The sequence below is a fragment of the Rissa tridactyla genome, chromosome 7 (assembly GCF_028500815.1).
Source record: "Rissa tridactyla isolate bRisTri1 chromosome 7, bRisTri1.patW.cur.20221130, whole genome shotgun sequence".
NCBI classification, from domain to species: domain Eukaryota; kingdom Metazoa; phylum Chordata; class Aves; order Charadriiformes; family Laridae; genus Rissa; species Rissa tridactyla.
The window spans coordinates 33,443,358-34,020,073 of record NC_071472.1 but is presented as its reverse complement, the minus strand read 5'-3'; the positions used below and the strand labels follow the sequence as shown (position 1 = coordinate 34,020,073).

The following is a 576,716-nucleotide window of genomic DNA, read 5'->3' as shown; positions in this document are numbered from 1 at the left end:
AACAGCTTATCAGTTAAACTAAGGAAACAACACTGGACAAGCACAAAACAGGTAGACAATAACCAAGTTAAAACATAATTCACTGTAACCATAGGCTTCAAAATACTTGCTCCTACCACTGCAAAACTACTTCAAACAATTTTACACTGATCTGTTTAAAAATGAATGCGAAACACCCTGCCGTTAGCTTCCAGATGTTCAATTTAAAAAAAAAATCCTTCTGGTCTAACATTAAGAATGGCTCCATCTAAAAAGTAGCTTGTACAGCACTTACTTGCATCCAGTCAGCTTGGTATTATGATCAATTTACAGAAAACTGTGCAGAAAAGACTGCTGAAGTATTGCAAGATGTGTAATGCTGAAACTTAACTAAGAGCTACACTGCTAATTTGAGTGGAAGCAGCACAATCTAGAAAATTACAAAGCCCTGTAAGCAAAAAGCACTATAAATCTATTTTCTCATAACTGTAAAAAAGAAAAAATATATAAGCCATATATTATTTAGTGACTGACATTACTGTACAAAGAGCAGCAATACTAAATTACATGGAATGACAAAGAGCCAAACAGATGTAGAAGAAGAAAGCACTAAACAGATACAAAAGTTTAGGATATTATCTTAAAGAGAATCCCATGGGCAACTGAAACTAAAACTGAAAACAAATGCAGATTTTTTAAAAAATGGAATTACATAAATGCACCTGACAATTCATCTTACCTTTCTCATGGGAGGTGTGCCATTCTTTATTTTCAAAAGTAATTTCATTATTTTTCTCTCCTTCTGTTCTTCAGGACTCAAAGTTGATTCATCAACATCAACCTACAAATAATTACAGACAAATAAAAAAGCATTGCTACATATTCAAAAGAAATCAGGAAACTTTAATCAGAATGAATGAAATCTCACTTACCAGCAGTTTATCAAAGTATTGGATATCATCTGGTTTTAAGAATGGAAGATTGCCAGAGGGCTGGTCATTAACACTCTTCATAGTCCGGTCTTCTGTCTGCATGTGGAATCCAGTCATACCACCCAAAGGTGTCGGAGTTGCTGTAAGCTTACGAGCTGGAGTGCGAATAGGTACATAACCAGCTGGTGGGGGAAGAACCTACAGAAGAACAAACAAAATGTAACTTATCACAACAGATACAAAGAGAGGAAGGCATCAGATACAAAACATTATGAAACTTCTGTTTTACTTGTTTGGGGATTTGTGCGAGTGTTATCGCATACTTTAGATCCCATGTTCACAGCAATACAAGTTAATTGACGATGACAGTCTGTATTCATGCTTATCCTGTACCGATGTTATTTCCTAAGAAAGCTCACTTCCATTGCTGAGAGCTTGGATAATAAACTTTGAAGTCTCTTTACAAAGTATTAAAGAAGCACTTCAATATCTGTATCAACACAGCATACTTGCTGACTTAGAATTTTTGACCTTCTTCTATGGTTTTCCACATCAGGACACAGTATTTTTATCAGTCCATTCAGAGCTCATTTCTGGCCTTGACAGGCATTCCCAACATTGAGAAGCAGAGGAGCACCTGGCCTTTGATATCGCCTTCAGCTCTCCCTTTCTAATGGATTTACAATAAATCAGCAACGAAATCAAACAAATGTCTACAATCAATAATCAATACTTAATGTGAAACATTTTACTTCTGGGAAAACTTGGGTTAAAAAAACCCATAAAATTCAGTGTCCCCTGGCAGAAAAAAAACCCATCATGGTCTCCTGTATTTTAATCCATATAAATTACCTTATATCCTTCTGGAAACATAGCATCCAACTCTTCATCAGAAAGTGGTCTGTTTCTCTCATCAATTTCCCTTTCCCAACGCCAAGCCTGCAGCTGTTCTGGAGTCATGCTCATGATATGACCTATACTCAAATTAATAAAAAAAGTTTTTAAAGGATTTTAAAAAATTATCTTCTGCATGCAGGAGATGACTTGTTTACTTAACCATTAAATGCTCTCCTGAGCCAAAGTTTCCATAGTACTTGAAATCTGTAGCCATTAAGATATCAAACTTTTAGAGAGCCTTTTATCATTTTTCACCAACTAAATTGAACAGGAACTGACATATAACCTTAGTCTAGATTCCCCCTACAGAACTGAGCTGCCGCAGGCATTAAAAATGGTAAACTGAGCATATACTGACTGTTTTCATACAGGCAGGAGAATGTGTTAGGCAGAAGTCTATTTCAAAATGCAATATAAAGGTAAATGCTTCCATTTCCACAGAAGAAAGTGAAGCCTTAGAGAATGGACTGGGCCTACCTGGTGTAGGAGTTGCCATGTTCATAGCTGGTGTACCAATGGGCGTTTTGCCAGGTGTCAGAACAGGAGTGCTGCCGCCCATCTGGCTAGCAGGTGTTTCATCCCATCGTGACTTTCTTTTACTTGCTCCTGGGGTTGGTGTCTCACCAATGGAGTCACCACCTCGATCTGTACGAGGTGTCTCAGCCCATCCACTGCCATGTCCCGGCGTATCTACAGAAAAACAAGACAATTTTTGCAGAAAGCTGAACAGCATATACTCCAACCACAGTATCAATATCCAAACCCATTTTCAATATCTCGACTTCATTTCTACACAAACGAACAAGTATCAAACAAACAAATACACTAGGCAAGAAGTAAAGACTACTTTCATGAACACTGAAAAAACACAGACATTACACTAAAAACATCCATAGAACTTCATTTTATGAAAACAAGTACATCATCTTCTATCTGAATCTTGGCATAAATAGAAAAAATTCTAAAAAATACAAGAGATACTCTAGAAATTGGACAAAGTACTCCACGTACTCCCTTGGTAAAAACATTAAAGAACAATGGTGTTTCATTGTTCTCTGACACATACGCCTAATTCAAATTAGGCAGGTGCGCAAATGCTTCCCAAATTTGTTTTAATGCTCATCACTTCAAAAAAATTTAACAGCTCAAAACCACCACACAAACATATCACAAAAGGCAATTCAACATGACCTCCTTTACTATGTACTTTACCCATTAAAATCCCAACCTGCAGCAGTCACTAAATATACCACAAAAATTTGATTCAATTTTTGAGCCAAGCTGCTTTCACAGATTGAATTCAGCTAACAGCCAGAACTCAATGTTACTCAGACAAAAACATCACTTCACATCAACCACTAGATGTCAGAATACAATTACTTCTTGCCCGACTTCTGAGTCTACTGTTTACTTAAGGTGAAAAAATCCTGTACAATTAACCAACCAAAACTTATTATGCGCTTTACAGTTCGCCATAAATACCTCTTTCTGTTTTAGGTGTTTCATCCCATCGGTTTTTACGTGCACTGGAAGTGGCACCTCCATGACCTGGTGTTGCATGACCAGGCGTATCCCGTCCAGGTGTTGCGGCTCCTGCTGGTGTATGGCTGGGAGTCGGATCCCATATTTTTGAGCCTGGGGTGGCACCAGGAGTTTCGCTACCCTTTGCACGGCCTGGAGTTTCATCCCATCGCAGAGATGGTGTGTGTCCAGGAGTCTATACAAGACAAAACCAAAAGTATGAATACCTCTTTTAATATATAGTAAAAGATTGCTAGTTACTTTTTTTTAGTAGAGTAAGAAACTTCTGAAATTTAGAGTAAGAAACTTTAGTAGAGTAAGAAACTTCTGAAATTTAAGAGGATTAGCATCAATAATATCTTCTGTAGATAAACTGATGAACACAGGGATTACTACCTCTGCTTGATCCCAACTGGATAATTTTTTAGGTGTAGCACCAGGAGTCTGATCAGCTGTCTGATCCCAACGCCGTTTGCGTTTTGAAGGTGGCTGAGATGCAGCTCCATTGACGACTTTAAGCTCTCCAGCTTTAGCTTTTTCAGCTAGTTGTTGCCTAATCTCCCTCTATTCAAGGGCACAAAAAGACAAACATAAGAAACAGATTTTTCTCAGAAGGCCTCTTCAGATGACACCTTTAAAAGAGATTTTAGAGCTGTATCGTATCTTTTTATGCTATATTTTGAGGTTTTGTTCAAATAACATGCAATTAGTTACTGTTTTAATTTCAAGCTCATTCTCTTTTCAAATTCTTTTATACTGACCGAGCAGCTACGTGTTTGGGGAAGCTCTTTTTAAATTCATTTCCTGTAAAAGCCATTATTACAACAAATACAAACACATAGAGAATTTTGAGTGCGATCAGTTTCTGTCACTTATACGTATGCCTTAAAATCATTCCATATCCATTTCAAACAAGTTCCACTTTAGTAAAATAAAGGTGGATCAGTTAGAAAATGCATTCATGTGAGTTTTACCCCATGACATGAAAAAGCACTGAATTTCTTATTTAAAATTCTGAGATTGCATTATTAAAACAGCACGCTAACCCACACTGTTTTGCACTTAAAAGACATCCATAAACAGTGCAGTAAGATTGTCAAAATTATGAACTAATTCCTCAATTAAGGTAAGTCAAGTAGGGTAAATCGATGTAAATCTACTGGAACTACAAGATCTCGCTCCAATTAACAAGATGGCATTGTAGGAACATAAGAAATTTGATGATATTACCAATATCTTCTTACCTATTAAAATGAGTCATGAATTTAATAACCATGAATAAAGCATGTACTTTTACTTTTTTTTTTAATTTGAAACCAAATGTCAACCTTACACGAGTTCTTAGTGGTACAACATCTGTTGTAAGTGCTTCAACAAAAGCCTTTTAAAACCTCCCTGGATCCCCTTTACACAGAGCTCACAAAAACAAACATCTCTTGACACCGAATACCCATCAGTGACTGTCAGTTTTTGTCTCTCATCCTCTGAAAGAAAATTAATAACAGAAAGTCCAAGAGCTATAAAAAAAAAATCCAGATTAAAATACATTGAGACTATTTCTCCCCCCGTTCTTTAGGTATTGTATAAAACGGATGTTTCTGAAAAAGTTAATCTTCAAATTCTACTGATGTTCAAAACATGAAGAACAAGATTTTGCAAAGAAAAGGACTTTCAAGTCAAGACAAAAAGTCAAGAGAATTTACATTCCCACTTTCTTAACGTGCTTTCAAAGGCTGTAAAATGAAACTAAATTCAAGTGGAAAAGCCTCCCCTCCACACACCTCTTCTTTTGTTAAATGTTGTTCACGCATAACATCCATGTATGTTCTGGCATTCATTTTAGGATCTGGTGTCTTCCCTCCTGCGGAAGAGAACAGCAACAGGAATGGAGCACAATGAGTACAGGATAAGCAGAAACTATTGACTTCTTCTATTGTCCTGCTCTAATATTATATTATTCCATGATCATTTAATTTTACTTTTTGATTGAAAATTTTTAAAATTACATGTATCTTACGTTTATTCAGTTTGCTGATCAATTTAACCTGTTTGAACACAAACATAACTACTGCAGTTTCAAACAAATATTTTAAAGCCGATATAAATGATAAAATGACAACACAGTTAAGAGTCTTCAGAAGTGATGGGTTCCTGGGTTGCTAATCCGGAATACGTACACTTTCGTGCCTTTGTCTCCATCAGCAGTTCTGACTTCAAGCAGCAGAATAGAAGCCTAGAAAATTATCTCTTTACCATTAGTAACACTTTGGAAAGATATTTATATTCAAAACATTACCTTGTGTAAGCTGTTAAATCCTAGTTGTTATCTGACTATAAATAACTATTGCATACCTAAGTAATGTTTAAAATGTTTTACCATAAAGACCCATTTATAAGTTTGACAAATTTGGACATGTCTCCCAGATCTTCTACTGTCATATTGTAAAAGGGCTTCATTTAAAAAAAAATAAGAACCAAAACAAAAAACCCCCAAAAAATCTTTCATGACACTTTCCCCCTCTTTTCTTCTCAAGGTACAATTGTGATTGGGAGCTGAATGCAATACAGTACATATACCACCACAATGATACTCACAGGTAATGGGTTTTGTATACCATATGTTGTTTTATGCTGTGTATCTTGCGTTAATTAAATTTTTAAACACTTTACAAGAAGCCCAACTTTATGAAAACGAGACTTGTCAAGAAAAACACTTTTCTTTAAGAAAAATGTGCAGATTCGCTATACAAGTGTTATAGCATTATAATTTAGGGAAAAAAATAAACTTCTTAAACATTTCTATGCTGAAGATCATTGCCCAATTGGCTGTGTCATTCTGACACTAGCTTTGATAGGACTTTCCTTTGGAATACTTTTTCACCATAATCTACACAGGATGTGTTGAACTGCACCCTTAAGAATGCAGACAGGACTGGCATATAGCAGTACTGCTGTAGGAAAGAAATTAAGGACAGTTAGTATGGGCCTGTGAATTCTGACAATACATGTTTATATCAATTACAATTAAGCAAGTAAAATAATTAATATGCCTATTAATTCATGCAGGCTGAAATTCTAATTTGTAAAACCTGCAAAATAGCTACTAATTTTAAGCCAACAGGCACCTTATTGCCACATGTGAAACTCACTCACCTCAAGAAACTGTCAGACCCACTAATACCCCTTTTTCCTGACTTGCATTCTAAAATTATCAGAACAGACTTGAACTATAAATAGTATCAAAGTCTTATATATGCTTTTGTTTCCTTTAGCTATACCACCTAAGTTTACATAGGATGGTAAGAATTAGGTGCTCTATTTTGAGAATAGCATTTCAAAAGCAGTAACCCTGTAAATCTATGACTTGGAATGAAAACTTTCAAGGTACTGAAAGAATTTGAGCACTCAATACACAAAGCATAATGCACAACCCAAAACAAAATGAAAAGAGAAACCTTTAACCCTTTGTGTTTCTATGGCAATGGCTCATTATTTTCTTGTCCTTCTACCTGGAAAGAAAACTTGTATTATAAAGATGAAGAATATGGCATCTAGGTTTTCAACCAAATCTCTATGAAAAGGGGATGTTTAAAACAAAACTAAGTTTATAAGCATGCCAACAGAAATCAAAGGGCTAAAGACAATTAAAGACAAATTTCATAAAGGGTATAGGAAAGTCAAAATAAATTACCATCTGCAAAAGGATCAAGACGCTCAGGGGAAATTATCATCATCCGCCTGTGCTTTTTGTACTCATCTTCCCGATCTGCAATCTTTTGAGGACGGTGTTCTGCAAAAGGATCATACTAAAAACCGAAAAAAGCTTGTTAGTCACCTATGCATGAAGAACAGTATGAAAAGTGTCTGGTGACCATAAGACTGTATTAATTTTCAGTATTACTAAAAAGGCCTACTTTATTTTTAATCTCAAGTATGCAGGAACGTCAAAACACTATGCTAATATAAATTTTACTTCTGTTAACCGGATTATTTTTTTTAAACATGGAATTTCATATGAAATAAAGTAGCAAATTCTCGTCAGAAGTTTGTTCACTTGTTAGCAAAGTGCTTCATGCTGTCAAACTTTTCCCTTCATTTTGTGGGAGGACTTAATGCTACTTCCTATGCCTTTGAATTTCACAGAAAAATGCTCCAAGAATATAAAACCTAAGTCATTATATTTTCTTTACAAAAATAGAAGTAAAAAGGACATTAAGTTTCACAGTTATTTTCATTTTTGAAGTATCTGACCTACCAAAAAAAATTTTTTAATAGTTTTGCATACATGCCCACCTTACTTTTACATGCAGAAGTGCCGATTTTTAATCACCCTGTGGAATTCTAAACTAAAGCAGTAACAAAGCTTACAGCAAAATTAAAATACCATAGCTCTTTACATATATCTTGTATTTCCAGAAGACAAGACCTGATCTCGAAAAACTTCAACACTTTTTTTCCCCAATACCTACAACAGTATTTATTGTGCCTTCAATTAAGATGTACCTGTTCGGTAGATTGTGGTATGTCATTAAGCAATGCCACTGGAGCATGGTACCCTGGCTTCTTCTGGCCAAGCAAACTTGTAGAAGGGTAGTCATCATCATCCTGTCAGTAAAAAGACATGGCAAATATGTCATGTTGCTATTACATTTAGATAAAATAATGTCAAATTCACACACTGTGGTCATTGAAAAGACGAAAATGGACAACTAGAATAGTTAATTACAAATTTTAGGAAGTTTTTTCATATAGTTAATTACTCCTAAACTGATGAATCAGATAAACCTACCCACATCACCAAAAAGATATCTTTTTCTTCACAAGACAAGTATTCTGCAATATGCTACATTCAATCAAGTATGCTGTCTACACTAGTTATACAAAAAGTCCGTATTTCATATTAGCACTATTGATACAGCTCCTTAGTTGGCAGCAAAAACTGGTGCACAGAAATTCAAACCATTTTTTCTTAAAAGCCAACCAGACATAGAACAAAGCTTCAATAAATAACACTATAAAAAAGCTTCAGAAACAATTCTCAAAAATTCAGGAATATATTAATGTTAATTTAGTTATAACTTCTCAATCACAATGGCAATAACAAGTATTCAGAATGTGCAAGATGCTTTTGCCATTTCCTCATATCAGCGGTCACTTTCTGTGCAATAATTTATAGCAACCCAAGAGAAAAACTGCTCTTAAAACTATGAACTAATTTCAGTGACACCCTGTAGTGGAAATTTTTAATTAAAGAATTCTTAGAAGTCTGAGAATGACACATAGTACATCACTAAAAAAAAAAATAAAAATCAACTAGTACTAAACTGAACACAACAATCTTCCTCTTAAAAATACAATTCACTCAGTGTAATATGTAGTTGCCTATGTATTTATGGTCAGAACTGCAGTTTCTGACTGCTCCTGCAACAGAAAATATGGTCAAATATTTAATATTAGAAATTAACGCAAAGAAATCCTACAAATATTTAATATTAGAAATTAACACAAAGAAATCCTACAAGCAGAAGACGTAAGGAGAATACAATATAGTGGAAAAGCCAATTCTCAAAAATTGCTCCGAAATTTGAAATGAAGTAGAAATAGGAACCTTAAAATAGTTACTTGAGTTTGTTGGCCCAAGTCTTATTAATTTTTTTTTTCACAATAATTTTTCTTCTTGGCAGCAACAACAGAACAAAGTTAATTATTCTAGTCAAGGCTAACACTGACTAAGTGCCAGGCCACAACTTCTTGCCTCCTGCTTGGGCCTACATGACTTTAAAAGCACAATTCATGAAGTACAAGCCAGACTTAGAACTCAGGAGCTTCCCAGATAGCCATATTTGGCCCAGTATGGCTTTAAAGACAGTAACTGCTTTTACTTCAGCAACTGCTGTTAAAAATTACTCAAAATTAATTCCAAAATACTTAGAATACATGCCCTAAACAAACAATTAATAAAATCACTTACATCTTCCAATTCAGTTGCTGCAATAGAAGTGACGTATCCAGCAAACCTGCTGTCACTGCCACCATAAATTTCTTGATCATAATATCCTGTGGAATCAAGGCCTACTCCTTGTGCTTCATCAAGAGCAGGCTTCTTCCCTTGAATTTCTCGAATTTGTGCTTCAATATCTACGGTAGAGACACAAAAAAAAAATCAGGCCTTTTTTTACACATACACACAAAACGTAATATTCATGTTACTATCAAAATGTAATACTTGTGTTACTACATACAGCCAACGGAGATTTTCACCGAATTTAAAAGATTATCTCTAAAGAAATAAACAAATATGACACATAAAACTATAAAACCCACACTCATAAGTAACTTTTCCTTAAGTTGTAACATTATCCAGCACATACTACTTCAATTGTATGGCCTAAAGCAAACCCGAATATATCTCATCTTCCAACAGAGATAACAGAGAAGGTAATTTACACCACAGTAACATTTCTCAACACTACACTAACCAACACTTTCCCAACGAATGTAATCCTCTCATTAAAAAAGCCTTTCAAAATGTTATCACCAATTAACAAACCAATTTTGATAATTTAAACAAATCTGTTCAAAAGAGCTACTGCATGAGTTGTCAAAACTGAGAACATTTAACAAAACCACACTGTATTGCGTTATCAAACAAATTGCAAAGCTCTATTATCTTTGAACAAAAAAAAAGAGAAACAACTCTAATATGACACTGGATACCAAGTTAGCAAAAAAAAAAAAAGTTAGAAACTCTGGCAACTCAAATGTTATTCACTTATGACTATTCCTGCCTGCATCACCATCTTTGAGGAGTCTACTATTCTTCTGGATAATAAAAGCTTACCCTTCAAACAGGACGAATGGGAGCTTTGTCATTCTTTTAACGTATTAGGGTCTAACTTTAATTAACTCTGGTGGCCATGTTTGACCTTAGGAATTTGGTATTTTTGGAAAGAACATGAACTTGTTAGCCCAGAAAACAAGGAACCAAATTGAACCATGCTTTCCTCCTACCTGTTGTAATGCAACAAGAAAGCAAGTTACAGTAATCCAGCTGTCTTCAACAAATATAGTTGTGATGTAGGTATATTAAGGTACAGCTAACTCCACAAAAAATTTTACTGTTTCCATCTGAATTTTATTTTATTTGATTCAATAGATATGCAACGACAATTATCCATACAATGTGAATTTCAGTAGATCAAACAATTGGTTTTCATGGCCAAAAAAATACCCAAGAGCTGCATTTCATGGCTGGAGGAATACCAAGGATCATGCTTGAGCAGGAGTGTTGGACTACATGGTCTCAAAAGTTCCTTCCAACCTCAACAATTCTGTGATTCATCCTCTCCCATCTAAGCTGGTATTGCCTGCTACATTAACTTGAGGGAAATCTGCCAATTTACAAAAGCTACAGGAAATTCTATTCACAAATACTCGTAAATCTTGACTAGTCACTAGTTTTTTACTATTGTTGCTCGTTTCTCTTTTTCAGGCTTAATAGATTTCACAAGGTTTTCCCACCGAGATACCTTGCAAAAGACACTATACTACAACATCTGCTAACAAACCTGGCAAAAATTAAAATTAGAATACTTTTTTTTTTTAATGGTAAGATTATTGATAATACAAATTATTGGACCTAAGACATAAAGGGGGGTGGGCGGGTTGCTGATTTTTGGTTGGTGTACTGTACAAAGGCATGTTTTCTACAGAGGTAACTGAACACATAGTTTTACCTGACAAATCTTTGCTACACAGCTATGAGTGAGAATAGCAGGATAAAGTGTTCATATACAACCTGCAGGACTGGCAGAAACACTGACTTCACTTTAAGCACAGTAAACCTGACCGCAAATCTGCAGTGGTTTAGTGGGGAAAGAAAGAAACAGCAGAAGTATGTGTCTAAACTCATCAACAGTCTAATGCATAGAAGATACATCATGGTAGCTGATAAGGACAATCTTGCTCCAGCCACTAAAGGGCTTCCATCAAACTTTTGCAGATATGTAGAAAAGGGTGACTTGGACAGTCACCTCTGCCTTAGAGAAACTCATGGTGTCTGCCTTGAACTCATGAGAAGCCGAAACCTGACAAAGGCCTTACACTGCTGGCCATGATCACCTGCTGAATCCTGCCCCCAGGTAGATTTAGCTCCCTCTAAAATCCTGCACAGCACAGGGGACTCCAATGAGTCCAGAACTGAAGACCCGTTGCTCCTCAATACGTTACTTCCTAGAGAAGCAGTCGAAAGAAACTACTGCTGAATGAGGGATCCCTGTCTCACCCACAGAGGTCTCTGATCATCTTCAGAGGCATACCACATGTATCTTGTTTACCAATGTCATCCTAAGGTATTCCATTTCTGTGAAGTCGCCCCATGGCATGGTTATGGAACTGATACAACTCAAATACTTTTCTCACTTTTTTTTTTTTTAGTTATTTCTGTTTCTTCCAAAGAACAGATCCAAGTTCCTGACTCCTCTTGCAGCCTGGTGCAATGCAGCACTTGAGTGAAAGCGAATACCTGAAGCTTCCACTGCTATCAAGGACAACACTAGTAACACCAAGCGCTTTTATGACAATGACAGTGTTTCGAATTTCCTAAGAACAGTTACTAGAACAACACACTGCCTCTTTAGTAAGTCCTGATTGTGCATCCATAGCTGTAAGCAACTTCACCACAAAAAAAGCCTACAGATCTTGCCTACAATGCAAAAGCCTTTCCATCATCTGTCCACCGAATCAACCTGACCATACAGCTCAGACAACCCACCGGTAAGTACCCTGCCATGCAGGATGGGCCACAGAGATTTGCTTGTGCGTAGGCTTCCACCACTACCACCATCAACAGAATCTATTAAACAACTGTGGGATTTCTGCAGCAAAAGCATTAATTAAAAAATATTTTCCTATCAATAATTCTTACCAACACTTTACATACTAAGGCCTTGTTCTCTCATTTTATTTTAAAAATAGCTATACTTACTGAAGAGGTTACAGATCTCATCTATTATTGGCCCTCTCCTTTAAATTACAACTGTTTGCAGACTAAGAAGCATTCTCATTTTCTTACAGAAAAACCTACTGTGTTAACCATACCATAAAAGAAAGTCTGCATAGAGTCTACAGGGTTAACAAACCCCCACTTGCGGCCACCAAAATTTTCAACTAATGTCATGCAGTCTCTAAGTCCTAGTTTAAATTAAGCACTCTGAAGAGAACATGCGTTTGACATGCCATAAAACCGTTTTAACCAGGTCTATAAGGTTTGAATCCAGAGGTAGCCTGATTGCCAGTTTAGGAAAGCATCACATATTTAGCTGGAAAAGACTATTTTGACATTAAAGATGTGTTTACCTTCCTTGATCAAGCTCACACCCTATATAACAAAGCACTTAAATACAAATCAAATTAAGAAAGAGTAATCACAGAGCTTAAAAATACATTGTGTAAAGCAAAGTACGTGTTTGATGATTTAATCAACCAGGACATAAACAGACTTCAGTCAGAGAAACAATAAAGGGAGTGGAATTAAAAAAAAAAAAAGGGGGGGGGCGGGGCAGAGGGGGATAGTATCCTAGTGATTATTCCTTTTTCTGTACTTTACATGATTTAATATATTTTGGTATTTTAAAAGAAGTAACTTTAACTTGCACAGTTGATTTGTAACATACCATAGATGTTGAATATTATTAAAGTCAACATATTTGAATTTGAAGTTACTGAAAATCCAGCTCATAGCCAGATCATGATAGCCTTTCTCTAAATATACACTCCATTACCATACATGTAGCTCCACTTGAAACGTTTGCACTGTAAGAAATTATTCAGCATGAAAAAAGAAGAATCAGACTCTGTACTGAAGCACTATTTTAAAGCATAAATAGCTCCTGTGTTTTCATGCCTTATCACATTTTTGCACATTTAGCTTGCCCTGTGCAGCTCTATTTCTAGTTACTTTAGCACTCTCATACATGTTATGTCTCTCTATTCTGTTTGGAGATCTCCGTTCTTTTCTGAGCCAGAAAAGAACTGCTGCAAATTTAAAACTACCTTCGATAGCATTCAACACTCAAGCTTTTATTGAGGCTTTATAAGCCGCCATTTAAAACTCTACTTTTCTTCAGCCTAAAACAAAGAGTTCCCCCTTAAGCTATGTAACTGAAACAATCTCAAACTGTTTTGAGATCTCCTTCAAGTTGTGTCTTGAACACATCAATCAACAAGTACTTAACAAACAGTACAAAGATGTGAAAAATCTTCTAAGACAATTTAGTAACAAACAACTCAATTTGGAAAATCAGTCAGCAACTGAAAAAAGTAAGAAAGAACTCAGACGAAAAATAATCAAGCTGTTCATCTAATACCTCCATGTTGGGAAAGATCATACCCAGTTATACATAATTTTTTATTTAACTACCTACACCCTCCCCTTAAAAACCTGTTCTTATACAACACTAATCAAAACACATGCAACTGGAAGCACGTCAATGTCTTCATTAAATTCAATGGACCATCATTTGCTTCGATACATAAGCAATTTAATTAAAAAAAAAAAAAAAACAGAAATTCTATTATTTTATTATTTAAAGCTTTTTAGGTAATATGAGAGGCAAAGCACTGTGATGCGTAACACTCACTTGGGTAGTATCTCACACAAGCCTTACGCGTGTCACAGCATATAAACACAAGACAAGACAATTTCTGTGATTCTACAAAAGCGTTCTAAAATGCTAAAAAATCAAATTTAATTAAAAAAAAAAAGGTGAAATTAAGTTTTTCTTAATCCATAAACTCAAATTCCATCTGCAGTGTTAAAGATTACCTTAACCTCACTTCCACGGTAGATAATACCTCTCCATTTGAAATTTTTTTCCAGTGCAAAACTTACCACCCCCAGAAGCACTGAATACCTGGGCTTCCTGCCTACCTCACAGTGTACAACCACTGTCCAGAGGTAGTTTTTGATTAGTGAATTACAGCTGTAAATTCTGTGTGTAAATGTGTACAGCTGTAAATGCTGTGTAAAACACAACAGATCACCCATCATATACAGAAACATGGGTAAAAACACAAAAGCAAAAAACACTGAAGCAGTACAATTCAGAAAATTATTCTGCCTTGCCTGAAGATATTTAAGAGCAGGGCAAGCCACAGACATCGTCCAAGAAGAAAGCTTTGATTCATACTGTAAAGAGCTGGAAGCACTAGCGAACACAGTGCACCTCCGAGAATAACAACATACTGCCCATGAAAGCCCTCGCTCATTAAACCGCTCAGAGACCAGTTTTCCGACGTAAACACACAGCCGGCAGGAAGTCTTCGTGCTAAAATGGCAGTTGAAATGCTTGAGACCTCACAACCGCTTTTTCCCCTCCTTCGGGGCACTTTTCTCAGTACGCACCACACGGCGACACGATGCTTAGTAACAGCTCGGGCCACCCTGGCTTCCAGCGGGCAACACCCTCCCTCTCTGGCCTCCTGTTTACTGCGGACCCAGGCCAAGAAACGCGTGTTATCGACGTTAACGATGTGAAACCGAGGAGGCGGACACGCGATTTTTACTGAACGCCTGTCGAGGGCTCGACGCGAGCGCCAGAGGCGGGGGGGACCAAGGCCGCGGGGGCGAGGAGCGGCCCACGGGCGGCCTTCCGTGGAAGCGCTGCCTGGCCTCGGCTCCGTACCGGCAGGCGGGATCCCGGCAGGGAGCCGTGCCCCAGCGGCGCCGCCAGCCCCGTCAGCAAAACCGGAGCTAACCGACGCCGTCCCCCCTCATCCCCCACCCGGGTCTGGCTACCGCCACCCGTTCCCCCCACGCGTGGACAGCGAGAGCCCCCCCTCCAGTCAGGTTCGCCCCCGCAGCCCCGCCCCCGCAGCCCCCGAGCGGGAGGCGGCGGCCCGGGCATGGCGGTGACACAAGCGAAGACGCCATTACAAACAGGCCCGGCCCGCCCGCCGCGGGGCGAACCCGCCCGGCCCCCGCCTGCGGAGCCGGGCCTGACGCTGCCCGGAGTCGGAGAGAAACGCAGCCGAAAGACAACGGCCGAGGGCACGGATGCAGAGGGGACGCCACTACAGGTGTTTTTCGGTTTTTTTACCTTCGTGGGTCTTGGCGATCTTCGCCATTTTGTCCAGAGCGAACAACGCCGAGGCGGAACTGGCGCGGCCCCGCCACTTCCGCTACAAGGGGGGGCGGTGAGAACTCAGCGCGCAGGCGCGGCTGAGGGCCGCGGGCGACTGGCGCAAGCGCAGTGCGCGCGCCGAACAGACGTCACTCAGCCGCTTGGGTAGTCCTTCGGGCCGGGGGATAAGCCCCGCCCACCTCGTGATGGACGGCGCGGCCAGCGAATGGCAGGGCGGCTGAGCGGCACGGAGGCGGGCGCTGGGCGGTGGGTGCTGGCGGCGGGTGCTGAGGTGACCGGTAACGGTCAGTCCTGCACAGGCTGAGAGGGCAACGGGCACAGCCCGGGATGCGCTGTGGGCTGAGGCGGGGAGGCTCGGCGCGGGCCTGGAGCGGCCGGCTGACAGCGGGGAGGGTGCCAGGGCATCCCCCGCTGCCGCAGGAGAGAAGGTGCTGGCCTCGGGAGAAGCGGCCGCCAGGCGCCGGGAGAACAGGACAGGCCTCGGAAGTGGCTGAGCCATTTGTGGTGCCGGGGCTGATGATCTGGATGGGGTGCAGCCAGCTCCGCTCCCTCACCCCCCCGGATCACAGTCCCCGTGCTGATGCACGTCTTTTCACACCGTCTGGGTTTATCTGTGTAAATGTAGTGGTTCCCTCCTGCCATTTCATAAGAAACAATGTCTTCTAGTGGCTTCAGACAAGAGTAAGAAGCTATTGAGTATATGAAGGTACAAGCACTTCAGCGCTTCTCTTACCTTCAGGCTAGAGAAGAGAATTAATGGCCCTCTTCCACTATCTGGCCACAAGCTGTCTTCTTCCCATTTGAGACACCCAGAGACAACGACACTTCCAGTATACTGCGTGGACAGTCAAAATGCAATCATCAGGCACGTTACTGTTTCCTCAAAACTTGCTTCTCACAGATTCTACTCTCTTCCTGAGCGTTGATCCCACTGGGATTCAGATGCTTTGCTATGTTTGCCAAATTGCATGACCTTTGTTCCATCTTATCAGGCTAACTGGCCCAGTACCAACAGGTGAATTGCTAGACATCGGATTAAAGCATATATCTGTATACTTGCCACAAGATGGGGGCACAACTGGATGACGGCACTTCAGGCAGATCAAGTCTATTCAATATTTTAGCAAAGGCTTGAAAGAGGGAATGGAATCGAAGCTATGTTTCTAAAATTGGCAGATGATACCAAACAGGCCAAAGCCACCAGCAGGTAGAAGAAGGAATTCAGAATCATTTTATATTGATCCATACAAGAAATAATCTAAGATCAAGGAGGTGAACTTTAGTAACAAAAATAAAAAAATATGACCTATTGTTATTTGAAATCAAATATATTAATTCAAAATAGTCAAAATTATCAAAGTGATCACATGTAGATAGCAAATCAAAGCTAAATGTCTATCTGTAGCAACACGCTGCTGCAGAGGATATAAATCTAATTCTAGGCCATTAATAGTGGCATTGCATATAAAACCTGTAAAGCAGTCATTTCATTTCACTTGACTTGGCACAGTCAAAGCCACTGATGGAGTATATGATGATGGAGTTCATTTTGGGACTGCAGTTCACAAAGACATGGACAAACTGGACATAGGCTAGAAGAGAGTAGGGGGAATGATCAGAAGTTTATGGAACATGACCCTGGTGGGAATGTAAACAGAATTTTTTTAGCTGTTCTGCAATAACTGTCCTTACACAGCTTCCACATTTCATTTGGAAACTATGAACTTTTTTCCCAGTTCTGTTGATGTAATAGGTACACACTTCAGCATCACTGTCTACAATATACATCAGAACTGAATGGGATTGATTCTGTCCACATGCAAAGCCCTGGAAACTCCTCCTTATAATCAAGTGTCGTGAATGAGCTAATTTTTTATTCTCTCAACTTTTAATTTAGCACAAACCTAAGCAAAACACCTAAGCTGGTCACACAATCTAAGTTCAAAGTCCATAATTTCTTAATCATACAGCACATTAATGATATTTCATAACAGTGTGATATGTAATCATATAGTTTATTTACCATCGTGCAGTTTTATTGTACAACTGCTAAGTTTCTAATCTCCTCAGAAGCCTTTGCAACACGCAAAGTTGAGTCAGCTTGAGAACTTCTGATAAGGTAAAATGTATAAATTATTTGCAAAAAAGGAGGTAAGTGCACGATGGCAAAACTCATATTCATTACCCAGTAACCATTCCCCTTACGAAAGTTGGTAGTTCACATTACAGCTTTTTGATGATTGCCTTGAAAGAAAATAAAGCCAAGGTTGTGTGTTTTCTGTGAATATGTACGTTTGACCAATCAATTGATCTATACATCTGTCTGTCTGCTTTGTATTGCTTAGTTTGCAGAAGTTTGCTGAACAGTTCTGCTTGTAATATTTTACATAATTCAAATCTTCCTAAGAGAAACTGTCATCTGAAGGTGCAGAGGGTCTTCTGTTTCTTCTCACAGTGTTATTAAACTTACGTTTTGCATTTCTAGAAAGATGCAGTTGCACATACTCATAGGCCACAGAAGGAGATACTTACTGAGCTGCCCAGGGACATGTGAGGGTAAGGTCAAGGCAGACGGTAATTCCCTACTGCAAGAATTTAACGCACGTAACTATTTTAAGTAAATGTCACATGCTTGGGTTCACTATGAAGATCAATTTGCAGTAACTTTCTCTTGTTTCTTCAGCCTGACTTCCAACTTATGTTAGGCAGAACAGTTGCAATATTCCATTTCCTCTGTTATTAAACAGAACTGATCTCAGGAGGTTGCAATCCCACGGAACACCTTAAAATAGTAGTTTTGGAATATGCCATTTCCCACATAAAAAGGAGTTCCGTGTTGTGAGAGCAAACAGGAATTGTGCTGTGATAAAGCAATGAGAAAACTGTTTTCCGCTTGTGCCTCTTCCCCCTCCACCCCACTAGATTCCGTATGCTGACCCAGGTTCTTTGTGTCTACCTGTCAAAGCCCTGGATCCCAATATATATACATTTTTGCCTCCTAAGCAATATCTCTATTGCATAGCTTTCACAGGATACAGACAGGGTAGCAACTTAGTGGTCTACCAGTCCTGTTTCACCTGCCCAAGTTCCCATCCCTTTCACCCACATACACGTGTGCATACACTTCACAGAGATTCTTGTATGGATTGGAAACAGATTTGATTTAAGAGCCCATAAGCTTTGCAGACTTGGAATCGTACCTAAGTTACAGACCTGTGAGGTCCCGCTTTACGTAATAGATTCAGGTCCAATTTCATGGCCAGCTTAAACTATCACTAGCTGGCACTGCTGCCAAAAGAACCATCCAGCCGCTTTGTCTGTCCTTGGTTGACCCCATCTATTGTGCCAGTAGAAGTTTCTGGCACTGGTTCACTCCAAGCCATGCTTTTGACTAAACCCTCTCGCTGATTCTTCCAAAAATAACTTTTTATTTGTATTCATTTTTTTCCCCACAGCCAGCTCTATGAAGAGTTGCACAATGAGCAGACATTATGCAAAAAGCCACAAACCTGGTCTAAACACCCAGTCCTTCAATTACCCCAGGTCTGTGCTAAGCTTCATGTTCCAGGGACAGTTTACTGACATTTATGTGTCTATTAAAGATAAGGGCAAAATTTCTTAAAGAGAGGACATGTTTAACAACAGCAACAAAGCTTTGTCTGTCACTGCCAGTAAGGACAGGCTGATGAACATAAATGAAAGAGGGTCTGGGGCAGTCACCCGTGCTCCTACAGTACTGTGGGCTCCCCTGGTGGAGCCTGAGGATCCTTTTGTAGATTTTATCTCAAGAGGAACCAGGCTTCAGGCCCACAGGAGGCCTGTGTCACAGCTGGCACAGCACTCCACGGTCAGGTAAAGACTGCCCCAGCCCCGTGGAGAAGCAAAAGACACAGCCTTCCTCAAGCAGCCATCCTCCCCCAGCCCACCAGAAGCTGAAGGTGGTCTCCTGGTGGTTTAGTGCTGATCATCGCGTTCTTCCTTAGCAGTTAAATCAATATGTCCTGTATTGTTTGAGAAGTGGGACAGGGTACGAACAGAGCGGCTGGGTTTCAAAACTGGCTATGAGTGAGTATGCACTGAAGTTTAAACCTTTTTTGGATTTACAGGCCCACCAAAATCATATGAACATGTAAAAAGTCTAAGCCTTTGCCCAACACGTTTACGGCCAAATACTTTGTCTTGCTATGCCAGAAACACATGGTTCACTGGTGCTATATGAAATAGAAGAAAATTATTTTATATCGTAGCTCCTGATTAATTCACTGAAGTGTGAAATAGCAAATCTGCCCTTAATTCCTAGCGGATCATGTAACTAGCAATTTAATCATCACCCATGCTTGTAGATCATCCTTCCCAGCTTAAATGTGTGATTGTGAGAGTTTTTGAGATATTTCAATGGCAAGTATTATTTGAAACTCATTTATAAATAGGAATACAATGGTTTTATTTTTGCTTTGCGTATCTTTGGCTGCCAAAGGAACATACTAAACTAGCTGCCCTGTTCAGTCATCTATAGGAACACAGCTGAATGTATTGTATAAAAAATAGCCTACTTTTAAACATGGACATGCTTGCCACATCTAAGATTGACTCTGTCTCTCTGCCCACTTAAAAGGGTCCTTACAATTCTTAAACGTTTTTAAAATAGTATAAACCTCATAATTACATTTAAGGTGAACCTTTTCTCATGATGGTAGTATTACAAAAATAGCACTTATTAAAAAAAATATTTTTGGTCATACAGCATGATTCCTTCTGGTGTATCAGAAATGTCTTGTATTTCTCTGGTGTTAAGTATTAATTTGGGACACTCTTCCTGTCAAAGTTACTAAATGCAAATCTTTTTTCCAACAGCAGGTATCAGGCAAGGTGCAAGGACTCTTATTTCTGTATTTCTGAGCCTACCAAGGAAAAAAACTAATGCAAAAAACCTCAGAGTTCCCTCAGACATCCATTATCTTGTGCTTCTCAAGACTTGATTCTTCAGTTATTCTGAATCCCAAAACACATCAAACTCTCTAAGACATAACTCCTGATCCACAGGAGCAAGCCAGAACAACAGACACAGAACACACTCCCATGGCAAACACAGAATCCAGCAAATAAGAGTGTCTCTGATGGAAGTGGTAAAACAGATGAAGTTAGTAGCAAGGATTGGAGGCGGGGGGTTGGGGCAGCGGGCAGGTCAGGATTGGGGCTTTTTTTTGTATTTCTGGCTTTGCTGTTTGTTTTTCACCTGCATTGGAGAACATGGGTTTTTACATGTTTCTGTTTTTCACGAAGTTCAGTATGAAGAACATGCTACAGGACAGCCTCTTTGGAAAACACCATATCCTGATGTGATAAAGGAAGAACCACTCCAATTAGTTTCAATTATCCAAAGTGGTGGTGATCTTGTTTAATAGGGAGCATTTTTGCTAATGGTAAGGACAGAGTTAATCATAAGGAAGACATTTCTGAAGAGGATGTATATGTGGACTTACATAGTTGAACTGTTATTTTGTTCAGAAATCTCAATTTCCATGCATTCAGTTTAATTTACATTAGATGTAAAATTCTAGTTGCATTTGAGTGGGAATGGGTTCACCACATAGTTGAAGAGACTTTGTTGACAATATAAGCTGTCTAAGCTGTTTACCTTCCAGTGTGATACAGCCCAGACAGGTTCCAGTTAAGGACATGTAAATACTATGAAGTGTAAGTATTATGTCTCAGTTCAAGAGTTAAATAGCCCAACAGGCACTAAATTTAAAAAAGTACTATTTTATGGAAATAGATTTTGCAGACTTACTTTTAAATAACTTCTGTGCACACACGATGTTACATCATATGAAATGCATGAGGAGACAAACCATATTTAAACAATAGTTCTTCACTTGCAGGATAGTTGTCAATTGCGCTTTTGTTGAGGGAGGCTGTATTTGAAAGGTGAATTATGAGAAAGCATAAGTGATGACAAGAGTTTGTTGTTTCGATTTGTGGTAAAACGATGCTCTGTGATTACACTCAGGTCTATGGAGATACTGCTGAGTTTTAACGACGTTGATCATTCGAAACTTTAACCTTCATCGAGCAGAAGCAGGCTGCGCAACCGATGGCTCCGCACCTGCGCGAGCAGCCCCTTGCCGAGAGAAGGCGAGGCGACGGGGGAGATGATAAGCGAGTGGCCCGCAAGGAGCGGCAAGGCCACACCGCTCGCCTGGTTGTGCGCCAGGGCGCCCTTCTGGGCCGCCCCCACCGCGGGGGGCTCTCACCCGCCTGCTCCTCGAGCTCCTTCCGCCGCGGAGGCCCGCCACCTCAGAGGCGGCCGGTCGGTGCGTCGATCTGTCTGTGTCCCCCCCCCGACTCACGCGCCCTGCGTGGAGGCGGGGAAGAGGCGGAGCTCCCGCCGCCTCCACCGCCCCCTGGGGCTCCGTGGGGGGCACCCCGCGCGCACAAGCCCAATTATAGCCGTGCGCGGGGCTCGCGCGCCGCCGGGCCAATCAGGCGAAGGGCCTCTCTCCCCGGCGCGAGCCTGAGCTGTCCCGTGACTGCGCGCGCCGCCTTTCCCCCCCGCACCGCCCGCAGCGCGTGACGCCGGCCCCCGCGCGGCGATAGGCGGTTGGGGCGCGCGGCGGGGGCGCGGCTCTCCGGCCGGCGGCCGTTAGGCAGCGCGCGGGGGCGGGCGGGGCAGCCGGCGAGGAGCGGGGCCCGAGATGGCGCGGAGCGGCCGGGCGCTGGGCAGGGCGCTGGCCGGCGGGCTCGCCGCCGCCCCGCCGCCGCGCACGGCCGCTGTCAGGTACGCGGGGCGTAGGCGGAGTGACTGCGGGGGTGACAGCCCCACCGCTGCCGCGGGTGGCGTGTCGACCCGGGGCACCGCCGCCCCACTGCCCCTCGGCGCGTCCGGCCGCCCCGGCTCCCCTCAGCTCGCCGGGCAGCCCCGCTGTGTCCCCGCGGGCGGGGTGGGGCCGCCTGAGGCGCGCTGTCCCTCGGTGCGCTCCGCAGTGAAGGGTGCCGGGCGCCCTGCAGCCCGCGGGGCGGTGCTGGGAGAGCCCCTGCCCGGCTCGCCCCGCCCGGGGGAACGCGGTGCCGCCCCGGGGAGAAGGTGGTGGCTTTGGGGAAGGGGAGAGGGAAGGTGCTCCCGGGGCCCCCCCCGACGCTGCCGTTCCGCGGGGGGCCGAGGTGCCTCAGCTTCGGTGGCCATTGGCTCTGTGTCGGTGGAAGAACAGACGATTATCAGGCTATAAACTTTCCTCTTCTTTGCTTGAGTCAGTTGCAAAACTTTGAGCAATCCATAAAAGAAATTAAAAACTGAGTAGAACGCCCAGATGTTTTCCAGTGCAGATAACGCAACAAGTTCTTTATCCCCTGATCCCATGAAAGGCTGGCTGGAACAACATGAGAAACAAAATACGCTTTGGGAGAAGAGTTGGTCTTATAATTGGAAGAAAAAGAATAAGCAGATGTGAGAAAGCGTAATTTGAAAATCTTAAAAGAGGGGGGAAAAGGTTCACCCGTTACTACTGTTACGGCAGTGCTGCTGTATTTCTTTGTTAAATTCAAAGTCTTGCTGTCATCCTCATAAAAACAGTGAAAAAGTAGAATAGAGATTGGTTCATGATGTCAAATTTCAAGCAGTCATTTGGCATAATTATTACTGTGCAATGATAGAATCTATTATCTTACTTGGACCACATTTCTTACTGTATATCCTTTGTGTTTTAATCTTTAGGCTGTGTTTGCAATATTAAAGTAGTTCAATTCTGGTAAACAAAATTGCTGGGTTTTGAATTAATATATTAGAGTCCTGAATTGAGGGCATAATCAATTATTGAAAAGGATGTGCAGTAAAAGGAAACTCATTAAGTAACTGGTTGCAACCCAAGTTTGAAAATGTTTCTAATGTAAGCTCTAAGAATCTTGGCAGCTGGCTTTAAGCAAGTGCAAGCTGAATCCAAAACGGTGCTGTATTATTTGTAGCCTCAAAGCTGGGTATGCTTTCACGTCTTGCAGTTGTCATTGGTGTACATTCTGTACCTGTTGTCAACCCGGCAGCCCCTTTACTGTGCTGAGTAGCAGACTTCAAGGACTCAGGTGGTAAATTAGTCTCTTGTGCTTATTCAGACCGAGATGCTAATGAGGGCACTTGTTGGCAACGCTCATTTTTTGGGATGTGAACAGCTGTCGACAAAGAATCTGAATGAGATCAACTCATGTCTCACGGACCATCAAATGGCCACCAGATACCACTAACCTTATGGAGTAACAGTTGGGATAACAGCAAACACAATTGCCCTGGTGGCATGCTTTTATGGCTAATTTCAGTCTTTATAGTCATGAGTTGGAGATCCCTTTTTTTCAAAAATTTGTTGATCTTTAGGCTTTGAAAAATTTGTAGCTATTAAAAATAGCCACTGGATATAGATCACTGACATATGTATACCATACACCAGTAAATGCTTCCTTTTCAGGTCATGGAGGTCAGGTGATACTGTGATCAGTGCACAAATGTTTAGAGAGAAAGCAGCGAGTGTCAGGAATTGAATGATGCCAGTGAGAGCAGTGTGAGTGGATATGGCTGTATTTAGCGTCAGAGGATAAATACAGAGTTGGTAGGTGTGTCTGAATTCTGGTATGGACTTTGCTTTTCTTCTGTGGCCTTGGTCAGGTTCACAAAAACATGTGTGACAGTCCATTGAAATCCTTGCTTTTGTGATTTCTTGATGAAGTATGCTTTCCTGAACTGGTACTGAACCCAGCATGTTCTTGGAGCATTTGTTTTTCTTCAGATAAAATCCGGAGAGGAATGAATTCTCACCATGTTTGTTAGCATTATAACCTCTCTTAACCTTGTGTTCCTTCGATGGCAATATAATTATGAAAAGGACATTGTCTTACAGCAGCTAAAAGATTGTTTTTCAGCCTTGTAGCTGAAACAAGTCTAGATAAAACTATATGAAACAATATACTGCTGTAGCATTACAGTAAAAAACAAACCAAGAGAAGAAACCTGGCAACTCATTTGGACTGCGTACTATATGTAGCCCCAGATGGAGAAAGTGATTTAAATTGTGTCTGCAGAATGAAGTCTGGTCCAAACATTTGAACACTTTCTATGAATCTGGTTGAGGCAGCTACAATGTTACTGGCACCCTTCCAGCATTTCTGCCAAAGCAACACTTTCCTTAACGGTCTTGTCCAGTCTGTGTGGAAAAAAACAGAGTATGTCCGCATCCCTTGAGATACAGTTGCAAATATTTGCAGACCTTGTTGTCTAAAAACTTTTAAAGTCGACCGATTCTTTTTTAACTTTGACACCATACTTCTGTCCCATCTTTAGTAATTCCTTTTCAACTGCAGTGATTACAATCTGTGTTGTCAGTCATCTTGCTTTGTATCACAGTTGCTTCTTTCTTTTTTAAAAAGTCTGTGCAGATTGTTTCTAATCAGCTGATGGTGATCATTATTTTTCTCTATGCTCAGTACCAATTTATTATTTGCCTGTCTTCTAGTACCGTGACCATATAAGCTAATCTGGTCAGTCTCAGGTTATTACCGTGTTTCTTTAGAATTCAAGTTATGTTGATTTTTAAAGAACACGTTAATTGTAATTGTTTAAAATTTGTAAGTGTAATTTGCTAGACTACTTTGGTGGTTAGTAAAAAATTCATCTCTCTGTTCATTGTATTTAAAAACAAACAAACAAACAAAACCTAACAAAACAACCAAACAAAACACCGAACAAACCTAATGCTAAGTGGGGAAGCTTGGTTCTATTTTTGACTGTGTGAATCCAGAACTACAGTCCTGATTGTTTAACTAGAGAAAGGACAGAAAAAGACCTAGATTGCACTTTAGTTTACACTTGTAGAAACACTGAGAGCAAATAGTGGCATTTTTAACTTCCTGTTGCCAAAAACCAGTGCTTTGAAGGTGACGTTTTCCTTCTTAATTGACTTGATCTGGGGAAAATCAATAATTTAGCAGAACAGACCGATTAATCACAATGAATATTTGTTAGACTTTAGTGTAGATTTTCACAAACAGAGAATACTGAGGTGCAATCTTAGAATTACTAGCATATTTAAAGGTAATTTGTTAAGTTTTATTTATGAAAAGACTGTCCAAAGTTTTGCATGATATTTTCTGAAGGAAACTTTGAAAGCTGGGTAGGCAATATACTTTCTGAAAAGACTTTCAAAAGGAAACTGCCCTTTTAAGAGAAGGAAGGCAGCAGAGGGATTATGGTGGAGTTCAACTTTGTATCTCCAAGTGGAACTTTCTCTTGTTCGTGTATTCCGAAAGGGTGAAGTATTTCAGACTATGCCTTGATTTTGCTATTAAGAAAGCCTGTTCTGCAAGTTAGGTGCATATGAGGCTTGTACATGAACTCAGGCTGCCATGAAGCCTATGTTTAACGGGAGCCTTTGTATTTCACTCTGCCAGTTACTGTTCTCGTGACTGGGGGCTATTTTTAGTTTCTCCTAAGGGAAAAAAAAATATCCCCCTTGTGTTTTTAACAGTTTGTATACTGTTACGAGCCTTTGGTTTTCCATCTGAATATGACATTTTCTGGAATGTTATACAACTGATTGTTTGTCTCCCCTGAATGTGTTGTTATTTGTTTTGCTCTTATGAAACACATCTAAAAGCATTTTCACTGTTGCAGGCACTTGGCTTCTTGCGGTATTCTGATGACCAGAGTTTCTCCTTTGCAAGTACCTGTAATGAGCCATACCTTTTCAAGAACTTTCTTCAACATTGCTGCTCCACTAGTAAATAAAAGAAAAGAATATTCTGAAAGAAGAATTATAGGGTTTGTATAGAAGTGTGGCAAGAGACTTCATATGCTTATCGATTTTGTGTTTGCTGTGATTAGTCTGAAAGGCTAGGAGCTCAAAGACTGAGCATCCCTGAAGACACATGCCCCTATGACTGTATCCAAATGGAGACTAGGAAGGAGTTCTGACTTTCAGAATTTGTAGAGATTAAATTTTTCCAGTCTGAAATTGAGTATAAAAAAAAAAGTAAGAACCCAAAACCCTTGCCCCATAGAAAGAAACAGCAGAAATAACCTCTCTATTCCATGACAAAACAAACAAAAAAAAACAACTGAAAGGGAAGCATACACTATTAATTTCATCTGGTGAAATGGGAATAGACCAACAGTTGTGAAAACTCAGTTTGTTGCCTTCTGTCTCAAATACCTCTAAATGTTTGCACTTACGTTATGTTGTACTTCTCACTTCTTGAGATTTTCTTTTTTCTTTAAAAGAAGGAAAAAGTTAATAGTGTGATGAAGAAATTTAGTGACATAGAAAAAGATTTTGAAATCCTGTTTGCCTTAAAGCTAGTGGGAAAATTCTAGTTCATTTAATGAGATTGGGATCTACACCCAGTCTCTGGTCCACAATAGTATGAACAATTTGTTTATTAGCGTAATTTTTTTGACTATGCTTAACACTCAGTTATGTGATAGTTCTTGAACTGCAACAGACTTTGCATAGTCACTTAGAGAGAACCTTTGTCTAATAGTACTCACTTTTGAGTACTGTTGAACATACGCTTCATTTTAAACACAGATGGAATTAAGCATGTGCTTCAACTCTTTTCTGAGTCAGAACTAAAAAATAAAAAACATAGATATGTAATACTTTGCCATGTTACAGTAGAACGAACTAAAATGTTGCCATCATATTGTTTCATGCAGTTGCAATATCCTGCTTGAGCAGGGGGGTCGGACAAGATGACCTCCAGGGGTCCCTTCCAACCTCAGCAATTCTGTGATGCTCTGAGGTTTCTCCATTGCATGTATTTTTTAATTAAGTTTTTTTATTTGGACTAAAATAAGGAAAGTAGTGTTCCTCTATTTAATCCTCATGAAATATAGTACTTTCATTTTGATACACCTTTTCTTGGTAGCCGTGAAGCGTGGATTCCTATATCTAAGATCTACCTAAATGAAGATATGGCTGTGCTGGAAAAACTATTTTTCCATTCAAAATGTACGCATATTTACCTGATATTGCAGAAAGTATCAGACAACAGGTTCACTGTTCACTAACTTTACTGCTGGATGTTGTGTGGTGTTTTGCATCTTTATGCAAAGACTTTTATCAGTTCATTACCTTTTTTTTTTTCTCTTTTTAATTTCCAAAAACAGTGGTAGTGTTTTCAGGTAACTTTGCTTTCCAAACTGCCATTTATATCCTCTTTAAAACTTTTTGATACTGAATTTGAAGTTAAAATACCTTGTACATAATGTTTTGTGTTTCTTTTTCAGGTATTCTATGCAGGAAATGTATGAAGTTGTGGCTCTTGTGGAGAACTACAAACTATTTGTTCCTTGGTGTAAGAAGTCAGATATATTATCAAAGCGCTCTGGATACTGCAAAGCACAGCTAGAAATAGGATTCCCTCCTGTAGTGGAGAGGTATACATCAGTTGTAACCCTAGTGAGACCACATTTAGTTAAGGTAACTCTTTTTTCTTTTTTTTTTTTCCTTTTATTTCTTCTTAGCTCTAACTTTCCGTAACTTTTGTTTGTTGAAATTAAAATAATTCACTGGTGCTTCAAAACAAAACTGATGTTGGAAGTGCTTTGTGTGGCTCAACGCTTGTGTTGCTTTTGCTTTTGTTTAAAGAAAGGTTAACTGGAGAGAATTTGAATGTGCTTTTAAAACATAAGCTGCCAAATGAGGGGGGGGGAATTGCTTTTTAATTTCCTTTTGCTGGAGAAACTTGCAGCCATTAATGAAGATATACCATTTTTGGGTTTTTTTGTTAAAATTTTGTCCTAGCCTTTCTACTGACTTAAAAGTTATCTTTGACAACTGTAGCTTCTTATGCCTTAGCAAAATTTATATCTGTCATTACTTTTCCTCTGTCAATTTTAACTAGCTAAAACAAGAAGTCTTAAACTGAAGTATAGGATCTGCTTAAGAACTTGTTGTTCTGTGTAAGATAGCAGAGTTAATTTAAAGCTCATTTTTTAGATTTAATTTGTTCATAAGAGAAGCAGTTGTATTTCTCCCCCTTTCATCTTTTCAAGAGCAATAGTTAAAAATGCCAAAGGAGAAATTGTAGTTGACGTCTGGATCTTCTGACTAGTTTGCCTTGCAAGTTCAAATCTGTTTTGGTCAGGAACAGCTCGGATTGTAGCAAAACTTCCTCTCCATTCATGTGGCAGATATTGACTATTTTTTGGGATAACTAGTGGAATTACACAGAAACTTTGTTTCTTAAGTACAGGGGAGACATGAATTGGAAAGGGAATATGCAAAGGGCTTTTATTCAAGGCACTTATTCTGGAAAGAAAAATATATCTTTTCCCCTTTATTAAGAAAGTTGAACAGCTACAATGGAAAATCTGCATTTTACATGCTGACTGCTTTCCCTTTCTACTCTTCCCTGACAAGACTGGCTTTTTTCTTTCACATAGCTATCAGATTGGCTTACTAACTCTTTTTCCCTCTAATTCACTCAAAAGGGGATTTCATGTCTCAGGAAAGATCATGGAAGTGGTGAGGAGAACTGTTTCTTTAGATTTCTTCCTCCTAGATTTGTTAGTATTCTCTCTGCTGGGATTATTTTTCCTAGAAGTGTACGTTATGTTCATGTAACTGTAGGAACATTTCTTGAGAAGTGACTGTGTGTCTGGACTACTTCACTGTCCTCAGAAACAACTCTGGGCAAAGGCGGCTTGCATGGTGTCTGGCATAGCAGGCTACTGGTGGCGACAAAATGAGCATGAATTTGTTGCTTACAGCAGCAGTGCTTGAGCAATGGAAAAATCAGACTGGTAGCCACAGCTCTTGCCACAGTGGAAAGCACGGAGTGAGTTTGCTACTTATAAGGTTGGGAGCAAGGAGGACACGCTGGCAATTTTCCCATTCTTCCTGCCCTTTTGGCGGCAGCAGGAAAAGCAAGCCCAGATCTTCATGTTCGATCTTCCCTCTACTCCTCCCCTTTCTTTTGTAGAAGTAGCAAGGCTCTGCATCTCATTCCTGGGCAGAAAAATGTATCTATTTTTGTGCTGTTGGTTAGTCTTTGAGATGGCTTACCTTATCACTACTTTCAAACCAGGAGCAACACCTATTCATCATGGTAGTCTCCTTGGAGCAGAACTGCTTGTGGTAACAGTAAGACCTGTAAAAAAAGAGTTAAAAAACAGTTACAGATATTCTCTCTAGAAATTCCAAGACAACTGAGGTGATGTATTTGGATGATTTTGAAGTATGTGTCTTTCACTCTTTTTCTGTTTTAAATATAGCCACACAAAATTCGCTATATGTGCTAAAAGCAAAATGAGTGAAAATAAGGACCTTATTGTCATGAAAACTAGGAAGCCAACTACTGCAAATACTTCATTGTTTTAAAGTAGATTGTATGCAAGCACTCCTGAAATGCTAATTAAGTATGGCTTGCTGGTAGCTAAAAGCCAACATCTATAACCTGATTATGGACTTGAGTATGTAGTCTTACTGACTTCATGGTAGCTCCTGACAATAGTACTTTGTGACAGAAGAATTTTGGAGCTTGTCTTCAATCAGGTTTGTTTTGATGCTAGGCATTCGTATAGCCCAAGACTACCAGTCTATGTATCAGTATATGAAACATTCTATACATATAATGAAAAAAAGCCCACCCAAACCCCAGTAAATATCTATATGCTTTACTTAAAACAGAGTTGCTCAAAATTCTGGTATATAGCATTAGCATTATTTTGGTGTTCTATGCGTCATACTAGAGATCTGTTTTATGACTGTCAACACAAAAAGTTTTCCTCTCCCTTAAAAGGGATTCAGTTACTTTGCTGTGGATGACACTGTGCAAATAGGATCTTATGCTGGCCGCACTATGAGAAAAATTTTAACTACGCCGTGACCTTCACTATCTAACACAACGCAAGTGCAAACTTCAGTAATACCAATTTGTCACACCTGTAAAAGCCTAATTACAGCTTGACTTCTTAAACTTTCTTTAAGGCATCCTGCACAGATGGAAAGCTATTTAATCACTTGGAAACAGTGTGGCGTTTCAGCCCAGGTATCCCTGGTTATCCAAGGACATGTACATTGGATTTTTCAGTAAGTATTGTAATTAAGACTACCACGTGCTTGGAGCAGGGCCTAGAAACAGTATCTTCAACTGTGGGTTTTTTTGTTTTGTTTTGCTTTGTTTTTTAATGGCTGGTACTAATTTTTTTAAAACAGTCATACAGAAAACAAGTTAATTTTAGTCACTCCTATAAAAAAAAATTTTCCAAACCTTACTACATGGAAACCAGTAGTGTCCTTTAGAATCATCAGCCTTTCATGAGGTGCCCGCCTGTCATGAAATAGTCTAGGAATTGGATCTCTCACCGTATCCCTCATCATACAATTCTAGACATGCTGAAGTTTTTAGACAGTCAAATACAGAGGAGAAATACTAAACATACTTGCTATTTCCTTTAATTACTCTACAACCTAAGGGCTCTTGGTACCAGAAAGTAGGTATTCTCCCATCTGTCCTGTCTGGAGTGCAGTTTGGCCAATTTAATTTCCTGGCTTCCAATTTTACTCTTTCCTGTATTTTAAGTCTTACTCCTTCCTTCTATAATAAAGGCGTAATAGATTTTTGCTGTCTTTCTACTCTATGACGGGATATCAGTGCAGCTCAAGACTATTACTCTTTAAATCTAGTATCTGATTTAGCCTGTTACTCCTAGAGTAGTTGTTTTCCACTCAAGTTGTTGCTTTTCCATTTTGTCTATTTAGTTTGTCATCACATTTTTTTCTTATATTTTATAGTGTTAAAAGTAGGTGTTGCATTGAGTCACAACAGACTACAAAAGTACACAGAAATGAGTTGATCCTGCTGCCATCTACTGGGATACCCTACTTTAAAAATTACCTTCTGTAAATAGGAGAAAGAGCTTTTGGAGTATTTGTAAACTAGCACATTAATCTCCTTTGGTTAATAACTTTCAGCTTATTTCTGTATTGTGCTTCATACAGTTCAACAGTAAAAAGGAATCTATAGGCACTTGAAAAAATACATTTCTCATGTTATTTGCTTGTGGTATTTGAATTTCTCCTAGAAATTCTCCTGAATTTTTCTAGGCAAAAAAGTGCTAGTTCCTGCTACTGACCAGTACATAAGCTAACTCTTAACCCAAGCTATAAATCAGTTGAGAAAACTCAAATGCAGCAAGTGTTTACACCCTATAATCTAAATACTGAGTTTGTGAGGAAAACTTTTCTCCCCTCCCCCTAAAGCCACCTTTTGACTTTTCAGGACCAGAACTTCAGTTAAAGGGAGTCAAAACTGGACTTAAAATGGACGTTTTCACTTTCTTGGGGAAACCCTATGGATACTTGCTACTACTTACCCCATTTTGACGTAGCAGAGGCAAATGTAGGCAGCTGAGCAAGGGGCTGCCTCACAAAGGCAAGTCCTTAGGGCTCTAACCCCTGCTGGCTACAGACTGCTGTGGTACTTGCCTCTGTGCAGATAGGGCTGACGAGCATTTCACAACAAACTTCTCAAAACGTACTGTGCAATTATAGATACTTAGGAGAGAAAACTTTGATTCCAAGAATACTCATTTGCTTTAGAAAATGTAATTTGAGTTTTGGGTTATGCTGGTTCCCACAAGCTACTGCATCACTGTTTTGCCAGCCTGATGCCAGGAGACGCATACCTACAGCAGAGAACTTCTCTAGTTTGGTTTTGGCTCTTAAATGATTTGGTGTATAGATTGAAGCACACCACCATTTTCACCATCTGCAAACTTTGTAAATGTATCCCACACCTCAAGTCTTACACAGTTACTGAACATGATGCCAAACTCATTATCCCTGCTCTGCAGAACTCTAGGTGCTCTACACAACAACTCTCAGGCTTCCGAAAGGCACATTAATTTTACTGATGCTTGAGGTCAAGCAAATGTAAATGAAGCTATATCTGGCCTACAGTCCAAGGAGTTTAATTACTTCTGTGCTACTGTTTTGCAGTTAATGTGCACTACACATAAGCAACTTGAGAGAAGCTGTATTTGCTCCATTTGGCATTTAATCTGCTGACTTCTCAGGAAGGACAAAAATACTTAAATCTCAATCCAAAAGACATGCTATAGCAGGAGTGATAAAATCACAGAAGAGCAACCTTTTCCTGAAAATTCTGTAAGCATTTTGGGAAGCCATGTATCACACAACAATGTGATTCTGTAGCCTTAGGGGAATGTTAGTTAACTAGACCAAAGGCCAGCACAGCACAAAAGCATAATTGAAGGCTACTTAACATAAAAGCAACCAGTTTCTTTTGAGAGTGGAGAAAGTGCGCCCCTGCAGTAACTGTTACCTACTGCAGTAGCTTCAGTTTAACTGCAAGATTCAGTAGCTAAAAGAAAAAGTTAAGTTCTGAGCACTGCAATGTGTCTGTACTCTGGCATGGACTGCCCGCGTCAGGACAGCGAAGGTCGAGAGCGGGAGGGTTCAGGTAGGAGATACATCACACACAAGAAATTTGTAGCTTTAGTCAGTAAATTGCCCTTGTTTGAACGTACTATAACTACAGCTACCAAGATGGAAAAACTGATTTTAAATGTTGGTATTTAATAGGTTACTATTTCGAGCCTCTTTTAAATGCCTCTTGGGTTTGCTCCAGCTTACCTCTAAGTCTGCTGGATTTTCTTCAGACAACTTTTGTCTCCAGGAGAATTCTGTGCACAAAGTAACTAAGTTATTGTTTATCAGTAGCTTTTCATTATCCCAAATCTTTTACTTAGGTTTTGCAATGCATCATTTATGAAGTAAACTGCAGTTATCAAGGAATGGGGCCTTTCTTCACAAACACACTCACCCATGGTTCAGTTTTAGCTGTTCTGCCTCCCACAGCTTATTGCAGACTAACTGGAGATCCCGTAATGAAGTTGGGTATCTGTAAGAGCATTTTACAGCAATATTAGATACAGGAAAAACAATTATTTTCTATTTTCTTAAACAGGTTTCTTTTGAATTTCGTTCACTTCTACACTCAAAACTTGCTACGCTATTTTTTGATGAAGTGGTAAAGCAGATGGTGGCTGCCTTTGAAAGAAGAGCATCCAAACTCCATGGCCCAGAAACAACCATACCTCGGGAGCTAATGCTTCATGAAGTTCATCAGACGTAAAAGGGAAAACTGTAATGACCTCCATTATAAACTTGTTTGTACACTTCATTTGTACAAGAGGTGCCAGGCTCCTCCTTTGGGGCATCTATTTAATGTCTGAGCTTTGTGTGCGATGTTATACTGTACAAAACACACCTGTTCAGCCAGATGTATATAGAATGTTCAAACTGCGATCAAGTGCAACTTTAAGTGTTATCAGTAACAGTCAGTCATCAGCTACTGTAACACAGGATGTCTCAGGCTGCCGATTATTAACTTGCCAAGCAGTTTGTGTAATCAGTGTAAGTTCTGCCTTATCTGAGTTTATGGTTTTTTTTTCCCCGCATTGTAACGTATTAACTCAAGTTTAAGTTATTAGTAGTGTGAATGTAACCTAACAGCATCAACTCGGCCACCTCTGGCCAAGTGGAGGAAACTGACTTTCTGACTTTGGGGAGCATGGAACAGTTTGTCAAGCATCAAGCAGCAGGTGCTCTTAATCCAGATGAATGACAAGGGTAAGTCAGGAGTCTCCAGCTGCTGTGGAATTCTGACCAGCAACTGCAATAGGAAAAACAACGCAGTCTGAACACTCTTGACTTTTCAGAAGTTAAAGGTAAGGGTCACACGCCATGGAAGGAGTACTGTCATTTGAGTGCAGCAGTTTCAGCTACAGCCAAGTGGTTCTTAGTTCTGGCCACTTACAAATTTGTAGTCGTCTGGGAGGCTCTTTTTGCTGCTACACATTAGATACATCTCTCTAATGCCAACTGGTCGCGGTTCCACCACAACTTTAAACCAAGTCAATAAATGTTACCTCTTTGAGAAGTAGGGCACAGAAGCACAGCGTTCCATGCCACAGCGCTGCCCTCCCTGGAAGGAGGGAACAAACTGTCCTCTGCTTGCTGTGAACTAAGCCCACCAAAAGCCAGTTGTCATTAGAAAACATACAATAGAGAGCTACGCTTTAGCTCTTAGGTTTTATTTCAGTACCACTTAATTAGTCCACTATGATGGAACAGCTGTCAATTAAATCTGTTTTCAACAGTTCTATTCTTTACATTAATATTCTCTTTCCAGTCTCTGAAGAAACAGAAGTAAGTTTGAACAGTTTACGTGCTCTCTATATGCTGCCTTGCATTACCAGATTTCTTTACTGGAATTAGGTGAAGCTTCGGGCCAGGTGCTGAAGCTGGTCCTTTCTCCAAAGTGTCCATAATCCACATGGTTACTACAGAATAGAGCACGAAACGGAGGAAGGGATGTTTCAGACCATTTAAATACTTTTCCAGAAATAGCAACTGAACTGTCCTTCACACATCCTGGCTGAAGGATAGTTCTTATTAAAGGTAGGAAGCTGGGGAAAGTGACAGCTGGATTAAGAGGTCAGTTTTAAAGCACTGGGAAGTTGTAAAGCAATTTTGTTTGTTGAGAGAGAGATAAATATATACAAGCTTGGGGACACCATTGTTTTGAAGTTTGAAAAGCAGAGTTGTTAAAGCAGGCAGGAAAGACTTTAAGCATCAATAGTATTAGCTATGTCAGGTCAAAAAACACAGCAGGTGGCAAATAAAGCCATAATTTTTAAGGGCAAAGCAGCATCTAGTGCAAAACAATTCAAATTAAATCCTGGTGCCCATTACCAGGAAGCTGTAAGACAAGACTGGAGGTAACCACATGCTATACCTGAGCAAGAGAAGTATTTAAAAACCCCACAACCCTTTCTCAACAAAGATGACTTACCCGTTTTGTACCCTCGGGGCACGTTTCCTCCCACAGTACTGTGAAAGGGCCTGTTCTGACACGTGAAACAAGCAGTGTACCCAGGGCAAAATAAAGTCAATGCACGTGCCTTATTTTCATAGCATTGTTTAATATTTCAAAGAACTGTACTGTCAGTTCAGCTTATATATTTCTTACTAAAATTAAAGTCATTTGTATTTCCGAAACATTCTAGACAAAGGAATGTTTCCTGGAGGGACGCGTCCTGTCGTTTCCAAGCAAAAGTGTCAGATTTGCAGTAAATCTTAGAAGTAGGAGGGTGTCAGGGTTCTCCCATGACTATGGCTTTGTGTGCACATGAATAAGGTGATACATTTCAGATCTTTTGAGCAGTTTGTTTTATTACATAAAGGTCACATAACTGTATATTTGCCTACTTTGTACACAATTGTCTAGTCTTACGCACAGTGGCTCCCAAGTTCTTCCTAGTACTGGCAAGCACCAGTAAATTCTGCAACAGAATATCAAGTGCCTTAAGTTTAAATTGGGACCTTGGTAGATGGATCTTGCACCCAGTTATCAGGAATGTACAAATGTCTTTATTCAAAAAATACAAAATAAATTATCTGTAGGCATGGACAATGACTGTAAACAATTACACGTGTTAAATGAAATCCAGTAACTGATGGTTACAGTGATTCTTTTAAACACCAGCCTCACTTCAGTCACTATCCACCCTCCTGCACTGACAGCTCAAGTTTTTAAAGTCAGAACTGTCAGTCTTAAACAGCACAGCTCATGATGCTTCCCTAGCCCAGGAATTAGAACATGCCACCTCCCATTCCTCCGCCCATCCCACCCATCCCTCCCATTGCTGCCTCCTTCTCTTCTTTAGGAATTTCGGTCACCACTGCTTCTGCTGTTGATAAGAGAGAGGCAACACCTGCAGCGTCCATCAGAGCAGTTCTCACAACCTAAAAATAGGAAAGAACTTAATACCTGCCGACCATCACATGAGCTGGGAGGTAGGAAAGCTGAGAATTAAAGAGTATTTTAGGTTACCTTCGTCGGGTCTATGATTCCTTTTTCTACCATATTTACAAAGTCCCCAAGCATTGCATCATAGCCAACTTCTGATGGACTCTGCAGGATTTTTTCAACTATTAACGATCCTTCAACACCTGCATTCTTTGCAATAGTCATTGCTGGGATTTTCAGAGTTCTCTTTATTATTTCAATGCCTGTAAGAAAACGGATGTTTAGAATTACAGATTACATACGCTGCTCCTATTGCCAAGGCACTCACTCATGTGCTGGAGATCAATACAAAAAGAGAGAACCCTCTGAGATATTTTTATCAGTTCCAGAGGAAAAGAGTTCTCTGCTACTCGACATCTGTCAACAAATTAAATCATTGCAGGATATTCACACACATTTTAGTTTTACTTCTGCAGAAGGTAGTAAGGAGATTACTGTAACATGGCACAAAGCTTTTTTCCTTCTGATTTGACACACAATCTCTTAAGCATTCTTGGATTTCATGTCTGTCAGCAATGGCTCTAACAGTCAACTCAATTCTCCTTTAATGGTTTGCAATTCTTCGTGGGGAGTACTGCTGCTTTATTGTTACTGGTTCTTTCGCATCCAAGTCAGGATCGCAGTAAGAGCTCCTCACTGTAAAGCGAAGACCGCTAGCTATACCACAGGGATATGAAGTTCTAAAGATCAAGTAACTAAAAACTCTGAAAGCCATCTGTAGTTAATCTTACAAAGCCTCAGGAGGGAAGAAAGTCTATTCTTAACACCTTCACATTCAAGTAATTTACTTACCAATTTTCTGGTCTTCATTGGCTGGAGCTAAGGCATCTAAAGCTGGAATGCAGCGAAGCAATGCACAGCCACCGCCTGGAACGATGCCTTCCTCTACAGCAGCACGGGTGGCGTTCAGGGCGTCAGTAACTCTGTCCTTCTTCTCATTCACTTCAACATCACTTGTGCCACCGACCTACAAGAAGCAAGTCACACGTCAAGGTCCACAAGGCGCCTGGGTGGGAGAGCACTGCTGGCTATGGAACTGCTGCTGCAAAATTCAACAGCCAACTTGAAGCGCCAGAAAGGAAAGCCACGCTCTCCCACACTGGCAGCGTTCTTTTGTACCTTAGCACGCAAGAAGCCTAAATACACAGTTTTAGTTGATTACTTCGAGTTCTTAATACCAAGGTGTAGCACTGCAAGAAGCCAAATTCCTTAACCCAAATCAACTGCTGAGATGATGAGACAACCACATAGTCGTGACTCAGATTATCAATGACAGACTTTTCCTAAGAAGTTTTATCTTCTCACCTTCAATACTGCTACTCCATCAGAGAGTTTGGCCAGTCGCTCATTCAGTTTCTCTTTTTCATAGTCACTTGTGGTAACTTCTAGCTGTTCAATGATTTCTTGAATGCGTTTTTCAATCTGAGCCTTTTCACCCTTCCCCTTTAGAAGCATGGTGTCATCTTTTGTCACAATGACCTCTCCAACTTTACCGAAGTCATGGGGCTGAATATCTTCCACATTTAGGCTCAAACCTTCTTCTCCAAACACCTGAAACAAATTATGTGAAACATTAGAATTCACAGTTTCTCCATATGTGAAGCTTTTATTTATAGACGCACAAACAGGCTAACAGTGCAACATATCACACTACTGTAGCTAAGCTGAACCAACTCTTCCCTTCTCCTAACCAAGTCCAGGCACGCAGGTACCTCACGGAAGAGGGAGCTGCCACCTTCTCGCTCATGACTGACTCATGTAACTCACTGACTCAAAGTAGAAAATAGAGTTGTGTTACAGAGTTCTCCTTGTATTTTGAGAAGTAGTATCGGCACTAAACTCACCTTACAATAGAGTTTGCTGGTTTGTAACTTTGTGCTCCAGTTAACCTGAAGTTTTATTTCAATAACCACCTTTGGATCCCAGTATCATGCTGTGATTTTAAGTGTGTATTAAAAAAAAGCAGTGTAAAGGGACACTAATTGGCACACCAACTATTTGAGAAGTTGAGTGCAAAAGAAAATTACCCAGTCTGTTCAAAACATTTTAAAGAATTTTGTGTGCCATACTCAAGTCTGGGCAATTGTTAGACAATCAGTTTTGTAAGGTCACAAGAAAGCTTTGCTATTTCTGAGAAATTTCCTTGACGTTCCTCCTCCTTCCCCTTAAGAACATAAATGCTACAAGGAAGTTGTGTGTAACTGCAGTCAGTTAAAAGGACATATTACTCATGGTCGGTCAGGGCTGTATTACACAGCAATATCCACATTTTAAAAAAAAAAAAAGTATGATGATTCAAACATTAGCATAACTGTTACATTTTTGAAATAACAGGACACAGCCTGCAACAAAGCAAGTATAAGCCATGACCTAAAAATATACATTCTCTTCCTCCTTAAATACTATTAGCAGTTCTTAGAGCAAAAAGCCAATCAAAACATCATTACTTACAGCACCACCAGTAGCAATTGCCATATCCTTAAGCTGGTTTTTCCTGTTGTCACCAAAACCTGGTGCTTTTACAGCAACAACCTGAAGGCCAACTTTCAGTCTGAAGAAAAGAATACAGAAAGCAACATCGCACGTGTGTTCAGAGAACGAGTCTACTAAACCCAGTTATTTCACTACAGCTCTAACTATCAAGCAAACAAGGAGACCTCCGTGAACTGAGCTGGTCTCGCTCACAAAGGTAGTTAGGAAACAACTGGAATTCTGTCCAAACTGATGCACAGTTCGGGTGTACTGCTCCGTACAAAAGGTGCTGTTTCTTCGGTACTGATAAGAGAACAGACAACAGTACTACACCACAGCAAATTCAAACACATGCTTTTGTATGTATTCCTTTACGGGCATGAAAACACACACAAAAAAGCACTATTTGTCTAGAAGTATGGATTTCAAGCCTCACCTGTTCAAGACTAGAGTGCTGAGCGCTTCTCCATCAACATCTTCAGCAATAATGACCAAAGGTTTGCGGTGAGAATTGGCAATTTCAAGTGCTGGAACTATGGACTGTACACTAGAAATTTTCTTTTCACTGATTAAGACATAAGCGTCCTGGAATTCACATTTCTGCCCTGCAGAAACAACATGCGTTATCTGAACAATCCCATTATAAAAACGTATCAAGCATTCTCTCTTAAACTTAAGGAGCTACTTTGGAGCAACTGTTGCACTTTTCAATGGCATTGAAGAGAGACACAAGTTGTTTTCTCCAAGACTCCACTTTGAATTCTACGTTGCCCCAGAGCATTGCAGGGCCAACCTGGTGGCCGCATGGATGCTGTCCACACTTAGCAGAGAAGGGGAGAAAAAAAAAAAAAAAAACAAACAACTAACAAAGAAACCACCACAGACTCCAAGTTTTTACCAGGAGTTAAAAGTTTCTGATGGGGAAGGACCCCCCCTGTGCTATTGCCATGGTAGGTAGCGTAACAGATTGTAAAGACTTTGTAACAGGTACCATTATTTCTAACTTACAAAAGCCATTGGAAGGGATTTGACATGTGTTACTGTTAACTCACCTTTGGTTGTATTAATAAAATACGGAGAGATGTAGCCTCTGTCAAATTTCATACCCTCAATGATTTCCAATTCATCGTTTAGAGTTTTTCCATCCTGTTTAGACACAAGAAAGTCCACATTAAAGACCCCTTATTTACTACCAAAAGCACAAGTATATTTTGAGCATACCATACACAACAGAATGAAAGGCTGTGTTTTGTGTGCCTCCCCCTTCAAAATAGAAGTATTGTAAGAGGGAACAGCAACCAAGCCCCAGTCTAAAGGAGCTGGGGAGGGAGGAGTTATGGTGAGATACCGTAACGTGGGCAGCAGCAGCTACATCACACGCCACAAAAGCCAGCCCTAACTGGAGCAGAGACAGTCGCTTTGCCCTTAGTCCCTATGTTGGTCAGTTCTTACCTTGACAGTGATTACACCCTTTCGTCCAACTTTTTTCATTGCATCAGAGATTATGTTGCCAATTTCTTGATCTCCATTTGCTGATATTGTGGCAACCTGAAAGAGTAAGCCATTTAATCTCATTTCACAATATAAGTCATTTGTTTCCTCACTATAAAGAAAATCAGGACAACCATTTTCAATTGTCACATTTCCTGACAAGACAGGGCAGAGCTGACCGTAGCACACCCACACCAGGGCCCCAGAACTCCGTTAGAAGGGCTAACAGCCCTTGGGCAGCTCAAGCCCAGGGAAGATCCCGTGCGCTGGGCTGAGGCAGCACTCACAGGCCACCTCCATCTGCGGCCGTGGGGAGAAATGCACCATGAAGGCCAGCCAACACAGCTGGTGCCCGAGACCCAGCTGGGCACCCACCTCCACCTCAACCTCCCACAGCAGATCTGCCACACCCCCAGAAGTCCACTATCACCTCCCACCCACAAACACTTCTTTGCTCTTGTCAATTCTTCCCAAGTACACAAATTTATGTTTTCACACCACGTTTTGGAACGAAACTTAATGATGAAAAAAACCTACCTGCTTCTCAGCTAACTTCTAGCAGTGTAATTGAAGGCAGAATATTGTGAATTTTAAATAACTCAAGACAATGAAAACGTTATCATGAAGATCATTCAATTAAACATATTCTGGTGACTAATATACACAGAAAAATACTCAGGTGTCCTACATACACAACCTGACTCCATTAAACCTGACTTCACAGAACTTTTTCTGAACGCTAGCTATGTAAACTTGGTTTAAATTTCATTTATTTTCACCTGTGCAATTTCTTCTGGAGTTGTAACAGGTTTGGACAGCTTCTTCAGCTCAGCTATGATAGCATCAACTGCAAGCATCACCCCTAAAGATGAACAGAATACTTGTGAGTGAACAAAACAAGGTATGCAGCACAGAACCCACCCCCTCAAACAGGTTAAGTTTCAAACCAAAGTCCACATTGCAACAACGCAGCAAGTCTGCGTGTTCAAAATCAAGCGACTGGCAGTTCTAGCGCCATACTGTCCTTTGTATACCTAGCGATCATTTTTTGGAATTGGTGTGACATACCTTCCATCATGATCAAAGTTTATGGCAAATTTATTTACACGGCACTGGTAAATTCATATACTTATTAGAAATTAATTAGATGTCAAAATGGTTTTAAATGGAGCTTACCTATGACAGATTAAACAAATTAACTGCATATAAAATAGTAAAATGATTAGAAAAAAGAAGAATTGTTCAGAGTAAGTAATGTAACAAGAACAAGTAGGCTCTCTACACATTGCTCTTCTTATATGAAGCTTCATGTGGCTCTAAGAAAAAGGCAACTTATTCAGGAAGTCAGTGAAATTTGAAATATGAAAAGTAAAGAGACACTGATTAAACATTAAAAACAAGGGGAAAAGACATTACCCCTCCTGATTTCTACTGGATTAGCTCCTTTGCTGATCTTCTCAAAGCCTTCCTTGGCAATAGCACGTGCAAGTACTGTTGCAGTAGTGGTACCATCTCCTGCTTCTTCATTTGTGTTGTTGGCAACATCTTGAACTAACCTGGCTCCAATATTTTTGTATTTGTCTCTTAGGTCAATTGCCTTTGCTACTGTCACACCGTCTTTTGTCACTTTGGGACTTCCCCAGCTTTGTTCAATAATAACTGTTCTTCCCTAGGGTGACAAAGAAGAAATATTGAATCAAAGGCACATAATCCACAGCATGTTACTCTCAGAATTCAACAGAAAAGTAAAATCCTTTTGAGCAGCCACAGCTGAACAGAAACATCCCCTCGCACAGAGCTTTTCAAGCACACACATCACCAAGGTTCTGCGAAACTGGAAAAATGGCTCAAGTCTTATACTTTCACAGAATGGGGCTTCATTCCCCAGCCATAATGCTTAATATCACAGACTCAGAAGCCTGCAACTAAAATATAACTGGTTTTACACAGAAAACTTATCAAAAAGATTCCCTCTAACACTGGTATTTTCCCCTAAAATTAAAATACGGCAACATCATGAATTAAATTTGCAAAATTTCCACCAAATCACAATAAAAAGTCTATGTGATTGAAGAACAGTAATACAAAGCTCAATTTGTTGATGACGGGGGGGAAGCAGAGACTTGCAAACCTTGTCAGTGATTATCAAAGAGAACTGCGAATACTTAACAAATTTGTGTTAACGTATTGCAATAATTGCTCAAACACTGCAAGTTAACAAGCTGTTCTTCTCTTATCCTGTACTTGCATTCAACTAAAAAGCTGGACTATCCTGCGCAACATATACACACACAGTTAATATGGAGACTATGGACCATACAGGGAACACAGGGCAGATGCACCTGCACAAGAGGAATTGCTTGTTCCCAGATGAAGTCAGTAGCCTGAATCGCTGCCCCCATCAATCACGTCCCAGTTTGAGCTGGAGGCAGCAGAAATGCAAGGAGCCACCTCTGGTTCACTGCTGCCCTGAAACTTTACTATCCTGACAGCAGGAGCTGTTGAAAGAGGGGAAGGGAGAGCAGCTGCCCCACCTCACCACTGCCAGCCCAGCCTGGCTGACCCCGCACAAGTCCCCTCACCTGGCCTGCCAGGTCCAGCTCAGGGCTGACCGTGCTGGCTCCTGCCTAGACACTGCCGTAGCTGATCACACGCCACTGCAGCTTCAGCTCCAACCAGAGCTTGGATCCCGTGCCAAGAAAGCTAGCTAAGGACTCCCATACAGCACGCCAGCGCCATGCTGCACTCCCTTCCTCGCCTGCACAGAGCCCACTCACTTCTGCCTCAATGGCTTAACTAACTGGGGATTCCTGCTGTGCACGAGACTCTGCTGATCCTGAAGTACAACTAGCCTCAGAAGCTGTAAAAGAAACGTTAGGCTTCAGTTACTAACGTTGAACTTGCAGAAGAGTTTACGTAATTCTAACTGTGCTATAAAACAATTATCACACAACAATGCATAATCTGGCTTCTTACTGCTACTTCATTTGACCTGCAGTTCTCCTACATCTAAAAGTAGTGCAAGAGTACGAAAACTGTCTCTGTAGGATCCTGCTACTGTGAAGTTCTTCATGTAGTCTCTTCTTGCTTTGCTTAATTTTATTCTCTATTTTGGCATGGTCTTAGCGTTTGTTTGGTAGTTACGAGAGGAGTTGCACATCAAAGTCTACTTATAGCTGATCATATTAAAAGACTTACACTTGACAAGCACTTTTTAGCTGTGTTTCTGAAAAAAGGAACACCACCAGTAAATACACATGCATTCTGAATGGTCCTGCATATCAAGAATACAAGCATTTGCATAAACTAGTTCTGACAAACTAACCAACATGCTGTAGCAATAGATTGCAAGAGACTGCAAATCACATTTCTTTAAACATAGAACAGTGCTGAAGGGAAGTTTCCTCACCAAGGGGTATTTCTTTAAAACGCTGGAAGCAGAATCAGGCATTACAGTAGAATCCCTAAACCTCTACAAATACATGGGGAATGGCAGATAAATGAGAACACTGGAAGAAAAACCCCACAAGGTTATAGTAAGTTGCATCAGGCACTGCCCTTTAACCAGTGCATTAGAACTATGCTTAAGTACTCACAAAGTAGCCTGATCCAAAAAAACAAGAGTTAAATTAACTGACTACACTTAAACTTTGTTCCTTTACAAAAAACAGCCCCAGCTTGCTGACATCACTGTTCCTTAACCTTCACATGCTCAGCTTATGACATTTTTGCCTTTGAATAAAGCCAATAGTGCACCAAAAACGTGCAAGAAGTACATGAATGAATTTTACAGAGGCCAAGCAGCCTTGAGAAGAACTACCATACGTATGCTGTTACCATATGAAACAGGCATTCCTATGACCCCAAAGAAAATCAGGGTCTCTTCCTTAAAAAGGAGTCTCATTTCAAGCCTTACTGAACATTGCATGACTATGCAGAATACAGTACCTACTTTTCCAAAAGACCTAGAACTTGCAGGGAACCGTATGCCATATTCTGTCCTATAAGCAGCACAAATGAATGCCACTGCCATGGAATTTCACTTAAGCTGGTAACATTTACCAGCCAGCTGAAAACCCAGTGTTACACTTTGAATATCTCTTTCACCTTGTTAATACCAAAAGGTAAAGTCATACAAAACCATAATTTGAAAGAAAAAGAGACCCAAAACACCCCTCTAAAACAAAAAAGCACCCACATGCTAATTAACCCATCTCATGATAAGATAATTAAGTTATCTACCACATTGTTGCAAACTACCAACTGAGACATGATAACCTACTATGCACATCCCCTTAACCTTCAAACTGTTCAAACAAATCTACTGCAGTGAGGCAATTCATTTTGTTCCTACGAAAAACACATGCACTATTGTCATAGTTCATGTAACAAAAACGGCTGCTTGCAGTAGTCTGTCCATATCCCTACACCTTCGTTTTACATATCTGCAGATGATAATCATGCAGCTCCACCGAGGGAAAAAAATAACAGCTGTTTTTTCATACTGTATTGTTTTTAAGCCGACCAAAGTGTTAGCATAAAAAAAAAAATGCTAAACCTTCCATTACCTTTGGCCCCATGGTGACAGCTACAGCATCTGCTAAAAGATCTACTCCTTGAAGCATAAGAGCTCTAGCATCTGCTCCAAACTTCACATCTTTTGCATACGCTCGTGTTAGATGTGGGGCGAGTGCTCTGGACACTGGCCTTATCTGACGGAGTACTGTAGACAAACGGAGCATGTCTAGAAGGTTAAAACAAATGCAGAGCAAAATATAAGCGTTATGTTTTTACCCGGTTACTTCTAGAACAAAAGGGAAGAAAAAGGATTCAGGAAGAAAAGCAGATAACCATGAACTTTTAGTGTTTCGCCTGGTTGAAACGGAGACACACAGGCACCTACAAACAGCAAGCCTAGGGGTCCCAGATCCTGAAGGCGAGATCTGGGCTGCAGCAGCAGCTGCTCCCTGAGCGGCCTCCAGTAACCCCCAGCTTCTCCCGCCGGGCCTTCCCCGGCAGCATGGCGGCGGACCCCGGGGGCACCATCAGCGGCGGTGCGGGGGCCGCGCACGCCGGCGGCGCTCCCGCTCCGACGGGCCCCGGGGCGAGGCTCCAGCGCCCGCCCGCCTCTGGCCAGGGCCGCCCTCCCCGCGCGGGGAGGGGAAGGCGCACGGCTGCGGAACAGGGGCCCGCCGAGGCCCCGGGCCCCTCATGCGGGACGCGGCCTCCAGCCACATGTCCGCTTCCCCCAGGACGCGCGCAGCAAGGTCAACAGCCGCCCGCCCGCGCCCCCACGCGGGCAGGAGCCGCGCGCCTCGCCCCAACGGCCGGGCTGGCGGCCGTTAGCGCCGCGCGCTCCGAACAGGCCCGGCCGTTAACGGACATTAACCCCTCCCTCCCCCCCCACCAACGGGAACCACCGCAGGGGGAACGGGCGGGAGTGGGACGGGGGGGGCGGCGGCAGCCCTGGCCCGGCTCTGCCTGGGGAGGGGATGTCGGCAGGCCGGAGCCGCCGCCACGCTCACCTGCAGGCAGTGCGGGGGGAAGCAGCAGGCGCCTCCGCAGTCCGTACCGAGCAGTGAGCGGGCAGATCTGCACGCAGCAGCGGGAAGGCGCTTTAGGCACTGACCGCCTCCGCCCCGCCCCCCCGGCCAGGCAGCGGCCCATGTGGGGCTCCGCACCGCCCGGCCCGGGAACCAGCATAGCCGCCGCCGCCCCGCCCCTGGCAGCAGGAGGGCGGCCACCACCGCCGACAGCGTCCTGTGGGGCTGGCGGCGCCGCCCGCGCCGGGCGCATGCGCGGCCGTCTCCGGCATGAACCACTCAGGTTCCGGGGCCCGCCAATTCCAGAACCTTCTGGAACGCTCATGCTCGCCGAAGGTCAAAGTTGAGCTGACTTCACTTCCGGGCGGGCTGCCGACCCCGGGAGCCGGCGGGCGCTGGGTAGGGCGGTCTGGGGCGCTGCGGGGGTGTCGGCCGCCCCCGGGAGCGGGACCTGCCCACGGGGGAGCGAAAAACACGCGGGGGGATTCCCTCTGAAGGGGGCCGGGGCGGGGGGGCGGGCTCCGCCGCGGGGCGGGGCACCGGGCGCGCATGCGCAGGCGGTGACCTTTCCTCACGTGTGCCTGCGGCGGCCCGGTCACTCGGCGGCGAGGAGCACAGCGGCCGGGATGGTGAGTGTCTGCCAGCCGCGCCCCACCGCCGGCCTCGGCCTCGCTGGCGTGTGTTAGCGGTGCGATGCGGGAGGGGAGGTCCCCGTAGGGCCTGGCGGTGGGCCCGCCTGCCCGCCGCGGGCGGGTCGCTGCTGGGGACATCTTAGCGACCATGCCGCCGTGCGTGGGTGTCACCTCGGCCTACTGGATGCCAGCGGCGGCGGTCCCCGTCGTGCTGGTGGTGCTGGGCTCAGCCGCGGGAGGAGGGGAAAAAGGGAGGGAAGGAAGGAGGTGGCAGGCCCTCGCCTGCGGCCGCGGCGGCTCCACTGGGCGTTAGCCGCGAGCGGGGGTGTCCCGGCGGTCCGGGAGCGCTGCAAGGTCATGCGTCCTAGGGGTAGGGCCGGTTAGACCGGGATGCGTGGGGGCTGCGGGACAGGAGGCGGCGGGATGTCTGCAGAGGCTTCCTAGGCGCTTCAGCCAGGCGTTCCCCACCGGCGGTAACGGGAGCGTCCCGTTAGCGGCCAGCGCGCGGGGTAGTCTGCGCCGGAGCGGCGGGGCCTGCGGGCGAAACCGGCACGTTTTATGCTGTATCGCTCATTATTTCTGTTTTATAAACTTTGTAATAGAGATTTTAACTAGAAGGAGAATTGGATGAGGGCAGAGCTGCCCCTGTTCTTGCAGGCATACTTCATTCTTAACCGTCCTGCTAATGTGAGGAATTAGCATTTCTTAAACTCAGTGTAAAATGCCCACGATCATAAGTCTGGCTGCTTATTTCTGTTAAACACAGAACGTCTCTTAAAAAAAACAAAGGAGGATGAAAACTGTTAACTTTTATAGAATGAAAATGCTCACAGTTGGCAGTCTTTTCCTCTGTTTTCCATCACTGTGGTAGTGATGTTGGTTGGAGGGACACACGTCTTTCACGTGCTGTCTGTTCATGCTCTGCCTGTAACTTTGTTTTCTCCCGATTTTAAAGCGTGTGCGCGTATTGATGAGCGTCAGTAAAGGGCGCGTGGGAGCCAGGCCCTTCTTTCTAGCTGTTTCTATGAGCGTGGTCTCTGGGTACCTGTCTGGTGGAGCACTATCTCCATGTGACTTGGCAAGTCGCCATATCTTCCCTTCTGAACCCAAGCAAGTTCCTTCTTCCTGACCCCTGCTTGTTGGGATTTGGCGCTTGCATTTATCCAGTACATGGGGGTTAAACTGGTGTTTCTGAAATGCAGCTAGTAACAGTAAGTAGTTGCAGAAAAACCCACATCCAACCAACCAAACAAAAAAACACCCACCAAAAATCCACCTGAACCCTAACTCTGCTTAAGCAGAGGCAGATATGGAAGCAGTCAAGGTAAAAGTATGCCTGCCTTCCTATTTTTAGGGGCTTGAACCTAAAGTTTCCTGTGAAGTTGTAGTCTATTTGTAGAAGTCGATACAAGTAACAGCACTCTCGCTTCAGACTTATAACTTTGGAGGCCGTATATCACTATGTGAAAGGGTAAGGACTGCAAGAACTTGAAAAAGACTGATAATGGGGTAGCTGGGAAGGCTTTTGCTTCTTTACCATAAAACACTCCATGAATAGAAATGCAGCTGTCCCAAGAGGTCGTTAATCATCATTAAATCTGGTTGTGAACTTGAGTGAATGTATTGCATATAATCAATACTTATGCTCGCCAAACTGCAGCAAGGGTTTGGGATTAAAAGCCTACAGAGCTTTCCAGCCAGAGGCGGTGGCTGCTCCATCCCCGGGTGGTTTATTCCCCAGCTGGAGTTCACCTTCCTACAGCTGAACTGCCAGGATTGCCCAGCATCTGGTTGTGTCTTTAGCAATTTCTGATGCAATCAAAGCGGTGTATGTTTGCTACTATTAATAAGAAACGCTCAGCAGTTTTCTTTAACGATTAATTTGTCTCAAAAGGGAAATAATTTTAATTTTTTTTTTTACTTTTAAATTGCAATTTTGTTGTAATGTTTCTCTTGTTACAATGTACAATTATTTCTAACAGGCAGGAAAAGCATTTAGGAAATTTCTTCCCCTCTTTGATCGTGTTCTGGTTGAACGATGTGCGGCTGAGACAGTAACCAAAGGAGGCATCATGATTCCAGAAAAAGCTCAAGGGAAAGTGCTCCAAGCAACAGTAGTAGCAGTTGGATCTGGAGCCAGAGGAAAGGTAAATATCCTGGATGATTACATTTGGGTAGAGTTAGCGATGGTGTGGTGGTAGCTGGAGTATTACCATAAGAAAGGGATGGTTGCAGTGTAAATTTAGTGATAGCTCACAAAAATGGATGACAGCAACAACTGAAGTTGGAAGTACAGATTTAAAGAGGAGGTAGAAATGTCAAGTTCTCCTGACTGGCTCTGACCTCAAATTCCAGTATTCCTTTCATCATTTGTAAAATGGAAAATATTTGCCTTTTAAAAATTAATATTATTTATTGATATTTGTAAGCAGCTTTGAACAGTAGTGATGTGGGTTTGGTTGTTTTTGTTTGGTTGGTTGTTTTTTAATTTTAAATACATAAACGGTGTTTTGGGGGAATATCTTGTTTCATCACTTCTCAGCCAAAACCTTGAAGGACCAGCAGCCTTCTTTGTTAAAATGGTTATATGCCTGAATTTCTGTGAGTTGTGCGCAGGGTGGAATCCCAGAATGTGGCATTCGTTGTCTTGTGCTGTGCAAAATATCATTTGCCATAAGAATTAGGCTTACTGGACAAAAGAAAATCAAGAATCGGAATTATTATTTGTTGATTTTGCATGTTGAATACGCATCTGGGATCATAAAAAAAGACAGTCTTCATGTCACAAAAATGACAGTGGCTATGGGCTTCAGCATCAAAGGGTTTTTTTCCCACCAAAGTACTGTTCAGTTAGTAGCAATTGTGGAAAACAGGTTAAATTTCAACTGGGCCATGTTGACTCAGACTTTTTCTTTACCATGAGTCCCTCTATACATACCATGCTGGTTTGTGCAGTATCTGATTTTCAAAGTTTTATATTGTGAAATGGTGCTAATACTTGACTAATATGCTAATATTTAATTTTAAATACAAAATTTAATTAAACCTTATCCAGTGTTTCTTATCAACTTAGCAGATCTTAGCCAGCAACAGTGACAAGCTGATCAAAGTAACAAAGAGGGGAATGTACTTTTAACTGGCACTTGGAGAAATTAGCCTTGGCCATAGAATACAAAAGTGTACTTTCTCCCGCCATTTTAGAAGGGGGCTTCATGGTCTGTCACTTAATTTCTCAGGTTTCTTAATTTTATTTTTTTTCCTTTAAGTGAAGTCCTATTCAGTATGTCAAGTGAAGACCTCACAGTTGTATTTATACTTGAAACTAAATGAAAATTAATTCTGTTCAGAAAATCACTGAAGTTGGACTGCCTAAATATTGCAGGACTCCAATGCTTGAGAATGGACTGGTATGCTTTTCTTTCTAGGAAACTTGTATATTCTAGTTTTACTGTAAATTAAAACACAGAGTCATTGTGATTTCCTGAATGTTTTATATGTGGATGGATCATTGTATTTTGGAGGAATTCTACTACATCTGTCTATATTGTGGAAAATTAAGGATTTCCTTTTTTCTTTCAGAATGGTGAGATTCAGCCAGTGAGCGTAAAAGTTGGTGAAAAGGTTTTGCTACCAGAATATGGTGGTACTAAGATTGTACTAGAAGATAAGGTAGGTTTCCCAACTTTGTGAATGCCAATTAAGTTGGTTCCTAAAAATGTCATACTGCTAGTGAGAAATGCTGTAGTTACTTCATAGAGTTAGCGGCATTTGGGAAAGGCAGTCGTTGGTATTCTAGTGGCAGCAACTGGATCCAGCCAGCTTCTGGTACCTATAGTACTTGCTACTTCCACCCCCGGCTTAAAAGAAAGCGACGAAAGAAACCTCTGTCTTGACCGTTGCTGAGTGAACAAGTGGCTCCACAGGCCATGCATGTATTGGAGGGAAACCTAAAAGGCTTCGAAATTACCAGGAGTATCCTTGCTTTTGTCAGGGAGAATTTGCAGAGTTGTCTTCTGATGGTTCTTGCGCTTCCTACTACTAAAACCAGTAACTTAGTAGCTTTCCCAAAGAGTATCTTATGAACAAAAACATCTTTTCAGGAAGTCAACATGCAGAGCTAGTCTTGCTTAGCTCACTTTTGATTTCATGCTTCATGACTGTGGTAGCCCTGACTTCAGAACAAGACAGTATTTGCAAAGCAACTGATAATGACAAGTAGTAATATTTTTTTTTCTTTGCAGGACTACTACTTGTTTAGAGATGGTGACATTCTTGGGAAATACGTGGACTAAACTTGTTGCAGTATCAGTCATCCATTCCACTAAAATGCTGAAATTTTTCTTTCATCATGTAAATAACGTCCTTTATTTTATAATAAGCAGGCATTGAGTCTCTGAAATAACTTGTGATCTCACTGTAATGATGGAACACAAATAAAAATATGTACAGTCAGAAATCAGTTGCTCTTGTGTGAGTTCCATTGAACAGTGATGTTCAGATGACCACCAACCAGCCTTAATAATTCCAGACAACATAATTGTATATCTTTATCTCTGTACTGAGATTGTAAAGGTCTTTACAATAAATACCTAAAACTATTCTGCTTCTGTCTCAGTTTCTACTATTGCTCAGTTAAACTGAGTTTCAGTTGTGTAGTGAATTAATCTCTCCAAAACACTAAATTGTAGGAGTACATTATTTTCCCTAAACTTTTATGAAGTTGGGAGATGAGTTTAAAATGGTTATCACACAGACAGTGCATGTGATGCAGTGAAGAAGAGGACTTTTCAGCTAGCTCCCTTGTACGTTGAACTTTATGTTAAGATAACAGATGTTTTTTAACTTCTGTCTTAGCAATAGCTAAGACGCTGGTATAATGCACACAAACCACCCTGCCACAAACAGCCTGTGCCACAGCAGTCTGAAGGGAGCTTGGTGCTAGTCATCCCTGTGCTAGAACAAAGTCATCCAGTTCATAGATGAAGGAGATAAGAATTATAGTGTTTTTTCTTACATACCTCTCCATGAATTTTGCCAATAGAAAACAAGTAACTTCCCTCCAGAAGTTAATCAGGCAGAATTGGGGCTGATGCTGATCTTAAAGCAACTTTCTTTACTGATTACTACATTGTCTCAGGCCAGATCGCCAGCTTTCCCATAATGTAGTAGAGAGCCGATATGATAAACCGTATTTCCTTTATCCTCAATGCAACATTCTTAAGTAGCAAGACATTTACTAAATATTGCTGAAGCAACAAATTTGCATATTTTAACCACCCTGTCTTGCCTTGGGAAAGGATTCAAGGTTATTCACACAGGAGTACACAAATCTGCAGTTGATAACAGTGTGTTCCTAATGATGCCTTCAGAGTAGTATGCATATGGTGGGCCCGTGCAGTCTGAGAACATACACTGCCTTAAAATCTTTTTTGATGTAGTCTTAATGTGAAATAAATTTATACTGACTATTGCTACTGAAGCTTTAATAGCAGTAGTTAAATGGTTCTTTCTCATTATGTTCAAGCTGTTAAAAAACAATATTGCTAGATACGCTACAAGCCTTATTTTGTTCTGGAGACAACAGGAAAGGACTAATGAAAAATATTTTTCAGAACTCCAGTAGCTGCACGGGGGACTTCAGCTTTGCCATGCTCTGAAACTGTATTTTCTGCCAGGGCAGTTTCGTATCATAGAATCGCCTAGGTTGGAAGGGACCTTTTAAGATCATCAACCTAACTCTGACAAAAACCATCACTAAACCATATCACTAAGCTTCACGTCTACCCGTCTTTTAAATACGTCCAAGGATGGCGATTCAACCACTTCCCTGGGCAGCCTGTTCCAATGCCTAATAACCTTTCAGTGTAAAAATTTTTTCTAATATCCAGTCTAAACCACCCCTGGTGCAACTTGAGGCCCTTTTCTCTTGTCCTAAGGCCTGTTACTTGGGAGGAGAAGAGACTGACCCCCACCTCTCTACAACCTCCCTTCCCTGCAGCTAAACTTCAGCACATAGATGGCAGTTATCACCCAGCTCTTCCATTAGGAGCTACATTTGACAATCTTGGCTGCAATGTCTCTTGCTCCCCACAGCTGGGTGTTGTGCTGCTTGTTGGCTGGTTACCACCTACCTGCTTTGGAGCTGTAGGCAACCAGGCAAAAGTTACACCGTTCAGGTGGTTAAACTCCCACTGACCCGAAAGTGTACCAACAGTGAAGATGCTAAACTAAAAAACTGTTTTGGTATAAAAGGCCCACTTCTTGAAATCTGCCCTATGGCAGGGTTACTTTAGTAGTTACAGCAGCGCATGTTAAAGCTGAAACTGAATCTTATTACACTACAAGAATCTTAAAAGACAATTGTGTAATGGAACTCGTTGAGAAGTATTGTCTTCCACCAAAGCAAGCATGCCTTTATCTTCCATGATAAGGTAGGTATTCTGGTGTAGTCACATACCAAAGAGGGGAAGGTATATAGCATATTTACAAACTACTTACCTTAAAGAAACTAGACCACATCTCAATGAGAAAAAGACACAATAGGAATTGTCTCCCAACAGAGAAATGTCTAGGCCTGACATTGCAGCATTGCTTTCAATAATGTCTTGTACAGACACACTTTACAGAGGTTCCCCACTCACAGCAAATAATTTTGCGACGTTTATGTTTGAGGAGCCACTACAACCTGCGGGGGTGCGATCTGAGGCCGGGTGACCCACAGGTAGCACATAGCCCCTCACTACTTGCATGACGTCCCTTTGCCCCCCAGCACCGTACTCCTCAGCCAGGGCAACACCCCTGCACCAGCCTGTGCCCCAGCAGGGTTATGCTGACCTCCCACGGCAGAGCGTGCTCCACGCATGTCTCCCTCCGTCCCCCAAAACCTACTGCCAGCCCATGTGCTCAGCCCCAGCAGATTGTCATCAGCTTGATATCATGCTTATTTAATAAAATATTTAGAGTGGCTGCATCTACTAGTGTTTACATAAAACAAAAGTCACAGTTTCATGAAAACTTCCATGGGAATAAGTAAGTAATTTATGGGTGTGGAGGGAAAAAAAAAGCGCATTCCTAGGCCTAATCAAATGGAGGACACGCTTGAGCCTCTGCTGGATCGACAGACACAGAACATTTTATTCTTGCACCACAAGGCTATCACTGCAAGCAAGGACAAGGTAACTACTACATAGCGAAGGCAATCCATCTGCTGTTGCTGCTTTTTAGTCCACAAGTGCACACCAAATGCTGTAACCCCCAGGTGCTATGGGGAGGACAGAATCAATCACAAATGCTCTTTATTTGCCGTGTTGTTTCTGTAGGAATTTAGACTTTATTCCACTAGACTATTTCAAAGCTCCAATTTTAGCAAAAAATGTTACATATCACCCTACCTGCTTTTTGGAGGGATACAGCTCTTCCCAGCCTTTCCTCAGGCTGCCTGAATCATAAACAAACAAGGTAGATTCCACCTACTTTTGCTACTTTCCTAACATTTTGGAACTGCTTCCGTTAGCAGCAGCTATAGTGTTTTCAGAAAACCTTCATTGTCCTGGTTAGTTATCCTGCCACAGTAAGGAAAGGATGAAACTTTTACACACTACTACAGAAGAAAGGAAGGTCAGGTCCCTAACAGCACAGGAATAGTCAATAAGATTTTGGGCAAATATTCCATTTTTCACTCTGGAAGGTCACAAGACAATGAGGACCAGGTGAAAACCAAAAAGTGAAATTACTGTTGATCAGATTTTGTTTAAAATCAACTTGAAATCCAATAAAACAAAAATAAAAACAAAGCAAACAAAAAGCTTCCAGGAATATGGGGTTAATTATCAAGGGGCAACACAAGACACCTACAGACTTTAACATCATCATTAAGAAACACTGCAGATTTCTTTCCTTTTTCTGTACACCCATGAGCCAGTTGCAGATTGACCTAACAGATACGTACTTCTCTGAGAGGTATTTCTTCACAGCCAGATCTATTTGCATTTTAGAAGCAAGATGTCCATGAAATAAAAGTCAGGGACAAAAGGAAATGTCAAATACCGAACTCTTACGTGCTTTAGATAGCAGTTAAACCTTGAACATGATGATAGAAAAAACCGAACCAAAACAAAACACCAAAACAAAAATCAAACAAGCTGCTGAACTTAAGGGATTTAAACAGCTAGAATTGCTTTTATTTTGGGACTGGCTATTATTAATCTTGTAAAAAACGAATGTTCGATGACAGCTGAGCTAATGAGTATAGGACATTTGTACTCTTCATTCTAATACACTAATTTCTCCCAGTGTTATTAACCTTTCCATGGTTTCTTACACAAACTGCTAGGAAGTGCTGAGTTTCACCACATACCCCAAATAGCTAACACCGCTGGGTCAGGAATGCTGACCAGGAGTAAGAGAGTAACTAATGCAAACTGAACTCAGGTGCCTAAAGTCCGGAATGCCACCTCTGCGTTACAGTGTAACAGGAACGGAGCTGTCAATATCAACTGCTGGTGAGCTGGGTGCCTGCACCCAGACAGGAGATGACCCCGTTACCCACTTCTCAGTGTTTGCACATCGCCCAGCTTTCAGCTCTAACCTGGCCTCCCGAACCAGGCAGGATCCTGGTCACGGTGTTGCCCAAGCAAAATAGGTATTCAAAATGCACTTTGCTTTCTGACGGGAAAACCTAATTAGAGATTTTTCAATGTTTTCAGTCCAGAAATGTTTCACATACTCTTAACTCTCATTGGATAGAAGGAAGATGTTTTAACATGGGGAAGCACGTGTTATTTAGAGCAAATGACTTGAGCGAGCCGAGGAAAGCACACCTAGCATTCACTCTGTAATGCAGTGGAACTAGAGGCAGCATCAGGTTCTCCACTCTTCAGGAAACAACACACAACTGCAACCATTTATTTATTTATTGTATAAGGGGAGGTATCTCATCTCTATCTTGTTGCTCCATCATTCTTGCTCACAGACAGAAGGAATTAATCCTTACTTATCTATTCTGTACTCCTTTTCTTCCATCTATTCTCTATGAACAGAGCGGCTTCCAAATAATGTTATCCTTGCTTATCCTACAGAAATACTGTGAGCCACTCTAGTATTCTAAAATGTCTACTTGCTTGTAACAGGGAGCTATTTATCAGCCAACTATAAGCTAACAGTGCCTTTTTTATGTTTTCTTCCTAAATACAGCCAATGCTTTTAACACCCAATTTAGTAGATCTTGAAACCCAAGCTAACTTTGTTTTCCATAAGCACAGCAGTCTGCGACCTTTGCACACTAAACTCACAAATCCTGCCTTTGAAGGCCTAGAAAGGCTTTGTACTCACTTCATTTGAAGTATTTTGCCCCAAATCACTGTCGTTGGGGTGGTGTTTCTTCATTATTCTTAGAGTTAACAACTTGAAGTATTTGTTCAAAAATTCACACCCTTATGGTTTACATTGTACAAAATTTCATACACTCAGTTGTGTTTGACTTGTGTAGAGACTCAGACACTTGTATAGAGCAAGTGAGACTGACCTCGCAGGAGAGCATGCACAGTCAGCTGCTGACAGAGGAATACTGATGAAACAGGATGAAATCTGAAAAATGCATTTTCTCAACAACCAGTCAGCTCGTTAATCTCTGGAGACTTCACCTCACAAACCCAACAATTCTGCTCACTGCTGCAGCCCTGTCATCCCGAAACCCGCCTCACCACGCAGCTCACGCTTCCTCGGGCGGTCAACGAGCCACCTGGACAGAAAGTGGCTGGGGCCACCACTAAAACCGCCCTCATCTCCCGTGTGTGTGTGTGGTGTTGTCCCTCACAGAACTCCCACAGCTTTCGGCGAGGCAACCGGCGGAGCGCCCACACGCCGCTACCCCACAGAGAGCCCCCAGCAGGCGGGAAAGCGGTAGCGGCTCCCCCGGGCCCACAGCCCCGCCTGGGGAACGGCTCTTCCGCGCACCCCCGCGGCCGAGAGAAAGCAGCACCTACCGCGGGGTGGTGAAGGAGAGGGTGGGGCCGGCGCACTCACCGCCCCTCAGGGCCGCCTCCCGCCTCCTCTCGCGAGACCCGCCCGGCCCCGCCCCGCCGCGGCGCGAGGCTGTTCTCCCTCTCCGCCGCGCGGCCGTCGTTGCTCGCCGGCGGCTGTTCCGCCCATTGTTCCTCCCTCCCTCCGCCGGCGGCGGACGCAGCGCCCGTTCCTCCCCCTCGCCCGCCGCCCCGCCCGGCGCTGCCGCATCCGGGTCCTGGCGCCGCTGTCACTATGGTCATGGCGGAGGGGACGGCAGTGCTGAGGCGGAACAGGCCGGGCACCAAGGCCCAGGTGAGGCGCCGCCGCTGTGCGGACCGCGGTCGGCTCCCGCGCGGGGACGGGCAGCGCCGCCGCCGAGGCGCCGGGCCTGGCCGGTCGTCGGGGGCGCCGCCGCGGGCCTCGCCGGGCCTACCGGGGCCCAGTGCTGCCCGCTGGGCCGCCGGGGCTGGCGAGCTGGAGGCGATGGGCCCCGCTCCGGGGCATCGCTTTGTTTCCCGCAGCCGGGCCGCGGCCTTGGCGAGACCCGGCGGCGGGGGAGGACCGGGTGGCGGCGGCGGCTGCCTTCCCCGCCGGGGCCGGGGAAAAAGGTGGCTCCGTACCGGCTTCCCTGCGGCTGCTTCCCTGGCGTTTACAGGCGCCGGTTTGGGAGCGCCAGTCGTGTGATGGGGTCCAGGTCGGCGGTGGGGTGGAGCGGGGCCCGCAGCGCGGGGTCTGTCACCGGCGTTGCGCTGCCCCGCCGGGCGTACCCATCGCCTTGGAGAGGGAAACGGCCGGGTCTGGGCTGAGGCAAAGCGCTGCTGCCCAGGCCGTAGGCTTTCTTCAGGCACTGGGCTGTGTTTGGGAGGCTGTAAGTGTATGACTATTAAAATACGTTGCTATTAAAATACTAAATACGTAACCAGCCGGTCACTGCGCGGTCGCGGTTCGGGTGGGAGCCGCGCGTCGCCAGAGGGGCGACACCCGGCCTGTGCCCCTGGAGAGAAGTCACCCTGCCCTTACGTAACCGCGCGCCTCTCGCGCGGAGCCCGCGCCCGTGTCACATCGCTTGTCTCGGTCGAAAGGAAATGGAGTGATTTCTGGGCTTTCAAGGTCATCTTGAAAAGGTACATCTCAAACACATAAGCTGCATCCTTTAGATTACATCTCAAACACCTAAGCTACGTTTTTTTAAATTACTTCAGAGATGTAATCTTCCACAAGGCCTTTATGCAAGACTTTTTCACTCTGCTTTGTTGAGGAGAGCTCATGGTCGGAAACAGAGCAGTATATGACACAATGCTGTAGGAAAATGCATCTCTCCTCCTCTTACTCCTTGTCAGAATGTACAGAGGTAGAAGTATTACGCAACCCTGTGGATCAGTTAATTCTGTACGTGTTTAATCTATGAAGGAAATGAAATATTGTGTGCCTATGGTTTGATAAACTTTGTGTATTCTGAAAAACAGTAAGATGGACGTAGAACTAGATCTGGTTGAATTATAAAGTACGTTATATTTAGTTGGATTATAAAGCTCATGTAGGTTGAAGAATTTTGTGTATATTGATGCAACCATACAATTTTTTGTGTGGCTGTGTTTGAGTTTTAATTTTGGATAATATAGCTATTTAGTATGTAAATACAGTTATTTAATGATATTTCAACCCTGGATATTGACTCCTTTCTCTAGAGATGACTATACTCTCAAGAACAGATTGCTAAGCTTTACAGTTGGAACATTTCATTGAGTCATTGTGTCTATGAGGATGGCTATGGGAGACTGATGTGCAATATCTCTGGTTAATAAGAAGGAGTAGCACTAAATTTTAGATGCTAAAAGAAAACGCATCTGTCTGGGAGGATCATAGTTGCACCAGATGTGAATTGCTGCAGAACACTGTAGTACAGCTGGATCTGAGGTGAAACTTCAGGAGGGTTTTATCATTAACAGTACTGACAGCCTGGGTTAGCAGAGCTGATAACCATCCAGTTCTGCAGCATACTGACCATACCAAGAGAATGCAGTACCAAGCCAGGCTGGCACTGCGTTATATTATCTCAGTTTAGAGATGTTCTCAGTGGTGTGTTATTACTAGAATATACTGGGATTTTTAGTTTCATAATAATTGTGTAATGCCACTCTCTACAGACCTCTTTTCTTCTCCATTCTTGCATGGCCTAACATGTAAAATGGGCACTGTATGCAAATACTTCATTTAAAAAATACAGGCTATATAGGTGTTACAGCAAGATGTGGGGGAGGGACGATGTTTATGGTACGCTGAGTCATGCAGAACTTTCATTTCAAGATGTTCTACTGTTTTGACATTAGGAGCTTAAGTCCCATTTCACCTTGTTCTTGCCAAGATTGTGTGCTGCTTCTGTTAAGATGCAGCTTCCTGGAATTGTATAAACTACCTCTACATCTATTTCCCTGCATGTTCAAGCTTATTGTAGGTTGTGTACTTTTCTCCCCCCCCCCTTTTGTTAAATTGGTTTAAACTTTTTTAAACAGGATTTCTACAATTGGCCTGATGAATCCTTTGAAGAAATGGATAGTACGTTAGCTGTTCAGCAGGTATTCTTTCTTATGTGAAATATTGTTAATAAGTTCAGTTTCCCAAGTTCAGTATTTTGGCAAAAAAAACAGGGAACAGGGTATGCTATTTATCTGCTTAGAATGTTGCTGCACAGGAGTGAACTTCATGAACACCCTACATATATTAAAAAAATTGTAATTATTAATTGTGTATGCAAAAATAACTAGAATTCCCATGTCTGGTTTAAACAAATCAGATTTAAGAAAATGGTGGGGTTTCCTGCGGGGTTCTTTTGTTTTGAGAAGGATGTTGTAAAAAAAAAAAAAGCTGTAAAATTTACCCATTCTTTTACATTTTGTAACTGAGAAAAGGTCTTTCTCAGATCTCATATTTTTTACACCAGTTACCTTACCCTGCCCATCTACTCTTTAACTTCTTAGTCTATTAATCACTTCTTAAGTAAAGAAAAGGTGTAATGTCCTAAATATACTGTCCTGCTATAATTACAACAAGATCTAGGTTTATTTCTTTCCTCCCCTCCTAGTATATTCAGCAAAACATAAGGGCAGACTGTTCCAACATTGATAAAATCCTTGAACCTCCTGAAGGCCAGGATGAAGGTGTGTGGAAGTATGAACATTTAAGGTAAGAATCCACCTTTTGTTAACATTGTGTCCTGATTCTCAAGTTTTGTTCATTGATAGTGGTAGTGAGTCTTTTTGAATAGGACAGATGAAAAGTAACTTAAATGAAACTTTCTACTATTAAATATTTTTATACTTGGGTATTATTTTCTGAATTCCTTGTTCTTTCTAAAAATTTATGGTGCACTCTGATGTAGTGTTTTTGATGTTTTTTAAGAAAATGTTTGTACCTCACTTCAAAAGTTGTACTTTTGAATGTGGAAATATAGTTACGAATTTCCATAGCACTTTCTCCTAGTATCATCAGTTCTTCATCTCCGCTAACTGGGAACGTGATTTCCAGATGCTCCCAGTGTTTTTTCTGGAACTTGCAGGAAAATAGGCTTTAGCTGGGCAAGTAAGAGTACCTGTGTCTTACAGTTCTTTTTCTAGTTATAAGGAAACTCAAAACTCTTTGTCCTTCTCTCAGTCTGTTTTATGCCATATAATACATTCAGACTAGGTGGTTTGTGCCTGAAAGTATTTTTCAGTTGTAGTGTAGGTTTACACCCTCTTAATACATATATAGCAATCATTTTATCCTGGTGCTACTTCAGTATCCTTGTATTCTGATTTTTTTTTCTTGTAAGTGTGTCTTCTAACTTTATCAAATATACTTTCAGGAATAAGAACAGTTCTAGACTACTCCTAGATTTATATATCCTGACTTTTTGCCTCCTCTTTTATTTTTCTCTCCTCTGGTCTACAATAGTCCCAATAGATGCGGGGAACCCTCAAAAAAGGGAAAAGTGTATACATACAATTGCAAAAGACGCGTTTCCTCTGTTCTTTCACATACACCGCAAATCATTGTAGATTCATAGAAGTGACTTGTCACTAAATACTTGGCACTTTTGGAAAAATTATTCAGATTTTTCTTGTAGGATGGAGGTGTGAATTCTCCCCTGTGCACTGGGAGTGCACTTAAGAATGCACTTTCAGTGAAAGCGATAGCAGTATTTCTAGAAGTCCCACTCTGTTCATGATCTGTGGTGGGACTTTAGACACTTAGTTGATCTGCAGGAAGTATATCTTAGAGGGATGGAATGATCCAGCTATATGAAGTTAAAACTTACACTCTTAAAAAATTAATTTTCTTGAATTGTTTTTTTATTATAAGTTGTATTTGTGAAATAGCACTTTGTTCCATAACAAAGTTGGTATCTTAAACACTTCCACTAAATTATTTGTTAAGCTCAGCCTCTACTGTCAGGTAAGAATTAAAGTATAATTGTTTTGCTGAATAAAAAAAATATGCTGGTGTGAATTCTGTTTCTCTCAACCTGTAGTCCTTTTATAGTGTGTTAATTCCTAGCCTACTGCTTCTTAGGTGTGACATCAGCTGAAATTATTTGGTGGTATTATTTAAATACGATTTTTTTCATGTTCTGATGTATTTTTTCCCGCTTTACGAGAATAATTTCCAAAAACGTTAGAGAGATCTGTGAAAATCAGAATGTGTAACTTTGTTTCATGGTAGGTGTTTCCAGTGGGAAGACCAATTGTTGATTTTGATGCTGCTGTGTTTAAATTTTTTTTAGACAATTCTGCCTGGAGCTCAATGGACTAGCTGTCAAGCTTCAGGTAATTCTTTTCTTGATATTTTTATATTATATCAGGGAGGGGACTTTTTTTTTGTATTGTAAGATGCAGAGTTTCCAGAGCTTTCTTCTTGTAAATCTATACGCGTAGACTTAAGCAGTGGTTTGAGGTTAAGAGCTTTTTAGGGTTTTAAAGACTTATGGCAAATAACCCTTCTTGGTGGGGGACGGGGCAACAAAGTGATTTGAAAAGATCAGCTCCTTTTTTCTGTTGGGTGGTTTTCATAACTGAACAATTGTTTTAACAGAGTGAATGTCACCCAGACACATGTACTCAGATGACAGCAACTGAACAATGGATTTTCCTTTGTGCAGCTCATAAAACTCCCAAAGAGGTACGGATGTATTTTGGAAAACTGGCCCCATTGATGTAGGGTTTCCTTTCACTGTTTATATGTTCACAGGGAGACTGTTACAGCCGGCTTCTTAGTCAAACTGAGAGCTTCTGTGGGTTAACAACATCACTTGTGCTTTCCTTCTTTCCCATTCTGTAGTGATTTACAAAAGAACAGGATGAGGTAGGAAGGAGCTGCTTTTTACCACAGTATTAGAGACTTTGCATGTTCCCCTCTCTTCTCTCTTAATTCATGTTGAGACACCCTGAAACTCAATGGAAAAAGGTCTTTGTCTAATTGAAAGAAGGTACATGCTGAGAATAGGCTGTCCTCTTCAAACTTTGGCCTCGATCCATAGCACTAGGCATATAAGCCTGACACTCGGAAAGTGACGGCACGTGCACATTCTCAGGGAAGTTACTCCTAAGAGGTAGTGGAGTCATAGAAATACTTACTGTCGAGTGGGTTATCAGCATGGCAGTAGCTTGTCTACCTGAGCGTCCAATTACATTAAACTTTGTTCATATCTCCTATCGAAGCACTTGATATAACTTTTTTCTTTTTTTTTTTTTTTTTTTGCCTTCAGAAGGTCTTTGTTGCTATTGGTTGTGGTAATAGTGCAGTCTGTCAGATTTATCTTTGTATTTCACCTTCCTTCCAGAGTAAGTTATTGGTTCTTCTTAACCTTATCCTTTTTGTGCTGTAAGCTTTGGTTTGGTTTGGTGGTTTTTTATAATTTCCTGAGATGCCTTGATTTATCTCTGAAGGCCAAATTCTTTCGCACTCCCTCCTTTAACCATCACCACTCAGTATACTGGCATGCAGTAAGTCAGTTTTATTCAGGTAGACCGGAGAACTTCAGGCTGCTTTTCATCTCTGAACCCACATCATACATCTACTGTTTTCCATGTCGGTAATAGCTATCAACTAATGGTTAGATTGTGGGTGATGCAGCCCTGAACTGCTGACAAAAATGTGAGCTGAGAAGTCTTCTTCCTGAAATTGGGGAATGGCAAAATGGACAGACATTCCTGCTCTCAGCCCATCTGAGTTCATCTTTACTTTTCTTCCTTCTCCTCTACGTGTACTTGATTGCAGAGCCAGGGATTGGCTTGTTATACACTTAGATACACTAAGGATTTTGTTTTTCTTTGCCAAAGTAAAAAGCATTGATATATTTAGGTGCAGGTTTGGTTGGTTTTTTGTTGGTTGGGTTTTTTTGATAAGGTGTTAATTTAGGCTGTAAAAGAAAGAGTCTGGCAACTTGACTATGTGGGAAACACATGAACTGTGAGGTAACGATAGTCTCTCTGTACTTGCAGTATATATTCTTACTATACAGCTTACTTAAGGAGATGCATAAAATTCACTACTCATGCACATAACTACATTTCCATAGTAACTTTTTTCTTGAAATAATTTACATGGGTTGTGAAACACAGAAAGGAAATGGCTCACTTAAGGAGGAAACGTAGTTAGGCCTTCAGAGAAGCTATGTGAAGCTTCTGGGAATAAAAATGACCAGTGAGGTTAAAAGCATCAGAAAACATAATTAAAATGTTTTTCTTTAAACAAGTTATATGTTGGTGTCATGCATACACTCATACATGTGCTCATTCACTGTCTGTTTTTATAGTGTCCTGCTATAGACTACACCAGACACACGCTTGATGGAGCTGCGTGTCTTCTGAATAGCAATAAATATTTCCCCAGCAGGTAAAAATGCTTTCTTTTGGGAGGAGGTGCAAAGCACATGGGAACGCATAACGCATGTTTCATGGACTGCTACTGGAAATACCAGAAGTCCTGTAGCAGGTGTCACTCGTTGATAGAGCTATTGTCACTTTTAAGCCAAGGAAGAATTCCTACCTATTCAAATAATTTGCCATTTACTGGAGCTACTGGGTGCTTTTTAGGTGGAAACTGGTTTACTAATATCTGTTGGTGTTATGGGGCTTCCATTGGAATAGAGCTAACCTAAATAAGAGAATGGCCTTTAGAGAGATGCAGTGACTCAAAGGACTTAAGCACTACATCACTGAAAGCCTCCAGAAGCCAACACCAATCTACTGTGGGACATCAGTGACCACAGAAGACAGAGACCAAGTGTATCGAATGGGCAGCCCACATGTTGGATCATGGAAACCTAACCTGAGAAGTCAAAACTGTGCTTCTCTAGGAGTCCAGTATTGGCAAGGAGGTACAACTGGAAGTTGTCTTCCCTTTGCTCATCAATGCTAGAAACCAGAAATTCAGGCCTTAACAGAGTAACTGATGATATTTAACTACAGGCAAAACTTTTCTTGTAGTCAGAGTACAACTTTTAAATGTGGAATGTGCACCAGCACTTTTATTTTCCTTGCAAAAATAAGCAATCGCAGACACAGATATCTGCAACACTTAAGTCTATTGATTTTCATATGCAATTATATAGTAGAGTATTAACAATCGGAATTCATGTCAATGTGTGTCTCGGTAGTCATTTCAGTAGACCTGCTTTGTAACCTTTCTCCTGGTGCTTTCAGGGTTAGCATAAAGGAATCCTCTGTAGCCAAATTAGGATCAGTGTGCCGAAGGATTTACAGAATATTTTCACATGCTTATTTTCATCACCGGCAAATATTTGATGAATATGAAGTAAGTAGTTTCAAATTACATCTTGTAAGAAGGGCATTTACTGAAGTTATAGCTGTGATGTAATTGTATGACACTTTTTCTTTTAATCCTGCCAGAAGAGCTGCACTCAAGTGAAGTACTGAATACAGTAGATTACAGTTGTATAAGAACTGAAATTCTGTGTTATACATACATATATAAAAATGAAAATTAATTTATGTAATTAGCTTACCCAGTTACGGTTTCCCTCATTTGGATAAAAGGTCATAATTTGAGAATCTTTGTACAAGCAACTCAAATTCATCTTGTTTTAAAGATTCCTGAATGTATTCAAGCACTTGGTATAGTTAGTACTGCTTACGTACATATGTTTTCTGTTTGTATACGTTACACAACAGTTAAGGAATTATAATTGTAAAACTGCAAAGAAACAGAATAACTGGTGGCAGCTTGTGCACCTCCAGTAACTTCCAACCTTTTTTTTTCTTTAAATGGAAAAGTAGAAATTCATAAATAGAAAGGACATAAGATCCAGATCGCTGGATGTAAAAGGAAACCTTTGCCAAATGCCACTTACGGTTGCTGGAACAGCTATGGAATGGTTGTGCCCTCTTCTGTTGGGGATGGCATATGTAGGAGTTTTACAATACCTTAAAATTCTCTTCTGGAGAGCGAATCGGGACTATGTTGATATTTGAATATATTCTCCTCTAAGTGCTGTTGAATTGAGTAGGGTTTTTTGTCAATTGCAGTAACAAATTTACCATTTAAGCATTACTGCTTCTAAGGCTTGTAAATCTAATGAGGCAATTACACATAAGCAGGGGTTTTTTTTTGTATGTTTTTCTCAATTGTTTAAATTGTTTAAATATCCTTCTGTATATATTGTTTTTTCCCCCTTTTTCATCTCCAGAACGAAACTTTCTTGTGTCACCGGTTCACTAAATTTGTGATGAAGTATAACCTGATGTCCAAGGATAACCTGATTGTACCAATTTTGGAAGAAGAAGTGCAAAATTCAGTGTCAGGGGAGAGTGAGGCATGATGGGAATGGCAGTACAGAAGCCTGTACTGAATATAAACAAAACATTATGTACTGTATATATCATTTTAGACACTTCAATCATGTATCCTCATAGCTTTGTTTAGTATACTTTTTGTATGCTGTGTGCATTGCCTTTTAATATGGGAAATACTTTTAAGTTATTCATGAGCTGTATATTCATCAATGTGGCACTCATGGTTTTTAAATAAAAGTAGTAGTATCTGTTTATAATGCCTGTTAATAAAAGAATTTACAGTTCTCTAAAATTGCTGCTAAACAATCATTGAATCACAATCCCGAAGATGTGTCTGATTGGGTGGGAGAAAAGTGAGATTAAGATTCCACAGCAAGCCATTTTTGAATGCAGTAGTTCTATTAAGTCTTAGTTCAAAGATTATCACCTTAAACATATAGTTCTGCAGGAAGCTTCTTGCAATGTAGCTTATTCCTAATTTAGCTTTTATTTTTCTAAGATGGCTTTGGATATTTACTTTTGGATGTGCATATTCCTGTACGTGTATATCCAAATACTAATAGGATCTATAGTATTAATAATACCAAAAGGACAAATTCACTATGCTATTGAACATATATATTCTTGATATACATCTAACATCCTTTCTGGACTTGTTGTTTTGTTAACAGTGGAGGTTTGCGTACAGCAGGGGACAGGTTCTGTCCTGTTAAGGCAGACTTCTGCTGTTCTCCAGTCCACAACTTCTCTAAAGAGTAACTGTGGCAGAAAACTCAATGGTTTATTCCTGTGCATATTTATGGCAACTGCTTACAGATTATACCTCACGTAAATATTCGTGTTACACTACATAACACTGTAGCATGGTCTTTGCTTGTATTCCTAGTAAAAACATTCAAAGTACCTGAAATATCGAACCTGATTCTTTGCAAGACTTAATCATGTTTTTAACATACCTTAATGTGTTTTTCTTCATTCACCTGAATTATATTCTTTGACAGAAAAATTTGGATTCATGCTTCTGTTCCCCTATCAGATGTTTATTTCAAGTCCTGTTTGCAGATTTGCAATAACTGACAATTTCCATGAGTGCTGCTTAATTGTGTTATGTCTAGAATGATAGAATTAAATGTTTAGAGATGAATATAGCGGACATACTGCTAAGTGTACAGGAATGCAGGGTGTAAAAGCACTAGCAGTGTTCTTACGGTAATGAATTTTGCTTGGCTGTTTAAGAAGTTATCTGGTTGTTTCTCTGAGGTTGCCAGGCGCCCTCTTTTTATTTCTTTAAGCAGGTCAGAATGGGCTGACTCAGCTATCTGTAATCTACACTTTGTTTTCTATGTTATACTTACTTGGAAACAATGGAGTCCACCTATTTTTAATAAGTCTTTTTTCATAATACACTAAACATGCCTTAAACTCTATTTTTCATTATGTGAATAAAGCACACCTCAAGCAACTGTACCACCTGGATGTAAAGGGAACTTCAACAATGAGAAAACAGACTAAGCTTAAGTACTTCAACAGCTGTATTCTTCGGCAGCTCTTTGTCTCATGTTTATCATTGTATTTAATTGTCAGCAGGGTAATTGCAGGAGATGTTGTCCGAGTGAAAGTAGCTATAAAAAGTAGCTATAAACTTGCCTTGTATAGACCAGGTAACTCGATTTTGGTAGATACCTTGAAGCGTGTACTGCAGGTAGGAGGACCATAGTCTGGAGGTAGTAAAATGTATTTAGTCTTGTTACAGGCTGCTGTTGGACCATCCACGGTGTGGTTCTTGTGTAGTCACCCTGCATGCTTATATTGGCTATGGTGGCTGAGACAGGCAAAAACATGTAACGGGTGTTGCTCATTACATTTTCTCTACAAAATTGAAAAAAAAAAAATTATGTGGGGCTCAGGACTGCATTAAAATTTTAAACCTCTTTTCTTGCTCTTGTGCTTTAAGAGTTTCACTTCAAAACAAAACTCGGGAAGTTTTAATCCTGTTTATTCGCATTCAGATTTGCACTGTAAAGTTGACTTGTTATAACTAAGCTGATTTTATATAAGGCTTAAGTGAAACACTGCTTGTATTTTCCCTTGCTATTGTTTACATGAGTACTGTGTACACACATGTGCCTCAATGGTACCATATAAAACTTCAGTTAGCTTAAGCAAACCATTGATTTGTCTAATAAATATTAACAGGTTTAATTTAGGGTCTACATAATAGGGAAACTGAGACTGTCTTTGAATTATATTGTAAAAAAAAAAAAAAGGATAAAATTAAACTGTTTCTTTATCCATACTGCTATATTTTGGTAAGTGATTCTCATTTTTCATGTCGTCCAAGAACGCAGGCTTGGAAGCTAAGAGTGCTTCCAAGAGAAAGTTCGGTGCTCTCCCATCTCTGCTACAAGATGTGCTGAAGTGAAGTTGTATTTCTTCTTTCAAAAGTAGAGAAATACAATACTCATTAGCATCTTGAAGTCAGACTTGACATTTATCCAGCTCTCAAATCAGAAAATGCTGGTTCTACAGTTAAAGAGGAAGGGAGATCTGAGAAGAGAACCTTTCAGATAGCAAAGTAAGCACACTTGGACAGCACGTCACAGATGCAAGGGCATATTGTAAGCAAAGGATAACTTTCACATGACTTTTTTGTTAGTCGCTGAGGATTTTCCTGATGCTTGGCTTCGCCTATCTTGCAACAAGTCAGCCACAGTGATTTTGCTACTTTCCTTTTAAGATTCTAATTCTCTCAGATGTTGTCAAAGTTTATCTGCTTAAACAGATCAGAACATGTCACCAGACCCGTTCCTCTAAAACACTTTGCCTCTTTCAAGATATGCTTACCTGAAGTCAGGAATGTTTGCTTCTTTAATTTATACCAGCTGTCTAGGTTCTGATACAGGAATTTGGCTTTGAAAAAAACCTGAGTCCCAGCTACCACTGTTCTCTAAATTAAGCCCTAGGGAATTGGCAAGACATCAACCTGCTTTTTACCTTCACAAGATTAAAAGATTAATATACTAAGAACAAGGAAAACCTGATCAGCTTTTAATAGATGGCTGTAAGTCTAACACGCTTTGCCTTGTGAGCTGTATGGATGTGCAGACATGACTGCAAAGAAGTAATTCATCCACCTCGTTTAACCTCAGTGCGAGACAACCATAATAAAGAAAGGGGTAGCTGATTTGTAAGTGCTTTTAATGATGAGAAGCCTCCTGTCAGAAACAGAGAAAAGATCTTGGCTTTACAAAAAGAGAACAATATTTTACAGACCAGAAACAGAAATTAAGCAGCAGTTTATTGCAGCTGACCAGGTATGTAAATAAACTGTTGTGACAATCATGAGCAGGGCACAAAATTCTTTTACAGTGGATTGTTTCGCCATGCTTGTAAACACTAGAAGAAGTATTTCCTCTCCAAGCAACTTAAGAATCAGAAAGTGTGAACAGCTTTTGCAGAAGTTCATGAACAGCATCGGTTGCCTTCTCTCTCTCCTTTCTAATAGCTGCAGGGCATTTCAGTTGTCTCATACAGGTAAGGGACTTCCCTACTGCATTTCACACAGGCTCCTAATTGAAGCCCTGTTAGTGAATAAATAACTCTACTTACTTTTTTTTTTTTGTCAGAATGCACCCATACTTTAAGTTGATTTGAAATTCTTTCAAAAAAAAAAAAAAGTATGTAACATAGAGCCTGGTAAAATGAAAACTGAACAGTATGTATCTCTCAAAAAATAGGAACATACTAAAAGAAAAAATAATCTTGCTAGAGTTACTCTGAGAGCTCTTCTGATTTACAAACTTTAATTAATGGACAGTGCTGGTAACAACACTAATAAAGGCATACCTTAATGCTCTAGTTTGTGTAAGACCAGGTGATGGAACAAGTAGGTTAAAACAGAACCCCCTATACCCAAAATGCACCCTTCTTTTCTCACTTTTGCAAGTAAGATATAGTTGGCTTTCAGAATTTTTAACTACAAAGAAACAGAAGATTTTCCATCATTTGTTTTAGAAGCATTTTCAGTTATTTCTGTTTCAGCACACATGCCTGAGGAAGACGGATGGTTTATTCTGGGTTCTTCAACTAGTGCCCGGAGTCAGGTAATTCTTGTGCTGTCTGCACGCAGGCTGAGCAAGCAACTTACTCGCCCTGATTTTTCAAAGCAAGCCTTGCAGCAGCAGAAGGCTCTCAGCTCTGTGCCCACCAGGGATGAAGCGCTGGTGCTTACAATAATCTAAACAACGGGATAAGCAGCCAGTCAGTCAGACCAGCTTTCACAGTCTCCAACAGTGTCTGATTCAGTGACTTTCAGAGAGAACAGGGCAATGTTCTTTTCAGGAATTTTTCAGTCACCTGTTGAATCCAGGTAGTTTTATACACAGCGTCCTGCAGCAAGGGCTTCTACAGTTAGCTGATATCTTGGTTTGTTTCAAACCTGCTACTTACCACCTACACCATTCCCTTGATTTCTTCTATCAAAAGAAGAATGCTGAAGAATTTATTCCTTGGCTGTCCTCTCCATGCCACTCACTCTACTGACCTCCCTATTTTTGGCTCCTGTCAAGTTGACTCTTTTTTTCCCCAGGTGAAGAACTGTATTTTGTGGGTTTTTTTTTTGTTTGTTGTTCTTTGTGTTTTTTTTTTTTTTTGTTTTTTTTTTTTTTTGTTTTTTTTTTAATTTGTTCATCTGTTCCCCCCCTCCCCCCCAGTACAGAGCCTAAATATAGCCCTGTGAGGTGAAAGACAAGAGAGCCAGGAAAACAACCTAGACTGTTTCTACAGCAGGGACAACTTCACATACAGTGAGACAAATAGCATTAAAACTGAAGCTGTCCTTCACTGTATAGGAACTGGTGAGTGGGTTCAGAGGAAGCACTTCAGTATATTTACACTGCATAAAGAGACTAGAAAGAAATTCACAGAGGTAAAGCACCGCTAAAGCCGTGGGCTACTGAAACGGAATATGGCTTTACTTCGTTTTAAGAAAAGCCTTTCCTGCTAAAAGTGGGGATATTCTAGAGTGCGCCTGCAGACATCCAGAGCACGCTCAATTTCTACCCTTGTTCCCAAACAATCTCCTTCGTGCACGCCCCATTAATTGTAAGGGGAAAAGTTATTTTAAGAAGATAGTGATTTAGTTGAAGTTTTTGCGTTCTCAACAGCTCATATGAAGAGATCTCAGTTAAGTTAAATGATTCTTTTTAACCAATAAATGTATTCTAGAGAGTTACCTGCATTCAATCTAGTACTTTATGCATTGTAACTTGTTATATAAATACTTGTAGTTCAAGTTTGGTTTAGGATTCACGACTGTTAACCATCTTAAGCAGGGATACTACGTTATAAAAGGTCAGTAATTTCTTTGATATACTTTAAAAGCTTTAACCTAGAATATTCAGAATTCCTGGGTTTTTTAACCCATTTTTGCTGGTTTTACAGGTTTGACTATAGAATTACACACACCAGAGTTTCGGGTAACTTGTGAAAAATACTTTTAGAAGTAGAGCAACGTATTTCCACGTTGCACAAGACCAGCTGTTACCCCATTTTTAATACGCCAGTTGCTTGGCTTTCTGCCAGAGGCAGACATAACATGTATTTTTGTAATTTTATTTTTCCACGGAGGAGATCCCTGCTACTGCGTGATGACCACGACCTGCTGCTCACAGAGGCACGTGCTGCATGAGACGGCAGTGGCCGGGTCGGGCTCTGTAGGGAACACCCAGCCCAGCGCTCTGCCCATTGGCGGGGGGACCCTCCTCCACGTGGTGCCCCCAAACAGGGAACGAACACGAGGGCTCGCACCCCACATCTGTGACCTTGAGCTGCTGGTGGGAAAGCAGGGAGAGAAGCCTTGGCAAAAATGGATTCCTTACTGTGCCGACTACCACAGGTACTCCTGCGCTCCCATCGCTGCCCGCGGTGTGCACCACCCTCCTGGCATATATTTGGCTCTTAAAACAGTCACAATTCAGAACTATTTTGCCAGGCTGCCAGCATTTTTCTTAAGAAATTCAAGTGAGAAAATAGAAGCTGCCCTTTTCAACAATGTGCTATGGGAAAAAAGTTGAAGGAACGTTTCCAGCTCGAGGGCTGGAATTCCTCAACCTCCAACAAATTCCAAACCTGCTACAAACAGTTGTTGTAGTTGCTCTTCCAAAGTGAAAAATAAACAACAAGCCTGCCTACAACAATTTCATAATGAAATTGGGAAGCAGCTCCAAAGCAATAATTATTTCACGTTCCCACAATGACAATCGTGCAAGTGGAACGGGCTTCCCCTGTCCCCTCCCCTTGTAAAGATAAATTGGAATAGCACTACAGCTTTTTACTACATTGGCTTATCATAGCAAGCGTAACTTGTTTCTTTCATGAGTTACTTTTTGCTTATTGAAATAAGCAGCTTCTTTCCGCACAGCTCCCCACCACAGAGACTACAGTCTGACTCCCGCCATCCCGGTCATCTCCCCGGGTGCTCGTTTGGTGTCAGTTACCGACACATTTCTGTCACTGCATTGATTTGCCCACCGTGTTTAGTGCCAGCATCTGCCCCTGTGGACAGGGAGACTCCCCTGGCGGCTGGCGGGATACCACACCAGGGGAGTGGGGTGCTGCAGTTCAATGTATTCACATTTCTCTCAACATTTGCGGTACTTGTCTGCGTGTGTTGCACTGCAGACGTCGACAGAAATGTTGTGAATACGTGTTCTCAGTTCTGTTCTGATTTCTCATTTTGACCAAGTTATTTTCCATTAGCTTTTGCTTCTAAAACTAACTAAAAAATGCATTTTTATTTAGAATCACATTTATCTTTTGAAGATGTGTTTTTATTCAGCTTCTCCTCTGTAAAACATAATTTCAAGACAGCAGCACAAAAATAATTCCTGTTCGCAGGAGCCCTGCCCGTGTTAGCCTCCCTTAACGCAGGCAACTCCTCCCCACGGTGGGGATGGAAGCACAGCAGCTTCATCCTTTCCTCTGAACATTCCTTCTGGTATTTGATGCAGTTGAATACACTTCACGCAGTGTGAGATACATTTAGCTGAGAAATTTTTTATATATACATCAGCATATTTGTATACAGCCTATCATCTATTGCCTATTAAGTTTAACCTACTACTTCCTCCTATGTATTATCAACATCATTGTGCACCTCGCTGTCAATGCTTCTTAGCGAGTTTCTCAAACTACTTTTTCATAGACTGCAAGTTATCTTGCAAAGGGTGAGTGATTCTTAGTTGCCACTCACGAGTAGATTATGAATAGATCATTATACAAGCTATACGCTTGGACAGCTTTTGCCTTACATGTACAAGGAACCCTGGTAAAACCTGCATAGGTGAAATAACATTACAGGTGCAAGTGTCTGCCTAGAGCCTCCAAAGGTTTTCTGTACATACCAAGTCTGAACACAGCTTAAATTATTAATATTCTAGTGTAAGACACATTTCTCTAGGCTTTTGAATTTATGCAAGGCAAGTGAAGTAAAAATTACATTAAAACTTAACAACAACTAGATAGTTAATTTTTCTTTTTTCCCCCACCAATATTTACAACACCCTTAAAAAAAAAACAAAACAAAACCAAAACACACACACACGAAACCAAACACTCCTCCAGTTTGTGGAAAATACTAAACATCTTCATTCCTTTCTCTCTTACACAATTCAAACTGCCACTGTTCGCAGCATTTACTTCCTTCCTTGTCAAAAGCATTAACAAGTTATCAGAGCACCCAGTCACGTAGTTATTCTATTAAAGAGACGGAAAACCAAATTATTTTACAGTAGTATTATTACAACAGTAGGATTAACACAAAGAAACAGACAAAAATACAAAACAAGTCTGGGAAGAGTCATATGATTATACCAATGCATTTAAAGTAGTATGATTTAAAACAAACACATTTGTGTGAGTTATGTACATGTCCATCTGATGCAGTTACTTACTTTATCACATACATGTGACCTGAGTGACTCCATCTTCCTGGTCAAACTGTCCATCATCCAGTTCCCTTAATACTCCATCACTGCTACTGAATCCTGGAAAGCCTCCATACTGGGAGGATCCCTCCTTGATCCAACATTGTTTAGAAGGAGACAGATGAAACTCATCAGGTGGTTGTCCAATTTCTATAGGGCGAGAAGTAGCTGTGTCTAATCCAACGCTTCTGCTGGAGACTTTGCCTTTTTCCTCCCCAATAACTTGTCTTAAGGATTTCTTCTGAAATACAAGAGGATGTTTAAATGTTAGCATAATTTAGGAAAAAAAAAAGCCAAACACTTTGCAATGAGTCACGCATGGATTTAATATGAGCTGCATTTTAACATAAGGCAGCATTTAACGCTCCAGTTTAAACTATGAACTCCTCTGAAGAAAACACCTCCATCAGATAAAAATTTATTTGTGGAGAACCAAAAAAATGTAAGAGAGACAAAGAAGGTACAAGACAGTCAACATCCAACACAGCACAAATGAATGCTCAGATGAAGTACTCCAACAGGGCTTGATTCTTACGTAGTGCTTGGCAGCTCTGGAATGATTTACAAGTCTTAAACCATGCTAAAATCAGCTGTTTGAGAAAAGTGTTATTTTTGTGCCTAATGTACACGTCTAACATACCCTGACTGTGATACGTTCTGCCATACGGCACACACACATGCTGCCCTTTCCGGTGCTCTGCAGGGATGAATGCTGGAGGGTGGCACTGCTCCTGCCAACAGCTTCCTCTCAGCCCAGAGGGGTGGGAGGGCCGGGCAGTGGTGGACACGCAGCTGACACAGCTGCCCCATCGCCAGCTACCCCTGTAGGCAGACGCTCACTCGCCTGTCTACCTGCCACCATGTACAACATCTGCATAGCGCCCTCATCTGCAAGCTGCTCTGAAAGTCAGTGCATGTTGATCACTTCCCCAACACAGCACTGTCCTGGAGCTTCAACAAGAGTGCAGGATTTGATAAAGACGTGAATTAAACTCCATTGACATTTAAGCTCATTAAGAATGTGATCTGACCACATCAGAGGACTGAAGATTTCCCACTGATCCATCTCATGGTGACACCGCAATGCTTTCCCATCTTTCCAGTTCTGCCCGTAAAGGCCTTCAGAGGCCTCCTCAGATAACAGAGAGTTCCCCGAGAATTGTGTTCAATCCACACAGTGGATCTACACAGACGGAAGTCAGCAGCTGTCCTGTACAGTAGTCTGAGGGGAGTCTAATAGAGACCTTGCACAGGAAGAACTCGGTATGAATACAATCTGACATTGGTACTGGGATCTCCCAACATGCTTCTTGTTGAAGTGATGGCTGCCAGTGTCAAAAAGAAAAATAAGCAGATTGTGATTTATGCGAACAACAGACCCGTCAGACTATGCTAAGGGTCAGACTATTTGTGAGGCATCACAAATAAATAAAAGGTTTATTTTATGTTAGCATCAGGAGCTAGCCAAGGCACTTGAGTGTGTGATGATGCAGCACCTCCCGAGGCTGTGTCAGTGCCTCGGGTCACAGCAGAGGAGCACCGTCGGGCAGGCAGAAGTGCCCTGGCTCTCTGCCTAGCGCCTTGCTGTCAGCACAAGCACTGCTAAACCAGGAGATGCTCTGCCAGGGGACACAGCCCTGTCCACAGAAGGAGGACGTCTAGCTAAGAAGGAATCCAGCCTCAGCACAGAGCTGCGTATGAGCGGGTAAGAGACACAAGCACTCTTGCAGCAGGATTTGCAAATGCAAACATTTTAAAAACAACACCACCCCACAACTGGTTTTGCCATGCTCTTGCAAGTTCTGTGCCCCCGTCCTATACATCACGAAGTTTTTTTTCTCAAACCCTTCTGAAACTATGAAAACAATGACCCTTGTGGCTAAAGGAAATGTATTTAGGGAAGCTGCTACAGGAGACACTGGGAAATTAGACTAAGGGGAAATAGTGTTGTCTCAGGAGAAACAGAAGGAAATAAGCTTCGCCTGGATGCCACAGTAAGAGGAAGGAGAAGTCCGCCTAAGGGAAATAAAGAAAAAAACCAACAGAAAACTCTCAAGCACTGTGTGGTTCAATCTTGGATCTCCTCTCTGAACCATTTCCTTAGAAAAACAAATGGTATGTGATAAAGAACCCACTAAGAGAGTATACCCCTTCTAATTCAAGAGGCCTTTGAACCATTATATAAATTGTAAGCCAGGTCATAACGCACTATCCCATGAATATACAAGAAAGCAGAGAGATGAGCTGTGAGGACGTAAAATACACCCTCAGAAAAGAGACCCTGTGGGAATAAGAGATCAGGTAACAGGTTTTTCCCCCTAAACTCTTACTAAAGCAGAACTTCTTAGAAATGGCAATGCTAACTTCGACCCAACAGTTAAAAAAAAGAAGTCCTGAGTACACAAAGCAGCCCGTACCCAGTCGTGTCATTCTCCAGAATGCAAGTGACACAGGTCCCAACAGCTGGACCTGCTTCTGGGGCAAAGCTCCTGCCATGGCCAGAGCCCGCTCCAGAGAGCTGGGGAGCGATGGGATCAGGGCTCCAGGGAGCTGGTAGTTAAGTGTTTGAGAAGGCCTGTGTGAGGCTGCTTTCTTATTAAGATTCAGTTAACCAGAGAGTCTTGTGGATTTCCCATTTTGACTGTCTCACAGGTAGCATTCTTCTCAAGGTATCCAAGCTGCAAACACGCTAAGGGTACGCTTAAATGAACATAAATTGTGATGCAATTTTTTTTTGGTGAACTTAAAACATTTTAGAGGTCATGAGTATTTCTGTGTTTCAAAAACATCATAAATTGCGGACATGACATTTTTTTAAACCACTTTAATATACTTTGAACATCAATGAAAAGATATGCAATACAAACAAAAATGTCACGCCCAACAATATAACATCACAGGCATTTAATGTTTTTCCTGAAATGTGTTCAAGTGTTTGATAAAACTGTTCAGCTCTATAATCACTGTCCAGGGGACATTTTAAATAAACTTATTAAAATTTCTAGAGCAAAAGGTAGTGCTTTCAGATTCCAGGAGCTTGTTTTGCACCTGAAATCTAGCTACTCAATGCAAAGCTAGCATGACTTTCTATACCAGTTAGGTATTATTTAAAAAGCTATGAATTTCAACTGTCATGAAGATAATATGCTGTTTGCCAATTCAAACATTTTGGTAAAAAAAGCACTGAAGTAAAAAGATTGAAATTTAGGGGAAAAATAACATAATTGGAAAAACAGAAGGAAAATGTTACTCTGCTAAACGTTTCAGCTTCAGCCTGCACTACCTATTTATCCCATGCTAAAATGACCTCAGCATACTGAAATTTCCTGGTGGAGAAGTAAAATATTCACTGGTACTTAATGAGCATGTTTAGATACTAAGTTTGTTCAGATTCTAAACACTGTAATCCTGATCTAAGTGGCTACAAATCAACTATTTCTTGTTTGCTTGCAGTATGTTGATGCTTAAGTCAAAGGTTTCCTGTTACAACAAAGTAAAACAATGGCTGCAAAACACACAACCTGTTCTATTTGTATAAATCAGAGATTGTAAAGGTCATTCAGCTGCTGATCAGCTCCTAATTTGCTGACAGAATTTAAACTGCAAGCATAATGCTTCCCATTTTTAATTTAAACTACATCTCAAAGATTCATCAGTTCCTCAGACTGGATGTTTTTACAGAACTGGTTTGTATTATGTCTCTTGACAGAACCCAGTTTTAACCGTTCTACCTTGTGTCCTGTAGTTATGCTGCCTTTTAAGAGATGCTTATAGCTAGAAACAACATGCCTTAGCAAGGAAAGTGTATTCACATCAGGAGTCCATGCCCTTATTATATAGTATTAAAAAAGTAGGGAAGCATCAGGAAATTGTCACAGTAGGCAAAGGCAGGAGAATGAGGAACTGCCCACTGTAGGAGAAGACCAGGCTCAAGACCATCTGGGGAACCTGAAAGTGCACAAGTCCATAGGGACCTGATGAGATTCATCTGTGAGTCCTGAGAGAACTAGCAGGTGAAGTTGCTAAGCCACTATCCATCATATTTGAGAAGCTGTGGCAGTCCGGTGAAGTTCTGACTGACTGGAAAAGGGGAAAACATAACACGCATTTTTAAAAAGGGAAAGAGGAAGACCTAGGGAACCACAGGCCAGTCAGTCTCACCTCTGTGCCCGGCAAGATCATGGAGCAGATCCTCCTGGAAGCTATGCTAAGGCACATGGAAAATAGGCAGGTGATTGTGACAGCCAATATGGCTTCACTAAGGGCAAATCATGCCTGACAAATCTGATGGCCTTCTATGATGGCATTACAGCAATGGTGTATAAAGGAGAGCAACAGATGTCACCTACCTGGACTTGCGCAAAGCATTGGACACTGTCCCACACAACATCCTGGTCTCTAAATTGGAGAGTTTGATGGATGGACTCAGTGGATAAGGAATCGGCTGGATGGCTGCACTCAAAGAGTTGCGATCAATGGTTCAATGCCCAAGTGGAGACCAGTGACAACTGGTGTTCCTCAGGGGCCAGTATTGGGACTGGTGCTATTTAACATCTTTGTTGGTAACATGGACAGTAGGATTGAGTGCACCCTCAGCAAGTTTGCTGACGACAGCAAGCTGTGTGGAGTGGTCAATGCACTGGAGGGAAGAGATGCCATCCTGAGGGACCTGGACAGGCTTGAGAAGTGGGCCTACGCCAACCTCATGAAGTTCAACAAGGCCAAGGGGAAGGTCCTGCATGTGGGTCAGGGCAATCACAAGCACAAACACAGACTGGGCAGAGAATGAATTGAGAGCAGCCCTGAGGAGAAGGACTTGGGGCTGTTGGTTGATGAGAAGTTCAACATGACCTGGCAATGCGTGCTCACAGTCCAGAAAGCCAACTGTATCCTGGGCTGCATCAAAAGAAGCGTGGCCAGCAGGTCGAGGGAGGTGATTCTCCCCCTCTACTTTGCTCTGGTGAGACCCCACCTGGAGGACTGTGTCCAGCTCTGGGCCCCCAACATAAGAAGGACATGGACCTGTTGGAGTGAGTCCAGAGGAGGGCCACAAAGATGATCAAAGGGCTGGAGCCCCTCTGCTATGAGGACAGGCTGAGAGAGTTGGGGTTGTTCAGCCTGGAGAAGAGAAGGCTCTGGGGAGACCTTATAGCAGCCTTCTGGTACCTGAAGGGGGCCTACAGAAGAGTTGAGGAAGGACTCTTTATGAGGGAGAATACTGATAGGACAAAGGGTAACAGTTTCGAACTGAAAGAGGGTAGATTTAGATTAGGTATTAGGAAGAAATTCTTCACTGTGAGGGTGGTGAGACACTGAAACAGGTTGCCCAAAGAAGCTGTCAATGCCCCATCCCTGGAAGTGTTCAAGGCCAGGCTGGATGGGGCTTTGAGCAGCCTGGTCTAGTGGGAGGTGTCCCTGCCCTTGGCAAGGCGGGTGGAATTGGATGATCTCCAAGGTCCTTTCCAACTCTTAGCCATTCTATGGTTCTATGAAGTTACGACTTTGATAATTACTGACATAAGGTTTTATATATTTACAATACTGATATAAAAATTATGTTCCAAAACATACTTTCAGAAACGTATTAGGAAAGAACGTAAAGACTACGAAGTCAGGCATGAGAGCAGGGATCAGAAGCTTTGAAAGATAAAAGCCGAAGATGCTTGGAACGCGGGGAAATTAAAGGAAAAAACGTATGATGAACTGGCAGAATTTAGAAGAGGAGATTAAGACATTGGGAAGGGAGACTACACAGAACATTTAATAGAAAAAAGCAGAAGCTCAAATTTTGTAAATGAAGAAATAAATTATAGATAGTATACAAGAACTAGCTGGGAACTGAGATGGTGATAGAGATGAAAAATAAAACAGGATTTTAATTGTGCATGTTGAATGCAGTTCTTCCAGGCATGGAAGTCATTATCAGAGGACACAGTGAGAAGGAAGTTAGGCTGGAGACAAGCAAAAGCCTGGAGAAGAACAAGATGGAGAGCATATTTTAGGAACATTGAGTGGAGGAAAATACAGATGATAGTAACAGTCTGGATGGGAGGTAAAAAGGGCAGAGAAAGATCAAATATGAACGCAAGACGTTTAGAGACTCACAGAACTATTTATACAGATGGAGAAATAAGAGACTAGGTGTCACTGCTTTATGGTAGTATATAATACCATGAATGACTGGGTTCCTAAAGTTACTACTCTGGTGCTGGACATTAGTGAAAGTGTTGATAGTTTTCATAGCTGCTTAAGACCATCACATGAAAGCCATGTTGATTAAGAAAAGGTTGAATGGCCATTGAAAAACAGAAATAACAAAAATTAAAGATCCATCATGGGATGTTGAAAGACTTGGCAAAGAAGAGCCCACCAGTTCATCCCTTCTCTGACAATGGCAGGATTTACTCTAGCCCTATGTGGGTGCAATAACTCTTGTGAGCTTGACTCTGAGCAGGATGTGGTGACTGACAGTTACTTAATCCTCAGACTTTTATATGACTATTACAGGAGCCTCACTCAAAAGGGACAAGGAGTTGTTGAAGTCCAAGTGCAGGAATTTTAAATCCTTGATCTGTCACACGTTTTCAAGCAGCAACAGCTAACAGCCGTTCACCCTGTTAACCTCTGGATTACAGTACCCTTTGCACAGTTTGACACTTACATTCTTCTATAAGTGTGAAAGTAGATGTTTTGGAGGTCAAAATAAAATGTTTTCTTTTTCATGGGCAACAGATTCAGGATTTGAATCCGAACATTTAAGACTTCCTGAAGACTTCTAAAGAAATACTTAGAGCATAGACAACCACATCCACCTGACACACAGTAATTTCTTAGCACAAAACAGGTTTTTAGCATGCTTATGCTTTTCTCTATGGCTTAATTTAAGAGGTACATGGCTAAGAAAAAAAAAAAACCACATGAGTTCAGATGCAAAAGCCCTCTACAAACTTGAACTCTTTTCAAGTGAAAACCTCTTCTACCACTTTTTTCCCCCCATTAATTTTGAAGTCTAGTTTGTATCTGTACCTAATCATTATGTGAAGTACCAATTTGCTTGATTAATACCATAAACATGTTACTCACCTCTGGTGTCTGGACAGCAGAATTCCACATAACAGGTCTCTGTAGAAAAACAACTTGCTTTGTGGCCAGATTTCCCTCACTAAAAATTTAAAGAAAATTCTTTCAATATTTTAAAGGCAATAATAGTCCCTGTAACACGTTCATACCTTTCAGAGTCAACTGTAAATTGTGTGTACGTAAGTCCATGAGTGAGAAGAGGACAGACTACCAAGCGTTAACTTGTTTAACTCCTAAGCAATTCTGTAATCACAATTAAAAAAAAAAGAAGCATAGAGCTGGATTAAGGTATTGCACAAGAAAGTAGGTATAGAACAAATATTTGTGATGCTATGATTACAGTTATTTAACATGCCTGCTCTTAAAAGTTTAAGTACCAGAGTTCCGACTTTCAATTAAAGTCTGCACCTTTATGTCTGAAGTAAACCTCAAGAAGTCATTCTTTGATCTATTAGATCAAATCTATCTCTCTTCACTATCAAATACACAACAACATGTTACTACCTTCAATGCCACAACAAATAGGCCCAATCTCAATAGATCCACAGCTTCAACAAATACCTGAATACTTCATGGTATGAAGCTTAGGAAGTAACATTCTTTACTGCTAACTAAAAGACGGTTTCCAGTTGTAACATGCCATTTAACTGACACAGCAGGACAAGCTTGCTGTCTCACCACTTACGGATAAAAGGACTCAGCTCAGTTTTTAAAAGCTCTACATCCACAATGAGATAAACGACACTGGCTGTTCTGTACATGGGAGGTACATGCATGGGAAGGACAAGAGAATGAAGTAGTAAGATAAATAAAGGATTAAAAAAAAAAGAGGAACTTCAGTTTTTAGTCCTGGAACTTTTACAAATGTTGATGCTGTTGTGGTAGATACAATTTAAAGCAGCACTGTTTCAAAAGGAAATACTTTTAGAAAAATAGATGTGAAAAGGAGAAGTTGTTCCTCAAGACCAAATAAAATGTTACTGATAGGATGTTTCAAAAGTGTAACACTCTTAGTAATGGTGATATGGCCTCTTGAACTTTTTATGTACCTATTTTCATCACCTTTCCATCAAAAAGACAGGTCAGCATATTGATTGCATGTGTACGACAAAGCCCAACTCTGTGGCACTGAAAGAGTGCAAGAATTGCAAGACCAGAGCTCTAGGATGGGAAGGTTTAAAAAAAATCCCTGTGCTCTTCTAAATGTCAGATACTACATTTTGATAAACGCTTCTTTTCCCCCCAACTCCTACTTCTGGGTGGTATTCAACAAGATCTTTATGCATATAAAGGAAAGATATTGAAATACTTTGGCAGAAAAATGACTACAGATTTAAGAGCGCACTAAAGAAAAGTAGCAAAATAGAAACACAAGAGGCATGTAGTGAGTTCATTTGAGGTATTTATAATTCCATCTATTCTATCAATCGTAAAACAGTATTATTATGCATACCATTATGGAAAGAATTACTAAAATAATGTAATCTTGTATTCAGTATGGATATGTCATAATCCTAATAACCACAAACAAAGTTGAGATAACGGATTCATGTGTTACGCCAGGGCTAGGACTGATAGAATTAGTTTATATTTAACATTTGGGATTGCTCCAAGGAAAATCCTACGAGATCAGGAAGAGCATGTTATAACAGTGTGCCCCAGCAGAGCTCCTGGAAGTAAGCTCTGAGAAAATACCCCAAACAGCACTATTCCCAGCATACTCAGCTACATCTAAGCAATAGTCAGTGATGATGGCTTTGTGATGGTGTTTGGCCCCTCACAATCTTCCTTTCAGTCCAGCTGAACTCAGGTCATGGCATATCTTTGCATGTCTTCCCTTGGATGAGAAGAGAGAACTATCTTAAACTCCAGCTTGTGGGGGAAACGAGGCAGGAGAAAGGACTCATTAGTTTCCTTAAGTTCGCAAGGTTTCCCGCTCTGAGAGTCCCTACCTCACTATTTGCATTCATTAAAAAAAACATGTTAGACCGTTATGTCATGACAAGGAAATTGGCAATCCTGTAACCTTGTTCCACATGGCCAGGTATCTCTCCCTGCCTCAGTTATGTCTGTTTTGATAATATCAATTAGGAAACCTCTCTCGGGCAAGAAGGCTGAGCAGAGTCCCTGGCATCAGGAAGAGCCTACGACTTATTTTGTAACAGTGTCTGCATTCCTCCAGAGAAATGAAAAAGCCCAAACATTAAGACACAGCTTGTACAAATTCTACTAGAACAGAGAAAGGACATGATGGTGAGTGGACAATAAGTAAATTAACAATTTTCTAAGTCTGACCTTATTAAAATGCCACACACGACAAAGCAGCTATGAGCTTAATTCACAAAGAACTCAATGACACTGGGATTTCCACAGAATTTAAATGAGAAAAAAGTGCTTAGAACAAGCCACTCCACAGCTTCCCTCACGTTTCCACATTCCATCTTTGCCTCATAAGTCGGGGCATTTTGAAAACTTAGGTTAAGTAGTTTGTCGTGATAAATTAATACCCACAAAGTCAGTGTTTTTGCACTGCATTTGCCTGCCTGCTCTGCAGCGCTCGAGGACAGTCTGCCTTGCCCATTTTCAGGGACTACAGTAATCAGTGAGGGGAAATACAGGTCACCGCAGAGTAAGGCCACTGAAGCCTTCTTCCTGTCTCTTCTTTTAAGAGGGATGAAGAGCAACAGAGACTCTATTGTTAAAACACCAGTGATTTGTTTGTCTGCTCATGCTGTATGGGCAAGGAATTTGTTCTCTTATTATCTGTATATATTTAATAAGTCCCCCAAAACTACCATCAAGCTAGAAGTTAACTATTACTGCCAGCGGCTCTGATTTTTACAGGTCTATTTTTTGTGTGTGACCATTTTATAGACAAAGCACTTCAAATTAAGCTTAGACAAAGTTTTGTGAGAAATGAACAAAAGGAGCAAGACAAATTCTTTTAAGCCTTTTTTTTTTTTTCTTTTTGCATTTCCCAAAATAAAGTTTTGCACCCCTTTGGAGTTGCCCAGGATCTGGGCTTTCAATCGCAAGACACACACCAGCTTGGGATAAACCAAAGACTTAAAGGATCTGTTTAATGAAAAAGTTAAAAAAACCCTAGAAATAATTCTAATTTTAGACCACAAACATGTATGAAACTCTACAAGCTCATGATCATATCATATTAGTAACTGCAGTAGCACTAAGTTACCAGCAAAGTATTTTCTAACTTTCCCCCACAGTCACTAGATTAAACTCTTAAAAGGACTATTAATTTTATCCTTGCTATATGGCTTCTGAACTTGGCTTAATTATCGTGAAATTCTTGTCTTGAAAACATTTACCTATAAATAAGAGTTGTATATAATGCTGGAGGCTCTTTTGGTCACTAATATTATTTGTGGCTCGCTCTTATATTCTTTTTTGTCAAAAAAATTCTTTAGTGACTGCTGACAAAATTGAAATAATGAAGATATGGATGGATACAGCAAACATTGCATCATATGCCCATTTTTTCATAACCCTGGAAAAAGCATCACTGACAGAAAAAGGGAACTTCTGTGCCATTTATAGTGTGCTGACCAAAAAAAAAACAACCCAAAAAACCAAACCAAAACTAAAACCCCAAACCTCACAGTGCTTATTTTTCAAAACAACATTGCACAAAAAAAAGCGCAACTCTGCATGTTTCAAGAATATGACATCTATCATTGCTCTATTTGTAACTGCAAAGATAACATTTCTCAAGGAAATGTTTCCTGCATCCAAGATGACTTAGCTCTTGAGGTAGGAGTTAAAAGACTAAATAACCCTACGGAGTGCTGCCCCTGCCTGAAATGGGACAGTGACCCATGACATTCAGCTATCACGCGGCATGACACTCCGTGCAATAGGATATTTTATGGAGAAGAATATCTGTAAAAAAGGAAAAATTCAACCAACTACAAAACCATGCAGGAACAGGCATTACAGCCTGGCATTGTTTGGGTTTTTTTGTGTGTTTTTTTTTTTTTTTTTAAAAACTGTTTCAAATCCTAACCATGTAAAAACCCAGAAAGGAACACATCAGTGCATGACAACCCTCACACACCCCAGAACCTGTTAGACTGTTGGTCAGGCACGACAGAAGTTTCGCAACAGATAGAAGAGGAAAACAGACTAGAGCAAAATATAAAGGTGAATAAAAACGGGGAGCAGGCTGCCCTGTTAACTTTTTATTGTTAAATAGGATTTTCTTTACTTTGTCAAATTTTTTTTTTAAAAAAATATGAAAACATTAATTTGCCAGATTGTCCCAAAATGTTGCTCATTTTGTTTGTTCACTGTTTCTGAAGCCTGTTAATATTCAGGATGGGTTTTGAGGTCAGAGTTCCAAGTCTGGGAAAAGAACAGCTGTTCAGCAGCATACAGTGTCTGTCTTTACTAAAACATTTAACTTGCATTCCTGGGATAATCCACCACCACAGTAATGGTATCCTTCATATCAGACACATAGTAACCACCCAGGAATTTCTTCTCCTTTTTAAATGCTAACATCAACACCTAAAAATAGTATTTATCAATCAGTAATTAGCCTATTAGGATAGAAACACATTCTTTTTTGGTCTCTTAAGAATTCTTAATTAGGAATTCTCGTTCATGGGCTTTTTATTTTTTTTAAAGAAAAGCTGTGTATTAGACACATGACAGGCACACAAAACATGATTCATCTTATTTCTGAAAATATCTCACAAGCCACATTAGGACAAGAAGAATTAGACAATTCATGCAGACACCTACCCAACCCTTTAGGCCAGAAAAATGCTTTTTATTAGTCTAGTGTTAATACAAAACGAATCCAACTTCAGATTTGGCCATGTTACAATCCCCTTTTACATGATCACAGCTACTAATGGACTGGTTGTTTCACATCTAGGAAGCAATGTGGCTTCAGACATCTAGTGCAATGCAAGTATCTCGCTGGTATATTACCTTCTTACCAGTTCAAGGAACCGGTCCAGTCTAATGAATCTGTTCACACTTCCTACAGCACTTTTTCCTATTCATTTTTTTTATTAGTTACAGCACTTAGCTTCTTTTAAATGGCCATGCCTTTGCTGTGCAATCTGCAAGGTACAAGATAGCATCATTTTGCCTGCTGTAAGCATAGATACTCTGAGTGGTTGACCAGCAGCTGCTCAAGACAATGTTGTCCCTGCTGTCCAAACCCTACAGGGGCGGCGTACAGTTACACTGACTCTGGGACAAGAGAAGTTTGAGGTTAACACACCTCTCTCATCCTATAACCCGCAGTGCACCATGACTATCAAAAATCTTTCTCTCCCATTGTTCACTCACATCCTTCAAGAAGTAGATCCAGATCCTGAAGGCTTACTCTCCAGCTCTCAGATCTGGCCAAAAATTTCAGCCGTTTATAAAACCCAGGCTCAGCGGTTCACGTACCCTTAGAAGACATCATGTTCAAAGCTAACACACTTAAGACTACAAAGTTTTGTTGGAAGAAATTAAAGGATAAGCATTTTGTTTCATATTCTGAAAACTGCTTCTCACTGGAGCAGAAGCTTTACAAGTTCAGAATTTCCTAAGTTTCGTTAAGTAAACGAAACATACAGAGACCCTTAAAAACAGCAGAATGACATATTCTTTTACCACAATTTCTTCTGTCTTTGCATTTAACCAGTTGGTTAAAATAAACTATTAAAAAAAAAAAACAGCCAACACACCCCAACATCTATTTCCTGACTAGAAAAACCTCCTTCTCACATGGGTGAGTTGATTCAATTATGCCAAATCACTTGAACAAAATTCCACTTTCTTGGAGCAGTTCTCTTAGAACCTTTCACTCGCATCCTTTTTCACACTGTCTTGATTTAATACAGTGAGGTCTGGATCCCCAGATTACTCAAGTCACCCACTCTTTCCATTGTCCTTAATGGGCCCTAAGCCATGCCTGAGTAACATCTGTTTGTTTTCAAACCTTGGCAATCTTAATTTAATGGGAGGATAATTAAAAAAAAAAGAGAAAGAAAAAAGGCTTATGCTTATGTTTCACTTGTCATTTTTAAGCTTGATACCAGGAAAAAAGCACAGTACTTTTTTTGGTTAAAAAAAGACCAAAAAACCAAAACCTGAAGCCTTGTAGGGGATCCAGGTCTGCTATTTAGCTCTTATGTATATAAAACTCCCTCAGTCGACAAAAGAAATACTACAAAAAGGGAACTGAAATCCAGTAGTTTGGTACTATATTTGCAATTATGTCTCTATTAAAGAGGAGAAACAGCCCAGTAACTTGCTGGATTAGCACATTCTCTTCCCTAACTTGCAATAAATACTGCACGACTCTTGTGACAACATGACTTCTTACCTAGTCTAAACCAGTCACTCACTAAGGTCCTAGATTAGTCAAACATTTCAATGCTTGTTCAAATCTGAAGCATATGAGTAGCCCCATTGCTACCCGCGGACTGGGTATGTGATTAAAAAGTTTCTTAAATAAAATCTTCAATGTTTAGATATAAACAATGTATTTTAAGTTGAGGATTATTGGTCTAGTTTGAAATTCACTTAAGTCAATCGTCCTAAAACTGTGGAAAAAGAAGATTCCACCATAATGCTACTCAACTCATGTTGTATGCAGTTAACATTATTAGCATTTTTCTTCCTTTTACATTTAAGTATGCAAGTAATGACTTAATAATTTTGAGATGTATACACCAAAACCACTGTAAGCTATTGTTTGGGTACCTGTCATGTCGTACAATAGGTGTAGGCAGGACACAGGTCAGGAGCCATCCAAACTCAGCCAGCGTGTGCAACAAAGGTCCATAATCTGTTTTAATTTCACACCCCTACATTAATAATTATAAAAAGTAGTAAAGAGACTCTGTACAGATTTTATTTGCATTTCTACACAAACTAAAACAACTCCCCTCTAATTTATAACAAGACAACATCAAACTGTGTTGTTTAGCACAGATTCACTATTTCAAACTGAAAGCAATGTGAGAAGTTCAAGACTACAGAAGACTAGGAAGACAGACAGAACGTATTAACTTCAGGTATGAGCCCTGATTCAGCAAGACATTCAAAAGCACATCTCACTTGTTAAACTTGTCATGTTGCTACGGTAATGCCTAAAACTTTAAACACCATAATAGGTGCCTCAGTTGATAGATTTAGGTTTTTACTTCTCATTTGAATAACAAGCATCTCCCCTAATTATACACTTAAGTTTTTCGGGTTTGGTGGATGGTTTTGGTTTGTTTGATCTTGTTTTTATATATATGTCTTAGTTTTATGCTGTTTCTTTTCACATCGGTCAATGTATTTACTACCGAATATTTCAAGAGTAAGCCCTTAGTATCATCCAACAACAATTACTTTCAGGTGTCACTAATTCATACCAAAAATCTTAATATTAAAAAATTGAACAGTTTTATTGCTGGACCATGCTACAGCAGTACATGCAAGTTTATTAGGAAAAATGAAGTCTTTCATATTTAGCAGTAAAATTTTACTATGAATACACATATGAAAGCCATGCTCAATCAATTCACTATCAATTTTTTCTTGTCTGTTTCTAGTTTTCACTATTTTCTTCCACTTTTTATTTAAAAATACTTCAGCACATTGTCAGTGGAGCTGCACTTGCTGAAATCATGTCTAAATTGGTCTTTGGTCGTTGTATTTGTTGGTATGAGCATTTGTGTCAGGCCAGAATCCCTGAGACATATTTCTTTTATGCACATTAACCAATGGCCACAGGCCTGATGTCATTTTTATGATTCAAGGCTTTAGTTTAGCTTATTGCAGGTGGCTTCACATAAACCATCCTGCACGTTTATCAGACACTGGTAAGCAGTCCAATGAAAAAACAAAGAAAACTATAAGTAGGAAATTGCATTGCTAAATAATCACCAATTTACCTCAATGACTGTCCATTGTTCAACAACTATTGCATCATTTCCTTTCCTGTTAGAACCTGGAACCCCAGCACCCTCTTCTTCGTAGATAAATAATCCTTCTAAAGATTTGGGCAAATAGTCTCCTGTGAACATAAAGACAAATATAAACTGAAATATAAAGTTTCAGGTTGGTATCTTACTGAGATGTACACATGGGCTTGTTTTCTCTCATTGAACAGTCCTCTAAAATAAAATGAACTAAGACAGCAAATAACTCAAATTTGTGGTTATTTCTACATCTAGTTAAACCTGATGAAGTATGCAAGTCAATTTATTATTCATATCCCTTTTTTCTATACAAATTGAACTACGAACCATCTCATTTTCTCAAAAGCATTAGCTACTTCCACGCTCAAATCTGAATTCCAATTTCTGTATTCAACATATCCCTCGCAGCCGATAGGCACAAACCCTCAGCTTCAGTTTTGTATGCCCGACAATAAATGTGGCTTTTGGCATGGTGGGAGAGTGCATCAGGACAAATGAAGCATGAAGCGCTAAGCCTAGCTACTGTTACTTAAATAAATACGTAAATGGCCACAGGAAGAGCCTGAAACAGAAGCAATTGTAGGAAGATTCCTGATGGGAAGGAAGTTTCAGAGCACAACTCCCTGACTCACTTGTTGAAGCCTGACAGCATCCGGCTGGCCCAAACTAAAACTGTGCATCAAATATTCATTCATTTTCTGGTTTTGCTTCTCCTAAGAGCCACTGGGAAACCTTTTGTGCAGAAGTAACCTGAGAACTGACTATCTTTAATTTTGAACAGTAAAATTATGTATAGAATTTGATATCAGAATATCAGATTTAAATCATCTCCAATATTGCACAAAGAGATATAAAGAGGCAATTGTTTTTGCCAGTCAGGGAAGGCATGTAAACTTAAACTAAAAAACTCAAACACCTAGCAAACAAAGAAAACTTATGGAACACAACTGGTCTGACTTTAAAAATTGAGCAGATTGGCATAGAAATTGTGCTATGTAAACCAGGAACTCCTGTTTTTGGAGCATGCTTGTTCATGTACCATAAAATACCAGCTATTCATACCATTTTTTACTACATTGCATGTAGCAGATTTACGTAGTTCGAGTTACAATTATTTAGATACTTGCGTGCATATATATCTCCCGCACACATTTATGGAGATATTGGACATGTTATTTTATCTTTAGACTACACATAAATATAATGTGATTGTACATGGAACTGAATATACGGCTTCATAAACATATGAATGTATGCACAGTTCCTAACAATTCATAGATATTCAATCTTCTAAATTCATGGGCTTTGACCTTTCTTCAGTGTTCAGGAAGATACTTAAAACGGACAGTCCACCTGCAACATTAGAATATTTGTTTTTCTACCATTTTTCAGTCATGATAGAATAACTCTGAATTTCAAACAGTTACTGACACAAGACACCTCCAGTCAGTGGTATTTTAAGACAAATTGATAATTCATAAAGCGTACCATGTCAAAAATTACCTCTATTGAAAAAGTTACATGTATGGCTAGCTGGTTTATCTGCCCATTCTGTCACTTACAATAGTTTATCTTTGTTAATATCAGTACTCAAAAAAAAGTGCTACATGATAGATAACGCAAACCAGAACAAGTAAAGATATTGCTGCAGCATTTCTACTGATCTTAGATACTTCTATGATCATGAGAGCCCCCAAGGCAAATGGAGGAAACACTACAATGATCCAAACGGCTGCTAAAAGAGAACTTACTTTTATTATTTTTATGACTGCATCCTCTTTTGGCAGCAGAACACAGAACCTGGCAATTACTAAGAATTGACACTGATTTTTTTTGTTTGTTTTTAATTCTTTTTATGTTAAAACTTCCTACTGCCTTCAATTGGATATTGCATTTTGACTCTGGTAGCAACAGGATTCTGCTGACTGCAGAACATTCGTAGAGTCCAAACCAGAGGAGAATTTCTGCAGCTGCCTGACTTGTACATGGTGGTGGTGGTTCTTTTTACTAAAACAATAGCTAAAATTTGCTCATTTCACTAAAGCTGTATAAAAGGACAACTACTGCTAAAGACACCTCACAGTCAAAAAGTAAAAAAGCAAAAGTGAGGTGAAGATGACAATTAGATGTACATGCAGACATACAAAAAATAATTCTAGTAATGACTACAACTACTCAAAAACATTTTCTCCCCAAAAATGCATTTTTGGTTTCCTTCTGTTGGATGCTAAACCTTTATCTGGTTGTCAGACTCTTCAATGTTCACCTCAAGAACAAACATCTTAGCTTATGAACTCAGTAGCTAAATTAATTTCTTACTGTGGTTACAGCCACTTAATCAGCTGCAGAATTCTATCCGCATAGCAAGCCATGCCTTTGAATATACCCAGTTTAATTCAGTAGCGTCTCACCCATGAGTCTAACAAACAGATACCAAGTGGGGCTGAAGCAGAAGCGCCAACTGCTGCAGAGAGGCAGCATGAAATCCCTGGATAAGTCATAACCTGGGCATTAAAGATGGGATAGTTACCCACATAAAGAAGAGCAGACAGCTACAGGGGAATGGGAAGACTGCAAAGCTGTTGCTGGACAACAGCTGCAAAGATTAACTTCAACAGCTGCCAAAAACACCCCTCAGTGAATTCTAACATATCTCTAGAGAGTTATTTTCCAGCTCTAAAAAAATCTGTACTGAAAACTAGGAGTCTGATTTCTCACCTCTCCTCCTCCAAAGGAAACTTTGTTCTTCCACTGACTTCAACAGATAGGAATTATAATTTAAGAGCAAAAGATGGCCAATATAAACTATGCCATTAGACTGTTTATGTGCACAAAATATGCAGTTTGAGAGGGACTAGCTGCCAAATTCAATCTGAGGTAAATATAGTGACATTGATGTGCTTGTGTTCTTCTGACAATCGCTAGATTTACTTTATTGCAGAGCTACAGAAATGCAGTGATTCACACTCAAAACTAAACTACTGAGAACTGCAAAAACCAAAGAGCTCTTATTTTCAGGGTTTGATTTTTGAAGAACACACATCATCTAACTTCCAAAGACTTGGTATGTTTTAAACTCTTTAAGCTTTTTTTTTTTTTTTTAAATTTAAGCCCTTCACTAATCCAGACCTCTGAAGGGGATGCTGAATGCATATTATTGTAAATCAGAACATCAGAGGAAAAAAAAGCATTAAATAAAGCATATAGTAAATATTAAAAACTACTCTAACCCCAGTTAAGTCTACCCTCCCTGTATAATTTGTGTAAGAAGCAAATGTAAACTGACTTAAGAAAACTACTTACTTAGGTCAACTACTGCACTTGATAACCAGCCCAAGTATTGCAAAACTCATTTAAGGTCTCTGAAACCTTTTCAAACAGTTTTCTCCACTGCAGCCCAGTGTTTTGTTTGCTTACACTGAACTGCCATAAGCAATTCTAAAGGATCAGCAACAACTTAGAACTTAGTCTAACAAGACATGAACAGATCCAACCAAAGGCAAAGTATCACATTAGTGAAGTATAAATCTTAAGTTTGCAATCAAACAACATTTATTACAATAATAAATTCTGAAACAGTTAACTACATCAGACTCTTTTGGTCAGTTCCCCTAGAGTACTAACATTTTCTTCACATTGTTTTCAAGTAATTGCACAACACTAGCTACAGACTATTTTTTGCGGTACTTCTAATTTCTGGCTTTCAGACAAATTCAGTTCAAATGGAAGTGAATCTCTTAATTACACATTTTACCAACAACAGAGTTTTAAGAGTTCAAAAATACTTCAGCCAGTAAACAGCCTCCCCAGTTGTCAGTGGTGGTACAGCACTGTCCCACAGCTCTGTCAAAGGGCAGGATTTGGGGCTCAGGTGGGTGTACAGTGATGCGCCTGGGCCGGCAGTGGCACTGCTGGCATTGGGCTTGTGTCTGTTTGTCAGAAGGATGAAGGCCAGGAACTTTGAAAGAGCTAGTAGGGTCTCTCCAAAATAAAAACTGAGATCGAACTGAAACTGGCAGAATGAAGAAGAAAATTTGAAAATCCTGTGGGCCTGAAGCTCTATCACTGTAAGAATTCGAGTATTAGCTGAGCTGGTAGATTCCTGCAGAAGAGTGCAAGAAGCAGGAGGGCCCAGGGAAGACTCCCTCTCCCAGCTACATGGAAAGGTCCTGGAGCATCTGCCAACAGTTGAGGGCAAGGACAAAACCAGAGTTCTTTACTCTCTGCATATGCCCACATCTGATGAGAAAAACCTGCAGAAACATCCTGAAACTTCAGGATCAACAGTCAAATTTTAATGCAATTTAGAGTTTTGGAAACAATTTTTAAGCCCAGAAAAGGGCTGGAAAAAGCAGGAAGCACAGAAAGTCTGACTTAGGTTTAATGGTACAGTAAGCACAATGAGAACGCAAGGTGCTCTTTTGCCTCATTAGAAATAGAATTAGAGACATTCAACAGAATTCAGCACAGTATTTACAGTGAGCAGCAGAACACAAATATCAGGGAAGCATGTATCTAATGATTTTTTTCCCCCCATTATCTTTTCCTTTGAAAAAAACAAAGAAAAAGGAACTAGCACAGGTGGTTTATTTTATCATAATGCTATACTACTTTCCTACTTTGGAAATCCTCAATTTGAAAACAAAGCAGAAGTTTCAATTATTCCGAGCTATAACTGCACAGAAAACAAGTTATTCCCCTTTTTGAGGTATCAGATTCCTAGAAATTTACAGTGACTAACTGAACACATTTACATACTGCCCCTCACACCAAGAAGCAAAACATAATCTACTTAAAAATTACGTAGTTCTACACAAACAAGTAAAAGCTTCATGATATTCTGGAACACTACTCACCTTTAGAAGTTTCCCAGTGTACAAAAGAATCAATTAAGGATAATCCTTGTTTATAATAAAACGTGGTTAGTTCTAGCCAGTCTGCTTCCAGTGTACTAATAACTGGCCCCTTTCTCGTTACTTTCATAGACAAAACACCTTCATGATAGGTCCAGCAGGTAGAATCATCATCAAAAACATTGAAGACTGTATAGAGCTTTTCTAAGAAAAGAAAAAGGAAAAAGAATGAGTGAGTAATAGAAATATTCTTATTAATAATAAACATTATTAATGTCTTATTTTATTGTGGGTTTCTAATTCTAAGCCACACCTTTAAGAATTGTTTCCTGATGTGACTGTACTCAGCTTGAGCCCGAAACACACTCAGGACAAGGTGCGTGTGTGGGAGGGTACACTGTGAGGTATGAGAAGAATTTGAACGTATCACAGTTAGGTTGTTACTGGACCTTTTAGGTAGGTGGGGTTTGCATAGAGAAAATATACCACAGCCAAGAAAAAAAAAGTGGAAACAGGCTTCATTTCTGCTACTCATGGAACTTCTGAGTAAAATATTTGAAGTTATTATAACTGAAGATTAAAGACAATTTTCTAAGCTTTTAAATATTAGGAATGCCTTGTGCAGTATTGATTTTTACACATTATTTTCTGAAGATTAATTAAATACTGGTATAATTAGTTGCCTACTGGTGTTTCCCACACAGTAACTGATAAGCATGTGAGTTAAGCACAAAAACTTCGTATCCTCAAATGGTTTTTATATCTAGGAATTAATACACTGCTGTTACAAAAACAGAGTCATAAACAAGCATTCATCAAAAATTAAAATTCACAAGTCTATAGTACTTTAGAAAATCACTAGTATTCAAGACCAGGCTGGATGAGGCTTTGAGCATCCTGGTCTAGCATGACGTGACCCTGCCCACGGCAGGGGGGTTGGAACTAGATGATCTTTAAGGTCCCTTCCAGCCCAAACCATTCTATGATTCCATGAAGTCCTAGCTATATAAATGCATTCTACAAATACACCCACATGTAAGTCACTGCTGTGGAGAAATAAAACAAAACAGTTGCCAGAAAGTGCTCTCAGATTGCCTAATACTTCAACATCTGAGCAGCCTAAATCAACACAAAACTTCTAGAAAACAGAAGTATTCACATTGCCAAAACAAAGGAACTTGGTTTAGATGACCCCATTTGAGATGCTAGTCTCTCTAGGCAATCTCTCTAGGGAGATTGCCAAAGTAGGATCTGGACTGTAAGTAACCTGGATCAGCCTCTGGGAGAACCCTGCTCTGTTTTGAGAAGTGTTACTGCACTCACCACAAGTAACATCAGCTGCCTGGAATACGTAAATTCAGGACAAAATTTTGAACTCTATCAGTAAGAGATAACTCTCCCATCTATACAGTTTTATCACCTCCACAGGTGGCCATACTGGCATAAGTGTGTTTATGCTGACTTAAGGTTTCTTTCCCATATACTAAAGTGAGATCACCTTTATATTTGTTCTTCAGAAAAAAATAATCAAGTTTCCCAATACAACTATCTCCAATTGCTCACGTGTATCAGAAATTTGCCTCTGCAAGGGGTGTGTTTATAGTCAAAATCCATACGTTATGATCCCCAAATCCAGAACTCGGAGTTTTGCATCTTTTGAGCAGATGTAAATAGAAGTATCATACTGAAGTGGCAGCACATTCCTACATTTCTTTGAAAATTCACATCAGTATTTTTTTAAATGACTGTTACATAAAACATTTACAAAGAAAGGTGGTTAAGCTTTCGTAAGTTTTGTCTTAGGAACTCCAATAACTTTGCTGAGTATTTAACTAGTAGTAGAGAAGCCTGGCATACTCTTGCCAAAGCTTTCTGAAGAACTTCCTGAGAACACTGCAGGCAGGGGATGCACTGGTTGCTGATCGACCTGGCCACACCAGTCTGCACAACAGACAGAACCAAGAGCTTTAGGCTTTTTTACTTACAGCCTTTCTATTCTGCTACATGTAGCAAACCCACTATTGCAAGGAAAGAGTTAAGCTTTAACAGATCATGCTATAAAGGCTCAGCGTGTTGTACAAGAACTGCTTTAATTCAAGTGTTAAAAATAAGGCTGACATCGATTATCTCAGTGCTTAGAGTCATTATCCTGACAGTCTACAAACGGGAGAGGGTGCTTAACTCTTAAGGGGAAAGTGAAAAAGTTGCTTTTGACAGCAATTAAAACGTGTCTGGCCCATCAGGGAAGAACCTATTATGTCAAAATGCAATCTGACGTGAAGGTTTCATGCTGCTTGCTTTCTACACAATACTATGTTGCATTAGTTCTCACGCTTTAGATTACTTCTTTTCACCTTTTCTTCCTAGCAAACCAGGAGGCCTTAGTGCTTCAGTAGCAAAAGTCACCGTTTCGGGCAATCTCTCCCACAGACTACATCAAGTATCTCAGATTCTTCCACAACTAAGTTTACTACCACAGCACTGACATCCTTTAGTGATACTTTTCTGTCCAATAGAACTTTTTAATGCTTACTTTTCTATAGTGTAAATTCATTTGTAACATTTATCCTCTTTGATTTCATGGTCAATGCATTAATTTAAGTGATTTCTTTCAGGATGCTTCTTGAAGGCATGTTAACCAGAAAGAATCCATTATGAACAGATTTGTTTGCTGTACATTATATGCAAGTTGACTAGAAGCCCGTAAAATTACAGCTCTAGCTGGAAGGAGATCTCTGCTGTCAATTTTGAAAGAGGCAGGAGAATGGGAATCAAAACATTCTTGGAAATCCATTACACATTTATGATTTTAATATTAAGAGTAAGTGAAAACTATATGTATTTAGGAAAAGGTTTAAAAACAATTGCATCTTCTAAAAGACAGTGTTTTTACTTCCACATATTTGTTATACACACATCAAGCAAAAATGTATTTGTAGCACATTTAAAATCAGAATTACACTGTGGGTGATTTTTCTGGGGTTTGGTTTTTTTTCCTCCCTTTTTCTTTAAGTTATAAACTAGAATTTTGACAGTACATTTGTAGTATTCTGTATGAAAACTGAATTATCATTTTAATAAATTACCACAGTTCACACAAACATAACACAGAAGGTAAATATTTCTTTCCTCATCTGACCGCTTTCTTAGAAATATGTACGCATTTAAGGAAGGTGCATCTTCCAAAAACAGTATTTGATATAATAGAACATTCTGTTCTCTTATTTTTTCCCCAATACCTTTTTAAAACAACAGCACAATGAAATACCTTATTTCTGCAAAAAACAAGCAGCATTTCTTACCATCTCCTTTTCGTGGTTTAACAGGACTGACTTCTTTTCCAAACTGCAAATCTGCATCCTGTAACAGACTGCTTTCTCCTTGCATTTCCTCCTCTATCCCACTCTCAGATGAGTGACCACTCAATGTCCCTTCATTCCAGTTTTTATAGTTTTCATCAGAATTTTTTCTTCTGTGTTCCCTATTTCTTTTGCCCAGCGTTGATTCCAGCTCTGCGCTTCCATCCGTACTTGTTCCATTACAGGCTTTAGGTTGAGCAAAGTGTTGCGTTACAAATCCCACAAACTTCTTTCCTCTTTTAGCAGCTTCATTAACCTGTATTTGCATAAGAAATTTATCTGCAAAGTGATTTTAGAATTACACGTAACTTTTTTTAAGAAAAACCAACAACTTCCATATACATGTTCTGTTTAATTACACTGCTGATTTTCAAGGACATAAAGACACAACGCTGTACTATAGAAGGTGGCTTGTCTTTGTACACTGCCCACATTTCAAAGTAAATGGAAGTCTTCTAGAGTGTCTTTGGACCCAGGCCAAGAAAGGTGGACAACACTGGTACTGACTTTAGTGTATATAAAATCCTTCATTTAGAACAAATCCAAAGTGTTTTGCTTCCTGTGTCACAACGATAAGCAGTATACTGGTGCAATAAAGAGTATTGTCTCTCTAAACACTTGAAACCAGTCGTACTAAAATTACTGACCACTACTACTACAGAGATATCTATTGTCATGTGTCATGATTCATTACCCTCTGGTTCACTTAAAGGCTACTGAGCTTTACTATTGCTGAGAATGGTGAAGGAGCAGAGAAAGGAGGGAACTAAAAGTAAATTAAAACCCTCTTAACTCTGCTTTTAGCCAGTGGTGGGTCTTCTCTGCACTGAAGTCTCAAAATACAACTGTAGAATACGTGCCACCTGTGCAATGTATCTGTTCTCGGAGGGAGGGTTTATTTCTGGGATAAGGAGTGCTGCCATTTAGGAAGGTGATCCCACTGGCTTCTTGTGCTACAAGCTCCCCTGTGCAACGAAGTCTTTCCAGGAAAATACTGAAACCCCAGCATAGAAAGAAGAAATCGCCTGGGAAGTACTGGATTAGTGAGGGCAGAGGGAAGGATCTCTACCCAGTTAACTCACATTAACTATTAAACAGAGTGAATAACACTCAAATAGCTGATGGTACTACAATCCCTCTTTAGTCCCACGATAGACTGAAGTGTTACTATCTACCACCATTACCTATGTACAGCAATGATATTATATGCCAATCCCTGTGATTATACAGAGCTGCTATTTCTAAGACAACCAAATAATTTTAAATGTGACAATCAACACACAGAAAAAGAGTAGTATGACCACTTTTTTCCTGAAGTGCCACAAAGTCTTACGGGTTCAGATCTTTAAAAAAGTAATTTTATACTGGATTACTGGCTCGGTATTTTTAAAGCACTGGGAGCACTTTAAAAATAAAATTATTTTCACATACTACTACTGTTTCAGATTTACTTGCAAGACAATCACTACTAATTTCAAGTGTTTGTCTGGTATGCAATACAACCAACCTGGCAATACACATATAGTACAAACGTGTCATGTAAATTTTAAATTTGAAACACTTGAAAATTTCAAAACAAGCCATTTCAAATTTTAAACAACTCTGCGATAATTTCAAAGAACGTTGAATATCCCCAACATGCTTTTTCCTCTACCTCTTTCCTTGGCAACTCATGTAAAAGATACTCTTGTAATAACAAGTTTCCTGTTTCGGTAAGTCTTTAACTTTGCAGAGGAAGTTAAACACAAAAAGAGCTAGAAGTATAGCTTGCATTCCACTGCAAGTTTTGTTTTCTTTGACTATACAATATTTTCAAAAGCTGTGCCAACTAAATATTTAATACAGTTACTGAACATTTTGTACTTCTGTTAAAGAAAAAAATCTTTCTTAGTAATGGAATATATTCATGTTCGGTGGGAATACTTAACCCAGAACAAACTTCATATTTTATTTTTCTTAAAAATATTAATTTCAGAAAGAGCTATCTACAAGCATTTTATAAAGACTGACTGAGAATTTGGGTCTGATTCTGCTTTCAGTGGTTAAGTGGCCAGTTTCCCAAAGCTTTACAGGGCTCAGTATCAAGTCCTAAATTAGGACAAGGAACTAACGAAGAAAAATAACTCCTTTTGCACCAAGAAAAGACTCTGTTGCTTCTATAAAACAAGCCAAGGTTAAAACTCAAAACTAAAAAACTATTAACCATTGCAACTTACATGTACGGTAGAAATAAAAATCTGAAGAGAAGTTTGAAAAAACCCAGAATGCTCCATTACCTTTTCTAACAGTTCTTTCACTACCTCATTTGTCAGTGTTTCATACATTAAAGGACATTCCTCAATCACCAGCCTGGGGTGCCTTTGTCCTCTGGGTGCTGCATGCTTCTGGCTAGAACACAGAAAGAAAGCAGTCTTTGTCAGTAGTTTGCTGCTAACTTGGGCAAGTGCTTGCATATAGAATTCTTTTCTTTTGGAATAGTTATGAATGAAATCCTGGCAATACTTCTTCATACTTTTATTTAGAACTCAGTTGGTTTTGGTGTTTTGTTCTGTTTCTTACACAAAGTCACAGCTACTGTGTATTACAATGTCAGGGTAAAAATATTAATATTTAACAGGAATTTCATATGAAGATTGTTAACAGGCATCTTTTGGAAACTGAGCTTTGTTGACAAACAGCCCTTTAATAAGTAAACCCCAAAATCTCTGATAATGCCAAAAATACAGATTTAAGCTATAAATATAGCAAGCACAAATTAGAGAATCAGTTTTTTAGAAAACACACTGAATAGAAGTGGGAATTTTACACTGTTAACGTGCTGATGTTTAACTTCTGTAGCTAGAGCTGAGTTGCAGCTATCACACGAAATATAGTGCAGGCAAATACTAGAAATACAAAATTCAGTAACAATCACTTTGGGTTAGGTAATGTTTAAATTACTCAGATTTGAGACTCCAACAAGCTTTAATTTAAAGTTAAAGAATAGCATTCATCATGTTTCACCTAAAGACAGTTAGGTTATTATTCAGACAACAATATTTGGTGTATATCAATAATATAATGGGATTTTATTTGATGTTTCCTTCACACAAGCTTTTGCTTTAGAATGAACCATCAATGAAACACACTTGTACAAAAGGTTACTTTCAAGATAGAAGCTGGAGAAGGTGCATTTGCCTATAGGAAAACCAACATAGGTACATTTGGTATAGGAAATTGGGAACCCACGCTCAGTTTCACATGCAGGCTGCTGGTTCCTGTTCTTCATCTAGTCAAGGGCCTAAAGATGAGTTGTGGGAGCTGCATGCTGGCAGGGTCAGCTCTTTGAAGCCTCAGCTCCAGAGAGCAAATATTCTGCTTTTCTTTCTCAAGCCTTTGCCCACATGGACAACCTTCACCTTGTTTGCAGATGAGCTGATGAAGGTAAGTTTTATGAGCAGTAAACACCATGGACAATGCTTATTTCAGCAAAGCTTCTGAGAAGCTCCCTCAAATGAACCATGTTTTACAGAAGCATTACTGGAGTGGCAGAGGGCACCTTCCAACTCATGCCCTTCCAGTCTTCCAAAGGAAAATGAAAGAACCTTTGTGCACTGCACCAGGACTCAGGATACAACAGGGAAGCATGACAGCTCTTAATGCAATAAGAAATCCACTTTTCTAGTTACTCAAATTAAAAAAAAAGGTTATCTTCTTTTGCGTTCAAGGGAACTAATGGTAAAATTTCTTTGTCCATTTTTTTATGATCAAGTTTTCTTTATGATCACATGGTGGTTACAACACAGTGAAAACAGGAGTAATAAACAACACTACAGAGCTGGAACCTAAACACAAATTCTGGGCTTCCCCTCAGTGTCAAAACCAAGCTTTTGCATGCTCCTCTATCACAGAATGTTTATTGCCTTCTTATTAATAAGGAAAAATAAACTAATTATCTCTGATAAACTAAGTAATTCACACTTTACAGGTCACTTTCCCTGAATAATGCTCCCATGGAAAAAGTGAAAACAAAAGTTTTGGAAGTGAAGAGGCATGAGAGAATTTAAAGCAGCTTATTATTCTCCTAGTGTTTTGTTTAATCTTGTATTTGCTTCAGATTCTAAGGCAGATGATACTTCATTATAAAAATGTATTTAAAATAAAAGGGTAAACTGTAACAATTTATCTTTCCACAAATTATGATAAGCAACTTTGTATTTTTCTTTGGACATTTACTAAGGCAAAGCAAACATTAGCCTATTGTATGCTTAGCATTAATTAAAAAAAAATTACGAAGTTGCTCGCTTTCCTAGACAAGGAACAGTTATTTCATTCTTGGAGGTCCTCATTTCAAGTTGATAATAAGTTACGCACGTTGAGCAATCCACTTACAAATGTGTTGAGTAACGGACCAGTGCATTCAAATTATTTCACTGTTACCTTAATTTTAATCGTGAAAGTACCACACGATACATGTGACTTGCAGGGAAATTCCTTCTGCGTCCAATTGGCAGTATAATAGGATGAACAGCTCCTACAACATATCCTCTGTTGTAATATTCTTCCACCTTAGATACTATATCCAACACAGAACTGATCTTGATAACTTCTGGATTTGAGGAAGCTAAAAGTATTGAAAGCAGAAGAGAAGCACTTTATACTATGTGTGTCCATATATTTTTAAGTTCTTTTTATATAAACCACATAAAATCTATTCTAAGGCATTTAATAAAAAGCTACAGTTCTATCTATACAAGAAAAAGCAGATTCACAGCTGATTCAACTAGTTGAAGTACATATTTTTAAAGTTAATGCAATCCATTTTTAATCTATTTGGCAACACTTTGTTAGATCTAGCTTTGCCAAGCTAATTTAAGAGTTGCATCGATATCTAAACACACAATAGGTCTGAAAATAACAAAGCAACTATTTTGCATAGCCAAAGCCTTAAACATACCAAAAGCAGTATCCTTCAACCCTAGTTGCAAAGGTGAATTCCTATACAATGAATTTAAGCCTAGAACAATTGGTTTGGTTTTCTTCAATGTTTTTTGGATGCCTTAAAGTGATCTGTGGATTGTAGCTTGAATTTTTATCATACTCGCAACTCCTTTTTCCAGCAAACCTAAGTAATGTCGTTTAAATGAGCTACATGGTGTCACTAATTTCTAAGGAAGATCTGTCTGAATGTGTGCAAGCATTTCTGATCAGCATGTAACAGATAAGCACTACACAGCCATTGTCAGAAACTAAGGAAAACATTTTGGAGAACCTGTTTTGAATGGTCTGATCCACAGCTTTTGCACAGAGAAAAGGAAGATTCCTCACTGGTAATATATTCTGATATATTCTGCCAGTCAGTCTGATGGTCAGTACTTCCTGTTCCCCTCGACCCCAACTGAAAAACAGAAGCTCTCAGAGCTTCCACAAAGCAGGAAACCAATACCATATACAGGCAGTAAGCAAAGAGTGATTTTGCCAGCATATATTTGCTGCCAGATTTTTCATCCTCTGCACATATGAGCTATCATGACAAGACAGCTTGGCTTGGAATTTATCAGCAACCCTTGCTGCAAGTGATACACTTCTTTCCTGCATTCTGACAGGTCCCTCTCCCTCTCTTTGCAAAACTTTCAGTGCATTAAGACCAGTGTTAAGTGTATGAAAGGATGCCTCAACTGGCATTAAGTGACCTTGTAACACACTTTTTTTTTTTGATATGTGAACATTTTGACACACTGCTTTAAACATTCTCTTTCAAACCATACAATAAGCCCTGAAAAATTAAATACACTAATTTTCCGTTGGTTCTATAATTAAAAAAAGATAAAAGAAAAAAAAGAACAGATGAATACAGTGACATAAATATCACTTGCCACTCTATTCCTTCACCTTCTCACATTTTCTTACCTACGAGCCCTATGTTGTAGATGGGCAACAGCAAGGAATTTATGGACTTTGATAAAAGTCACGGTGAGTCACGAACTCTACCTGTCCTACTGGTTTAAAGTATCGAAAGTCAGATATGTGAATCTTTGGTTTGCCAAAATCTTTTATTCCAATAAACTGAAATAGACTTCTGCTGGTTCATGAGTGATGTGTTCTGTAAAACTTCAATCTCTAGACTATTTTGCCCACCATAAAATGGGGATAATACATGTACATCATGGAGGGCTTTTTTTTTTTTGGTGAAGAGCTGCTCTACAGCCCACAAACCAAAACAAAGCAGGAATACATACAATGTGATCATCACTTCGCTGATTTTGAAAATGCCTTAACCATTTTGCATTAAGAAAACGTTCTGCCTGATCCGATGTCAACAGTAACAGAGCCACAGCTATCTTGCTAGTTGTAAAGTAAACTTCAGGTACACAGCACTGAAGATGACAACAAAACAGCTACTTCATACATATTCATACTGTTATTCAGAGTGACAAGAACTTCACAGCATGTTATCTTGTGGGCTGATGTGAAATACCCTTGCATCAATATTTCTTCTTTTCCCTAATAGGAGAGATGTGGAAAAGGCATAAGCATTCTGCTTCAGTAGGAGTATTTAAACTATCCCTGCTTTATGGTTAAACTCAAAAAATAACAGCTGTTTTTGTAACTGAGATATGCCTCATGATTGAAACTGTAAATTTACAATCCTTGACAGGCCTTTAAAATTACACTTCAGAGTCCACTGCTCCATTTCCTTTGTACTATTCAACCCCACCAAAATAAAAGACCGGCTGCAATTTTCTTGTTTGGGATTCTCCTGATGCACAACCACCTCCATGGAACTCAGAGCTGATTTTTACAGTAGGGACGGGAGTATTTTGGGAACCTGGAAGGGAGAAGCCAAGGTACAATACATTGCTGATAACTAATGAAGATGCACAGGGACTCCAGCCAATGAATTTAGACTACAGAATGGTTGACCTAATCTGCGTCATGGCTTGGAAGAACATGAGGGACTCCTGAAAGTCTCCCCAGCAGCGCCAATTCAACTTCACATAGCATAAATCTGATTACACAGACAATAAGGCATATTGAACTTAAATAATGCATTTATGCTTGCTGTACTTTTATCTTAATGCAGGACACAGCTTACTGAAGGATCTTATAAAGGATACTAAGTACAGATTTTCTGGTTTACTTGGTGACAGATCCAGAGGTAACTACCAACTCAGGCAAACAGAAGTCTCAGATGTTGGGGAAGATCTTCCTCTAGAAATCAGCAGACACAGAATGCCATGAAGACATAACACAAAAACTGAGAGCAGAGTGAAAGCTGCCTTTGGTCTAAAGTGATAAAAGGCTCCCGCTTAGGTTTCATTTAGCCAAAGGATATTCAAGTAGCAACAAGTACATGAGCGAGCTGATTCGGGTAGCAGAAAAAAAAAAAAGCCAAACATATTCCCTACAGTACTTCAGCCAATCCCCATGTTTCATAAACAAACAACATTCAGAAATGCCTCCAAGATAGCATATACACCATTTTTTTTTCATGTATTCGTGATCTTATCTTTAAAGATTAGAGAACCCAAACAAAAAAAATATCTGAAGGTCAAATACACACACAGCTAGAAGGATCCAACAGAAAGATACCCGTGTTTACATACAGTTAGAAACAAACAAAAAAGTTAAGCAACTATCTAAAACTGATGTCACTCTTATTTAGCATTCATAATTCCACAGTAAGTTACTGAAGCTAAGCACTTCTGTATATCAGACTAAACAGCTGAAAATGAATCCTTACTGCTGTAGTGATAGGTTATTAAAGTAATAGAGATATACCTTTATTTAGACTTGTTGCATGAGCTTTTTCTTCAAAGTCACAACCACCTTTACAACACATCCTTGACATAACACCTCCAGAAACTTGTTACTTTAAAACAAAGCTACTCATAACACAGACAATTAAAGAACACTAAATGCTCTTCAGTCTCAAAAAAAAATCTTAGTATCCTTTCCATTATCAGTATACCAATAGGTAATTCATGTATACATTGAGCAGCCTAGCTTTATTTCCAATATTTTACCACTACTACTTAAAGTTCTGTTTCTTCAAAAAGAACAAACCAGTGAGAAACTATGTGTGTAAACAAACAGAACAACAAAAACAGTTGTATGTCAAGTACTGTAACTTAAGAGAATGTGGCTTTTATTAGTATTTTTCAGATTATCAATAGACATCTATTTTAAGTAAAATTATTACCATGGTTCTTTAATTTGGAATTAAAACTAAGCAGAGGCCAAGTTTTGACACATTTTCAGCAACTCTTTCATATGCAAGACACGCACTTACACGTACTCCTTTTATCAAACCCTTCTAGCTGTTGCATTTACTTCAAATCCTTGTTATTAAGAATTTCCAGTAGATTTGGTTGCTATAAAATGCAAGTGACTATGAAGTGACAGCAAAACTGAGCTGTCTGTTCTCAGAGGGCAGCCATCTGGGCTTGTTTATGTTTTCAACTTTGTGGAACAGGGAGTTGCTCTGTTAGAGACGGGACACCCTCGGGAAGGAAGTATCCCACAGAGCACTGTCTGCCTCTAGCTACGCATACAAATTTTGTTTCATTTCGGTCACAATTTCAAAAGACTATTCAATAACTACAAGTTGAGCATTTGGAAAAAATAGTAAGATGAAACTGTAAGACTCTTACTAAAATATCTGCCAAGAGACTGGGGTGGGCATAAGAGGGGAAGCTACTCATGGTATACAACTAAAAAACAGACTTACTTCTGCATAAAGTAACGAGGACAATGACAGCCTGTTTTCAGAAGTTGAGGGCATTTTAAGAAAATTGTTATTCAATTAATGCTCAGGCACACTGTATTTTCTGAACCGTCACACTGAATTCAGACGACCATTATTCAAAGTGAGCACGGATGGCAGTATCTGACTCACAGGAAACTAGGAAAATCTAACAGTTTTCAGCCAGCTTCCTTAACAAGGACAGTTGTGTAATTTGGAGGGTTTGGTTGTTAAAAATACTTCAGTAGTTTCCACTGTAATTTTATCTAAGTGAGGACCTTCGTCATGATTTGTGTTTCAAAATAAAAGTCTTACGTTTTGGCTAGCTTTAATAAAAGTATTTAAGATTTACTTTAAGTCAAACAAGACAGAACTAAGTTAAATTTTATTCCTCGCCTTCTCAGAATAGTAAGGATATAACATAAAGAGATACCTTCTAAAGTAAAATCCAGCAATACATATTCATAAGCAGAATCCGTCTTTGTTTCAACTTGTGGTCTCTTCAATGTAGAAAAGATTTTTCCAGGGCTGCTATCATCTGGGTCTTCCAGCTTTCTCAGTCCGCACCCCATGGCAAGATCTGCAAATGATTAAATCGCAGGAAAAGGTTGGGGGAGCAGCAAGATCTGTCGCTCTCACTACAGGGAAAAAAACGTAACCAAATAATTCCCTTTGATTTTGTTTTGTATCAGCCGTAAATCCAAATACAGAAAGAGTCTAGTTCCCAAAGCAAAAAGCGAAGGTACTTTCCATTCATTTTTTATATAGAAACAGTATGCCCGTGGTGTTTTCAAGCTACAAACTTGGTCAGAGTAGGCTTGATTTCGCAGCAATGTTAGAGCTGCTACAAACTAGCAGAGATTTTTTCCATGCCACGTCAATTTACAGCCAGCCCCCTATCAGTGCTCTCTTGCAGAGGACACCAATAGTGCTTTGTTTGTCCTTCTAGACTGACTGGGTGAGGGGGGCGGTGGGGTGTGTGTGGCGGGGGCGGGGGGGGATGTGGGGGGAAAGAAGAACTGAAAAATAAAGTTAAGAGAGGAACTTCTCTGTAATTACTTACCTCCAGAAGTTCTACTCAACTGCAGGAGCAAGTCAGAGGGGAAAAAAGCAAGTTAGTCAGAATGAAAGAATGAGAAAAGAGCCTCAACATGGTTGGAGACGAAAATCATTTCCAGAAAGGAAGTCAGCTTCAAGAGGAAATTGCTTCTGGCATCTCAAAGGGTAGAAAAGTAAATGAAAAGCAGTTTAGTCCTTATTTTAGATTTCAAAGTTTAGTTCTTATTTCCTTTGAACGGGAACTTTCTTCCAGAGGAAAAAAACAAAACAAATCATGAACTTAGTGTAGTATATTTTAATAATGTAAAAATATTTAGTAAAGAAATTTGTCAAGAAAATTATATGATTACAATAAGCATCTACATTGCTAAAATCAAGTTCTATAATTGGTTTTGATTAACACTGAAAAGTGACACTTAAGTATTCCTCATTTCAAACGAGAAAGACTTTCAATGTTATATATGAATATAGTTACAAGACTTTGTTCCCCATTTTTTCCATGGGTATTGAACAACTGAAATCATGTCCTCTGACAGGCTGCCCTCAGTTGATACAGCCACAGATTTGCAACACTGTTTCCTAAGTATATTTTTCTTTAGGTCCTGAAAATTTAGTATAAATTTAAGGGCTCTCATTACTCTTACATTAACTCCTGCAAGTCATTGTAACTGTATTACACCTGAAGCAGACCACAATAATGTATGGTGAAAAAAAGGAACACTGATCGATTTTCTAAAGCTGTGTTATTGCCTGTACGGGCAGTTGGAAAATTGACCTTTTTATTTTTAGGCTGCATCTAGAGAATGCCATTTTGTATGAAAGGAACTATATAGCTGAATTTAAAAAACTTATTACTTTTTCCCACTGAAAAATATTAATCTCAAAAAAAAATACCCACATTGTTTACAATCAATCATTGCAACTTAGGCATTAACATTTGTGGTTTTCTTCCTGTTCTACTGCAAGCGAAGTGATCTAACTTTTATTAAGTAGCTTACCAGGAATGGTAAGTCTGCAGACTATATCCCCTTTGAAATCCATATTATAGTTTAAAGTAACTTAACTTTGTAAGACTTTAAAAATCACTAACTGCAGAGCCCATGCAATAATTAAGACTTCAATCCTATAGTTTTTAAAACAAGCTCCCAGGTGCTGAAACCAAGAGGAAATACCACAGTGGTATCTTCTTGATTAAAATCTATAAAAACATACCAAATAAGCAGAATTCTTCAGCTTCCTGCATGTCTGCTTACACAGAAATTGCTCCCAAACACTATTTTTTTTTTTTAGTAAAGGTCATCCCTGAATTGTTGCTATACCAGACATACATGTAAACTGTCCACTCAACTTCGAGAATCCTGCTGCTTCATTCCACACAGTCCTTAAGATCCACTGTAACCACTTGCATAAAGCCATGACATGACTTAAGATACCTGCAAGTAAAACAACTTCTTGCAGCACTAGACCAGTTGCCAGCTGGTTGCCTTTTTTTTTTTTTAAGTTTAACTAAAGCTAGCTACATTTTTAACTAGGCCAGAATATTGTACTTTGAACTCTTCATGACAAGGTTTAAAATGTATTTCAACCCTCTCACCAATATAAGTGTTTACACTACAAAAAGTCTTACAACACCAAGACAGAAACACTGTTATGGATAAAACCAATGGTCCTCATTTTGGATAACCCCAGATTAGTTAAATCGTTACAAGCTTACAAGTCAGAAGTCAGCCAACAGCTGCCACTGCAGACTCGCCTCAAAAGTCAGTAGACTGCACCAGTGAAACCAAAGATCCCACAGGTCAGAACAAAGAAAACAAACCCAAACCAGTCAAGAACAAGCAGTATCTCTCATGGGAGTTTAGAACTGCATCAAAGCACCTGAATGACTCAGGAGAGGATCACAAGATTCCTGGATTTAAGAGCTGCTTAAGGAACTGCCTGAATAGCTATAGTATCCTGTCGCAAAATGGATATAAACTACAAAACAGCTCATTTCCAGTGACCAAAAAGGCAAAGGCTCTGGGAACTGGTATCAAAGAAGAACAGATCCCTAAAACCATACTGTGATTCACTGAGGTGTGGCAGTCACAGCAACCAACACTGAAAGAGCATGTGACTCATTCACTGAAGATTGATATAGGTTTTAGACTTTTTAAAAAAGGCAAAAAAAGACAGCCAAACAATGGACCAACTAATCCAAAGAACTATGTTTCTGTCGAAGGCTTCCGGGATTCCCCTATGGTTTTTATTCTAATGAGATGGAAAAATAATATAAAGATGGCAGAAGAGTAGTACACCAACCGGAGCAGGGGTCCAGTGCTGGACTTCCATTGGCTGTCTTCTAGCAGTGCAGGATGAGAGGCAGCACCAGTTCTGACCAGAAAGAGACACACCTAAGCGTTGTTCCTGTCCCTTGCTCATGACATACTTCATTCCCTATAGTCAGTGTCATGGGAGGTTTGAAAACATTTGTGTGGGAGGCATTTTTGTCTTTCTTGTTACACTACTAAACTTACTGAACGTAAGGATATCATCTGATGCTTGAAACTGGTGTTTTGAAATAGGTGTCCCTCCGGTTCCTGACTCCATGCTGAGCTGCTCGCTATTAACATTCCTGATGTCCAAGGCAGGCTCTCTGTCTGCAGCACTGCTGCCAAATAGAAGTGGTGTTGGCACCCTTTTTTGATGAAATTTCTCTTGCTAGAATTAGGAAGACAACACTTTTTGGAACATCTGTGATAAACCAACTTGAATACAAAGCCAATTTACAAGAATGCCTTCTTTTCTCCAAAACCAGATGTTACCCACATAAAGCATTCAATAAAATAATACTGTTTAAACTGCCTCCTCCACTATCTTAAAAGATCAAGAATGGGAGACAGTACTTGACAGTAGTATATTCCTTTTTCAAGTCATCTGAGCTTCCTGTTGATCAAAATCATAAGGAAAATTATGAAAACAGTGCAGGTACACAGATTTTTTTTGTTTTGTTTTGTCTGTGTATGAAATTGTCAAAATAAAAGCTAAAAAAAATTCAGGGAAATTGACTTATAAACATTTAATTTTTAATGGATACCGAAACTCAAGGAGATCATAAACTATTGAATCTGCAATCCAGAGAGTCAGCTATACCAGGACCCACAGCAAATGTTTCCTCGAAGACATCTCTCTTTCTGATTAGGGTATGGACTAGGACGTTAAAAGCAAAAGCAATCATACTTCTTTAAGTTAACTTCAAAAAGCTTCAAAAGAAGTAGTATTTTATTTTAAGTTTTAAAATTTATATCAAGGACTTCATAAGAACTATAAAATTTTTAAGCAGTATCGCAATCATGAGAAGTGACTCCTGCTCAATCACATGATTTAGAGCTGGCTGAAGATTCTGAGATGAGAACATTTCACACTTTCCAGCCTGTTAGGCTACCGCTGGGACAAAAACCGTCACTGGCAGTATATCTGTGAGCTGGTTATCCACTCAAAACATTTTAACTGATGAGCTTACCTGAAATGAATTCACTATTACAAGCTGTACAGCCTTTAAAGATCCATTCCTATTCTTGAAGTTAGAGAGTAGTGAGCATCAGAAATCCAAATACCTTAAAACTGTACCAATCACCCAAAAAATAAGTTATTGCCATTTATGAAGATTTCAGTAGGAACAAAACGGACTCAACTAACAAGAAACAGAAGGGATAACTCTTAGTTCCTCTAACACAAAATCAAAATGTAAAATAATATTTGGATCAAGTGTTTCCTGCTGGGGGTCACAACCACCTGTGTTTGCAGCTTACAAAGGCATATAAGAGCACCACTTAAAAAAATACCAAAAATCAGCCTTATTAGCAGCTGTAAATCAGTCATCACTGTCACAGAACATTTTTAATAGAGGACAGACATATTAGTAAGTCACAAGGGGGCAAGTTACAAACACAAGCTAAATGAGTCAGATTTCTCCAGAACCTGAGGCTGTCTAAACAACTATAGAATTCAAAAACAATGCATTAAAAACTCCCTAAATATTAATCATCTCAAATTGCAACACTTTTGAACTTCACAGTTCCTCTCTGAACTTTTTTAGGCTTACTTCCTTTGTTTTATGAGTCAAGGCAAATGTAAAGTTTTTGCTTGTGACAGGATGACAGAAAAAGCAAAAGCAAAAAAATCTCCATCACAAAAAATTCTGCAATTCAATTGTCAAATATTTTTCACATCCCCAAGAGCTATTACTTCAACTAAAAAGAAAACCCATGACATTTAGTTTTTTCCTTTGAAGGAATAATTTTGTGAATTTAACGGGAACACAGTCCTGTTAAACATGTTAGCCTTCAGCAGAAACGCCAGCTTTTCTGCAATAATATTTAACTTAATGTTCTGAAAATAATTAACAGAGATGACAACAATAGCTTGCTTTAATGACTGCAAAAGCATAGTTTAATGATAAAAATTCATCAATTCTATTTTTCATATTTTTCTTAACCCATATTTAAACTACTCATCAATACTACAATTAAATAAAAAGAAGTCACTATCCGAACAGTATATAGGTACCAATTTGAATTAAACTTTAAGTTACCAACCCAGAACTCTACTACAAGTTACAAACTACAGAAACTTGCTTATTACTGCTGCATGACAAGTAGTTGTTTCAACAAACAGCTTTTGATTTATAAAATTGCTAACAGTTCTCTAAAATGAGATCTACAAATCTATTAAACTTTTAGCTATACATACCCACAGTATCTCACTTATCAAGGAACTATATATCATGTGTATCTGCAATACAGTGTCAAACAACACAGCCATGCAATCAACTAAAATCATACATTCTGGAATGAAACTGGATGTTCTAGTTTATCTGATTAATACCAGCTGGAAGTATTATGAACAGTATTCTGTTTAACTTTACCATACACACTTATCTAGACTGCAGCTCCACTGACAGAGGTACAAAATTACCATGCAAGGCCCTCAAAATTACAGTTTCCACATTTCTTTAAATTATTTGTGACTCAAAGTCTAAGAAGGCCTTACAAGACCTACACTTTCCCATTACATCTTAGCTACATTATTAAACATTGTTAAAACAAGAGGTACATACTACTGTTCTGCTTTCTATATTTCGATTTGGATTTTCTGCATAACAGGATTTGCATACAGGATTGCACACATATATCAAGACACTGGCATTGTATTTTGGATCCTTAAAAATACTGATTTAAACTGTGTATTTTTTTACTTAAATAGGAAACAAACTTTTATACCAGGTGAACTGAAACTACCATACTACTTAAACATTACAAAGCCAAACCAATTTACTGTAATTTTTACTGTAAAAAAAAAAACCCCTATTTTACAACCATACAACTTCTCACATTTTAGAACTGTGTTAAACAGAAAAACACTTCGAGAGCCATGTGTTCTGCTAGTTTTTGCTCAGTTACTGTTGGAACGCAGTTTTCTCACTGACTTAATATTAGCTATTCTGAAAAATGGATTTCAGAATACAAAGAATTACCAATTTAATAGGAAAAATATAAACAGTTTTTCAGGGATGATGAATAGACTTCTGATACTTAGAATGAGAAGTAGCAGGAAGCAGAAGTGTTAGTGAAATGGTGAATTCCACTTACCACAAGAAAGTAGTCCTTGATCAAAAATACAGGAGAGAGATAATTTTTGATAACTTCTCTGCCCATCTACAGATTTTTATGCAGTGCTATCTAATAGAGAATGTTAAAACTAACATTTTGCCATATAAATATAACATTAAATAGACAACAGTTGCTAGAAATACTGTAACAGTCAGCTCAGTAGATAACAAAGATACCAGCAGGGTCTCTAAATTCTAGGGGCTGGAAGCCAGAAAGTTAATTTAGTTTGCTAATACACAAATGGGACAAGCAGTGCATAAAGACAAAGATGATTATTTGATGTTAGCTACTGAATGTCCACAGTGCACAGTCCTAACCTGATGTGTTCCCTCCTAGCACATGTGTAAAGCCTTACAGCTATCAATGGGAATCTGCAGAAGGCCAAAAAGAATGCTACCCTTCTCCAATCCCCCCAAATCAATGAGGGATCAGGATGTTAACAACTGCAGTTAACTAGATGACTTCCGTATAAAAGCACAGGAATACCCGTACTATGGAAATTTTAAGTCGCAGGAGAATAACGCTGTGTAGTACAAGAGATTAAGAAAAAAGTCATGAATGCTAGAATGTCAAGATAACACAATTTTAGGCACTACCTGAGGAAGTGATTTATTTCTTTCTCACTGCATATCATTTGTGTATTCCTGTAATGTAATTACAGAAGTCAGTTATTGTGCCTCAATTGTGCCTATAGAAGGATTCAACTACTGGAAGCTTAAAGGTTCAGTTACTAGTGATTGACATCATGCCATCATTCTTGGCAAGCATTTCGAAGAAAGATGAGCTATAACCTCAATGGAGAGCCTCTGGTATTTCAACAGTGAGCTGTGGTTCTTGGAGGAAAGCCAACATTCAGAGCTTCGTCTTGGTCTCTTCCAGGTCTCACAAATTAAACTGAAGCATTGTTAAGACCTGGTGATACAATCCTAACCAAGAGTACCTCCAGACTGATGTTAGAGGCCTCACAGTAGAATGCTCACTGCGTGTATCCTTCTGTGCATAACACTGAATATCCTTCCAAATGATCAAGTTGACATGGAACTACAACTTTTATAAGTATCTGGACTGGAGCCACAATCTGATGACACGTAAATGACTGCACCAGTATTTGTATACTTTCAAGCAATTAGTTCAAAAGACTTCCCTGTAAGCACATGGTTTGTGTTTGTTTTTTTTAAATATAGTACTCACTGTAAAGTTTGCTTCTTGGATCTCTAAAGCCTTTTAAAAACTGGGAAGTCATGTTTGGTTAACAAATGATGCATTCAAAAAATAAGGACTTGGGACTAAATATTCTGAATCCTGGGTCAAATGCATATTTGTGTCATGATACAAGAAATAAGGATCTAAGAACACACAACCTTTTCTTTGGCACCTTCAGAAACAGCACTTAATTAAAAAAAAAGATATTTACTATGTAAAAATTCTTCCACAGAAATGAATTATTGTTAGGATGTGCCAAGACTTCTGTAATATATTTATATTGATGAATTCTAAAATCTAAAAATCAAACAGAACCGCACAGATGTTTTTAGCAGTACAGACTGGCTCAGAAACATGACAGTCTACAGCAATGAGTATTTCTCCCCTCAAAACCAGGCTGAGATCCCCATGCATCCAACAAATAGTATATCTTTTTTGATATTTACTGGTAAAACAATCCCCTACTGCTGCTATAATAGCAAGTTTTTAAAAACAGACTATTAAATTATACTTGTGTAAATTTTTCTACCTAGCAAGAGGCAGAAAGTCACTTGAGGAAACTTGCAACCAAGACAGAGCACATGGCTCTCCTTTCACAACAACTTCAAAACATCCTAAGAACAGAAACAGACTCCTCCTCTCTTCCTGCACAGTATCAAAGAATGATATTGACTGCTAGAATAATTTTTAAAATATATCTACATAGTACACATGGATTATTTACTGACTATAATGCCCACTCTAAGATCTCTGAATGATTAAAAAAAAACAAACACAAAAGGAAAACCCCCAAATTACTACAGAGCTGAAAAAACTGAAAAGCTCACAGACATTTTACATACATGAAATAAAGACCTCAGTGCTACACAAGCAATAAGCCATAGCTTACCGGAGTGTAAGCTATGACAACTGATTTTTAACCTCTGAGGAATCCAACTTTTACAAAACATAGAAGGAATCCCGCGGGGGGGGCTGGGGGAGGTGGCAAGAGGCGGGGACAGGGAGGTGAGAGAAAAAAGGAAAAAGAAAATTATTTTCCTGCAGTTGATGAGTTGATGGGAAAGCAGTATTCCATCTGAACTCATGATACTGCCAAGAGACTGCATTGGTCTTGTAATGGTAAGAAGTCAATTGTTGCCTTTTTCTATAGCTAAAAACATACCATAAAACCAAATGTATTGCTTACCATATGCAAGAAAAATGTCAGCCTTATATAAGTAATTATTAAGCTAGTGGTACAAATTTTATTTTAAAAAGTTATTATTCCAAGCACTAAAATGATACATAAGTGAAACACTTTATAAAAGAGAATACCAATGGCAAAAAAAAGTTATAGGTCAAAAACTCTATTGGAATTGAAACAAAATGCATGTAATTTAAATAACCAGATTTTAACCCACAGCACATAAATGCTTTTAATATGTGGTAAGATGGCTTTTACTTTGTAACTAATGGATCTTTTAGGTTTATGTAATCCAGAAATTAAATGTTAAATTTCCCATTTAATAGAAGTATGCTGTTTTTCAATCTATGTTAGTACCAAAGTTTATACAGTAGGCTGTGTATCAAATGTCACCATTTTGTCCTGTAGCAGTATTTTTATTAAGAAAGGAAATGCAGGATAAAATCATGGTTTCATGTATTTTTACCTGTCCAAACTACAAAATTTCATTCTATTTCTTTACAAAAAGGAGTGGTATTTTAACTTAGGTGTTTTCAGGCAAATGCTAGAAGTTAGGAAGAATACATCCTCCACGTGATAGGTATGTTAGCAAAGTAGATGGCTAAAAATCTGTTTTACAGAATCTGTAGAAGGTGGGATAAGAGTTTTATCTTCCATTCTGTAATCTTTTCTAGGATGAAAATGGGGACTTCATGTATATCGAGGTCTCACACTCAGACGAATGATGTGAAAAATTTCTTCTCATAGAACACGACCTCAATTCCTAAAGAGAGGGGAAAAAGCGCTGTGTTGTTTCCTCTATTTCAAAGTGTGTCCCATTTACTACATTATTAATGCTTCAATTAAAAGTTACAGTCCATTTTGATATTACATCAGCTCGATAGCCTTAGTTCAAAAAAGGAAAATCAGATTTTCAGCTTTTAGAATACTTGTACTACTCTGTTTATTCTTCCTAAGATCAAATTCTCTTCCAGTCTCTCTTTGTACCTCAGCTGCTCTGCATCCAATTTCTGAAACTCCCATTTATTTTATTCTCTTTACTTAACTAATCTGAGTCTTTTCTTCCCATTCCCACTACGCCATATGACTCAAACTGTCTTTGTTTTCTAACCTTATCTTCTCAGCTCAGGCCTTTTCAGCGCTCTAACTTTTTTGTTTTGTTAAATGTAATCATCTTTTTATCCTCCCTTCTAGCTCTGACAGTTTCTAATACAATCAGCTGTAGTTCCCACATCCCTATCAGGATACTCAACCCACTTCAATACCAAGATTTCAGTTTCTTTCCATCATTTGCCAGCTCCACATCATGTTGTGCGTTGCCTTCTTCCTACCTCTCTAGGTTCCGTGGCCATCTAGTGCCAGTTCCCCTGCCCACCTTACCTTTCGTTACATCAACCTTACAGGACTTCAGTCCCAATCTATTTCTCTTACTCTTTCTTTAGTTTTGACTCCTATTAGAATATGGAAGGCACACATACGTTTTCTCCTCTCTACTGGCTGGTCCTGACAGAAGAGAACTGTGCTCAGTTTCACACTGTCAAATTTCTAATATTTTTTTTAAAAGCCACATCCGTATTCTACCCTAGCTTCATTTTATTAAAATAATAATTTTTAAAAGAAGTGTAAGCAACTAAAAGCAGCACCTTTTTCACAATAAAAAGCGTGGTTAAGCACCTGTCAGAGTATAACTCCATGAATACAAATCATTGTAAATCACACAAAATAGGGAGAAAAGGGGAGAAAGTTGCATTGTCAATAAAGGAATTACAACCGTTTCAGAAACAAAAATCACACGTTAAAGTGCTGAAAAGTTCCTTTCCTGTTGAAGGAAAACAATCCAAACGCACATAGAACTTGGGAAGTTGAACTAGAAAGAAAATAATGATGAATTTATATATATGATTATCCTAGGAGTGAATGACAGGGATTATATAAATTTTGTTTTACATAAGAGAATCATTAGGAAATTTACAAACAAGCAGGAAGCAGATAAGTTATATTGCAGACTATGCTAAATTCTACCAGACCATGATTTAGAATTTACCGATTTGTAAATAGCAAGCATTGCAATGAAACAACTGACCCCAAGTTTCACAACAGGCAGCTGCTAGCTGGTATGTTGATGATAGATCTCAGCCACATGGGAAGGACTGGGCAAGAAAAATCAGTACAGGTAGACTTAGAGCTGCCCAAATGGCTTAATAGTGAATGCTCCACACTGTCTGCAAACAAAGAAAGAGAGAACATACGCATCAGAGAAAGCAAAAGAAAAAAATTAAACTGGAATGAGAACAAACTATTGGAATAGAAAAAGCGGACATTGTAAAGAGACATAAAAGGAAACAATGCAGAAAAAAAGCATGCTATCTACCCCATTCTATGTTAATATAAAATTAACAAATGTATTTTTGCTAGAGTTTAAAAACCCCCTTTTTACAGGCAATAGACCTTGCTACAGCTGATGACAAGCCTCTTGTGAGTCATACATTATGACAACTAGAAGTTTAGATTCATGTTTCTGGTACCAAGGTAACTTTAAAGAAAAGGTTTATTCTCTCTCTCAATTTCACTGCATCTATAAATGAAAAAAACAACTTACCTATATAGAAAATATGTTTTAAGGTTTGATTCTTTTGTTTCAGATGAAGTACCATACAATAGCACACAATACTAGTATAAAATCACTGTGCTTCTCCCAAGATGATTACACCAAGACTTCCCCCTTAAAACCCCCACAATTGATGTATATATACATGCATATGTATATATACAAACATGTATAAACATAGATATATTTATGTGTATTATACACAAACAGAATACAAATTTTAACTTATTATTCTTAACTGCTAAGAAAAACGGAGTGCACTAAGTTCAGTTAAATTTACAGAACATTCATTACAAAAAGGCCAAGTTATTAGAACTATGCACCATTACAATCTGAATGCATATATACATGAACTGCATTACAAATGAATACCCTAAATTCTGTTTTGACATAGGAAGATCCTCCTCTACCTTTTCAATTAAAGACAATTACTGTCAATATACTGTAAACTAGAAATGCTCAAGCAAATAATCTTTCTAAAAAGCATTTTCTTATATAAGTAGAAAATTCAATTTTAAAGCTATGAAAAAAGATTGTGGAGAATAGAGAACAAAGTAGCAACAAGAAACACACACACAAACAAATCTGAAAACCAGGTTAAATTTCTATCCCTGACAGTTCTTGTTGTTAGAGTTATTGGCTTTTCAGGGAAAAATCCCATAAAAATGCTTACCAACTTCGTACTCTTCTGTGCCTTTCCAGAACATCGTCTAAAGAAAATGGTAAGCTTAAAAGAAGTACTATAGCTCTGCACTCCAATCCAGTGTATAACACCTTTAGGTTCTAAGAATTAGATTAAGCAAGACTGTCAGACTTCATCAGCTAAACTCGTCTATTGTGGGGACAGGAGTGAAGAGTTTAGATAACATAGACTGATTCCTGATTCCCACCCCTGCCTGCCCCCAAAGCCAAGTGTCTAAACTCAAATAAAAGAGAACACCTCCTCCTCTCCCCCGAGGGCCTAAAGAGTCCCCTGTACAAAAAGACTAGAACCATGCCTACCCCTTGACAGGTATACTGCAGCTGGAAGAGATGACCTACCTACCTCCATGTGCCAGAACCTTTTACACCTTTGCTCAGTTTTATGTAGGCTGTAACTGTGTTGCTCAGCTCCCCAGGCCTCACAGGTCTCCCTCATACACACACACACACTCTCCAATAAACATTTACCAGGACAGTGTCTCAGAACTCAAGATAACCATCCAGCAAAACAAAAGTTTAACTCACAGGTATTTCTACCAGGTCTGAAAACAGATAACAAATTTTAATCTTCCCTCAAGTTTCTGCAGTTACAGTAGACTACACAGATCTTACTATCAAACACAATCTCGCACATGCCCTCTAGGAGCATTCAAACATTAATCTCTGTATCAGAGGACAATTTAAGATCTGAAACACTGCACAAGATCTAGTAGAAGCAAGGAAAAATTCATGCTTCCTAAAAAAAACCCAGAAGTCACCTAGCAGCCTTTGAGAACAAATGTCAACCTTTATCCATTTGTATAGATATGAAGATGAAATCACTTCACATATTCATGAAGAAAACCCGTATAATCCCCAAAAGAAAACACCTTCAAGTAAATACAAAGAATAATTAGCAAACACATGATCAAGGGGAAGGGATCACTATTTTTGATTCAAACCTGATCTTAAATACCAAATTTGGATCTAAAAAAATACATTATAGTTGGAAATTGGGGAGTGCTCTCTTCTAATTTTCATTTAAGACCATTACAAATTTTGTATTAAAAGTTACATCAACAAAATGCTACTTCAGTGGTAGAATAGAGAGAATGAAAAATAAGTTAGAGAACTGCCAAAACTGAAGCTTCCTTTGTTAACTGTTGAATGGTTTACATGACTAATGAACTGAGTTCTCTTTTTGTAGAGAGAACTCAGTTCATTAATCATGTAAACATCCACAACAGCAGTGGAAAAACTGATGCAGAAGTTTGTGATTTTCTTCTTCAATAAAGACTTAATCCATTTTGTTTGCTCACCCTTGTGACTTCATTAAAATGTGGCTGCAGAGCATGCTCTGTTTTGAGCTGCATTTGAAAGTTGTAAGATGTCTGCAACTACCAAGAATATCTTTAATACTGGCTGTACCCATCCTACTTTCACCATATGACTTACAGCTCCTAGCATAAAGCATATGTTTATTCCGTATGCAATTTCTAATGCAGTGGAGGCAATTAGCAAGTTACCTTCAAGATAAGATCCTTATTTTAGGCATCTGCCCTCTTACATGGCCACTACTTGGTAATTTTCAAGCAGCAGATACATTTGTTGGGATATTTTAACAAGACTACAGCCAGCAGGCAGTATTTTTATGCAGCAGTGACACAGCCACTTGCTTAATACATAGCAGTCTGCTGTCAACATTTGCCTTTCCCCCCCCCAATCATTGTTGAGTGCTCAGCGACAGTGATAAACACAATACAAGCTGATTATATTCATTACACATAGAATATATTCAAAGCTTTTAAGTGGGTATGTGAAAATGTTAGGTGAAATGTGAAAAGAGAATTATATTCCAGAACTACTACTAAATGAAACTAAATATTAAAACCTATCAAAAATTATGTAGCATCATTTTGTAATGAGTAAGATTATCAGAATTCAGCAAGTCTTTGTAAGAGTTTAACTATATGTTTTTAGTTATGTCTATTTAACTATCTACTTGAGACCCCAACAAAGCAGAGTTTCAGTTATGGGTAACAGATGACTTCTGTGAAAACAGGTAAGAATGAGCAAGAAATGTAGTGAAGAAATGAACAGGATTAGCAATTTCATGCTCAGTTTCATCAAGTTTAAATCTGCACTGCTAACACAAGTCTTACTTCCTCTAGCCTATCCCAAACTTCATGTACAAATGAGTCGCTTGGCAAACTGGTCTGAAGGACCGATCCAAGTTTAAGTTAGCTCTTTTTGGGTGGTGGGAGTGGGGCTTCATCTTAATCCACATCAGTGCCCTGACCTGGTTTACCATATCGCCTCACAAAAACCTCTACCAGCGCAGGAAATGGGTGGTGTGGAAAACTGAATGAATTGCTGGGTTATGCCAGCTTTGGCTGTGTGCACAATCACTTCTAAAGCTATGAATAAATATAGAAAATACTGTATCAGGAGATAAATAAGAGTCTGAATTTGCAGCTCATTTCCTATGCCACAGTAACCAAACATGATTTTACCACATATGCACATATTCCACTGTAAATTAACACATTATCACTTAGCACAGAGTAAACTACTTTGCCTTTGCAAAGGTAAAGCATGGTACTGTGGCAACTACTGCCGAAGAGCTATTATGCTCTAGCTCTGCCTTGTAACTTACTTCACACTATATCTTGTTCATATAGCCTTGGCCCTAGGAAAGATAATAAAAGTCAAGTTTCAAGGTGAAAAAGCTTGTTTCTCTGTTTGATACAGTAAGTATGCACTTGTTTTTGATTCTGAGACTACTACTGCCTTTTTTAAAAAAAACATTTTCCTGCATTGTTAGAAAATAGAATATAGACTGGATATTGTGATCACTGTGTTATACCAACTCCCTTTTAAGTATTTCTTAAAAATATGACTCACTCAGGATTAGTATTCTCAAATTCAAATACAGCTGCTTTTTTTTTTATTGGCATACTCGCATTTTATTCCAAGACAACACTTAATGTTACAGCCCCCTCTACTGGCAATATCTAGTAGATATTGTTACACAATACTCTGGAAAAAAGATTCTTCTCAAAATAAGTTTCTTTTCTCTTAAAAGAAATGGAAAGTAAAAGAAAAAAATACATATGAAAGACAGCCTATAACAGAGCTTTGATTCATTCATATTTGGTCTGTCATTTGTAGTTGAGTAAGCATCTTTCACAGAAGATTAAGTGCTTTAATATCAGGTAAAAAAATTAATACCTTTAGTCCTTTGTTACCAGGTGAGTCTAGGCTAAATCTAGTTTAGACATCATTTCATATGTTGCACTAACAGCCTTATTAATTTAGCAAAAGGACCTTAAACTAGGACCCAAAAAATCCAAACAACATGCACCAGGCAACATGGAAGAATCACATTTTCAAACAGACAAAATCAGAACTGTACAGAAGAGTACCCACAGGCGGACAACTGAGACAGTTTTTTATGCTCTATGTTCCAAAACCCCCACTTCACCACAGCATGAGATGCTTATCTAAGGCTGCAAGTAATTAATTCAACTTCTCAAGGTCCAGAGTGACAGAGATTTGTAACCATCATTTCAAAGAACTGAACAAGGTTCACCATTTTCTCTCAAAATACATTTTTCAATTTGCAGTTTTCTTTGCATGTCAAGTTCAAAAATAACTAGTGATGGTTATTCTTTTTTTTAATTTCCCCAAATAGTTCAAAAATAAGTAATAATTGTATCCTCTGTAAAAAAGCCTCAAGTGAAGAAAAATCTCAGTTTCTCTGCAACATTTCCATTTTCCTTATTTAGTAATTTCATTAATAAAAGACTTTTTCATCCCTGTCCCTCTTCTGTCTCCTTCAAGAAAGGGGATCAGTAAGACTACCGTGCTTTAACTATCTCAGTTTGATACTCACAGGTGCAGGCATGGCTATGGCACTCTGGGTGTAAGGCTGGTGATGTGGTGCTTGAACTCCATGATCAGAATACAGCTGGTATAAAAATATAAATACAAGAAATAAGCCAAAAAGCTTGTTCCACATTTTTATATTTTTGTAAGCCTTTCACATGAGCTTAGATTCCTTAAAACTTCAACTTGTGGGTTGTGTTTATCTGAACTACTGACTTTTTAAGAACAAAAATGTCAATATTTATGTTCTCCCAGGTGTACCAAAGTTTGGTAAGTTTAGTGTATCTAGATCAGTGTCAAAAAGCCCTTTCCTTGACAGAAGTAGCATGCTTCTCTACTACATACCCATTTCACTCAGATCTGATTGGAACAGCGTTTAAATGTGTAGATTAGCAGAATGAAATGTAATTCCTAGCATTATCGCACTTACAAGATATTTACATACAAGTAATACATAGGCTTTTCTTTGAGTTTTACACCATCTACTGAATTTCCATACTGTTTCCTTTAACACAACAAATTACGTGCCTGTGAATTGAGAGCATGTTACATCCAAATATTTGTAAACTAATATTGTGTTTTTGCACTCACAGATTTCAAATTTCTGTGTAAGTTGATATCTGATTTATGAAATACAAAAGGTAAAAATAATATTGATAATAAGATTTATACAATAAATACTGAGATTTATACAGTTTAAAAAAAAGAAGAAAAACCCAACAACCAAAGTCTTGTGTTATTCAAGACCTTTGTAGGGAAATTAAATTACTTAGGTACATCATGATTTCCAACTTAAGGTGTTTGATATACCAGTTTTGGAACTTCTCGTGTAGCAATAAAACACTCTTCAACTTTTGTAAAAATACTTGATTACTGTCATAATTTACCATTTATTTTGGCATCCCTGTTAATTAGGAATGAATTATCAGTGAGGAAATGTACCAATTAATCATAATATATTTTCAATTTTATAGTAAGTTTTTCTATAGCTAATTTACTGTCATTTTTAATATCCAATGATAAAGAAATGGCCTTATACATTAAGAAACTCTTAAATATTAGAAATGCTATTGATACAGAAGCAGAAAAATCAGAGAAAAAATTATTTAGTCATTCAACTACTCTAATTCATTCTGATCTTCAGAATATTTAGAAACAAGCTTCTACTCACACAGAAGATTTACTTCAGGAAACTGTTAGGGCTTGGATAGACTAATACAGCATTCTGAAGAGTCTTGACTAATTTTATTTAAATGTTATCTTCAAACAAAACAAATAGACTAGTCTTTATACTGCTGCCTGTCATACAGTTATCACCCTTTAAAATATTTCAGAATCAAAGCATGCCCCTAGAAAACTGGAGGAGATACTCTAACTTGAGGACAACTGACATGATTTAACAGGAGCAGCATGGGTGTGGGGGGTAAGTACAGGGAACAGTTGACAGAGAGCACTCTCAACTGCCTGTGCTTAAACTAAAAGACTGTTTTTCAATTGCAGATAAACGCTTCAATTGTAAGTAAAAATTTTTAATAAAAATACCTCAGGAACTGCAGCTTCCACTAGAAGAGGAGGAGGTACACATCCACTTTCCTGGGTAATCCCTACTGGCTGATAAATGACTTCAGGTGGTTGCAGATACAAGAATGAAGGTGAAGAGGGAGGAGACTGAAATAAAACATATTATTTCCATAAATTATAATTTATGCATGATAAATACCAAAGCTTATTTTACAGTTGTCTTTGCTACATATAAACAAAGACAAAGCTTTAAAAGATAAAGTATCAAAATCATCTTCGATAACCTAAAGAAACTAAGTGAGGGGGAAGTGGGTAGAAAAGTCAAGTAGTAGAATAAAACAAAGATGTCCTTTAATCACTTTTACACATTTTTCAGATTTCATTTACAATTTGTGGAACACTATTGGAGAAATCCTAAACTTTTACAAAATTCACATTTACTCACGATCACAGAAACATAACAGTTTCATTTTCTCTTGCAAAAAATTTACATTAAAAACACAAGTATGTTAGTTTTAAAATAAAACACACAATGTCTCTCCAATTCAGCATCCAGATTTCAAACCAGGAAACTGACATCTATTAATAGATTAGAACTGATCATAACTGGACATAACTGGCTGCTACTAAAGTAATGAGGACACATCATTGACAGTTCAAGCTGAAGGGACTTGGTCCTCCTTTTACCTTCAAACTCTTAAAAGTTCCTTCAGTGGCAAGATTTCCATATTAAGCTCCTCTGCTACACAGATCACAAAACTGATAAAGTCTCCCCTCAAAGTTAGCAAGTTAACAATTAAAAGTTCTTCCTCCTATTTCAAGGGTCTGGGTCTAATTTCAACATATTTCTGTGTCTACATGCCTCTGCTAGCAATATTCCAATGAAACATCACAGTTAGTATCAGTTAGCAAGCTAGTTAATACTAATTTCTCCTATCAGGCAAAATATGGGAGTCTACCTCCTTCCGAGAGCTGAGATAATTTAATACAAACTTTTGCAGACGGAGAGGGGAGGGAAAGATGCTTTCTTTACATCAGATTTGTATTTAATGTTTTAATAAATGCTGTTTCATGCCTTCTATTGTATCAGCAAGTGTTGCAAACGCATTGCTAAAATATAGCAATTAATATTTATTTCAATAGTGTTGTGAATAGTGGGAAGTTTCACTGTTAGATAAGTGCACGGTACCTTTAAACTAGATGTAAACCAACGGTAAAATGCTACAACTATGAACCGTATTTACCTGTGGAACAGACCACTGCCACTGACTTGGAAGACACTGTGTTGGTGCCTAAATCCAAACAAGAAGAGAAATTACTTATGTGATTAAGAACATATGCATACACACACTAGAATCAAAACTATCTCCAATCTATAATAAATTTTTAATTAAACAGTAGTATGATTTTCATACGCCCCCAAATAACTCAGGAACATAGTTTCGCCTACTTCCACCCAGCCTCTGACTTGGGCATTTGATAAGCTTCTAAAATACTAAAGCATCTAAGAAGTGTGCCTAATTAGGAAAACAGAAGACAAAATGCAGTTAGCTTTCCAATACACAATGAAAATGCATACATACTACATAAATCCAGTAGTGGGCCACCACAATTGTTTGGGGACTAGAGAACAGACAGATCAGGATGCTGAGAGAATTGTGTTTGTTTAGCCTTGAGAAGGCGAAAGGTGGGAGGGGATGATTATTGCTGGCTACAGCTACCTAAGGGGAGCATGGGCGATACACATGACTGAGCCAGATTCTCATCAGAGGTGTTCAGTGCACAAGAGTCCAGAAAAAGGCTGAAACATTGAAATTTTTAACTAGTTATAAGGAAAAAAAGTCTTTTACTATGAGAAGGGACAAATATTGGAAGAGCCTGTCCAGAAGCGTTGTCGAATCTCCATCACTGGAGATATTTAAAATTCAACTAGACAAGCTCACGACAAACCTGATCTAACCAGCCCTGCTTTGAGCAGGAGCTTGGCTTAGATGATAAAAGTTAAGGATGTTCCTAAGCCAATTACCTAGCAACACCAAAAAAAATTTTAGTTTATTACATTTCCATGTAATTACATAAACTGAATAAAATGTATTCTAGTGAAAAGAAAGCCTTTGATGAAATTAAAGTCTGGTTTATATTATTATTTAGAACAGCCTTTTTATTTCCTAAGACTAAACAGACCTGAGAGAGTGCTGCAAATAAAACTGCATGGCTGGAAGGAATACTGATAGTCTGAAGCCCATTTTCAAACAGATACCTGATAATGGTATGTAGGAGACTGATAAACCGGTTGAGCTACCATCACAGGTGAACTGGAAACAGAGCGCGACTTGAAAAGAGAAAAGTTACAAGTCTTAATGCAGCAATTTCATAAGTTGTGACTCCTATTAAGAACAGTTCTGAAGTATTATAATGCTGAACTACCTCCCCTCCCTTATGAAAATGGATTTACCAAGTTTTAACTTACCTGTAGATTCTCCAAAACCACAGTTTTTAAGTGCCCACATTAGAGACAAAACCAAAGAGTTTGGTATATTTACATAGTTCTTGACAGAAAACACTAGGCCATCACTATCTAGAGATGCTAAGGTCATTCACTATCCTGACCATAGGTACACTTTTGTAAACACTTAGGGTCAATCTAAATTGTCATTAGTGTATTCCTATCCCCTCCACAGCTCCAACACAATCTTCCCTTTTCCATTCCCTTCCTTACATCAACACCAGCATTCATCTGATCTGGTAATGAGACAGTTTAAGGAGCTAAACCAGCTAGAAATATGCTTGGTGTTTTTGGAGGGGTCAGTGAAACAACAGTGAAAGAAAGGGGTGCAGAAATATATGGCCATGGTAGAGAACAAGACAGGACTGTGAACCTCCAGTTCCAATAAGTCAAAGCTAGTGTGTGCCATCTCCCATGTCATGAAATTCCCTCATTACTGCAAATATTTAGGAAGGAACTGCTCCACAACTATAATTCATTGTACACCACATGAAAGTGCAGAATGCAAAATGGAAAAAAAGACCTGATCTGCACTGTTAAACACGCACAATTGTCCTGGTTTGGAGATAAACCATGACAGCGCACACCAAAACGTATTAATATCTTTAATTTGAGTAGCGTTTTCTGTAACATCAAATTTTCAGGTTTTTTTCCTTAACTACTTATATAGGTACTTTCCTAATGATGAAAGTTAAGAATATGTAAACTTAAAACCAAAAGAGGCAGCACTACTCCTAATTGGAAAGGCTGAGTGCTATTTGTTTGAAACAGTGGATTTGAGCCAGGACACTAGAATCAGAGTTCAGTACTAGAACACAAAAAGTATTGTTTTTTCCAAAAGGTAGGATTTGAGCAAGTTCTCTAGAGCTACAGAGCATGAACTTCAAAAAAGGTTTCTAAAAATATGTGAATGGGTGTTTATGCTTATCCTCTAAAGTTGATAAGGCACTATATCACATCTCTGTTAGAAGAGCAAACATCTAGAAGTTAAAAGAATGATTAAAACAGAGGTTAAATACTGACAAAGACACTCTATAGCGCCAAAATAAACAACATTAAAGATTCTATTACTGCTCTCATCGCCACTTTGTGAAAGTTTGTTTTTATTTATTAGTAATTCTTCTATGGAGATTTTCCTCCCAATACATGAAGGCATTTTCCCCTCATTTATAGAGATAGTATGTACAGCCTCTGTAACTACTGCCTTTACAGAAACCAGTAAGGACGTATCCTCTATGTACATCCTGTGTCTTATGCAGACCCCACCAATGTTGCAATCCTTCCCTCTTGTAAAAAAAAAAAACCAAAAAAACAAACTGAGGTGATGGACAGAAATTCTTGGGAAGTGCAGGAAGAAGTTGTCAAAGTTCCCCAAGCCTACTAAAGCCAAACAATTATCTATTGAATTATCTGCCTCCTAAAACAAGCAGTATTTGTGAAAAAGACTATGTGAATGACTAAAATTGGACAATTTCACTTTTGCTTTGTTTATCTAGTATTATGTTGTCTTTTCATCGTCAGCATAATATTTTGCAGCCAAGAACACCTCACTCTCAGAATAATAATAAATAGAGCCAATCAAGGGTCATAAGCACCAACAACTCCTTTGTAAAACAAAGCTGCTCCTGCGGTAGGGCTCACACTCATTCTGAACTACCCTGTCCAGCAGGTCAAATCAAAGCAAGGTTCCCTGCAGAAGAACAATAAACTTAAGCACTATTTAAAAAACACAAAATAAACAGACTAATATAAGGAAGCCATTTAAACATCAAACACGAGGAGTAGCCGAAGAAACTGGAAGTAGGAGGGACGTGAAACCACTGCATTCATCCTGGTTCCCAGAAAAGCATATATACAAAAATAAATTACTTACTGGCCATGGCTGTGGAACAGAAGCAACTTCGGATGTATGAAAATAAGCCACTCCATTATGGTAAATATAAGGATATCCACTTGAAGTCGTTAAATACATTGTACTAGCTTCTGGCATTGCAGAAGAACCTGGAATTAATATCTTAAAGTTTAGTTACCAGTAATTTTTTTTTTAGATGTGTAGGTCATAAAAAAGAAAAGATCACTTCTGATCTTCAGAGAAGCAAAACACTCAAATGAAAGAACATGGGGCAGTGTGCCTAGCGCCATTTCAATTCCCTCTCATACATAAAATCATGAAAGCAGATGGTCACAGGATGTCTCCAGAGGCAGATGGGAAGGGGCACAGAAGATGACATACACATAAATTACTAAACAGGTATCTCCGATTACTAAATATGTATATATATTTATATTTATTTATATTGATATATATATATCTCAAATATCCAAAGGTAACTTCACATCATAGGAGATTTTCACTGGTAAGCTCCACATACTCTTATTTAGCTGAAACAGGATCCAAGCACTGAAACCAACCGAATAAATTCACTACAAGATGCAACCTGGCTTCTCAACACACAAAGACTGTCTTTCTGTGATGGCACATTGTCTGGCAAAAGTAAAAACTGGGATCTAGACATCAACAGCAGGGACACTTCTCAACACTGCCACTATGGCAGAAGCTATAAATTAGCACGGTCTGATCCCAGAGCAGAGTTTCAACTACACAGTCCTCTACAGAGTACTGACAGCAAGCATTATTCAAATAAAGGGCTATCTACCCCTATGCAGTTTTTCCCCCCCAAACACTGCCTTTGAGATCACCTAGGCTCTATTTCTTTCTCTCTGCGTTTTGGGGGACATGGGGCAGGACTTCATATTTCTCTAGATGGCAAACATAAAGACAAGTTTCAGTTCCAAATATAAAGAGACTTCTCTAAAAAAGGAAAATTAATTCTGTAACTGTAATTGAAATCTTGAAGTCACATTAAGTAGTAACATAGCATGGAAAAAACTCAGGAAGAACAAAATATGAAGAAAAATCACTGAGCAAGTTTTAGTTTTTCATCTCCCTTGCAAAAGGAAGGGAAGTGCCACTAGGAAGGGAAGTGCCACTAGGAAGGGAAGTGCCACTAGGAAGGGAAGTGCCACTAGGAAGGGAAGTGCCACTAGGAAGGGAAGTGCCACTTTATGGACAGACACAACATTGAAGATATTATTTGTGTGCTAAGTAGAGGACCAAGAAGGATCCCACAAAGATTCAAGGGCCTTTATCAGTGGTAAGAGTTTGACTAACTTCTAGAAAAGCCTGAACACACTTGGATACAATAAAGCTGAAATACTTCCCATAGACAGGTCAGGCTAAGATGGTTGTTAGGATAGTGTTAAGCAGATCTTTGAGGAGTCAAAGGCTAACTTTAGCTCCTGTATGCAATTTAGAATAGTAGTTACTGATATCTCAAATGAGGAGGGCCAATAGGATCACATGGCCAACAATCCTGTCCACTTCACTAAGTATGTTGCACAGAACTTTCTGCTATTGTTGAACATGTCTCTTACAGAGGAAAAGAAATGTTCTCCATCAAATCCAGCAAACTCACCGTGACACAAACCTCCTACCAACCTGGGGGAGGTACAGCCACCTGAAAGTCTTCCAGCCCACAAAAATTCATCATGCTCCTTCCAGTTGTTCATGTTTGGTTTCTACTTTTCAGCTTTTAGAATGACCATTTTCACAATACTTGGTGCTGGGAAAGAGCAAACTGAGTGGCCCTTCCAGTATGTTCAAAATTATTCACAAAAAAGGACCCATGACAGAAGAGCTAAAAATTGTTTCATTTAATAGTACAGAAGACAAGCACTAGATTACAGTCAGGCTGGAGAGGACAGCAATAAATGGGCTATCTCTTCAATTCTGCTAAATGTAATAGAACCACAGCCTTACAGTGATACTGTAAGCCTAGGTTTTCTGGCTTCATGAACCTCAAGATGATCTGCAGTAGAACAAAGTATCCTAGTGACTAAGGTTGAGAGGCTGAGCATGAGAGTAGATACCCTATGATCTGATTTTAATGTATGTCTCTAGATGTCAATATGATCCTGTATCACAGATCTATCTTAGAGCTGAGGAAGAAGCGTCAAAGAGGGCCACAAACATATCTCAAAAGGACAGAGCAGCTTTCTTCAAAAATTCTTTTGATGTTTTTTCCTCAGAATTAGAGATATGCCCCTCTCCTATCAATACGCACATTCAGCACAGGAGTCAGAGGAAGGAGGCACCACAAGTGAGAAAGTCAAAGAAAGGGAAATAAAGCATAACAAAATCACATCGCCCCTTGATGACAACTGAGCAGAGACCATGCTAAATAATTTCTAAAGCAAAGAAACTATACAGTTGGAACGAAGTATGCAGACAAACGCTATCCTACACAATTAAAAGGGAGAAGGGCATATTTATGTATGAGAGGAGGAAGGGAGAGGGAAGTTTCCTGTCTGCAGAAAGTAGGTCTGCACCAACACTGTTAGCATACAGAGGACAAATACTGATGGAAAGTTACAAAAAGTACACTTCATTCCCTGCTGCACTCCAAAGTGAATGCTTTTTACATACGACACATAGCCCTTACTGAGGAATAACAAAACCAGCATGCCCTGCTATACTAAACACTGACAGATCTTATCTTAAAAGTTGGTGATTTATACCCTACGTTTTCAGTAATGTATTATAGAAATAAAACAGCTCCTGTCAGGAGAGGGCATCTTCTCTAGAAGAATACTTCTCTTCTGTCTCCCCAAAAAGAACAGCATACTTGCTCAAGATAAAGTAATCTGACAAAAAAACCCAAACCCTTATCAACACTCCTCTTACATAAGTGTTCAGTCTAAATAGTTCTTTGCCAAAGGAGGAACATAGAGCATCCATTCCATTATCTTACAGCAAAGAACTCTTAGGAAACGAATGGTGACTGCAACCACCCATTACTTAAAAGAAAGCAAGATGCAACAGTCCTGATGGATTTTTGCCAATATAAACAAACGAATTGGTAACAACGCAATCAACCACCACAGACTGCTTTATCCTGTAGAACCTGTGAGGACAGTGTAAGCGTTCAGATTTGAGGTTCTGCCTGGCAACCGAGAGAAATTTCCATTCAGTTTATTCCTAGATCATCTTTTACAAAAAAGAAAGTAAATAATGTATGAAAAGAGAAAAAAAAAACCAAAGATCAACAATATGTTTATTTGGACATTTCCACTGGCATGCATTTACTTCCACTGCAAAACATTCTGAGCATATTCCATGCACAGCATTAATACAGTGCATGACCAGGTAGATCTTTGCTAGAAGCTTACATTCCTAGTGACACATAATAAATAAATAAAATACATACGAGGACTCCGTATTTGTTGTTTTCTTATTGCTGGACCAATATTCAACTTCTTATCTTTGTAATTAAGTTTTTTAGCCTAGAATTAAAGGAAAAGAGACATTCAGTATGTGTATTTCTGTATTTCTACATATAACTAGACATCCAAGAAAAAAATCAGGAGTAGACAAGGCACTTACCAGGTTTCACCCTACCCTGCTTTTGTTTCCAGTGCATCTCAAAACAACCAAAAACTATACTAATTCCTTTTCAATCTAACTTTAGACTTCACAGACAAAATTAGTCATCAGTAATTTCAAGTATTACTTACTCCTCATGGAGCTTCTTGACTAACAACTGATACCTGTAATTGTCAGCAAATTTTTTTAGTTTTACCTTCCTCATGTATTTACTGCTTTTATAAAAGCACATGTGTGCACCGACTGACAATTGCCAAGTATAAAGATTAAACTTAATATCATGATCATGGAAAGAGAAAATTTACAAAAGATGGCAGGAACAAGTGAGTCTATGAAAATGGCCAGACTATATGGGCTGAATGTAAAAAGTCCCCATACTCACTCAGGACTGCCTTACAGGCAGTCACAGACTCACATCCAGGCTAATAAAACATAAAACCACAATAAAAGAGATATCCTAGTAAGGCTAAGCTGTGGCAGAATAATTTTTTAATAAAGAAGTGCCAGGTACAGATAAGTAAAGCTACATTCTCTTCCAACTGTTTTACTTACAACAGAAAGTGACCACCAGCCAGCATGGCCAAGAAGGCCAATGGCATCCTGGGGTGCATCGAAAAGAGTGTGGCCAGCAAGTCAAGGGAGGTTATCCTCCTCCTCTGCTCTGCCCTGGTGAGACCACTGTGTCCAGTTCTGGGCTGCCCAGTTCAAGAAAGACAAGGAACTACTGGAAAGAATCCAGCAGTGGTCTACAAAGATGATCAGTGGACTGGAGCACCTCTCTTATGAGGCCAAGAGACCTGCATCTGTTTAGCCTGGAGAAGAGAAGACTGAGAGGTGATCTCAAATATCTAAAGGGCAGGTGTCAAGAGGATGTGGCCAGACTCTTTTCAGTGGTGCCCAGACGACAGGACAAGAGGCACAAACCGGAACACAGGAAATTCTGTCTGAATATGAGGAAAAACTTTTTGAGGATGACAGTACTGGAACAGGCTGCCCAGAGAGGCTGTGGAATCTCCTCTGGAGATAATCAAAACACACCTGGATGCGTTCTTGTCCAACCCACTCTATGTGAACCTGCTTCGGCAGGAGGGTTGGACTAGATGATCTCTGAAGGTCTCTTCCAACACCTACCACTCTGTAAAACTCTCAGCTTAAGATATCTGAGAGACTTACATGCTAATTGATCTTAAGATGAATACGAGATAGAAGTACGATGCAAAGATGAAAGAGGTGACAGAATTGTAGGGCACCTAAATTAAAGCACTTGAAGTGGACAAAAAAGCATTAATATCATTGAATGAGACACCAGTAAGACTTCACATGGAGCAGCCTTTCAGTTACAGGGGCTAAAATCTTAAGCCATTTTCACAATGGTACTCAGTACCATTGGTATTCTTCTAGTTCACAAAATTACAACAATAAAAAAACTGGGGAAGAAGAGTAGCTGACTCAAGTTCTTATCTGTATATTCTTTTGGCTCCACATAACTGTATTTTTTTGAAAACACTCTGAAAATTTCTTTTAAAGTGTCCCAGCTCTTATTTTGAATTTTAATATATGTATTTCCAAAGGCTCAGTATTTCAGTATTTTAACCAGGTTTCTATTTGGGAGAAGGCAATTTGCAAGCCTTGGAAACTGTTTTCTGGTTTTGTTTCCCAACCCCCCAGATATCTTCATATGTGTGAATAGATCCTGACCAACAGATCTCTCCAATACATTCAACCAGATGACTGAGAGCACATTTAAAAAAAAACAAAACAAACTGAAGTGCTAATACACATGGGAGGTTCTACAACGCACACAAGACAGTAACTTAGTGAAGACAGAAAGCAACAATTACATGACAAAGTGAGCCTCATTGTTTATGACTCCAGCGAATCTAATCATTCCTGAAAAGAATTACATCATCTTTGACAATCAAACATGTAAGAATAAAAGACAGCAGTTTTCTTTCACAACTCCCCACAAAATCTTGACAGCAATGGATTTTCTAGTAAAGGAAATTAAAGCAATTGTGAAGGATAGAGCCTTTATAGCTCTATATATACTACAGACCACATATAGACTAAGAAAGCATAGACTGTCAAAATCATGAGCTCTACTATGAACTGGCAACTCCCTTCCCTAGTTTCAGAAGACCTCAGTATAAACCTTATCTTAAAGCTAAGTCATCTTCTTAACTATGCAGACCAAACTTAACAGATCTTCAAATCTGAGCTGGCAAACAGAAGAGGACCAGACAATCAGGGCTACTTAGTGTCTAATAGGAAATTAAGTATTTCATTTAAGATGGAGTCATAATGGGGACTATCACTTACCTCTTGTAAAATCTTCTGTGCATCTTCTTGGGTTTCAAAAGTAACAAAGCCATATCTAAATAAAAATTACAGAAGCTAAGTCTCTGAAGTTCATATTTACAAATATTGCACATTAGTATTTCATATGTAGTACAACATATGACATTGAAAGCTAAACTAATGGAAAAAATTCATTATAGAAATTGCAGTAATAACTGTAATTTTAACTTAACATCCTTGTTACAGTCTACTTACTAATATATTTAAGTACATCACCATATATTTCTGTTTCTATACAGTGAATGAGCAGCCCGCATAGAAAGTTATGCACATTGTCTGTATTGTCCTTGTTACTCAGTGTATGTCTTTAGGTCCTTCATTTCTATTAATAAAGAGATTTTGAGCTGAAGCTCTCGCTCATTATGGGTGCCCAAGATGAGACACTTGGGATGTTCTGGTTTTGGTTTGTTTTTTTTTTAATACTACTATACTTCATAACACAGCTTCTACCTACTTCAGCAACACCTGCAAATGCTCCGTGCTTCCACAAGCACTATCCAGTATACTAAATTGAGTTCTTGGAAAAAGCAGCAATGCAGACAGTGTTTCTCTCTTATTCTTGTCATTCTTGACATGACTAGCATTAAACAGGAGTTCTGTGGTGATCAAGAATGAATTATTCTCCTACTTCATGACACAGTATGTCTCTTTCACCACATCTCTTCTGTGGAGAAAGCCTGTTTGATTTGTTGCAGCAGTTAGAACTCCTCCAAAACCCCTCAATTCATTCCCAGAGAAATCTAGGCCACTAATGTGGCACTGCCTACGCAAAAGTAGGTATCTGATCTTATAATTAAAGTCTGTACCACAACATATACATACAAAACAGGCTATTTTTTCCAAAATTAACTTTATGAATAACAACAAATCTTTCTAAAAAAATCTCTTAGTATTTTTGTATGCATGTTTAAGTTTGTGGCTCATTTCTCAGGGTCAGATTTCAGAAGATACCAAGATGTCATTCCATCCAGCAGAGCAAATTTTGCAATACAACATATTATTCTTTGCAAGCATTTCTGTGCTTCTTTGAGTACAGAGATCCAGTAAGTCTCTGACCAGCTATACTTTTAAATCAGTGGTCTTTTCCTGTATTGCCTTTCCTAAACAAATTTGGACACATTCGCAAGTTTGAAGAACACAGAAACTATTTTCCTAGCTTGGGACCTTGTCTACACAGACTTTTCATTCTATGTGCTATCTGGACAATAAACTAAGAGATATAGTCAATCACACAAAATTCTAAATTTCTTAAATCACTTGTCAACAAGAAGCAATGAAGCCTGTTCTGGGATTTCTACTGAAATCCCAACACCATTGAAAAAATAATTATTTTCCAACATATTTACCATGTTGGCAGTCACAAGTGCATAATAACTTGATATTCTTGGATTATTGTATTATATAGACACACATACTGCAAGTCTCAGATATTTTTTGGAATTTAGTAAAAAGGTAAGAGGCTTGGTGATGGATCTGGGACCAGGAACAAGTCCAACATGCCATGCAGATGTATACTCTATGCTAAGACCTGCAGCTCAGTGTGTAATTTGCTGATATATGTTAAGTGCTGACGGCATTAAAATTATAAGATGCAGACAGCACAGGCTCACTGTTCAGAAAAGAACTTCTGACCAAAGTGAACTTTAAGTGAACTTTTCATGTACAGATTCTCACACACATTCCTTTTTGCTTCAGCCCTCTTTCCACCCTTCTGTGGCAGTAGAGTTCCCTACCTTACCTGATTTCTTTCACCATCCTTTGGGTTCTAGCAATAACTTTACTACCCAGACTTAATCTTTCTCCAGATTTGCTCTTTAGCATTTCTCTTATTGTTGACTTCCAATCTTGGAGCTCTTTTCCGCATTCACGATTCATTGTCAGAATCCCGCCCTGCCATGTTCTTGTTCCAAAAAAACCTTAACACAAAATCTTAGTTATGTACTTGCCATATACTCCAGCACAATCAGCTCTATCTCACCTCCATCTCCATTCTTAGGCTCCTTTCCATACTGGCTTTCAGCAGTTACCCTTTTAGGATTATCTACTTAAATTATTGTTGTCCGAAAAATACCTGAAAGGACTATTGATTTTTCCCTAGTTGCACACAGCTTCACCTTATATTATATATTATATTTATATATATATGATATATATATGACAGTAGAGTTTTGCAGTTATACAAATTAAAGACATTTATATGAAGATGTTAAAGGGCAGGAGCAGATTTTTGCATACATGGAATAACCAGGAACACCAATGACAAAGTTAATAATATTCCGAGCTATGAAAATCACGATCAAATTTACTACAGTCAGTCAGCTTTCTGTTGTATTTTCAATATACTAACCCCTTTGATACTCCGGCTCTGTCATTTACTATCTTCACTTCTTTCACGCTGCCGTACTGAGCAAAGAACTTCCTCAGATCATTTTCATTAGTCTAGCACAGTAAATCGGGGGGGAGGGGGGAGAAGAGAAAAGTTGGTTTACATAGTTATCCAATGAATATACCATAAGACTTTTAATGGATGTATTCTGGATAAAGTTTGCTACAAAATAATTATAACCCTGGATAGGAGGAGAGAAGAATGAGCATGTATGAGCCTCACAGCAAGAGAGCATCATCCTTGTTTAATTACTGCATTTTCATATTCAGCAATAACGCTAGAAAGCCACTAAAATACTAAAATTCCTCTTTTAGTGGATTTATGTAACAACTGTCCCTTTACAGGGAAGAACACTGAAGCATGTTTATGGATCTGAATTTTGGTTTCTGCAAGTTTCATACTAGAGTGCTGTTTACAATATGAAACATCACTGCAATTTTTTCAAACTTCAAAACAGCAGAGTATGTAGGCTTCCATAAAGGATATGCATAAGTCACATACAAAAAAATCCCCACCAAACCACCGTGACTTAATGGACAAATCCATCTAATGATCCCTCTTTCTAAAGCAGATTCAATATAAGACTCTGCAAATATGTATAGGCATACCACAGAATCACCCCATTACAAATTAAGCATGACAAGGCCCTTTTAATGGAGAATGGTCTAAATCCACTTGGAGAAGACTGTTCTCTTCTGAGTATGCATAGAGAAATACAAGTTCCTAATATAAAGGCACACCTAGAGCTATGTGAACACTCATCTACCTTCTGTGAATCAGTTTTCTTTTACAATGTAAGCTTATATAAAATATGGTGCCCTAAACACCACATTTCAGATTTAAATTTTTCTTCTACATGGTCCATAGTTAATACTACACCTAATGCTGAAGAAGTATACTTATATGCATGGAGTTCTATATGCTTCAAGCAATTTCTGTAGCTATCTATACTTTTTGTTATTTTGAGGATCTGTATCAGAAATACTATTTTACCTCTAAGTGAATGACTTCTATTGTTTTTAAAGCTGTACATACGCAATTTAGTAAATTCTTTCCTACGTATCTGCCTCATCTAAGTTTGAGACGCAAAAAGAGCTTAAAAGAAACAAACTAATTTAAACAACTTCCATAACTGAAAAGAACATGAAGTTAATGCTCTTTTTGAATAATTCTAACCTTAAAACACATTTTACAAAAAGAAGGAATTCAGCTTGCTTGCTACAACGTCAAAGTCCAGCAGAGAGCAATGACAGTACAAGACTGCTTTATCTCTCTCACTAATTCAAGTATTGAGTCATTAGAATGTCAGAAAATAACCAGTCACTCTGGAAGTGTGAAAAGTAACAACAGATACAAGCGCACTCAACAGCCATGAAGTGCTTCAGTGTTTTATTGAAGATCAGTAATTGTGTCCTCTCCTTGGAAACTACCTGCACTGGTTCTTCAGAAGCTACCCACCATGGAAAGGTTAAAAAATTTCTGACTGGAGTCCAGAACCACTCTCTTGAGTAGGTGATCATGCTTTGTGCCTGAACAAAAGTGTGAAAGCCTGTGTACACAGGAAGACAGCTTCAGCCAAACAACTGAGAGCTTATATAAAACAATTCCACAGCACATGCTGAAGTGTTCTCACATTCTTGAGTACCAGAAAGCACATACAAAGTATATCAGACTCATAGTGGATATTTTCTTTTCCCTTAAAATTTTCTCCAATGACCACCAAGATGTACCTGCTGAAAAATTAAAGGCCTATAGATAAAATTTCCCATTTCTGGAAGATAGATTCTTTTAAGCTCCAGATGCAGCTCAGCTGCTTCACAAAGCTGAGAAAAAGAACCTATAACAAAATAGTTGAAGGCTAGAATACACCAAGAAACAACCAAAGAGTCATAAAAAACCTGATCTGTCCGGAAAGTGTCATGTAATATATCAATGACAGGACGCATGGCTACACAAGACTAAATGTGGAATGCCAGAAGTCCATCTGCAGAGCCATGTATTAAAGGAGAATAAAAAGGAAACACTATTCTAAGATTCACAGAGAAATTTGCAAGTATGAGGACAAACACAGTATCTAGGACCTTGCCAGAAACACATTCAGGACTCGCCTTTTTCTGCTCATGACAGGACAAAAGCACTCGTCAGATTCTTAAGAAAGGCTTTCACCTACCTCAAAGATACATGGCATACACCACTGAAGAAACAGCTCTTCAGTGCAGTATGAAAACATACCCAACTACTCTTACTGAATTGTTTCTATAAATTTAAGAGGTCAGATGTTTCCTCTTACAAATAGGAATCACTGCTATGGTGAGAGACCAAATAGAAGTATCTGGCAAAATGATAAAAGAACTTGCTGGAAAGCAAGTAATTTTTTGTTAATTGTCTCACTTTTTCACAAAAATAAATAGCTTTTTACCCATCCACCCCTCTAGCTGACTGGAAGACCTTTGGGGGAAAAAACTCCAAACACACCACACAATGCTTTTTGCCATAAGATTTCCAATTTTAAAAAAATAAATCTAAGACTGACACGTATATCCTATGATTTGAACAGAAGCATAAGGCTCTACTTGATATCAAGAGTCATAGGTAAATGGAAGAGTAGCTAAAATGTCTACAGAGATTTCATCCCTTCTACTTCCTTTCCTAATGAAATCCATCTTTAGATTTATGAATACAAATACACTTAATTACTCTGGTGTGGAAATTAAGATTCATAATAGATTTTGACCTATCAGCAACTGAAGCAAAAAGTCAAGATAGTCTTCAAAATGAACAATAAATATGACAATTAACAAGAATATTGATATGTTAAGCAGAAAAGTGTTTTAACCTTTGAAATTGCAGTGAATAAAGAACAGAGTGAGACAGGTCTTTTTACAGCTCTAGTAATTTGCTTACTATTAATACAAAAAGCTACTGTGCCTCTTCGCTAAAACCCAAAACATACAACATCTCTTGAATTATGAACGCCTCCATTTGAATTATCTCAGTCAAATGAGCTAGAAGATCCTGGAATTTCTTGTATTTATTATGCAAAATAGCCTGAGTGAACTGTCATTCTTCCTCCTCTTCATCTGAGTCAGTGTTCAAAAGGTCCTCAGCCTAGGAGGATTAAGGCAGAGAAGATACTGTTGGTGGGAACAAAGAAACAGCTGAGCAGGCCAACACTGTTTTGCAAGCGTCAGTGACTTTATTATCTAAAGTGGTAAGAAAGAAAAATGAGAGTAGCTGGCGCATTATCTTGCTACAAATGTTTAAAGTGCTTAAACAATGCAGGAATGCTTCAATATTCACTGCTACTTGAGGTTTTTAGGGTATATGCAAAGGTACAAGCATTCTAAGAATTAAGATCAGTACTGCAAACTGCCCAGAGAAGCTTTAATATTTGCTTTAAAACTAACAGTTTCTTTTAAGAAAATTAGTATCGTGAGGAATACATGCACTGTAGCTCTTCTTTGTATGAACTGGAAGAAAAGCATTAGAGGAACTGAAGCTACTTACATTTGCTCTGTTGGCAATCTGTAACGTTGTGTTTATGGTTTATTAAATTACACTAACTGTTATATATAAATAAAAAACCTTATACATACTTTTCTACCATAAACTCTGCTGATTACAAAAGCCACCTTCTTTGAAAAGAGAAAATTCTGAAGAACTAGTACATCAAAACCTTCTAGCAGCTGGGTGTACAAAGAGTCAACTTTGTAGTACAGTTATTTATATCAAGGCTTAAAGTTTATTCTCTACTGTTGATTTGAATGTTATAGTGAAGGGTACTTACCACCTAAGCAAACACACAAATGATTATGTCCCACATTTTTTTCCTACTGATTTTTATAAGGTTATAAATTATCATTTAGTAGTAAAATTAGGGAAAAAAATACCTTAAAATCAATTCCTCCTACAAAGATGCGATTTGGAGTAACTGTTCCAAACCTTGGAGTACTGGTCAGATTATTTAATGGCACTGGTGACACAGTATTGGGAGATGAAGATAAAGATTCTGTTTGCGTCTGATTTGTGGTCTGCTGATTGAAAGAAAACATTTTCAAATATTTTCAATATCTTACAGGTTATAAGCTATTAAAGAAAAAAAAATTCTCAACAGAAAATACATACAGAATTTTTTGGGAAGCACAGCAAATGCTAAACAACCTAACATTAACTACATATTTTTATTCATAATGCAGCTCAAAGTATTTAAATATAAGCTTATTTTTAAGCAATTCAGTAACTTAGTGAATAAACTAGGGTCTGAAGTTTGACTTTAAAACCTTTCTGAATTAAACATTTAGGGCCTAATCCCCCAATCTTAGTTTTTCTGTTTGCACAGCACACTGGTGTATGAATCCCAAGTTATAAATTCTATTTCAAAGAGGAATTTATACCTATTTAGAAGTCCCTTAGTTTAAGCCTATATAGAAGGGACCTTTTCAACTCTACCTGCAATCTCACACGCATCTACAAAACTAGATCTCTGTTCTCTACATCAGCTTCTGCTTGATTTTCCGAGTGCCAAGCACCCATACTTACACCAAATAAAATCAAGCAGCTCATTACAACTGATGAGAACAGCACCTGAAGACTAGTCTCTTGGCCTACAAACACAGCGCAGTGCACAGTGATCCTAACAGAAATTGTTTTTGCAAAAGAACCAGATTGCTCATGCCCCAGTAAAGGAAAGGAACACGGTATATAGTGGGAACTTCACGGAAACCATTAACTGCCTGATGTTTTAACTTCCACCATGCTTACACCTGGGAACTGTGAAACAATACAGACTTGCATTTCACTGGAAACCCTTTTCAGAACAAACTAATATTGCGTTACAGAGTCAACCCTATACTGTGAGATGATGGCCGTAAGGCAGCCACGTAGTACTGTCACTAAATTGTCTAACAGGAATTGCAGTAGAGCCTTCAAGACCATTTTTGCTGTGGTTCCCCCTCCTCTGCAACTAAAGTTCACTAAAACCAATCCTGGGCTATCGTGCCCTGACAGTGCCACTAAGGAAAAAGCCCAACGTGAAAGACAAGCAGACACTGCAGGCTGAGAATAACAAGACTAATAGGTAAGCAGACTAGTGAAAACTAGAAGTAGGAATCTGGAAAGTATCAGCCTCTTTTGAAAGGATTTTGAGAAATGTATTTTTTCTTACCATCATGCAACCCTTAAAATTTGTAGTGAGCACTAACAAAACACATGCAAGCGTATTTTAAAAACAGAAAGCTACTACATCTAGTAGAAAGTTCTTTCACTGCTTGTGGTATCGGTATCTTCTAGTACCTCCAGAACTAGAGCAGAACATAAAGCGCTCTTGAACAGTTCTCCTCACAGAATCCCCCTTTCATTTACACTGTTTTACTTCCTGATTTTGCCTCTCTTGTTTATTCACAGGACAGTATTTTGTCCACATAGGCAGCATTTTCTTATCGCTGCCTTTAAGCATTCCTGGACAAAACCCAAATCCCTTATCTTTGGGAGAGGACATAAAAAAAAATGAAGGCTGACAGTTAAAGTGCAGTGAGAAATGGAAGATCAATAACGAAGAAGAACATTAGGAAAAAGGTTGTCTTTGTTTGCCCTGCAAGCCCTCCTAGGATTATTTGATATCCCAAGAACTAGTCCTATTAATTCTGAGTAATGCCATTGCTTTGGATACCTTAAAAACAATAAATCCAGCTCAGTCCATGCCTTTTTAGTTTTAGAGAAGCCAAAATCCTTTCCAAATTTACTAACACACACACACATTTGGGGCTGAGGAAAAACCCAAGTCTTTAACCTGATCTATTCAGGCGAAAGCATACATTCCTCCTTCTGCAAATACTAGAATAGCGCCTAACCTGAAAAAATCCTCAACGCTTGCAGGCCAAGAACAATCATAATCCCTACAGTCCCAAAGGCTTTAGGAGGAACGTTTTCTGCCGAGAACAACTTTTGAAGGACAATGAAACAGGTTACTCTGTTCATCTCATACCAAATACAATAGTCTACTTGTATAATCATCTGGCAATTCTGTACAGCACTAAAATATCTGAATTTAACAATAAACTAACAATTAACAGCTGACACCACAGCCAAAGTGCATTCCTTACCTCAAAGATCTCAAATTTCATTTTCTCCACACGAGTTTTACGAGTTCTAAGTCTTACTTAAAGACAAAACCAAACACCAAAACCCTAAATTCACCTGTGAATTCCCAAGAGAGTAAAACCCAATGAATTTTAAAACATTAAAATCTGTATTGTTATATCAATATCATTCCCCTCTAATGAGTGTAGTAATAAAAAACAGTATTAAAAAAATAAATCTATATACAATATTTTGGCACTTGCCTAACCATTTCTGTTTCTACAGGTTTTTAAACTCTCTTCCCCCCCCCGACAAACAGTACGGATATGTACATTTTTTCTGGGTTATTTCATTGGTTTGACAACTGCTCTTTATGAGAATTGATAATTTTTCACTTTTATGTTGAACACATCCACGGTCAAAGAACCAAACACTACAAAGGCCTTCGTGACTAACCCCACCTTACTGCCTAAACAGTACCCTTTTTTTTTTTAATACAGTCTGTGTCCTATAATGTCAGCTATTAGACACCCATCTTCCCCAGGTATCATGTGCCGCTGCAGACCCGAGACAAGGGGACCGGTTTACCCCCAAGGTGGAGCCACCCCAGCACCACAGAGGAAATGGCGGCCTCCGCCGGGGGTGGGGACAGGGCCGCAACCACCGCCGCCACCAGCGAAGGGCGCCTCGGCGGTAAGGCCTCGCTCCCGCCCCGCTGCCCTCCCGACGCAGCGACTCCCCGGGAGGCGGCCCCCTCTCTCCACCGCGCTCCTCACCGCGCCGTCGGGTTCCATCTCTCCGTCGTCGCCGCCGCCGACTCAGACCCCGGCACGTTGCCGGCACGCGTCGCGCTCCCGGCCGACGAGCACCGGCAGAGAGAGGCCTGCAACGGGCAGGGGGAGACACAGCCCGGCTGCCAGCGCCGCGGGCCGGGGCAGGGCTGGGGTGGGGAGGCGGGCTGGGGCAGGTGTCCGTGACAGGGGTGGGATGGCCGGGGAGGGACACACCAGCCTTCCTCCCCCCAGCACCGTCCCCCACCCTCAAGGTAGACACCTCCCCGCTGAGGGCGCGGCCGGCCCCACGCTCCCCGCCACCCCTCAGCCCCCCCGGGCAACCCTCTCTGCAGCGCGCCGGTCGCCTCGCCTCCCCCTCCCCTTACAGAATCCTTGCGGCAAGCGGGCGGCTGGGGCTGCCTCTTCCCTCTTCCCCCTCCCCGCCTTCCCCGGCACCTGCTGGCGCCCTCAGCCACCGCCCGCCCCGCCTGAGGGCCCCGGGGCCTGCCGGCCTCCTTGCCCCGGGAGACGGTCCCCGCCGCTGGCCTTCGGGCTGGTACAGCCTCCCTACCCTTGGCCGCTTCCTGCCTGCAGTTGTCGTGTCACCGGCGAGCCCTCGCAAGAGGAATAGTAGCCGGAAGGTTGGAAGAGGAGGTTGCCGGCACTGCCCCCAGGACCGGCAGGGCGAGGCCCCAGGGATAAGGGGTGAACCTCCTTCACAGTCCGTCCCCACCACCTGAGGAAGCAGGTGGTAACCTCTAGCCGTGTTTTTATCCTCTCAACCAGGGAGTGAGACAGGGAGAAAAATAGGGTCATGTGTTTCACCTGTCCTCTGGCCTCAACAGTAGAAAACAAAAATACCCAGTGAGGCTCTTCACCAGGTCTGACTCACTAGGCTATACTTTATGAAGGCAAAAACATGGTTTAGACTTTATGGCTGTCAGCATGAAGAAGCGAAAGCCCTTACTTCAACTTAGGCTTCCCAAAGTTCCCAAAGAGACTCTTTCACTCAAGTAGGCAGGCTGCCCTGGAAAATGACATGGGATAACCCCAGAGATGCAATTTGGGGTCCAGCAGAAGGGACTAGAAAATATCGCTCACCTTCATGACCGCTTCTCAAAACATTCCAACTTTTTTTTTTCAGCCCTTACCGAACTGGAGGAGAAGCACCATTTGTGTCGGGTGTACTTCTGTGGTCATTTAATGAACAGCACTACAACCTGTTCCTTTGTTCCACGATTTCATCCTGTTTGCGAATGCAGATTGCCCTGAAAATAGCTCTGCTGCTAAACAGGTCTGGAAAAAAAGAGTGATTCAAATGTCAAGCTCATAATCAATGTAGTTACAACGTACAGCTTGACAAAAAATGCTTGATTTGATGATGGCAAGAGCTAGAATGCAGACAAATGCGTGCCAGGAGAACCACTCCAGTGGAAAAGCTGCTTTTCAAAGTGATCCACATTGCCAAGGTAAGTCACAGTAGCTCACCCCCAGGATACAATGTCAGGATCACTGTAGGGTCAATTTAGTATTGGCTGCTCTCCTGTTTTACTTTTTGGGGTGCTTTAGAATAAAAACTTCAAGGTTTATCTTCATAATGTCAACAATAAAATATATTTTAGTTGAATTCAAATCTTTGTGTCTTGCTTAAGTTTGCTTTATGCAAATTATACCAATCCAACCTAAAGCCAAGAGCACTTTCCGTATAAATGAGATCATTTAACTCTCACTGAGCATAGGCAGGACACAGACCTGCAGTCCTTACAGGACCCTACACTGCTCCTTACTTTACTGGTGTTGCTTCAACATCTACCAGCTTCTGCAACACCATTGTTACTACAAGTAATAAAAAAAAATAATTAGACTTTCTAATAATTCTGTGCCTGTAATATGTAACAATATAATGCTTAACTCTTAGTAGTGACTTTTTTTTTCAGCTGAAAAAACTGTATAAAAGTAAAGGCAATTTTAGCAGAGCTGATAAGATTTTTAGAAGTAGTTATTTTGCGAGATTACAGAACTCTGCTGAATTGCATTCATTGACTTTTATGGAAATTTATCAGACAGCAACAAGGCTTATCCTAAGAACGGCACTACATTTTAATGATGTGAAAGGTAGAATAGGCCAAGCCTTTCATGTGCTTCATATCTTGATTTGGGGAATCTAAAGTCGGAACAGCTGAAAGAATACAGAATCATTCGGAGACATGAAAGTGTGTTTTGCATAGTTTTAATTGTCAGATCTTCTATATTACACGTCCTCTTCAAGTTAAAAAATGAAATCTGGGACGTTTACATCTAAAATAAGGCAGTTGTGACAAAAGTAGGACTTCTGCAAATAAATGAGAAAGACTAAGCAAGTTTTTATTCTGATAATTTAAAACCTGAAAACCTGAAAATTCTATGCATCTATAAATTTAACAAGATTACTAGCAGAACTGACAAAAAATATTTCCATGTATACAGGATTTAAATATTACAACAAAAGTTGCTGGGCTGCCTTAGCTCTGTGTGGCTGCTTCATTAAAGGAATAGTATCCTGGCTGAGGAAGTCACTCTCAAAGGAAGTCAGGAGTGCATCTGTTTTTCCTGACACTGCATGTCAGCGATATACGCAGCATGAAATTATCTCTCCTACTGTTCTCTCCCACAAATTAAAAGGCAGTGCTGGACAAGGACAAGAGTCTGACTGTGCTGGTTCCTGCAGGCTCTTGCCTTTTGTCCTTCTTTATAGCAGCAGAGAAAGTCAGAGGTTAAGTGAGGAATGATAAACTGAAAACAGCAAGAGAGAAAAATAGGGAGAAAAAATGATTTGGGAGGAGAAAGGAAGAAAAGAATTCTCCAGGCACAAAAAGACAAGAACAGTTTTATAAGTAATACAGGGCCTGGCAAAAGACTGCTATTTCAATGATTGATTCCCTGACCTTGGAAAAGATATACTACCTTTTTTGCTTCTATTACTTATCTGTACGTAGTAACGCTAGCTTTCCTACCAGCATGTTAAGATCCTTTTGTGGAAATATGAGCATTAATATATCGTCAGGCAGGGTGAGCTGGACTGTACCTGATGAAAGATTACTTACTTCCTGCTCTCAATTTCATAAAAATGTCTCTTAGGATGTTACTAAAAGATTGACTTCTGTCTCTGTTGCATAGACTACAACTGTATTAAAAAAATCTGTAATTTATGAAGACGTACACAGTGATTTGTCTTACAGGCTTGTGAATGGATTCTCTACACCTTAAGCCTTAACCAGAACAATCAACAAGACGAGAGCTCTTATGTATTCAAAGATATTGAGGAGGCCTTCTGAGAGAGTTAACAATGCTTGGAAGCAAATGATGGTGGTCACCTAAGGAGTGCCACTGAACAAAAAAAAAAATATGGTCAGTGCCATGTGAAAAATGCAGAAGGAAATGGCTCATTTCTGGGAAGTTTTCCATTTATTCAAATGGGGGTGGGTATTTCTTTGATAGGACATTTCCATCTTACAGGCCCTTTTCCCACACCATTCCCTTTCTTTGGTTTGTTGGGCACATCTCCCTTCTAGATGAGCTGTGGCTCTTCACCCCACCCCAATTTCCAACATTCTTTCTGCCCTTTGTCTCTACCTCCTACTTGGTTTCTGGTTGCCCTAACTATAGTCTTGGTCGCTTCCTCTTGTCTCTGTCATCCCCCTTTCTTCATTGTAATGGCTGCACTTGTATCCTCTACCCCTTTAGCCCCTGCAGTCATCCCAGGGTGGGTACTGGGGGGCTCTGGCAGGGTACTGGGTGCTCAGGTTACTGAAAGACTCTAGAATAGTATTGGGAGGGCTCTGAGAGGTACTGGTAGAGTGTATAGGGGCTTTAGGGGGTACTGGGTTCACTGGAGAGGTACTGGGTAGCCCAGGGGTATATTAGGAACACTGCAGGGTACTTGGGGGCTCTGTTGGCCTCTGGGGGGTTCTGAGGGCTGGGTACTGGGGGGGGTGAGTGGGGTTCCCACACTGTTACCTATGGCTCCATCAAGCTGAGCTGCTCTACCCCTATCTGAGTTCCTCATTTGCTTCCTGTTTCACATTTTCCCCACCCTCAGCAATGGATGATCCAGAGGAACAGGAGACTTAGATGGTCAGTACACTGGACTACTCTTGCAATACTATTTTCCCAGAGTGGTAGGTAGTTACTACATAACAAAAGCATCCTCGATCAGTCCATCCTTGCAGAATACTAACATTATTATGGATGACTTTTAGCTCAAAGTGCATTGGGGCAGTGAGTGATTTCTTTCAAACTTGAAGACTTAGATTTTATGGCTTAGTTTAAAAATATCTTATTTTCCAAAAGTAATGGTCAGCATTAAATAGTTTATTGGAATGAAGTCATTACGTAAGACTGGCTTATTTTCTGTCTCACTTCAGAGTTCAGAGTATATGTGCTTTATTTACAAAGGCATTTGTGTGAGTTTTATTTTACATGTCAAGGGGGAAAAACTTACTGAAAACAGCTGCATAAAAGTTCCATTGCTGGTGGAACTTGTCACAATTAAAATATGGAAGATACTGTTAAAAGTTCCAGATCTGGGAAGGTACTTAAAAAAGTAGTAGCATCTGTATTTGCACCTGAGTAAAACTGTAAAGCTTATCAGTATTTTAATAAATGTCCCTAGCAAATGGAAGTTACATTACAATCCTTTGTTAAATCTGATAATGTCATTATTAATAGGAAATACTAACTAGGTCTACTGAGAAATCTGATTCCTTTATGTATTATAAAAGCATAGCCCTCTAACAAAACACCACAGATATATGTCACATGGAAATATTAATAGATCATCAGTTAGGTGGGTGAAGAGAAAATTATCAGACTCCTCATTTATTTTACCTTAGTGTGACAGCCTTGATTGCCTTTTCCTCTCATTTTTCCCTACTGTGTTTCTTTTAGTCAAGCAAAAATTTAATGCTTATCTTGGCTTTGATAAATTTTAGTTTTTTTAATATCCTTTTGCAGTTGTCATAATATTATATTTTCCATTTCACTGAACTGAATATAAAATTCTGCAGACAGAAATAAATGAGTAGAAAAGACTATAAGCAATTGACATGTATTATGAAACACAAGTGGAGAAAAAAATACTTGCAAGAAAGATAAAGGATCAGGCTTTGCTTGCTCTGGAATGTAAAGCTACATGGATATAGTTGCAATTTAATAACACCTATATGCTGCCATGATGTTAAAGGGGTCTTCTTACAAGATAAAGACGTTCTTCCTTTTGCAAATCATTTGACTGCCGTCAGACAAAATGGCTCCAGGTTCTAATCCCACCTTTTACAGCTTGATTCTTCAAATGTCATTATATGTGTAGGTATAGATTCCAAATAAAAAAAAAAAGAAGTAAAGAAGAATCTCACTGTAGATAGGATGTTGCTAATCTATTCCACATACTTGGGGAAATTTTCAAGAGTCATGTAGTAATTTTCTATTCTAATATTCTGTTTATTCTAGTCTGTTTTTTCTTGATAATGTTTTAGATCCAGTGGTCCAAAAGGCCAGGAGCTTTTCTGTCTATTGACTTTAGTGATTTGAAGTAGAATGCCACACAAATACAGTGAAAGAGCCAAGGCATTTTATTGTTGCCCATTACAATTTTTTTTCCTCTTTTTTTTTGTGGTGTGGTAATTTACTCCTTACATGCAGTTTCTTCAGATTTAGATAAGAGCTGTTTCAGTTCTAGCAGGTACCTCATTTATGGGGGAATTCTTGCATATATCTATACACATTTCTGTTGCTTTTGTTCTACTGTCAGCTACTCAAAACTTCTACACGTAAAAGTGAAGAAAAAGTATAATATAATTGCTATTGCTTAGAAACACTACTCTGAATAGTTGAACACAGCAGTAAAATAATTAACCTTTACTTCATTTTGTCTTGTCTTTCCTGCACTATACTGTATAGAGCTGTATGGAATGGAATATATACCAACCTACCATCTACCTTTCTCCTGTGAATGAAGAGCTTCTGTAGCTGCAGCCTCAACCAGCATCAATTCAGGATGGTTATGAAGATATCAAACATATCAAGAAGTATTGTCTTTTCCAGTGTTTTCCTTCCTCCTTTATATAAGTTAAGTACACCTAATAAGAGGCAAAACAGAACTGAAATGGGAGGAGTGCAGCTGAGAACAGGAAGAAAAGTTTATGCTTGGTCTCATTCTATGCATTATGGTTTGTTTTACTTTCCACGTCAGCTGATTGAAATGAATGTGGAATTTAATGGTGAAAAGGAGAATTGCAACTGTAAAATACCAGTTGCAGAGATGAAAGTACAAGCTCAGACTTTGATATTCTTTTTTAAATACTTGGTTTCCGATAAATCAATTTGAGATTAATCAATTAATCTGATTAATCAATTTTAGAGAAATAAAGCTGGCAAACTTTAATGGGCAACACTTCATCATAATCTACTTGTATAGTGAAATACAGTATTTCATCTGCAGATCACAAATAGCTATACAAAGAATGCCCCTTCCTCTGAAAATTTCTATTATTTTTAAAATATTATTAGATATGTAGGAAGAACAAAAACATAAAGACTGATTTTTAAAAAGGATTGCTAATCTTTCCCTACTTGACTTAACACTAAATTTGAGTTACTTTTATGTAATGTGAAGAGATTTTTCAATATTAATGTTTCAGTTAGAATCAAGCTTTATAAGATCACTTACCTTGCCTGTGTGAGTGATTAGGGGATTTTAAAATTTGTTTCTTTTTTATTTTGCTAAATTTGCAATTCACTCTCTTTCTGCATTTTGTAGAATACAATCTCTTCCTCTGGAAGTTCTGTTTTACCTTTTGCCTTCCATTCAGATCAAGGCTTTCAAAGTATTTGGACTGATACGTAATTTAAATTCAAATTGATTTACTTGTAGTGGCTCTTAGGAAATAATTCAGCATAAATTTGGGCCCACTCTATGGACCCGGGGATTTACAAAACAAGAGACATTCTTCCTTTCCTTTTTCCTATCTTCCTCAAAATTTCAAACCTTTGAGTAGTGCTCTGTTGAAGTATGGTTCACTGAGCCTCATTGTGTATAGTATCTGCTCATAAAAACACTTCTTGGCATCTTTGGACATATCACACTTGCAGAGTATATATGTGAAAAGTCCTGCTGGCTTTTGACAGCAGCATAGCCTGAAGAGTTAATACACTTTAATTTTTAATCTCCCCAAATCTTGCTACTGAGTCTGTCTGTACATTTGAGGTTAGATGAAAAAAGGGTAAATGCTTAGAATTAGAGGATTCTTCCAATTCACAATGTGAATAGATGCCTTTTAAGTTTGCCCAACACAGGTATATTTTTCCACTTTTATTGTGGCTTTATCTGTAAATCTCTGCATTTGGGACTAAAACTCTCCTGGCCTTTTATTTGCAGAATGATTCACTTTTGCCAATTCTGCTGTGGGACTTAGTATAGGCTATGGATTTTAACTAGCAGCTTATTTAACCCAACTCAGAAAAGATATAGATAAACAGTGCTTAACAATGCTTTCAATTTATGCACATTAGTACTCCCACAGTGGCAAATTTCAGGAAAATAAGCTTACATAGATTAGTCCTTAGCCTTTCTTTTCCATATTCTTAGATTATCTTCTAACCTGACATTAAGGAACAAGAGATTTTACAATAAAAGATTAAATATACTTCATTCCTGATGGAAAGTATTTTGAACCTTCTTAAAATCCTGTTCAATTAATACCAGAGGAATTTAAGTTATTTTGAGGATTACATTTTGATTGTAATTATATAGCTTTTTTTTTCATTTTTCTTTGCGATGACTTTTTTCTAACAAAAAAAGAAAGATGGGCCAAATTTGCATGCATGAGAAACAACCAGACATAAATGTTTTTAGCAAGTTTTCAAATCCCTCTACCTAGCCACAGGTAAGCTTGTATTTGGAAGTGGTATCAAGGGCTAGGCCAAAGTCTACCTATAACTTTAGTTCTAGTATAAAAAGGATACCTGTTCTCTGCTCGCATCTACTACCACTTTAAGCTAGTGTAGAAACTATCAAAAATATTGCTGGGAAACACTGCCTTGGCTTTTTTCAAAGGAAACCAGCTTTCTTTGAAATGAGGCAGATATGGGTGTAGCTCTTTATACTCTCTCCCTGGGTAGCCGGTCAAGCACGGGGGATCTCAAGGTAGCGATGTACTTCTAATGCTGACATACTTTCCGTGCATCTGCTTTATCAGTTGTATCAAGGGTGGAATTTTGAAGCAAATCTCCCAATCACCCTAACTTATCTACTAGGTTCACATCCCGGAGCAGTTTCTGAGTGTGCAAACTAACTTCTTCTCAGTTGAAATGAAAAGAGGCTTTGTGCCCCACGAATGCCACTACAGTACTCTAATGTGCAGCTGTTCCATCCATGGGACTGAACTAGGGCTTTTCCCAAGTAACCCCCACCTAAAATGCCTATGGTGTGGATGTTGGGCTCTCAGTACCAATGCTCTCCCTGTACAGATCCACTCCTATTAGATTATTTGATACTTTTCCTCACATCATTGTCAGGAGCCCCCAGAAAGAATTCCAAATGAGTAGTCTTCTCTCCCGATGGTCGGGCTAATGCATATCTCCTCAGTGGTCCAGGCTGCACATGACTAACTTGTTTATGACTGAACCTAGTTAAGCAATGCAAAATTTTTCAGAGAGCGCACGCTAAGAGGAAGGTTGTGTGTCTGATTAACAGGTAGAAGAATAGCCTAAATTCCATGCTTGGTATACTGACCAAATTTCCTGCAAAGTCTTTAACTGTGAAGTAAATATGAATATGGCTACTGCTGACATTGCTAGCAATTTTCTTCTGAAGTGGCAGGATTAGAGGCCATAACAGTAGCTTTTTAATTGGGATATTACTAGAATGTTTCCTATCCTCAGGAATATAATTCCTGTTTTAGGAGTATCATATAACACTAATGCTGCTTCCCCAGCAGCTGCACAGTTCATGGTAATCCAGATGTTCCCAAAAAATTGCATCTAAGTGGCAACCATGGTGCCATGTACATTTCTAAAACGGAATATATCCATTGAGCGAGCAAGGATGTGAAAGGCTGTGACATAGTATGCTGGCATGAAATTGTACCTGTTGATAGGTAATTACCAAAGAAAGGGGGAAATGGCGTACACCTATTGGATCATACTGTTCATAGCAGTTAACAAGTAAGTTCACATAGCCTGAAAGGTAGCAACAACTACAGTTAGATTTCTATGTATGTGTCACAGACAAAGAAATGCTAAAAGCAATGATCAGAGGAGTTAAAAAGAGCTCTGTGAAAAAGACAGTCATTGGTAAATGTTCTCATTAAGTGAAATTACCACCTACCTTAAACAAAAGCCATTAAGTATCATTAGACCTGAATAAGAATTCATCTTTAAGACTCCTCCAAATCCTCAAGGCAATTTCTGTTATAATGCATACAACATACCTTCTCTTCCCTCCCCTAAACTTAAGCAACTAGCAACTAATGTGGGGAACTTGAGAAAGCTTCACTAGTTGCACAAATAAATAAATTCTATGTTTTGCCTAGGTTGTAGCACCAGTTCTGGGATTATCTGATGCTGTCCATTTTCAATTACTTGTTAACTTCCTGAACTTCAATCACTTTGGCCAAAAATTTGAAGATGGGTTTATGGCTCATGTTGTGATTCTTTGTTTATGTAAGGGAATTGGATTCTTGTCAAACATCTACCCTTGAAAATCAGAATAGGGAAAAAATGTTTTTAGCTATTTACAAAAACAAACCGACACATGACATTTTACCATCCTCCCTTAAAAAAATTCTAATGTCACCTTCTTTTACAACCGATGCTAAATTTGGTAGAAGAGCCACTTCCTTATCAGGGCTGTCATCTTTCTTGTCTACAAATTTTCGTTCAAATGTTGCTACTTGCTATGCCTCTGAAAAATTTGTTTACAAAATCTCTATATCTCAGATTTTACTCTCTTGTTCGTGCCGGGCATTACCCAACCCAGGCTCCACTCAATCTTCTTTGCAGCTGCGGAGCAGTTGTGCTGTACCATGTTCAAAGTCAAGCAGCAGATCCATGAGCAACTATGTTCTCCCTCTTGCTTGTCGTGACCCATTGCTATGCCCACGTTGAGGGTGAAGGAAGCTATGTTGGTCGAACACACAGTGGTAAGAACTGAGTCTGCAGGAGAGAGAGCAAATGGATAAAGCAAGTCCATAGCAGGAGCAATGAAAGAAGTACCCCCAATGGTGGCAAAAAAATGCCACAACCATTCTGGCAAGGGTGTCCAGTAGTACTCCCAGGGCTCCTGTGCTGCGTGGTCCATGGCAGCCGGTGAGCAAAAGATCATAGCAGTAACTAGGAGGATCCAGGTAGGTGGAGGAGGGAGAACAGACCCTGAGTGCCAGAACACCTTGCTACAGCTTGGAGGACAAGGAGGTGTGTGCAGCAAATGTGCCTGGAGGAAGGTGAGAAGAACTGGGTTAGGTGTCAAGGTAAGGAAAGCAGAGTCATTCACAGGGGTTATCCCATGCAGTGGGAGGAGCTGCAGTCCTAGAGCATTTTACATGATTGCAACATGCCCACCAAAGGATATTAAACTGCACTAGGACCACTAACCTTAATTCTGGTGTTTGCTAACTTTTGGGTGGCTGATGATCTTTTCATATGCACTAATGTCCATATAGAAAGCAAAACATTCCACTCCAAGGGCTTGGGCCTGTATCTATGCAGTAAGCAATGGATGTAAAATAGGATGACCTAATTGAGGTGCTGATTTTACCCTTTCTCATACTTAATTGGCCTATCTGTTTGGGAAAACAATACTGCTAAAATAAAGGGTTATTCCTCGGAGCTAAGAATTAGCAGGACTCTTCCATAACTGCAGCATTCTAATTAAAAACACTGGATTAGGCTGAAAGTACTATCAGACAGTGAAAAGAATTCATCGGTGACTTCATCTGGAACAAAAACATCGTTAAGATAGAGGCATATCACAAAAGTACTTCTTGCTAAGTTAGAGAGGACACAACATTTATACTATCTAGAAAGTAAGATGTACAAGGTGTACAAGTATAGTGAGGCTTTTTCAACAAAGTAGGAGTCAAGACAAAACAAGAATTAACAAAAAAATTAGGAGGCATTGAATCAAGTAGTGTAAATATTTTTTAAATTTAACAAAAATTAAAAACATACACACTGTGTTTTAAATTAAAGATTATGGCCTTTTGACTATATTTGCTTTATACCAACTTGAATTGTTTTTTTTCCCTACCTAAAAACTTAATAATAGTTTTATAGCCAAAATATGACTTGGCATTGTCTTGTCAAAACCTGAATGAAGCTTAATAACAAGTACAACTTTGTATAAATAAATTATATCATTAACATGCCTTTTTGTTTTATAATATCATGTTCATGATATAACAGCACAGACACAATAAGCACTGAGATTTAAAAAAATCACGAAGAATTACTTAGCAATAAATTTTCTCATCAATAGCTTTATATAAGTATCATCAATTTTTAAATGAATTATGATTTGCTATCATTGTGAATGCATACTTGAAGAAATTACAACTTGTTCCCTATTGCTCTTGCCCAGCCTTGCAAATTAGATGTTCCTGACACAGGAAAAAATGTCAGTTTTCACACTTCATCAGCCATGGTCAATTGGTACAGGAGCACACTTTCAGCTCCCAGCAGAACACTTAATTTGAAGAGCTTCCCAAAATGCACTATCTAGGTGGAAAGTACTGGCTTATGTAAGCTATACTCCAGCACAGCTCCAGGACGAGTGTATTTTTCTGTTTTATGATACAAAATATGCCCACTAAGGAACAATTGTGTGCCTTGAGGATGGAGTAAGTTGAGTGTACAAAAAAACGCATTAAAATAGACACTGCAGGCACTTGCTGACTCATGTGTTCAGGCAAACACAAATAGATTTTTTTATCTATCATCTCGCCTTTCTTAGCTTGAGTGAATTCTTTGACTGTTCTTGAAAATCTGTGCCTATCTCAAGTAATTGTAGACAGTACTGCAGTGTCTTTGCGCAGTGGGCTGCATCAGATCATCTGAAAACTGAATATGGAAACCTGTAAAATACAGTTATCACCAAGCAATCTTGATTTTTTTTAGTTTCTATGCAAGCATTTTTAGTGTAAAGCTTCCTTTTGTTAACTCTCTTTTTTTAAATTAGATACTGAAAAGTATCGAAACCAATTGCTCTGTTCCTTCGTAATTCATGGTTCTTCACATTTACAAACAGAAGCATCCAGAGATGCATAGTCAGAAACATGGTTCTAAAAAAGTCAATCTTTTCTTCTCTTTTGGAGAGAAGTTTAACTAAACTCTCTCTTAGCTATACCATACCTAATTCTAAAACCTCTGCATCTTGTGAACAAAACAAATATGCTTTGTTTTGTATTCCCTGTAGGCTTGATGTTTATGAAACTTAAAATCCGTAGGCTCCCAGTAGACTCTTTACAGTTAAAGACTTCAGATTTCAAAGGTTGTAATTGAAGGTGAGAATTAAATGATTTTAAACTTTTGATCTCAGAAGACAAATGTATTTGACAACAAATCTGGAATGTGTGAGACATATCTTAGAAAGCATAAAGTTCTTTAATATGTTATATGCATCTGTCTGTGCAACACGCTGCGAACAGTTTCTGGTAGATGCAGCAGATTTCAGCTATGAGAGTACTTTTGCTGCTCCCAAATAATTAAACTGGTGATTTAAGCTTCATATGATTTCACAAAATAAATGAAAAAGCTGCAACATATTTCTACATGAAGTAATAATTCCCTCTGATAACATACTGCATGGTAATTATCCTTTTAATTGCGTTTAAATTAGTCGTCTTAGGTCAGTCTGTGTGATGGTATGTGGATATGTAACCATGAGCTTTTATTAGTTCTTTTTTTTCCCCCCTGTTTGTTGCAATGACTTGGTATCATGTTCTCTCTCTCACACAATGGAGGCTGGGGTTGAGTCCTCCACTCCCTTACCAGTCTTTTATCTCCAGTATTTTTTAAGATAAATGTTTATTCAATGTCAATATTTTGTATAGTCTTTTAGGGTTACTTATTTTGTGGCCTCTCTCACTGAAAAAAAAACCCAAAAAATAACTTGTATACATGTATTATGACATATTTTTTACATCAAATGTAGATGGAAGCTCATGAAAAAAAGTTCAGTGGTATTTAGATCTGTCCCTTAATTAGCATTTCTTTGTGTTGAACATGATAAATGCCTTGGTAACGTTGACAGAAGTCATGGGGTTTTATGTTGAATTATAAATAGTATATATTGTCTATATAGAGAGGATAAATTTCATATCCTTTAAGTGGCAATTATGTCCTGTAGCTAGGCATTTGTTAATAGCTAATGACTGGCTGGGGTAAGGTTACCTCTTACTCTTTCATGCTTAATCATTGACTGCCAACAGACGCCCAACACTTGCATTAGGAAATTACTTTAGAAACCAGAGAGAAATTAATTTTTCCACTGAGTTTTATTGCCTTTAAAGCCAATAGCTGTATTTTTGAATAGTCTTACATTTCCAGTCACTATCAGCTTTCTCAGCCCTACCCCTCCTATTTTTCATCTTTTGTATCATAGAATGGTTTGGGTTGGAAGGGACCTTAAAGATCATCTAGTTCCAACCCCCCTTGCCATGGGCAGGGACACCTCCCACTAGACCAGGCTGCTCAAAGCCCCATCCAGCCTGGCCTTGAACACCTCCAGGGATGGGGCATCCACAACCTCCCTGGGCAACCTGTTCCAGTGCCTCACCACCCTCACAGTGAAAAATTTCTTCCCAATATCTAATCTAAGTCTACCCTCTTCCAGTTTGAAGCCATTATCCCTCGTCCTATCACTATATACCCTTGTAAAAAGTCCCTGTCCAGCTTTCTTGCAGGCCCCCTTTTCTCATCTGCCTTCCCTACCTTCCTTTTTCCTATGCTTTTGCCTCTGCTGCGTTCACCCTGTCTTTCCTGACGTCTCCATGTAGATAACCTCATGATAACTAATTACCACCTGAAGAACTGCAAAGGACAGCACCACCCTCGCACTAACCCTCCATGGCGGACCACGGCTCATGACCTGGCTGCCGGGGACCTTTCCCGCACGGCTTCTCTTCTCCGCCTCGTATTGAGGCGCTGCACCCCGGGACCTGCCGGTACTTGGTGCCGGGGCCGCTGCGGGAGCGGGAACCGGCCGCCGCTCCGCGCCGCCAGGGGGCGGTGTTGCCCCTGCAACGGCGGGAGCCGCCGGCCCCGCGGGCGCCGGGGCTGCGAGGGGCGCGGCGGGTGCGGGACCCTGCGCCGGGCCGGCGGCCGTGAAGGGAGCGAGCTGAGGGGAGAAGGCGGCCGAGTCGCAGCCCCGCATGACTTGGCGTCGTTTGGGTCTCATTTTCAAGCGATGGAGCGTCCCAACGTGAGTCTTCCGAGACACACACACACACCCTCCTCACGCCTCGCAGCCGCCCCGCTGGCCCGCCCTCGGCAACCGGCGCCTGAACGCGGCGCTTCCAATTCACGCCCCCAGCCCTGCGGCTGGCGGCGGCAGCGCTCCCTCGCTAACGGCGCCGTCCCTGCCTCTCCCCGGCCGCGCTCCGAACGGGCAGCCGGGACAGCCGCCTGAACGCTTCCTTTTCCCCCTTTCGGCTCGGAGCTGCGGTGCGCGCGATCGGGTTTTCTACCGCCCCTCACGCCCGCTCACCCACAGCCCTACCTGCCCCTCGACCGCTCGCCGCCGCGCACCCGCCCAGAACGCCCATCCAGGCGTCCCGCGGGCACGCCCCCTCCGCAAGCCTATTGGCCGCCGCGGCGCCCCCGGCGGGCCGCCGCCGCCCTGAGTGGCCCGGCGCCCCGTCCGTCAACGCCGCCTGTCAAAACACGCCCGGGCTCCTGTCACAACAGAGCGGTGCCGCGGCGGCGCTTCCTGCCTGCACCGCCCCGCACACGGCGCTTCCCCGCGGCCGCGCCCGCCCCGCTTCCCCGACACTTCGTGCCGTCCCTCCCGGCACCCTCAGCTGCGGGGGACGGGGATGGTTCCTCCGGGGAAAGTTGGCGCTGCTGCTGCTGCTGCCGCCGCCACGCCGTGAGGGGAGCGCCGCGGGACGCCGTCCGTGTGTCCCCCTCCCGCCCTCTCGGCGCCCTGGAGAAGTTGACACCGCTCGGCGGGGCGATGGCAGAGGCTGCCGGCAGCAGGGAGCAGCCGGCGGCGGGCCGAGCCCCTCCCGACGCCGCACACCGTGCCGAGGAGGAGCTCGAACCGGCTTCGCTGGACGCCCCGGTGGCGGCGGGTAGGAGGCGGGAGCGCCGCAGCGGCGTCGCGGCCGTCGGTGCCGCCGAGCGCTTCCCCGGAGGCAGCCTGGCACCGGCGGCAGTCCCCGACCCCGACGCCTGCCTGCTGGAGGCAGCCAAGGCCACCCCGCGGAGGAGCAGCATCATCAAGGTACGGGCGGGAAGTTTCCGCCGGGTCCCGCCGCCGCTGGGCTGCCCGGGCTGAAGACACCCTCCGGTGCCGCCGCCTCCCGGAGCCCTCCGTGGGAAGGCGCGACCCGGCACCGAGCGGCTGCGGGGGGTGGCCTCGGGGGTCCCGGGGGAGCGGGGTCCGGAGCTGGTCGGCGGCGGGGTGAGAGGTGTCAGGGTGCCGCCCCCGCTCCTGCCTGCCCCGAGAATTTCGCGGCGGGGCAGCTTCCCAAGGAGTTGAAAAGTTTTTGTGGAGCAGCTCGTATCTGTTCCTGTTTAATATTTATGAGGCACCTGGAGGCAGAATAAGTAGCTTCTGCAGCGACGGTTTCCTTTGCTCTTGAGGAGCAAAATATGCAGTGTCACAAATTAACAGAAGGCGTGCTTGGAGGCTGACTGTAGTACATATTGCTGCGGAGCAGCACCGTGTGTTTAACACCCTTGATGTGAAATTAACAGGTCGAGTGTGATCTTAAAAGCCTCCGTCTTTGTTATAATCTGGTGAGGAAAATGGCCTTATGATTATGTTTATCTCTTTGGGGTTTTTTTTCCAGTTTAATTTTTAAGAATAAACGACGTGGTTTCGAATTAAATGGTATCTCCTTGCAAGTACGTAGGCTAATTGCTAGTTTCTGGGGAGACGATGAATGAAGTCTCCTGGGCAAACTTAATTTAGCATATGGTCACACGTGATTCTCTTGTAGTGATTTGCATTTGGAAGGTATTGGGAGAACAGTGGGAAATGCGACTTCACTTCTGCCAATGTGTGAAGGCACTGGCCAGAGCTCTAGCTCAAGGCAAGAAGCAAAGAACGCGTGCTTAGCTCTTAGAGCTTGGTATATCTGTTCAAAGGAAGAACAGATAAACAAAATATTTGCTTTTTGCATTTTAAAGCTTTAACATTCAGAGGAGACCGAGTTAGTTAAGTGCAAAAGAGCCTCGAGGATCCTTTGAAAGTTCCACCGTGAAATACTAACACATGAAGTCCAACAAAGCGTTGAAGTATGGGTTTCGTCTTCCAAAGGCATTTGCTGAATGTGATGGGAGTGCTTCCCATCTGAAGTTACGTAAATGCTTTACTAAATCAGGACCAAAGTTCTGTAAGTGTTCTGGTATGGAAATAGTATTTTTCTCCTGGGAATTGTGTGAAGGTTTCAAAAATTGCAAATACACAGTCTTGGATTTAAATTAAAGAACATATAATTATTTTTACAGACAATGCCAATGCGATGTGGTAGATGTGCTTTAATGTCACAAATGGTAGATAAGTTTTAATGTCTGGGCGGCATTTTCACTACAGGTTGATATTTAGCAATACTACTGAGAGTGATAATGACCTGTCTTACAACTGGAGGAAATTTCTTGAGATCCATCCTGAGATGGTGTTTATCAGCAGATAGATTTCTGATAGCGATAAGGAAGTATTAATGTTGTTATATAAAGAACTGTTAAGACCTCATCTGAAATACTGGGGAAACTCAGTTTTCCTGTGCTTAGGAACGGTGCATTCAAGTTGGAGCAGGTGCAAAGAACGAGAACTGGGCTGGGCTGATAAGGTTAATGGTTTGAATACTGTGTGAGGGGAAAATCTGATTTCTAGGACAGCGTTGCCTTTAGAACAAAGGATGCCTATGCATAGATCCAGTCTGGAAACTAGAAGATTATTCTAATCACTTGTAAGGGTCTGGAATGGTCTTACGATAGAAATGGAATTAAAAATACCATAATTCATCTTAAATTTAGTTGTTAAGCTGATGAATTAAATTAGGTAACGTGGTTGCGTCTGATAACAGGTACTTGAACTTGAGAATTTGCAGGCTTTGCATCTCTAAAGCCTATTGTTGGGAGCCCATACAGAGCTTTATTTTCCCTTAAGGTTGTCTCAGTGGTGTATAAAAGTGTTTTGAATCCCAGTTTTTCTTTGCCATTATATTAGTGAATGGGAAATACTTTTACTTGGGATAGGAATTAAATGACTTATTTGTCTGCATCTTTCAGGCATTTCTGATGTCCTAGGAAATGTTTGTCAGGTGTTGAATGCAAATTTAAGATGGAATTAAGATGATAAAACCCCAACTTATTTTGCCTTTTCAGGACCCTAATGTGCAGCAGTTCTGTTTAAGCATTGTATGTTTTGCAGGGGAATGAATTCTACAATGTTCTATTATATTTATTTTACTCTAAACAGCTATATATTCATATAAATCTATAGTCGGAATAGTATTCCATCACTTTTTTTTCCATCCATAAGATAAGCTGAAAAAGGGTGTTTAAGAAAGCAAAGGCAGTTGTACAGTAAGGGCAAGCTCTTATTCTGCAAGAGTTGAACACTCTTGCCCTGTTCTCCCATTTCTCTCCCAATTATTTAAAAGTGTCCTTTAAGCACGAGTGGTCTCACTGAACTAAGCAAAAAGTTAAAATCCTGTAGATTTAGATGATCAAAGTATACTTTTAACAGCATTTTTTTTCTTAGCTATCTTTTAGAACTCCGCAAGTTCCAAGGTTAGCATCTGAGAGCGCAATTCAGTGGAAGCCAGACTTGCTTACATAGGGGTGTTTTGGCATCCACAGCATAACTGTGAAGTATAAAGGACTGAGTGGGGACTTGCTTTAAAAACCCTTCCGGCAGCAAATTACATTTGGCATATACTGCAAGTAAAATATGAACCCTTCTAGATAATCTTCAGTGCATTTATGTGCTCTATATTTGGCTTCAGAAACAAGAGAACTCATTTATATAAAAAGAACAAAATGTAGCTGGATTATTTTTACTCCCATTTTGCTTTGCTAACATTCACAGCTTTGTAGATTGAGGTAAATTTGAAATAGCATTAATGAGAAATAGTTGTAGCTACTCTTGTGCTTTAGAAAATTTCCCTAATACATGTGTATCAGTTGTTAGGTGTTTTTGGTTTGTTTCTTTTGTTAATGCAAGGAAGAGGTAAACGGTCTTAATACCAAACTGGAGCAAGAGAGGGGTTTTGCTATGAGGAGCCTGAAGTCCACAGAGTATATTGGCTGGGAGAGAAAATCAGAGAAAGGGCAAGAAAGCATAGAACGTGACCCATTTTCAAAGAAGCCTAAAATGGACCATGCATTGGCTAAATTATTTGCCAAGTATTTCCCTTTTTTTTTTCTTTTTTTCCTTGTGCATAATCCAGGGCCAATTGTCTGCAAATAAAATGATAATTGCAACCACTTTTAGGACAGAAGACTGGAAGATAGTGCTCGAAGAACTGGATTTCTTCTTTCTTTACATGTAATGCTTTGCAAGCCTTCCTGTCTGGGGTTCTAAACAGGGTTGACTGATGTTGTTTTCCTTCTGGCATGTTCCTTCTGACATTGCCACATACAAACATTTTAATAAATGGGTAGGAAGGCTGGGTAATTTGTTATGTAATGCCTACTTTTTACTGAAATATTTCACTGTCAGTTCTTATCAGGCGCTCTCTCTGCTTTGTTTGCATGCAATACAAACTTTTTGGACCATGTGTTTGTTTTTTTCTTTTTTTTCTTTTTCTTCATGGATCTTTGTGTCAAGATACTGTAGCAGATAACACAGCTCTGTATTATGTTAGTAACAGCAGTCTATGTCCATGAAGTGAACCTGAAGTAGGAACTGTAGAGTCAGACTTCAGTCACAGTAGAGCTATGAGACTTTCTACTGAAGTTCTAAAGACTATTTGGTTCTGTTTCATGCACGGATTGTTTTTTTTTCTTTAAAAGTTAGTTGAGTTGTCCTTGCCCGTCATACACTACTTGTCTAAAAACAGCAAGGAGATCAGCATTTTGCAGTTGAATTCATCAGTGGAAGTGTATCAAGATATCCAGCTGTCTTGTTTCAAGAAGTTGTATTTATCCTAGTGATGTTTTTAGCTTTTAAAAAACAAACCTACAATAAAAAAGAATGAGGCTTAGTTTCTTTCAGCTTGTGTTCTGAAGTGCGGTGACAGAATTTAAGTGTTTTAAATACATGATACATCTGTCTATGCAACATGACTACTTCTGAAAAAAATGTCTTAAATAGAGTTTTTCAGGACTCTCATGATTGTCCAGTAACTCTTACTTAGCTTTTTGCTGTGTAAGCTTACTTTTAGATGCTTGGTACTTAATAATCTAAAACTATGACTATGTAAGATTCATTAAAGCTGATTAATTAGTTGGTAACCCAATGGTGATTTTACCACGACTACATTTTTTGCCATATTCATGAGTACCCTAGAAAAAGAGGAAAATATTTAGGTAGAGAATACATTAAAGAATACAATGGAGTTTAAAAAGGTATAGAGAAGGGCAAGAATGACATGCCTAGCCATGGAAAGACTGACACAAAATGAGAAATTAATCAGAGTGGTCTGGAAAAAGGTAACTGGCGGGTGATATTTTAATGTATGTAAATTCCCAAACATGGTGGAGAGAGAAACAGGGAACTGATATTCACTTTCTTCCACAGAATGTGAAGTAGGGGAAACCCAGTGATAGTCACATAGCAGCAGGTTTAAAATAAATGAAAGTATTTTCTGACACAGCGTGTGATTAAATCATGCACTTAACAGCCACATAAAGCTGTGGCAATCAGAAATGTAAATGGGTTCAAGCAGGTTCAAAATGACAAATTGATGGAGGAGACCTTCACAATGCACCAAAAGCATCTGGCTTAGAAAGTCCCTAAACTACGAGTGGTTGAACACTGGGAAGCTGCAGCAGTGGACTGATCACTTTGTACTTTCCTGCTTCTTACGTGTCTCCCCATGCATGTACCCCTGTATCTGGGATTCCAGCCTAGATTAACCAGATAACCCGTATCTATTTGTTAAGAAGAACTTAAATACACTGTTAAGAGACATAAAAGATTGTTTTCCATTATTACTAGAGTAAAAAATTTCTTAGATATGAAAAGAATCTTCTCTGTTAATTAGGTATTTAGAATTACTGTGGTTTTTTTTCCAGCTTTGCAGAAGAGAAGCATTTTGGAGATATTTTTCTGGATTGCTGTGGCGTAGCCGTTTGTAGTCTTTATAATATTTTTATAACACTGCGCTTGTATTCTATACGCCACTTTTTTCCTAAGCATCTACTTAAGACAGGTTTGAACAGAACCTGCACTGGTTGTGGACCTGCTTTTGTCAAATGAATTATATCCAGTAGCTAGTATCACTGCAGATGGACAGTTTTTCTATGGCACTGTTACATTTATCCCTAAGATACTTTGTCATGGAGGGCAGCAGGCATTTCAGATTGGGGTTTAACCCCCACCTTTTCCCTGAAAACAAAGCAACATTGGTAGGTCCAGTATGGCTGTGCCTTAGATGATAACATTGTACTGAGAAGGACTTAGGTCTTGTGGGATTTTTTGTGTCAAGCTATCAATAATAATAATCTGTAGCAATGCAGACCACAATCCACTGAAGACTTAAGTGTATAAAATGGAATTCAGGTGCAGGATTTAGGTATATGGATCCTATGAAGCTGTCCTGAAGGCTCACCTAACTTCTTATGCCTTTCAGGGATCTAAGTTTTGCCAGAGAAGTTTCTTACAGAGATTTTTCTCTTGTGTAGGGCCAGAGTTACTTACCCTTACTGCTGAATGTTTTAGATGTACCTCATGCCCAAGTCAATCTGTGAATTATAGGTGAAGGTTTCTTTCCATTCAATTTCTTGGAATTTATCATGTTCAATTTAGACTTCCTGTTTCTGATGGTTAGATTTGCCACAAAATACAATAATTCCGATTTCCAGCCATCTCTGTACTAAAGTAAAAATACTAAAGTAAAAAAGTTATTTCAGTTAATTTCTGCTCGAGAAGAACTTGGGGCCTGGCTAAAAGCCTCTTAAAAAAATCAATGGGAGCCTTTACACTGATTTGTGTAAATTTTAGTTAGTGCTTTCAAAAAAAAAAAACCCTTAAACCCCAACAATTTACACCCAGGGCAAAGTGCTTGTGTTAACAGATAAATTTGTTATAAACTTCATGCTGACTGTGAACTCTGGGGTAGTTTTCTTATCAATAGGTTCCATCTAGCACGTAATATATGCACAGATGACTAGTGATCTCATTAAACATGTGGTTAGAGATGGACAATAGCATTGTGTTTATTTGAATTTGGTGTTTATTTGAATGTCTTCCACTGAAATTACCTAAAGGTGACCTTTTTCAAACTGGTGGGACAATATCCTTTCTGTGGGATACCAGTGAGTCCTGTCATCTGCAGACACAAGTTCTGGCAGGTCTTTTCAGGACGTCATTCTATAGGTTTTCTAGGGAAGAGGTAGGACCTGTTATGGTCAGGAATAGGAGATGAAGTTGGTGATACTGGTTGATTTTGTTTTTAAAATGTGTGCACAAAGACCATTGTGCAGAAGTACACAAATAATGATTAAAAATAATGTTCTTTTGGAGTAATGGTGCTGATGGGTAGAGCAGCTATGGATGAATGCTTTCTACTGTTTTCCAAATACATTACGTTGCTGTTAATAAAACCAAATTTTCGTATCTGTGGAGAGATGCAAATCCTGTTTCTTATGATAATATTTTATTCATTTTGTAGTTCTACTGAGATCAATTCCATCTGTAACAAAAATGTGTTATTTCAGTCAATGGTGTGTGTGTATGTATATATATATATATATATTTTTATCCTTCCCCATAGTAGATGTGCAAATGCAGGCGGTTACTGTAGAAGCAATAATGCATCCTCTGTGGTGAAACATTTAGTTGATCATGCTCGTAAACCTAATCATCACATTATTTTTTTTACAGGATGCACCTGGTAGGTGTAATTTTTGGTAATACCTTGGTGATTTTTCTAAGAAATGGGGAGTGATGATTAATATAACTTTTTATTACACATGTATTCTAGCTTTTTTTCTTTTACCCAGTATGACTTGGAGATTTTGACATGCCTGACACTTTAGGAGCTACTTAGTCTTGATTAAAATGTTAAGTTCTGCAAAAGGCTAAATGTCTTCACCAAATACTAACAAGTTCTGAAGACCAGTATCTTTGTATGTATTGGTGTACAAGTGTATTTGCAGTCAAAGCCTTGTTCTTAAATTTTTCTGTATCATAAACATTTTTGGTTTCGAAGCCTACTTATGTACACTATCTTCTGGGGTTATCTTTTTATGGCAGAAATTTGCAGTTTTAGTGATTATTGAGCCCCTACCTGAAATGTTTAAATTACTGAGATTATTGTAATGACTTCATTTAGTCTTGATTCATTGTTAACACATATTTATTAAGTTGAAAGTCTCTGACCATTAAGACTGTGTATAGGCCCTAATTTAAACAATTAACTGTAGTCAAACTGAGATAAAATATTCCTGTTCCAGAGCCACTTAAAATATTCCTGTTCCAGAATCAACAAAATTAGCCTTGGGATTATTTTGGGTGGCATGCATCAGGTAATGTTATTGTGATATGCCTATTAAAAGGTGTATCAAAGTCTAAATGGTAACTGATACCAAAGTATTACTACTTTGCTACTGTACTGAGAGGATTTAAAAAAAATATTCTATCTGTAAATGCATACTGCAGAGGTTTGATTCTCCTCCTGAGCTGCATGCTCAGAGGAGTACTGACACACTACTTCTTGGATAATCCTAGCAAAAACATCTGCAGAAAACATTCATTATATTCATACTGATTATTGCCCAGAGGTTCTCCATCCTGCTAGATCTCATCACTCCTGCTTGACCTATGTCATGCTGCTTTGGTACTTCTTTGAGGGGCAAATTTGCTGTCCGGTACCGTGTTCAGGGATTCATACAAAGCGGAAATTAGTTTGAGTACTGCGGAGTTTGTCATGTATTTACATGGGTGTAAAAGGCTACAGAAGCAGGGTGATGGATAACTATGACTCCAAAATCATCATTCTTAACTGGAATTTTGTTTCGGTAACTTGGATACAACTTCCAAATGGGCAATAAGAATATCTGTTTAATGGCTATTCAGTATGAAGCTGTCTACTTAATTACATACCTTTCAAGTAAGTCTAGAATCAGATACAGTGCGCATGGTTTATTATTTTATGGACCCAAAGTCTGTCAAGCTATGTTGAGCAGTGATCCTCCCAGCATAAGTCGGATCTAATGACCCGTATTATACTATAGGTAGGGGTAGTATATTTTTCATTCATCAGTTTTGAGGGATTGCTAATCTGTTTTGATTGTGAGCTACAGAAAGTTTTTATCTTATTTAGCTCTTTCAGTTAGTTTTTGGGGGAAAACCAACAAAAAATGAGTTGGTTAAATAAAATGTGGGGTGCATTTGTGCTTTAAGAGGCCTGCTGCTTATGCAAACATGGCTATATCCATCTTGCTTTTGTGTATGCTGGGTGTACCTTTCTCTGTGTTTTGTGTTGATGCATCTCCTAGAAAGTGTATCTGCTTAAAAAAAGACAAACTAAACCCAACCAAAACAAGAACCAACCAAACAAAAACTTCTGCCAGGAATATTGATGAAAAAGACCCCATGAATTTAAGAAATTCTGTAATACTGGATTCTACTATAAAGTCAATGCATTTTGGGGAGTATGTGCGTTGTAGCGACCACAGGAGAATGTTAGCTACACCATGATTGCAAGGAAAAGGTAGGAAGTAAATAGCAAGAGGAAGTAAAACTCCTCAATTGGGAATTGGATGCTAGTGCTCAAGTAGCCGGGAAAGCCATGGGGCTGCACAGGTTGAGAGCATGTCTAGAAGCTCAAGTGAAGTTCAGAAAATTGGATTATATGTAATCCAAATGCTTCTGGAAGGAGAGGCTGTCATGGGGAGCAGGCAAGGCTGAAATAAAACTGAGGAGCCTGGCTAGGAGCTTGGTCAATGGAGCCAGGAGCCAGCTGAGAGTTCCTACAAGCAGGGTAGGAACAAGGCAAAGGGCAGTGACCAGGACTTGAGAGCAAGAGCTTGGAGCAGAGCCATGGAGGTCCCATGTGCAGACCCAGCACTGAGCTCCCTTGCAGGATGGAAAAACAAGAGTTTCCTGCCTGGGATCAGTTGCTCTGGTACAGTGGTCTCTGGGGCATGTACAGATCTAGAGGTGCGTAGGTATTTAAGGGGAGTGGTGGCTGATTGATGTAAAGTTTTGGGATAGAGTGGGGGGCGCTGCAAGAGAGCACAAGGTAGCTGCCAGGAGGCCAGAGGGTCTTTTTTTTTGCTGCAAGCACTTATGGCAGCTCTGGTGGAGGGAACAAGAAGAGGATGAGTGAGCGCTGTCTTGGTCCTGCTTTTGCCAGCTCCGTGGTTGAATCTAATTCCTTGCAACTCTCTGTTCTTGAGTGAAGCTCGCCACCAATTCCGGGGCGACACCAAAGTCATTTGGGCATTTCTTATGTAGCTTTACACACCCCCATAGTGTTTAGGCAAGTTTTACCATTAGAAGTTAATATCACAGTGGTGGTTTCATTTTGGTTTTGTTGTCAGGAAAATTTTTTTGAGAGAAGATGTATTCTTGGTGGATTCTGTCAGTTTTAGCCTACTGTTGCTATTTGCACAGAAGAATAAAAAGCATCATGTTTTACTTAATATTAGATTTTTCTATTAAGATGCTTGCAAAGTACAGTATAGGCAACTCATTGTAAATGTAGATGAGTTCTGGGTTCTTGCATTATATTTTTTTTATAAGCTGTACTTTTGTTTGGAAGAGCTGTATGATTTGATTTTCTTTGTTCTTTTAATTTAATTTTATAACAATTTTCATAAATATCTGATTAAAAGTTGCATTTTGCTCAGCTAAAGTGACTGCTGATCTCTTCAAGCCAGAGCTATCAGGAGAGAGCACTATGAATGAATTACTGCAAGATCTCTTTTCTTTTTCCAAATGAGATTATGTAGGAGCTTATTAAATTAATTTAACAAATGTAATAGTTTAATAGAAGAATTATATTCCATTGGAGTATGACACACCTCCAGGCTACCTGATATAAATACTGTAATAAAAAATTCTGTGAGCACTGGCTAAAAAATAGATGTTGGAATTCATTAAATGTATGAAAGAAGACTTTCTGCAAACTTTTTGTGTTCTGCTGTAGAGGGACCCCAGTTCTGGAGACTGTCTGGAAGCTGTGCAGCCTTCACTGGGAACACTGTGCATGAGGTCTGCTGGGGCCGGCCTTGGTCTGCAGGTAGCACCCAAGTCTTGGCACTGGGGTAAATACAGATTTCTTCTGGGAAATATCATAGAATCGTAGAATTGCCTAGGTTGGAAGGGACCTTTCAGATCATCTAGTCCAACCATCAACCTAACTCTGACAAAAACTATCACTAAACCGTATCTCTAAGCACTATGTCTACCCATCTTTTAAATACCTCCAGGGATGGTGACTCAGCCTGTTCCAATGCTTAATAACCCTTTCAGTGTAAAATTTTTTTCCTAATATCCAGTCTAAACCTCCCCTGGCACAACTTGAGGCCCTTTCCTCTTGTCCTATCGCCTGTTCCTTGGGAGAAGAGACCGATTCCCCCATTTCTCTACAGTCTCCTTTCAGGTAGTTGTAGAGAGTGGTAAAAGGAGGCTGAGGGGAGACCTTCTCTAGGCTAAACAATCCCAGCTCCCTCAACTGCTCCTCAAGACTTGCTCTCCAGACCCCTCACCAGCTTTGTTGCCCTTATCTGGACCCACTGTGTGAATGAGTCCTGAAGGAAGTCCCATCTTCTAGTGTTATGTAAAATTGGTTGTACTTGCGTATGATTTGAAAATGCAAGTCAGAGTATATATAGTTTGCGAATTTCTTGCTGTGTTATGATTTGCAGTGGCAGTTGCTCCCTAAAGCAATGCAGATTTTGAGTATAAACATAGTTTCTGCAGTCTCTGAAATCCGTGGAAATTTTCCCTTTGCCGTCAATAGAGGAAGAATTAGTCTGAACACAAATAGCCAATCACTAAACCCAGTTATTTTACTTAGACATTTTCTTTTTCAGGCTCTTAAAATGTTATTAATTTTGTTATGCTGATCCTACTTTGAGCTAGATGAGGCAAAACTGTATTGCTTTAAACCTGAACAACATTACTACAGGAGAATGGATTTTAAGGGTTTGTTTCCAGATAACAGTTGTTCTTATTTGAAACTCAAAAAGAGTAAGTTGCTATTAGAGCTGAGGAAAAAAAGAGATGACTTAATAAACAAATGCACTTGCTGTGAGTTATTTGCTTGGCAGTGCTGCTGCAGGGTCTGTGTGCTGAATGCATATTAACAATTCCATTCATATTCAATAATTTTTTGGTTTTGTTACATCTTTATGGATAAGAGGGAGGCACCTTCATACATAGTGGTGAGATACAGGAGTCAAATGAACAGGAATAGTGCTTAGAAGAAATTCACTTCAAGGGGCTGATCCAAATCTCATTGAGATCAAATAAGAGCCCGTTCATTGACGTCAGAACATTCTCCTGGTACTCTTGGTCACTATGGAGGAGTGTTACCTGCAGGAATACCTCCCGACTTTGAAGACTTGCCCCACCACCCCCTTTTTTTTTTTTTAACCATTATGTGTTACCTAAATTATATTATATTCTTATCCTGAGCATAGATTACACAGAGCAGACCACGAACTGTGCTGTCTTTCTGCAGAAGAAGCTGGGTTGCAGCAGTAGAGGAGGAGGAGAAGTAAATTCTTTGGCATGGGAGAGTGAAATGTGACTGTGTTAAGCAACAGGCCTTGCCTAGGCTCAGCAGCTGTGCTGGGACAACATGGGTGAGGGTAGCAGGTAAAGCTTAAGTGATAGGAAAAAAGGTTAATTTAATGAAATGGGGTTAACATCCTTGTTTGCTTTGCTCAGTGTAAAGATTGTAAGTATCTTTCCCTGTAACAGTGTCCCATGTGCTGTGAAATGCTGACATGGAAGCGCTTGTCACAAAATCTTGCAACTGTTGGAGAGTCATTAAGAGGACTGTCGCTTTGCCTGAAGAGCTCACCTTTCTAAGGACTAATGCCCAGGCTCATGTTTAGACGTGAGCTGATGCTGGGTGGATGATCCCATTTACCACGAAGAGATGAGACTGAACGAGGAACAGAGAGCACATTATGCGGGGTGACTGCAGAGCAATGCAAAGGAAACGGAGGTGCTGGGAAGCTGCACCTTGCTGGTGCCCACTTGTGGCAGTGCCTATGATGTCTGGAGAAGAGAGCAATTCTGTTGCTTTTCAAAGAATCAGGACTTACATTCTGTGAAGTCAAAACCCCAAAGCTTAAGGGTACACCCTGTCTTATAGCAGTGCCTTGCTTTACAAATAGGAGAGGACCATAACATTTCTTAGCTTTCTTAAGAAAATTGGCATATAGCTGGTATCTGGCTTCCACATATTCCTTCTCTGCAAGAGGGAACCGCATGTTTCCTTCAGACCGCCTTTTAACTTCTCTGAAGATACTCAGCTCGAATAAACTGAGCTATATCCTACTGCAAGTGCATTTGGCATCGTTTTTAGAAATTTGAGGATTTGAAAGGAACAGTGTGGGCACAGTGTTCCATACACTGGGAGAGGAGAGGAACGATCAGCTTTCTAACGTAAAAAGGTTGCAGCATTTTCTGTCTTGTTTGAATAGTTGTGAGACACAGGATACGACCCTGCTGAGATGCAGCAGTTACGTGGTTTAGATGTGGTATAATCCAGAATTTTTACTTTCATTTGAAATGCCATTTACTTTGTTTATCTCTCTGTACACCTACTGAGGGATTGCAGAATGTCTCCAACTTGTGTTGTGGCATATTGCAGCCAGGAGTACATATTGCACAGTTCTCCAAATACCATTCAAGGAAAACACTGAAGTGTTTACGTGTCTGGATATCTGTATGTTCAAAAGAACATAGTTCTGCTTGCTCAGTTTATTATCTTCCCATCCATCTACCTATATGTATCACATATATTTTGCATGCTAATAGAAATTCACAGAACATGTTAAATGGACTTTTTAGACTAAATTTTGCATTATTACATAACTTTAGCAGTGGGAAATGGCAACGTTGTTTCCTTTAGTGAACTCAAGAGCTAAACTTGGTAATTATTGCAAAATACAACTTCTTTTCCAAAGGAAAAGGAAAAAAAAGCTATTTCAATTCAGTGTTGCAGCAGAGGTATATGTATAAGAAGGCAAAGTATGATTTTCACTGCCAAATAACTTGCCTATATTGCAAGTAGTACTTTCAGGTATCTCCTACTCTTTTTGGCCTACTGTAAATATGAGTTACAATGGTTTATTTAAAAGGATTTTTTTAAAAAGAAATTGTGTATAGACAAGTCATGATTTTAAACTGATGTAGTTGTCAGGAGTTAGCTAAAACTACAGTTGGTACTAGGTTGTCTATATAGCAATTTGCATTAGTTCTTAATCAAAATCAGATTCTGTGTGGACCAAGGCCAAGAAGGGCCCTTTTCTTGGAAGATGGAGATGAAAAAAATGTGTCAGAATGACCACAGAATGCAAAAGAGCAAACATCGCATCCCTAGGGCGGTGGGTTCACTGGAAAACTGGTGTGCTTACCTTCGGCCTGAGCTGGCAGTTTCTGCAAAAAGCTGCTCTGTGTGTTGCTCTCTGAGGAAGAAGAGAGGTGCAGACTATCTTGTTCTGCTGTGGCAAACTGCAATACAGAGCTCCCTTGTGCCAACAGAATTGCTTGTGCAGAAGTGTTGCAGGCCTGAGACTTTGTTGATTCTTATTTAGGCCTGTTGCATTGAAGTAGGATTTGATCCATACTGTATTTAGATAGAAAAGACTACTGAGGAGCCTTTGGCAAAACTCTCAATATCAGAAGAGAACGGTATCTTTGAGTGCTGAGTATTGGCAGATGTAGATGAATGGCATCTTTCAGGACAGGACCAATAAATGTCCCCTAAGGAAAAATACCACTTGCAGTTTGGGCAGAGGAAATTGTTCTTTAATCTTCCTGACTATATATGTAAAATATCAACTATACTGTTGAATTAATAAAACAGTACATGAATCTGATTGTGTCTTGGTGTTTTTTTGGGGTTTTTTAGTGGTTGGTTGTCATGCTTATTTGTATTTTTAGTGGCTGTTCATAGTGCATTTTCTCTTTGGGAACTTTGGATGTTTCCAGTTACGGGTTGATTTCTGAATCCATGGACAATGTTTGGGTCTAACATTGCATTATCCCTTTGGGTTTATTATGCTCCAATAAAGTAATTAATGGGTTAATGCAAATATGGAGGTAAATTGTATGAAAGAGAATAATATTGTAGAAGAGATGCAAAGACTATGCATGTTTATATAACTTGATATTGCCAGTTACTTCTAGTTAGGGGTCTTGGCTATTCATTAATCTGTACACCAGACTTCACTCTGTTGCAAAACTTGAAGATTTCCTCCCTCTTCCATATTTTTGAAAATACTGTGTTTTTTGTCTGTTTGGGTTTTTTAATTGTTTCGCCACTTCATGTAGGATGCATGTTTTGTTTGCTGTGTAAAAGATGTTTAGTCCGTCAATAAAGTATTTGGGGTACCTGTCACTCAGCTGTATTGTTAGTGGCAGTTCCACTGCAATTATAATTTTAAATCCCCTCTAGAAAAGGCTGGAGAAGCTAACTTCACAAGCATTTAAGACTCCAGACATCAGGGAGGTATTAAGCATCGTTCTGGAAGGACCCGAGATGGCTGGAGACATTACAGAGCTGTTAGATGAGCTTCTAATGATGTCAGATGAGCCCCTAACAACCAAAGAATGCCAAGCCTTTCTCTCTTTCTGTGATGATTTAGTGATCAATAGCAGTAAAATAATCCAGGCAATGCACTAGAGAGAATTGCTGCTCTTCTCAAGTGGTTGTTTAACTTTTAAGATAAGCTTCATGGTGTTTCCAGTGATAATAATGATTAATGCTTCCTTTGCTCTTTACTGCTCTGAGTTTTTTGGTCTTCATAGAGTTTGTATACTACATGAGAAGTTTACCACTGTCTCTCCCAGCAGGTCACTTCCAGCCATGCCTAGCTGCTTAATTAATTGACTTGTTGAGATGATGGATTTGTATTTGGTTTTACAGATCTGTCTGAGTGCCGCCTTCTCTGAGGACACCACTGTACTTTTTTCTGGGAGGTATGAAAAGCAAGAAGAAAAGTTGAACTGCCAAATAGCTGCACCTAGAAGCATTCAAAGAGTTGGAGGAGAGCAGCCTAGGAAATAATTCCCGTCTCCTGCTCACTTTAAAGTACATAGTGTGTTGTGCAATAGTGTGCTTGTAGGGGAAGGACTGTTTGGCCAGAAGAGAAAGCAGAGCTTGTAGAAAGTTAACTGCAGGGACCTTTTCCATGTACTCTTATATAAATATTCTGCTAGAGAAGATGCTGCTTGTATTAATTACTGTACTGTATGCTTGGAGCCAGAACACAGGGAGACATAGGATGGTATCTATTAATACAGACTACAAAGGTTGTGTTGGACCTACAAAATCCTTCTCTTGGACTGGGGCACAGGCAAGGAGGAAATGAGCCATGAATCCAGTTCCAATTTTTGAATAACATTTCTACTGTAAATTTTTTTTATGTAAGCAAAGGTAATTTGTGTGTGAAAGCTTCATCCTGTTCAACCATACTTTGTCCATTCTGTGAAGCCAATGCCTGGAGGTAAATGTTGGGAACAGAGGAGGCTGGCATCATTAAATGTGTCTGCCAGCTCAGGGGAATAGGCTGGATGTGTAGAGCAGGGGAGCAGTGGGACCTAATGAGGCCTTGACTAAGTATTTCTAACCTTTGCCAGAGACTGCCAGCCATTTTTTAAATAGCTGCTTTACCTCATTTTTATGGCCAAATACTTAATGCTCTCTTCTATTTTTTCAGTCTTATCTTGCCACCTAAAAATAAAAGATTTTATTTTATTGCAAAGCAAATGGTCATCAGTTAATGAAGAAGATCATTAATTACATTGTCAAGTTAAAAATCATAGATCTGCAACCTTTTGTCCACATAGTGGTTTTTTGCCCTGTATGTTGGAATTAAATCTATGCTGCTTTGAAATTATTGGGAATGTGCTCACTGTTTTCTAAATGGCTGGTCATGCCGCAGTGGTGTTGATCAACCGGTGAATTTATACTCAGAGACTTTTGATTATTTTTTTTTTTTCCCCGCTCTACTCCCTATCCACCATAACCTTGTTACTGTCAACTCAGAATCTACCCCTTGATTTTGACCTTTGGCCTTGCCTACATTGTGGGATTCTTGGAAATGGAAGACAAATTGACTAAAGATGTAAAAACAACACCTTAAAGTCCAGATTAGATCCCATTTGATGATAGTCAGAAAAAATAGTGCTTTTATTTTACTGTCATTGCGATTCCCTGCTAGTGCCGGTGCAGCTCCCAGTAACATATGTTTTGACTTCATGGATTTAGCTGGTAAGTCTTATTTCTGTGCTGTCCCTGAGTAGGTCAAAGCTTAGTATTGAACCAGCTCTATCAGTGCTTTTGGGGTTCTGCCCGATGTCACCTTGCACCTCTGTTGCACTATCAGGATTTGCCAAAACTCGTGGGAGCGATTCACTGTGGCGCTAACACTGGAGTAGTAAGTCTGACAATACCACGTTGTCAACAGACTTGTTGAGTATTAGTGTGCGTTTTTTTCTTTTTTTTAATCATGCTTTTTAAAGCTTGAGTGACGTTTGACAGAAGTATGGAGCTGTGATTGCACTTTCTGTAGTAGGTTCTACCAGTGTCCCAAGACTTCAGAAAACGTAATGATAGTTTCTGCATGAAAACTAACTTTGGATCATGTAGGGGTTACTGTATTTATTTCTTTTGCCCCCACAGTACTGTCTAAAGCAATATTATTTTTGTTGCCATAATAATGTAGTGGTGAGTCTTTAGTTCAAGCGTGTAACAATAATTTCAGAGATAAAAACCCCACGCTTTTTGGGAAGGAATACAAGGTGTTGGACAAAGAAGATAAAATGGTTTTTGTGCGTTTAACTTTAAGATTGATGATAAGAGAAAGACAGGGAGAGACTCTCTAATTTTAATATTTAAGGGCACCATGCAGCACATAATAATTTAGGGGTTTTTTTATAAGCATCTTCCCAAAAAGCAGTATGGTTGATTAAAAATAGAAGGTTGGAGAAACAAATGAGAAGGCACAGATAAGACAGCAAAGAGATTCTTTTATTGAATGAGAAATGAGTCTTTGTGATGAAGGAGCATCACTCTGCAGAAGGATGAGACTTTTAAACCACTGTGTTAGGACAGAAATGAAATTATTTTTTTCTTCTCCATTCAGCTTTGAGGGTGTGAGGTTTTTCTCTCTTGTGTTTGCTAACAGTGAGGTTAAAAAGGATGCAATGTCTCTTGTACTGGGCTGCTTGGCTGCAGCCCCAGCCTGGATAGCCAGTCTCCCTGCTGGCTGCGGCTGTACAATCCCCATGACTGAGGTGGGGGAAAAGCATTGCTCCCATCGGAATAGCTTTTGCTGAAAGTGATGTAAACACCTTTGTCATAAATATGACAAACATTGCTTTGTGCGACAAGTTGTTAGTTACTCTGATAGCAACAGTTGGTTTTAAATCTTAGTATTGTTATCTTTCTGCAAATGATTCTTCCTTTTTGCATATAGGGATGGAGATTACATATATGTTACTCTCCCAACTAACACAAAAAGCTGAAGAGTCTTGGATGCTGATCCTAGTTAGTATTCAGTGTTCACATTTTGCTGGACGGTGTTCTGAAGCTATTTAGGCTTCTTATTTTTCCAGCCTGATGGAATCCCTTTAGCCCCAGAATTTTCCTTTTTCAGTGGAATAATGACACTGTCTCAGCTTCATTATTCTCTACTGACCGTATTACTGAAGTCAGTTACGGGAAATACCTTTTTTTTTTTTTTTTTTTTTTTTTTGGCAAGGCTGAAGCAATTTCACCTTGGGATTTGGTTGGCTCTGGAATCTGTATATTCTCGCTGGGCTGGATGTCTTCTCTTTGGACTTCGCATCTCCTCCTGGAGCTGCTATATACGGTGTGGCAGTGTGACAATCTAGGCAGGTCATAAATAACTCTTGACAGAGGCCTTGCTAGAAACCTTATTTCTTGGCTTTTCAGGAATCCTTCGCTCGAAGAACCAATCCTCTTCCTGTCCCATGATTTTAGTTCTATTTCTGAAGTCTTAACTACTCATTTTGTTGCTTTTAAAGGAAGCTACCCCCTTCTTCACTTTTTTTTTTGAAGGATTATAATGCCAATGTCAAATCTCTCTGTCTCTGTGAGGAAGAAGGCTTCTGCAGATGTGCTGAAAAGCACCTGAGGAAAGGATGGAACTGAAAGGAAAAGATATTTCACAGACACACTCTTGATTGTCAGTTCCTGAAATTGAGACCTTGTGCTGCTGCATAGGGAATCAGAACTGCCCGTCATTTCATTCTTTCCTGCTCTGCCCTGTAGAGTTGTATCAAAGATGAATTTAGTTGTCTTCCTACATTCCCTTTGGAATTTGCTAGCACTGTTAATACTTGATTATTTTGGAAAGAAGCCTCCAAATTATGTTATAGTTTATGGCTCCTGTAAACTATAATTTCTGACTATAAAAAAAAAAATACTAGGCCAAAAATATTTTCAGATATTAGATTATCCATACTTAAATGGATGAGGGGAAAAAATTGAAGGATACAGGTAGTAGTATGCTAATCAGTTTTATAGAAAACAATGGGAAGACCTGCAGTGATTGAACGATGTAATGGATTATTTGAATAATGTGTTTGACAAGCCATAAAAAAACCTCAACCTGCAGTTTTTAGGAGGGGAAATAAACTTTCCGAAGAGGTTTACTTTGGATATAAATTGAAAAGGATTTCAGAATGATCACTTCTGCAGCCAAGCAAAAATATTGTTCCTTAGAGGCTACTGTTACCAAAAGTCAGCAAGTTATTATTCTACTGAAAATCTGTGTAGTTCTGTTTTATTTTTCAAATATATCTTGTTTTATAAGGTTACAACCATGGGAAAGGAAATCTGTTGTCTATGAAATAGCTATTCCTGCTGCTTTTGCGAAATACTTTGACATACATATTTCTATAGAAAAGTTAGATTACTTTCTCAAAACTCTTGAGACTTTCAGGGTGGTGAAACCTCCTTCTCCCACAAGAGAGATCACCAAAAGAAATATCCAGACGTTATTCTGGATATTGCGTATTATGTATTGGATATAAATTTATATATTGCCAGAATATGCAGATTCTGAATTGGTAACCTGTTTTATTCTTCAAAGAGTCTTTTGTCTATGAGAGGGTCTGGTCTACTGAAAAACCTTTTAGTGGATTGTCACATCTAGATAAGATCTCATTGAAAAATAATCTTATTAAAAGGTGTAATTACAAGGTATATGAAAAGCACTGGGAGGACTCTGAATTAGCATAGTCCAGCTTTCAGTGGGGTTTGATTATTGATAGCACTACCATAGCATGAACTGCTTGATGAAAGAAATATCTATAAATCAAATTCTTTCTTGATTTTTTTCTTCAGACCTGTTAATGCTGTGATACTACTACCCCATTGTTTTCCTGCCATATATCAGCAAGACCCTTAATAATGGCAAGTTAAGCATGCGTGCATCTAATTGCAGGATTGTGTCTGAACATTGCTGTGCGCCAGATTGTGCCTCGGCCTCCTGGGGAGAGGACGGATTCAGTTCTGTGTTTTCCCTTGTATTGTCACTTCCCATGGTATATACGGGAGAAGTATGCAGTCTGGCTACTCTGCCTGAAGCCACTGAGACATACGAAAGGGGGAATGAAGTCTCACGCACAATGTATTGCTCTTATTTTCTCATCTCTGGACTTGTTTGGAGCAGAGCTTGACAGAAGTGTCAACCAGGGCCTGCAGAACCAAATGCCAAAACATTTTTACTGTAACAACTTAATTTTCTATATCCATCACCTTGCTTTGCAGGTTTATTCCAGGTATAGCTGGCCTTCAGTAGCAAGTCATCCTCTGTACGTACGCAGGAGGCCAGCGTTGCATTTGCAACATGTGTTCTTTTTTCTACATAAATCAAAACCCACGTCTGGAGGTTATAGTTTAGCGTGAGTAGTAGTGAGAATTGAAAATTCTGCAGTTGAGCCCCTAGTTTAACTTCTTCCTGACGTTCATTCTCTTGAGTGTATTTGCACGTAAAATCTCTCATTTCTTTTTTTTTTAAAAGGTGAAGAAATATCAGCTAAAACAACTCCCTCCCCAAAACACCCCCCCCAAGTCTATTCCGGTAATAACATATAATTAGTAAAAATAAAAGTAGATTTCTCAGTTCTTTTTTCCTTTGAAGAAGCAAATGGTGTAGGTATGAGCTGAGAGCATATAACAAAGTTTTAACTGCTACTTTAATTTGAGTGACAGACCTGTAACCGTGTCACTTCCGATGAAGACTAGTTATTCATAACTGACTTCCTATTACTAATTTTTGCCACTAGCACATTACTTAATGCCAATAAATTCTCAAGTCCTATCTGCAATTTCTAGTTACTAATTGATGATTTGTGGTGGTTTTTTTTGTTTGTTTGTTTTTTGTTTTTGTTTTTTTTTCCGCCAGTGGCCATTAGAACAATTCAGGTAGTCAAGGGGACATATTTTCTGGAGGCTTTCATTTTGGGAACTGTTTTCTCTCCTTTCTAATTACCGTGCTTGGATTGTGTAAGGAAAAGCTGTGTAAGATGCATATTGCATAAGATTCTAAGCAGGATTTTCCTGCCAAGGTCCAGCTGCTAACACTGTGACCGTCCTTTTGAACTCGCTGCCGATGCTGACAGAGGCGGATGCTGCAGAGTTCGTAAGTTCTGGCAGAGTCCCTGGGGCTCTGCGCTTGGGTGGGGATGTTGTCTAGGGAGCCGTGCGTTGGTGCTCTCCCTCCGGTGGTGGGACGGTCAGCCCTGCTGAGCATCAGGGGACGTGGCGGGGAGTTGAGGGTATTTGAGGAGCAACTTTAGGCTCTCAGGGGTTGAGGACTTGAAGTTGGAAGCAAAGAAGGATGTGGAGGCTGAGGATGTTGCTGTTGGGATAGGGGGCAAGGCATATAGGACACTCAGTTGCGTTCATTCCCCAAATTGTTCCACACAATGACTTAAGTGACTTCCACCTCTAATTTTCAGAGGATGTTTATTCAAAAGTGTCATTTCTTATCTTTCTCACGCTAATTTATTTTGCAGTGGCTTGTAGTGACCATCCCAATTGCCTTGATTTTCTTCTCACAACAGAATTGCTATGTTTGGCCTCACCACAGAGTTTATGTACTGAAGTGTCCTTTTGCTCACTGTCCCTCCAGATGCTTTGTTTTAGATAGCTATTTTATGATGATCTGAGCCTCGTAATAGTTGAAGTTGAATCTGTAAATATTTTTATTCCATCTTTGTTAAGCAACATATTACTGCAGAACATTTTATGAGCGTCTTCCACTTTCAAATAAAGGAAGCTAACATGCTTTCCTTTTTTCCCTGTGAGCTACAAAATTTTGGATGTCAAAAGTAAAGCAGTATTGTAAAGCAATGCACTGCTATCCTGACTAGCATGACCATTCATTTAACAGAGTGGGATGGTTTATAACAAACACCCTCCCTTGGGTTAATTTACTTGTAATTCCTTTCCTGTCCAATAGAAACCATTGGGTCAAATTAAGTTCAGACACAATTAATAGTTCCCTTACACAGTTACAATTTGGTTAAGACATATTTTAGCTTATTTAATATTAAAGATATTTTTAAAATCCAATTAACCGAAAACACAAATAACATGTTTTATTTCTCAGTTTATCTCATAAATATCAATGGAAACTGATTGCTTCCTGTTCTTTAGCTCTGTTTTTAGAGGGGTTGAAGAGGTCAGCTTTTCTTGTGCTAGGTGGGACTTTCCTCTAAATACTGTCTCAGTGATTCTTCCAAGGTCTAGAGAGGTCTCAAAGCTGATGGATGAATTATTATTTCCTATTTCTGTCTTCATTTCGTCAATTTTGTTGTGAAAGTGGGAAGTAGAGATAACTGTGGGCTTGGTTACAAATGAAATCCTTCAGGCTTTTCACAGATGTTGTTTGTATTAAAATACTCTTATATAGCAAAACCTTGGGTTTGATCTGTTAATCCAAGAGTGATGTTGAAATGATTAGTTTGGCCTTAGGAGAGTGCTTTAACAAAATGTTTATGTATTTTGGTCAAGATGAATTAGAGACTGGGTTTAAAGGATGAGGTTTTTCTGGCATCAGTGAAGGATAACTGCTACTATGCTGAAGCAACCTCAGGATAACTATCTGTGGAATAAACTGCTGGATCCACTCGTAATATGCTTCTGATTGACTTTTAGTCTGCTCATCACTCTCTCAATAATAACAACATTAATAGTTTTTAAAATGTATGAAACAAAGTCATGTAAGGTAGCAAAGGCCTTACTGCATTGGCGGATGATCGTAGGCCCCACTGTAGTAGTAGTGTCTAGCCTTGGAAAGAAAGCTAAGCCTGGAGTATTAAATTGTGTTGCTATTATGTAAGTTTCTATAAAAGTCAATTTAAAGGGTAAATTTGGACTAGCTAAACCTTTTTTTTGAAGGCAACTATGTTATAAAAAGAAGGTGATACAATTCTCCCAGATGATACTTCTCTGTGGAAAAATGCTGGTACCACATAGATCAAGAATTTGTCGCATCTGTACATCAGGGATATGAAAAGAAAACATTTTTATTGAGACACAGAGGTGTTAGTCTGTAAATACAAAAATAGCTCATAAATATTTTTATTCCTACCCAAGCAATTCATGTAATGTAAACAGAAGCTTAGCATGTTCTGCTACTGAGTGATGCAATATGGACTAGAGTACTTTGAGAAATGAGAGGCTTATCTCTTGGATTGTTCCTTCTAATTGTGGCAATGGACTTTTAAAACACTGCTCTTCTGTGCATGGGTCTGTTCTTTGCCCTCAGTGTCAACCAGACAACCTCCCACTGAATTTGTGATGTAAACCACTAAAAAGTAGACTGAGACAGATACCGCCTTCCTTTATCCACTGCAAACTCGTGAATGGGACTTCAGAGATACTAATGGAGGCAGTTTTTAAAGTAAGAGGGAAACAGGGCATTGAAAAAGTTTGCCACAGTTTGCCTACATGGACACTTAATGCCATCGTTAGATTGCTTACAGCTCAATTGTCTTTGGATAGTTTTATGGATCAATTCTAATGTTGGATTAGAAACATTTGGTAAGCCTGTGGCTCTAGTGTCATGATGGCTTATGTTAAAAGGAGTGTCTTCTCTGTGCCCTGGTGAATGTTTGCAAAAGAAGGTATGTCTTTGATGCAGAGCCTGCACATTCAGTGTTGTTTGAATACAGGCATTATCCTTGTGTGTTGCAGCTTCTGTTAATGCGTGCAAAGAGACTGTTTTAGATATGTCACCTTTGTAAAATCTTGTGTCACTTACTATTCCTAGAAGGTGGTAAAGTCAGCTCTGATGTATGCCATCAGCAACAAACACTCTATGGATTCAGTAAAGCTCGTTTATTGCTGACCCATAGGAGCGTTCTCTGTGATCTAAGGCCTCTGTATACATAAACAAGAAGAAAAAGGCCCCTCCGCCCCCTGTTGTGTGCAGTTCCTTTCAGAAAGGGGAAGTAGTAGAGATGGGATAACTTCTTTTCTATTTGTCATAGTGAAAATTATAACTTTATAAAACAAGTATAAACGTTTATATTATAGTCCCAATATATTATTATGGTTGGCCTTGATGATCTTAAAGGTCTTTTCCAACCTGAATGATTCTATGATTCTATTTAGATCTATCTTTGTGAAACTCATTTTCTGAGTTGACAATTTTCTTGGTTGGTCAAAAAAGTGACTGTATGTGGACAAATATATGCAGAAAATGCCACGTAAAGAATGAAAATATACATGAGTTCACGCAACTTTATAACTTTGATCTTGCACATATTTGGCAAGAAGCCTGTTCTTCTAGAGGTAAAAAGTACGTTATATGCTCCAGTCAAAACTAATTCAATTTCAGTAAGTTAATACTCTCAGGATAAAAAACCGTAACACTTTGTGTGAATTTAGCTACATATAGCACATATTCAGCAGTAAAGATGTTCTGTATCTGTGATGACTATCTGAGATGTGCAATAAGTAAAGACAGGGTGCGAGATTGATCTGCCTTACACAAACATTCATTTAAAACCCAATGTATTTAGATCTAAAAACAAGCAGCTGCGTTTATTTAGCCCTTTTCTGATATCACCACAAACAAGTGATTTAGCAGAAAAAAGAAGTGTGAAATGTTTTATGATGTAAAAGTGTCTTTGAGGTCACTTAGGTCAGGACTCTATTTGGAGCCTCTGCATTGTGGGCTCATGTATATTGGATCATCCGTTTATGATTCTTCACGCATCCAAAGTCAAATGGCTCAGTATGAGACTAAATGAATGAGTGTGAAGAGTGCAGACTTGATTGGCACTACAGAAATTACGGGCATTCTGGATACACAGACTGCATAAGTACCTTTGGCCCAGCTTCCAAGGTGTGTTTGTGCCTCTGGCTCTTTCACTGAATGAAAAGACAAGCAAAAGACGTTCAGTGTCATTTGGGGTGGGACCTCTGTAGGAGGGTGCGTTATCCTTAAAACTTTTAATGAGGCTTTGCAACAGGAACAAGACATAAGAGAACTGACTTTTTCTTTAGAAATAAAAATAAATGGAATGATTGCTTCAGTCTTAGCTGTTTTCCACTAAAGGTTAGAGGTATTAAGTGTGCAATAAGCTTGATAAGGAAATTCAGGATTATGAAAAGTTACTTTGCTCTTTTTTTTTTTTTTTTAAAGTTTCTTAATATGTTCTACTGCACATTCTGGAGCCTGCAGACAGCTTTTAAGCTCACAACTTAGTATTGCATTTGAAACATTCAGAGTCAGTCGTGGTGAAGGAGTGTAATTTTTGTCGCTCTGTGGGCAATAACTTGCGGGCAATTTTGTGATGAAGTGGCATAGCGTTTAGGAATAAGTAGCAGGTTAGAATTTGAATTAAAGCAAGATCTATTTGAGAACTGAACTATTTGGCTCACCTCCATGCCAAATGCCATTATATAATTTTTGTCCGTTTTTCATACAAACAGGATAAAAAGGGTGAACTACTAGAAGAGGAGCGGTTTTGCGGCTCATCAGAAAATGCAGTACTAGGCAGATGGCAATGTTTTCACAAAGACTTTTTTCAGTCTCAACTCAGGGGGTTCATCACATACAGAAGTTGTACCTGGGTGCATGCTTCAGCTGATACATGACCTGCAACATTGCTGAGGTCAGCAACTAGCACAGGTTTTGAAACCTGAACAGTAAACCTCTGTAGCAGGATGCACTGCTGATAAGGATGTTGCAAATAATTAGAGAAAATAATTTTCATCAACATTAATGATTAAAGTATAGTAATGGTATAATTGTCAACTAGAGTTTAGCAGCAGCTGCTGGCAAACAGGATTTGTAGATTTCTCTGTTTGTGGGCATTGTAAAAAATAAACTGGTTTGTATGCAAGACTCATGGTTCAGTAGAAAACTTACTATAGTGCTAGCCCGGAAGACCTGCTAGAAGCTGCCACTAGTTCTCAGGAAAGCTCAAGGTTTTATGTATGTTGCAAAGGTAAGGAGGGATGCCCATAAAACTCTGAATTGTGGAACACCCTGTTAATCCTCATAGTTCTGTTCCTCAGACTGTGCTTCAACCTTATCTGTGGGGAAACAAACCATCTTTGTCTCTTGATGGGCAGGGAGGAAAACATGCTGTGTCATACCCCAGTGAGAAAAATGGTGGCTTTACTTTGTTTTACCCTCCAGCTCGGTCTGTAATGCGCCAAAAGAGAAAAGTCAGTGGAGCTGAAGACTGCTCAAAAAGAGCCACGTCTGAATTTGAGAAAAATCTCATGCTTTGCTCGTGCAGCTTCTGCATCACCTGCCCCTGGCTCTTTTTGCTGGACGTTCCAGCTCAGGAGGTGAGCCTGCAGCTCTCCTAATGCAGGGGGGTGTTCTGTGCGTACAGTTTCTGCCACAGCACATACCTGATCTGGAATAAGACCTGAAGGAGTGACCATAGTCTCAATATGTAGTTGTATCAATAGTAATAATTCCAGGCTTTGCCTACCTGCTCCATGCACACTTTCAAATAATTCACTTCAGCAGTATTTGGATGGGCGCAATGACAGACTATGTGTTTTTAACAACGTAAATACCAGGAGTTTAACAGATTTTTGCAATTATAACAGCTTTAAGTCTGCAATGCATTATTTAATATTTATTTCCCATTTTTATCACCTTTCCAGAGCAAAGTGACAATTAAAATTAGAGCTGACACAGTAAATTCTGCTCTATGACAAGCTTGCAAAATTCCACTCTCCCACTCAGCTAGAGAGAGTAATGGGTTTTGATGGGTGTGTAATACATCATTAGGGATTTTTTTTCCCCCTTTACTATCACTTTAGGGGTGTGTTCTGAATTTGGATCAGTAAGTTTTCCTACCTTTCACTAAGTATTGCTTTACTGTTAGTTATGATTCTTACTTATGAGAACCTGCTTTTTTTATGGCGTTAATTACAGGAGTCAAGGCCCCTTTGTTTAGTGTCATTAATTTCCTATTGGAAAGGCTTTATTTCCCTTGTTTGCTTTTAGAGATGCTTTTCGCTATCATGGGCATAGCAACCAGTTAAAAGTTACAACCTCTGAGGGTGCTTTGCTCTCCCTCTGGGTCAGTGAGTGCAGGTGGTGCAGAGCCATGGACAGTCTGCTCAGTGCTTCACCCTGAAGCATTAACAAACTGTATCTTTATCTACTATTAGATGAAAGGAAAAGTTCAGTGACTGCGATGCCAGCCTGAACGTCTTGAAGCTTTGATTGAAGGAAATGCCTAAAGTACAGTATTTTTACAGAGATGCTGCAGCAGTGGGTGTGTATCTGTTCCTGTAGGCAGATATTTGTGGTTTTCAGCTGTAGGACCAGATTGCAGCAGGCACCCTTGACTGCAGAGGGGACTGACTGCGGTTCTGTCTGGCCTTGTGGGAAGTGTGCTGAGGTAGGCACGATGTGTGCAGGGGCACTGTTTGCCAAAGTCTGTGTTCTTTTTCTGGGTACGGTCTGCCATGCTCTGCCCTCCTCTTTGCTTTACTCCTGCTCACCTGGGTGCAGACATTTTCCCAGGCTTGACCCTTTTTTCTTTGATATAACTAGTTGATGCATATTCCTAATGTAGCCAGCAGTGGGACTCGTGAGATCCTGCAGCAGCAGGGGACAGAAGGAGCTTTTGCAGATGCTCTTATTGCTTTTAGGGCTATGAGAGGTGATTTTCATCTGTTTTTTACAACAAGGAGCCCTTCTTTGAGTTCTGCATGTTACAAAGAAGGCTATCTCCGCAAAGGCATTTTCATTAGTTGTACTGCATTTACAGGAGATACCAAAGTTTAAATAACAGGAGTGGTGGAATGTGGTTATTCCAACATAACACTGGGCTTCAGTGAAGAGTCAGACGGATATTATTATAATAGAGGCTACAACCGTGATTAAGAGCCCACAGAAACCTCTTTGATAACACTGTCAGCAGTCTGTTGCTGGATGAAAGCTTGGTGCAGGCGGTGTAGTGAAGGAAAAATGGTAGGGGGATTGCTTCTCATTTGTCATTAGATCCATCCAGCCAAAAAAACTTTTACCATTTTATTTCAGATCTGGAAGCAAATGTAGCTGTGACAGAGTTCATACAAGGGTCCTCACTGTCATTAGGGTTTTGTGCAATATTTCCTTTTACATGTGTATGTGCAGACTGTTTTGTTGAACAGCATGGCAAGAGTTTTGGAATCAAAATTTATAGTACAAATTAAATACATTTTGGGAAGCTGACACTTGAAATGGAAATACCGGAGGAAAATGAACATATTGAACCACCCACTTATTGCTTACTCATTCTGTTTCTTGACACACTCAGCTTCTGCTCGGCTTGCTACAGTACAAAGATTAGGAGAGCTGATTCTTTGCTCCCTTGTCCCTTGCATTGCTGTTCATGCTTGGCAAGAATATCGTTTCATGTTGATGATCTTGGAAGACTGCAGGGAAGGGCGGACATCAGAGAGAGACTCTGTTTTTTGGTTGTCAGTAGGTATCAGCTGTGTAACGTGAATAACTAGGGACTTCTTTATCTTTTGGTTATACGTACAATAATTTTTTTAAATGGGAACACGTTCCAGAAAGAAAAGACAAATGCTCCAGGACCTGTTTCTTACAAGTTTTCTACAAGCAATTGCCCCCCCATCCACTTCTATAGGAACAGACAACTTGCAAGAACAGCGGCATATACTTTTCACATTTAAACTACAAGTTCAGGCAAGCTTAACTGATATGTGACTCCACATCTAATAGTACATTACACACGAAAAGCTCTTTCAACGGCAGTTTGGGTAAAGTCGCAAAGTCAGGCACTCGAAGTGTAGGTCCTTGTGTGCAATTATGTCTTTTAAACAATCTCCTGACCTCTCTTCAAATGTTGGCAAGGCAACTTATTTTTTTCCCAGCTTTGCTCTTGGAACTGCTGAATTATTTTGATACTTGTAAATTTTTTTTCTTCTTTAAAGGCAGGCACCTGATGTGGAAAATTTCAGCTCAAAGAGTTGAAAGCTGGCAAGTGTATAAGCAACTGAAAAAAGGCAAGCTCTTACTAATGAACAGAATTAGCAATAGATGGTTTCATCGGCTTGGCCTTCAACGTGCATGACTTCTGACTAAATATAGAGTGCTGAGGAAATGTTTTTAGCTCTCTTTGAACTGTATGTTCAGCATTTACCTAACTGCAGTCTAATCTGCTGAAAAAATCTTGATGACAGTCTCAAGAAAGTCAGCATCCGTTTGTTTTCTCTTTCAGTTTGCTTACAGCGTGTGTAGGTCAGGCTGATACCCTTGGTTTCTCACTTTCATGAGTAATGTATTTGCATTAACATTATAAAGCTTCTACATGATGAAAAGAATATGAAATAAAAAGCATCTAAACCCAACTGCAAAAAGCTCCTCTATCATCTCAGCATTAGGAGAGTATTTGTGGCTCCACTCGATCCTATTGTCTCTGAAAAAATCTGTTTTCTACGGAAGTTTTAGGGGTGAGCAGGGTAGTAATTTTGCTCACATGCACACATGACTTTCCTATTTGATTCTAGAGGCAGCAAACTGGAGAAAACTTCTCAGTGTGAAAAATGCAAAGAAAACATGCAGTTGAGCTTGTAAAGTCATCTTGGTCTTCCACATCTTTTCTGGGAACCACGGCGCTGTCAGCAACAAGCTTTAGTTTACTGGGTCAAATGAATGTAAGCCCTCAAAGGCAGCATCACTGAGATAAGCTGGGTGGCTCTGGTGGCACTGTGTTTGAGAATCAGGATGATACTTAGGCACAGCTCAGCTCTTTGTTCACAACAGAGGATGTCACCCTGTAAATGGATCTGTCTTCCCTTTAAGGATAGAGCTGTTTCTTTTTAATGGTTTGGGAGCAAAAATAAGACTTTTGTACAGGACCTCATCGCTACCCACTCAGCATACCCCAAGGGTAGTTTATTTTCACAAGCATATATTGTTTAGGTGAAATAGAGGTAAAACTTTTGCAGAATTTTCAGAATCTATAGCAAAGAGAACTAACATGGAGACAATACAACTTCTTAGCACTAACACCATTTTACAAATTTAAGCAATCGTATTGAAAAATAAGGGAGAATGCATTCACGTTTTCCCTTCTGAAAGCCCTAATGATTTGGTTAAAAAAAAACAAAAAACAAACCAACCCAAACCCACAACTGGTCAATGTTTCCTCACATAGATAAATGTTGTGCTTAGTTTGTTGCACTTTCAGGAAACGATTAACAGCTTCCTCTGGGTGTATCTATCTTAGCATTTCAGCTCTGAGTGACTGTGAGTGTGCTCTTGAATCGAGCCCTCGGATTGTTCCCTGTCACTGAGCCCTGGGTCTCGCTGCAGAGGATCTGGGGGAGCACAACCCCTGGGGAGGGAGGGGGGTGTGAGGATGCTCCGCTCCCCATTGAGTGTCCAGCCTGGGGCCAGGTTAGAGCTAGTCCCAGCAAAGCCCTTGATGTGTGTACGTGGGGTGGGGGGGCTGAGGCCTCGACACAACTGTTTTGCTCTGCAGACCTATCCCAGTTGGGCCATGCTGCGTTGCTGATGTACAGCCAGCTCGTGTTTGCCTGTCGTAAAGATGGGCAGAACTCAGAGAAGCTAGAGTAGTACGATACAAAAAGCAAAACCTTCAAATGATGTTTGTGGTAGTCTTTTTGATCTTGTATGCGTTGTTATTCACAAGAAGCTATTTTTATTTTTCAGCATAGGTACTCTGTAATAATCACTGGTATTTTAAAAAATGAAATTGCACTTTTCACTAGTAATAAAAATCTGAGGTAATTTTGCCAGAGTGCTGCTGAACAGCTCACTTTTCAAACGTAGTAATTTGAGTGTAATGTAGCTATTTCTTCAATTATGTAGAAGTTTTATTAAGAAGCCTGAGTTATGCAAAGTTCCCTTTTAAAATGGTGTTTATTAATAGATTTGCTTGCTCTCTTTGGCTTAATGCAACTAATTAGGCTGTTATTAGGCTGCTAACGTAGAAGACAAACTATCCTGGAATGCAGTATTGCTTGAGGAGATCTTGGACAAGCCATGCATACAAAGTTAAGGGTACCCTGGGGACTTCACTGCTTTGCAGGATATGGCTGTTGTGCAGTAGTGCCTTGAAAAGGAGCAACACCAGCAAAGTCAAAATACCTAGAGCTTTACTCCATGCTTAAGGTCAGTAGGAAAGGATAATCAGGTGTTGAACTTTCCTGGTTTGGGACTTGCTCCCTGGGTCCTGGACAGTCACCAAGGTCTGAATTTGAGAAATTGGGTGAGCTTAGTTTGACTATGAGCACTTACACATCAAAAGTGTAATTTTGTTTACTGTCCCCACTGCAGGAGCTCTGGGGAAATACATGCCACCATCTCCTCTTCTGAGACGTAGCAGGATTTTGCATAGTCAGTTGTGTCAGTATCAGGCTGTCTTGCTGAAATGGAGGTTGGGCAGCTGGGTATGTCAAAGCAGCTGCTGAAACATTGCTTCAGCATAAATCCTGCCGCTGTGCTGTGCCTTGCAAGGCAGCTGGGAGCACTGAGATCCTCCCTTTACATGGATTGTAGCTCCGCCCACCCCAACGAGTCTTGAAGACAGTAAGAGTAGTAGGGTATCACAGTGTTGCCTTGCCTGGATATGTTCCTTCTCCCCTGGTCTTTTCTTTCCTCATAAGAGGAAAAAAAAAAATTCTATTCTTCTGCCTTTTTTTTAAAAAAAAACAAACAAAACCCAAACCCCCCAAACAAACAAAAAAACAACCAAACAAAAAGCCAAAAAAACCCAAACCAACAAAGCCTAGTTGTATTCCCACCTCCATTCCCTCCATGTCTTCTGACCGTTTCTTGGGTAGTGACTAGCTAACCGATGAGGACATTCATGTGGTGGTTGCAATAGTCTATTTTGTGATGTATAAGAGATACATTTTCAAAGTCAGGGAACTGTTAACTCATGCATGTACCTTGACTCCATCTGCCAAAGGAGGAGAAAAGAAATGGATGGAGAAGTGAGCAAAACTATCCCAAAAATATAAATTAAGATAACTTGATTCTCTTGTGTGTAAGTGTGGAGGTAGCTAACTGCTTTGATGCAGATATCAGATGGTTTATTACATTCTCTTATTTGTTCTGCGATGCTTCACAATCACAGTAGCATAAAAATAAAATTTTGTTATAGTGGGTTAAGCACTAACATGGCATAAAGCCTTTTTTTGGGTAACATTCTGCTGAGTTACTTGGTTTGTACACGTGGTCAAGAAAGCTATTTAGTCAAGTCCTTTCTGAGTGTCCTTGATGGCAGGACGGGAAGCCTTTAAGAGACCTATTTACTTTTATTATTCTTAGCCTGTCTTACTACTTTCTTATCCTTTAAATGTGCTGGGATAGAAGCATATTGGTATATAGCAACGTATTGTAAGGGGGTTTCTTTCCTCACACTAGGCAAAAAAGAAAAAAAAGGAAAAAAGAGGTAAAACATCTAAGTTATTCTTTCTAATTTTTGTGGATTTTCTTGCAATCACTTTATCTCATTTGAAAATATTTTTCTGCCTGCAAGCTGTGTGAAAAATCCATACAGCTACGGAAATCGATTAATGCTTCTCAGGGGAGTAGTTCTGGCTATGAACAAACTGTTGTCAAATGTAAAATGTAAACAAACTGAAAATTTAAGATTTCCACCTGCCTAATCGTTCTTTGATGGTAATATTGGAAGAAAACCTGTGATAATAGCAATGAGAGCTTTCCCAATAGAGGCAGGAGTTTAAAGCCGATACAGCATTGTCCACTATCAGTGTTGCACTAGCATCCTGTCTTATTTTCTTACTCCTCCAGCCTCCACCTTGGATATTATAAGGTAGGTAGGATGCAGCATGGCCTGGGAGAATTTACTTGGGAAGTGGGGCTGCATTCCCCTGTGAACAGCAAAGTTCAACTCTTCCTACCTGACTTACCATTTTCTTTCTCCTAAGAAGAGTGTCCCCATGTCTCCATAAGGATTTGGCTGTGCTTATTAGGCTGAGCATAGACCAGGGGTCAAAAATGTTATGTAGTCAGACTTCAGAGAATTGTTTTTTTTCTACTTTGGTGTTTTCCCTTTCCAGGGTGGAAAGAGACTCTTTATCCTGCCGAAGGGAGGGAGGGAGGGAGGCATCTTTGTTCCATCCTCACAGCAATGTGGAGTTGTGGACAGGCTACCAGAGCTCTGTGCAAATGTATTCCTCTGCCCGGTGCCAGCTCTGCCAGCTTTCTGGGCCTAGTGAGAGCCTCCTGGCAGAGCAGCGCACCTGCTGTGGTTTGATTTTTGGATTCTTCTCAGCTGCAGAGGCTGAAGTATTAATATTTTGTTTGTTCGCAGCCTGGCAGAGGGAACATGTACATTAAAGCGTGATGGTTTAGGACTGTCTCCAAACCTGAGTGCAGTAACTATCCTTAATATTTTTTGTGGCTCTGTTCAGGATATCTGAGGTAAGACCATGGTTAAACCCAGTCAAAGATCATAGAAAGCATTTCCAGCCCTATGTTTGATAAATCAGTTCTGTTCCCTTTTGGTTCTAGTTTTTCTTCTTTCCTTGAGGCAGCAAACATAGCAAAGGTGACTTGAACAGTCCTTCCCTGAGACTGCTGTCATCTGCCTTGGTCATTTGGCAGTGAAGATGCATTGACCAAATGGTTGATATTTGTGGAAGTACCTTGGAGCCACCAGGGCTTGGGGAGCTAGGCGGTTGTGAGATGCTGGCTTCTTCTGTGCTTCTGCCTACCTGACTGTGTGCCCCAAGCTCCATATTGGGTCTAGCACAAAGATTAACCTTAGAATGGAAATAGCCTGTCTGGGCTGATGGCGAAAGCATCACGGCATTTGGATGTGCAGAAGCACTGCCAAATGAAGATCCACAGCATGGATCGCATGTGCCCACTATGCGAACCTGTATGGTCATAGTCAAGTTGTTTACTGAAAATGCCTCTTAAAGAAACTCTTGAGATAAAAATCTTTTCTAAAGAGGAAGTATCTGCATCTGTCACGCATGTATTACTAAGGAACAAAGTAATCACTGTATACCTTATCAAGTGCTGTTTCTTTCTTCATTTTAAGTTGAACTGTGAAAGACAAAGAAAGCTTTTTGCTTGTTTTTATTTTTTTAATTTTTTTTTCCTTTTATTTCATCTTCAGTAAAGGAAAATAGGGTTTATAAACATTTTGTTTGTTTGTTTCATTAAAAGCTATGGCTAAGAAAGAAATAGCATGGCACTGTCACCTTTGCAATCCTTGTGACTTCACCCCATACATAGAAAGGACAATATTCAAACCTGTATTGCTCTATAAATTACCGTGGAGGCAGTCAGCAGGAACTGACCTGGACTGTTCTTGGTGGTGAGGGAGATGAAGGGGCAACTGAGAATCCTTTTGTGGTTGCTTTGTTTGCTTCTCAAAATTGGAGGGACTGTTTGAATACTGCGTGCTTTTTAACGACTTCTGCTCGGCCCCCAAGGATTTAATATATTTAACTTGCTGAAAGTCTTCGGGCTTTGGTTTGAAATCCTCTAAGTGGGAAAGCACTGATTGTTGGCGAGTTCAAGTGTAAAATTGGTTAAGTACTCGTGGGGGAACAGTGCGATGGAGCTGAACAGTACACTGAAAATGAGAGTACTCTAAATCAAAACACATTTGTTATTTGATGTTCACTGCTGGTTTCTAAGAGCACAGCTAGTAAATACTGGCTCCAAAGTCCGTTTAAGTCAATCAGAAGAATCTTACTGTAATTAATTTGGGCTGGATTTTGAATGAATTCCTTCTCCCCAGGTACTTTACCTTAAATTTCTATTATAAGGCGTGGATCGCTTTTCCTTGGATGTTTCATGAACATTGATTGTATAGTGGATTTATATGTTCTGAGGCAAATCAGACTCAGATATGTATCTTAACCACTAATAAGCTATTGGAATCTATAATTAAGTAATTTTGATTCTCAGGAGGGAACAGGTAAATGTGGATTCTTTTCTTTGCATTTACACATATTTAGAATAACTTTCTTTGAAGCTTTCAAAAAGAGGAATTAAAAGCAATGTTTTGGGAAAGCTAAAAGTAAAGTTAATATTGCTGCTTAGGGCTTACTTTTGCCTGGTGAGGATTACCAGATGCTCAGATTAATTTCATTTATTGCCTAAGCTTTGTCTGACCCCTCTTTAAAGGTGAGGGTTAATCCACTGAAAAAATTACTCTGTTCTGTATTGTATGCCGTTAAATCTTGCAGAACAGGTTTGGCTTGCTGATTAGATTTCATCATTCCTGTTACCTCAAATACTGCTTTTTTTTAATTAGTGTATGTAGTGGAGCTGTCTGTTCCTGTGCCCCAACATTATACCATACGTTATCGAGGTATTTTTCTATTTACCTAGAGCTGTGCTTGGGAGCGCTGTCTTGCCGTGCTGGAAGCTTGTGCCAGAACTGGTTTGCATCTTTCTTTACAGCTCCCCACACAGTGCACCCTCTCTTGACTCTTCTCCCTCCATGATGAATTGGAAGAATGTGCTGGATGTTTCTCCCCTTACTGTTTCCATTTAATTTCTGTCTGCTTCATGACAGCCAGGAAAGAAGTGCTTCTGCTTCATCTGCCTCGTGAGCAGGTCCCCTCCTCGGCCTGGCCGGGGGGATGCCACGGTGGGCAGGGTGCTCCAGGGCTGGCCCGCTGCTGCAGAGCAAGAATGATCATCATTGCTGTTTGCTCAGGGAGGCACACTTTTGCCATGTATAGTTTTTATTCTTTAAAACTCTCCTAAAGAATTGAGGATGGATGTATATTTCTTGATCTCCTGTAGACATACAGTTTTCCCTACATGAGAGGACCAACAGTGGGGTGGTGAAGTCATCTCTCACAAGGAAAAAAAATGGCAGATTTAAGATTGCCCAGGTAGTCATACCATATATGTACATTTTAATGGTCTCCTTTATGGTCACGTTGGCCACATACAATGTTTTCTCTGAGACTCCTATTTATCCAGCACACAGGAAGGACTCTCTACCTAATGATCAGCTCTTCAGTATTTTGTTTTTGTCATCGTTGCGTGTGTACCCCGGGCTATCTTTACTACATGCTGTTGAAGTGATGCTTTCAGGATAGGATTATTAACTAACTCAGAGCTTTCCTTTGGTTCTCATTAGTATAATAGCTTAGTGTTGCTTAGGCAATAATTACTTTGCCTTCCTCACCTGCAAAATGAGGGCATAACTTTAATTTTATAGACAGAGTAACTGAGACATAGAGGAAAAAAGTGTTACCTGGAATACCTGATTTAAAAGGCTTTTACTTTGAAGAGTCCTTAGTATTACATATCGTCAGGAATGGATCAAAGAAAGGGCCATCACATTTTTCTGACACATGAAGATGAGGAAGAAGGGCTGGTTTTTTTCCCCTCTAATGTCATTACTGTAAATTGCAGATCTGTCCAATTTGAAATTCAGCTGGAGAAAGACAACATTTAATTTAAACGAGGTCACACAGTGGAGAGTGTTAAGGAACCTTAAAAACAGTCAGTCCCATCAATATTTAGGTTTTTGTTTTATCAGGAGGATGCTCGCTCTTCTTGCTGTTTGTGTCCACTCTGAGCTAATGATGTTCTGCACGTTTGCTTGTGGCTGTGGAGGGAGATGGTTGCTGCTGCTTCCATACCAACCCAGGCCAGAATTACAATCCTTGCAGCAATGAAGTCTAAGAGGCGCCATCAGGATGCTTCCCAGTTTTCCCTCCTCTGAATATTTTTTGATGGAGCTCCTGGGGCTTTTTGGATGCATGGCACCAAGCAAGGCCGGCTAGCCCATGGTGTGGGAGTGGGTGCCCAGGGCACCTCTCGGGCAGCCTGGGAGTCAGAGTGTGACACAGGATGGCACCGTGGCCTGGTGTTCCGCTGAACCACATCAGGGTAGAAATAGTATTACAGTCTTGTTCTATGTTCATACTAACTTTTCAGTTCCATCAACCAGCCTTAGCATTTTTGCATCGTTTTCCTGGGACCTAAAGTAAAACGGTAATAATTATATTTGTAGGTTTTTTGCTTACAAAGGTTGGGTTTTTTTTGTTTTTTTTTTTTTTTTTTAAGGGCATAAGGACCCAGTGGGGGGGGGTAGAGTGTCTCAGACCAGCCTTGTGACTCTGACAGTGTGAACACGGATGTTTGCATATGGATGTAAAGAAGTTAAATGGGGACCAGTTAGATTTACAGTTGCTTCACTTTTTCTTTTTGCTGCTAGAAGAACATAAAGGGCTTTAGTGTAAGGAGAGCCATGGCCAGAGTGATCTAGCTTGCCTGGTTATGAATGCTTTCTGCTTTCTGACACCCATCTAATGCAGAAACATAAATCATAGTTCTCCTCAGTGAACCATGGTGTGAAGGCCAGTGGATATGGTATTACTGTATTAGCATGTGTCCCTGTGAGTAAATTGAGAGATGCGTATTGCAGTGATAGAAAGAATTATTTTTGTATGCGTTAATACGTTAATCTTTCATGTGGATTGGGCAGGCAAGGAAGGCTGTTTGCAGGACAAAACAAATTAAGCATATGTGTTTCGTTCCATCAATTTCCTTGCTTATATCCTTGATTTATATCCTGTGACGATTTCACAGCACCTGTACCTATGCAACTGTGCTGACTGTGTACTTAGCATCTGTTTATTCGGTGCCAGTTTTTATAACTCACTGACACTTGTTCTTTCTGAATACAGAAAAAGAAACAAATTGAAAAGATCACAAAAGTACAAATTCAAAGAAAAGAGAATCTAAAGTAAAAATGTCCATCTGAGATGAAGCAATGGGAAAGGGAGTGGGGTTTTTTCACTGCACTACACTCTGCTGTGGTTCACCCAGTTTGAGAACAAATAGATTAAACCAAGTGTGAACTTGATATATCTTGTTTTGTTGTCAGTGGCAAGGCTGGACCTGATGGACATGTGAAATAGAATCTTTATTTGGACTCCAAAGCAGTTTCACTGTGGATGCCAGGACAAAAAAGCATCACTGTATGGGTTGTGGCAGAGATGCAGTTCCTGGAGCACCTGGGAGAGGTGTGTTTCTGTGGTGTTCAGTTATGTATGGGACAACAGCATAGGAAGTGTGTACAACAGCGTACAACAGCAGGCACTGCTGCTGGTGAGAACTGGCTTTGTCCTTCTGGCAGTTGTGTAAACTTTGCCTACAGTCAGTCTCATCTAAAATTGGAAGATAAGTCTCCTGTTGGGAGCATTTAAATTTTTTTTTTTTTCCCACAAATGATTTAAGCAGTCTTCTAGCAGGTGAATTAAAATAGATTTTCTGATAGGTAAATTAAACATTGTATTTATTAGGTAGTCCTTTAACACCATGAATTCAGATTTGTTGTTCTGTTATTCTGCCGCTTCCTGCATGGGTACCTCTGTGACAGCTTGGAGTAGAGGATACTGCAGTTGATGTATAGAGGAAAATTGTTACTGAGACACAGTCACGAGCTAACTATTTCATACGGCAGAAAGCTAGAAAGACATGAATTGCCTATTCGGACAGATTTCTAAGTCAGCAAAACATAGTATTTGCTGGAAATGCATGATTCTTTAACACAAAAAATTAGTTCTGAAGTGCTGTGCTGTGAGAGGGTGAGATATGGGTGCGTTAAAGTATGACTCTCTCTTGTGTTTCCACTAAACATTTTGTGCTCTGTAAGTGGTGTTTCTATTCAGTGTTGCAAAAGCCATGCTGACCTTGACAAGGAAATCCAAGGAAAGGAAAACAAAATGCGTGAATGCAAAATGTAGGTTCCCTGACCTGCCAGGTATATTGAATAACAGAATCCAGGGATTTTAAGAGATCATGAATGAGTCAACTGTGCAGTACTAGTGGGGCTTAAAGAAGGAAAATTTTGTTCTGAGTATTAGCAGAAGTTTTATACATAAGATTGAGGGCAGCTCTCTGTGTAGTATTGATGAAACCTCACCAAAGTTGTATTCAAGTTTTGTACAGCACGGTTTAAGAAAAAGTAGATTGATTCAAAGTGGTTGAAAAAGAGGTTCTTGAGAGGACTGGAAGACTGAATTGTGAGGAAAAAGGGGGAAATCACTGGCTTTGAGTTGACTCAGTCCTGAGTCTGTGTGCTTTTAGCATGCAGTGACCTGGGAGCTGGAGGGCTGCTGCTGTGTCACCAAGGGTTGCATTTCCCCGGCCTTTCTAAGGATGCTCGTGGGAGGTCAAACCACCTTGTCTGCCTGAGGGGCTGTTTGAGAAGCTGAGGCACTCTTCTGCCTTAACACTTGGGAGACCTCTCAGTGAATCACTGAATTTTTAAGGTACTGAACCTTTGGTAGGAATGTTGCTTCTGAAGTCACAGGCATCTTGCTGTGAGGCATTTGGGAGGCCCAGTTTGGTGCCTTTCTTCAAGGTGCTGCTTGCTGTGCTGTGTATCTTCTCTTAGCAGGCAGGATTAAAATTCTTCACCGAGTCAAGTCACTCATTTGCATGAATACATCTTTCCTTGGTGATCTCAAAAGACAAGTAAATTGCAAATATAAGTACCAAAAATGAAACAAAATACACTAATACAGTCCTGCAGCCACTGATCTTTGTAGTAATTTACAATTGTTTTTTCTTAAGTCCCCATTCCATCTGCCCAGTCTTCAGGGTTACAGTTCCCTCATGGCCTCAGTTCAGGAAAGCAGTTAAATATTGGTCTTAAGGATATTGTTATTCAAGACAAGCCTTTCAATATTTTCCTAGTGTTAAACCCCATGAGAATGGGACTTAATCCCCTGTTTGAACTTTAGCATGTCCTTTTCTATTCTGAATATGGAATGCTTTTTTAAACTGAAGCCTGATTGGGTAACTGTGTGGAGAAAAAAATACTTCTTTAGACCTCATCGGATATTTTGTTGTATAAAGAAGAAAAAATAATCCTTAACAAGAAGGCTGTTTCTCCCATTTCCCAATTTTACCTTTTTATTTGTCATGATGTTGTTGATAATAGTACCCAGAAATCTTTGCAGTACAGGTGGAGGTTACAACGCTAAAAAAACACCCACACAGACTTAAAAGACAGGTAGACATCTTGCTTATGGACATGGTTTAGTGATGGTTTTTGTCAGTGTTAGGTTTGATGGTTGGACTTGGTGATCTTAAAAGTCCCTTCTAGCCTAGAGGATTCTATGAGTGTGCTTTGTCCTTCTCCCAAGAAATCCCTTCTGAAATGCCACAGCCTGGGAATGGGGGGGAGGCAGCAGGGCTAGTGGCAGGAGCTGCTGCCCCATGCCTGCCGTGTACCCCAGCTGGTCCCTGTTCCCCCCACCAAGCTCCCCAGGCTGCCATCCCTTAGCGGGGGACGGACGGATGGACAGACTGCTGTAGGCCAAGATCACCATGTCTCCCTTGGTTTCCATTGCAGCTCAAGCCAGATTTTTCTTATTTTAAAATGCCCTCTATTGGTAAATGGGAAGGATGTTCTGTTGTACCAACTGGCTTCCAAATAACTGTGTGTTAATTAGGTGGGTTAACAGTTGGTCCTTTTGCAAATGCTCTCTGGTCCTTCTAGCTGTTCTGTTTGTTTTGTTTTGTATTTTTTAAACAAAGATAGAAGTATTAGCAGTACTTTTTCTCTTCCAAAGTTACTGTTTATGCAGTAGAGCTGCAGACTGTTCTGTTCAGATTTTTTCTAGTAAGAAACAACATACCTTGAAGTTTCTTAATGTGTTGTGTACCCAATCGAGTGACCCAAAAGCATATAGCTAAATCATTTGTTACCATTCATTGCTCTGTTAGGGTTCAAAGATGTTGCATACAGGTAAGCGACTGCTGTGCAGTTGCTCACGTTTCGATTAATGTACATATCTGGTTGGAATGATTTTGCTGCCTTGTTTCTGCACTGCTTCCCTCTTATTTTAGACTCAAATGCCCAAATCACAAAATATGCACACCATGGTGCAGAAGCCTGGAGTTCCTGGGACTCCTGTGTCGTATTTCCAGTGTGGGAGAGCAATGAGGATGGACAGTGTGTTTTGCTCTGCTGCTGTCACCCACTCGGGCATGCTGCATGGGTAGAAGGAAACTGTCCTTAGAGTCTAAGCATCCTTCTATTTCATTTTTATTTCTCATGGGTTTTATTTCTCAGAAGAAAGGGCAAGAAAAAGAAGGGAAGAGGTGAAAGGGTGTTGGAAAAGCAGAGAATGGGGGCAAACTGACCAAGTGTTTGTTTTGTTACTGTCCTGAGAAGCCCCATCAGAATGGCACACACAGCTTTTGGTGAGGGTGGAGAGCTCAGTGTCTTACCGTAGGCATCCTGTCATCTGAAACACAGAGGTGCTCAGCTGGGTGCTGGAAGGGGAAAATTGCTTGCGATATGGAGTTAATGCGATAGAGGAGTTTTGGGGGGAGATATGAGTACTAAGGTAAAAAGGCAAATATCTTGGAAAATAGCTTTGGCGGCTGCTGTCCAAAGAAAAGAAGATACTCTAGCCAGGAAGGGGTATGCAGAAAGGTACATGGCAAGAAGGATGGATAGGTAGTCTGGAGAGATAGGACTAACACGGGAGACAGAGCTACAGGAGTGAGGGCTCTTGGAGACTTGATATGTAGGGGGAGAAGAAAGGCACTAGAAAACAAATAAATTCAACTTACTGATTCACAATATTTTACCTTATGTCCCTTTTAAGTTCTACAAGTCTTATAAAATGGAAATCCAGAGGCAAATTGACTTGTAAGAAAAGCTGGAATGAACACACATCACACTCTCTAAACAATTTTCTTTTCAGGGAGAAAAATGCAAGATGCATTTGGTTTATAATCTTCAGTGAAGACCTCGATAATGCTTTCATTAGTGTAATTGGAAAACTATGTATTCATCATCCAGGGAATCAATGCCTGGAGTCGACAAAAAATGAGGCTTTTGCTCACTTAAGAGACTACGAAGTCTGTGACAAACTGGCAATTAATGTCATTAATGATTAATGTTTGATTGTGTTAGAAGCTGTATTTAATGATTAATAGCAACATCAATGTATATTTATAAAATACATTAATGGCTGTTGAACAATTTACTGGCTGAAGAGAAAATTGGTTGCTTCCTGTTAAATATCAAGTTAATGCTGCTTTAGTCAAAGATGTATTTATAAAGTAGGCAGCATTGTTTACTCGTAAAATCAACATTACTTTGAGAAATTGCCATAAACACATTTCACAAAATTAAAGCCAGATAAATAAAGCCAAAGGAAAACCTAACATTTTTGTATTGTCTCTCTCAATATCTGTAAGTGAACTTAGTTTTTTATTAATGTTTTTCTTATCCTTATCATGGCTCAATGAAAATGAGCATTAAAAAGTTCAGTGAGAGGGAAAACTGTTTTTAAGTCAAACGCTCCCAAGTGTTTTGCTGATCTGTAGTGAAGACAAACACTCTCATCTGTGCTTTCTCAGCCCATGCAATTGCACATTAATTTCTTTCACGTAACTTAAACTGTAGATTTACTGAATTTTGTTTAAATGAAAACACCTAAGAAGCACAACTCTAGGCAAAAGAAGGAGGTGCCATGGTGAAGACAATATTGTGTTTGCATACTTGTTTAGCTCTTCAATACGTGCTCTTATCCCAGACAAAAGTAGGGTCTCCAGACACATCTGCCTGGTTTAGCTTGGAAGGACAGGGTTTATATTACAGGCACTCTGAAAGCTAGACAGACAGATCACCTTTTTGTTATTTAGGCTTAAGAGTTTAAGCAAGATTTAACAATCTCTGAGACTTGAGTGTCATGATGGGTTTGACTGTATAGGAAGCTGCTGCAGGTGCAGAGACTACCCTTGGTTGTAATTATTCTTCTGAGCTTTGCAAGGCAGCCGGGCGGTTCTCTGCGTTGTTCCTCGTTGGAAGCTGGATGTTGCATTGTAGCAGTGGCAGTGGAAGGCATAGTTTACTTCTTTTTCTCTAAATTTCTTAGATGTAGTCTTTATATCTGGCGTATTTCTTCAAGAACTCCTTCCCAGGGAATGTGTTTAGCCTCAGCATGGGCTAGTACATGGGAAGCACAACACATAGGCTTTATCTTGGGCTCTTCCAGTAAGTTCTTCCAGTAAGTTGCTTAATATCTTCATGCTTTTGTCTCCTCTCCCACTCTTTGCCCTTATTGTTTGTTTAGTTGGGACGGTATCTTTTACTGAGCACAATGGAAACCTCACCTTAGGTTGGTCATCAAATTATTATCTTAATGCAAATGAAAAAGAGGATTTTTCCCTCTTTAGCTGTAAAACATTGACCATGAAATGTGCTAGCATTCTTTTGTTTTCCTTGTTACTGTTTTAGCTGCTAGTCTTCCTCTCATTGCGCTTTTCACTTTATTTTGAATCAGAAAGCATCTACTTCATAGAAATGCCTGGTACTTCCAGTTGTTGATCAAACTGGGGGGGGCGGGGGGAAGGGGGGGGAGGGAAAGGGAAAAAAAAAGTCAGCTTGGGTTAGTCTGATTAATATTCAAAGATGTTTTCTTACTGAAATGAAGGGAAACTAAATTTTTCATTTTGGATCAAAGCAGTGTTTCCAATGTGTCAAAATAGTTTGTTGTGATATATCTGGAGCTAACTGTGTTGACATTTGCAAAAATGTGTTGGTTTCCCTTTCCAAGGGAAAGTGAAGTTCTCAAAACAGGGCCAGGAGCTACGTTCCCCTTTGCGCAAGGGCTGAGTTAGCTTGAGCTGAGGGCACCGAGCAGGGTTTTCAGTCCTGTTGGAGGGACTGTGAAGCCAGCTCCCAGCACTCAAACGGCACGCCACTGAGCAGCCACCATCCTTTATCTGGTTCAGAACAGGAATTTAAATCGGGATCTCTACAATTCCTCATGTGGAGGACACATCAGTGTGAACAGGACAACGTGGGTCCTCCATGACCAGGGAGGGACAGGGTCGTTGGGTAAAAGGGGACAGTAGTTTGCAAATCTAACATTAATTTGGGGGTGGGCAGCTGTTTATTACAAGAGCTTGAAAATTTAATGTTGTGAAAAGGTCAGTATAGTTTATTCTGGAACTGCTGGAATAAACTGTTCAGCACCTGTATATACCTGTTGTTTTGGTTACCCTGAACTACCAATCCTGAAAAAATGAATTGTCTAAAACAAAAGCTGAAAAATACCAAGTCTGGTTCTCATCTCACAGACAAATGCCAACTGTTTTCTACCGGCTATGCATTTTATAAATTAATTCATTGGTTACACGAATTAAAAATAAGACTGTCTGTTAGTATAAAGCTTTGTGATAATATAAAAATATCTTTTTATCTCCATTGCATTTCCTTGATTGCAGTACACACAGCACAGTAGTCATTGAACACTAACGGTAGCAAACTGATTATCATTCACAAAGCAGCTGAGACTGAAGAGTTAGAAATACGGAGTGGGGATGACATTTATAGTGTTGGCTGTGAAATACTTGTGGAAATCCATTTCTCTTATAAATATTAATTTGACATTGGCTTAGCATTTAATAAGTGGAATAGCTCAAGATGATAAAGATGCTTTATTACATCTGGACAGCCTTCAGAAATATTTCTGTCTGCCATTTAAAAAGTGTGAAAAAGATATGAAAAGGTTTTAAGTTATGAAAAGTAAAAGAGGGTTGAATGTGAAGTTAATTGGGGCTTAGAGTATATAAAGTGGGGCCAAATTCTTCTCTAGATTTACATTAATGGAATCAAAGCCAACTCTGAATGAAAAGGGAATGCGACTTGATTTCTTTCTAAATTTGTCAAACGTCTTTAAGGCATCGTTGCCCTGAGTTTGAAAATGCCCATGTGCAAAGTACAGGCTTTGTTTTACTGTAGCACACGCTAAAATGTCCTAACTGAGGGTCCAAAATGACTCAGAGGTGACCTTTCGATTTCTTGACTGCTTTAAAGGCAAGTTATTTTCTAGCCTGTTGCTTTTGGACTACTTGAATGGTACAGTTCTCAGTCAAAAGTGTTAGTTTTTTGTGTTGCTGTTAACAGTTCTCATTATAAGGTAGGCTACATAGCAAGTGATACTGTTTTGTTGTATGCTTAAGGATGAATCAGATGGTTGCTACCATTAATGGGCTGCTGAAAGAGGACCTAAGAGTATTTAAGAAATGTTAAGCTGAGTTATTTATGTGCCTTTAATCATTCTTGTGTGCAAAATAATCCCAGTGTATGAGTTGTGCAAGCATCAATCTCTTAGGCCATGAAAAATGATAAAAACAAAAAAGAACATTAAGGGCAGAATAATAGCATCTAATGTTCTTATTGTATTTTCAATACCCACAGCATTCCAGAAATGTTGATCTCTGTAAGCTCCAGGGAGAGAGCTTGAGCTAATGCTTTCTCCATTTTAGAAGAAGGGGACGTTTTGACTACCATTGTCCCACCTGATGGGTCCCTTGTTCTGTGCAGCAAAACAAAGTCGCGTCAGCATGAGCTTCCCTTGGTGGCTTATCTGTGTATGTGGCTTCCCACCCTGTTCCAGCAGAATCAGAGGTGTCCTTTCAGAGGTTTTGTTTGCAGTGTTGGGAAGTGCAAGCCTGGTCTGGGGTGAAATCTTGGTCTGCACTTGGAGTATCTCTATAACTTTAATGAAGCCACTTCATCTTTGTTTCCTTGTTAAGTGGACCTACAGGTTTCCTGAAAAAGGAATATTTCCAGAGGGAGGAATGCTTCCAGAATTGTTCTCCATTCTTTGTTTTCTTTTGTTGCTTTTCCTTGCCACATTATTTTATGGTATTCTCCAGGTCATAGGTTTGTTGTCATGGTGATGATACTAATCTTTGTAAAATAATAAAATGATTTAATTTTTGACAGCAGGAAGAGAAAGTAGATCAAGTTGTTGATATGCAATATCATAAGCATTCTTGGCAGGAAACTTGTACCGATGAGAGGTCTCCTAACAAAAACCAGACTTTTATCTTCATGGGGAGATTTTAATCAAGTTTTAGATTAATAAAGGTTAAGACTGTTTAAAGCTGTTGTTTACTTGGCTATTCTAAAGCCATGCCTCCTTTTTAAAGGCACATAGTACTACATTTCCTTTAGAAAAACCCAACCAAACAAAAAAATCCCTAAAAATTGGAAGCTAAAAAAATGTTCCTTAAATGTTCCTTGTTAACTATTTTGGTTTGACATTTTAATTTATAGCCCAAAGGCCTCAACATCACTTTAAACCTGGTACCTTTATATAGTAGAGAATTGTCTTTACTCCCGAGAGCTTGTAGGCAAAGAGAGCAGACAAAGGAGGTGTTTGAAGTGAGGAGCATGTGGACTGGAGTCACTTCAGCTGAATCTGGACACTCAAAGCTGTCAGCACCGGCTTGTATTGTCACTTCCTACTGGTGCACAGTGCAGTTGGTCCTGTTGTTACACATACAGTGGTTTAAACTTGTTTTCATATGAGTAGTCTGTTCACTATACAAGGCAAGCAAAGCTGGCTCAACCACGAGATGTTTGTCTGAAAATTCACTGCTCTCTTTTTGTTCTTTAGTTGTATAGATTTTTTTTTTTTTTATTCCCTCCCCTTCCCGTGGACTTTAACTTCTTGAGTTCAGTTTCTTCTTGCTGGGCTCATACTTCAGGCCAACAACATTTAAGAAAAGATTTTATTGAAAGTCCCCACTAAAATAGCTCAATCTTGTGAGAATGCACAAGAGAGGTAACAGCTGCAGATTGCTCCATGAGAAAGATGCTTCCAGCTATCTGAGGACACTTCTAGTACAATGGGAATACCTAGAGGGGTGTTCTACAAAGCAAGTCCTTCTTAGCTTGTAAGTTTATAACACCTTTTGGCTTCAGACATATAACAGCTGCGAAAAGTTGATTTTCTATAAAACCTTGGGGGAGATTCCTCTAACAAGGTAAGAAATGTGATGATAGAAACCTCACTGTGAAATTGCAATTAAAGGCAAACCATTTATATCACCATTGAAGGAAGCTACTAAGTTAGTCCTGAACGCTCTCCTTACTTGGTTTACCTTGAAATAAAACTAACGTGACTCGTTTCCACAAACCTCACCTTGCAAGAAAACATACCTGTCAGTGAAGAGCGGTGGTTGGTTCCTTTTCCACTGCAGAGCCCAGGGCGTGCTGTACCCAACACCCAGGTCACTGCAGCGACTTCTCCCGGAAAGCATTTAACCAGTGAGCCCCAGTTGCTGCGTCACCCCTCTCCCCCTGAGCACAGTTATTTATTGTTACTAATGTGGGAGAATGGATTAGATGGTTTCCATTTTATAATGACATCTACTGATCTTTTTTTCATTTGGGGGCGGGGGGGAATTTTTAGAAGTAGCTGAGTTGTATTTTGAGGAAAAAAAAAATGAGCCTCTCACACATTCTTCTCAGCTGTGAAACACAGTTGGCTGGTAGCCTGTGCTTATCCTGGCTGTTAGGGCTAATGGCCTCTGGAAACTCTGAAGAGTACAGTTACTGCGTGATCAGAAGCCCCAGCGATGCATAGTTTGGTCCTTGACTGATTGTTATAAAAAGCATCTTTGTAGGAATATGAGCAGGCTATACTCCAAGATGCCAGTTTGTTGCATTTCTTTATCACATGCTTTGAAGGGACGCTGAACTTGATCAATTTGTTGTTAGCGTATTGGTGGGTTTTCTTCTGGTTTTGCTCCCCCTTCTACCTCCACTAAAATCTGGATTCAGATATATTTCAATTTAGCTACTTAGATAATTTATTTCTCTCAGAACATCGTCTTAGCATGAAAAAGAAAATAGAAGCTGTTTAGAGGTAAATGTGGATAAACGATAGTGCTAAGTTTGATCATATGCCCTAGAAAATGTAAGAATTATCAACTGTTTCTTTTCATAATATCGTTATTCAAATGTTAATGTGCTACCATGAATTTGTGAGAGAAAATATTCATATCCCTCTCAGATCTTCTAAAAGTGCCAAATGGAACTGATAATTTCCTTTTGTTCTGTTGGATCATGGACAGGAGGTGACAACAGGTGAGTAATTCCTTGTTTGGACAAGGTATAAAAATAACCACAACTGCTACTGCTTCTGGTTTAAATACACTGTTAAATGACATTTATATGTATTGTCCTTTTCATGATCCACTTAAGATACACATGACTGAATTATTTACAAGAGGGAGACCCTAGGGACAGTGTGGCTCAGAAGTGGGCCTTTTATCTCTAGGTTGAAAGTTCAAATGCAACCCAATTTGGAAGGCTGTTTTAGCATATGGTAAACTGGATAGTTAATGCTCTCATACAGCTAAAGCTTAGGCATCCAGCAGCGTTCCCAGGCGTCCAAGAGAGAGCTGAGGATGGCAGGGGCACTAAACACTTTGCTGCTTCTTTTACTTGGGGAAATGAGACTGGGGCAGTATTTGGAACAATTCCCGCTGCTGTAGGAGTGTGTTGTGGCTATCAGTCCAGTCAGAGCTCTGCAGCTGGAGGAGAGAAAGAGAGGCTCTAACTCTGATCACATTCACCCAATTCCTGTTTTGATAAAGTAGCAAAATAGTATTTTAACTATAACTGAAGGAGATTTGCCTTCCCAGTTGTACTGCTCTACTTTCCAGCCTGCAGATATAATTTTAAGTTTTAAAAGTATTTCTCAAGTGCAGTCTGAATATCAAACCTCCTTTCAAGGGCCTCCCTCTTCAGGTAAATTGGCCGAGTACTGTGTGTCCATGCATGATGCTTTCAGTTTTTTCCCAGATAAGGCTTTGTTTTTGTGTCTGGCAAAGAGTATATTGAGAGGTGGCAGAAAGTGACTGTTCAGTATTAATCTTCTCGTTAATAATTAAAATAACAGGGAGAGTCAGTTGAAATAAACACTTATTTTTCTTCCAATTATGACTAGATAAAACTTTGAGCAGTATCAAGCACTAGGGAAGACTACAGTATTCAGACTTTAACCACTCATCAAGAAAAGGCCTTGTTTTTACTTAGACTGATTTGCCATTTGCTAGATTTTAATCTCTAGGTGTTCACGTAAGAGCACCATAAAAAATTTGGCAATACAATTGTGATGACAGGGTTAGGTCTCTTTTTCCCTTTTTGCTGCAAATTAGCTCCTTCAAAATAAAACCCAGTTAAAGTAATGCTGCGCTGCTAGTCCAGTTTTTTGTGCGTTTCACTATCAGTTTGAAATATGGCAATGGATTAATTCCGTGCTTTGGATTTTATAGTGGATACAGTGCATACTGGTTTCCATTCATGCATGCTTTAAGCATGTGATGCTATGTGTGTTAATGGGTTCACACCGTTGTACATCTTGTTAAAATCAGGTATGCTAGGATTTGCTATGTTAGAAGGACAACTGCCTTAAAATTAAGACCCAAATAATCAATAATTTAATCTTGAAAAAAAGAAAAAGCAAATGCATTATGATTGTATTAAAATTAAATGTGAAGTGCCAGATTATGATAGAAGGTGATTTCTTCATTCTTCTTGTTCTGCTTTTATAGGAAGTAGGCAAGAATGTGTGCTAAAACATTCATTTAGTTCTTAAACAAAGAAAAACCAACCAACCAAGCACCCCCCCACCCCCACCCCAAATGAACAAAAAACCCAAAACCTTTTGAAGACTTTCCGGAGACTACTGCTGTTAGTGGGTGGAGACCAGAGATGACGAAAGCAGTTGGTAGCACATCTAAGATGACCCCTATCTTGAACATGGAATGAAAATGTTAGTCTTGACATCTTATGCATTTTGAAAATAAGATTAGTGGAAAAAAGAAGTGGCTTGAGCCATGCACGCAGTTTGTAGGCTTGCCTGATTTAAAATAGCATGTACATGTTAAAATAACTGAGAACCAAGAAGGCAGAGATTTACACAGATCAAAAAGCTTGCTGAGTAGAAAAGCTCTATGCCTTTCCTTATTGTAGAGCTGAAAAATGGTAGTGTTGAGATAAAAGGAGTTTACCTACCACTGATTTTGCAATGGCAGGTTTATTGACTTTTCCCAGACATCAAGTAAGTGTTGACTTGCTTTTTAATTTATCACCACACTGATGAGCCGAAGGGGCCTCTATCTCTTGGTGCAGAGCCCACTTAAGCTGTGTGAGCACCCAGCAGTGCTAGGCTCAGCCCGCAGCCCCACCAAGCCTGAGTCAATGCCTGATTATTCAAAATACAGCAATGGGCCTGGGCTGCTCCAGGAAGGGCAATTGACTCTGGGACGGGGCTCAGGTTGTCAGTGAAACTCCAGATGCAAAGGGGTTGGCATTTGTCCTCACCATGTGTAAGAGCTTTGAGAGCAAGCTTGGGATGGCATATTTGGCTAGCTGCATGCATATTCTAGAGAAAACCAAGGCATTGCATTGGCCTTGGTGGAGGTTTGAGCATTGATGGTAGAAGCAAACTCTGCTATGGAGAAAGAAAACTTTCCAAAGATCAGTAAGCCCTTGGTTGCTTTTGCTGTTTAAATATTTTGTGGTTCTCAATACCAGTAGATGACTAATACTTTTGTTTTGTTCAGGAAGATAACTCATCGGTATCCCTTAGATAAGTCTGTCTTAGCAAAAAGTCATATTAGGAAGGTATCGTTTCTAAGAATTCCTTTACCCCTTTGAAAGGAAGTAAAGTGGAGACCAAGGCAGGCAAGTCTACTTTGCAGGATGAAAGCTTCGCTTTTGCTGCTATAGCTGTCTGGTCCCATGAGCTACCACTTTTGGTGAAGGTACATGCCATGCTGACACTGGGCCAGCGCTTTGAAACTCGTATAAACCACATCTAGAAGGGGGCGTTAGACAAGAACAGGAATGGTGCAAGTAATCCTACTGCTGCACTTTATCTGCAAACTTGTCTTCTGTGGGACTGGCCCTGCTGGTTCTGGGAGAAGATAAAACTGAGAAATTTCTCAGAAATGTGTGTGCTTGCTTGTGTATACAGAGACCTGCATCAAATGGTTTTTCCATGTTTGGTGATGGAGTTCCTGCCAGACCATTTGGCACACATTTAATCAGGGATTAGAAGAGAAAGGAAGTGTCCTTGAAAAAACTTAAGCAGTTAGAAAACACTTTGAAGTTACATTGCTGTTGCTTTCTTCTTTGATCTCCAGATGTACCAGTCATTTTTATTCCCATGCATGCAATTATTAATTGCTTTTATACTTAACGTTTTAAGGGGGAACACTGTTTTACCTTTAATCAGCAATAAAAGTGCTGTGATCGCATCGGTTCACTCCGGAGCAATAAAACTTCTCAGGTAATAAGATAATGAATGAGCTTTAGGTTTCTCCTAGAGAATTGTGGCCCTGTAGCTGTCACTTGTAACAGTGAATCCTCAGCTTACATCCTGTTCCTTCTCCAAGGTTTTAACTTTAAAATTGTACATTACATGTATTACATGTTACTCATGGTAAAAATATTACAATTTTTATTTATTTTGTCTATGGCAGACTTTCCCACAGTTAGAGAGGAAAGCTATGGAGATATCCAGATTCCCCACATATGGGGAAGGAGAGCGGGGGGAGTTGTTACTCATGCCCCCTGTTACAGTGATTTGTTTCCTGGATCTGCCATAAACCACACTTGCAGCATAATTCTTAAATATTTGCAATGTAAAAGGATTTACACAAACAGTTCAGCACAAAGACCCAATTTTATAAACAGTTCTAGCAACCAGACCACCAAAGTGAAATCTAATTATTGTTTCAATCTGAAGGCTATGTGTGTTCTGTAAAGTCAGCCGATCTCAGAGAAGGAAATGGAGCTGCCATCCAATCCAGCAAAATTCTCAAGAGGCTAATGTTTTGTGAGCCTCCCCCGCTGTCACCCAGGCTGCTGACTCTAAGACATACTGACAGATACAAATACACAGTGCCCTTCATCCTACTTCACGTTGGACTGGCTATGGACTTGGGCAAATATTGCTGTAGGGATTACACATAGGTCACACTTCCAGATTTACCAGTTTGAGGGCTACAACATCATTTTTATAACTAAAAAGTGAGATTTTTTTTTTTAAGTCATCACATGATTTTATGAGCTGTGCTTAGATTTTGTCCTCCTACTCTCAATTTATAGTTCTTTGAAGTGATTTCTCTCCTATTTGGAATAAAATTGAAATGGTCTAAGAATATTTTCAGTAACAATTTTTGTACAAGCGATGCAGTTCACTTTGTATATGGTGTTTAAAAGCCAGTAAATAGTACTGGCTTTTCTTTGTGACAGCAGAATGCAGCAGTCGGGGCTGTTTGCCCTGAATTATAACACAGACTGTGGGACTTGATAAGAAGGCACTGTGTGGGAGCAAGATAAAATTACATCCTTGGGATTATACTAAAAATACATTTGTGAAAGCAGTGTTTTCATGGCACGGTTTGATTTAACCTGTCCTTGAAGACATCACACCTCTTTTTGCCTGGTACCGTTTTATCTTGCTTCACAGATGGCACGTGGGGAAAATAAAGCACAGAGATAATGGTCAGTGTGCTGCGTATCAGAAGCTTTGCAAGCGGTAGTTGCACGCTGTGTTTATAACCTCAGGCACTGCATGATTTTTATACTTATCCCTGCTTGTCAGACCAGGATTCCCACTGGGTATAAGGGCTTGTTTGGGCTTCTCTCTTAGGAGCAATAGAGGAAATCATGTCTGTGTTTCAGATAACCTTGCTGGAGCATTGCCTCCATACCTGTATTCTAGAAAAGACAGTTGACTCAAAGTTAAGATAATGTTATGAAAACAAATAGGCACAGGAGCACTCCAAAATAAACATAGCTTTTGTTTTCAATTAAAAAAAAAAAAGTTAATTAGAATACTTGCTGCTTGGAGCTTGGTGTATAAAAATCAGTATGAAGTAAGAAAGATTTGACTCCTTTTTGTCATAAATCAAGGTGCAAAAATGTTTACTCTCTTGTAATCGCCATTATGCTCAGACTGTGGAGTCCTATGTATCTTAAGTCTCTCCCAGGATCTTGGTATGTGTGTGAATTTCCTTACAAACATTGAACCATAACCTAATATCCATCCAGTCTGGGAGGGGAAGGAAATCTATGCATCTCACTCTGGCTTTACATCTTTGGAACATCTTGTATATCCAGATTACATTGTTTTTCTTGGGTAGAAATGAATCATCTCTTTTTTTTTTTAAAAAAAAAAAAGCGCATGCCCTAATTCAGCTTAGTGTCTGGAACGGAATTACTCTTAGTAGAGAGAAGGATTCAGTTCCCTAAATGTATTTTTTTTTTTTTTTTTTTTTTGTTGCAGTCAGAACCTGAAAGCACGATAAAAGCACCAAAAGTTTGTGTTTCCAAATGTGTTCTGGAGTGGGTTTGTGATGAAGATGCTGCTGCTTCTGGCTGTGCTGTTGTTGCATCTTTTGTTTCTTCAGGGCTTCATGTAACCAATACCATGAGCTGAAGAATTAGAGACACTTAATGTTCTACTGCAAAACTATCTTTCCTTAGGATAAAATTGGGCAGATGGGGTTATGTGATGCTGCACAGGCTTCAGATGGTCATGTCAGATGGACCTTGTGCATTTCAACTACTAACACTGAACACATCACAACCTGTGCTTGGATTATGTCATCCTCTAAATGTTTGGAGCTAATAAAAGTACTTTACAGACAGCAAAACTATCTTAGGATCATTAAAAAACTTACACTTGATCTGTGACCTGAAATAGATGTCAATATTAAACCACATCTTGTACGCAGACATCTGTAATAGAAATGGACCCAGGATCTAGCAAGTGTTCAGAGGAGGTGGTGTATGGTAGTTGTGATAGTGACCAGCCAGCCAGACTTCTAAGAAATATTGCTGATGTAAGACAGATGGACAAGGAGTCTTATGTATACATCATACTTCCGTAGGGCTCCTCAGTCACCCACCCTGTGCATGATAAAGACTAGGTCTCGCACTAACTGAGTATATAGTCTGAGTATCTCTCGGCCTGCAGAAGGGAACAGAGGCTTGATCTGCATTCAAGGAAGGCTTCCCATGGATCCCTCTGGCTTTAGCTCAAAGCAATGAGGTCAGAGGGAGGTGCAACTGTGCTAAGAGGAAAGAGTAAGATTTGGTGGTGCATGTCTTTTCCAGTTTGATTTTTGAGTTACTTCCTGTCCCTATTCATCCTCCCTCCATTTCTGCCAGTAACCATGAAACAGAGTCAGTCTTCTATGAAATGAAAATTAAAGATTAGAGAGATTAGTAGGCAATAATTACCTAAAACCTTTCTATGAGAGCCATAATAAAACTGAAACTCTTTTATGTAATATTCTGCATCCACTGAAGTTATTCCTTCAAATAAGAAAATGGGGTATTACTGTCCGCATTTGTTGTGCATGATGAGATGCTGTAAATTTGGAGGAGTCCAAATGGGTCAAGTCTGTGATGCGAAACTCCCAGGGCTATATAACTCATAAGAACTACATAGAACAGGTTTCTAAATGTTGTCTCAGAGCGAATGGAGTACATATTAATTAGGTGGAGATGGAAACAGACCTTTCAACTTCTCTCTCTCTCTTTTTTTTTTTTTTTTTTTTTTTTTTTTTTTTTTAAAATCACTGTCTTGCTGCTTTGGCAAGAAGGGTTAGAACAGGGGCTGGTGGAAATCAGGAGCAAATGGCCTGAAGCTGCTGAGGGGAATGAGTGCTTCTTGGGCATGAGTGTTTAAAAATCTACTGCAGTAAAGAAACAGTCAAAGCAGCGTCCATTTAGGATAAACTGTTTAAGAGGCAAGTCTTCCTGGCTTCACAACCTCCAGAGTTGCCTGGGCTGCAGGTTGTGATGGCAGTAGCCCTGTGGGACAGAGGGGGCTGAGGGGCTGGCAGTGGGCAGAGCTGAGCAGAGCAGGGAGTTGGAGAGAGCGCGACAGGCCAGGAGCTACCTTCAGCCTTCCCAGAACACAGAACAAACTTGGAGTGAGGGACGGACCACCCTGTTATTGCTGCCTCCTTCTCCCTGCTTTTTCTCTGTGCTGCTCCAGGTGAATGAGTAACTCTTTGCTTAGACTGAAGACCAGATTCCAGCCCGGGGTAGCACACGGACCACAGACGCCTAATCCATGGACTACCTCTAAGGGATTTGTGAGGGGTGATGTGAGTCTTGTAGTGAGACTTAAATACACTTCAGAGCACTTCGCACTGCCACTAGAAAATATATAGGAGTCTAGCAGTTGGAAAAAGTTTGAAAACTGCTCTTTATACAAAGCTGTTTTGCCTGGCACTTTTCTAGCTGCATCCAGAAAGTTCCCCTTTCTGTTTCAGTGAGACACGTGTCTGTGGGAGAGGAGTAGATATGTCATTTCTACGTGCTCCCTGCTACTTGTCTGACTAAATCTGTTCCTTTTGCCGAGGGGCTGAGTGGGGCACGTGCCAAGATGCAGTCAGGTTTTGCTTCACTGGAATAAAAGATCACTCTGACTCAGCATTTTTGTTTCTAATGATGTGCTTGCTTTCTCTCCCCACCCACACCCCCTCCGCCCAGGCATCAGCTTTGTGCTCTGAGCAATGCGATAGCTCATATTTTTACTTAATTTCTGTGTTACTTAATTAAGCATTTAAGATGTTTTTGAACACCTATGTCAAACATTAAATTGTTCCACAGGTAAGAATGACTGGCTTGTGGATGTGGTTGTCACTGCTGGCACTGCCTTTGCTTCCCTGCAGAATGCATCAGGTCATTCAAATGCTACAGTAAATGTCAAAAAGAGGCCTGAACTTCAATTCCTGAGAGATTCGCCCTCCCACATTCCGTGCCTTTTGAGATTCCAGTTTTGCTCGAAGTTGTAATTATTTACAAACTACCTGTATTCACACTGTATAGCAGCAGGTGAACTGAAGTCAGAATGTGGCTGCGTTCAGAACTCTGCCCTGATTCTCCCCAGCCAGATCATGCTGCTCACGTCAGAGGTAGTGCCTGGCTCCTCATGCTGGCAGGTGGAAATCACCCAGGTGTGCAGTGTTCCTGAGAAACAGCTTGTTTGTCTGGGATCCTACCTTAAGTTTTTGAAATATCCTCTCGTTATCCTAAATAATCTTACTCAATCCCAGGATGAAGTTGAATTTCCCTCAGCACCTTCTCTGTGCAGTAGCAGAAGAGCCAAAGGCATCTATAGGTGACCAGCAGTTTTGTCTTTTGTGGGGTTTTTTTGTGGTTTTTTTATTTTGTTTTTTGGGGGGAGGGTGGTGATGAAGAAGAGCCTTTTCAGAGAAGGATGAACATTAAGTGGTTAGTTTATAGTACAGCTTGCAGCTTTTATTTTCTACTTATTTGACTTCCTCATCCTCTTGCCAGTTTGGTTGTCTTGATTTTGCAGTTTCAAAGTACAGTAAACTAGAATGATCCCATTCAATGTTTACTTGGTTATAACAACAGTTTGTCTTTCATTCTAAAATCCCCATTGTACCATAATATGCAACAGAGTGTCTGCAGAAGAATTAATCATGACAAAAAGGAGACAAAAGCAAAAGCCCTGGAGTACACATAAGCCTAATCAATCCATGGTGTGGTTTTTTTTTCTAGGTTTGTTTTCTCTTTCCTTTTCTCCTTGTGGTTTGACAGAAGATGCTAGGATGGGAAGGATACAATTTTGACAAAGGTCTATTTAATAGCCTCCTCTGACTTGTTGCCAAGGAAGCTGTAAATATAGCATGGCCAGCACTTGTGGTATACTTTACGCAAACTCAGTGCCAGCAATCTCTTTGTTAGCGTACTAGCCTTTGGTTTTTGGAGGACTGCTTCCTTTCCTGGCACTGCTGATCTCATGTCACAGGCTGTATTTAAACCCTTTTTTGTTTAGAAATATCTTAAGGGCTTAAAATATTCCTGTATTGTAATTCTGCTATACATCTTCTGAATAATGCATGTCCGACACAGGTTTGTCTACATTTGTCTACGGAAGCAATCAAAAACCCACATGTCGTCTTAAGAGCTGTTGTAGTCTACTTTAAATACAGTACGTAGCAATTTGCCATTTCACTGAATTAGATGCAGCCATGCAGGTGAAGCTGTTTTTCTTGCGTGTATTTCCCACAGTCCTCTGGATTTTTTTTCTTAGAAAATCTGCCTCATTGTTCATTTGCAATTGCAAATAGCTCCACTGCAATAGCACCCAGAGGTGCTTTAATAATACCAATAGCAAGAACTTATTAAAAGATGACCATAAATCAGTAGGTCTCCAGAGTAGATTTAGTGGTTTGGTTGTATTCCAGCTGAAATTAAAATCACAGTATTGCCATTAAGTTTATTAAGAAAGTATGTTGTGGAGATGAGAAGAAAAAAAAATGAATACATAAAATGTAGCTAAGAGATGAGAAACTGCTGTTATTAAAACATAAATGCTTTGCTTCTTACATTGGTAAGTAATTATTCCTGCAAAAAGAAGTGCCAGAGGCTTCCACTAATGCATCAGGGACTTCCCTAGCATTGATTTTTACAAGAAGATACTCAGCTACTGCAGTAAGAAGTGACTGTAGAAAAGAGGGAGAAAAGGTAATGCAGGTTGTATTGTGTGATGCGTGGATTGCTAAGCATTTATGGATATAATACAAGAGGCATGGCTGCTGACAGCACTCCGCTTCAACTAAAGTCTCAGGTGCATGTGCTGCTGTGCTGGACAAATAAATTTCCTTACTAAATTATTACCATTTTGAGGTGAGATACTCAGCTGCTTGGTTCACTGGAGTTGTAATTATTTAGAGCATGCAAGAGTCTGTTTGGGATTTCTGTCCGTGCTAGAAGACGTGAGGAATAGTGGTGGTGCCAGCCACACGATAACGTTCAGCAGGAGGTGCTGAAGGCAGGCTGTGGAGTCCTCCCAGTCCTTTAAAGGCAGGAAGCAGATGTGGGTGCTCTCCTTGAAGGTCTGACCAAAGACAGCTGTGTGCGAGCACCGCTGAAACCCAGGCATCGTATTCTCCCTGGTGCTGGCTTGCACTGGCAGAGCTACTCAGAGTGATGGGTGCTGCTGACGTGGGCTGAGATTCACAACACTGGTAAATGAGGGAGTCTGGAAAAGCATCATCAGAATATCTGTGGGGGATTTAATGTTTGCTGGGTAATGGTGTTCTGAAGAATCCATCTGCTTGCACTTGGGCAGAGCTCACTGTAGTAATACAAGTGCCTCAAGGGGAGGGCGGGGGAATCCAAATTGTTTGAATACTACCATCCCTTGGATTATATCATACAGATATTATTGAGGAGGACTTCTGGAAAAGTCACTTAGTCTGGAGTGGAGGTGATCTGCTAGTGGGGACAGCAAGAGAAATGCTTTAAGTTGAGAATGATTGCCAGCCTCTGTATGTTATGCTTGATCTCTGCTGGAAGGAAATCCAGACATCTAGAGTGGAAGGAAGCTGTTGTGTACCTTCTCCAGGTCCTCAGTCTGGCTGAGGTTTCCCACAAAGTCTCAAGCAAGCATGGAGACCAGGCTGGTGCATCAGAAATTAGGTGACTTGCAGGCTATAGCACACTGACAGGAATTGCAAATGCTTTTAAAGATGGAGGACATGGCAAAATATGGCAGCTTGAAACACGAGAAACATGAATGAATAAGAATCAGTGAAATTCAGCCTCGCATGTAAGCAAGTGTATTGCATAGAAGTAAACCAAAGTAGACATTTAACTGGGGCAAGGCACTTGGCAAGCAATAATGGCAAAGGAGACTTAAGTGAAAGTTAAATGAGAGTCTGCCTGTAGGTTATAGATCTGCTTTGTAAAGCTGCGGTGCCTGGATTTAAAATGCTGTTTTATTTCTGTGCTTTTTCAGTGTCAGAATGACATAGACTAACTGGAAGGAGTTTAGATAAGAGAGCAATAAATAATTAAAACGCTGGAGGGGAGTCTGAAGAAAGAAGCAAGTACAGATTAAGTCTGGCAATTGTAGACTATGGAAAGCTATAAATCTACACCCCTTTGAGAGTAGTAGCAAGGGAGGGAGTACAGCATTGCTGTTGGGTGTGTGTGAGCAGATTCTTTTGGCTGTTGGGTATGATGGAGCTCTGTAGGCTTGGGTCTGCGAGGTCTGCAGGGCTCTACCTAAACATGTCAGACTGCAGGAGCAGGGCCTCTGTGAAGCAAGAGCACGGACAATCATAAAGGCTAACAAGATGCAAAGCTCGGGGGATACCAGCTGCTAGAGAGTGACATGAGAGTAATTCCACTGTTTAAAAAGGGTTTAGCTTAGAATTAGGCTAGAGGAAGCATGATAAAATACCAAATATTGAGAAGAATCATGTGGAGGGGGTGAGGATTAAAAGAAAAAAAGAAAAGTAGAAACTGGGAAATGCAGGAGATGGACTGTAGCCTTTCATTTTACTCCTCTGCATGGAGACATTTGCAGATATGGCCCGTGGTCCTGTGGGAAATGTGACTTGGACGTGTTTTCGGGTTTGGTGTGGTTTTTTGTTTGGCTTTTTTGGTTTCTTTTGGTTTTGATTTTTTACAAGATAAAAATGGACAGAGCTAGATTGAATGTACTGAGCTGCAATTTCATTACTGAAATGAGCTGTGCTCCCATAGATTGAATAGGCTTTTCCTTAGGAAAGTAATTAAGGCAAGAAGCAGCCTTGATAAAATAGTACAGTGATTTAAATCTGCTTTTAAAAACTATTAAGTTGCAGTAAATCTTGATTGAAATTAGCAATGTAAGTAATCTTGATGTTAAAACTCTTTCTGCTATGGAGACTGTGAGTCTTGAGGTGGTCCAAGAGTTTTTCTCTGTTTTGCATAAAACTTGCCACTACTAAGGTTTTTACTTGTTTCCTAACAAAACAAAGAAAGAAAAAATCCAACTCCAGAGCAAACAAGCTTTTCTGCCAGCTCAAAAGAACGTGTGTTGGCTGCACAGATGCCTATCCAGGGTAGAGCCAAGGGCTCCCTGAGCTGTGCCTGGGGAATCCCGCAGGGATCTGTCTGTGTCCACCCAAGCAGCAGCTGGCCGTCTCCAAAGATTGCCCATGGGATGTCTGCCTTTCATCAAGCTGGGTTACAGCCACCTCATACCTCCTGCCTGCAAGGCATGGGGCTGGCATAGTCCCTAACGCTGTACCCACATGGCAAAGGCACCTGCAGCTTCAGCAGGAGAAAGAGGAAACAAGATCTCCTCTATGACCATCAGATAAACTGTGGTGTATGCGTGGTTGATGCCACCCTGCTCTTACTATCTGATTGCAAAGAGAAACAAAACTAGTGCAATAGTCTTTGCTCTGGTAATACTGTACAGGGTTTGAGCAATGCTGCCTCACCTGTGGACTCCTGCGATCCCTGCCCTCCTCCTCAGAAGGGTACGCGAACCTTAGAAAACTCACCTCTCGCCTGCGGTTGAGATCAAGACAATGAGCCACTCTGTGATTGAGAAACGTATTTTTAGGACAGCTGTGGTCCTAGGCTGGAACTGAGCGGGTGAAAGCAGGGCTTGAAGTGTGTTTTCGTACCAAAGGCACTGACCCTGGGTTGAGCTACTATACAAGATAAGATTGAGTAAAAGCCTGTCTATTTTTGGAGGAAACAGAAACACATGTCTGTCTGTCTGCCACAGCCCCTGCATTGTTGGCATCAATAAAGAATAACGGGAAACAAGAAAAACATGAAGCATTTTGGAAAAACAGTGAGAAGCACTGTGTGAATCTGAATACCCACATTCAGTACTTAGCTGCACAGCCTGAGATTCTGTATGTATCTGCTGTCAGATATATGTAGAATTAAGGTTTAATACTGTATAGTTGAATTGGTAAATAAAGGTAATGCAATCCACCACTACCTGACCTTTCCTGGATACTTGATTGGGTGGGTGGAAGAAGGAGCAGAATTACTGACTTAGATGAATTATCTGTCCCTTTGCTGAGGCTGCGAAAGATATGCTGGTTATTCCAGTCTTGGGGGAACCTGAGCTATACAAACTGAAGTGGTATTACTGCTGAAAATATGTCCTAGGGTAACCAGCATTGTCAGGATTAATCTGAGGACAGTGTGAATGGGATCTTTAAAACACCCACCCTCCTGGAAAGGTTTCCAGTGAATCTCATGATCTGAAGAGGAGGCATTTCAGGTCATAAAAATGGGGCTGCCCTGAGAATGCTGTATTGTTTACAGTGCCATCAACCACTGGGGACCGTTGTTTGTGGTGAGGATCTGGAGGGTGTTCGGTGGGAAGCCACCTCTAGGTAACCCATGGATGTCTTCTGTGTCTGTGATGAGTACAGTGAGGGAGTGACAGGTTAAGACTGAGATGGAGATGAAGGGCACCTTGAGGACATTGTGGCACAGCTGCTGCTGCAAATCTCAAGCACCTCAACATATATGTGGAAAGACTGGCAAAATCTTAAGAACATGGTATTTGCTGCCACCATCTAGTGATTCACAAGAGAGCCAGCAGTTCTGAGTTAGGTTGGATCAGGTTCTCATGGCTTATAAACCAACACAACTCTGGGGTGTAATACCACGTGTGGATCTAGTAGTCCATGAAGTTCACTAGAGTATCACTTGTCCTTTATGCGTAGAGGAGAACTTAGTTGGCTTTTTCTGAAAGTGGTTTGTTTTCCTGACCTCCAGAGCTACTAACACTGCTTCAGTTTTCTTTGCTAATTTTGAAATAGCAGCTGCAGTAATGATTATGTATATAGAGATTCAGCAACCGGGAGCTTGGAGAACTGTGTATCATTAATGCTGATAAATGATACATCATTAATGGCTTGGGTTAAAAGAGCTTATGCTGCTGGTTACCATTGTTTTGGTTGGGTTTTTCCCCCTCCACTTTTTTCTTTCTAAGAGAAGTAGCATATGCGTGCTATACAGGAGGTACTCCTGCTGGTTTTTTCATACATTTTTTTTCACATTCCTCAAAAATGGAGCAGTTGCATGACCTCGGGATGTTGTTTCACCCTGAAAGACTCTGTCGAGACTTCCAAATGTGTGTTGCTTTTTGGCAAGCTCTAACTTGTTTAGTGGGTGTAAAAAGTTCAAACTGATGAAAGTGCCGAGAATAAACTCAAGATCTTGAACATTTTTGTTTACTATAACTTCCCATGTTAGGATCAGCTTTGTTCAATTTGGTTTGTTGTATATTGCCAAGGAGAAATCTAGGGATTGTATGAAGTGTGTATCTGGAGAGTGCGTGTTCCAGAAAGGTTAGGTATTTATAACAGATGTGTATATTTCAGAGCATAAGAAGATTAGCGTGCTTTTCATTTAAATACTGTCTTCAGTGGAAGCAACATAGCAAAGGAGGATAATGTTGGCAGGGCCCAGAAGTGAACAGGATTGTATCACATCAGAATTATACCAAATCTGGATTGGCTGCCTAAACAAATATTTGCAATGAAAAAAAACCTTGTGCCTGTTGGAACCGACTGTGTTCAGGCCTTTTTTTGATTTGCAAGGTGATTGAGGGGAAGGAGAAAGAAATTGTTTATGTACTCTATTTTACAGTCACTTTTACTGCTATTGGACAGCGCAGGAAAAAAACTTCAATGCAACAGCTTAGGAATTTTGCCCAAAGCAAGTCCCACAGAAAATATTCCATCTGTGTAGAGACACAGGCATAGATACTCATGTCTTGATCCAATAAACTAAGCATGTGCATAGTTTAAAAACAGTTGTAGATTGTTTTAAAATTATGTGTATGCTCAAAGTATCTGCTGGACTGGGGATTTCTGCAAACATGGAGTATTGAAGGAGGCCACATGGAGTGCAGCCCACCCACTGCTCTGCATTTGTACAGGGGGAACCACAATCAAAATCCTTTCATATGAGGGTACAGACCCCCCCAAAAGTCTGAAGAAAAGGCTCCCTAGTAAGAACAAGTTTACCATGGTATTTGCAGGATCCAAGTACATTGCACGCTGCCAAAGCTTTTCACTGTGGCTAAATGCCACTAAGTGCTCTGGAGCTGTTGGAGGCAGCCAGAACAACTCCAAGGCTTGCTCAAGGATTAGCCCTTCCCATCCTTCAGCTAAGGCTGTTAGCATTAAAAATCCCAGCAAATCTCTTGCTTGCAGTGCCATGTTGGAAAGGATAATTTATTAGCACTTATTATTATTCTTTAATAAAGGGAATTTGTTAGCTCACACTTTGAATTTGAATAATTCAAATTATGCTTGTTGCTGAGATGTTTCTTATGATGTAGGTTTGTTTTAATTAGTGGTATCAAGTCAGAGCTCAGTGGCCTGAAGGCAGGAGCACTTACCTCATTTATTTGTTGTTTTGAAAATGTCAAGCAGAAATGATGGCTGTTTAACTTCATGAGTGATATTTTTTTTTTTCCTTCCTGAAGCAATAAAATTTCCTAGTTGTAGGAACTCATAGGGGTGCATTCAATTTCCTTTGAGTGCCTTTAAAAGAGAGAAGTCACCAGAATTTTTTATACAGACAGTTCTTCCCTTATGACGGTTATAGCTTTTAAAAAAAGTGTAACATTCAAGTTATCATTATCTGGCTACTGGGAAATGAATAGCGATGTATTATTAAAAGAAACTTAACTGTTATTTTCTAGGTGAATGTATAATTAGTTAACTGCAAGCCATTGCTTCATTTACTTACTGCTGGAAAATGTAATAAAGATGCTCATTACCATTGATGAGACTTTAAAAAGATTCGAGTGACTGAAACTTATGTCTCTGGGATGGTTTACATAGATGCTCTTCTTTGGTTGAGCCTTAAGAAAGGCTATGCAGGGTAGTAAAGCTCTTTTCCGAGTATTAGATCTTAGAAGGTGGTCAGATAGCTCCTTCCACAAGATGGCTATGAAATATAAAATTATTGTTTCAAAAGGAAACATGAGTGATTTCAGTCATAAAGTCATAAAGGATTAGTGCTAAGTAAATAGGTACCCTGGCTGAAAACTGCACAGGAGTTCTTACTCCCTCAGCAAACTATAAATCAGCAAACAAAGGTCCCTTTTCAGCCAGTGCAATGCTATAGGTAGATCTTTGTTAATGCTATCATTAAAATTGAATCCTCTGTCTTGGAGAAATCTCAGCTTTGTAGCAAGAGGCCTAATAATTTTTCTAGCCTGGCTTCCCACTCCAAGCTAACACTTGGAGTAAATGCCTCAAAGTGGAAAAAGCTGCAGCTGAACCCATGTGAGAGCTGTGATTTTGTTGCCGAAGTTGCGCAGGGGCTGACACCGCTGCTTGGCCTCTGGGTGCTCCCTGCTCTCTTAGGCAGAGAAAATCCAGCTGAAGCAAAGCTGGTGGAGCATCCGATTTGGTTTCAGCCTAGAAGATGGTATGTTAGCCATTTTTTCACCGCCAAAATTAGCATGAAAGAGAGTAATGTTTGGCAATGAAACAATCTTTTCCTAACTGCATAGGTTTGAGAAAGCATTTGACAGTTTCTATTGCAATTTGCTCTGGCGTATTTCTAAGTGTTAGGGTATGCCAATAAAAAAACAATTAACAACACTGAGGCTTTAAATCAGGTTGCAACTTCCACATTTAAATAAGTCACTCAAATCTGTGTTTACTTTAACATAAACACTGGTGTGTGGGGAAAAAAAACCCAACAAACAAACAAAAACCAAAAAAGAGACTCCTCTCACCCCCCTATTTAATACTGGTCTTGACTCTATTGTAGAAAATCCTAGACAGAAACAGCACATTTGTCACATAGCTTAAAAATGGTGCTAGAAGATTTCTGTCTTGCTGATGGCACAATCCTCTCCTGTGGCAACTCAACCAGTGTGAAGAGAAAGATGTGCACTAAAGATAGTGGGAATGGGGAAGAGCAGCAACTCTTACAGGTTAAAAAAGTATGAGATAGGACATGTTTCTGTCTTCTTGCAGCATTGTGATTCTGTAAGCTAAACATTGTGTCTTCCCCATCATGTTTGATATCTTCTGATAGGCGCTTCTTCCATGAACTTGTCTGATCACTTTTGAACCCTTTTACATTTAGGGATCTAAAGCACCCAGGCAGTATGATTGAAAAGCAGTGAGAGAGAGGAGCTGACTCACGCTTTCCAAGTGACTTGTGAACAATTGGTGGTAGTCATAAGAAATAATGCCACTGACTGGCAACAATCAATCTGTGATGCTGTTTTCATTCTAAGATATGAATGAGTGAAAAATGGAAGCCTACCAAAAGGAAGGACGTAATGCTTAGATCCATCACAGATGAGACCTCAGAAATACAGGGCAATAGGTGAATTGGCTTATGTTTTTCCTTTGGAAAGGATGTTTGGGCAAAAGGTGAAATGTTACCTTATTAATAATAGTCCTTCACGTTTCCAAGGGTATGTCTGCTCTTCAAAATAGAGGGCGCTGTATGGGATTTTAGGAAAAATACTTTCTTTTTCTACTCCCTTCCCCCCCCAACAGGGCAGCATAGCAGAGGTGGGCTATAATAGGTACACAAAGGTTTCTGATAGAAAGTGATGGTGCTTATTTTTAGCTTTCTTGAACTTCTTTTAAAAAGATATAAGTTATAAATGTGTTTTCAGAAAGTTAAAGGATATTTAAAACCATTGTATACTTGATGAATTTCATGTTGAAGCGCAGAGGTACCGTGATGCTGCCTGTAGTGCAAACAGCTCATTCAATTTGAGAAGCTTTAGGTATGTTTACAACTGTCTTGTTCATAATATTTTCCCCATAAACTCCCAGCTGTGCAGACCTGATTATTGAAAAATCTTTTTTTTTTTCTCTGCACATTTCCAGATAATTTTACACAGCTAAGCAACTACATCCAAGTAGTTCTGTTTGTGGAAGTTTGTACAAGCAAAGCTCTTGCTGTTATTTTATGGTGAATCCTATACCAGGGCTTCAATTACAAGTGGGTTCAAGTCCTCTGGTGGCATTGACTCACGGTGACTGCAGAGGAGTTCCAGAGCGTTGAGTGGAGGCGCCTCCTCCTCACTGTGACAATCCTGAGGTGCGTGCGTGCACTGAAAACACGAGCATGCTGCTAGTCTGGCCCAGAAATCAAGTCCAGGTCTCCCACTGGCTGGGCTGGCTGCCTTCCATGGATTTGGTAGGGTTAGCAATCCTTCCTCTCTTTAATGCCCCATTCATGTCAGTGGGCCCTCTGGGGGATGAGGATTAAAAAGAACAATTAGACTACATTAATGACTGAGAGACCTGCTGTCAGTGCTATTGCTTGCCGGATTAAAAAGCAAATTAATAAATACAATAGCAGGGCTGATGTGATCGCCAAATGTATTCTACCCAGTGTATTTGACAAATATAGTTTGAAGTGTTTGTCTAGTTATTCTTCCTAAGCAGTTATTTATGCCATACCGCGTAGTGCCAAAATAAAGGCAAGCTCACTCTTTGTTTCTCTGCTTTATTGAAGCTACCAGACTGTGAGAGCTTATCAAAACTGTGGGTGGAAAGAAGTGTCTGCTGGCTCTATTTAGATGAATCCTAGAACAGAAACCCCTGAGGATCAAGGTCTCTGAGAATTATTTTGGGGTCTTCTCGTTCCCCTGCTTCTGCCCTATGCCATATCATCCCCTTGCTCCCATTTCTGACAGTTGCCCCGTCTTCCTGCAAGGAGAGGGCTCTGCCAGCATCCCAGCTGGCTGTGGCCTTTCTGGGAGGCCCATCACAGAGACCCGGATACTGTGATAATCAGCTCAAAGTGGTAGCATGAATTTTGCACTGCACCATGTGGGCTATCTGGCTTGAGTCTCTTGTGGTTTGGACGTCCCCTGTAGACTTTGTGAGTGCCTCTATGCTAGTGAAGCACAGGTTAATGCAATACGGATCACTGAAATTCTTCATATTGGCACAAAGTCATGGCTCTTGCTGAGATTCTCCAAACATGTAAAAGTACTTGGCTGTTCCTGCTCAGGAGCCTACTTTGCTCTCCTTGGAGCATTTATTATATTAAACACAGGGAAAAGATGCTTACCTGAATAGTGGTTTTCTGAACAGTGTTTGAATCAAAATGCTCTGAAGGCAAAATGATGAAGTTTGAAGAAGAAAATCCAGGTCAGCATATGTGTGCTGAATGCATTGCTATAGTAGATTGGCAGTGACTTGTGTGGTACAATAGACACTGTAAGCACAGACTACTCATCCAGTGCTGTTTCTGGATTTAAAAAAAAAAAAAAGGAAAAAAGAAAAAAGGATGCTGTTGTAGTGCCATAAATAACTTCTATGTCTTTTCTTGGCTTTTCATACAGTTTGCTTTTTAAATTTTTTTTTTAATTCATATTGACAGCATTTAAAGGTGCATTTGAAACTGAACCTAACTATGGTTTTGTTACTTTCTGATTTGTGGTCCTTGCAGATACTTGTTGATTTCTTCTCTGTGCTCCCAGTGATTTTGATTTATGCATGAAACTGCAATTAAATACTTATGCTAGTGCTCGTAGAGCTTGGCTTAGAGGAAAAGTACAAATATTAGCTCAATTTTATTTTTAAAGGTTTTCAGGAGCATTTCTTCAAGTCTAACGTGTTAAAAACGGAATGCATCCATTGAATAAAGAACAATAGTTTCTTGTAGCTACAAAATTGAGGCATTGATTTTGGTTGCTTTGCCTTTACCCTACAAATTTTACTTGTGGACTCTCTGAATAATTATTTATCCACTTGATGTATGGTATGTCATTTCACTGACATTGTTTTAAAATGTGAACTCTTGTTTATGGCATATTTCATTCTGACAGTAGTTTACAGAGACATCTGTAGATATTTGTCAGAAAAATATTGACATATATAGATGAAGTAGCTTTTGTCAGCAATTCTTTGCTTCACTGGGCATTATGCATTGTTCTGTTTCTAATTGCTCCTTGCTTATAAAATTGCATTCTCTGCTGTATCAGAAAGCATGATGCATTTCTGGGGTCTGTCGGTTTGTGGCTGTTTCCCTGACAATAGAATTTTTCCTCTTCCTCTTTTTGCCACGTTCTGGCAGGCTGTGTTGAAAAGGCTGAACTGGGGGTGAGAGGTTCTCCCCCACCCACATGTCCCTTTCTTTTTTCCTTACCTCCCGTGAAGATTACCCTATCCCCTCTGGTGCGCTAACAGCTAATGACAAGCCCTGATGCTGACAGAAGCAACGTGATCCCCAGACTGCAATGCCAGCTGCTTTGGAGTTGGGAACAGATCCAATTGCTCAGAGCAGCCTGTTTTGCAACAACAGCAGTAGTATTGGATCGTTTCGGGGTCTGTACACAGTGGAGGCTCTACTCTGTTACTGGTTTCATCTAAGATCTCCAGAGATAAGAGGGCCTACACATCAATTCCTACTCTCTCTCTCTTGCTTGTCAGTAGTTGCTTGAATGTGGCAGGTGGTTGTAAGATACCTGGACACGGGTAAAATTAAGTTTTCCACATTTCAGTTTATAATTTGGAGCACCCCAGAACTGCAGGTTGCTTATTCAAAATGCAACCTTCTGCAGAGTCAGACTGGCTCTCCCAATTCCTCCCAGATATGTGTGGCGCTGGCATCCGAAGGCATGAAACAGCATCCAAAGCTGGAGGACATCAGGCTGACATGCTGTGCTCATATGTCAGTGACAACTGTGGTGAGGGGTTAACAAGTTAATGGAAAGCTACCTAAGAATTAGCTGAGAATCAGGGGACCGTGTTCATTGAGATTGCTTGCATGATCTGAAATTTTCCCACAGTGGCACACAGGTGTGACTCCTCGATTGTGTAGTATCTATGACAGGCTAACAGGCAAGGGACCCTCTTAATTGAGAAGCAGGGAAAGGGAAGGTTACACACAACCGCTTCCACTATTACCGCTTATTGGTAGAATTTGGTTTGATTTTCATATTGTGTATATTGACTGGTTAGTTATCATTTGGCTGTGTGGTTCCTGATCCCGTTATTGAGAAATACTAGCTTTTTTACTTTCTTTAAAGCATTTTACAGTTGTGGACATTGCTCTGTATTGCAGAGAGGGGAAATTGAGCAGAATGACGATAACTGACTTTTTTTTGAGGCCATACTGAAGCTAGAGGCAGAGTTAAGTTTCCTCACAAGCTGCAGTTCGGTGCGCTGGCTGTTTTGGCTACGTGACCTCTCAGAAAGGAGGCCTGCCAAGGCGATAGAGACAGTCTGGGAAATTAGAACTGCAAATATCAAAATTAAAAAGGTTCGCTACTGTTCCCTAGCCCCTAAAGAGAGGATCCCACCTGGCATACAGTGTGGTGGGAGATGGGAAGAAGGAGAATCCCTGCTCAAGAAACAGCTTTCTCTTCCTGTCAGCAAAATTTCCATGCTAGTTTTTGTTTTCTCTGGAAACATTTGGCTTTCCAGGAGCCACTGTGCGACTTACGGCAAGAACACAATGTGTGTCCTCTGTGAAAGACTACCTGTATTCAGGCATCTGGAAGATCTAATTAGGTCTTTATTTCTGGAGTAAAAAACACTCAGTAGGGTTGTCAGGTGGCAAGGTGATGACAAATTATGCTTTGTTACCTTGTGGTGACTCATGTCATGCATATCATGTCATACTGCAACAGTGAAGAGCGCAGAGGGGCATGCTCTACATCATTGACTTGCCTTGTCTGTTGAACTGGATGGGAGTTCATCTTTGTTAGTCCAAAAGGTTCTCTAAAAATAGGTCCAAAATGTTCCAGTTTTTTGGGGGGGATAGTGGGGTGGTGGTGGGGAGCAGCTCTGTACGTGTTTGATAACTGTGATATGATAATGTGACTGATTGGTGGAAAACAGAGGTAACGGGTATACAAATGGGGATTTCTGAACTTCAAGTGGCTGTGATTTTAGGGTTTGTGTACTCATGAGACTGTCACCTCCTTTGACTTCCATATTTTTCCAAGAGATGACATCATTTTATGATGCATCTAACTGCCAAGTGAAACAGTTGAGTCTAATGAAATGATTGCATAATGCCATTGAGAACGTGCTGCAAAATAGTTGGAAGACATGCCAAAAAAATGAGCAGTCCATTGTGACTAACTCTTGGAGCAGGAGCATTGGTTATTTAAAAAAAACAACAACTAACAACAAAACAAAATAACAACCACATAGAACTTTCCTTTGAATTATTAAAAAATAAACACAAAAGAATATAGAATCCAAACAACTAAAAGATTAAGGGGGCTTTTGACAGCTGTAAAACTCAAGCAGCCCGAAGGAGTATAGGGTAATTGGAAAAGTGGTGGTTGTAGCTCCACTGAGAAGAGTATATACAAGATTAGGTTTAAATCTGTTATTTCTTAAAACCAAACATGATTGCCATGGGATTGGTTTTGAGAAGAATTGGTGGAGAAGAGATTGTACCTTCCCCATCTTCAACCAGGCCAACTGCAAACAACACATGTAACTGGTCCAAGAGCTTCTGTTTCCTACCAGAACCTGGGTGCTTCTATGAAGATGAATTTAGAACATGCGTCAGCTTGTGTTTGAAACAGTAGTGGCACTGAGTGCTTCTGGAGCAAGACAGAAGGGCAGAACCCGTAAGCAAACGATGGCTGAAGACTGGGTTTTGCTGTGCCACCTTGCAGTGCTGTGTGTTTCAGCTCGCTTTGTGAACAGACAAATATTGCCTCAGGCTTGCATTTGTCAAAGTGGGTTGTATCCTCTAGCAAAGCTGTGGGAAAGTTTAAAAGAGTTCAAAAAGTGTTTAAATGGATCAGGAAGGAGCAGATTGTTGCTAATTGGCTACATCCGTTCCTCTGTCTGGTAGGAGCTGGGGAATAGCTGCACTTGCAGCTCATGATTGCAGGTGGCTTCTGGTTCCCTGCTCCGGAGGAACTGAGCTGCTGCCGGCTCTTCTGAGCCAAGGAAAAGGAAAAAGAGGTTGCACAGGGCAAGGAGTGGCTCAGAGGCAGAAGAGTGGGGAAAGAGTCAAGTTTACAACAAAAATGGAAAAAACCCACTGACTTAAGCTTTGCATGGGGACATTGCATGTGTCTGCACAATTATTTGGAGTGATGCTTGATGTTGGTTCAGGCATTCACAATGGCCATCGGATTCAGAGATTTTTTGGGGGGGCTTGCCTCAATGGTTGCATTTATCTCTCGGGGCAAAGGTGTATGTGCTTGGTTCGGTTCCTTCCTTTTAAAAGCCATTCTTAGTCCCTATCAGTAAGCTTGCCTGACAAGATAAACAGATAGTAGGTGGAATGAATTTATGGATGGTTTATTGAGCATTTGAAGAGAATAACTAGTCATAAGATCATTAGTAATTATACTGGCTTTGCTGAAATAATTTCTTTCCAAATAACTGCTATCAGCAGTCATAAATTGTTAGATTGAATCTTGTGATTCAGATAAGTACGGATTAGAAGAAGTTAATATTCTAGGGAAAAGATGGAACAACTGTATTAATATGGAAATCACAACATTTCATGTGATCCACTTCACTGTATAGTGTAAGCCAACAAATGTAGTTTTCGTACGCTTTTAGAGGAAAATGATTATAACAGATGCTGTGAGTTGACTCTGAGAAAGCTATATTATCAATAGAGCTATGCGAGAGGATTGAGATGTTTAGGACACGTGATTCTTTTCATCAGTGATAACACATTTCTTCATCCTGTTTTGGAGTGATTAATGCAATGCAATACACACTAGCCAATAAAATATATAGCACAGCTAATGTGGGAATTTTAGCTGGAGTAAAGCTACATAACTCCATTAGTTTTTCTGGGGATATGCCAACCTTCTGCACTCGAGCATTTGGCCAATAATCTTCTCAGAAAGAAAACAGAATTCCCTAAGATGACTATTTTGTGAAGAAAATACATATTCTGTACTAATTTTGGTCTCGAAAGGTGCTGCAAGATATCCATGGAAAATAGTCCAGCTATTTGTTGAAATACTCCAGCTACTAGTCTGAAAAACTGTTTTGTTTGAAATTATGTTATCGTTTACTTAAACTGATAAATGTGTCTTGGCAAGAGGAGGCATTCAGGGCTGAGCTCAGACACATGCAAATGGTTCTTGTTTTCAGCAGAGCCACTACCAGCAAGGAAAGAACTGAGTGATGCTCCCTGTGGTTAACACAAACTTTTCCCTCTGTTGAAGTGTCTTTCACAACCCTGTTAATCAGGAAAAATAAAGACATGACATAAGTATCATACTAACTTGACACTCGGAATGAGACACACTTAATTAGTACTAAAGTCATGTGAGTATTTTGTGACATTACTCCTGGAATTGTCCTCTGCAGGGTTTGTAATTTCTGTATTGGCTTAGTGTACTTTAGTTTCAAGAGCACTTTTAGCCCTCTAAACAAGGTCACTTTTCCTTTAAATATGTGAACAATAACACTGATTGTCATCAGGATTTATGTGCACAGTGAAAACAGACTTTGTAGGGTGTAAAAGTTTACATTTTGGTCTTTCCCACTCATACAAAGTAAGTTTTAACCAACTTAAAAAAATAATTTAATAAATCCCCAGTGCAGTGGAAAGTAGTAAAAGTTAACGCTATCTCCAAATGTAGTTACACCGTGAGCTCATCGTGGAGAAAAACTCTAGGAAAAGCACTGTCTGTACCAGAATATCCCCTTTTGCCAATAGCGCATGAGCCAGTTTTTAAACAATGTGTACTATTTGGGAAGAAGGGTCTGGGCCATTTCACCGGCGACTTTATGGGAATTTGGCCTACCTACAGAAAAATACCTAGAAAAATCATTAGCTCTTGTGTCAGTCAGCAGCAGCTCCCAGTGGTGCCCTGCCCAGGACAGGGATGTGGTGGGAGAGGCAGGGCTGGGGGCATCGCCTCCTCCCAGGGGTGTCCCCCGTCCCGCACCCTGCAGGGAGCGGGGGCAGTGCTGGCACCTTTCATGTGCCCCCCTTTCCTCTGCTGGGCTGGGGCCGAAGGGCAGCCCGGCAATGGCTTAGGAGAGGTAGCTCAAACGAGCTAGGGGTAACCCGTATTTCCAGACTTCTTCACACAGACCAAGGGGCAGTTTTGTCCCTTAAATGCAGGAGCTTCAAAGCAGCTGTTAACAGGCCCTTGAATGATCTATAAACCAATAATATTAACAGACAGGAGAACCCCTCCTTTCAAAAACATGGGGAAAAAAAATTGCCTTATGCAGCCACATCTCAGACATGAGTGTTAAACCACACTTAATATACACAGCCAGATGAGAACTGCGTGAAAAGAAGAAAGAGGTGCTCAGAAAGGAGACTCTGGGGGGAAAAAATAAAATCAACAGGCCTCAGAGTCATGAAATATGTATAGCTTTGTACCAGTGAGGCAGTTTCTTGGCTCTGAGCTGGGAGGGGAAGTCTGGAGAAGATCAAGGAGCAATAAACAGCATCGGTTTATAAAGGACAAATTCTGCCAGGCAGATTTGATCAAAACTTTAGATCAAATTACACGAGTAGGCGATGAAGTGCTTGGTCTATCTAGGAAAGGATGAAACTGCATTGTAATGAAGGGATAGTCTTGCAGAAGCTTCTTGCTGCAGCCCTGGGGTTGGTTTGTATGTGGGCATGTAAGACCCTGAGCTGTGGGATGAACAGGGCTGAGTTGGCAGCTCAGGGGAAGGAGTGGGGAAGAGCAATATGCATGACTGGGAGGAGTATCCAGGGATCAGATCTTCTGTAAGGGCTCAGCTGAGGAAAATAAAAGGTGATTCTTTACTGAGGCTGTCAGACAATGTCAACTTGGGATCCTCCTTCCCAGACTGACCAGCCTGTGTTATGTGCAAAGCCCTGACCCGGACTGATGGCGATTTCATAAAATGCCGTGTGCTGTTTAACACTTTTACTCTATGAAGGCAGAGGTGAGCTGCCGAGGTGGTTAAACTCAGCAGTGGAATTAATTTGCTCACACTGCTTGGCAAGTCAGAGAAATAATGTAAATGGGAGAAAGTTTCTAGAGAGCTTAAAAACACACTTGAAAAATAAAATGAGATTCAAAGTGGAAAAATACAAGCTGGCACATTTTGAGATGAAATAATTCAAAACACAAATATTCCATGAAAGGAGAAGACCCTTGGAAAGCAGTACTGCTGGAAAGGACCTGGAGTTGATCACGGGAGGGGGATCAACAGGAGTTTGGTGTGCGACAGCAAAGACAAGCCAGTGTCTCTATCAAATTGACTGCAGGACTCTGGATGACCCTACTGTAAGGCAGGCACTTTTCCCAAGATTAACAAGGAAGTATAATTTTAAAATTAGGATTTTATATATTTCAAAATATTTTTAAATGAATGGGCTGTTGGTAGAAAAATTTCTACCGGCTCTCTTAAAAACACTTTTTAAAATAAAAAGGTTTTGGTTTGGTGTTTTTTTTTTTTTTTTTTAGTGACAGCTTCTAGGTTGTAGAATCAGAACATCAGGAATGGAAGAGTCAACTTTTGCCCTAAAGCTAGGCTCATTGAGGCAACTGAAACTACAGAGGTCCTAGGGCAACTCTTTGGTACTGTGGTTTGTGCATGCCAGCCAAACCTTGGCGTGCTTAATTCATTGGTATGTCTGAGGACCTTTGTGGGTAAGGTCTGTAAAGTTCTGATAATGATCCATTTGCAAACTAAGTAAAGAACACTTTCTAAGTTTTTGTTTTTATAATCAATCTTATTTCTTTTGGAGAAATGTCTGGTCTACAGCACGACAAAGACAGTGTGACTTTGAGGAAAGGGCCTCAGCTAAGTTAAGTATAGCAAAAATAAAAGCGGATACTAGTATTTTTGCATCCAAATTGCATACTATGTGGTTAGTGTGAAACAGGCATTAAAATAAAAGCATGAAGTAGTTAAAAACATCAGAAGCTTCTGCCTGAAAGACTTTTGTAATTTTAGAGCTGTAGCAATTCTAATTAGCAGACTTGTCCTTCACAGAGAAGAATATATCCAAAGGGCATGGCGGCGATCCAGCTGTAATTGCGAATGTTTCTTATATTCAGCAATCACAACTGTTGCCATTGGGAAGCAGAGAATGCATTCACCGTTCGGGGGAGGATTATTTTAGGGAACCCAGCCCTCTAATGAACACCTCACTGTGTAAGTAATTTTACTACCCAGTGTTAAGCAATCCATGAACATGCATTTCCAAGGATCGGGCACTGAGCAGCAGGAGGCAGGGGTGGTGCTGACCTTCTCCTAGCTCCTCTGTGCAGAAAACAGCGCTCTGCCTCAGTGGTCCTCCAGACTCTAGTTAAGTTTATGAAGCAGGTCACATCATCATAGAACAGCAAATAGCTGTATTTCATTCATAATTTTGATGGTATTTGAGGGGATTCCAACTGTAGTGGATTTCCTTCTCAATGTACTGGTATGATTGTTTCAAGTTTGAAATTGGTGGTGATGAGGACTTCTGTTCAGCATCCCAAAGCCAAATATTTGCACCAGTAGCTGCCTGCTGCTCTTTCTGCTGGGAGAGTGGAGGGTCTTCCACATGCAAACTGGGGAATGCCACTGCTGGTTATAACCTCACAGAGGCAGGTCTTGCCAAGCACACTTATTTGGGAATACGGAGGGAGGGATAATCTGCACTTTTATTCCCTCCGCCCCGTTGCTTTTTCACAGGAAAGAATATGTCTTCTGCCCATGATCTGCTTTTGGAAATAAACTGGTTCTGGCCAAGCAGGATAACCTCTCTGCATTTTTTTTGGATTGTCACTTAGTTTCATCATGTTCCGACAGCTTTTATGAGTGTATCAGTTTGAGAGCATTTTTAGAGGAATGTTGTGCAAATGTTAAAGTCAAGATATAAAACATCTTCAAGTAGGTTTTTAGACGTGGCAATAAACAAAAGTATTTTTTCTTTTTTTTTTTTGGGGGGGGGGGGGGTAAACATGATTTGAGGAGACAGGATAGGAAAGACTATGCGTATGACCAGTCATCTAGGTTTAAAAAACCAAACCGATAGCTCTGCAATACAGCAGGATGGAGGTTGCTGTGTGCTGAGGGAGGCGTTTCAACTGCCTTTACCTTGTACTTGTTGCTGACGGTGAAGGAAGTTGCCTTAAACTATTGATGAAGGATAGTTTTGACAGCCAATGTGCTGATGCTGGAAATAGGGTGCAACTTTATTTGTCGTGGTGAAGTTGTGGACACCTGTAACTGTTTGTGGAACTGGACCCTACCCCAGGGGTAGGTCCCCAGGTACTGCAGTGTGTTTGCTAACTATCTTGAACTGTATCGGAGAAAGGCATTTGTGAAAATCTCGGTACGGGGCACCCAGAGCTCTCCTTTGGCATTTCCGCATTTGGCACGCATAGGTGTTGCAGCCACGCTTCTGTTCTTAGAGTCCTGCAACTCCTTCTGTTTTATACCCGCAGTTTAGATCTCTGGTGTTTGCCTGGATGGTAAAAGGGCTTTGCCTGGGCACAGTCGGTAGACCCTCGTGCCACTAGATTTATGTGATTATAAGAAGGGGATAAATACAGGCAAAAGGTTTCAGATTGGTACTTGTGGTCAAGCTTAGGTCTGCAGGGCTCTTGAACAAAGTAATTAATGATGATGGACTTGGTGGGTACTACATGGAAAATCTTTATAATACTGTGAGGGAGATTGACAATTGACATGGGAATAATCCTACCCAAGGTAAATGAATGACTCAAATTAAAATCCTGGTAAGGCAAGGCCCGTAGGAATATCTCAAAATATGGGGGAAATACCTCAGATTATTCAGGTTTATACTTCTAATAAAATAAAGGAGAAAATCCCATACTTCTCTTGTATCCTAAAACCTCAGTCTGTGTTTTCTTACTAGCATGTATTACAAGTGATTGCCTTTTGAGGCAAATGTTTTACATCTGTCGTCTAGGGCTGACGGTCTAAATGACGTGAAATGGAAAAAAATAATTCCATCTATTGACTCTGTGCAGCATTTTATCAGACTCATTGGAACTGAATTCACCATCTGTGCCTTTTTGTCAGGGTCAGTAATAGCTTTTCCTAAGCATTTACTTGTTAGAGGGCTGTTTTCCCTGCAATGTAAGTAACCTTAGTACATGTGCCAATGTACATTTTGAACAAAATTATGGGATAGTTGTTACATTTTTTTAAAAGGCAGGCTTAATTTTTTTCTAGTTCTGTCTTTGCAAAGAAGTTAAAAAACTAATTTTTTGAATGAATTACTCTAACTGTCTTTTCTTTGCTTTTCTGTGCTATCTGAGAGATTATTCCCAGAGCACCTTGTGCATTGTGAGGCTGTCTTAAATAGACTTGGTTGAAGCCGGTAAACCAGAAATGTCACTTAGGAGTTATAGTACGGGCTAGAGACACTTCTAATTGGAGCACCATGTCCCATGTTTACATCAGAAATAGGATACAGCTCCCTTGTGGTGTACTAGAAAAGACAACTTCAGATTGTGTTGTGCATGAATTGAATTTACCCCTGCTTGAATGTGGCAGTCATAAAACGCAGCAGTTGCTTTTGGTCCCTACCAAAATAGCTCCCTCTGGCTGAGCAGTGGGGGTTAGCATTTAGCCCTGGAAGTAAGGGTAGATGTTACACGTCCTTTTAAAACTACTTACTTTAATCTCTTTGAGGCAGTTCCCCCCTTCCCCCTCCGTTCCCAGTTTTGGGACAGTTCTGGATCTCCTTGAGGAGCAGGTGCTTCTGATGAACTTCAGGAAAAATAATCTCTGCGGTCATGTTCCTCCTCAGCTCCAGCCAGATCTGGCTGCTGCTTTTGCTCATTAGAGCGAGGATGCAAACAGCAGCAGATGCCTGTTGGTGGTAATTAGATAAAAGAAATGAGTACTGTGAATGCTGCAGTGAGAGGGGAGGTGCTTCCCAGACAGGTTGGAGAGGGATCATTCCAAGTTTGAAGGGCTGTTATTACTTTCTATAGCCCTGCTTTTCCGACTGTTTTGCTAATTAGGCAAATGTACCTCCTGTACTCTCTTCTAGTTTCCTTTTGTCTCTTTCTGACTCTTACACGTCCCTCATTATCCTCTCTTCCTATTTTCATTTCATATGGCTCTATTAGGTGTTAGTTGGTTATTGTTAATCTGCACCCCTTTGTACGGATACTTGGAAACACCGGTGTCTTCCTGCCTTTCATTTCCCAGAGTGTGGCCTCAGCTGCCTGGGGACACAGAGGAGTAAGTGACCTTTAATGCATCTTGGGCTGTGATTAGCTGTGTTTCGGGCTGGTTCAGCCGCAAGCTCATGGGCTGGCTCCGCCTTTTGAGACAGGTTGTCTTTTCCTGTGGCCGGAGGAGGTGGGAGATTGCTGTGCAGAGCAGCCTGGGGCAGAGAGACAAGGAGGAAAAACTGTTGGTTAAGACTCGGCAAAGGATGAGCAGCCTACACTGGTTGCTGTGCTGGGCTCAGAGAGGGCAGTGGGCCTGGGTGTCTCCTCTCTACATCCTCAGCCACAGAAAAGTCATCCTTGGACGTGGAGGGGCTGTGGACAAGTGAGCCTGGCAAGGGGAAGGATGTGGTGACGTCTTGGTATTTAGGACAGTGCTTTGACTGACCTGGTAGCCTGAAAATAGGCAGAGGTAGCTATAAGTGGCAGGAAGACTGTTATGGGAGGGCTGCAGGAAAGGGATGCCACAAACACTGGGGAGCCTCAAAAGCATCTTCTTGTGCTCTATCCAAACTGACACCTAATCTGTTGGCAGGCTTCAGCCCTACGGTATTCTTGTCTCAGGACGAGATGTGAATAGGATGCTTTTTAAGATGTGGGTTTATTTTATATTTTAACAACAATCTACAAGGTAGTGCTCCATTGTGTATTAGCACTCACAGTTCTTTGAAAACTATGAATACAGTGCAAACTCCTTTTATGTTTAGCAGGAGTGCGCAAAGTCCACTCCAGCCAGCTGGCTTTGTGTTTTGCTATTACTTTGTGAGGTTCTTAGTTGTCAAGTGGACTTTATCAGCAGCTATGTGTGACTGCAGTGTTTCATTCCAGGTGTGGCCAGTGCTCCTAATAAGCATTTTGCGTGGTGTTCAATCTAGGCTTTTCCTCTTGTGCTCCTGCTGTACAGGCAGGAAACTCCTCATCTACAAGACCTGTTTCCTATTCCAGTCTGCCCGTTACAAACTGCCTGGCTGCTCGGGGTGCAAGCACTCCCCTTGCTTCTGTGCTGTTACCCAGGACCGTGTCCAGCCAACACGCCTCCCTGAGACCGTTCCAGTTCAGACCAGGAGCTGGTGTTTCCCATGCTGGCAAGTGCAGCTTAGCTGAGGGTGTGCTTACCCTCAGAGGGTGCTTCAGAGAAGAGCATGGGAGCTCCAGGCACTGAGAGGCTTTTTCAGCCCCGGTTTTAATGGCTGCCTTGCCCAGAAGGCTTTGGCAGTAAGTGGAAACCAACTGTACCTCAGAGTAGCTAGAAGGAAGTGTAGATACTTATTTACGAAGTTTAAAGGGGTCAACATTTTTACAAAGGCAGGGATGAACAGAAACTTAAAAGTCTGCACAATAATCCTGTTATCTATCTTTCTGTCTATCTGGGTTAGCTCCACAGGCTCCTCTCTCCTTGCAGCATGTTCAGGGCTTCCTGGTGGAGGCTTTTATTTTCTTTATTTTCATCCAGGTATTGTGCTTGCAGAAGATGATCTGGATCTGGGGAGCCCTGGCTCCCTTCTAGGCTTGTAACCCAGCTGTGGGGTTTTTTTTTCAGATGCAAAACCTTCCCTTGGGAATTTCTTAATCCTTTGATTGGGAAGATATTTTGGTGTCCCTCACAGTAGTTAATTGGCTGTCCTTTTTCGCTTTGGGAAATTATGAAGTCCCCTGGACGTGGCTCGATGAGATAAGAAACTGCCCAGACAGTTAAATTGAGTCCGTTCAGTGTTTCGCCAAGCAGAAGAGCCCTTCTTAGCAAATGAAGCAGAATGACCATAACTCACTCTTTCCAGGCTATATGATGACCAACTCTGAGGGCAGATAATTTTTGCGTTATGAATCCTATGGCCTCTATAAACACTTAACTTGCTAGTGACATTTGAGGCAGTTATGTAACTGGGCTGAACACGGGCAGCTTGCTTTGGGCTCTTATTTGAGCAAAAAAAAAAAAAAGTACAAATCAGTATGTTGTGAGCCACAGCTCTCAGAAGATCAGTTACATCTTTCAAGGAGACTTAATTTAGAAACACTGTTAGGTAATTGATCGGCCTGATGTATTTGATGTGAAGTTCAGTAAATAAAGATGCTAAGTAGGATGGCGTATCATTTTACAGTGATAGTAATAAACTGGTCCAGTGAATTCTGCCTGCGTTTCTAATGCCATACTTTGTTTGCAGTACCCTGCCCTCACATTATTTTCTTACTTTTCACAATAAGCCATCAAGTGCTAGTTATCACAGAGGAGTTAGATCTTCCCACAAATTGGCTTAGGGCAATGTTTTAATGCATCCGTGGCTTTATCCTTGACTGTCTCTCCTGATGCTGTAATTCGAAAGTAGATGACAACTGCAGATAAAACGTATGACATAGCATATGATTCATGTTGGAATGGAAGAGGAACCTCTGAGAAATATGCTCCCTCTTCAGAGAGAAACATCAACATGTACGTTTGAGTATGTCACTTAATGAGCTTCCTTAGTCTGCAGGTCAGACCTGACATTAACCAAAGTGACTTGGAATAATTTTGATCGGATGGCTTAAAAGGTCATACGTAAATTGAGTTTTGTGGTCGCAGATGATTTTCTAATGGATTACAAGCTTTATCGTGAAAGCATCGGGTACAATCAGTTTATACTTACAAGGGGCTCTAACTGAGACTGATTAGGTGAAATTAAAAAAAGTAGAAAGCCAGGTTGAATTTCTCTTAGGGTTCAAGGGGCTTAATTTCTTCTTAGACACTGAGACCCCTTCAGTTTGGGGATTATCTCCCAAGCAAAATAATCACATTCCATCTAGGGGCATCTGAAACTATACTGGATGAAGTACTGGAAAAAAACCTGTCAAGAGCAATCCAGCACTAGTAGTAAAATGGACTGAATAACCTCAGACTGTTTGAAAAGGCCATGTTTACTGTGTCAGCAGAGAGTACGCTGCAAAGTCTGGCATATCATAATTATTTTGCTCCTAGCGTACAAAAATACTGCAATGCCTCAGATATCTCCTGATTGAAGCTGATTTGGCTGTGCTATATTTCTGTCCCTTGAACCTCCTATTAATGTAGAGGGAGACCGTTTTCACCCTGTATTTTTACCTTCCAGCTGCCTCAGGACTGAGATACTATAGACAGTTCTACAGCTGACAAGAACACAGGGGCTTGTTTTCTTTGATCAGAAAACAGGACTTGCTTTTTCATGTTTGAAACCCATCTTAATCAGGATATGCATGAAACCTCTTCCTTCTTGCCACTTAATAGAATTAAAGGAAAAGAGATGTTCAGACAGACAAATGCAGTATTAGTGTAGGAAAGGATGCACAAGAAAATTCTGTGGAAGGGTTGCAGAACCTGTTTAATGGTCATAAACGTTTTACACACATGTTAAATCCCACAGATGCTGCTGGCTGGTTAGCTGCTCATGTCTTTGGAACTGTGTGTTTGTGGGGGGAGTGACTGGTGGATTTGTGAGCAGCTGTTTTATGGAAGCTCATTCGTGGGATGTGGCTGCTCTTGAGGACCCAGTTGATGTATTCTCACAGACCAGGGAATGAATGTAGCACCAACTTGAGCGGAGAACTGAGTTCTTGAAAGTCCAACCTGAGTCTGGTTCCCTGTGAAGCTGTTTCAAACTCATATTTTCAGATTCCAAGGTTGACAGTCTTTGTTCTGTAGCCTTATTTGAGCCTTTAGGTCCTCTTGGGTTGGCAGGCGGTGTAAAAGCACAGATGTTTAGTCCGCAATTGCTGAAATAATTGCACAATCTATGTATTTCATGTATTTATTCAGATATGTATTTTTATTTACTGTTTACTGTTCCTGCAGCATTTAGATCTCAATTCAAATTACTTCATAATTGGTTTCCATTACTAGGTAATGATGAGGTGTGAGAATAGCTATATTTCAATCTAGAGGATATTTGCGTAATGTTGTTTTAAGAGCAAACAGTTTGTTGTCTCTCACTTTTTGGAACAAAAGAGCTAATTCATGTTCATTTGAAAGTGATTTTCATTTGTTATGGTAGGTCATGCTGAGTAGTGTGTGACAGTATGACTCAAGTTTTTATAAATTATGTCCATATGGTTGGCTTGTTTTGAAAAGCGGTTTGAAAAAAAAAAATGGACCAAAGCTCAAGTCTCTACTGCTCCTTTTTCCTTCTTACCGTATAGAGGAGAGAGCTTATTTTTGGAATGCCTTAAATTAATTGTTATTTAGAATCAAAAGTGCAAAAGGTTGCATGTTGTTTATACACTGTAATTTTTTTTGTTGTTTATTTCTTATGTGTGGTACTGAGAAGTGTGAACCATCCATTGAAAGCCGGGTTTCTGTAGAGGCTGATCATGGCTGGTGAGCCTGCATTAAGAAACCCATTCGACTTCAAAGAATAATTATAGGGTCATCAGTAAATGTTCCAGTCTTCCCATGTGGGGTACTCATAGGTCTGGCTGGTGGATATTTACTGAAAGAGTTTGGGATAATAGAGCATAGTAAATGAGAAGATTAATTAGGCAGAAGATACAATGAAACTGTAAGAAAATTATGGTGAAAAAGAAAACAAATCTTTCTAATAAGCATTTCAAACTCAATAGACATCTGGTTTTGACTCAGCAAACCACTGTCATCATAAAACTGAGGATCTGCAAGGCTGCCTGGCACACAGGGTGGGGAAGATGGTTGGCAGCCTTTGGGTGAACATCTTTAGAAGAAAATAACTTTTTGCCTCAGTACATGTTCTTGGGAGAAAGTTCCCATCTGTGACAAAATATGGGGAATGTTTTTTGTTTTGGTGTTTCCCCCCCCAGTTTATTTAAAAGAGATGAAAATTGGAACACTTCATGTTTTCAGTAGCCCAAAAACCAGACTGTTCAGCGTTTGGTCGTCAAGGACTGAAAAACTTTATCTGTGAAAATCGGAGTGATTCCGCCAAGCACGCGTTCAGGAAAAAAGTATAATTTTTGAAATTCTCCGCTCAGTAGTGGACGCATAGTAGATATAGTATGTTTCCAGCCATATCTAGGCACAAGCATGGAATAGCATGTATGAACCTGTGGAGCGCTTTACCAGTTGCTGGGAGAGGACCCTTCAGTGGCTGCTGTAAACAGGAGGCTGGGAAGAAACGCTATCAGCTTCCTGCCGGGCCGGGGAGCACCAGTCCTACCTTCCCAGGGCAGAGAGAAGGTCTGGACCCTTGGCATGCTGCCACATAGAGTGAGGGTCTTAACAAACTAACTGCTTTGTGCTTTGATTTGAAATGTGGAACCGTCTAGCATGCTTCTGTTGCAATATGGCATAGAACCCTGAAAAGCAGGCTTTTAAATTTATTTTCAGTTTTCCTTTTAAAAATAAAGTAGTAGAGCGTAGCAGATAGAAAGAATACAGCAGCACCAGAGCTTCCAATAGGCAAATATGTTTGCCACTCTGACCTTCATTTACAGAATTCATTTATCACATTAGTGGGAGGGCTGGATTCAGGTCACCTTTTGGGATCCTTCAGACATTCATCTTCCTGTAGGTAGTGCAAGCCATATCAAATGCTTCTGGATTACAGGTCCCATAATAATTGCTCATAAGCTGCATATGGTGTGAAACTCAAGATGCCTTTCTGAGCTGACAGGCAGTGAGGGAGAAAATAAATCACAGTAGCAAACAAAGGTTGAAGAAAGTCAGCAAGCGCAGCCTGCAGGTCTGTGCAGGTGACTCCTCTGTTGGTTCACATGTGAATTTGACCTCTTTTTGAGCTGGATCACAGTAGAGCAAGTGGAGAACTTGCGGCCATTTTTCAGATGTGGTGCTGCCCATCTCCTACTGCGGAAAAAAGAGACAACTCGGAAATTAGCAGTGATCTTATCACAATGAAACAGTTATAAAGATTGACAAGCAGACTTCTCATCGCTTTACGTCCCCTCTTTTACATGCTCTAGCTTGTCGATCTGTTACCTTGTATTATTAGCGCAAGATCCAGAGTCTGTTAGGCTGGGCTGAGGGGAAATGGAAATCTATATTTATTGTGCCTAAAACAGCCAAAATAGGCCAATAAGATCGAGGCTAACTCCAATAAAACCTGCAACTTAATATGATGACAGCAGTGGAAAACAATTCTGCTTTAATTACAGACTAAAGAAACATCCCTATTCCTGTTTTTTGAATAATGTAAAACAATTTCCAATTTTTCTGTGGCTTTAAATACTGAAATGGAGATCTATTCAGTGGAAGCTTTCACAAATGTGACACAGTGTGGAAACTTGGAATATTTTATGCCTAAATAAGGTTGGTTTGTTTTATATGGAAAAAATATTCACTGCTTCTGCAGTGGCAATTTATATTCCTGCAAGACTGCTCTCTGGATGGAGAGTCACATTTTTGCTTGCAAGGGGAAGCAGAGCCTTGAACTGTCAGACCATCTTCTTTGTATTACTCTTATGTTTATTTTTAATATCCCATGTAGTGATTTAGACACAATGTAGATCTAACAAGCACTTTGTTAAGAATTTGGAGTCTAATCCATTAAGAGTTTCATATAAGGCTTCCACTATATTTATGATATTTCCATATGTAACAAGCAGAGGGGAACAAGCTACTCTGTTTCCCCTAAAATCTGGTCTTTTGGCAGTGCATTTTTATCCCCCCCCCTGCAATGAGACATTTTGTCTTTGAGGAACGCTTCTGTCAGCCAAGGCTGGAGGCATCAGGGTAAATGGGTCTTGGTCTTTCTCCACCCCATCCCTCCCTAGAAAACAGGCAGGGCCTGGGGAGTTTGGGCTCCTGTATGCCCCCTCTCCGCTGACCAGGCTGAGGAGCTGAAGGCAGAGGTTGCTGGAGGGCTGGCTAACTTTATTACTAGTAAGGGTGACAGACAGATTGATGCACGTTTTAATCCTTGAAAGGAGCGATGTGCATTTGTGAGCAAGTCTGCATTGTGCTGGTCTGAGGTGGTGCAACCAGGCTGTCTCCTGTAGTGCATTTGCTAAGTTTTTGAGGGATGTTCTTTTCCTTCTAAAATAGATTTATCCAGAAAAACTTATTTGAGGAAGAAGGACCCAAACTGCCTTTGCAGAAATGACTCACTAACCATTTTAAAGCCTAATGCTTTGTGCTGTCTGTCGACAACTGGATTTAGTATTAACGGAGAGAGAAAAGACGGTCTCTAATTTAGTGCATTTTCAGCTGAGCCTGAGGAGTAATGGGGAGCTGATTTACAGTGGTGAGTTGTGCAGAGAAATCTTGTGCTCTGCAGAAGACAACCCTCTGTGTGCAGAGAAGGCGCTGTGTGACTAGTGCTCCTTTGAGGGAGCAGCTGTAAATGGGGATGGCTTGCTGGGGTCGTCCCTACTGTGATGCAGTCCCTGAGACAATTTATAAAAATACACGAAAAATGAACTGTTGTTTCAAATGAAACGAGGCGGTGGTGGTGGGGTGGGTGGGAGCGTCGGAGCAAATGTCTGATTAAAATGATAGTTCTTAAAAGCTGGTTTCAGTAAAAAATTGTATTATAGTGATATGACTTAAACATTTGTAAATGTCCAATTAAGCTTCTTCAGTTCATAATTCTCTAAGATTGGTGGGCTTGATAGTAAAACTCTTCTTAAATGTGCTGGCTTTTGGGTAGGTTGATCGTGGACCTGTTGGAGCAAGCCCAGAGGAGGGCCACGAAGGTTATCAGGGACTGGAGCAGCTCTGCTATGAGGACAGGCTGAGAGAGCTGGGGTTGTTCAGCCTGGAGAAGAGAAGGCTCCAGGGAGACCTCACAGTGGCCTTCCAGTATCTGAAGGGGGCCTACAGGAAAGGCGCAGAGGGACTCTTTATGAGGGAGTGTAGCGATAGGACAAGGGGTAATGGTTTTAAACTGGCAGAGCGGAGATTTAGATTACATAGTAGAAAGATATTCTTTACTGTGAGGGTGATGAGACACTGGAACAGGTTGCCCAGAGAAGTTGTGGATGCCCCATCCCTGGAGGTGTTCAAGGCCAGTTTGGAAGGGGCTCTGAGTAACCTGGTCTAGTGGGAGGTGTCCCTGCCCATGGCAGGGGGCTTGGAACTGGATGGTCTTCGAGGTTCCTTCCAGCTCTTAACCATTCTATGATTCTTTTATCTTTCAAATCAGAGAAATGGGAAATTTAAGATAGAAGAAAGGGTAATAAAGTAGAGGTGCAAATATATTTATCAGTCTCAGTACAGATGGCATGAAAGGTATCATTAAACTGACTCTGGTGAGTAAAACCCTACTGGTTTAGACTTTGACTTGTGCCAATGCATCTTTCAAAATCTGGCAATCTTACGAGCACTGAGGCAGGATTTCTCTCTAGTTTACGCGCAGGTGTTGCTGCCGTTGGGTACATGAAGACTGCTGGGATACCTGCTGTTGCTGCAGGACCTGGCTGTTGTTCAAGAATGCCCTCAGTCTATGGCTAAATATCAGATGCCGAAACTACCATTTGGAATAGGGTATTTTTATTTATTTATTTACTTACTTATTTTTGCCTGTGTTTTAAGGTGAGCAGCAAATGCTCAAGCTTTGCTATAAAGACCATGAAACAAAATTAAAGGGCTTTAAAACAGGCTCTTCTCTTCCCCTGATAATACAGTTATGAGCAGGAAAAGCAAAGATGAGATGATTGGTTCAGAGAATTTACTGACTTCTGTCCTTATAAACATGCAAGGCCATGGTGTAACCTCTCTATACGAGGTAATGGTTGAAACATCTGTTAGCGTGGTTGAGAGCCGAATGTGATAGAAAGATTTTGGAGCTATGATTGTGTGCTGGCAGTTTCTATCAGGATGTGGATAAAGGCAAACCTTCATTGAAATAAGTGTTACTTTCTCCTTCAATTCAAAAGTGCTGTCTGCTGAAGATGCTACCACCAGGAGAATGCTCTTCTCTCAAATAACTGTTTTCCTTTAATATTAGAGCATCTCCTTTCTGTTCCCCACCCCCCCCCCCTTCTAGCTGTGCAGTGGGTTGCACAGATGGCCTAGCATAAGGAAGAAGGAAAATAAGGATGATGCTTTCTGATGGATTTATTTGTATACAAGTCCCAGTGGACCTAAGTATTAAATAGCTTCAGTTTTTTTAGGTAGTCATGAGTATACAGAAGACCAGGCACACGTCACTAAAGCTGGATTATTTTTTTTTTAGTAGATAAAGTGGATTTTAGTCTTAAAGTGGATTTTTAGTAGAAGCCTGTAAATGACTGAACTTGAGTTTCTGAAAAGTGTAACATATTGGGGGAGAAAAGGAAATGTTGTTTGAGTAAGGAATAATATTTTAGAAAGAAATCTTGAAGCTGCTGTTGAGACTAGCAGATACAAATTGCTTCAACCTATTATTTTTTACAGAGGTGTTTGAACAGATGATATGGAGTACTATTGGCTACAAAACCTGCCTGTCTGTCTTGTGAGCAAGTGATGAAAGTTGATGTACCAGAACCCCGGTGGTCAATATCCACTGAAAAGCTGTTCTCCACTAATCCTCCATTATAAGCTTTGGCTGTCTGCTAAATGTCAGGAGGAATGGACTGGTCAGAAAGAGGTTAAAGAGCTCACCTCACATCAGCAGAGGTTATAACACTTTGATTTTTCCCTTCTTTTTTGTTTCCATTGGTGTCAACTGCTCAGCTATTGCAGGGGGAGAGGGAGATATCTTCCTCTCCAGTTGCTTGCAGTTCCATTTAAAATGCAATCACTGTTTATATGCTTTCTAATGCAAAGATGTCTTGGCTGAAAACTTAGCTGAAAGCAGTATGTTTGCATGCAAAACACTGGAGATGGGTTATGAATCTTTAAATATAAAGGTCTAGTCAAAATTTTTCGCGTTCTTAAGGTCAATGAATTACCTCTGCCAGTGAGTGACAGTGGTTGAGATACTGTGGAGTTGCAGCTACAGGGAGGAATGGCATGTGTTAGGAAAGTGTGGCCTCCTTGGGATTGCATTTTGGGCATTTTAACTTCCTCCTTCAGCTACTGGAGAGGAGGGATGAAATGATCCCTCTTTTCTTTGTTCTTACTTTTGACCTTGGAGACTCCATCCATGGTCATTTATTCTGTACTTGGGTTATTTCTAGCTCGTACAGTTACATAAATGCTTGTGCTGGAAGAGTGCAGGGAGTGGGAATACATTGCTCGAAGGCTGGGTCATCTCCTTCTCCCCCTCCTTACAGCAGTGCCAGCTTCAGTGGGATTTGGTTTAGAGTCCTAGAGTTTGGGAAAAGGTGCTACTCTTCCTGCTCTTCCTACTTTTTCTTTTGCAGCGTTTCCTGTGTCTGTGCTCGCCTACCACTCAGTGTTCTCGCAAGCCATGGGCTGAAGTTGGTGTTGTTTTTTGTTTATTTCTGTGTGTATTGTCCGCCCCCAATGTTGCTGGATCCTGCTGGATCTGAATTGTAGACATCCCAATTTTGCTCTATCAACAAGGTGACAGGCAGCACTGGAGGTATCAGAGATACCAGCAGCCTCCGGAAGAATCCCAGCATTCATTAAAATTTTGAACTTGCCTGTCTCTTACCCGCCAAGATTATTAACTCATGTTTTGTAGAGAGATTCTGGAGAAATAAACAAAAAAATGTGGGCTTGCTAAAGGAAGCTTCCTAGGGACGGGTAATTGAGAAAGTGTTTGGGTTTTTTTTTTCCCCCGAATACTTAAAGAATGCGTCTATTCAAGGGGAACGTTCTTGAACACATGTCCTTTCTTTGTAGTTCGCTTTGTGTATTTTGAGTATTTTTCAGTGTGAGATATATTTACAGTTTAATTGCAAACTGATGCTTGACAGTGAAAGTTACTGTAACTGAAGTCACCTATCAGTAACTTAAAGAAGACATTGCAGACTTCTCTGTCTGGGCATCTTCATGAACTGAAGCATGAAAGCATAATCTAGTGGTGTCTAAATATAGAATGTAATTTGTCTAGAACGGCAAATACTGATACCCTCTAGAGATGTGTTTGGTTATTGTCAAGTTGCTCTACGTGTGTATGAGCATGTAGGCAACTCGATTTCTGTATAGTGTTTACAGTATTCTCTTATATTCTAGTTCAAGACAGGTACACACAGAGGAAACAGGAAAAATGGTAGAGAGATTTTTGTCTTCTGGTTGCAGAAAAGCAGGCTGGTTTGGAGCGGGGAGAATGATAAAACTTCCTGAAAAAACAGCAGAGCAGGTAGTGTAGTATGCTATGTGTGCGAAGTTAATTAAATGCTTTGAACACAGAAGGGGAAGTATTAAATGCCTCGTGACTCCCAGGCAGAATGGAATTGGTCCCACAGGTTTGCAAGTGGATCAACATCTTTGAGTATTGAGTCAAAGAAGTTGGTCAGCCCTTTAAGAAATGGAGAATGAGCAGTATGTTTGGTGGGACTGAAGGTGGAGTATGCGAGAGGCGAGTGAATGGCCCCAGCTCTGGAAAACAATTGTATGGGCTCAGTGCTGTTGAGAATGAAGATGGCATACGTGGTCCTCTTAATAGTGAATTATAAAATAATCTCCTGTAGGCCATTGAAGGCAGGAAAACAGTTGTAAAGGATGTTCTAGCCTTTACTTACAAATCTATGCAAGAAAGTGCATTCTATTTAAGCTTTAATTTTAAGAGACGCTAATAAAAATGAATTATACATGGAAAATATTTCTATCCATAACTGAATCTTCTTTTTATTGTGTGTGTGCTTCCACATGTGTGTGTCTTGCATACTGATAAGTGTGGTCTGGTTGCATGTACACCTTATGCTGTTTAAAATCACAGCAACATACAATTTAAAAAAAAAAACAATAACCTGAAGAGGTTATTTGCTACATAAATAACCCTTTTGTCCCTGTAAGTACTTTTTTCAAGTTTAAAAGGGTTATTTGTTTTAATAGGACATTTCGATTCAGAATGATCGTTTTGCACAGCTAAGGTGTAAGTATGCTCAAACCTTGGCTAGTTATTAGCTTTTCTTATTAACAGATAGGAAACTTGCCTGGGGACCTGAGACACTAAATTGACATAATTGCCTTGTGATATGGAGATGGATATTTGTTTTTCCACAGGCTTACCTTTCATGTTGTTGAAAATTCAGTATTGATCCGTTTCCAAAGAGAGAATAGTAAAAAGAGGGGAGAAATCAGACATTATGGGGCTCTACGACCAGGTAATAAAAGGCTCAGGTCAAAGAGTTTGAACTCTAAATACTGTTCATTTTCATTGAGTGACTACCAGGGTCATGATGCAGGATGGTGGCAGGGAAAGAGGCAGAAAGAATAAGGTACTATGTGGAATTGCAGTGATGTATGTTTGCATTTGGTGTAAGCAGTTGGAGCGAACAGGGCTGTAAAGCTACAGTATATGTGGCCATTATGTTTTTCTGAGAGACACCAAGCAGAGCTCCAGTGCAGAAGACTGTGAAATGATTAAAATTCTCACATGGTGGTTAATACGCTTATCATCAGTATCCTTATTTGAGCTTCATAACTGTTAATCACAGGAGGCTGCCTCGTGATTAAGCCCACTGCATTGGTTGTGAATAGCTCTCCTGCTTGAAACGGGAGGAGACAAAAAGATGTGAAGGGATAGCTGGCTGGAAAACGTAGCTGGCAGAGGGCTGAGGTGACAATTGAAGAATCAAACTCTTGCTTAATCTAAGCAGGCACAGAATTAGATTGTAGTCCTGGAAAAAGTCAAGTAGATTGTTAGCATGGCTGAATGCCAGGCTGTTTCTTCTCTCTTTGCTTCGAAAACCATGGTGAAGTTAGAAACATGAGTGAAATGTTAAGTCCTGTGAATAAAATCTCATTCTGTCAGTCCCTATATAGCCGGTATTTCCCATCTGGAATCAGAATGAATGGGTGAATGGTTATTAATATGTAATGAGATCTTACGGAAACAATAGCATTGCGAGCAAAGGAAAAGAGGGATTTAGAGAAAGGAATCATTCATGTGAAAGTTAGGCTCGCCATGCTGGCACGTTAGTGATAATAGGGCAGGCATGGTCCTGAAGGCTTGTGCCAATGTTTTAAAAGATGAAAATAGCAGGATGCTTGGACCATGAAAGCAGGCGCCCTCCTGACATTATGCTGTATCAATTCTCCTGTTCCACTTCCCTGCCTTTTACCATGTTTTCTGATTCCACTGTAAACTGCTTGGGGCAGGGGTCATGCCTTCTATTTGTCTATAAAGTGCTGCTACTTGTGAAGGAACATATTTTGTTGATTGCTAGAGGAACAAGAGCATTAATAACAGGGCCCTGCATGCAAAATTCTTTAAGTCTCTGCAAAAATGTGTTTTTCCCAATCTGTGTTGGAGCTTGTAACCCTTGATTTGTAAAAACTGAAGGTGTCCGCTAGAGAAAGGTTCAGTCTGTACTCAGACCAAGCCGTGTGCTGCGGACAGTCCGGTGTCTGGGCTGGATGGGTGTTGTCTGACCCATTGCCCTTGTGCTGTGTCATGTCATCAGAGCAACCCCACTAGAGCTCTTGTCCCTCCTGGGCCAGGGAAATGCTGGAAAACCTCCTCCCTCTGTGGCACATCACTCTTTCAGTGATTACACAGTGTTCAGTGCGCACTCTATGTTGTACTATACCATTTATTGAACAGGTCCACGACTTTGGCTTGATCACCAAGGAATTCTGAGACTAGTCATTTCTGATGGAGCTCACCCTTAGTGTAGCGACATGTACCTTGCACTCCAGTGCCCAAATAACAATACATTGTGGCTTTGCCTATTGGAAGATGGAGGGTGATTATTTTTTTTTTTAATACAGTTTAACATATTTTTTTCCAAGCTCTTATCACCTAGGGACTGTACTGGGATGGAACCCGAACCTGCTGTACCCAGTCTTAAGCTGATATTGTCTCCTATTAGTGGATGAAGCATATCAAAATGGTTAAGCACCCATCAAAACAAATAATAAATCAAACTAGAAATTTTAAAATGTACATCATGTTAAAACAAATAATAGGCTATCAGGTATTTCCAGGTCAATATTTACACATAGCAGCAAAAAAATGTGTCTGAGCACATTGGGTTTTCAAGTCAGGGTGAAATAGGAAGTGCAGCAGCTGTAGGAGAGAGGCCATGACGGAACATGATGTTCTGTTCTGGGCCTGCCCTTTCTGTTGGTTTGGAGAGGTACAAAGATGGTGTTTTGTCACAAAACTGAAAAGTTTGAGACCCTCTGACTACCCGCTGTGGAGGCATCCATAATGAGTCACAAGTAGTTCCTTGAGGAAAACACCCAAGAGTTTTTGCAGCCTCTTTGCATGTATGTTTCTAAGTCACCAGACAAATGTGGTGCTCCTTGGCATGCCATGGCTTGGCATACGGACCGGTCCAAGTAAAAATCTGTCATGGGAGGAAGTGGCAAAGAGTAAGCAAATGGAGAAAAGGCAAATCAAATTGTTAGGTATTGAGCTTAGGATATAAAAGGGATAGGGTTACTTCTTAGTTTGCCAGTCTTGCTCAGATGATTTTGCCATACAAGCTTTTCTGGTGCTGTTTCATCAGTAGCATCACACAGCATCTGCGGCTATTTGCAGACTGTGTTAAATTTGTTTCCCAAACAACTTTTGCTGACCCATAATGGACACAAATAGCCAACTAATATATACCTAGGAGAATATGTTAATGGTGCTCTTAATTGCCTCTTGCATTGCTGCATTACTTGTGTGATATCTTCAATTCTTCCAGCACCTTCACAGGTGTCTGCCACATTGCCCATCTGCAGGGTGGCATTTCCCTTGCATGCCTGAACCATGTGTGTCTGAGAGAGGGCACTGGAGGCTCTGCAGGTAGACAGGAGCTCTAAATCCATGCTCAAATAGAAAGGGTAGAAAACAGGTACGTGTGCTTATTTAAAAAAAAAAAAAAAAAAAGTCATTCTTTTGATACAGCTCTCAGATTTCAGCTGCCCTGCCCTTCATCCCTCGATGGATGGCACATTCAAAACCTGTCAAGATTGCATGAGCTTCCAAGGTCATTTCTACTTCTAAGGCCAAAAGGCTTTTCACAGTTGCACAGGTGAAGCTATGGTGGATTTCAGGTGTTTCAGAAAAGCTTTATGGAATGGGATTTCAAGAGCTGGATCTTAAGTATAACTGAACAAAACAGATAGCAAGGTGGTAGGTTGGCTCTTCAAAGTGTTGATGTGTGTGTCTCGCACCCAAACCAGCAAGTGAAACAGATTCAAGAATTAAAATGCACAATATATACCCAGAAGCGGAGGAAATACAGATGCATAACTGTGTAACAAGGACTGCTTCTTGTAAACAGGGTGGCATGAGGGCAAAGATGCTAATTAGGCATGCAAATTGAATTTCCAAGGATTTTAGAGCAGCAAAGATATCTGAAAGCAAGCCTTGATTTTCTAGAGGATAGCATGGATGACTTGCCTATATTAGTTATCAGGATGCCTCTAGGAATTTAGATTTAGTAGAGTTCAGAGCTTCTGAGGATCATGAGGGGATGTGACAGGGAGAAAGTGACAGGGTCTCAGATGGGCCCCTACTGAAAGGGCGGGTATGTCCTACACACTCAGAGTTTATGAAAAAAAAAAATCAAAAAAACTTGTTTAATTTTTTTTTTAATGAAACGTTTATGGCTTAGTTGGTGATTGATGTTATTCTAGCTCTCTCACCCTCATCAGTGCTTTGCCAGACTGTTAAACTCAGCTGAGTTACTTGCATGAAGCTGTAATTGTGGGTTCTAACTAGAGGCACACCTTACCTGTGGTTTAAAGAAATCGCAGTATTTATAACTTTCTGAAGGCCAGCAGCAACTAGGAGAGTCTCAGCTACAGTGATCTGTCACTGTCGTTACCTTCCCATTCGTACAGAGCCGTGAGAGAGGGCTATTAATCATCCTGTCTGAGGCCTGGGAGCACATGGGAATGCATGGAGAATTACCATAGCTTCTAAACAGTCAACACAGCAGGCTCTGACAGTTGCTCCCTGCTTCAGGTCTGAAGGAATGACAAATTCATCAAAGTCGCTGTGTTTTCTTTCTCTGCACCCCTTTTTCCTTCTAGGCTGGTGTCAGACCTGCCACCTTTTCTTGCCTTGAGAAGACAATCAGTTCCTTGCTGAATCCCCTCCAGGAGCAGTTAGTGTGGCACAAGAGCTAGTTTTGGCAGGAGGGACTACGGCATGTTCGGGTTTGTTGTAGGCATGGGCATTGAAGCAGTGCTGGTGAGGAAAGAGGCCCGTTTCCTCCTATATCTTTAAGGAACCACGGGGGTAGGATGAGAGCTGGTGCTGGGGGTGAATGTGCCAGGTTATTTTCAATGTAGTGGCTGGTAATCTGCTGGTAACCTTTAGGCTGGAGTTAGGGTTTGGTAAGGTTAAGTTTTGAAAACACAAGAGCGAGACTTTGTGTTTCTTGCTAAACCTTCCGTGGTTCTCAGCTTTAGGATACAGGTTGAATTGGGAAGAAGAGTTGAGTTAAACTTTGTTAGTGAAGTCAGCCATGATTAGTTATTTGTGCATTTATTACATTGGCATTATTGTTACTGTTAGGGCTTGTTAAAAGAGGATGAGCAATTGTAAAGGTAACAGGTCCCAGAGCTGTGGTGTGGTCTGGCTTTGGCATGCTCAAATAACTTTTTTTTTTTTCCATTTTTTGCAGGTAATAATCACTGGATTGTGTTTAATGTTTGAAATTTTTTGTACAATTTCAGGTGAGGGAATTGTTTGGTTTCTGTCCAAGTCTTACATTGTTTGCTAGGGTGGGTGAGGAGATGGCTGGCAGCCATGAATGTCACATTTATACATGAATGGCATTTGTTTTCTTATTCCAGACAAAATTCAGAGTTGTGGTTGAGAAGATGAGGGCTTGTGGGGTATAAAAGGGATAAGCAGTTCAATATAATTTTGAATCCTGCATGGATCACATTGGTAATGTGAATGTTGGTGACATCAAACACAAATGCCTTATGTATCATTTTGTAAAGGTATAGGTGATTTAGGTCTAATTAGGAGCTGGATTCATATTCAAGTAAGAGAAAAGGTATGATAAAAGAAGCAAGGTGAAGTTTGTCGACCACCTCCCCCCTTTCTCCTGCCCTCCCCCAATAGGGTAGGGAGAAGAGGGAGAAAAAGGAAAATAAACCTTGTGGGTGGAGGTAAAGACAGTTTAATAGGTAAAGCAAAAGCTGTGCATGCAAGCAAAGCAAAACAAGGAATTCATTCACTGCGTCCCATCGGCAGAGAGTTGTTCAGCCATCTCCAGAAAAGCAGCGCTCCATCGTGCATAATGGTTACTTGGGAAGACAAAATGCTGTAACTCTGAACATGCCCCCCTTCCTCCTTCTTCCCCCAGCTTTATACGCTGAGCATGACGTCATATGGTATGGAATAGCCCTTCGGTCAGTTGGGGTCAGCTGTCCCAGCTGTGTCCCCTCCCAACTTCTTGTGCAGTCCCAGCTGAATTGCTGCTGGGGGGGGATGAGGAGCAGAAAAGGCCTTAACTCTGTGTAAGCACTGCTCGGCAATAACTAAAACATCTCTGCATTATCAACACTGTCTTCAGCACAAATTTAAAACACAGCCCCATGCTAGCTACTATGAAGAAAATTACCTCTATCCCATCCAAAACCAGCACAGGGAAACACTTTTGTTGTCAAAGGCATGTAGATTATGATTAATTTTTTTGCAGGTTTTGTTTCACCTATTTAACAGAAAGGCAACCGACTCCACAATGAAGTCCCAATTTTCAAAACATATCAGCTGCATAGCGTTCATTGCACGTTATGAAGAGGATTTCACCAATCTTGGAAGAATTGAAAAGATAAAAAATACCTCACAGAATCACAGAATGGTTTGGGTTGGAAGGGACCTTAAAGATCATCTAGTTCCAGCCCCCCTGCCATGGGCAGGGACACCTCCCACGAGACCAGGCTGCTCAAAGCCCCATCCAGCCTGGCCTTGAACACTTCCAGTGATGGGGCATCCACAACTTCCCTGGGCAACCTGTTCCAGTGTCTCACCACCCTTACCGTAAAGATTTTCTTCCTGATATCTAATCTAAATCTACCCTCTTTCGGTTTGGGGCCATTACCCGTGTCCTGTCATTACACTCCCTGAGAAAGAGTCCCTCCCCATCCTTCCTGTAGGCCCTTTTTAGGTACTGGAAGGCTGCTATAAGGTCTTCTCGGAGCCTTCTCTTCTCCAGGCTGAACAACCCCAGCTCTCTCAGCCTGTCCTCATAGCAGAGGTGCTCCAGCCCTTTGATCATCTTTGTGGCCCTCTGCTGGATCTGTTCCAACAGGTCCATGTCCTTCTCATGCTGAGGACTCCAGAGCTGGACGCGGTACTCCAGGTGAGGTCTCACGAGAGCAGAGTAGAGGGGTAGAATCACCTCCCTCGACCTGCTGGCCACGCTTCTTTTGATGCAGCCCAGGATGTGGTTGGCTTTCTCAGCTGCAAGTGTGCATTGCTGGCTCATGTTGAGCTTCCACCAGCACCCCCAAGTCCTTCTGCTCAGGGCTGCTCTCAAGCCATTCTCTGCCCAGCCTGTATTTGTGACTGGGATTGCTGTGACCTAGGTGCAGGACCTTGCGCTTGGCCTGGTTGAACTTCATGAGGTTTGCACAGGCCCATCTCTCAAGCCTGTCAAGGTCCCTCTGGATGGCATCTCCTCCCTCCAAGCATGTCGACCGCGCTACACAGCTTGGTGTCATTGGCAAACTTGCTGAGGGTGCCCTCAATCTCACTGTCCATGTCGCTGGCAAAGATGTTAAACAGCACTGGTCCCAGTACTGACCCCTCAGGAACGTCACTCATCACTGGTTTCCATGTGGACATTGAGCCATTGACTGCAACCCTCTGAGTGTGGCCATCTAGCCAGTTTCTTATCCACCGAGTGGTCCATCCATCAAATTCATGCTTTTCCAATTTAGAGACCCGGATGTTGTGTGGGACAGTGTCAAACACTTTGCATAAGTCCAGGTAGATGACATTGGTTGCTCTTCACTTATCTACCAATGCTATGGCAACATCATAGAAGGCCACCAAATTTGTCGGGCACGATTTGCCTTTGTTGAAGCCATGCTGGCTGTCACCAATCACCTCCTTATTTTCCATGTACCTTATCAGAGTTTCCAGGAGGATCTGCTCCATGATCTTGCCAGGCACAGTGGTGAGACTGACCAGCCTGTAGTTCCCTGGGTCTTCCTTTTTTCCCTTTTTGAAAATGGGGGTTATGTTTCCCCTTTTCCAATCAGTGGGAACTTCACCAGACTGCCACAACTTTTCAAATATAATGGAAAATGGCTTTGCAACTTCATCCACCAGTTCCCTCAGGACCCGTGGATGGATTTCATCTGGTCCCATGGACTTAAGCACCTTTAGGTTCCTCAGATGGTCTCTAACATGATCTTCTCCTACAGTGGGTGGTTCTTCATTCTCATAGACCCTACCTTTGCAGTCTGCAACTTGGGTGGTGTGGTTGGAGCCCTTGCTGGTGAAGACCAGGACAAAAAAGCCATTCAGCACCTCAGCCTTCTCCATATCCTGAGTGACCAGGTCTCCTGTCTCCTTCCTGAAAGAGGGCCCACGTCTTCCCTAGTCTTGCCTTTACCCCTATGAAACAGTAGAAATTGTTTTATAAGATGAAGCTTTACAAACTGTAGATTAAAGGTCCCAGAAATACGAGAAATTAATATTAAACTTTAGCATATTTATGTTTCTGTCTGATCTGAATTGTTGTTCATATGGCTTGATATCCATGAAGCTCTATATTTCATAGAAACTTTTGCTGTAAATTACTTTTTCATAAACAGTTTTCATTCCTGGCAAGCAAGGATACATCAGAAGCTTTCTCATAAAAACAAATTTATTACTTATCATACTGCTGTATTGGTTTAAAGAGATTAAAAAGTGAGTACATGACATGATTAACAATTTAATTGAGTGTAATAGGAAGCCTGATGCTTTCTAGTTCCCTGCCTCATTGCTGCTTGCTCTTGTGCTTTACGAGGCTTTTTAGTTATTATTGTAAAGATCAAATCATACTTATTGTTTCAGCAATATCCGTTAATTTTGCTTTTACGAAAGCTTAAAAAAATCTTGGAGCCTTAACGAATGTGTTGAAGTGAAATACGGTGGACTGCTTTTAGGCCACTACTCAAAGTATTACTCATCCTATTTTTTTAATACAGCACATTTTTGAAGCATTACTGCACAATTATTTGTGCCCTGTTTATATAGTTATGATATTTGTGTATATGTGGTGTGTTATTTCCAGCAGGTAGCATATGACCAATGTCTACTTTGAAGGCCCTGACTTTCGTTAACATCTACAAACCAGAGGAGAATACCCTTCTTGTGTTGAAAGGTTTCAGAAGAGGCAAAAGCAGACTTTCCCCTATGCTTTTACGTCTTTCAGAAAGTCTCCTTTGGTGCCAACTAGTCTCCTTTTCTAGTTTTTCTGAAAAATTCACGTTGATTTGCTGCTAATGAATTAACCTTACAGTACTAAAAACATGTAAAGTTTTGGAAAGTGTTTCAAAAATTCCTTACCAGCCTAATGAGCTGGGAAGCCCCAGTCTTCTCCACTCATTTTGGGGAAGTCTCTGCGCCAGTGTTAAATTCGGCTGCGATACCTGCGCTTCCTCAGGGTGCTCAATAAGCTGTTCCTAAACCCACAGATGATGAGAAACCGTATTTGAGCTAAGCCATAATAAAACCTGCCCATGCACATGCCTATGCATTCTCATATCGTTTTTCTGCGGGGAGGGACAACATATGTCTCACACTGAGGTTGCTAGAATGACAGTTTTCTTTCTTTTCTTTCTCACACAATGTAATTTTGTAAGATTCAAGACATTAGTTTGCTCTATAATGTAAACATGTAAAATAGCCTTTCGGCATTCCTCTCTTACAGCGTGATATACAGCACAGCGCAGAAAAAGAGGGGCATTGTCTCTGTAGAGCCCCCCCCCCTTTTTTTTTTTTAATAACATAGCAAAATCTATGGGCTGAATTTGAAAACTGCTAAGGATGATGGCAGTTTTTCCTCTGGCTCTGAGCCATGCCTTTTGGCACCATCATTGTTAAGGGATCTGCAAGTGCTGGCTGGAAACACAGAAAAATCATCACAATTTAGAATCTTCATGAAACGTATGAAGCCTTAGACTTTCTGGTTGATTCCAGGTACAGAGTTGAAAGTTCATGTGTCCCTGCAGAGCGCACAGGCGGTGCCCAAGGGTTATGTTCAGGCGTAGGGGTTTTTTGTATATTCAGGTAGGGTCTGTAGAGGACCTACAGAGCAGAGGAGGGAAGGTGGGTGTGTAGGTATGTTAGTACAGCAAACGGGATCATGACTGAAGAGAGGTAAGTTGGATTACTTTGCATCTTCCCTGGAAGACATGATTGAATTTATTCTCTTGAATGCAAATCTTCTTTAGTTATATTTTTGGTCGACATATCTCAACTTTTGTCTTATGGGAGATGAAGGCACCCAAAGAGTGTCTGCTCTGGTCACAGGCAAAGCAGAAAAACTTTTTTCTAATGGGAATGCTGGATTTCACCATTGGAGACTCTGCTGGGCAGAGTGAGTTCTGGCAGGACACTTCACACGCCTCTGCCACCTACTGAAGCACTAATGGAAAACAAACATCTGCTGCTTGTTCAACAGCTCTTGCAAGTTAGTGTGAGGTAATGGGAGAAAGATAGTTATAGGTAGGTGCTTTCTCAATGAGGCTTCAGCTTTCTCTGGTGGAAGGAGTTAGGTATTCATCTCTGCGCACGCAGTACCCAGGGCTTCTGCAGCACCTTCTGCAAAGCCTACCTGTTAATACCAGAGAAGTACTAACTGATTTTTGCTCATCGTTAGTCTCCAAAACAGTAATTGGCAGACAGAGCTTTTGAAAAGGAAGCTTTGGAGGTCCATTTGTTTTATAAAATGTGCAGTAGCATTTCTTCTCCTATTAAACCAGCCTAGGATTTTGGGGTCATGTTGAAATGCAGTGTGGTGTAAGTTGATGCTTCTTTCCACACAATAGCTCTCTGTTGCAAGCTGTCCTCTGCCAAGTGGCTTAAATGTTGTGTTTGTGAGTCTGTCTTGTAAAGCTGGTAGAGTATGGTATCTTCCTGAGAGATTCTGCTCTCTTACTACGTGTGTGTATTTTGGTTTTGTTTTTAATGAGAGTTGGGGATTTTGAAATCGATGGTGCCAGAGTAATTTCTGCTTACCAGAGGTAAGGCAGGGTATTGGCATATCTGACTGTCTAAGCTAGCTGCTTAAAAGACAAGCAAGTTGGGGACCATAGAAGGAGTTGCATCTGTTTAAAAATGAGAATGGCTATCAAATGCCAGAGGTATCAGAATGACTTATGTCATGCTCAGCTTGGAAAGGTCTTTGCTGTAATAATTAAGATTTCCATCTTTCTATGCAAATGGTAAGTTTGAGCTGGTGTAGAAGATCTGACTTAGTCTGTTCGAATTTGACAACCAACAGTGATTAATGTTTTCCTAATAAATTTAGCAAACTGTGAGCAAGCAAACTGTTTGAAGGACTGGAGTTCTCTTAGAGCGTTGCAAATACCAGGCTGTGATTACTTTGTAAAACTTCTTCAGCTAGTGTCAGTACTGATGGAAATGCTTATTGTAGGTGTTCCTGAATTATATTTTACCTAATCTATGGTCTCTTTTTAAACTAAATCAAAAGATGGCCTAAATGAGGAAAGCAGCTGTGTGTGCGACTACACATTGGAAGTGGCCTGAGCAATTTGCAAGGCGAAAATATTTGAGTTTTGGACCTTGCCTTGTTGCAAGCAAGTCACGTAATTTCGCTGGTACTTCCTAGCTTATAAAAGACAAAATGAAGTAGAGGAGATAATAAATATTTTGCTGACTACCCAAGTGTAAGAATGTTTATTGAGTGAATGTGTGTGAAGTCACTGAGACGGAAACCGTATGGAAGTCATTGTGTTATTAGGGTTGTCATTATTAATAACTGTTGACTAGAACTGCCCTTTCTGATGATCTATTCCTTTATCCAAAGAGAAGGTTCTAACTGGGAAGAGGGAAGAGAACTGGAATTTATATCCACAGAAGCATAATACTAGTGACTTTAAAGAAATGTTGTCAAATTCTGGGCAGGCAGCACTGCCTGATTGGGGAACGCAAGGGCATTAAATTCTGCAATTACACCAGAGATCATTTTGCAGAGGTAATGTTCAGCTTCTACAGAGCATCTATCATTGCTAGAATAAATAGCGAAAGAAAAAAAAGTCTTGCTTGTCTGCGAGTTATTATGGAAATTAGTCAACGGGAGGAGTTGTGCTGCTGACAAGAGAGCACTAGCTCTTCCTGGACCAAGTCCTGCAGCGCTCACTCAGGCAAAGATCCTTCCCAAAACAGGATGAAATAATGATCCCATTGGAGTCAACGGCAGATTTCCTGCTGATATTGGTAGAGGCAAGATTTCACCCTGTGGCTGTTGGAGAAGTACTTGGAAATTTCTATATGGAAATGTAGGAAGGAAGAAAAGAAGGAGCGGTGCTTGCACAGAGGAAGTTGTACTGCATGGAAGATAGTAACCTACCTTTTCTCAGGGTATAAAGTCTGTATCACCAATAGATGTAACTGTAATGGAGGGTTTTTTCCCTTGCTGTTTTCTCTTTTATGCTGCAGGACCTACCTTTTCCTAGGTAGTGCGAGTGACTCTGTACTTGGCAGGATTATGCTTCTTCAGCTCTGGGGTGACTTCATTCAGACACGGTAAAACATGAAACAGGTTTTCAATCCTTTCCAGCTTGCAGACCTGTAAGAGCTCTCCAGCAGGAGAGGCAGATGTGGATAGTGATGGTGAGCTTCCTGCAGCAGGTTTACTTTTCTTAGTAACTTCTTGTGAACTCACAAGAAGTAGTCCATGAGGTCTGCGGAGCGTGCATGGAAGGGGACCTGCTACTCCCCCATGTGCCGAGCATGCCCCTGAAATGGATTGTCAGGCACATTATGGCCCAAAGCCTACAGACACCAAAGCTGAATAAAGGAGGGGCAAATTATGTTAGCATTGCCCCTTTCGAGAGAGAATTATAAGTTACTTCTATGCATCTCCTAAATTCAGGTTTTCCTTCATTTGTGCAAGTAGGAAACTGTTTACATAATCCCCTAAATTGGACATGTTGATCTGAAAGGTCCCTTCCAGCCTCGGCAGTTCTATGATTCTGTGTACGTTACTCAATGTATACATGATTTAGCAGTGTTAGCATGCCATCGAATAAGTGCAGTGTAAAAGAATGATTTTTATGCTGCACTGAAAATTGTAATTTGAACAGGCAAACATTATTGCCTGACCATAAAAGAGGAAATAGGGTGGTGACAAAGTTACATTCACAGTGCATGAACATACTGAGCAGTGGCCTGTTTTCCTAGTGTGTCTTTTTATTTAAAAGCAACAACTAATACAAAAACCCTAGAGAAATTTGCATTTTAAATGGTTCCTGTTTGCTATGGAGGGCATGATTTAATTTTGTTTTTTAAGTGGCGGTTTTTATTTGTCGGTGTCAGTGCCTGGTGGAAGATGACTAGTCTGAGGTTTTGATTGTGGATGCTGTTTTAGAAGTATTGGTGGAAGCCCTCTGCCTTGCACGTTGAATTTTTTCTGCTGGGAAAAGCAGGAGTAATGCAAATGTAGCTCAGATGGATTCGGGGAATCAAAGGAGCTTATTCGAGGACTCTTGGTGTCTCAAGCTTGAATGTGCAACCTCCCGTTCTGAACGCAGGGTCAGCTGCCATCCACAGGCCCTGTACTAGAGAACTGCTCGCTAAGTAGTTTCTGAGTAGTTTCCTTGGCCAGCTGCAGGTTTTCTGGCACAACACCTTATCATAGCCTTGAATTTATCCTGTTATAATTGTTAGATCTGTTTTATCCAGTGGAAATTCAAAAGGAAAACTATGAACTGCAGTTGTTCCATCCCGCAAGCACCTGTTGTGAAGCCTGAGATGATGGATTTGGTTGAGTTTTCTTTACGCTTGCTGGGCCAAATCTTCAGCTGTTGTTTACATTTCAAAGAAGGTTGTCTAAAACCAGAACCTCTCCTTGTGTATGGGTGCTGCTAGCTTTAATTCACTCCAGAGGTGCTTTAATCTACTTCAGTGTTCGTTGGTATTAACTGCAGCACACTTATTACCTTGCAAAAGCTGTTATAAAGCTACTGCATTGTGCAATCCAATGGGCTAGATAGATAGCTTTCCAGCACTCACCCTTTCCTTTGGTTTAGTTATTGCAAGTGCAGCTCCTCTCTGGAAACTCTCTCTGTAGAAATCCTATGGTAGCATACCAGGGTTGTGTCCTCACTGCCAGCTGGATTCAAATACACTGTACTGACAGGTCACCTGCAACCTCTGCAGAAGTTGAAGTCAGACCAGTTTCATGTTGTCATCGCCCCCACTCCTTTTTTTTTTTTTTTTTTCCCTTCTTAATTTCAGCTGACTTGGCCATTTTCGTCAGTAACAGATTGGGCCAGCCCATGCTGACCTGTGCCATCGGTACGGCAGGAGGCTGAGGCTGGCTCTGGTGAGCATTTGCCCATGTTGCAGCCGGCCTCGTTAGCTGTTAGACGAGGTGCTCCACTCCCAGGGGTGGCACTTGGCTTGAGCTGCCAGGGCCAAAGCAGCCAGGAGCAGCCGTGGAGCCGGTCTCATGGACAAAGCTGAAACATGCATTCATTACATTCTTCTTGATATAGGCAGCATAATTTTTTGCAGTTGGCTTGCTTTCTTCACTGTAAGACATTGTGTGTACAGACAGTTTCTTTCTGTCACATGGAGGGGTAAAAAAAAAAATGTGTGAAGGCCTATGTGAGTATCCTTCCAGTAATAGCAGCCGGTATTGCTGTGTCCCCTTTTAGGAATGACAACATAGGGAGTTAATTTACAGGAGATACTTGGCACCTTGCACTGTTAACTTCTTTGGCTTGTGTCCTACAAGTGACAGGAGGTGGGGAAACATCAGAGGCTGGATAGGGCCTATATTTCTTTACCTTTTACAGAGCACAAACCGTATATTTTAGCTGTTTACCTGTAGAGAGAAAGTTACCACTTGTGCGGATCCCTTTAGGTGATCAGACAGCTTGTCTGTACAGCTGGGAGCACAGAGGCCAACGGATTGCATTAAAAAGGATGGCAGAGTGAAAATAGGCAGATATTCCTAAAGGCTAAGGTCTGGTTTTCTTTGCTTGAAAGGAAGGGGCAGTTTTCTGTGTTTTGTGACACTAGGTTATTCCGAATGCTTATTCTCTCTTGCCCTGTAGGGCTCAGCAATGACCACCTGCATTTTGTTGTAGTGGGTTCTCACCTAGAAGTTGATAAAGACCCAGGCCAGTGCCTTTTTCCATAGGTGTCTTGTCCCCACAGCAGTGTCACGCACATCACGTGGCTCCTGGTAAAACTGACGAAACTGTTGATTTTTCATGGGAATATGATTAGGCCCAGATGACCGAAGTCCTCGTTTGAGACTTGTACAGCAGAACTCCATGTATCTGGACCACTTGCATCCTGAATATAACTTCTGAAATGAGGAAAGCTATTGTCATGCATATGTTTTTGTAAATTGGCCTCTCATATAAATTTTTTTTTTTTTGTAAATCCAGCCAAAAAACCCCAGTGAACTCAAGTGAATGGGAATTAGTGGGTGATGCTGAAGGAGGCTGGGGCATCACCCTGAGGAGGTGATAGGGGTGGAGGTAGTCAGCTCCACAGGGTCAGGCTGCAGCAGGACTGTGAGCAGAACCCATTGCTTGTGTCAGTAGGAGTTTCTGTTTTAAATCTAGTGGAAGGGTTTCACTTAGGGGAATGAAATACTGTCCTAAAAACTGCTTTAAAAACTTCCAGTATTTGATGGAGAGGGTTGCTCTTTCAGCCGTTGAGTACAGTGTTGTAGAGCTCTGCTGCTGGGCTTAGATTTTCTTTAAACTTTTTTTTAGAAGGGTTGTTGTGCACTGTTAAATTCTGCAGGATTTTTCTGTTTCGGGAGAATTGCAGAGTTTTATCTAGTCTTCATTAAAAGGAAGTGTTTTAGTTCATGACTTGGAATTGGTCTTGATTTCCATAGAAGTATAAGAATACAAATAGCATGCAAGTGCAATTAAAAGCCATGGAAGGACAAATCCAAGCAATTTATTTTCCTGAACATATTTGGAAAACAGAAGGAAGGGATCTGTGAATTTTTAAATTTGAAGCAATATAAGAAAGACCTTGAACTTTCAATCAAACAAGCATGTAATTAAATTTCTCCCTGCTCCATAATTTTCTATTGTACCCTTGTTACCTTTTTTTGTCATATCTATTTGCATCTTCTCAAATCCAAAATATCTTAATTTGAATAAAACAAAAGCCTATTCATGCTGGTACTATTCATGTGGTTTAATTGGTTTACAAAATACAAATGTTCTTTGAAAGAAACTGGTTTGATTTCAAGAGGCTGGTAGCTGTCCGTCATATGTGGTCTTTCTGCTCACAAAAGACGAAGGAACAGAACTAGACATAAATGGGCTTGCTTCAGTTTGCTTTGTTTCTGCTCCTGCTTTGGCTGAGCTCTCGCTGTTGCTCAGTGAATACAGTAGGAAAATATTCTTAGAGTTGTAGCTAATTGCAGAAATGAAAATAGTTTTCCACACGTTAATTTCAAATGGAGAACTGAAAATACTTTTGAAATGCTCCACTTTCCTGTTCTAGGTAATATGAGCATGATCTTAAAGACTGCAAAATTCATTATGCTCTTGGAACACCTGGATGGGCTGTGTTACAGTGCAAGAGGTAAGAGTGATGTATACCAATGTCAGTTGGAGTTAGGATGAGGTTCCAGATTATTTTGATATTTATGTCATATGTAAGAGAGAGTGGGTAGCTGTGAAAAAGTAGTATGTTGCATTCCGAATTAATTACATCTAATTCAATTTGAATTGAAATAGAAGTAAGAGTTAGTTGAATTTTAGTTAGTTGAATAATTTCTGATTTCATACGGAATAATCTATGAAGGAATGATTTTCTAATGTGGACGAAGATTTTTCACTGCATGGGTCTCGATAAAGGCCAGGTGGAGCAGGTGCCACAGGCGAGCATTGGGCAGGCACCTGTGTCGCTCTGTTGTGATCGGGGAGGAACCGCAGTGTTTGAGCGCAGAGGTAGGATCTGTGCTGGGTCACCGCCGGAGTAGCAAAGACTTTGCAGGATTAAGCTTCAAGTCAACAGGGCTAATGGGAACTGAGTTTGAAAATAACTCCTTGTCTAGGTGTGGGTTTCTGTTTTGGAAAAATCACGGCCTTTGGGTGCATCTGAATATCATCATTGCAGGCATCTCCAGTGATCCCATTGCAGATGTGTTTGTAGTGGAGGGGGGCTCTTACCCCTCAGAACACACTTCTTGGCCAGCCCCAGGGCATCCTGCCGTGCGGTGGCCCTGCAAGCAGAGGCTGAGCCTCTGCATCTGTCCCCAGGCAACATCTCTGGACACCCGGCCCCCTCTGAAAGCTGGGAAGTTATTCCCTGCACTGCATCTGCCCTGGTTATCTGGCACAGATCTCTGCAATACCTTTTCTGTGACTGCAGGTGTGGGAGGAACAGCCCTTGGTGTCTTTCTGTAATAGCTCTTCCTTGGCCAGAAGAGGAAAATATTCTTTCTGTCAGTCTCTGCTCCCAGCTGAACAGTCACTTCTTGGGGTACCTGGGAAAAGGAGGAGAGGAATGCAGCCCTGCAGGCTTTTCCATCGAGGGAAGGACCTTGATGGAAATATCGCTATTATACAGCAGCAGCTGTATAATAACAACAGGTCAGTACAGCACAAGCTGAACACCCGTGTGCAGGATGTCTGGTACAATGTGAGCGCAAACCAAGGAATTAATGTAGAAAAATGTCAATCAACTCATTAAACTGATCCAGGGATCTGACTGGAGAATTATATATTCTTCTGCAGAAAGAGCAGCATTTTATGGTATGGCTAGTTACTAGTCTATTTAAATGTGTTGCATGTTCTCCAATGCAACCCTGCAGGGACCATCGGCTGAATAATACTCGTTTTTGGGGTGCATCTGAGAATGTGGGAACATGTGCAGTGTATTTCAGGGAGGCTGCCTGCCACTGGGGCATCTTTAGTGATGTCAACTCCTCATCTATGTGCCTTCATGAGACTATACCCAACGTTTACAGGCTAAACTCAGAAAGGGAGACATGGGGAGCTGTCAGTCAAATCTCTCTAGCTGTCAGTATAGTTTACGTTTAAGCACAGACTGAAGGGCATAAGACGGGGCATTACTGGCAAAGTAAATCAAATCATGGTTGGCAACAGGTTGCAAATGCTGGAGAGAACTGAGAATGAACGGGCAATGGAATTATAAAGCAGAGGGAAGCCTCTGAAGGATACAAAGATCATAAAAATGGAAAATACTGGTTATTGGCAGGAATAATCTGAACTCATATTGTGTTACCTCAATGGGAAAGTGCTTCGAATTCAAAAGAAAGTTTTATTCACAGCTTAATGTGGTGGTAATAGGAGAAAAGAAAAATATATTTGCACTGTCAGTTGTTGCTCTGTATCTCCATGAGTTCTGAGGCTACTTTAAAGAAAATATTACCTCTACTGAACTGCAGATTAATTAGTCAAACTAATGAATAATTCAAGTCTTGAATTTACCCAAAGCATCCCTTCTCAGTTTATATACTTTGCTAATAGGAAAAGAGAAGACCAGCTTTTTGTTGCAATTTGAAGTTTTTCAAAGCAAAAGCCTCAGTTTATGCTTTGCGAAGATGAACTAGATCAGGAATTCATGGTGATGGATTTAGCAACCTGCTGAATAGGCAACCGTTTACCATCTAGTGCTTCTGTTGTACAAGAGATTCATTAGCTGAACCTCATTTAAGGCGTTTATCTCTCTTGACTTTCACAGAAGAAAAAAGATGTTACAACGATTATTTTTTTACTTTTGCTTTATTTGCCACATAAAGTGGCTTACTTCACCTTTTCTCTTTTTATAAAAAGCAGAAATCAGCCTGGAGTGCTTGATCGGTATAGATTATAGAAGTATTTTATAGTGATGGAAGTAGAGTAGAGTTGCTTGCTTGATATTTACTGATGGTAGGAAGAGCTGATTGCATCTGGTCATCTGCACGGGTGTAATAAATACTGTGTATGCCTATGGGAGAACTGGAAGGACGCAGGTCTGTACCCAACCCAGAATGCCAAGGCGGCTCTGCATTACGCAGCTGCTGTCAGCTGCTGATAATCTCTGAGCACCTTTCTGTCTGTTTTCCCTTAATACGCTGCTAACTCACATGAGCTTAAGAGGCAGTGAGTCAGGGGGTGAGTGCTTCGGGGGTGAGTCGGCCTGTCCATCTGCCCCAAAGGGCTGGCTGGGGAACATGTCCCCCTCCTCTCCTTGAACCAGCGCACTTTCTTAGGTGGTGAAGAAGGGGCTCTAGCAGGGTCGTTTCCTTGTGGTTGTGAGTGAGGCCACTGTGCCTTCTGGGGAGAAAAAGAACGGGCCAGCTAGGTGAAAAAAAAGATCAGATTTGGCTCAAATACTGTGACTGCTGAAGAGGAGCCAATACCATGTCTAGGACTCTGTTGAGCTGTGGAGGCTTTGATGACCAAGGAGACCTTATAGCAGCCTTCCAGTACCTAAAGGGGGCCTACAGGAAGGATGGGGAGGGACTCTTTATCAGGAAGTGTTATGATAGGACATGGGGTAACAGCTTCAAACTGGAAGAGGGGAGATTTAGATTGGATATCAGGAAAAAAAATCTTTACTGTAAGGGTGTTTAAGCACCGTAACAGGTTACCCAGGGAAGCTGTGGATGCCCCATCCCTGGAGGTGTTCAAGGCCAGGCTGGATGGGGCTTTGAGCAGCCTGGTCTAGTGGGAGGTGTCCCTGCCCATGGCAGGGGGGCTGGAACTAGATGATCTTTAAGGTCCCTTCCAACCTGAACCGTTCTGTGATTCTGTGACCTGAACCTCTGGTGCTTTGGGTAAAATCTACCTTCTGAGGTGGGTAATGAGTGTAATTAGTAATTCATGCAATCAAATAAGTCTGTCCCTGGACAGCTTTTGGGCTGTCTTCTCTGCAGAATGAGGAATTTCGGAGCCCACTGTGTGGCTGGAGCCAACTGCTGCACAAGTTCATCCTGCAAAGGACAGGGATGGCTGGCACTGATGGCATGACTTAAGTTTTAAGTATTGATCTGTAAGGGTAAATTTTGCTTCTGAAAAGCTGGTAACCACCCTGGGTTCATTTGTAACTTCATGAGTGCTGGGGGGGGGGAGGGGGGACTTTGGTGGCTGGAGAGGGCCAGTGAAAAGCTGTGTCTTTCTGCCGCTTCTCTGAATGAGGCATGTACAGAGTAGTGCTCTGCAGAGCAGTGAGGAGTAGGCTTTGCACATCTGAATTTGATTTGACCACTGCTGATGAAAAATGGTTAATAATACTGTCACTGCTCAGTCTTTTATAAGACCATTCAGAGCCAGCTTTCAGACATCTTCTAAAAGCCCTTTTCTGGTGCAGACAGGTTTGCAGGAACATAAGACATTCTTGTTCCCTAAAGGTTTTCCTACACCTGCTTAAGTATAGTCCTCTGATGTTATACAGTTGCTATGGAAATAAATGACATCACAGTCTGGGGAACATGGCTTCATATGAGAAATCAATAAACTAGAGCAAATGAATTGTCAGATGGCTGTGCTTCCTGTCTTACTAACATGGAAAGAAGGAGGTGGATGGGTAATGAGAAAGTGATAAATAATTTTTAAATTTTTTTTTCCCAGGGAAATATGTGTTTTCTAAGCCAAATGTCTGTCAGTTCTTCTAGACTTAAGAAGAGCTATCAGTAATGCCCTTAAAGAGGTACAGGGAATTCAAGTCAGGGAGTTAGTAATTTCCCACTAGTTGCATCATGTCTTGTGTTCCAGTTATTTCCATTTCATTTTCTGTTTTTGGTACCAGTTGGACAGTAGAATACCTTAAAAGGAGCTGGGAGAGATGTAGTCAAGTCACTCTGTGAGATAATTGGGACTCCTACAAATACACCATTGCCTTCGACTCTCAGCCTGCCTCCTGTTCCCTTCCTCATTATCCTCCCCTCATTAGGTGCCTCCGTCTCTGCCTCTGCCATCAGGCCGCAGGCAGCGCGGGCAGGGCATGCACAGAGGCTGAATGCAGAAAGCCAGGAGCCACTGCTGCCCCCCCTTATCCGGGGAATTCAGTACAGCCCCTGCTGAGCCCGGGGTGTGGGAGGTGTGTGACACTTGGCAGCCCTGCTAGAGCCCAGCCCAGGTATCATGGTGATTTTACACATAAGGTATCTCTTCCTAGGAACGAAAGGGCCTTCCCTGTGCCTGGGATAAGTATGGGTGGAATTCTGGAAATGTATGAGAGCAGGTACAATCTGTGCTGCGGTGTCATCTGGGTAGTGTCAGTGCAATAGTCCTCAGAAAGAACACAACCGAATGAAGATCTGAAGGTAAAGCACGTATCTTAAATAGCTGTTTCTGACACACTTCATAAATTAAGGACAGTCAATTGCAAGCGCTTTAACTACCAGAAGAAAAGCCTCTAGAGTAAATGGTAAATGCTGTAGTTAAAATAAAACTCTAAACTGTTTAAAAGCCTAGATAAATTAAAGTCTATTTTGTGTGTCACATGTATGAAAACAGCTATTATCATCAGAAGTAAAGCAACTAATATTTTGCAGATGACAACATTTTTTGTTGTAACAGCACTGGTCCTTGCTAGCCAACATGTGGCGGACAGTCTTAAAAGGATTAACAGCAAACTCACTCCTTCAGAGGAAGGTTGAGCAGGGAGACCGCGCTGCTTAGTGCTGTCACTTTCTGAGGAATTAGCTCTTCTTGTGACTGGAGCACATTTGAATCCTTGGGTAATTCCTGTATGAATCAGCCACACGAGGACAGTGCTTTAAGAGGTGGAGTAGACGCATCTTGTATGTACCCATCTGTGTAGCAATGGGCTGTCTTCCAATATTTTGCTTAAACAAAAAAGCAGGCCTAGACTAAAATATACGTAGAGAGGGAGTCCAGCTCCAAGAGGATGTGGCATTACAGCTGAGTGTAAATGTACTGCTGTGATTTATGGCTAAATAGAGGAGTTCAGCACTGCCTACTCTGTGGTTAATCTCTTTGTAAGCATTAGTTTTATCACTTACCAGTTGTACAAATGCAAAGGAAGCAGTAAGAATATTACCCAAGCATGTCCATTGCAGCAGTGTCAGCTGGCAGTAGAAAGGAGATGTTGTGTATATGTAGTTCTGTACTAAAACATTTGAAAAACTGCCAGGTGCAAGATGCAATGGCACAAGGGTTTGGTGTAAAACCTGTTTTTTTTAACACCCCTTAAAAGACTGCAGATGTGCCATCTGGCGTGACTGGGCTCACCTTCCAGTTTCCCTTTTGCAGTAACTTCCCACCCCATGTCCCAGCACACCACAGCGATGACTGCTGTTCACCAGCCCCAAACTGTAATTGGGAAACCCACGCGAGAGGGCTGAGTCTGTAGCATTCCTCTACTTTAAGCATCGGGAAGAAAAGCAATATTGGGAGAAATTTATCTATGCAAAACAGGCACTGAAATGTCATAGAAACATTTTGGTAAGAAAAAAGTCTTCTGCTTTATCGTCTGCTATTCTCTCCTGACTGTTGTCTTTAGAGTTGCATACAATAGCAGGAACTTGTTTCCTTTAGTGTCTTTCTGTTTAAACTACTAGTACTTTAAAACTTCGGTGTGTGAGATCACCCAAGTGTCAAGAGCTGCCTGCAGGGACATGGCACGTAGTTATTGGCAGAGGTCAAGTCCCGTCTGCTTCGCACAAATAGTTCTATTGAAGTCAATAAAACTATTTGTGTGACCAAGGCAAGCAAGATGTGGCTCACTTGGGAGATAGCTTTTAATAGCAGATGCTCACTTAAGAAGCAATGATCCTGTTGTCTACAAATGTCCTCAGCAATAAAAAAAGAAGAGAACAGAAACACAGCAAAGGTCTTGAGAAGCAGAATAGCTCCCAAAGTGTATGTTTTTCATGAAATATCAATTATTTATGAGGGTTTTTTCTGTAGCATCCAGCTAGTCCAGGTGAGAAGCACTAATGCAAATATGATCAGTGAGTTTGGAGAAACTGCCTAAATAAATCAAATGGGCACAATTTTGCTTATTAAACACAGACTGTTTTTTAGCTTTTCTCAGTGTGCTCCTCCAAGTCAGAGGAAGGAAAATAATAGATAAGGATGGAAGATGAGAAGTATCAGAAGGCACAGGTTTAGCTAATGATAGCAGTAGGTGCAGGCTGCTTGCCGTCTTGGAAATGACAGATACAAATATCCCTGAGTTCGTAGGCAAGACAGCAAAGATTTAGAAAGTTTGTGCTGCAACTTTTCAAATTTAATTGTATACTCTGCTATTTTGGAGTGTGGAAGAGAGACTGAAAGTTTTCTGGAACAAGAAAGGAGTCTTGTTGCTGACATAATGCAAAAGATGGGTCTGAAATATGATATGTTATTTGCTGTATTTATTCCTGTGTCTCTGTAAAACTAACAGAAAGGTGTCTGTTGCCCCTTCTAGCTGCCTTTACATTTTTCTTTTTTTAGACCACAAATGACCATTAAAGGCATCAGGCAACAACATCTGTGAGCGTATATAGCAGTAGCTAGCACAGCCGTACCCAGGGGAGGAGGCACAACCAACTCAAAATAGTTGAGCAGGCAGCTCCCACTTAACTGGGCAAAGTCCCCCATCCCCTGGGGGAGATCAGTCCCCAGCCCTGCGCCGGGTCAGCTCTGCTTGGTGGTACCCCAGCCAAGCGCCTGGCAAGCCAGCACAAATAGACCTGGCAAAGGTGCAGCAATTAGGTGCCAGGTCATTGAGTTAAAATACTGGTGCTGTGTAAAACAGAAAACACGAGTCCTGTAATTATTTATAGAAACATCTTTATAATTTGTTTATATTCTGGTAGTTTCTGGAAGTCCCAGTCAGGATGCAAACTGCATTATGCTAAGTATGTTTATGAAGTACTTCAAAGCAGTCCCTTATTTAGGGACCATTGGGTTAATCTCTCTTCCATATCCATATGTGAGAAGCCACAATTGCCTGTTCATATATGCACAGGACTACATATACACTCACACATTTATGTGCCTACACAAGAAGATAATGTGCCGGTACGCAAGTAGCTGTATCTGAGGTAGTATTTATAAAAATTATATATTGAAACTATTTCGTCTGCTGCATATTTAAGTGAACACAAGATGGAGATGGGGATTTGTTATAGGTGACTCAATCTCAGCAGAGAACAGGCTAAATGGGGCTTACCATGGAGCTAATTAATGTGGAAGGGGAGATGCTTGGTATAATTACAAAGAATGCTACAGAAGCAGCATGGATGCTCAGGGGTTATTTCTCTCAGGCTGAAGGGCAGGATGGTGTGTGTGCGGTGGGGTGTGTGGAGAAGGAAGGTGGCCCTGCATGGCAGCAGAGGTGGCAAGGCAGTGTCTGCTCAGGTGTTTTGAAATCTTCCAGTGCTGAGAAGTAATTCCCAGGAGAGCTCAGGAAGCTGGCTGCAATAGTCTATGAAACAACAATGTTGATTTTTAACAAATCTTGGGAAACTGGGGGAATTCCAAAGTCCTGTGGGACTCTCAGGCCCTTCTGGTGTTTATAAACAGCCCAAAAGCATAACCCTAGTTAGTAGGTCAGGTTGATTTGATGTTAGCTACAGGCTGATGGGACAATTTATTTGGTACTCTATTAATACAATACTCCAAAGTATTAACGACTAAAAATATAATTCCTACTTAGTATGGTTTAACCACTGGTAGATTTGTCAACTTGTTTTTTGTTTTGATGGGGTTATATGCTTTCATGATAAAAAAAGAATAATCAGTGATTATATAATACCCTTGGATTTCTCTAAGTCGTTTGAACTAGTAATATGTGGCTTTTTGATTAAAAGCAAAATCCAGAGAACTCGCGTTATATTGAATTAACCTTCTAAGTGGATTTAAGACCTGAGATTTTGCAATGAATTTATTAACATGTACATATGAACAATGAGACCCAACCCATTCCCGTCTTCCCATACCTATTGTTGATAGTGCAGGGTTTTGTTGGTAGAGTTTGCATACGGAAGCGCAAGCAAGTAATGAGGATGTCAGTTTATAGAACAACATAAATCACTTTTGTTTTCGTTCATCCAAAAGTAAGGTAATATAACAAGGAACTAAGAGCCCTGCTTACATAAATAAGGTAAGAAATTCTTTAATTGTTATACATTAATATTCACCAGGGAGGTTTTCAGTCTTTTAGCTTGAGCTATTAGGAAAAATTTGCTCCTAGCAATCCAGCAAGTGAAGGCAGAAGTGCAAACCGAAACGCAGGGAAAGAGGTGCTGAGGTAGAAAAGGAATCACATCTGTGCCACATGGAAATGCTGTAGCGTAGAGAACTGTGCTAGTCAATCCTAATGTGCAACTGGTTCAATTTTACCCCCTCCTCAGAGCAGCAACTGAATTGCCCAGACTGCAGCAGCACAGGCAGCACGGTCTCACAGTGTGCAGAAGCGAATGGTTGACGAGGCTGAAGATTGTTTCACCTCCCCGCCATGGCTCTACAGGCATGCTGACCAACAGCTGCATGTTTTTTGAATAAAACAGCTGCGAGGGAGTGCAAAATACATTGCTCTCTAGCTCAACAGACTCAGCTTCCATGGGTTGAAAGGATTTTCTGTGCACAAACTCTGGGAAAGGTGTATAGAAAACAGCTTATCGTTTAAATGATCATGTCTGAGGTCCTGCTAGTAGGACTCACCTTCTTGGAAGGGCAGCGTCCTTTTGTGCCAGCTTTAATTAAACACTTCCTCACTTCTTTCGGCTTTCTGCCCTGGAGCAAAATGGTGGCAATTTTCTTGGGTTTTTTTTTGTTTAGTTGTTGGGGTTTTTTTTATTGTTTGGGGTTTTGCGTGTGTGGTTTTTTGGGTTTGTGTGTGTGTGTAAATCTGCTGGCCTCGCTGGCAAGGGACATCTGTGAAGAGTGTATGTCAGCGTGTGCTCCAGAACAGCTACGTCTGCCAGTTAGCAGGGCAGCGGGGAGATGTTGGTCAGGCTCTTTGCATCCCGCCCGCCTGGTTTGGCAGCTGTATGACACCACTGACAGCAATGGGGTTTCAGTTGCGGGAAGCCAGTTTAACAGAGCGCAGAGCCCAGCATGCTGGTGGGCTGCCACGGATGCAGTTGCAGCTCAGTGGGGGCCTGGCTGGCAAATGAAATCTTCCATTCTTGGGCTCAGTGCTGACATCAAAATTAAAGAGAGAGAAGGAAAAAGTAGCAGCATTGAGCACCAAAGTATTAAGATGTGCAGACACTCTGACTCTGCACGCTCTTTGCAGGAATGAAGGTTTAGTCAATACCCTTCTAAAAAAATCATTAAAGAGAACAAGCCAGACTGTCATGGGTGTCGTTTTATTAATTGGGCTGGAACTTTAGATAGGGAAAGAATGTGGCCCTCGGGTGCTGGTGGCATTTGCTAAATGTTGCTTTGAGGAATGTGCAGTGAGTTGTCAGCTCTCGCTGTGCTTTAAAATCCTCCTACGCAGTGACTCAGTCTGTGGCCATAGCTGGCCATCTCACCTCAGCCAGGTTGGACTAGTCTTAGTGGTACTGGAAGGGCACCATGTGGGGTGACAGGAATGGTCCCAGGTACGGGATGACTTCTAAATAAGTACAGACTTCCAAGCTGATGGCTCTTAATTCCAGAGAAGAGACTACAGAAAGGAGAGGCAGAACTCTACAGAACTGTGAGCATCAGGAATGAAATGGGTTGGAAACAACAGCTTATTTTTGCTTGTAATAAAGCTAAGGTACCACAGATAAAACTACCAGGTGGCAGGTTCAGAACCAGAGAGTATATATTTTTTCATACAAGAAATAATTAAGCTTACAAAATATATTTTGATAGAAATGCCAAAAGCAGAGGTGGTTCCAAAAAAGCAAAATCAGGATATAAAAATTGACTGGGAACTATTAAACACAAAAGTGACATTGCTGGCCCAGAAAGTCTCTCAGTCATAGATATCTAGAAGTTGTCCAGAGAGCCTGTACTGGGAGAGTGTCACTGGCCACCACCTAATGTTCTCCTGTAAGTCTGCGGCATTAGCAGCTGTCGAAGAAAGAATAGCAGGTAGATGGACTTTTTGGTTGGCCTACTTTGGCCATTGTGTTGTGATCATGCAGAGATTTCTGAGCACTTGAGAAGCTTGGGTAGGACTTTTTTTTTTTTTCTTCGATATTGACTTTTCACTCCTGGGTGTGCACTGTCATTACAGCATTTGCTTGTGTGGGCCTACACAGACACGAAAAATGAAATTTATCCTGAGGCATAAGCATCCTGCCTTCAGGAAAAAGGAGTCATGCTTCTCTTTTGTGATGCCTCCCACTGACTTCAGTCAGATGATCATCATAACTAATGACTTAAAAGCAAACTAGGTGATACACAGATACTGGAGGTTGAAGTGGGTGCATCTGAACAAAACTTTTTCTGTGTTTTGCCTTATCAGCTGGATTTAGTACAAATGTTTTGGTCACTACAGGTGCCCTGAAGAGAGACCCTAATTCTACGAGGTGAGCATTTAGATCATTAAAGAAAGAAAGCAGAAAGCGTGACGGCAGAGAAAATTGGTATAACGGTTCTTTTTTTAATACAGACTCTCTTTTCTGGCTGTATTTACTTTATTAGAGAGGAATATTTTCTCCCCTGTTGCGGAGCTGTATTAGTTTTTCAACAAAAGGCACAAGGAGCCCGACAACGCACAGATAAAATCATACTGAGCTGTGCTTCCTGGAATGTGGCACGTCAAACAGGGCTTTGTTGGGTGGTTAAAGAGCCTGTTTCGTTCAGATGCTATTTTGACAGAACGCATTGTTTTCAAAGACCCTGGGAATTATGCCCATAAAATGCATTCAGCGGTTACATTTATGAGGCTCGATTCAGCACTGGTACGGGTGTTGTCTGGGGACCTTTAAAGGCCAGACACGAAAGCAGCACCGTAATCCTTGCGTTGAATCCCATCTGCTGTACTGGGGCATCTCTCTCGGTGCACCACGTCCACCGCAGTGCGAGGAGGGCTGGGGGTGGCCAGGGGCCCAAGAAGCCCCCTTGGCTTTGTGCTGCTGGAGGGAGGGAGCTTGTGCTCTGTTTGGTGGGTTGGCCGGGGGCTTAGGGGTGGTGGGCTGCCATCCAGAGGACAGGCTGCGGTGGTGGGGAGGGGTAGAGGCCGTGTCCCCCTGAACAGGACAAGATGACGTGCAAGGCACCAGCCAAGATTGCAGTGACCTATTTTGGCTGGTGCTCCAGGGACGATGCCCGGGACCTGTGGCTAAAGACAGTGGGTCTTTTCAAATGCCACCAGGCTGGCAGGGCTCAGCACCACAGCCTCCAGGGCTTCTCTTGAGCTGGCTGTGTGTCTGTTAGGTGAATGGTGGTAGACCCAGCCAGCAGGGCCAGCTCCTGGGCAGGAGAGAGAAGGAAAGAGATCAGCCTTACATGTAATTCAGAGTAGGCTCTCCCTTCAAGGATAGGAAGGATAGGATTTTTTTTTTCCATAGAAATCTTCTCTGTTGTCTTCACTGCCTTCCTCCCTAGCCTGTGGTGGGGCGTGGTTGAGGGTACCGATTTAATATTTCTATATAAGACTTTACAGCAATACTTAAAATTATGTAAGCCATGTATAGTTGTACGGCATGACATAAATATATAGTGCTACACATGTTCTATGTAACACTATAGGTCCTTCCTCCTCTTGCACTTCGCCTGCCTCTACGGAAATGAGGGCCGGAGCTTGGAGTTCTATGCAGAATTTCTTTTACTTAATACTAATCCCTAAAAGATGGCAATAAAAAAAAGATGGCTTTAGGGAGGGACTGCTATATAATATGTTGATAAATATTGGCGTTGTGTTTTGTGAGTATTAGTAAGTAGGAAGATAAGTTACATACAGATGAACAATTTCTGAAACTCCTAAAGAAGTTCTGTTGGTTTTGTGAGGTGAAGTGTCCCCTGGTACTCCTTCATGGACTTCAGGGATGTTGCTGACTCTTAGAAGTTTGCACCATCAATAATTATATACCCTTTAGCACACAGTGAGCTACCAAAGATGAGCTTTCAGCTGGCTGAGTTTCCTGCTTTACTCTGTTGCTGTAGGATTGCACTGCTAACACAAGAGCGTGTGACAATGTCTGCTTTGGGGCTGGGGAGACATGAGCATGAGAATGCCCCATGCGGGAGGAGTTTGGGCTTGGATCCAGTTTAAGCCACCCATGGTAGTGCACCCTCTGCCCCTATGGTGTGACCATTCCTGTAGGGCACCACCAGCTGTTCAGAGCCTGGGGGGGGGTAAAGCCTTTCCCTTCTTCCCTCCAACATCTCAGAGCCTCTGAAGTCTAGGGAAGCTCTGAACTGAAGAGCATCGCAGGCCTCTGAAATTAATTGTCACTCTCATGGGTTATGAGTGAAACAGAAAACTGGCAGCATGTGCTGATGGATTTCTTACAAGATTTTGACTTTATGAGTCTGGTTACACCAGACGAAGATGTACAAACCCTTGCTGTATTGAATTTGCTATATTGCAGCTGTTGGTTGCATATATGATTATTTTCTTTTTAGTTTTGACATTTTTTGACTAGCAAAACTGTCCAAAAAAGAAGAAGAAAAACTTTAGCTAGAATAGAGATACACTTTCAAAGAAAAAAAAAAAAAAAGTCCTCTTGTTCCTGGCATACCTTTCTTCATTACCTGAACTGATACAAGCTACACTGGTTGTTTGCAGCTGTACGCTATCTCCAGCCAGCACTGCTTTAACGGAGCCCCTACCCAGAGGTATTTCCCTAGTGTACACAAAATAGAAGTTTTCCTTCTCTCTGTGTTTGTGCAGTCTGCCCACATGATTTGACTAAAACTCGTGTCTTCCTGCTTGCACGCTTACATTTACATTTTCTTTTTAGGACTGCCTTTTTTTTTTTTTGTAGGCAGGTGACGCAGTATAAAACCTCAGGGTTTCAAATCTATACAGCCAATTCCTTTAGCAGTGGTGAGAATTGCAGCTTACGCTCTTGGCAGGTGAGTCCTCTTTGGGCTCTGACACCTGGTGATGCTGTGTGTTAGGGCATCATTTTCTTAGGAGGTGTACACCACAAAAGGCAGCAGCCTGGAGACTGACTGTCCTCTTACCAACACTGAGGAGTTAGTATCTGTGCCTGCAGCAAGAGGACGAGAGCTCTCTGGACACCACACTCTGGAGCACAAGGTAGGCTTGTTGTATGGTACAGCAAGCCAGGTTCTGTGCTCAGAAACATGCAGTTGAGAAGGAAACGAGTTGGTCGGGATTTGAAGATGAGCGTTTGGCGTAGTGCACCCTGTGCTCTCCAGTGTGACCCGCTGTTCTGGCTGGCTGTTTTGAGACACAGCAGGAGGGATCTCCTGGAGAGAGGGTGAGTGTTACTTCATGAAAATCAGGCCCCTCCAGGGTGTGGCAGAAAGGGTATCTTAAAATAAAAAGCCCAAACTTGCCCATCACTTTTGAAGTTAAAGAACTTAATCATTATATTAATTAGGCCCCACTGCTTAAAATGTGTAAGCATGTGTATAAATATGTCATTATGAGAAGCCTTAAAGCTAAAACTAGGCACAATGTTTTGTAGTGCTAATTGGTGAATGGTAGCATAGAAGGTCTGTGTCTTGTCACCAGGGCACATCTTACTTCTGGTTTTACAGTAGAGTCTCCTTCCTTTTCTGCTGCTTGCCTTACTTTCTTCAGATGGTGGGGGGAAAATACTTCTCTCTCCCATCTGATGCTGTAGTCTGATGGATTTGAGATCGAGCTCAAGATACACCTCCTTTGGGCGTGAATTAGGTCTTGGAGCTGCCTGGAGCTTGCAGAGTAGCCTGAAGGTGCTAAGCTCTGTTACAGCAGTTGCCCTGCTGTGATGTGAACATGGGCAGAAATACTGAAGTTGTTCTAACTAGTTCCCCATGGCACTGCTGTTAGCACCACCTCACTAAATGACCTCTCTTACACAGAAATACTGTAAAATGACCAGCTCCAAAATACCTTGAAACTTTGCGATCTCTTCACTACCAGTGTCCCAACACAGTGCTGCTGTCTTATCTGTCTGTTTTGAGCTGGGAAGTAAAAGGCCATTTGGTAAGATAGAATCTTTTAAACTATAGAAAGTATTAGGCAAAATGAGTGGTGAGGTCTGTAGAATCCTGAGCGAAAACGGTGACAGAGTATGTTCACCACTAAAGCTGTACTGGGCCAAACAGATTAACAGTCATGTTAATAACTTGCTTTCTGGAGGACCTTCCTTGCAGAGTTCTTGCTTGTCCAGGGTTTTTGTTTCAGTGCGGTACTCAGATCTAGTGTTGCTTCACTTCAAGTGTGTAATTTTAGATTTTCTCAGCTGTTTGTTGTGTCCTTTTGGCTAATAGAAACAAAAATAATCATCATTATCTATCTAGCAATGCTTTCTCTATCTTAGCTAATGAGATTTTCACGTAGATAGTTCTTGAATTAGTTAGCAGTGTTTACATACCACAGACCTGGGCTGGATACCTGAGAAGATAATGAGAGGAAAAGGAAAAAAAAAAAAACCAATGTACTGAAAGATAGATTAAACAGCTCAGTGTATTTTGCAACACATGCATAAAATGGGCCGGAAAAATGTTGGCGCTGCACAACAAAGCATCCTATGGAAAGGAGGGCCTGTGTAACTAGAATTTGCCACCTCTGCAGTTATACATTATGGAACATTATGTCATTTATTACATAATTACACTTTTTTCAGCAGGAATCTCACTTTTTTCCTACCTTACAGCTTTAATACTTTACTGTCTGTTATGGTACTAATGACGTACAAGTGGTAATCTGATGACTTTGGATAAAAAAAAATAATTTCTCTCTGGCTCAGTTGATTTATCTATAAAAGAAAAGTTAATCGTGTTTCTCAGTGATGTCATGTAGTTTACTTGAAAGAGCTTTCTTGGAGGGATAGCTATGAGCTTGCTGTCACCTGTGGATGGAATGTGGACGTCTGGCGTAGCATGAGACACCAACCTGTGCACAAAACCTCCCAGGTTTGTTGGGGAGAAGTGTGAGGTGGACCACGGTCTGATTTGCTTTGCTGTAGGAACTTAAATTGCTTAAGGAGAAGGTGATGCCTTGTGCCTGCATACAAGAGACTTTTTTAATTAACAGTAGACTCTATTAGCATAGGGATGCCAGGAGAAAACAAAGTTATTTTTAAAGCTTCCTTTCATTCAGAAACTATTTTTGAAATGCTAATGGTGGTATATTTGCCTTGTGCTGCTGTATCATAAGCAATATTTGCAAATGTTTAAATGCTATCCTATTTTGACACTTGGCAGCTTCAGCTCAGATTCTGCTGACATGTTTTTACAGCTTGTTACTACATGCATTGACGCTCCAGCCTGGAATAAATACTTAGCGTTGTGAATGCACAGACATTTAGTATATGAAGTGTCTCCTTAGAGCCCAACAGAATGGTTCAGTTGTCGCTGATGAAAGATGCCTGTGGTCTGCAGTTGGAGTTTTAGCAGAGGACCATTGGACTGTGCCCTGCGGTGTTTGTTCCGAGAGCAGTTAAAAGGCCTTACGTTGAATTTTAGCCTGGAAGAAGACTTAGAAAGAGGTAGTGATTATTTTAAGAGGTTTTTGTGTTTTGCTGATTCTGGTCTGAGTACAGAAACTGCTCTGAACTAGAACAACCTAAGTCCCTGTGGACTTATTTGCAGTGGGCTGTTCTGCCAGGTGACTTCTGCACCAGAGGATGAGAAGTCATCCTCATAGAAGGAAATTTTGTTGTCTGTTTAAGTGTTTTTATTGGAGAATCTCCAGCTTTGGAGTCCTCAGCACAGAAGGACATGCACCTGTTGGAGCGGGTTCAGAGGAGGGCCACGAAGATGATCAGAGGGCTGGAGCACCTCTGCTATGAGGACACGCTGAGAGAGTTGGGGTTGTTCAGCCTGGAGAAGAGAAGGCTCCAGGGAGACCTTGCAGTGGCCTTCCAGTATCTGAAGGGGGCCTACAAGAAAGCTGGAGAGGAGCTCCTTACAAGGGCATGTAGTGATGGGATGAGGAAGAGGGTAGTTTTAGATTAGCAAGAATAAATTTTTCACTCTGAGGGTGGTGAGACACCGGAACAGGTTGCCCAGGGAAGCTGTGGATGCCCCATCCCTGGAAATGTTCAAGGCCAGGCTGGATGGGGCTTTGAGCAGCCTGGTCTGAGCAACCTGGTTTCAACCCCCCTGCATCTTTAAGGTCCCTTCCAACCTAAACCATTCTATGATTCTACGAATCTTTCCCTGGCAAAAGCAGGAAGTTTTCAGTCTCTGTGGAGCTGAGCGAACAGATTTGCTCAGCCGTCACTCTGGAAGTCAGAGGCTGTTTCTGGGAAAGCACTAACTTTCAGGAGAGCAAGCAGCCTGCTGAATCGCAAAATGTTAAGTGCACAAGTACTTTACTCAGTTAGGGCTTAAATAGCCCTGACTTAGAAACCAAGGTACATTGACTCTCTTATCTACAGTTTCTGTAGTCTGCTGATTTTGAATTTGGACAGCTGAGGCTTCCATCTGAATGGCAAGAAAATTGCGAGAGCTTTCAGCATCCTGTCAGCCTCTGAATACTGGCACAGAAATATGTCTTTTCTTTTGAACTGCCCTATGCTCTGTCCCTGGTAATTTTTATGACATTACTGCCAGCATTTAAGCCTTTCTCACCAGGAAAACGTACAAACAGAAGTGCGCTTCATGTTCTCTCAGCTCTCCACCAGGGAGCTGAAGTTCTGGGAAGAGGATAAGCAGATGTGTACCTAAAAATGATGATAATTTGATGATAATAGTAAATCAATCTCTAGTTCAATTTCTTGCAGATCAGAGTTACCCTAAGGAAGAATCTGGCCTAATCTATCTAATACCAACGGGAAGTTTTTCCTGTCAGAGACCATTTTTGCCATGTGTGTCTGTCATGAATGGTGCAGTGCAGGCGCTTCCAATGAACAGAGATACATCTGGGCTCAAGTTTCATCTTTACCTGGCAACTCAGATATCTACCATCTTTGGCTATTGTTTGGCTCTGCCAGTTAATTCAATAGCAGTAATACAGAAAAATTAGTGTGTGGAACTGAGGGATGGTGTGGGGATGGGGAACCCAAGTGGCTTTTGAAGAACCATCTCTGCGTGGCTCAGCTGATAAAGCAGTGCTGAAGTTACAGGGGCTTTTATTGTATAAAGCAGTTGGGTTGTGTTCATACCCTTTAAGGAGCAGCTGCTGAAGGCATCCTGTATTTGCCCCAGGAATCTGGGCTGCGAGGTCTTTGCATCCTCTCTATGGGTCTTTCCAGCTCCTCTTTCACTGCAGTGGCAGCTTAAATGAAATGTTTTCCCGTGCAGTGCTTTTGCGCGTAAGCAACTGCTGAGCATTTTGCGGATGTGAAGAACCCAAGCATGTGAGGGGAATGGTCTGAGCATTCATGAGCTGAGGCTGAAAAGGGCCCACAGGAGATTTTTTTTTATGCTAAGCTGCAGTCACTTGTGTGGAAACCTGGGAGAGCCAGGCTCTCTAACTGTGGGCCGATGGACGTGGGAAAGGCAGAGGAGTCTCGAGTGGGGTGGATAGAGGAACAACGACAATTAAGTGCTTGCTGGTGAGTGTTTCCTAATGTTTGTAAGATCTAAGGAAAAGGGTGGTACAAACGATGTAATGGGGAGGCAAGGGAAAACAGGAAAACCTCTCATGCCTTTGTTGAGATGACAGGCCTCTGTGGAAGACCAAAGGTTTCTTATCTTCTTACTTAGTTAAAATATTTAATTGCTCAAAATTCACAGTGCCACTGGAAGGTGAGTCATAAGATAATTGCAGTTGATCCACAGGATAGCTAACATTTTAATATAAGCAAAGGATCCTGCCATCCTTTAAAAATACTGCTTTCCAATACTCTGAAACGTACAACTTGTACGGTCTGGTCAGCTTCCCAGCTGTAGGAAGGAATATGTACTTCTTGTATAAGCACATGGGGACCATTGAAAAGCAGCTGTCCTTTGGCATTGCATGTCCCCAGGTGGGCTCCCTGCTGTGAATGGAGGCAGCACTCTTCCCCCAAGGAGCAAGGGGCAGGGAACAGCAAAAAGAAAAGGAGCAAAAATTTCTCTTTTGTCTGCTTTTCTGAAAAGCTTTGCCCGCCCGCATGCTAAAATAAAAATATCTCCCTCTTCTACTGAGCACGGTAGCGTCTGCCTGCCACAGAGAGACAGTGCCAGTGTCCGAGTTATTGCGAGTGCTCCTTTGTTGGGCTGGAAGAATAATTAAAAATGTTTTTAAGGTACATAATGTAAACATGAAGGCACGTTTGCGGGTGATCAGGAGAGTGCAGGACTGCCAGGGATGACAGTTTGAAAAATGTGGCTTTGTATGGGGCCTTACTGAGGTTCTGGAGCCGAGCTCTGTTTATAATAAACTGCAAAGTGAAAAGCTCAAGAAAGGATGAATGTGAAGCATTTAGCATCAGGATGCTTTGTCAGTGATTAATGGAACTTGGCTACTTTTGCTGCTTGGCAGTTTTACCTCTGCGCAGTGCCTCTTACTGTGTGGACCATCTATAATCACACTGTCTGTAGCCATTTGGACCCACAGCACAAACCAGGACAGAGCAAACAATTCTGGTGTCCTGCTGATCAGTCAACTTTTTAATCAAGTACATATCCACTGAGGCAAAGCAGCAGACATTTTCAGGTATTTTATGGCTTAAAAAGGCATATTTTTGGAGGTGCAACATCCTTTTGGACTGTTACTAATTACTGTTATTATGTTGGATGAAATGAGTTTTGGAGTTCAACTTCACCCCCCTGAAGGACACCGCTTCTTTCTTGTTATCCTGAAGCTTGCCTCCATTTTTAGCCTGGTGTCAGTCCTGGCGTAAATAAGGGGAACTACAATGGCTTCATTCAAGTTGGGCCGTCTTTCAGGCAAGCATTTTGAAGAAGCCTGCCGTGGGACACGTGAGCCACTGGGGTGCTTGTCATGGCTGTGGCTGGGGAGGATGTGCCTGGGTGCAGGCAGAAAGTGCCAAGAAAACTTGGGGGAGCCCAAAAGCTTGGCTGGGTTGTCGGGAGGGTGCAGGCTCACCATGCCGTGGGACCTGCCTACCCTCGCTCCTGTAAGGGGAGGAGTGGAGCAGCCTACAAAGGCTTGGGAGCAGCAGGGAGCCTGACAGGAGCAGCCGTCAGCAAGAGCCGCGGTGATGGCTGTGGTGACGTCATCTGCCAGAAATTTATTTTCCTGGGGAATAGGGATTCCCCAGTAATTATGACAGGATGATCCCACGCCTCCACATCCCCGCCCAGTCGCAGAGGCTTTACTGAGTTTCATTGTTTTCATTTAGTCTTTGCCAGTTGTGACTGTTAAGAACAGATGAAGCCTGGTTTTGCCATCATTTCTTGACAAACATTTCCAGGTCATAAAAGAATCGCTCTTTTCTCAGGATTTCTGGCCTTGGTTACCAGAAGCAGCGGCAGAATGTGAAAGACCAGTTGGGTTTCATGCTCCTGCCTGAAACAAAAGCAGCATTTTTGCAGGCATGCATCTGTGGAAACAGCTGTATTTGTGCTAGGAGAGAATGTTTTTCCTCCTTGCCTGCTCCTCCCAGCAAAGCTCTCTGCAGCTCTGCCAGCCTTTTGCAGAAGAGGAGAGGTGGCCGCTGGCAGGTGGCCAGCTGGGCTCCCCATGCCGCCTCCAGAGGCTGCAGGGATGCTCCAGCCACCCCAGAGGAGCAGGAGGGTGGCTGGGAACCAAATCAGTCACTGCTGGTTGTTCCTGACATATGCCAGAGTAAGTCCCTCTGCAAGTTTGGGGCTGTGTGGTTTCCGTGGCTTTCAAAACATTGCTGTTCCTCCAGACTACGGAAAATGCACATAATGAGGAAAACCAGAGGAGAAAAAATAACTACCATGCTGCCTTGCATGATGGTTCATCAGTCATGCTCGTGTTAAGAAAGCACCTGGAATTGGAGAGGACAGGCACAAACATCTGCCAACACACCTCACCCCCAGCCAGGAGACCAAAATGATCAGCTCTTCATCGTCCTTGGTGTACACCGAAGTTTTGTACAGATGCTGGAGGCGGACAGCTGGAGGTGTCTTGGGGGTTGCTGTCCTTTAGGGGAAGTTTGTGTCTTTCACGCTCACCCTGTGTCTGTCGTACTTGCCTGGGAGCTACACTTTGCATTCTCCTTATTCGACATGTATAATGACAGGGTTTAAACAGCATATCAGATAATTAGCTCTGAATGCATAATTTAACTCCGCTGCTATGAGTATGGGAAAGTGCCTTGCCCTTGCTTAATTTAATAGGTGAAAGGCAATGTATTTAACTCAGCATGGTGAAATAAATGTCTTTGTCTTAGTTCAGGTTCATACGGATGTTCCTCAGAGCTCGCTCTGCTGTCACCTGCCAGTTGGTGCCATACTGGTTATAATGGATTTCGCTATAAAAGTTCCTGTACAAAAGGAATAGAAGATCAAAGTAGGGCTTGGTGGTTCCAGTTACTGCCTGTAGTGATCTGAATGGCAATAATGGCAATAGATATATCAGCATGCATAGATTACAAAGAACTATCATGCAATACTGAATGGTTTGTCTAAGAGTGGGTGCTGGCATAGTGTCAAGTGTGTGCCATGTGTCTGTGCCTGGGGCACTGGTGTGGTGGAGCCCAAATGTGAAGCTACAGGCTCTACTGACACATCAAGGATCAGCTTGGTGGTGATTTCCTCCCATTGCCCCGGTGACTGAACAGTTTCCTGTAGCATCATTTATTTTGGGGATGAAAGTGTTCCTGTTTGTTCAGTGATGCGAGACGGTGAGAAAATACTCCTGTGTTTTGTTTCTAATCTGATTAAAAACATGGGGGAGAGGCTGTTCCCTTCCGGTTTTGGCAGTTCCAGAAATAACCGTGGTTGAAATCTGCATGACTTTCATGTTGCCTCTTTGAGGTTTCGTTGGCTCAAACAGTCAAGAGCAGTAAAAATGGTGCCAGGGTGTAAGCCTGACTGAATGTGAATAGCTGTGCTTTCCAACCACGGTGGCGCACGTCTCCTTCCTGAAGAGACATGCGGCTATTATACAATGTAGTGCTTCATTCCTGTGTTTTTAGTCCAGGTTGCTTTATTTCTGCTCCTAAAGCTCTGGACACAATAGGTCCTCTTAACTGGTCTACCAGCTTAGAGGCAACAGAGTTTAATTTGCTTCCATTTGAGTCAAAAGCTGTCCTGACCTCAATGAGAAGAGGACCCTGTTCTGTACAGCTTTGCACTTCAGTGGGATAAATACAACGTTTAGGCACTTGCAGACCATACAAATCCTATCAGTTTTCTTTGTGAATGAACAACATGCTGGATCTTTGATTCAGGGCCAGAGTAGCTGAAATAGCATTTATTGTATTTTCAAATGAGCTCTGCTGTCTTCATCAGCAATAACAAGTTACCATTTACTGCTCTAGGCAGCAATTTTCTCATTAGGTGTTTTAATGAACACAGAAAGGTTTAAATTTATTCTTATTTCCAGCATTCTTGTGGTAAACGCAGCTCCTAGAGGTACAGGAACCATGGCTTCCAGAGCAGGTTTTGGGTTTGAATGTAGGCTGCATTAATGTGTGTAAGAATTACAATACCAGACTCATCAGTCGAACTAAAATACCACGTAGACCAAATGGAAAAGGTCTATATTTCTAAAGCTTCTTTTTTTAAAAAAACAAAACAAAACAAGTTATATAGCTAAGAGATATAGTGGGGATTTGTGGTTAACAAAGTGATTACAGTTATCAGAACAGACTTGGCAGCTGCTCTGCTGCCATGCTGAAAAAATGCTGTTGCTTCACTGTGCCTGTGGGAGAGATCTTCTCGGGATGTGCTTTGGGTCATAAGGAAGACCTCCTCGTAGTGCTGTTCTCACAAATTAATCTCCTCTCCATATTAAGGTAAATTTAATGAAGGTTTTCCCTGTCTCCCATATTTCTTTAAAAAAAATAAATCTTCCTTCCTTTCCATCTTCAGTTGTTCCCTATCTTCCATATTGGAGTTGGAACCGAAGGAGAAATTTTTGTGGGGTAAAGTAATGGAAATCCTATAAATTTTGAGATTTTCTGAAGAATTAATTGCTGTCTTCCAACCCGTTCCTGTTTTCCATGCCTCTGAGCCAGAGGGAAGTGTCAGGCTTCCTCAGGTGACAGCCCCAGAAGGAGCTATGGGAGGGACCTCCACAGCATTGGCCCTTCACCCATGGTTTCTTTTTTTGTAACAGGGAGATTCTTGTGTATTTTAACCCGATTACTGGTTGGTTGTCCTTTCCCCTCGCTCGCTCTCCTTTCACTGCAGCCCTTCAGTGGCTAGCTTTGTCCTCTAGCATTGTTGTGGTTCTCCTTCCACTCTTCCAGTTCTGCCTTCTCTTCTCTCACTACTGCTCCTTCATCCCTTGCTGCCTCCCTGCCACCACTCCAGGACCTGGGTGCTGCTGGGGTGGGTGTGGGAGGGTGGAGGTGTGGGGTTAGATACCTGATGGTGCTTATGTGCAGTAGCAGGGAATGGGATTTCATGACTCAAGGGAACCTGTTGAGGCCCTCTGTTCTTAACTTCACCCAAAGCGTGGGGAGAAACACTCGAGAAACTGCCCTGAAGATGAATTTCTTACACCTGTATCTGTTAATCTGTTTTGTCAGAAAACCCAAAGCTACATTGTGTTGACCAGAAAGTAACTTGGTGGTGTTTTGTACAGGTTAGTCCTAGTACAGTCTCCATTTGTAGTCTGGTGTTCCCAGTACTGTTGTCTGTGCTGCACCACGTGATGGGACTAGTGATGTTTAATTATTTTGATTGTCTCAACTGAAACGAATGTGCGCTTTCTTAATCTTTGTTTAAACACCTCAGTGCCTAATGCAACTCACTCTTAATCAGCCAGCTTCCTTCAGTTACTCTTAATCCAACTGAAATGCTTTTGAACACTGCAATTTCACTTAATTTCTGCAGGAGATGAACAGAATGCCCTCATTGCTTGCCAGCTGGGTAAACTGAAAAGACAGATCACATCGACTGTCTGCGCTCCACTGAGGGCTTCTCTTGCCTTTCGGTACAGCATCAAACTTGTCCTGGTTTATGAAAGTATGTGCGAGTTTGTTCTGTCCTACCTCTGCAATACCTCATCTGCTCACCTGCCTCCTCGGAGCTGCTGCCTCTCTGCAGTGTTGTCATCCACTGGAGCAAGACCCATCCCCGTGATGCTTCTGCCATCAGGAAGGGGATTTCTGTATCACAGAGAACTTGATTGCAGACTGCGTGGTCAATGCAGCAAGTGCTTAACCGTAATGTGCCAAATTTGCTGCTGCACCAGGAATATCAGGGGGAGCAGAGGGCTGCAGTCTCCCACTCTTTGCATCCCTCTGGGTGATGCCTGCTTGTCCACGTGGGCTGTGAGCAGCCTTTGTCCTTGTGTCCTTTTCACTGCTGAGACTGGAGTCAGCAGCAGTTTGGCCAAAATAAGGTTTGAAACTTGATTGCCGAACCAGCGCCATTCCTCTGTCTGGGCAAGGCTTGCTTCAGTGCAGAGCAACCGACGTCAGGGCGTTGTGGGTTGATTGGGGAAGAGATTTGGTCCTTTCTGCATTTAGTGTCTTTGATTTTTCATGTGTATCAGCTGAAAATTAAGGTTGGTGACAGTGAAGGGAGGAGGACCAGTGAAGGGAGATGGACCAGCAAAGAGGAGAACAGTGACTTTATTGCTGTTTTACTGCTTGTCTGCACTCAGGACGGTGGAAGGAAAGGGAAGGTTGCATGGCATTTATTCTCCTGAAGAGTAATAGGAACATTGCAGGTGACTGCTGCTAAACGCAGAGGTTACACCTCTGAGATAACCTTGGTACTTTCATATTGCTAAGCATTTTCCTGTAGTAATTTCAATGTACAGCGTATGCAGAATTAGTAATGTATATTCATTTCATGTTGATTTTAACAGAATACATTTTTAAAGGTCTGCCACAGTACTTTTGAAACATCAAATATAGCACCTTAAGAAAGTATGGCCATCCCTTATGTTGTCTCCCTCACCAAAGCTAGGGGATCATTTAATCAGGATTGCTCAGGCACCTGATGGTGTAATGAGCCTTCAAGGGTAATACTGTCATTATTTATCCATTTTTGTTGTGTTTTTAGAGGGGGGAGGTGATTGTCAGTGAACAGGAGCCTCATTATGCCCCTGGTAATAAAGACTCAGTGATACTTAATAAATGAAAACAGATGTTTTTAGAAGAGATGCAGATGATGATATTTAATCTTTTCAAGAGACCACATCAGAAATAAAGTTAGTGCCAGCACTGCTGCCTCACATGTCCCTCCTGGACACCTCCTGAACATCCTGAAATCCACTGTGAATCTTCCACTGGTTTCAGTAAGGTCAGAGCCGCACATCAGTACTAATGGAAATTTCTGCCATAATCAGGCATGTGATTTGTGAGTTGTCTTTAAACGCTTAAGGACCAGTCTTAGCTTTCTGTCACTCTTTCTGCCTTTGCTGTGGTTCCAGAGGATGACTGGTGCAGAACTGAGCTCTATAGATTCAGGTAGTTTCTCTGTTTCCAGCTTATTCACCTTGTTGACATAGTAAAAAAATCTTTTTTCTTTGGGCCAGAAGAAAGAATTAGGTACCTGTCAACTGCAGAATTGCTTACTGGTAGCTGTTTAATGGCACGTTTTTGTTTACCAAGTGATGCTATAGAGTGCATCGCTGTAAAAAGTGAACATGTTTTAAATCATTCCTCTCTGTTGACACAGGCTTTTGTTTTCTTCCAGCAGCAGCCCGAGCAGAGGCTGGATGCTCAGCCTCGGTGGCTGGTTAGGACTGCAAATTTCAATTCTCTTCGTGCCGTTCAAGTAAGAACTGGCTTTGCAGGCTGCTGTTGGGAGGGAGAGTGACACCCGAAGGGAGCCTCCTTAACATGAATAGGTTAGGTGCTATGTTGGTTTGTAGGCAGATGCACGGCTTTAATGGGTTATTAAAAGTGGTTTAAAAGGCTTCCACTGAGGGAGGGAGAAGGGAAACATGAGAGCAACATCCTGAGGGTGGAGAGGCTGTTAGGGCGTGATACCTTTCTGGTGGTGTGCAGGGGGAAAAGGAAATTGGCAAGATTAACCCCCCTTTTTTTTTTTTTCGCTTTACATAGCACTCCTTTAGCCAAAGGTATTTAAACTCCTATAGATAAAGCCTCTGTGAGGCCCTAATAGGTGAGGGTTTGTGTGGGTAGCTGCGCAGAGGAACAGAGGTGTTTTTTACATGGTGAGCTTAAACCATACAATAATCTGGGAGAAAAGTGTGTATGGAACAAGAGGTATTAGTCTGGCATGTCCCCATGCACCAAACCGTCTCTCTCTGTGGCCAGGTTTATTTCAGCGGGTCTTGCTGCTGCTGACTGTGAATACGAAGCACGGTAGCCATTCATTTTTGGAGGATTTCTAGGTTAAGTTCAATTTTCAGAGTCACTTACACACTTAACATATCTGAGCCTAGGGTGTTTCTTGTCAGTTCTCAAAGGTTTGGTTCAGGTGTTTTTCTAGACCCTTAAAACACTTTTAAGTCTCTCTGGATTTTTGCCCTATCTGTGCTCCGCTTTCAACATGACAGAGGGAAAACAGTTTTCATGGCTTCTGCTACGTAGCAATCAGTTTTGGTATCAGAGAGGCTTGGCGGTTGCTGTGCTGTGAAGGATGACTCCCACTATTTCAAAATGATGACAGGGAAAATTTAGGAATGCTGAAAGAAGCAAAGAAATATTGGCAGTCTTTCCCCGGGCAAAAATTAGAAACCAGTCCGCTGGCATTTCAGAAATGTCAGCTTCATGTTACAACTAGAATAAGTTTTGGTTTGGTTTTTTTTTTCCTTTTGCATATGTTGAAAATCAGATCCTTAACCTAAAATGAAATTTGGACAAAATTCTTTGCTTGAGCATCAATCACCATGCTACCTCAAGATAAGGCTTTTAAATTAGCAGAAATGTTTTATGCCAGAGTGCAATAATTTCACGCTCCTGGACAGATTGGCTACGGGGTGGACAAATTTGGAATCATTCTGTTGTCTTAGGTATGTGAGCAGAGTCTGAAATCAGATCTAATCTTAGCTGAAACAGTTTTTTAAAACAAATTCTAAAGTGTTGTGCAACTTTAGTAAACCACTTAAAAAGAGGCTTTAGAGCATGAAAATGTGAAAATTTGGCTCTGTGAATAAGTGAACTGCTTTCTTAAGACTCTGAGTATTTGCAGCTCCAGCTGTAGACTGTGGTTTTAACATGGACATATAACGTGGGCTAACATGCATGGCTTTGGCTTTCCAAATGTGGAAATGTCTTTTTCCACGTGTGTGCAAAACCAAACCAAACCTCAACTAATCCTGATTTTTGTGTGTTTTTTTTGTTCTCCTCAAAGATGCAATATTTCACGTAATGAACTACCTAGTTTACCTACATGTAAGTTCTCCAGAAACAGAGTTCGGCAAGTATTTGTGGTCAACACTGTGGTGTTCCTTGTTAACTGAAACATAGTTTTTGTTCCTTCCTATTTCTAAATAGATGAGGTCAAGAGATTAAGTTCCTATCAGAAGGTCACATGAATGAGCATGGGAGAACAGGCTTTTTCTAGTCTCCTTTTTTTCCCTGTGTGTGGGTTAATCTGTCTTAGAAAAAGCCTAATAACAGACCGTTTTCCTCCTCAATTGCTCAAGATACAAGTTGCAGCTGTCCAGGAGGTCCCATCCATCCCAGCCCTGGTGGAGAGCCTGGTGCTGCTGGCATCATATCTGAGAGCGTGGCTGGCTGGGTACTGGTGGCCCTGAAGACACCCGTCACACGGCCGAGAGCTGCACTCACCTTGTGTTTATTCTGTGGGCTGCCACGTCTGCGTTTGCCTGCATCTAAGTCCTCTGTGGTGGCTGGTGCTTTAGGACCATTTGCCTGTCTTTCCTAGCAAACACTTAGCTCATTTCACATAAAGTTTTCTTATGCATCCGTTAACCTCCCAGAAAGTTCCTAGAGATCCAAACTAGAAAAAAAAAAGACCATGCAAAATGAGCGACATTTATCTAATCAACACCTCCGTGTAAGATTTTACACCAAGCACATTTTCCTAAAAATAATCTATTTGCAAGCAATGAAATTCTTGGAAAGAAATACTAATGATGTACTAACCAGGGGAAGCTCTGTGTGTTCGTGTGCTGTGGCAAAGTGAGAACAGTCTTTCTAGATCTTCCTTTCTTGGAAATTAAAAACATTTTAATGCCTCACAACTTGAGCTCAAGCAGAATTTCAGTAGGTGAATGTGTCTCAGAGTCAGCAGTGGTGAGAAGGAATAAACAAGCAAGAGAGATGAATCTGTGAAGTGTAGTTCTGAGCACGTGGTGACACAAGGAATGGATGCCAACCCTTAGCATGAAGAAAAGCTCCTCTCTCTCCCTTCTACAGATCCATCCTGGAGGGCACTTGCAGTGAACAAGAGGAACCTGCAGCATTAATTGCACACAGGGAGACTGTTCTGGCACAGAGAAAACACTAGGTTGTTGTTGTTTCCTGTGAAAATAAAAATGGAGGGAGAATATGCCATGGGAGGAGGGAGGAAAAAGTCCAAACTACACTTAACTGAAGTGCTCCCAGAAAAAACAAAACAAAACAAAAAACCCCAAAACTTTTCAATTTTTTAAGTTTTTAGTTCAATGATACTTTAATACCTCATATTCTCCTGTCTTCGAGAAGGAAGATAGTGGACCAAGTTCATTTTAATCACTGAACATCTGGAAAATGATCCTATGAATAGCTAATTTGAGTAGTATGATGACATCTTGCAATGTAGATATTGGCAAGAATTAGGTAAAATAATTTTAAAAGGTTATGCTACTTGGAAGGAGAAAGCCATGATTCATGTGGAATCTTTGTTGTCCACCACATGGGTGTGGAATAGCAGGGCACAAACGTGGCAGAAGATTCAGACTTCAGAGCGACCTTTACCTTCATCTTGCCATGGCAGCATCACGAGAGGAAAGGGAGCAGCAGCCACCTCCCTGGCTGGAAGCCTCTGAGGCCAGGACGCTGTGCTTCCCAGGTGAGAGGGTGGGACAAGGGGGCCTCTTTCCAGGCAGCTGGAGGAGCAACATGAACGAGCTGAGCTCTGGATGGAACCACAGTTTCTTCTCTTTCTGGCTCCTAAGAAGGTTTCTTTGACACGAGGGCTGAAGATATGCATAGGAGAGGAAAACGTGATCCTAAACAGAAATCCCTCGCATCTTTATTTTCCGTGAGATATTGAGTAAAGGTCAGAGGTTCTGGGAAGAAATGTCCAGTGTTTTGACCAGTGACTAAAATACAATTTATTTGTGGGCTTTTGTTTCATTTCCTGTTTTTCAGATTACTCAGGGATTTGCAGTTAGGAGATGCGTATTCCAGCTCACTTGGTGACTTTAGACCCTTGCTGCTGGAGGTAGGCTCTGTTTACAGAACTGCAGTCGACCTTTTTTGAATAAACTAAAAGCACTGGAAATGTATTTTTGGCTTGCAGAGTTCAGGATGACCCATCTATAACATGCAGTCACTCGAGCAGCCTAACAGTCACACCAATAGCTGATGGTTTTCAGCTTGCAATAGACATGTTCCTTTGAGAAGGGTTTTTTGAGGGAAGTTGGACCTACAGAACGTGGTATCGCAAAAAACCCCAAACAACCAAACAAAAAAAAAAACCAAAACCCCAGCAAACCATTACTTGTAAAGTTTATGCCTCAAACCTGAACACCCCAATGTTGAAAGGGTTGGGGGTGGATGTCAGTTTTGCATCTTCCTGTTAGCCTGTGTGCAGGTGGTCAGGACCTACAGCTCTCAGCTGTGTCATGAAACCACCCTTCTTCTCACAAGGTTGTAGCAGCCCTTTGCAAGGAGAGGCGGTGGGGTGGAAGCAGTCAACCTGTGCGGTGCATGCCTGGCCCCTTTGCCAAATGAGGAACTAGAGGAAGGTCTGTGACAAGCCCTCTGTGGTGGTGGCCCTGCCTTGACTACTAAAACCTGTGTTTATAGATTGTGGCAACTGCGTCTCAGCAGCGTTTGCAGATGTGCCCTGTGAGTCCTTAAGGCGCCTGCTATGTTTTGAGCTAAGGGGACCATGGGTTGGAGAGGGAGACGCGTCTCAGAGCGTCTTGAAAGAAGCATCTTACACTGTGACAACCAACGTAGACCCTTTGGCAGGGTGGGGAATGGCCCACAGGAAGCTGCAGTCACTGGTGGAGTACCGGTGGCTCCCATCTGCCAGCGAGCACTGCAACAGGCTATAGGAGAAATGTGCTGGGCAATGCTCCTGCCACGAGCCCTGGTTCACAGAGTTGCCCTTGGGCCTCCCTTTCTGCAGCCCCAGGTGGAGTCTGAGGGTAACAGGCTCTCCTTTGATGTTGGCTCCTTGGTTTTCCTCCCCTTTCAGTGAAATCCTTCTAATTAAATTTGTCAGTGAAGTCTTCCTACTTCGCAGCTTTTTCTTTTTGAACAGCCTGTGTCAGAAAGTAGTTTGCAGTAAAGAAAAGTTCCTGTTTTGCCCGATGTCATCTTCCCGGGGCTCCTGTTCCATCCACACTGGTCAGAGGGGCAAAAACCGGCTGATTTGAAGAACATTCAGAGAGTGGACTTCAGGTTTCTGTAACTGTTAGGAATTATCTCTTTAGCAGGTTATCGAGAAATGGATGTGTAGGTCATGGAGATACTGAGTGCTCCTTCCCTTAAATGTTTACAGGTGAAAAAATAAATTTGTACAAAGTTGTAAAAATATTAGTAACTCACCTGACAGGAATTACTTGCTAGAAGAATATGAGTGGTGGATTTTATTTTGCTAGAAGTAAAACAAATGATTCTGTTGAATTTTGACTGTTGTGTCTGAGGCTGCTGCTGCCCTCACATCTTGGTGTTATTTTTTTTAGCAAAACTCCTGAGATGTAAGTGTGAGAAGTGTAATTCTCCCCCAAACTTTGAAATAAAGGACTTAAAGAAATATTTTTAACTGACTTTTTTCCACTTAGAAGTATGTTTGTTGTATGCTGGTCTGTTGAAATCAGCAGAACTATGAAGATTTGTACCAGCTTAGAGACAGAGCATTTTCTCAACACATTTTTAATGTCAAACTCTTAAAATTATATGTACTTTTTTAATGGAAAGACACCGTTCATTTCAAGGTGTATGCAAAGACTTTGTGTAGACAGTTAAATAATCTAAAGTCACCTGGAATTCCTTTTCTAGTGACATTTTACTTAACAAGTTTCCACATTTTTGAGAAAAATGATGTGTTGCCTGCAGATGAACAATCTGTTTCCACTCCCATTAAATTCTGTGTGGAGGTGTGAATATATATAATTAGAGACTTGGGGACAGGCTGTGAAACAGAAAATGAGAGAGGAAGACTTCACCATTTCTGAAACTATCTTGGTGTCATCTGCTAATTAAAGCGACCTTCTTGTACAGGGAATGTTTTGTGGCTGTGGGAGCACTGCAGCAGCTCCAGAGAAGCGTGGGGCAGAGGCAGCTTAGGGGAGATGAGAGCTTTTGGCTCTCACAGGAATGGCGTGCTGAAAGATAAGTCATTCAGGAGTTGCTACGGCTGGTTTCAGCGAGCCTGAAGTCTAGGAAGTGTATTAATAACACTATAGCTCTTCCCAGAAGGTGCAGCTGAAGGTGAAGTGCGTGGCAGAAGACGGTGGCGTTAGGCAGAGGTTAGGGTAAATCAGCCTGTTCTTATTGAGGGCTGAGGCCAAATCTATTGTGTCACACCTGTGCAGTTCAACAGGAGTTACTTCTTATAAAAGTATGTTTGTTGGCAAACCATGTTGATCTTCATTTCAAACCAGCAGCAATATGCTTAACAGACTAAATAAAACATGAATGGCCACTTGACAGCTGAGAAAAGCTCCTGTGTTGTGTTTTTAATTGTTCACATGGGCTCCTGCTGTGAACTGGTGCTTTCTGTTATGCAGTCTTGAAGTAAATTGTAATAATCTGACCTCAGGGTTCAGATGTTGTACTTAACTGTCATGCGGTAGAAGCTTGAATCAGATTGAGAGATGAAAGTTTCTCTACAGGGAACAAAGTTCAGAGTTACGATCTGTAAAGAACTTAGAGTAAATGCAAAACCAGGTGTAGATATATTGAGGCACTGCACAGGGGTATAGTAAGCAGCGGTTACAATAGAGATGCTGTAGATAGGAGAATGTAGATTCTTTATCTTGCTGTTCTCTTGAGACTCTTAGTGAAGTAATAGAAACCTCAGACTGTGCTGAAGCGAGTAGCGTTTCTTGGGGACTATACAGCAAATATTTTCAGTGCATTAGAGATACTAACTTATCAGTTATTCAGCTTAGAAAAATGAACTGAATGCTTTAGAAGAGAATCCTGTAACACAATTTTTCATTATAACACTGCATTTCCCTAGAAATGTCCACTAACACCCACAAAATCTTGATTCATTAAGTAGTTGGTTAACTGGGGTGTTGGTGTTTGTGTCCTGCTGTAATTAGTTATCTGGTACGAAGTGGAACACAGAGACATTAGGCACATGCTTGTGAGAATAGGTGTGTATGTTGCTTTGCAGACCTCCATCTTTTAAAAACCTTTGTGCAGATCCATACCTGGGGCTTGGTCAGTGGATTCCCTTTTCCAGGTGGTCAAATGCTTTTTGTTGATACAGGCTTTTTTTTTTTTTATGTAGACTGTAGTTGTGAACGCCCCATCCCTGGAAGTGTTCAAGGCCAGGCTGGATGGGGCTTTGAGTGGGAGGTGTCCCTGCCCATGGCAGGGGGGCTTGGAACTAGATGATCTTTAAGGTCCTTTCCAACCTAAACCATTCTATGTTTCAGTTGGGTGGTGCTCTGCAAATTTTAGGGAAAAGCATAGCCAATATGGAATTCACATACCATCAGTAATTGCGTGGCTGATATACAGTGTTGCTCTATCACTTATTTTTTTCTCTTTTATTATCCCTTCTGATGGAGAGGTTTAAGGGATATTGAGCCTTGGGGAGCTAGCTTTGCCCTTCTTGGGGAAGATGGGAATGCTGACACGATAGATGAACATCCCTGGATCTTAGGTAGGTCACGGCTGTCCTTGGAGGAAAGCAGCATTATCTTGGCAGGATGTCCATCTGTTCTCATGTCTCAGCTGCGTCTTCTGGCTTCCTTGTTGCATTATTGACAGAGTTTAACAAGGCACGTCGCTAATGCTTGTCTCATGCTGCCTTGTCACTCAAAGCCATGTTTGCAAGGAGCAGAGAAAATCTCCCAGTCTGATGGAGCTCCACAGTCAGTCTGGATGGACTCTCTAAATGCCATGGAAATGATTGTATAGTTGTGTGACAACTAAATGTTTTTAAAATTATTTTTATAGTCACTCATTTACATTTGCATTGCAGCCTATGGGTCTGTGTCCCTGCCGCAGCAGGGAGCGCACTCATCCCGTAGGAATGGTCTGGTGCTGGGAGGACGAGTGCGGCGGGGGGACACGGAGCCTCCCTGGCTGTGCCCTTCTCTATTCTGGCTGTGACTTTCCCATGCCTCCCACCTGGGCACCCTGGTGCTTCCTGATCAGGGCCAATTTACAGCCTCCTCCACTGAGTGGAGAAAGGCAGAAATTAATGTGGAGGGGAAATTATTCTGCCTGAGTGGGCAAATAGAAGGAAACTGTCTCATTGACCATGTTGCTTTAATTTCTTTTTATGAGCTACCTGGAGCGCAGAGCTCTTTATCTGACCCACCATCAGAGCTGGCAGGGGCCCAGCAGGATCTCTGCTGGCTTGCGCTGAAGGATTTACTGGCTTTTGCCAGCTGCCTTCCCCTTGGCAAATCTCCCTGTGAGCAGAACCAAGAGCAGGGTGTCTTGGTGCGTGCAGCTGGATTCAGCCCCCGGGAAGCCTGGCAGCAGCTGTCACCCAAGTGCTGCACAGCGGTGGGGACGGGCTCCTGCTTCTCCTTCTGGTCTTTGAAGGCTCTGTGCGCTCCCTAGCCAGATGGGTGGGAGCCTTGCCCAGGCTTCCCGAAGGTGCAATCCTGCAGGCCCTCCTGCGGGCCAAGCGCTGCCTTCCCCATGCTGCACCCTGGTGAAACTCTGCTTTACGCATGGGCTGCGACTGCTCCCTCATTGCTGCCGAACTGCAGCCCCTGGGCCGGGACTTGCCGTGGGGCTGGCAGGGGTGTTCCTGCTGCAGCACGACTGCCGAGCGAGGTCCTTCCCTTCCTCAGCCTCACTGGATCCGTAGGCTTCCTGCTCCTTCCCTTGTTTCTTCAAGGCATGGGAAAAGGCATGGATGTCCTTTCTTAAAATATTCACCGTATCATCCTTGACTATAACCCCTGATTTATAGCATGTGCCTAAGCTGTGCTGTTTGACCTCCACGTGTGGCTGGGTGAAGACTTTCCATGCGCCCAAGAGACTGACTGTGGGTACACTTGGCTTGCTGGGGAGACTGAGTTTTAGTCTATAATGCAATGGGAGCATGAGAAGATTAAAATGATGTAATGGAAAATCAATTACAGGGTAATGATCATAGACAAATTAATTATTTAAACACTTTGTGTATCTTGCAAATAAATATAAAAATTTGCGTGCAGCAATTGGTCTAAAATTCTTGAACAATGTAGTACAAATGTTAAATTTAGGGTGAACAGTGTGTAGGGAGGCTGCTGCAATCGGTCACGTTAAAGACGCTGGTCCTCAGATGAGGTGGGAGGGTCTTGGCTGCGCAGCCCCAGCCACAGCCATGGGTGATGCAGGCCACCTCGCTCCCACAGCGCCGAGAGCGGAGAGGGTTCATGGGAAAACTGAGGACATGCACCCTTTGAGAAGCCCTGGTGGGTTTGTTACTCTTCCCGAGAAACCTTGAACCTTTTGTTTAGAGTACATCAGTGGGAAGCTTAAAGGCACTTGAAACAGCTTCCCACCCACTTTCCATTTTTGTTGCTGGTGAGCATTACAGATGAATGGAGCCTGATAAAATTAGTTGATTTAATACACAACTTGAGTCCATTTTGCAATTAAATATACTTTCATTTTTCACAAACTCTTTTTCCAGCTCCGTTTAAAAATGACTGCTGGCTAACATGGGAAATGTCTTAAATGCTGCGTCCCATTCAACAAACAGTGCATGTAGTGATATGGACAAGAAAACCATGGCTATTATTAGGCTTTATCTCAAACTGTATAATTTACTGTTGCTGCCCTGGGTAATTTGTATTTATTATTAACACAGTATTCATTTTTATTTACTATTAACATTTCTGTGTTAATAGCCTAACTGATGAGACAATGTATGTTCTGAGCACCATTAAAAATTTCCTTCTGAGTAAGATTCCCCCCGAAATGGGAATAATGCAAGCAATATTAACAGTCAACCTTTTAGGCCAACTGTTGTCCCTCCTTATTCATATGGTAACTACCCAGTGCTGTCCAACTCCCCATTGCGACATCTGGATGCGCACATAACTATTTACTAACCAGTAATTATAGCAGTAAGCATTAAAAAAGAAAGATTTAAGCACTAAAAAAGAAAGTTTCAAGCATACTGTGTTGGTATTTTTAAGGGTAACTGGCTTGTTTTGTTTCCTACTGCTCCTGTAGTTGCATATTAGCTAACTTGCACCCCGGTGTGTTCTGCCAAAGGCTGTTTATTTCTCCCATGCTGATGTCTTGTCACTCTGTGGTTAATGTTATGTTTCTGAAGACAGGACTATAAATTAATTTTGTTTTGGACAGCTCTAGGAGACAAAAACCTCACATGTAAATAGTGGTCCATAAACAGATGAAGATTTGGGTTTGAACACCAACCATTATTTGTTCGTGGTTTTCTTTTTAATTTAATAAAACCAAAACAGAACAGGATTGAGTCTTACGTTTCTCCAAGGGAGCCACGTTTCAGCACAGGTGAGTTACTTGGGGCACTGGAAATTCATGACTTGAGTAAGCAAAATCTGTCGGATTGGTCCTACAACCTGCGAGGCTACCACTGGGGAGAGCTGGTCTTGTGCAGGTGGGGGGATGCAGTCTTGATATCTTAAAAGCACGTCTGTGCTAACCAAGTCATTGGGTTTTGTCATATCAAAGGTTTGCCAGTGGATCCTCATGGCGGTGTGCTGAGTTGTGCAGTGGCACGAGGGACCTCTGTGGTTTTGTCAGCTTTTGCAAGTTGGCACGCAGTGGCCAGGGCTCGCCCTGGGCTGGAATCCGGAGTATGGAATTTCTGTCACATTTCCCCTCCCTTTTCTGCATAGAGCAATGAATTCACGCGTTGAAATCAATGAAAGTTTACTGGTTAACCTTTGTTACTGTCAATTTTTGTAGGAGCCAAGGGCTAATTTAAAAACAGAATACTCCCTCCCCATAGATCACCCCCCCTCAGTAAAGTAAAGATGAGATTTGCATGTGACTATTCAACATCAGCTTTGACTCTTACAACACGAAGAGGATGTTCATGTGCTGGGACAGCTGATCTGGGAGTCGTTTTGGTAGGTGGGTTTTCCTTATTGCTGTATGTAAACAACCAAGATAACGCGTGTCATGAAAGTTGCAGAGGCGTTCTGCAGCTGCCCGTGCAAGCCCAGGTGTGAGCGCAGACCTTTCCGGTGGTGATCTGTTCATTGCCATCACACCGTTTACCGCGTGAGCACTCGCTGCGGTTAAAAGTGCCTGTGAGACAACAGCAGTCCAGCTGTGAAGCCCGGAGGGATAACAGATCGGGCATGGTTTCTAGCAGCGGCAGCTACAGCGGCGTTATGTTACGGTGGTTCGCCCAAGCCTGTACCTGCAGACCTGGAGCGAATCTTCCTGTGGAAGTTGAATGGCACAGGCCTGTGCCCAAGTCCTGGGCTGCCATGTCTCTCTCTTCCATCTTTCTTCTTAATATTTTTATAGAAGGACTTGCTGGAAACATCTCCTCTGTAAAGAGGACTTGTGAGAAACACGTGCTTTCAAATAAGGCATAAAACGTACTCACTGATCAATTTTCTGTCCTCATTAAGTCTCTCAGAGGTGAGTTCAAGGGAAAAAATGAAGATGGGAAGAGCTCGTAAATGAAGTCTCTTTATTTACAGTGAAAAAAAGATAAGAATACTGAAAAAGGCTGAAACTCAGTGGTTTGAGAGGTGGAGGACAGACTCAATTATCATAATGTTGTGCAGCTGCACTACCACATGCATTATTTTCACTTTGCTATCAGATATGTAGTATATGTGGGTAGCCAGTGTTCTCTTTTTGTTTGTTCTAAATATTTCATATGTGTAATGCAGTATAAGATGTAGTTCCCAGTTGTTACAACAGAACAGAGATTGATAGAGCAAAAAAATACCCATCATTGTTTGCACACACTACAAATTTAATGACAGATACAGACTAATAATAGAAAGTTTATTCCTGTAATAAAGGAAAGGGAAGAAAAAGTAACCAAACTCATACCTTGAATGTGGAATTACAGTTTAAGAAGAAACCCCCAACACAATAGCAATCCACAAATAATTAGTTGTCTGGACTTTTAGACCAAATTTGGATAAAATGGAAAGTGAATCATTCTATCTTGTTCCTGGATTCACATGTGAGATTATTTCTGTACGGCGTTCTTGCAAATTACAGGGGTGCGCGGAAGAGCACCTTTCTAGCTTCTAGCATGCAGAAGGGTGTATGTGACCAGAAGCTCCTGGCTTCTCAGGTGTGCCAGAGTTTCAGAGCCAAAGCTCTTCAACCCAGTTTCTCACCATTACAGGGTGCTCTGATGTGGAGGCCCAGGGTCTTGCGTGAGTTTTGGATCCTGAAGGGAGGTTAAGCTACATTGCTCCCTGTTTGAGGTGAGGCTTATTTTTTGGATTTGAGTTCTGTCATAGTGATGCAGGCGGAAATAGGGTTAATGCACAGCCGAATATTGTTGGTATGTGTTTCCCATTTACCTGACAGATGAAGCTACGCTGGTGAAGTTTAATGAACGAACAAATGAATCATGCATTAGCTTATGAGGTAGTCCTTGTGAGAAAGAGAAGTATATAAATCTACAAGCTGCATAAAAGAAGGAAGGTGGGGGAAAGCACTCATATAATTCTGCTGGTTTTCCACAATGATGTACTATTTGCTATTTTATTCTTCCCTAGTAATGTTAAATTTAAAGATAAAACCTTTATTAAAACAATTCTTCTTCCATCAGCATTTTCTTATGTTTCCTGGTTTTTCAGAAAACATGTAAGATAACAATAATTGTTGAGTTTAGGGAATAATAATTTACTTTTTCCCAGTTTATTGTCTGTATTTTGACAGACACACCATACTTTCATTTCACTCTTCCTTCTTGCTCAGGATTTTCACAGAGCAAGAGGGGAAGAGCTAAACATGGGAGGGGAAAAAAAGGAAATGGGATAAAATGTCCTTTATAATGTTTACTGTTGGGGGAGAATAAAAGGAAGGTTCAGTATAAAAGGCTCCGATTAGGTACACACTACTGCATGAACAATTTAGTTGTAGTTGATTGTTTCTGTCAGGAGGTACCTCCAGCGTGAAGAGACTTCTTGGGTTTTGCAGGGAGAAGGTGGCCACCGCGTGCCAGTCCTCAGGGCCTGGGAAGCAGGACGCGAGGAGCATGCTCTGCTTTCCACCTAGTCTGCTGAGCGTGTGTAGACATTTGGAGACAAGTTTAGGTTGCGTGTGTCCCTGAGATTCTTGATCATGGTAGGGATGAGAACAATGCCTGGCCCCCTTCAGGACCCAGGAGAACATTTAAGATGATGGATGGTCATCTTTGCTCATTTCCATGTTCTTTACCAAACTCAGGTCTCCCTAATCTTGACAATAGCACCTCGAAACATAGGTTACAGGTTTGACCCGCTCAGTGGTTGTTCTTTTTCCTTTGTCAGTCAATGTCAGGGAGGTAAGGGGCAATTGGATCAATCCTTAGACTCCACATGCAATGGGAGGTCTAATCTTCCCTTGTCTTCCTCCTCTCAGTACGCCTGTGGTGGGAGATTGATGTCTATATCAGGGAGGAACGGGACTTTTTGTGAGAGAAGGGTGGTGATGTTATGGCAGTGGGAAGGTGAATGCCACCTTACAACTAGGATCCTGCTGCATGTTCTTTGTTTGGAGTTAGCCGTTTGGTCTGTTGGGGCAGCAGGATCCTGCTGCATGTTCTTTGTTTGGAGTTAGCCATTTGGTCTATTGGGGCACTTGCATACAACTTATACATTGGGCGGTGCATACCAGAAGCCGTTTGCATTGAGAAGACAATTACAGGCTGAACACATTCAATTCTCCATGCGCTTTGTTGTGAATAGGCGCAGAATAACACTGGTTTTATATAGGCTGCTTTTCGATTATGGTAAGTGTCTCAATGTTTGTTGGAGCTCAAGACCTCAGTCATTTTAAAAAGTGGTTAAAATCGCAGATAGCTGAAGCAATTTAACGTGTGGACTGCAATTTGCCTCTCTCTGGTCTTTGTCTCCTTGCCCAGTTTTATCCATTGCAGCGAGGCCAGTAAAGGGCTGGTGTCGTGCGTTGTCCGTTCTTTGTCTCGGCCCTGAAGATGCTGACTTCCTCCCTTCTATTTCAGGAGGTCATTAGTGTTGATGAGATTAGAGGTTTATATCTTTAGGTCCAAGTCATTATTCCTAATTTAATCAATGCATTTGAAAATGTTTCCTCTAATAAAATTGTAATGACTTTATGTGATTTGTCATGCTTATCAAAAACATGGTTTTAACATTTTCATATTTAGAGGCACTGAGCTTCTGGAGAGGAGTATACATTAGTACATCATTGCTGGGCCAATTTCCTGCCTCTCCGTCTCTTTCTCTCCAGTAAATCAGAGTAACCTAGTCAGTGTAATCACAGTGATGTACAGCCAGCGTGGCACTGGAGTCAGGCCTTCGCTAACAGCTTAGAATGCTGGGAGAGGTCCCTTGCGCGAGCAGGATTGCTTCTCTGCCACCACCTTCATCATTCCGCGGTGTGCTTTGCCTTCATATGAAACAGACTATTAGTGGGCTTATGATAAAGGAGAAAATAACCATCTATAATGTAGAGGTTTGACTGGAGAAATGGCTTTTATGTTGCACGGGGAATGAGATAAATAGCACCCCACAGTGGGAACTGAATTACTAAGGCGAGGCGAGAGCAGCAGTGTTGCAGCAGAGCTGGCTGTTTGTTCAGAGGCTTTTTGAATAAAATAATCCAAGTGCTTAGTTTTCAGGAATGTTCCTGGAATGTGTTAGGACTACTATTTAATTCAAATTACCCCTGTTTTTAAACAGTCTGCTGTACACATTTGGGTTCGGGCAGGTGAGCCTGCAGGGTGCCCGGTGCATCAGCCCCCGGTTTGGACACACAGCCGCGGTGTTCCATGTGCTGCTCCCCCAGCTCGGCTGCTGCGGGGGGAGGCACGGGTGGAAATCACAAGAGTGATTTTGATCTTACAAGTGACTAACTGATGCAAGGAGGGAGAATTTGACCATGTCTAAGGTCAGATGAGGGATCTGTGGGAGGGCTGACATTTTTATCAGCTCTCGGGGGCCTTGGTTAGTGTCCCAAAAGCAGGGCATAGGAGATACAGGGCTGTTTGCAGTTGTGATGGAGAGGCCAGTGCTGGGCAGTCTCTCTGCAGTGCCAGCGGAGGGGTGTCAGCTCGCTGGGATTCCCCCTTGGACTTTGGGGGTGTTGGTGCTCCTCGCTGCTCCCAGAGAGGAGGACCCTACCTGCATGGCAATGCTGGGGATATAAATGACGGAATCCCCCTGCTCTCTGCCTCTAACCTCTCACTGCTCGTTCCTCCTCAGGCAACAGTCCAAAAGCAGCGTGCCGGTGAAAGCACCAAGAGGGCTTTTTTGTCTTCGTTATAGTAGCGCGGCGGCAGCCGCATGGTGGCTGGTGATACGGCAGCGTAACTGGCAAATCGCAGTAGGCAGATGGCAGGTCTCACACTAAAAGCGAGGATGTGTAAACGACCAAAGATAGGTTTTAACAGTCTTTTTCAAAGCCAGAAGTTTGTCACTGTATGAGCTCTCAGCCTAAACATCCCTGTGAAATTTCAAGCCTGAGGTCTACTAGTGGTTTATTAAATAGTTTTGGCAACTGAAAGGGATGCAGTGAATCACTGTGTGCAGGATGTCTTGGATGTCTCAGGTTTTCTGTGCAGTGCAGGCCATCCAGGCTGTGCCCGCTGCCTCTGCGCTGGCTGCCCAGTGCCCCCCGCCGGCTGACACTTTGTGTCGGGTCTGCAAAGGAGACTCAAACCTGGGAAGCAGTCATGCACAAAATGCTTGGGTTTGGCATGTTAGGGCAGAACCATTGCTGATGAAGCGGTGGCATGTTGGGTGTCACTGCGCTGCCTGGCTGCCCTTGGCAGGTCTCTGCCTTTGGGGTTCCACTGGGGCCATGTGCCTCTGCTACCACCAGAGGGGTTGGTTCAGCTTGGCCTTTCGTCTCAAGGATGAGAACGGCTGATCGCCTTCTGCATCCCCTGTCCTTGCGGTGCATGGTGCGTACCACAGCATGCCGTCTGGAGGGGTTAGCGGGGACGTGCCTGCGCTCTGCAGACAGCTGAAAAGATCAGGCTGGCTTCTCTTCCGTTCTGACATCTATTATTTATTTATTTATTTTCTGGTTTTTTTTTCTGACTGATCTTTTTTAACAGTGAGACTCAGTTAAGGAGGAAAGTATTTCCTGTACAACGCAAATTGCTATGTGCAAATATGTAATGTAATGCAGCTCTGTGGAACTGCCATATCCTGTACGAACAGCAGTGCTGGAGCTACCTACTAGTAATATCCATTTTCCTTTTTCAGCCTTTTTAGTACTGTAGAGAAATAATTTCCTGTTCCTAGCACCTGACAGGTACAGTGATGTTAGATACCTCAGGAATGAGGAAAGGATGATAAATGCAGTCACTGAGAACACAGAAACAACTTATCAGAAAATTAGGCTCAAACCATTAGCAGCTTGAGCAGCAGATCCTCATCAAATCAGTAGCAACCCGAAACTAGCTCTAGTCATTAAACTCCCCTCCTTTTATTGACGTCAAAAGTGCAACTCTCGGTAATGTTTGCTGAGAAGTAAATGTCCTCCCTGGAGAATGGAGGTTTCTTTTTTCAGGTGCTCTTTTAATGAGAGAAAATTGGACTGAGTGAGATGTCAAAAGCTCTTTAGCTTATCCGCTTCTGCAGTGAGCTGCCCATGCCTGAGATCCACTTCCACACTGGCCTCTGTTTATGACTTTTCTCTTGTGTTTAAAATTTCTTCACCACCTTTGTGTATCAGTATTTTTTCCTTTTTTTTTTCTTTAACTTGCTCTCTATGACTCATGCCTTAATTTTTGTTTATGTTCCCACTCTGCGTAAGGGCTCCCCATTCGCTGTAAGAGTACATTGCAATATGCAACATTTTATTGTCTCTCTTATTTCATTTGTAGCCAGAAAATGAAGTTAAGCCATGGAACGGGCTTTATTTGTGGGATCAGGAAAGGTGTTTCCGCAAATGGCCAGCAGCATCAGTATGGCCTGGTTGCATATGACGATGGGCCCAGCCAAACCATGCATGAAGTTAGAAATTCAGGCTGAAGCTGGTGGCTAGTTTGAGGCAGAAGAACAAAGTTTGTAACTCTGACTCTTTTGAACCAAACAGAAGAACCTCTGGAAACATCAGAAACAGCTTTGGAGAAAAGAGCTGCAGGTCTTATTTCATGCCAGTGATCCTGTGGACCTTGGATGTAGATTGAACAGTCTTTTGATTAAAATAATTGTGAGTTTGATGGTAGCAGCAGGGCCAAAAGGGACCTTAAGGAATGCCCCTTGGAAGCTGTTCATAAATGAGTGCTGGTGTGTCAGACTACGCGAGCTTGTTTGAAGCAATTAGCAGTCGGAAGAAGCGGGGTTAGGCTTCATCAGAGCAACAGCTCTGGAAAACGTGTGTCTCACTGTGTGGCTCTTCCAGTATCACTCCTCCTAGTGAAATTCACTGCTGACTGTTTTCGGAGAGGTGGAAGGTCGTGTTCAGCCGTTGCGCTTGAGTCCCACGCAAGCGCGGGACTGCAGTGTTTTGGCTGGGGGGAAACTGAGGCAGATGAGCGTGCATCTGTGGGGTGAGGAACCAGTGCTGGAGTTCAAGGCTAAGGTTTTGCAAAGAGCCTATCTTTTGTCTGGTGAGTGGAAAAGCTGTTTGGAGTTTCCCAAGTCATGCATCAGGCACACACTGTACTAATATGCTGCATTTAGGAGCTATTTGCTTTTATGTTCCCCTGCTATTTGAATAGTAGAGTTTAGCTGGGTAGTCCCTGATACTGCAAGCATGTAACTGGCAGCAAGAGGTATGCTTAGAAAGAAAATAAAACTCTGGGACTTAATTCAGGGGTGCTCAGTCAGTCCCTGATGCTGGCTGAGCAGAGTGTCGCTTGGAACTCTTGCTCTTGGGTATTTCCTCTTTTTTTCTTATTTACGTTAGGGAGGAGGTGAATCTGTTCAGCAGCATCTGTGCATCACCACTGATATTTTAATCTTCTGTTAAAAGATTTTAATTAAAACATGACATCATTTGGTGTGAAAAATGAGAGTGAATTGAAATTATACATGCAGACTGAACTAATGTCAATTTATGTATCGGTTTCAAGAACATCTCTATCTGATTAATCCAAGCACTGGCAATGTATGCTGGAAGGGTTTCTGGTTGCTCCTTTTGTATAATTCTGCCATTATTCTACCAAGGTAATTATAAGGAGAGAAGGTTTGTGCTGGTTTTCCCAGTTTCTCTCTGCTGGAGTTCTTTCTCTCATTCTGACCCTCTTTCCCCTTCTGGATGCTGTGTAATCATCCTGGCGAGACACGATTGCTCTCCGGGCTTCAAGGAGATGTTTGTGTGGGAGAAAATGCTCTTGAAATGGCTCAGAACGTACCAAGGTTTTTATAATTTTGCCAGTTGCACTTGGAAAAGGAGGTGGTGGAAATCCCTTCACGGCTCGGTCTTAGGTGCGTGTCGGTGCGGGATGTGTGCTCGCACAGCTGCGCGCCTGTCCTCCTGCCCCTCTGCTCATACCCACGTGTCCCGTCTCGAGCCACAGGACTTAACGCAGCTTTATTCTCAATTCCCTATGTTATTTGCAGATGGAGTATAAACGTGTCCAGGATGTGTATTTAAAATATGTTTATCTGCCAAACATTGTCTGTGTCTCTGCACAGGCTTAAATAGGAAAACAAGAGAAAAGATTTTCCATGCCTTTTAGTCCCATTCTTCCCTGTAGCAATAAACATCTGCATCTCATAGACTGAGACATTTTCTGTCTCTGAAAATTCTGGTTAAACTGCGGGGAGCGTGTTGTTGAGTGAGGCTGTGCATATGGACTGCTTGTGAACCTGGGTTTGCTTTTGGTTGGAAGACGTCTGCACAAAACTATGAAATAAACAATTTTCATGTCATTGACGTTGAAGTGTATAAAAAGGAGATCACAGAGGTAGCGGGGCATACCTGCGTATCTCTTCTGGTATTGCATGAACAAGAACACTCAAAGTAAAAAAAGAAAAAAAACAATTACACTGAAACATGTAAGTACAAACCCAACATTTGGTATTATCCAAACTGAATCACTTTTACATCTTGCTTAATTATTGTGGACCTTATAGTCAAAGAATATGGCTTAGGTTAAGAGTTCTCAAGTTCATTTCTTCTACGTGCCCTCAGACCATGTTTATGGTCATAAATGAAAAGGATTATCTTCAGATATGTCGCCTATTTTTCTGAAGGTATCTCAAGCAGTCTAGTTGAAAAAGCATTCAGGAATGGTGTGCAGTGTCTTTTCTACACTTGCAAAGAAACGCCTTATTCTACTAAGACAACCGTTTGACTTATTTTTACTGCATGCTGATATAATCCCACCATGAAGACATGATTCATGAAACGTAGGTTTGATACAGAGTTAGAGAGATCTCTGAAAACAGAAGGGCGGTTTTGTGGCTCAATATAACAGCATGTCAGCAGCGTTCACGGCTCCTCTGCCCTCTCCTTTCTGCATGACTGTGGGTGAGCCTCTGAGATCAGCAAAGCACTAAAATATCTTTTAAGTTTCACTGAATACAGTAGATCTGTGTTTAAACATGTCATTGACTCATCAAGAGTTGGGGATGTATCATTAGCTCTATGCTTCATGCAAAGCAAAATAAGTGAAGTTCGGCTTAAGTGAACGTTACTCTGGAGTCAGATGTATTGCTTCAGTGTTGATATGTAAGTACCTCTATTTCTATGTATAATGATATGTGGTACCTGTACTTGAGCTTTTCAGAAATGGGATGCAAGGAAAACCTGCTTCATACTGTGTCTTGTATGTCTCCTGCTTGGATTTCAGAATTCTATTTCAAGCCCTGTGTTTTCAGGCAGTGGAGAAAGAGAAAACTCCTCAAGTTAAGGTATTAAGGTATCCAGAATGACAGTGCCACCAAAAGTAAGCTATAAATCTTGGGAGGTAACAGCCCAGCTCAGTTAATACTCTAAAAATGTTCTACCCTTCGGTTCTTCACAGGTTTAGTTACCCCTTCTTCCACTTCTGATAGCCATGTTGACCCTGAAATCAAAGGTTGTATTTAGACCCCATCCAAATTTATCCTTTGTAATTTAATATTTTGGCTAATTTCTGGTTTTCGTAGCGTCATATGCTTCCCTAATCATAGAATCAGAGCATGGTTTGGGTTGGAAGGGACCTTAAAGATCATGTAGTTCCATCCCCCCTGCCATGGGCAGGGACACCTCCCACTAGACCAGGCTGCTCAAAGCCCCATCCAGCCTGGCCTTGAACACCTCCAGGGATGGGGCATTGACAGCTTCTCTGGGCAACCTGTTCCAGTGTCTCACCACGCTCACAGTAAAGAATTTCTTCCTAATACCTAATATAAAGCTACCCTATCTCAATTTAAAACCACTACCCCTCTCATTGTATCACTACACTGCCCATCTTTCCTGTAGGCCCCCTTCAGGTATGGGAAGGCTGCTGTAAGGTCTCCCCGGAGCCTTCTCTTCTCCAGGCTGAACAACCCCAACTGCTGTATATGAGTTTATTCTGGGCATGTTGTTACTGATAGGAGAGAATTATGTTTTCTGTCAGGGTTTAGAAAGGAACTGATGGTTGAGGTTGGGTTGTGCCAGCCTGTTAACAGAAAAACAGCACAACCAAAATCTCTCCATGGTGTGCTGGGCTCGCCAAAGGACCGCACTTCACTTGGAGCACTTAGACCAGCGTTTGCATTTTCAGATGCTGGCAAATGGTTGCAGGATGAAGCATTCATTTTTCATGAGGGCAATAATACTGTTTCAGTTTGTTGAGCTACACCAGCGTGCTTTGATCAATAGAGAACATTCAGCAATTACAGAGTATCTGACATGCCTCAATTTACCTAGTAGCTGAAGAACTCATTGACAGATAATTTAATTGGGTTTGGAAAATGAGTTAGAAATGTATTATTTTCCAAAGCACATAGTTAAAAAGTGTTTGCCACTTTACTGCATACAGAGAGTTGATTATTTTTCTTCTTTCGGTTAATAATGATCCCAGCTGAAAACATTATCTGGGGAAAAAAAAAAACCCAAACAATAACAACTTTAATCCATTTTGTTCATGTATAGGCAGAAGGAGGAAAATATTTTCCATAAGCTTCAATATTGATTCAAAATCAGAAAGCAGCAGAGACAAAACTCACTGAAATTAATGAGTTTACTGGTTATGATAGTTGTAATAGATTTTATTTTTTTTTTCCTAATCTGCCTGTAAATTACCTGGTGCTACTACAGTGTTTTGTACCGTTCTCCTGACTCCAAATACACCTGAAAAGAATGTAGCCAGAAAATATGGTATAATTAAGAGTGGGATTTCCATGAACCTCATACATTGCTCCTGTGGGCTAGATTCTGCTTTCGTTACATCCAGGTAAGTAAAGAACAATTGCTTTGTGTGAGAATTTGATCCTGATTCAGGTTAATAATAGCATTAGGGCATTCATATTTTTCTGCTGCCCCCCTTACTGAACTACATGACTGAAGCATGTGCATTCCATCCAGTGTATACAAAGACATTATCTGGACTGTTTTCTGGTTCTTCTATATTTTTTTTGCTTTAAGAAGCATGACGGTAGTGTTAGAAACTGCATTGAAAAACAATGTATGCCGTATGCAATAAGTAGAGCTGTTGTGCAATTACGTAAGGTAGTTCAGATGAAAAAGTCGCTATGTTCTGCGTCTGAGAGAGGAGATTTAGTTAAGACAGACGAATTCTCCTGGGTACAACAAAGCTGTTCTGTGGATACAGCCCTGATTATACTGTAATTCTTCTAAATGCATTACCAAAGTCTTCATTATTATAATTAAACAGGTCATAGAATCATAGAACCATAGGGTTGGAAGGGACCTCTGGAGATCATCTAGTCCAACCCCCTGCCAGAGCAGGCTCACCTTAGAGCAGGTTGCACAGGAACGCGTCCAGGCAGATTTTGAATGTCTCCAGAGACGGAGAGTCCACCACCTCTCTGGGCAGCCTCTTCCAGTGCTCTGCCACCCTCAGGGTAAAGAAGTTCCTCCTCATGTTTAGGTGGAACTTCCTATGCTCAAGTTTGTGGCCATTACCTGTTGTCCTTTTGCTGGGCACCAGTGAAAAGAGCCTGGCCCCATCCTCCTGACACCCACCGTTTAAGTATTTATAAGTGTTGATAAGGTCCCCCCTCAGCCATCTTTTTTCCAGACTTAGGAAACCCATATCCCTCAGTCTTTCTTCATAAGAGAGGTGTTCCAGTCCCCTTATCATCTTTGTAACCCTTTGCTGCACCCTCTCCAGCAGTTCCCTGTCCCTCTTGAACCGGGGAGCCCAGCACTGGACACAGTACTCCAGGTGTGGCCTCACCAAGGCACAGTAGAGGGGGAGGATGACCTCCCTCGACCTGCTGGCCACACTCTTCTTGATGCACCCCAGGACGCCATTGGCCTTCTTGGCCACAAGGGCACATTGCTGGCTCATGGTCATCCTGTTGTCCACCAGGACTCCCAGGCCTCTTTCCACCGAGCTGCTCTCTAGCAGGTCTGCCCTTCATTGCATAAAGCTTTGCTTTAGGGTAAAGACTGGAAATTTCATTAAGAGCTTTGAAATTGAAAGCTGACAGGCAAAGCAAATGGATTCTATAATTTTCAGAAAACTATATCTTTTTTTAATTATGGTCCTTTTTAGTCTTCCATTAAAAGATGGACACATTTAAAAAAATAGCAAAATGGCTTATTTACAGTAATATGATTTTCCTGCAGCCACCAGCTAGAAAAAAAAATAGTGTCATTTGTAAAAATGGAGCTGAAAAGTTGTCTTCTCCCGAGCACGCTGGATTTGGAGCCATCCCCCCTGATAATGAGTGTGTGCCCCCGGCTCCCCCGGGCACTCGCTGCTGCCGGCTCCCTGCTGCCAGGGCGCTTCCTTGCCCGCTCCGCTCTCTTTCTTTTTCCAAAGAGTTAGCAAGTTCTGCAGCTAAATGAAGCTGTATTCTTATACCTGTTAGATGCCTTGGAGCAACCTGCAGGGGGGTGTTTGTTGCCCCACCTAAAGGAACTGATGAAAAAGAACAAGAAAGAAGAAAAGAGTGAGCTAATGCTTTTGGAGCAAGAAAAAGGCTTTTCCTTATAATTTATCTTTTCACCGTGTCTGCTTATGTAAAAACTGCAGCCACAAACTCAGAACCTATGTTTCCCTGGTGGGAGGGATTAGCTCTAAAAGTCTTGAAAAGCCAGAGCCCTGGTGTTTAAGGACTTGAGGACATGTTGGATGAACAAATGTACAGGCACACCTCTTTTCTGCTGAATAGGATATTAACAAATGAACAGTGTGACCATGGGGACTAAATGTGCGTGTAAGTGTTCGTACGATTAAAACTTAAAATGAGCAACTGCTAAATCACACAGTTGTTGCAAATCATATTGTATTTTAAAGGGCCCATTGAATGGACTTTGAGTTCTGAGCTGATTTTTTTGTTCATGGAAAAGTGGTTCCTAGTGCTTAGCGGCAATTTCCTGTGAATACCTTTCCTTCATGTATTTTATGCATCTTGTAAATAGCTTCCATCTTTGTTGTGACTCTGTAGTAATGTAGAGTGTCATGTGTGCTTGGCAGGCATGGCTTTTGCTTAATTCTCTCCAGCGTAATTGTAAGTCCCACATTTTGTCCCGGCTTTAGAGCCGTATCTCACTCACACCACGCTTCTGCCATCATTTGTGGACACTTGCAAAATTAAACATTGCCAGTATTTAACAGATGTCTTTTAGGACCTTCTAGAATCGCTTTGGAGAGCGTGACCATTGGTGTTAGTGGCAACTGTGCAAGAGGACCAGGGGAAGCGTGTGTTTTAGCGATGGGGCCTGTGGCTTTCCATCCTCAAGAAGGCAGATACAAAACGTGGACCTCCCAAAACAAAAAGCTTCCCCAAACTGCAGGCCCTGCTGCTAAATGCCGCCTTTCCTGCCATGCCTGTAACCCCCAGGCGAGGGGTGCTCCTGCGGCCGTCCCTGGGCTCCCATGGTGCACACCATGGCCGGAGACACGTGTGCCACGCAGCTGTGAGGGGGGTGCATGTGAATGGGGGTGTTTGTCCTTGTTGTGACCAAAGTCTAGTGGTGACAGCACCCACTCAGAGAAGGCAAGCCTCGGCAATGGGGGCTGTGATGAGGAGGGACTCAGTGCCCCCATGTCCTCAGGGGATCGTGGCTGCAGTGGGGACCCGTCCTTACGCTGTGTGTGCCACAGTCCCTGTTTCACACTTCCAAAAAAGTGGCATGGCATCACTGGGAGGGAATTGAAGAGCTGCCCTTATGGAGTACGTCAAAGATCGTAAATCAGGCCTTGCTTTCAGGGGCTTGTATGCTCTTGGACAGAAATAAACCTGACACCTCTCCAGTACAAGGACTCTTGGGTGCCAGCCACGGAGTCCTTGCAAGAATGGTTTTGCCGTCACTTCAGTCTTTTGACAGAGGGGATGACCCTGTGCTTGTCTTTGAAAGAAATATTTAGGCATGGGATGTGTATGAAGTTAGGCTCTGATTCCAAGTGGAAGTAGATTTCTCCTTCTATCCGTAGTAATAGAGCAAACACCCTGAGAAGGGTTGGGATTTAATTCATACCCTGGCATTTCTCTTCAGATACGTTGAAAAGCGCCTGCCCAGCACCCTTGCTTTTGTGATTCCCTCTAATGCACCCAGATCCTCCCAGCCGCTGCAGGGAGGTATGAGCCATCTGGTGCGGATGTGAGTCCTTCCAGCAGATGGGGAGATGCTCAGGGATAAAACCTGTCCTACCTTCACGTGTCTTGCCACAACAGGTGACGTCCTGTTTAATAAAACCTCCCGTTTAATACAATAACATCTGCAATATTGAGCGGAGTGGGTCAAGCACAGTAGTGCAGTTGTTCTATAATCATGCTGTGTGGCTGAAAGCCTTGAAGGGTTTATACGTGAAACCAGAAGCAATGGACTGGTGCTCGCCAGTGGCAGCAGCTCAGCTGGTGGTGCAGGACGGAGGGATGGTGGTGCATCCCCTCCTGGTGCAGTGTTACTGAGGTACTGAGATTTGTGCTTCAGAAACATTTTTGAGTCTTACAGAAATCATGAGTCCAAATCCAGAGCAGAGAGCGTTTGCTAAGGGATCTTCCCAGGGATTATGAGCAGAACTAGAAGCCAGGGGGATTCCCACTTTTCTGCTAGCAGACCCAATGTTTTTTTTTCTTGCTCAACATTTTTCTAAACGTTGCAAGCGTACAAAACTATTGGAGATTTCAGAGGTTATTTTCTTCTTATAAAGAACTAAGTTATGTTGCAGTTACAGTATAATTGTACTGTAGTTAGATTTTTTTTTTAATAGCCCTGCTGCCACTCATTCATCATGTTTAAATATTAGCTGGATGGAAGCAATTACACCAGGTTGGTGATATACTTAAACAGTAAAAATACATGTGCTGTGCGAAACCCAAGGGACCATAATATTCAGGCATGCAGCTAATTTACTTATGAGAAAAAGGAATTATAATTATTTAGCAAAATCTACGACCAGAATAAAATTACATTACAATTGCAGTCCTGTATTAATTAAAAAAAAAGAAAAAAAAAAAAAAAAAAAAGACTGATTTTTCTCTTCCTAAGACTTGAGCTCCTGGAAACAGGCGAATTTTGTCGTTGAAGGTGGATAGTTTTGAAGAAATGTGATAAAAATTGTAACATATCACCACAGCAAATCAGTTATTCTTTAAATAAATTGAATATTTGTGATGCTGCGGTTTGCTGTGAAGGCTTAGCATCCCTTGCTCCTGATTTTGATGAGTAATGCAAACATTCAGTGTCTGCGTTGGTAAAAATTTGGAATATGCCAGCTTATTAGATTCACATAATATGATTTAATGAGGCTACCACAGCTGTCTCTTGAATACTTATTTCCTTTGTGTTATTGGGGAAATCTGTGTTTTGCTTTTAAGGGAGACATTTAATTTGTTATGCTGTCGCTAAGTAGACTATTGAAATAATTGTTTCACTTGTACGTCAGTTTTAGCCCTGTCAACTCCTCTATCAGTATAGTGGTGTGTTTTATGGGTTGACGCAGTCAGCTCTTCTATCAGCAGGCGTAATTTATACCTGCAGCCTAGCTTTTCAGCCTAAGGATGTTGAAGGTGAATATATTGTATGCCCTGTGCACATAGTTGCAAAGTTAAGAAACTGTAGATGGGAGTAAAATACTTCAGAAATTTTTGCATGTGTATATACCCTCCATACCCAGATGTATGCTTTGTAGAGGAGCAATCAGAAAGATTTCCCTAAACCTAGTTTTGTGATGAAGCTGCTTGATGAGGGATAGTAATGCAAAAATGGGACAACTCAGGTCCACGGGTGTCCCGCGCACATGGGGAGGTGGACCACACACCCACTCATGCTGGGCAAGCTGGGGAGCGCTGGGGCTGCCGCGGGGATCTGTCTCATGGGTTCCCGCGGAGGTGGTGCCTGTACCCCCGCGGAGAGCCTGCACACCAGCTGTACAAACTCCTACACCTCAAGGACGCTTTTCTAAATTGATAAACAACGTCCTTGGAGGAGCGAATGTATTTGTTGGCTATGCTGAAAGCTGTTTTTCTCTCTCACAGAAAGCTGGGGTCTTTAGACAGCACACTCGAGGCAAAATTTCACCCCCAAGTGCATTATAGACTAGCTAAAACAATGTTGCTAGCTTGCCCACATAGTTCATATTTGGCTTTATGAATTCTGTCTCAACCTATTAATAATTCAATGATGAATGACAATCAGAATTTTAAAAAAAATATTAACATTAAAACAGTTTGATTACTTTATTCTATTGATTTTTGGAACTTCATTGCTAAATTTAAGGATTGGGGTTGATCTGAATCACCATAAATGTGATTAATGAAGAAATAATTTAAGTTGATTAAAAGGGGCTTAAAATAATGTGATTAGACTATGGAGATTTGGGTGGCTTATTGGATTACACATTTTATTCCTGGAGGATTGTTGTAAGATTCAGAATGAAATTAAACTGGTCAACCTATTTTGGGCTCCCAGTGCCTCATAATCTCCCATGCCATGATACCAGGCAGCATAGTCACGTTCAACGGTTTTCCCTGAAAAAATACAGGATTGAATTTTTGAGCTAATACCTAAATAACCAGTCCAGAAGACACCACTGAAATCTACTCTGTTCACCATTATTTAGGACTTAAACGAAATCATGTTTGATCTCATGTGACATCCTTTTGGAAGGAGTCTGGTGCTGACGAATGCCTTTTTAGTGATGGGGACTCTCCTTTTATCCTTGGGAGTTGCGGCCTTCATCAGCTATCTTCACTGTGGGGTTTGGGGTGGGGTTTTTTTGGGGTTTTGTTTTTGTGGTTTTTTTAAGTCTTAGTTTTCCTTTGAATGTACCAATTTCTAGGTATTGAAAGGCTGTATCCCATGACGGCGCTGATCTTTACGTAATCATCTATAATATGTGACAATGCCAGCATACATCTTGAGTTTCTCAGGGTCAATAAAGAAACTTAATTTGAAGGACTTCTTAAAATACATTGATCGACTATTTAATTAAACTACTGAGTTGGAACCATTACATTCTGAATCAAAGTCCCCAGATGTGCCTTTATTTTAGGGCATAAGAAGCATCCTTTAAAGTTATTCCTTATATTAATTTGGGCTTCTGCAATTCCTTGTGATCAGACAAATATCTGTATTGAAATAAAAGAATCTGGAATCTCTAAGGGGTTTTCCAAAATCTTCCTGATTCTTGTGGCTTTTCTGAACTCTCTTCTGTTTTCCAGATAATTTCTAAACTGAGAATATCACATGATGGACAAGTACAAAGCTATTAGAACTTCTCTATCCCTAATGGATATTATTTTTATACAACCAAGTATACCATTGCAATCTTTTTGTTACATTCCGTGCTGGTCATCTGTGATGACGAAGTTGAGGGTTTTTTTGAAAATTTTTGTTTCCCGGATCACAGTCCTGTAAATAAGGCCTGTCCCTTGTGTTCCTAGATTTGTGTCCTCACTTTTTGGTCCTTATTTTATGCATTGCTTGTCAAGCAGTCGTTTGACTTTTGTTCACTAAGCCATATTCTTTGCTATTCATAGCTGTTCAAATCTTGGCTTTGCATCATCTCTGGACTCCATGTATATTGATTTTGTGCTTTCTTCCAGGTCACTCTAAAAATGGTTAATAGCATTGGGCTAAGAATGGGTCCCTGCAGGATCCCATTTGACGCATATCTACATGACATGCTTCACATTTACTGTTGCATTTGAGACACACCACTTATCTCGTGTTTGATCCATTCAGTGTCTTCTGAGTTTATTTTTATTGCTATATCTTCTTAATCAAAATGTCATTTAGTACCAAGTCAAATGCATTGCAGAAACCATAATATATTACGGAGTCTAAGTATATTACAATGACTTTATTATATGTATCAACCAAACTTTTAATCTCATAGAAGAGATATCAGGTTAGTCTGACAAGCTCTGTTTTCCATAACGTTGGAAATAGGTAATGCTAATCATCTTTTTATTTTTTTCATAATTTTTGCAGCTCTCCCATTATTTTGACAATGAAAAATACCCACTCAGAGATATGCTGCAAATCCAGCATTCAGAGGTGTAATGAAGGGAGGCAAGTTTTTCCTTAGCCAGGTCTTTACAAACTCATTTGGCTTTTCCTCCTGAGTTACTACTGGAATTCTCTTACTGTCATTTAGTGAATAAATGCCCCTTTGTACTATTAACAACACCAGTGTTCCCGCTCAGTGGTGGATTTCTGGTGGGATTCAGACTCTCTCTAATATTTTCAAATGAACTGTCTGGACCTTCTCTGCTATAATTGCCACCTGCCACCAAACCCTTCTCCTGCTTGTATCAACTCCTCTGGTTGCTGCTGCTTCCTCCTTGGTCTGTTTTCTTCCTTTACTAATTTCCTAATTTTGCTTATTTTACTTTATAACCCACACCAAAAACTTCTCTTATATTCAGTTTGCAATGTATTGCTTTCTTGTAGCTGTTTTTCTTTCCTGTTTAAGAGATATTTTTAAGCAGCAAAACCTTCTTTCTGGCTTATCTGGCTCAGGTAGTGTTTTCCATTGATTAATTTAAGAAAGTTTACCTACAGGTCATCCTCTTCTGTCAGGTTTTAAGGAGGACTCACAGATCCAATGGAGGTCTGATTAAAATAAAAAAAAATTAAAATAAATCTTTCAGGTTCAGTTACGTCAGAATCTTGCCATTCCCTCTCAGTGAAAATCCTTAATTTTAATTTTTAATGGTGGTTTTTTGGTTGGTTTTTGGTGTTTTTTTTCCCCTCTGAACAACGGATGCAGAGAAAGTCTTGCTCAGATTTAATGTCCGTGTCTGAATAACTAATGTCTTCAAAATACTTAAGGCATATGTTGTTTTGAAGAGATGCAGAAATAAAATCATTACAGGTAAAAGCCTGCGGGAAGTTGTGTGCATAGCGTGTTGTGTTCACATCTGGATTTTTGCGTCGTGGGATGTAGTGCATGATGCTGTTCTCCCAGGTGACGTGGAAATAAAAAGCCCACCTTCTATAGTTTCAAAGACTTCAAGGTGTGACTGCACCTACCCCTGTGCTAAGAGGAGAGGAGGCTGAGGGGAGACCTCATTGCCCTCTACAACTACTGAAAGGAGGTTGTAGAGAGGTGGGTGTTGGCCTCTTCTCCCAAGTAAATAATGACAGGACCAGAGGAAATGGTCTGAAGTTGCGGCAGGGAGGCTGAGATTAAATATTAGGAAGAATTACTTTACTGAAAGAGTGGCCAGGCACTGGACCAGCCTGCCCAGGGAGGTGGATGAGTCACCATCCCTAGAGGTGTTTAAGAAAGTGTAGATTTGGCACTTCAGGGCATGCTCTAGTGACAGAGATTGTAGGGGGGGGTTTTGTGTGTGTCTGGTTGGACTCGATGATCTCAAAGGTCCCTTCCAACCATGAAGATTCTATGATTCTGTTCTATGATTCTAATATACGGAGCAGCTTCTAAATCTTCTTTCAACTAAGGACAGTGGGAAGTTGCTCCGGCCTCTGTGTTCTGGAAGGACATTTTGGCAGTGTCCTCTGCGCTCACTGCGGAGCTGTCATGTCTCTGACTAGCAAAAGAGATGAACATTAACACTCTGCTGAGATGTGCAGATATTGCAGAGCTCGTTTTCCTATTCCCTGGGGCCATGGCAGCCCTTATGTCAGGGTAATGCTGTAACTCTCAGCAAGCCTGCACAGTGTTTGCTAGTAATATTTTAGAGTCCTCCGCGTCATGGTGCTCAGAGCTGTTGGGATGATGCCGAAATGCTAGATTTTTGGTGTTTCCCCGCTCTTGATCTTGGATCTTCTTCATTGTTTCTGCCGCAGGTTCGGGCTGGTTACTGTGCACTTGGTTCCATGTCTGTATGGAGAATGGATGTGTATATTCTAAATGCAAAGGCTGTGTATTTCTGCTGCCTGCAGAAAGAATAACCCAGCTGCTTGCTTAGGTTACCTGGGTGCACTAATGAATGGGATTCACCATTCTTGCAATGTGGCTCCAAGAATCTGTCACCAGAATAAGTGCCACTAAACTTTAGGGAACGTCCCAGTACTCACTCCCTCTCTGGTGGGCCTTGTTAAATGACGTGGCCTCAGCGGTGGCCAGGAGCATGGCTTCCCATCTGTCCCTTCTGTGGGGTGTCTTGACATTTTCTTCAGGTATTTATCAATACTGCTGTATTGACAGAATTATCAATTCTGCTGTGATCCAGGGTTTGGTCAGTACAAGGCCCCATCACTGCAGTCACCTCTCTAAACCTGAAATCAATCCAGAAGTTTTAAGTAGGTATAAACGGGGGAAGTTCATGTTGCCTGAACTCCACTGGTCACTCCCAGTGCTGGCTTGTCTCCAGATTAGATTTAAGGCACGGAGAGACTCTCTTTTTCTGTGCCACTAGTGAGAGTGTGATCAGCTCAAATACTCAGAATCGGTGCTTAGTAAGGACCCCTCGTTTGGTCACTCTGCTCTCCTCCCTGGTCAGAGACCGCACTGATCTACTGGACTCTGGTACAGACTACTTGGTATGGCTTAATTTATCAGCAAATGGTCTCTTTGCATGGAGGGAGGAGCTCTGTAAGGCAGGCCTGTGGTTGCTATAGGGCTAGCTGCTTTAAGTAGACATCCCTTTTAATTTTTGCCTCAGATGCATTCAAAGGAGAATCTGTACAAGAATGAGGGTTTGCATGATGGAGCTCTACTGGGAATGCTGCAGCCAAGATCTCATTTTCCCAGGGCTTGCTGCTGTATCTTCTGCTTGAAGATAGAAACCGTCTTTCTGTCTTTCTCAGGTTTGTATTCCCTTAGAGCATGGGGATAAATTCAATCCATGTCTAAGGTGTCCTGGGAGACTCATAAGCACTACAGCCTGCGAGCAACCCAAGTACTTGGAAATAAGTTGCAGCTGGGAGCGGCTGGGAGTGGCAGTGGCTGGAGACATTGCGTTCAGTGGGTTGTGTCAGCCCCTTCTGAACTAAAAGCCTTCTCCCAGCTGAAGTAAATCTGGCACTTGGGATGTCCTAAGTGAAGGTTTTGTTCCACAGGGAGAATGAAGAGGATCTGTACTGTAGACTGTTGCTTAATACATAAAAAGGATAGGTACTTGCACCTTTATTTAAGGCGTGTCCTTGTGGAAACCAGTTGGATGATGAAGCGTAAAGAGAAAACTTAAGGAACAATTATGGCAGAAGGAGTGGTGAAGTGGTAGTCTCATTACAGGCATTGAATGGTTATTCATATTCTTGTGCTCTTGGAAGCTTCTTGACTTTGGCTTCATGGCCCTAATTATAGAAACAAGTTGAAGTAGTAACTTCAGTGTCATACCATGCCAGAAAATAAACCCTTCTTGCATTGCCTGGATTTAATTTCCAAAAATTGTTTCCAGATGGAGTCTTTATGTGCTGCCGCTTTTTTCTTTTGCTCTCATTTGTCATTTAAACAGCAAAGGTAAATTTTCTTCAAGGTAAAATTGAATAAATTTGGCAATGCTAGTGTTTTAAAAAAGAAAAGAAAAGAAGACAAAAAAAGCAAACACCCAGCAAAGCATTCCTTGAACAGCAAATCATTTTTGTTCAGATGTTTTTCTCAAAGATTTCCTCCAGACGTTCTTCTCTGACTCTCTCTCCAGCCTACAGTCCAGTATTTGAAAGGGATTTTTAGTAACGGAGGGAAAGAGGAAAGCAGACAAGCCATTATAATCTTGCCTCCTGTTGAACTTCTCCAGCAGGGACTATTTGGCATCCAAGAATAGTTAAGCTATCGTCTTTGCTCTGTTTTCCTGCCCTCAGGGTGCCCATTTTGCAGGGTGACATTTCTTCCCCTTTTGATGAGAAGCTCCCTGTAAAGTCATTATTATATGTCTTGGTGACAGTCGTCTATCCATACCCAACGTCTGGGTAATACTGGGGACTTCAGAAAAGCCTACTGTAAATGCTGATGTTACTATAGCCCATGACACTTTTCTTTCGCCTGCGTCTGAGATCCCTTAGTCATTGCTTTCTCATGAATGACGATTGTGCTTAGGCTTCTGCGTGGAGCTTGAGCTCAAGTTAAACTGCTAGTTAGTGACAACTAGCTGGATTTTCAGACATGCTGGCATGACTATTTTGGTACTTGGAAAATTGTTGGACACTGTGTTCTGATGCTATTTCTCATGTATCTGTCCATGTTGTATTTTTGGTCTGCCTTAAATTTTCTGTTTGTTCCATTACGTGTGTATCTCAGCCTTTAAGAGTGCACGTGTTAAAATTTGGATCCAGTCTTTATTCCACATGTGCTCAAATCCCTGAATTAGCAGGAATTTTGCCTTGAAGAGGCTACCGAGGTTGATCCTGCAGCATTAACATCTGCTCTTGCAACCTGTTGAGCTGTGCCCAAGCGCAACTGGCAGTGTCCCGGCGGCTGCCTGCGCCAGCGGTGGGGTTGTTTGGTTGTTCAGCCCCTCTGCAGAGGTGCTTTGTGCCATGACTTGTCAGTGTGGATGAATTTTGAGTAGGTAACCTTATCTTTGTTGTCCTGGGAGTCACCACAGTGGATATCTGATACTTAAATCCTACAGGCCTTGCCAAGAAAGATTAGAGGAAGTTCAGCTCATTAATTTGTTGTGGTACCAGAGGATGTGAGGAGAACCGAGAATCTGGGCTCCCCGGTTCAAGAAGGACAGGGAACTGCTGGAGAGGGTGCAGCAAAGGGCTACCAAGATGATTAGGGGACTGGAACATCTCTCTTATGAAGAAAGGCTGAGGGATTTGGATCTCTTCAGTCTGGAAAAAAAGACGGCTGAGGGGGGACCTTATCAACACTTATAAATACTTAAACGGTGGGTGTCAGGAGGATGGGGCCAGGCTCTTTTCACTGGTGCCGCAACAGGACAAGGGGTAACAGGCACAAACTTGAGCATAGGAAGTTCCACCTAAACATGAGGAGGTACTTCTTTACCCTGAGGGGTGGCAGAGCACTGGAACAGGCTGCCCAGAGAGGTGGTGGAGTCTCCGGAGACATTCAAAACCCGCCTGGACGTGTTCCTGTGCAACCTGCTCTAAGGTGACCCTGCTCTGGCAGGAGTTGGACTAGATGATCTCCAGAGGTCCCTTCCAACCCCTGCCATTCTGTGATTCTGTGAAAACCTGCAAAATCGGCAATCCTGGGATGCCCTCAGAGAATGGCCAGAATATGTCTGAGATTTGCAGAAGAAATCTTTCTGGCCCAGTAATGAATACCAGTTTCCGGTGATCTTTGCTACCTGTAGTAATTGCGTCCTGGTACTGTGGGTTCCACCTTTGAGTCATATCTCTGATCAGATGGACTAAGCCTCACACGTGCATGGGGTCTGGTTGCAGCCCTGGCCCCAACATTGGCTTTCTGTGTTACTTTATATAAACCTTCCCTGCTCCGATTTACTTCGTTATAGAAAAATTACACCATCATTTGTCAACCCGCTACATGGTGCTTTGAGTGCCACTAGTGACTCACTGACTTCTTTGTTTAACGCTTAAAGGTACATTTTCCCACCACAAGTACTGTAAAGCTTTAAGATTTTGGGGGACTGGGATTCTGCCTTGTGTATAGCTGAAATATCTAGAAGCATCCCAAAAACCCTCACCCTGTAGAGCTAATTAGTTTCTCCTGGAAAAAAAATAATCAGTTAATCAGTTGGCCAATTAAGTGGATCATGTGGAGTTCCGAGAGTAGATAGCTTTTAGGATGCACCATTTCTCACAGTCTATTTGTGAGGACAGACTAAGCTGTCTGTTATTGGTTTCTTAGTGCTAGGTTCATGGGAAATAGCAAAGATCAGAATAAAGCTTCTTTTTCAGCAAAGGTGATACTCACTGGTGAAAATGTGAATTGGTTTTTGGAGAAATGGCTCTTAACTGCACTTAACAAGTTTAGCTCTCAGCATCATTACTGAATTTCACATCCTTTCACAGAAGCCCTGCAGCTCTTTAAGGGCTTTTGGTGTCTTCGTTTAAGTGGTGCTTTTCACCCTTCTCATCCTCCTTAGCAGAATCCTGGAAGGCTGTCCATGCTTTAGAGGCCCTTCAGGTAACTTAATTTCAAACAAATAATAATTCACGAGCTTGACTTCTGTGTGCAGGGTTGCTATACAGCTCTTATTACTGCCCTGTTTCTTAACTTCATCTCAACAATTTATGTCCTATAGTTTTGACAAAGGGGGTGGGATGAGGTGGGGGGCATGTTTATTCATATTTTTTTAATCTCACTTATTTATTTCTGTTAGCTCTTTGATTTAAACAGCAGAAGATTGAGTGGTCAAAGGTCAGGCTGGATGGGGTGGAGTTTTCCCACAACTGCTGATGGCTCGCTGATCCCACTGTTTACATATCCAGTCCCTCTGACGAGGATGATGTATTCAACAGGAGAGCTTCTACTATTTTGGGAGTGTGCTTAGGCTGGAGCTCTGAATCCCTCCTTCAGAAACCTTTAGAAAACAGTTGTTTGCAATGTTAGGATGCAGGTCAGGCCAGCACTCAGAGATGTCTCCTTGATGTTAACTGATTGCAGAGCAGCTGTGTGTACGCTGAAAACTAAGCACATGTTGAAGCGGTCTTGTGATTAAGGTCTTGAGGTATTTTTGCCTAATGCATATTATGCAGGGTCAGGATCAGGAGATGGCTTTAGCCAGTTAGGTCACCTTATGAGTGGTTTCCAAAGAACCAAATGAACCCACAGTTGGAGTCACTTTGAAGGAACCTTCTTGCCTGGGAAAGCACAAGGTTCCCCATATAAGTAGGGATTTTCTTTTTCTATGTGTACATTGCATGCAAACTGGTTGTGTTTGTTTCCAATAACAGTGTTTTGTGTAGAGCTAGGTTATCTCTGGTAGAGAATGTCTCAAACTGGAAAAATCTACAAGTTAGTTTCTTGTTTTTGCACTGATGTAGACTTCTTTTCTTGGCAAATGTCATCCTTTCCTTTCCTTCTTTCGTTGCCACAATAAATTCAGCGTCATCAGTACACGTGACTGAGGGTAAAGGGCAGTCCTAGGCCAGTTACTGTGTGGTAAGATCAATTTTGATGGACTTAGCATCTTGGAGAAAAACAGACTTTCCACCTCCAAGATTCAGGGGTACATCTCATTGTGCTTTGGTTAACGAAGGGGAACGAGTGCTCTTGTGTGGGTGAATACTGTAGGAAATTTTTTTGATAATTTGCAGTGTGAATGTTTTTGGCAGGTAGCACAAGAGAGCAGGCTTGCTATTTATTCACTTAAGATGTTGGCAGCTTTTAGTTTGCCAGGTGGCTGTACTGGTTCCTGTTTGTAGTCTCCAGTGAAAGGTGACATGGAGCAGGAATTTAGCCACTGGAGGCACTGCAGCACAGAGCTATTCTTAGCTGGATCTCTTGTCTTCGAAGAGCAATGTGTCAACAATGGATTATGGTAGAGACCTAAAGAAAGACAGTAGCTAAACTAAAATTAAGAGCCTAAGCCTGAGCTCAGCTGAACGAGGCTCAGGATAAGATCAGTGGGGAGGCAAGGTGTATCCAAATGGTTTTCTCCAGACTCTGATGTAAGTGCAGCCCAGTGGAGGGAGGACACATCTTGAAGAAAACACTCCTCTGCTCCCCAAGGTGATCCCTTGGACCTGGATGTGTGTGGCCTGGCTGAACCATGGTGTCAGGATCTGGATATGCTTGTTCAATCCATGTGAACGTGGCAGAACAAATGCGAGTACCTGGCTTGTCAGGCTGAGAAGACAGCATTTGAGCTTACAGAAACACATTCTGAGTTTTTGCAACACGAGAATAAATAACTTCTTGATAATTATGAATGACAAGTGTCTCATTAAATCTAAATTAGCAGCTCTCACTTTGAAAGACTGAGTATATTCCTATTCTGTAGAGACCAAGAGGGGAACAGCTGACGCAGCGGTAAGCTCAGCTAGCAATTGCAATTTTGCAGAGTTTGTGTGTATTATGCAGTAGATTAGGGAGGTTGTTAATATCAGTTAAAATAATCCTATCAATGTCAATAATACTCAGATCTTGTTAATTTTAGGCAATTAGTCCATGGATTAGACTTGAATTCTATTCAATTGATTAAAAGATATGGGGAAGTCCTATTCAGAGATGAACAACTGTTGTACAATTCTGATGTCCCTTACATACCACCAAGTACAAAACCAGAAGTACCCATCAAAAATAAAATCAGAGAAGGAGGACAAACGGAACAATCTAATTTCCTCCAAATCCCTGAGATGTTAAGACAGAATGTTAAAAGGTTGATTCTCCATGAGACCAATTAGTTTTTTCCCCACCTTAATACCCCAAAAATATCTGATTAATTCCATGGCTCGTTTTCATTAAAAAGCACAGGTATCTTGGAACAAAAAATAAATGGTTTCTATTTTTCTGCAGACAAAAATAGTCACATAACAACTCCCACCTCTCTAGCAAAGACAAAATGGCAGACCTGTATCTAAATCAGTTATTCTGCTTTGATGAGTTTTCCAGGTCTGGCCCTGAGGAACTGCTCTCTGTCAAAGAATGAATCACTGCAGATTCAAAGGCCATTAATACATCTTCCTATATGAGAAAAATAATCTTAATTAAGCATCAATCTTAGATATAAATATTGTTCCTGTAAACCTAAAGAAATAAGAAAGAAAAGGCTCTTCTAGAACCCACAGGGTAATCGTCTGCATTTGTTTGTATTCATTAGGATCTATTGCTTCAAGATTTTCATGGCCATAGCGGTGTATTAAAGCGCAGTACGTTAATGCAGGAACATAATATTTTAGCAGAAAACTGTAATTAAAAAAGCAGCTGACCCAAGGCACTTGCTTCATTGACTTTCCTTCTGCTTTTTAAGACCAATTCTCATAATAAGTACTACAATAAATGGCTAGAGTAATTCTTCTTGTCAGTAGAAGTCGCTGTATCAATTTAATGAGAAATTGTTAGCGTAAGAAGTTTAGAGATTTTGATTTTGTTCACAGCAGATCCAGTGATCAGCCTTTAAATCCAGTTGTTGGATGGCTGGGGTTTTGGAAATATTTCGGATGTTATTGAACGAAGTGAGTGAATGACAATAGCAATTTTGTAGAAACATTTGTATTGACTGATTTGCTGAAAGTATCTATACAAACATGCAAACAATGCTTGGAGATGTTCTCACAAGCACCAGGACTGATGCTCTGTGGCTGGGAGAGCTACACGGGGTCCTGCTTGGGCACGGACAGTGCGCAGCAGCAGAAGGACAGTGATGGGTGGATGGCAGGCACTGCTAGAGCAGGGGTTGCGTTTAGGATTTGAAGGGGAGTATGACTTGAGGGAGAGTGAATGACACCGCAGATAAATGGGAGCTGCAGGGAACCAGCTGCTGGAGCAGGGTAGGGGAGGCTTGTCCAGGCTGCAAAGGGATTGGGGGTCGGGGTCTTTGCTGTCTCAAAGCACGTCCCCCAGGGCTGTCGGGTGGCTGGTCCCTGGTGAAGCTGTCATGGCTGGGCCTGAGATGCTATACACAGCATCAACGCTTCCTCACCTTGGGACTCCTCTTCTGCTCAAAATCCAAGCAGCAAAACTCCCTTCGACAGCAGAAGGCAGAGAACTTGCAAAATATTGCTGGTGGCTAGGGAAATTGGAGGGAAAGCAATTTTAACAAGTATTTCACTATTAATTACAGCCTTGAATGATGTTTTACAAATATTTTTGGTAGCTGTTGGATAGTTTATGTTCTAATGGAGTAGATGGAAATCATGCAAAGAAAAAAAAGAATGATTTGCAATTTATAATTACTGTGAAATGTTTTGAATTGATAATATGTGGGAAAAGATTTAAATTTAGTTGCTGCACTAAAATTACAGAAAGCTTTGCAGGCAGCTGGGTTTACATCCAGCAGCAAGTAGGTAGTTGATACTGAAAAGAGAGTCACGTGTGTCTGGCTAAGTATTTTCTCAAGACGAGGTAGAACATATGCCCTGAAGGAAAAGGCTTTGGGTTTCTTGCCTGGTTGTCCATTTTCCCACAATGTTTTGTGGTCCTGGTACACAGAAATGACCAGAACAGCTACTTTTCAAAGCAAATGGGGTGACAAGAAAGTGCGAATTAGTTTAGGGCTGAGTAGAGGGGTATGTGAGGCTCCCACAAGAGCAGCCATGAGACCCATGCGGTTGCGCATGCAGCATAAGTTTCTTAACCCAGTGAGAACGTCATTTGGCAAAGGACACTAAAACATACAAATAAAAGAAACACCAGACTCTCCTGGGTGTGTATCTCAGGGGTCTGACTCATGACTGTTGCTTGGTTTTGTTTTAGTTTTGCTTGAGGTGTCCAAGGTTGCAGAAAAGAGACAGAACTGAGGCAGGACGCTTGTCTGCTGAACGCCAAGCTGTCACGTGTGCCCCAGGCGCATGCTGACCCATCCCAGGCTCTCCTACCAACATTGCTTCAGAGACTTCTTCCCCTTCTCCTCCCACATAGGCTGAGACTCTTCTTTTCTGCCTTTTTATGCCAAAGTTCCTCCTTTATTCAGGGCATCTCTTAAATCCTGGTGAGATCCACCCCACTTCTGGTTATGCAGAACTTAACTAGATGCTGGAGCTTCCCATGAAACCCCTCTTCCCATATATATCTGTTTTGAATAAGTACGTGACACAAACAGATACCACCTCCTCACAGCTGTTGCGAGTTGCTGAGGTTGGAAGGCAGTTTAGTAGCTGCAAACATCACTTGTGAAAACTTGATATCTCTAATGCTGCAATCAATCAAGGCGCTGTATAGTTCAGTAGGGAACTGAATAGGAAGGGATAATATGTTGTGTTTTGAGGTTCAGAACAACATGAGTTGTCTTTACATAAACATATCTTCTCTATTATTTATGCACTTGTAGAATGGCCAAAGAAAATTTACTAATTCTTTTTTTTTAAATGTAATTATTCCACAGGATCCTTCAAACCAAAAATGTGGAAGAAAGAAAACAGTGTCCTTCAGCAGCATGCCATCAGAGAAGAAAATAAGCAGCGCCAGCGACTGTATCAGCTTTATGCAGGCTGGGTGTGAATTGAAGAAAGTTCGTCCAAATTCCCGGATTTATAACCGTTTTTTTACTCTGGATCCTGACCTGCAGGCTCTTCGTTGGGAGCCTTCCAAGAAGGACCTTGAAAAAGCTAAGCTTGATATTTCTGCTATAAAAGAAATCAGACTAGGGAAGAACACAGAAACGTTCAGGAATAATGGACTTGCAGACCAGATTTCTGAGGACTGTGCGCTGTCGGTAATTCATGGTGAGAACTATGAGTCCCTTGACTTGGTTGCCAATTCAGCTGATGTGGCCAATATTTGGGTATCAGGATTAAGGTACTTGGTTTCTCGTAGCAAACAACCCCTGGATTTGATGGAAAGCAGCCATAATACCCCTCGGTTTGCCTGGCTAAAAACTGTATTCGAAGCAGCAGATGTTGATGGTAATGGCATAATGTTAGAAGATACATCTGTGGAGCTAATAAAGAAACTTAACCCCACCTTAAAGGAATCAAAGATTAGATTAAAATTTAAAGAAATCCAGAAGAGCAAAGAGAAACTGACAACACGAGTAACAAAAGAGGAATTTTGTGAAGCATTCAGTGAACTTTGCACAAGACCTGAAGTTTATTTCTTGCTTGTGCAGATATCTAAAAACAAAGAGTACCTAGATGCCAATGACCTCATGCTGTTTTTAGAGGCTGAGCAAGGAGTGACCCACATAACAGAAGAAATGTGTCTAGATATCATTCGTAGGTATGAGCTTTCTCAAGAAGGGCGGTTGAAAGGTTTTCTTGCAATTGATGGATTTACTCAATACTTGTTGTCCCCAGAATGTGATATTTTTGACCCAGAGCACAAAAAAATTGTCCAAGACATGACACAGCCTTTATCACATTACTACATCAATGCATCCCACAACACATATCTAATTGAAGACCAACTCAGAGGACCAGCTGATATCAATGGTTATGTCAGAGCTTTAAAGATGAGTTGTCGGAGTATTGAACTAGACGTCTGTGACGGCCCGGATAATGAACCCATTATTTGTAACCGTAACAACATGACATCGCCACTTGCCTTTCGAAATGTTATTGAGGTAATAAACAAATTGGCCTTCTTTGCTTCAGAATACCCCCTTATTCTCTGCTTGGGGAACCACTGCTCAGTACAACAGCAGAAGGTAGTGGTACAACACATGAAAAGGATCTTTGGCAACAAGCTCTACACAGAGGCACCTTTATCTTCAGAAGTCTACCTCCCATCACCTGAGAAACTGAAAATGAAGATCATTGTGAAGGGGAAGAAGCTGCCCTGCAACCAGGATATATTAGAAGGAGAAGTCACAGATGAAGATGAAGAGGCTGAAATATCCCGGAGACTGTCAGAGGACTTCTCAAGGGAACCAAAGCTGATCTGGCTCTGCAGGGAATTGTCCGACTTGGTGTCCCTATGCAAATCTGTCCAATACAAAGACTTTGAGACATCCATGAAAGCTCAAAATTATTGGGAAATGTGCTCCTTCAGTGAGGCAGAAGCCAGTCGGATTGCAAATGAATACCCTGAAGATTTTGTCAACTACAACAAGAAGTTTCTGTCCAGGGTGTACCCAAGTGCTATGAGGATAGACTCCAGTAACTTAAATCCTCAAGATTTTTGGAATTGTGGTTGCCAGATAGTGGCAATGAACTATCAGACCCCGGGGCCCATGATGGACCTACACACTGGCTGGTTTCTACAGAACGGGGGATGCGGGTACGTTCTCAGGCCTTCAGTGATGCGTGATGAAGTGTCTTACTTCAGCGCAAATACCAAGGGCATTGTTCCAGGGGTCTCTCCCCAAGTCCTTCATGTCAAAATAATCAGTGGTCAGAACTTTCCAAAGCCCAAAGGTGCATGTGCGAAAGGGGATGTCATAGACCCCTATGTCTGTATAGAAATACATGGGATTCCTGCAGACTGTACCGAACAAAGAACTAAAACTGTTCAACAAAACAGTGATAACCCCATTTTTGATGAAAGCTTTGAATTCCAGATCAATCTACCGGAGCTGGCCATGATCCGTTTTGTTGTTTTGGACGATGACTACATTGGGGATGAGTTCATAGGGCAGTACACCATCCCGCTGGAGTGCTTACAGCCAGGATACAGGCACATACCGCTGCGGTCTTTTGTTGGTGATATCATGGAGCACGTTACCCTCTTTGTTCACATTGCAATAACCAATCGAAGTGGAGGCGGGAAGGCCCAAAAGCGCAGCCTCTCAGTGAGGATCGGAAAGAAAGCAAGGGAGTACACCATGCTGAGGAACACAGGTCTCAAGACTATCGATGACATCTTTAAGCTGGCGGTGCATCCACTACGAGAGGCAACTGACATGAGAGAAAATATGCAGGTATGACACTTCTGTCATGTGCACTGGTGTGTTCTGAATGTGGAAGTGAAGGTCCTGCTGTGAGCTGCTGGTAGGGCAAACTTGATGATGCTGTTGGAAGCTGGTGAAGCTTCAGACCCACAGCTGTTGTCAACCTTTAACTGGGACATCAGAAGGCTGATAGTTAGAGGTGTTAACTAACAAGCAAATGTGGGATTAGCCAGAAATGTTTTAAAAGTCAATATGTTCTCTCCAAGCACATGCTTTTTGTGTGAGAAAGCAGAATATTTGTGTCCCCAGGCCACAGGTCTCAAAAACTTCATTTCCTTGCTGGTCCTGGAAAACATCGGCAAGTTTTTGTTTTGCTAACTGAGTGAGGGTTATGCTCTTAATTTTCTTGTCTGGGTGAGTGTAAGAAGCAGTCGGTGGATGTGTAATTAAGGTCTTGTCTACACCAGAGAAACCTACTGTGCAAAGAGCAGCAGGTTTCCCTGAGTGTGTGTTGCCGCTGTTTGCCCAAGGGCTGCAGATGTTCAATGTAGGCACTGAATGCCACTTGGATTGCAATTTCCTCCCTGCTAAATAGCTGTGTTGTCTCTGCTGGCTGGGTGCCGGCACAGACACCGGTGCCGTGACTTGGCCCCGGAGGTCTCCTGGCACCGTGTCCACCTGCCCATGCTGCTCCGAGAGCAGCTGGAGGTGGCTGCGTCCGGGGGCGTTGGGGACCAGGTGCACAGCACCGTCACGACTGCCTGGGTTAGACCTTCGTGGTCGGCAGGAGGTGAAGTGGCAGCGAGGACGAACAAGAACCAGCCTGCCCAATGCTCTCCTCTGCGGTGGGGGAGGCTCTGCGGGTTTGGTAAGGGACAGCTCAATTTGGAGGTCTGGGTGCTGCCTAGAAACAAAACTGAATAGCATTAAACAATCAGTTTTCTTTAACAAATAGCTGAAATTGGACATAGCTATCTCCTTGGTAAAGATACAGAAACAATTCATTTTTCTTTCTTGAAAACAGAAGAAAAACGCATAGCACTTCATTGACCCCACTCTTCTGGACAGAGTCTAAAGCAAATTAAATGTTGGCAGCTGGAAAAGTTTACAAAATGACATAAGTTTGAAATCACTCCCAAAGGAATAGTCTAAGCATATTTTTAAGAATGGGAAACTCTTCCCAGCCTTTCCTTTCCTGCAGGCCTTGAAAGTAACTACTTGAACCGCTGACTCCACCTTCTGTTTAGGTCAGGCTTATGTATGTGAACTATATAAAAGAAAATACTCTGAATCTGTCTCAGAAAAAGCATTAATGTGCCTTCCAAAAGAAATTTCAGTACAAGATCTTGTTCTGTGGAATGCTTTGCAAAGGCACAGTCCTTAGATTTAACTGTGTGCTAATGTATTTGATTAATGAGAAAAGCCTCTATTAATCAGCTGGGTATTTTCTGGTGACTGTTTTTTCAGCAAGATCGGGGCGGGGAGAGCATTCTCAAGGTATGGGTTGTTTTAATACTCTCTTACTTAGATTTTTTGCATCCTGGTCACCCGTTGTGCGACTCAAGAGGGTAAATGATGAGGGCATGCCAGCCATACATCCATTGACTTGATAAAGAAATAAATCCTGGCGTGTTAGTTTGGTTTGACCTGTATATCCAGTATTGATTTTCTTACGTTTGACCTATGAAGGGGAAGGAGTGTTTGTGTTTCTTTATGATGTGGTAATGCAAGGCTGAAAACAAAGTGTTTTTTTCCTGCTTGCCTTTCCCATGGGAAATCTGAGGTCTGTTGAACTTGTTCTTGCTGGAGGATGATAATGACGGAGAACGAGGTGATTACAGCATCAAAAGCAATTGGAGTCTGAACAGTTGGGAAGAGAAATTGCATTTTAGGCTGATGGTTTAATATGCTGGGGACCAGAGCTTGTCCCCGTCGGGGCTGGATTTGCAATGCAAAGTAGCTGCAGAGCTGGCAGCTGGGATTCCTGGGCCTGGGGGAAAGCTGGAGCTGGCTTGGAGAGCCGAGAATGGGGCTGGCCAGGAATTTCTGTGTGCACCAGCACCCTGGGGTCTTTGGGGGGCCCAGGGATGGTGGGCAGCAGGGTAGTGCTGCCCCACATCAGAGGGGAGAGGCAGGCAAGGGCGACTGAGTGGCAAGCGGCAACGTGTGCTCAAGTATTTCTTTTCCTTCCGCCAGAATGCCATGGTGTCCGTCAAGGAGCTGTGCGGGCTGCCGCCCATCGCGAGCCTGAAGCAGTGCATCCTGACCCTCTCCTCGCGGCTCGTGAGCAGTGACAACGCACCCTCCGTTACCCTCTGCATGAAGGATGCATTTCCGTACCTAGAGCCTCTGGGGACCATACCCGACGTGCAGAAAAAGGTCCTGACAGCGTACGACCTGGTAGGTGCTTACCACGGCTGCCTCTGCTTTTCCTCTCCTTCGTGAAGGTGGCAGGCGATGCTTGCTGGCTTTCATGCACCCAAACATTTCAGTTAAGTGAATGAGGCTCTTCAAATGACTTAAGCTATGCAAAATTGTCCTTTAATCACCAGAGTCGTCACACTGGGCTTTTTGTTGTTTGGTTTTTTTGTTGGGTTGGTTTTTTTTAAACACGGTTGTGGCTGGTACAGGTTGGCACTTGAGGAGGGACTTGTTTACAAAAATAGCAGCAGCGATTCAGCATGTACTGGTGGCTGCTAGTCCTCGTCCTTGAGAAGTGGCAAGATTTGAGCACTGCCCTTCGCTTGCCTCCCCCTGGCAGAGGGCAAGGCCATTAGACGGGGAGCTGCAGCGTGGGAGTTCCTGGGCAAGGCTGAGCCGTCCCCTTCCCGATGCCTTTCAGCAGCACTGTTAAGTCTCCGCCAAATCAAGTCAGTGCTGCTCTTGGGGAGGGCGTTACAAAGTTGGAAGGGAAGTTTTAAAATGCCTGTATTTTTTCGATGAGGAAGGAGAGGGCTGTATGGTACAAGAAGACTTACAAAAACGCAGGGAGATGGAGCTAAAGTCATTCCAGGTGAATGCTGCTGCTGCTCAGCCTCGTATGGCATCTGTCACTGCTGTGGGTGACTGAGCAACAGCTGTGTGTGACTTCCAGCAGCAGAAGTTGCTGTCACTTCGTGCCTCTTGGGCTATTGGACCACCCCATCACTTCCCATCCTTAGTAGATGGTCTGCAGCAACTGATCACAAGCTGCATAGTTTTGAAAACTCTGGCTTAAATATTACACTGCGGCAACCAGGCTAAATTACGACACGTGTTCAGTGCACGGTAGTTATTTCTGCAGCTTATGTTCGTAAAGAATAAAAAGGTGAACAACTCTGGGGGTAGTGAATTGCTTCCAGAGACCCTGAGGTGTTGCAAAGAGTGATGGCAGCTTTGACCAGCTATACAATGTGCCAAGTGCTCTCCTCTTTTCCGTCTCATTTTTTGCTCTTGTAACACACTTTTCAGGAGAAGAATCAGCTTGGGGGAAAGAGGGAGACACTGATGTTGATTAGAAGAGAAATACTACAAGTACTCTGAAATAACACTTGGGTTCCTTCCAGAGTAGTTTATATTACTTCAAGATGATTAAATTGTGGTAATAAAATACCAGCTGTAACAATACCAGAACAAGGATTTGTAAATCCAGTTGATTGCCGTATTTTAGATTGAACTTTTTTTGGATGGATTTGTTACATGGTGTGATATCTGTCTGAAAGAGCAAATACCACATAAATAAGAGATTTGTCTGTCTTTGGAGGCCTGCTTAATGGATTTTTACCAAAATGAATGTGTCACCTCTTATCTTTGTAATTACATACTGAAGAGTACACATGGGACATTTCAAGGCCTTCTTGTACTTTGGAAACAGTTTTTCAATTTAAATAGGTGAAAGGCCTCTTTCAGATGCAGACAAAAACACTTGTATAACTGTTTTAAATAATGTTTGCTCTCACATTTGTCTCTGATGGAGGAAGATGTACCTCAAATATCAAGAGACAGTGCAAGTTTTAAAATCAGAGGGCTGCGAAAGAGAAGGGAATTGTTCTGTGCCTGTGTAAGGGTTGATTTGAGATGCAATTCTGGTTAATGAGAACATGATACTTTCAACTATTTTTGCTTGCTTTGTCTGGCTGGGACTGCCTCTTACTTTGCTGAAACTATTTGCTTCTGAAAAAGCAAAAGCTGGATTTAATAAATGTTTTTGCTACATTTTGGATATTTGCCTTTTGAGGCAATGCCAGCAGCAGAATATTGAAATCTATTTAGCCTTTTCTGTTAAAAGAAGTGAACTGTCTCCATCAATCTTGGTATTTGAAAATACAGCGTGGGGAGGTGTTTGCAGTTTTAATGTTGAGAAAGGGCTCTTCCTTGCTATGGTGTTTGTGGTGACTTGGTATAATCAGAGTGTATTTCTTTTTTCTTTTTTTTGTGTGTGTGTGTGCAAATGGGAGCACAAAGAGATGTTGGTGGAAAGCAATATAAAATATTTTAGCTTTTATTTATTTATTTATTTTCGAGATGTACTGCAGTTCAGGCTTTTAAGTTGTTGACAAATATGGCTTCAAGGAACTTGATCCAGAAATGCTTGCTGCATGTCTTTAATTCCCCAGAAACGTTTCCTTACCTCAAAACACTTTTTGGGTGAGTAGGCCAGAGAGCACTTTCAGATGCATAAAATAGGAGCTGTTGATGTTGGCCTCTGTCTTGTATGAATGGGCTGTACTTCTTAATTCCTTCCATGGTAGAACGGAAAAAAGTTTGGCCCTAAATCTCGGAGTGGGAAGCTGTGATTGTAGGTCTGCCTCACTCACTGGGCTCCACAGCACAGGTGGTGTAAGTGCTGGGCAAATCCTTCCCTGCCACCTCCAAAACCACCACATATTTCACATTCTTGAAAAAAGTCTGCTTTGAAAATAATCTGATAAAAACAGCCCTAATGTGTTGATTTCCCCCCCCCCCCCCCGCTTCTGGAAATTGCCAGCTGAACATACCTTTTTTTTTTTTTCCCGCAAGGAAAGCATAAACGCTGCCCGTGTGTTTAATGGGGCATGGACAGCACTGACAGTCCAGGCAAATGGAGGTGCAAATGCTCATAGACCTGCCACAATGATCTAGAAAACAATTAACTGTCTGTTCCCTCCTGCTCGGCCTTTGTCAGCAGGCGTGATAGACAAAGGCCGGTTTGTGCAGTTTGTTTGTTTTTTCCTGGGCAATTAATTTTACCATTGTGTTCCGCATTAAATATTTTCTTTTGAGAGAGGCCTTATTAGAATAAAATTTAATGTGCTTTGTTTAAGGAACCAGAATGATTTTTCAAGGCTCTATTTTTATTTTTACGGTAGCATTGCAGTGGTTTAGTGGAACTCTACTGTTGCCGTGTCTCATGGAGAAAGAGGCTTCATTGCTGATACTGGGTTGTATGGGAGGTTCTGCAGCGGAGAGCAGGGAATGGGATTTGCTGAAAACAGGAAAATAAGGTGGACCATTGACAAAACACAGAAAATACTTTTTAAAAGTATGTCAATTACCAGAAAAACAGTTTAGAACGGTTTATTTCAACTTACAGCTTTGGTTGTTACCATACGTAGAGTATGATGAATGGATTCCGGTAATGTCACTGATTCCCACACATGCATCCTAGGATAGCGTAGTGTGTCACTTACAGAGCTGTTCTTCAGACCTTTTCTTTCCCATGTAGGACTCTTCTCTACCCCTCTGCCTGTACGCTCCCCATCGTTGGTGGCCGGGCATGGGAAGATGCTCGCTCAGGTGGGCAGCATGTGCAGTGTGTCTTGTAACCTGTCAAATTGATGCTGGTGTTCATTGATCACACCTAAAGAAAGGCGATACTCAATGTGAAGTGAAGGGATAGGGCCCAGCTGCACCTGACAGATGGTTGAATTATTCACTGCAAACAGTTATCCTGTGAAGTTAGGATTTTTTTTGGTTGAGAATTGTTCAGAAACAGATTGTGGTTTCTCTGTCCGCACGATATATTCATGTGCTGATGCAAGTATGCATGAACTCAGGGACACTCGTGAACTTTGGTTTTCAGTTATTGGTTCAGCATTATTTTTCCTCCAAGACCAAATGATTGAATCATTTGCAAATCAAAAGCAATAAACAAGGGATAATAGATGCTCTTGGGTTTACACAATCTCCTGGCTTGTATGCATACAGAAATTTTTGTAGAAAAATAAAAGAAGCTCCCCAAGCATCTTTACATGTTTTCGAATCATAAACAACAAAAAGTGTAAAAAAGTTTGAACAGAGAATCTATTTGTTATATAAACTCACATTGGCATTAATGTTTTTCTCTGTATTCAACCCTCCTGAATGCATTGGAAGCCCCTTGAAGCCACTGGAACTGACCTTGTTATTTTGGAGCAGACAGGTGAGGAAGGGCAGCGGGTCTGTAGGTACTGTTGAGAGGTGGCAAGTTAGTTAACGTCTCAGCCAACAAGGAGATGGTTTGGGGATTTTTGAGAAGAGAAGTAATATCCGTGACGCTGCCGGGGAATAAGTCAAGGTATTTAATGGCAGTATTTTTATTGACACAGGTATTGGCCCATGCATGCTAGCAAAAGTTTGCTGAGGTGTGTGTAGGGAGGAACTGCTCTTTGCCTGCTGTTCTTTCAGATTCAGTCTTTTTGTGGTTTTTTTTGTTGTTTTTTTTTGTTTTGTTTTTTTTTTGTCTTGATGTAGTAGTCATGACAGCTCTTTATTCCCAAGGAGAAAGTCTGTTTTCCCAGTTTCTATCAATGCAAAATGACTAAATAGATTTTTGTGAGCTTTTCCACTGAAATCCATGTTTCAGCTGGGACAGAGTCATCCCCAAAGGAAAGTTTTTCACAATTCTCTGAGCAGCTGAGGACAAGGGCTGATATTGGAGAGCAGAGCATCCACTGCCAAGGAAGTGTCATAGTGCACTGACGTCAAATGCAGTCCAGTACATGGACATTGTCTCGAATCTGCATCTGTTTTAAAGGGTTTTCCATCCAAAATTGGACATAGACTGTGAAAGGAAAATATCCTTTTTCTTTCTTCATTTCTTATAATTCTCTCTCTTATCGACCCACCACACGCACAGTTTCTCTCTCTGATAGCCGTGTCCTTTAGTCCCTTCTAAAATAGGACCTGAAAACGGTCAGATCAGAACTTTTCTTACAGAAGGAAGTTCCAGTTGGGTACTTCAGTTACTCTGTTTTAGCACAAGCATATTGAAAGTTGACCCTTCCCGCTGTTCCTCCGCTGCTCCCTTTTTATAGAGGACTGGTCTTCATGCACCAGATCACATCCTGCAACACTCTGACACCGTATTCCCCCAGAATTATTTGTAAGCAAAAGCATGAAATAGGAATTTAAGGCGAATTTTATTCAGTTCCTTCTGCAGTTTGTGTCAATAACGTATTTCAGATGTTTCCAGCTGATGTCACCATCCCTGATAACTGGTCCTCTTACTGGGCTGTTGCAGGAAAAGGCTCAGATATAGAAACCTGGCTTGGCGCATATTGGGACAGAAACAAGGTGGACTGGTGGCCACCATTCCTTCTGACGTCCTGGCACCATGTGCACATGCTTCTTTTTTCGTAAGACTTGCTGGCATGTGATTGACTGCCTGGCTGTTTCTTGTCCCAAATGTCTGCAAGAAAAGCTCAATGCTGAAGAGGGAATCCTCTTCAAATTTCCATGAGCTCAATGTGCACTTCACGTGTTTTTCCAAATTGGTTGTATTTTTGTACCCTTTTTGATTTTTGTTTTGTGGGTTTTTTGGTGTTTTGTTTGGGTTTTTTTCCTTCGTGGTTTTTTTTTTTTGTTTTGTTTTTTTATTATTTTTTTTAGCAATAAAGGCCTGATGTGATATTCCTTACCCAGGCAAAACTCTTCATTGTCAATGAAAGGCATAGGAGACTGGGACAATGGCCATGAGGAGACACCTGAGCAAAAGCTTCTTTTTAGTTCGTTGTTCACAGTCAGTTTCTGTTCTAAATTTTGGAATATTTATCAGAGGATTCTTTGAACTGTCCCTTTTGTATCATTTATCTTCCCAGCAGGAGCAGTGCTTTAATTTCCCACCAGGAGTTTTTCCTATATTTTTTTGTCTCTTTTGGTGAGACTCTGCTGTGTTAATTTCCTCTCCCCTTTTCAGTTTGTAGAATAGTTTGTAATGAAAAGAAGAAATTGGTCTCTAGCACAGGAGTTCATTACAGTAAAAAGAAATAATATTATTTGTTCAGTTTGTACTGATCCTATGATTAAACTGTACAGACAAAAAATAAGACGCTTAATTTCTTGTGAGTAAAAATATGATGTCCTCAGTGTTAAGATATTTTAAATTTCACTTAAAATTTATTTATCTTTGCAATTAACACTTAACAGAAGTGACAAAGCATTGTTCTTTCTGCAAAGCAGTGGCATTTAAAATTTAATATTGCATGCTATATTTAGAGACTTAAGTGAGACAGGTCAGTTATATTTTCAGGCCATGGTCTGTTCCACATCTTGGGTCTCATATACCGGCCAAGAGAGAGCTCCTGGGTTTGTGCCTCCTCTTGCTTCCCATGCTTTTGTGAGAAACCGGCATGATTGTAACAGGGTGCTTCAGGTAGATTGAGATGCATCAAGTCTAGGCTTCTTGGTTTCAGCATTGAAATGAGCTATTTTGCAGAAAAAACCCTAACCTATGCAGATGAGGCTTTGTTTTCCTCATTCCCATTAGTTTATTAAACGTGACATGTACTTCTGGGACTCGTGCCATGTGCATCTTTTGTCAGTCTGAACAACCCCTTATTCATTTCTTGTCATGAGAGCATTTCTGGCGCTGCAGCCTCTCCAGGAGGGTTAGCACCTCCAGGACTCGCAAAAAATCTTTGTGCCCCCGCTCCCATGGAAACGTGGCAGGGGTCCCCGGTGGGAGGAGTGGGGCCGTCCTTTGTTCCCGCAGAGCTCTGCGCCGCCGCCGCAGCTGCCGAGCGAGCACAGAAGGGACCCTCTGCCCTCCCCGCGGGTCTCGGCCCTTGGGACGCAGAGCCCAGTTATGAAATTAGCAGGATCCCACATGATGAAGGTGTGTGGTAGTTTCTCCCATTCAGCCTTCTTGCCTTCTGCTTACTCTAATTAGGTATACGCTGTTGGTCAGCAAGGTAGTTTTTTATGTCCCTATACCAGAATCATGTTTGGTGTGCTTTCGCTCTTATTTTTGTCCATTTTCCCCTCCTCTAGTTATGTTAAATGCATCACTCAGTAAAGTTTATCATCTTCTTTCTGATATGGGAAATGCAAGTTGTCCTGAGCAAGCCTGCGGGCTTCAGCAGCTGCTAAAAGTTTCCTCACTGACTCCAAGTGGACCCAGATACCAGCATCCATCCTCTAAAGGTTGCTTTTTAGTATATGTTGCTTGGGGGTTAATCCCCTGAAGCTCAGCATTCATTCTGGTGGAGCATGAGTTTCCTGAGGGAGTAGGATGTCTCTCACTTTTTGAGAGGTGCTCACCGAAGCGAGTTGCCGTTTGGGAGCTGACATTGAACAGGAGCCTCATGGGCTCCAGGCATATGGCTGGGACTTACACAACTGCCCGAGCGCTGCTCGGCACGGGCCTGAGCAGAGTGAAGGTGCATGGAAATTCATGCTGCAAACATCAGAAAGCTCACTTTTCACGTTTGAGACAGGTTGGTGGATTTTGAAACCTTACTGGCAAAACTGGGTTTGAAAATCTTGGGCTATCATGTGATTTATGGGGTTGCCTTCTCCGCAGAAAATCTCACAGACCTCTTTGTTATGTTTAGGTCTTCAGGTTCTTGTCTTGGCATCGCAAGAAGTAGGTGACATCCCCAAGCAGGGTTTTGGATGTGATGCCAACTGCAGAAGCAGGGGACCATTCAGACTAGGAGACCATGGACTCATTTCAGAACCAGTGCCAAAAAAAAAAAAGGGTGTGTAGCTGCCATGACACAGCACTGTGAGTGGGAGCTGTTGATGAGCGGAGCCACGGTAGCAAAGTCTCCCAGGGGCTGACAGACAGGATGAAGCAGAGGTGCCTGTGGCCAACATGCTGCATCCCTGGCCAGCACCCTCCGCTGCAGCCCAGGAACCCTGCCAAAACTGCTGCCTGCTCTACTGTGTCCGGCAGGAAAGGATGTGCGGGGCACCATTTTCTACCAGGAGGCTCTCACCTTCTTTTACCTGCATTAGATTGAATACTGACAAATTGTTAACATTAATTGCGGTAAACAGTTGCTAGTAACTTAGCTTTTTAGGTGGCCTTTACAATGTTTACTTTGTAAAGTAAACAAGGTGCTACTTTTTGTGTAAGTGAAAATATGAGAGAGGAGAAAATTTAAAAAAATAACAGAAAAAGTGTGTTTTCAGATCAGTTTGGCTGTTTTTTGACGGTTGTGTCAGTTCTGTTGCCAGGATTTGCACAAAATCTTTTCAAGAGCATCTATTATGATGTGCTTTAAGGAAAGGAAAAAAAAAAAAAAAGCCAAACCAAACACAAAACCCTCAGACCCTATGCTATAATTTTATTCCTGGATAGCAGTTCCTTGCCTGTTGCAGTCTTACCTGTATGAATCTCTCTGTTTCTTCCAAGTGAACACCCAGGCTTCGTCCCTGCACTAGCCCATGGTTGTGGTCTTTCACCACAGCGTTGGGCAAGCGGGATCTCCTGCCCTCTCAAACTGCACACGTGGTTCTCGTTGGGAGCAGAGGCTGGCCTGTCATGCAGAGATGCTGCACGTAGGTCCTGCACGCTGTGTTATCACAGGTGGCGAAGACACCATAGGCTGGCCAAAATCATACATCATAGTTAGCCCAGGCTGTATTATTTCTACCTAGTGCGTTATTTCCTAGAGGAACCTGTAAGGGGGGGTTCCGGGTGGTGCACCCCAGTCACTGAGCTGAGGAACTCTGAATCCACTCTCAGGATTTGTCATGGGACAAAAGCTGCTTATTTTTGTCAAGATTACTGCCAAGCAGGAAGACAGGAACGGGTTAAATTCTGCTATATGATCTGGTTCTAATTGTTTGTTCTTGCCGAGCTGTGAGTAGTGAGACTTTGATGTCAGCATCAAAGGAGTGAAGGGCTGCCCTACCTACTCTGCAGTAAGGGAAAATTGACATCCTATTGCCACTTTTCTTTTAAAAAATGAATGTAATACCTTAACGTCTGAGAATCCTAAAGCAGGCACAGCAGAAATGCCTGTGAGTGGGTCCAATAGTTGGAGGAAGGTACAATCAAACTTAGGTTACCAAATTGCATGATTTTCAAGCTTGGTTTTTTTGCGTATGGAAGGATAATTTCTTGTATACATATATATAAAAAACTCCCAGAAGTCAAGTTCTGCTTTAGAGATCTGAGCCCAGGAGAGTCGGGCACTTTGGATGTCCTGTCCCGGCTTAGATGCATTCACTGCCCTGGGCAAACCCTTGCTGCTGGGTAGGAAGCAGAGGCCCAGGCCCATGGGGGACTGAGCCCAGGGTGATGGGCGCATGGGGCACAGTGGATGGCCCCGTGGAGATGCTGGCAGTGCCTGGCTGGACCGGGCAGTGTGGGCACTGGCTCACGGGCCCCATGTCTGCATTGGCAGGAGATGCACATTTGGCGCCTCTGTAGGGACTTGCAGGCTTTATCGGGCTTCTCGCTCCCTTCACTGCTCACACCAGCTTCAGTGGTTGTAGTTGGCGGCTGAGCGACTCCTTCAGCCCCAAATGACTGTGTGCTGTGCTACAGAAAAGCCAGAGGGTGGGTAGAAATTGTCGTTTCTTTCTAGATGACAAGTGAAAACATCAAAGAGGAAAAAATCAACATGATGCACGAACAAGCAAGTAATAAGAATGAAAGGCAAAGGATACTATCGAAAGTAATTTCAATCTCAGGCGTATCCGCTGGGCATGTTCTGTTAAAAAACAATTTTGTACTCTGTAGATGTATCGGGCCTTTTTCTCTCTGCCTGTTAATGGATTTTGTTTTTCTCATGCTCTTGTTTGTATCGAAGCAAAGGCATAGGTATTTTTATTAAATGAAGCCTGTCTTAATAGGTTTAATTAGAAATAAAGATGGCACGAGGAGCAAAATTTGGATCTGAATTTCTCCAGAATTTGGAAGTTTGGGTGTGACAAGTGGAAGCATCTCTCTTCCCTGGTATCTAATTAAACAATAAGATACGCTAATTTGCAAGTGTTAATTTAATACTGTTATACTGTCTCCACTAAAATCATCAAAACCTACTGGTTGTGTTTTCATATTTAGCGTGTTTGAAAGTAGGAAGGCTTTTAGTAGTTGCAGCATTTTGGCAAAGCTTTCAGATGGTGGCTTCTGTAATTTCAGTTTGTAACATTAGGCAGTATTCAGTGTGCTTTATGTTTAATTGGCAGCGCTCTCATGCTGCTTGGATTTGATTGGGGTTTGTGGTGTACGTCCCGGGAGAGTGAGGCTATTCTCAGGCATAGCTTGTTATACAGCATGTTCTTGCCTTCTGTAACAGATGTATGTGCCACCTTTTGCAATTTCGCAGAATATAGCACTGGAACAATTTGCTTGCTCGTCTGGGTTTCTGAAGGGCTTTGGAAGGTTTGTTACCATCAAAGGAGAATAGCATTTGCAAGGAGAGAGGCTCAGGAAACTTGTCACATAACGGACACTTCATCTGCTTGCTCTTAATGGGCTACTCAAGGAAGATGCATAAATATGGATATCTCTTGAAACCTGTGAGTAGGCTTGTTGAAAGCCTGCCTCTTTTGGTTTGTTTTATTGTTTTGTTTTTTTTTTCCTTTAAACTTCAATGGAAATGTTGGGGATAGGGTAGGACTTGGATCTGAATTTCTCCAAAGAGAAGCTCAAGAAATACCGTAGCTGTCTGAACTGCTGTAGTGCATAAAGTTCAGCACAGGCTTAAGTACCTCTTGAAATCAGCGCTATTCATGACTTGGTAACATTTTTGGTAACCACTTAAGTCAAGGGCTGTGCTTATTTCTCCTTTTGTTTCAAGAAAAGTACTAATTAGAAAAACCTCAGTTTCACATAGAATGAATTTTGTTTGTCTGCGATCTCTGCTTTCTCCTCAAATCACTTTCACCTTCACATTGTTTGCAGTGGTGTCTCACTGATGTAAAACGGCTGTTCTTTAGCTTCTGGAGCAAAACATCTTCTGAGCAACTGTCACATAGCTTGATACGGATCTGGGAGCCCTGATATGATGGAATGATCCAGTCTTTATAGTGTTGCTTGCAGAACAGAGCTCTTTTTAAGTTTGAACCTGTGTACTTTTCTGTGGAGTAGATGTTGCAGGAAACCCCTCATAATGCTTTTTTTGTTTGTTTATTTTCTGACAGATGATTCAAGAGAGCAGGGTTCTCATCGAGACAGCAGACATCACTCACGACAAGATTGTTCAGTGCCAGAAAGCAGGTAATCCTTCTTTATTGTGCAGTTCTGGGTGGGAGATGGGAAACGGTGTGCCATAATTTACTTACAGTTTGTGACTTTAACGCAGCATCTTTCACCTGGCATTTAAGTGAGCATCCTGGTCTTTCCCTGGCAGGCTCCACCCTCCTGAAGGCTCATCCTCCAGTAGCAATGCAGGCGTGGGATCTGGGAAAAATCCTCAGCTTTCACCTTAAAAGCTATTTCTCCATCTGCTCTACAGCTCTGAAATGTCTGACAGCATTTAAATTAGTCAAATGAACTAGAAAGGCATTCAATTAAAAAGAGGGAGTGAGAAGGCGTGCTGTCTTTGCTGCGCTTTTCTACCACAATCATTCCCCTTAAACACAGAGGAGGCAAGAGGTTTTGAAACCCACAGAGCCAAGCTCTGTTGCCTATCTTTACTTACTTTTGCTGTTTAGCTTTGTTTTAGACCTTGGAAACTTATGCCGGTAGAACTCTATTGTATCACAGTGAATCTATGTGGCTATGGATTATGTACATCAGCTATATGGGTGCAAACTACTGTAAGTAGGCCTAAAGTAGATCATATGTTGCTGGTGTATTGTACTGGATGTCTTTGTCTGAACTAGGGCTCTGTCTCGGGTGCCCTAGTAGAAAAGGAAGAGGTGGTTTCAGAAGTGGCCACCCGCATGCTGTTCGCTCTGCCGTGGGCTCACGCTCTGTTTCCAGAATGGTAGAAATCCCCAAAGGGTCTGTGATTCGCAGTTCAGCTTCTTCACCCAAACCCCTCTTCGTCACTTGTTCAGGATGGCAGGCTAGACTCTGAACTGGGACATGTCTCCTGTAGGTTTCCACTGATACACAAGAATAGAGAACTCAGAGTCCACATTTGGCAGTGGTAATCCTCTACAACTAAATCCATCAGCTTTCATGTATCAGAAACTGTGCTGAATAAATACACGCAGTGTATTTCTATTAGGGGTTTACACTGCAGAAATTAAATCTGTTTTCAGTTCATTTCATTGTACAGCTGCACCTTTCCTAACTTGTAGTAAGCCTTGAAAGTCAGTAATGCAAACACTTGCTACTGCATTTAATTTGTGTTCTTGGGCATAGTCTTCTGGGATCACAATTACCATAAACACTACTGTTTCTGATAGGCATTTTTGGATTTGGCAAGTGACGCAGGCTACAGCCATTTGCTTCTGCTAAATGTAAATAATGAATGAAACTGATGTTTTGTAGTAAATCCTTTAATTCATCTTTTTAATTAGAGGAAATTTGGAAACTGTTTCAACAATAGCATTTAACTGATTTTTATGTGGTGCGAGAGCAGGATGGAACCTAGTCCTTGCTCTTTGAAATTCAGAGCTCTGGAGCCATGCTGGCGCTGTGGTAGCAAAGGGAGGAGAGGCAAGCGGCTACGTCTTGCTGGATTTCACGGACCTCATCTTGTGTCATGCATTGGCTTCTGCGTATCTGCATAAGCAGCGTGAACGTCCACAGCCCAAAGCCTTCATCAGGTGCAGAGGGCTTAGGAATGGGACAGTGACAAGAAAGTGCAGCACCAGAGGTCCTTCTAGATGATAAAATTTAAGAGCAATACTTTGCATTAAGTTATGGAGACCCTCGGCAGCCTCAGCCAGCTTTCTGCCCACCCTGCGCTGTGCACAGAGAGAAGAACCCACGACACTTGCCTGGGCACTGGCGTCCTTGTGAGCCGAGGGCTGAAGATGTGTGCAGAGATCACGATGCAGGACCACGCCACCACGCTGACATCCAGAGTTTCATGCAGTTCCTCTCTCCTTCCTTCCTCCAGCAAAAAGATTAATTTCTCAAGTTTGTTCTCTTTGCTGCTGTATCTACTTGTATTTTCATTTGTTTTGTTTTATTAGCCTAAAATATCGTTTATGATTGAGAAGAAGTCTGGAGAGAGATGAAGTGCTCTTCTGAAGCCTCAGGGTTTAGACAGAGGAAGGGAGTAGGAGAGAGAGGATCCCTCACCACGCTCAATTGCCAATTAGTTTGTTGCAAATGTTACCCAGGCAAACTGTTAAATAACACTTTCACTGCAGCAAGATGAAGCACTCAAACCTAAGAGGTGTCAGAGGTACAGTTGCCTGTGATGTTGTCCTTCACCTCACCCCAGTCCTGCTCCATGTGAATATTTGTTCCCACCAGACCTCTGCTTCACAGCGTAGCCCATTTCCATCCGGGCTCCCTGTGCCACAGGGTCCTGCCCGCTCCCCCAGGTGACTTCTCAGATGGCTGCTTTTGTTGGTTTTTTTTTTTTTTTCATGTGCAGTCTCAGCCCTGCTCAGCAGCAGCTTGGAGGACCGAACTGCTAAATGGTGCTCCTGCCTGCAGCCTAGCAATTGTTTGTGGCTCCCCCCCTTTCTGTCTGTCTCCAAGTTACAGGTGGGGAAGTGAGGTCCAGGGGGAAAGGTAACTAAATGGATGCTACATAAAGGCAGGGCTGTCCACGTGGAGCTGAGCCGTGTTTGCCTTCATATTTTTTTGGAGGACAAAGCAAGTCATTTGAAGGTTTTCTGTCACTTATTGAAGTGAAATGATTTGTAAGTCAGTTGGCACGAGGCACACCTGCAGGAGAATCTTGCTTGGGGTGCAGTTATTTAGACTGTTTTCCAAAGGAAGTGCTGGAGGAGCTCTGTTACCCAGACAGGCAAAACTTGGGAGTGGGCGAAGTTTTGGAAAATAAACAGTAGAGAAATCTTGCATTGTGTGGGGCTGGACTGCCTCAGTGTTATCGAGCTTCTGGAGTCGGTGCAAGGCAAGAAGAAACCTATTGTTAGTCTTCCAGGAGTGCTTCAGGCAAGGTACGCCGAGTGCAAGCCTGCCTTGGGCCGTGGAAGGACTGACTCCTTCAGCAACCCGCTGAGCAGCCCTCCACGTCTGTTCCATGCAGGTGTTCTCTCGATGGCCGTCTCTTTGATGTAATTTCAGTGAAGCTTGAATTTGTGAGTGGTATGTGCCTTAAAACATTGGGGGAGGGAGAGATATGAAATAACTGGAGATAGAACTTGTTTTTTTCAACCAGGATGGGCTTTGGACATTTCGGACTGATTTAGTGCCAATTTGGCCTTTGTAAGGTACAAATTAAGGGAACACAAGCAGCGCTCTCTCCGTTTTGTCTCTTAATCCACCCCAGACTCAGGGAAATGTTTGCACGCACTGTGCAAATCTTGTGGAATTGGTGAGCTAATAGGACTCGTTAAGTTTTTTAATCTGCTCCCAGATTTCCTCAATTCTTGTATCCAGCAACAGATTCGCAGGCATTTGCCACAGAAACTAGCAATGAAATGTAACAATTCCCAAGGCTGTGGTTGGAAGTCTCAGTTCTCCAGGCTGTAGGAATAGCAATCCTGTGATTAGCGGTACGCGTTTCTGACATTATTTATCATGGTGAAGTACAAGGGCTTTTCCATATGACTGTGATTAAGATTAATGAGGAGCTGTGCATCTGCGTCTGCCTTTGCTGTGCTGAACAGGTACCTTCCACGTCTGTCAGACTGCCTTCCAAGGCACAAAATAATCTATTCAAGCAGAGTGACAAACGATTGCCTTTCGTTGCAATATTGCCAGCAACGCAGACTGCAAGCAGAAGCGCTGGAGGAGTGTTTGTGTGGGGACCAGGCGTGTGCCTGTGTGGGACCCCAGCCCTGGAAAGGAGAGTTACGTACAAAGTGGAAGCACAACCACAAGATTGCACATGACCCTTTTATTCTGGAAGATGCTCTCCAGGATGGGGTCGTAACAGGGAAGGGGGAAAAACAGAGAAAAAACATTGTAGGAAGTGCCAGCTGCGAGACTGAAAATGCTCGCTGAACATTTTTTAGGGGAAATCAATTATGCACTGGGTGATGTAGCAATCTGTATTTTTAGGAATGGAATTCCACGAAGAGCTTCATAACCTCGGGACAAAGGAAGGTTTGAAAGGAAGAAAATTAAGCAAAGCCATTGAGAGTTTTGCATGGAATATCACAGTGCTGAAGGTAAGCACAGAAAACACCACCTTCTGTCTCCTATTAACTCTGTAAGCAAACCTTTGCTCTTTTAGCTCATCTATTTGTTTTGTCTTACTAATACTGAAGCAACATTTTTGTTTTAATGGGTTGTGTAAATTACCCCTGATTATTGAGATCTATCAAATTATTACACCTCTGGTTTGAAATCTGTGGAAGGCAATTTATCTAAGCCTGAACAAACGAGGGAAGATAGTTTATGGTGTGTATGCCCAGGGACCTGGTCTTGGTTGTCTGTTCTGCCCCATACATCCTGAGTGTGACCTGTCTGGGGTCACTGTGTCTCAGATACTTGTTTTGTAAAAGGAGGGCTAGAGCATCGCTCTGGGAAGGTACTGGGCTGGGGGGATCATAACGAAAAAACATGAGGAATGTTGAAGATCCTGCAGAAATACCAGGTTATGTTTCAAAAGTGGAGCATTATCCAAACAGCTAAAAGAGGGAGGGATAAAAACCCCTCCACCCTGGCTGCCCAGTGACAGGCTGCTCAGTGAGCACGTTACTCACCAGGCTTTAGCTACTGGTTTGGCACCAACCAGCCACAAATTGCCACAGGAGCTGGATATCTGAGCCTGGGTGAAGTTACCCAGGGACAGCTGAGGATGGAAAGAGGAGATGATCTGGTGCAGCCATAGCAGATGGCAGGGAGAGGACCTGAGCCAAGCATTCAGGTTGTTAGCATTCGGCTCACGCCTTCTTTCACAGGCTCATTTCCCACCTTGCTCTGATAGATCACACTTTGATTTCCCCTCGCTCTCTCCCTGCTGCTCCCTCCCTCCAGCTCCCATTAAGCAGATTGCCCTGTCTGACGGCATCTCCCTGTGCCCCCCCAGTGCCTTTCCCTTCGCTGGCATCCCAGGATGAGCCAGCTGATGACAGGGAATTTTCACAAAGCTTCTCATCAAATATACACCTAAACGTAACATGCCACAGCGGTAGCAAGAGTAGTAGGAGATGTGTGCTTCAGCATCGTGGAGATGGAAGGAATACTAACACATCCTGAGCAGGAGAGGGAAAAAAGGAGTAGGGAATGAAAAGGCTGAGGGGCAAAAGTGGGTGGGAGAAGGCCATTGGTAGTAGAAAAGGGTTAGAGAAGACCTGGGGGATACCTGTGGTTCCTTGTGTAGCTTGATTCACCATGAGAGGGAAAGTGAATAATGGAGTCCGTGTAGGCTCAGTTAATAGGATATCTGATAAACAGACAAGGCTACCGCTTCAAACGTGATGGAAGGGACTGACCTTTTCCACACAGCATAATTGAGGCAAGCAGCTAAAGAGGACAAAAAAACTCAACCCATAAGACAATTCTGAAAATTAATCTGAATTACTTTAGCTGTGTTAGGTAAAATAAACGCCTCATGCTCAGAGTCACTCTTAACACAGTCGGGTTACTCTAAACTTTTCCATTTTTAGGTGTTTGTCAAATGAGAAGTTCGGACCTCTCAGGGTGACCCATGATTAATGAAGTAGGGTATCAGAGAAACATTTCCCATGAAAAATAATTGCTGCCTAGCACATATTGTCAACATACTGAAAAGCATTTCAAACAGCTAGTCAAGGTCAAGGTCAAGGAATAAGTGACATGTTTAATTTCTAAGCCACAACTTCTTTTTTACCTTATTCACATAGTAAAATATTAACAGAATTTGTGGCAACTACCCATGGGTATAAACGCACATGAAACACCTTTTCATTCTGACTGACGTCCAACTCAGCAATGACATTAGGCAACTGGGAGTGGGGTTGTCAAACCTCAGGTGTCTGATACGAGACTGTCAGTCATTATTCTTATTTTTAAACTTCCCCCCCCAGAATACCGTATTTCAGTGACCCTGCCCCTAACAAACCTATTTGCTGGTTACAGCTGCATCTCATGTTTAGCACTGCCTCTCCCCTCTGCTGGTGAGAGCTCCCCAAGAGGATTTGGTGAGGAGAGACCAACAACCCTGCTTCACTCAAGCCATCAGTGTCCTCCCTATGTCTAGTGTCAGAGTGGTCACTACAAATATATTTCAGTTAGATGTTGGCATAGTGATGTAAGAAAAGGAAAAGAAAATAGCCCATAACATCTTGCAAATGCATCTGCTGCTTTACGCTAGATGAGGTGAGTGAATGGCACGACACCGACGGGACAAAGCCTCTTTGTGTGCTCAGGGTTGTTGGAGGCAATTAAATCATGCGGCAATAGTCAGTTCGTGTGAGGTGCCCATGAGCAATAGCAGGTATTATGTTGTGCTTGTGCCTGCCAGGTGATTAATAGTCTTTTCCTAGGCTAGTGAAGCAAAGGCATATTTAATTAATGTATTTCTTTATAAAGACTCATTGCAATAGGTAAGCTTTGAATACAAAGAGGGGATGCAATAAGAAATTGCTACTGGCAAAATCATTAAATAGTTACAGAGTGCAAGATTAAAGTATATTTTATAAAAAACATAACTGTGTGCATTCTTCATGTTTAAAAATGCCCTGAGGTATTTTTAAGAGGTACCTAATGAGAATGAATCAAAATAATATATAATTTTCTTCCTTAGTTTATATAAACTTAATTACATATTAGTAATACCCACTAGAAGGACAAACTGTTTGCCAGAACATAAAAATGTTAGTAAGAACAGGAATATTATAACTTGGTGACAGTCAACTTTGACATATATACATATTTTTAAAATGTGACATCTTCTTATTTGGTCCCATGGCGTGTAAAATACTGTCAGGCTCGCAGTCAGTAATATTGAGAGGCACATCAGTACAACAGACAGAAGAATCATGTTCCCACCACGACATTACAGGAATGGTTATGATCCCAAATTTAGTCTCGTTTTCCTTTTTATTTCCATGCACCGCTGTCCCCGTGCCTCTGTTTTCCTTTCTGTTTTTAATTAAGTGCCAGTAAAATGCAAAGGTAGCAAAAGAAATTTCGTATTTACCACCTCACGGGGACCATGATGCTAGTTACCATGCCTTTCATCCTGATGAGGACACAAAACTCTTCAGCTTGGCTGACCCTCTCTTTTGCATCAGAAGTTCACAATTCATTTTCATGAGGTATTTGCCCATTTTTAAAACAGGCGACCGTCCATTTCACAGGGTGAAGGCGTTCATGAGGGTGTGTGGGGCTCATGCTTGTTTCTCCCCAGGCGCTGGTGTTCCTCCCTCTGTCCCCTGGTGAGGTCACCTCCTCCCTGGCACCGGTGGCCGCTTTTGCAGGCAGGCGTGAGCTCCTCCTGCCTGCGCTTGGGGAGGTGGGGTGCAGCCTGTTAAGGCAGTTCTGGGATTGAGCTAACGAGTCCCCCTGAGAGCTGGGACATACCCACTTGCCCTCGGTGCCGCCGTAGAGCACTGCACAGCTTTCAGGCCAGGTGTGCTCACGCAGGTTCGGGCGGCGTGCGTGCAGGGCCAGCTTGGGTCTGCTCCAGCACCCTCCGCTGCCGCCTCTCCCAGGGCCCTTCTGCCCGCTCCGTCTGCCTCTCCCGCGGGATCTTGTCCCAAGCGTTTTCCAGTAATGGAGGCACTCTCAGCATCCATCACAGGTGCAAACCACCAATTCGATGACTGCTTTACGAGTTTTTGAGAATATCTGGGGGGAAAAAATAGTGGTACCCTGCTCTCCTTACTGAGGCAAAACTGTCACAGACTACCAGGAGGTTTTTATGCGGGCAAAGAAATGGGGATCTGGGATCTGCCTGAGTCCCAAGAACCTGGCAAGTAAGCCAAGGAAAGTTCAAGTCTGTTAACTGTGGTTCAGATTTATTGCTCTCACATGGACATGCTTTGTCTGTCTGCAAACACGTTTTGCTGGGCTATCTGTGCTTTGGTGGATCAGCACATACAAAGTCTAGGAACAATACCACCAAATACTTGCCTGCATGTTGATGGTAAATATCTAGATAGTTAATATAGCAACATACTGACTTATTTATAGACAAAACATGGGAAGACAAAGATAAAGTGGCATTTACTGTTTTGGCCTTCTACTGAAGGGCAAAACACCCAAATGTTTGAATCTAGTCTCTGCTCCGAAGTGCATTCATGTTTTTTTTTAAATCTTTTTTGCTGCCCACGATAAAATTTCGCCTCTGCTGCCGTGTGTTCTGTCTTATTGGGACTCCGACTGTTAGTGCATACTACAAGACATCAAGTGGTTAAATTTTCAGGGATCATTTCAGCAACCCGTCTATGAGTGTATCTGCTAATTATCCTGCATTTAAATTAATGCTGATTAGATGTATAAAGAGAGAGGTTGCTGAATGCAGAAGGCGTACAATTATTAAATTGCTAATGCAGATCACTCTTTGGGGGAGAAATCCACAATTTTATGATGTAGTCGTGATCAGTGTTAGCTCTGGTGTAAGTGGTTTTATGCAGCAAAACTGTGCACAAATAGCCCTTTCAGAGGATCACATCCACAAATGACCTGTTTCTTCATCACTGTCATTTGTGACAATCAGCCTTCAGTTGCTTGTGAGTCCTGGAGCATCCAGACCTCTCACTTGGGTAGCAGAGCCCCAGATATGCTCTTTGAGGCTACTTGGAGAGATAAAAGCCGTATTTCTGAAAGGTGTACGTACAGACAGCCATATACTTATCTGGCCTCACCTAAACTGAGCTGAATTTAGCGTCACAACAAGGTATGTGTTTTCTTAAGGAAGAAAAGCAACATATCAGACTGTGATCGTTATTCTAAAGTACTTTATGCACAATGGTACCGCACAGAGTTGCTGCTGATCTTTGGAAGAACTAGGTCCATTCACAGCCTTAATTTAAGGATTATTGTAGTGCACTATGGGAGTGTTTTTAATGGATACTCTACAGTACTCTGTACCATCTTGCATGTGAGATTTATTTGGGTCTTTTCACATTGGTCCTTTTTCCCATAGTTAGGCAAGCACCATGTCTTTGTACCTTGGCATGCTATGGAGTGGACAAAAGAGCAGCATGGCAGGATCTTGGGGACATTTCATGTAATTAAGCACAATGGTAACAATATATTGTACCAGATGTCATATAATTACTGCCAGAGGATTTGCACAACAATTTACACTATCTAGATCTTAAGCAAGAGCATGGTGAATTCATGAGCCCCCATAAAGCTGCTGCCTTCCATGTACTATGTAATTCTTTCCCTTTAAGTGTCAGTTAGGCTTCCCCCTGTCCCACGAATAATTCCTCACGTTTTATGTCCCTCCTTTTCCCAGCATATCTCTGTGGACACAAGCACATCGGCGCTCAATTTGTGAAACTGCAAAAATCGATGAAATATAAGTCATAGTGGCTTAGCAACAAACTCCTGAGATTTGCTGTCATCTTGTGACAGTGATAGTCTAGCAAGAGCAGTAGGCAGGAGTGGTTGGTGTGGTGTGGAGACTTCATAAATGCAGGTCTCGTCGTATTGTTCCATGTCTACTTATCTCCAGGTCTCCCTAGATAAATATGTTTTGAATATGGTTACCCCAAAGGCTCTTTTTCCTGAGAGGTTAAATGCCTCTCCTGCTGTCTGGTCCCCATGTTGTTTGCATTTCTTTTGTTGATACAGTTCAGAGTGGTGTTTCTGACTTTTAAGCCTCTCCAGACTGTGTGCCCTGGCTACTTTTGAAGGGTCTGCTGCCTTACTCCGAGACCAGCTCAGCTGCAGCTGACATACATTGAGCCAATCAGTCTTTGACGAGAGGATGAGAGGACAGTTTTAACAAACGTGTGAGGAAATGCAGGGCTGCTTTAATTATTAATGTAGCTACTAGATCACGTTGGTTTCTTACATATGAACTGAAGGACAAAAAAGAAGAAAACAACATGGAACAGCTGGCTTTCTGAGAGAGCGCTGTAGAGAAAGTGAAAAGGTCCACCAAGGTCAACATCTGTTTACTGTTGTAAATACCAATGTGCTTAGCTTGAAGCAGTTCATTTAAAAGTAGAGGGGAAGATGAGGAAGGAGGTAGGTTCAGGTTGTTCCTTATTGAGCCTGTGATGAGTCTGGTGGAGCGGGATGGGACTGCAGCTCGTTCTGGGCCCTTCGCGTGCTCTGGATGCGGTGGTGACTGTGGTGGAGGCTCCCAGCTCCAGAGCTCGTTTAGAGGTCAAAGCCTGTGCTCCTGGCCTTCAGGCCGTGCCACAAGGCTCATCTGTCTGTGGGGAGGTGTTTCAAGATTTTTCTGGGATTAGGGGGATTTGGGATCCTTTAAATGATATTGAGTTACAAGGTAAGGAGGTAAAAGTGTGTGATTCACATGCAAAGGTGTTTTGATCAGTGTATTTTGTAAACCAACAGAGCCAAACCGTGTAGATATTAGGTAGGTAGATCCTTACATAGCAGAACGCTGTTCTCTGCTGACTCGGTTGGTAAATGCCTCCCCGAGCTCTGCCCCGTACTGCTCACAGCACTGGCTTTTGTCTTTCTTGCTCAAGCCCAAGGGCAGGAACTCTCTTTAAAAGACGCTTAGTCTTGGTGGATTTTGTCAGTTGTATCTGGTGATGGAAACTTCTCAAGTTACTTCAACAGTGTGTATCAGGGTAAAACAAGCGTAATCCCAGTCTCTCAGCAGTACTAGTTAATCACCTGGAATATCCTGTTCTTCTTGGCCGTCAGCCATGCTGCTGAGCATTGCTCCGGGGAGGGTGTAGTGAGCAGTCTCAAACAAGTACAGTGTGGCCTTTCTGGGTACCTGGCTGCTCCCTGCAAGCTTTTGAAGCCCTGATGGTGTTTCTGACAAGGTCTCTGTTTTCTCGGCCAAGGAAAGTTTAAAGACATGAATTGGACTTAGAGCAAATTAAATATTCACATGTGTTTGAAATATACACGAAGGCCACCCAGGCAAACTTAAATCTGCAAGTACCAAATGCTGACAACACCAGGAACTAGCGGGGGAAGGGACAGCGGTGATCACCAGGGTTCACAGATCTTGCTCCTTCAGTTTCTGAGGAGATGTGTTAGGGCATGGAGGATGGCTCGGCAGAGAGGAGAGACTTTGTCCCATATTAGCCAATTATTCCTAGGTTTTTGTCCAGTACTGGCACAGCAGGAGCGTTTCATTGCCTGGCAAGAAGCGATTGTCCAGACATTCGGATCAGGCAGAGCTGGTGCTTAACCAGCCAGGCACAGGGACCCACGTGCAGCTGCACTCACTGCCCACAGCGCTGGCGCCTGTGACGAGCAGCACTCACCTCCCCACCTTGTGCGGCCCCTGCAGGACCGAGCCCAGTTAATAGTTTCTGTTCATTCAGGGAGCGCACACCATTTTCTGACTTTTCTCCAGCCTTTAACAGCTATTTGGGTGCATAGAAAACAGGACTGGAAAGGCATGTGAGAAGCTATGCAGTTCCTCCTGCTGCCCCAGTGCAGGATCAAACTGAATATTTAGCTGCTGTGATCTAAGCTCTACTCAAATACTTGGCATGGAAGGCGTATGGTATGAGGCTGTGGTGTTATTCATGGTGACACCCAGTGTCCGGGGGACCCAGGGACCCGGAGACACTTGGCACTTGGGGAAGGAGCTGATGGCCAGAATCATCTGACCAGAAATGTGGGTCTCCGCCATTTTTCTCACTTCCCTCTTCCTCCTCCATCACCAGAGCTCTGCTCCCGCGGGTGTTTTACAACATGTGAAACATGTTTAGGGACATGTTTAGGTTTAGGGTTTAGGGACAAGACCTTCTTGCAATCAGTGTGGGACCCAAGGGTAGGACAGACCTAAATGGTCACCAAAGTTCATCCAGAAAACAAGTGCTGTGAGCTGCCTCCATTTTGACGTAAACCTTTAGTTTTATTTTTTTTTCCTTTTTTGTACTGCAATCTGAAGTTCTGCATTTCAGATGTAAATGTTATTCCTTCAGTTTCACTGGGATGGGTTTGTACGTGTGCAAACACACATGCATGTATGCATGTATGACAGGCTATCAAATATACATACAGCACAGTAACTTTGGGACAAAAAGAACAGATTAGAGAAATGAAAGATGTATGAAAAGCCTTAAGTGATATCTTCCTTAGCCCTTTTTTCTTGTATTTGACTAAAATAGACAGAGATAGATGGCAAGCAGTCTTGTGATGTACCTTTTATTTTGAGTGATGTGGCAAATTGCCAAAACTCATGGAACTGATGCCAGGCTACTGGCCGTGCATGCAGGGCAAGGTGCATCACGTTGCAGTGATGGTGGTAGAAGACAGGGCCAGGAGCATGCAGGGTCACCGGCCTGGCACCCCTTGTGCCAAGGTCACCTCATCAGTGCGGGCTTTGAGCCCGGCAGAGGGTTGGCACGCTGAGGTGCTGTGTGTAGAAAACCAATTTTAGCGTCGCTTCACAAATGGAGGCTTGTCAAGATGTTTAAATAGCGCTAGTCTGCCAAAATAGATGCCTGTCTCTCTCCTCGTGTAGGCTGGCTGCTCAGTGAAGCCCCCTGCTTGGTCGGCTGTCTTGTCTCAGGTACCCCCTGTGCCTCACTGTCGTCTCCACCTTTCTTGTCTCTTCTCCCTAACCTCAGCTCCCTCTTCCCTTCGCCTCGTCCCAGTCGTGCGTATCATCTAAATCACGCTAAAGCAGTGGGAAGAACCGCCACGCTCTGTCTTACCTGTGCATCTGCTTCTCACACAGCCTTAGTCTGGACTAAACTTCTCATGACTCTAAAGCTGTCTCTACCCAGGATGCGGTTCGCGTGAGTTTATCGCTCTGTATTCGTGCCGAATTCACCCTGGGGTGAAGTCGGTGGCGTCTGGCTCTCTGCTGTGCTTCCACTGGTGGGGCAGACCCTGTCACAGCCTCGGCCCCAGCTGCGCTGCTGTCATCCCTCTTCTCAACCAACCCGGCAGGACTTTTAGCACCTGGGTGTGAAGGCCAGCTTCTCTCAGGGGTGTGGGTCGTCCAGCCCAAAGACTGTGCAACTGGAAAAGTAATTAATAACATTCAGGTAATGATGTGTGAATACAAAGAGAGTTTGTTCTCCGAATGCTGTTCTGAGCAGTAACAAGATTATCACCTATGAGGAGGTTATTTGGAAAATCGGCAGGTAGGATTACAAGTTCCTTGAGGGAACTCATCTTTTGAGGAAAAGGAGCTGCTCCTGTACGTACGTGTGCCTGAGCAGAACTGAGCTGGAAAATGGGTAGTACTAAGGGGGAGGCGGGGAAGATGACTGAATGGAATAATGTTTGTAGATGGTTCCCCACTAAAGGAGGATTGCTTGCGTGTAAAAACTGGGTCAGTGTCATCTCCCGTCCCTTGGAGAGGGAGACAGCGAAGGCAGGAACTGCAAGTGGCGTAAGAACTTCAGCAACTTCTGCCACCTTCCCCTCCCCTGCAACGATGACATTTTCATCTGAGACGCGGATATCAAAGACTGCCGTACCTGGCAGTGGAGTTAATTAACACAACCTGGAAGACATGGAAGTTGGGAATCTTGTTTGTGCCAATCTGACAACATGACCTCATTCAGAGGAATTAAAAGGGCTGTAATGAAAGTATAAGTTTCAGCAGAAATTCACGCATTTCTTGCTTTTATCTGTCAGTGGCTTTACTAACAAAGAAAGAAAGAAAATGAGCAGCTGCCTCCGTGAGGTGTTAAAGATTGCAGTATAACCCCAGCCGAGCGGCCAGCCCTGCTCCAGGCAGCCCCAGCAGCGAGGCAGTGTGCTGGAGAGGCAGGAGCCATTCCTCCTGGTCCTTTCCCGGCCTGTGGGATGGCTCCTGGGCTTGTGCCCCAGGCGCCACCCCTGCCCTGACGCCGGGCACTAGTGAGGGGCTTGGAGAGACCTTTTCCGTCCTGGGGTGCCTCGCCTGGATGATTATTCACGACACTGAAGATACCTGTGGTCTTTTCCTTTGCTCCCTTACATTCGCTGTTGATGTTGTTTCAGGGTGGTCAGTTGAGCAGCGTGGTATTTCTCACGGGCTGAGACACACAAAATGGATGTGTTTTCTCAGACTCAGGGACTGACTATTGCTTAGAAAATTCCAGTTATCTCTTTACACAACTCGGAGGATTCCTGATGTCCCTTAAATAATATATCAGAAGAGAAGTTCAGTTGCATGGTTATTTATTATTGAGAAGACGCATTACATTTTTAAATAATTTCAGTTGTATTTTAATCTCCATTATTTAGCAAATTCACTTTACCACCTAGAATTTGCTTTTGCTGTGCTCATCTCGTCCCTCCCCAGCTAGCACACATTGCTGCTTCTGGCCCACATAGAGATGATACTGATGGTGTCTGCCAGGGTATTTTGTCTTCCTGGTGTTTTAAACTGTTGAATGCCATTGTGAATCAGCATCGTGTGTCCTGGTAAAGATCTGGCGGAGCTGTGGTTGCTTCAGGGCTAACGAAATGCAGGTAGAGAAAACTCTCTTTGTTTTGCATGGAGCTCCTGTGTGTCGTCAGCTCAGCGCCCTGCCTGAGTCAGGGTAATCCACAGGCTCTGGGAGGATTTTTACCCAAAGCAGTCGTGTTCCTACACTGCTAAATTCCCCGGTTCATTTAGACATGGGTCTTTGTGCCACCAGGGAGCTTCTTTCTGCAGCCTGTGCGTGCGTTGCTGTCGTATAAGGGAGCGTGTGTCTGAGCGAAGGGCACCATTTCTAGGTGGCCCACGATGGGCCAGAGCAAGAGGGAATTGCTGCCTGAAGCCTCCACCCAGTCATTTTTTCTGAATTTTTTAGGGCTGTATCAAGGAGAGACCGGGATATTCATTTGTACATGGCGGGAACAGTAAGAGAGAACATTAAGAGGATTGCTTGTACGTTGTTTTTTCTCCATCATTTGCTTATTGTTAAATCTGAATTGTGCCGTTTTCTGGGAGCTGTAAACTGGTGCTTGCCTGAAGTGGTTACGTTGGAGTGTAAGCTTTGGCGTGTGCCAAGAGGTTTAACGTCTTCTAAAAATTACATTTGTGGTATATTTTGAGCTTGTTGCAGCTACTGTCAGCGGATCACAGCTTCCCTGAACTTACAAATGCTGTGAAGTTGAGTGCCCCTTTTGTTATGTGAATTAACGTTCCAGCATCGACAAAACCCTGCAGGGGAATGGGTGTCTAATTGAAGCTAATTCCCTGGGGGAGCTCAGGAGGTGATGAAAGCTGCCGGTTTCTCCATCGGAACTTCCTCCTCGGCTGTTGTGGAGATGGTGGCTGGGTTTTCCCTGGCACTGTCAGCGGCCTCAGTCAAATCCAGTAACGAACTTTACAACCGAGTGACAGCTGGCCCTTGTGCTTTGCCGAAGCTAGGGGCTGGCTTGTCTCTGTATGAATGCTGGGTCCTCACCCTCTACTTCCGTCGCATAGATAGGAATCCTCTCTCCACAAGCACTGGCTGGATGGGCGGTCCCAAAGAGTGGTGGTCAATGGAGTTAAATCCAGCTGGCGGCAGGTCACAAGCGGTGTCCCTCAGGGCTCGGTGTTGGGACCATTTCTGTTTAACGTCTTTATTGATGACCTTGATAAGGACATAGAGTGTATCATCAGCAAGTTTGCAGATGACACAAAGCTAAGCGGGAGTGTTGATCTACATGAGGATAGGGAGGCTCTACAGAGCGACTTGGATAGATTGGACCAATGGGCCAATGCTAACGGTATGAGCTTCAACAAGGCCAAGTGCCAGGTCCTGCACTTGGGCCACAACAACCCCATGCATCGCTACAGGCTTGGGGAAGTGTGGCTGGAGAGCTGCCTGGCAGAAAAGGACCTGGGGGTTCTAATTGACAAGCAGCTGAACATGATCCAGCAGTGTGCCCAGGTGGCCAAGAGGGCCAATGGCATCCTGGCTTGTATTAGAAATAGTGTGACCAGCAGAAGGAGGGAGGTGATCGTCCCCCTGTACTCAGCACTGGTGAGGCCACACCTTGAGTATTGTGTCCAGTTCTGGGCACCTCAATATGAGAGAGATATCGAGGTGCTGGAGCGAGTGCAGAGGAAGGCAACGAAGCTGGTGAAGGGCCTGGAGAATAAATCTTATGAGGAGCGATTGAAGGAGCTGGGACTGTTTAGTTTGAGGACGAGGAGGCTGAGGGGAGACCTCATCGCTCTCTACAACTACTTGAAAGGCCATTGTAGAGAGGTTGGTGCTGGTCTCTTCTCACAGGTAATTAGTGATAGAACAAGAGGGAATGGGTTCTAGCTGCAGCAGGGTAGGTTTAGGCTGGACATTAGGAAAAAATTCTTCACGGAAAGAGTGGTCAGACACTGGAATAGGCTGCCCAGGGAGGCAGTGGAGTCACCATGCCTGGATGTGTTTAAGACTTGTTTGGATGTGGTGTTAAGGGATATGGTGTAAGGGAGAACTTTATAGAGTGGGGTTGATGGTTGGACTCGATGATCCCAAGGGTCTTTTCCAACCTAAATGATTCTATGATTCTATGTCGGGGTGTGCATAATACCATTGCTAGCACAATACCTTTGACTTGTGTGAGTACAGGAGTCAGGGGAGGGGAGCTGAACTCTGAATCCAGCAGGTGGCAATTTTCTGGTGTGACCTTCCCCATTTCATTGTGCCAGTCCAGCTTCCATTACTGCCCCTGACATCGAAAAGAGAAAACGTTCATCCACACCGCTAACGTATTTCAAGGGCTGCGGTTAAAGTAAAATGCTATTTAACTCAATGGTGGCTTTGATTCATTTTTGCAGTCTGGACCCACCAGTAGTAGTGGGCTGTGGAGTAAAGACTTCTGTGTCAACATATATGATTATTGGCAATATGGATCTGCAGGGAAGGCTTGGACAGTTAGTCAAAATCCACAAACTGCATTAAGTGGAAGTTGTAGGTGTTCAGTGAGACCAGGCATTTGCTTTGCAGTTATTCTTACCCAGCGACCCTGGTAGATCCCATAAGTCCTAAATGTGGCATTTAGGGGTACACCAGCATCACCAGGTCACGGGTGAGAGGGAGCAGGAGCCCAAGCGACACCGTGTGAGAGAACGCAGAGCACTTAACTGCAATTATCGTCACTCCCTGACAATTCAGAGCGACCACCCCCTAAAAGTTCCCAAAAACTTGTGGAGGAGCTAGAGAAATCAGAGGCCCAAGTGCTTGCTGGGTGGAAGTAAGCTTTACTGTATGAACAATGGATTGGGAGACTGCGATCTTGTGTTGTATCCTTGACATCTACAGTCTTCTTTCACCTGGCTCAGCTGAAATCAAGTGCAAGGTGACGAACCCTGCAGGAGGGAAAGGACCCTTTCTTATGGGTCATTTCCCCAGGTAGATGTCGGAACCATTTGGGGAGAAAAGCTGAGACAAAACCAGTGATTCTGTTGCTGTGGCGGCTGCTGTTTATTTTTAGATCACAAAAAGAAAAAGATGGCTTATGTCAGATAGGCAGTGTACGTGAGAGAGCACGCTGAACAGATGCAACAGTCAGACTCAGCAAGTTGAAAAGTAGCTTTTTTTCCTCCAGCATCCTCAGTGTTACAGATCAGACATAGGTCCCGTATCAGCAGGAGGAGCCTTACTGATATGCTGTGGTCCCTCTGAATTGGCAGGGAGTGACAATAATTGCAGTTGAGTGCTCTGCGTGCTCTCGCTCGGTGTCCCCTGGGCTCCTGCTCCCTCTCACCCGTGACCTGGCGATGCTGGTGTACTGTGCAGCGGGGAGGAGGTGAGCCACGTGAAGGCACTGAAAAGCACCTGGAATTTTTTTTACGTTTTCAAGCGGTGACAAACGTGGTGGGAGTTGCACAGCTCAGCCTGAGGGGCCTAATTTAGCAGTCTGGGATGGACAGGCTGAGACTGGAGTCTGCTGGCAGCATCAGAAGGACAGTTTCCTTCAGAGGGTGCCGCGGTGGTCTGAAGCTGGGTAGTCTAAATTCATCCCCTGTAACCCTCACCAGTAACTGCAGACGTATTACTACAGCCCTCTGTATGAGGTGTAAAACTTGAGTTCAATTTTGCCAAAAAGCCTTTTATTTTCTGTGGCATAGCATCGTAACGGGTTGGAAGTTGTGCTTGTTCAGTTTCCCTCATTAACATTTTGAGGCAACGCACGTGCAAATGAATACCACAGTCCTCATCCTGCACCACTTGTTTTTGTGCTTGGCTCACTCCTTTTGCTTTGTGCCTCCGTTCCCATCCTTCACAGAGTTCTCACATCCAGCCGTGCCTGTTTCTGACCACTCCTGATTTTGTCCTCCCCTCCCAGTCGCTTCATTTCGGTAGATCTCTGCCTACTGGGTCGGCGTGGTGCTAACAAAAATAACCATACCTGCTCCTGTTTGTACTTGGCTTCACATCTGCACTGGGAGAGCGAGGCCGGGATTCTCCCAAGGGAAGCAAACCCTATTATCCCAGAGCCCAGGGCCACTGAGCCCACAGGAGCCTCTTTGACCTCTGGCTGGGGGAACGCGAGCAGAGAAGCTGTCTCAGCTCTTCTTTTACCGAGCTCACTGTCCCGTCTCACCAGCAAACCTGCCTTTGACTGCAGGGACCAGAGTGACAGGGCTGGTCCCTGGACAGGGCATGTCCCAGCTGGCGGGGACTAGGTGGATCAGAGCGTTTGCTTAGCGATCTGCTAAAAACCTGATCCCTCCTAGCAGTTAGATAGCATTCTGTGTTATTTTTTTCTTTCTTCACTTAACCTTTCATGTGATTTGGCATTTTTGGTCTCAGCTCAAAGCTTTCTGCTTCAGCATAAAGTTGTTTGTGGTCTGTGCTGCTGGTGAGCAGGTTAGAAACTGATTGCCCACGGCACCTCGCACGAAGGGAGACGAGCAGCCAAACCAGAGGGGTGTCACGTCCCCAGGCAGGAATGGGGAGCTCGGGTGGGTTCTGTGGATTCCTGCACCCCGGTCAGCGGGTGATGTTTGCCAGCTGCCACCGCAGCAGGAGGATTTGCAAACCATGTAGTTGCTAAGAAATTAGTGTTTGTGCCAGGTGGTTACTCAGAGGCAAGGCGAGCGTAAGGAGCTGTACGCAGGAACAAGCACTGCATGAGCATGCTCTGCTACCTGTCCAGAAACCCTGAGCTCTGACCGGCCTAATTTCATTTCATCTTAATTAGGTTATTTCAGTTATCATTAAGCACAGCTGCAGGGTTGCATTTTTTTTTTTAGCTGTTGCCCCAAGCAGTGGTCTAAGGAGAGCTGTGTTCATGCTGCATCTCCTGTAACACTCCCCTCCCCTTCCCCACCAAAAAAACCAACCAAAAAAACAAAACCAAACAAAAAACCCCAAACCCATGCAGATGCCTGTTGTGTTCAGTCAAAACAGAATCAGCTTGGGGATGGTCACGAAAGCCTTTCCAGCCTCTGATGAAGTTAATGGACATTTTGCTGTCAACACTTGCGGTGAAGGACATGATTTTGATGTTAACTGTGTGGCTTGCAGCCTGGGCGGCCGTGAGTCACTGCAAAGGGCACTGGGGAGCAGGGAGGGGGAAGAGTGCCAGCTATTCCCAGCCAAGTGTTTTGCTCAGGGGTTGCTTCGCATAGGTATTTCGTTAGCTGCAAAATATATCTTCTCCCGCAGCTGGTCCTTTTACTCGGAAGAAGTCTGCCCTTTCTGCCTCATGTTTCTTCCCCTTGTTTTGTTTTTCTGGGACTCGCTGGGCTTTACTGGAGTTACCAGCTGGTGCTGGTACATGTGGGGAATTGGATTTTGTGACCAAAGGAGGACTAAGAAATAAATGCCTGGACATATAGCTTTGATTTCCATGTCATGGCTGTGTATCAAAAATAAATAATAAATAACACCCCGATTTCTTCAATGATGTAGGGGTTTCTTAGTATTGATTATGCACTCCCAGGCTTCCAGCCAACCCTTGGATGTCAAACTTTTCAGTAGAAAAAACACAGGCTCCTAGCATGGAGGGGTTGACAGGGAGAGTCCATACATTTGTGGCTGTGCTTGCAAACTGTCTGCTAGATGCAGTGCCTGAGAGACACACGAGCAGCTGAACTGCTCAGCACATGGCTCACATCAAATTAATGCCATTATTTCTGAAAGCAAATTCCTGCTGCAACACAGTTACAGACAGTCGATGTTCACATTCATTGCTTTTGACAGCCTGATATAAGGTAATTTAATTTAAATGCCCAGATGAGAAAGAAGCAAGAGGCATTTTTTTTAAAAAAAAAAGAAAATAAAAGCCCACTCTTTAATACGTAAAATGCCTTCTTGGAGGAATAGATTAGTAGCCGTACGATGCAATTGATTTGCAAGAGCCCACGGATTTCAGTGGAGAGCTCTGCTTAAAGATCAATAGGGAACGCTGCAGCATGAGTGCTTTTGCCACTTAGGCATTCAAGCAAATGGTTGATGTTAATTCCTTCTCAGACTTTGGTCTAGGGCCAGTAGGGTTTGGGAGGGCACTTGACTGTGTTTCAGAGAGCAAGCTGGCCACATATGTCCTTCGCCTTTATTTCATTAGGCAAATTCTGTAAGAGAATTACAGATACAGACCCTCTTTCCGAAGTTGCCATGGCTGCACAAGGCAGTGATACACTCACGCTGGCTAGGCCAGCAGCCAGAACCAGAAGTTTTTCTAAGTATTTGCTTTTTTGCTAATTGCATGACTGTTTTTGTGGTTTTCCTTGCGTGACAGAGGTGATTTGTTCATTTCCACCTCCCAGGCTGCCCTCAAGGTTTGCGTTTGGCTGTGTCCCACGATTTGGGAATATACAAGTGATGGGCTGGCGGTTTAGTAATAAAGCGGGGAGCCTTGCCCAGCGTGGTGCTGAGGGGAGCGTCTGTTGGTATCCAGCACAGACATTTTGTTTTTAACTGCACCTCTCCAACAGCTGGAAAAGAAGGCAAAAAATGCCAGGGGTGTTTTTCAAGGAGGTACCACGCTGGCAGAGGGAGCGGCGTTCCCTCTTCCCAGCTGCTCAGGTCACTGCTTTGTGCTGCGGGGTTGATCGCTTGGCTGTGCGGTGAACTGTTGCTAGCCTCCTGGAAAACTAGCCACGCTAATGCTGGACACCTCTGTAGATCCTCATTTAATCATCCCCTCCAATGCAGACCTTCGGGGTGAGACCCAAATGGCAAAATGAAATCAGTTCAAAAGTTTTGGGGTTTGTGTGGAACAGCCTAATGACTAACTGTCAGATTGGTCTAGTTTGGGAGTTTAAATGTAAGTAGTTAAAATCAGATGGAACTGGTTTTCAGGTAACCTGGGTAGTGTTCTTAACACACCACATTTACAATTTTAGCATCGGGCTCCGTGTCTGGGTCAGAGTACTGGTCTGCAGCCACAAAACCTTTGGGTGTGTTAACAGAGTAGTCCAGTCCGTGGCCGCGATGAGTGATCACACTAGAGTCATGGGTGAGGTTAAGATTTGATCTGTATTACAAGCTAGAGCTCTCTGAATCCTACTTTACTTTGGCCGTTATTTATTTATTCTATTTGTTATCATTTATTTATTCATTTTTATTAACCTCTGTCCCTTTGCGATGGTATCTGAACACCTACTGTGGTTGCAGAGATCTGTGCCTCAAAGAGAACTGGACTGATATACTGGAACCTACTGCGTGCTCAGGTCAAGCTGGGACCGAATGGGCTCTGTGGAGGGGCCGTAATCCAGATTCCTGCCTGCTTTCCCTTGAACTGCTGAGAGCGTCTTCTGCTTTTGTACAGGGAGCTCCTGGACAGGTTGCTCTGGAGTTGCCATGGGAATTTTACCAACCACCTGGGGGAATGCTGGGGTTGTTCTCTCGCTCTTACACCTGACTGCACTGGAAAAGAGCTTTGTAAATGGTATTTGCAGAGATGGTTACCCCTTAGCCCTTCGCCCAGCAGTTGGCCTTCAGTTAGGTGCTTGCTGGCAGGATGCTGCTGGCTGGGATGCACCACCGTAGGGCTGCGCGTCTTGGCAAGTTGGTGAGTGCCCTCAAGGCTGCCGGTGTTGCTTGCCGGTGAGGTTTCATTTCCGAGACTCGTGCAAATACCAGGTACAAACAGGAATTTTTTCCCTGAGTAAGTTGTAAAACAGTTGGGAAATACAGTACAGCCAAGGGCAGTTCTGCACTCCTGATGTTTCTCCTGGGTATTTCCTGAGGTTCTTTCTGCTCTCTGAACCTGCTCAGCCTCCTGTGTAGCGACAGACAGGCAGGAGAGCCCAGAGCCCGGCTGGTTCATGCAGTAAATGGAGAAAGGCTGAAGTAAGGAATAAGTAAGCTGAAGTAAGGTTAGATACAGCAATACTAGGAGATTGCTCCTGTTAACTATTTCTCCTCCTCCTCCTCGGTCTTCTTCCTCATCCTTGCTCTCCTAGGTGTCCCAGCTGCTGGCTGTGATGCGTTGAGCAGATCAGCCCTAGAACTCCTGACCTTGCTGCTTGGCACAACCTTTGATTCAATTTCAATGCTCATCTGAAAACTCGTGTTCACCTTGTTTCTATCGTGTAACCTTGTGTCAAAGCTGCACACGACAATCTGTTCCACAATAGTTTCTCTTTCTTGCTCTTGCTTACAGAGATTTAACACTTCATATAATGGTGACTGCCTTTCCCTGGGTGGATATTTTCTTTTTCGTACATCTTGGATCTGTTCTCTATGTGATATAGTTGATTCTCAGCTCTATTTCCCTCTTGGAAATTTTTGCTAGACTCTGCTTTGGGAAATGGGAGAGAAGGTCTCTGGCTGTCAGTAACACGCTGATGCACCAAAATGAGACACTCAGTTTGACGTCTGAAATTACTAGCAAATACTGAGAAATGCGGTGATTCGGGCCCCAGTGAGGACCCGGTCAGATCGCCCAATTTACCCAGTGGCAAAGCTGTTGCTGGCTTCAGCCAGGTAGAAGCAAGCTCTTGCATTTGGTTCAGAACTGGGTATGTGGGAAGCTACCCCCAAACCCCAGACATTAAATGATACACCGGTGGTACAAGGAGTGCCATTTAAGTGCCATCCTTTATATTTGTGGCCTTTGTATTTTCCTGATAGGAAGTGAATTTCTGCTTCACAAGGGTTTAAAATAAATTGATAAGTAATGCTTGGCTTCTGCTTTTCCTGTGGGGTAACTCATTTTTGCAATCCTTTATTTTTCAGTGTGTGAGAAGTGATTATATGCTTTCTGTATAATCTTTGTGTACAATAATTTTTCATGGCAGCATGTGCACTCTCTATCATAGAGAATAAAGCAAAGCTCTTGACAAACTAGAGGCAGTAGTAATGAAAAGGGTGGGTTTTTAAAGTCTGCATTGATACAGAAATACTTTGTGTGTTTTTGGAGTACTCTGTTCTGAAATGGGGATGTATCATAATCAAATTCATATAAATTGTTCCCACATTTGACTTCGAAGGAGGCATGGAAAAATATCTGCTTTTTGTAATAAGTTTAACATAGCAGTCAAATCATTTCATTAATGATTTCCTCCTCAGGATTATATTTTCAAAGCCATGTGCACTCATTTAATTGTGTGCCTCCTTATTAATGTTAAACACAATTAAAGTCCCACTATGACACTTTGAAAATGCAAATGCCCCCCTTGTGGTAAATGCCTCCTGCACATAGAATATCCCAATGTCACAGCAGCTCTCCAGTGTTTCTGCTTTCCGAGTCCCTCGGCACAGACTATGGGTGCCGTTACCTTACCCCTGTTACCTCTGAGATGTGGAACAACGCAATGCTTGCCATTGTTTCACTTGGCCGTGTCTGGCTTTTTCAGCCAACCACAGGCGGCCTCTGGAGGTTTTACTTTGTGATTAAATAATAACGTAAGGGCTTGTTTCTTTGAGAAAAAGTTAAAAAATAACAGTAATATCATGAGCATGATGTGGCATGTGCGGTGAGACCTCTGTTATTTATTGTTTGTTTACTCAGCCCCCGAGGAGCGGAGAGGAAAGCTCCCATAATGTGCTGTCAGAGAACGTGTCTGCCAGGAGATAAGCAACTGCCTGCTTTAGCAAGCAGCAGATTACAAAATGGCCTTCGCAGCCACTCTTTCAGCCTCCCTGAAAACACAGCCGGTTCTGAACCCCGGGAGAAGGCCCTATTGCTCAACATGGGATTTTCCACTTCGCTGGTAGGAAAGGGAGGCATTTGTGTGGGGTGACCTGTTGATGCAGTTCCGTCTGCACAGGCCGAGCGGTGGCCTTCAGGGTCCTCCTGCAGTCCCCTGATGCTGGTGCGGGCAGCTGCCAACATGGGGGCTTCGGGTCCCTCCTGTGTGGTAGCCAGGGTCCCCAGTCCTGGTGGGTGCCCAGAGCTAGAGGTCTGCTATGACCTACGTGTCACAGAGCGTTTCCTTGAAAGCATAGGAATAGAAACGGTAATTATTTATTAATGTACATATCCACACCCATATATCTATGTTTATGTAGAAATATACATGCACATATTAAAAAAAGTTAATACTGTAGAGTCAAACACAAAATGCTGCCACTTACCTAACCCGCCTCCTCCTCTCGTTTCCCCAGCCTCAGAGTCTGGGTTGTCGCCGGATATAATGAGCCGTTGTCTTGACTCATAAAAACTTAGGAGTTTGATTTGGCAAAAAAAATAAATAATAAACAACCACATACAGAATTCATCCCATCTGCGGCCATTGCCAGTGTCTACCTAGAACTACTTATGCTTCTTAAAGCGCTTCATGGGTTGTCACTGAAACTGGGCAATATTTAAAGCCATGTCAGATTATCCCCATTTTCTAAGTAGTATTAGCCTGTCAAGATAAAGACTTATAATCTTATACTTGCTTGACAAGCTGCATTATTTGTACTGTAATGTTAATTTGTGCTGAGGCTCCACAGTTAGTTGTAGTTAGGGGTATGAAACCTGACATTTAATGTTCCCTAACTCTGATAAAAATGGGGCCTTTGATCAGTTTTTTCCAGTGGAATGTTCGATTAATCTCTTCTGGCTTAATTTAGTGTCCTGCCAAATGCTGAGTTTAGACTTTCTCACAAGTATTTATTTTCAGGAAGGCTGATGATACCAATAGCAGAAGGGAGATAGGTGGATAGATGCCGAAGTGGACCATCATGATCTCTCTTTGCTGGAAGAGAGATGCTTTGTTTGTAAGGGCAAAGGGGATTGTTCTGTGCACAGCGATGATCACAATGACTGATTTATGAAGGTTGTTTCAATGCAATCCTACTTTTAAGGTTTACTCCAGCTTCTCTCCAGTATTTAGTTCGTTAAGGTGTTGACACAATTTTGCTGACATTTTTTCTTAAGTGGATTATGCTCACAGCCAGTTTTTCAAAGCAAACAGATGGCTTTTCAAACAGAGCATGCCCACAGATTATTTTTTTTATGGTGTCTCTAGAATTATGACAGCTCTGTCAGAGGGGGCTGGTTTGTCATTAATTTTCTTGTGACAGATGATTCAAAATCGTTTTTGCTCCTTCAGCTTGCTCAAATGAACCAGCTGTTTAAAAATAAAAAATACAAGGAGACTAAGACATAAATCAATTGGTCTGCAAATGAATGGAATCGCACTATTTTGATAAGTCCATTTCCGTTTTTAGATCACTGTAAAATAAGAATGTCTTCAAAATATTGGAAGTGTGCTCAGGAGGAGTGTTTTTCTTCTTGGAACCAGAAGACGTGTTGTGTGTTGCCTCAGACAAAACCTGTAATCTGAACTGCCTGGTTACTTACGTGTGAAATTGGAATATGCATGAGGGAGAGCGGGTGGCTCAGCACCCTCACACAGGGTGTGAAGTCCCTTGGCTTCTGGGGACTTCAGATAGGAGTCTTTGCAGGGCGGACTCAGGCTGTCGTCCTCCAAGTGGGGTTTTATCAAATCCCAAGTAGCTTCCCTTAAATGAGTGTCTCAGTGAGTCCCTAGGCAAAGACACAGTTTGTGGGCCACCCAAGATTTCCATCCATTGCCCTCACTCTGGGAAGGAAGAGGACATGAATAAAGTGACATAGACTCAGTTGAAGCTCTTTGTGTCAGCTTAGGGAGCTGCATCCATCTTGTGCTGCCACATGACAGGAAATCCTCCTCCTCCATGCCCTGCATGGGTGATTGCTCCTGCTGCCTGGGGAGATTCTGGCCATGCCACAGGCAGAGGACAACCTCCTAGAAGGCTTTCCGCAGACATCCCAACTAAGGGGACACCAGGTGCTTTGGGGTGCTGGGCCTTCATCATCATCATTTTGCCTTTCTGTTGCACTGTCTCTCCCAGGTTTGGGGCTTAGTTGTTCCTGGTGCTGTAGGGATGTCTATTTTGAGTTGTTTCTTGTGCTACAGGAATACATAGTGCCAGGTTTGGACTTGGAGAAGTTAAGGCTGCAAAGCGTCATCACACCGACTCTTTTCTGCGTGTTGGTGCAGCCTTTGGTGTCTTCAGTCCCGCATGCCTGACAAGAAAAAGCAGCACCCCCACTGCAGCTGGGTCTGTTTCATCCCCAAACCAAATTATTTAAAACTCTATTTGCGTAGTGAAGAATCTACCACCCTTTTTGATAACATTATCATGTCATCGATGATAGTGCTGTCGGATCTCTTTGCCTATGCCGTGGTGTGTTGTCCCTGTTGCTACAGTCCAGCATGATTCCTGTGCCATTTGCAGACAGGGAGACCGGAGCGTGCTGGACACTCGAGGCAGCTATGGTGCTCCTGGATTCCGGCTTACTGCCTTTAACCACAAACTCAACCTCTGTCCTAAAGGCAAGATCATGGCTATGTGAAATATATGCTGCGTATATTACTCCTGTTTTGTTTTTTCAAAGCATGTCTGCTCACTGGATCCCAAGCTATTTGTCTGTGTATTCCCATAACTGTCATGCTGCCGAGATGCAAATCTCTTCTAAAGAGTTTCATACCGAATAGCACAGAGCTGCTCGCGCAGTCCCAGTGCTTTTTGTTATTCTTGCATTGAGTTGGATTCCCAGCATCTGGGTAGCGATTTACATTGTTCAGCAGGGACAAATTCATGTCACCAGGAGATGAGGCAATCACGTTTCCGGGTGCGGGCTGCCATCCCTGGCTGACGTGGTTTCCCACGTGGTGTTTACCAGTGCAGCGGGACTTGCAAGCCACCATTGTTTCTTCGTTGTGAACATTGTTTGCAGGGGCTCAGGCGGTGCAAGTCCGGTGCCAGGCACTGGCAAAAAGAGAACTGTGCTCTCATGGGTGTGGGATAAATCCTTCCTCTTAGATCTGGGGAAAGGGAGAGCAGCGAGATGCTCCCACTGCTGGAAGGTGTCGCGCTGCAAGTCCCCCAGCACATCTGGTTTGTTTTAAAAACCTAAGGAGGGTCAGCCATCAGTGTGCCCCGGGTCCTGCTGTAATATCTGTTGTCTCCTCTGAGAGCCCACAGAGCATCTGTGGGTTCGCAGGAGGTCAGGTTTGGTTGCAGGGATGCGAATGTGACATTTCAGTCAGCTGGAGGTATTCCTTCTGAATATGCCTATAACCAGCTGCAGCGGGTGGTGTACTTTAAGCTGTAGTTCGGGTGACATTAGGCGAAGAGCAGCTCAAGTTCTCAGTGATGCTGAATTTTAATAACCAGATGCATCTTCTGGCTTTTATTTATTTGTATCCTCTAGCACCAGAATCTTGTCGCTTTGCGGCACTTGAGATATCAATATTGCATAAATATTCATTTTGGCATTTCTGAACACCAACTCCTTGATACAAATTTCATGTAACACGTTTTTCCTGATAGTTACAAATTGGATTGACATCCCGTTAGTCACCTCACCTGTACATGCTCAGAGATGATACAGAAGCAGGCTTTTGCTCGTGAGGTCTATCATTCCCATTCTCCTGCTCAAAGGTCCCAAACAAAACGGTTCAGATGGATTCAGTGTGGCACTAAAGGGTGCTGTGCTGCTTACAGGTGTGCTCTGCTAAAGGAGGGCCCAAGGCTGGGTAGCAAATCGGGGTGCAAGAAGGGGTGGGTCTCAGCTCACAGGGGACTCCTGGCTGGGGACATGCAGCCATTGCCTGTCCCGCTCACCCTGCCCGCTCTGCTGGCCACTGCCTGCCCCGCTGGGCTGGGTACCAGGCTGCAAGAGGGGCTTCAGTCCCCTCCCCCGGGGCTGGTGTTCACAAGGAGGCAGAGGGGATTTGAGACAGGACCTGGGACCTGTTCCACAGCATCACACCACGTGTCAGAGACAGTATTGCCGCTTTTGGTCCTCAGCGATGTGTGTGATTCCTGACTATCTCCTGCATGTCTGTCTGTGCATCCTCAGGGCCAAGGAGATCTCCTGAAGAATGCCAAGAACGAAGCCCTAGAGAACATGAAGCAGATCCAGCTAGCGTGCCTGTCGTGCGGACTGAGCAAAACTGGAAGTGGGCACGCGGATGCCAAGTCGAAACGGTGCCTGGAGGCAATACAGGAGAAGGACACCGGAGATGAGAACGGGAGGCTGTGAAGGGGAGGCAGAGCTGTCACATTCGTCGCAGATTTCAATAACTCTAAACTATTTTTTTAAAGCATTTAAAAATTCACACAGGAATGCCCTCTACAGGGTGTTGGTAGTATTAAAACCCTCACAACGTCAGTATTTTAATGCAGTTAATTTATCTAAGTTAAACTCTGGTAGTGAGATTTCTAATGAAGCCAAGCTGTCTGTATGCAAGTGCGTGTGTGTGTGCGCACATGCAAATCCTGTAGACGCCCTTTCATGCATTACATTAGTCATTTGCTAATTTATTCCTTTGTCATCTTTGAATAGGCCTGTTCGTTCTGAAGATCAAAACAAATAGAGAGTACTTGTATCAGTTTTGTGCTTTATTTTACTCTCCAGCTTTTATCATTTAACTTCTAGGTTACATTACTGTTACGCTGTTTAAACAAACAAACGAAATACAACAACAAATGTCACCAACAGCTGTTTTTATGAGGACAAAACCAGCGGTTTGCTGCAGATCCTGAACGTGATTTTTAATGAACAATTCAAACCAAGTAAACGGGATATTAAATAGTCAGAGTTGCTGGATAGATTGCGATCAGATTTGAGGTGTACATTTCACTGAATTTTAACAAACTGCTCTTCGGGATACACCTAGATAGGACGTACTAACATAAGTACTAGCTGATTTATTTCATTCCAGTAAATCATCGCTACCTTGTAGATCTGCAGGACAGCTACAGTCTTTGCTGATAGGCGTTAACTTGTGCAGTAATGACCATAGCTAGTCAGCCCCGTAGTTACGAGGAGAGCTGTGAAGATCCTTCGGTGATCGTGAACTCTGAAGGTGAGCTTCAGCCTGTTCTGAGACACCCGGCGGTGCCACTATTGGAAGGAAGGTTTTACAGATTTCACAAACTGTGAGGTTTGCTGCAAGAGGTGTGAGAGGTCAGATCTTGCGTGCCGCCTTCTGCTTAGACGTTGAAGTCAGTTGGATGAAGCAAGCAGGATCTGACCTTACGTTGTTGTGGTTAAGAACCGTGCTGTGCTAGAAATTTGAAGCAAGGCTGCAGAACTGCTACGGATGTAGCGCAGAGAAATAGCTTGGGGAAAAAACGGTACCAGCATTTTTGTGCAGCAGTTACAAAGACCCTGACACGCATCCCGTGTTTAGGGTAATTCTGAGAATTGGATGCCTCCTTGTTCCGCTGTAGAAAGGAGACGGAGAATGTCACGAAGCAATGCATCCTCGTCCCTCCCGCTGTCCAGCTCACCTGTGCTCACAACATTCATTTCAATCGTTTAAGTACTGTGCTTGAGTGTAGTATTTGTGTTACCTTTAACAGGACTAAGTGTTTTATGGTTATAAAAAAGACTATTTAAAGCATTGCTTTTATTTTGAAAAGCTACTTTTTAAATTAATTTGATTAACAAATATGCTAATTTTCTGAACTTAACAAAAAGTAATTGCTGAAAGTTTGACCATTGGAGAATCTTATATAGCTATTGTGTTAAGTTATTTTTGACTTCTTAATAACACTATTATGTTCATGTTGCACATTACTGAGAGAGTAAAGCTATGAAACAACTTTGACCCATGTTTTTAAAGTGATTTAACACAGAAGGTAATCAGCGAGACATGGATAAAGGTGCGTTAGAGTGGGTAAGTTGCTTGAAAGAAGGTCCTGCTCCGAGAGGAACTGTATTATTGCAAAGGTTATAACTTTGATTTAAGGTTATACCTTAAATACCATTTCTTTAAAACTTGCCGTACTTGTTCAGATCCAGCCCTAAATCCTTTGTTTATCTCTCCATTAGATTATGAGTGAGTATTCAGCCTTAGTTGAGGTCTGGCGAGGGACGTCGTTTGTGTTTCAGGCAAGGCATAAAGCCAAGATCAATGATGCAAGTGTGCTCATTCACATTTTGCCCTCCTGGGTTACCTTCCTGATTTCGTCCTGTTTATATGAAGAACATCACTTGGCCTTTGGTATTTACAGTTGGGGAGGATGGAAATTGTTAACCTAGCACCACCTTTGGAAAGCATCTCTCTCAGAGAGGAGAGGTTGCTTCAGAAAGGGTAAGTGGCTTGCCTCTTGGTGCTTCATTTAAACCTAGAAATAACTTGATTATTTTTCAATTTGAAAGGCTATCCCAATGTCTGTACAGGATCTGCTGGCAAAATACCTTCTAGTCCTCCTTCCTTCTGTGATGTTATAAATGACCAGAAAATTACCTAGAGAAGGGCTTGCTTTCTGTGCTCACATGGAAAGGGATACCACGTAGCTCTTGTTCTGTAGGTATTTGCAGACCCAGCAGACAGTGGCTGGACGGAAATCCCATAGCATGCATGCCCACACCTTTCACACCATGTTTAGAATTCATATCGTGTCCTGTGCCAAGGTCATGCTGCATGGCTTCCTGTGCCAACATACAGGGAGCAGAAAACCTCGGGCACCCTGGATTGACCCAAGTGGCTGGAACCGCGCCTGGTGCTGGCGCCCACATCCCTGCAGCTGGAACAGCTCCACCCTCCTGCACGAAGAGCGGGCTGGCGGCAAACGCTCATCTCTCCTTCCTCTGTGCTCTGTGCCCCTTTTGAAGTCACTGGGAGTGGATGCTAAAGTGTCAGTTGGCATAATAAAAATTCAGCCTTGATGAAGAACGCGTGAAAAATCATATTCAGCATCGACAGCAAAAATACACAGGGGACTGGCAGCCCAGCCTTTCGGGGAGGGTTTCATGACATGTCTGGCTTCTTGCAGTGGTACAACCACTATTTGCCTGATGTCCCACCTGAATGGGAAGATATTATCTATATCACTTCCTGGGGAATGATGTCAGGAAAGGGTTACAGGTATTTGCCATTCTTTACAGTGGTTTTTAGCAACAAGAAATCAGAGAAGCTCTCAGGGATGGGCACAGGGAGGTGGCTTCCAGAGGGAATACAGGAGTGAATCTACCTGGGTCTCGTTCCACCTCTGCCACGGAGTCCTGCATCTTTAGAGTATTTATTTTCCTTGTGTCATTCTCTCATCTGTAAGATAAGACTGATGATGTTTTCCTTCCCAGGCACGGATTAGGTGACAGATTTCTGAAACCCCTTTGAGTGTGCTGGTGCTCTCAGGAGAACATCCAGGCACTGTGTTTGGGCTGTCCTGGAACACCAGTGTCTGCCCGGTCCTCCCACCGCTGGTGAGTGAGGTGAGCCAGCGCGTGTGAGGAGGGCTGAGCCGTGACCCGCTCCCCTCTCCGGAGGGCATTGGGAGGCAGTCGCCTCCAAGGTGTTAAGTTCCTGCAAATTCCCCAAGCAAAGACAAGGCAGGTGGCTCGGAGAGGCCCCGGCAGCACATTTCCCGGGGCATGAGGCTGCAGCGTGACCTCTACCTGTGTGCTAGGCACCAGGGCCCACAAGAGAAAGAGTCGATGCAGAGGTTTCACTTGCGTTTTGCTTCTTATGTCCATGAAGGAATCCAGACATGAAGCACGGGAAACGAGGCTGAATTAGTCCAGCTGTTCATGGGCCTGATTAGTCTTAAATCAGCAGGAATAATTTTTACCAAATTTCACGTGCTGGTGTGACCAGCAGGACTGACCCCTTCCCCCTCCCTCTCCTGAGCTCAGAATAAGTTAAAGCACCATGCCTTTCTGCTGCTTTCTGTATTATTTTTCACGCATTTTATTCCCTGTTTTTTAAAGGCATAACGCAGCTTCCCAGTGCAAACAAGGTGAGAGCTTTGCGTGTTCCTCTTTCTGAGATTTATCTCCCAAAATAGATCATTATCAGATAATTGCATGCACGGAGAGAGAGCTTTCCTGTATAATAACCCATCTCTTCCGTCTGTCTGTTCAGACTAAAACATTAGGTCGTAGCCTCCTTGGCCTCCATCCCACTCCTATAGCGACAGGCAGCAGCCTCGTGCAGGGGACTAACTCAGGAAGCATCAGAAAAGAAAAAGGTGAGGGAGCTGCAGGAGCCTTCCCTGCTTGCTGTGGGACTGAGCGTGGCAACCCCAGCTCGTATTGCAGCAGCAGTAGATGATGTACACATTCAATAAATCTGAGATTCACTACTTGTAAAGTGCAGTGCTTAACAGGCAAAGGTGAGTGTGAGGGACGAACACATCTGGGCACAGTGAATATGCACTTGGAAACAGACAAACACCAGGCACCTCCCTGGGCAGGCATGAAAATCCAAAGGTTTCCATAATATTGTAGCTGTAAAATTGTCTCCAAATTGCCACACCAAGCAGAAGGCGGTACCGGTGAGTACTACTGGGGTGTATTTCCCAGCTCTGAAGCATGAGTGCTGTTTGAGACTATTCTGCCACAGAACCTTCGGGTTGTCTTTGCACGGACTCAGGCTGAGCCGTCCTGCATTTGTTTTCCCTGGCAGATCCCTGAAAAACTGTTTCCTTTTTAAAATAATGGTGAGGAATATGTGAGTTCAGTAACTGAGATGTGAGCGGCTGGGCCAGAAATGAGATGCAAGTGCTGTCCCACCAGCTGCTTCCCTGCAACAGAGAGCGCTGCATGAACATGCCCCCGATCAAACGGGTCGTGTTTTAAATGAGGATTTTTCTACTCTCCTTGATTATTCAAAACAGTTTATGAATAAATTGCTTTTGCAGAAAAAATACATGGAGTAATTTCAAGAAAATGTGCAGGAATGAAAATCTCGGCAGACAATGCATGAGCAGGAGGCAGTGTTGGGTTTGACAGGTGTCTGCTGTGCACAATCCACACCACCCTACTCCGGGAAATGGAAGAAAAACGAATGATTGCAAAGGCAGCTTTGAGTTATTGGTGCTGTTAGAAGTATTTTCCCTGTTAAATTGTGCAGTGGGGACTCATTCGTTTATTAAGACATGAATGTAGTAGGCTTGGGAAGCAAACGTGATACTTGAGGCTGAAAGTGAGCATGGAGAGGAGGTGGTGTGTTGGCATGTGTCGCAGGATGCTGAGTTTTGGGAGTCTGCATGGGTGGGCGCTTGTCAAAAGCCCCCAGAAGGAAACCATTGCCCTCCCTGCAGGGCCGGTGAAGGGCTGTTGGGGCAGGGAGCAGGTTGGTAACCGGTGGGGTTGGTTTCCACCAGCAGAAGTTTGCACAGACCTCAGCAAGGGCTGGAGGCACGGTGGCCATGCTGATTGGTCCCATCCCTGACCCATGGGTTAGTGTGGCTCTGGGAGGGTGAACCTGAGGGGACAGGACAGTCTGTAGCCACGGCCCCAGGTCCTAGAGGCATTCCCACTAGCGGGAATCCCCAGAGCTGGGCGGGTTCACAGCAGCTGGAGCTGCGGCACTGATGGCACTGTACGCAAGCAGCTTGTGGCTGTGGCCCAGTGGGTAGAAGTGCTGTTCAATGCGCTTTCTGGCTGCAGGTGTCAATCAGTTTCAAGTGACACCTCATTAAATCATCTCATTTGACTCTGGCATGCAAAATCACAAAATTACTGTGCTTCAGTGATATATGGGCCACCAAGAGCATCGTAGATATTTCTGCCTGTGATGATGAATCAGGTGTTATGTTTTGTAAGGTAAAACTGATGATATTTTGACCCAGAAGTATTAGTCCTCAAAGTCATTCTGACTGAATTCCTATAGTGCATCCTCAGTCTCCAAAGTTAATTTAGTCAGGAGTTTAGAGTATGGGAAGAGATTGAATACACCAGGTGAAACATTAATTTTGGATGGCATCTAAAATGCAGCTAAATAGGATCCTGGATATACAGGGGGGAGATGAGATTAGAAGTGGACAAAGACCGGTATTAATGTGGCTTGTCTGGAAGCACATATGGGGAGAATGGAGGAATACAGATGAATTATTTGTATGCTTCCTGACACAGGGTCTGCTGGACCAGCTACACATAATACAATTAGAAATGAGATACAAATTATGATTCAGACAGCAGGAGCTGCTATGATTATTTATGATGCTGATGGATGGAGAAGGGTGCTGGCAGCACAGCGCTGCGGGAGTTGTGCAGGTTTGCGGCCGCAGCATTCGCGTGCCATGGGCAGGGGAGAGGGCGCGCGGTGCTGCTGCTCCCTCCCGCACAAAGCGAACGGGCCAAAGTATCGGTCACTGCTGCGTTTCGTAGCTGGGGTCTCCCAAAGTGAAAAATAAAGAAATAGAGTGTGCTGGAGAGGCAGAAGCGAAGTATTGAAGAACATAGTGATATCGGCAAGTCCACTGCTTGCTGGTGTTGATGTACTGTCCTTCCTACCTTTGCCTTTGGGATTCACAGTCCCCGGCTCAGCTGTGTTCTGCTGGTTTGCAGCAGCCTCCCTGCACAAGGGGTCTCCAAAGCCAGAGCCGCGCAGCTACAGCTGAGCTGTGCCACCCCCTCCCCCTTAGCACCAGAGGAAATCTGATTTGCTCCTTTCCTTTCCACTCCTTGATGGTCTCTAGGTTTTATGGAGTCCAAGCAGCGAGAAGGAAATTACTTGTGCAATGACTTTGTGTGGAACCAGTGGGCACCCAGCCTAGGGCCACAAGGAGCCTTCTCTGGGACACGTGGGGCTGCCCGGGGCTGGCAGCAGCTCACTGTGGGGCTGTGCGCTCGGAGACTACCTGGTGAAGCCAGATTTGGGAGGCTCAGACCAACCACAGCGTGAGTTGGCTCAGCTCCCATCAAAGCCAAACTGTAATTTCACCTGTTATATGCTGTGACTGCCTTTCGCCCGTGTCTTGTCTGTAGTAGCCAGGCACCCACACAAACCAGCCCGCTGGTTCCTGCTGAGGCCCGTCCCGGCCCCCCAGTGCTCCCTGCCTCGCCAAGGCCAGCAGTACATTGTCCCGGCTCCTGAGTGGGAGGGTGGCAGCACTGTTTCAGGACTGGCATTAGACTGTGGTTTGGAAACACAGCTGTTCTGACGTATTGGATGCATTGACCAAGAAAACAATCCAGACATATACAGCAGCACACAGACAATGACATGGTAGGGTACCCCCTTGTCAGATCAGCCAAAACATTTTGGAAGTGATTGAGTGTAGAGTTGATGAATTGTCATCAGAGTAAACCCAAAACACATCTCCTTGAGATGGGCTCAGGTTTGCAAAAGGCGTTTGAGGTTAGCTAGGGCTTGCTGTGAGGCACGAGTCCCGTATGGCAAGCAGAAGCTGATGCCGTGTTTCTGGAAAGCCTGCGGAGATATTTCGGGTATGAGAAGAGGCGGGATGTATGCAAGTGACTGCCTGCAATCCAGCAGGCTGGGGAGATCAGCAAACCCCGGTGTATCTGCAGGTTAGGAGCCGTGAAAACTTCCAGCATTGTCATGCTCTGCCCCTCTATGGTGTTTCAGACCTGTACTATGTTGATTGTTTTGCAAAGGAAAGCTTTTCCTGGGCCGAGGCCACCTGCAGAGCTCAGCGCCCGGGGCAGCGTGGCAGGGCTCAGCAGGGAGAGCTTTCCAGGAGCAGCCTTTGCATCTCGTCTGCGCTGCTCCATCTGCCAACCGGCGTGCTGGGATGGAGGTGTTACCTTGAGTAATTTGTCAGCGAGCTGGGCGCCGTCTGTTGGCACAGCTGACCTCTTTGCTGAGATATGGAAAACCACACGTAGACTTCCATCTAAATTGTTTGCCATTTCATACTTGTATTTCTCGTCATGGTTTGCTTGCCCTCTGCCACTGGGAGCTTTGAAACTATTGTGACTTTTATTTCAGCACTGTTCTCCCATCATGGGATGTATTAGAAGAGCTACGAGTGCTCATGATGGGTTGCATCAGTTCCATAGAAGAGGAGAATTTTTTTGTTTTTCTCATTGATTCTAACTTGATATTTCTTAGCAAGGTGATTGCAATAAACCTGCAGTCGTGATGCAGTTGGAATTGTCTCTCCTAAGTCTTGAGGAGATGTGTTATGTGAAAACTGACACCGCGATCTGTCACACTCTGTGTATAGAAGCTGTTGCCAGGGGATTTTTTTTGTAATGCTTAAAGGTCATAATTAACATCAAATGAACACGGATGTCCACAGTAAAAATGTTTCTACCAGGCAGCAAATTAAGGACAGAAGAAAGTCTCCAATGTGGAGTCAGATGACAGCATAAATGAAGACAGAATGGCACCAGGTTTGATTCCTCCCATTATTTATATGAATTGGATGTGAAAATTGACTAAATAGTATTTAGTAACGATATGCATGGGAAAGAGCCTTAGGTCTGGTGAGGAATGTGTATTGGGTAGCCTTACAGGCTGGGGCTTCTGGATCCCAGCCACCCAGTGAGAAAAAATGGCTCGTGTGTTCCTAGTACCCAAGGCAGCAGGTCGCGGTAAGACCTGCCTTTTCCTAGCAAGCAAGCGAGACACAGACATTGCTCCGAGCCGTATCCCGGAGAGGCCCGGTGCTGCCAGAGGCTCAGCGCATCCCTGCGCAGTACCCACCGACCACTGGGAGCTCCCCAGAACAGGGCCCAGGGGCTCCCGCTTAGACAAGCTGCACAATTAGCAGCGTCTCAGCCTGATGAGGAGACCAGGGTGGGCTCCCGGGGACAGCGGTGCCGGTCACTGCCTGTAGCAGCCCCTCTGTGCAGGGGGCTGCCAGCCCTTTTGTGCAAAGCAGATTTTCCTGGGCAGCAGAACTCACTCTTGAAATAGATATTAAAATAGGTATTTTTAGGCAGCAATTTGTCTCACTTTTTTTAGCTGGGTGCTTTAGGAGAGGATTTAGTTTTATCCTAACAGTGCCTGCTTTATGCTGTTTCCTGCAAGTATTTGTAGTGGGTGTAGTAGGAACCCTTGAAGAGAAACCGGGCCTTTATCTGCATAAAAGACAGCTATCTGTGACAGCTTGTCACGAGGTGTACGCTTGTACAAGACCAAGTGATGTACCTCTTCGGTCATCTTTTGTGTTCTTTGACCAAGAAAATACAGGAAAGGTGATGGTGAGGTTATGGGGATTCAGGTTACCCTGTAAAGACAGAGGCAGATGCTGCTGTTGTTTGCTGAGGAATGTTTTGTGATACTAAGTGGTTTGAACCATCACATCTGCAAAAGCTAAAGGATGAGGAGAACGGGTCGCTTTCAGCTCCACAGACCCTGTGCTTACTGCTTCAGACATCAGGGTCTAAGGTGGACCATGATCATCCATGAAAGGCCCCTGTAGCAAAGGCCAGATGCCCCCATCCCAAGCAGAGCAGCGTTTCTGGCAGGAGCAAAGCCACAGGGAGGAGTTGGAGACCTGGCAGGAAGGTAAAGTGCCGTTGTCTTGTTTCATAGGGAACTAACACTGCAACCTGGCCTGATGGGAACATGAAGATAATCTTCGAGAGACTGAAGCAGGCAGAAGGACAGTGCCATGAAATTTGGAAGGTCAGTATTGGGGATGCTAGGGTGTTTCTGTGGCTCCCGCATAACTGGTTTCATCCCCCTCAGTGAGGGAAATTAACCTTTTCCCTGGGACTGCCTGTGCTTTTATAGCATATCGTGAATCCTCCGTTTCCTCCTGCACTGAAAACAGTTGCACCTTCTCCTGGGAAAGGCAAATTGATTGTAGGGAGTTCAAAGAATGAAAGCTGAGCAGGTGGCTTTCTGGATTATACACTTTTCTTGGCAAGAGCTACTTCTCTGAGCAGTGTGCCTGCCTGCAAGAGAGAAACACAGAGAGCACTGTAATTCCCCGGGATGGGAGCGGCGGTGGCAGCTGGAGAGTGAAGGCTCTGCAGAGTGAAGCTGAAAGGATGAATCTGTTTAACTGCACATCCCATTAAAACGGGCGGCTGGACAGAAAATTGCCTCTAACGGCATCCAGAATGGCTGAGACGTCAGACGGGGATTTAGTGCCACTGCCCATGTGGCTATGTCTGCCAGAGAGACTCAGCGCGAAGCACAGCCCTGCCTCTGCCTCCCGCCATGGCAGGGGTCAGCCCCTGTGCGTGGGCCCAGCGGGGCTGGCCCACGTCCTGCTCAGCGCTGCGGCATGCTGCCAGGGGGCCGGAGGGCTGCAGGGACGCAGGGTGGCGGGGAGGAAGGCGTGCCAGCCTCTGGTCTCCTGCTATATTTTAGCAAGTGAATGTCTTCCTCTTGGAGAAGGCACCTCAATCCTACATGGTCCCTGCTGAGTGAGGGACTGGTTTGTGCCACGCCATGAAATCACCATTTTTTGGAACGCCTGTTCAAGGAGTGGAGAGGTTTGTCCTCTTTTCCTAGAAAGGCTCCCATGGGACTTAGGCACTGCCAGTGCTGGGACTGTCACTATTTTAACACTATTACACCCTGCGGTACTTCTGCTACCCGCATCCATCAGGCGAGGCGGCGTGCCCTCACTGGACACATGAGGGACATGGAGGCAGAAAGTGCCTGGGGATCAGCGAAGGGGAACCTGAGGTCTGTGGCAGAGCAGGAAACAAAACTTCTCCCTGGGAATGCAATGCAGCCCTCACGTTCTCCATGCAGGCCACAACCCCCTGTCCTCTGTGAACTGCTAAGTCCAAGGAAAACTTTTAACTGGGGGGGGTAAGCTTTTCTTTAAGACAGATGGGAGAGATATCATGAGGGATAAAGGTAATTAATGACATCAGTCTGTCTTTTGAATGTAGGTTGTTCTGCAACTGATTGAACAGAAATTTTTGAAAGCACAGTTTAAGCAGGCATAAGATTAATAAGGATTTCTGCCTGGTAGCCTAAATCTAATGTCTTTCAGTTAGTAATCCTTCTTTCAGGTCAGTGAATCTTCTTGTAAGAAGGAAAAGAATACAGGTTATACAAGAGAGTTTGGGGGTTTCACTTGTCATGTGAAAGGGATTTAGAGCTGTTTGCAGCACCTGAACTGCCTCCAACATTTAAGGGAGCCTATACTGTCCTCTCAGAGGAAGCCTCAAAGACATCTTCTCTTGTGCGATGCTGATGCTCATATGGAGGGTTGCCCAAAATGCTTCAGTTACAGAAAGTTCCTGGTCGCTTTGTATAATGGTGTCTCAGCCCATCATTTAGGACAAGAGATCATGGGTACCTTTTTCCCCAGAGATTGTTCTACCTGGAAACCCTGGTCTGCGTAGCACACGCACAGGCTGCAGTTCAGAAAAATCTATGGGGTTTGAGCAACTCACTTTGCTTCAGTGAAACTACCTGAGTACCACTGCTGATGGCGAGAGTTTTGCTCTGAAGGGGAGCACTGAAAACCCAAGGTTTCACACAGCCAAAGCACTTTCCCTCTCCCACCACAGGTAGGACATCCTTATGAAGGGCTCTGCATTGGCAACGGTGTGTTGCGAGCTGGGCTACACCAGCTGCATTCGCACCTTGATGCGGGCTGAGAGGTCTCTGCGCTGTGCCCAGCTGCAAGATGTACAGCACAGTCCTTGCTATGAGGCTGCATCTCACCATCCCTGCTGGTTTTGTTTATTCACCTTCTTCCAGCTCATGGTTTGCAATGTTTTTTGAGCAAACGAATATTTTTGGCCATGTTGGTGCAGGCTCGTCCTTCTCAGCTGTTTCTTTTGGCCATGACGAGCAGAGGCCTCCCCAGGGAGCCTCACATTTGTTGTTGCTGCTGTGCCACAGTCCCCTACCTTGTCTCTGGCTCTGCTGGTGAAAGGTTTCCACTGAGCTGTGTGCTCCTGGCAGCGCTCAGGACATCAGCAAACACTGAGCAAAGTGATCATAGGAGGGTTTCCAATAAGCATGTCAGGTCTCTTCAGAGGGCTTCTCCATCTCCGCTTGCGCTTGGCTTTAAAAGCCAAAGGCACTTTAGCCTCTTCTGTATTATCGTTAACTTCAGGCACTGCAGTTCACCTGGTCACTGGGTGAAAAATCCTTTAAAGTGCTGTATGAAGGGGAAAACAAAGCCTTTTCTATAAAGACTTCTGGTGCTGCAGCAGAAGGACAACTGAATTGTTTAGAAAACAATTGCCTTGAAGCCTCTGCTTTGCTGGCCTGTCCTTCTCGTGCGAGCTTGTGCTCAGACTGCTGCCTTGGGCTGTGCAGCGTGAGCAGAGGATGGGGAGGCTGTGCCCGTCCTTGCAGGCAGGGCCAGTGCACCTGAGAAAATGATGAAGGCTTTCCCCCTAATGCTTGGGGCACCCCTGAGTGTGTGTTTGAAGGGGAGACCAATTACAAGCTGCCACAGCTGCATTTAACCATTGTCACGCTGAGAACATCTCTGTGTGATAAACGTGTGAGGTCCCATGTGTGAGCCTGTGGGGATACCCCAGAGCGGCCTTCATGGTCCTGTTCCCCTTCCAGGGAGAGGAGATGAGCCAAAGCCTGATGCCACGTGGACACTCGCTTCATGGAAAAGAGGCTTGTTTCAGTGTAGATAAAGCAGTCCCCAGCTGACTTTGCACGACTGAGACAAGAGTGTCCACAGAGCATACACGCCATTTCACCACATAGGCATTTCCTGGGGCCACCTCTCTGTTCATCCTACAGGCTTGATCAAATTCTGTTTCCAAGACCTGAGACAATGCTGCAGGTGCTCCCACCCTGCAGCAGCTGTGAGGCAAAGCCTTAATTTAAGTCTCAAGGAGAGATACTTGTGTTAATGTGTCAGATGTCACGTTTGTGAAGGGTTTCAGTGTGAGCATGAGCAACTACTGTGACTCAGCTGGTACGTTGTAACTTGGTTGTCTGTTTGTACCCCAAGAAAAAACTTGAATTCACTTTCCCAGTGGTTGAATGGTGTTAAACGTATGTGGACAGCTAAAATGGCCTAGATTTGAAAGGTAATTAAGATCAAGCTAATTAAAGCTAAAGTAGTTATGAATGTGACTATCCCCACTAGCGTTTGATGCAGTTTAACAAAGATGCCTTAAATTCAGACCTTTAGTTAATGAAGACTAAATTTCTTGTTTGACAAGTGCTGAGCTGGAGAACTACCCATGGATGTGGGGCAGCTCCCAGCGGGTTAATGCATGACCGCTGCTCAGTGATCGAAAGCTGGCAGCAAGGTGAGGGAACAGGGCAGTTAACCAAAAAGCTCTGAGGTAAAGAAACCCCAGTCTGTGAGGCCACGTTTTGTCATTATAATCCCTCATGCTCTGACTGAGCCATATGGCAGTAGTTCCCTTCACAGCTCATCCCCGGGGCACAGGTGATGCCAATCTCCCACTTGTAAATTAGCTCGTGCATTGATAAACTGGACAGCAATGTGAACCGCAGCAGATTATTGCACAGTTGCTCCCCAGCAGTCAATGTGATACTGTGCTTTCATCACTCTTGTCTTGACAAAAGGAAAACAGGAGCACAGAGGTGCTGGCTGGTTGTCAGGGCTCTCTCAGCATTCACCACCCACCATCCTCCCTGCTCTTGTCCTCTGGAGGAGCTGAGGAGACCCTGCCCATGCCTGGCCCTCATCCGAGGGCAGAATCTCTCCCTTGCAGAAAGAGAACCATTGAGGAGGTTGCAGCAGCAAGGACACAGCCTGGGGACCTGAGCCAGCCCATGGCCATGTCAAGGGATGCGACTACCTCAGCCCCTTCCATCTCCTCTGGCACCAAGGTGAGGGCAGTATCTCCCATGCCTATGTCAGGTGAACCTGGCTACTTCCTATCACCCGTGGGGAAAAGCTTTTGTTGTAGAGGGATGTTGGGGGTTAGTAGAGATGCACCACATCCTGGGAAGCCTCGCTCTATGTTTCTTGGGGTAGCACACCATTCAGCCTGGAGTTTCTAGGTTTCATGTGTTGTTCAGCCTGGAGTGAGTCTCTGACCTGCTGCTGAGCTGGCAGCCTGTCCGCTGTTTGCACAAGGAGCTGAGAGATTTTCTGTGCTAAGCGAATGCCCTCCCGGGCTTGGAAGAGGCTTTGCTGTTAATTCCTCTGCTTGGCAAGGCTTCTGCACTCGTGTTGCCTTCTGAATCGCAGAGTTCAGCGGTGCAAACCACTCTGTTGCTGTAACTGAAACTCAGGCGAGCTAGAGAGCCCACACCACATGAACAGGTAAAGGTTTTAAAATGAGCTCTTTTATTATCTATGTAAAGAGAAGTCCCTAGGAATCATCTTCCACTCTTTCTCTCAATTCATTAGGGTGTATGAATGACTGCTGACTAACAGAGGGGAGATGAGTAGGGACACGAGTCTCCTGGAGGCCTGGAGCAAGTACAGTATGTTTCCATTTTGGAGGGAATAACTTCTTGTGCTGTGCCTGTGTGGGAAGCAAGGAGTGAATTTTTCACCCTGACTTCCAGATTGCAAACTGAAGCCTTCCTGGATGAGGGAAAGCTGAACAAATGTGGCTACTTTGAATCAAAGCTGCCTTTTCGTTGTACTCTAGTGTGAACATAAAACAAGTTGTACAGCTTTGGCATGATCCTCAGCCTGCTGGTTTTCAGTATTTATTTTACATTGTTTCAGATGGATTTCAATGAATATAATTTATTCACCACCCATTTGGCATCTTTATCCGAGCTTAATATTCACCTGCGGCTTGAGTAAAATGAATATTTCAGACCTTAAATCATGCATGCACTGCAGCACTGCTGGCATCTCAGGCTTATTAGTTATTTGAGTCTCACCCATTTTTTGGTGTCTCCTAGAAAAGGATGGGGAACTTTTGCTGGCCTGCTGGAGAGCGGTGCCTGGCTCCAGCAGACTGTGCTGCGGGACGCGGATGGGGATGCTGGCAGAGCTGTCCCTGTGCTGGGACCTCAAGAGCCTCCTCCTTGGACGCCAACCCTGAGCCCTTTGCTTTCCCCCTTCAGCAGCAGAGGGCTGCGATGCTCCTCTCCCACCTCTGTTTTTCCCTTTGCTGTGGGTTCCTCCCTGCTAAGCATTTTCTTGGCCATGCTTTCTGGGTTTTATCCTCCCCTCTCCCTTTCTTCCCTTCTCCCCTGGTGAGCATGGTGCAGCTCCCTGGCAGTTGCCATAGAGATAACAGAGCCTTCTCTCTACCTCTGCTTTTCTCTCCCTCTGTGAAAGGCATTCCTACCCCTCTGTAGCCTGGCTGGCTGAGCCAGCTGCATCTTCCGGAATGTGCCAGCCTGCCCTGCTCCCCGCTGCATGAGCAGGCTGTCCTGCAGACTGACGAGCTGCCTACCCCTGTCCTGGGATGGACAGCTGAGCCATTATATTTACTTCAGGCTCCCACTAAGTCACACTGATCTGTGTGCAGTAGTGGAGGACACTGAATCTCCAAGCAGCCCCATGGCACAATTGGATCTATGGTCCCGATGGCCCTTCCCAGCTCTGTGCCCCTAAATCTCAATCCACCTGCTGCCTTCCAGCTGCCGGGGATCCTGGTCCTCCTTGGATGCAATGGCCAGAGCAGCAAGAGTGCCTAGGAACACTGGGGTGCCATGAACCTCTGCTCGTCTGGGTGGGATGTGCAGGAGAGAGGCAGATGGACAAAGAAGGGATAAGGGACTTCACCATGGTCGATCCTTTCATTTCCCTCCCTCTGTGCCCTGACCGTGACTTTAGGTTGCTGCAACCTGTAGCTGCCTCAGTAGCGGTGCTGCGAGATTCACAGCTGGTTACTGGTTGGGAGATGAGAGTTTCTGGTTTTTCTCCTGATCTAATCTCACACCCCAGGGGGAAGAGATGATGTGGAAACTAAGCAAAGTGCTGAGAGTTAGTGTCCTCTGCTGACCTCATGAATATGATTATCTGAAAGGATGACTTTTACTTGGCAGCTTTGTACATGCTGTTCCAGAGCTATTATCTTGTACGTTGATTCAAAAAGATCAATATGCCTTCAAGAAGTTTGTCCTAAATTCTTCTGACAAATTATTTATAGAAGTCATTTGAGCAGTCAGACTATTCAGAAAACTTGGACTTTTTACTGTTCAAAAAGTTGGCTGCTGGGAAAGCAATATGCAAAATATAAATTTTGCTTTCCACTTTTCTAAGAAGAATTTATGACAGAAGAGAAGCTTTGCTCTTTTGAAGTGCAGCAGAAATAGCAACACGACCACTCCAAACTCGGAGACTACATTTGATCAGATGCAGACAGAGGTACCTGAAGAGCCCGTGTTTTCCTCCCAGGTTCGCAGACATTTAGAGGAAACGTGTCTCTATATGGCAAAACGACCAGAACAGCAGACAACTTTGAAAAGCTCGGAAAAGAGAGTGTATTTGAACAGAGTTTCTCAACCACTGCAGGATAAAACCTGTATTGCTTCCACCTAAATTGGAATAAAGGAAGGAGATTATGAACTAAGTGGTACTCCTAACGTGCACTACCAGTTCATTGTTGGATGTTACAGAAAATATTATCTTTATCACCTTCAGTAGGGCACAGGGGATCTGACTAGAGGTGGAATCACAGGGAGATGACTCTGTCTTCCCCGCAGAGACTCAGATGGAAGAGATGCTTTGACAGGGTAAATTAGATGCAGGACAAAGACCTTCTGATCACAGCTGGTTTCAGTGGGCTTATTTTAATGGGAAAACTCTGAGCTGAGGGCAAGCTCTGCTAATGACTCAGAGTTGTGTATTGCAATAAAGGACTTGTAGCAGTTTTTTATTTTTAATATGTCTGAGACTTCCTGTTCCCTACTGACACCACCACTAAAATGTTAAAAGATCTGAAGAGATGGAGAACAGCCCACTTGTAGTGTTTGCTTTCCTGCCAAGTAGCCACTAGCAGGGCAATTTCACCAATCTGTCAGAACCCAAAGAAAATTTTGCTGCAACTTGGTAAAATCTGCCTGTGTTGTTACAGAGATGAAGAATTGCCTGTAGAGAAGGTGCTGACTTGGTGCTCTGAAGCTTAAAGCTGAGTTTGAGACATCCTGAGTTGTTTTGGGAAAGTGCCTAATCCTCGTACACCCCTTTAAATGGTGACTGATTCTTTCCCAGTGAGGCTGGACTGTTTCTGTGCAAAGCCATTCCTGGCAGTGACAATACTATATGCTCAAGGTCCTGCCACCACAGGACCCTGATCTTGTCTGGAAACTTCTTGGTCCAACTGAAGGGTAGCTATAAAAATCAAAATGCAGGACGTGGAAAGTACAAAACTAGTTCACATAAAAACAGCTTCCGTCATCAGATTACTCTCCAGTACAGTGGGTTGTGGGCCAAGGCTATTCGGTGATGCGCTAACTGACACTACCTTTTACTGCTTTTGAACAGTACTGCTTGTCCTGTGGCTGATGGATGTGCGTTGCAGGCCTCAAAACTGTCCTAGCGGCACTTCTGAGCCACTGGGATTATAACTATGAAAGAGTTTTTAAAAAGTCACTACTTTCTCCCCATGCTGACTTGAGAAAATAGATCAAACAGATATCAGCTTTGAGATAACCCAGATGTGGATATGTTTCCCCTAGAACTGGAGACTTGCATGTGTTTATGATCACAACAGCTGTACGTGTGCACGTCCCCTCCAGCGTGGCCAACCTGTTATCCAGCAGAAGCAGCCATCGACTGGAGCAGCCTCTCTGGCACCCGCAGCACCAGCTGCTGTAGCAGCACCAGGGTAGGGAGTGACGGGTTTAGCACTATCACTGCTCTGCTGAATGATGTTGTTGGAGCTGAAATAAAACCGCAGTGGCAGATGCCAGCGGCTCTGCTGGCTGGGTGAAGGATGTTCCAGCTGTACCGATCACTGCGTAGTTTCCAGAAATATATCTGCGCTTCTTCTCCCAGAGTATTCTGAAAAATGCTGCAGGGAAGCAGCAAGGGACACAGGTGGCCAGCGGCTCCAATGCAGCCCCGGTCCTAAGGGGAAAACTAGTCTAAACACATAAAAGTCTGTCTGTGTGCATCTGTGTCTGAAGAAGACACTGAATTTTTCACTTCTTTCTCACACCATTGAGCCAGAAGGGCTGCCTGCTCGCCTGGCTCACCATGAGCACTCGTGAGCCTCCGGGGCAGCCCGAGTGCCAGCTATTTGAGGGCTCATTTTGAGAAACTTATGGTGACCTTGCCTTTGCAGGTTGCCCAGTTATTCATGTCTGTGGTGTTTTCATTGTCCCCACCTTATGGTGCTTATGGATATGGCCCAGCACAGCTGTCTGCTGCTGCTGTTACTCTGGCTGGATGAGTATGCACAGTGTCTGCTTCTTCCAGAGACAGTTAGTTCAGAAAGCAAACAAGATGAATATGTCCCATATTAACACATCATCAGTAACCAAGTATACAAAGGAAAAGATGGTGGCCTCGATGGAAATTGTCTAAGTGAAGCCAAAGGTGCTTCTAAATTTCCACTTCTCTTGCCAAGATACTCTTTGCAAAAAAAAAAAAAAAGTCGCATTTTGAGCATAAACTCTGCCTTACTTTAGGCTTGGAGAATCTGGGGAGGGGGGTTTATTTGTTTGTTTGTTTTCTTCTTGCACTGATTTCCTGGCTATTCCTGCTTGAAAGCTTTACTGGACAATGACTGAATCCTTCTGTCTTGCCTGCCAAATAAAGCAGATCATCACAAGCAAAATAAGTCATGTATCACGTTTTGCAGACAAACCGGAAAAGAACTTGGATGCTTCACTTCCTCTAAACTTGCTGCCAGATCTCATGAGCTGTCATATTCAAGCTATACAGCAAAAGCCTGCTCTGCACTAACTCCATAGGAGCTCACTGAGCTATCTTTAGTAAAGATTGGGCCATACTCTGAGCATTAACCTGAGTTGTGCTGCCCTTGTGCGCAAAGGTTGTGGTGGTTCCGTTTCGTGAAGGGTCCCACAAAGTTCAGAGGGATTGTCTGGTGAGTAGAACTGTTTGTGTGATCGGGTGTGCAAGGCTCAGCAGTGAAGTTAAATGCACTCTTTGTACGCAGTGTTTTATGCACCAAGAAACAGCATATTCAAATGCTGCTTGTAACAGCAATCTGTCTTCTGCAACAAGAATGTTGGACAAGAAGTTGGATCAAAGACATCTTTTGGACCTAATTACTTACAACCTTTCTTCTTTTGAGATCACTGAATCAGAAACAAGGTTTTCCTGGGAACTCTGTGCACCTGACAGCTGGATGTCCATTACGTGAGTACAGATTTTAGTGCGGTTTCAGGAATTCTGCTCGTTGTTTGTTTCCCAGGAGAAGGCTGAGGCAAGGTGTTGGTGACATTGAGGTGTGATCTAGCCGTGAAAGCTACACAGCATCCTGGTTTCGGCTGGGATAGAGTTAACTTTCTTAGTAGCAGCTGGTATAGTGCTACGTTTTGGATGTAGGATGAGAATAACGTTAGTAATACACTAATGTTTTTAGTTGTTGCTAAGCAGTCAATGCCTTTTCTACTCCTCATACCACCCTGCCACCAAGTAGGCTGGGAGTGCACAAAACCTGGGAGGAGATACCCCCCCAAAGGGATCAGCTGACCAAAGGGATATTCCATACCATGTGACATCATGCTCAGTATATGAAGCTGAGGAAGAAGGAAGGGGAACATGTTTGGAGTTATGGTGTTTGTCTTCTCAAGTAATCATTATGTGTGATGGGGCTCTGCTTTCCTGGAGATGGCCGAACACCTGCCTGCCGATGGGAAGTGGTGAATGAATTCCTTGTTTCGCTTTGCTTGTGTGCGTGGCTTTTTCTTTACTTATTAAGCTGTCTTTATTTCAGCCCACGAGCCTTCTCACTTTTACTTTTCTGATTCTCTCCTCCATCCTGCCGTGGGGGAAGTGAGCGAGCGGCTGTGTGGTGCTTGGTTGTCAGCTGGGGTTAAACAACTACGCAGTTTCTACTGGAATATTGCAACGAGGTACCGGGAAAAGAACCTGCTTTAATTACAATGATCCATAAACTCTTCATGTTTGTCATTAGGCATTGCCGTGCTGTCAGTTGGGTCACCACAATGTCTAAGCCTGCTCTCTCAGGCAGAGTTGCTCACTGTCTTCCTAGAGCAGAGGAGGTCTTGTCCTGAGGTCTAGGCCTCTCTGGAGGCCTGAGTGTATTTGACCTCAGCCAGGTTTGCTTTTGTCTGTGGCTGGGCAGAGATGTGGCCTGGGCAGCCCCATCTGCTAGCTGGTATCCTCAGCTCAGCTCAGCTCTTGTCTAAATAGAGTGTGCCTTTGTGGCCATGGTAGAGCTGGGCTACTAGCCATTGGTGTGGGCAAAAAGCAGGTGGGCTCTAAGGCTTAATGAGCTCAAATATGCTCTTGAGACTGCTCTTCATCCTAGAGCATATGCAAGGCATCACTCCACATTTGCAGAGGGCATGTTGCACCTGCCTCCCCACTCAGTGCAGAGCTGAGGAGTTTGAGTTTTGAGGCCACTGGAATTTGAGTATGAGGCTGGTTTCTCAGAGGCAAAATCTTTTCTTAGCTCTATCTTGAAGCTTTCTTCAAAGTCTCTAGGTAAAATTTCCTGAGGAAAGTAACCACAAATCAGCAGAGGTGGTGAAAGGGAGTGGGTAGGAAAGAAACTTGCTCCCCTCCAAACGGTCTATTTTAATTATATGTTGTGAAACAGGGGGGCTCTAAGTATGCCAGCCAAGTATTCTCAGAAGAATAGAACTATATGCATGTTTTATCTTCAATAGGACTGGGTTTTTTTCACCTTTCTATGGGGAATTAAGCTGCTGCTTCATGAGGCATATCTGCGGCAGTGTGTGCCTGTGTCCCAAATTCTCATTAGAGGGGGAGGAGTTATGTAACTGGCAGGAGGGGATCAAAATTCCCACAATGTTGGGCTCGCTCAGTAGAAACGGTATCGGGGGAATAGACATGCCAAAGTAGGCTTAAAAAAATAGAGCAGCAGGAATGGACCTGAATGACATATGGAAGGGTTACAGGGAAGAAGACCGTAGGTTTAGTTGTGATTTAAGAGTTTAAAGGGCCAATGGCAGATTAGGGGTGAAACCAGTTTTCATCTGTATGTTACAAACAGATGATTATTTTAATTGAAAAGTTTTTTTCTTTTGCTTTTGTTTTTCAATCCAATCTTAGCTGTCCTTTGTGAAATCTGGCAGGCTGTAGGATCAGAGCCTGCTCCCACTGAAACCAGCGTAAAGGCTTCCATGGGGCTGCCAGCTTTCCAGGACCTAGTCAACTTTGCAAATTTCAAACACTTTCACAGCAACTGATTCTAAATCATTGAAGTTATTTCTTGGGAAAGATAAAATTTGTTAAGAAAAGAAACAATCTTAATTTTTTCTAACAGCACTCCAATGACTAGCCTCCTAAACGACAAGCATAAAGGGATGAACAGCGTGGCATTTGATTTCTTGAGTGCTAAGAAACTAGCTAAGAACAACAAATATTGTCCCTGTTTGGTTTGAAATGGAGCCATGCACATGCTGACACTCCTGCATACAGTCTTTGCAGTTCTGCAGTGCTTTCCCACCATGCTTGCAGCCTTTGTACAGGCAATCATGGAATCACGGAATCTTCAGAGTTGGAAGGGACCTCTAGAGATCATCTAGTCCAACTCCCCTGCTAGAGCAGGATTGCCTAAACCACATCCCTCAGGGCTGCATCCAGGCGGGTCTTGAAAATCTCCAGAGAAGGGGACTCCACAACCTCCCTGGGCAGCCTGTTCCAGTGCTCTGTCACCCTCACTGTAAAGAAGTTTTTCCGTGTATTTGAACGGAACTTCCTATGTTCTAGCTTGTGCCCGTTGCCCCTTGTCCTGTCGCTGGGAACCATTGAAAAGAGCCTGGCTCCGTCCTCCTTAAACCCACCCTTTAGATACTTGTAAAGTATCTTGTACTTGTAAAGATACTTGTAAAGTATCTTGTAGATACTTGACAATGTGTGTGTGCATGCATGTGTGTGTGTGTATATATATATATTTATATATTTATATAGATAGATATATATATATTTGCAGTACAGTTTGCCATAGGGGTTCACATTGCTCACCTTCCCCCTGCTCCTGATGTAAATATAGATGGGCTGTAGGTCCTTTCTAAGAAAACACGTTTGGTTTTATCAGGTGTTTAAGGAGTTGTTCTGTTATGTCTGGAAAACAAGAGAACTGTAGCCTCATCATATGTTATTGTTCACTTAGTATTGCTTATTCATACGCACTCTACTTTATTGCTTTCTCAGAACTTGGTGTAACAGAGCTACATTTTCATTGCTCAGCTCCCCCTCTTTTCCTTTCTTCCTTAAGTCTAATAAAAGCTAGCTATAAAGCAGCCATATTGTGCTTTCGAGGCACTAGGGCACACCCAGAGAGGAGGTCTGATGGATAAATGTAGCTGGTAAAACGCCATACTAACTTGAAGGAATTCCAAGTTAAACAGAGACCCTTCAACAAATTTCCATCGGAGACTGAAGAGGTTAAAACAGAATGTGTGAAGGGCAAAATCATCTCTCAGCACTCGATAGGAGCAGAAGGTCTATAAACCCTGGAGGATCACTGACATTTCTTGCTCTTTGCCTCCCGTTTCTGGTCTGAAAATTATCAGAGCCCAGTCTCGTCAGAGCCTCGTCTCTGCAAAAGGCATTCTTCCCTGACAGCTCAGTTGGCTTTGGAGTGGAAAGATCCACTGGAAAATGCCCCCGGTGCACCTCAGTGATGTTATGTTATTGCATAGTGATCCCAATTTCTTAATGTCCCCTGCAAAAATGAGAAAATGCCCATCTTCATTAAATGTAAATGTTTTCAGAGAGACAGAAAGAGATACCAAACGATGGGAGGCAATGGGAAAGAGAATGTTGCTCACTTTTCCATTTGGGATTGGGATAGCTGAGTCTCACTGAACTCTTCCGAGTCCTGCCTCTCTGCTTGGTAATGAAAAACAGGGCTGGAAACGATGGCTTAGCTATAGCAGCACTGCAGCTGGGAACTGCTCATCACAGGCAGCCAGTTCCATTATGGTGTTGTGGAAAAGCTCTTCAGGACCTCTACTACCTTTCAAGCGCTCCTTATTTTCCTTCCCTCGTCTCTGCACGCTCTTGCAGTCTGCTGCTAGGAGGCCTTGTGCATCCTGCTTTGTGTTTGCCCTCCTACTCCTGGCTCTTGGCTCGTCCATCAGCTGTTTTCAAACAACCTTTCGTGCCAATCTAATAAACACTAGACGTCTAATTTTAGAGAAGGAATGATCCCAGATGCTTTTCTGACTTGTACTGTAATACATTTTTCATAAACAGAAGTTTTGTTCTTAATCTTCCAAAAGTGATATAGCACTTGGAAAAGCAGCCGTGTCTGGGCCTCCCTTACCTGCTGTTTCTCATTTCCGTGAAGAGAATTATAAGTAAAATTACATGACAAGGTCTTTAATCACAATCTGAAGGTTAATGCCAAGGGTTTACACTCTGCATTTCCCTCGGAGCTTAGCAGAAATACTTGATTCCTGTGCCTGTCACAATTGCTGTGCCTGTACCAGCTATTGCCTGGTTATTATTGGCTTCATAATAAATAATCACATGGTTGGAGATAAAGTTGAGCTGTGGTATGGCAATGCATCACTGTGGAGTTGTGTAGGGGAAGCCTTGATAGAAAGCCCTGTTCAATGATGTAAATACTCTCAAATTTTGCTTTAGGAGACATTCTTGTTTTCTTTTTATCAGCCTGAGAGGAGACACCTTATGAGGAATTTGCACAGGAACTGTTTTTCAGCCCAATAAATATTTGCATGCTCCCAAGTACAAGGAAACTGGCATTTGGCAGAGGGGTTGCACGCGGGAGGCACAGAGCCGTGCAGCGTGCTGGGCTGCTGCTGTGAGAGCAGGACTCAGCTCTGCAAGGCTTGCAGTTCAGCTGGGTAAATGAGCCCTGTTGGCAAGCGTGCACTGACATGGCAGAGCTACCTGTGCTGTGTGGCATGCAGCTCGGGAAGCCACCCAATGAAACCCATTTTATTATGATATGAAGACTTCAGTCTGTGGCCAGCGGAACACATTCAACTCCTGATAGTGACTGTAAGTGTAAACACCCTGCACAAATGGCCAATGACTCCCTTATGTCGTTCCTGAAAATTTCTTACCAGAAGAGAAAACTGGAGACATTTCACTTTGCCTTCCTCAAAGGAACTTGTGCATCTTTGATCTGCTCATTTGGAAATGTGAAGTTTAAGATCAGTTGTCTCTAGGTAGATCTGTACATGCTGCTTCTGTAACTCTTTTCTATGCACATTTTAAATTCAAGAAGCAGGAACAACAGCTTTTTCTCCTTACACCCGCTGCCCAACAACAGATTGAGAAACAGACAGACATTACACACTTACAGTCCAGTGCTTCATCTCTGTCTCTGTAATATCAATAGTGCAAGGTTTTCTGTGAAACTCAACAACAGTTTAATTACTAAAACTGCATTACTTCTGTTCATTAGCTCTGCCCACACTATCATAGATTAAAAATGAATTAAAGCCCCTGGCACTGGCCCCTCCTGGGCCTGGCCTGCCATTTCATTATAAGTTTGGCTGCTAAATGTGGTGGGAGAGCAGGGAAGAGTGTTTAGTTCAAGTAAGTCAGGCAACAACTAGACAAGCGGTGTTGCTGGCCAGTATTACTCATTATGTTGGTTAATACTTCTTGGTTATGCCTGCAGGATGTGATGGAGGTGTCTGGATGAGCTCTGAGGAGAGCAGCTCCAGCGCTAGAAGGTGTAGCAGGAGGCTGATCATCCCAAGTGACTGCTCTCCTTTGGACACCTTAGCTAGTTCACTGGGAGCTAGTCTGACCCTTTCTCCATAGCGTTGCCCTGTCTCCGTAGGCACACAACATTTCTTTCTGCTTGCCCATTTGTCTCCATCCACCTGCTGTCTCTCATTTTACACTGAAATTGCAAGCGCTTTCAAGCAGGAATGGTCCTTAGTTCTGCTGATGCCTCAGCAAACACAAAGCTTTCCTAGACCCAGGGATGCTACTGCAATAGCCATAAACATTCTTACTGGAAGCCACAGATAAACCAAAGGTTTTAAATGTGTTTGTTGAGGTGTGATTGTCTTGCCAAAATCCACAGTAGCTTTCACATACTCCACTGGCTTTGCTTCTAGGGTCTATATGAGCACAAGTTCTAACCTGCTGCTACCTTGTTTGAAACTGGCCACCAGACGCTCTCTTGTGTGGACTCCAAGAAAATGCATTGCTCACTGTCTTGAAATGTGAAGCCATGATGGGAGTGTACAACCCAAGACTTGTTTTGGTATTGTGCATGTTTCTGGTAATGAATGCTGGGGTTTTGCTTCACTTAACCACAGGCTAAAGTAGAGTTCATCCTCATCAGAACTTGGTAAACCGTGCTGGTAGTCATCTTTGTTGCTCCCTCTGAATAGCAACATGCAGTGGTGGCATAAAATGATGAAGTTTTAACTCCTTTGTACAGCAGTTTTTACCCCCCATCAGTAAAAATTTTTAGAGACACCACCAAGCAGACTATATGATTTTCATGTTCTGTGACAGGAAAAAATTACTGCAGCTATGAAAAGCACATCCAGTCATCATATGCAATACGAAATGGTGATAACTATTGTGATAGCCGATGCAATAGTGATAATGTGTAGGAATGGGTTGCAGTCAACAGAAATGTATTCATAAATTGCTTTTTTGATGGTTATGCACATGCAACATCCATTGGACATCAGTAACTGCTGAACACCTAACTTCTACCTTTCTGTAACAACAGTGTGGACAATGCAATCTGAAGCTTGCCAGGTCACGGGCTATTTGTGTTGTTCATTCTTGTCAGACAGAAGCGTGAGGCTTAGATCTGACAAGAGTGGTGATTTCATCCTTTGGATACCAAAGCTGAATATTATTTGGAAAAAAAATGACACCATTTTATAGCTGTGTAGGATTCAACTGGTACTTTTTTTGTCTATTACCTAAACTCATGCACCTAAGGGTTATATTTATGTTGTTGATTATATTTATGTTGTTGACTCCTCTTTCTCAGCTGAACTTACAGCATCTGTGCTGAGCCCTTATGGCTTGGTCCAAAATCAGCACAAAGGGATAAAATATTTTTAGAAAACTTTTTCTTTATTTTAATGTCTGTGGTGTCTTTTCGCAGAGAATTTGCAATGATTTAGTAGCATTCTTATAACTAGCATGATCTAGTTGGCTTTGTAGAGAGATGTAATAAAAAGACAAAATTACATAGTCTTGGGAAAAAGAAAACAGAGGCTCTCAAGTACACCAGAAGGCTGGGAAACTTGTTTTTGTTCCCCACTATATCAGCTGGTTTAATAAGAGGCATAACTTCTGTGAAACCTTTGTCTTGGATATAATCACTGCAACTTTACAAAGAAAGACACGTTGCAGTAGGATGTCTTGGAACATCCTTTCTTGTATTTTTTTTCAGAACTAGAATTTCCCATTCCTTTTTTTATATGCAGTATTCTTGGGAAAGAAGAAGCTGATCCTTCATTTACAAAATAATCATTACTGAAGTGTCTGAGCAATAGTTTTCAAAAAAAAAAAAGCACATATTCTGATGTCTAGTCAAACAGCAAATCCAAAAGGGGTTCTCTTGCCAGGTATGCATTGTTCAGTCTCACTGCTGTCACCCCAAAGGATCAGTTGGGTTTGTAAATGTACACAAATATCAGGGAGTAGCAGACTCCCTTACAACGTACAACTCTCTGTTCTCAGTACGTGCCAGCCAGGATTAGCACGGTATAACAAGCCCTTTCATTACTTTCATTTTTCTCTTCCATTTCAGGGTCCTCTTTTCAAGCCCTTTTTGGTTTTGCTGTAATGTGAGGCTAATTCTATTATAAGTCAAAATGTTGACAGGCGTATGTTTCCTCTGTAGGTTTAGAGTTTGTGGGTGAATAGCATGTCTCTGTGCCACATTTAGCTCTGTGTTTTGCCGGAACAGACTGTTCCAACACGTCTTTTTTTTTTTTCTCCTAGGCCTCACCTTTCTGCCCATATGAAACGCAAGCTGCTTGCTATATCGTATCTTGCTCCTGTGTAATGAACTAATTATTTTCTACACTGTCTTCCTTCTACTGTCATGTCTTTTCTACATTGCAGTGATCCTTCAATCAGGAAATGGTTCTCGTCAAGCTAAGTGCTTGCTGCTCTGTATTTAGGGTAACTATGGTGCTCTAGTGGCCTGGGGTCTCTGCAGGAGACCGTGGAAGGACTCGGTCATGGTTCCCAGGGAACCAAGAAGCACTGGATCTACATTCTATGTTTTGATGCCAAACTATGGAAGGAGATTCTAGACATTTCCTAATGTCTCTGTTTTCTTGTAAGCAGGAGCTGCAGTTGCCATGGATATGTGTTGTGATCTTAAATGGAAGGGGAAGGCACGTGCCATGGTGCAGTCTGTGCATTTAGCCAGCAGTCGTTTCAGGCTGTTGTAGCCAGTTAGACCCAAACTCAGCAATATGAAGGCCACACTCCTCTAAATGGACAGAAAGAACCTGGTCAAACAGCAAAGAAGGACTCGCTGAACGTGATTTGCCAGTGCCAGCCAACAGTGAATGCAGCTCATGAATTGGGAGTCAGCGGACCTGCTGCTCGGCAGCAACGTGTAAAGCCACTTCTGTAACCGTTCTGTGCCAGGAGCAGACCCCAGTCAAATACTTTGAATGCCACACAGTGTTTGCTGCTACTGAAACAGGGAGCACAGGCATGTAAAAAGAAACAGCACATCTGAATTTCCTCTCCCTATTTATAATTCTGTTCAGAGGGACAGAACGTTTTTTCTGAAAGAGGGCCACCTTAAAACTATCGGGCAGAATAAAAAAGGTGCATGTGCACTTTCCAAAACATCTACAGATTCAAGTGCTGATATGGGAAGTAGATCTGGACTAAAAATACCCAGGAATTTAATTTTTGGCTGGCAAAAGGCAGCTGGCTGAGGGACATCATAGGTAGGTAGAGCTCTTGAGGAAGTGCCTGCAGATTGATTGAGAGGAGGTTTGCACAGCTAGCTAGACCATCAGAGATGTGTATATTACTACAGTTTCCCAGTAGCACTGGACTTTTCAGTGCTTAGTGTTCTTTTCTAACTATGTTTATAGTTGATTTTCTTAGAATAAAAAATGTTCTTTGAAGAGTTAGACCTGCACATCTTTAAATACGTTTTCAGGCATTGAACAAGGGCTTGAAAAAGTAGTCATGATTCTTTTCCTAACAAATGTATTGATTTGCTAACAGCTTAAGAGTTTTCCTTTTTTCTCCATAGAACGCATTTGCATCTCTTTGTCTAATTTTTTATTCAAGTATCTGTCTTGCCTATTCTCTTTGTGGTCTGAATTGGGAACACACCTCTGCAGGAAATACAGGCTTATACAGGGGAAGTTATTGATAGAGGTGTTTCATGAGAATTGGAGATTAAGGCTTTGTTATTTTTATCTTCCCAAGCATTAAATGAAGCATTTGCTTTCCACATTTTTCTTTCTTCTGTGAAGAGCAAAATCTCCATAGGATTTGCAGCAGTTGTCTTCTTTTTTTTTCTATAGTATTTGATGCCCTGCGAGAAATTCTAGCTTTATGAAAATCAGTGATGGGCTCCCAGTCCTCAGTGGCAGTGGGGTTTTACCCCTGCTGTGTTGGGATTTTTAGATGTTAGCTTGATAACTGGTGGTCTAATTCTCGGTTGTGCAATTACTTGCTGCCGCTTAAGGCTTTGGATTTATATGGCTATCTTATCTGCAGTTGTTGTTTGTTTTGTTGGGGTTTTTTTCCTAGAGAAATACAACTTCATGTCACGACAGTTCTGCCTCTTCCATCTCTGGACTCCTGTGGATAAGCAGTGATGCCTGACATGAACATCCCGGGGCAGCTGGTAGGCTCTTTTTAATACGCTGGCTCCAGCTTCCCAGTACAGCCTTTAAAGCTGGGAGCACTTGGTCTGGAAAGCCCACCGTCAGTGCCTTGCTGAGATCTGTTTTTTCAGTGAGTGGTTACCATTTAACTTCTGAGATAGGTACCCCAAGTGCAGATGATGGCTCCCTGCTTTGGAGGGTGTTGACTGTGAGCCCTGGCCACTGGCTTCAGATAAGCCTGGCAGATTTCTCTGTTTTAATTTGGAATGGTGCCTCCTTTGGCACCAAGCATTACAAAAGACAATTTTCCATTAGAGAAACAAGCTGTCCCTGGTACACTCTCCTGCATCTGTGCTCATGCTGATCTTTCTTTCTTCTCTTCCATTACCATGGATATTTGGCAGGCCCTCAAAACCTCTGGGCACTCACTCATCAACCTGTCCTGGAACACTACTTCTTTTAGGGTTGTGGTGCTTCGAGAAGGACCAAAGCACCCAGGGATCCTATAGACACCATGTGTCCCTGTGTCCTCGTCCCTCCCCATCCCCCCAGTGTCCTCCCATGACCCCCTCTTCTCCCTCTGTCCCAGTCCTTCCTGCATTCCACCTACTGCTCCTTCTTGATATGCTCTAGACACTGCTGCAGCATCACCTGGATGCCCCAACCCCACTATGTGCCTGTGCCCCCCTCAGCCATGCAAAGGTGATGTTGAAGCTGGGCTCATCCCACAGCAGTGAGTGCAGCCACAGCTGGGTCAGCACCTCCAGCATCACCACCACATCCTAGAGGCAAGGACCCTAGTGTCCAGGAAGGCTGAAGACCTTGGCAACTGGGGTACCACTGACCCATGGAGACTGAGACATTTGGGGATGCCAGGGACCCCACCATCTGGGGCACCCACCAATCCATAGGGACCCAGTCACCTCAGGTACCCACCCCACCCCTGGGGACTCATTTGTGCAGCTCTTATTTAACTGTGTGTCTTTTTATACAAAAAATTGATATTGCAAAGAAAAAACGGATATTAGTAAATATTGAGTTGAATACTGTTTCTGTGTGCCGCATACAGTATATATTTAAATCGACTCACAGCATTCTGTAACAAGTTTTGCCAGCAAATGGACAAAATCTTCTCTGTGAAATAGTTAATTCTAATAGTGAAAGATCTGTCAGATTTCCATCTGATGAATAGTTATTAAATTAAGCAAGGATATGTGCACTGCACTACTTAATATATAATGAAACTCTTCTGATGAATATGTTAGCTGAGATTAAGGCTGCTAATTTAACCACTGACAGCAGAGTCCCTGTGTATGGAAAATAATGCTTTTGCATTGAAACTTTCATTGCTGCTAATTTTTCCATGTGGTTATCATACATGCAGGGATCCAAAAAAGGCCATTTTCCTGGAGGCAGAAACAAAACTGCAAAACCTTTAGAGGCAGCTGGGCAGAGAGCCACAGGTCTGACTTTGCTGACAGAAAAAAGTGATATTGAAGGGGAGCGTAGTCTATGACTTTTTACTGGAAAAATCAGTCGGATGGAAAACTCTTGATCAGTCATACCCTAGCGTGGCCTCAACTTGTTCTGACCATCTTATTTCCCAACTTCCAGTACCAGTTTCAGGTGTTTGGGAGAGAACAGTTGTTCCTTGCTGGGAAATGGATGACTGTCATGGTGCTGCTGGCTGGTCCTCCGCCCCCAGAACACTGATGGCTTCTTAAAATTACTGCTGATTTCTCAGGAACAGATTGTATGGTTTTGTATGAGTGCTGCATCTGCTGAATGTTAAATAAATTTTGTGTGTACCGGTGTCAGGAGACAGAAAGAATAAATAGTCCCTAAGCAGACAGAAGGCTATATTTAGGTCTGGGCTGAGTATGCCCTCTGCCTGCCAAATGCAAAAAAACAAACTAAAATGCCTCTTAATTTCCTGCTGGAAAGTTATATGTAATTTTTTCTTCATTGTGTTTTAAAACTTTCAAATATGGCTACAGTCTAATATCAGGCAGCTGCATGGTCCTTCCTCTGTGGCAGCCCGAAGAGCATACGGTGTTACTTGCATGCTCTCGGGGCCATGGGCCGCTAACATGGGCCCTCACTGTGCCTGCCCAGCCTCCCCTGGCGCCTCCCCTCACCCCTACTCATGGCTCAGGACGCCACTTCAGCCCCTGCCCCAGCGACGCCATAGGAAGCTGATCTCCAGCTCTGCCACAGCCCTGCCCTGCCCGGCCATGGGCTCTGCCGAGCCCGGCCTCATCTGCGTGCTGACATCCTGGCCTGGCCTCAGCCCATTTCTACCACCCAGGCCCTGTCGGGCCATCCTGCGGCTGTGTCTCACCATGGTTCCCTGCACCAGGCCTGAACCTTAACCCCACCCATGGGGGTATGTCCTGGCCTGGCCTTGCCCCGTCCCTATCCCCAGGGAGGTGCTTGATGGCCAGAGCTGCCCCCAGGCTTCCCTGCTCCCTGGCTGGGGTGGTAGGACAGGCCCTGGCTGCGAGGCCCTGCCCTGACAGCCCTGGGGAGCCCCCGCTGCTCCTGGCCTTTGCGAGACCCTGACACACGTGGTGTCCAGTCTTCCAAACACCACCACTGTAACGCTCCTTTGACCATTTCAGCTACTATGAAAGATTAATCCACAAAAGTCTTAGGCTAAAGGGAACACAAAGGACTTCTATGATTCCTGCTTCATGAGTTTTTGTCAAGAGCACAAGACTCCCTTTTAGAGGCATTGTGTCCTTGGTACAAAGCCTGGGGAGTGTGCCTGTGTTGCAGTGAAATATGGAGGTTCCTGAGCTAGTTTTAAATGAAGTGCACTGAATATCACAGAGGAATCCAGCTGTGCGAGTCAGCACGGGCTAAATTTATCCTGCTTCTCTGCACTGTGGCCATGCTCTGCTTTAGAGGTTTGACAAACGGTCTGCAGGTCTGAAAGCTTCAGGAACGGCCTGGCATTAATCCCAGGTTCAAATAGGAAGTAAAGAGTGCCAAGAGACATTGGAAAAAGAGCTGCTTGTCACCAGCAGTTAGAGGACTTCAGCCCTTCAAGAGGAGATTCTGAGCTCCTGATGAGAGCAGACTTTCATAAACTGCTTTCCAGTTTTACAATTGTAAAGCCAGGCTGGATTTTTTGTTCCCAGCACTTCTGAAGTTGCTAAAAAAATGCCAGTTATTGAAAGCCTCTTTTTTTCTCCCCTTTTGCCAAGACTGACTCTCATAAGTAATGCTAAGCCTGTGCACACTGCTCTATCAGGAATGAAACTGCAGCTTATCATGAAATAGAGAACCACAGCATACACCTTTGTGGGGAAGATGGAGAGATAGGAGAGTAACTTCTATTTTCTTCTAAAGCTTTTTTAGAGCAATCTGTCATGCCTAATTTTCCCTTATATATTGCTTCCTTCCATGTACAGACTATGCATAGATAGGAGTGAAGAACCACCAACTCCATGAGCCCAAAGTGTTTTGGAACACATTGTAGCATGAAAGTCACGTTGCTTAGGTCCCATTTAGTGCCCAACACAAAGTAATGCTTCATGACCTGCTGTTTCAGGAAAGGATAGTTCTATTTTAAATCTTCCAGTACATGATAATGACTCAGTGGGTCATCTGTGTTTTGAATGCAGCAGATTCTGTTGTGTGGGTACATATGTATATGGTGCATATGTCAGCGAGAAAAAGCTCGGGTTGACTTTCTAACTACTTCCACTTCTCATTTCTATAAACTGGAGATCTTTATAGTTGCTTAACCTGAAGCTAAGAATGCAGTAAATACTGGATGGTGGGATTAGGAGCTTTCTACACAACCCATTGGAGAAGTAACAAAGATTTTTTGCACATCCAGATGCTTATTTCTGGTATCTAGCAGAATACAAGTCGCCTAGCTGAACCGCAAATTCAAAACTGACTATGAATGACCAAGGGAATGATAAAATTTCATTAGCCAGCCAGGTAAAACACTCAAGTCTTTGATCTTGGTCTGCAGTAAAAATGCTGCTCTGATTCAATTGTCACTTAAATGGGTAAAATTAGGAATAGCTCATGTAAATATTACATCTGTACTTTGCCTTCTGGTAAGTCTCATGGGCTCGATAGTGATGTGATTTAATTTAAAGCGTCATTGAGGATTTATTCAGGATGAGTTTGTACTGGTTTTGGCTGGGGTAGAGTTAATTTTCTCCATAGTAGCTAGTATAGGGCTGTATTTTGGACTTGTGCTGAATGGAGTGCTGATAATACAGGGATGTTTTAGTTATTGCTGAGCAGTGCTAACACAGCGTCAAGGCCTTGCGGGGGGTGTGAGTGAGCGAGTATCTGTGTGGTGCTTAATTGCTGGCTGGGGTTAAACCACGACAGAGTTTTACAAGAGTACTCTGGAGCACTTCTCTATTTGAAATGAGAAAGTAAGTTAAAAGAAAGATAATTTACAAGGAAAAGTCAAGGCAAGAGCACTCAGCATGAGGGCCTGGTTAGACACATGGCCATGTTTAATCCTTACTCTTCCTAATCCTTCAGGCCAGGCTTGCAACACTGTGAGCTTTTCTGTTCTTGCTCCTGGATGTACCAACTGCTTAGAGGACAGAGCAGTCCCAGTCTCCTCATTTTGTGTCGACTTAATAGGAACAGTGTAAAGGACAAAATGCAGCATATGTTAAAAGTATATGCCTGTGGGCTACATACGTCATGCAGCTGGGAGGCTGCTGACTTGTATATCTAAGTAAACCAGAAAATTAAACCAGAGCCTGCTGGTGCCCAGTAACAAGGCCAAGAGACAACCATTACGATCAGGCATATGGGCAGCCAAGTGAATAATGCTGCCAGGAGGAATGCCTACAGTGCAGCAGTTGGGAAATACTGATTAAAAAGTCCTAAAGTGACTGCTTGCCCCTGACGAGTCATTTCTGCTGAAGCAGTCATCTTTCCATACTGATAGTTCCTAAATGTGCTTTCAGGCTCGTGCATTTTACATGTGTTTAGCTGAAGCTGGTTTGTTCTTCCTGTCTATATCTGCAATGCCTCCTATCATACCCATCATTTCATCTTATCATCGCCCTCCTGGGAATCTTCAGTTCCTCAACAGAACTGGCTGGAAACCTCCCTCATGCATCATTTCCTGAAGATTCAATCAGCTTAGCAGGAAAGGCTGAAAGCCAAAAGCTACAAATAAGCTAAGCTTTATTTTGGTAAAGGGAACACTAAATGTATCTGTTGCTTTTCTTCTTTTACCTTCCTTCTATTTTTTTTCCTCCTCATCCTCATTGTAAGTGAAAGGTGAGGATGAAATATGCCTCTGTCAGACATTGGATGCTGTTAAAAATAGGCATGTCTCCAGTAAGATGTTTTGGGTGTGTGTGATAAGGGTTTTTTTATATTATAGTTAAGAATATATTTATGTCAAATTGCTGGCAATCTGATCAAAGCTATCACTTTGCAATCTTTTGCTCTCCCATTTTTTATTTTTTTTTCTTCATTCTGTGAATACATTGTTGCTCAGAAGTTTAGTTCATTATTTTAAATAAACTCTTGGTACAGTAGTACCAGCAACATAAAAATAAAGCAAGTTCTTATGCAAGCTTAAACAATTAATATATGATCTATTTCTTTCATTTAGCCAGTATTAGAGCTTTATCACAGTAATATTTGATCATTGTGAGCAAAGTCATATCATTAATATTTAAGATAAAATGGAAACCAGAACTTAACAACATTGCTGTTTCTACAAAACTATGTCTGCTTCAAAACAGCCTTAGGATCATGACTGCCTCTCATTCAGCACAGTCATACTCTTGATGCATAACATTGCTATAGGCTCCTGAGAGTTATTTTTTTGCACTTAAGAGTACTGTTCTTAGTTCTGCCTGCAGTCTGCTCAGCCCCTCAGTACCAGAGGTGTCTGTGGTATACATTTTGTCATGTATATGGCCTTTTGAGGTCTCCAGGTAAGAGAAGTGTTAAATCTACATGATAGTCATAGCTGTTGACAGCTACAAGACATTTTCCTAATCAGAAGAGGCAAGTTCAGAATATGGTTGTTACTGCTGCTGTTGAACTTAGTGACAATTAGTGGTGAAAGCCACTCTTTCCCCAAGCAGCAACAATACCCTGCTTTACTTTATGTCTTTATTAACATTTACCTATTTGGGTTTGTCAAGTGTCTCTTCTGGAGTCTGAATGACACCACAGCAGACAACTGCTAATATCTTCTAGTCTGTGCAAAAACTTCTTCCTCTTCCACTCTAGACATTTCAGAGTGGAGCTCTTCTAAACTAAGAGCACCGAGCTTTAAAGAAAAGTATATATGTTAGTGTGTATGTCAATACACACAAACACATAGAGACATATAAATGTATAAACACAAACTCATCTTTTATTAATGTTATTGTGGCTTTGAATGCTGATGATATAGGAATACGTAATATGACCTTATAAAAATTTATTAGTACATGGTAACGTACAGGCTTCCATTGGAACTCAGTTGTTATTTGCTAATTAACAAAATTAAGTTTCCCAGACACAAGTGTGAGTTAGTGAGGTGTAACTGTATTTTGATTTTTGGTTGTTCAAAAATTTCCCTGACTAATCTCTTCATTATGACTATCAGATGTTCTTCAAGGTCAGATTGTGTAATGCAGCTAAGTGGAAAGTAACTGAATCTGCTCACTGATGCCAATGACTCCAGACCCCCTGCACGTTGTCTTCTCCTACTGTCTTGGAGCAAAGGCACCTGCAATTGTGTGGCTTTCATTGGCAGGCATATAAGAAATGAGATGTGGTTATTAATGTGATTGGCTCAGTTTCGTTTTGGGGGGTTTACAGTGTTGATCTCAGATCTTAGGAGAGTTTATACAATGTGATTGTACTGAAATGCAACACTGGACAGAAGTGAGAAGTATGCTAACTTGGAGATCCGTCTGTCAGATGCTCTGAAAGCTTCTCTGCTGGATGTGGATACCACTGGTGGGAGCACAATAAAGAAGAAATATTTGTGTCAGGAATTATGCTGTCTTTGGTCAGCATTTCTTTGTAACTGCATCATGAGCTAGAACTTGCTCTGTTGCCGCGTGAGCTCATGAGTGGATTGGCATTGCAGTAGTGAGTGGTTTTTTGAGGTCAAAACATTACAATGCACTTAACAGTTGCCCCTGGCTAAAGCCATATTAAGTGTGTGAGAGAGAGTATGAATGAGATTTACAGCAAAGGTCCTTTCTTCTCTGTAGATCACTGAAAGATGGAAAGCCTCACCTTGCCTGCCTGTGTGAACTTGGCTATTGATCTACCTACCAGCAGGACCTGGGGGTCCTTGCAAGGTAAGGGCTTGGAAGCTCTTTATGCCGTTAAATGCATGTGAGTGTCCATAGATGAGGGGGTAATTGTATGCCTGATGGAATAATCTCGAAGTGTCAAGAATTGTGATGCATGACAGAGATGAAAGATGGGAGAGACAGAAAATGGAGCCTAGCCCATAAAAGAGTGACAACAAAGTCTTGTGTAAGTATTCTGCATCATCTTCTGAAAGATAACACTCTTAACTGTCTTGTAATTAAAATCTCCTTTGCCTGGTGGAAGCAGGAGAGATAAACTGGTTACAGAGATCTTAGAAAAATAGCTTATCTTCCCTGTAGACCACTAGGCATGCCAGTATCATCTTTAAAAGATAAAACACACATATGTGTTTGTAGGTTTTTATGTGTTGCTCACACACCTTATGCTATAACTAATATGGTTTAGTCAGCTATTTAATGTTATGTGACCCCTTATTCTTGCATTCCAATGTCACCAGTGTCAGACTGTTAAAGATTAACTTTACAATTATTTTGAAAAATACAACCTAATTTCATCAACCTCTTGTAAGGACACTTGTTAAAATATGCCATTACCTAGTTCTAAGCCTAACATGGTGATGCACTTCATGCTCTTAATGCTCTACTAGTAGATACAATTCACCCTTTCTTATAGTAAATGAAATCGTTATATATTTATTTGACCCTTGGGTCTAAGGTCCAGGTACTCTGGTGTTTATTATAGAAGCTATCAAAACATTTTGGTGAGCCCTTAAAACCTTAATTGCTTTCTGGTTAGGGATGTCCATTAGCCATTACTGCTGAAAACGCTAAAACACCAACAGTACTTCCATATCTCCAGTGAGACCAAAGCTGGGCAGTTCCTCATGTTTCTTGCTAATATTCAGGAGAGGTCCCCTCTCCCGTAGTGTGTTTTCCTGAATAATTGGTCTCAGCCACCCAGTTTGGCCTCTTAATGATTTCAAAGGTTTTATGATTTAATAACAGAAATTAATAAAATAAGCTTGATACCCATTTCAGCCTAGGGCTTTCTTTCCCTCATTGTGCACCAGTAGGGAAGATGATTGCTTTTCTAGCAGTAATATTCTTTCTGGGCATCTTTTTTAGGGAGCGATGTAGAGTTCATTGCTGTGCTCTGAATTCGTCTTATTTGTCTAGGGACTTTGGGTTTTGCGTTTTTTTTTTATTTTATTTTTCTTTTGTTTCATGCAAGACCTTAGCTCTAGGCTAAAGCCATATAAAAAAAAAAAGGGGAAATTACAGGCATCTTATCTCTCAAAGTAATTTTACTTTATTAATTTTTGGTGCTGATGGAATCCCAAGCAAACTCATTATTTGGTGAGTTGAGGGGAAGAAGGAAGAGACAAAGAAGAAGCACCAGCTGTCAGAAGGAGAGCCTTTCCAAAAAAGTTCAGACCAAACTTAAAGGAATAGTCAATGTAGACAAGAACAGTATTTCTCGGTAGCTGCAGTTCTTTGCTCTTTCCTGAGATGTCCCCTATGACAGGAGTTTGTGAGAAACTAGTCTGCCATCAGTTGTCAAAACTGGATCTGAACAACGAAATGGAGAGGGCAAAGCTCTCGTTACCTTGCTGCTCATCTTTCTTTTTCCTGTAACTCTTGTGGTCTGGCTGAGATGGGGTCACCAGTGAAACTTCTGTCCTTCATCTGGTGACGGGCAATGGGTTCCGTGTTGTGAACTGCGCTGACTGAAAATGACATCAGGGACAGTTATCCGAACACTGATCTCCCATACTAAAGCCCTGGGTGACAGGGATAACTTAAAAGTCACACAGCTATGTACAGACATCTGAGCTGGGTTTGCTTATGGTAGCTGAGCTGAGCCATATAGCACTGCAATATGGTACACACGTGTTTCCTCATTCTAGAATATCAGAAATACGAAGCAGACACAAAACTGGAGAGGCAAGTTATCTCTGTAGAGCGCTGATGAAACTTCTGCAGAAATTCTGTATCTGTTTCTGTCGACTTGGTTTTAGCCTACCAGAGAACAGACCTTGAAAAATATAAAAACTCTTTGGTGTCTCAGTCCTGGGGAAATATGTTTGTCCAACTGCCTCCTGAGTTGTTTATGTACACTTTCCATCTTACTTTCTGTCTATCTGCAGAGTATCCAGTTGAAGCATGACAAGGGACAGTGTCAAGGAGGATCTTACTTTGAAATCATTAGGTAAATCAGATTCAAATCACACCGATAGCTCTGTAACATACCTAACTTTTTCTCTTCCCTTGGCTTCTTCCTCAAAGAGAAATGACCTGAATTAGAATAAATAGTTTTTTGCTTAATCTAGAAGTATAACACACAGACCTGTTTTACTTCAGTGTAGTTGTGAGCCATATCTGAGGACTGGAACACCAGTCCCATTGCCCATATACACTAGGAAGTAAGTGGCTGCAGCACACAAATAATAGAAATTTTATGCATCTTATTCTGTGATTGTTCCTTTTGTCTCCTAATATTTAATGACGGGAAAGCATTTTTCTCCTCTCATGTATATGCTATAATGTTTGCAGGTGGTTCTGTTGTGAAATAGAGTGAGAATTCCAGTGGAGTAGTACCTTCGTGTGTTTTTGGATTCTGCTGGGATTATGCACGTTTTCTGGATGTCATTCTCTAGGTAAAAAATCAGGGGTTACACCTGCTTTCTTTGTTCTCCCATTTCCCAACATATTCCTGTATGACATGACACTGGACAGAGTAACCCAGGCTGATCAGGAATCAGTTGCCAACCCCTGCTATGGGTATGGACCTTCAGAGGAGCTCCCCAGTCTCTGTTAGCAACAGTGATGCGTGTGGATGCAGAGCTTGCTGCCAGTTCTGAGCAGGTTGACAGCTACATCGGTGACAAACAAAAAACTCAGTGTGTCATTACAGATACAAACCTTGCTTAGAAAACAACTCTCATCATATTGAGCTCAGAAAACACTCAATATTGAGACACTAGAAGTAAGAGCAGATATTTCTACACCTTCTGCTCCCATTGCCAAGACGATTTCAAGGTTTCTGGGGAACTCTCCAAATTGATCCAGATAGTGTCCACAGAGCTGGGCAGGCAGAGAGGGTGAATGGTGTTGGCAGCCAGGCAGAGAGCCAGCTAGCTGTTCTCTTCCAGACTTTCATGGCTGCACAGAGCATAGCATCTCCCTGTACCACTTAGTAAATTTATGATATCACTGGCTGTTACCAGGGAAACACAGAAACTACACATTTGGATCTTGGCAGCTAGGTGTAAAGAGGAAATATCTTGCTCTTTTGGGGGTCAAAAAGGAAAGCTGAAACAAATTCCAGAACAGCTTTGAACTGGAACCAAGTTGGTCTAGTTTAATAATTCCAAAACAAACAATTATAGCTGTTAAAGTGCCAGTGTAGTCCCTATTATGTCACTTACAGAAAGCAAACATAGGAGATCAAGTGCAGGACCTTTAACTTCATGCAGCTTAAACATATACTTCAGACGTAAGACCATTACTGTTGACTTACAACTTCAGGTCTGACCAGTGGATTTAACAAGTTACTTTTAGAGATGTGATATCCTCTGAAAAATGATTTTTCAGAAAGTGCTGATAATTTCTGCTTCTTGAGAAAGAGTTTGCTTGTGTTTCACAGCAAAGAAAATATGTAGTGTTGAGTTTTGATAAATTTGTGTGCAAATACCATTACTGTTGTAATGAAATATGTGCTTTTTATAGCTTTAAAAAATGTTGTGTTTTTGTGAGAACTGATGCCTTTAGATATGCATTTTATAGCTTTTAAGTGCTTGAGATTTTTGAAGTTATGGAAATCACATTTTTGTCTTCTAATAACATTAGCTGACATTTTATTTATGTTGCATGTTTAAATGAAAACACTGCATTTTAAATGGATTATTATTAAAGTATTGAGTAGTTGAGCCCCAGCTAATATTAGCTCTTGCACATGCCTGTTTGATTTCATTCACATTGCACAAGATGTATAGGTTTGGTATGTACCTGAGTTACCCACAAATGCATGCATCTTTGCTGCGAAGGCAGATGGAGCAGGCTTGAGTGAAGACTCGAGCTGAACTCAGGTTTGGAATTGTAACAGCTACTTTGTCTCCTTTCATGTCTGCAAGGCTGTGGGCTGTATGTGGCTGTAGTTCCACCTAGAGATCCCATGTCAGAAAGGCAGAGGTTGTTACGCTCACCAGATGTGGGGGAGATCTGAGATAACCTGTACAGAGTGTTAAAGACCGGTGGACTCACTCTATTTGGCTGTGTCTCCACTAAGGAGCAAAATTATGTAGAAAAAGTTCCCGTGTTGATAATCTGGTGTCAAATATATCCATGATGGAAGTTCTTATGTGGACATTGGGCAGCATTTCTAGCACTGTTTCATAACTGTCTTAAACAGCACAGGAACATGTTTAATCTGATTTGTGTCCTCCGTATCAAAAAACAGACAAGACCTGCTTGCCAAACCATCGGTCTGCCTTTCCCCTCTTTTGTTGGTGGCCTTGAATCTTGGGATTTCTATGGCACAAGAGCAGTTTGTGTACAGTCCGGAGTTTGTTATCTGGAACACGGTTCAGTGTTCCCTGTTGTGCCTTTTTTCAGTGGGACAATGACCAAGGAAACTGCTGAGCCATGGATGGATTGCAGTCATGAGAAAACCGTCCAGAGTCATCTGCCCACATGCTGTGATGCTGGCTCACATTTCCAAAGCAGAGTTGCAGACAGAGGAGATCATGAATGCTCCAAAGAACTTAGCTATCTATGCAAGTTCCTTTTTTTATCCTTCATAGTGAGTCACTTTGAAAGGCTCCTTTTTTGGTCCTCTTTAGTTAGACTGCTGGTTCCTCTCGCTTGCATGCCCAACCACAGTCCTGAGACTTATGACTGGGGCTGCAGCCACCAGTGGGGCTGTTGTCATGGCTTTTCTCTCTGGAATGGTGGAAACGTCATCCTTCCCCACTTTTCTTTTTTAAGGGTATGAAAAATGCTTCCAGAGAGGAAGGAATTTACTTCTTAGGAAGAGTCACATACAACCAGGATGAGTCCCCCATGCAGACTTTCAGGCTGGAGGTACGCTCTGGAATTCCCATGGGGAGGAGAACATTTTGGTTTGTGTGGTAAATTCTTGGTGTTTGCAATCTCTGCCATGGTTTTAGAACTAGGTGCACTCCTGTGGCCTGCACGTCCATCCCAAGTACACTCTCCAAATGCTAGCTCCTCTGGAGCTACACTTAAGTACCCACAAGTACTGTGGTCCTGCATGAGCCCCACACAGGCCTTTAGGAAAATAAATTAATATGACAAGCATGCATTAATCAGACCAGTGTATGATATACACTGTCACTTACAATTGTAAATTACTACAGGGCACCTTCACATTTGTGCTGATGCTCTTCCTATATGTGGTGAAGTGGAACAGGAGGGGCAGTTTAATAGGGCGTACAGATACAGAAAAACAAGGAGCTGCTATATCATGCTCTCTTCAGCATAAAACATATTGACTTCTGGACTCAGAGAAAGAGGAGTGAAGGGAACTCAGTGAAGGGTACAGACAATAAACTAATTGTCTTTCTCATGTTTTCACCCTCAGGATGCAAACGCAAAGAATTTTCCACACCTAAACCTGAGATTCATTCGTGCTACATGTGTATTTATTGAATTCAACTGGATGGGAACCCTGTCCCCTGAAGAACACAGTTATGAAGAGACGGAAAATAGATCACTACATCTGGTAACTGCATTTCAAGCCGGTAACAGCAATGGATACAGTGCATGATTCTCTCAATTCATTCTGGATTGCACTGTGATGGGACGATAAAAAAAAAATTCTGCTATGCAGATTGTGATTATGATAGATGAAAGCTCCCCTAAAGATGACACTTCCTTGTTGTCTCTCTTGACCTTCTGACGTATGTTGAATCTTGGTTGCTGACTAAAGTGGCAGCACAGATAACCAAGTTTTTAAAGGCCCTAATTCTTAAATCTAATAATAACACTTAGAGAAGCTGAGGTGTGTTCTCTTCTGACTAGTGTATCATTAATGGAACTCGTATCGCATTTTCCCTGTAAAATAGCTAGTTCTGCAGTGGGGATGAAAAAAGGATCTGGGTTGACTTTCAGGCTCCAGTAGGCTGATCATTAGGAAGGAAGCCTTCCTGCTGCCTTAATTAGGAAAAAATGTCACTGTGTGAGAGGCACTTTTCAAAGCAGTGCCTCATCTTCAGCCCCGTGTTGAGGGATTTGGTGGCCTGCAGTTAGGGATACTTAGGGGTGTCATTTAGAAAGGGGATACCCCGGCTGTGAGTTGACATGGACCAGTTTTGAGTTGCTATGCTCCTCAAAAGGGACTTTGCCAAAAAAGGAGAAGAATTCGTCACCTGTTAGAACATATTTTGGCTCTACTATGCAAGCAATTTAGTAGAGCTCTGTATATGAGTACTGGCAGTCTTTGAAATGAAAGAAGTACGGTTGCTTTTTATGCACTGAAGAATTTTTGCTATTGACTTCACTGGAGCCATGATTCTTCACCAGATCCATATCCTGAATGCCTAGAGTGCCCTTAAAAGGGCTACTGCAAATTTATAAATCATAATCACAGTCCCTAGTTGACATGACAACCAGCACCACTCCTGCTCCTTCAAACATGTAACCCTCCATCTACACCACACCCAAATACTCACTCATGAGATTCCTTTGTCCCTCTCTTTTTTAATGGAACTTTTGTTGACAGTAAAGAGCATCTTTTTTAAAAAAAAGTGTTTGAAGGCAAATTATACTCCTGGGTACTTAATGTTTCCGTGTTTGGGCTTCAAACACTCTGGGACATGCTGATTTGTTTAATAGCTACAGTCCTTGCTGGAATGTTTTGAAATTGTGTAAACATTCCTACTAGTTTTATGGGTTTCTAAACTGTTTTTTTATGTGCATACAAATTTAAGTTGACAGTGTACTTTCTAAACTTCCATTAAATAGGGCCAAATTTCTATTGATAGAGGAATATCTCTGAAATAGCTCTATGATGTCTTGCAATGGAAGACTTTTCGTTAACTCCAATTAGAAAAAGAAAAGCAACCTACCATGTATTTTTAAGTCTTTTATCAGTTCTTACTGTGCCCTAATGTCTGTAGGACTCCTGCTGGTGGAAAGGGGAAGAAAAGAGAGTGAGAAAGTCCAAGGATAATTTAACACAGAAAGGAAAGTATTTTCACTATACATTGTGTTTGTCGGTTACTGTTATTATGCCACCATCAAAGATCTCAGTGCTTTGAAAATTCTCACTTATAGATTGCAGTGTATTGGTGCTTTCCTTACATAACTGTGTTTTACCTCTCTTCAAGTGCGTCACTGCTGCTTTAAAAGGTCAGCATAGAAAACGCCTACAACTACACTGTCTGGTTTCAGATTTCCTTAATTTGGTGTCAGCCAAACTCCCACAATCCAGAGGATTAAAAGGGACAGAGCTAAACCTGCTGCATTTTGGGGATTTAAGCCTACCTTTTCCTCCTGTAAATTTTGTCCTTTCCAAAATGAGCTTTCCCTGCTCCCCGAAAGTGGAACATAAAACAAATGTTCGCTAAATCTATCAGTGAAGCCAAATTCCATGCATTCTGGCTGCTTTTCACTGACAGAAAAATCATTCCAAAATAATTAGAGCTTGTAAATGACACTGTATGTCACTGTAATAATAACAGCTAACTTGGCCTTTTGCAAAGTATATATTTTCTCAAGAAATTTCAATCTAATAGGCAAAACACCGGTTAAGATGACCTTGGGAAAATATAGCCCAAAGAAAGTAGTGTATGTCTGTGACTGTTTTGAAATCTCTCAATGGGAGCAGTTTCCCGTTGAGGAACATTGTGCTTGTGTTACACCCCGTGGTGGGGTTCTCTCACTTGCCTTGTCTTCAGCCGGGGTCCTGAAGGCTCTAAAGAGGGAGCAGGGGCAGCTTCAGTCCCCTCTACTGAGGAGCCCCCTAGGAAAGGAAAATATACTGTGCATAAAAAATTGGCGTAACCATTGCCTGATTCTCTGCCTGATTACAGGACTAAACAGAGTTGGGGTGAGTACCTGTATATGCTGGTATATGTGTATATATATGTGCGTGTATGTATATATGTATGTATATGTATACATATGTATGTATGTATATGTATATGTGTGTATATCTATATAGAACTGTGCATATATATATGTATATATGTATACTTTTTTCCTCCGGTCTCAGTAGCACGACTGAGCTTGGAAACAGTTACTTAGTGGGATACTTGGGAGGCTTGATGAGCCGCTGAATTCTTCTTTGTCTAGTTTTCCTTGTTTAGGTTGCCTCAAATTATCACTGAACTTTATTATTTTTGCAAACACACAACTTTTAAATCCATATAGATGACAATTTTCATGCTGAAAATGGAGTTACACACTTCCCAGGCTTTGCAGTTGATTGAGCACCAATGCAGGAAATTCATTTGGTAGCTGAGCTGGGAAAGGAAAGAGATCGGAAATGCAGTTTCTAATGCTTTCTTGTAGATATTCCCATCGAACCATGCAAAGAACTCTTCCCATCTATATTATGAAAGAAACAGGAGAATATAAAATTAAAAAAAAGTCTTTTAAAATTAAAACCTTTGAAACCTTAATTAAATGTATTCTGAGGAAATTGTGCAGTTCGCTTACAGCTATTGACTTGAGGTTTATAGATTATTGCCACATCCTTGAATGAATAAAGCTTTAATGTTGAAATCAGGAATGATTGTTTTGTGCATTCTTTATGTTTCAGCATTGAGAAATGTATACTTAAGATTCCATGTATATACTAAAAAGGAGGGTTTGGGATTGCAGGTGACGAAGCTGACTTGTTTAAAACTTTCAGTCCCTGTAGGAGAATTTTTTCAATCAGTTCCTTGAAAATTCAGGGATTTTCAAGGATTTCATGGGATGAACGTGAAGAATGGCTTCTTGTTAAATCTACATTTTGGTCATTTCAGTCTCACTCTAGGTGCTGCCTTTCTGTTCTGCAGAACACGTGCCTATCCTTGCTACCGGATTCTGCAAGAGGCGTACTATAGATGTTTTGGCAGGGCTTTGGTTCATCATAACGTGCATCTTTCCTCTTATTTATAACTGCAGCACACCTGCTTGTCCACTCGCTTTTATCTATTCGGTTTTTTCCTGCATACCCTAAAGTGTTCATTCTGAGAAGAAAACTCCCCTGTACTTCCGCGGGTTCCTTGCACGTTCTTAGTCGCACGTTTTCCTTTAGGTGTTAATCCCACGGTAAAGGGGGAGACCGGCCGCCTTTCCGAAGGTAGCTCCCTTGGGCGCAGCCGGCGCGGCGCGGGCCCTTGTCTCGCCTGCCCTCTGGCGGTGGCGGCGCGCAGCGGCAGCGCCCGCAGGCGGGGCGGCGGGTCCCCGCCGGTGCCCCGTGGTGGTGGTGGCGGCGCGGGGGAGGTCGGACGGCAGTTGCACCACCGGGGAAGCTTCGTCCACGCAGCTGCGCCGCTGCAGTGGCAGCTTTGTGCTGTATCCCACGGCTCTCCCCTGTCTCAGCACGGGAAAATGCTCTCAGCCTAGTGACGCGGAGCCGGGACGTGTCTAGTGCGGGTGACACACGGGGGCAGGACAAAAGACAGGCATTGACTACCTGCCTTTAGGCAAGTAGCTCAAATAGGCAGTGTCTGTGCTGTAGATACCTGCCCTCCTGCCACAGGTGGTGGGAGAGACTTATGCATAACCTAGGGTCCTAGAGCTTCGTGTGCGTGCGCCAAGGACGAGATGAATTGGATTTGCTGCTCTGGCAGCTGTTGATGGCTAATTTGGATAGACACGTCTGTGCTGCGGATACCTGAAGTCAGATCAGATGGAACCCAACAATGGTTTGCAAGTTGCACCTTGCAGGGATCTTGATGGAGATGCTCATGTTTCAGTGTGGAAAAGAGTAGGGAAGTCTGATGACTGATTTCTCATGTGCAAGAATATGTTTGCTATTCTTCTGTGATCAGCATCATACTTTTATTGACATGTTTAGTTTTGCAAACACACACATTGTTACCCTCAGGAGCACCACATTTCCAGCAGCTGGTGTGTGATACTTCACAAAGTTGGGGAGTAGCAGAGATAAGAATTGAGAACATACAAAAAGGGGCTGCAGAGGGGCAGCACTCAGAAATGGAGGTATTGCTGCTATCGTGTAGACAGAAAAGATGTGAAATAGATGGAAACCAGGAATATTTCAGGAAAGAACTATTGGTAAACATGTCTGCAACTCCAGACAGGGGGAGGTATTTTCAAAACAGGGCAGAAATTAAAAAAAAAAAGGGCGTAAGAAGAAAGCTGAGCACTCTAGTTCCGAGATGCGTCTTTGGGAACATTACACAATAGCCCCAAACTGAAACAGAAGATGTATTATTGCATGTAATGGGAGAAGCTGGGAAGAAAAACTGACCAAAGACAGAAAAACATATCCAGAGAGCTAGGGCAGAAAAAGATCTCTAGGGAGAAGATCACAAAGACTGACCTCATGATGGCCTTTTGGAGAACTCAGAGCTGGGAAGACTTCAATTTTTATTTTTTTTTTTGTAACTCTGAGGCTCTGTATGGAACTATTGTATTGGAAATGTCAGAACACTTTAAAACAAAATTAATTTTGAACACTTCTTAGAGTAACATTTCAAATTATTGCTAGTGTGTTTCAGTTTTCCAGGTAATTATACAGGTTTTGCTGATTATATTTCATGTAGATTATAGATAGATATGTGCGTTCTGGGCATGTACATTGTAAGTCCTTAACCCCGTCCTGTGTTAACTTTGTTATAGAGACCACACATAGAGATACTACATTCATGACCTAAGTTTGTTCTTTAGGAATGTGCCTATCTTTTTTGTCACTACTATAACATGACATCTTTCTTTAAGCACTTTATGCATACACATCACTTATACAGATGCCTTGGATTTTCAACATTATTTTTCCTACTTTAGAGCTATACCACCGACAGGAGAAAATACACGTCAGTTCTCAGCGTCTCTAGTACTAGTTATATTTGTCGTTATTTGACAGTAAAGAATGTGTAGGTATGTATTTCAGGTATATTTCCAGCAGTGCTTTCTGTGAGTAGCCAGGCTGGAGGCAGTATATTTCTCTTTCTGAAGAAAATGTAGTTTCTGTCAGCAAGTATGCCAATAGTTTGCCCTTCCCAGTTTGTTTTTCCGTGACTGTTTGTCTTGGATGTCTTTAAAATTTCCAGTGATTTGAAATCTCTAGCAAAGGGATTTGGGCAAAGCTGGTGGGGAAGAGCTGACCTCAGAGATGATGTGACAGCAAGCTGAGCAGACAAGGGTGAAGCGAGGAAGAGCTCATCTCTAGGACACGGGGCCTTGCTTTGGTAAGTCTCTTCCCAAAAGCTGTCTGCCGCAGAGGACTTAAATGCTTTGGGCTAATACTCCTTGGCATGTGACGACAGAAAGCTCTCAAGAGCTGGAGGGTTAGTGGGTAGGATTAAGGTCTGGCTACATTAGGACCTTCTAAATCAGTACTCATCTTAATTTTACAAGGGTTACAGAAGGATCGAACAGTTCTTGGTGCCTTTAGGAATCAAGAATGATCAGTGTCTGGGAAAATCTATTTTGCTGGTCTCTGTTATTTGCAACTGTGTACTAGATCTTCAGATAATTATGTTGAATTTAACCTATTTTAGATAACTTTGTTACATTTTCCGTTTGTTTTTAAGCATTACAATTCTTTGAAGTCATGGTTTACCTAAAAGGACAGATTATCAGACAGAGAATATAAACTGCCCGGTTTTCTCTTGCGGGACAAAAGAGATGGAGATGGAAAGGACTGTGCTTGAGCAAGTACATGCTGGGATCATTCAGGCTGTGTTATGCTAATGTGGCTTTCAGACAAAATCTGATAATGTAGGCAGGTTTGGGCAGCCTCTTGCAGTTTGTCAGGCTCCCGAATGTGGCTTCACTCCACAGGGCAACTTGCAGTCGGGAAGTCATGCAAACGTCCAAGGTCCTGGAACAGTTCACCAGGACTTTTCTCCTCCTAACCCTACAAGCCACTGACACCATGCTCCAGATCTTCCTTTGTAGGCACAAAGGCATTTCTGTTTCCTTCATTTCACTCATTCTCTGCTCGGTGCAAGAGGATCTGATGTCAAGCAACAAAACAGTCGTCGTCTGACCTGGTGCTGTGGGGTTCTGTGCACCTCTAGTAATATGCTGAGCACTTTCAGTTTCTATTGGCGTCTCTGTTCAGGCTGTCAGAAATGTTGGGGCTCAGACCCCACACAATTCCTCATTTGAAGACAGCATATGATCCCTCGGTTTCTCTCCCAGCAAAGCAGCACGTGTTTTTTCAAAGGCACATGCCAACAAGAGCCACTTCGTTTATTCCATGGGCGTGACCAGGGAGACAATCTTCCTTTATCACTTACTTGCCATTAACACAAATTTCCATTACAATGGGAGAAACTCCCCTCCTGGGAAAAATTCCCGGCAAGCCTGCAGTCTGTCTGATAGACCATGGTAGATTTTTCTGCTTCTCCCCACGGTGTGGCTTTCTCCAGCCAGTTTTGCCCAGTATTAGCTAGAATTATATTATGCAAGATAAAGGAAAACTGTGCGATTTCCAACCTCCAGCTCACACCTTCTCAACATCCGTTTTTCCAGGTGTTTATGGGAATTCTTTGCTTTGCTACCTGCTGCACGGTGTCATGACTCCTAGCAATAAGCAATGCTTGTGTTTTCCTGTTCACAGAGTTTTCTTCATGGAGTGAATTTTAATCGTGCACACCTCTGTGCATGTGCAGGTGTATGCACGCATGTAAGCGCGCGCGTGTGTGTGTGTGTGTTTTAAATTAGCCTCACTAGCTTCAAAGCTGTATGAAATACTTTTCCACGGGTGAAGTGGTTTTGGTGACCATGAGCAGGAGAAGAGAAAATAGTAAGAGTAAGGTAACTGAGGTGGGCACAAAACTGGAGTGAGAAGAAAAGGTAACTATAGAGACAGAATTTCTCCTGGTAAAGAGGAAATAAATTAGCATCATGACTCAATAAAGCCGGGCAAGGTTTCCAGTCTGGGATGAATTTCTAAGGTCCCTGTTGTGTGAAATAAGTTCTGGTCCGAATGAAATAAGCTCAGGCAGAATCCTCTGTGAAGCACATTTTTATTTACGTTCTTGCAAGAGCAGGTGATCTAGCAAGTAGGCACACTTCCAGTTCTTGAAACACACCTTTTTATTCCCTAATCCTGGACAAATTTTTCCCTCCCCTGTTTCCCATTGGTTAGGTACTCCAGGGTTCACAGTCTGTCTGAGGTGCCTAAAATTCTTCCCACATGTCCTGCCTCTGTTTACTTCTCTTTATGCTACACCTAAAGGGATTATCTGACTAGTTTATTTCTTTCCTTTTTGGTAAAAGATTGCTCAATGTCATTAGCCCTGGCTAAATGTTTGACTACCCTTCTAGACACTAATCCAGTAGGAATCAGTTTGTCCTTTTGTCTGTGTGATAAGAGATGTTCTACAAGCCTTTGCTGGAGCCTCTTTGTCTTAGTCATTCCCTTATCATGCCACCTCTGATGGAAACGGCTTTTCTCCTCTGCAAAAGCAATACCTGCCTTTCTTACACTGTCTATATGACTTTTAATTGATGGACTAACATAATGGTGCTGGTGGTTTTCAGCATGAGTTCACCTCCAAACACAAGAGAGATAGCAGGAACAGGGGTGGTATAAAATACAGATTAGTTCATCCAACTGGGGCAACTAGACTTTGAAAAAGACTTCATTCCTGTAGGAAAAGATGTCTCCTGGAGTGTAGCTCCATGAGATGGAGGAAGCCTGGCAAGGAGGAGTTTGGCCATTCATTTCTGCAATTATGACAGACTGAGCTTGCATCAGGGAATGAAATCTGCTCCATTTTTGTCTCTGAACATGTAAGGAGTGGTACCCAGCTTTCATAGGCTCATCAAAGCTCTGAATGCAGATTCTAGTCCCTGTGGAAAGTCCCTGCTTTTCAAGTACTGCAGGGATTATAGCTGAGAGGACCACCAACTGCTATGGAGGGTGTGAGAGGCAGACAGGAGGCATCCTGAGACCCCACCACAGGCATAAACCTATCTGAGGGGAGACTCTCACAGGGAATGGCAGTTTGAGCCAATGTGTCTGAAAGAGAAGATTGGCATGTAAATGTAGGACATGACATAATCTTATTTTTGCTACCTGGAGGTGAGGTCTAGGGAAAGACCCAACAGGGTTGTGAAGGCAGACTCCCCAAAAGTGGTGAGAATCTGAGTTCTGATAAATTCACAAAGCATTAAAGTGACTCAGGCTCACTGGGGAAGGGATTTTGTTCAATGCATAAATAATAAGTTCACCTGTCGTGCTTTTCCCAGAGAGGAAGGCTTTGTGGCCAGACCGGTCAGTGTTGGGACCATTTTGCCAGCCTGAAGTTAGTTTACATTTATAATTCCTGTGGCGCACGAATGTCCGCAACATCAAACACTTGCTTGATGGGTTTTTGCTGGGTACCTGGAGCAGAAAATCCAGGGTTGCAGAAGCATGCATATCAGTGGATACCCAGGAGAAGTACGATCAAGACCCTTCACTATGGCAGTTTCTTGAGAACACCAGATTGCTGAGCTTGCTGTGACTCATTTTGATTATAGAAATAGAAGAATTATGTGCATCAGTCTGTGTCATGTTCAAGTGAGCTGCTCCTGCACAGTACCTGCATGTGCCTAGGTGGAGCCCTAGACCATAGCTACCTCACCATACCTGGGTAGTGCTGGTACCCCGGTGAGTATTGAAATCAACCCTACCATGATGCAGAAATAAACACAATGCCCTCAAGCCCTACTCTAACCAAATGAGTGAAATACAGGAAGGACAAAAGAATTGTAACAAACCAGAGCCAATTCTTACTGTGCAACTTCTTTTGCCATAGGCTTGGCATCTCTTGAACTGTGCAGAAGTGGATGAGATTTAGGTGCCAAGAAATAAGGTATCCTACTTGGTCCTTCAAGCAATGAAATCATACAGCTGTGCTTTTTCACTTGGAGGTGAGTGCTCACAAGGTAGGAGCAGGCATTAGACCAGTCATGAGCAGTAGCAGGCTTTACCATACTCAAAAAAAACACCCAAAAGGCTGGAAAGACTCCAGTGTCTGGAGTTGGGCTACAACTGGAGACAGTCATGGGAGGTAATGCCACAGCTTTACTAAACCACATTTTGACAATTTCACTTCTAGTGCCTGTGCCAGTGATCCAAGCCCATTGTGTACCCATATGGGAAACCTGCAGTAGAGCAGCAATGCTGTGTGAGTCACTTCTGGTGGCTTTATGCGAGGAAAGAACGTGTCCTGTGAAGTCCTCGACATACAGGTTCAGATACTGGCACTTCAAAAAAAAAAAAAAAGGATTTCCAGGCTTTTCCACCAGTTTGAGTGAAAAACATCAAATGCTTAGTCCTGTTTTTTGGCAACTCTGCCTGTTGTCCAGGGGCAATTGGCATAGATGATGCTGAATTTTTAACTAGGCTGCACAGTTACTAGGTAATGTCTTTTACTACTTTGAGGAGTAATAAAGGAATTGTCAGTATCTGCTGCAGCGGCGACGGTGCAATGTTGTCTTGTAAAAATATGTTCGCCAACGTGAGTACCCCAATAGTATTATGCAGACAGTGAAACCTTGAAAAAGTCACTTACTGCCCTGATTTTTCTTATCCAAACCGGGGTAAATGTGGTGAGCCTGAGCAGCTGGCACGTGAGGGCCGCTCTGCTAGGTTTCTCCGTGCTGTGTGAGTACCCCTGGCTGCGGCAGGTGGCTGCAGGCATTCGGGTCGTTCACGTTTCCTTTGGGAAACCATGGTGGCCAGCACGGGCCTCTCCTCGCCCTGTTCGCGGGGGGGTTGGGGGGGGCAGCGCAACCTCCACAGGGCGGGTAACGGCCGCCCCGCGAGCAGGTAACGGCCGCCTCGGCAGCGGGTAACGGCGGCCGGCAGTGCGCGCGGCCGGCCGGCAGGGGGCACCAAACCCCTTCGGGAGCGCGGCGGGCCGGCTGCCGGCGGGCGGCCGTGAGGGGGGCGGGAGGGAGGCGGGGGACGGCGAGGGGGTTCGCCGAGGCGCTGCTGCGTCCCTCTGGGCCCTCAGGCACCGAGGTTTCTGGCTCCTGCCGCGGATTTCCCCCGCGGCTCTCCACTATTCCCGACCCGCAGCCTCAGCCGCTCACACCGTGCGTGTGTAGGGGAGCAAACCCCCTCAGCCAGAAGCCCAGCGCCAGGGGCGTCTCTCACCCTCTGGGCACGGCGGCTCTCCTTCCCCTGTGGAAAGAAACGCTGCTGTTTTGTTAGCGAGGCCCTTATTTGAGAACGTGTTAGTGCATTAGGGCTCTACTGGCCCGGACACCGCGGCGCTGAGGCTGTGGGCTGGGGCAGGTGAAAGGAGAGGCACGCGTGTGGCTGCTCCTCCATTTCGTGGTGCTAAAGCAGGCCCTGGCGGGGTGGGGGTGAGCCTGCCCCGCTCCAATCCCCCTCACCCCCACCCCTGAAATCTGCTTCTGAATCACTGTCGCAAAGAATGACATTTTTTCCTAGTGCGAGACCTCCTTTCCTGCTGGTCAGGGCTGGTTTAAAGCTGGAAGCCAGAAGATGGCAGCATTGTCAGGCGGCCGGCAGCGGCAGCCCGGCTGGGCAGGGCTGAGGGGCCCCGGGCTCCGGCGGCTCTCCCCGGCGGCTCAACCCCTTTCGGGACCGGCAACCACCTCCCAGGCCCCAGCAAACCCACCACCGCTGTGGTCCGACGTGTGTCAGCATCGTCATCAGGCTGCCAATGGGCAAGGTTTCGGCTGCATACAAATATTAGATTGCCGTTGCAAAGACTTTGTGAAGATTAAAACTCTGACGTTAAGCGTATCCTGCTGAAAACCGTTCTCACTTGCAGGGCAGTTTTGCACTACCGCCCCCAGTTTATTCAATGCACATTTTTAGCTGATATCGTGCACAGTAATTTGACGTTTTTGTTTCTTGACAACTTCTTACATCTTTTTAGTAGGTTCTGTTTTGGACAGAGGTTTTCTGTGTATTACATTGTCTCTTCTAAACCAAGTGCTATGTGTAATATTCAGACATGTTGTGAATAAGCTGTATTTGTTAGCTTTAAAAAATTAAATTATTCCTAGTTAGCACAGGATATAATCCTATACTTAGGCTTCTGACTCTCATTTATTTGACAGCACAACTTTTTATCTTGGACGCACACTTTCAGTGCTACAAATTAATCTTCGAGGTGAGACACCGTGTTGCCGCTGGCAAAGAAACCTTGCTTTTGTAGTAGTAGTGACTAATTTACACGCCTGCCTCCACTCTCTTTCTATCCTTCTATTCATAAGCAACATATCAAGGGTGGATGAATGCCAGCAGAACAGCCTGTCTTCGGGAAAGATACTAGCTTTTTTTTCACCCTTGCTTGACTCTTTACTTGTGCTGGCACAGAAAGCCTGTCAGTACAACCTCCATTGTTACCTTAGTTTTCCTCATTTCCTTTCCTCCGACTCCAGGTCCCTCCAACCCTTCAATTTCTTCCTGATAAATATCTTGATGCTGAGGAGGGTGCTAACAAGAGTTTGTGTGTGTTTTAATTTAGAAGTCATTCTTTCTGAGATTGATTTTGAGGAAGCAAAAGTCTCTTTGTAACTATCACGTGAATATTTCATATTTGGTACAACTGACTTGTCTGTTTTGCTCAGGTTTATTGCTGCCGAGGCACTGAGGCACTCGAGCTTCTTGCTGAAATCGCACCCAGCCGTCCCTTTCTGCAAGGCGAGGGAGAAAGAAGGTCTGCAAGAGTTCATGTTAATAATGACTCTAAATGCCCATTTCCCACACATCTTTGCTAGCACAAACAACGAAAATAGTCCACTTGCAGAGAACCTGATTCAGCTTTCTTGCATTCCGCAATAACAGATGGATTGCTAGACTGTTTACTGTTGCTTCCCACAAACTTCCTGTTAGTAAACTCCTGTATTATTTATGAAACAGAAAAATTACAAAGAAGTATCTTAGCTGATTACTGCCTGCTGGTGAACCACTGCCAGAGAAACTTTTTATACAAATATGTGTATGGGAGCAAAGATCATTCCCGCTGCAGTTTTTTTTTGTATTATTTTTACAATTGTTTGTTTCACAATATACGGTGATCCTGGCTGGACTTGTGGCCCTGTTGTGCTGCACTCCGGAGCAGGTATTTCCTGCACCCAGACATTTACAGTTGAATCGAGGTATCTGGGAATGTGTGAAGGAGCGAAGGAAAAAAAACCCACCATGCATGCATCTTACAGAGATCAGCTATGAATAAGAAATGTTTAAAGCCTTTTTGTTTTACTATGACAATGATGAATGAAATGTTACTAATGTGATATTAATCTCTGCTGACCTAGTTTAGGAAGCCGGCTATCTTGGAACTGTTGGCAGAAAACAGGATAGTGCTGTATCGATCACCTTCATGCTACTTCTGACGTAAGTAGACAGTAAATGTGAAGAAACTTTATTTTCCTCTCAGTTTGGCTGTTAAACTCCACAAAACACATGAGCTGAGAAGAGCACTTTGTTTGCACTGCATACCATAGGTTAGACTGATTTCTGACTCTCAGTGGTGTGAGAGAGGAGGCCAGCCTAAAATCTGTTTGTACAATTATATCAACAGAGCTAGCAAATTTTAAAAATAGTCTGTAATAAAAAATGGCAAAATCTAATGCAGAAATATGAATCTCATATATTACCAAAAGTACTTTCAGTGATTTTAGAAATAACACTTGACCTAACATAGTGATCATGTTTTTTAAATGCTTGCTATTATATTTCACTGAGTTTCTATTCTATTTATGTATTCTGTATGAACTAATTGGCTGCTCCACCTGATATTTATCATTGTAGACATACATTATATACACATACAGAAACAGAATGAAAATTTTCCTGATCTGAGACACAGATAAGTCTTCCTTGAGATTTTTATTTCCTTCCCTAAACTGAAATCACAACTCAAAACAGCATTGCAGATTGAGCACTTTCTAATGTTAGCCCTGCTACCACGGATCATTCATTGTGTAAAGTTTAACAAAAAAAGCTACTGTGCATTGTCGGCAACTGCAGGATGCTGATTAAGTCATCGTATTCCTTTATAAGATCTGTATTTGCAAAGAACTGATATCAGATGGAACAGGGCATTTGCTGATCTTGGGGCAGAGCTCATTTGTGAGTGTTCGTGTAAGACAGCATCACGTAACTGACCCCTCATTTCAAGTAATAGGAAGAATATGTCTTCTCTGATCAAATTCTCTCTTTTCTCTGCCTCCTTAAATACCCTCACTCTCCTATTGACAGAAAAAGAATTCAATATTATTAAGGGCAGATGATCAACGGCAGTATCTCCTGATGCTTCAATCCACCAACAAGAATTTTGTGACAGATGTTTCTGTGCTTTATGCAAATAGGAACTTCATGGATCAGTTTTCCTTTCCTCCGTGGAATATATGCAGCTGGAAAATAGAAATCCAGCTCCACGGCACGAAGCAAAAAAACCCCACCCGTGCCACTGACCAAACAGGCAGCTGAGAGAAAGCAAGCTGTAGCTGTGAAATCGAAATAATTATATTGGTGGTTTTTAGGATCACTTCTGGGTGTCTTACTCAAGCAGGGTATGTGATAATACAGGTTTTGTGGGCTTTCTCTGCGACAACACCGTCTCTCACAAGTTGTTTCTGAAAGGGGGGAAAAAAAATCTTTCCCAGGTTGTGTATAATGTTTCTTCACATATATTCTTCTTCTACCATTTCTGATATGCTGTTTTCATTCTCACAGTAGTTCTGGATAGCTGTATTAGATATAATACATAAGTGTATTAAAAATAGTGTAGTTGAGTTTGCACATGAAGAAAGGATTTCAGGGTCCTATATGTTATAAATAGGATATAGACATTTATATAAACTGTATGGGTTTAGTTATGTTCTTTGTAATAGCACAGAAAGCTGGATATGTGAAGATGATTGATGAAAAGAAGATGGAAAATTTCCTTCCTATTTATTAAAAGAAAAAAAACAACACCCAAACTTAGTGAATTAGTGGTTTAAAGGAAATATAGTTTTACAAATCGTTGCATAGTATATAAAAGAACATTTGTATTTAGTAATTTCTGTAATATCATGCAATAAGGACGGGTTGTGGAACATAACCTATTATTACCCTAGAAAATTATGAGAAGTGGTCATCCTAAATGCAATGATTTTAAAAAATGCTATTTTTATTACTATTATTAAATAAAATTAATATTGTTATTTTAGGATGATTTGGCCTTCTTTTAATTTTATATAGTTCTTTTAAGATTTCTGTACAAGTATTTTTTTATCTTCAGACATCGGAACAAGCCTTGTGAATTGCTAGTCAACAAATCTGTACCTTATTTTCTCAGTGAGGCTTTTGTTAATCTTGTATATTTTAGGTGTTTTAAAATATTGTGAGTCACAAAAATATCTTTTCGAGATTTTAATTTAGAATTTAATTCAAAAATTATGTCTGGTACTCTGTAAACATTCTTTCAGGAACTATGATAAATCTTCTTTATATATACACAAAGCCTGGTTTTGTATCATAGTATTGTGTACAATCTTGTCTCCATTTCACAACTAGTCAAATGCTGGGAAGAGATATTTATTCAATTCAGATGTACCACATAATTTTGTTCAAAAGTCCCATTATTTACCTCTCTTTTCTAGTTAGATTTATAATAAACATTACTGATTTTACGTAGATTTATTTTAATTGAGTTCCTTAAAAGAAAAAAATCCACCCCAAAATGAATTGCTAGTAGTAGGAAAAGAGGAAAAAAGGGACTACATGTGTAAATGACTATCATGCTATACTGAATCTAGTTCAGATGACCAGCAAATAATTGGTAATGTGTTTGTACAGATTATATCATGTCTGCTTTTGCGAGTAGATGTGCCGCTTGTGATGTTCTGCAGGCAAGGTACAGTTTCAGCTAAGACCTGTGTCCGAAGAGTCAAATACCATTCTAGAATCAAGTATTAATAGAATAAACTTAATTTTAGTTTTTCATAAGTGCAGCTGCATTTTCTATTTAATTATAGGTTCCCACAGTAGTAATTTTTCCATGACCTGCTCAATCTCTAAAGTCAGAAAATTGCTTCTTTTTTAAAGCTGACAATAGCACGGTATGTTTCCAAAGGAAAAAGACAAATTACAGAAAATCATTACTTTAAGCATATTTAAATAGCCAGGAAGAAATCCTAATTGAAAAGTTTGCTAAAATGTGAAAAAGTTAGCAGTGCATTTTTTTTTTTTTTAAAAAGAAGATTATTCTCATGTTGTTTGTAGCTTTACAAGCTGCTTATGATACAATGCCTTTCCTTTCTCTGCTCACCCTCTACCCGCCTTTTCTCTCTGATAAGGTTAGAGAAAACATTTTTAGGAAGGAAAGATTTTAACTGGAGAGTAATTAATTTGTGGGTGTTTTTAATAATCTAAACTGATTTTTCTTTGTGAAGCTGATGCAAAGGTAATGGGAATATTTGTATTTCTTTGCACGGGCTTCAGAGCCCAGTCTGTGAGCCTTTATTTTCCAGTAGTAGCTAGTTTCCCTACTATTTTAAAAGAATTTTGTAACCATATAATTATCATAATATAGGTACAGGTGATATAGCAGCATATTTATGTTAAACTTTAACATGATTCGAGTCAATAATTGACCTAGAAATGAGCAACGTTAGAGTAATCCTTAAATGAGTATGTGTTTAATGAAGTCGCCGGGCTTGTGGGGTGGCGTGTGAGTGCGGCCGGGTTGGGGCTGCCGGGCAGCCCTGGGGAGGTGTGTGGCGGGACTTGGGCTCTGGCTCTGGCTCTCTGCCCGCCTCCCGCCCTGCTGCCTTTGGGGGACGCAGGGGGGATTTGCCAACCCTGTTTGCAGAGGAGTGCGGCAGCATTATGAGGAACCCAGTGTCGCTGTTGGGGTGGGGAGTCCCGGGACGGGGCCGTGGGGTGACTGCAACTGTTGGCGGCCAGTCCCTGTTTTGGCCCTGCTGCTGCCCAGTGAAGGGGCGTTTGGGCAAAGCCACTCGCCACACAGCATGGGGTGTACCCTGTGGTGGGCTGGGTGAGGGGCACCGCCATGGCTCCTCGGCTCTCTGTGCCCCTCCCAATCCTGGCCAGCTGCCCATGTAGCTGCCAGTTACTAGTCATGAACTTCACTACTGCCAGTTAGGGTATTTCTAGCCATAGCTGCTCAGAAAGAAAAAAAAGAGGTATCGTAAAATAAACTTAATAATCACAAAGTGCACCCCGCTGCCTCTGGACACCTCCTCCACAATAAACCTGGGCTCTTCCCCTGTTTCTCTGTTCCTTTGCCCACTGTTTCCCACCTCTGAGCTTTTCCCCAGTGGAACAGGGCCCAGGCCCTTTCCCTGACAGGTCCCCAAGGCTGTGGTGGGATTTTTGGTAGCTCATCTCCAGGGTTTGGCCAGAGCAGTGGAGAGCAGCTCCCAGGGAGCAGAGCCAAGGAACCCCAGTGCTGTGTCCCCGGTCCTCAGAGGATGTTGGAGAGGCTGGTGGGCGCAGGCATCGTGGGAGGAGGCTGGCTGGCCAGAGAGAACCACTGCTGGCATCTCCTCATGGAAGAGAGAAGAAAGACTTTACTGGGGTCCCCTCTGCTGCCACAAAATATCTGAAAAGAGAGTTGTCTGTGAGGTAGGTAGCCATGGTAATGCGTCTTCAGCAGTTTCCTCAAGGGAGCATACAGAAGAAGGAGTTGCTCTCCTTTGTCTGCTGAAGCGCTCAAACTCTTCCCCATCCTTGCATTCTCCATTTCCCATCTCTAAATGACTGCACCTCTTACAATTAGTCCCAGACCATGGTCCTGTGAGAGAAAGCAGTGATTAGCGTGATTCTTGTTGCAAAGACGACAGCCATTAGAGCAGGAATTTGCCTTATTTTTGTCTTATGTTCCATGAACCAGCAGGTCAGGTTTACTCAGGTGGCTCTCACTATAAGGTACACAGAACGAGTTGAGGAGAGTATTGTTGTCTCCAAACAAATGCTGGGGCAGCTCCATGGCGATCAGAACAGTTATAACTCTGGCAAAGCCCATTTAAGCTTTTACGCCATGATGTAATGATCTCACCCAAGCCTTTCTGCATGAGGCGCTCCAGCCATATTTGTTTAAAAAAAATAAATTAAAAATTTAAATTTAAGCTAATGCTTCAGTTTTTGGCTCTGGTCACCCAGTACATTAGACACAAAATACTGTTTTCAGTCCCCTGGTTGATGTAGACCTTAGACCTGAAGCAGTGCAAAAGGACAATGAACGGGCTGGTTCCTTGTTTGCAGTGTAAGGCCTGAAGGGAGCTGGGGGGGGGTGTGGGGGGGCAGACTTCATCCTCTTTATTGGTGTGAAAAATGGGAGTTTACATATGTGGGGGTGTGTGCGGATCTTTCTTGCAGGTTTTTTTTTTTGTTGGTCTAATTTTTCAGTCATTTATCAGACTATGCTGTTGTGTTTTCTGGCCCACCTGGTCCCAGACCACGCTGATCTACAGAGTCTCGTTTTTGTGAGAGCTGGCTGATCCCCAGCACAGCTGAGTTGGGGGACTCAATGGAAGGACCTTGACCTCCCAGTGAGCGTCTCTCAGGGAATTCTCTTTGTTGGGTGCTTTCAGGCTGAAGCCTCCCCCAAAGATGAAGGTGATTTCTATTTGCCAAAGTGGGGAGACAACAGGAGGACGAATAAAGACGAAAATCTTCTAAGCAGTCAGCTGAACTTGTTCAGACTGATACCAGCCTGCGGTATTCAGACGGCAGCTAACCCAAGGTTTCCCTAACCTTGGCAGAAGTGCGGGAAATAGTTGCAGGAGGATGAAGTGTTCTTGAACTGTTTCTCCAATGTATCAGGCACAAGCAGGCTTTTCTTCAATATTAAGCATGTGCCTCTCTTTTCTTCCTCTTTAAAGAAACTTTTTATTGTAGACTATAAAAGGGAAAAAAAATCAATCTATCTCTGTTTGTGGACCCCTGTGCTGCCTCTACACTGTCCAAGGACAAAGATGCAAATCAGGACCTCCCCGGTATAATAGCATTTATAAGGCAAATTTCTTGCTAAAGTCTCACAGTAAAAGCAAAAGGTTAAAAGAAATAGCTGTGCTCAAGTGTCATTTTAAACAAAAAGGAAAAAAAAATTAACCACATTCTTAAAAACATCAGCCAGATCTTCCCTGGAAGCATCAAAAACAGCATTCCAGATAAAAGCAGCATGATGTGAAAAGACCTGATCAGCAACAGATTGATGTCTGGGCTTGGGGACTAATGTAAGAACTTAAAGGCTTGGCTAGAGAATATATCTTGAGAAGCATAAACATATAAGAGAATGCCAAACCATGAAAGGCTTCCTCTGCACTGAGAATTCAGAAATCGGCGTGTTGACAAGCAGGGAAGCCAATGCTGCAAGCAAAGCACATAGGGTGATGAATAAACCCAGCCTTTGGGAGCCTACGCTGAGATCTAGAAAGGGGCCAACCTATTTAGCCTCAATTTTAAGTCTGTACACCCAGCAAGTCTCAGACCTCCCCACCCAGCCAATGATGCTGATGTCCCACGGACTGGGGCAGCCACGTTTGATTCAGAAAGTGTGTGCTGGTGTTTGATTTTAAGAGGGGATGGAGAGACTTCCAAGAGACTGACTTTATAGCAGGCTGGTTGAGCCATTTGTTGAGGCGATGGGAGAGTCAGTTTTAATTTCCTGCTCAAATGCGCTGCATTTTCTGGCCGTTGGCTTAGCAGGAGGCTCCTGGAGTGCTTCCCCGGAGGCCATATATACCTCCTCCCGTGTACTGGGTGAGGGCTTGGAGGCTGTGTGAGGTCTGAGCTGTCCTTCGGCTGGCACAGCATGTCGGAGACAGATGTTCACCTCTGCAACTGCGATCTCTGTGGCGGCCTCCATGGAGGTACTGCAGGGGAAAGCTAGCTTTAACTGCTTGAGCAACAGGCAAAGCAAGGGAACAGATACGGCTTGTGCAGTTCTTAAACGCGAGACCTGGTCTCTCTTTATTAACTGGGGGAGTCTCTCTGGAATGCTAGCAGTGAACCAGTATTCTTCTCTTGGGAGAAAAAATTACAGTTTTTCTCTAGCTGTACTGAAAATTGGATTAGTTCAATAACTAGTGTAGAAATAACAGATTTACATATGAAGCAAGATAGCTATGAAAAAGCGCTTATTAGGGCGTTAAATAGGTCCTAGCTAATGTGCACTCTGATTTTTGATGGATAAGCTCAGTTTAAAAGCTATATTCTAAGGAAAATAAACATATCTGCAAAAATATGGGACGTGCATGTTGTAGTCAAATGGAGAGGAAAAAAATAAACTCTTTACCTAGAAGAGCAACTTGAGAGGGCAATCCGTAGGAGAAAATGCCAATGGCTTCATCTTTTGCATTTAGCAAAGCCCTACCCTGCGACCGCCCAAGCTAAACTCTGCCTTTCTCTGGTTTGGAAGAGATCTTGAAAGTCCTTTAAACTTGTTGACTTGCTCCACTTTTGCCAGGCCTCCCTGCATAAGCACACTGAACCAAACTCAATCATCCCTTGAGACGTACTCATGTTATTGTCAGATATCTCCTGGAGGCTGAACACCTAGCCTGGGAGGATGCCGGTAAGTACCGCAGGCTCCTCTTCTTTCAGTGAAGCGATTAACGACTATGCAGCTGATGGCACTCATTCTTGTTTGGTTGGCAGGGATGGTATCACTAAACTTGAGCTCACTTGTCACAATGGCAATAGAGTTGGAATTTAATTATCTGCTGGAGAGAAGCCCTGACAGCTGTGGCGTAGGTTTTTCAATGTGGATGTTGCCTGGATCGCAAGAAAAATATCAAGGGCTGGTGAGAACAGCCATGTTCTAAAAGCATCTCTGCCTGGGTTAGACCACTGCCTACCAAAGAGGTACGTGCGATTATCTTGAAGCTATTTATTGACTGTCGTGTCAGATTGTAGTTAAAGTTTATCTTTACAGAAAGTTGTCCTCAGGAATCCTTTTACTTCATCAAAAGTAACTTTTCTTTTCCAGCACTTAGGGTGGAAGTGCTGTGTTGCTTACCGCATTACCCCTGGGTTTGCGTCTGGCTTGTGTTTCCTGGAGGTAAGGTGATGGTTCTGCTGCTGGTACCTAAAACAGGGCTGGTCTGTGATGGCCTTCTGGCAGTGAAACCATATTACTAGCAGCAGCATCAGATAAGACCTCATCATATTCTTATGGTAACGGTTATCATTGTTAAACTAAAGAAATGTTAGTTGAAAAATAGGGCAACTGTTGTTGTTTGGTCAGTTGATTGGGGTTTGTTTTTGTGTTTGTTTTTTTTTTTTTTTTAACTTAGCTTGTTATGATGCCCGTTCCTGGGTATCAGAATCAGGGCATTGGATTTTTTTTTACAATATTTTTTTCTTGTTGGCAAACAAGTACTCATACCAGTGGCCGTCTGAAGTCACTGACATGCTCTGGTATGCTGAAGGCACTTTTATAATGATTTTTATTATACACTTGCACAAGTAAAGGACCCATACTATGAATAGGAAGTTGCCCCATTTGGCATTTCGTTGCCCCATGGCTGACCTTGGAGGAGCACCCCCCCCCACCCAGAAACACACACCTTTGGGAGCCCTAAAGGCAGACCAAGATTTGCCTCCTGACTTGCGTCCCTCAATCGGCTTACCTCCCAGCATCCAGAAGTGTTGATCCTCAAAGATCGGAAAAGGAGCCCCTTTTCTGTGGGGAATTTGTGGGTGCCAAGCTACACCCATGGACCTACTTCCCTTCTCACACTCCAGAGGCTACCATGCATGCCGCCTGGGACCCCCTGGCCATGTCCCCCTGGCTGCAGGTGAGCTCAGCCTAAATCCTGGGGTACTTGGCTACAGTCGTTTCCTTCCCCTCTGGGGCCTAAGCAGAAAGTGTGCTTTCAATGGTGGAGGGGAGGCACTCTGCAACCTCCATTTAAAGATGGGTGAGGCCGCCTTTGGCTCTGAAGGTGTTTTTCTGCTATGGACTTTTCTGTTTGGAGCCTTTCTCTATATTGAAGAATAGGCGAACTGGAGAGTTGCTTGTGCACTCTTTAGGCCACTGTCAGATTAAACCATGTTTGACGCAAGCCAGTGTTTCTTGTACCTGTCACCTTGGAGCTTCCCAGGCTAAATTTGGAGGTTAGACCCTACAGCTGCACTGCCCGGGTGCCAGGCAGGGCAGGGATACTGCCTGCCCGCACCCTGCCCAGGCGAGAGGTAAGAGGTGAGCTGGTAAGGCACTCTTGCTGGTAGCACGAGCTGAAAGGGAGGACCTGTCTGGGAGAGAGCTTTGGGAAGGACTTTCTTCTCCAAAAAGCGTGTGTGTTGTAATCTGTTTATATTACGCACTGGCAGCTCTTGCTGACTGCTATTAGGATTAGAAAAAATTTGGAAATTCTGGAGTTAAAACTCTCTAAGTTGCATGAAGATAATACTTAATAAACACAAATACATGATAGGACTTTTTTTTTTCCATCCTCTTTATATGACTTTTAGACTTACAAGCTTTTATCTTATTTTATGAGGCCATATGAAATAAATTAAATGTAACACAAGATGCTGTTAAAAAAGATTTTATGACATCAAGAACTGGTTCTATATTAGGACCAGATCCTACATAGACTTATGGATGTGAGTAATTTTGCTCCCATAGATAAGCTATTGAATCAACCATGGCTAACCATTTAAATGTTCAGAATCAGACCCTCATTTTGGACGCACTTCTCATTGTTAAATCAATGTGAAAGTGAAATCTGTCTCCTCTCAAAAGGAAATTGCCAAGACTTTCTACGCTGAGATTTGGGATCTGTAGAAAATGAAGCCTTTTTATTTTTTCTTCCCTCCAATAATCTGTTCAGTGAACAAGCTGTGAAAAATAGTTCTATATTTTTTCCATGTGATGCAGCAGACGGTAAATTTCCATTTAAAAGAATGATCAGAGTAGCTGCTGGCACTGAACTCTGTTGTCTTAGTCAAATCTACTTACAAAGAGTTTACAGCAATACAATAGTTTATTATTTCACTCAACCAGAAATCAGATGAAAAAGGCAAAGGGGAAGCCTGAAGTAGGTTCATGGTCAGAATTCTTTTCTTTCTTAACATCTTGGTTTTTTAAATGCAGGAGTTGAGATCAGTAGTTTTATGTTTAAGAAGGAGAATATTTCTTTTCACCTCTACTTTTGTATGCTGTGAAATAATCAAACTTCACACTTCTATAGTGCCTTTCTTCTGGGGATCTGAAAGCACTTTACAAACATTAATTAAAGTCTCACAACACCCATGTGGAGGTAAAGAAGCATTGTTTGTGTACCTAATGCAGAATGCTTAACCTGGTTCTTTAAGTACTATACAAGGACTACAGTGAAATAATAGACTAGCTAAAGCAAATTAATCTAACTGAATTGCTAGGAGAATGTATATGTGTATGTGTGTGTGTGTGTGTGCACGTATGTACGTGTGTGTGCGCACCTGTGTGCGTATGTGTGTCTGCAGTCTATATATTGCTATATGCCTTAGACTACGCTTCATCTGCCCTGCATGTCCTGCCCGTTGTTGTCTCAGGTGATATGATGAGTGCTGCTGCTTCTCTCTGCACGGGTCCTCAGATCCAGCTACAAACATATTTCTTCTAGGAAACCTGGGGAAATCTCTCATTGTCATTGATTAGGCTAGGATTACTTTTAAAAATTTAAAAAGCACAAATACTCTTTTTCTTGATCACCAAGTTTGTGAAAGAAAATAATAGCTGGGTGGTGGGGACCCAGAAAGGAGTCTTTGCCCCCAGAGCCTCTCTGTGGGAGGCACTGGCACGTCCCCTCTTTGTTTCCCCCTTGGTGTCCCCAAGCCTGGTGGCCTTCCCTTTGGTGCTGCTGCCTCCACAGTCCCCCCAGCGCCGGGGGTTTTGGGGATGAGCCCCATGGCACTGCAGGGGAGAGAGCTGCAGAGTGGGCTTGGCTCCCGCTGGGGCTGCCAGCTCCCCTCCACGCCTGGGGAAAAGGCAGAATAACACTGGGCTTGGCTTGGCTATCCAAGATGTTAACAATGTCTACATTAAAATACATTAAATTATTTTACAGACTGTATAGGAAGGGAGTTATCCTCCACAAGAGGGGCTTTTAGCATCATTTCTGCAGAGGTGTATTCCCTGTACTTTGCTGGATCGGTGTACGCCCCACGGCCCAGGCAGGTAGAGTCGTGGTGAATATTCCAATTTTTCCACCTTTGCTGCTTTGTTTTCCTGCTGCTGTGGCACTTGCCCCCACAGCTGAAGGCCAGAGCCACCCCAGCCGTGTGTGACCAACAGGAAGGCTGAATTCATCGGGGGTCTCTAGTCGCACTGTCAGAAATGAAAGTGAAGCGAGGGAACTAAGCAAAATGGAACAAACCTGAGCTGAAGGATGGAGCAACTCTCATTTCTCATTTTGGCTCAGTGGTGCAGTGTGCTGGTCTTTCTCCCATTTGTACAGCCTGGGAAAACACATGGCTGAACTGTGGCAGCCCAACTTTTCTTTTGTTTAGACAAGTCAGATAAAAAAAGTATTTTTCTGAGAGTTATAGGATGCCACTGTTTTCTTTGTTTGGGTCAAAGCTGTGGGGAAGTAGGTCCACATGACCACTGTCAGTTTGAAAGGTGGTCAGCTGGCTACTAAAAGCAAAATGCCCCGATGCCACTAGCTTGCCTCAGCCCTAGCCCCATGCTCTGTTAAAAATTAAAAATGCTTTTGGGTCACCAGCATTAGATCTGTTACTTAATCTTCATCATGTCTTTTTTCTGCTAACTTTGCTTTCTTTGTTTGTCTGATGCAGGCTGTAAGATCTTCAGTGCAGAGAGAGCATCTTTTATCTCCGCAAAGTGTCATGCAAACTTAGGGTGGTACGTAAATATTTAATAATAATATTAGTGATGGAGATCAGAGTCCTGGAGGAAAGTGTCTCTTCCTTTGCAGACGCAGGAGATACAATGGGGATTTCTGTTCTGTTTCCCTGATGAGAATTTCTCTGCTCACCTGTTTTCCAGTTGCCTCTGTCGTCTTCTTGGTAAGTCTATCAGGACACACTAATCTTGGCTCACAATGCATTAATTAGAACTGGGCAAATAGGTGCTTTTTCAGTTTGGTGGCCCACCTGAAATGCTGAAAGGAACTTCCCTAAAATACAGGTTTCTTATTAGCAAAATGGAAACCCAGGAAAAAGGGTCATATCTTCTGATATCTGTCTTAATAATTTTCACCATCTTTATTCTGAAAAGGAAATGAAATGTGACTACAAGTGATCTCCAAATCACACTTCAGAACAGGGAATGTAAACTTTTAATTTACAAAACATCAGAAAAAAAGCACGCTGATCTTTTTCAGGACATAAGCATTTCCTACTTTTCAGGAAATAAGCATTTCCTGAAATGCTTATTTTTGGACAATACCCATTGCCTCATTCAGTTCCTACCCGTGGCTACTTGTAGCATCTTGAGAGCACCCTGAGATGGCTGTGACAACAGGCAGTGGGGTTGTCCCATCAGCACCCTGGCGTGGTGCCCACTGGCGCTCTGGTGCCAGGAGCTGTGCTGCGGTGCCCTGCAGGCAGCCACGGGGGGCTTCTCCAGCGGGACACAGGGGCATCCCTGTGTGGCATTGCTCCCTGCCGCCCGCAGAGACCGGGCATGCAATGCGCCTTAGCTGGCTCTACACTGCTTAGCTGCTACACCGGTATGGTACTTAGATCATATAAGAGCCACTCATAAAAATATTTTCCTTTCGCTTGGGATAAGCTTCATCTCTCAAGGGTCCTTCAGCAGTGAAGGACTGGGAGAAATCCACTTTTTTTTTTTTTTTTTTTTTGCATTTCAACAATAATCTTTGTGTGACCATGCGGACAAGAAATATCAACAGCCTTCTGCTGGTGGTGCCTGGGCTGATGGTGACGTGCTGCCCCGCTGCAGGGGCTGCCAGCAGCCACACGGCCAGGCCAGATCTGTGGGGGAAACCGTCCAGAGGTGCCCGAAAAGGCACATCTGTGAACTCTTGTGCTGCTGGAGCTGTCAGGAGAGAGGGCTGCTTGGGGGATCTGTGCTCCCTGCCGGCAGCAGATGGGTTTTGGTGTGCTCAAGCCTGAGGCAGCATGGCAGGAGACAGGCTGCGAGGAGACCAGAGCCATCCCCAGCGCTCTGCTCATCAGCCCTTCTTCCTTTTCAGTAGCCTAGACAATTCAGAAAACAGTTTGGCTGTATAACTAGATTCATTTAATAGGAGGGGGTTTATGCTGTACCTTACTTAAATTTTCTAATGATTGTAGCCAATAGCAATTAATTTAAAATAATTAAGACAAATATACACATTGAATTGCCAAGCACAACATTTTTCTCATTCATTTATGACTTAATAGACTTCAGTGTATATGTTCAGTCTTTACTAATTGCACAGTTGATAATTCTTTATGACTTCGAGGAGTTCAACATTTTCTATCTTTACTTTACTGGCTGCATCCTCTTAGCATAATCATAGTCTTAATTTTGTTTAACTTATGCTAAAGCAAAATATGAATCTAAACCACAGGAGGCAAATAAAACACGTCATTGTACAGTTCGCTACATTTTATAAAACCATTTTACAACAGGAACCATCCACCCGTTCTGTTCAACCGAGTAAATGGGATCTAACCATGCTTTAAGGACTGCGCTCATCTTTAAACTGATTAGTTTCTATCCTTATTAGAAAATGCAGGCATCTATACCAGGTCTAACATCTAATTTTATACACAATTAAATGGGCAAGCCCTGCTGCCTCCAGCATAATCATTTCATCGTTGTTATTTACCTTGAGGCTCCCTGGGCTGGATCAGAGCCCCGTTTTGCCCATTGCTGTGCAGCGCGGGTTGAGCCATGGTGCAGAGGGGGACCTTATGGTCCCGGCCACCGCGGGTAGGATGGGATGAAGATGCAGAGAAAGGCCAAGCTCACAGCCTGGGGTCAGCGGGAGATGGGGAAGGACTGAGCCTCCTGCCTGGGGCTGGTGGGGATGGGGTGGCAAGGCAGTGGCAGGGGCTGGCGTGGTGTGGGGTCGATAGGTGGGCAAGGGCAGATTTGGGATGCTGGAGCAGGTTGGGCCTGTGTCCCTGTTTTGCCGGCTTTGGGGTACAGCGCCCGTGCTTGAGGCAAGACCCAGCCAAAGGCTGTGTGGACAGGGCAGCGAAGAGGGACCGGGGTGCTTGTGGGTCTGGTGGGGCCGAGCACTTTGGAGGCTGCCCTGGGAACGTGGCTACAGGCAGGAGCATCTTTCTGCCCAGGGCACCAGGATGGAGATGCATCTTCCCCCTGTGCACCAGGCAACAAGGGAAAGAAACTGTTCCTTAACCGGAGGCTAAAGCTTCCAACAATCCCCTGAACTCTCACAGCTTTTTATTCCCCTCTCCAGAGAGAAGTGCCCAGCCTGACTCCCTGAGCTAGCATCATGCCGGAGGTCCCCCTGCCCCAAACCCTCTAGGGCAGGGAGGAGACGGCTGGGGCTGTCACACAGCTCAGCAGCCAAAGGACAGCCAGGAGCCCATTTGCTAATAGCTGTGCCTGGTTAAAACCCCAGCTGGCACATGGCTTTAACCAAGCGTGGTGCTGGCAAGGCGAGGAAGAGGGGCTGCCTTCGGCACGAGGGCTCTGCTTGGCCCCCTGTGATTAGGAGAGGAAAGCTGTGATTTCCACTGGCGGCCAGGTTTCTTTCTCTCACTTGCTTTCTCTTCTTCTTCTTTTTTTTTTTTTCTCAGAAATCGTGTTTAACACTTGTACAATTTGGTGAAATTACAAGCCCGAGAGGACAGAGGGAGATGCCAGTCTGTTTAAAAAATAAAAAGAGGACATGATTACTTTGCCGAAGCTATACTTTCTATTTTCTCTTCCAAAAGAGACAAAGGGAATAAATACTTAAAGCCCAGTGCTGACGACAGTGAAGCAATCATGCAGTCGCTGGATACCTTTGTCTCTGGGAGGCATGTAGTCATTTTTACATGTCTGCCACTGGGTGTCAAACCTTTCTTTTCTTCCCCTTTCCATTTTGGATGGCCAAACTGATTATCTAAAATAGAAAATTAGCACACAATGGCTTTACTCTGTGATACCCCTTATGCAACTAATGGGCAGAGCTTGTTAATTGGTTGTAAATGCCAGCAGGTTGCCAAGATAATACTTCAGAAATAAGCGGGTATTCTGATAATTACAGCAATCTTCATCTATAAAAGCTTAAGTAGATGAAGTACTGGCTGGCTTAAAACCAAGATTTATCCCGCTGCACTCGCATTAAAAGAAAAAATAAGATGAAAACAATAATGTAGCAAAACAATTATATAGCAGGAAGCATTGTAGGTTTTAGAGATTGTGAAAACTCAGAAAGTAAAACAGTGCTGTAATAACCAGTTATGGAAAAATAGGCCATTTACATTTGTGTATAATTAAATAGTAGGCTATGCAATTTCACTTTTTAAAGTAAACTGCCTTTTCCTTTTTTTATAGGGCAACGTAGCCATAATTGCTGCATTAAAGCTTTAATGAAAGAAAAAAGCAGCAGATCAAGATGACATGTAACATCCACATTTGTGCTGTGGCGTTCTGCTTGTTTAGTAATGGGAAGCTACTGAGGAGATTAAAATTGCAGAATTCTTCATAGGTTTTTTCCCGAAAATTGCTATAGGAAGATCATTCAAAGTCTAAAATACATACAATTTATTTTTCTACCTTCAATCCACGAGGATTTAATGGCTTTCCTAACTCTCAGAGTGTCTGAAGAAATACTTTCTTGCAAAAGGGAGATATTATTTCAGCTCATCAAAATTATCAAAAGTGGCTCAAACTTGAAGCGCAGAGGTCTCACCTCATGGTTTAGACTATTACTGCACATGCCGAACAGTATTTTTTAACTCAGTGCTGCTTTTCAGCTTTCCTGTCAGAATTATCAACAGGTTGATATATAATCTTTTTACTTGGTATTTCGATATGTTTCTTTTTACCTGTTACAAACTGTGAAGTGCAGTAAAGCCAGGCTCAGCTGGGTTAAAGCTTCGAAAGAAGGGTGCAGCTTTCACGACAAGTTTTCCTCTGTGATAGTAAAATACGGGAGTTGACATTGGTGGAGGAGAAAGCCTTTATTTTTTAAATGGCATCATGTACGTCTCATAGATTAATCATCGATGCCTGGTGTGAGCAAGGGAGTGCAGGTTTTGGCAGGAGGAGTGTGGGGCAGCGCTGAGGGGTTGCTCCGCGTGGGCTTCGGGGGGAAAGGTAACCCCAGAGCGAGACACCCTTCCTCCTGGGTGGCCAGGGGGCAACACGGCCGGCTCGCACATAACGGGAGTTTGCGCTTGGGTTAGTGCTGCTCTGCCCGCGGCATTTGCCCATCCTCGCTGCCCCCGTCACAGCAGGGTCAGGCTGCGCAGAGCAGGGACTGCAGCAAAGCCCTTCCCCTGCGGCTGGGCCCAGGCACCCAGCACGGCCCCGGGTGCAAGGTGCCGGCACAAGAGCCGCTCCTGATGGGTTTTTTCCACTTGTGGGAAATAAGCTGTGATGTGCCCTGCGTGAGGGTCAGCCCAGTGGGATGCTGGTGGGTACGCTGGAAATAAGGCTCAGTCAGACCCTGCTGTGGAAAGCTGGATTTGGAGGTGTGCTTTGTCTCATGGTAGTCTGCTTACCAAATATGTGATGGAGATGCCTTTGCCGTGTTCAAGGCCAGGCTGGATGGGGCTTTGAGCAGCCTGGTCTAGTGGGAGGTGTCCCTGCCCATGGCAGGGGGCCGGAACTAGACGGTCTTTAAGGTCCCTTCCAACCCGAACCATTCTGTGATTCTATGAGCATGGTCATGCAACATCAACCTGAAATCTTTTCTCACACATTAGCCGTAAAAAAATAAGAAGACCCCGTTGGGTAAACGGGGACAACTTGCTGTGCCAAGCGAACCCCTTAAATTTTGGCAAAGAAAGAGGTGCATCACGTCGCCTAAAACCCTCTGGGGAAACAAGGTGTGAGAGCCCAGGGGCTTCCAGGGGAGCGGGGTGCGAGGCCAGCCCCGCCGCTTGCCAGCCCACGGCCCTGCGCCGCGTAATGGACTTTCCTAGTTAGTACATAATACATAGCACTTGTCCGAAGTGTGGCTGCAGGAACCAGCGGAGGAAGAAATAACTTGACGGGATCCTTTAATGGATCTGTCTCCCTCGTCTTTCAAGAACAAAATAAATAGGAGACTTTTTCAACCGGCGTGTATTTCCATTTATGCTTTAAAAATTCATGAGCATAGGTTTCATACGATGGTGTAGTTACTATGGTAATTGTTTATTAATCTGGAGGAGCTTGGTAATTACCACAGTTCAGTTTATATAACTAAAACCCAGAGTTAAAGTATGGGTATGATTTCTTTACGCATCCATCTTTTAGACACTTTTTTCAACTTTTTTTTTTATTTAACAGAATATGCATTTTCCCCTCTCAGTTCTACTTTTATCCAAGTGCGTACATTTCTGGAAGTGTAGAGAGAGTGTAAAAAAGAGAGAGAAAAGCTTGCTCGGAATTGGCAGGCCAGGACAGGCAGGAAAAAAATGTGCAGAGTTAAGTGGCAGGTGCATTTGGGATATTTTTTTAATTATTTTTTTTTTAAATTTCTTTCTCTTTTTCCTGGAGGATGACTCATTTGTGGGATGGCAGTATGGGGCAAAGGAAAGCAGGTGGCAAAGTGGGGATATGGCAGGAGCCCACCATGGCCGGTGCGGGACTGTCCCCCCCGCCAAGTGCGAGGCTGAGGGATGTGGGGCTGGGGCGGGGGGGTGCGTGTGCATCGCCCTGCAGCGCTGAAGTTTGTGCATGGCAGGCACAGACGGGAGGAAAAATGCAAGAGCTGGGCTAAGGACGAATGTCTGTCGGGCTTTGGCATTTGTTTTTTCTTGGGGATTATGTGTGGTTTTGCTAATGGAAAATGCAAGAGTGGCGAGGTGCCCGCTTGGTACCCACAGCCCTGCGGGAAACCCTGCTGCCAGCTTAGCCTCAGCCCCACCAGCCTCCCGGGAGCGTGCACTCACCTTTCCTGGGGAAATTTCATCTAAAAACTAAGTTTGTTCATTCAAAATTTAATTATTATTTGGGTTTTTTTTTCAGATAGGTGCCACCAATCCTATTGCAAAGTGATTTATTTTTTTTACAACGGGCACTGTAGTAATGCTCTCCGGAGACTCGGGAAGGGGAAAACAATATGAATAATTTTTGATGAATTTTTTTGCATTTATCTGAAGCTCCTTCCTCCCAGAGAGTGAAAAATTTTGCCCACTGTAAAACTTCTTCCTGTCTTTATTCTAGTTTATCGACAATTAATTGCCATTAGTTCGTTCTGTAACGCCCCATAGGAAACCAGAAGCAGCCCTGTTCGTGGGCGACCCCTCCTTGCCCCTCCCCGCTCTGCTCCCCGCCGGCTCGTGTGGCTGGCGGGCTGGAGAAACTCCCGGCTCGGCCTGGCTCCATCGCCGAGAGATTCACATTATTTATATGGAAAAAGTGCAGGATGCCATCTCCCCGCTCGCTCTGCCTGCATAAATTGCGCATGTTTATTATTCATCGTAACACAGCACATTCTCTGTTTCTGTGTCACTTGTCACTAATCACTTATGCATCTGATGTGCGGATCCAGAGCAGGTTCTTAAGCATTCTTGGCTTCAAAACATAAGATATGCATGGGTAAGAGTTTATCCCACCCCCAAAATAACAACTTTGATACATTTTCAAAAGGGAAAGTGCATATGTTACAGTACTCTGGAGCAGCAATAACCAAACTAGCTGAGAAGTGACACGGACTTGGGTTATTTTCTTGTTGAGTTTTTTTTTGGTTTCTCTTTAGTATTTCATGAAAGTGTGTAAAAATCTTAACATTTGAATGCCACACGCTTCGTTCTGCCTGCGAGATAAAGGACATTTCTCTAAAAGAAACATACGCTCCTTGTTCCTTGTTTTGATTCTCCGTACAGCTTGTCACAATGCATTTACATTTTGTCCATACATTTGGATTTGCAACCTGAGCTGTGCTTTTGAGGAAGGGATGCAAACTCTTTTCCTCAACTTTTCGGAGGCAGCTGGGCGCTGCCTGCCATGCGCAGGGGACGTGCGTCGCACGCCTGCCCCTGCCACCTTCCCCTGCCACCTTCCCCTGCGACCTGCCGCCGCTCGCCCCAGCAGCTCCTTCACAGTGGCCATCAGCTGGGAAAAGGCTCTTCTCTGGCTCTTTTTTCTCCCGTCCCATCTCAGTCCCTTCCCAGCCTGCCTCCCAGCCCATAAAAGCCAATTGCCAAACCTCGGTGGATGGCGGTGCTGTGTCTACCCCAGCCTTCCCCCCACCCCATTTCTTCCTCCTGACTCTTTTAGCCTCTGGGCAATGCCAGAAATTGCTCTTTCCTTGCCCGGATCTGCTCTGGGAAGCACTGTGAAAATGCTGGCACCCACGGAAATCTTGTGTGTAAGACACTGTCTTTCCCCCCGCCCCTCTTCTCATGGCGCTGGCAGTAACGGTGTGAGGCTGGGGCTGGAGACCCCATGCAGCCCCCACAGGAATAATACCTGTGTGGAGAGAGATCGTGGGCTGTCAGGAGTCTGGGTATCACTGTGAATAATGGTCACTGAACTGGGCAATTCCCATCTATCAAACTGAGAATATGGAAAATATTCCTGCATTTTCTGGGAGTTGACCTAAATCCACCGTAATGCTGCAAATCTGGCAACCGCAGCCAGTGTCGGATCCATCTACAGGTGTAAGGAGCGTGAGCTCCGCCGTTGGACGTCTGCAATAGAGGGCTATGCCGTACGTACGTTGGCCTGTCACTCACCTGCACCACTTTAACCTGCAGCAGATCTGAGGTATTTTCCTGGCCTTGTGGGAGGGCAACATGTGGACCGGCCGGCAGAACCGTAGCCTGGATGACCCATATTTACCAAAATATATAATTTTTTTTCACCAAGCATCTGCAGGCCAAAAATTATTTACTGCGGAAATACTGAGAAAGTCACAAAACTGGTCAAATTGTGTGATGAGAATGTTTTCTTCTCTTTCCAAGGCTGCTGAAATAGAGGACTGCTTACCAATCTCCCCAACTAGAAACATGGGGGTTTCATCCGAGGAGATAATTTTAATTGTTCCTTGTTCCGCTGATATCTGATGGGAACAAGCTTAATAGCGACCTCCAATTGCAAGTCCTCCTTCTTGAGTGAAGTCAGCCCTATGATAACACCAGAGAGGCAGCTTGAAATTAGGATACAGAAAACTGATGCCAAAAATATGTCAACTTGGAAGGTCATTAAGAATTACCCATTTGTGCATGTTCACATGCCAGCAGTACCTTAAGTGATTACCTTGGAGGGACAGATTTGTCTAATGAACATATGAATTAACAATATAAAATTGTGATTGATAAATCAAATAAGAATTTATAATTTGGCAATGAATCTAACCGGAATGGAGTTTCACTGGATGCGAATGTGAGAGGAGCTCTTGGTGTTCTTTGCTAAAAATGACTCTCGGTGGTATTTTTCCACTTCATGACACCACAGTTGTAGGTGACTGATCTGAAAACCAGCCTGCCTGTACCTCAGGCGGAGACAAGTTGTTCTAAAGATCTTGGCTCACCATTTCCAGTAGTTCTTTTTTAAACCTCTCCACCTACACCTTTATTGATCTTTTTTCTTTTTTTTTTAAGATCATCCTAGAAATTAACCTAAACTGGTCCTGGCATAGCAAGTATCATTTTTTAAACCGTGTAATAGTTGCTATAATTCTTGTTAAGTATTTTGAAATTTAGGCACTCAGATAAAAGCAGCTGATGTTTAACTCTGCTTTTCTGCACTGACATAGCTCAGGAGGGAGTTTTGATTTTTGTCTCTGAAAGATAGATTGCATTAGTAGTTTCCCGAGTTGTGGATTATATCTCCTTCACAAAGAGTTTTGAAAGTCTAAAAGAGCAAGAGGTTCAGGCTTAAAAAACGTCTTGTACAGGTGGGTTGGGCTTTTTTTTTTTTTTCCTTCTAAAGCTTTACCCACTTAGTGGCTAAAATCAATGCAATGTACACATTGCTTTTTAAAGCAAGCTTTTACTGGCAGATGTACTTCATTTAACATTTATGATAAACTCTTAGTGATTCCTTACTGCATCTTCATCTTTTTGGCTTGTGTCAGTTTGGGTTTGGGGTGCTCCTAGTGCACAAGCGAGCACCGGCGCTACAAAAATCCCGTTAGGGCTGCTACAGTCTAGCTCTCGTCAAACTGCGTATTAAAGACCCAGGTAATAAGAAAGTACCAAAGGAGTTGTTACATTTCATTACTTCATGTGATTAATGCCTCCCTATACGCTAATGGACCCAAGTTAGGTCATAATAGCTTTGAAATAGAAGATTACTGAGGGTTTCTTTGACTTGATATAAGGGTGTAAGTTCAGCCTGTTGGGGCTGTAGTGCACTGAGTGCCGCTTTTTTCGCCAATTTAAAACTGCAATAGTAAGAGCTGCTATTTAGTTTAGGTGGAAATCTGAAAGGGATGTTTATATTGAATCTTGCTGTCAAAATGGGTTGGGTAGTCATGAAATGGGCAAAATCCCATTCACAAAGGCTGCATATCATGAGACTAGACAGAAACGGGGCTGATTTGGGGCCCCTCGGTGTGCCCTGGGCTGGGGAGCGCTGCGCGAGGGCATGCCCAGTGCGGAGGCACGCTTGCGCTGGGAGCCAGCCCTGCTTCTCCTGCAGCACCCATTAACCGCAAACACAACTCAGTAGACGGCAGCGTCTCCGTTTGTTGGTGACGCTACGGGATGTCCCCATCAGCTCCCAAGGGGGATGTTGTATGGGAAAGTGCCTCCTGACTCATAGCCCTCCCTTCTGTTTTCATCTCTCCTAATCTAGCAGCTATTGATTCAATTTTTTGCACCGATTTTTTGTCCCACATCCGTGGCACTTTCCACACAAATTTATCACGTGCAATTTCTAAAGTGAGAAAATGCCCTGAATGTAAAAATCACAGTAAGAATGTGAAGGTAAAAGCACTGATGTTTGCCGTTATAGCCAGAAAATAGGCCATTAAGACTCACTGTATACTTAACGGATGTCGTCGTGCCTATGGACGGTCTGGCAAAGCTGCGCTGTACAGCGTGGGCTTTGCAATGCGCAGGCTCCCAAGGGGAGAGAAGGGGAGAGGGAATCCGTGAGAACTGGTCCATCACAGCCCGTTCCTGAAGGTTTGCATGGTCACGGGCTGCGACCATATTCCCGCTCCTTGGAAAGGGCAAGATTTGGACCATACTGTGTAAGTTAGGAAAAAAAAAAATAGGAGCCTGGCTGTAAGTGAGTTGCCATGCGTTGGAGCGGAGCAGCCCTCCTCGCACGAGAGGGGAGGCGGGTTGCGCAGGGCTGAGCCCTGTGGCTCACAGCATCCCGGGGAAGCTGCGCAGCAAAGCATGACACAAGCCTTGAAACATTTAGGGAGGGGGCATGTTATTTTAATATCCTTTTTTGTGCTTAATAGAAAAGGGGTTTGTGGTTAATTCTTTATTATCTCCGACAGCAGTTCTCGCTTCGGCTCCTCTTTCTTTAACTGCCAAGCTAGCATTTTCCTTTTTTATTGCTCCTTTCTTCGAGGTTTGCTTTGGAATAGTGCCAGTTATCATTTCCCATTAGGGCAAATATTGCATCAAACTCATGATTAGGGATTTGAGGGCTTGGGAATATCATTCTCTAACATTTGTCTTTCATTTTCTAAGAGTCTTTTTCTCTCTCTTTGTACACACACATACGCACACATGCCTGTATATCTGTGGATATACATATGTGTGTATATATTTATAGAGAGGGAGAAAGAGCGCGCCGCATGTGTCTGATTACACGGGTAGGTTTACACGTATGCACATGTCTATTTGTACAGAAAATTTAAACCTCTTCGTTTAGACAAAGAAAAAGGGAAGAGCTTTCTCCTCCTGTGAGATTTCAGAGGACTCGGAAGGTTAATAAAGGAAGAGAATAACAGATTTGTTTGTATGTTTTGGGTTAAATACTTCAGTTTTGCAGTGAAGGAAGGTGTTAAGAACACACACTGTGAGCGTGGAGATGAAGCCACTGCTAGGGAGCTGCCACCAGTTTTACCGACCCTACAAAACCCGGGAACAACACTGCCTATTTTTGAGCATGCCTTTTACCATATGTTCTTTATTACCTACCTGCACATACATAGCCACTTCAGTTGTAGCACATTCCTCTAATAAAGTGGCAGTAAATATTACATTCCTAGAAATTAACTGTTCTGCTGTAGTAGCACGGACTGCACCACTGATACTGAAGGACTGCATAGATGCCTAGGCTCTGATTTCGGCATCTTGAATTGCTCTTAAAAGGTGACGATTTCTGTGGGTTAAGCAAATAGGCCTAAATGTCCCGAGGCAGACAAGAGGCTGTGCTGGGCACACGGGAGCTTCAAGGCATCTGGATTTTGGCTCAATGTACCTCTTCCTTTGCTTACCTCCAATGTTTAGGCATTTGCTGAGATGTTAAAAAATCATTCCAGCTGCCACCTATTTCTGATGCTGTCTCACAAAACCCAGCACCCGCTTTCAGTACCTAATTTTGGGGGGATTTTTGAAGAACACACTTTTTTCGCTGGTGAAACTTTGCTTACGCCCGGTCGAGGGATACGTGGGTTGCAGGTGGTTTCCCCCCGCCACCAGCCACCCTGATGGGGCTGGGGACGGGGAGGCGATGGGGAGCTGGGGCTGGTGGCGATGCCTGGGGTCTGCGGTCTGTGGTCTGAGCTGCCTGCCTGCCCCACGCCACCCCCACCACCGCAGAAACGGGGCTCCCGAGAGCCGGGCGCCATCCGCCTTCACGCCCGGGAAATCACTTAACCTCTCGGCACGTCAGCTTTCGCAGCTGTTAACACAGAGAACGGTTTTATTTCGCCTCCTCTTGTAAAGAGTACCGCGGCTCTGATCGACCGGGGGCCACAGCGTTATTTCCACTTACAGATAAGTTGGATTTTGGCAGCCGGCGGGAGGGAGGCGAGCGCATTCATCTGGGTAAAATCCCCTGGCTGGAGAAATAGCCAACGGGGAAGTTTTATAAGGCAGGCACAAAGCAATATCAGCAATATCCAGAGCAAATCTTATATCGGAGTTGTCATTTTTGCTCTGGGCCGGCAGTGGCGGGCTGGGGATGTGGGGGGGTCTGCGGGGACATTGGAGCGGGGAGGTGCGGAGCGGTGCCGGCCAGCTCAGCTGGGGTGGTGCTGACACTCACAGCCACCTGGCAGGTTCCTAAATACATATATTTCCAGGCAGCCAATGTGTCTGCCTCCAAAAATTTATTCTTCAAGGCTTGTTCCCATCTGCCGAAAGAAAACATGTCATTTTAAAAAAAAAACACACCCTAACATTGACAGACAGGAGTGCGTTGTTGAGCTAAAGCCCTCTCCTTTTACCTGAGCCAGGCGCCGGCACCGCGTGGTGAGACAGCCCTGCCATCCACATGCTTTATTAACAGTCAGCTTTTAATCACGCTTCTCCCTGGCAAGCTGTCAAATATTTTTCCCTTTACTCACAGTTCACCCTTTCATTTTTTCCGACAAATACCGCGCTTACTTCATTTGAATTTTTGCAAAAACCAAGCGGGGGCGAAGCGACTCGGTCATTGTGTGGATGAAACACAATGGCACCTCTTTTCCTGCTCGTAGTACAATGGCTGTACGTTAAAACTATTACATCAATTTCAGTAATTTCTACTGAGAAATCTGACTGTGTGTTTCTAGCTCTGCCCTGCTTCTTCTGCCCTCCCTTCCTAAAGGTAAAGTCATGGTGCTCACACGGGGAAGCTTGATGCTGCGGGAAGGTGTAGTAAGTCATTTTAGAAATCTTAAAGTGATTAAGGCAAAAGGGTGGTTATAATATTCTAAAAACACAGCTGCTAAAAAAAAAAAGTTTCAAGCAGTCATCAACTTGTTATTATTTTGTCATCATCTTATGACATACTTTGGACATATGGGAAAAATAAAAGATTAAATCTCCTTCCCTGAACTGCCCCCACAGCTGTGCAGTCCTGAGACCAGCGGCATCTTCCTGAAGGAAGGAGGCTCGGCCTGACTCCCTGCCAGTGAGCGCAGGGGCGGCTTCCAGCCCCGTGTTCACATTCAGAGCTGTGAAAGCTAAATCTTCTGCTGGGGTTGTGGAACATCAGCTGGGAAAACTGTGGCTAAATCAAGAGCAATCACAGTTTGCCAGGGAACAAATATCCCAGCCTTGGCTGTACCAGTCTTACACTGAACCCATGTTTTCATTCCTCATACAATGGGGAGATAAAAAAGTCGTTGCTGGTATTGCCAGTGGGAGTGGGCTATAAAGCCCCACGAACATTTTCACACCGCCTCGGTAAAGAGTAGCAGCCTCCGCCCTGCGCTTGCATTTTTGAGGCTACCTCAAAAAAATCTGCCTACAAGGGGAATGGCAGTATTTTTCCCAGAAGTGGCTGGTGCTTTGGGTGGGGAAAAGGTCTCACGTTGCCAGGCTGTCCATGCACTGGGGCCAAGTGATCAAGGAGCCCCTTGGTGTGCCATTGCACCCGGGGGGCTGGGCAAACCAGAGGGTAGTTTGTGAGCAGTCACTGGTGCACGATGTGCTTGATCTTCAGTCTGGGGAGCTGTCTCTGGATAACAGAAATCTTTCTGCCCCTTCTGTGCCAGCCAGGGTCTGTCCATCAATAGCAGTGGCTTGTGGTTATGAAGGTAATGCCAAACAGGAGCAGCGACAAGGGCGACAAGGGGCGCGTTCATCTCGTACCTTTCTCGTACCTTGCTCCTACCAGAAAGTACTCTAGGACCATTGTTGTAGGTAGTGTTATTTATGCTGATGTGCTTTAAAAAAACCAAACCAAATAACTTTATTTTAAAACTAGAGATCAAGCAGAATGTCTTCTAATGCTGGAGACTGTAGAGGAAATTAAAGGCACTCAAATTAAAAATAGGTGCTGCAAACGCTAACCAGAAGTTGTCTTTGCATCAGTGGGCACTGCAGTGACTCGGTGAGGAGAGTGGGCTTTTTATTACTAAGGTCTGGCCACCTCCTTCTTAGAATCCAGTTGTAAGAGGTTAATGAACACTAGCACTAACCTTTGTGGTGCAACAATTTACAGGTTGTATATACTGTAATATAATTTCTTTCCATTACATGAAAGAGAGAGGCTGTGCCTGTGATGGGGTTGGGACAAAGCCCTGGTTAAAGAAGCCATCCATTTCAGGAGCATAGTGGAGCGTCCTTCATTTCCCAGTATGAGCATCGACTATTCTGACGTGGGAGGAAAGAAGGCATGTCAACCCGCTACAGAAACATTTCCAGCTCTTTATAGGAAAATGTCATTGGGAGTTTGGAAAAATATCAGCCAGCTTGGTCCCAAACCTTTCCAGGTCTGTCTGTGGCACATCACAGAGTGCTGGCGTCACTTGGCATCGCTGCCGTGGCAGCGCCACAGGGGCCTCTGACTGACAGGGGCTGCAGCTGGCCCTCGTGACACCCCGAAACTGGGGACATGCTGGTGCGTGCCCTTCTCCCAGCTGTGGCTTCCTCCAGTCTTCCCGTCACTGTGGGCTCCCAAAGAAAGAGCTGACCGTGCTTGTCAGCGAGATGTGCAGATCGAGCATTGGAGTAAACGAAAGTTTGGGCAGCTGGCAGATTACGCCCATCCTGAATTTAGATGCCTGCAAATATTTGTGATGTGCGTGTAGCCGAGACTTACGGGCTCCTGCACCCGGGTGTGTATGTACCCGTGGTACTCGGTGCCGCTCCTGCAGTGCAGAAAGCCTCTGTACGGTCCTGCAGTTATGGGCGACTCGTCCCCAAAGCGTGCAGGGAAACATCCCCAGGAGGCCGTGAAGCACCAGGTTGGTGGCAGACAAGGCAGCCATACCCAGCCTTCACCGCTGTCGTGTTTTTCCTCACACTCGCTCCTCTCCAGCCCTTTTTTTTGACCCATGGAGCAGCCGGGATGCCATGCACGTGCACCGAGCTGCCAACATGCAAACGCCTGGTACTGCAGCCATGACAGCAGTGCCACTGCCGGTGTCACTCGCTGGCCACCTGCACGGAGCTGCACACCGGCCACGCGGAGCGCAGGGGCTCGTTCCCTGGCAGAAGGGCGGGGGTGTCTGTGAAGCGTCCGACCCCTCCTCTCCGCTCTCCATCAGCCACTCGCTTCACAAAAATCAGGCAGCAAAGTGGCTGTGGCAGCAGGGTTGGACAGTGCCTCACCCCAAAACCACTCAGGCTCGTGCAGATTTTTTCGCAGGCTCTGGGACGGGCTGATGACAGCGATAACAAAACAAAATATTCAGAGGGCTCAGAGGGCTGCGGCTCCTGTGAGCAGCCCCCTTCGGCTCCACCAGCGCAGGGCTTTCTGCTCCCGTGAAAATACACCCGCCTGCACTCATGAGGTTTTCCCACCACTTCCCGTGAAAGGCTCATCCAAATACCTTCGCTATCGCCATAGCCTGTCTTAACACAGACCAGCTTAACTTTATAGTGCTGCTTTTTATAGAGGAGCATTTATTTCTTGTACCAACTCTCAAGGATGTTTTATCTGTTTTATATCCCATTGAATCCTCTGTGAAACTGCACTAGTTTACAATAATTTTATTACTTTATTAATTAAACGTTTTCCAACAAGCTAGCTATGGCATTTCTTATCATCAAGGGTTCCATTAGTTTTTAATGGTGTGAGACAAAATTACCATTTACCCACATGCAATTTAAGAAGCATCATTAACACAGAGAAAGCACCAGGTGGGATTTCTAATAGTTACTGTTTCTCATTTTTGTTTTTATTTAAAAGGAATAACTGGTTTTGAGGTTTTTGCTGCAAGCTTGCCAAATCCTCACTTTGGTTTTTTTTTATGTTCAAGATAATTTAAAATAATGTTCTTCTATCTCCTAAGGCTCTTCTCAACACTATTTCACTTATCAGCACATGGCTTGGCGCGTACGCAGTGTCTCGGCGCAGCCGGGTGAGTGTGTTGTCTGCACAGTAATCACCAAGAACAAAGACTCACCCGCACGGTCAGTGAGCGGGGGGAGCGTGTGTGTGTGTGTGGGCACACGTGTGTGCCTCAGACACTGCCGGGGTTTGCAGGGTGCGGGTGGGAGGCAGCCGAGCCAGGGCGAGCACCAAACCCCAGCCAGCTTCCACCTTGGGTGGCTGAGGGCCTGGGGGCGCCGGCCGTGGGGCCCCTGCAGAGCCCATCCCAAGCGCAGGAGAGCGGGCGACGCTCCGCAGCCGCGCTCACCCACAGCATCAGCGACCAGCACCACGAGGATGGCAGGAGGCAACCTGCCTTTTTAAAGTTCTTGGGAAACTTTCACGCAGCCCCTCCACACAGATACCGCTTCTCCACGCGGAAGACAATGATTGTAGTAAATATTTACCTTAAACGAAATGGGAATAATTAAATGGCAACTTAATTACTATATTCTATTCAATTATGCTGAGTGTTGACTAATTGCTGACTCAGTCCATTTACACGTTAATAAATGTCTGTGTTTAAGGTCTTCCTTGGTTAATTTTCTAGGTTTAACAATATGAAGTAGAGTTGCTTGGCTGCTTTTTTTTTTATTTTTTTTTTTATTTTTTTATCCTGTGAACTCGTTGCTTTTGCTTAACTGTGTGATCTCCTGCTGCCACGCAGGGAGGTGAGTGGCATCGGCCATCGCGGACCCGCCGGTGTATGGGTGGCACAGGCGAGGCGTCCGAGCCGGGGCCTTGCCGCTGAGACGTCGCGCGAGGGTCCAGATGGTGCACGATCCCGCGAACCGCCCAGCGCGAAGCGCGCGGGAGGGTGTTAGGGATATTTAGTGGGATGTGTTTGACAAGGTGTTTCCTTATTTAAAGGGGAGGGGAGGAAAAGGCAGATGGTGTGGCTGTTTCTAATGACATTCCCTGGCTGGGTTTTTTAACAGCAGACATAAGAGGGGCACGAGCACCTGACGCGCCTGTCTGCTCGGCTGCTGGGAGGGAAGGGGATGCTGACAAAACAGGTCCCACTGCCATCCCCACTACCTGTTCTACCTATTTATTTTATTTGCCAGGGTGCCCGGTGAGGCCGACGGAGGGCTCTACCTGGGGCCAGTGCCCCAGCGCCACTGGTCCTTGCCCTGCCACAGTGTTCGCCGCACCGCTCTGCCCGGCCACCAGCCGCACAGCTCGGGGGAAACAGCTTGCTTTCCCAGAAACCCACCATCACTGCTCTCCTTCCTTTCACCTCTCTCCTGCCAGCCTCATCCTGCCTTATTTTCCTGCTGTCTCGGCCCTCCGCTTGCCCAGGAGGCTGTGCCGTCCCCGCCAGCGCAGTGCCGGTCTGTCCCTTGCCTCCCGGGAACATGCCGGGGATGCTCTGGGTAGAAGGAGGGGGGCTACAAATGGTGTTTTCCTCTCGGAGGTTTTTAAGCACGCTACTATCAAAAGTGGTCTGATATTTTTTATGGTTAGGAGCGTCTATTAAACTAGAAACAAATTTTGCATTTCCTAAATGGGTAGATAATTGTTCCATGACGAAGAGAGCAAATACACGTACAGAAATGGCCTCTGCCTTAAACGCACACTGAACAGAACTTCTGGTCAGATAAATTTCTAATTAATTTGCTTGTGCAAGCCACGGAACAAAAGCTCTGATTATATATTAGAGCAAGAGACGCAAAAATATCTTCCCACATGCTTTATCCTGCTTCTGTCCAGGGGCAAGAAGGGGTGACGCCACTGCAAGCCCCGGCGGGAGCCACCAAACCATCCTGATGCCCCGAAGCATCCCAATACCCCAACCCCCCGCAGTATCCCCCCGTGGTGGGACAGACCCCGCCACCCCCACACCAGCCTGTGGCCAGGGACCCCCTCGTCTGGGCTGGCGGCCGGCTGGGTGGGTTTGGAAGCAGTGCCAGGCGGGCAGCGCAGAGTGTGGCTGGCACTTTATGCTAATGGCCCAGTCATTATTTATTCCTTCGGAATTCATTACAATCGCATTATTTGGGATCGGCTCATTTAGCGTCACGAATGCATCCATAGGATTTATTTTTTTTTTTTTAATTTTGACCTAATTAATAATGAGTGATTCTATTGTAAAGTGCTGCCGTACGCTGGGGTTTAAGGCAGACTTAAGAGTTTCAGCCAATGACGCCAGTGTGGCTCGGTGGCTACTTGCAGCCCGGTGAAAAACATGCAAGAAAAGGGCTGCTCAGCTGCCGTGGCCCCTGATGGGCACCGGTCACACTGGCAGAGGCCAGGCACAGCCCTGTGCTGGCACGGCATGGCACAGCACGGCACGGCACGGCATGGTATGGCACGGCACGGCACAGCTTGCCCATGGCCAGCAGTCCTACGCCCAGGCGTCTTGCTCAGCTGCGACTCCTCTCTATTCAGAATACATTTTTTTTTGCCATGGCAGCTTGCAGCTGACTCTTCCACTGAAACCAAAGTTCAGGACTGACCTTGTCTAAAGCAAAAAAACCCCTTCATCAATGTTTTGGGAAAATTCTGTCTTGGTTTTCATTGATCAACAATATATTTAGATACTGTAAAGCTGTGCAGGAGGAGAAAATTTTCACTGACAGAAATCTTGTTTTACTTAAAATTAAATATTTTCTTTGAACATGGCACTTTCTAAAAAAAACCCCTTATAATTCTTTACATGAAATTCCTAGGAATACTTAAAAAGTAATTTTATTTTGAAAGCACTAAAGTGACTATGACTCTTCTCATTTTTTTTCCTTCTCAGCACACAAAACTTGGCAATACCTGAAAGAATATAGAGAATCTTTTTTCCCAAGAAAGGTCTCACCCCAAATCTTTTGCCAAGACCTGCTTTTAAGCCACCCCACGCAGTCCGGCGGAAAGGCATTGGCTGCATTTCACACTGACCGCAGCCTGGGTACGTGCGGCTCCACAGCACAGGAATGGCTTTGCTTTTCCCTATTCAACACCTTCTCACTAAAAATGTTTCAGTTCAGCAGCAAGAATGTCAATTCACACTAAATTCTGAGTTAAATGCCGGGAAGTCCCTGCGCCCTGCAAACCTGTCCCAGTGGAGCAGTATGACCTGCACCGAATTTTTGGATGTGGTTTTTCACATAGTCACATTTTACAAATGTTTGTGACAGTCTATGAATAGCTCTAATGACATAAATTGTATTTTTGTGAATGCAAATCTACTCCTCTGTATCCTGCAAGGACAGCCATAGAATCACAGAATCACAGAATGGTTTGGGTTGGAAGGGACCTTAAAGATCATCCAGTTCCACCCCCCTTGCCATGGGCAGGGACACCTCCCACTAGACCAGGCTGCTCAAAGCCACAAGCCTGTAAAAGGACGACGTGGCAAGTTTGGGTTCGGACACGTGGGGACGTTTCCTGGGAAGCGACAGCTTCTGCCCTTCCTCCCGTGCTGGGCACGTCTGTGCCCCTCGGCACAATTCTGGGGGCCTCACCTCCCTGTAGGGTGGTGGGTGCCGGGCACGGCCAAGGCTGTGGCTGACACCTTGGTCTGCATGTTCGCTTTTGCCACAGGAGCCGTGCTGCTCCCCACCGACCCCGGTGGGCGATGGGGCTGCTGCCCTGGGGGCCAGCACCGAGGCCCCCGTGCTGCACGGCAGGACTGGTAACGGGGAGGTGCTGGCTGGGTGCAGCTGTTTTCCATGGAAAGAATCAATGGGATCATTCTCATGCTAAAAACCGGATCACTAAATACTTAGCTAAGCTCTGCCTCAGGTAGCTTAATAGCTCTACCTTCCAACAGAAACCCACAGCTTCTCTCCCTACGGCCTTGAATCCAACGCAAAACTCATCAATGAGGTTCGTACCTTTGACACAAGCACTGTAGACAACTTCATTTCAGGTTTTTAAGGCTAACCCAATGACCCTGTTTCATTTTATTATAATTAATAGTTATAATTCAGGTAATCAACCTGAACTAACAGCTGACAGCAAAATTTGCGTCTGGTTGCGGAGTATTTTATATATATTGCTGATGTCATGACACATTATGATTTTTCCTTTATATAGTCATTGTTGGCATCATGTCTGAGAGAATGACTCTCTTGCTCATCTCAGTGTAAGACCTTAAATTCTCTTTGAATGGCTGCAAGAAAAACAAAGGAAGCGTTCTCTAACATAAAGTCATGGAATACATTACACTAGTACTTCAGTTCCAAATTTCCTAAAAAAAAAAGTTATAGCAAAGGACTGTTCTTGCTCAGGGCAGGATGTTTCAAATAGCAAGGGGACAGGCTGCACCCCCACTCCCTTTGCAAAGCCTTCTAACAGTGCTGCACCACTTCCAGGTGGGAAGTCCTCCTGGAGGAGCAGGACCTGCCGCTGGTGGCCATGCAGGCGCAGCTGCTGCAGGGCTGCAACCCTGGGCTGGACCCCTCCCACGCTTTGCTACTGGCTTTAGGTCCTTACAGAGCAAAGTACTAAACAAAATCTCTCTTTAAGGCTACAAGTAAAAACCTTTTCCGTCAGGGTGGAAACCACATGCTTGTAAGTTAGGAGATGCCTATGCAGCTTAATATATGTTTGGCCATATGATGCCTCTTCTCAGGTATAATCCACTTAGGACAGTCCCACAGGCATATTTATATGTAAAAGACGTGGGTGCCCTTGGGGCATGGTGATTTACAGGGAAAGAAGGAATTAATCTCGTGTCTGAAAGGCTGGGGCCTTCCTCCAGTGCACAAGAAGGTACAATAAATCATTGGGAGCATCACTGTCCCACCGGTGCACACAGGAGCTGCCTGTTCCTGCCGAGGAGATGGCAGAGAGCCTGCCCGGGTAATTGAATTGCACTAACGAGTAAAGGGGCATAGGATGGGCTTTCAGGGCTGGGCTGGGCTCTGCTGCAAAGCCTTGGTGTAGCCCAGGTTGTTCTCTGGCTCCTGGCTGCCCCTCCTCTGTAAAATCAGGGTGGTAACACCTACCTCACGGGGACATTCCGAAGCTAAATGTACGTTCAGGAGGTGCCTTCAAACCCTTGGGTGGAAACCACCAGCTACCATCACCGTGAAGTACGACTGCCTCTCAGAACATAAACCACGTCAGAAGATCGTGAGGTCTTCTCCAGTGGAGCGACCTGAGGGGCCACTCTTCACTTGCCCAGTTGTTTTTTCTAAATAAACATATTCTAAATAAACATAAATAAGCTACTCTGGCTGGTATGTAAAACCACATAACACACACATTTGTTAGTAGACAAGTCAAGTGACAATCTTCTTTGTGTGTTTGTATACGTACACTCGTATATATTTATACTCACACAATTCATTATTTTATTGGAGTTACATGAAGTTGGTATGTGTTGGGACTACACATGTGTTTTGTTCGCTTGCGTGATCGCTGCAGCAAAATCCGCATTAAACAGGGAATTGGAGACGCTGTTTCTCTATATGAAATCCAGCTCGATTTTAGAGCAAATACCGCTACGGAAAGCGCTGCCAGAGTCTGCGTTGCACAACTCCAGACAGCATCTTTCATAAAACAATTATATTTTTTCTAGATGTAGCGAAAGCCTTGAAAAAGTTTACTTGATGTCTAACCAAGCAATGCTGCATCTTCAAATTTGCAGGAGAGCTCCGAAAGTTAGTTTTTTATTATTCTTCATTTAAGTATTATTTTTTAATTGCAGCGTATTAAACATAAAATCTGGTACAATCTTTAAAAATAAATAGGACCTAACTATAAATGGGCCCTGTTGTGTTTTTATCTTTGACAAGCAAGTAATTGCTTCTCAAATTTATCAGTTTGTTTATGCAAAAACCATTTACCAAGCCTAGCTCAAAAGCATCAATTTCATCATTATCATCTTATTAATTTAGCCAAGCTATAACACAGCTGATTATTCCTGAGTAATATCCTCTGCAGCACATCATGTGTGGCAAAACCATCTGTACAGTACCTATTTAATAAATAAACCCTCGGCTAAATGTCTCTGTTTATTGAGAACTAATGTTTATAGAAAATATAATGGAACTCAATAAATAACTCAGCTTCATCAACCTGCATATGAATCAGTACGAAGAACGCTGACATCATCACCTTTCAAGTACCAGAGAAAGCAAAATTACCCAAAAGAGCTATAGAGTCAATATTAAGGCATTAAAACTGCAATGAAGGCATATTAATGCTTAAAACTTCATTGTTGGCAGTAGAATTGCCACCACGGACATATTTTATAACTCTAAGAATACTTAGGCTTTATGACTGTTTCTTTGTTGAGTGCCTTGCACTTAATGTAGTTTTCCACTTTAAATAAAAAAAAACCCCTCAAGATCTTAAAAAAAAAAAAAAGGGAAAAAGAAAATTGCTGATTCCAAGCATTCATTTTTAAAATAATGCAAACTGCTGATTCCAATTGTTCGGATGAAGGAAAAGGCAAACTTATTTAACTCCATGCTTCCTGAGCTCCCGGCGGCAGGCGCGGGGTGTGCCGAGGTGAAGATCGCTCGGCAGCGCCGCACAAAGATTACGGAGCAACCCGTGCACAGCTAAAGACGTTATCCACGTAACGCCTGGGTTTAGGGGAAGAAAAATGAATTCCGTCACTGCAGATATTGGGATACTTATTGATCGCTGGTTGTTCCTGCAAAGGCAGCTCTCACTGGTTGATTTGATGTGGTGCTTTACAACCGCTTCTCTGCCACAAATCGGGCACTTAAAGTGTACCTCTTATACCATCAGCAAAGAAGAATAGATTAATTTGTTACAACTCCTTTCCTGGGGTCCTCTGAGAACTATTCTCTGTTTATTTACATTTTGCTGTCTTTATTTCTGAGGAATGTCGCTCCATACACGCAGATTAAGCGAGGAAGCTGGATGGACACCCAACTGGCACCATCTTCTCCATTCCCACCTGGGGCACCTCCATCGCGTGGCAGCTTCGTAGGAGACAGCTTTCCCCTTGACAAAAGCAAAGTCCCGTGACTCTGCGTCAGTAACGGGGTACCTCCAGCTCTCGGTAGGGGTCAAGGGCACAGTGAACTTTCTTAAGAGCTTCTCAAAGCACTTCCCTGCCCGCGGGTACGTCCAGCCTCCTCTGGGGTCCCCTCTGGTGGGAGAAAGCAGTTCAGAAGGACCAAGTATAAGACAGAGAAAATGCATTTCTTAATCCACTCATTAGCGCACGTGTGATGGGAAACACTTAGGGGGTGTGAATATTTTTAACACTGTATGTGTTTACATAAAAAATGTGATTTACACAAATCTTCATTTTCGGCACTGTATAAACTTGCTACATTGATTAAAAACAGTCCGTCACGCTTTCAGGGGAGAGACAAAAAAAGAGACACCGAGGTCTGAAGAGCCACCAAGGTCTGAAGAGCCACCACGGCTCCCACCAGCTTCTTCACCAGAGCAAACCGCAGGTGCTCAGGTGAGGGGGGGGGTGGGATCTAGCCTGGAGAGGAAAAGTGTTGATATGGAAGGTTTGGTTTCAGCGGTGGGCAGCCGTGCTGGGTGGGGGGTGCTGGGGGTTGCTCGCACAGGGCGTGCAGTGATCCTTTGCCCCCAGCATCCAAAACTGCTTGAAGAAAATGAGAAAAAGTGAATGTTTGCGCTTCCGAGTTATTAAAAAAATACACATTGCCAATACTTGAAACATCTTGACCAGCTAACTAGTGAAACACACAAGCAACAAGCAAGAAATCCCTAAAAAACCGCAAATGGAAAAATTTGGGAGAGATCTGGGAGAAAATCCGGAGGACCCCCCAGCCGTCTCTCCCAGCCTGCAGATGGCTGTGGCACCCCGAGCTCCAGCCACCCCCCGGCGCGGGAGCCTGGACTCGGGCTGGCTTCACCCCCTGACCCCCCAGGCAGTGGCCATCAGCAGCACATCCCGCGGCGCCCCGCACAGAAAGGGTCACTGTTTTTTGGGGAGCAGTTGGCCCCCGCTGCACGAGAGGCGGCTGCCGGGCAGCAGAGACAAAGCCCAGGGACCCGTCTGACCGCCCCCCTGTCAAAGCAGGTCACCTGCAGCAGGCAAATCCTCCTTTCTGCAGGGTTTTCAGGCTGGCAGGGAGCGGGAGCATCACGGGCACGAGCATCGAGGCTGACGGAAACGAGGTGGGAGCAATCCCGCATTAAATCAGCACGTCCGAGCATCTTGGGCACTCTGCAAGTGCCTCGAGTTTTTCCCATTCTCCTCAACTTATGTTGCACATATGCAGCTCTTGTTTGCCTTCCTGAATAAAATAGCAGATCCACAGCGCTTCGCCGCCTAATGAAACTGAACATATTTAGAACATATGTGAGCCCGCTCGTCGCGAAAAGAACCATTTGTGGTTAACGAAGAAAGTATTCATGGTTTCGCTGCTAATTGCAGGGCAGTCTGCGTTTTCTTTCTGAGAAAAGAAAAAGGTAGCGCTGCAGTTGTAAGCACACAATAGAAGCGTGGCGCCTTTTTTTTTTTTTTTTTAACTGAGTTTCGATGCCGTTGGATAACCAAGTTGATTGGGGGGGTATTCTACGGCCCGGGTGAAAGATGCCATTGATAATCCTTATGTGGCTGTACGTCAGCTGAAAACCCATATGTTTCTTTTAATTGTTACTCGCACTGCACATGAAAAGATGGGATATTTATCTCGTTCAAAGTCAATGGGAGGTTTGCTATTTATTTTAATCTACCGAGATCTGCCCGTTGCCAGAGCCGGAGACTCGCGATTCCCAGCGACTCCCACACAGCGGCACGTCCCTGCCGCAGCCTCACGGCCGGGGCTCTGCCACCGCTCTGGGACCAGCAGAGCTCTCTTTCCCTCCTTCCTCCCCTCCCGGCCTCGAAGATGCTATTTCTTGGCCTTTAAGGTTTGCTGGGAACTCAAAATGGTTGTGTGAAATTTCACGAAGGCAATATATTTAGGTGACTTAATGAAAATCAGACACATTGTTTTTCACCACTGCGTTTCAACCTACTGCTCAGTGGCAGGCATCAATTTCCTGCTAATTTTGGAGCATTGACACAAATTTTCTGAGACAATGTAGTTTTTTATTTTAATTAATCAAAAGTGCCATCTTGCACCCTACTCTCAAAATTACCCCTGAACCCTGTCTTCACTTCTAAAGATAAATAACATTTTTTTTTTGTTCCAAAAGAGAATTAAAATGGTGATTAAGTCCTCCTTCAGAAGTATCAACTACTGCATCTACACATTATGAAATCTGAAAAAACCTTTTGTCACTATCTTTTAACAATTTCAGAAATCCATTATAATCCAGGGCTTGAGAATGTCTTAGTACATGAAAGAACCGTTCAACAAATGAACGCAGAACTGGTAAGTCCCAAATGAACCCTAAATTAGAAGCGCATAAACCATCAAGGCACTTGAATAGACCAGGAAGCATTTTAGCTGAGAAAAATCGGGATCAAAATATGAGATAAATGCTGCAGGGCAGAATATGCAATTTTAAAGGCTTATTCATATGTTATACAGAGAGCCGAGCTGATGTTACACAGTCAGTGCTAATGTAGCTGCCTGAGTGGGAGGCTGACAATTTAATTCAGAGAAGGAATTTGGGTTTTGAATGAGTTTGCACATGTACGGGGAGCTGCAAGTGCCAAGGAAAATGGCTTCGTTTCTAGTGAAGGAGTCTTTCGGGGGGCTGAGGTTTAAATAGGTTGATTTGGTGCAGCTGGCTGTCGGTGAGATCGGAGTCACTGTAGGGGTGCACTCGCCTCAACCCTGCACCCTAACGCTGCATCGTGGCAGTCGTCCCCGAAAACGCAGGGTTGGAGGAAGAAATGGGGGGAAAAAGTACTCCGCGGGCAAAACCTGCTGTTTACATTAATAACGTGCTGCCAGCAGAAGCGTTCGAAGGCAGAGCTAAATTTGCACCTTATTTTTGAGCCTGCGGGCTCGCGTAGGCTGCCCATGCTCCGCTCGGGGGGATGCAGATATGGGTGCTGGCTGGAGCGTGCCGGCGGCTGCCAGCCTTCCGAGGGGAGCAGAGCCCAGGAGCACACTGCCTGTGGCTCGGCCAGAGACCAGGCTCCCGCCGGCTCGCCTCCGCTTGGCAAGGGCCACGCGGCACACCAGGGCCAGGATGGCAGCACCACGGTAGCCGTGGGATGCTGGTGATGGCATTCCGGCTCGTTACGCGAGCCCTTTGTCAGAGCCATTTGATTTATGGCAACCAACACTTTCCCAAAGGGTGCCTGAACCACCAAAATCCCAGCGGCAGCGGGTGGATAAGCTGTGCGGTCTGTGGTCGGTGGAAAGGAGAGGGAGCAATTGAAATACAAAATGAAGACAAGATATTAATTGTTGCCTCTAATATTTTATGAAGAGGAAAGATTCCCTTTACAACCGCCTGGCTGCTTTTAAAAGGTACCCAAAAGGGATATATTTCTGATTACGTCCTTCCGCCCCACTGCTCTGAAAGTTGTGCATTGCTCTGTAGACCAAAACCAAACTAATGCGAGCGCCTTCAAATAGGATGCACTTCACTTTATGTTTATAAATAGTGATTTATGGTGCACTATTACCGAGGCTAAGTGTATGCCATGTATCAACACCGTGGCAAAAGTACAGCCAGCGTAGAAACAAATTTAGGGCTTGGGCTGGAGTAAAACCACCAGCAGGACACTGCTGTGGGGAAGCCCCTGGCTGAGGGGAAAACTGGGCTTTCCACCTCCTGCCCTCATGTTTCATGAGGGAAACAAAATACCAACGTGTTTGCGCTTGGTACAACAACCTTACAGCAACTGCGAAGGAAGGTCAGGAGACTGTCTGAGCCAGATAACCGTAACGGAGCGAGACGACCACAGCAGACATCCTGCAGCTGAAGGTCTCTGGCCACCAGCGTGTCCCACCAGACTCTGGCCCCTCTGTCCCTCACCCTGACCACGGGCCGAGGTAGCCGGGAGCGCCACGCTGCCCTCGCAGCGTGCGTGCTGAAATAGCCTCAGCAAGGCTGTTAAGAAACTAAATTACATCCTTGATGTCCACTGGCTTCCAGAGGGCTGTGTTTTTTTACAGGATGGGTAAGTGCCAGTGGATTAAGCACAGCAAGAATAGCAACCCCTCCATTACCATGGGGCCGGATGACAGATGGAGGGAAGGTCACGGGCTGGGTTTGTAACCACGGGGCAGCCAAATGGTGGCCTGGCCTTCGGGGGCCCAGAGGCTTGGCCAGCAGCTCCCCGAATGCCCCACCACAGGGGGGATTTTGGGATGCACCGCTCTCCTCCGCTCTGCTGATGAGGCAGCAGCTCGGGGCACCCAGGGTTGAAGGTTGTACATAGGATCATTGTCACCGGCTGCCGCCCACGCTACGGCAGGCGAGTGACGCTCGCAGGAAGCCCACGAGGGTCAGGAGCCGGTCCCCTGGGTTATTTCAGGTTGTTTATTGCAGGTTATGGCTTTTCCCCCCCGCCACCGCTTGGCTCTAATGTGGTCTGATGGCGAGAGCAGCCAAGGGTGAGGAAGGGCTGCGAGGTTGCTCTGGGGTCAGGCTCACTCGTGGTGGCAGAGCCACCCACAATTTCACTGGGAAGTGGACAATTATCTGACACCTTGACATCAAACCGAACGGTGCTGCTCGGTGCTGCTTCCGCTGGGGCTGTCTGGACCGATACACTCTGCCGCCAACTTTCCCACTTCCCACAGCCACTTCCCAGCAGTGGCTCATGGTTTACTCAGGGCCTGATTAATTCAGCCAGGTCTTTCAGCCCCTACGTGCTTCCTGACTGACATGCTCCCAGCTAACGACAGAAGTAATCACGAGTTCCCGAGTGCACGACCTTTGCTTTTCCTTCCAGGCAGTGCCCTGCCTGTGGCCTCCCGGCTGCCCCCGCACCACATCCCACCCCACCCTCCCCCACAAACTTCATCATCACAGTACCACGTCTTACGTTGAGGTAAATAGTTAAAATACGGAAGCGGTTTGGTCCCAAGAACAATGCTTGAGAAACTGGACAAGAAGTAACACATCTCCTTGAAGTGTATAAAGTCATCGTCTCCGCTCCACTTGCCTCCCTTGCCACCCCGCAGCTCCCGGACCAGTTCCCACCATCCCCTGTTTATCTCGTAATGTCCCACAGGGTGTTGTATGAAACGTAATGGATGCCATTGCTTTGGAGAAATCATTCACTAAGTAAGGAAACGAGATTAATCTGATACCAAGGGCTTTTGGTAAACCTGTGCTAGATTTTATTGCATTTACTGCTTACCCTTCAATATTATGTCTGGAAAAACCTGTGCCGCATGTCTCGGGCATGGCTGCTTTGCCCTCTGCCGCCCCGGGCAGAGGTTGAGCGCTGTGAGGCGTGGGTGCCGCTGCGGCCAGCGGGGCTGTGGGGATGGCTGCCTCTGCACGGTGCCACCCATTAGCTCTCGCTCCCTGCCTCCCCCCAGCCTGCAGCACCACCATCTCCAGGGAAAACGGAGGCAATTATTTTGGGGGCACTTCAAAATTACCTTTAATCCTTGGTGCATTGTGCCCTCGCTTTTTTCCCCCCTTTGTCGTCGTCTTCTTCATTCTGATAAAGAATTGTTCATGGTTTGTTTTGATTTCCTTTGCAAGGTCTACCGCAGCCGCTGCAGGAGAAGCTACTCTTGCTCTTTGCATGATGCTTTATAAAAAACAATAGCTCTCGAATGTGGAGTGAGCCAAAGAGCTTTATTTCTGTGGTGCCTCAGTAATAATGCACACACTGTCCTCTGCAAATAAGAAAATAATGTCATTGCCAGGTTAACTGTTGCTTCAGGAATACAGAATCCCTGTTCCTGGAGGCAGCTGTTCTCTGTTTGATCAAGGAGCACACGGGTCGCTGCGGCAAACCAAATTAAAGCGCCGGGCAGCAGCTTCGCCGAGAGCTCCATCGGTGTGGAGGCCAGCCCTCCCTCACACCCGGCCCCAGCCGGGGCAGGGGGGTCTGCGTTAGCTCCCTCTTCCCAGTGACATCTGGGATGCCTGGGCTGCGACAGGGCTGCGCTGCAGCCCAGCTCTCTGGGACGCCTCGCAGCCCAGGGCCGGTGAACTGCAACAAGGGTGTTATGGTTTGACCCACAATCACCCATTTGGGTTCTGCCCCATTGGCAAAACCGTACATTTCCATGGAAAACAATAGGCTCCTCTGCTTGCCAAAAGTAGAAATCATTCCTATTGAAAAGCACATGACAGGAATGTAAATAAATAAAGATATATTGAAACAGAAACACTGGAGGAAGGTTAATTTCTGAAATCTGTAAATCAGATGTCAGATTAGATTTGTGAAGTAGTGAAGAACATAAACAAGTAGATGAGAAGACTGTGATTAATGAAGATCAGTTAACTATGTAAAAGTGGCTTTTGCAATCTGAAAGATAAAATCAGGGGAGCAGACCTTTCCCAGGGTGCTCTCGCTGGGGGAGCCAGGTGGAACCAAGTGTGGCTGGGGCCAGCCCCTGCTCGCCCTTCCCGCGGTGATGGAGGAACCGCACCAGGTGCCATGCCAGGGACGCGCCAGGCTCACGCCCTGCCCCGGGGCTCTGGGAGGACCTCTGGCTCCCGCCACATGTGGCCGACACCTGGCTGGGGGGGGGTCTCCTTCCAGGTCCCCCGTCCCCAGCACCAGCTGCTCACTGTGGCCAGCCCAGCCCCGGCTCACGCCAGAGCACCAGAGCCGCAGCCACAGAGAAATTAAGTGTCCCACAATGCAGGAAGGGGCTTTAAAAATACAATCTAAACCTCTAACCCTTAAAAAAAAAAAATTAAAAAAATTGGCCCAAACATGCCCTCTCTGCTCAGGCATCTCCTCTCCCCTGTGGCCCCAGGTGCGTCGGTGCAAAGCAGCGCGGCCTCAGGGCTGCTCCCCATCCCACATCCCCGGTTCAGCACAGGGGGGCTCGCCTGGCCTCTGCTGCAGGACACCCCCGGCATGGGCTGACCCTGACGGGACGTGGCACGGCTTGGCCACACTGAACCCGCTGGCTGGGGAGAGAGCTGTGCCTCGCTGCAATTGGGCTTCCCCTGTCCCGCAGCTATAATTAGATTTCTCAGTCTTAATACCTTGAATTAAACACCTACCTCTGGGAGGGGAGGAAAACAGTGCGCTGTGTTTTTTTCCCTCTGCAAGTAAGCAATTTGCTGCATGCTGTAATTTGTCTGCGTGCTGTCCTTTTTTTTTTTTTTGGGACACATGTAATTTTGCTTTGATAAATGACACACATTAGTGATAGCCCTCCTTGCCGGCTGGGCCGGGGAAGGAGGCAGTGACAGCCCGCGGGACGCTTACAAAGAAACTTTGTCAGCAACCGCAGGAGTGACGGCTTTTCCAAAGAAAACAAGCTGGGAGAAGGGGGTTACGGAGAGACCGTGCTGGTGGCAGGTTAACAGCGATGTTCCGCAGATGGGGAAGCCTGAAGGGGAGCAAAATCCCGGCACGTGGTGATTTTGATGGGATTAACCCCATGGCCCCTTGCTTTTATGCCAAAGACGAGGAAGGGCGGCAGGGAGGTGCGGGGGGGGGAGCAGGGTCTTGGCAGAGGCAGACTCCTGCCGGGGAGGGGGTTCCGGGGGGGGAGCGTGCCGGCTGCCAGGGGGTCGGCAGGCGGCACGCTCCCCCTGCCGACGCCTGCCCCATAAGGGCTGCCATACGGGTGGCAAATAAACCACTTGCCATTTTTCTTCTAATAGGGGCCGGTTGATGGGTGGCAGGAGACAGAAGCGGCGGTTTGCTGCACAGCCTGCCAGCGAATTCGGGACTGCCATCCAAGCACTGGAGAAGCGACTGGCAGTGGGGGAAAGACCTTATGGCATGCAACAATATTTGGAAAACATTTTTTTTTAAACCCCAGGGAAGAGAAGACTAAACATCCGGGTTTTTCGTTAATAAGCTCTGTCAAATGACGAGCCTCAGCTCTCCCGGCAGCAGTGTGCTGCATGGGGCAGCCTTTCCTTGCTGGAGGGGAGGCCAAGGGCTCAGGCACCACAGCAGGAATCAAAGGCAGGTGGCCCCCGGTGCTGTTGGTAGAGTAGAGCCGTCTCACTTGTTGTTTGAAATGCATGGAGAGGAGAGCACATATTTGCTCTGTAATTAATGGAGTTAACTTGTACGTGATGCAGCGGTGCTGCCCAAGCATGGGTCCAGCACGCAGCAGGAATTGGGGAGGGATTCCTGCACCCGCGGGAGGCTTTGGTCCCAATCTCCCAGCAGCCAGAGCATGATTTTGGGGCAACCTGTCTCCCCGGGCTGAAGGAAAGAGGCTCTACCTAAGCAGGACGAGAGACACAAGTATGAGCAATTGCTTCCCAAGCAGAGACGATCAGTTCCCCCTGGCGATGTTTTACAAAAGGCTGGCCGGCTCTCCTGCGAGAGGAGGCTCCTCTCCCTCCTTCCCTCCCTCCAGCGCAGGCACCGCCACCGCTGCCGCTTGCTGAGAGCCTCTCACACTGCGATTGTCAGCGCTGGAGTGCACTTAACCTCCCCCAAACAAAGCCAGCGCAGATCTAGGCAGGCTCTTCAGCAAGGGTTGCTTGTCCCCCAGTTCATGCATTTACCACCAAACCACCAGGTAGCACAGATGACTATGTTATGAACCTACTGCAGCCTTCATTTAAGTAGTAAAATCAAAGATAGCAAATCAAAGATACCACACTTCCATTGCTCTGTCACTTAATTTTGCAAAAGTGACTCTCACAGAGGCAAATAAACATTTTAAAGACAGAATACAAACCCGGGATATTGGCTTGTGAGGAAGTTTTGGTGCCCGAAGGCAGGGAGCTGCCCCGATTTGCTACGTGGCTCCTGCTGGAGGGAGAGTTTGCAGGTCGGGTCCATCCTGCTGCCAGCACATTTGTGAAAACCTCTGCTCTTACCATGGTCTCCTTCTTCCCTTTGATGTCAGGATCATCAGTTTCCAAGCTGACAGACCTGTGCGATTCCCTGTATGGCACATGGGCTGCTCCTACAGCCGGGAATGGCTGGCTCGGACCCCGCAGGGCCACGGCTGGGCAGGAGGGTGGGCAGCTGCCGCCCCACCAGCAGCTGAGGGTGAGCGGGAGGCACAGCCCACCCCAAAAATGCACTCTGCCGTGTGCAACTTGATCTGTGCCGGGGTAACCCAGCTGCTGGACCAGCCTTGGCTGGGCCACAGACCAAACATTTTAGGTGTGGAGCAGCAGGGGACTCTGAGGAGCAGGCAGCATTGAAGATAAAACACTGCCGGACCAGCTGGATGCAGCCACCCCTGCATTGCCTTGCAGGGTGACAGGGCCCAGGGCTTTCTGGAGTGATGGGTGGTTTGGGGTGCCTGCGTCTGGGGTGCTTTATAAACCCCCCAGGGACTGGACCTGCTCTCCCTGGAGACAGGCGGCACTGGGGGCATCGCAGGGGGACAGTGCCTGGGCACGTGGGAACGGGAAACCTGGGCAGCGCATAAACAAAATCCCATTCAGCTCGAGGGAAAATGCAAGCTGAAAAACAGCTGGGGAAGACTAATCCAAAACACACATGGTTTTTATCTGCCCAAGTGTTCAGGAAGACGCGTTCATTCCTACAAATGGGCGTCCGTGCAGGGACATGTGCCCTTGTGGGGCTGCCGCAGCGCAGGGAGGGTGACTGGCCACAGCCGCCCACCAAGGAAGGGATGGGAGAGCCCGCACAGCAGATACCTGCCCCAGAACATGCTGATGACATGCCTGGCCACAAGCAGGGAGAGCAGAAATTGGGAAGGGGGTAGCCCAAAAAGCCAGAATTGCCACTGAGGGGGGCCACAGTGGCAGCTCCTGGAGCCAGAGGAGCCTTTGCAGCCGTGAGCGCTTTTGTGGGGGATGACAAGTAACACTGCTGTGATTTCTTAGCAGTGTTCGGGCAGCATCCATCGCCAAGGCAGGGACCTCGGCAAAGGCGTTGGGAGAGGAGAGGGCTGGTGACCCAAAGTGTTTACAATCCCAACAACAACATGTAAAACCACTAGCATTCAGCAAATCTGGTTGATATCATTCCTTCCCCCTCAGGCAAGAAGAAAACCAGCTCTTTAAGACAGGAACCCTCTACGCGGCCAAACATAACACCATTTCTTGTGCAAAAGTTTGCAGGAAAAGATTAAAACATCCTGTTGTTTCCCAAGCCTGCTGCAAACCCCCTCTCCGAAAGAGCCTGCCGTGCCCCACTGGTACTGGGCAGTGGGCTTGGAGCTCCTTGCGTGGATTTGGGGATGAGGGCAAGGGTGAAGCAGGTAAACCCTCGGTCATCCCACAAATTCAGCATGGGGGGGTTCTGAGCAGTTCGGGGGCTGTGTGGAGTTCCCTGGCATGCCACAAGCTGCTGGGGCACATGGCGCAGGAGGGACGTATATGATATCAGATATGCACAGATCTTTTTTTTTCTAGTAGAAAGAGAAAAGGAGGGTAGCATCCGCCAGGAGCTGTGTGTAGGTACTCCTCAGGTGGCACCACAGCGGCACAAACTCTTCAGTTACCCCAGCACTTCCCCAACCTCAATATTTCCCAGGAAAGCTCAGCCCACAATTTTGTCCTTATTTCTCTTTCACATGTGGATACCTCAACACAGCACCTCTCAGTCCCTTCTGCAGAAAAATTCAGTTTTTAAAATAGTTCAAGTCCCACTCCTGAAAATCCCCATGAGCACCAGTAAATATGTGCTGGAACTTAGTGAGTTCAGGTTTTTCCCAGTCCTTGTGCATAAGACCTGCAGTATGAGATGGAACTTTAATTGGCTGAAATTCAACCAAATCTGTAGGAGAAAATCTAACCAGCCTGGTGACCATAGACCCGTATGCTACAAATGCTCATACACTTCAATTTCTTCATATCACCAGGCTCTCTGAGTAAAACCTGGTCCTTCCTTTATCTAAGGACAGAAGTGCCAGAGGGCCATCACGGTACAGCGGTGGCACCAGGCCACCAGGGCAGAGCTGTGGGCATGGGCAGGGCTGGGCTGATGGCACTGTGCTGCGGGAGGGACCAAATGCAAGAGCAGCAGATAAATCCCACTGGTTTCCCACCCGTTTTTCTCTGCATCTCTGGATGAAAGGTTTGGGGCGAGAAGTGGGGATGCCAGCTGGTGGGGGGTCACGCTCGGCCGGGCTCATCCCCAGGTGCCTCGTCCCTGTGCCAGGGCACCGATGCCCAGCGGGCAGGAGCAGGAGCTGCCTCCTTCCCCCTGCTGTCCTGACATTCAGCAGCTCAGGTCACCAGAAATGACATTCGGCAGCTCAGGTCACCAGAAACATGCCCAGGCGCTCTGTGCCCCTACCTTCTGCAGTGCAGGGGAAAATAATTTATCTTAGCGTTGCCAAGATTTAGATATTTATCTCCGGCTTATCTGGCTGGTCGCCTCCGAGCGCGGAGCTGGAGGGATAGCAGCCCGCGGGGCATTGTGGTCGGCTTTTGTGAGTGGCAAGAAGTGCTTCGAGGCAAAGGAAATAAAAGCATTGCGGGAGCACTGGATGAGAAAGCCAGAGAAGCCTCACATTGTTCCTGAGTCCCTAAAACATCTCCCTGGATAACATAATCATATTTGAGAACGAGAAATAGAGGGCAAAGATTATTTTGAAGTGTGAAATTAACAGACTCTTCACCTCCTGCCTGGGGAAAACTTTCAAGGCTTCCAAGGATAAAGAAAAGGACCCAAGGACCCGAGCCACCTGCGATCTGCTGATGCCACCACTCTGCTGACGCTGGAGACCTTGAAGCAAATATGTAGGGACTCAACAACACCGGCGAGGGACGGGGACGCAGAATCCTTTTGCAAAAGCACCAAGGTGCCATTGATTGCCAAGACAATGCCTGGAAAAGCTTCACAGCATGTGGGAAATAATCAGGAGGTGCGGAGGGGTCTGTCCCTCCCAGCTTGCGGGGCCGGAGGCTTCCCTACGGCTTCGGGCCTCGGGCACATCGTCGACGAGCTGGGGACAAGCAGAAATAGATGGAGAGCAGACACCAGCCGTGCAGAATGTTGTCTGCAAGTGCTGTCCTTGCAGTGGAGAGGGAGGAGAGCGGCTGAGAAATTAAAGTGAGAAAGACAGCTTCAAGAATGTGTAAGAGCTCATCCAGGTAGACTCCAACAAAATATTGCTTGTGGATCTCCGTAATTTAAGCCTGTAGGAAAAGAGCTGGGAGGCTCACAGTTAATCCTTAGAGCCTCTGAAAAGGAGAGCAAAGAAGAGGCAGCTTCAGAAACAACGTTTGTCCCAAGAGAAAGGAGGAAGAGGGTGTCAAACAGGGATTGGCAGGCTTCTTAAGCTTGAAAGGAGTAGCATCCCTAAAGGCCGACAGGTACACACAAAGGTAGTGCTAAAATTATCCAGATTTTTAAGACTATTTAGTTGTTTAAATATCATCCTATTATAGGTTTTTTAGTTGTCCCAGGGATGTTTCTGAGCTCCCAGGCCCGCGGATGTGGATGCTGTCTGGGCAGGTACCTGGAGACCCCAAATCCCGCTCTGGGTGGGGAGGAGACCCGCGGCCAGCTGCTGCACTCCCTCAGCCCGGGCGCAAGAGCCGTGTGAGACTGTCTCCATGAGCTGAGATGAATTGTCAGAGACCTTCATCTAGAGAGAACACCGAAGCCACTCCTGCCCCCGCTGCCCCTGCAGCCTGCCTGCAAGCGTAGGTGCCAATACCAAACTCCCCCAAGACTCTGAAGCCACGAACTCCCCATCTCTGACCATGATACAGATCGTTTCAAGCACATCAGGGCTGTGGGCTCTCAAAGCTGCTCGTTTCCCCCTAAATTCATTCACACTGACCTCGACAGGTATTCAACTAGGCAACACTCAACGGCACCATTGCGATGGCCTCAGAAATCCCACAGCTCATTGCCAAACGCTTTCAGATATGCCTCAGATATTTAGATATTTAGCACCCAACCAGAGCTCCTCAGCACATATCACTGGATCTATCATTCCTTACCTGAAATTTGGCCCTCGGAAAAAACTCTGCAAACAGGAAAAGCCTCAAAGGACAAGTACACTACTGCAAAACACGATGTTCAACTTGCTCATGCACATAGTGATCTTGAGAGAAAGGTAAGGTGAAGTAACAGTGATAGAAAACAAAAATTAAATCATAGAATCATAGAATCTTCATGGTTGGAAGGGACCTTTGAGATCATCGAGTCCAACCAGACACACACAAAAAAACCCACTACAATCTCTGCCACTAGAGCATGCCCTGAAGTGCCAAATCTACACGTTTCTTAAATACCTCTAGGGATGGTGACTCATCCACCTCCCTGGGCAGGCTGGTCCAGTGCCTGACCACTCTTTCAGTAAAGTAATTCTTCCTAATATCTAACCTAAACCTCCCCTGACGCAACTTCAGACCATTTCTTCTGGTCCTGTCATTATTCACCTGGGAGAAGAGGCCAACCCCCACCTCTCTACAACCTCCTTTCAGGTAGTTGTAGAGGGCCATGAGGTCTCCCCTCGGTCTCCTCTTCTCCAAACTAAACATGCCCAGCTCCCTCAGCCTCTCCTCATATGACCTGGTCTCCAGACCCCTCACCAGCCTGGTAGCTCTCCTCTGGACACGCTCCAGCACTTCAATGTCCCTCTTGTACAGAGGGGCCCAGAACTGAACACACTATTCGAGGTGAGGCCTCACCAGTGCCGAGCACAGAGGCACGATCACTTCCCTGCTCCTGCTGGCCACGCTATTCCTGATACAAGCCAGAATGCTGTTGGCCCTCTTGGCCACCTGGACACACTGCTGGCTCATGTTAAGCTGGCCGTCCACCAGCATCCCCAGGTCCTTTTCTGCTGATGAAGACATGAGCAGGCTTGTTTCCATTGCTCAGTCCATTTTGGGATTATTCTTTCCTTCTTCATGAAATAAATGACTTGGCCCCGCTGCTCGCCCAGTACAACGAGCATCCACAGGATTGGCCCTTGGTCAGATCCTGGTGTTTGCACCGGTGTCGCAAGTGCTCTCTGCAAGGGATGCGCATCACCGCAGCCCCAGGTCATATATGGATATCGACATAAACTATGGGAACCTCTGCGTTTGAGCCTGTGGCATCACCATGAAAGCTTCCTGTTTCCTCTAGTGCTCCTGTTTGTCAAGTCAAAAACACTCTTCTGGCTTTCTGCCATTGAGCCCCCTCCCCGCACATGTGATTCCAGCTGGGGGGAAACAGCTAAGGAAGTAGAGGTCCCTCAATGCAGTGGGGAGCAGCCCTGGGAGGTCAGCTGGGGTCGGCTTTTGTATTGGGAGTGGAAGATGTGAGCGGTAAAGCTGCGGCTCAGAGGACGATACCACGGGGCGTTAGCCGAAAGCTTGCGCTTTTTAGGGCAAATAGAAATAGGGCAGCATCCAAAGCCCCGAAGCCAGCGGAAAGAGTCCCTCTAATTCCAGCGGTCTATGAACCAGGCACATGTGGATTTGGCTGAAAAAAATGTTTTATTTCATAGTGCTGCATAACGGAGTGGCTCACAGCGAGCCCCTGATGGCAACGGACCTTGAGGTTTTACGGGACAATGGCATTTCAGCTTAAGAAATGGAGTGCAAAGATCACCGTCGAGAGTGGGTTTGACAGACACCGTTTCACTAAACTAATTAGAAAAAGAAGGAATGCGGGAGAATGACAGCTGCCCCTTAAGATAATAGGAAACCTGTCTCTTTAAATGTGCTGGGCTTTTTCAATGCAGACCAGGCAGGGCTATAATCAGAGCAGCAGCGGGTCGGATTTAGGTTCAGTACAGTATAATTCCATTGCAGGGACCATCCAAGAATACCTTGGCAAGCTCAAATATATTGAAATTGCCTTGGCTAGTGGCTTGCAAAATGGCTGTGGAAAGTTTAGATAATTAGAGCATTGTGGAGAGGAGAGACAGTAAAATAAAGGGTAGAAGACAAAAAAAGACAAGCCAATAAAAAAAGGATTACAGACATGAAGAAAGTTTCAGGACGGAATAATTGAAGGAGAAAGGCGTACCCAGCAGATTGGAGTCGTGTCAATTTGTACGGAAGAAAAAGGACAAGCACCAAGTAAAAAAAGACCAACCTCCCAACAATTTGAGATTAATAAATGAATTTTTAAACACCAAGAAAAACACAGCTGGGTTTCTGAATGGATTTAAATCAGAAATCAAAAAGGAAGCGTGAAAGAAGGAAGTCGCTACTTTTGGAAGTCACATTTTGAGTCGATCCTCACGTGTTTGGCCTGGCTGGGAGGGGGACAAGCCAGGTAATAAAAAGCCAGTGATGTAAACTGAGAAGTCTTTCACTGAAGCGGTGGCACCTTAGTCAACGTTAGCAAGTCTGAGGCCTGTTCAGCCAGGTGCTCGAATCTCCGCCTAAACACATGCATGGCAGGGACCTGTCAACCCCTATAATTACACGCTTACGAGCCCTGCTTAGTACCAAGTCCCTTGTTACTGGAAACCCGAGATGACTGTACGTGTTGAAACACCCGAGCCAACAGGAATTCTGCCAGCAACTACAACGGGATGAGTTCTGCAGCACTAAACCGGTGGGGTGACGACACTCTCCCGCTGGTCCCAAGCTCTGGCGTTGTTCGTCCTCCCATACGAAAGCAAACCACGCATCCACACTGTACTTTCATACACAGAGAGCTTGCTCTCAGCTCTGGTACGCGTTTGCCATTTACATTCTCATTCTGTAATCCCGATTTCTACTTCCTGTTCTTTTTGTGTTTAAATATCCAACAAAATGTATTTGCGTAAGAGTTTGGGTCTACACAAACACGGTAAGAGAGACATTTCTCTCCCGCACAAGCAAAATTATGCTTCTACATATTACTTACACATGTATACATAATTCATATGTATACTTACTATAAACACATACATGCATATAGAACCGTCCTCGTGCAGTTCTGTTTGCCACAGAGGAAGCAACTTCTATGACTAATGAGTAACATTATCATCCACGTTGTCGCGATCAATTACGAAAGCAAGAACGATGAAGGTTTTTGAGCCCGTGACCGCTGCCCGGCTCTGCCAGCCGAAGGAGGAGGCTGGGGCTGCGGGAGCAGGGGGTGTTTTCCATAAACCCCTCACCCCCCAGGCCTGAGCAGGGTGGGCTGTCCTCGAGGCTGGTCATCACCCGACACGAAGCACAGCTCCCCGCAGATGCTGGCAGCCCCTGCCCCCCTCTCTCATCTGCCACCGATAGGTTCCCTTTTCTGTGCTTGTACTGGGAAACCAGCTCAGTTTTTAAGGTTTGTGGGCCTGATCCTCAGCTGTTGTAAGCTGGCACAGCTGAACTGTGGCGGAGCAGCATCACTGGATTGCGGGTAAACTTTGGGTCTTGCACGCTGGTTTTGCTCACTGGCTGATGCAGATATTGTGGAGGGGGATGTCAGCACCTTCTGCTGTGTGTCAGCCTTCCCGGCAATTTGCACCACTGTCACAAGACTTTTATTTACTAGTACTAACATTCACAATAAAATAATAAAATAAAATAAATTAAAAAAAAAAAAAGGAAGAGGATTTGTAAATAAATCGCAAATCAGAACTGACGGTGTTCATTCACGAATGTCACAAGCAGAGTGCATTTCTGCAGGTAGAGACTTCTCACGCCTCCAGATACGAGATGATAGCTACTCGTTTGCAGAGGTTCACTAACATTTATTTCAAACTTGGCGTTACAAAATCTCCCCCACCTTCCTCTAAATCAGATTGCTCTTGCCATAGGTGGGGGCAGACTGCGAGGCCAGACAGACTGGTGGTCCCTCCAGCTTGGAGATTTCTCTCTTCCTCAGGCCTTACTCTCATTTTCTGCACAAAGAAGAGGAGAGCAGGAAAACAAAGAGCTTCTCCCCAGATCGACACCCCGTGCAGAAGTCTGATTGAAGGGGGGTCACTGCACGTAACGGCACAGCAGCGCTGCTCGTGTTAGATGAGAACGGAACAGCTAGCCTGAGCTGTGAAAATCATTGCCAAACGAAGGATGAACCACAGCCACTTTTAATAAATATCCTCCAGGTAGAGACGAGGAGCTCATGGGCCATGTCCCTGCCCTGGGGCGGCAAATTTCCAATGTAGCTCAGCCTGCCTTGAGATGCGTGTTACAGACAGCGGCGTAGCAGAGCCAGCGGTGTCGGGGGCGAGGGGCGTAGAGCTTCTGCAGAGCCCCCGCTGCCAGCAGCCCCAGCCATCAGTGAAACCACCTCTGCCGAAGGGACACAGCATCCGCGGCAGCAGGTCGGGCTGTCCTGTGGCTGTTTCATCTCACAGGCCGTGACAGACACCGGAACACGGAAAAATGTTTCTCACTTCCCATTGTGACAGGGTTATAGCCCTTACCGAAAGCCTAACGCGTTAGCGGGGAGCACGATGAAAATTTCATCGGGCAGCTGTTCCCCACGCTCCATGTGGGGACTTGTCCCTGTCCCACAGTCTCCCCCTGCCCACGCCGGCCGGCTCGACGTCCTGCGACGAAACACTTTAATGTGCAACACGGAAAAAGTATTACCTGGAAATGCCTGGACGTGCAACTCCTGACGCAATGAGCATCAGCCCCGCTCTCTTTTTATCCTCGTAGATGTGCTTCATTATTAACTTTTCATGTGACAACTGTTTGTGCATTAAAAGTGCTTCACAAAACATGAATATGGGAAGTGAGGGCTTATAACAGCCCATATTAGCGGGTCCAGCCTTTTAAATGATGGTAACTGGGAAACTGGAACGCAAGTCAGAGGGATCTATTCTGACCATCCTACCCTCATTTTCTATTCTTCAATTAAACCATTGCTTTTAGCTCTTCTTTTTTATCAGTATTATATAAAACTAGGACAGAGTAAATGAAAATTTATAATTTATAAACAATCTGGGGAAAAAAAAATCACTGAATTATTTATGGTGCTTTTGAAATATGTGTTTGTTACTTGTACAAAAATTAGTTGTTAGGTCTTAATCATGGTGGTGCCACAAATATGTTGGAAATTAGGACTCACAAACCTGCTTGTTTGGAAAGAGGAAAAAAATGCTGTAACTCTACCTACAATTGGAAAACCCAAACCAAACTGATTCTGAATGGTCTTGTTAAACAAGTGCCAATTATTGAATAATTCTCTGACCTAAACAGAAAGTTATTGTATATGGAAAGATTTTTTTTTCCTGGAGAGTGCTTTATACCAGATGCCCTTTTAAATTGTTTTGAATTCTCTGTAGGCAGTAGATAACTAAACCTACAGAATGTAGTAATGGCAAAAAGGAAGCAATCAAGTTGGCCACTTCTAGTTAAGAGTCATGGAAAAGGCATCTGTTCTATATGAATTGCAGACTATAGGAACTTTGACAGTTCATAGACCAGACTTAATTTATTAAACTAAGTTTCTAATATAAACAGTAATTCGTTTCAGGCACTGACACTGAAGGTCTGGATTATGTGAATAAAATATAGAGACCTCCGTTGGCCTCCTGAAAAAAGGTAGTTTTGCTGCATAGGGAGAAAATAACTGACTCTGCCATAGTAAAAGGCACTGATGCCGAGGCCGTGCCCTGTGGTGCGGGACACAACTCTCCCCGCGCCCCCGGCACCACGCGGCTGTCACCAACAGCGCATCCAGCAGCAATTCCTGCCCGTGCTCCGTCACCCAGGCATGGAGCATCCTTGAGATCAAGGGTGGCACTTGTCAGACATCTCAGTTAAACTGCAGCCTGAAGTCTTCAGAGAGATGTTCATTTGCAAACAAAGCAATGACTAGTGGGATGAATGCTGGGAAAGAAGACTGAGAGAGGAACGCCTCCACGCCACGTGCCTGCTGCCGTGCCAGGAAGGCTGTTACCCCAAACGAAGCTGGGGCACAGGCTTGTCGAGGACTCACCTGCTTGGCCACCCGCACGCCTGCCCCGACAGGGTAGGGGACACCCTCTTATGGGACCTGGCTGTGACCGGTGCCCGCAGCGCACATGCACACGTGCATACAAAAATAATTTCTCAGTGGCAGTGTAGTACGAGGCCTGATACTGATCAGCAAATATTGCTATGAAATACCTGAACGAAATTAAATACTCGAAGCATGATTTACGGGAGACCCTCTCTTTGTCTGCCGAGCCCCGGCTTCATCCAGGTCTGGGAGAAGCACGGATCAGGCGGTCTCAGGGCCCACTGTCAGCAAATGTTTATCTTCAAGCACTTTGGTAATTCAGGTGAACGCAGTAGGACTATTTCACTGCTTAAAATTAGGCAGGTACCTAAACAATTTCCTGGATCAAGTTTACATTCATCTCAAGTTTCAAGCACTGGCTTTGCTGTAGCTTTGACCAAAAGTTTGGTCATAACTCAGAAATCACACACAACTATTTCCTTATGTCATCAGCCCTCGGCAAAGACCGAGTATGGAAAACCTCAGTTAGGGTTTTTTCCCCGCCAAAAAAAGTTATGGAAACGAGCGATGAGATGAAAGCGTTTTGCATCGGCGCTGCCCAGTCCATGGCCGTTGGTCAGAATAACGTACCAAAGTTTGGGGCAGCAGGAGCATGACAGCAGGCGCCCAGCCTCCTCTCCAAAAGCCGAAGCGACTGCCCCACGGCCCTGCACTCCAGCAGGCAGCGAGAGGTGGCTTTTGTGCGGCACTTCGCTCAGGCTGAACCCGCCGCATTGCCAACCCCAGCTAATTGCTTGATTCCCCATCTCATTTGCCTGAGAACGACTGAGAATGTGAGACAGCGCAGGGTCTATAAAATCATTAATTGAATTACTAGTGTGGAATAAGTAGCGCATCAATTTGAATTCACCATCATCCCCCTCCTCTCCTCCCCCATGTTTTAGAGACCAATCCTACTGTTGATATGTGCATAGCTTCGGAAGGAGGCTCAATAAATAGATGTGCTATTCTAGCTAAACAAATTTATTTTTCCAGCTGTTCTACTGAATTAGTAAATTGTAATGTTGACTTCAGACTATCTTCCCCATAAAATATATGCTGGCCTGTATATTTTACTGGCACTTCTTTTGCAACACCTCATTAAGGGCCGATCCAATCCGTATCCTAATCTATTGGAATTTTGCTTTGACCTGAGTGAGCTTTGGACCAGGATGCAATATTGATTCAATACATATTTTATGTTTCATTGTTGAATCATTAGCTGGATTTTTGTGCGCTCTCTCCTCTTACTTGGTTTTCTAAGAGATTTTAGGGCAATAATTGCAGCTATGAGTGGGCTTGGAGTTTTGTGCCAAATGTGTTGTCTGAACGCATGTGGTTTCACTGGCACATACTGATGACTGCTTGTTTGAGAAGTAATTGGGAATTTTTGTCCAGCCTTGATATGGAAACTTCTCTTTAGCCTGCCTCTGAGTTCAAAGGGACTCAAAACCTTTTACAAATTTTGCAGTTTGGGTTTGCCATAGTTTGGCATCTTCCATTTACACCAACACATAGTAAGCAGCAGTGTTTCTCAGTCACAACAGCAGCATTTTGAGCTCCTACGTTAATATAAATTAATTCTGGGCTACAGTTCAAATGTACCATTTTTAAAACCAGCATCGTGTTTCAGCTGGCAGCTGCCAGGCGACGCTGAGCCTGGTGGCCTTTGCCCCGCGGTTCTGGGCAGTCCCTGGGCAGCACACAGCGATTTTGGGGCTCCTGGTTGGCTGGGTGAGATGATTCACAGGGCAGGGACGAGGCCACAGACACCATCTCCCCAGGGTCTGCCAGGCACCAGGCAGATGCCAGGCAGGTTTGCTAGCCACGGTGCAGCACAATCCCCACATTGCCATCAAAACCTATTGGCTTTGGCAAATCAGCACGTTCCTGTGAAAACCCCGTTTGGTGGCAGTGTCCCGTCGGGTGCCGCTGCGTCCCAGCCAGCCGGAAGCGTGACCACTTTTGTAAGCTGCTAGATGGAAGTGGATACCATTGAAAACGCTTGAGAGCAGCAAATTAAGACCAAAGTATTTGTTGGTATTATCCCTCCCAGGATTTTTCCTCCTCGATATTTTTCCCTAAGAGGAAAAAACGATGTGTATTGTAATGCTGATAAATACACACAGTTGTTCACATCTGTGCTTTTAACCTCTTTGAAGGGTGTGGGTCGCCAGCGTCACCAAAATAGCCTTTAACAACACAAAAAAATCAATCTGAAGCGTAAAACCACCGATGTAAGCCTAGAAACAGGAGGGCCAGGCTGAGGAGAGGGACAGGAGCGGCTCCCCCGACGCTAGGGGGAGGCTGCGGGGAGGCGGGCGCTGGGACACGGGGATGCAGCCGGGACGGGACGGGACGGGGGAGGCGCGGACCCTCCGCCCGCACCGGCGGAGCGGGCAGGCGGCACCGCAGGGACGCGGGACGCCGTCTCGGCTCGTCCCCGGGTGGTGGGATGCGGTGGAGCGGGGGTCCCGGCGGTGCGGGGGTCCCGGCGGTGCGGGGGTCCCGACCGGCAGCGGAGCCCCGGCGGGACGCGGCGTTTCGGGCGGGCTGGCAGAAGGGAGGGAAGGCAAACCCGCGCCCTCCCTCCTCGACGATAAAACGAAACCCAAACAAAACCCGAGCAAAACTTAAAACCAAACAAATAAAGAACAAATAACCCGCTTTTAATGTCGTCCTGATGCGAGGGGGATTCTAATACCATTTCCACATCCATTAGGCAAAGGATTTCGCATGTTCCCTCACAAAGAGTGAGCATTTTCAGCGGCTTTCCCTTAAATTAAGATGACAGGTTATCGCTGCACAGTGTTGTTAATCTTTTCCTAAAAGCTTAATGTTACTACTTAGTAGTTTACTAATAAATCAGAGAAAATATGTAATGTCATTTTGGTTTAGATATAGATGGATGACTTTGTAGTATTTGTGAAGTTGTAAAACAGGTACTGTCATGGCATTCAGCGGAAGGAGCGATACTTGCCGTGGTAGCTCTATTCCTGTCTGCCCTAGGGCCACGGAGCATTACACCATTCACATGATCAAAACCAATTCAATACTCTGTCATATATACTCCGCTAGTAACTGGCTTTCAGATGTCTTTCATGCAAGATGTATTAAGGATGGTCATTAATTTTCATATGCTTTCTGTTACTTTGATCCTATTTTTCATGATTTTAACCTTTCTTTCCCCTGAAAATATTCTGGTCGTAACCTTTTAGGAGCTGCGTTTTTTGGGTTTGTTTTTTTGTAAGCATGCATCAATGCTGTTGTCATCCTGCACTTGATTTTGCTGATGAATTCCTTCTACTTTGTGCATTTACTGCTTTCGATGCCATGACAGTCTGTTTAAATTGGTAGCTGGGATGTGACCACATCCTTCCCTTTTGTGTGCCACCAATGATGGGAGACGGTACATCTTCACGGCGACATCCTGAGAGGCAGCATAAGTGGGGGAGGGCTTGACTGGCTTTATCTTTATTGTTGGGCAGTTTTATTTTACTGCCCAGGAAACGTCTGACAAAATTGGAAGCAAACAGAGCGACGGAGGGGAAGGGACCTCGTCCCTGCAGCACGACAGGCTGCTGCTGGAGCATCTGCCACATGTCCCCCATGCACTGCTGAGGGGCTCGCCCTGAGTTTCCAGTAGCGCTACCCCCCCATCCCCTTTTACTGGTGCATCTGTCTTTACCTATGTGGAGCAGGTGTCCCTAAAAACCAGTGGTCACCAGTAACCTGCAGCACTGGGGGCCATGAGCACAGCACCCCGTCAGCGGTGCAAGGAGAGAAGGCAAGGGCTGCCTGCTGCTTTCTGCGGCGATGGGTCCTGTTCATTTGGCCCCCGGGGGTGGGAGCAAGGCCATGGGGGAAACTCACGTGGTCCTAGATTTGAAGCCGACTGACGTTTCTGAAAACTCAGGCTCTCTGGGGATGGCCTTGGGCGTGAGTTCTCCCATTGCATTGGTGTAAACCAGGAGTAACCCCATTCCAGTGAGTAGGATTAGTGTAAGAACAGTACGAGCACGAGAAAAAAACACCTGTAATACACCTGAACTGACCCTGCAGGGAAAAAAAAACCTTGGCCCATAGCGTTTGCCTTTCTGAAGGCATTTTTGCCCAGTTGCCATTGCTGCAGATGGCGAACAGCATCTTTTAGCTCTCTGCATGAGCAGCATTCTCCAGAAACACAGCGTCCCTCCGGAGAGAGGAGGTGGCCTCTAAGAGGAAGCAAGCAGAGGGGAAAATCTCCATTTCCATCCAGCCCACTGCCTGCTATTGCACAGGTTCTGACTGCAGCTGCCCCACGGAGGGGCTGCAGCCGTGCAGCGGGAAAGGGGACCAGAAATGTAGACAAGGGACCCCTGTGCCACCTCCCACCCGGCTTCCCCAGGGCAGGGGACAAGCCCCAAGGGGGGACCAGGAGCCTGTGCCTGCCCTGCCCAAGCTGGTGGATATTCCCATGCTGGGGCAAGGTGGCCCCACGTGACCCCCATGGGCACAGACCCAAGCAGGAGGACAAGGGCTGTCCCAATGCCGGGCCATCCAGGCACTGGCCATCCGGGGAGCCGGGGGCCACTTCCCCTTTACGGGAAATTTTTACAAGAAAAACCCCAGCAGCCTGTTTTGTACTAACACCAGATCCCATCTATATTCTTAGGTGCTCCTAAGGCCCCCTAATTATTGCTTCCTGGTTGGTTTTACTTCTCCTTATTAACTTAATAAGTTCTCTGACGAGCAGAAGCAACTGCACGCACCCAGGAGCCACCACCAAACGACCCTTCTCATTTAAACCAGAACTTGTGATTTTGTGCCAGTGAACTATGCATTTTTTGCTGCACAATAGATGGCAGTAGAGAAAAAAGGCTGAGATGAGACAATTTATAGTTTGGAATATGCAGCTGATTTTTTTCCCCCCTCAAATCACCGTACAGTATTTGTTGCTTTCTTCTCAACAGAGAGCTTTCCTAGAAAAGGCAGTCTGGTGCGGATGAGGCTAGATGAAATAAAAGATTCATGCATGAATAATTAACATATTGGAGGCCTCACTTGAACTTGTTGCCTTACCCAGATGAATGAGTTAACATGTTGGAGATTATTATAAAGAGGGACTATTCTGCTCCGGTAGATCAAATCAGTCAAAAATGATGAAGTATTGCCGTACATATAAATATACGCTCGGTACTTTAAAATAACCCTTCCAATAAGTATAGTCATATTGGAGTTCAGCGACGCTGACAGTCGCAGCGACATGATAAAAAAGATTTGGCGTGAGTCATTCAGTTTGACTTTTGCACCAAGAGGAGATGCGAGCCTGGGAACTTGCTCCATGTGGGCAGCCGCCAGGCGGGAGGGCAGCTCCTACCTCCCCGCTTTCCCAGCGCGGGGGGCCAGCGGAGCGGGGCCACCTCCAACTTCCATACAAAGGCTGCTGGATAAAGGCCCAGGGCTCGCCAGCTCCTCCCCGCGAACCTGGCTGCTGCCATCTGTGGGAGCTTGCCCAAGTGCTGAGGTAGATGCCAAGCTGGGTATCACCCGGTGGCCACAGGGCCCACACGGGAGCTGGCAGAGAGCGATGGAGCCTGCCATAGGCCCTGCACCGAGCAGAAAGTGCCCCTTAACTGTAAATAGCCACAGTTTACCATAGTCTTTTTAATTTAGCAAATGCTTTCCATTACTGCCTACTTCCTTGAAAGCTAATTGCCACAAAAAGGAGTCTTCCTTGTAAATCGACATCAAACTCATGCTAACCACGGGAGGGAGAGAAAATTTAATTACAAACTTTAATTCTTACCTCAGCTTTACTAATTTTTAATTGTGCCTAATAATAGTGAAAACCAAGCTGGGAAAAATGCAGGAGATTAAACTTACCGCAAAGAAATTGCTAGATTTCCTATTCAAAAGTATGCTGCGGCTTTCCTGCCTACCCACACCTCTCTCTATCCCACAGCACTAACAGTAAAATAAGGTTGGGAAAGAAAACTGTATCATCACTTTTCCGTGCCTCCTTTCAGTAAAACCTTTCCGTTGCAGGCAGCAGAGAGCTGTGACGAGGACAATGTACTTGTGCCGCACATGTTGCTTGCGGGATGCCCAGGGGGCGAAGGGATGGCAGCCGTGGGCTCTGGCCAGGGTCGGTGCTCATCAGGGAGCAGGACTTGGCAAGGCTTTTGTAAACGGAGGACGCAGCATACCCTGGTCCTAGTTGTGGCTCTCATTGCATTAATTGCATAGAAATAATTCCAGAACCAAATGATCTTTCTTTCAGCCAAAGCTCCTCTAACAGCACGGCAGCCAGCGTCCCACCGCCCAGCGTGTTACGGTGGCTGCAGCCCTGGTGCCGAGCCGCAGCAGCGCACGGTTGCTCTGGCGCCCAGCACCACGCAGGTGATGGGTCCCCTCCGCTCCAGAGTGAGCTGGAAGTGCATCGTGCCATGACATTATCCAGGACTGCTTGAAAATAAAAATAGATTGGAAGTATTTTGGAGATGTTTCTGTATATTATCTCTTGGCTGTACAGTGCTGTCAAGCAAAACATCTTCTTTCTTCAATCAGTGCATAAACACAGACCAGATATAGCAGGCCACGGAATTTGTGTGCAAAAATGCCTGATTTCTACATACAACTCAATTTTCAACAAACTGAAAGTTACTGCTAGCAGCAGCCGTGGTCAAAGCAGAGCTTTTCTTCCATCTACGGCGGTGAACCGGGGCTCACCGGCTGCCTGTGGCCGGGCTCGGGCTGCCGAGGGCCGTCAGACCCACGGCGATGTTTGAACAGCACTTTTCTATACCCAGGTCCCCCGGCTGCTCACACAGTCATAAGTTGACGCACTTCACCCACGTGCACCTTCAGTATATCGGTACTTCCCCAAATCTGGGCCACAGCAGCAGCGCAGGGATGCCGAGGGGGCCTCTTGGCCCAGGCGCTGTCTAGCTCTCCCTAAGGCTGCTCATCAGCTTTGGCGCGGGAGGCAGGAGATGCTCCCTGCCACTCCAACGCGGAGCTACAGCGGGCGCTTGCTAATGGAACCGTCCTGTTCGGCAGATAGTTAAGGGATCCGGTAAGAAAACCTTCACCTGCTAACAATATTTTTCCACTTAGATCTGTTCCTAAAGCTTATTGCCACATCAAATCCCATTATAGAAAATAAGGAAATGTTAAAATTAAGAACTAATGTTCACATGAAAGAATTTTTTTTACTATTTCCTTCAGCAAACCAATGAATGTTTAACAGTTGAAATTGCTTTGAAACAGCAATAAATTATTTCATGCATACATGCCAAATATTAAAACCAGAAGGTTTCTTAATATGAAGTCACTGGTACCGAGATTCATGTTTGCCTTTGTTAATTATCTACTTGTTTATTAGCTTAGTTTCACTGAGAAGCTGCTGATATCCCCGAGTTAAGGATTTTGGAGCTGTTCACAGGATGTAATAATACAGTTTTATTGGGTGCTTGTTGAGAAAGCTTTTTTAGTTGTTTGCACTTAAGCAGTAAAACTGCTGTTTCGCTCAGCCCGAAGCCCCCTGCACAGGTCCCCGCTGGCCCGTGCCCCCTGGGGTGGCCACAGCATCCCCCGGCATCGATGCCGAGGGAAGGCGGGATGCTGCCCTGGCACCGCAGCTCAAGCAGGTCTCTCCCTTGGGCTAAAACCAGCCTCAGCCAGGACAAGCCTGCCCTGGGGCCGCGTCCCCCAAGAGGTGCCGCTCGGAAAGTCCCACTCTGAGCAGGCAAACCCAGAGACCCAACCTTTTCTGGGGATTTAATATTTTAAATTTGGGAAGGGTTTTAATTTAATTTAATATTATTTTATTTTTTAAATCAGCAGATTGTGCGTTCTTTACACAGCAAACTGCTGTAGGCTGCGCAGATTTCCTCCGGGAGGAAAAACCAGTGGCGCAGACTCTGGGAGTGTGTTATTATTGAGCAAATCATTTTTATCACTATGATTAAGGAGTTATTCCCTCAAGCTTCACCTCCCAGTACCGGGGCACTTTCCAACTTTAAGGAAAAGAAGCTTCCAGTTGTCCTGACTGCAAGGAAAGGCTTGATATCTTCAGCTACATATGGGGTGAGAAAAAAAATGCCTCTAAATCTCACCAGTTAGCAAGACCTCGTGGTGTTCAACCTGGTCTAAGCATTCTGGAGTACTTGATGTGCTCAGTACTGCCTACATCCAGCCTGAAACTCGTCTTTCCCATCTACCAACCTGCCTGAAGCACCCGCTGCCTCGGAACGGTCCTGCCTTTCGGGTGCGTGTCCCCGCGTCGTCCGGCAGCCCCTGCAAGGAGAGGGGCGAGTCGCAGAGCAGGGGTGCTGCTACAGCAGAGGCTGCGGTGGCATTTCCAGAGCAAACCTCTGCTTGGGGGAATTTTCAAACACGACCATAAAGCTTCGGTCTGAGCCTTAAATGTGCCTTCAGACCAAGGACTGAGCCAAAGCCTATTTTCTTCAAACTCAAGCCCTCTGAAACAAAAACACCGTGGCCTTTCTTAAAGCAATACCAGCAGGAAGGGCAAGGCAGGACAGGCCTGAGCTGTGGTTTGACGCCTCCTTAGTCCGTGGGGCACAGCCAGAGGACAGCACCAGCACGGCAGGGCACATCTCCACAATTTCCAGTGGATGCAGGGCAGCCCCCACCGTCACGCTGCACCACCCCACCCCATGGCACCGCCGTGAGAAGGGCACCAGGCAGAGGGGTTAGGAAACGCACCCCGGGTGCAGGCAGGCACCCGTCACCTCCTAAACAAAAATGGGTTTTCTACTGACTATAGATAAGTCACACGATATTCAGGGCAAAAGAATTATCTTATGCTTTCCTCCTTCAAATCCAGCAAATGACCTTTCTAGGAATGTTTGTCACATTTTTTCAACGCGACCTTAGACAGTATCAGCTTCGGTTTTGAAAGCCTGCGATATTTTGAAACCCGACTTTCCCTGTTGCTGCTCAAAACCCACAGAAGTTTAACACACTGAGAATGGCACAATTAAAAAGGAAAAACTAACCCATGAAGAATAACACACACATCTGACCTACCCTGGTGTTTTTTGGAGGCAATACAGGTCCTGTGCTGCAGCCCCCCCGCAGGGTGCACACTCCTTCGGCCTGTGATAGTAACTCAGCTGCAGGTTACTAGCAGACTAAGACGTGCTTTTCCAGAAAGATAATCCTTTTTTGGGCATGTGTGGCAGATGGGAGTGTTAACTCATAGTGCTAGGAGTTAACCTGATTGTATTATAATGTGATAGCTCCACAGCTAATGCCCATCAGCACTGTGGGCCATTTACTTTATCATAAAATAAAATTAATTGAGTGAAAATAAATTGCAGAGGGATACAGAAGAATTTGAGACCATATACATGAAATACACGATAGCTCGAGTCTCCTGTGACACTTATCTTCATTAGGGAGGAAACAATTATTATTAATTCTCTCTTTAAAAATAAATATCCTGAAACTCACAACAAGATTTACCACAGGGGCTGCCGATGCTGATATGGCTACATGAGCACTAACATTTCTTTTCCTTTGAAGAAGGACTTTCAGACTCAGCAAAATGTTAGGGCAAGGCTGGCTGCCGGCCCCCACGTCCCGCGGAAGCCTGCCCAGAGCCCACGGGGCGCGGGGAGGGGGACACGGGGGGCCCCGGTGCTGCTGTGGGAGCAGCACAGAATTTTTCCCCATCCAGGTGAGCAGCCAGGAGCTGCCGGCAGCTAGAGTTAGCTGATGGGCTGCAATATTTCTAATGGAGAATGTTTATTTGAGTGCATGTGTGCATTTGCCAAGTATAGCGAGGTAATGACATTGAGGCTTATTGATAATACAGTTATAATTCCATGTAATGACCAACTGAGCAAAATGATACAACCATCTCTCCTTCATCTATTATGCTCCTGTCCACAGAGACTTCTCAGTTAAGGGCTGTTTATTTCTGCAGCAAGACATAGACCAGATATGCAGAATATAAACCTTCCTATTAGGACTCACTAGTATACTTTTTTCCCTTCCAAGTCATTTAACAGCACATAATTTCGGGGATCAGCTTTCTGTGTGGTGAGCTTGGAGTCAGAAACGCAGCTGTGAGTGCAGCACTGAGCGAGAGGCGACAACCCTGCCCGGTCCTGGCCGCAGACACCTCCTGCGCTCCCACGCGAGAGCAGCTTTTATTTGTTTTCTTCCAGAGCAGTCACAAATTCCCATGCGAGGATTCCCACCTGTGTTAGTGATGGCGTTCCACAGGTCACCATTAGTTAGCTTCCCTAAAAACCAAGATTTTTTTCTTTTCTTTTCCTTTTTTTTTTTTTTTTTTGACATCTGTATACGGGCAGTCCCTCAAGCTGCCTGGTGTTGAGGAGCAGCATGTGGGCAGCCCTTTCTAGCACAGCCACACGCAGGCATCAATGGACGTGCCAAGAGCACTGCTCCTGACACGGCCACCCCAGTCCCTGCCAGGTCTTGCCCTGGACCCCTTCTATGCCTTTGGCGGGGCTGGGGAGAGACCCCCAGGCTGCTTCCCCAGCCCGCAGCCCCAGCCACAACTCTGGCTTCAACTTTTACAGATCCGCGCTAAAATTCACATCTACTCACAGCAAACCCCACCAGCAGCTTCTGCATTTGCTGAGCAGCACCTGCAGGTGCACGAGTGTGAGGTTTCACTCACAAAACTGCCCTGCCAAGTCACCCCTAACGCCTCCTCCTTCGTTTAACTGGCACCAGGCACAGATCCCACCACGGGATGTCACCCACAGCTGACATCTCCAGCCTGGCTGCTGAGAGGCTGGGCAGTAATAAACCTCCGAAGCACTGGGTGGGCAGGAGGGACCCTTTAAACTCACAGGCGTTTTACTTCGTTATTGAAGACTCCATGTGCCTTTTACATTATGAGTTTTGTTCCTGGCTCTCAGATCTCTGTACCGCTCAAGGTTAATTGGATATACTTAATAGAAATAGCCATGTTTGAAAGAGTTGCGTGCATCTGCCTCCCTATTTATAGGATGGGATAACCCTCAAGCGCTTGACCAGCGCGTAATGGCTCCAGGTAGCGAGAATTTGAAATCAGATTATATCCCCCAGCAATTTCGTTAGCGCTGCCCCAGGACTGGGGGCGCAGGTAGCCGTTATTGGGTTGCAGTGTGAGGTGAACGCTCGGTAGCAGCCGCAGTCTTCGGGCACTGCTCTGGACATGCAGGAAGACAGATAAGATGCAAGGGATGTGGTTTAATTAGGCCACAACTTTATTAAGTTAACTCATCTGGGATCTAGCCAGCACAATTCCTTCTGTAATCACTCCCACATGGTGGAGGGTTGCCATCAGCCCTCCTGCTCCCCCCAGCTGGTAACCAGTCCTGCACTGGGACTCTGCCACCCATCGCATGTACAAGGGCTAGGTCTTCGTTTTACAAGGGAAGAGGCACCATCACTGCCACGGATGGCAAACCCGGCACCGGCTCAGCTCGGCAGTGGTGCATCCCACTTTGCTTCCACAAGGACGGCCAGCAGCACGGTGCCTGTCCCTCTGCCACCGGCCCCGGGGGCCGCGACAGCCCAAAGATGCTGCTGGCACAGGGCAACAGTGCGCTGGGATAAATGACCCCTAAGATGCAAAGAAGAATTAGCATCATGTCCTGGAATATAATTTAAAAAAAAAAAAAGTAAGTCTCTTTTAACCCTGTAGGAAGAATGCAACAGCCAAGGTCTATTTTAGTGAGGGAGATTGTTTCTGAGGGAGAATAGAGCTAGGCTTCTTCCAGCTATTGTCCGCAGCATTGCACAGCGGCCAACAGGTTTTTTTTTCCTCCTGATGAAACGCAGGCTACCTTCCTGCATTAGAACATTTTGGTGACTTTAATTACCCAGTTGTGTGCGTTTGGGGCAGAGAGAGAGAGGCGAGCCCGAATGCAGAACAGACATTGCTTTGCTCTGCCAAGTCCAGCGCTGGTCACCGAACTGCAGCGAGGGGCTCTTCCCCTCTGCCTGCACTCATGCTCGCACCTTTCCACCAACACGGCCCAGCCAAGCCGTGTCACTCGTGCCTTGATGCAGAAATATTGCCTGCACATGGGTCAGGGGCAGACAACTTTTCTTCTCTCTATGGGGTGAGCATGCTGTTTTCCTGACCAAAAGTCAACACAAAAAGCATCCTCCGAGGGCTGTCTCCAGCCCGTGGCTGGGCTCCATGTGCCGGGCAGGACTGTGCTCCCCAGCCAGGGTGGCATCGCATGGCTGGCAGGCAATGTAGCCTGCATACGCTGGCATGGTGCATGGTGCAATGTTTCCACAGCGTAAATTGAACTAATAACGTTTGTTGTGCCATGGATGCTCCTTTTCTCTACAAAACATCAGGGGTCAGAGGAAAAGGGCATCATCTGTTGCATGACTTTGTTGTTATATGCTCATTGCACTGGAAGTGGCAGCATCGTGCCCAGGATCCACCGCAGCGCCACGTGTGAGGCTGTACCACTCTGTAACTGTGGCTATTCCTTCTGCTACATGACCCTTGTTCTTTGCTTTTCCCATACACAGCATTATGACTTTTTTTTTTTTAAATCTTCCAGATTATTGTAAGCCTTTATTTGGCTGCTGCAACCCAAGGTCTTAATCAAGCTCAAGGCTAAATTATGCTGGAAATCCCCTAAGGGAACAGAGGTAATGCCAAGCTGTGGGCTCCCAGCCGGGGCCCAGTCTCTGACTCAGCAGCTGTGTGGCATTGTTTATTTTAAGCTCTATATGTATGCGTACGTATACAGAGAGAGCTCAAGCATGTGCATGAGAGAAACCCCGGGACAGTCAGCAGCCCCGTCTCAGCACTGATGCTGAAGCTGCTGTTGCTGGAGTGGCCATGGCGTGCCCGTGTTTTGTCACTTCAGTGTTTCAGCAGAGTGGAAACGTGTTTTTCCTGGCATATCAAAACCTTGCTCTGTTTTCGCTCTGTCTCCTCCTGGGGGGCTGACTCTGGGTCCCTGCCACACCAGCGGGAGTCATGAACCTCTGAGAAAGTCTGTCCCCCAAACCCAGCCCTTTGGGAAAGGGGCTGTCTCCCACCTCTCCCCTCGGACCTTGTGCTTTGAAGGACACGGAAGAAATCTCCGACCAGGGGCAAGCCCCGGCAGCGGCACACTGTGCTCTCACTCCCCAAGGCCCATGCAGAGTTGTTTTCTCCCAACTGTTTCATGTCTTCCTGAGCTCCTTCCCACCCCTGACACAAAGCCAAGCCCTGGCGGTCACTTAGCTGTTGCCCATATTTTCTCTGTACAAACACAGTTAACACACCTGTGACATTTCTTAGGTGACGCAAGGCTTCCTCCAACAGAAGAACCGTATCATGTTCTTTTTGCTGATGAATGAGAGTAACTTCTGAGGAGCCCAGAAACCCCCAGATCTCTGACGGCTCCAGCACTGAGCCTGCCAAGGGGCCGGAGGAGACAGTGTCCGTGTTCACCCACTTATGCTTTCCCACCAAGGACAATTCGAGGTGACAGGTGAAGCGGAGGACCTCGCACCCCTTCCACTTGGAGCAGGCTGATGCCACAGATGGGCAGTGAAGCCCAGGGATGCAGCAGCCACTGCTCCCCCATGTTTCTTCACTTGCTAACCACACATCCACCTTCTCAACACCACACCTAACACAACATGGCTGTCATCACTCATTGACATAGCACCATGTACACACAAAACCAGTAAAACCCAAAAGGTCAGCACCAATACGCCTTCAGTCTGCAAGACTATCATCCACCAGGTTTGATAATCCAAACACACACCTTCATCAAGGGACAGTAGAAATTTAAGTGATAGTCTTGAACCTGAGGCACAGCCACTGTGCTTTTGACAATAGCTTTTCTTCCACACTATAAATACACATTTAGGGACACAGAGTCCAAAAAAACCAACGAGGTTTTGCAGTTTTACCCAGTTATTAGCACCTTCTGTGACTTTGTTCACAGACCCTACTTTAAAGCAAAGGCAAACGGAGTGGTTTGAAGTTGCACACATTTCTAAAGGCCAAAATGTGCATCATGCATTGATTTGAAAGATTTATGGTTCTATTTTGCCCTCAGACAAGAAGAGCTGAACGCCATGCATCTGGGGACTTTAACCACAACAAAATTCCTTTACCCCTCCCAACCCCAAGGTCTTCCCAGGATTTGAGTACCAGAGGATCTTATAACCTTTTCCCCCTTGCTCAGCTAGAAAGTGAAAGCAAGAAATTGCATTTAATTTGATTACAGAAGTTCTTTTCAGGATGAGCAGTAAAGATGTGCTCTTGCACTCGCTCTCCAGGAACATTATCTCACCTTCAGCCTGGGACCAAACCCAACCGCACAAAGTTTCCCTTAGAACCGTTCCTGTTCCAAGTGCCTTTCTAAATCAGCTTGCTTGACAAGTACCCAAAGTCACACTACGAGGTTACTAGACCGTTGGTTATAAACTACCTAGAATTTACCCTTCATCCAGACAATCCTTGGCATTAGTGCACCGATCTAGTTATGTTAAGTAGATGTTTATTTCTGTCAAAGATACTTGGGTTTCATAACGGGATTGAATCTGAGAAAACCCATGACTCCTCCTCCTTTTTTTTTTTTTCCTTCCCTTTTTTAATGGTACATACCAGCATTTTCCAGATTCCATGGCTGCTGTGCTTATACAGAGCCAATGATGTCTGCTCACACTGTGGACCACTCTTCCAACCAAGCACTTGTCTCTAACCTGAGCTCCACTTCTCTGCTGGTGGGAAGCATCCTGGGAATGTCCCCTAAGCCACTACTGGGCAAAGCCAAACTGGTTTAACAGCTACCAGAGGCTGTTCAAGCTAACCTGACACTGAAACAGGGCTCACATCCCAGAAACAAAGCTATGGGACAGACAACTTTCAGCAGAGCGTTGGAGGCTTCTCCACCTCAGACGGCTCTGCCAGATCAACACCTCCCCATGAAGGGCAAATTTTATTGCCACCTTCCAATCTGCCCCTGCTTTACACTGACTCCATTGATAGACATGGCGCAATTAAGCAACAGGGTATTTTTATGTTGTGAAGACCTGTCAATAGAAACAATCAGCTCTAATTTTAATATATATGCTGCGTATCTCTGCTTGCTGAAGTCAACAATGTCACAAGAGATAAGCAGCATTACCCCATGTCATCCCGCCCGATCCCCAGGACATCCAGTTGCTTGTGCAACTAACGTGGGATCTCGGGGCACCCCAGGCACAATGTGGTTATACTCCAGGCATCACCGAGCCCCAGCCATCTCCTGTACTGCAGGCCAGTCCCTGCACTCTCAGACCAGATCTAACAAGTTCTTATTCTTCAGCTGAAAGCAGCTGAGATGGAGGAGAGCAGGGAGGCAAAGGCTGTGCTGCCCGGCAGCACAAATACTTAAGGCGCTCAAGGAACATCACCGCTTCTTGATCCTGAGCATGTTTCCACCCAAATCTTTCCTGAGGGTTATTTCTTCTCTGCTGTCCCACTGCTAACTCCTGTCTCTTCCCCCAGATAAAGACTTCCCTGATCTTTTGTCTGCTACCCCTCTTTGGGTTTGCTGCTCGTAGAAGCAAATACAGCTGATATCCCAAGGATATACCTACTGCTGTCTCTAAGGGAAAAACTCGTGTTTAACCAGAAAGCGGAGACATCAGGACAAGGACAGAAATTACACTCCTACTTGTAGCATCACTTCCTTTTATGTAGCACAGAGAGTCAGGGATACCTCTTGCACCACACACATTTGATCCCCAAGTACACAATTTTCCTCTGTAGTACAACTACTACAATATTACAACCCAAGGCAAGATGACACTAATACCACATGTGATATCCACAAAAGCACACAGTCCCCTCTTATAACTCAGTCTGTTCCACACACAGTTAACATTCCCTTGTATTTATGTGGCTTGTATATTTCCCTTCTGTGGCCCTCAAATATGAGTCTTCTTCTCTTACAGTAATGAAACATTTGCTGAGAGGAAAATTAACCTTTCTCGCCGAGCAATTGGTGTTGCCCAGCTCTCCCAGACCACACACACACACTGAGCGAGGAGAACGTGCTGGGGCCTGCAAAGGTTGACAAAGGGGCACATGTCAGCTACAAGAACACTTAGAAGATCAAGATCTTGGAAGATAAGGTCTCAACACATCTGCTTACAACTATTTTTTCTATAACGCACGCGTCCATGTGGCCAATTTCAACTTGAGATGCATGGCTTCCAAAGTAGAGGGAAAGAGGAACAAATGCTGTGTTGGCTTTGGTCAGCGTTGGCACTCACCCGCCCCCAGTGCCAAGACACACGCCACGTGTCCAGGCCCCTCCTTCCACCTTCCTCTTGCAGCTACTGATGGCATATCAGCAGCTTGTCATTATGTAGGGATTTAATCTCAGCTGGCTATTTTATAGCCCTCGCTTTGTCCCATCTCTAAAATTAACATCTAGCATTAACATTTTTGAACGTGACTTTAAAGCTTTCAGGCAAATATAAGCAGAGATAGACCCATATAAAATACGTTTCCTTGGCATGCCGACAAGCCTTCCGAAATGGCAGGCATGAAGGCTGCCTCTCTTCATGGGGTACAGTGCATGCTTTGGAACTGTTTGATAGTTTTAAAATATTTCTGATGCAACGAGTCGTAATGCTTTCCAGATGTGTACATGGAGTGCAAAAGGTAACAGCACAGACACTTCACTGTTCTACCTCTCGCCCCCTTTCTGCCTGGACTAGAAGAAACAGTCCCATCTTATCTCTAGTTTACTAGTAAATACGAGTTACTCGCTTCCCACCCCCATACTGAACTGAAAATGTTGTTAAACATACCATAAACAAAACTTATGAACATTTTTTTTTATATGATTAAAATGGTCATAACTATCTGATGTTTCTTGCTGATTGAATCTGCCACTTCCATTTACTAGGAAAATAAATAACACATGTTTGCTGTCTTTCTAAAAGGTTCCTATTTATTCTGTGGTCATTTCCCACTTATGATATTTCCAGCTTAATTTCATAAAACAGCTTTTACATGGCTAAAAAAAAAAAAAAGTCTCTTATTGTACATTGTCTTCAAAATATTTTGCCTTTGAGCTGTGGGCTTTTATTTGTAGGAACAACCAACCACCCTGTTTGTGAGGCCTGTATTCCTCCAAATTAAAAAGAGAAACAGCTGTATGTCTTATAAACGTCTGCAGAGCTCCGATGAGATATTGTTGAATTGTTTGCTTCCCTATCTTCCCACAGGACATGCTTCCTAAATCCACTGCACGAGAGAAAAACATAGGTAAAAGCCAAACAAATGTTCCCCTCTGGGCACATGCTTGTAGGCACAAGTCATCCATCCATCTCCAGCAGAGTGTTTACAGCTACTTTTTGGGATTTACGGGATGTAAATATGAACACCGATTGTTTGATAAGAAGTGATGGACCACCAGACAAGTTGATTCAATTTTCTGAGCAAGGGCTGCAGCACCTAATTTGTCAGTCATCGACATAACACTAATTACAGCCCACTCTTGGCATTTTATTGCAAGGCATTTTCCTTCAAGCCTCAAGCTGCTAGATTCAAGGGATTCCTTGAACATCTCCTTCTCGCATTCATTGACCTCTCCAGTTGTACAGGTGGTGTGAAACAGGGTTGCTTTTAAATTACTTGGTAGCAGAGCTACGAGGAATGACTTTGAGCACAGGAGGGACTGAAAACTCAAGTCTCTGGACAGCAAAAGCCAAATTAAGACAGATTGATGTCTGGTTTTGCTGAGAAGAACAACAACAACAAAAATCAGAGCTGAGTTTTGCAGCCTACCTCACACCCCACGAGTGCTTCAGGTGGGTCTTCTTTCGCTGGCTGCTAACAAACACCCACCGTGTGCTCGGGCCTCTCTGGGTCCCACAGGGCACTCGTGGGGGCCGATGGCTGGTCCCATCTCCCAGTGCGGGATGTGAGCTGCATCCCAGCACACCAACCCTCACACACACCTACCTTGTGCAGAGTTGTCGATTTTACAAGATGGGCTGTGTTGTGCTCGCACATAATGATGAGCAGATTTGAGCCCTAAATCTGGAGAGCTCAACAGCTGCCCCCAAGTCAAACAGGAACAGAGACAATGCATAACTGAAATGGCAAGTCATGGGATAATTAAATTATTTGTGACAGTAAACCAAAATAGAAAGAAACAAAAAAACTAAAACAAACAAACAAACCAGACACAGAGCCATATGCTCCCCTGTGCTGCACGCCGCAGAGCAAAGAGAGTCCTTGCAACACAGCGCAGAGACCCCACACCCCCCGCCCGGTGGCTGCACCCAACGAGAGCCCCCACAATGCATCAGGATGGAGGCGAGGCGCAGTTTGGGCACATGCAGGCTGGAGCCGCTGGTGGGCCACTCCGTCCCACGCACGTGTGGAGATGGGTGACGGCTTGTGGCTGCGGCTGTGCCCGTCCCTGTGGCCAGGCATCGCTCCGGCAAGCAGCGCTGCAACTCCAGGCTGCTGCAGCCTTCACCCATGCAAAGCTTTGGTTGGGGAGGATGCTGCCACCTGCTTCCTTAAAACAACTCTGAAGATAAAAGGCAATGAAAACACTCTTTTCTCATAGCAGTACAGGGGACCCAGGGTAATACAGGTGAATTCCTTCGTAATGACCCATCTGCTAGGTGTGCTGTGATGGCTCGGCTGCCAAAGCTCCACTATTAATTTTCTCCATGGGCCCAGAACAGTGCTGTGCCTTTTCTCTTGTCAGGCCGACATCTGGAGCACAGGACTCTGCTCCCAGGAGCACCGATTCCCCTGTCTCACCTCTGGTTAATGGCTGTATGGGCCTCGATACAGCCGTGCTGGCCGGCAGCTGCTGTGTGACTGCCCTGCCGGGTAGAACATCACACATCTCATCTCTGGTCCCACTCCAGAGAAGGCTGAGGCCTCTGCAATGTGCTTTTTCCTGAGTGACAGACACCGCTCCGCAGCAAGTGATTAATGCTAGCAGATGGTAAAAGTCCAAAAAGTCAGGAAAAAAGGTTCCTAGGATCTCTTAAATGAACTAGATTAAATGGGGGGGTGTGCGTGTATGTGTGTGGAAATAAGTGCTAAACTCACAGTTAAACCCCAATTAACAAACCAAACTTTTGCAGCCAATCCAAAACCTGTCCATAGTTTCTGTGGGTGGATCCTTGAGAAATTTTCAGTAGGCAGCAGTTAGCCCCCATGAGCAGTGTGCAGGACAGGATCGGCAGCTGCGTTTGTGTCAGTCCCACCGCAGCAAAGAGTCACTCCATTTTTCCTACCCATGACCTACACCTGCGATAACCCACAGCTGGGCATAAGCCCTGTCCTTTAAATAAGCCTTTGAGGAAAACACACACAAGTCTGTGAAGAGGGTTATTGGGGAGCAAAGGGCAGGCTGGGGAGGCTGCAAAGGCAACTGGCCACAGGGCGAGGTGCTCTGGTGACCGCGCTCCCATCAGCGGCACTTGCGGCCGCCAGGACACAGGTTCCGCTTTGCTCCTGTGTGCCTGCATGTGCGGTTTCCTTTTTAAAACTGATAACTTGCAGAGTAGGAATATGGAAATATGGTAATGTTTATAGGCAACAGCAGTCTCCACCTTCAGATGTTAATTATACATTAGAACTGGACAAATTATTCATCAGGAACAGTTCGGTCTCAAGGGAAAGAAAACAGTTTTCTCCTCTAAATACTGCAACCAAAAGCCTTTGTCAGGGCACTTAAAATATATAGAGTGGATTTGTGTATACATGCTTTACAGCACGGCTATGTTTAATGAACAGCTTGATCTGTAGACTAACTCAACAGTTAACGTATGTGTCCAACTTTCCTTGTCTATAAACTGCTCAGAATTATTCGGATACATTATTCTTCCTAGCATGTTACCTCTGCCATGCTGGATTTGCAGCCTTTGGCTCCAGCTTGTGTGCCTGGACCTACCCCTGCCTAGAAGTAAAATTGCCCAAGAGCCGGGTTCCCGTGTGCCAGGCAAGAATTGCTGGTCTCTGCCCCCCCTAAGACGAGCATTTGTCATAGAATGTCTTCAGACATGTGGAAAAACTCCTCAAAAAACACTGCCTGCTAATAAGTCACCATATTTTATGGCAGCTCAGGTTTCTTAAGCGTGCTCAGAAGTATTTGTCCCACCACCAGTGGCTGAACCCCGGGCGGCCCAGGGAAGCTGCAGCCATCCCATCCTTCCTGCAGCCAAACCCCTCCCCACGCTGCCCACACAGGCGCAAACCTCAGACATTTCGCTCCTATTCTTTGACTGGGTTTCCATGAGTGCTGAAATCCCGTTTTCACTATGCGGCGCCCCCAGAATTTTTTTTTTTTTTTTCATGTGAAAAAATTACTGCTTCCACTAAGCTTTGTGGATTTTAGGAAGACATGGCCCTCGTATGTAATTTGGTTGATGCTTTGAGAAAAGAAGGGGTGGGAAAGCAAACTAACACCAAAACTTTGGAAGGGAATTTTTCATGAATTAAATTTAAAGAAAAGAAAAAAAAAAAAAACCCCAAACACAACACTAAAATAGAATGGAGTTAGATATTTACAGCTTAATGTTTTTTTAAGTCAGCAGAACAAAACTCTGGTTTTCCTTATTGACTGTTAACCACAATAACATAAGACTTGCTCAATTTCATCTTTGTTCCTTTAATATTGGGAATTTCTTTTTTATTTTATTGACGAGGAAACATCCAGTTTTCTGGCTGGAGCCTATTATGTAAAGAAAGCATAAAAGGACTCATTACTTTTTAACTACTAGCAGGGAAGCAAACGGAATAACTGTATTATTTTCGGTGAGTTCAGCAGCTGTTAGCATTAGTATTTCAAACACCCCATTTATAGTATCCCATCTTCCAGACTCTTTGAAATAACACAAATATAGGATCTGACGACTACGTCACACACACGTGGATGCATGGGGGTTGGTGGACGTTACAAACGATGCATTTGCTAATACACAATGGATTGCAGCGCATCCTCCTTCAATTAACGGGCAACATGCTTTATAGCACAAGAGCTGGGATTCAAAGGCTTGGTTGTGAGCTCGGAGCGGTTCTCCAGGCGCTAGCCCGGTTGCAGCGGGACCCAAGGCAGCCAAGCCGGTGGGGTGTGTGCCGGCCACTGCAGCTGTGCCACGCCAGCAGGTCCTGGGGCCTGGCCATGAGACCCCCCCCACCCAAACCACCTGGCTTCCCCCATGGCCCCAGCTCCCCAGGGAAAGAGTGCTTGGGAGAAGGAAACCAGACAAATAACAGGGATGCTTGGGGAGATGGGGACGTGTCCTCCCCTCCCTCCTCAAACAGAAATCCTACTCCCAACACATCTCTCTGCGGCAGCTCTTTTTTCAGAGGCTGTCTAAATATTACATGGGTTTAGAATACAAAATTCATTTTTTTGGGGGTAGATGTTGGGTTGGTTTTTTTTTGGACTCACACAGTAATTAAACCAGTGGGTTAAACAGCGAAAGAGAGAATCTGCCTCGGGGCTGAGGGCTGTGGAATACCATCCCCACCAGAGACTAAACACTGCAAACCACTTTGCTGGTAATGGATGGGCATTTTAAAGGAGGCAAATGATAAACAGCGATGGAGCGTAATTGGCGCTGTTTGTTGTGCGCTCGCTGATGAAATGCCAGCAAAACTGAGTCCCTTCAAAATGACATGTTTATGTGACATCAAAGAGGCTGAGCTGACTTTACATTATATCTGTGACAAATGTATATATTGGATCACTGTTTGCCATTTAGACCTTCTCTGATTACTTCTCATTGTAAAGAGAAACATTTGCGATTCTGCTCACTTGGTAAATCTGTAGAGTGACTTGTTAGCAACACATGCAGGGAAAGTTGTTGAAAAGCCCTTCTGGGCCTACCGTAGTAAATATGTATTCACACACCCGATAATGTGCTGCCGCTTGTTGCCTGAAAGACGAATGCAGACAGAGAGGCACACGCAGTAGTGCTTCAACACGTGCTCCTAGCCAAGTATTTGCACTTCAGGCATTAAACCCAAGCTTCCTCCTCCTCCCCGGACCCTTGTGTGACCCCGCTTCGTGCGCTTCTCGCCATCAGACACCACGGAGGTCCGCTTTGCTGTGGCAGCCCCGGGAAGCAGGGCTCGCACGGGCTGCCCGGCTGAAATATTACGATTAAATTGTCCTGGGGGATGGAAAATAAGAAAAAGTAGTGTCAGTGCCTGTGTATTGGGAAGAGACGGAAGCAGAAAGCTGCTGTCTTTCCCAAACATGTCTCTTGCCTTTATGGGGGAGAAAAAAAAAGTTTGAGGAAATATTCAGCACTGCCATGTCCTGGGAGGGCTGTTTCTTTTCCCCAAACCCAGCAGCCCGCGCCCTGGCAGCGCAGTGGGACACAGCGCCCGTCAGCGGCGCAGAGGCTGCCGGCATCAGAGCCGGCACAGCTTGGTGGCAGGCTGAGGCGGCACAGGCAGAGGATCTCAGTTGTCTCAGTCCTTCAGAAACACCACTCTGCTTGTCACCAGGTCCCTTGGATACCCCTGGCTGCCTCCTGTGGTCCCTGCACACCCTGTGGCCCCACAGGGAGGTTGCCCACAGTGGCAGAGCGGGGTACCCCCAAGCGGGAGGTCCATGGGGAGCATGGGGCAGTTGGAAGCTGGCACTGTATCTGTGAAGTCACCAAACCCTTCTGGTAAAAGCCATCTTTGATGTATTTCACCACTGTCAGTCACAGTTAACACTTCTCCTGTTTACTAGCAAGCAGGTAACATGTCGGCTGAAGGGAGTGTGCTGCCATGGGGATACTCGAGCATCTGCTTCGCCAGGAAAGCTAACAGCTCCCGTGAAGCGAGGGAGCAGGGTGCGGGGAAAAAGCACTTCATCAACTGCTAATTCCTGCCCCAACCTCCCGGGATAACGGCTCCTGCCAGGCTGACAGCTTTGGGTGCCCCACAGAGAGCAAACACACAGGCAACTGCTCTCCATCTTCCTCACCCCCAAAAGACCCCGTCCATCAGCCCTGGCTAAGGAAAGCCTTGGAAGATGCTGCCCGAAGCATTCCCAGCAATGCTGCAGGCAAGGGTACCATAGGGGCCACCAGAGGACAAACCTCGGGCAAAATCTGTCCCAGTCTGATGAGGAGGCAAGGGGAGGAGAGAGAGCTCAGTTGCCTGCACCCTCACCGGCTCGGGAGCAGTTAGTGCTCGCAGGGTTCTCATCCCCAGGCTTGCGGGATGAAGGGAATGGAGCAGTGATTGCTTCATGCTGGGGCCAGATTGAGAAGCAGCTTTCTGCTCAGGACAAGCCAAAGGGGAGAGACTGGCCATGGAAACCCAAGCACATTTCATCATTAGCTGAGCACCAGCAGACCTGGAGCCCTCAAATCAATTTTAAAAACAAACAAATAAAAACCTGTGACACGGGTAACAGCCTTGCACTGCTCACCGCTTCACGTGCAAACTGTGGGACAGCAGGTTTTGAGACCAAGAACAACACAGCCACTTTGGAAAGGAACGGCATGCCCCTCGCCCAAGGGACCCAGACCTGCCTGGGACACGGGCAGGGCTGCAGCCCCACAGCAGCTCCCTCACCCTCAGCACAGGGCAGGCAGCTAACAGCAGCTGAACGCACCACAAAGCTTCCCCCCTGCCTCTGTGGGTCGATACGTAAATAGAGAAAAGATTTTCAACCTGCTTCCCATTACTTCTGTTATGTTTTAGCCTTCCTTTCCTCCCTGCCCCTGCCAGCCCCAGCCGTTTGCCCGGCGGGCAGCGAGCAGGGCTGGCTGCTGTCACCCACCCGCCCGCCACCGCTTTTCTGCTCTCGCAACAGGCAGCGGCTCCGCTGTCCTCCGAGAGGGCAGGGGCTGTTGGGACACAGAAGTCCCAGCCTCAAGGGCTGTAACAGCCTCTTCCCACTACCCGGCCACCTTCTAGGTTTTGTTTCAAACTTGTTAGCCTTTTTTTTTTTTTTTTTTAAAAAAAAAAAAAAGCATGTTTATGATTATCATACTGGAGGAATGCACTAAATACATAGCATAACTGGAGGAAGGAATTATTGCTGGGGGAATGTATAACATGTGTGCGCAGAGCTCTGTAATGCTATCCCCATCTCATTGATAAACTTGGGCAGATTTTAGAGGCAGATATATTTGTAAATATTGCAGGAAGCGGATGGTCTTCAAGCTGATGCCCAGAGAAAGGCAGCCCGCACCCCAGCATTAGTGTCCCCCATGCAGGGCGGCCACACTGCCCCTTGGTCGCAGAGAGGGGAGGCAGCATCTCTCCCACCAGCCCACCACCCATATTGACACCACATTCACCTGGGGGGAGGTTTAACCACTAGAGAAAGATTCTTGTGTCCCTCACATTAAAGCAGAGGTCTATTTTTGTCTCTCTTTACAGATATACCCTCGTTGCAGCCAGTGGGACTCACAAAACTTCATTTGTTCCAGGGAAGAAATGAGATGTCTGGCACCGGGCATTTTCTGCATTTCACTTGCTGGAGATGCAATTTGCATGGATAAGGAGGACTGAAGCTTAATTTATTCTTAAACCAATGCTGTAGCAGCAGCACCACCCTGCCGCCCCTGCACAGGTGAGAGCCTGAAGCCCCAGCTGTGCTCTGGCTCACCCATCATCACCAGCCTTCCTGCAGGTCCTCCCTGGACCTGCTCCAGGAGTGCTTCCCCTGGCCACACCTGCGCCCCGTGGGCTACAAACCACTGGCTCACGACACCCCTGGTGCAAGCCATCCTGCCGCTGGCAGAGCTTGCAACAGGGCCCAACACTGAGGCCATCATCACCCTGATGGAGGCCAGACCTTGGTTTTCTATTTGTTAGACATCACCTTTTCTCCTAGCCCATAGCACCGCGTAACATGGAGTTGCAGCATCACCACCCACAAGCAGCCACCAAAGATGAAGCTCCAGGCTTTCGTGCAAAGTTTGCACAAGGGTAAACACATACAGGGCCCAGAGCAGATGTGGTAGTCACTGCAGGCACACCTGGGCAGAGGAGATGACTTTGCCCTCGTCACCCGCACGCATCAGGTTGGGAAAGTTGTGCCATCCTGGGAGCCATGATGCTCCTGCAGCTCCAGCACTCCTCCTGGGCCACTCCGTGCCAGCAGCACCCTGCACCCAGCCTGTCCACATCCCCAGGGAAGACGGTGCACTCCCAAACACGCTCCTGCCTTCTTGCCTCTGCAGGGGACCACCAGATTTGGCCTAATGATCATGTTTACTGATGGGTTACAAATAATTGCGCATGTTGATATGCGATTGTTAATATGTCTGTTGATATTGATTAAATAAGGAGTAAGATGTTTCCCTTTTCTTTGGCATGGCACTTTGCCTGTTTGATTCTGGCTCGCGCCAGCGCTGAGCAGCCGGAGCGACTGCCAGCAGCGCTTGGCCATGCCTGCGCCGAGGCACCAATCGGCAGAGGCTTCAGAAAATGGTCCCACATTGGATTTCACAGAGCGAGCTGGGCCGGCTCAGGAAGCGCATCAGGCCTCTTGAGTCCTGCTGGGAGAAGCATTTCAGAGTGAAGCATTTTTCTGGGATGAGGAATGTTTTGCTAAACTTTGAGTTCTTCTCCCCAGACAAAACAGGGATGCGATGCCTCCCACTGGCACCTCATTTTCTATGTTAGCTCACACCAAAGGCTACAGTTCCCAAAAAACCACTTTCCTTCCTGGCATGTCATCCCAGGCATGAACATGAGCTGCCCTGCCCCGTGCCTGGGAGTCAGCAGAGACCCCTGCCAGCCCCAGTGCTGGCCACAGCCAGGACATCAACATCAGCAGTGTCTCTGGCACCCGCTACTGCGGGACCCTGCCCACACCACCGACAGGTGGCTTTGCCCGGGCTGGGCCAGCAGACCCTTTTGCCTATGGGAATGGTGTTTCGGCACATTTAGTCATTCAGCAGCAGCACTTTCCAAAGACCTATCTGGATTCAGGAGTGCAGACGGTTCCCCCTCCACTGCAAGCCAACCCAATGCCCTGGCCTCACCAGCCATACACACGTGCCTCATTTCAGTCCCGCAAGAGCCCTGGAGCTTCCAGGGCACTTATTGACGCAGAAAAAAAAAAGCATTTGCAGGATCAGAGCCTAACAGAAGAACAAGTACACTCAAAACACCACGTGAGCAAGCCCCATACACCTTCAGCTGGGGATGTGGGAGACGAAATGACCCTGGTATTCAATAGCATATTGTCAACTTGGTTTTCCCCCCCCCAGTCCGGTTTCATAAGGAGGCAAGTACTCAACTACAGTATTTGCTTCCCCGTCCTTTCTGGTACTACTGCACTCTGATGGCTGATTTCAGCCAAATTTTATGCTGCAGAGGAATCTCAGATGTACAAAATCCCTACGAGTCTCAAGAAAATATGTAGAGATTTGAACTACTGTTCTCTCTGAACAACAAGACTGCAATGCGAAATTACCCATGCTATTAGATACCACAGATCCTACACAGGAAAGCAACGCTATGAATACTCCAGCCACAGGAAAAGCTTTAATCATGATGAACTTAAGATAATCAAGCCATGGGAGAGAGCGCCAGAGAAGAAACGGGATTCGTAAGTTCTGCTGCTCTTGCAGCAATTTTTTTTCCCCCCTCTTAAGAACTGAATAATCAAGTGGCTCTTTTTCCAGCCTTCTGTTCACATGCTCTTTTTGGATTGTCTTTCTGTAGCTGCTTGCACACAGCGCAGAGGCTACTGGCTTTATAGTACACAGCATCCACAAGAGCCAGGGACTGAGCAGTCATCGGCAGATACTTTGGCAACCGCACAGCTGCATCCTCCAAGAGAGAGGAAAGGAGGAAGCGCTGCTGTCCCCATTAGCTCATAGCCTCAGATTTCAGCTACTGCTGCCTGCAAACAGTCGGGCATGAACCAGGAACTCAGCAACAGGCCGGACACTTCCCTGTCCGTGACAGGCACCCTGCAGCACCGAGGCGGCAGCCTGCAGTGTGTACATCCCTGATGCTGGGGGTGCAACGACACGCAGACTTCAGCAGTGTGGCGAGCAAATGTCTTTTTGACCAGAGACAAAGAGCAGTCACTGGACAATGGCAACCAAGGGCTAGCGCCAGCTGTGCTTCCACGGGAGAGGAGACCACGCCAGCAGCTTGTTGCCTCCCCTTCCCACATGGGCTGTGACTAAGGCCTCAGCAAAGCAGTAGCGGAGCTGAGCATCCCACATTTTTGATGTGTTGCCCAGATGCACAGAGAGATGGATCAGGCTGCTGGAGCTAGAGCTCAGCAGCTTCAGGGCTTACTGGACCAGGTTTTGGATAAGGCCACATGCTGACCCTGCTGCACCCAGTCACGTCACCCAAGCCCCATTTATAGCGTGAAGGAGGTGAGGAGCCCAGCGGGGTTCCCTGCCGTTCCCAGCAGCAGGTCCTGGGGGTGGGCAGCCATTCAGCAGATCACATTCCCCCCCAGAGCTGTGCCATGCTCCAAGCAGGGCAGCAATGGCAACAGGCAGAAGCTCTGGGTACAGAGGGCTGTCTGCTGAGTTTAGTAACTATGTCCTCTCCGTTGGGTTTCCTTCAGAGCGGGACAAGAAGGAAGCATTATTACTATTAATTTGTCTTGACCCCACAGAGGCAGGCAGTGCAAGGTGCAATGATGGGGGGACCTTAGCTGGGGGAGCTTCCACTTTCACACTCCATGGCAGCACTTCCTGTGACGCTGCTGATGGGCCGGGTTATCCAGCCACTTTGGCGCTCCCCATATGGCCATCCTTGTCCTTTCTGCCGTGCTGCTCCGTGCAACACAACTGCTGCCATTCCTCCTGCACATCCTTCTCTCTTCTCCACCGACACAGACCAACCAGCCAACCATTCCAGTCAACCACATCAATCCTCCCACCACTCACAGCCCTTTCGAAAGCAGTTAGGTAATAGAGATGTAATGCACAAAACACTTTTACATATTCTGATAACATCCCACTCACTTACACTCCATTGCAAGTTGTAAGCTCTTTGGAAGAGACACACCACGCTCCTGCTGCACAACACAGATGTCCCGCAGGGCACGAGCTGGCCCTACACGCTCAAACAGGGATGGAAGGCACTACCCTTCGCCTCTGGGCGAGCCGTGTAGCCCAGGGGAAACTGATGCCGGTCTAACTCAGAGCTTAGGACTCTGACTTCCCCCCCAAATTATGTCAAGCCCGCCTGAGCTGGACATGGAAACACACAACCACAGAAAGGACTGAAACACAGTGAGATCATGCATTTGATCCAGGGACAGCACTACGTGTTGCTCCTTTCTTAAGATTGTCTAGTTATCCTCAGTAAAACCACATTTCAAACGAAAAAAAAGGCAGCCTTTACAAACAATTTTAATTTAACTGTATTTTTTCCTGGTAATTTTCCTGGTCAAGAAAGTGGATGCAACAGGCTTACTACAAGTTTTTTTTTTATTCACCTCTGAACAGAGGTGGTAATGGCTTTGCAGGTGTGGAACGGCGTTTTAAAGACAAATAAGGTCTGAACCTCATGACAAAACTTAATTGGTTCCATCCACAGCTCCCCTACGCCATTGAACTCGTTGTACACCTATGTTTTATGCATAATGACTTTTCTATCTGGTATCAGACAGTAATCATTCCAGAAGGCAAAAATCTCAAAATAACCACAGTATATGCATACAGAATACATTTAAAAGAAAAATCTAAATTGACTGTTCAGACCTTCCCTCACTTGCCAGTGGATCTTCTCCAAACAGAAGGCATTCCAAGTCGGCGTAGGAAATGCTAAGATAGCATGCTTTCCATATTGTGTTATCGGAGCGTCTTCCAAAAACTCAAGCTTTCCCATACAACAAAATGTCATGAAGAAGGTTTTACTCCAGTCTGCGTATCACAGGCTGTACATACTGCTTCAGCTACTGTAACGTTGGCAAGCAAAGCTTGTAATCACTTGAAGTACAGTTTAGGAGCAGAAAAACTTTGCTTCAGAGCCACTTGCTCACACCGTCTGATTTTCATTAGGATGGGTTTGTGTGCGTGTGTTTTTTCCCCCCCAGGAACGAAGACAGAGATAAATGTCACAACGGACTTTTTAACTTTCAATGCTTTTACTGTATGGAGCCTGACTAATTGAGCTGATGTTGCATTTGTGTTGAAGGGAGGGGGAGTTTCCCAGAACCAGCCGGCCCAGCTCAACTGAGAACTGGGTCAAACCCTGGCAGCAACAACACGCTTCAGAGCGTAGCAAGCATCTTGGTTTGAAAAACAGATTTTACACCCAAATGGGTAGCTTCCCCCTTCCTTCCCATTAACGTTAAATCACTGCTCTCATCTCTGTTTTCACAAGGACAACAAGAAGCAGTTTCTGCAATTCTTCCCTCAGACACCACCACAATGAAACCATCTGAGCTGGGTTCAAATAGCACAAAAGGCAACAAGTAGCATCACTGCCAGGAAGCCAGGAATAACAACCCACCAGAGCACCGGTAAACAAACCGCCCAGCCACAGATGCACGCTCACGCTGTCTTACCCGGACAGAATCCAAATCGCTCGGCGATGTCCACCCAGCATGTCTGCTCCCGCTGCGGCAACGGCAGGTGGGCAACAGGGAACCTGGGGCAGATGGAGCCTGTTCTCAGCTGCAGAGGCCCCAGCCTAGCGGGGAAGCAGCCAGGGAGCCCTCACTGCACGTCTCCCCATGACAGCTGGGTAGAGCAGATCAGCCGTTCTCACTGCCGCACCCCTGCAGGTCAGCCCCACTCTCGGCCTCAGCCTTGTTCCTTCTAGGCCCCAGCTGTAACCAATGCAAAAAAATAAGCTCACCCAGAGGTTAACTCAGAGCACCTGGTGCCCAGGCCCTGCTGGGGTCCTGCCCAGGGGCACTGGGAAGGCTAAGCTCCGTCCCCGCAGCTGCCCCTTGAGCAAGCCCTGCACTGGCCAGGGTAGTCCAGCAGGCAGCGAGGCCCCAGCAGTGGTGAGCACCCCAAGTCGGCTCTGTGTGTCTGTGCATACAAAGATCCCTGGGTGCTTGCTAGGGTCTCAGCTAGTCCTCTGACACACCAAAACCACCATGCAGGACCATCAGGGCAGTGTGGGTGCCTGATCCTGCGGTCAGGCCTGGGCAAGAGGGAAAGGAAACATGGGTCTTTGGCACAGTGATTCAAGATAAGTTCTGAGTGAAACAAAATATGCTATAAAGGTTTTAATAAAAATCCATTTACCCAAATAAAGTCCTCGTTTTCCCTTTTTTTTTTTTTAACTGTCAAAGAATTTGACAAATTTGATCAGATCATATCGCTGAGCCGAAAGTGCGAGTTCTGGGAATGAGCTATTTGCATCACTCTAGCTCCCCACTTAGAGTTTTGGGCTTGCTACGCGCCCCCCTCTCTGCCTACTCCGCTATTACAACCCATCTGATCTCGCTTAGGGTGGAAAAACGCACTTCTGCAGGCACAGAAGTCTTCACAGCAAAAAGGCAGAGCTCTCGCCTGCAGCTCAAACAGGGCAGGCTGGGTGCCCCGCTGGGGTGGCTTGTCTCACCCCTTCTGGTCCTTCAACAGCCCCAGCCCAGCCTGTGCAGCTCCGTTGCAGGGCTCTGGAGTGCCAAGCTCCACGCAGTGCAGATGCCAGCTGCAAGCTGCATGCCTAAATGTAAGAATGTGTGCAGACACATTTACTTACAAAGGTGTGTGTGTAAAAGTTGTCTGAGCAACCGTTTGACCCCAGCTCTGATTAGACTGGATGGCACAAGGTAGATCTTTATGCTTGGTGTCCCACAGCAGTGAGTAAATACATGTTACTCCCTCCCAAAAGCGAGAGCCATGGGCATGACCTGTAGCTTGGTCAAGTCACTGTGACTACACCACAGAGGGAGGAATGGTGGCCCTCTCCTCTGCCCTGGCCCAGATGCCACCAGCTCATCACAGTTATCTCTCATCAGAAGACGCCACATGGACCTCACGCACATGTGCTGCTCACAGGCTCCAGTGCCTACCTCTGCTGGGCAGCAGCCGCTTTTCAGTAGAAACCAGAAGGCCCCACTCAGCAAGTAAATAAAAGATGCTTTTGTGAAGACCAAAGTACTGCTTTCATTTATTTATTTTCACACATTTCTGCACAACAAATGCTCTGTTGACAGGAGCAGGACCACCAGCAAGCCCTTCCCCCAAAAAAACGCCACCTTGTACACAGAGGGCACCATGTACCATAGTGGGGACTACAGCCCAAATATATATTTTTCTAGGTAAAAATAAAGCTTTAAAAGGAAGCAGAGAAGCAAAGCTCCCTGGACACAGTCTATCACTGACCACAGCAGCAGCAGCCATGGCTACTCAGTGCCCATGGAAGCAGGAGCCCACGGCTCGAACATGGCAGTGCTCCTTATCATCCGCCGGTGCTGTGGCATGAAAATGCCACCCACATCAGCCCACAGCTTTGTGGATCTGCCTGCTTTGCCTGTTAGTTAGCAGAGCAGCATGGAAACACTAGTTGTGTGATTCCTAACCGTATGAGGCTGCCCGGTTCAAGAAGGACAGGGAACTGCTGGAGAGGGTGCAGCAAAGGGTTACCAAGATGATGAGGGGACTGGAGCACCTCTCTTATGAAGAAAGGCTGGGGGATTTGGGTCTCTTCAGTCTGGAAAAAAGATGGCTAAGGGGGGACCTTCTCAACACTTACAAATACTTAAAGGGTGGGTGTCAGGAGGATGGGGCCAGGCTCTTTTCAGTGGTGCCAGGCAAAAGGACAAGTGGTAACGGGCACAAACTTGAGCATAGGAAGTTCCACCTAAACATGAGGAGGAACTTCTTTACTTTGAGGGTGGCAGAGCACTGGAACAGGCTGCCCAGAGAGGTGGTGGACTCTCCATCTCTGGAGACATTTGAAACCCTCCTGGACGTGTTCCTGTGTAACCTGCTCTGGGTGACCCTGCTCTGGCAGGGGGGTTGGACTAGGTGATCTCCAGAGGTCCCTTCCAACCCTATGATTCTATGAGTTTGGGGAGCCTGGATTGTTCCTGAGGGATAAAACCATGGGCAAGTTATTCACGTCATCTCCTGTGTGTGCTCACAGAGATGTGGACCATCAGATGTTCAGCCTGAGCCAGTTTTCAGAACTATTCTGATGCAAAACTGATTATTCTGGAGAAATGCTCGCAGTTTAGGAGGTGGTGGTAGCACTATGGTTATCAGCTCATTCTTGTTTTGAGTCCTGTTGCCCATGAAGCCAGCATGCCAGAAAAAGTGAGTTCAGCTGCTCAGGCCTGGGGTGAAAAATGAACATGTATCCTTTCAAAACCCTCAGGACAGCCTGAGATGTCCACCTCCCCTCACCAGGACTGCTGCGCTCCTGCAATGCACTGTTTGTTGCGTGTGAGATCTGACAAGTCACCCAGGCAAGAGAGAAAAGCTGGTGGTTTCATCCTGAGTCACTTCTGGTGGGAAGAAGGAAGATGGTGGTGGGGAAACAGCTGCTGGGGAGCTTCTTTCCAAGCCCAATTTGACTTTGAAGAGCAGCCTCGTACAGCTGCTCTGAGGTGAGAAGCAGCAGCAAGGAGGAGCAGGAAGAGGAGGAGAATACATATAAAGAAATGCCTTGGTGTTCTTCAGAGACTTGTTTTCCCTTAAGGAACCCAAACCAGAAAGCATTTCCATCAGCCAAGTCAGGAGTCCCATGATACTACTGAGCCTGCGTTACCCCTGCTCTGTGGAGGGTTTGCTCACTCAACTCCTCAAAAAGACATGAAAAAAGTTGTTCAAGCCATTAAAATACAGTTACTAAGTTATAGATTTCTATTTTTCCCTTTCATGACAGCCAAATACTCTCTATTAGAACAGCTTTTATTTTAAAAGGGATCAGAAAAGCAAAGACAAAAGTAAACTTCTCCAGGTGCAGCTCCATTCCCAAACATCACCAACCCAAAAAGCTTTGAAATGCACTGTAAAACAGGATTGAAATAGATACTGCATTGTTGTAAACCTGAAACATCTCATGACAATTTTGATTTTTTTTCTTTCATCTATAGTTTTCAAAAATCTTTGTAATATTACTAATAAAAATGTTTTTATAAAACCAGTTCCAACATGAAAAATCAGAACCTTCCCACCCCCATCCACGACACTGAATCCAGCAGTCTCAGCCTGCTTATAATACTCTATTTCCATAAAATATTTTCTTTTGATGAAACAGCATTTTTATGATAGAAAATTTGCAACCAGCTCCAAGTGTAAGTCAATACAGTGCAGCAAACAAGTCCAAGCTTAAGATTCAAGTTCTCATATGCTGTGCTGGCCATTGGGAAATAAAGCTTTTACTCATAGACTGAACTTTTCTGGTATGTGCTTGCTAAAATCTAATAAAGAGGAGACGCTGGAAAGCAACCGTAGGTAACTGCATTCGAGTGAAGCAGGTTGAACCTAAGCTTGTTTACCTTGGAGGGTTGTTTCATTTACAGAGAGTTTTTAGCTGAGTGGGAACACACAGCTATGGATTTGTCCAGTTCTCCAGTCCCTCCCTGGGAGCACGCTGGGTTTACCGCATCTGACAGGAAAAGTTCTCCAGCATGTCTTTGGCTACTATATTAGCGGCAAGTTTCTGACAATCAGCCTTGTGGTAACTTAATCTTTTTATGTCCAGAGACAGAACACTTACATTTGGCTTTCCATAGGAGAAGCTTTTATAAGAGGAAAAACATCTTTTTACAGCACTGTGGAAGAGCATAGGGAAAGAAAACTTTCCAAATGACCAGCATCTGTTGTGAGGTCAGCTTGGGGGAATCTGCCCAAGGTGGTGTTATTCAGAACACAGAGGCAGACAGAAAGGCAGATCTACACCTGAACACGGGTCGACTCATGTTTTTGGGGAGGGCACAGGCATTCTGGCCCTCTGCAGCTCAGAATTAATGTGCACCATCTGAGGGGTTTGTACAGTGAAAGAAATTACACAGTATGAGTATTCTCATTACTTAGCTGCGTGCCCGTGTTGGTTATTAGTACACGCACAGGATAGTTTGTCAGGGGAAGTTCATCGGGGCACCAGTTCACACTGGCGCTGTAATGGTTAATGCCTCAAACTTGCCTTGGCTGAGATCCTTCTGCTGTTTGATGGCTCAACTGAAGCTTGATGTTTATGGTGGAAATTGTCTTGATTTCTTTAGATGAGATGAGCATCCATGGAGTTTGAAAATGTGTTTTAATTAAGATTCTGCTAAATTCTACCAGACACCTACTTGGAAAACAAAGCAACTGAATAATTAACTCTGATGAGAGCAGATGCTGCTCTAATGACAACCTGTTACTGCTCAAGTGCATCATTAGTTGTTTTACTGTGTTCTTTTAATATGTCCAGAGATCCTCAGCTAATGAATATATTGGTAGCAATGCATCTAAAATAATTCCTCAATGTGGACTGTTGTAAGAAAGTAAAATAAAAAATAGCCAACAACTAAAAAAAACACCACACAAAAACCTGCTCAACTGAAATAGCATTTCTGGTGGTCTGCGTTGTGTGTGGTTGAAAGCAAACACTTCTTTAGTTATCCTTGTGGGATTATTTTAGCCATACATCAAGTGAAGCTTACAAATTGATGAGAATCTAATGATGCATTTATTTACAGATGTGCAGTTCTGTTCCCTGTTATGTTGCCGAGGGGTGAGAAGAGGGAAGGCTTTTCCTTTCTCCCATGTAATGTGCACAGTCGTGCATTTGACAAAGTGATAGAAAAATACCACCAGCATGATTTTACCCTGTTATTTCTAGCTCTCAAAAAATGAATCTATATCAGCTCCTAAAATATAGACAGAACTCTTCAAAAAATAGAAAATAGAATATTTATACTTAAATAACCTACTTTAATGACATACTGGACTTCCTGTTTTCAAAATATCTGGTAGTTTCATCTTAAAGCATGCATTATTTTTATATTAAAAACTGTGTTTTTTTTATTTTGGATTACCAGCATCAAGAAGGATTGGCCTGAACATAAAAGTAATGAGATGAAATGCATTAAAGTGAGCTAAAACATCAAATGGGAGGATCTAGTTCATACTTTTATATTTCCCTCTCTTTTTTTTTTTTCTTTTTAAATGTTGGAACTATCCCTTTTGCCTTGAAATAATTAAAAGATATGTTGAGAAATGATTAAGGTACTCTCCGAGATACTTTTCAGAGCGCATTGACCCCACCAGACAAGAGTCAAGTGGAGCCAAAGGCAGTGGAAAACTTTCTAACCCCTGGAAAGGAGCTGGAGATTGCTGGGGAATGTGCCCAGGGTCATCTCCATCAGCCCCTGGGGAGCAGCACTGCTTACCTCCAGTCCAGCTGGGTACCCGCAGTACAGCGTTTCAAGCCTCAAGACCCGTAAACCCAGCAAGAGTTCAGCAAGCAAATAATGCCAAGCCCATGCCTCGCCCCCTGCAGTCCCGCTCTGTGGGTGATGGGCCTTGCCACAGCTCCAACCCCGGAGATGCCACGGCCACTGGCAAAATCCCATTGCCCATTTTGGAGGGGTTCAGTGGCTGCTGCGACACAAACGCAGCAGAATTATTGAAGGACTCGGATAAAGATGACTTATCCCCAACACACATCACGGCTAGGTCAGACAGGAGTAAGTCAGTGCCAGGTTAAAGACTGAGCATCACCAGCATCCAAATGATGGGCTCACCAGGCCCTCCCAGGCCAGGGGGTTGCCCCAGCCAAATCCCCTCTGGCCTTGCCCTGGCAGCGTCCCTGAAACCACTGACACCATGCCTGCATGCCAGCAGTGAGGTCTGCTCCTTGCACGCACGTGGCAGCAGACAGTCCGAGGCATGCTGCCTGCTGGGATCTGCTACCTGCATTGCCAGCAGGTCACTGCCGATGTCCTGCCACACAGCGCTTTCCATGGTGACAAGCTCCTGCCTGCAGAAGAAGCCCCATGCACAGGCAGGACTGGCAGGGTCTGGCTCCCTGCAGCATGTAGCGATGCACAGGGCTGCGGTTTGCCCTCTCTGAGCCATTGCGTTACCCTTTTGCCACTAGAAACCAATGCAGCTATTACAACTTTGGTAATGCTTTCAAGCAAATTTAAACAAACAAAGAAATAACCAAACCAACCAAAAGCATATGAATATTCACACACTTTCAAGAAAGCAAGTTAGCCAACTCATTTCATCCCAGCATCTTACATTGCCATTTTAACAATACTTTACTGCAGACAAGCTAGCTGCATTCTTATTAAGGAGGGAGGGGGAAAAAAAAAAAAAACGAACAAAAACAAAACTAAAAGACTTTAACAAGTTGGCTTTCTCTTGTGACCAGCTCCTAACCGCAAAATACAAAGCTTCCCAGGTCACCTTTCCTACATAAAAGATAGGGAAGCCTTTTGAATTTATAGGGCTCACAGCTGACTGCTATGCCTTTTATGGAGACCTCTTTGGGTCTGATTAATTAGTAATTGGGGCGGGAGCTATGCACTTCAGTGACTCTTGGTGCCTTGATTGTAAATCGCAATCTGGTGCTAAATCTCAGCAGGTCACATTGCTGTTTTTGCTGTGCCCCAGTGACACAACTGATTAAATCTGTGTAAACAGTATCCTAATAGAAATGTTTTGGGGGGTTGGAGGGCTGCCTTCAGTTCAGAAGAACTGAGTTATTTATTTCTGAGGGTTCTATCTGTTCTAAAGCATTTTCGTCAATTGTCAGTCGTCCCAATTGATCATGCAGCAAACTAATGGTTTTAATTTGTCCTTAGAAAGCTTGCCCACGGCGGGGGCTTTTAAACAGCAAGTCAGCACTCCGTTCACACATGCAAGCCTAGGATGATAAACAAACACTATCCTGGGTAGCTTTACAACTAAAGAAAGGACGAAGATGGTACTAGAACACAGTTTTTTCTATATATTTTTCTACCTCCTGCCGGGAGGCCCTGCAGGGCCTGGTGGGCTGCTTCCTCAGCAGGCATGCACACTACAGCTTGCCTTGTCTGTATGTTTTTGACCACAAGACAGGAGAAATGCAGAGCTGTCTGCTTTCCAGGCTGTTTCAGAGCAAGCGGAGGACCCACGTCTCCCAGTCCACCTCCAGTCCTCCAGCTGGGATCCTGGCTGCCACCACCTCTGTGCCTGCCCAGGCCAGGTCCTTAGTCCTACCCAATTCTCCTCTTTCCCTGTGCAAGTTGGACTGGTTTTCTACGGTGTCGGAGTCCCTGTGTTGCTTCCCCAACATGAGATGCTCCCATTTCTGCCCCTGTTACTGGTGTGCTCCCCACAGACCCCTTCCTGCACCTCAGGCCATGGCTGTGCCTTGCTGCGCAGGTCCATGTTGCCTTGAATCTCAGGGGGTAAGCCCTGCCTACACGTTTGAAGCAAAGAAAGTGAAATGAGTGTTACCGTGAGACCACAGGAGAAACGTTTGACGTGTTGCCTGTCTCAGAAGTCTGGTCATTAAACACCTGATTTTTTCCCCCCACTTAATTCACAAAAGCACTTTAATAAAATGTGGGATGCAAACCAGTGAGTCTGGAGTATCATTGCCTTTCCTCTGCTCCAGCTTCCTCTCCAACCAGTGTAGCTCAGTGCAGGTGATAGGTGCTTCTCAGACCACTACCTTTGGATTGTCTAAGAACAACTGCCTTTGAAGAGACAAGAAATCATTTGCAATACACTATAATGCTGAACAGCTGTTTTCATACGCTCTTTGGGAAGGAAGCGTGTTTATCTGCAGTTTCGATGAGCTGGAATGTTGTGTGTGACCTTGCAGCAATGTTTTAATAACTGCTGTGTGGAGGAGAAGCCAGTCAGTTCTCTCCATAACCTTCCTTGGAGCAATGAGGAGAGGGTGTTTACATTCATTTGCATGATACATATAAATCCATGACCTAGGCTGTGGATTCGCACTTGAATTACCTGCTGGCTATTGCAGTTGAACAGGATCTGACCCGCTTTTAAACAATGTAACTTGGGTCTTTCAAATGCAGATGTTCAAATTCGTTCTGGAGAATCCAGCTCTGGCTCCAGAGCAGGCAATTTGGTCCTGGAGTTAAAGGCAGAGTTAAAGAGCCAGTGGGCAGACCTACTCTCTTGGATGAGCATAGCATTCATGCAAGAAAAGGAAAAAGACGGGGGAGCCCAGGGACAGAAGACAGCAGCCTCAGCAATAAGCAGAGCTCCTGGCTGCAGCAGGTGGCTTTTCTGAGTGTGGTATCCAGCTGGTGGCCAGCCTATGTCCCCACCATGGTCCCAGCTCCCACGGGCTTGCTAAAAGCAGGAGACCCCAAGTGCAGAGTGAGGATGAAAATGTTCCAGCCTCTGGACTTGTGGAAAGGAAACTAGTCAGGAGAGTGCATCAAAAATCCCATTTCAAATTTGGCATCAGAGTTGTGCAGATCTATCCAAAAGTTGTTGCATTATAGACCTCTGGGATCTGGAACAGAGATCAATAAAATTTTTGAAGATCAGAGGAATATTTTTGGGTGGATTTCCAGCAGTTCATGGCTTTTTTCCCACTGTGATGTTGCTACCAGAACACTTTCCCTTCTGTTAATTTGTTACTTCCTCTCCTGATTCCAGAAAACAGCAGTAAAGCACACAGCAGTGGAGTAAAAACTACTGAACTTTTAGAAACCTCATATAAATAAATTCTGGTTGGGTAAAAATCTAGTCTGTCGTTATCTTGCCTGAAAATGTTTCCCTTGTCTAAAGCTTCCGCATGGCCCTGCTATTGGCAGAGCTGGAGAATTGGTCACAAACTGGAGCACCAGATGATCCTGTGCATCGCCTGCTGGGCTTGTCATGATGAGATATGGGCTCACATCAGCCAGTTCAAGTGGGGAACCATACACAGTTTCAGTGGGGGTTGCTTGGAGCCAGTGTTCAGAATAGGTCACTGGGGAAATACATGCAATTTGCAGAGTTCAGCCCTGGATTTTAGCAGCACAGGCCGAAAGAGGCACTACTGCTGCTTGAGACTAACATTGCCTCTCCTCAGATCACCGTCTCATTGGAGTACAGCCTATATCAAACAGGCCTCAATGCCACCAAGTGAGCTTCAGTCCCTGAGGCCAAGATGCGGTGACAGTGATCCAGTGCAGTGATCAAGCCTTTCTTCTTCCAGAAAGCACGGTACATATGGCCATGGGATTTAAATGTTAAGTACATTACATTGATGCTTATGGAGACCAAAGAGGAATGCTCTGATGCCTATAGTAGGTGTCGGGCTGAAGATTTCTTATTGAGATGCGCAAGGCAAAGTGTACGAGATACAAAAGCATCTGCCAGAAGGCAAGCAGCAGGTCACAGACTGGGTAGCAATATTGTTCTGTCTCCTGAATGCTACAAACCAGGGCTTTACCTACAGGCCTCTCCAGTCTTTCAGTCTGTTCCTCAGCACGGATTCCTCTTCTCTTTCTCAAATTTTTCCAGGGAAGAAAGAGATCCCAGCAGCTTTCACACGTAGCAGTATTTATACGACTACCATTGAGGCCTTGTTGAAGACATCAGGATTTTGCTACCAACTTCAGTAATCACGTCTGGAAGTACTGGAGCATATGTTACACTAACTGCAGGGCAACTATTCACTGTGCATCTCTTAATTGCATCCATACAGACAAGATGTTCTACTGCACATGGTCAATTCCAAATGAGCATGAATCTGGCTAACGAAACTAGATTTTCTCCAGAGCAACTGTAAGTGCTACTCCGTATTTGAGGACCTTATTCTTGCCAAATTTCAAGATTTTAGCTCTGTCCATTCCTGCAGGAGCCCTGCCTGAATAATCATGGTTGATTGCTCCTGGAGTTGTGTGAACATTCACAACAGCATTTGTCATCTTCTCATTTAATGTTTTTCTAAGAAAATAATTTTGCTGTCAACAAATCCCTTTCTCAAATGAAAAGCTAGTAGCTAAAGTAGCATGCTTAGAATAGGAATGGGTTTTTGTCCTCGCTTTGCCAAACTCAGCACTGCTTCAGAGCTTAAAATCTAAAGGATCACAGTGAATTAGAGGATCTGAAATGTGTGAATTCTTTCTCAGCCAATGGCAACTATCAGTATCCCATTACAATAATTAACCATGAGGTTGCTTGATTTTTCCTCTGTTCCGTGAGAGCTGAGTCCTGGGAAAGACTCTTCAGAGACTGGTACCTATCACCCAACTTCTCTTATCTTTAGGTGTATGACTATCTTTTGTTAACCCTCTTTTTCCTTATTACCATAGCAAGACAAGGTTGACTTATTCAAAGCCAGGTCAAGAGTTAACATGCTCTTATGTGCAGCCTAAATTGAGCTGTTCAGCTGAGTTTAACTGTATTTCATGTTCTTTCTGAGCAAAGATAAAGGCCCAGATCTAAACTTGAGACATAGAGGATCAGGACAAATATAAAACTCAGCATGTAATTTTCCTTGCCCAACCTGCCGGACAGTTTAGCAGCTGCAGGCTGAGGGAGTGTGGCTCCCATGTTCTGAAAAGCAATTTCAGATGAGATGTTCCAACATAAGCTTTTCTCATTTAGATCACAGGGCTTCTGTAGAGATTAGACTTTGCAAGTCGTCTTTAAGATTATTTATTGTCTGCTTCATGCAAGATTTTCCCTTTTGCTTCCATTTCATCCATGGTGGTTGAGTCCGGAAACACCACTCTTGCATGTGATACTTCATTGTATATCAGTATAAAACACAGTGCTTCATTCTTTAGAGATTTAAACAATGTCATTTTTCTGTGCTTGGGGCATTTTCTGTGTTTATTCTTGAGAAAATTGAGCAAGAATTTTGGCTGCAGAGCGAGTGGAGGGCCACTTCTGTGAGTTAAAATTGACATTAGCAAACACAAAGATGTGCTGCCAGTTTGTTCCTGGATCACACCTGGCTGGGAGAATTCAGTTAAATGTTTATTCACTTGGAGCAGACAGTCAGCAGGAGGTACTGAGCAGAGCTCATATTTCCCTTCTTTGGGAAAAGCACTTTTACTGTCACTATATCAGGTCATCCTGGATTAGTATCTCAAGCAAATAGTTTTATATCTTTGGTACCATGCAGTTAAAAGCACAAGCTGTTTAACCTCGCTGCTGGAGCAATAAATGGCTATTGATGCCCATTTGCTGATATGCTTTTGGAACAAACTACAAGTTAATTACTTTAGTCAGGAATGCTCAAGAAGAGTTAGACATCAAAGCTTAAATGAAGCATTAATAAGAATATAGAAGAAGCCATTGCATTTTATGGAGGCTAGTCTTTTTGATATTTTTCAATATAAATGTATATATATACATACACACACTACTTCTGTTAAAAACAGGTTTGTTAATAGCTAGCTTACAGTGGCAGCTCTAATGTTTGGTTTTTTTTACTGGGAATGGGGGGAAGGTCTATCATACAGGAGTAGGGCACTTCCTTTTCTGTGACCTTTTCCAGTTTACCACAGAAGATGAGAGGGAGCATAGACAGGACAAGCTGCCCAAAGGAACATTCCATACCATAGATGTCATGCTTAGTATATAAATGATGGTTGGCCCAGAGGCAGGAGTCCGCGATCGCTGCTCAGGACAGCAGGTGGTAATCAACTGTATCAATCAATCATCAGGTGGTAAGCAATTGTATTGCATCACTTTTTGTTTGTATATTGTTTTACCATTATTATTATTATTTTCTCTGCCATTACTGCTCTATCAAACTGTCTTTATCTCAGCCCATGAGGGTTTTTTGTTGTTTTTTTTTTTTTCCATTTTCCCCTTCTTCTCCCTATCCTACTTGGAGGGGGAGGGAAGTGCATGAACGGCTGTGTGTTCCTAGTTGCAGGCTGGGGTTAAACCATGACATTGTACATTGAGATTCAGGCTATTGCCATGCAGGCAGAAGATGCTTAATTGAACAAGTATTGTCTCAGCATGGATGGCAGGGTTCCTTGCAGGGTGATAGGTTCAGACTTTTTGGCTTTGCTCACTTCTCCTGAATCACAGCTGGCATTGGTGGCTGTGCAGAGTTAGACCCCTAGTCCTGCAGTGGATCTGCAGAGGATGAATTAGTTGGACTGCAGATGGATGTATGTCTCTGCTCACAATAATCACATTGCAGGATCACGGCCATCATCTGGAGCTTCTAAAAACATTCCCTCATCTGTTTGCCTAGCTGATGCATAACACATATTTACATAGGCTCTCATCTTAGGAAGTTTCATCATCTCTTGCGTAGGAGAATGCTGAAATGATGTTTGCACCATAAATGTTCCAGATTCCACACATGCTTTCAGTCGCCCAGCAGGGTTGTGCAGGCAAAAATACGTGAATACCACTGTCCTCTAGGGTAAAAGTAAAAGCAGTACATACCTTATTGGAATTTTCCAGCTTATTCTCAGATCTAAAGGGTCCTGGCCTTCAAATATTGGTGCAGAATTATTCATGTGCTCAAAGTAATATATGCTTTAGCATTTTCATTAGTAGGACGTTAGGCTGATTCACCAAGATGCCTAAAAACAGGATTAAGGCTGTGAAATGTAGAAGGCATTTGCCCACTTCAATTTCTTGAGTCAGAGTTTAACTCCAGAGTCAGAGTTTAAGCACTAATCACAGGCTTGAAAACTACAATCTGAAATTTAGGAAGTGTGTATCTTCAGGCTGAGTTAAACTATAACTACATACTTGGAGGCAGTCACAATAAAAGGAGCAAATATAGCTACAACAGGGACAGAGGTGTTGCACAGCCCAACTATGTGCTTCTCTCATCATGTGAACTGGGAACACTGACAGCATGGGGTTAGCAGGTCTGCAGCCCCATAAACCCCTCCTTTGCAATTCCCTCAGTTATTCCTCGAAATTAACCATCAGTATCCCAATTCAGTAAATTTTCTAGCCCCTAACCTCTAGTCATGATATTTTTTAGGCACAATCAGTGTGAGCTGGATATATAGATGACAATTTCTCATGTCATCATATTGTGTGGTTAATAAAAATTATTATATTAATGTTTTCTGCTCCTGTATGACATCTTGTTATTTTGCAATCATATGGTTAATGAAATTAAGAAATTGAACATCCTGTGTGCAAGATCTGTTCGGGTGACATTAACATGAAATAACCCATCAGTCAAGAAAGACGTCTAGAAGAGTTTTCTGGGTTCACACACACACATCACTGCAGGAAGCTTGCAGTTATACAAAATCTTTCGGTGACGTACAAATGTTATTGTGACTTTTGAAGGCTCTCTGCCTGAACTGAGGCCTCCAAACCACACTCACAGTCCATGAAAATATGGAAAATATGGACTATCTCAGTCCCACTGGGTTCTCAATATCTCAGCAAGGAGAATAATTGGAAGTCAGTCAATATGAAAGCTCTGGGAATGCTGGCTCCAGAGCACAAAGCTTAGGGGGCTGCAGACCTAAAGGGGTAAAAGCCTGCTTCAGAAACAGCAAAAATCAAATAGATCTGTTAAAACCAATAGAAACCAAAAAGAAACCACTTCTCCTCCAAAATTGTTCATTTTCAATCAGTAAATTCCAGTGCATTCGAGTTGAATTTAGGCAGACAAAAATAGCAGCAAGTACATTGCTGGCAGGACAATGGCAGTAGGTGTTATAAGAAGTTTTCTGCTGGTCTCCACAAGAAATCATTCAACCTTCAACATTTTGTGAAATGTAAAAGTTTCATAATTGTACTTTAAATCCTTTAACTGATGTACAATGGAAATTTCACATAAAGAGAAACCTCACAAGGTTCGCAGAGAAGGATTATTATTGTGGGTTTTGTACCACCCTGACAACTTGGTTGCTCAAGGACATGGACTTTGTCAATACAGAAAAGTGTGAAATGACAAATGAATGCTTAGGAAGGGTACTTTCAGTAATTTTATCCAGTTTCCCTCATATGCTCAAATCTCCTGGTAATTTTAGGCCCAACCTTTGACAGTGGCAAGGACAAAGACTGGGTTTGCAATAAAGACATGGAGTTGGACACTGAAAGAGGATAAGCACAGCTTGCTCAAGGAAAGCTTTCTGAATGAAGTCATTCACTTCTGGTTTGAGAATAAATAGCTCTCATAGTCCCTCATCCCCATAAGATTTCTGCAGGCACACTTTATTTTATTGCACTTTGAAATCTAAAGGACTCTTCAGGAATGGAAGGTTAAACATGCATGGAAGTATTCACAAAGCTGGAATCTTATTTGACTAATTTCTCCTAGGCTGATAATCAAATACTAAATAGCCCTGGCTCTTGGAGCAAACATTTCCCCCTAAGGACAAACCTCTTTACTGAACAATAGATCAGAAGTGAGCTGGCACTCTGGAGTTCAAGACAGATCCACCGTAATTAATTCAGTTAGAGCACAGCAATTTGGAGGGAGCAGAAGGATGGCAAATCCCACCCTGTTTCCTAATCTTCCCCAAAGGAACGTATTTATTACAAACTCTTAAAATCACCTTTTGATAACGTTGAACAGCCTGTGAGGGGCCCATTAAGGCATACAAGGCAGACCCATTTTAATCCTTAATACCACTTGAAGATTATCCATTTTAAATGGCCTTGCAGAGCTTATCATAATTTTGTAAACTATTAAAAAATATTAAAAAGCACTACTACATCCATCTGATGAGAAACATGGGCTCCTCCAGCCTGCCTGATAGAAAACACTGTATCTCGGTGACTGCCTGATGGTGATTCAAGCTGTGTCAATCCAGACTCTCACTAGTACAGAAACTTCCTGAGTTTCACTGAGGGTGAAGACTGAATGCAGAGATCTCATTTTCTTTTCTACATGGGGTACTGTCAACCAAAACCAAGGCAGCTAACTCACAACTGCCCATTCTTTTCAGGATACCGAGTAACAGGATACAGTGTGCCTGAAACACAGCCATCTTTCACTTGGTACTTTGAAAAAGCTCTCCAATCTAAATCCCCTAAAGAAGAGAAAACCAAGCCATTCTACAGCTCCAGGGCCAGAGGGTGGTTAACACTGGCTAGAGGTCTTTGCACCCCTTGGTAAAGGCAACGTGAGAACAATCATAATTTCCATGGGGACTCAGAGTGCAGAGTTTACCAGTCTCCCCACTCAAGAGTGGGTGAACTAACCTCCATTCCTGCAAACCTGTGAGACGCATCATAGCAGTTGCAGTTACTGTCTGCAGGTCTGTGGCAATGTCTCTTGATGCACTTCTTCAGATGCAGCAGCTCCACACTGCTCCTAAACGCAGGCCACTGCATCAGTAACACAGTCGGACTGAAAAAGGAGAGGAAAAAAAAATGGAGTGAAATGCAGCCCCCACAGTGGAAAGAAACAGAAATGCAGGTGTGACTGGTTGCCTGAGACCCCTTGGCATGAGGAGAATCCCAGCTGGCAAACTCCCCCTGACTGCTGTCTGAGGAGCACGGGGCAGAGAGGAGGGAGAAGAAAGAGCCGGGCATGCTGTCCACCTTGTCTGACAAACTGCTGTCTGTGCCACTGAGCCTCTGAAGGAGAGGTCAGCACAGATGGGACCTGTTGACTTGTAAACCTGCGATTGGATGATCTAGACCCTTCTCATTCCCTCGGTTGTCTTCACTAAATGAATGACTACCACATTTACAGGGCTAAATACTACAGGAAAAGAAACGCGAGTTCAACAGGAAAGGGCAAACATTGCATGTTTGCCCTTCAAAGAAACCCAGGACAGCAGGCACAGCAAACCAAGAAGTATACAAGGCATGAAATAAGTGGGATGGCTTGCAAAAAATGGGTCGCTAATTACCCCCGCTTGAGACAGATAAGCAAGGCTTCTTACGGAGCAGCCCCCATACCACATCTAAAGCCTGACCTGCAACACCAACCTGGGCTTGTGAGCAGAGAGGTGTTCAGGCTGAAATCGAGCAGGTAAGAAGTGAGGGCAGGCTGCCAAACTAATTTTCACTGGGGATCTGAACCACAATTCAGTCCAGGTGACATTTTACATATTTTTACCATTGTTTTTGTTTAATTTGTGAAAGCAATTACACAGCCAATTGAACAGTGTAAAGCAACTGCTGCAATAGTCAATATTTCAGTGAGGTACAGCACAGCTCCATCTTTCCCAGTTAGGATATTCAGGCATAGCCCTACGGTATCTGTACCATCCATCACTGACATTGCCATCTGGCTTACCTGAATCCTCCCCAACTACAGCTTGTGCTGAACAAACCTGACTTTTCTTCCGGCTCCTTTTGAGGAAAACAAGGCAACGAAACACCCTGCATTGCTGGTGATATGGACAATGTTAGCCGGCATTCTCAAATCTTAATTGAAGCGTGACAGGGGACAGCTAAGTGACAGATGAGGCCAAATACACTGGGTCTCTGGGTGGTCACTTTGATGCAGATAATTGATGGCTCACCCCGTTGAATTACACAGTGTAAACATGTAATATTAGACCCCTACAGGACTGCTTTGCCATCGTGTCACTTCAGCTGAACTACTCTGACTTTTATTGCTGCGGCTGAAATCAAACCTGTTTCTCTTTGGTGTGCTGTGGCACAGGAACCCCCCTTACCCCACAGGCTGGGCCAGCAGGGCCCAGTTTGCTGCCAGAACTGTGGTGGGACAAAGTGGTGATACAGGTGAGTCGCTGAGGTGGCATAACACTGTCGGTAGAGTGGGAGATAACTGTGCACGCAGGTACGCTGGGAGTCGGCGGTAGTGCCGCTGTGTTACCTATGATAAATAGCCTGTGTCACCGCAGTAGCTGGTCTCCAGATTGAAGCAGACTTTTGCGAATCAGCAGGGTCAGCATTTGAAAAGCATGTGAATATTGTGCACTTGTAAATATTTGAGCACATCTGTTTAGCTCCCTCTCAAAAACCACTGGGAAAAACTACTTCACATTGTGCCATGCAATGCTGTTACCCTGCTCTAATTGTCAAATCTGTTGAGTGTTTTTCTCATGCACACAAAAATTAAAAATTACTATCCTCATTCATGATTAATTCAGCTGCAGTGCTGCACTGTGTCACACTGCCTTTTTTAAAGTATTAAATTCCACCTCATAATCAGAAGAGTTTTAATTAACTTTTGCCAGTTCATCTTTTTTTCCCTCCTTCACAGAGCCTCAGACAATCTCCATAGTTGCTCTCCCTGCAAACGTCTCCTTGGATGCTACCAAGAGAGCAATGGAGTGCCAACCTGGCACTGTGAAAATTGCCTGCACCAACCCAAAATTACTTGCCTCTTCCATGCCTTCCTACTACAGGCCCGTGGCCAGTTGCCTGTCTGTGCACAGCTCACTTGTCCAGGGCATGACAGAGATCTAACCCACAGCATTTCTTAGTTGCCTGGGAAGAGCATCTGGCTTATTACTTCCCTTCAACCCACATCTTCTAGCAGATATGGGACTGGTCCTTTATATTAAATCTATAGGGAAGTGAAAGAGGGGACTTCGGAGGAGCAATATTCGCACCTCTTTGTCTGTTGTTTTTCTGTAAAAGCATCTGTCCTCTTCCCTGCACCTTGTGCACCCCAGGATTTCCCCAAACTGCTCAGGCACCTCTTATGGGTTTGCAGTGGGACTTTCCAGGCAGGGACATGTTTGCAGGTAGGAAGAGTCGTGTTCCCTCTCTTTCCCAAGCTAGCCCTGATTAGAAGGGAGGAAACAGGTTATTAAACCTCATTATTATCAGAACAGAGCAAAAGACAAAGAAGATAGCATGGAAAGAGGATCCATAGGAGACTTAACCCTCTCCCACAGGTTTCATGAACCTTTCTAGAGCCGGGTGATTTTTTAGACTTAGCTTGGAAGTGATTAAAGAGCCAACAGCCAGGTGGGCTTGAGCAGGTTTGGATCTCAATATTGGAGTTTTCCTTGTGAGCAGAGAATTCAGCAAGAACAGAGAAAAGCAGCAGAAGCTCATCTTCCTGCCTCTGGCCCTGCGGGACCCTGATGGAAAACTGCCTTGGCAACATGACCATACTGCCTCTAGAAGGCCTTTCCTTGCAGGACCAGCACTTACTCAGCAGATCTCCTTAGGTTTTTCTGACCTTGGCAATATTACAAGGGTCGCATTTTCACATGGATGAATTGTTCCTGAACAATTTCTCTGATGTATTAGGCACAAACATGCTTTCTGTCAGCATCAGGCATGTCTAGTCTCTCCACCTGCTTTCTCTCTGAGAAGTTACATTCGGTATCTGTTGCATGGAAAATCCCACTTCTTATTTTTGTTTAGTAGCAAATTCCCACTGCAGGCTGAGGGAGCAATCACTCTCTGGAGGAATGGGGGCACGCGGCGTTGAATTTATTTTGCTTTCCCCAAGAAAACTTCTTTCTGGGTCTCTGTTTTATATTAACTAGTACCACCGACTGGCATTCTCTCAAAGGAATATCAGATGTCCTCTTTTGGGTCCAAGGGCACCCAGAGCACACGCCTTATATCATCTGATCAGGGGATGATACCTCTCCTAAAAGCATGCCTCCACAGTGAATCCGCAGCTCTGGTCCCAAGCCTTTGAGACACCTGTAAGGCCAAATGCCTCTTCTGTCACAGGGGTGAGGCCTCACCTTACAAGCTGGGGGGGGTGAGCAGGCACCTCCTGGCTGAGAGGGACTGCTCAGGAGCACTTCCCACCCCGGCGCTCCCCCAGGGTATGTGCAGGGTTGCGCTGAAGGGGAGTACTATGAGCACGGGTCAGGGCAGAATCGCCCCCTCCGCTTCTCCTGGGCTGGTTGAGACAAGGGAGGCTTCGGTGGAGTGCACGCTGCCTATCACTGCTCTGCCTGTCCTCCCTGCCCACACAGAGGCCTCGCTGCCCTCATAAATCAGCACCGACAGGTTTTAGTCAGAACTGGTACCAGCAAGGGCTTGAATCCCTCCTAAGGGGCAAAGGGCTGAAGGGAGCTGCAAAAGAGGTCCCTCTGCCTGTGTTGGGATGGCCGTGTCACAACATGCAACATGACGACACTTCTCACAGGGTGCAGGAACTAAGAGATGGAGGATATGTAGTTTGATGGAATTGATGCTGCTTAATAAGGCATCGAACATTACAGACAAGATACAAGCAATAGGAAAAGGAACAGCAAACAGAAAAGAAAGGGAGCAGGATCAAATGGACATTTTATTATGGGAATTTCTGACAGCGGTTTGCTGCGTATTCAAACACAGAAAGATGGGCAGTAGCCATTCACCAGCTCTGATCCAAAGGGACCTGGGATACTCTGCAAGAGCAGAAGTGATGTCAATTTGCTGCTCACACTGATACCTTGCAATGTCCACTGCTTTTTTGCTATTTCTATGTCCCTTTAAGGATCACATAGCCGGAAACTCTCTGAGCCTCTGGAAGGAGCTGGGAATCCTGTCAGTACTTGAGAGAATAAAAAGCGGTTATATTTGATATATGAGGCCAGAAGAAACATCTTCTGAAACATTTGCTTTTCAGTAAGAAAACAACCAAAGGCATTACTGGCCCAGAGGCATTTTTAGTGGGATTTCCTTAATACTTTTTCCTATCCCCCCCTGCCCACTTCCCCAGCTCTGAACCCACTTGTGCATGGCACAGGTTGGAAACAATCATTCCTGTGCCAGAGCAGCGTGAACTTCGTCTAGACGGGAGCTGCTCCAGGGATGACAACTCCTTCCAAGCTGATACTTGCCTGGCATAGTTTGTATTGCTTTCTGGAGTGAAAGAAGCTGTAATCACCAAGACACTTTCATGCCATTATTTTCTATTTGCTGTCAAAACAGTTGTATGCGCACAATAGTTTAACCCCAGCTCTGCAGCGGTCAAAACATTACCAGTCATTTTAGAATAAACTCATGTAATAACTAGGCCCTGGGCTGCTAGTAATCCTGTCTACCCTGGGTTTTAAGCAGCACAAGTTTTCAAGGGCTAAGACTGTGTTTATCTGCAAAGGATGTACTGATTTAAAACTACACGTCCAGTTAAAACTGTGAAGCCCCCGCTTTTGCTAGTCTGGTATAAATTTGCTGATATCCCTGCCTCCTGCCCAGGAAGAAGATGACCCTGTAGGAGTTTAGTTTTTTATGCCTTTGCTGTGGGCCACGTCACCCAGCCAGCACAGTGCAGCACCACTGTACAAAGGCAATCCTTTCGTAGGACAGCAGTTCGGCCTCGCTTTTTCCCCCCGTTACAGTTATGAGTGGAGAAACGTTAAGTATTGTATCGTGTAGGAGAACCTCTTTTCTCCCCTTTCTGCTGGGTTTCTTGGGTCAACTAATATTAAAAGTGAACTCCTCCATTTGCTGAAATGTTTTGCACCACTTTGCTGCCACTGCCAGCAAGCACCCAGGATGGTGCAGACCCTCTCCATAGGGGGTCCTTTCCTCTACAGCCCACTGCACTGCCTTATCTGAAGAGTTGCCCCTCTAGTCTGAAACGTAGCCCTTCTATGCCTGGAGTTTGCTTTGGGGATGTTTCATTGATACACAGTTCTTTACAAATGAGTATACCCAAAATATTGTACATACCTTTTACCATCAGGGATGCTCCAGGAAAACGTTTGTGCAGAAAGGGCGGGCATTCCTTTTGTCTCTGACGCAAGATGGGCTGAGAGAAGAGATCAATGTTTTGTGCAATAAAAATAAGGGACACCAATATGGAGGATGCCTGATATTTATATGTGAGCACTGCAAGGCTGAGTAAGGCATTTGGACAATTTACCACTAAAATTAATCAAAGATGCGAATTTCAGTCCCCTAGGCTGAATTGCAAGTTCACCTGTGGGTCTCAAATGTACAAGGAATGTGTATAATTGTCAACTGTAGTTTATTTTGAATAGATTCATGGTAAGATAAAACAGACAAAAATGCAGGCACTCAGGTATATTCCTGAATTTGGCAGAATGAAGAACAACACCCACTTGTCTGGCTGACACCCATTTGAAAGTGCTCGGCAATCTTGCCTGTTCAGCTTGCCGGTTACTCTCAAATGGAAAACTGCATTACCAATTTTTGCTCAGAAATTAGAAGAAACAGGTAAAAGCAGAGACGAATCAACAGATTTAAAGGAACCCCTCTCTCCAAACAGTGTAATTCTTATTAATTCATCTTCAGCCATTCCTCTTCTGCCAAAGGCTGTCCTTCTCACCAGCACAGCTACCCAGTCTCATGCACAGCTTTTTTGCCTTGCTGCTGCCAATTGCTTGTTAGGGCTGCCCCAGAGGTCAGTGCTTTGCACACCAGGACTGTTACCAGCCTCTCTGCTGGTGAATCTCAGCTGTCCTGTGCAATCACCTTCTCTACTGTAAGTGTCAAGGAGGTTCTATCTGTGGGGAATGGATGGTGGCTTTAAAAGTGTTTTATTTTTTTTTGTTTATTCAGTAGATTTTCCAGGTATCCCAAAGTTCTATATTTCCCTTATATATTTCAGGATACAGAGATGCTTTGGCTGCTATTTGACCTCTGGTGCATCTCTTTCCATACAAGTTTTTTTTCTTAGGTAACCACAAATATAGAAGATACAGAATCATAAAGTATCAATGAAAAGAACATATTCATGCATGAGATACCATTATACTTTCACAAACACCCTCAAAGTCAAGAAGAGGACATAGGAAGAGACTGGATAAGTTTATGAAAGGGACAAGTTCAGCCTAAGATGGCCAACAAAACAGTGTCAAAAGGCGCTTCATAAGTTTCCTGACCATTCAGCATGACGGGTTATAATCGATGAGCAGAGTGGAGAACTCCCCAGAGCAAAATGAACATGGTAGGCCCTCTGGCTATGTCAAAGAATAAAATGGGATTTCCCAGAAATAGATAGGAAACCAAACAGGAGTTAAACATAGCTGATTAGAATAATTTTCAGCTGATTTTTGGTCATAAAAGGCCATCATTAAGATCTGAAAGCTAACAAAAAACTGTTTTCACTGGATCTGGAAAAGGAAGTTTGGAAATGTTGTTTATCTTTTCTTTATTATATTTTTTCTATCTGTTCCACTGTCTTCGCACCTTTCTGTGATGGGGAATGGGATAAGGGGTAAAAAAAGAGAGGCCGGAGAGGAGTAGGAGGAAGTATATTCAAAAAGAAGCGTGTGAAAACAAATAATAAAGAAAGAACAGAACAACAAAAACTGAGATCTTTCAGCTGCAATTATTTTCCCTAAATTTCAGTGAAACCATTCAGGAAAACAAAATATTACTAATTTTCTCTCCAGAGGTTTTTGAAATGTTTTCAACATTCTTCCCCAGCCTGGTTTTCTCCCGTCTCCAAGCCATTGTGATGAGTGGTGCCGGAGGAGCTGCTTCACCAGCGCAGGAGCTGGGGAACAGGCCATCGCGCTGTCAGAGGACACATTGCCCAGATTAAGAAATCACCAGGGCCAGGCTGAATCCGGCAGGCCTTAGCAGGAATGCACTGGTCACCCTGTCACCTCATCTTTCTGCATTTCAAAATCAGTTTTATCTAGTACAGGATGCGTGATATAATTTAGGCAGTTGGCAAGGTAAACATCTGACGGGCTGAGCATCTAGAAATAAAAACTCAAAACGTGAGGAGCTCCTTTGTCCGGGTCAGCCACTGCAACACATTCACAACCCGGGCTTCTGTGTACATCTTGGCTGATGGAGGTGGATGTGCTAATTTAACCCAAGGGACGGACGCAGGGAGTTGTAGGACCTCCCCAGCACTTTGCCTGTGTCCAGGGCTTGGGTAGGTTCTCTTGCCGTTGGCCAGAGGACACGTGCCAGCGAAGAGGGTGCTGGACTTATAAAACTAGAAAGAAGTGCTGGCTGATGGAGCCCTGTGAGCACTGATCTGAACAGTTTGTGAACCATTACTATCTAGAAGTGTCAAGAAAGATTAGAACAAACATCAAGCAAAGATGAAATAAACAGCTATTGTATGGGCAGAAATGGATTTTCAGTTTCCACAGTAAATAAAATAATGTGCTGTCTCAGTCAGTGCCCCTGTGATGATACAGTTTGCAGGATTTTTACTGGCAAGCTGCCATACTTACTTTCATTTATCTGCCTCAAAGCACCATTTCAAAAAGTGCAAAAGCATGTTGTTGATAGAGTAGATTGTTTATAGCTGAATTGAGTATTTCAGAACAACACGCATTGTAATAAAGGGGGGGAGGGGACGAGGAAGCCAGCACAGCTGCAGCTTCTTGAATCCTTTGTCAAAAATCAATGCCAGAAAGCTGAGACGTATTTGTTCTGTCTCAGGAAACGCAATATGCAGCCCCCTCGCAGCTCTGCTCCATGACAAGTGCTAACAAAGGCCCACGGTACCGCCAAGGCTTCCCCAGCACCTTGCGCTGATGGGGCTGGCACCCCTGGATGGCTGAGCAAGGGATGGCACCGCACTCCCCGCCAGCTCCTTGGTGGCCAGCGCAGCCTGAGGACCCATCACCCCTGTGCATCACCACAGCTCTGCTGCTGCATGTCAATGATGTGGAGCACATGGTACAGTTAACTCCTCCAGCGATCTAAAGACCATGTGAAAGTGCGGAGGTAGCGGGGGAGAGAGAGAGAACAGTATTAAAAATAATAATGTAAATAAAACCAGGGTGCTACAAGAGCAGAGGGGTGCAGCCCTCATAGCTGGGTTGGCAACCTGCCGCTGCTGGAGCAAGGCAAGAAGCCAGGGCAGCCCATTGCAGGTAGAAATTGGTGGCTGAAGCAGAAAGATGGCTTGTCCCAGTTCACCAGTCTCCCTCCTACTCACAGCGTCTTCAAAAGGACATTAAGTCACACAGACTGTTTCTCCGTGTTGAAAAACAGCACGAAAAGCACATGCCTCTGGAGGTTTCCACTGCTAACAAGGGCTGGTTTCCTCAGCACAAACAATAAAAGGCTGATGAGTGAGGACTTCACTTCCCCTGAGACCATCACATCTAAACAAATAACAGACTGAAAAATATGACTGGAATTAAGGTGAAAAGAGAACAAGACTTTATGGGACGATAACCATAGCTTCTACCCAGAGTTAGAGGGCATGGAGAGAATGTGAGGGTCTCCTCTGGCCCTGCTGGCCCCAGAAGAAAACGTCTCATGCTCCCACCATGCTGAGGGACAGCAGCTTTTCTGGCCAGTGTTCTTGTAGTTTACTGGAGATGACAGGGATGGTATTGCCTCCAGCCTGGCAGCGGAGGGCACTGGACCATGGGTGCTGGGAGATACACAGCCTTTCCTTCCTCAGCCCGGCTTCCTGAGTGACCTGCCCCATGGCCCCATGGTGGCCAGCGCTGCATGGAGTGGCTCTGCTGCTTGCTCCTGGCTGCCTGTGGCCCAGGCTGGCCTGGGAAAAAGCTGCAGTGGGGCACCTCAGCTGTGTGGGTGACTCTCACTTTGCCACGTACCCCTCAGCTGTCCCAGCTGACATCAAATGCCCTTGGAATGTTCCTTATGAGCACAGCACTCTGAGGCACCACAGGCTTTCAGGAGATATTGCGGTCCCTCAGCTCCCTTTGTCAGCAGGAGCTCCTACAGGCACTCAGCACCCAGAAGGAACGCTTGATCCTTCACTGAATCAAGCCCTATTAGCATATTTCCAGGCATTTACAGATGCCATATTTTCTACATTAATATTTAACCCACTAAGTCTTTCAAAGCCCATCTTTCCAAACCTCAAGTTCCCAGATGCTTTTTAATGCCCTTCTCAATAGTGCAATAAAAGTCTGATATTTTATTACTCCCATGAATTATTATCCTAATTTGTAATTTGCCAGACTTTTTTAAACTTCAAAATCTGTACTGTATTTTCCCACACACACAAAAAATAAAAATGCTGTGCGCGACACATTTTTCACTAACAAGCTGAAGGCTAATATTTAAATAGACACAATAATTTTTCTGAAAGGGCACACTATCTTTGTCACACTGTCAGCAAGGTTGTTTTATGTCACCCCAAATCATGTTTAAATGTTTTCCTAAAATAGAAAGGATAACCTAGAACTGTGCACGAAAGACTGGAAGCAGAATGAAATGGTTATGCGTTCTTCTGAACTTTGATGTAATGTAAACTTCCAGGATGGTTTATAGGCACCATTTTTATTTTTTTAAGAAGTAAGCATCTTGGTTATCTGGAATGCAGATGCTGGGCAAATTCAGAAGCTCTGGAATGCCTGCAAGCTGTGCTCCCTATGCAGTAGACGCCAAAGATAATGGAGCAAAAGACGCTCGAGATCTCATCCAGCATCCACTGAAGTCAACAAGAGCCATTTTACTGACTGAGCTGAGCTGTGAATTAAACCTCCAAAGAGCACCTTCCCATCAATAAACTAGAGACCTGACTGAGTCCAGAACACCACAAATGAGGTGGGTCAAATCCAAGAAAATAGATACATGAAAAGTGTGACCTCAAAGCCAAACCTAGTACACTAAGAATGTCTAAACAGGGCAAGACTTCTAAAGAAACAAGGCTGATGGTGTCCTGCTTCTTTTAATGTGGGTTGCCCAGGAAAGCAGAGCTCCGTTTGTATTGAGAACAACTGATCTACCAATGTGAGGATGGAAACCTCTGTCACCCAATGAGAAATGAGGGTCTAATACTTGTAACTCACAAAAGTGCCTTCCACTGGCATCTCAGTGTTACATTCTGCAGAAGAAAAAGTGGAAGCTGTTTGAAACTATTTGCTTTCTTTCTCCTGCAGGCCTATTAAAAATGAAGACAGAAAACTTCTGTGGAGCGGTCTGTAATGGCGACATTACAGAGCTGGTGACAGCTTTGTGCTGAGTGCTATGTTGGTAACTTGATTGTCAGGAGGCCAAAAGCTTTTATTTTTCTGGGTGGAAGTGTGACACCACACTTCCCATAGGTACAGGATATGTCATCCTAGAATGAGCATCTTGATTACTCATGCAGAACTTGCAACATTTGAAGATTATCTAAACGCTCCTGGAGCATTTAAACTCATCTGTAGTTGGGCAACTCTGAGATAGAGATGTGAGAATAATAGAATCATAGGATGGTTAGAGTTGGAAGGGACCTTAAAGATCATCTAGTTCCAACCCCCCTGCCATGGGCAGGGACACCTCCCATTAGACCAGATTGCTCAAAGTCCCGTCCAGCCTGGCCTTGAACACCTGCAGGGATGGGGCATCCACAGCTTCCCTGGGCAACCTGTTCCACCGCCTCACCACCCTCACAGTAAAGAATTTCTTCCTAATATCTAATCTAAGTCTACTGTCTTTCAGTTTAAAATGGTTACCCCTCATCCTATCGCTACACTCTCTCATAAAGAGTCCCTCTGCACCATTCCTGTAGGCCCCTTTTAGGTACTGGAAGGCCGCTATAAGGTCTTGCCAGAGCCTTCTCTTCTCCAGGCTGAACGATCCCAGCTCTCTCAGCCTGTCCTCATAGGAGAGGTGCTCCAGCCCTCTGATCATCTTTGCGGCCCTCCTCTGGACTCGCTCCAACAGGTCCAGGTCATTCTTACGTTGGGGGCCCCAGCTCTGGACACAGTACTCCAGGTGGGGTCTCACAAGAGCAGAGTAGAGGGGCAGAGAGTGCCTTGACAGGAGAACGTGGATTGGGGACTGACTAAAAAAGTGCTATACTTTTAGAGTTGTTTTCTAAGGATCCTTTTCCACCATGGGAGAGATCCACCTTGCAGTGGACCTGTCAAGGTCTATTTTCAGGTGGACAAGAGCTTTGAGCATTTAACTCTCCTCAGAGAGGAGTGATGTAAATGGATTTCCACAGAGCATCTGTGCAGGTGGATGAGAAGGTTCTTTGCAGGGACAGAGGCCCTGTTCCACTAATCCTGCTTGCTCTGCCTTCGGCCCCTTAAACTACTCCCTGTACAAGGCCACTTAAAATTTACAGTGGAGCTGAGTTCCATCTAATGCAACAAATGCTCAGTTTGTGCCTAGGCTCAATCTTCTGGCATACTTACCTCCTGTTCTCTCCTTCCCTTCATTCCCCTTGGGCTTTCTAGCTGTTGTGGGGGATCCTTTTGCCCACTAACTCTTGCACAATTATTTGTTTGAGAAACTTATGAAGAGAAGAAGTGGAGTCCAGAGTTAACAGAAGGTATGTGCTTCTTCCTACAAATACTGTGTGGAGTTCATACCTCCTTTGGGAAGAGCACGTGACTTGTGCAGGTTTCTGATCAGCTCTGAATTCCACATAGGACCACTATACTGGAGTTCAGCTTTAAAAGGGAGCAAATTGATGCCCAGAGAGGGAAGCAGGCAGACCCTCTCTGAACTGCCAGGAATTAGTCCTGGCACAGATTTAAGCCTGCGAGCTAGGGCCAGGTCACTGGAATTACTTAGCTCTACGAAAGTCAGGACTTGCTTCAAGTATGACACTGAGTAACAAACTAATAGTAAAACACAATACATGCATATATAGATATTATGCTATAGGCACAGGAATTATTTTTCCCCAGTTATAGTTTCTTTTCTATTTGCCTTTTTTTTTTTTCCTTTTAAACACCTTTCCTTCCAGGAGACGTTGAAGACAGCTCTCTATTTTGCTGAATATGCACTTCCTGCCTTTGACTCTAACTGCTTTGACATTTGGTGAGGTAGCCATTTCTTTTGCATCTCATCCAGCCACGTGACAGCTACTGATCTCAGAAGAGAAAACTCAAACCCTCTTTTGCATTACTTTTATGGGAGGCTTTTGGAGAGCTTCACCACAATTTTGCTTGAGGCTGAGGGAGCAAATTCCCTTCAGCATTCAGGGACCCACAGTCAATTTGTTAACACAATACAGGAAAGACACAGCTACACTACAGGTTGAAACACAAGCATGCACAGGGACAGTACTGCCTCAAACTATCACATATCTTGAAAGGTCTTTCAAAGGTGGTGAGGCAGCATTGTGAAAGCCTGTGAGAAAAGTCAAATACATTCTTCTGAGGGCCACTGAGAAGGAATCCAGAGAGTTGCTCACGTGCTTTTCAATGGCAACCACGGTGTTCAGCACAGGCAACCATGGTGTTCATCCCAGAAGTCCACCATTAGAAGATTGTTATTGGGACCCAGTCAGCTTTGTTGTCAGGTTCCCTCTTGCATCCCTTCCATCACCTCTCTGGGCTAATCCAACAGCGGAAACCTACCTATCTGCAGAGCAGGCAAAGACTTTGTGAGCAAGCACAGGGACAATACGCAAGAGTCCTGCCTAGTACCCAATAGCATGTGTATGTGATCAATGGCCTCTGTGTGGCATACCCTCTGCTTATTTCTCAGGGCTGTGACTTATTAACAGTATTACCATTTCTGATGAAATATCATCATCACGTGTAAACATCAGTGACAGGCATTAATTGCAGACAATGCCTTTAATCAACAATTGAACATTAATAAGCATAGACCTTGAGAATTAACAGAATGAGACACTTGTACTTAATCACTAAAGAGTACTTCTCATAAAGAAAACCCTCTCCTTTTGTTCCTAAAAAGGTCAAAATCTTCTTTTCTCTATTTGACAAGGAGAAAAACCACGCATAGTAGAGCATATCTAGGCTGCTTTATGTGGCTTAAATTTTTTCCATCCATGTGTAAAAAACATTCATTTTCAAAGATGTTCACCAAGTTTTTGTATGTGATCTACAGCTCCCAGAGTCTCTGTTCCTGAAATTATTAGGTTAGCTGCTGAAAGCAGCAATCAAGTTTTACTGTTAATCTTAAAAGCTAATCCTTTTTATTGACTTCCCAGTCAATAAACTTGTAGCTCTGAAACTACTTTCAGGTTTTCTTGAATAATAAGAGGGTTTGTGTGTACCTGTGCATGTGTTTGAAGCTGCTGATTTCCTTCCTAAGTTGCGCTCACAGGTTAAAACTATAAAGCCATTTACTTTATCTGCTGATGTGCGGTCCTACATCCACGGAAATCAGAACAAGGCTTGAGCCGACAGGACTCGGGGAGGTCAAGACCCTCATCTGGTCACAGTTTATGGGGGGTTGTTACAGGTGGTGAATCTTCCTGATGAACAGAAAGAATAAGGAGAGAGGGTTTTTCTTTTAACCTTTTGTCTTTTTAAAGAAACCCAGTGGCTGTAGTCCTGTCTCTATTCTTGAATTAAAATCTAACCTAGGGAACTAAAGAATAGTTAGGTATCACACAGATTTATCATTCCTCAGCTTTAGCCAAAGAAAAGGGAATGAAGGACATGCCAGATGTCTCAGGCTACTTCAAGTTGCTGTGAACCAGTTTGGCTGTATTCAGCCGTGCACAAGTCCTGCTCCCAAGTCTCTTTTTCCTCACGCCAGTAATTAGCAGCATGGGACTCCCCAGAAGGCCCAGCATCACCTCAGCAAGAAGAGGACACAGTATGGGAGAAGAAAAGCAGGTCTGTTCTCAGCTTACGTGCTATGTCAAACACTAAAATATAAATAGCTCTCCGAGCAGCAGGGAAAACATGAAGGCCTCCTTGGCTTTGTAATTTGTGGTGGGATTTTCTTGTGCCGAGCAGTATGCGAGCTCTGACTGAAGCTCTTCCCACTGGTGGGGGGCATTCAGGCTGCCGTTCGGAGAGCAGCCCTTCCCTTGGCAGCAGCATTAATGCTCTTTCTCTTTGTCCATCACCAGTTTCACGTAGTCTGCCAGAATTAAAATCTTTACCACGCATAGCCACTGCTCAAGCGTAGCAGAGACCAGCCTCTGGGTTCAAAAGGTGCAGCAGGCAATTTTCCCCTCCCTCATGAAGATTAAAGTTTTTTCTCAGACTAACACCCTTTCCAAGCCTGTCTGGACAACGAGCTGCTATCCAACCCTCGGTTGCACCAGGAGACCACAAACATCTGAGCACTTCTCACATCTAGCGTGGAGCAACTCGCAGCTTTGCATTTATGCTCAGGTTTCAGGTGGGCCTGTTCCCCGCCTGCTCTTAGCATGTACAGCAAGCTTCATGCTCTTAACATTTCCCAGAAATTCAAAGTGACAGAACCGGAGGTATTGCAATCTGGAACTCTTAACTTTCGTAAACTGGTGAGAATACTGGAATGTGCATGTTCCTTATTTAACTGCTCCACCAGCTTTTCTTATATGCTGCTCGGCACAGCCGTTCAGGATACATATTAGACAACTAACATCTGGACTGAATATCTATTAGGACCATATGTTTTACTCAGCTATAGCATCATGTTGGAGATTGGGAAAATCCAAACCAAATGGAGATATCAGAAACTTTCAAGGGTCAAAAATAAAGTAATTTTGGTTTTCCCAGCCCCAATGAATACGGTATATTGGCCTGTGCTCTATGCCTCGTGCGAAAGTCTCATTGTAGAAATAACCTGACAAAAAATGAAAAACAACCTAAGCATTGTGGTTGAAAACAGATCTATCTTGATGATTTTTCCCCTGGTAAAGTTTTGAGTGAGACAATGCTGAATGCCTCTGTCTCCTAAATGAGAATGTAAAGTAAGAGTCCCAACCTTCACTTTCCTGTTGATACTTTATGAAGGTGTTTTCACTGTGCATGTGATGGTTTCCAGTTTCGCCCCAGTAGGATTCTCCTCGTTTACGGCCGAAAAGGTTACATGTGCCCTAAATGGCTGTGCCTGGGAATATACCGCTTATATAAACAGAAGCAGTTCCTAAATGCTATAAGAACCCATCGAGACAGTTCATGGAGCACAGCGTAACTCCCTCACTACTGAATAAGGAATTGAGAGCACTGAACAGCTAAAACCACTTTGTACATGAAAGGAAGAAAGCAGAAGGAGTCCCTCTAACCAGCTTTGAGACCTGATCAGGAAAAATTAAATTCCCAGTCTTGCAAATATCTCATGTAGGAGGCGACATCTTAGTGCATTTACAACATTACAGGTAAAGCCCTTAATCACCAGAGGCCAACAGTGTTCTTTAGATAAGAGCATTATTTGTACCTACACGAATTTCCTGTGACCAAGTCAGGGCTCACAAAGACTTGACTGGGGCAAGGAGCAGAACTTAATACTTTGGCTTCTTGGTACTGCTGCCACTTCGGGTGCATGTGCTTTGGGGAGGTGCATGTCTCAGTGGTGTCTCCGTCCCCAGATAAAGGAATTTCTCCCAACCTAACTGGGGCACCAGGGGAACCATTGCATTTTATCAAAGAAGTATCCATGTATTTTGCTAGGTCAAAATGGTAACCCTTCAAAATAACAAGCACAAAATAATTTTGCAAGAGAAAACAATTCCATTTTCCACTACTGTTTTTCTTTTTGTTACACAATGAAATAAGTAAGAGTCAATAAATCTGTATTTAAAAACCTGACATAAAAAAATCTTAAACATCCTTTTTTAACAAACGTTTGTATTTTCTTAATGATTTAGATGGCTGGATGAACACAACAAAGGTGGAGAACAAGAGTGCATAGGATGGATATTTCTGGTCCAGAGGAGGAGAACTGGAAGAGCTGGATGACTGGAGTTGATAGAAATGGGGTGGGATTCAATAGTGCAACGCGCCTGACCATAAGCTGTAAGGATTCGGAGCAGCATCACTGCTGTGCCCTGGGCGCTCATCGTCTGAGAATGACAGAGGATGGATGAGAAGGGCCTGGAGGTATTGGCTGGTCACAGGACAAGCATAAGTCACCAGCACGACTTGGCCTTGAGAAAAGCAGGAGTCTGCTGTGGCAGGTGAGGGAAGGTAATTCCCCCAGAGATAAGGCAGCAGTAACAGCCCTGTTCAAGGCCAGGAGACCTCACCAGAAGCACGGCAAATTTTTATCACCACCCATGTTCAGGAAAAATAAAATAGGTAGAGAGAAAGGCTGTTAGGGCGACCAAGGAAGTGCAATCCTGAGGATCCTGAGGACAGTTTAGCCCAGCAAAAGGAAGCCAGAAATGGACCGTGATGGTGGCTGCAGATTCATGGGAATGCAAAAGGAAAAGGAGGAATAAGCATCACGGAGGGAAATTCTTTTCAGTAATTGTGTTGGCAAAAGATATATAACAAGCAGTTAACTAGCCATAAATGAACATTAATGTTTTCTTCAGGGTGTTAAATTGAACTATGGTCTCTCAGCCAGAGAAAGAAATGCGAGGCTTGATAATCCTCCCAAAGCATCGACATCGCAATGAAGTCAACAACAAATTCCTGCCCTTCATCCCTGTTCTGTCTGCCTGCGGATTCAAGCAGATGTTACTGAACTCCTTAGTTTCAACTCCTTGCCGAAGCCGGTTTTTTCTTTTTTCTTTTTTCTTTTTTTTTTAAACTCTGAGGTCTAGAGATTTCGTTTTCTTCAGATGAAAGATTAGATTCTGTCAGTTCTGAGTACATATGTGGGCTGATCTGGCCTATGGGCCGTATGTTTGACACCTCTCGTATACTGTGTTATTGTACCCGGGGGAGGTGACGGGGACTTATTTATAGAGACAGTGTCTGTCAGGGGAAGTTATAAGTGCGATTTGCGTGGGTTAAAATAGGAAGAATATGTACTCTTGTAAGTGGACACTCCCTTGATTTTAGGCATGGTCAGGGCGAGTGCCCTTAATGAATCTTAACAGTTTTCAATTTATTACTTTTTTGTGGGAAGATGCAATATTTTTAGAATCTTCAAGTATATCTTTAAACTTGGAGAAGTGACAAGTCCAGGGACTTCTGGGACACTTGAAGCAGATCTAACCTGTCATCTGTGCCATGAGTATCTGCAGACGCCACTGCAGAGTTAGTACAAACACTACCTCGCTGCAGGGGTGGTGCTCAGCACCCACGCAGCACAAGGGCAATGCAGAACCGGGACTACCAAGGTTTTAGTCCTCCTAGCCCCCAAACCACACCAAGCCAGGCTCTCTCTTGCCTGTTAGCTGCTCTCCCTTCCAACCAGAGACATGATAATACATGCAATGCCCTGCACAAGTCTGATGTTTCGGAAGATCACTTATCCAAAACGCCTTACTATGAAATAAAAAAACACCCTGTGTTAAGGAGGAAGAAAATATGTCCTGTTGACTTCATGACAGGGGCCTGGGGCTTCCCCTTGTCTTACTGAATCTGTTCCTACTCTAGTGTAAATTATTTGAGAAAGAAAGTTTCCTGATATTAGCATTTCACACATCACCGAGCACATTGCTGGTGCTTGAGAAATGGCCAACAAAAATAACTTCCTTGCAGGGTTTAAGTACATAAGATTTAAAGTAGCCAATGAAGTTTTCAGACTCCTAACACTTCAAACAGAAGAGCTCCAACAGTAAGCATACAGCTTAAAAACTTTAATCAAATGCACTAGTTCACAGCAAGAGCAAGTAGATAAAACAGATGCAAAATTCTAGACCAAGTCGTTCTCACATATGGTAACACCATCCTCTCTTAGGGGAAAGCAATGACGGCAAACAATGAAAATGCCCTTATTTAAAAAAAATCCTTAGTATGTCCAAACTGCCATGTCTGTTTAATCTCAAATTTACAAAAACCAATTCCCTTGGTTAGGAGTCTGCTGATACTTTAGATTAAAAAAAACCCCAAACCTCAAAACCCCCACAACTTCCCCCCCCAGTTTCCTGGAGTTGCTGCTATGTAAGTTAGGGTGAGGGAAATTGCTCGAGAAGCTTGTCTCAGATTCTGGTTTCTAATACAGCATACTGGGACAGCATCCTTAAAGGTGGGGTCCAGATTGTGAGTCCATTGCCATGGGTCCCTAATGTTTCACCAGCAGTTGGTAATAGACCTGGGACCTCCTGCAGCCTCTGCGCAGCAACCATGAAACAGAACTGGCCACTTGTACTTGAATTTCCTTTATGACTCCTTACATTTAATCAAAAGATTTTTTTCTTTCTCCAGTCTGGATTGGATGTGGCTCACAATGTCAATGATGAAAAAGCCAATAATTCACCTCACTAGTCAGCACTGCATTTTCTAAGTTCATTTATTAAATTAAATTCCAGCTGTTACTATTCATATGCTCTCTCTTGTGTGTACACATCCACATTTATCGAAACAGTAATGTTCACTAAAAGGTAGTACTATTAGGGTGGCTCGTTTAAGAGCCAGCTTATTAAGTACTGTTTTCCAACAAAAATTAAAGCTGTGAAGTCAGTGCTGCCTAATGTAAAATTAGAGAAATAACAGACTGGTTTCTTCAGTACACGCACCAGCACAGCGCCATTGGGTGGGATGAGACTGCTCTCTCATGTCTGGTGAAAGTCTGCCCCTTTGGCTGTTATCATTAGTCCCCTTTTCCTCAGGATTAAACGCATGCAGCAGCGGATTTTGCAGCCAGGAAAAGCTGTTGGCTCAGAGGACAGGTCGAGGGCTGCAGCACTAGTGCTAGAGGTGAGAGCAGCCATGTGCCTGCGCTCAGCAAGGCTTGCTTCAGCTCCATGTGAACCTTCTCCTCCCAAGCAAGCTGAAGAGGCAGATTTAAGGCTGGTTTGGCTCGCTGACTTTGCAAGAAGGGACATGTTACTTCCGTTCTCTGGAAAACAAGGAGTCACTCGGTGGTGGTGAACTTAAAAAAAGCCTACTCCCTACTGCACTTTGGCTGTCTTATACCCCACGTTTAGAACGCTTCAAAATAATACCGAGAACTTCTTGGTTTAACTTGCAAGTGCCATTTGCAGGAAGGATCGTACCCTGAGCTGGTGCAAACCAGCATAGCTGTATTGGCTCTGGGGAGGGGTCAGTCTGGACACCCCAGCCGAGGATCTGGCCCCTGATTCTGCGGCCATGGGGCAGCAGGAACTCTCTGCACCAGTGCATACAAAGAACTTGCAGAACACATTATCTGGATGATCACGCAGCTCTCCAGGCGGCAGATTAGTAACAACTAAACCCAGAGCTCCTCCTGAAACTGAAACAATATCAGCTTTGAGCAAACAGTTGTCCTAAATGAAAATTCATCCCCTGCTAAATTTAACCAGGTTGCATGACAGCACATATGTGTTGATTTCAGAGAGGTTTCTGAGGCATGAGGGAGATCATAAATAGGCCCTAACATCTGAGAAAATTAGACAGAAAACACAGTTTTGCTTTCTGTTACACTTTTCTTTAGAATTCAGCTCAGTATCTGCTCTTCCTTAAATGTCCTGGCATACAGTTTAATTATTAGCATGGTTTCCTTCAGAGGGAATAGAAAGTGGAAAAGGTTATTTTTATTTCAGTGTCGTATACAAGTTAATGGAAAAAAATTATTTGCAAAGTGAGAGTTTTTACCTCTGCAAACTGTGAACCTGGCTGCCAGCACCCCAAGTATTGTGAAATCCTCGTGTGCTTGTGCTTGATGTCAGGCAGCCACCAGCACTGTCAGGTCAACCATCTCACGTGTGAATGATCACCCAAACAATGTGAATAGTGAATGACACAAAGCCAAAGACACAGCTTTCCTAACCATGGACCTGAACCTAACCATGGACCTTAGGTGAGACCAGGGTAGCTGGGACCTGTGGTGGGGCTGTAACGTCTTCATGCAGCACTGCTGACCCAAGAATAGAGCTTGCCCTCAATTGCAGGCTTCATCTCTAGGACTCACATCAAGCAGAAACAGAGCTGGAGGAAAATTGTTATGAGAGCAGGACTGAAAAAGGCTTTCTGTCTGTCTCAGAATAAAGAGTTAGTTGATGCTAGCTTGCCTGGGTGCGTGCTGTGGTCTCTAAGCACTGGAAAACAAAGCCCACAGTGCAATATTCTGTGGTTTCAACGTGAGCTCTACCACACACAGATAGGATGTACCACCATCCCCCGCTGCCAATGGCAGGACATGCCCTGAGGAGATGGGAGCAAAGCTGAGAAGGTGCTGGGAGAAGAAGGAAGCTGCTGGCAGGTCTCTATCAAGACAGCAACTTCAGGCAGTCAGGTCTATGTACCACAATGCAGTTCCCTTCCCATTCCTTTCCCCTACTTGGAGTTTGGGCCTTGTACGCACAACCAGAGGCATTTCCTCAGGGAAGGTCCTGAAGTGCACAGCTCACGGGGATGCTCCTGGCCTCGGGAGCCTGCAGCCCCCAGCAAGAGCAGGGCTCCACTTCACCCACATCCTGACCATCGTCCAGCAGAGCAAACATCCAGCCGGACATGGAGCACGGCTGCCATTTGTAGGGAATGCTAACCTTACTACACTAACAGTAAAACTTACAATAACTTACAATACTAACAGGTAAAGTTATTTATCTGACTTCTTTTCCGAAATCAAATGAGAGGATGAGAAAAAGAGCCATTTCAAGAGTAACTGCAGCATATTGGTTTTATATCTGCGATTTCCCCCAGATATACTAAATGATTTGAAAACAGGAAGCATTGTGAAATCTTTGCCATCTACAAGTTTGCTTTTCCTCAAGCCTAAAAAAAGCAAAATCTCTAAAAAATGTAAAAAAGTAAAAAATACATTCCTAATAAATGACTAATAATCACGACTGGAAAATGGGCATCTGATTCACAAATCATTTCCCTGCTTCTTGTCGCATTTCTTTAGAAAGTAATGATGCAGATGGGAAATGTTGCACCGTGCGTTGCCTCCCCTTGCACAGCAGGTTTGAAGAAGCCAGGAGAAGGTGACGCATCCGAAGCCAGCCCCTCTTGGGAGTGGAGCAGAGTGACGGGGCAGTTCATCAGCACCGGCACACCGCTCCTTCCCTTCCTCTTTGTCTTACTTATTGGCAGGTACTTAACATTTTTCCTCTACCCAGGGTACATACAGCAAGCACTAATCAAGTAAATAGCGGTATTAAGTAAATGTTAATGTAAAATAACATCATTGACCTTGTCACTGGATAAATCTCTCCACTCAAAGTTGAACTGCATTTACCTTAGTGTTGCCAAACGTTATTTGTAACTGATAAAACACCTTCTCATCTACTCAGGAGGAACACACCAAGGCTATCTCACAGTCAGTGTCAAGAAGACAGGGGCTCTAACTTTGTCACTAAGATAGACTGCAGGTCCCACGTCAAATCATTTATTCTAAGATTCTCAGATTTGAAGTCATTATTCTCAACAAAGCAGTTGATTTGTTTACAAATCATTAAATAGAGCAAGTAGAAGACATAATTTTTCCTTTAGATTTTTGGCAACTTGATTTTTTTTTCTGCAGCTTAGATACAAGTAATCTGTGTTTTATGTTTCCCCCAGGACAGAAGTCGTCAGCAGTGGTACACTGGGGGTCCTAAATGCCACATACCGTGCTGGACCCTCTGGATGCTCAGCACAAGATATTTTCCATATTTTGAGAGCACCACAAGGAAAGCTTTGGTTTTACACGACAATATTACAAAATTGGAGGGGGTGAGGCTGAATACAAATGCTGTGTTGTCCTGGGGATTTTGCTGTCTCTTTGTTTGGCCTGGCTCTCGGGTCCGTGGAAGAACATGCAGGTCCTCCAGGTGCTGGACAACATGGCGAAAACCCAAGGCACGAGGGGTCTTTGAGAAGGCCGGGGAGGCAGTAAGATGGAGAACAAGGTTTAAAAGAAGTGTGGCCTGTGAAGGGAGATGAAAGAAAGGAGGGGCAGGGGACGGCGTGGAGGTTTGAGATGCGCAGAGGAAGGGTATCTGTGGAGCCTGCTGGCACCAGCACATGATGTCCTGCATGCCCTGTCCCTTGAGTCCCCCTGGGCTTGGCAGAGGAACATGATGATTGTGTTGGTGGGCTACTCAAAGTGTGCAGACATGTTCTCCTTTTACATTTTGTGCTAAAACTGAAAAACCTGGGCTTTAATATGTGAATTTCTGGCTATCTTTCTTAGGGTAGCAGGATTTTTTATTTTTTTTTGTACAAAAATATTTTAAAGCTTTTATCTGTGTGTATAAACTACTTTCACTTTCCTCATCAGCTTAAAGAAAGTTTCATCTGCCATAGAAGCACAAATACCTTTGCTTACTATTGTAACTGCTAAAACCCACAGAAAACTTGGCAAAAGGTGCATCTTGGAGGATGTTGCAAGACTAACAATCTAAGTCCATTCAGGAGTATGTTTGGATTATGCACAAATAGAGCATAAAGTCAAACTGAGCTAAACTGAAAACGTTACTATTTGGGAATATGAAATTTCCCCATCTGTTTCCATCAGACATGTCTGAGACGATGCTTCAGCATCCCCAAAGGAATGTCTCTGTTAGGGGGAAAATGTTTTCCACTCAAAGCTTCTAAATAGTCAGATTTTAAAATTTAATTGAATTTCATTTTTTAAGGAAAAGTCCAAGTCACAGAAGGACCACTAAAAAGAGCTGAAAGAGTTTTGATGGGGAAAAAAAAAAGAAGTCAGAATCCCACAGATAAATCAGATTCCACAGGAATCATGCTGACTCGTGCTTCCAGACTTTCCTAGAAACGTCAGCTGCTAATGAGAAGATCTGGCCAGTCTCTTCTAGGATACTCGGGGTTCAAACTCTCCGATAATGGGTAAGGGACATTTATTCAATGCACTTCATCCTTTAAACCAAGATAATGCTCTTGGCAAAGAAACACATTCAAATCTAAAGGGAACGGTCTCCATCTCCTTAGGGTTCTACATGAAGAAAGGAAAAAGAGTAAGAATTTACTCCTCCCCTGGGTCAAAATCTTAGTTTACCCCAAGAAAACATATATGCTTTCCATGCAATGTAATTACAAGTCAGCTGAGAAACTTGGAATGAAGGAAAGCAGATCCATACATTGGCAAATTCATGTAGTCCCTCAGCTTTGAGGGATGCCAACAAATCCATTACTGCAATAGCATTTTGCACTGAGAGCGTCCCACTTCAGGATTTACAGGCTTAATATAAGGAACTTAGGCTGGAAAGGAAAAAAATTCCTCTCCCGTTCACTATTTCCAATGGAAAAGGATTTTTCCCAAGTGAAAAGTAAATTGCTGAGAAAATGCAATTGAAATGATTAAAATTGCTGAAGGTTTTTCCCCTTAATTTTGTTCCCATCCTTCTCCCCACAAAATTCACACGATAGTCAATTTCAGAAGATTTTGCTTGCTCTTGAATTCCTCCTCCCAAATCATAAATATTTATCACGTGAATGGGGTCCTTACAAGTCTCTCACATTTGTGAAAGAAAGCAGTTTGCTGCAGGATTTGACCTTGAAAATCTTCTCCAGTCTCATTGACAGGAGCCAATGCTATTTTTCCTTTTTAATAGCCTTGGAAACTTGTGCCAGACAGACAGAACAGCCAGACAGACCACACGCAGATTATTAAAAACAGTTACGGGTGTGTGATTTTGGTATCGGGACATAATGGCCACTACATTATGGGTAAATGGGAGGTCATAGGGTGGGAGAGGGGATTGTTCATTAATGAACATAAATAATGAAACGACATTGGAACATGGTTAATTCAACACAAAAAGCCAGTTTCTTCAGTTAGGAAATGGAATCAATTGTCTGAATAATGGAGGAATTAGAAAACACCATCAACCTTTTAAGTTTTGGATTCCTAAGCAGCTATTGGACTTGGATGTCAGAAAAAACATTACAGTATTGCCTAAAAAGCAAGAGGGTAGATTGTATGAGCTATCGCCATCTCTTCCGCAAGCGCCTGTACTGAAATAACTAAAGTGCCCATAGCCCCCAGCACAGACCTCTGCCATAAACACACATTGTACAATGTACACAGATAAATACCGAGCTTCATTTTATGCTAGACATGGTAACACTGAAGAAACAACACAGCCCAAGGCAGGGAATGGACCAGGAAGCAAGAGGCAACACTGCTTTGGCCAGCTCTGCTGTGAGAAGCAGGAGGAGACATTTTGTTTCCCTGCATCTGTGCTTTCCTCCTCCGCATCTTCTGTTGAATCTGTAAGAGTGCCCGGTCACGGGGCTTGCGGCAAGGACCTGACTCACATCCAGCCCTTGAGACAGGCATAGGAAGTGCAGAACTTCCACACACATCTTTGCTGCACCCAGAGCACCGTTACCTTGCAGTTGCTCCTTTGACTGTCACTGACCTTTTAAAAATAACAAACAACAAACTTGACATGAAAATTGATGACTCTAAGGGCAGCCAAAGAAAGGGGGAATCTCAGCCAGCTGCCAGAGGTGGGCTTGCTCCTACTCTTACTGAGGAGAGACAATTTCCGACAGTTTCGATGAGTGTTGGATTACCATCTAGGGATGAATCCGACTCTCACATTAAATTACCCCTAGCCAGTGCACAGCCCCTATATAAAGATATCAACAGAGGGGACTGCACAGTCAGAGAAACTTTCCCAAGAAGCCACCTTGCCAAGACCAGAAAAGAGCATGCATAAATACCTCAGGATTTGCATTATTGCTTGTAGCACAGAAAGAATCCCTGGGTCCATATGATCACTGTGGCCCACTGAATTCATCAACCAAGAAAAGGGAAAGTCAGCAAGTCCTGCAGGACAGAGGACCTCCTGGTCCGATAGCCAAGGAAGCTGGCCTGGTCAGGAAACCCACTGCCTGCCCCTTCTTTACCAGAATCTCCTCTCCTGCCCCTTTATTTTCTCATGGAGGTTTTGATTAAAAAGAGGCAAAAAAGATGTTTTTGTCAGAAATTTCCTTGGTTTCCCAAGTCTGTATGGTGAAACACAAAGATGTTTTGGCCAGGTCTCCTACTTCGTCTCACTTCTCTGACACACAATAGAGTCCCATTCTGGTGGCAGGAAGCGATTACTCATGGTATCTCTGGCAAAGGATCGTTTCCATTGAAAATGGCTTTTGGAAAACTCACTTGTTTTCCATTGGCCTTAAAAAGACCACTGACTGAAAAGGCCTCTCCATCTAAAATCCTGGTTTAAGGTCAGGAGCCTTGTCTGAATTCACCAACATCTCAATATCACTGAAGGAGGGGACAGTTTCCCAAGGATGATTTGAGCTCCTTATCACTTCTTCCATTTGCCTTCCCCAGCCTACCACATCGTCTCAATCACACCAGCCAACTAAGCCAAATACAGGCCGCTAAATCAGATCAGCAGCTGCCTGTGCATGAAAAGTCCTATCCCAGGGAAAAAAGAGAAAAAAAAGGGCCTTAAATATTGTTCAGGATGCAAAAAATGGGCTTGTATCACAAAGCAGAAGAAATATTTTCCATCACCACAATGAAATATTTATTAATAGCAGACACTAAATAATCTAGCACAGACTTGTTCACGAGAGTGCAGATTTTAGCTGGAGTCTCTGAGAACCAAAGCCCATTTAATTGTAATGAATAATAGCACAGATTTCCTATATTTGGGCTCATATTTTGCAAAAAGCGTTAGCAAGTAAACATGGATATTCCCAAACTATGAATATTTAGTTAAGTTCTATTCTGATGTATCTTGTTCTGAATATTACTCTATGAATTATTAAATTGCAACCAATTTTCGTAAGGATGAATTTTTTTGTTTGCAAAAATTGCTACTTTCTTCCACCTGGAGCTAAATCCACTACACATGGAGACAACTAGAGGCAATATATTCTTGAAAAGGAACATAAGATCTGAGCCAAAGTATATATCAGATGGAAACCAGAAACGCTACTTTTGTTCGAATGTCATACACCCATAATGGCTTCAGACAAATGAAGATTTTTACCAAATGGCCTACTAGTATTAAAAGTTCATGAGTAGAAATTGGTTTAGTTGAGCTTATACTACTGACCAAGCATTTTCACATTATTTGCACCTTGTGCTTGACTAGAAATACGCAAAAAAACATCCCAAATGTGGAGTGTAGTGGACAGGCAAAAGGGGCCTTGCAACAAGAAAACAAGTGCTCTCCACACACGGGTCACTGAGCTGGGAGAAGCAGCCCCGTCCCGAGCTGCTGCATGGCACTGAGAAGCCCAACTCTCGCTGGGTGGTGGGGGGAGCCAAGAACACATGCCCAGGTGGAAACCCGCACCCTGCACTGAAACACCAACCTTCCCTCACCGCACTTCCTTAAAACTCTCCCGCTCTTTCTTTCCTTTCAGACTGGGCACTGCCAGGGGCAGCAACTCTTCCCTATGGGTTTGTATGAGACCCAAGAAAACGATTATGGCCTCATGAGAGCTTCATCTATGCTCATCTGCTCAGTGGGGATGAGGTCTGCTCATGACGCAGGGGCACTACTAGCAAAGAGACAGACAGAGAACAGACCTCCAGCAGCTGAATTCTCTGGGGGGAGAGGAAGGCGATACTTTTAAACTTACATAACAAAAGTATCATCTACAGTAAGCATTAAATGATGGTCACAACAGAGATGTAAAAGTGCAGAGGATTAATTAACACCGACAACATTTCACTGAGTGATTCAGCTACTTGCACCCTTGCACCCAGAACTATCCCTACAGTTGTCACACAGGCACAGTGGAAATACCTTTTACTCCTGAAGGAAACATTTTTCTAATACTGAGCCTATACAGAGAAGGGAGAAAAAGAAGATACACGTGCCTGTAGCTGCAATTTCCCCATGAGCGGCCTACTGCTCAGGCCTGTGGGCACATAGTAATGCTGCCAAGTGTCAAGCCTTTGCTGCTGCTTGCACGGCAATTTGCATGGCATGGCTTATAGTGTTTCATGATTTATTTCTTAAAAATTGGCACTATTTGACAAGTACCGAGTGACAGTGGAAAACCTATTTAACCACTCTACTGCTGGGTTGCGTTGGAAGCTTAGGCTAGGCTAACAGGTACCTTACAATTGTCCTGCCTATTTTAACATGCCATATACAAAGCTGCCAATCAGCCTGACAACATGGAGAAGCCTCCGATTAGACAGCAAACTTCACTTTCTGTCCTTTTTTAAGTGTAACATTTTCATTCTCACACATGTGCATGCTCATTTGGGAAGCATCTGACTTGTTCTGGCATCAGATTTGGACACCTTAACGCGTGCATCTTCCTCACAGTCTCATAGCACTGAATAACACACGAAGCTGTGTTTGTCTAGAGGTCTGCTCAGTTCGGCCCGGGCCGGTGAAGAGGCAGGTATTTATTTACGCTGCTGCCAAGAGGGGTGAGACCCTGATGGCCCGGTGCAGGGTGTGTGGTGCTGGACTGTAAGCTGAGCCGTTGGTTTCAGGGCAAGTCCTCGCAGCCCAGGGCACTGACTGCTCAGCTGGAGCCGATGCCTGTTCCTGTCTTCAAGCCTTGTAGGGGTCAGCACTGTTGGGGGCAACAGAAATGGCTGCCCTTTGCTAGCACTTCTCACCTGGTATTTGCAAAGCTGTTGTATTCAGAACAAGAAACCACAATGCCTCCGTGATGTTTGTCAGCAAATACTGACTTTCAGTAGCGAGTTTCTAGTGATAAGCACAAATTTATTTGACAAACCATGTCCTGTCGTAGAAAGAAAGCCAAACCCTTCCTGCAGGGGAAACCCATCCTTTAATGTTAGACAGCTTAGGGTTAGGCCTACATAGCCTTCTCTCCCCTTACAGTGATACACTCTGCAAGAGGTACCAGGAGTAAAGCGGTAGCTAGGTCATTCCTACAGCACAGAATAGATTTTGAATAGAAAATCCTATCATTTTCCTGTATAAACAAGTCCAAAATGCATTTAAAGGATAGGGTTGGGTTTTTTCAGCTTGCAAGAGGGTTTTAATTTTTTTTTCGTCTCCACATGAACTGCCAACTAAACTGAGAAGCAGAAATCCTAAATAAAAGTTAAAAAACAACTACCAACTGTTTAGAAACCGAAAAAGAAACTCTACTAGGAAATCAGCCCTTTTAAGACAGTGTTCCAGTAAGATGCCAGGGACAGGTCACTTGGTTGTCTCATTGGAATAACCACATTTTAGGTTTTCAGAATAAAATATATGAGGTTGGGCAGCCAAGAGGTTTAGTACAGGGCTCAGATTTTAACACAAACAAAGGGTAATCTGGTCTGGTGCAGTCTGGTCACTGCAGCAGTGTATCTGAAGGTTAGGTTTTATGTTTATTAGCATCATCCAGATGGCGTTTTATGTCCTTAATAACTTTGTCCCTGACTAAGCCATGAACCTACTGTTTGACAAACACTGTAGCAAATACCCATCAGCAGAAAAGCCATTTTGTAACGAGGGGTAGAGCCGGTATGTTTAAGATGCTTACAATTTACTTCTGTGTACCTGTCACCTTTTGCTGTGTACACTTAACATTGTAAAGTACTTTAAGCAGCTGTCCTTAAGCTAAGGGGTCTGGGCAAATGAGTTCCGTACTTTTGCTGATTCCTGGGAGCCCTGCAGCTCCTCCCAGCACACTGCTGAGCGGCACGGGCTCCTTCTTGGCTGCTCACACCCCGGCCCCGCCAAGGAAGGATGGACAAGGCTTCGGCAGGGCCTGGCTTCCGTCCACCCCACGTGCCTTGCAGCATGCCAAGCAATTCACACGAAGAATCTTGAGCTCAGAGGTTATCTACAAGTTGGGGCAAAACCACTTTTTTCACAAAGCTGTCATGACAATTCCATTTTCTCTGCTCACAGAGTGCTTTGCAATCCCTGAGGGGAACATGTTCTGTACTTCATTAGCAGAGATATCTTATCTCCGACATGTTGTCCCAAACACCGTATGCCTCACAGAATCTCCAGGATTTACTGTATTTTGATGAGAGACAGTAAAGCGCCACTTCTAATTAGTGTGACTTGTGAGTTTGTGTGAAAAACTATTTTAGTTTCTAATTGTTAAAATAAAAGAACTGCTGACACTTATTTTTGCAAGACTGCCCTTGCCCCATACAGCCCAGGAGCTTCTTCCAGCACATCAAAGGTGTACAAGTTTTTCACTTTCAATCTAAATTCAAAAATGTTTTATTTCTTCCTAGCTGCAAAAACACAGAGTCAAAACATTCCCCTGAAACGAGCAGGAGCTCTCGCACGTTTGCAGAGAGCAAAGGCTTGAGCGCAGCCCGCGCCGGGAGCTGGGGTGGGCCGGGCAGCCTGCTGCGCGCAGCCCCCGGCACGCTCCCCTCGAGACACGAGCCTTCGCACGCTCGTGGCGGCTTGTGCAGCTGTGTGATTGCATACCCAGGCAGCCTTGTGCGTAAATGCCTATATGACATTTAAAACCCGAGCTGTGGCCAGCTATCATATACCCAATCAAACGTATGGACTAGAAGATAATGAGTTTAAACAATCCAGGAGACTCTGCATACTTGTTCTGCTGGTTTACTGAACTAATTTAAGTTAAATTGGTTCAGCCTCATGATTCAGACAAGACCAGAATGAATGTTAGCAGCACTTTTGGTGTTTCATGACACAATTTACTTCGAATTAAAGCAACTGGAAAAAACCTTGTGCTCAGGGAAGTATGTATGTATCGCTGTTGAAGCAGACACTGGCAGTAGTGACATCAGCATGTTTTTTTAAGCATACGTTCGTCTTTTGCAGGGATATTTTGAGACCCTAAAAATGTCACTACAGAACTGTCCCAGTTTTTGATTTTGAAAATGTCACCTGTGTCATCGTTGGAACTGGGCTGTTATTTCCAGAACTAACCATTTGGGGAACGGTTTATGCGAAACCTAAACCTTAGCACCAGCTCTGCAGCGAACGAGAGAAGGCAAAAGTGCTGGCGCTCGCACTGGCGCTGGAGTCATCCAGGAATTGGCTGGCTTACCTCAGGCCAGCCTTTCACTTGCCAGAATTCAGAAATTCACATTTCTCTTCAAATTTGCTATTTTCTTTAGGCATTCATTTTGAACGTGACCAGCTGTTCTCAGAACAGGGATCTGGAGCCATATTCTATATTTTTAGAGCAGGCATCTTTCCTGTTAAACAGAAAGATGAGAAACTCCAAATTAGAATATGGTTAGGAGGAACAGAAGAAAATTCACAAGTGCAAACCTGCTGCTGTTCACCCAAAAGGCTTGCAACAAAGATACAGGGCGACTTTTCTGATGCTAACAATGGTTTACCCAAAACAGGAGCAGAAAAGAAGCCAGGGCAACCACACAACAAACAAATAGCTTACTGGGAGCCCCAGCGTTCAATGTCATGATTAGATAAAAGTACCAAGAAGGGCAGCCCCACCCCTGGTACAGGCTCCTGCTCATCCCTTGGGCCAGCACCAACACTGACACAACTGTCTCAGGGACTAGATCAAGGATATCATTAAGCTACAGACTAACCTGGCAAAAAAAATCCAGGTTTGGGCAGACCAAGGCACTCAGCTGCTCCACACTGTGTATACTGGTGCTGTCACAATGCCTGGGGTCGGACTGGGAAGACAGGACTGGGATGGATAGTATGACTAGCATTTTTGGCAGCAAATGTGCAACCCGAGTAAAATTACCATGCATTTCCAATAGCACTGGAAATAATGAAGCCTGAGCTCACAGGGCCTTGGGCTGTGAGCTGCTAGTCAAGTGTTGCAGGTACCTGGCCCGTACAGTACAGCTTCTCCAGACACACTCATCCTCTTATGCCTGGCAACATGTATGTTCATATCACATCCTTTCCATCTGTCAAAACTAACACAGCCTTTCTGCTCTAACCAGCTACATATATTCCTAAAACTTGTAGGAAATTAATTATCCTTGAGGCCTTTACTGCTTCAACCAAGTTGGCTGAGGACAGCCAATAGCTTCCACTGCCTTTGAATGTGGTAAAAAATATACAAAACAACATTAATAAGCAATCCCATATCCTTAACAAATCATCCAATGGAAGAACCAAAACAACATGAACGCTCCCCACACCCCTCAGCAACACCAAGCTTAAGGGGAATGTATTTAGAAGACTGTCCCTGGGGCACTGTCTCCAAAATGCCTTTGTCTTGAGTGGTCACTTCCCTCAAGAGGTCCCCAGCTCCTTCAGAGGTCAGCTATTTTATGCTGCTTTACAGGTGGGAAGCTGAATAACAAAGGAGGAAGACACTGTGTGACTTCAGCGATCAGTAGAGGATCGAGTTTGTTTCCTTACCCACTAGGTAGTGCCACTTCTTTTTAGTTTATTTTTATGTTGTCCATCTTAGAAATTTGGAAAAAAACACAACATAAGCCCAAAATTTTGAAATATTAGCTCATTCCTATAACCAAGCCTCAAAAGATAATCTATAATTTTTCATGTGCCTAATTCTCACCAAGTCAACCAAAATTTCAAAATGTTGTGTGTTTTATAAAGCCCTATGTTTATCAGGTGACTGCACATGCATCTCCTATCATTTAGCCATTGTTAAGTATTTCCCTTCTAGAGGAAAGCTTTGGTTTATTCCGCATGGCCACATTTCTGAAATGAATGATCTAAATTCATAGCAAGGTAAGTTGAAAAGTTTCACTCATCCACTCTGTTTTGTCAGGATATACAAATCCAGATTAAATGCTCTGTGGGAGTCTTCACCCTTAATTAAGCATTTAACTGAGGGAGTTTATCCCTCCTCAGTGGAGGTAGAACCCTGCTCTGTTCTGCTCCAGAATGAACTGCATGAAGCAGGACAACTTGGAGGAGATGCCTTAAAGGACCTGGCTCTGCCCCCTCCTTGCCAGCCCTTGGCCAGCAGCATGAGTGGGGCACTGTCAGCACACAGGCAATCTGTCCCACCTCCCACTTGAATCCAAAGGGACATCCACCCTGCAAGCGTGTAAAAACCCCTTCTTACAGGAACTTAAAAAAGAAGGGCTCCTTCAAAGGACCTTCAAAGTTCATTCATTCGAGAAGGAAGAAACCAAAATATTCAAAGTTGTATTTCAACATGAGAGTGCCACGTATTTTCCCAAACTCCTCCCAACTCTTGGCTGTTGGGGAACACTTTAGATGAAGGTGACAGAAGGACTCTCATGCCTATTGTCCCCCCATGTCATTCAGAAGAGACGGCCACTTGCAGCAGTGAGGGATTCTCACACAACTATACGCTACTCTCAGTCCCTAAGGAAAAAGGGCTCCAGTGACTAATCCTGTGATAAAACTGAGTACATTTACTTTACGTTTATAATTCTAAAGATGAAAGGGTATGAAACACCCTTGGCTTGTTATTAGGAAATGCCTCGTTAGCCACTTTCCTTTGAATTCACTCAGTGCCATTTGTAGAAAAGCCATTTCTCTGCAGGAACCATTTCTTTTCAGATTGCTTTTTCCTCTGCTTCCCAGCAATTTCTGTTTTCAGAGTAATGAAGACCAATGTGGTTCTCTTCTACACCATTTTCACTACATTTAAATTTTTTTAAATAATTGATCATATCTCTGTAATTTTATACTTTTATTCTAAAACATAGGATACATACAGTCACTACTCAGCATGGCCAGTGAATTATGGCTTATTTGGGATTTTAAATACAAAGATTATAAAAGCGTTGGTTAAAGTGCTGCCAAGTGAACTAAACTTAGTGTTCATGGTATCTGGCTAAATATATGTTTTTTGAGTAATAAGAAGGAGTTGTTATTGAAACTGCAATCATCTTTCACAATAAATACTGTTTTAGTTGAAGGCTTCTGTACAATAAAGTTATATCAGTACTTGGGTATGGTGTACTTTTAATTAGGACAAATATAGGGAAAACATACTAATGTTTCTTAAACTGCATTTCTTTTGTTTATGCTAATGCAAAGAATAATTTGGTGTGCCACATGCACCAAGAACCAATAAAGACATGGCTGATTATTTAGGCAAAGACGTTTACTCAGATGTTATCAACTTGGACAGTTGTAAGCAAGAGCATTATCAAATGTAATCAACGTATTAAAGAGGAGTTAAGGCTCACACACTGTTAATAGGGAAAGGCTTGGGGGCTGAATGATGGTGGTGATGATGATGATATTGTTTACACGGAGATTTCCTAGGTATATTCACTCACATAAATACAGCTTAGGTGAACACTCCTGAGACCTGCTGAACTCATGCAAACTTTGCCAGGATTAAAGTTCCGCAAAACGAGCAACTAGCATTAAATTTCAGACACATACACTCCTATGGAAAAATAAGCTTTATCATGAGATCTAAAAGCAAGGCTCATAAGCATTTAAAAATCCAAGGGGTTTTTTTCCTCTATGCTGTAACTAAAGGAAATTGAAAAAAAACCACCAGATTTTTACTTTTAAATATGTATATACACATTAAAATACTATACGTATAAATATAAAAAATATATATATTAAAAATATATACTACTTTCCTAAGCAGATCACAGTGACAAAGTACATACAGTAACAGGTTTGCCTACAGTATCAGGAATGCAATAAGGAAAAGTTAAAAATAGTCCATTTGTATGGGGGAAAGATTGAACAGAGTTTGAGATTCAGAAAGGTTGAGGGTTTGTTTTTTCTCTTGCATACAAAAAAAATTCTAGCTGTGGTTTTGTCACCAAAAGTTGAACTTCACTTTTATAAAGCATCCTGCAAATTGCATTCACATATTTTACTAAAATCATGTCGCTCATCCTGGTGAGATCAATGAGGCATTAAACACGTAAATAACTAAAGGATCAGGAGCCTGTGTGGCTAGTTATTGTAGTACCTTCTGTGTCTCTAGGGTTTATAAGACCCTATCCTGTTCTTGTACAGCAAAGGAATTGGGTTCCTTATGACATATCTTCCTTTTTTCAAGGAGAGGCATTGCATGCATGCATGCACTTCTAAAGCCTTGAAGAAGAAACAAGTCTGTCCAGTGAAAGAAACCTGGAGTGTCCTGTTGTCACCACCAGAGTACCCCTTCAGACCCCCAAATACAGCTGGCATTCCCAGAGGAGCATCACACAGCTGTCCCCATACAGAGGACTGATGTCCCTCCTCACGGGACCTCTCCAGGTAGATGGGGACAAGATAGGCGCAGCTAGGCTGGGGACCATGCAGGGATGCCAGTCTTCCCACTGGGGATGAAGCTTGCAGGGTCTGTCCTGAGAGTTCTCTGCCTGCCCTGGCTCTGCCAGAAATGGGGTTGTTGCTTCCCCTACAACATGGTGAGGAGGAGACAGCCCTGCTGCCCACGTGGGTGCAGGCAGGCGAGGGACAGAGGGAGCGAAGGAGGAACCCACAGATTTGTCCTTCATCCCTGACTGCTCTGTGGCTGAAACATATGAAAGCGTCAAACCCAAAAACGTCAGCACAGCGCCTGACATTTCAGAAATACAAGTCTGTGAGAAACTTTCTGATCAACTGCCTTCAGGGACTCTTCAAATAAGGACCCCTTTCATCAAATGAGATGGTTTCTAGATGCAGGAGGGATGGCATATCTGGCATATCGAGCCTTGCTTGCCCGTTGCCTCTGGGAAGGCCTGATGAAGGAGACACCTTGGGGCCACATGTCTTCCCTTGCGCCATTCCTCTTTCCTTGCCTGCATCCTCCCTCAAAATGCTGCAGGGCGACATTGCCACCTGACATTGCCTGACAACCACCTAAAGCCAGCTGGTCCCTTCAACCCATTGGGCTCAGACTAAACCTCGTTTGGGAAGCTGCCCCAGCGGAGGAGCAGAGCTGGCGGGGATGGCCAGCAGAGCCTCCCCGAGACTCTCACGTGACTCATGGACAGCTGTTGGTTGCAGTTCAACTGGTCCAGCTGCCTCAGTCAACAGGATTTCTCACCGGAAAAAAGGAGATTTTTAGAACTTGAAACTTTTTCATGTGAAAATGGCAGTTTTGACAAAGGCTTTTCATTCTGTGATGGAGATAATCAAAATGAAAAATCTCATCTTGAATCAAAATGAAAAGAAATGGAAAACTGAAACAGTTACACTTTCTGTTTTGACATTTCCCATTCAAAACTCCTCAGAATCCTTTCCCTGCTGTGTGAAAATGTTCCTTTTCTCATTTTATTTTTTTTTTTATTTGTTTCACTGAGGGAAAAGAATTTGGAAATGCTGACATTTCTCACATGAGATATTTCAAGCTTTATCTAGAGAAGTAGTGCCTACAAGTACACTGAGTAAGGCTTTGTTCCTTGCACCCCACCCCGTGAGTATTTTAGAAGACTTGTTGGAAAATATCAAATTTAAATAATATCCTTCCAATATTAAAAGCAAAGTTAAGGGGTTATATTTTTCTCTTTAAATCCAAACACTTTTCGAGGATTTCAAATATTAAAAGGTAACCAGATTTAAAACCAATTTCACAGCAGAAATCCTTCCACAGAAAATGATAGACCAGCTGATGCAACTGGCAAAATTCACACTTTTAATTAAAATCATTAAACACAAGAGACCCCATTGCCTGTTTTATGTATAAAACAACAACAAAGTAGGGTTTTATGAAAGAAATATCATGCTTCTGTGTATCTTAAAGGAAAAGCTGAGAATGGAATTTAAATTGAGGATTTTTATGTGAGGCGTTGATACTCTTTCTTTCTCTAATCTACTAGTACAAATCGGAGACTAGCCCAATGTTCAAATTTTATGCTATCAAAGGCAATCTGCTGTTATACATTTCTTCTATAAAATCTATCTCTGTGTATACACCAGAAGTCTGTGGTAATTTCAGTGATACTCCAGCAGTAAATGCAACATGAAATTAATCTTTTCCTCAATGGTCAAAGTTATTCCTGTTGCAAAACAAGTCTCCTCTGAAATATTACATATCTTTACCGTGCTCTTTTACAACAAGTGTTACACAACCATGATTTGTCACATTTTATAATGCAGAACTCTGAAATGAGTAAAGAACTTTCATGAAGAGATCAAGAGGAATATATATTTTTAGTAATATTAAATGGATTTACAGAATATTTTATACTCAGGTTCCCTGCAAAAATAATACCGTATTCTGTCTACAGATCCTTCCTCTCAATAAGATCAGTAGAGACATCTTTTTCATTTCCTGGGAAGTAACACTCTTTATAAGAATTATTTGTAAATGCAGTTAAATTAACATCTTCAACTGCTTTTACTCCACAATCATGAAAATAACTACATGCAGAATCATTTCACTTTAAAAAAGTCATTTTAGTCTTAAGTTTGGCAAAAAAATAAACTGAAATGCTTAGAAATTTACATTTTTGTCACTCCATAAATCAAAACTTACTTTACATATTAGAACAATTTTTGTGAGAATTTTGGATCTGAGCTGATAACCTTTTGCCAAGTTTTAACGAAATGCAAATTGAAACATCTGAGATATTAAACAGACAATCGAGGTTTATGGTTACATCATAAGATTATTGCCCAGTAACACTGCATACTATGGCCCCAATTCTGAGACACTCACAGCCTTTATGTATGCAAGCAACCCTTGTGAACACAAATATAAGTGCTAATATAACCTCATGGCATGAAGAACACAATGTTGTATCAGCAATTGACATGCAAACTGTTTTGCTAAGGGAACATTCCTCCAAAAGATGTAGGAGGGTGTATGTGTAGAAAAGGGCAGCAAACGATGGCAGAAGCTTAATTATAGTACCACTAATGGCAGGAAGAGAATACAGCGCTGAAGGCAGCCAGCAGCGTTAGCTCAGAGCAGCTAGAGAGCGTACAGGACCAGGTCCCCGGCTTGTATAAGCTGGAATGGGCTCACTGGAGTAATGCTACATGGATTTTTACCGAATCAGGATCTGACCCATATCTGTAGAGGCTGTATAAAGCAAAAAAAGCCCACTGGCTGACAAAGCATGAAGACTAGGGACGCTCCTTGTAGGTCACCAGCTCCTGGCACTAATGTCTTCTCCCTCAAAAGCCTGCTGTAGATGCACACCATAATGCAGACCTTATGTAGTGCTGAGGGAAGTGTTAATTAATATCTTTAATCGCTACATACTACAGCAAGATAAGAATAAGTGGCTTGCTGGACATAAAATCTTTCCAGACACTGTATGTAGACTCAACTGCAGCCATTGCCCACTCCCGTACTTCAGAGACAGTACCGATGTGTTCCTGTTCAGCCTGGGATTTGCATTCACAATAGCCTCTGGGAAGAGCTAAGCACACAAACCTTAATGCATTTATGGTTTATATTAATTCATCCTTGGCCTCTGTGAAAACTACAAATTTCTGACAACAGAGAAGTGGCTGTTTTAAATGGACTGTTGTTAATAATGAAGGGTATGCAATGCACAAATAGTAAGAACGGTCAGATTTGAAGAGAAGGGATTCACCTGGTGCTCTGAAATACACCGATACCAAACCCAGGTCCTCAGAGGGAATGACAAGCATAGGGTCTCCAGGTGAGGCTGGCATTGGTTTCATGAATGGGGTGAGGTTCCTCCTCCCTTGGTGTCCAAAGCAGAGGAGGCAACAATAAGTCCTTTGAGGGGGTCCACAGTATATTTACAAGAGGGATGGTAAATTCTAAAAAAATAGATGCACCGCAAACAGTTCACCGTGAGGTTAGCAACCAGTGGATGCCCCCAAAGTCTTGTTGTTCAGCTCTTCTAACCAAATAAATTGAGACTAAATTGTAGGCTAAGCTTTCTCTGGTAGAAAAATGTTCCCACTCAAATTTCACTGTTCTAATTGCAGAAGCTAGAAATAAAAATACTTTCATTCAAATAACCAGCATTCAAAATACTTTCAGCTGGACTTTGCCTCCCAAAAGAAGCAAAGTCGTATGAAGGATGTTCTGTATTATCATTTTTATTGGCGTTAAGGGCCAGGACCCCATAGGTGCTGTCCTACCACAAACCAAAGATGATTATCCCTACTTCAAATCATGATATTTTATTACAACAGTTTATAGTCGTTATTTAATCATCTCAGCATGTACTGCATGGAGTCTGCAGTGGAATCAATTCATTTCTAGCAAGTATTGGGCCAAATTGTGCTTTTACTCCCTGGAGGAGGGGTGGGGGTAAAATATACAGAACAGCTGGGGCCACCCAGTAGTACAGCGAGGCACTATGACAGCAGCAATGGCAGATACAAGCAAAAAACATCTTTAAAGAGCCCTCAATTCTTCAGCAAAGCCATAATTATATTCTGAACATTTTTCCCATAATCATTTTCATCCAAAAATTTGCCAAAAAAATTCATCGTGAAAGGCATAGAAATCTACATTTTTGACACTCCATAAATCAAAAGCTTATTTTACATAGCAGAACTAAATTGCAGTATATTTTACCTCAACCATACTGTCTTTTAGCATTACCTGCTCCACTTCCAGACTTGAGGATTTTTACATGCCCTTCCAATGCTCCTCCTCAGATTTTTTTAAATTCACCATCCTCCTCATTAAAACATATAAAACGTAATTTCTCAAAATACACCGCCTTCAAGCACAATGTGGCCCTAGGGCTGAACTAGCTCAGTTTCTGCTATGATGTAGAGCAACCCAGGATCACTCACCTGCCACTTCCCATCCCTCCAGGTTCCTATTGAGATATTCCCCACAGGTTAGCAATACTCCCTCTCGTGCCAAAGGTGTCGCAAACCTTTTGAGAACGCACCCAAGGTGCAATTGAGCGCAGACTTGACTTCCAGCGCAGCCACTTCACCCTGGAGGGCAGAAGGGTTTCTCCCAGGGAGGATACATTTAGGAGTGTTCATTCCAAGAGGGAGGGTGAGCAAGGCCTCATTTTGTGTTAGTACATTAAAAAACGTTTGCTCTTCAGTTTCAACTCAGATTTCTTTTTTAAATCAGAATGAATCACCTTTTTATTTGGGAAACTGGATCATAAATTCATATAGTCCAACCACAACCAAAACAAAACAAAATACAAGTAAATCTGAGAATAATAGGGACTTTCAGACATGATGAAGCTGGGTTTGATTTGTGTTATTTATCAAGAGTTAAGAAACCTTGTTTCCCTTCACCAGTCCCCTGAGCCATTAACTTTCACATTGCACCACATTCTTATAAGATTATGGGAATTTTCAGTTTAGAAAATCCAAAGCATTCTGCAGCTGAGCATATTTAGTTGCATTTTCCAGTTCTATTTTAAAATAATACCACTACATCTGATACCCCATACTTGTCTGTGACAAATGTAATATGCAAACATCTTCCATTGCATAAACGACATAGGAATGGCAATAACAATACGCTGAATATCTAACTCCCATTGTCTGGAGAGCAGTCTTAATGTTGCTGAGTTAATGAGTGAAATGAGCATTGTGGTCTAAGTGTCGCGTAAATAATGGTTTCCATTACAAAAAAAACTGTACCACCACACCCTGGCCATCTCAAAAAGCAAAGCTCTAGAGGTTTGCCACAGACAAATATATAAACCAGTGCTGAATTTCTCCCCTTTCCCCCTCTCTAAGGCAGATAGTTTACTGGCCTCTCTCTTGCTGGAACCTATTTTTTGTGACAAAATGAAGCTAAAACATTATGTGTTTTTTCTATGAACAGGAGTAAAATACACTCAGTGTAGACCAGTCTCTTCCTTGGTGTGAAGGTCATCCACCAAAGCTGCTGAGTGGCAATTCAAGCCATTCTCAGATAGATATAAATCTCTCTTTTTCTGCCTGCATCTTTTTACACATGGAGCAGAGAGGCCTGAGTCCTCCCTGCCTTGTCCTGAGCTGTGCTGTCACACCTTTGATAGCAACGAGGAGCACGTGTGTGGAAGGTTGTGCAGATCCCACCAACAAATGCTTGGATGCAATTCTATACAGCCATGGTGCTGCCGCCAGGGACATCCTGAGGATAACTTTCAAGCAGTTTTGGAAAGTGAAAGAGAACAAAACGTACCCAACCGAGCTATGAGTCATGATAACAATAGCAGTCAGAGAGATATATAGGGCTACCCATTTCACAACTCAGGTCAGTATAAGCACCGCCTTTCTACAGGTACAGAAGCCAAGGCAAAGAAAAGGGAGAGCTGACCAAACTAACCTAGGAATTCAGCCTTGCATGAAACCAGGCTCCCAAATTACCATACAACGGCCTGTTCTACTGCCGCAGGCGCAGTAGTAGATGCTTCTTTCCCCAAAAACTCCAGAAGAAGTGTGAAAATTACACTGACAGTCTTTGGGTAAAACTATCTGCAATCTGTCACGGGCTTTGTATCTGACATCTGGCAAGCTGCACAGTCAACCACAGAGCATTTTACAAGGATGCAGGGGATAGCCTACAAAATGGTCAATAGCTTCAGTTGTTTATCTGGGCTTTTGTTAATTTTCTGTAATTTCCTGATGTGGTTTTTGTCAATGGGGATCTGCAAAACAATTTTAAAAGAGTCAGGTGTTCTAATCCCACTGAAACCAAAGAGGAAGTAGGTACCCAAATGCCTTGAGCACATCAAAAGGTATCAGGATTGCCACCTGCCGCTACTCATGGTGACTGCAGCCTGAATGGTGTTGAGTGTGGGCAGTCCTACTCTGCTACATTCACGTAGTGTCCATCTCAAGCCAGAATGAACTTGCACAGAACCTAGGTCTCTGCTTTCGTTCCATAACAAATACATGCCTTTTGGTTTTGCTAGCACCGGTGACTCATGGGTTTACAGAAGGCTCAGGTGAAAATCAGGTGATCTATTCCATCAAAACAGGAAAAGTTCAAGTAATTGAGGGTGGCAATTTAGATTATGGATAATAGCAATAAACCTTCCCTTAATAGGACACTCCCCATTTTATCATGATGTTCCAGAACAATTTTTGGGGCACCTGGAATTAATAGCCCTTGTTGGAACTGCAGTAGCAGCTCTAGGAGCTTTGGATGCAAGTCAAGATCGAGGTCAGTTTGCTGGTGCCTGCACCAGGAAACATCACAGCAACTTGTCCTTGCTTCAGAGTGTTTACAGTGTAAATATTGAGTGAAAGACAAGAAAAAAGCCCAGAGAGAGAGAGCACAGAAAAATGATGAGTGAAGATTGGTGTGTACAGTGCTGAGCTGTTCTCTTTCTTTCATTTCATCAGTTGAAACATCTGGAGCTTTTTAGTGTTATTTTCTTTTTAGCTGTACAGCATACTTATCTGTAGGGTAGGATTCACTTTGTGCAGATAGTTAGCTGGAGCAATGTGATAAAGATTGTTTGAAAAGTCTAAGACACGCAGACTCCATCAAAGCTGGCCTCCCTCTCAAAGTGAAAAGTAAACGCTCAGTCTTTTTCAAGGTGAACTTATTCGGCACACAAGTTATTTGAAAAGGTCCTTCACTCTGAGAAATAATTGTATGACCCTCTGACAGTAAACCTGAGAGCAGCAGCAACATCAGATTCTCTAAAGAGAAAGATGGACTTCTGTCTTCTCCAATTTAAATGTGGGCTTCTTTATTAAAGGCAAGTATGTAAAATTTTAAGGACATGGCTTACCTACTTAAGAAAAAAACGCGTCCTTTCTAGGTACCAGGTGTGCTGTATATTCGCTTGTTTAATACACAACTTTATTTACTCAAGTTTTAAGATGGGCATTCCTAGAAAAGATTTGAAGAAGATAAAAGGTATTCCAACAGCAAAACTAAAATCCACTTTGTTCTGAATTAGTGTGGTTTCTTTTGCCCTGTCTTCAATTCTGTAGACAATTTTTGTGAAGCAGACTAGAGTATTAGACTCAGCAATAAGGACTTTAAGATCCACTATGGAACCAAAAGGTTTCTGAACCAAAATGCATATCCACTACTCATTGAGATATGACTCACCTGCGGCCACCCTGCAACTCTAGCCATGGTCCCATGTATGGCTACACAACAGAAATTACACTAATCAACACAAACAGGCAAAAAACTCAGCCATCATATAACATAAGTGCCAGAATCACAGCTAGCGCAGGATCTATGTGACTTGACTGCTAGATAAAAATTTAGTGTTTTCTGAGTAGTGGCAAACCTGTTTGGCTTAAAGGGCAGTGCAGGCACCTTGAAAAGATGGGAAGCACTTTGCATTCACCAAGTCCTATCCCATGGGTATGATTAGGTGGCATGATGGGCCAGGGTCTGAGCATAGGTTGTAAAACCATGCCGAGTATGGTGCATTAGTTCTTCACTATATTTCTGGGCACATTCAATCACTTCTTTTGCCTGGGCTCCCATTTCCTGCTTTGCCATGTTTTGACTGCACACCTCCAGGCTGAGATACTTTTAGTATGTCTTGTTATTGCACTGAAATGATTTTCAAGTATTTCAATTGGCCAATACTGAAACAAGTTCAGTAGAGAACATGCAGGCTTGTTTACTAGTGATTTATGTCGATCAAAAATAGATTTGCTCTTTATTTCATCCTCCATGACTCTCAGAAAAGACCACAAAACTCCAAGCTCTACTCAATTCAGGCTGTAGGACAATATCTTCGTTTCAGATGGAGATATCAAGCACAATACCAATGCCAACACAATATTTTCAGTTGGGTTTAAAAAATGCAAGTCTAAGTCATAACATGTTTTTCTGATACGAAGTCTGCTCCCACTAATGACTAACAAATTATCAGCAATTGATAAACCTATGAAAACATGGAGAAGATAAATCATTCAAGGAAACCAGTGGCTCGCTGTTTCTTCCAAACCAAGAACCGCAGTGGGGAAGAATACCAAACAAGCCAAACGTGTGGCAGGGTCCAAGCAGGAAAAGCAGCAACAATAGGTCTGTGCACAAAGCATAGCTAACCTGGGAACTCCTCGCTGTGGAATGCCATGGAAGTTAAACGGGTTCAGAAAGCAATCAGACAGTTCTGTTGACTTGCAAGACCCTCCTCATTCAGGAAGCCTCTGATCCACACAGTGCCAGGGGCTGGGCCAGGATCATTCCTCCTGCCCCATTTTTATCCTTTTCCTAGGCTATTGTGAGGAGCAACCTGGTGTAGGTATTCCCAGGGTTTTTATCTTGGTTTACAGAGCCAGGTCTGAGTCTGAGTCAGGTACAATCCCCATCTCATCTCTGCAAAAGGCAGAGTGCCACACACAGTTTTCTCTCTCTGAGGTAAAGTAGCAAAGAGCTTGGGACAGAAAGGAAAGCATTTCTTATCAGGAAATCCAACCCGTGTACTCCTTCGGTGTCACGCAAGCAGTCTGGGACAAAATAACGTATCTAAATCTGAAGTAATTGCTTTCACCTTCTTTAAGAAATCCATTTACATGATTACAGAACAGTATCTTATTCCATTTCTGGAAAAAAAGTATATTGGGAAATTATGATACAGAAGTTGAGCTACCTTTTAATCATTGTTCATCTCAACTTTTAGGTGGACATTCCTTCTTTCAGTTGTCTTCAGTGATTTAATACAGATAAACAGGAACTTCTCTAGACACACATGAACATTTGCAACATCTACTGCAATATCTTGCAGTCACTTGTGGGTCCTACTCTCCTCCGACCAGCGGTGACCCAAGAAGAAGTGGGGCACTGGCAAAATAATAGTAACAACAAGAATGAATACTTAAATAATAAGGAATGTCAAAACTTTCCCACTGAAAGTTCACATTCGGAGATGTGCAACAGGCTGGATTTAATGATAGTGAGTCCCCTCCTCTCTGCTAATGTTCCTCCTGCTAAAAACAGAGAGCCTCACAGGGCTGGTGGTTTCTCTGACCCTGTATTATGAGTATCAGCCCCCTTCTTCCGGCAACCATTGCCTGCCTGCTGTTCTGAAGGTTTCTGTGGGCTCCATTATCAGGAGATATGGAGACCTGATGCCTTCAACAGCCCCTGCAGCTGGGTCCTCTCCCTCCCTCCCTCCCAGCTGTTGCTCGCCCTTGGGATCCTGAATCTCCTTCATCCCATGTGCCGTGCCACACATGGCAGCTCCCAAGTTCCTGCTCCCAGTCTTCGGGTGGTGGAGCAATGCTCCTGCCTTCCCTGGCCCTTCCACTGTCCTGCCCTCAGCTCAGGAGGACGCAGGGGCAAGGATCATTTCCACATGGAGTTTGGTATAAAACAAAATAAAATGGTATTGCAGATGCCTCTGTCAACGGGCATTACTGCGGGCTTGGTGTGGCAAGCAGAAGGGGTATGAAAGCGATAGTGAAGGATTGTGGCGAGGTGCACAGCTTTCCTTCATGGTATGTGTTTCTGGAGCTTGCAGGTATTATCATCAGCCGCTGCCTGAGATTTGGGCTTAGCATTCTAACAAAAATTCTGACAATTCAGCACTCTGCTCACCACATCCACCCCAGCTAACGCCAATGTTTCACCAAAAACATACAGCCTGATCTTAAACAAGTTCTACCCCATGTTTACCTTTTTGTTGCAAAGCCCAGGCAGTAGCTTTCCCTAGACGCTGCACCTTCTTGAATGCCTTTCCATTACTTAAGAAGTACAATGCACAAGTTCAATATTTTGTATTCACCTCATAAACTGCTAGCGTTGCTGGTAAAGTCATTTTCTCTGATCCTAGGATTTAGGTAATACAGACTTCAGAATACTGGAGTTTGTTTGTGGGCATGGAAGCTAATTTTAATACCAGTTTTTATACCTGAGATACTGTAAATGAGTATCTTCAACTTATATTGCCCATCGTAAACTTTTTTAACCTGTGAGTCATTTTCAAAATAATAAACGTAACTATTCCATAAAAATATCTCAACACAGAAGAGCCAGAAAAGTGAAGGACATGAACAGATGGCACATCAATCTTCTGCATTTATACAATTTGTTTTTTAATGCAAATAGTGTGGGTTGCCTGCTCTTGCCTTGGATATTGTTCCAAAGATGAGCACATTTTCTTATCTTTCTGGATCAAAGTGACATTTGCAGTTATCATAAAGTGGGAGCCCATTTAATGATGTTAATGCTTCCTTAATGTAAAAATAAAATCACCTCCTTTATAAAAGCAAACAGATTAAAAGTCCCAAAGAGACCATTGAAATCTGTGACATTTGCAGTTACTCGTGGCTAGATGGCTTGATTATACACAGGTAAAAAAATATCTTAAAAGCATTGTTTACGCTCATTAATCAGAACATTAAATAGGAATGCTGGAGTCTCCTCAGCTAGAATCAGCTTTAAAAATGTATTAATAAAAAAACAGAGGCATCATTTCATGCAGCCTGTTTAGATGGTTCAAAAAACCCAAAACTGCAAACAACCAAACTTATGGCCTTATGGCAGCTTGGTAAATCTTCAGACCCCAGATGTAATATGTGGTCTGCATTTTTATTTGCACATATTGGAAAGTGACTCTGCCAACAGTCCCTGATTCATGCCTTTACCATTCCCTCCACAGTGCCACCAAGCAAGTGGCACATCACTAATATTTCTATTCTTGCCCCTGGGGAAAATTTGAATCTTTAGTTTTCGTATGGGCTTTCGAAAAAAACCACTAAACCACAGACACACACACAAAACCCCAAAACACCACCAACCAAAATCCCCTCCTCTTCTGTTTTGCATTCTTACAAAAAGAGAAATTAAAAATTATTGAAATATCTCACTTGAAACTATTCTGAGTACAATGTATCCTGCGTGTCCCAGATTCCCAGACTCCCGAATTTGGCTGGGGCTACGTTACATCTCTCTAGTTCTAATAGGAAAGAAGTAAGAAAATGTTATGAAAAACATAGTATATTTTTAATCGAAAAGCCTTTTAGGAAAAAAAAGTATTTTCAAACAACCCCATGTTTTGGGATTTTTGATTGTTCAAAAGTCAAGATGTGGTGATGGCTTCTGTGGAAACATCATTTTGAGCAAAAAACCCAAACCCCAAACAACCCCTTTGAATTTTGCTCATGATTTTGCTCAGGAAAAAGGCCACCATTTCCTCAGTGAAAACAAGGAAGCTTCAAGTGCCCTGGGAAGGCCCTGGGAAGGCAGCAGCGATACCTCCAACAGCACCATCAGGCTGGAGGCAGCCACTGCAGCCTGCTGACCCCCAGCATGGTCTGTCACAAATAAACTCTATGCATTATTTCTTTTTTAAGAGTTTACAGTGAATAAGGGATGAATGCTATAATCAGGAAGGGGTGGAGGAAGTAATCATAGAATAAGTAAGAGTAACTGAGTAATCTGGGCATTCCCCGCTGTGCACGTTATCCCCTATCACCTCTCAGGCTTCCTTCCAGACCTGCAGCTTCTTGTAACCACCCCTTTCCCTTTGCTGCCCAAAGTCCCGCTCAGAAGAGCCCAGGTCGCAGGAGCACTGGAACAAATCACAGATGTAGACATTGCTTGTACGGCTGCACACACAGGGTAGATCCTCACAACTGTTCCCTGTACAGTACCTGCAAAGCAGGTTAGAGGAAGAGGTGGGGTGGTAGAAAGCTGAATTTACCATACAGCCCTCAGATGAACACTTCTTTATTACTGTTTTGGAGATGCTGCCCTCAGACACAAACAGAAATGGGGGTCTGTTGTTGTCATAGGGAACAAACCCCCTTTGAAATACCTCACTAACTAGAAAAGGTAATGAAAAAACGCCTTTTAATTCCCTGTCCTTCCCCTTCTGAATGAGCTGTTAAAAGACCAAGAAAAACTGTTATAGTGATACCATAAAAAGAAAAAAAGCTCAAAAAAACAAAGAGCTCTCAGCTCCAGGCGTGTCCGAGGGGCTGGCAGGGAGAGACAGCGCCCACATGGGAAAGTTCTGTCACCCCATCTGAGATATCACTTAGCGGTGGCAGCTCTCCAGAGGCAGAACGGGTCCCACCTGTTTGCAATGTGTTTAGCTATTAATATTTATATAGTAGTTCAAGTGGGTATAAAAAAAAAAAAAGGGATGAAATTCATCAAATTGTATGTCATCTCTTGGTGGTGTAAAATAAAAACCGTTGCAGCAGGGGGAGAGGGGAATGGCTTGTTTTCTTGCCTTTCTGCAGAGCGAAATGTCGTTACTCTCAAGATGTCTCAGCGCAAAGCATTTGGCAATCACCTTGGTGTGATCCACACCTTGACATCCAGGCTAAATACCATGGCCACGACCTGGCCCTAAAATCACAAGACTTTGAATAGCACCACACAAATAACACATCAGCTCTGTGGCTCAACTTACAACACCAGAAAAAAAAAAAAAGGCAAAAAAGATTCACATTGATGTGGAAGTAATTTTCTTAAGCTTTGCTTACTGTGCCGAAAAAAAGCCATCAAAACCATTTAATTTTTCTAAGGTACCAATTCACAGATTGCTGTGAGGGTGAGTGATGTCCAAGGGGAGCCTGTCGTCTTCCACACAGGTGAAATCACAGGGGTGTTTCCTAACTAAGAAGATATGGATATCCCAGACATGCTGCTGGTGCTCAATTCTTTTGGATTTGTTCTGCTTTCTATAAAATACTTCAATATTCATTGGAGCAAAAGAGAGGAGAACGACTGATCACTCAGTAATAAATTTACCATCATCCTTGATATGTATTTGAGGTGAAAGTAAATCTTATATACGAAGAGGATAATTTCAGCGTGGGAAAGACAGAAACATCCACTCTAGGTGTCCCGTACCACAAAGCATGGAGCACTTTCCAGGCAGGCAAGAGGCAGGGGCTGAGGATGCTGCTCTAATAATGTAAATCTTGCACATTTAAAATTAATCTGCCTGACATAATTAAGATCTAAGCCACAGAAGATGGAAGTGTTTTAATAGGAAAAAATTAAAGGCCATTCATGCCAAAATGAATGCCCATCTTTGGGCGGTGGCCTGAATATTCACATTCTCTTTGCATAAATGGGAAGGTTGCCTGTCCCTGAGGGGTGTCCTCTGAACAAGGAGCAGGCAAGGGAGGTAGGAATACAAACTGGATTTTCTGTTCAATCCTGTGAACATTATCCCATCATTTTTCAAAACTGAATCCAGTCAGGAAATTCAACTGAAATCTGTGAGCAATTTTGGGCCTTCTGAAACATCTTTTGTCAGTGAATTAAGTCTTTGCCAAAATGAGAGCAGAAATTGCCCAACCTCTGCACTGAATAGGAGCAGCACCCAAGAGCCTCCTGAACAGCAGCAATGGTGTCGGGGATCTGCTCTGACCACTGAGGGGAGGACATGTGCACCCCACCAGCAAAGAAGGGAAGCGGAAAAAAAGATTCAGTTTCCATGTACTGAGAGTTTTTTGGTCAGGAGCAATTTCCCCACATTCCCACCTCTTCTCCTTCCCACCCACTGACGCTTCCCAAAACACCATCAGTCACAATATTTTGTCTGAGGGTGCTGGGAAAAGTCCAGGACAGGTAACAGGGGTTGGGCTTCTCTCCTTTCCTGGGATATTTTTTATACATCCAACACAGAATGAAGAGGGGAGTGGTTCTCCTCCTCTCCTCGTGCACGCTCATCCATAGCCTCCTGTAAGCTGATCTAATTCCTGCACCTCTCTCATTTATACAGAGAATTTGCACCTGATTAAATGAACTTGGTTGAAAAGCTGAGCTAGCTGGAGACCACATCCCCAGCCAATGCCTCAGACCATGCCTGCAGCAGGATTGTGCATAAACGCCAGACCTTAGTGCACGGCAGAGGTAGGACCCAAATCAGTCACTGTTAAGCTTCTCCCTTTTCACTCACGCACAAAAAACAAGCCTACACAGACTCTTTTGTGCAGTATTACACAGTCCAGGGGGAGAAATTAAGACAAAGAAACCTCAGAAAGAAGGAACTGATAACCCAGAATAACAGACGGCAAGCGCAATTTAGACTAGCATGCGTTTTACTTACCTAGCTCAAGTAACCAATAAGCCGTATGTGACAAAGTCACCACAAGCCCTGAATCATGGTATTTAGCTCAGCTCTTTCTAGCAGGTACTGCTACTTTCCATTTAGTCTTAATCCAATCTCTCCAAGAGCTTTCATTCCCATCAGCCTAATGAAAGTCTTGTTATTTGCTATCATAAATTTCAGCATTCAGCATTAGATTTCATGAGATCTATATAATCTGTACACTCTTCTTGTAGTGAATTCACTTTAATGAGAGCACTTTTTTCTGCCATGCAGACTCATTGTATTATAGGCATTTTGAAACCAGAGTTCCTTCCTTCCTTCCAGAAATAAAAATGAAGAAACTGTCCTCTGTCTTCAGCTTCTATCCACTTGAGCACTTTCAGAGTTTGCGGTTTTAAACAAAGATTTTCTAATTGCTCTTTTCCGTGCTCCATTCAGCAAATGCTTTTAAGGACTAGGCTTTTTTAAAATTTCACCCTTCTCAAGGTCCTCTTATTGCTAGAGACGGCTAAGTAAATTTCTGTGTGTATAAGTTAGGGAGCACCTTGCTTTAGAAGCAGAGAAGATGGGAGCATACAGATGAGCCAATCTGCCATTGTAGTGCTGCATCAAGTAATACACAACTTGCAGAAGAACAGAGGAATAGGATTAGCCTGCATGGAAATCCACTAGCAAGTTAACCAGCATGGCAATGGGACTACTGCAGGAAGCCTTTTCCCTGCCTTGTCCAACCATGAGCTCCAAATTCATCAGAACTTTGGTTTATACAGGGAAAAAGTCATTTAACTTTCTCTCTCCTATCCTTAGTCATATTTTTATCTATTAAGTATGTCTGGTTGAAAATGCAGGCAACTGAAAGGTTGATCTCTTCAGGCTTTTGGCTTAACCTAAGAGTATAAAAATCTACAAGAGTCACAGGAAGTATATTTTCATTTTATGCTTCTACCCAGATTTCGGGGGTTTGTCAGAGCACAGCACTGTTTGCTAATTTTGGCTACATCGAATCTCATTAACAATTTTGTGTCACTGTTAAAGTAGTCTTCAACAAAGGATTCCTGCAAAGAAATAGGCAAGTTTAAGGGAGGCAACGCCATGAAAGCACATATTCAAGTCGTTCTGCATTTCAGGCACTGCGCGTACAAACTCCAACCTACCCAGGTGGATAAAGGAAGAAGGGGTTGGCTTCCTCCCCTACAAACACATCTCGGCTGATTTCCTCAGCACAAAGATCTGCAGCAGACCAAGGCAGACACCATCCCTCCTCCTTCCCGTGCTTGGAGCAGAGCGGCACATCTGGAGGGAAAATGGGAGCTGCTCTCAGGCAGGGAGCCTGAGGAAGTCTCCAAACTGTAGGGAAGGCAGCAGCCAGGCTCGTTCCTTTTTCCTTCCTGCATACACTGAAGCTTGAAGGACCAAGTATGTTTCTTTGGCTTTGACCCCAAAGGGGAAAAAATAATCCCTAATTTGTGGTCTACACATACTAATTAACAGCCTTGCATATCTTTAGGTTTCAATCTCCAGGTATCCTCTACAGTTTTGCCTTTGGATCAAATCCAGAACAAAAGAACCCACTTCTGGCACATAGGTGACAGAATTAATGTCTGGATCTGTCAGGACAACTTGACCAAGCAGCAACTGTTGCTACTGGCCAGTTGAGGTCTAAGTGCCACTGTGATTCACCCCAGCCCTAAAGTACAAATCTCTGGCTGAACTAACTGCAGACAAAGATTTCACGTGCCTCCTCATATAGTCTTAACTTTCCACTTATCCCTTTCAGAGAGATCAAGGAGACTGACTGGTGTTGGCGTGTTTGTGTCAGAGAAAAGGAATCAGCTTTACCTCCATGGGCAGCCGTCATGCTTCATGAGACGCTTTTATACAGTTTCAAAATAATTTTTCATGAGACGAAAGAGAAAGAAGTCATAGCCAGAGAACTGACATAAAGAAAGTTGACTGTATGGGACATTTTCTTAATGCTTATACAGATTTTCAGTTAAAATGGTCTTCTACTCTCCAGAGATATAGAATTGGGTAGGAAACAATCTCAGTAAGGAGAATCACATTCAAGACACCTACTAGCTTTCCCCTGCCCACCTTGAATTCAAGGAAAATCAGCTCTGAATGTGGATTCAATTTGTAATTAAAAAAAAAAGACAAAACACAACACCCCGAGCTTTTAATAAAACAGAAATTGGAAAAAGAATACGTTAAAAATGAGAGATCAAAGAAACAAGAATACAAAAATGACACTGTAGGTCAAATCAAGGTCCATCTACGTTGTCACTTCATCTCACAGAGGAACAGGTATTGGATACCAAGCCAAATTTGTATCATTTCTGTTTAAAGAATGTGAGAATTCTTCAGAGTGAACAAAAAAAAGATTCAAATCCTGTCCCTGCGTGGCCACTGAGACGTCATCACTTCTAAGCCATGTCAGCAAAATGCCAAATCAGGCTCAAATTTGTTGCAATATAATTTTTTGCCAAACTAATTCCAGTCTTAGGAATCAAGAAATTGGATAAACGGAAAGAACCTTTTCTCCATTGCAAACCCACGACAAGACCACAGCAGGCACATGTGACACATTAGACAGAAAAGCCCAGGTGCTTCCCCATTGTGCCATCCCCTCTGCTTCCTTCCCCAAAAGCGTCCCACCGGCGCAGACTGCCTGTGTCCTCCCACCTCTCCTGGAGGAGAGACACAGAGAGGAGCAGGGCCATGGGTGGAGAGCAAGGACTGCGGGCTTGGCAAATCTCTGCTTTTGCGCTCTGCCTCACCAGCTCTCAGAGCCAAGGGCACTCAAAACCTTGGTGAGGCAGCAATGCCGCCTGTTCTCCTGGGCTGAGGGGGATGCTTCAGTAGCCATGCTGGGAAACACTCAGTGCCTGTTTCACTTGCCTCATGTGTCTGCTCTGTGGTGCAGAAGAGACACCATTAAACAGCCACATATATTACCACTTTAACATGTTTAAATCAATTCCACCTCCGTTCAGATGAGTGTTGAAACCCCCGTGTGGCTGGCAATTCCTAGAAGAGGACAGATCTTTTCCAAAAGCTAGGCTGAACTTAAAGTAGATACAAAATAATACTATAGATTTTCTTTCTCTCTCTCGCTCATCACAGCCCTAAGATTAGCATAAAAATGTGCTATCCTAACTAAGCAGTCTGTTAACTGATAAGCTATCAAAAAATCATCTGTTATTTTTATAGCTCAAAGGCAGATGCCATTTCAAGAACCAGAGTTGATTGAGTAGGATTTTTAGTGCTTCGTAGATTTATCATTGTAAACTTGAGGTATTTTAAAACAGAATGATTCAAGTATTGAAATATTACCTCAAGAGCAATCGAGCATTAGGATTTTTGCTGGTCTTAAGTTTTATCTGGGATGAAATCATTTAATCTCATATCATAAAGAATTTGAGTTGTTTTCTAACGCATGCACTAAAAAAATCTTTTCCGCATTACCGTCCAAACCGATGTAATTACTCAAAAGCAGGGATGTC

General features: G+C 43.0%; 7 protein-coding genes across 16 annotated transcripts in view; 3 read left to right on the top strand and 4 right to left on the bottom strand.

Annotated features, from left to right (window-relative positions):
- The window catches only part of SF3B1 (splicing factor 3b subunit 1), a 23,254-nt gene extending 7,681 nt beyond the window's left edge, over positions 1-15,573 (bottom strand). Inside the window, exons 1-11 of one of the 3 annotated variants that reach the window (XM_054208388.1) lie at positions 15,428-15,572; positions 9,301-9,467; positions 7,833-7,934; positions 7,021-7,135; positions 5,111-5,190; positions 3,726-3,893; positions 3,291-3,525; positions 2,286-2,498; positions 1,764-1,885; positions 912-1,109; positions 719-820 (exon numbers count right to left, since the gene is read on the bottom strand). In XM_054208388.1, coding sequence (XP_054064363.1) covers positions 719-820; positions 912-1,109; positions 1,764-1,885; positions 2,286-2,498; positions 3,291-3,525; positions 3,726-3,893; positions 5,111-5,190; positions 7,021-7,135; positions 7,833-7,934; positions 9,301-9,467; positions 15,428-15,455 — 1,530 coding nt within the window. In that variant the 5' untranslated portion in view covers positions 15,456-15,572. Of the gene's footprint in view, positions 1-718; positions 821-911; positions 1,110-1,763; positions 1,886-2,285; positions 2,499-3,290; positions 3,526-3,725; positions 3,894-5,110; positions 5,191-5,506; positions 6,204-7,020; positions 7,136-7,832; positions 7,935-9,300; positions 9,468-15,427 lie in introns of those variants that run through there. The other 2 variants (XM_054208389.1, XR_008467644.1) reach the window with 2 other exon arrangements.
- Positions 15,574-22,126: 6,553 nt separating this feature from the next.
- COQ10B (coenzyme Q10B) lies at positions 22,127-35,445 on the top strand. The gene is made up of 5 exons (XM_054209357.1): positions 22,127-22,250; positions 26,121-26,267; positions 27,735-27,927; positions 30,439-30,540; positions 33,443-35,445. Exons 1-5 carry the CDS (start codon positions 22,168-22,170, stop codon positions 33,608-33,610), a joined length of 693 nt encoding a protein of 230 aa, XP_054065332.1. The 5' UTR covers positions 22,127-22,167; the 3' UTR covers positions 33,611-35,445.
- A 247-nt stretch (positions 35,446-35,692) lies between these two features.
- On the bottom strand, positions 35,693-46,005 carry HSPD1 (heat shock protein family D (Hsp60) member 1). Its single transcript, XM_054209353.1, has 12 exons — positions 45,838-46,005; positions 44,881-45,056; positions 41,729-41,981; positions 41,092-41,174; positions 40,274-40,369; positions 39,874-39,967; positions 39,258-39,426; positions 38,801-38,900; positions 37,655-37,900; positions 37,142-37,316; positions 36,374-36,552; positions 35,693-36,285 (listed from the first exon to the last, which is right to left on the bottom strand). The coding sequence occupies exons 1-12, from the start codon at positions 45,977-45,979 to the stop codon at positions 36,133-36,135; spliced, it is 1,866 nt and encodes a 621-aa protein (XP_054065328.1). The 5' UTR covers positions 45,980-46,005; the 3' UTR covers positions 35,693-36,132.
- A 344-nt stretch (positions 46,006-46,349) lies between these two features.
- On the top strand, positions 46,350-67,213 carry LOC128912808 (MOB-like protein phocein). 6 transcript variants are annotated; one of them, XM_054209363.1, is made up of 9 exons: positions 46,534-47,698; positions 48,470-48,634; positions 59,003-59,065; positions 59,572-59,672; positions 61,252-61,294; positions 61,560-61,646; positions 63,283-63,362; positions 64,172-64,283; positions 65,176-67,213. In XM_054209363.1, exons 1-9 carry the CDS (start codon positions 47,684-47,686, stop codon positions 65,305-65,307), a joined length of 798 nt encoding a protein of 265 aa, XP_054065338.1. In that variant the 5' UTR covers positions 46,534-47,683; the 3' UTR covers positions 65,308-67,213. The 6 variants fall into 6 exon arrangements, with proteins under 6 accessions (XP_054065337.1, XP_054065338.1, XP_054065336.1 ...); XM_054209358.1 differs by lacking the exons at positions 46,534-47,698; positions 48,470-48,634 and adding an exon at positions 56,578-56,801; XM_054209360.1 differs by lacking the exons at positions 46,534-47,698; positions 48,470-48,634 and adding an exon at positions 56,951-57,613.
- A 137-nt stretch (positions 67,214-67,350) lies between these two features.
- RFTN2 (raftlin family member 2) lies at positions 67,351-106,391 on the bottom strand. Of its 3 annotated transcripts, none has more exons than XM_054209355.1 (10): positions 105,654-106,146; positions 100,915-101,098; positions 98,772-98,883; positions 96,439-96,751; positions 93,140-93,340; positions 88,257-88,378; positions 87,076-87,179; positions 80,350-80,428; positions 73,234-73,507; positions 67,351-68,862 (listed from the first exon to the last, which is right to left on the bottom strand). In XM_054209355.1, the coding sequence occupies exons 1-9, from the start codon at positions 105,790-105,792 to the stop codon at positions 73,238-73,240; spliced, it is 1,524 nt and encodes a 507-aa protein (XP_054065330.1). In that variant the 5' UTR covers positions 105,793-106,146; the 3' UTR covers positions 67,351-68,862; positions 73,234-73,237. The 3 variants fall into 3 exon arrangements, with proteins under 3 accessions (XP_054065330.1, XP_054065329.1, XP_054065331.1); XM_054209354.1 differs by lacking the exon at positions 67,351-68,862 and adding an exon at positions 106,284-106,391 and having other exon boundaries at positions 69,998-73,507; positions 105,654-105,800; XM_054209356.1 differs by lacking the exon at positions 67,351-68,862 and having other exon boundaries at positions 69,998-73,504; positions 105,654-106,147.
- A 10,018-nt stretch (positions 106,392-116,409) lies between these two features.
- BOLL (boule homolog, RNA binding protein) lies at positions 116,410-142,579 on the bottom strand. Its single transcript, XM_054209243.1, has 11 exons — positions 142,562-142,579; positions 139,598-139,741; positions 135,669-135,760; positions 133,283-133,337; positions 130,788-130,863; positions 127,394-127,521; positions 125,275-125,346; positions 124,259-124,306; positions 123,036-123,161; positions 121,501-121,575; positions 116,410-116,538 (listed from the first exon to the last, which is right to left on the bottom strand). The coding sequence occupies exons 1-11, from the start codon at positions 142,577-142,579 to the stop codon at positions 116,515-116,517; spliced, it is 858 nt and encodes a 285-aa protein (XP_054065218.1). The 3' UTR covers positions 116,410-116,514.
- Positions 142,580-157,511: 14,932 nt separating this feature from the next.
- Positions 157,512-373,898, top strand: PLCL1 (phospholipase C like 1 (inactive)). Its single transcript, XM_054209423.1, has 6 exons — positions 157,512-158,036; positions 327,465-329,936; positions 332,103-332,306; positions 343,224-343,299; positions 347,182-347,291; positions 371,386-373,898. Exons 1-6 carry the CDS (start codon positions 157,767-157,769, stop codon positions 371,566-371,568), a joined length of 3,315 nt encoding a protein of 1,104 aa, XP_054065398.1. The 5' UTR covers positions 157,512-157,766; the 3' UTR covers positions 371,569-373,898.
- The last annotated feature ends 202,818 nt before the right edge of the window (positions 373,899-576,716 follow it).

Excerpts from the sequence above, each read along its gene's own strand:
- COQ10B (XM_054209357.1), top strand. The coding sequence starts at position 22,168 with ATGGCGCGGAGCGGCCGGGCGCTGGGCAGGGCGCTGGCCGGCGGGCTC. Across the intron at positions 22,251-26,120 it reads CCGCGCACGGCCGCTGTCAG|GCACTTGGCTTCTTGCGGTA; the intron begins GTACGCGGGGCG and ends TCACTGTTGCAG. Across the intron at positions 30,541-33,442 it reads CATGTACATTGGATTTTTCA|GTTTCTTTTGAATTTCGTTC; the intron begins GTAAGTATTGTA and ends TTTCTTAAACAG.
- HSPD1 (XM_054209353.1), bottom strand. The coding sequence starts at position 45,979 with ATGGGCCGCTGCCTGGCCGGGGGGGCGGGGCGGAGGCGGTCAGTGCCT. Across the intron at positions 41,982-44,880 it reads CTGTCACCATGGGGCCAAAG|GGAAGAACAGTTATTATTGA; the intron begins GTAATGGAAGGT and ends TTGTCACCCTAG. Across the intron at positions 40,370-41,091 it reads CTCCAGAAGAAATTGCACAG|GTTGCCACAATATCAGCAAA; the intron begins GTGAAAATAAAT and ends TTACTCTTTCAG.
- LOC128912808 (XM_054209363.1), top strand. Across the intron at positions 59,066-59,571 it reads GTACGTTAGCTGTTCAGCAG|TATATTCAGCAAAACATAAG; the intron begins GTATTCTTTCTT and ends CTCCCCTCCTAG. Across the intron at positions 63,363-64,171 it reads AATAAATATTTCCCCAGCAG|GGTTAGCATAAAGGAATCCT; the intron begins GTAAAAATGCTT and ends TGGTGCTTTCAG.
- RFTN2 (XM_054209354.1), bottom strand. The coding sequence starts at position 105,792 with ATGGGGTGCGGACTGAGAAAGCTGGAAGACCCAGATGATAGCAGCCCT. Across the intron at positions 93,341-96,438 it reads TAAACCACGAAAAGGAGATG|AAAAGCTCTATACAGTCTTC; the intron begins GTAAGAAATGCT and ends TTCTTTTCTTAG. Across the intron at positions 87,180-88,256 it reads AACAATGGACAGTCATTGAG|GGGTGTGAAATTAAAACAGA; the intron begins GTAAATTGGTGA and ends TTATTAATGTAG.
- BOLL (XM_054209243.1), bottom strand. Across the intron at positions 125,347-127,393 it reads CTGTTCCACAGCCATGGCCA|TCGCGCTCTGTTTCCAGTTC; the intron begins GTAAGTAATTTA and ends TCTCTTTTCAAG. Across the intron at positions 124,307-125,274 it reads CTCCTACATACCATTATCAG|GCACCAACACAGTGTCTTCC; the intron begins GTATCTGTTTGA and ends GTTTGGATTTAG.
- PLCL1 (XM_054209423.1), top strand. The coding sequence starts at position 157,767 with ATGGCAGAGGCTGCCGGCAGCAGGGAGCAGCCGGCGGCGGGCCGAGCC. Across the intron at positions 158,037-327,464 it reads GGAGGAGCAGCATCATCAAG|GATCCTTCAAACCAAAAATG; the intron begins GTACGGGCGGGA and ends ATTATTCCACAG. Across the intron at positions 347,292-371,385 it reads GGAATATCACAGTGCTGAAG|GGCCAAGGAGATCTCCTGAA; the intron begins GTAAGCACAGAA and ends GTGCATCCTCAG.